This window comes from Dermacentor variabilis, chromosome 1 (genome assembly GCF_050947875.1).
Source record: "Dermacentor variabilis isolate Ectoservices chromosome 1, ASM5094787v1, whole genome shotgun sequence".
Taxonomy (NCBI): Eukaryota; Metazoa; Arthropoda; class Arachnida; order Ixodida; family Ixodidae; genus Dermacentor; species Dermacentor variabilis.
In genome coordinates, this window is record NC_134568.1 from 112318707 (window position 1) to 112821413 (window position 502707).

The 502707-nt window shown below is 46.4% G+C and overlaps 2 protein-coding genes and 1 pseudogene across 24 annotated transcripts; 2 read left to right on the forward strand and 1 right to left on the reverse strand.

Moving 5' to 3' along the window:
* Positions 1–978: 978 nt before the first annotated feature.
* Positions 979–15741, forward strand: LOC142580253 (uncharacterized; annotated as a pseudogene).
* CaMKII (Calcium/calmodulin-dependent protein kinase II) lies at positions 15689–299878 on the forward strand. Of its 20 annotated transcripts, none has more exons than XM_075693250.1 (22): positions 15689–15874; positions 53305–53399; positions 147615–147674; positions 197044–197098; positions 199772–199837; positions 205572–205644; positions 207097–207199; positions 216126–216209; positions 220529–220623; positions 225229–225351; positions 225439–225522; positions 232817–232859; positions 233804–233827; positions 252329–252418; positions 256460–256513; positions 268741–268872; positions 269042–269110; positions 269727–269759; positions 270057–270132; positions 286267–286313; positions 293096–293210; positions 295481–299878. In XM_075693250.1, the coding sequence occupies exons 1-22, from the start codon at positions 15762–15764 to the stop codon at positions 295611–295613; spliced, it is 1767 nt and encodes a 588-aa protein (XP_075549365.1). In that variant the 5' UTR covers positions 15689–15761; the 3' UTR covers positions 295614–299878. The 20 variants fall into 20 exon arrangements, with proteins under 20 accessions (XP_075549365.1, XP_075549381.1, XP_075549340.1 ...); XM_075693266.1 differs by having other exon boundaries at positions 293102–293210; XM_075693225.1 differs by having other exon boundaries at positions 15690–15874; positions 286267–286361.
* A 29545-nt stretch (positions 299879–329423) lies between these two features.
* On the reverse strand, positions 329424–473595 carry LOC142583094 (stomatin-like). Of its 4 annotated transcripts, XR_012828543.1 has the most exons (10): positions 473286–473595; positions 381457–381563; positions 378215–378287; positions 377743–377825; positions 375487–375690; positions 357996–358051; positions 350361–350439; positions 343344–343524; positions 336512–336617; positions 329424–332683 (listed from the first exon to the last, which is right to left on the reverse strand). XR_012828543.1 is itself a non-coding variant. In XM_075693395.1 (9 exons), exons 1-9 carry the CDS (start codon positions 473578–473580, stop codon positions 336592–336594), a joined length of 1104 nt encoding a protein of 367 aa, XP_075549510.1. In that variant the 5' UTR covers positions 473581–473595; the 3' UTR covers positions 329424–336591. The 4 variants fall into 4 exon arrangements, 3 of the variants coding, with proteins under 3 accessions (XP_075549510.1, XP_075549533.1, XP_075549523.1); XM_075693395.1 differs by having other exon boundaries at positions 329424–336617; XM_075693418.1 differs by lacking the exon at positions 473286–473595 and adding an exon at positions 422795–423143 and having other exon boundaries at positions 329424–336617.
* Positions 473596–502707: the final 29112 nt, after the last annotated feature.

Consider the following 502707-nt stretch of genomic DNA (forward strand, 5'->3'; position numbering starts at 1 on the left):
CAGAAAGCGAATGCATGAACGGCACGATACTATTACTAAAAAACCCTCTTTGCAAAAGCAATCTTGAAACGCTATTTACATACGGCACGACTTTTTTCATGGGCCCATCTCTGTAAGATATTTATATCATGAGCTCCTCGAGTTTACTGTGGGAACACGATAATTAGTAACAATCGATGAGAATTTTTTTTACACTGCATGATCACTTTTTGCAGCGAAGTTGTATAGCTCTACCACCAATGCATTTGTTGTGTTCGTGGCCAGAAAAGTTGACACTCACTTTAGCATACGCTAAAGATGAAGGCGAAAGCCTGCGCACTCACTAGAAATTCATTAGATTACTTTGACTCATTCGGATGCGTTGTTACTTCCTATTGCTTGTTTTCTCGTTACTTGTTCTCTTTTCGCCACTGGTTCTGCGTGGTTAATGGCTCGTTAGAACGGTCGTGGCTAGCCTATGAAGACCATTAAGACACATACGCAGGTTCACTGAAAGAATTTTTTTTTAAATTTTAATACGAAAATTGACGAGGATTATGGTCTTGTATATATGGTGCCTTCCACTTTCTTCTAGCGCAGACAGAATGAGAGGGACACGGAAAGGCAAATTAGACAAACACACAGCGCTAACTTTCAACAACAGATTTATTTCCAGTTTTCTCAGGCGTACTTATACTCCTCAAAACGTCACTAGACGTGTGTACATTGCTCGGCGAAAAACAAAACCGAGAAAACCTCACGCAGACACTTTTGTGGCCACACCGAAGGGTGTCCGTTCAACGCGAGCGGAGATAATCGAACTCGTTTTTTTTTATTGATATAGAAATAATGGAGCATGCGTTTGAATTTTGGTGCCATAACGCCGGACAGTCCATTTTTGGGACCATGAGCCCTGTAAGGTTTTCGCATTAAAGCTCAACCAATCACAGCGGGAGGCGCGCGTCGCGTGCGCCGCTGGGTTCCTTGCAGCACTACCAGATGGCGCTCACCTCCGCGCATCCGCACAGGAGGCATAGCATGCAGGAGCTTACACTGGAGGTAGGGGATAAGTACAAATATCTTGGCGTGTGGATAGACAATGGGGCTGAGTACCTAACGCAACATGAAAAATATGTAACGACTAAAGGTAGCAGGAATGCAGCTGTGATGAAAAATAGGGCACTGTGTAATTACAATAGGTACGAATTGGTAAAAGGCATTTGGAAAGGGGTGATGATTCCTCGTCTGACTTTCGGCAGTGCGGTCCTGTGCATGAGATCAGAGGTTCGAGCAAGGTTGGCAATTAAGAAACGTGGGGTAGGTAGGCTTGCTTTGTGAGAACACGGAAATACACCGAATCAGTGGGTATAGGGTGACGTGGGTATAGGGTGACGTGGGTATAGGGTGACGTGGAATGGACATCATTCGACGGCAGGGAAGCTAGCAGCAAGATAGAATTTGAGGAGCAATTGAGAGAACTGGCGGGAAAGTGGTGGGCTAGGGAATGTTTGGATCGCACCGCTGGTACGATCTGTTGGGAACTCGGCGCTGACGCCCGTGGTTGTACCTGGGTCGCAAGCCCCAAGGGTAGCGTTGGCCTGGCGGCCTGGGGTACAACTGGAAGCATCCGAAGGTCCCGGCAAAGCATGAGTCGACTGGTAACAACGAAACAACTTGTTTATTTTAACATCGCAAAGAGTTGGCGGTCAGGTTTGACCGAAGTAGAGAGACGGGAGAGCACTTTACTCAACAGAAGAAATCGGAGCCCTCCTTTTGGCGTCCGGGGGCAGCTGTTTTTATACTCTCGCAGTTGAGGGCAAGAAGGAACCCCTCAAAAGACGAGCACGTGAATGTACAATGGGCTAATGGTGACGCACACTGTCGTAGCGCTGCCGTAGCACCATGTCGAGCACAATGTCGTAGCACCCTGTCGTAGCGCTGCCGGTCGGGCACAATGACTGTAATGAGAGGATGATCCCTGCTTTCGCATCGCCTGGTTCGGGCACAATGACTGGAAGGAGAGGGTGCCCCTGCTGTCGCATCGCCTGGTTCAGGCACAATGACTGGAAGGAGAGGGTGATCCTTTGCGGTCGCATCGCCGCAGTCGCGCCTGGAAACACCTGCCGATGAGCGTTGCGGCGACGACGATCGGGCCAAAATGTCTGCCGCCCCGCCGCAGTCGCGCCGGCAAAACCACGTGTCGCAGGCGAAACGCAACAGACCGCCCCGCCGGGGGAAGGAGATCCCGATGGACAGGGGACTGCATCCGCTGTCCGGAGGGATGTCGCTCGATGATGCTCATAACCGAAGTCGGGCGTCCCTCGACGTTTCTTGAGCGCAGCGCACAGAGAAGGCCTCGTTCTCTCGTTCAGGTTCGCACGGGACACTGCAAAGTGACTTCGGGAGAGTTCACATTTTTGTTCTCGTTCCCGGCAAGCGTTAGAACTACGCTGAAACTCAACCGCTCAGTCAGCAAGCACGGCACAACCCTCACTAAGCCCTGCCAGGCTCTTTCCCCTTTTTATACCACTGCCTAGTTCCTTACAGTAGTCTAGCATCACTCAGAACGCGTCCACAAATTGGAAAATTGCACTAGAAAGCATATCATCACTTTGAAACACTAAACAAAAGCAATATGTTAGAAAAAATCCTGCCTCAGGAAGAAAAACATCAGTAACCAACAATTTTGAGGCTGATTCCTACGTTAGGGGCTTCGACTTAAGCCATCGGCGTTACCGTTGAGACTCCCCTTTTTGTAACGCACCTCAAAGGAATATTGTTGTAAAGCGAGGCTCCAGCGCAGGAGGCGGCCATTTTTGGGAGAGATGGTCTGCAGCCATTGGAGAGGGCAGTGATCCGTCTCAATGATAAACCTCGAGCCGGCTAGATAGCATGACAATTTCTGAACGGCCCACACGAGACATGCACACTCTTTCTCGGTGGCGCTATACGCCTGCTCACGACTGGTCAGCTTACGACTAGCATACAGGACGGGGTGTTCTACTTCTCCCTTTTCCCGTTGGCACAGTACAACGCCCATGCCTCGCTCACTAGCATCGCACTGAACAATGAACCCTTTTGTATAGTCTGGCGATCGTAGCACAGGCTGGTTTGTTAGGGCACTCTTTAGGGCGCTAAAAGCTCTTTCCTTTGTCTCGTCCCAGACGACTGTTTGAGGCTCTGACTTTCTTAGAGCATCCGTCAGGGGAGCCGCGATATCAGAGTACCTGGGGATGTACCTCTGATAGTAGCCGGCGACACCTAAGAACGACCGAATATCGGTCTTTGTGCGCGGTTGCGGAAAGTCTCGCACAGCGGCCACTTTTATTTCAGAGGGGCGGCGACGACCCTGACCAATCACGTGACCGAGGTAGACAACCTCGGCCTGTGCTAACTGGCACTTAGGAGCCTTTACTGTCAAGCCCGCTTCGCGCAGGCGGGTTAGCACTGCCCGCAAGTGTGCCATATGCTCAGACCAGGATGCGGAGAATATCGCTACGTCGTCTAGATACGGTAAAGCGAATTCTTGCTGTCCCCGCAACACTTTATCCATGAGGCTTGAAAAACAGTATGGCGCGTTCTTCAAACCAAAACTCAACACTTTAGGACGGAATGTTCCCATTGGTGAAATGAACGCCGCATACCTACTAGCCTCTTCTGTAAGTGGAACCTGCCAATAACCCCTGACAAGATCTAGGGTGGAAATAAACTGAGCGCTACTAACTTTCTCAAGGCGCTCCTCGATGTTAGGGATCGGATAAATTTGATCCTTAGTGATGGAATTAAGCCTGCGGTAGTCGACGCAAGGACGAGGTTCCTTGCCCGGTACCTCAACTAAAATCAAAGGGGAGGTATAATCACTCTCACCTGCCTCAATAACACCGAGCTGTAGCATTTTCTTTACCTCAGCCTCCATAATATCGCTCTGGCGGGGTGACACCCGATACGCCTTGGATCGTACTGGCTCTGGGGAGGTAAGTTCTATATCATGAGTAAGTACAGAAGTCCTACCAGGCCTCTCAGAGAACAGACCTTGAAACTCTTGTAAGAGCTGGTGTAGTTCGGTTTTCTGCTCAGGCGACAGCGGTGCTTTACTGATAAGGTCACTAATGACTTGACCGGTGTCTTCCCTGTTCGTCACTGAGCCTAGTCCCGGAAGCTCGACCGGAAGCTCTTCAGGAACGTTTACCATCATGCACACCACTGCTTCCCTTTGTCTATAAGGTTTGAGCAGATTACAGTGGTAAACTTGCTGTGCTTTCCGCTTTCCTGGCAGACTTACCACGTAGTTAACGTCCGACAGTTTCTGAACAATTCGCGCTGGGCCCTCCCACTGCACGTCTAGTTTGTTGTTTAGCGATGTGCGCAATATCATGACCTCATCGCCAACCTCAAAACGACGGGCCCTGGCTGTCCGATCATAATAAACCTTGGCCCTCTGCTGGGCCTTTGTCATTGCTTCACCTGACAACTCCTGTGCCCTTCTTAAGCGTTCGAGGAGCTTAAGCACGTACTCCACCACGACTGGGTCGTCGCCCCTACCTTCCCACGATTCTCGAAGCATGCGAAGCGGAGATCGAAGCGAGCGACCGTACACCAGTTCAGCTGGCGAAAACCCCGTAGCCGCATGCGGCGCGGTCCTTAAAGCAAACATCACCCCAGGCAGACACAGCTCCCAGTCAGTTCGATGTTCAAAACACAACGCTCTCAACACGCGCTTCATGACGGAGTGGAGCTTCTCAACGGAATTCGACTGTGGGTGGTACACTGAGCTGTGTAACAGCTTTACCCCACACCTTTCGAGAAAAGTTGTCGTCAAAGCGCTAGTAAACACTGTGCCCTGATCTGATTGGATTTCCGCAGGGAAACCAACTCGCGCAAATATGGACAGTAGTGCATTAACTATCTCAACTGAGCTGAGTTCTTTAAGCGGCACTGCTTCAGGGAACTTTGTCGCTGGGCAGATCACAGTCAAAATGTGTCTGTACCCCGTGGCTGTTACCGGCAGAGGTCCCACAGTATCAATAACGAGCCGTCTAAAAGGCTCCGTAATGATAGGTACCAATTTCAACGGCGCCCTCGATTTGTCCCCTGGTTTGCCCACCCGCTGACAAGTGTCACATGTCCTCACGAAATGGTCTGCGTCCCGAAAACACCCTGGCCAATAGTACTCTTGCAAGAGACGGTCCTTAGTTTTCTTAACTCCTAGGTGTCCGGACCACGAACCCCCGTGTGACAAGCGCAACAGATCCTGACGATAGCATTGAGGCACGATCAGCTGATCGAACTCCACTCCTCTGCGGTCTAGATACTTCCGGTACAGGACTCCACCTCTTTCCACAAAACGCGCAGTTTTCCTGGCGATACCTTCTTTGACATTGCAGCGCACGTTTTCCAGGCTGCCATCCTTTTTTTGCTCGGCTATCAAAGCCGTCCGGCTGACTTTTAGCAACCTATCAAGTCCGTCTGACGTAGGCGCGATGAGCAAATCAGTAGATAGCTCTTCTAACTTTCCCGCGTCGGGCGTTTCCTCTCCAGTATCTGGCGCCTTTAACGTTACAGACTCAAGTTTATTCAGTTCGGGCGTGCTCGGAATATCAGCTTGCTGCGCCTCTGACCCTTTTTCGTTGTTTGATAACGTCGGCCCCGCAACTACCGCCTTTGCAGCGAGCTCCCGAACCTTCGATCTGGTTAAGGCCTGAACACTAGCTTCACCAAACAAAAGCCCCTTCTCGCGCAGGAGGTGATCGGACCTGTTTGAAAATAGGTACGGGTACTGGGGGGGCAGCATAGATGACACTGCCGCCTCCGTCTCAAGCGCTCCGAAAGGTCCTTCAATAAGCACTTTTGCTACCGGCAGACACACGCTATGAGCTTCCACGGCTTGCTTGATCCATGCGCACTCGCCCGTGAACATATGGGGTTCTACGTAAGACGGGTGAACTACATCCATCGTAGCTGCGGAATCGCGAAGCACTCGGCACTCTTTCCCGTTCACGAGGAGGTCTCGCATGTAAGGCTCGAGAAGCTTCATGTTCTCGTCAGTGCTGCCTATTGAAAAAAACACAACTTTTGGTGTTGTTTCCGGACACTGTGCCGAAAAGTGACCCGGCTTCTGGCACGTATAACACAAGCGCGCTCGCCTCATCTCGAACCGCTTTCTGCGTTTGGCTGCCGCCGTCTCTTTACGTTTGGTCGGACTGCTTTCGCTCGCATCCGCACTACGCGTGTCCCCCTTTAATCTCATGGGCGTGAACTTCGGCCTCTCAAACTTCGAGCCAAATTCACCCTTTTGACCGTCCTTAGCTCCGCGAGCCCGACGCGTCACAAACTCCTCGGCTAGCTCAGCGGCTTTAGCCACCGTACAAACGTCTGGCCTATCCAAGACCCAGTATCGCACGTTCTCCGGTAACCGACTATAAAACTGTTCTAGCCCGAAACACTGCAGAACTTTATCGTGGTCACCAAACGCTTTCTCTTCTTTGAGCCACTCCTGCATGTTCGACATAAGCCTATACGCAAACTCTGTATATGACTCACTTCTGCCTTTCTCATTTTCCCGAAACTTCCGACGGAACGCCTCCGCAGACAGCCGGTACTTTTTTAGCAGACTCGATTTTACTTTGTCGAAATCCTCTGCTTCCTCTCTATCCAAGCGAGCGACTACGTCGGCCGCCTCGCCGGGTAACAAAGTGAGCAAGCGCTGTGGCCACGTTTCCCGAGAGAACCCCTGCTTCCCGCACGTTCGCTCAAAGTTAACCAGGAACAAACCAATGTCCTCTCCAAGCTTAAACGGCCGCATCAGGTCAGTCATTTTGAACAATACTCGTTCTCCTGCACCGTGTGCCTGACTTCCATTACGAGCGCGTTCCATCTCTACCTCGAGACGCTTCATTTCCAAAGCGTGTTCGCGCTCTTCTTTTTTCTCTTGTTGCTCTCGCTCTTTCTGTTCTTTACGTTCACGCTCTTCTTTTTCTTTCTGTTCTTTAAGTTCGCGCTCCTGTCTCTCTTTTTGCTCTTTAAGTTCGCGCTCCTGTTTCTCTTTTTGCTCTTTAAGTTCGCGCTCCTGTCTTTTTGACCTCTCCTCAATAGTCTCAAGGCATTCCGACAGCTCGTCATCCTCAGCCTCTAACTCAAGAATAGCCTTTAGCAGTTCAGGTTTTCTTAGTTTGTCTGAGACATCCAGACCCAACTCTCTTGCAAGCTCCAACAATTTCGGTTTGCGCAACGACTTCAAATCCATGGCTGCTCTGAATGCTGCTTTCTCTACTGCTTACTATTGTCTTGCCGCAAACTAACCCGGCAGCAACGACAACCACAATTACCAGCTCTGTTTCTGACACTAACAAAAAGCCTGGCAAAGCTCAGAAGAAGAAAGTCCCGCACTCACCAAACCTCGCAGCCAAGAGTCCAGCGCAGTCGTTCCGCTGCAGGCAACCAGTCATCACACAGGGCTCGTTGCACTGCTCCCGGATCGTCGATGAGCTGCTCAGCATACAGTCAACTGCATCTCTTCGCTGCTGGCCTCCGTTGTCGCGATCTCACCGCTGGCAGACAGTTGTTTGGATCGGAGGCGATCTCACCGCTGCCAACCAGATGTTTGGATCGCACCGCTGGTACGATCTGTTGGGAACTCGGCGCTGACGCCCGTGGTTGTACCTGGGTCGCAAGCCCCAAGGGTAGCGTTGGCCTGGCGGCCTGGGGTACAACTGGAAGCATCCGAAGGTCCCGGCAAAGCATGAGTCGACTGGTAACAACGAAACAACTTGTTTATTTTAACATCGCAAAGAGTTGGCGGTCAGGTTTGACCGAAGTAGAGAGACGGGAGAGCACTTTACTCAACAGAAGTAATCGGAGCCCTCCTTTTGGCGTCCGGGGGCAGCTGTTTTTATACTCTCGCAGTTGAGGGCAAGAAGGAACCCCTCAAAAGACGAGCACGTGAATGTACAATGGGCTAATGGTGACGCACACTGTCGTAGCGCTGCCGTAGCACCATGTCGAGCACAATGTCGTAGCACCCTGTCGTAGCGCTGCCGGTCGGGCACAATGACTGTAATGAGAGGATGATCCCTGCTTTCGCATCGCCTGGTTCGGGCACAATGACTGGAAGGAGAGGGTGCCCCTGCTGTCGCATCGCCTGGTTCAGGCACAATGACTGGAAGGAGAGGGTGATCCTTTGCGGTCGCATCGCCGCAGTCGCGCCTGGAAACACCTGCCGATGAGCGTTGCGGCGACGACGATCGGGCCAAAATGTCTGCCGCCCCGCCGCAGTCGCGCCGGCAAAACCACGTGTCGCAGGCGAAACGCAACAGGAAGTTTCCAGTTACGTGTAAGTGAGAAATGTTGACACAAAATGGAGGAAGCGAACCAGAAAATTGTCAAGCAAATATTTGGACAGCAGCGGGGGCAAACCAAAAAATATCGGTTAAGGAAAAGGTTAAAGAAACAGAGAGGGAGCTGTGGAAAATAAGGGTGTAGACGAAATCAGCACTGGTAACATACGGAACTTTCAAGCGGGAAATTGCCAAAGAAGATATCTACAATAATTCTAGGGGAAGCTCTTTGTTGTTCGAAGCCAGGACGGGAGCATTGAGGACTAAGGCATACCGAGTCAAGTACCAAGGAATAGACACGTTACGCAGTGCGTGTGGACAGGAGGAGGAAACAGATGAACACCTGATACTTTTCTATAAAGGGTTTCGCCCTACAGTTCAAAGCAACGGGGTGACTTTTTCAGGGCGTTGGGGTTTAGGGACAGTGGAGGCAAAATCGACATTAAGCGGGAAGAAATAACCAAACCAAGCTTATCTGATTTGTGGCTAAAATGAAGGCAAGAGTCAAATTTCACCCTTCACTAAGTCCAAAATATACTAATAGCCAAGGCTAGGTGGCATGTACCCCCACCCGATTTAAAGGGATCAGCCTTATCCATCCATCCATCCGTCCATCCAACCGCAGCAGCGGCGGCGCTGGCCGTGCGGGGAATGAAAAAAAGAAGCAGAAAGCTCGCCTTCGTGCATAGAGTTCGCGTAAGGGTTTCCCGGTAAAGATGACGGCTGCATAAGCTGCAGCTGCCGCTTCGCGGCAACTGTAGCATACAAAGCCGGGAGTGACGTAACTACAATTGCATACGTAAAGGAAGAACCCGCCTAGCACCTGATTTCATTCGTGTTCTTTCTGATAGCGCTATGGAAAGGTCACGCATAGTTAGCACTCCTGAAGAGCAGCGCGAATACGATAAGCGACGGGAAGAACTGCAACGTCAGTATACACAATGGCGTCGTGCTCAGTCTCGACAGGGCCCACTTCAAGGCTACGTCACATTGGTCTATCAGATCAGGTGATACCACAGCTTCGCTGGACAACCACCTTAATAGCGTAGATTGGAGCCCATTTTTTTTCTTATTCGTAAATACATTTATACAACACGCGCTACCTAAAATACATAAAGTACGTAGTCATGAAAATGCCTACGTCGGAGGTTTAGTGCTATAGCGGTAACGTATGGTCCACATATTAAATTCATGATATTTGACAGATGGGGCCAGATTTTGCAACGATTCTTTAATTCGCTGGCTGGCACGTTATTGATGCGTAATCGTCAAATGGCCCATTGAGCGAAAAAGTAGGCGTCTGACGTTTGGACAAGCGACAAACGACACCTAAATTCCCATCGGCTGCGACGCCACGTCACGATCCAGCGCGCCTCGACGGAACAGAGCAGGCTAAAGGAAACACCTGCTGGCCTCGATAGCGCGTCAGATGTTGTGAGAGGGGAGAGGGCTCGCCGCGACGCCAGTCACCCTCGCTCTCGGAAGCCTGTGTTAACCGCGCTTTCCTTGTCCGCGCAAGCTCTCACCTTCGTTCTAACTGGGTCTCGGTAAGGCTAAATCAAAGCGCGCCAAGTCAACGCCTCCGATAGATAGCAGGCCTGTGAACTCTGCTTTACGGCGTCATGCTACTTGGACCGAAATTTCCATTACCAAGCCCGGCGTGACGAAAGCGGTGGCGATAAAAATCACCGCGGCTTACTGGGGAACGTCCCCATTAGATTCTATGGCAGGCGGGCAAGGTAGCATGACGTCATGGATCGAAGTGCACCGGCCTTGCGCTACCTAGGAGGCATTGGCCAAGCCTGTCAACGCGCTCGCTTGCCGATGAGAAGTTCATAACTCGAAATACCGCTCAGCGGCCTTCAATTGGACATTAATGTGTTCTCATTCACAACTCATGAGAAGTGCTTAGGTGTCCTCGGATATCGGTTTACGGCGAAACTGTCTATGGTTAGGGTGTGACAATAAATGTGTCCGAGATGGTGACAGAAACAAATCATCATGTGGGCCGATCGTGGTGACAGTGCAGAAAGGGACAAAGCTCAATGGCACATACCCTTGTAAGGTCGGGGACCTGTAACGAGCCCTTAAACTACCCTTGTCGCATGTGGGACCCAACGAAGTCCCAGGCACAAGGGCAGCAAAGGATGTTTTTGAAAAAAAAAAAATGTTTTATACGACTTTCTCAAAAAGGTCTGTAAAAAAATTCTCGGTGCCAACCGCGAAAACGCGCTAGTGCCATTGCTCGCGTGTTCGTAGTCGTCGTCTTCTATACGTATGGATCCGTTGTGCAAAAAAACTATCATTAGAAATGGCTCGAGCGTCGTTGTCTTCCACAGCGGGCTCCTTTGCCGCTCATCATTACAGCGTAGAATTTCACATGGAGCTTCAGCCCCCCCCCCCCCCCCACCCCACGACATTTTTTCGTGCTGTCCATGCACCGCCGACCAAAACAACCCCCGGCGCCAAAAATCATTCTGGATTTTGTCTAGAATGTCTTGTTCACGCACGAAAAGACATCTCAGCAAGTACATTGCGAACTCGGGCTGGATATCGCGGTACCAGCCATGCACCGGGAACAATGTCTTACTCCGTGACCGGGAGTCACATAAAGCAAGGAGCCCCATCCGAGCACAAAGTTTCAAGGGCGTTTTGATGGCGAGCGGGCGCGCCACGGCATCTCGCGAAGGCCGCGGAATCTACGGAGCGCATGGATTTCAATTCCGAAACTTTATGAGTATAAAGTTCTCATAAACTTCTGCTGCGAAAGGTGCATTGACATTTCTAAAGTCGTGCTTTAGATTTTCAATTTCGGAACATTGTGGGTTAAATGTTGTTATAAACATTTGACGCCAAAGGTGCATTGATTTTTCTAAATTCGTGCATCACAACATACAACGATACAAGCCAAATCAACATACTATCAGACAAGTTGACAAAGCACGTAGCGAGGTCCGATGAGACGAAGCATTGCGGTGGTTCATTTGTGCCGTCATGTCACAGAAAAAATGTCAAATTTTTTTTCACCTGTGCCAAATCATCCATGTCAAGACACTAAAGCCAGCAAAAGTAACTACGTTCTTGTTTACTGTTTTACTTTGACTTTTATTCGCGAGGACACATTGAGCCTCTTCAATTTTCTTGTTCTGGCTACCCGCGGCCTGCAGAGCCAGCCAGACCGCATGCGTTTTTCTCGTGTTGCCCCGAACACCGCCCAGCGCACTTCGGTGCGCGTTTGTTTTTCTCTGGCCGAGGGGATTTCCACCTGGCAGAGTTTTGGAAATCTTCTGGCTAGCAGACGAGAAAAAGAAACAATGGTCACTCGCCGCCATCACTGTGGGGACTCGACGTATTGCAACGCATTCGCTTGAGCGCAACCTCTCCGGAAAGTCTCGCCTCGCCGGTGTAGGATACCGAGCAGTATGCGTATCGTTCTCTGTGGACCAAACGTCTCACGTTTCCTTCCGTATTCCTTCGGTAGCCACATTAGGTGCCCAAAGTAGGCATTCGATTGTGGCCAACATGCTTTCCCTCGCGTTTTTTTTTTCATTTCAGTGCACTCGCCTCACAAAAGAAAAAGAAGTGACATTGTTGCGGTGCACCGAATTGTCGCATGGTGAAAGTTCGACTTTGTTACTTCTTCTTTTGCGGAAAGTAATTGACCACGGGACGCTTCAGTTGCCGGATATTCTTATTGTATTAGTGCGATAGCAATTATATGGACACTCCAGGCACATTCCTGCCGTCGCCGTCGCCCTCATATTCCAAATAAAGTCCTATGCGATAACACCCTGACCGTGCGCCGCATGCTGTAATGTGTGAGTGAAAGAGTAGGGAGGGGGGGTGGCATAGGTGAGCCGACGATGGTGCATTAGTCTAGTATGCGCAAGGGAGAAAAGCGAGGAGGAAGCGCGCCGCCTTCCGTCGCGCGCGATACATCGGAGGAGTAGAGGGAGGAGGGGCGGGCCTTACGATTCTGTGATCTGTGAATCCGTGGATGCGCAACATGTTTATTCCCCTTGTTTGACTCATTATATACCGTGAATTTTTCTTAGATACGTAGATTTCTTAAATATCTTATTGTGAGGTTTTGTGTTTACGAGCAGTGAACTTTGTTTCCAGCGACACTTTTCTGCCCTTTATCAAGCTGTAGCTTCGCATTTGTATGTTCCATTGTATCTTCGCATTTCTAATGTACGAGGGCGAGTCAAATGAAAGTGAGCCAACCAACACCTGCGGAATAATAGTTATGTTCATGATCTGCGAAGCATGCGCGTAGCACACAGGCATCTCTCATTTACAAAAGTGGCGCGCAGGTGTGGGTATAAAGGTTTTTTAATGCTCTCATACATTGGGTTGAACATGGTTGCGTCACATAATGGACGCTCCAAAAGTTGAACAGCGTGGTGTAGTGAGGTTTTTTTACAGTTGGAGGTGTTTCCTAAAAAGAAATTAGTCGCCGTATGGCTGCCGTGTACGTTGGACATTGCATTTCATTGGCCACTGCGAAGCGTTGGAGCAAACGGTTCAAAGAAGGACGTGAAAGTTGCAAAGACGATCCAAAACCGGGCCAAAGCCACCGTGCAATCACCCCCAACACAATTGCAAAGGTTCATGAGCTGATTAGACAATAACGGAGGATAAGCATTGAGGAACTGGCAGAGCGCGTGAACATCTGTCACGTTCAGTTCGCACCATAATTCATTTATGTCTCGGTTATGGGCTCTTCTGTGCGCAATGGGTGCCCAAGATTTTGAACCAACGCCAGAAGACGAGGAAGTTCAGCGCTGCCTTGACTCATCTGATCCGGTATCACAATGAGGGTGACGACTTCTTGTCTGCAACTGTGACCGGGAACGAATCATGGTGCCACTACTACGAGCCTGAAACACGACGGCAAAGCTTATAGTGGAAACATTCAAATTCACCACTCCCAAAGAAAGCAAAGGCCGTCATTTCCGCCGGAAAGGTGTTGTTGACTTCTTTTTTTTTTGGATCGTCAGGGGCAATTACTGATCGAATTTGCTAAACCTCGAGACACTATCAATCGTTTCCGGTATTGTGAAACGCCGGATCGGTTGCGTGTGGCAATCAAGAACGAACGACGTGGAAAATTGACGAATGGGGTCATCTTGCTCCACGACAATGCCCGTCCCCACGTCGCTGATGTAGTTAACACAAAACTGGGAAAGTTCAAGTGGCAAACGCTGAAACATCCGCCATACAGTCCAGACCTGTAGCCTTGAGACTTCCACGTTTTGGAGCAATGAAAAAAAAACAGCTTAAGGGAACCAGATTCGTGTTGGACGATGACGTGAAAGAGTGAGTTACAGACTTTTTGAAGTAGCAACCCAGGGAGTTTTATGAGACGTGAATCACGCGACTCTTTAGTCAGTAGGACAAATGTCTTAATGCTCATGGAGGCTACATTTAAATAAAGTACCCCGCTTGTCATGTATTCTCATTGGCTTACTTTCATTTGACTCGTCCACGTATATTCTGCAGAACTCCTGCTTTTTATATGTGATCTCTGTTGCGGCTATAATTTCGATGCAATTGCTCACAGTACACGACCGGTGATAGCTGCTTCTGAGCAATACACTGGAACAAAGGACAGCGTTATTGACAATTTTCCCTGGCCGTCGTGGACGTACAAAAATGTAAACATGATTCTTGATTGACAAAGTTTAATTAAAATATTTGTCCTCAACTTGTTCATTTCACGGCCTTTACATTTTTCATATCAGCGGCATGCACTGCTTCGCTGGTTTCGTGGTAAGGTTTGTAACAGCGCACCCAAGACAAGGACAACAGAAGGAATAAAACGAAGACACGGCGCTGTGTCGTCGTTTTATTCCGTCTGTTGTCCTCAGCGCCGTGTCGTCGTTTTATTCTTTCTGCTGTCCTTGTCATGGGTGCGCTGTTACAAACCTTACCATGAAGCCCAACCGACTGGCCCAACTTGCCGTTCTGTTGCTGGTTTCGAACTGATATATTTCTAAAGTTCGTGTGATATTTTCTTTACTTATTAAATAGACAAAATATATATATATATAATCGAAGCATTGATATCAGTTATTTCGGGCACAATTTTGGGACACACGAGTGTCTTCTTTTATGAAAAAATACATATTTCACTTGTCTTGACAGTGCTTAGCGTTCAAGAATTCGTTTGCGGCATCTTTCGCAATGACAATGCAGTTATTATTCATGTATTTGATCCCTCGAAAAATTCTATAAGGAGGAGGCCGAGCTGCAACGTGAGCCCCCCGAACGAAATTTCCGGCTACGCCACTGAACTACAACTATGGGAAGACCACGAGTGATGCGCACTCCCGAGGAAGAAGCTTGCTGCCACGAAACTTGCTCTCATTGCTGGCGCGCAAAAAAGGGGGAGGAACAACTTGCACGTGAAAAAAAAAAAAAAAAAGAAGAGAAGAGTACGGCAAAACACAAACAGAAACCTCACGCGCAAAAAAAAAAAAAAAAAGACATTGGCAGAACCGCAAAAAAAAAAAAAAAAGAGCACTCCTAAGGCTTGCTCACCACGCCAAGCACGCGAAAGCGAAAATGAGGTGAAAGAATGGTGAAACAAAATATTTACAATATAGACTGCTTGCGATGTTTGACTTGCATGATGTGACACTTGGTGTAACCAACACAGCTTCGCTGTTCGACCATCTTGATGGACTGTATAAGGGGCGGCGATTTTTTTTCTTTTATTTTTTAGCCGTCGCTGTCGCCAGGACCGGCCACTCGGTGGGTCGGGTGATAAAATTATAGAATCTAAGGAAAATCGTTACAAAATTGCCCCCAGAAGTGCTTCTCTTCTCCTCTTGTTTGAATAATTCGCCATTCTTTCCCTCATGTATGCACCTCCGCTATGAATAACTAACCTATTCGTCATTTACCCGCCCCTCCTCATGTAAGTAGGTTATCTCGCAAGGCACGGGCGTTGTACGGTAGATTGATAACTATGGCGTATTGATTGATAGTCGTGCCCACAAAGACGCGCTTTGGGAAAATAGCAAGAGGAAATTGCATCTATGGCATTTAAGCGGTATTCACTCGGTTACCTAAGCGGATTCTGCAGGCGTCGCCGCCACCGCGACAATTCTATGAGCGGCTCGATTACTTGTTGGCACAGCGCTGACGCTATGACGCCATGCTTTAACTCCGGGCGATGCCCGCCAAGTCATTCGACCAACTGTTCGTGGACGCGCGACCCTATGATTTCCTCCCCCAACACGATAGAGAAAGGGCGGGCGCGTTTCTCGGTGCGGCGTCCAGGTGCCACTAGTTTCCTCTCGGGCCGGTGCTATTCATGCCGCGCCGCAGCGGCGGCGTGGCGGCGTCCGCGTCGGCCAGCGGAGGGGGCGCCACCAGGGCTGCGCACGAGCAAGACGCAGCGCGCGTCGAGAAGCGGTAATCAGGGCGCTCTCGCCTAGGATGAGATTCCGCGAGACCTTTCATCTCCCTTCATCCAGTTTAATCAATATGGCTGCCCCGACACCAACAACACGATTCAGTGACAACTACGAGCTGAAAGAAGAACTAGGAAAGTGAGTACAAACTGGCTGACTGCTTCCCAATAGCTTAGTGAATACTTCGGCCCGCCTTTGGCCAGGGTAACTGCTGCCGCAGCGAGCATGGGAGCGCGGCGCTCCCGATGCGCTCTCCTCCTGGGGGGCTCCGATGCTCGGTCGGCGCCCTTGCCAGTCGCCCGGCCGTTGCACAGGCCGGGCCACGGTCAAGGCTGCAGTGTTTCGTGCCGTTTCGTTACTGCTGCCGATGCCCGTGCACTTTGACGAATAGAGCACACTGGCGACGCCGTCCCACTGCCGCTGCGAGCCCGCTACGGCGGCTTTCCTCTGGGTCGTGTCTGGTCCGGAGAAGCGTCAGAAAATAGCTGCCTTACGAGCCCGTGTGCTAGGTCGCACGCACGCGCCCAATATCGCGCCTGCGCTGCTGAACGGCTCTTAAGAGGCTTCATGATTTTTGCCGATCTGGTGGGACTGAAATCCTGGTAGCCACCGTTGCAGTACCGCTGCTCTCACTGCACAGCGGGGCAGCCCACAGTCAGGAGCCCGGCCCACCACCGGCCTTGCCGCAATCGGGCGATGCCTGCTCCCACCGGTCGCCCCCACAGTGACATTATTGCCGCATCGCTGGTGCGTTCAGACGGCCGCATTATCTCATTTCCTGCGGATAAACGCTTCATTCCGCAATCGATAGTTTGTCCCAGCCGTTAGCTCCCTTTGCCCATGGAAAAGACCAGCTGTGCGTTTTCACATTTGGATGTAGGGGATACGCGATTTGGCTCGCGGGTTTGACTGAAATGTACACGCGTGACGCGTGTCACGCATGTAGAAAGGCCACGTTTTTGGACGCTATCTCTTGTAAAAGCACGTTTTCTCGTGATTTTGTTGCAGAACTGCGTTTGAACTGTCATAACCGTGAGGAGTCGAAGTCGAACGCGTCGATGAAATAACTCTGGAAGGTGGTCGAAGTCTTGCAATACGTCCCTGTTATTGTGAGGCACTGTGATTTCGTGAACAAACCTATCGCGTATGTGTTGCAGGCAATGATGATGATCGCATTCTATGAATTCTCCAAATTCTGCTTTCTGTCGTAGCTCTGTCCATGTTAAGTTGGATATAGCTATGACACACGTTCTGGGAGCCACCATTTGCAAGGGATGGCTAGGAGATATTGGTTTGACTGCTGCATTTTTATATGTCCCTAATCCATGTGTGAAGAAAACTACTCGCATTGGTGATTCAGCCGAACATTTTCTTGCAGCATGATTATTTCCATTCACACGCTGAAAAATGCCATATGTTAATGTGCTCACCATGTCAAACTGCATGGCACATTATTACACTTTAAAGGTCATGTTGGTTATGCAGAAGAAATTACAATACTACTAGTTCTCTTAAAGAGTACCCAGAGTATATTTACTAATGCGTAGTCTACTTTGTCATAAATTGCAGTTCTTGATGCATGAGACCTAGGGTTTATTGGCAGCCTTTGTATTGTTGTACGACACTTGTGGTATCTGTACGGTAATCAGGGGACCCCCTGTTGAGGAATGTGGCTGTAAAGGACGAAACGGCTCAGGAAAACTAGTATTGCTGAGAAAATCTAGTTTCACAAACAATGCTGTACATGTCTGCAAAGTGTGTTAGAAGCACATATCATTAGGTACTGCACTGGGGCCTCAGCAATTGGCATAAACAAAAAAGGAAACAAAACAAAAAAAGAAAGAAATTCTATGTATGTACACAGATCTGATACTTTGTAAAAATGATTTCACAGTTCAGATTCTCAAGCAATTATGTTTTTTTCATAGTTTATTAGACTTAGTGCTATTTTTAGTGCATTCCAGTGCAAAGATGGAACAGATGAGAAAAGCTTGTGGTGGGAATGTCTGCATGAAAGTCCTGATTGAGAACGCTGTATTGCTCACTGCTTTCTATTTGTCGTATGTTTGCACTGGGGATAGCATTATGGAGCATCTAGCTTGCATTAGTGCATTAGGCTCTGAATTGGTTTTATATACATATGCCCGGGCCACCCTTTGTGCACTCTTATGTCACATAAGTAAAATGCATAATGTTTTTATTAGAACTGAAAGCTGGGCGAGTTGACGTGTGTTTATCATTAACTACACCACGACAGAAAGACAGAAGGGGCCATGGTGGCCGCATTTCCTTGGGGGCGAAATGCGAAAACACCTGTGGTACTTAGATTTAGGTAAGAACCCCAGGTGGGCAATATTTCCGGAGTCCCCCTCTACGGTGCACCTCATAATCGGATCATGGTTTTGGCACGTAAAACCCCATAATTTAATAAAGACAAAAGGACAGTCTATGCACTTCGTTCTTGTCATTTGTCTTTCGGTCGTGCTGTAGTCAACAAGGAATGTTTTTTTAAATATAAGTCGCAGTATTTAGTTTATTTCTATCAATGGCTGCAGAGCATACAGTGGGCGCGTGCTTCCTACTATTAATTTTTCTCTTAACGTTTAAGTAACCCACTAGAGGCGCAGGGCGGCTGATGTGCACTGTGTTCATGATGCACAGGTTGAAATTTCACTGGCGCTTACAGTCACCTGTTCTGTGTGGAGATATTTATTGGCAAGTACAGAACCAGTAGGTTGAGCTTTAAAGGCAGCAGGAGGCACGTCAGACACCCTAGCTGATTGTTAGTACTCTGCTCGAATGCACTGGTGCGAAGGGAGCAAACTAACCAATGCTGTTGCCATTTCAGGAGGAAAAGGAGCAGGCGCCTTCGCGTGCATTTGTGCCGTGCTGTGCGCAGCTCTAGGCGGAAGCACTCGCCTGTTCATGGCATGTGAAACAAGATGCGCGAGGATGAACATACCACACTGGCACGTTTCTCTTCCCTCAGCTTTCACTCCCGACGTCAGCCCTATCGCGAAAGCTTCAGCCGCGGGGTCTTTCCTAGCGAATGGCAGAGCAGCCCTTGATAAATTGAGCTTGTTCGTGACGAGGTTCCAGATTTGGACCACGTTCGGGCTGACCAGCCGGCGCGCAGGGATGAATGTCGGCTACTGTCGCCTGTCCCTCTTGTTGCCTCGTCGCCGCCATTCTCTTCTTGGGTGACCGTTTGTTTCTTGGCCGTCGTTCCCGTGGTCTCTCTCCTGTCAGCGACACTCGCGGCATAAGGAAAAGAGTCAAGACTCGTAGGAGAAGCGCATTCTTTGTCTCGACCAGTTTTTCTTTTCCCCCGCGGTCTTGGTGTCGAGCCACTTTCGCCGCAACGCCGTCGTTGGTGACCTTCCGTACGGAGTGCGTTCGGGCGGGGAAAAAGAAGGAAAAGGACGAGGCTGAGGGGGCGGAAACGCCTTGTGGCGGATGCGGCCACTAATTGCCAGTGGCTTTTACGCCAGCAAACTCGTCTGTGACACCCGTCTAGCCGTCGGTAGTGTCCGCGTTCCGAGCATAGGCAGATCCTTTAATGAATGTCGTTTCTGGCCGCCGTATTTTCGGATAGGCGTTGACGTGTACAGAGTGCTTAATTTAAGAGTGATTTATTCAATCTGGTAAAAACCTTAGTATTTGGGAATATTTAACGAAATAGAAAGAAAAGAAAGGACAGAGCGAAAAAAAAAGTTGCATTGAATTTTGTTATGGTAACAACTTTAATAGCAGTTAGCGCCACGGCCAAATGAATATGCTAATGGGTCAGTGAAATGGAATAGTGAAATGGATGTAGTAAAGTGGCTTAATGGGTCAACCTAAAGTGCTCTGTTTGTGCAGATGACGAAGACGTTGACCTTGATGAAAAAGTGGAGGGTTTAGCCTAGTTAGGTGAGCTCATCTTATCCCAGATGTAGGGTGACATATGATAGTGCACAATCAATACATTAATCTGGGGTAGTTGGTTAATTGCCGTAATGAATGCGCGAACGACGCAAAAAATAAAAATAAAGTAAAAACGAGGACAGGGGTATAAGGCACGGGTGTTTTATGCATGTTATACCCCTATTCGCGTTTTTTTTTCTTTTTTGTGCTGTTTACGCACTTATTAGAGATTACACACGCTGTAAAGCTTTTCCCAAAGTCTAGTGTGATTTTGCCATCAGGGAGGCGGGTAGTGCTTTTGTTGCGCACAACGGGCATCGGTGGTCCAAGGGCTGCGAGCAGCTCGAGGCACGAGTCACGGCTCGAATGTAGCCGAGACTCCAGTCATGAAAGGATGTAGTAGTGGCTTGCGTACCGGCGGCGTGCAGTCGTCCCACGCCATGAATCCAGGCGCGCGAGACAGGCTTCGACTGACCTTGTGCTGCAGATACGAGCTGTTTGAAGCAAACGCCGTTGCAACTCCACGTGCTATAATATAGCTTGACCGGACTTCTCAGCTGAACGAACAGTTCGAAACGTTACCGCTCCTAGAACAAGAACTCGTACTTCGAATTGCATAAACTTGAAATGATCCTTGAAAGTTGGTTTGCAGTTTTACTTTCCAAGGTTGAAGAACGACATACTTAATCATTTAGACGCTGAACGTGGAAGCAAGCACCTTAGCACTCATGAACTCGGCAACCACTTTTATCACTGCATCGTTGATAAATATCAGCCATTTCAACGCGTTCTTTTGCATTAGCTTTGTTCAGAAGTCTACGTTAAATAGCGACGTTTGTCAGTGGTGCGCAGGATATACATCGATGGAATCGTAGTTTCCGGAACAGGTGCCTGCTGATGATGTTGTTTGTTATGGAGGATCAGTAAAATCGGCGAAAATCAGTTATGGCGATGTAATCCTTCAGGTTCCTAATTATCGTTAGAGGTAGTATGCAGCTTCGAGAGCTCACTTTCCGGTGGCTGTGCAGGTTGCTCGAACTGAATTTCCACATTGACTGTAAGGGAAGCTACTATGGACCTGCCGTGATGGGTCAGTGCTGCAGGCTTTGTGCTGGTGAACACGAAGTCGCAAGTTCGATTCTCGGTTGGTCGCGGCGACCGCATTCCGGTGGGGGCGTCATGCAAAAAACGCTTGTGTACCGTGCTTTGGATGCACGTTAAATAACCACGGATGGTTAACAGACAGTCAGTATTCGACCTAATCATTAAAAACTAACTGATCAAGTTTTTAACCTACCACTTCATCGAGTGAGCATCAGTTAAAATAAAAAAAAACAGCTACAACAACTTAAATGTGCAAGTTCTACGACATCCCGCTTGAGCAGCAAGATCCAGTATGCATTCACTTCACTCAAATGAATTTTCGCTTGAACAAACACGTTCTTGCGGTCCTTGAGGGGAAGATATTGTATGTTTATGTATAGGATTGTGGTGGGGGAGGGGGGGCGCTCCATAGATATCACAATGTAGCATTTCCGACGAGCCAACAACGTTAGACTTGAACTTATATGATTATGCAATGTTTGGATACAACGCGCGGAAGCATTGTTAGGTGGTGATTTTTTTAATTTCAGGAACTTTCGGACGCACGTTCGCTTGTCAGAGTCATTCAGTTAGTGTGTTTTCGCCATGTCCCAAAGATTTCCTGTCGACACCGTGATTATTAGGCGAATAATTATGCAGTCTCATAACGACGTTTAATTACCGGCCATGATAGCTCAGTGCCCATGGCGTCCCACCGCTGAGAACGCAGTCGCTCGTATGATTCCCGGCCGTGACAGCCGTATTCCGATGGAGACGGGTTTAAATTCACCCGGAGCCTTCCCCTGTGGCGTTTTTATAGCGGAATTTCGGCAAGTTTGGCGGTCCTCTGACTCTTAACAGGGCATACCTTCATGTTCACAACCGCGCCCGCCAACGCGCGCTGGCATACACTCACCGCACGACCATTAAATGAGTCTGAGGCATAGGTGCGAGGTCACTCACGAGTGAGTGGAGCGCGGCCTATAGAAATTCTTGTTCACCCTCAGAGCTACTCACGCACACGCCGGAATTCTTAACTCGCGGCTCCGGGACGAGTGTGAGTTCATGTGGGCCAGTGGAGCCTCGAAGGCGCCGGCGTATGTTCAGTTCGCAAGCGCAGCTTCGACGCATTAAAACCCCTTGAATAGTTTTTAATTTCTTTCACTTCTGTAGTAAAAAATAAGTAACGAAGATAGGCGCTTCGCCCCCCCCCCCCCCCACACACACACCTTTTCCCCCAGCCTCATTTTTTCGTTCAACTCATACGTAGTTTGGACACGTGCTTCTTTTTCCGCAGCATGCGACCCTCGCGCGTGCTCTCTGGCCTCCATCACCGGAGTCGCTTGCAGCCGTTGGAGCGCAGCTGTATGGCACGCAGCTTTTCTGTATATTGCAGCGGAACGAAACGGAGCCCGCGCTATCCGGGTCGCCAGCGTAGGCGATGTTGCCGTTTGTCCTGTCCAAATATCAATTACGCGGATCGCTTTGCACCGGCGTTTGCTCAGTGTCGCGGCGCTCGTGCTGGGCTGCGAGCCCGGATCGAGAGGAGGGTAAAAGAGAGGAAGCATTCGACGAGAGACAGTGTGTGCGTGTGCGCACAGACTCTTGAGTGAGGTCGCGCGTGTGTGCCCCTCTTTCCTCGACACTGATGTTCTGCTGAATCGACAGCGCGCATCTATTCGGTCTCGCGACAGCAACACGGTCGTGTGCCCACGTGCAAACAGCGACAGCTTTTGGTCGCAGTAGACGGCACATAAAGCGAATGGCGTTCGTTTGTTTACGCAGGCCATGGCGGTTGGCAAAGACGAGTTGTGGGGAACGTATAGTGCTGTAGAACAGTGTCAGACTGACCTATATTTCGTCATAACTCGGCGGAATAAAGTTCCCGGCATCAGCAACGACATGGCCGAGTTCTCGCGTTTACTTTCTTCGCGAACCCTTCCGGACGTTGCTGACCGTGGCTGCTGCTGCTGCTGTCTTGCCGTATAGCTCACACACAGGACAGCGCTCATATAACGAATGGGCTTGTACAGTATGGCCATATGTGCTGCCTCTACGTATGCTACATATGTGACGGGGACCAGCTCTGTTACGTGGTGAAGCAACAGACGGTGCCTAAATATCCTCATCCCAACAAATACACGCCGTCAAGCGCACCATTCCTTCATTAAAGGGAAGCTTTCTGTGCCTACTTTGTCGGGTTGTGGCGCGTCTGCTCGGTCGGTTTCTTGTCAAATAGAATGGGCCGGTTCTGGAAACGGTGTAATGCAAAGTGGGCCGATCCCGGAGATTATATAATCCTCGGTGGCGTGAGAGGGGGTCTCTGTTTCTTGCCCGGCAAGCACGTAATCGTTATGCTGCAAAATGCGGTTCAGAAGATGCGCGTGCAGTGTTATAACAATTAATGAAGACTGCTTCACGAAATCTTCGCCTCACATAGTTTCGAACATGTGCGTTGGATCTGCACAATTTTTTTTTTGGGGGGGGGGGAGGGAACCGGTGACTCGGTAACTTCTCCTTCCGGGTTATACTTGCCAGTGCTACGGGCAAGCCGCGGGCAGGCGGGCGACGGGCATCTGTCCAGCCAGATGAGTGAACTCGCTGGTTGTCTCCGCTGCTTATTAGCAACATCCTTGTGAAAGTGGCTATATGGGCTTGTTGATGGAGCGTCTTCTAATTTGTTGTATCGTAGGCACAACGACACGGACATAGAATGCACATGAGACAATGCACAGTGCTGTGTGTGCCTTCTGCGTCGGTGTCATTCTTGCTTGCGCTACAACAGATTAGATGCTGGAGAAGGCTACTTGGTTCTTATTGAAAGCACGTGCTTCTTCTCTCAGACATGAACTTAAATATGGACGGGCGTGCAACACGCAAACACATACTACACTTGTTGCGAACGCGCCTGCTTATCATTTGCGGCTTGGCGAGCGACATACGATCTGTTCCCATAGGTATATTTTATTTAGATCTGGTCGGAGGTACACTGCCGACCACTGTTATTCGCACGCTTTGGTTTACAGCTAATTCAGAGCAGCAGTTGTCACATGGTTGAAGGTTTTGTGTGAGCAACTTAATGAACTTAAGCATTCTTTTCCCGCCACTGTGCGACTTTTTAGTTGATAGTTGGCGTTTGTGTTGCCCTTTTCGTTCTACTTGTGTCAGTGTTTGCACGCCTGTCTTTCCGTGCCTTGCATCTTTGCCAACTTGCTCAACCTTCAGTCGTTTCAATAAACGACCCCCTGCCGTAACGCATACCGGTTTCACGGAAGCCGTTTCGTCGGTCACGTTTTCTAGCAACACCTCTAATCGTAGAAAACGGGAGAAGCAGTTGAGTTCCTGTCAATCATATACCCAGAACGGCGTGTGCAAAGGCAACTGTTACCTCTTGCGCCAAAACGTCTATGCCTCCATTCCTTGTCTCCTGGCTTGTGTGATGGTAGGCAGTAGTGCGCTCAAGGCAGTGTCAGGACACCGCTTTTATATCCGGAATCGTGGTGCAGTGCGAATCGTTAAGTATAGAAAATAGAAGTCGAATTGCACCTACGAAGCGACGTTCTTTGAACTGTCCGAAACCAGGGTCTGGCGCCTTGCGTCCTGAACCAACTTGTTTGATACGGAGTCGGGTCATCGTAAAGAGAGAGAGAGAGAGAGACTCCACTATTGAGAGGCAGACCAGATAGCAGTTCGTGGCCGTCGCTTCGCCTTCGGCGAAAATGGGTTTGGTACTTCCTTGTGGTCCTTTACGAGAAGCGCGGTTTTGCCGACTCAAGCTGCGCTCCGGCCATCTTTCAGTGTGAAAATTCTTTTTCAGGCGGACCCTGGCGAGTACACGACGTCAGGAGTGGTCTTAGTGCAGACTGTCTTACGTCGCCATCTCCTCGATGGAGATGCTTTGAGCGCAAAATCATTGCAAGCTTAACTGAACGATCTCTTTGTCTCTCTCTGTCGCTGTTTTGCGGCTGTCCGAGCGATTACGCAAGAATCCGTCAGCGCCTGTCGATCTACCGCTATCGTCTGCGGACGAAAGGAAGTGCCGTTCGAACCATTGGGCGGTTCGCCTCCATCGAGGTACCGTCCTCCGAAAGACAAGTATAAACGGCAAGCGGAAGAAATAGAACGGGCGAGGGTCGACGTAGTTCGGTGCCGGCGCGCGCTGTGCTTTCGTTTGTTCCCGGAGAGGCGAACAATGCCGGTTCGCTTTCTTTTGCCGGAGCGGTGGGGGGCAGGCTCGCTTCCACCGCCCGTGCCGGCTGTCGACTCAGCCGAGTGGACGGCAGCGCGCGCGGCTGCTGTGCACATTGTTTCGCCCTCGTGAGCGAGTAAGCCCGTCGGTCCCGTCCGCCTGGCTGGAAAAAAAAAAAAAAAGTTTCTCCGCGCCTTCGTGTCTCTTTATGCAATTTCACGTCGATTCGCCGCCGCTGCAGCAGCCTTTTGAACAACTAACCGCGTTTACGTGAATGCGACCGTGGCGTATCACATGTTTTAGCGCATCACGGTAATACTATGCGACGGCAGCCGCGTTTACATGAATGAGCCAACCGGAACGTACCGGTTGGCTCCCGCGTACGGGTAAATCACGGTGGTAAGGGAAGCGTCACCCGTAACACATAGTGCAACGTAGTGCTACAAATAACCCCCTCCCAAAGCATGCTCAACGCATTCTTGGTTAACAACCGGGGTTGGTTGTTCATTTCGTTTTCTTGTTGTCTTTTCTTTACATGGAGCAACGAGTTCTAACACGAAAAAATGTTAGCGAAAACAGTTTGCACTTCGTTTCACTTCTTTCGCTGAAGCGGATTGGATAAGCCTACGTGAACAATAATTCATTCTTCCTCTAGGTGCTCGCAAATCCAAAAATCGTAGTCGCCACGATCGGTGCATGTGAAACGGGAATGCGAAGTCCGCATGTGCAGATATCACAGCTCCGAAAAACGCAGTGCAATTTCTCTCCGTGTAAAACTGTAAAACGACGGGCTTTACTCGTCTCGATTTATTCTCTCCTGGCCCATGAAGGCAATTCGCCTTCCTTGCGTATCACCGCCGTTTACACGAATGCGGTGCGCTAGAAATGCGAACTCTCGCATTGATTGAGCCGCGGCTTGCTGGTGTCCGTCCGCAAGAGCACCGAATGAAGGGTTGGCTTGTGTGTACTGCGGTGCCACAGCACGTTCAACAGAGCTTTGCGAGATACGCACTGCCGACCACAGGCTCGTCATCAATTCAGCAGCGAGGACTGCCCCTAAATGTGGTAGTCACTGTAAAAAGTATTGTAAACTTCCATTCAGGGTACCTGTTCACTGTTCCTCGTTCAATTCAATGGACGCGTCTTTCATTTGCTGTGACAGATAAGGCAAGGTGCGGCGATGGTGAGCGCGATCATGTTTGACGGCGTGAACCGACGGAGTGCCAAGGTTAGTCACGGATGGGAAAAAGAAATGCCCCGAAAGCACCCACAGTTTCGCGATATGTGGCCACCTGTTGAAACGTCCCAAGTAGCCAGTGTCCCTGTCCTTTCCTCTGATTTCCCCCCTTTCGGACGTTCTGTTGGCTGCTTGTAAACTTCGCGCATACCATTCAAAGACGCTCATTATTACGAGCCCTGGTGGTAGTAAACCGATTGGACCTCCTAGCATCAGCGGCGTTAACTGTCCCAGTAGTCTAAGTTCTCATGAAAAACTTTTGTAGCTGCATTTCCTTGGGGGGAAACTTCAAGAGCGGCGTTGTGACACATTCTGATTTCATGTATACCTCCGTCCTGATTGGCAGTGAAGTCCCTGTTCAAGCTGAAGCATTGAAGTCGCGCTCGTATCACTTCGCTGCATAGTTCCTCCGACTATACTTTTTAATTGCGCAGGGCTTCTTTATCTACTCCTGTGCCGTTTGTGTGATTGGACGAAAACAGTCGAACGTTTTCTTTTTCATGACTGCCAACGCCTTCGGGACATGCGCCGTTGGTGCCTGGAGATTGTCGCGCGTCAACGCGGCTTGCCTTTCACAGTCTCAACAATATTCTCATTCGGGACGTCAGTAATTGGGGTTATCCTTGAAAAAGACGCATGCTAGTCTATATTATGCTTTGTTATTGACTCAGTCGCTTTGCATAATGTATTTCTCTGGCGTTTTATTTCTCCTGCGGGCATTGCATAAGTACTTTATTTTAAAAAAAAGTATTTTTGTATTAACATCATTGCTTGGGCAGTCCCCTGCTGTGGGGATGTGCCATGCAGAGACAGCAAACGAGTGGCCACACTGGCGACTAGGTTTTGATGTATCGTGCTTGATATTCCAGCGAATGAAGGGCGAGATCAGAAAGATCGTCAACTGGGCCAGTTTGTAAGGTGCCATAATGAAAAAAAAAAAAACAAAAAAAAACGAGTGGGACAGGTACATCAGAAAGGGGGTGACAACGCGAGCGTTTACTGGTTAGTTTTTATATTTGTTTATTAATATTCAAAGGGGAGATCGGTAGCATCGTTCTCGTGGGCGTCCGTCCGCTCGCATTCTCATTGTGGTGCGATGTGCTGCGCCGACCGGCGTCCACCACACGCCCGCCCGTGCGCACCTACTGCAGCGTGCATATAATTTTGGCGAACTTCGGCGCACCGCCACCATAACGTTTGGACACCAGCCCTCTCCCCATTGTTGTAATTCGCTTGCGTTTTGTGCGGAAAGGAGGGGCGCAGTTATTAATAAGCTCGTGCGTTAATTCATCGCGACCCGGCCGGCGGCGGCGGCGAACTGCGTGTCGTGCTGGGCGGCACGTTGTAAGTGTGCGCCTGCAGTGCAAGGCCGGGTCTGAGCACGCTTCCGCGCTATAGAGTTCGGACCGTCGCCCTCATCTCCCTTTCCCCTTAATTTTTTTCTGGTGCCCCCCCAGCCGGCCTGCTCCGAGGCACCCGTCCTTTGGTGGTCTTGTCGCGGGGTCATTGCTCCTGTCGCCGCTGCCTTCTCTGGAACCGGCGTTGCTCTCTTTGTCGCTGGCAGCCTTTGAAAGAGGCGGTGTTTGAGCTCCCTGTGCGCTCTCTCTTTGCATCGCTCGCGGGCGAAGGAGAAAGCAGTCGCTGCCAACTCGTCTTTCGGCTCGTCCACTCTCCCATGCTTTACTTCATTTCGCCTTAGAGTTCACGTGACCCGCCGTGGTTGCTTAGTGGCTATGATGTTGGGCTGCTAAGCACGAGGTCCGGCCACGGCGGCCGCATTTCGACGAGGGCGAAATGTGAAAACATGCGCGTAGATTTGGGTGCACGTTAAAGAACCCCAGGAGGTCTAAGTTATTCCGGAGTCCCCCCACTACGGCGGGACTCATAATCAGATCGTGGTTTTGGGACGTAAAACCCCGTAATTTAATTTTAAGTTAGAGTTCACGTGCTTCGAGCTATTCCCCACCCTATAGAAGAGTGACCGAGAAATTAGCCTAAAAAAAAGTATGGGGTTTTACGTGCCAGAACCACGATCAAATTATGAGGCACACCTTAGTGGGGGACTCCGGATTAAGTTTGACCGCACGGGGTTTTTTTAACGTGCGCCTACATCTAAGTACACGAGAGTGTTTCCATTTCGCCCCCGTCGAAATGCAACAGCCGCGGCCGGGATCGAACCCGCGATCTCGAGCTCAGCATCACAACGTCACTAAGCTACCACAGCGGGTGCGAAGTTATCCTGATGGCGGCAACACACACTTACTCCTCTCTCTTTAGGATGGCGTAAATTAAGCGCCTGTACATTCCACCCGCCACTAAAGCTGCGTTTATGTGAATCCGATAACGTCGGGCACAGTTGGCTTGTCGGGACGAAATCGGGTCGTGAGGTTCACGTAAACGCTAGCGGGTCGGGCCGAGCGAGCGTCGTGGTGAGCTCGGTCAACCCGCCTACACTTGAGGTGGGTTGGCTCGCCCAACGCGCTTGGCAAAATGCACGTAAACTGGGTTGGGTTGGTTAAAGTCCGCTTCTGACTCGACCCGCTCGCGTCGAGCTCATGTAAACGCACCTCAAGACCATTTCGTTTCTGAGCCGGCGTATATACCGAAAGGGGGCATAGTTACTACGCAGGAATGGTGTATTGGCTAAATAGACACAGTTTTATGCCGCACGTCTCCACCCGTCGCCAAGCGGTAGTCCTGGCACACCGATGAGCCCGCGGCTCTGCGAAGGAAGATTACTTACCCTGCTTCTAATTACCCTGTTTTCCTAAAACACCGTGTCTGATTCAGAGCGCTTGGATGCGGCTGGAGATCGCAGAAGCCGCGAAAACATTTAACCGGTTTTTTGTGCTGCTCTCCCGCGGCAACACTCCATAAAGGAAATCAAATGAGGAGGTAGCTCCGCCCCTCCCTCCCCCGCACTCCCCACCTGCTCTCTTGTGAGCCGGTCCGTTTCTCAATACACATTGTGCGCGTCGTTTGGAGTACTTTATTCTAATGTTGCCGTTGATACCCTCTGTCTGTTACACTGCCTTTGAAGGCGGCAGGACAAAGGTATGACAGGGGCGCGCCTCTGCTGTGTACGACTCGCTTCTGCGTGTGCTTTGTTTCTGCTCCTCACTCTGCCTTGGGCTTCTTCGCTTGTCACCCTTCCTGGATCTGTGCATGTGTCACTTGTTCATCCTGTGAGACGATACCTTGTAGTCGATAACAGGCTTAGATTAAATTTCTGAAAGACGTGTGTGCTTGTGGCGTTAATGGAAAGAAAAAACAAAACAAAAAATGATTGGGTACATTACCCCACGTTTTAATCTCTCTCTCTCTCTCTCTCTCTCTCTCATCTTCTCACAGCGCAACACACGCTTGAGTGTGCGCTTTTCCAATTAGAACTTGTCATTGTCGGTTTTTGACTGATGGGCGCTTGACGTCCAGGAAGTCGCGCCTGTGCCTTTGAGCTACGCGGTGTATAGTGGCTGGCTCTGGATTAAAATTTATTTGATGCATGCTGGAAGACCACTGCTAGAGGCATCAAATCTCCGCCTGTACTGTCGTAGAGACAGAGAGGAGGATAAAGGGAAAAGCTGGGGTGTTAACTAGGCCGAACCCAGTCAGCCAACCTGAGGACGTGCATACCGGGATCAGTAAGGGTCAAGGGAGAGCTGTTACCGCCTGTGAGGGGAACTGCACGTTGTAAAGACGCCAAGGGAAGAAATGAGATTGCAGATTGTTGACAATAGTGGTGTCGCCACGGTTTCTTTGCTTCCCCCCATCGTCCTCCCGAATTCATTGCGAGTGGGGCATATTCGTGATGCAGCCGTTTCACAGTGTACGCCAGGCGCCAGATATCAGGCCCCATCCATTCTACTTGTTATGGCTTGGACGCTTAGTCCCAGAAGGCAGTTCATTGGTTCGGCGAAAGCAGGACAAAAAACAAACTCGTCGAGGGAAAAAACAAGAAACAAAGCACTAATTGCACCGGGGCTAGAATTGCAGTTCTGGTCCATAGTTCTTATTTTGCTTTTCCTATGTTTTTTTTTTTTTTCTCTGGAACGAGCGTGTGCGCGCTCGCCACAGGTTTGGTGGCGCGATGAGATTAAGCCTAGTTCGGACGCTGCCTTTATGCTCGGGTAAACGAAAAAAAAAAAAAAAATCGCCGCCTCTTCCAGTTCGTGAAGATGGCCGAACAACGAAGATGTGTTCGTTACACCGAGTGTTTCACCATGCAAGTCAAACGTTGCAAGCAGTCTATATTGTGCATATTTTGTTTCATCATTCTTTCACCTCATTTTCGCATTTGCATGCATCGCGTGGCGAACATGCTTTAGGTGTGTGTGTGTGTGTGTGTGTGTGTGTGTGTGTGTGTGTGTGTGTGTGTGTGTGTGTGTGTGTGTGTGTGTGTGTGTGTGTGTGTGTGTGTGTGTGTGTGTGTGTGTTTCGCGCGTGAGGTTTGTCTGGCCGTACACTTACATGGCGCAGCGCGGGGTCGTCCTCACGGCGCTGTCGATGTGTTTCCGCGTCTCGGGCGCGCATTTCAGGATCGGCCTCGCGGCGCTGCCGTTTACACTCAGCAACTCTGGCTCGCTGCTCGGGGTCGGCTCTCGACGACGAGCCCGTTCACGAGCCAACTCTCGCTGACGCTCGCGGTAGGCAGCTTCTTCCTCAGGAGTACGCACTACACGTGGTTTTCCATAGTTGTAGCCGGGATGGGATGTGCGGAACCACTAATCCAAACCTCCGTATTTTGGGCGCAAGGCCCACCCCTGGAGACGCGGGCGCTGCAATCGTTTTGACGATTGGTTGGATTGGTTTGACGGGGCTACCGGCATTTCTTGCGCCAGCAAGAAGTGCCGGCAGCCGCGCGCTCCTGGTATCGCGTTTCAATCGCTGGGCACTGTTCGTTGGCCGCAAACCGCCAGCACATTTGTTTCTTTCGCGGCAGGGTGGAATCAATCGTCGATAAATGCGATGTCGATCTCGCTCTATCGCCGAATATGCACCGTGTGACAACCTAATAAAATTTGCGTATAACATCTCAGGGGGAAAGGGGTCCAACAGCTTTCCCCCCAGTTGAGCCCTTCCTCTCCCACAAGGTCACGTGACCCCTTTTGTTAGGGAAGACCGACAATGACGACACAGGGTCCGCGTAAACAGCTACGCTGTAAACAAAAAGAAAGGGGGGGGGGGGTCGGGCAGGGTTCGCACAGATGATTTATATGTGACGGTGGAAACATTTCCCTCCGAATGCCTGGACCGCGGTTCGAGGCAGCCGTCGCCTCTGCGTGCCCAATGCTTGCCGTTCCGCTGCGGTGAAGCCCCACAATTGAGAGAACTGAAGCCTTGATATCTGCACAGCGTGAGGACTGGTCCGGCCTGACACCGGCTCCTTCTGCCCATACTCCCATTTGATCGGAGCGAGAGTATAGTGCAGAGTCCTCGACAGACGACTGCAGCAAAGCCGCGCGGTTAGCGGAATGAAGATGGGACTAAATGGTAAGCCGGGGAAGGGTTTTTCAAAGGAACTCGTCTATAATTCATTTGACCAAGCCGAAAGACTTGCAGCCGAGTCTTCACATAGCACGTACTCAGTATTAGGAAGCCCCACTTGGCGAGTTTGACGTCGTCAAATGAACGACGTAGGAGTGCTTTAAATCCTCTGCGAAGAACACTTTCAGGATGATGACGACGGCTCGCTGAGCGAGCTTATACGGTCACGTAGGGTTTTCTTACTGTCGCGCAGACCTGTTCTTGCGACGACTCAATTATACCTGGCGAGAAAAAAGAAAAGAAAAGAAAATCGTCTCATATGAGCTCCTGGACAGCTGCGGCCGGTTTTACCTTGCGCGCCAACCCGAACTTTTCCGCGTTATTTCTTCAGCACCCGGATGCTCTAGAGTTTATTCTGCTGAAAAGGGAAAAAAAGAAGCGTGCCGTTACGTCATGGCGGTGAGAAACCAATTTTCCGTGGTTCAGAGGGCACGACGCGACATAGCTGGAAGGGCACTCGAAAATAGCGGAACTCATATTTTCCGAATACTGCGGGAGAAAAAAAAAAGTTCTGTGCAGGTTTAAAATCCCTCGTGAATGGCGGGATCTTTCTAGCCTTCAATAATTTTATTACCACTGCCGTTTGAGTTAGCGTTTCCTTCATTTTTTGGTTGCACATGAGTTACAGTCGGTGGCGTTTTAAGTGTAGCTGTCTTTACGAATATTTTTACGCCCTTCGTAATAAATTATCACCGCTTCGTCCACTAGCGTTCTCGAAGCTTCTGATTTGTTCTTCTTCTGAGAACCTGTTGCCAGTAGTTCCTAGTAACGCAAACTTCGAATTATGGTAGGACAAACGACAAAAACCGTCTGTCCCACCGTATATATATATATATATGCTTGTCATCTTTATTTCACTTGACTCAACATGTGTACACTATACCATGGACCATGGTGGTGGCTCAGGGTCTATGGCATTCTGTTGCTGAACACGAGTGCGTGGTTTGGATTCCCACCTATGCATGGTGATACCGATTCCGACGGGGGCGGAATGCAAATGCGCTCGTGTACCGCGGAGTGGGTGCACGGTGAAGAACCTCACGTGGTCAAAATTAATCCCAAGTCCTCTACTACGTCGTCTCTTATAGCGACTGTGTGTGTGTGACGTTGTGATCAATCAATCAATCAATCAATCAATCAATCAATCAATCAATCAATCAATCAATCAATCAATCAATCAATCAATCAATCAATCAATCAATCAATCGTCCTTTTTATATTGGTCTGTCACTAAAAACACACGGGAGCGGCGGATAAAAGATACCACGACTCGTTAGCCCGCAGCCCCCATTCCGCAATTCCACAAACCATCTAAACAAGAGCCAGGAGTCGGAAGAACATTCTTCACAGCTTCCAGCGCAGGCAGTGTAGGACGCTAGGCCGAGTTTCCCGCTGATCAAGCGGAGCCTTTAATGGCGAGCCACCAGTAGTCGCGCTGCTCTCTGTGCAGCGAAGACAGCCGCCGCAGTGAAGGGACGCCTTTGTATTTTGCTGACTGCAGAGGCTCGCTTAGCGTATAGGCCGCTGACGTTGATAAAATGGAACAGTGAAAGCGAGTGGTCTATAGCGCTTGATTATAGCACGAATAGTGCAGATCAGCCCACGTGACAACCCATGTTCTCAAAACCAGCTAGTTGTCTATAGAACGAGCGGCCTGTGGTATAGACAGCGCAAACTCACTTCGGAGTGCACCGCTCCGGCGATCTGTAGATAGGTGGGTTGGGGGCTCCACTCATCTGTGACTTTTCTCTAATTCGTTACCATCACATCGCCGGTGGTTCTGACTAATACTTTCACGCGCAATTTCTACAATTCCTTCATTTCTCTTCCGGAACGGAGGTTTGAATGTTTTTCCTGAGTCGGGACCGATTACCGCCGCTGCTGTGTATGCAATATAGATGCGCTGACGTACCCGTTTGGTCGGCATACCATCATTGCTGGTAATGGAGCACACATTGATACTTATATTTTTAATCTTGTGAAGGTTGCGAGACTGCCGAAACTTTTTAGTGCTTATTTTATTCGTTTGTTTCGCGCTTCCTACAGTGCACTATATTGATGGCTCTCCTTGACACGCAGCAGCTGGAGGCAATCGTAAGTGGTAGCAAGAAATTAAGCGCCGACGTTTGACTCGCCTGTCTGGAGCGGTGTCGTTCTGCCACTGAAGCGGCTTCCAGCACCGCGCAATGCGTTTTGCTGTCGAGGCGGCAAGGATGACGTCGTTTTCAGTGCGCATATGAGCGTGCACTGAGTAGAGAGACTCCGTGCGCGGATTGCGAGACGATCGCGGCTTTCGAATGAAAGCGCGCACAAAACCGCGTCGTCAGTGCTTCGAAAACTGTGCGGTGCGATTTTCTCCGTACATGTTTTCTGTTCCCTCTATACGTTCGGACGTGCTCCGCATCGCGATGTGAAAGCCACGCGCGCGTATGTGCGCGTAAACATCGTTTGTATGACGGCCTCGTGCCACTCGCCCTTTCTTCGACTGAGGACGCAGTCCGAGGTCGTAGTATATATAGCAGCGTATAGCGTCTTCGTCTGGCTGGGTGAATAGTCTGTCGATTGACGCCGACCCGCTTTCTGCGCACGCACGCGTGGAATATCGACATTTAGCATTCTCACTCCTGCCAGTTCTGCATGAAACGCCTTTCTTTAACCACGGCCAGGCTAGACCTGGCTGTGCCCTAACCCCTGCTCAAGGTATAAGTGCGTCTTTAGTAGTGGCGCTTGCACGGCTGGCACTCGTCCTGTGGGCCGTTTGGCAGCTTTTGTGCGCCAGCCTGCAGTGGCTGGGGGGCAGTGGCCTTCTGCAGCCGAGCACAACGCCTCAGATTCCATCTCCCGCTGTCCTGGAGGCGCCGCGTGTCGATGGAGGCGGAACACACACACACGCACACAGCTTGTGCACCGAGTTCCGGGTTGACCGACACGCAGACCGGCGGGCCTGTGTCCGCGCAAATCAGTCGCGGTAGCTCGTGTGCGTAGTTCTGCTGAGCACGAGATCACGGGCTCGATACCGGGCCGCGTTTTCATGCGGGCGAAACGCAAAGGCGCTCGTGCACTAAGATTTAGGTGCGCTTCAAGGAGCCCCCCAGCTATAGCCTAAATTCGCAGTCCCCAAATACAGCGTGCCTCATCGATCGTGGTTTTGGCACTTAAAATTCCAGGGTATAATTAATTTTTGTGATGTCGCAATGCATACTTGTTCAAAAAAAGCTCGGATGTCCAAAAGAAGCGCGGCGGGTTGCAATTGAACTGCACGAAACCTACGTTGTGCATGAGACATATATAGCGCTGTTCTGTGGGGATATATACATATAGACCGAAGTATGGAGTATCTTATTTGCCGGGCACGGCCGGAAGTGTGGAAATTTAGTAAAGAGCGGCTAAAATGTTCAAAGATCAAGCTGTGCGACGCATCAGAGAGGTACTGCTCTATACAGCCTTCCGCATATGGCGATTTTGACATGCGATGTCGCGAAAGTTGCCGTACACACTTCCTTCCGCTGAGGTTCCGCGCGTTACAGCGTCCAAGCTTTACTACTACGTGGCACTAACCTCATCGCTGTCTGTTTTTGATAGACCCTCTTGAAACAACTTTTTTTTTTTTTAAACGCGCTAGAGACGAGCCAATAGCGGGGACATTTCGGCAGCGCATAAATAAAAACCGCGGTGAGGTACACGTGTTGCGTGCTGTTTGCAAACTGATAAACAGAAATTTGTTAAGTCCCACGTGTGAGGCACATTTACGATCGCGCAAATCAAGTCCCGGGATGTTGGGGCTCGAGCACTTTCAGTAGGTTTTAGGAATCCTGAGACTATAGCAACACTTCCGAGACGTTCGTCCCTTGTGTGTGCCGCAGTGGTACACTGGCTTCTACTCAATTTCGTCCTGGAGAGCGTAAAGACTGTTTCAGAAATTAATGCATCAAACGCCAATGTATACTATATTGCTGCAAAATTTTGGGGCAGGCATCTCATAATTGGTGCTTGTCTGCGGATTTCTGGTAAGTGGACAAGGATCCAGTCAGTTTCCACGATATCAGCATTGCTGTAAGGTGATCGCGGCTTGTCTTAATCATCAGCTGAAGCCCGCGGTGCACATTTATTAGATAACGGCAAGGCAGCATGCTCAGATGCGGGCGGAATGCAGACACGTTCGTGTATGCCGTGCTTTGGGTGCACGTTAAAGAACCCCGCATAGTCTAAATTAATCCGGAATCTAGAGGCGTTGTGCAGGCCGCTGGAACGCTGCTGCCGTGAGGCCGCTACATCGTGCGGCTTTGTGCAGCACGTCGAGACGACGTTGTCGCTCTCCGCGCTCTGGGCCGCAACTGTCCGATCGGCAGCTCTACCATGTCACCCGGCTAACGTACGTCAGCCAACCTGTTGAACGAAAACAAATATTTAAAGAAACACGGTTCAAGATGCAATTTTTGATAGACCCTCTTGAAATAACTTTTTTTTAAACGCACTAGAGACGAGCCAATAGCGGGGACGTTCAGTCGCCAGAGGTATGACGACCGTACACACTGAAGTCTTTAAATCATATCTTGCACCGTGTTTTTCTATATTTTTTTTTTTTGTGAACAGCTTTGCTAACGGTAGCTGGGACACCCGATATATGCTTAAGTTCCGAAAAACCGGTGACGCGTCCGACGGCCGATTCCGCGCTCCTGAGCGACCGAACGGATTGGATCAAACCGTCGTTCGATCCGGTCGATTTACCATCTGTCGAGTCGTACGGTTTTTGACGCTTATCCGACACATTGCATTGCACGCATACGTGTGTGAACTGGTTTGACTTCTCTCGACATCCTTGCTCACTCACCGTTTTCCATTTGGTTGTGAAGGAGTGCCATCTCGCCAAAATTCGTCTTGCCTTAAGGCATGTAGGAGCAGCGATAAATATTACACGGAAGCTATACAGGTGGTATGCACTGATGTTATCGCTTCCGATATGCTGTACAGATAGCAAAGTTAAAAGATATATGCTATTCTAATATCTATGTGTTGTGAAAGCTGTGACTTGACTGGCGTGTCTGAGCTGGTTCTGCTTTGCGGTCTGATAGCTAGCTCCTGCCGCTGTCGACGCTTACAGAATGCTCTTCGTATGCGTCGTAATTCTCATCTGCCTAACGGAAATGCCTAGCACACTACCCTTACAACAGTTTAATGACTGCGGGATTATTAGTTGTTCATGACGCGTAATGCGTACATAAATACGCTGCTTAAAAAGATCAGTGATTGTTTGGTAGGCGCTTTATAGTACTTTTTCTTTTGTTTGTTTGTTTTAGCTGTACCAAGTTTTTTAGAAATCACCTGTGGCAGAAAGCGCAATTATAACCCTTGAACTAAATTACTAGATGAGGCCGCTATTACTTCCACGTGCAATCAAACGCGTAATTGACTAATGAAAGAAATTTCACCAATTAAGTTATCTATAATTAATTTGCAGCACATGTTGCAATTTACTAGTTGTAGCTAGTCAACTTGCAAGGCACATCGACATGGTACGAATTCTGAGGATGGCATCGGTTTCGAGATATGCGCCGTCAAGAGAGAGAGAGCCAGAGGAAAGGCAGGGTGGTCAACCGGACGATCGTCCAGTTTACTACCCTACACTGGGGGAAGGGAAAGGGGAACAGAAAGGAGAAAACGGGATAGAAGGAACACTGTGTGTGCACGCAGCAAAGCGCCTGGAAATCAGTCAAGTCCAAGCATGTGCTCCGCCCATACGTTAGGCTACCGTCATTCTGCTGTCTGGAGCTAATTTTGGTGCTTCACCATAGCTGGTGATGCACGTTTAAGTCGCCACTGAAGACCAAAGAGCCAGTGGGCGTCAGCAGTACGTTTCAGTGCATGGCAGTGTATTCTTAAGCTAAACCCCAGCCTTTCTGACTTCAGTGCGAATAGAATGATGCGGGTGAGCCAGGATGGTTACTCAAGAGTTGCAAGTACTGAATTTAGTGCATCCAGCACTTGCATTGCACTTCGCGCTGACGGAGTGTGCAGGTTATTCAAGAACATTCGAAAAGTCTTCATCAGAGGCCGGAGCATCATAACCACTTGCCGGTCTTTTTCGGGCATTTTGTCAGGAACCCGCGCTGTGCACTCTATAGCCGTGCGCAGCTGTATCACTTGACGTGGCACCGGCTCCGACTGTGGCATCGGCTGTGCCACCGACTGTGGCATCGGCTTCGGTTGTGACTTTCGCTGTTGTTCTTGCTTTGGCTGTTGCTTTAGTAGCGTAGACCAAGTTGTATTTTTCTCCGTCAAACTTGCGGTAAAAATGCACCGTTGTTCCACTTGTTAAAAAAAAAACGAAAAAAAATACACGCTGTTGAAGTACAAAAGTAACTTGAACGCCACTGTGTTCCGTCGCACACTTCGAAAATTAATGTATCGAAACTGGTGTCATTCTCAGAATTCGTTCCAAATGGACACGCCTTGCGAACTCGCCGGCTGAAATTCGTAAATTTAAATATGTAGCGTAATTAAATGGTTAATTTCTGTAATTATGTGAATAATCAAATTTAGCATTTTGACTTCTCGTAGAACTGATGCCCGTCTCATCGAGTGATTAAGTTCAAGGGTTACAATTGTGCTAACTGTCATAGGCGATTTCTTTATCATTCGGTGCAGGTTTAAAACACACAGACACGCACTCACTGGTATATGCCGCACCAATGCATAGAAGGCGATATACGGGCGTCGCGTGCCATGCGAAGGCGCGTGTGGGGCAGGAGAAAAGTCTGTGGTGCCGGGAGGCTGTGGAGGGGCTTCCTACCTGTCGAACCTTGTGCGTTGCTGTAATGTGACGCCTCCAGTGCGATGACAACCCACTTCGGGGAATCGGCCGAGAATCGAGTGGTAGGATGGGGGTCGGTTGGTTTGTTTGGGTCAAGAGGGGCGCCTTCCCAGTAATCTGCGAATTCATCTTCCTTATTTACTCCTTCGCTTGACTTTCCGCCGTTTCCATCTGCGTTTTCTACTCCCAGGCACGGAATGTCTTGAGAATATGCGTTGAGCGAGCAATGCATTCTACAGTGCTTGTTCGGAGTGTATGCTGACTGTCCCCTGCGCTGTTGTGGACAGCTTGATTGCAAAGTCTCCTTATGACCAGGGACCCAGATAGGTATTTACGCCTGCCTCGAGTTTCGAGGAAGGCCGCGGCTCATCATGCAGACAGTGCGGCTCTGGTTGCGGAGCTAGCCGCATGCTCTGAGGGCGTCCTGAGAGTCCATGTAGATGTGGGTTACCAGTGCCACCTACATCTACATAGACTTTCAGGCAAGGTTCCGATTGGTTGTCTGCACTTTTTGACGTTGTGGCTGGCAGTTACGAGAATGCGCCAAAGACTTCGACGCCGTGTTTTCTTTTTTTTTTTCTGTGGCGGCCATCGAGAGTAAGTAATTAGCCCTCAGCTGCGCTTCGCGCGGTGTTAGGCGACCTACGATCACACGAGTTCCAATCAAACCGTTATTTGTCCTGTGTCGTATGAGGGCTGCTATTACTTTCTTGGCGACGGCTGCATGTGTGTATGGTAGCTATGATAACTGCCTGTTTTCAGCTCTGCAGTCGCGACGCGTGTCTTCGGGGCGCAGAAGCTTTGCACTGATATAGCGTCCCGCCTACGTTCCTGGTCGACGTTCGCGAGAAGGTGCATGATTTGAGACAGATGTAGTGGTATCGACTCGACAACACAGCGTCGTGAGGGTTGCTCTACCTACCGTTGTGATGCGGATGCGCGCTCCTCTCGCGGCTCGGCCTTTGCCGGATATGGTGTTCACTTGGGGTTGCTTTAGGGTATCTTGGAACTGTATGCACAGCATTCTTTGATAAGCCACTCCTGAGTCCGATACAGGCGCCGGCGAAGTTCGAGTACATATAATTAGCCATACGCAGGCGTATTTTCGCTTAAGGCCCACCGCGATTCGGACTACGCAGCTCCCGGCACGTTACAGGAATAGGACACAGACCGTTGGAACTCTCCGGTCATTGCGTATCCGTCTCGCGTGTAGTCAGATACGTGGCGACGAGAGCGATCATACGCACCTCGTCTCCCTGCTGCAGGGTAAGTAATCTGTACGCGCGCAGACGCGCACGGCCTTCGTGAGTGCCAAAACGGCGCTAGGGGACTTTCGCGCCGTGCCCTCGCGTATGAGGCTGCCGTCTCGCGATTGCTCCCACTTTCTGCGCGACCTTTGCGGAAAACCTTTGTGCGGGTCACGGCCCGTGTCTGGCGCGTCAGCGCTCCCAGAGACGGCGTTTCACACACACACACGCGCGTGCGCACACACGCGCCCACACACATACATTCACATACATACACACACATGGGGTAAGGTGAGTTGCCGCGGTTTGTTGGCTTCTCGAGAAGCCACGTGCGCCGATGAGGCCGCGTGGAATGGGAGGGAGGGGGGAAGAGTAGGAAAGCAGCGAGTTCCTTTGCGCGTAGTCTGTCGCGCGATAGCGGGCAGTCATCCGGTGTGAGGCGACCGCATCGGGACGCTTGCGGCGCGTCTGCGCATATTCATGTATCTGCACTCGCTGCTCACAGTGTGAAAGAAGCCGCGAACGCACGTTTTATCTAGGGTTGGCCAGCTCTCCAGCGGACGAAGACGCGATGGGGGAAGGGGCGGCTGGCGATGACTGAGCCTGCCAGGAGTCGCCAGTCTGTACACTCGCCCACAATATATTGCGGGGTGCGCGAGCGCGTGGCGAAACGATCCTCCTCCCCTGCTAGCGGGGCACCCCTGGTGTCGAGACCGATGCCTGCACGCATGCGCGGCCTTCCGAGACTGCAAGCGTGCACGTTTCCGCGATTCCTCCTTGCGAGCCGGCGATATCCGAATGCAGCCGCGAGGTGCCCCTCTTGCGTTTGGCGCTGTGGCGGCTTCGACGGGCAAAACTTCGTTTATACAACGGAAATCAAGAGTTCATTTTCGTCTTGCCTGTCTCCTTCTATGGAGCGCCTTTTCTGCCACGCTCTTCTGCGGGAGAACGCCCCGTTCGTAAAAAGAAACAACGAAGATTGGGCGCGAAAAGGTGCAGTTCAGAAAATGCGTCAGCGATCGTGACTCGACAAAAAGCGGCCGCAGCGGCGCGCGCTTCTAAACACGCTTCACATAGTTGTGCCCGTCGAAGCCGCCACAGCGCCAATCGCAAGAGGGGCACCTCGCGGCTACATTCGGATATCGCCGGGCGCGCAAGGAGGAAGCGCGGAAACATGCACACTTGTTGTCTCGGAGGGACACGCATGCGTGCAGGCGTCGGTCTCGACACCAGGGGTTCCTCGCTTGCAGGGGAGGAGGGTCGTTCCGCCACGCGCTCGCGCACTCCGCAATATTTTGTGGGCGAGTGTACATGCAACAAAGTTGGAAAAAAATTGTCAGTCTTACCGTGTCGCGGGTTACAACAAAAAATTTGCAGTATAGATAGAGTACTGCGAACGATTACTGGTGTGAGTACTGCAACAGAACTGAAAACGAAATCGCCTATGTGTGTGTATGACAGTGGAATAGAACACAGAAAAGAAGAAAGTGCAAACAAGCGGTCAAGCATTATAAAAGGAAAATCTGGCCTATATAGTGCTACCCCCCCCCCCCCCAAAAAAAAAAAAGAAAGAAGAAAAAGTTGGGACATGGGACATTTACTCAAAAGTCGGGACTGTCCCACTAACATTTCGGGGTATCACGCTCTCTACTATATATGCGTTGTACAACTAGGGTATTACGCCAGAGCCGCATCCTCTTTGCCTCGCGTCTTTATGGCCCTTCCCGTATTCTTCGTCTACGCTGTTATCGTAAACCTTAGGCAAACGAGCAGGCCCGTGGACAGATGCCTGGTGCGTTGTCGGCGTGTATAGTCGTGTGCCATATGAGCTGCAACAGGTTGCCCGTGGTTGAAGGGGCCCCAGGACTCCACGCCGGCGCAGAAATACGGAAAGTCAAACGTCATTCCGATGACTGGTATTTATGAAACAATTTTTTTATGTAGGCGCTGACTTGTAGACTTGGGGCGCCTTCGACCTTGGGCACCGTGTTGCAGCTGATATTGCGCGCGACTGTGCACGTGGTCGCCGTGTTATGCAGTGGCAGCAGTCTTCACGGGCCCGGCTTGCGCACGCGGCGCTGCAGTGTCAACCACACGCGCACGCACACATAACAGAGAGAGAGAGAGAGACACTCTCCCGAAAGAGAACGCCTGGGTGTGACCCAACACGAGCGTGCATGTATTTATTTCAAGCGGTTCAATGGCTTTATTGGAGGTGCCTTGCATAAGGACTTAGGGTGTTAAGAACGGCCAGCTGAAGTGCAAGTTTTGCCAGCCAGTTGTGACAGCGGCGGCAACTTTTCTTGGAACGCCACCGTTACGCTCTAGCCTCGTCGCCGTTGTGACTGAATGCGATCGGCGGACCAACTATGGTTACTGAGCCCGCCACCGCCGCCCTGGTCTGCCGCGAGCGGGGGAGTGCTCGCGGGAACGTAGTTCGGGGCTCCTTCCCACGCGCCGTCCAAGACGCAAGACAATCGGCACACGGCCGCGCTGCGGGAGTCAGCTAGGGGAATAAAAGGCGCCTTTCCTGAAGTAAGCCCCGAGTTCAACGAAGTCCGTCTGACGTCGGCTCCGGACCGTGAACCTCGCGCAAGGAAGTGTGTGTGTGTGTGTGTGTGTGTGTGTGTGTGTGTAAGCCGTCCCGCAGAGAGGCGACTTGTTTACGATGACTGGACGGCCGTTTCCCTCACCTTGGGATCGAGGGAGGACCGAGTGTTTATAAACCGCTGTTGTGCGGCTGCTCAGTACTTTCTCAAGCAGTCATGTTAGACTGATGAACTTTCTCTCGCAGTCATGCTAGACTGATGAACTGCAACATCCTTATGTAGATACTGTAAATAAACCCATATTCCTCGTTCTCGATGAGAAACAGTCCTTCCCTTCAACGTCCTCAGCGTGGATAAGTTGGACGATGGCATGGGCCAGCTACCTTCTAATTCATGCCCGACTCTAATCTTGACAACTGATTACGAGCGATGGGATTGAGCCCCCAATCCTAACAAGGGGCAGTAGGCATCTCGATTTTAGACCACACTGAAGCACCTCGCGTGACTGCTACACGGATTGAAAGGGAACCGAGGGCCTGATTTTACGCCCAAGAAACGTAGCAGAGTGAAGAGGGTTACGTATAGGAGGTAAACATGAAACAATGTACACATCGCTGCTGCATACAAAGTTCTTGTTTTTACTATGTTGGCTACTGTTCCGCGAACTGACTCCATGCGCTTATCGTAAACAGCTATACGACTTTGGTAGAACCAACGTTCCTGCGCAGACGCAGCTGCGCGCAATCAGTCATCCGTTATTTTGACAGGTTCGTCGACAAACACGGCTACGGAAACCCACTCGCAGGGATTCTGCGGCATTCGGCTGCGACTTTGCAATGAAGTGCGAACTGGGTTAAGGCTTATATAGCATTTGCGGTTCGAAATCGCTGAAAATGTATTTTTGAATTTTGCCAGTTCCATAATTTCTTCTCTTTCGGCACTGATGCGACAGTCCAGGTACAGCCCCTCACCGACAGTATCGCGTTATGCGATAGGCATGCGCGATCCTTTGAAGCACTACTGTTTATTGTAAGCGAACAGAGCTTTCTGGAAGTGCAGGGATGCGCTGAAAAAAAAAAAAAAAAGCGGGCGGGGGGGGTGCGAACCTGTATGCGACTCACTATTGTTTTCTGCATGAGTACATCAGTGAATTGGTGCATGAAGGCAATTACTGTTTTTGTAAACTTCTTTCATTAGTATATATATATATATATATATATATATATATATATATATATAGAGAGAGAGAGAGAGAGAGAGCGAGTGATAAAGGAAAGGTAGGGAGGTTAACCAGGACTGAGCCCGGTTGGCTACCCTACACTGGGGAAAGGGAAAGGATACGTTCTTAATGCTAGGCGCTGATTATGGCATAGGTTTAATCCGGCTGTCAACGTATAGCTCCTTCGCCTTGTAAAACTGACTCCCACCTCCCTTCTTTTTTGGGGGGAGGGAGGGCGGGGAGGGGGTGAAAATTGCAGCATATGTACGATGTATTTGTTCTGATCAGAAAAAAATTAAAAAAAAATGTTCAAGCGTGTATTTTAATAATTTCGTTTACTTATAAGTATGCCAAACTTAGGTGAAGTACTTTCATAGGTTAACTATTGCTTTAAAAAAATCCTGATTTGAGATTACGTCTCTGTGCCGTTGTTTGATATACCTGATTGTGTTAAGCAAAGTATATATCGCAAAACGTGTACTTGCGACAAACGGCATTAGCATAAATCAGTCACCTGACATGTGACAGAAAGAAAATTCACGTCGTGCACTGCGCGGATCGGCTGTCGGCAAAGATGCTAGCCTCGTCCATCCCGTGGAAAAACGAATTTTTTAAGAGCTAAAATTAAAGCGAGAAATGTGTTCTGGCGCAGCCGCACCTACACGTACAAATATATTTGCTCAAATATGCGTCGGGAAAAAAAGAATGAAGAAAAAATATTTCGCCAGCAGGGCAACTGCTGAGGAACGAGTCTCGCGGCATAGTCTACCTCGTTTCTGCAACGTCAAGGTGACTCCAGTATGTCTAACTTCCTGTGGTCGTGTAAGTCTCCTGGCTCGCTGCTTTTCGTGTCATGCAGGGTCATGCATGACATGCAGTGGGTCAGGCGACTTAGGCAGGGACAATGTTACAGCAACACCTCGACACGTACTGTGCACGCGTGGAAGTCAGCAGGTTAGCAGATGTCGAATAAAATACACACTGGCAATGCTCGAATAAACAAGCATTTTTTGCTGATGCACACTTCTGTGTGTGTGATAGCTTTTTTTTTCTTTGATTGCTTAAAAAAACAGGTTCGTTAACTAGTTATAGAGAAACTAAAGAAAAATATTAAACCAAGTTAAATCTAGATTATTCATGTAAATTCTATATTTTTTTTAGCGTGCCAATATATAACGTTGTTGCGTAGAAAATTTTCATCGAAGGTCCTGCTGCTGCATCTCAATTTAAATGACTTGAGTCAAAACGGACGAGTTGACATAATCTCCACGTGACCTCCCTCTGTGCCACTCCGCCATATGTGAATCAACCACTGCTGACGTCACATGAGGTACCATAGTCCAAAATAGGTGGTGCCACTCCAGCTTTCCGGTTTCGTCATTTTTTTCGCTCACGAAAGCTCTGTTCTCATTACTAATGACGAATTCGTTATTACAGAAGCCTAATCTTTCAACCTAGCGTGACTTAAAGGGAAGCTCTAATTCGGTCACAACTCCAAGTTTGCTATTCAAAAAACATGTCGCTTAAAAGTATTTCTTCGTTTTACAGCTGCTGGACCGATATGAATGAAATTTGTTGCATTTGGAAGAGTCAGCTAAATTCTAGCGACTCTAGGAAGCGACTTCCGTTTTAGGGCTTACAATTTCTCACAAAATATTTGCGAAAATTGGCAAGAAAAAATATATTGAGGCACAAAGTGTACAAATTCATAACTCTTCACCAAAAACAGGCATCGCAGCTCTGTAAACAGCATCTGTTATAGCATCTCAAGTGGACAGATGTAATATATAAATATAAAACTTACGCGGAATTGTTACAATGCTCTCCTGAACAGAAGTTTGCTAAGCCGCACAGACGTCATACAGACCCATTTTAAACACTGAGGCAACGGATGCAGTTGAGGCAAGCAATGGACGCGTCACCACGTGACAAAACATGGCAGCGCCCACTGAATCGCAGCGAAAAGGGTCAGTGAGACGCCGCTATCACTTGCAATGCAATGCAGCTGTTGTATGCAGAAAGTCGCGCTCGTAAAGTTCAGCTGTTTCAATATGCCCCCCCTCACACGTTGTGTTGTTTCGTTTGTCGACGTTCGTCTGAATTTGGTGGCGCGGGTAGTTTCATCGTTTCTTAACCTGTTCAGTCAAAAGTGGCGATTTACGACCTCCAGATAATTGTTTAGCTGTTTTTGTGCGGCTGCGCTGGCCAGTGGGCTTGGCGTCCGACGATGGGACCACCATTCTACACCCAAAGCTTTTGTCTGCCTCCAAAGAAAGTATACTCTGTGCAGGGGTGCGATTCGACGCCAATATGCCTGTCCTTTTGCTACATCGTGTTCCGTGTTGAAAGCTCGAAACGCTCAAGTCGAATGGCGGGGCATATGAAAATACAACTCTAATGGGAGGCTACCAAAACAAATTTCGCGCCTTTGAGAACAAAATGACTGTTTTTAACGGATTTGGCATCTCACTTTTTTCTTCCGTTTTCTTAGCGCACATCTGTGTTCCATCGTCACAAGATGTGCGCTAAGCCCCATGAACCGCTAGAGTTATTGTATAGGCTCCCTTTAAAAAAGAACCTGTACAGTAACGCCATGAACCGCCATGTTTCGAACGTATGCGTTTCTGTGGAAGCTTCACTACCAGGTATGTTCACCTTGCCGTGACAAGCGAGAAATGGCGGTCTCTTTCCGCTTTATCACAGAATCGCGCCTAACCAGGGCCAGTGCATTGCAATAATTCTTTTCCGATTCTGTTTTCTAATCGCCCATCCCGCTGAGTGGGCGATCCAAGCGAAAGCGGAGGCGCGCCTTCATGCGAGCGAATAATGAAGCGCAAGAAAAATAATGTGAAATGAAAATATATCCTGTAAAACCCATCTTACGATGACTGTCGACGTTAATGCGATTATCATTGAAGCAAAATCGCGACACACCATGTTGCTACCACCATAACGCGTCATGTATGAGGTGTGTATTGCCGCTGGGATACTCGCTCGCTCTTCGACGATGATATTTATGTCATGGCATGTCATGCATGCCATGCCATGCACATCCTGATATATATCTAGTTAAAGAAACGACCTCGATGGCATAATAGGGAGGACGGACGGACGGACGGACTCAAAGTGTCTTCAGTAGGCAAAGGCTGCTAATCGTATTAATACGGCCCCTGTTCGGCATTTAACCGTCATTCTTGAGCGAAGCATAAGAAATGGAAGTGAGAACATTTAATTTTAGTGAGATGATTACGTGGCAGTGTTGTTCATAGTCACAGTGCGCAGATCACTGTGTTTCGGTCAACTGGCTAATTAAGCTAATTAAGCGCAGTGTTAGGAGACAGTGGATAGTAATAACGAGTTGATGAATTTGATGAAAAGTTGATGAAAGGAATGGTTATCAGTAGCTTATTCAAATCACTAAACCGATCAGAGAATGAATGAATCTATCATTGTGATTGTTCGATTGCGAGTGTAGCATCTGCATATACGTACAAGTTGGAGTTCCGTCACTTCGTAGGGGTGCAGTGGCACGTGAGGGAGGAGTATCGGTTAGCTCGATAAGTGGGTGATGGCGGGTAGAAAGTGCAGGACGTCGTGTGTTCGATTTCCGGTCTCTGCAGCGGCGTTCCGATGGGGCGGAGTGCAAAAACGCTCGTGTGCCATGCCGTGGGCGCGCGTTGAGGAAAGCTATGTGCTCAAAATGTCCTCTACGGCGCCTTCGTAGCCCCCTGTGCAACTTTGGAACGTTGAACCCCATAATTTAACTAAATTACACAGGAATGCGGCCGGAACATGTGTGTATGCGCGGATAAGAAAGTATTCTCGGACGATTGCGATACTCCCTAATGCGAAATTTGAGCGCAGCTGTATACGTGTTTTCATTTCGCGATATATTGGCTGGTGCGGACAGTCTGTTTCATGTGGCACGTTGCGAACGGAGCGATGTGTGGTGCGACTGTCTCGCTAATCGGCAGGTCGCGACAGACTACGCGTGGGTGACGCGTGAGCGCGATTCACAACAGCTGCCGCACACAGCCCTCTCTCTGCTCATGCAGCGCTTTGTTTCCATACAAATGACGCGCGCTACTCTGGCGCCGTCTCGTATAGCCACCGTCGCCGCAAAGCGCGTCTTGCGCGGCACTACGCTTTTAGTCTCACGCTTTCGTTTACCCTCCTCCTCCGCTTTTCTACTCGTGCTCTCTTCGCTATATCAGTTTTTAATCTCCCGCTACGCACCGCTTTCGCTTTCATCCGTCACTGTGGTTGTTCGTTTGGTTACGAGGGACAACGCCGACGCTCGCCGCAGGAACGGGCGCCTAAGAGCTGCGCTCTAAAGAACACAATCTTGAGAAAAAAGATAGCATGGCCTAGACAGGTAAATTGAACATTCTTTACGACATATATATATTTATATATAATATACATACAGGGTGTCTGCAGCTAACTTGGACCAAGATTTTAAATATACTCAAGAGCTCTAGAGAAATCGTACCGACTACATAGTAGCCGTAGTCGTATGTACTTGCGGCCAGTATTTTTTTCATGACGAAGTAATACCTAACAATTACTTTTAATTGGTGCACGTTTTAATTATTCCTTGAATCGCAAACATATAAATTACAAAGTTATTGGGCACCTCAAATAACCTCCGAATCAAGCATTTGTTTAGTGGTCAGCTTTGCCTCGTTGGTTTTTCCGAGAAAAAACAAAAGCGCGCGAAACATCCAAAATGCAAAATAGGCGCTCGCGCGGCGCTACTCAAGCGCTCAAAAGCGAATAGCCACGGATACACGGCTTTTCTAGCGGCGGCAGCTCGATACAGGGCTCTATGTGATGTTCGCGGCATCCGGCGAACACGCCGCTGACGCATTGATAAGCGTTGCGGAGCCTTGTACGATACGGCGATAAGAATGCAGCCGTATATCTTTAAATGGTTGCTTGTAGGCGCTTGAGTAGCGGCGTGCGAGTGCGCATCTATTTCGCATTTCGCGTATTTCGCGGGCTTTTTTTTTTCTTGGGAAAAGCAACCAGGACCACTTCAGCACGAAATAAATGCTTGATTCGGAGGTTATTTAAGGTGCCCTACAACTTTGCAAGTGATATGTTTGCGATTCAAGATATAATTAAGAAGTTCCCTAATTAACAGTAATTAATTAATACTTCGTGATGAAAAATATGCTTGTCGTAAGTACATACGACTACGGCTACTATGCAGTCGGTACGATTTCTCTAGAGCTCTTGGGTATCTTTAAAATGTTAGTCTAAGTTAGGTGGGACACCCTATATATATATATGTCTTTAGCACTTTAACTGTTCATCAGAACACGAGTGCCCCTTTGTCTGCGGTGGCTGCGAACAACACAGCGCAATTTTTTTCATGGAACTCTGGCCAGTTTTGTTTAGGACAGACCAACTTCCAGATAAAGAGAGCCGTCGTTTTCTACGAGGATGGGATGTCTGAGCTCTAACAAGCGCTTTCGCCCTTTTCCGGACGTAGTCGTTGCCTTCATTTTACCGAAGAAAGGAGCAGAGAGGGATAACTTTTCATTGAAGAAGTATGTGCGCGGTGCCTTGCGATGCTGAGAATTACCTGCCGCCTGAGTCACGTCGGAGCTCCATTAATCACTCAATGGGGCATCGCCCCTGCAGGCCCCCGTGCGATGATATCTCTTTAGTTCTTGTTCACAAGGCACACGTGGACCACGCCTTTCCGGCGGTCTTATATTTGGAACGTTTATTGACCTTCTTAGCCGCACTCCTGCTGTCTACATCAGTGCAAACGTTGACTTCGCCATTGTCACGGCATGGTCTCGAGCAGTGAATAAACTTGTCCTTCTCCCGTGTGCACGACGTCAGTCGGTATTTTGACGCGTGCTTTGTTATATTCATTGGCATTAATGTACCGGCTTTTTTTGTTAATAACCAGCGTATGTATATATAAAAAGAAATTGGCATGGCTGAAGGCATCTATGAATTTGGTTGCAGTGGGCTCTCGGTTAGCCGTTCTTTTTTCTTTTACTTTTTCGGCGAATGACAGTAAAACACGATCAGGGCAGCCACTTGCCTTTCACAACCCTGGCGTTTCGGTCGAGCTGTTTGCGCGTTTTTTCTTTTTTAGGTAGTTACTTATATTTTTGTTTTGTGTTACGTGGAATACATCATATATTACGAGTTACGGCCTTCAGATAACTTGGCTTTCCGGGCTTTGAACGATGCAAAGCCCGCCGTGCAGCGCTAGAACATCATTTCTGACGTGGTCCATAGTTGAACAGCTCTTTATAAGCTTCTTCCACTGGCGCTGCTGTTCCCAGCGATGTATTTGCTTCGAAAGTAAGGCGATAAAGCGGATGTCATACGAAAGGTCGACCGAATTTGTATGCCAGCCTGGACGGTAGGCAAACAGTGTTGGAGCGAGCTTTCGCAATTGACCTCAGTGTCTCCTAACCATGTTTGTCGCACTGGAAAGGCAGCCCACGAAGCGGACTGCCGACTGGGCACTTTACCGCTTCCATGAGGTGTTCATTTTTTGCTGCAGAAAGCCGTCCCGTGAGATCGAGAGCCTCCTAGAGCTCCATGTCTTGCTGGCTTTTCTAGTTGTGTTATGAGGACGCTAAAGAAAAAAAAAAAAAGGGGGAGGGGGGCTAGGCTGTATCAGGGACGCAGCCGCAGCTGGTATACGTGAAACGTCCTGTGCGTGTTGTAAAAGGTGTATCGGCACTAGAATATGAGTTATGTAACCAAATAGACAAGTTGCATTTATTGCAGCTTTAGCTTACATGCCTAACTTATGTTACTCTTCACAATATTTACACCCTTTCGGGCCTATCTTGTCCCACAGCAATGATCGTCGTCATTATTGCCCGCATTCGCTTTTTTATCGCTGCGAGTCCGGTATACTTCCAAGTCACCAACGGCTTGCGCTTTATCAGCGTGACACAGCATTCTCGACAGGAAAGTAGCGAACGCCGAGTTTTCAAGTAAGGCAAGGCAGATGACGATCGGGCTCTGCTCGAACCCTATTCGTAGGGGGTCAGTTTCGCAGAGGGTGTTTGTGCATTAGGGTGAACAAATTACCCCCCTACTGGTGGCACCCGGGACTTCTCTGCGCCGCTCGACCCCAGCGCCCTCGTGGATGGTTGGGGCTCCAGCCTCAACGTCCCGTTCTTGCGCTCCCGATGGAGACGGACTCGTTCCGTTGAGGTCAAAGGGGTTGGATAGCCCTTTGTCTTGCTGCCCGAGTCTATTTACGCCATTTCTGCACGCTACGTGTAGAACTCGGAGGGGCCATGGATAGCCGAGGAAGCTTGAAATGTCTGCTACAAATTGCGCACTTGTAGCCCTTATAACTCGTGATGAGCACCAGTTTGAGTTTGATGAGTTATGTCTTAGGCACAATGAGTTCTCTCAAACGCAACCACTTCGGCTCGTATGGACTAAGACTGCCGAGCAATGCCTCTCTGAATGCCGAGCGAGAGGCTGAATTGAGATCCGATCGCGTTGTGCATGACGCGGTAACAGGGCCATCTATGCACGCGGCACATGCATGATCGAGTAATGGCTTCTTTCCTGTACTCAACGATACCAAAGTAAGGTGCGTGGAGGGTACGGTTGCAAAGGTATAAGCGATAATAGCATAACATGTTTTCGTTACATGCAGCTTTAGCAATCGACCCTTTCTGCCCGATTTTAAGGACGAAAAAAGTACGGTATATTCACGGCGCCCGCCGATGGTCGGCGGAGCGGGCGTCGCCAGCTAGGAAGCCTGTCACATTGCGAAGGCTCCTGGTAGTCAGTCGTGTTCATGCCGGCGTTGGCTCAGTGAGACAAACCTGTCCGCCGCCAACATTGCCTGCACGTCGTTCTGCCAACCGTCAACGTCGGTGTCATGTTGGCATAGTGCACTATAGTACATAAGCCTAGCGAGCACTGCGGGGAGACAGTGCATCATCGCTTCGTGCCGCGGCTGGGGTTGTCTTATTTTATTTCGCGGCCATGTATATTTTGCGCCGCTAAACTGTGGGTATTCTTAACCATGGGAGCTTCCGCCAGTAACGTAATGAGGCTCGCTGATCTCACCGCCGTTTCGCTATGTGGTCTAGCTCGTGCGGACTGGTTGACGCTGCTGTTGGATGCAATTGACGACAAGCTCTCCAACGCCATTGGTTAGGTGAAATTTGTGGGCTTAGTCGTGACCGTGGTGTAGTCTGTTTCTCCCGAATGTAGGACCTCTTCCTTATTTAACGGAGTTTCGTCTATGGTTATCGCGCTGTAAGGCAATTTACTGTGTCATTTTAGTATATATATATATATATATATATATACTAAAATGACACAGTAAATTGCCTTACAGCGCGATAACCATAGACGAATATATATATACTAAAATGACACAGTAAATTGCCTTACAGCGCGATAACCATAGACGAAACTCCGTTAAATAAGGAAGAGGTCCTACATTCGGGAGAAACAGAATATATATATATATATATATATATATATATATATATATATATATATATATATATATATATATATATCGATACAGTCGTGAGCGGTTGTGGTTTTGCCATAGGGACCAGCTACCGATAGCGTTTACAGGCGATGACCTGTCTATAGCACTTGCGACGGATCACAAAAGCTGTTCTTGTGTGCATGCGCAGCTTGCTAAAAACATTTTATAAACTGTCTTCTCCACAGTAAGAGGTTCGTCGGGGAGTATCCCGCTTTACTCGTCTTGTTTAGTGTATTGCAGGTAGTAGCCTCCACGTTAAAGCATTTACCGTGTATGTACAGCCGATAGCGTTACCGCGACAGTGGTATGCTTCTTTGCAAATGAAGGCTAGATTAGTAAGCCGTTATCAGATCTGGGCTCTTTCTCGATTGCGCAGTCAAAGCATATGATACATGTATGCAGCATACAGTGCGCGCGCCGCATGCAGAACGCTGATAATGATTACATCGTCCAAGAACGGGGGGTCTACGTGGCAAATTGGACACCACTGCATGCGGCGGTGAAAGTCGGAGCCATGGAGAGAGCAAGCATGAATATAGGCTGCCACATTGTTTCCTACAATATACTAGAGGGTGACTCCGGCGCTGCAATCGTTGAGCCACCAGGGGGATGACGGGAAGTACATGGATTTGTCTGATCTTCGTGCTTATGGATTCAGACCTTCCTGTGGATTCGTTTATTACGCTTTGTATGCCTTCATACGGTGGTACGGCGCACATTTCAGTCGGGAGCTTTGTAACTCGGAATAAACCTAATGTTGCTTGTTAACTACGCGATACTGTAGTGCTCCGGGGATTGTGTAGTTAGCTGCCAAAACTGCAATGAAATCGATTTTCGAAATTGGTGTCTGCCTTCAAAAGAGTTGTGCAAGCATTTTTCGTCTGCCCCGCTAGAGGACGGCGGGTCGCAATGTTTGTGTGTAACGTGCGATGGAGCTGCTGCGGCACGTTGGCAATAACAAATGGCCCATACGCGCGTCAGTCACGGCACGCTTTCTTCCACGTGTTATTTCATACACGTGACTTCCGTTGCAGCGTCTCCCATAGCCCAGATGTATCTTTGCACACAAGACGTCGTTATTAGAAACAAACATATGGTAGTCCTCACCCACCGTATGACGGCGACGGCTACGGCTTTTAGCCTGATAAACATTAATAAAAAAAAAAAGACGGAAACATGCACGTTTAATCACGAATTATTTCGATGCGCATAGTCTTGGTCACTGTTACCATCGATTAATTGGCATTTTTTCTTGTTTATCTCTTCTGCAGAGGTGCATTTTCAATTGTGCGACGATGTGTCCAGAAGTCAACAGGGCTCGAGTTCGCCGCCAAGATCATCAACACCAAGAAGCTGTCGTCAAGAGGTGAGCCTCCTTAAGCGCGCGGCTCTGTGCACGGGAGGCGGTACCGGCAACAGCCGCCTATGTTCTCCCGCCGCAATAAGGGAGTGTCGCGTGTTCTTTTCATTTTTCCTTCCATCAGTTCGGCTCGGTGACGTATACTTGCTTTTTTTACTGCCGCGCTGAAATACGTCCAACATATGAAAACGACCTTACTATAGTAGGATACCTATGTGGAAAAGCACTCGCGGCTGCTGCCTGAGCGCTGACAAGTGCCTTTTTTTTCTTCGTTCCTTTTATAATTATTACTATTATTATTTCGTTTTTTCTTTCCAAGTAGGCTGATGTTTCTGTGCCAGTAAATGTAGCTGCGTCCATTGTGTACCTGCCGCTGGCAAGACAAATGGCCCGAAAGATTTCTCGCGTTGTGCGTTATGTGGACAACCGAGGCTCTTCCGGCAGCGGATAGCTTGTGAAAAATGCCTGTGTACGACCCTTCGGTGCCACGTTTACCTTGGGCAAGGCCGGGAACGTATTTTGTTTCCGTTGTCGCTTGCCTTCACCGCGTTGGAATGCTGTCGCTGGCTTCTTTTATTTATTTAAGTATATTTCTTGGTATTCGCCACTGCGGTACGAGCGCTAACATATAAATGAACACAATTTGTTTTCCGTTGTTTTGACTACATTGACCGCAAATTCGTCCGCTTTCCGCAAGCGTGAACTACAAGTCCCCTTTTACTTTTTCTTTCGTGATTTTAGTTTAACGCTACTGGTACTAATATTTTTATTTTTATAAAGGGCCGTCTCGGAACGTTGCTTCGCGTTGCGGCGTGGCAGTGGCATAGAAGCCGTTCGCGAGAGCGCCTTTGTGGTGCAAATGAGTAGCGTCCGCAGGCGCCATTGTTTCCCTAAGCCCGCCGCTATTGTGAACCCGCTTGTCATCGCGCGCGCTCATCTTTATCACGAAGCCGCTGAGGCCCGTAAATCCACACAGAGAAACGTGCACAATACGTTTAACGCGGGCTTTTCGACCCCGATCTTCTGCGGCGCTCCCAACCTTCCGCGGCATGCAATGAATGGCCGGATTAATTTTATTGGCCCCGCTGCTGATAGAACTACATAGCGGCGAACGCGAATTATCTTCTTTACTTCATTTCCTTTATTTTTCTCTTTAAGTTTGCCTGCGACTCTTCTCCGTCAAGCAGTCACCGTAGCAGGCTGGTGTTATAAAACTTCGCGTCATGGAAAATAATTGGATGCTGCGACTTTCAGCTGCTTTTTCTGCGACCGTCGTCACATTAACCAGTGCCGTTGGGACGGGTGCGAGTATGAAACGAGGGGGGGGGGGGGGGCACAGCAGGGCCTGAGCGAGCGTATTGTGCGCCATAGGGGCGCGCAGCGGGCGTGCTGGAGCTCGTAGTCATCCGGCCGTCGCGGTAGCGTCGAACTATCTGACGCGCAGCGCGATGCTGTGGGCGTGTGTGCCGCATACTTCGCACTGAAGCTTCGCCATGATGAAACTCTCACTGTGGATGTAGTTTATTTACGACTGCAGTTTTGTGGCAGACGTATATAGGTTTACAACCGCAGGGCGATCTAACCGACATGGCCTATGTAATGCTCCAGTCATTACGTACCCCCTTTTGTTGTGCAGAAGTATATTGTGAACGCCTGACAATGAACTCGCAAGAGTGGTCCTTTGAAAACGGCTCGCAGGATCCTGTTGCGAGTAGATGAAGCGCCACCGCGTGTACGTTCTCTCTCGCGGCGTCGGAAGCGGGGGCAGGCGAATAGGTACGTACTCGGTCAGTGGCTGCGCTTCCATTAGGAGTCTTGTGCGAGAACGTTAGCGAGCCATTTGATCGGAATTGTCGAACTTATCGATGTACTCGATTCGGGATTGTTTCAAGAACGTGTGGCAGGGAAGGGAAGGAACAGTCACAGGCCATGAGTTAGTAGGCTACCAATCTAGAGCTTTGTATTTTGGAAAGTCAGTCCGGGGTCCTTTCAGCATTTAGTAGCCGCGCGGCGCCGTTTGATCGGCGCAGCTGGGAAGGACCACTGCTTCCTGCGGTACGTCACTGCGTGCGGAGATTGGCTATCCATACAGCCGATCACAACCGAACAGCGGCGGTGTTACTTCATTAGCTCACACAGGTTTGGCTGAATGTTTTACGCGCTTTTCACAAGGTGCCACCGGATCTATGTCCATCGTTCACCATTTCATCAGTCTGATCTGACCACACGCTCATAATGGTCTGATCACACGCTCAGGAACTCACACTGGATGTGGCAACCCGGAAGGGTCATCTCAACGTAGTCGTCGATAAGAAATACGTAAACAGCACCTATTGAACGTTGGCATTGCGCCACAAGCGCCTGCAGGGGCAAAAATCTCGCGTTTTAAGATTTACCGTACGGCTGCTGCTGCTGCTGCTGCTGCAACAACAACAACAACAACAACAACAACAACAACAACAACAACAACAACAACAACAACAACAACAACAACAACAACAACAACAACAACAACAACCGCACGTAGTTCAGTGTGCAAAATTCAGTGGACATATTAGAATTTTGTAAAGGGTGTGACTGTAGTATTATGGAAGTGCGACTGATGGTGAGCTGGTTTTGCTGACGAAGATGCTCAAGTAAAACTCTTGCTTGGGCTAGTTGGTTCATGTTTGAAGTTCAGGCGCCGGTCCTGTCGTTTGTGTTCTTCTTCTTGAGTCCTGGTCTTCTGCGCCTTGCCTTTACTACTTTGCTGACGAAGAGTGAAACAAGGCAGAAGATCGCCGCCAACCGGACTGCCAGCGTCATGGACATGTTAAACATGAACGTTTGAGTGCAGTGGAGTCGTGCGGGGACCCAGGGGGCCTGGGAGGTCCCAAATTCCTTTGCAATATAAAGTTTTTTCCTCCTCCTCCTCCTCCAACTCTTCCATCGCTACTGTTGCGGTATCGGTTAAAAAAAGTGCTACGGACAGACCTGCCATGAAGTGTTCCAAAAAGCGAGAAATGATGTGGGCTACAACCCGCCTTTTCAAATGTGCGGTCATATTTTCAATCTCCCCCGCTCCTGGAAGCTGCAAAAGTGAGGTCACGCCAACCGTCATCTTCCCACTCTTGTTTCCACTGTTTTGTTTATAATCATCTTCCGTACTTGGTCGCCACTGGCATGACAGGTACGTAACACTTCCAGCACATCATGTTTTCATTTAAGCATAGCTGTCACATTTTTGTGTTCGTGTAGAAGACGGGGCCTGTGATCCGCTATCAGGGGTCGGACTCCTGCACCCATTGCGCCATTTTGATACAAACTGAAATTCCTGCGCCAAACTGCGCCCAACGCCGAAAATTGACGGAAATTGCGCCACTATGCCCCAGAACGGCTTTGACATGTGTGCTCCAATGCTGGCCGCGAACACCGACTGGTTTCTTTCTTCGAAAAAGAGTGCAGTTCACTTTCCGCACGACGGCGCCTCCCGCACAGTTTCTCGTAAGTTTCGCGCTTACAACAATGGACTTATCGGCGCTTCCGGCAAGTGGCCGGAGCGCGCGCGAGGCCACTCCCAGCTATCGTCGCTGCTGTGGGAACGGCCAGGATTTACTTTATTAGAATACGATTGAGCGAGCCGAGCAGCGCGGTGCTCCCTAGTCAAGTCCCTATAGCTGAGGCGCAACACAACAAAAAGTAGGCTGAGGGCGCTGCGAACGAACTCGACTCGGCAGGCGCGCGCGGCAGTGGGTTCACCGGGCTGGCGTCTCTGTACTCAAGGCTATTCCAATCTATCTTTATGCCTATATGGATGAGGCCTGAGCCATTTTAGCCTGTCACGAAGGGCTATAATGGCTGATTTGGAATAAAAACAGATTGGAAGAGTTTTACGTTATACGGTATAACGTAAAACTATTCCAATCTGTTCTATAATTTTCTGGTATAACTAGTATACCCTGGTCTGTTATGTAAAAATGGCTTTAAAGAACAGTCGTAGTTTCGCCCGAAAGGCGAAGTATTAATTGCGATAGCAAATTAGTAGACAGTTATACGAAATAAGGATAGTAGTTTTAGCGGTCGTATAAGCCTGTAATCATTCGCTTAATAACTAAATTAACAAGCATGGTGTCTCGTGCACACAAGCAAACCTGAACACATCTCACTCGATCACCACTCGGACTCGCTGTCAAAACGCTGGAGTGAGGAAGCGCGGCAGCGGAAGCAGTGGGAGAATACACTTTCGTGCTGCCTCATGCTTCAACGCGAACCAAGCGGCGAAAACACAGCACACACGAAGGTATCAGTACTCGGCGCACTCTGTCGCCATCGCAGGTCGCGTGGCCGCGCCATACGCAGTAGCCGCCAGATTAGAACGTCCCCCTCACCCCCCTCCCCTCCGATGCCTTGCGCGCAACGGCAGACGGCGCGCTTTCTCCTCCCTTTCGTCCCTTGCGCGCCCGAGATTGAGCCGCCATCGTCTGCTCATCCTCGCAAGCTTTTATCGCACATGCAGCCTATGTAGCGAGGGAATGAAGGTATCACCGTATCACCCTTGGACTTTATGCGGAACCCGACGGCGACGCCGACAATGCCGGCATACATGTGCCTGCAGTGTCCATATAATTGCTATCGCAATAATAAAGCACAGTAGTTCATAACTCTGGCTTCTTCTTACGGTCTGTTGGTGAAGCGCATTTCCAGGCACTTTGCCCACACTGTTGAGACATTAAAGGGCTCCTCATCAGGCCCATAGCAAATTTTAGTTGTAACAAATTTCAGCGTATGTGTCCTCTAGGGAGCGTTCTGCCGCAAAATATCGTCATACAAACAAAAAATAGTATGGATTGCGGTTTGAGGGCACTGGCTCTATAGGCAAACCACGTAACCTTATCTCAGTTCGCTTCCACCCGTGCAGTGGGTATACGCCGCGTACGGTGAGGACTCCGGAAGAACACCGTCGTGAACATAAGCGGGAATGTGCTCGGCGACGGCGGGCGGCACGTAATACGGACGAAGATCGTACCGCAAACGCCAAGCGTGTGCACCTTTGGTTGAATTCCCCTTACCAACTTCACTGCCATCCGTAGTGGTGGGTGATTTCAACATAGGCGTGTCTCGACCCGACGGAAAGTGGTTCGTGGCGTTTCTCTTGGAACGGTTCGGTATTCAATGTTACGCAAACATCAGTGTGCCCACGACGCGTCATCGGCCATGTATAGACCTCACATTGGCCCAGAACCTTTCTACTGTCGCCACAGAGCGGCTGGCCTATATCATAGCGAAGAGACAGCGATAGTCACCTTGGTGAGCAAATAATAAATCTAAAACAGCAAATAAAAGAAGGTTAAAAATAAAAGAAAGCATCGAACATGCAATTAATAAAACAGCAAAGAAATTGTGAAGAAACAACCAAATTCATTATGGTATGTGTCTTTTATTTTCAATCAAAATATATATTATGAACATATTTATCACCATATATACAACTCTGCTGGCCGTCCACCTTCACAGAGTGGAATGGCTCTGAATTTTTTGTGATTACTATCACTAATTAAAAATCTACAGGCACTATTACCAAAATTTGCAAGCACTAGACGGTTTCAGTACCAGAGTAGTCTGCTTCAAAATTCAGCTTAAGACGTTGCTTATAAGACAGTTCAGTACAGCGCTCATGTTGGTTTATTCTGTTTTCGTGGTTTCGAAGTTCGCTGCCATATTCCGCTACTCCACCGAAATTCAGATTGGCCTGTTCCATGCTGCTTAAAAATTAAATTTTATCTGCTCCAGATTGCTTCAAAATGAAATTTAACGTGCTCCAACGTGCTCCAAAATGCTCCAAAACGCAATTTTACTTGCTCCGAAAATTGCCACAAAATTACTTTGTGCAGTCCCACCACTGCAATCCTGTCATGTGGGCACCCGAAAAAAAAAAAAAAAAAGGCGGGAGGAGGTCGTTCGGCTGGATTCCGCTGCGGTTAGTCGCGCTGCTTCCACTGCAGGATGCGGTGCGCATAGCTTCCCGGTCTGGCTTACCGAAGCCAAGAGCCAGCACTGGCTCTGCAGGCTGCTGCTGCAAAGACGGCCCACACCGGGGCCGGATCGATAGCGTCCGGGCCCCGCAGCGTGCGCCCTAGCGGCTCCGGCACGGCGTTCGCTCGCGTCAGTGCACATGGTCGCGCGTCGCGTGTGTTCTTCGCTGGACCCGTGAGCAGTCAAATAGCGCCGAGTAGGGGAGGCTGCGGTTCCCTCTCGAGACAAGGCCGTTGCGAGTTTGAAGCTTGACGGAAGGGTGCAACCGCTTCGCAGTTGGGGGGAAGTGCGCAGCTTTGTAATGTCGGTAAAGCGCCCGAGTAGCTGCGAGGCGTGATCTCTCGGTGAGGCACCAATACACCGCGAAAGAAGCGGGAATAAGCGCTTAAGCTTCTAGCTTTCCCGTGCTCGCGACGTCGGAGTGTTGTGGGAATGTGGCCGCAACGAAACCTTCTGCCTGTTCTTTGTTCCTCGCCTCCTCCGTCCCGTCGCCGACCAGCTACCGCGATGTGCTGCTGCACGGTCAGTGGTTCGCCCCTGGCATTAATTCTTGCTGGCGTTCCCAATAAACGTTGGCTCTCTTGCGGCGGCATTGCTTCTTCTCATGGCCTCTACCTAGCGCGCAAATACGCTTATCCGTCGCTCTCGTCTAGCTGTCCCTGATCAGCGCCGTTTTAAATGGACGCTAGAGCAAGACGCGCATGAACATTTGTTCCTCTTGGAGGTGTTTGCGCAATACCATATAATAGCCAGGTTGATTAGGTTCTTCGAAGTTGTTTGCAAGTACGTGCGCCATGTTGCTACGCTCGGCGCCTTTATGGCGGGGCGAACGCTGCAACAAACGCGTGAACTGTCGGCCATTGTTCGGCTGCGAGAATCGGCGTTATTAAGGCCAAGCATACTCAGTCGAAGAGACGGCGAAACCGGTGCCATAGTGCCCGGGGTCATAACCTGGCGGGTCACTCGCTTCTGAGATAAGGCATGCATGCCTTTGACGGTAGGCCGCTGCCTGATCGGTTGGCCGCTGTCTCTGATCAGTTTCGAACTGCTGTCCAAGGTTATTCCGAAGATTCTAGCGCACGTGTTCGCTCCGTTTTTCATCTTCTTTTCTTTCCCTTCAGCAGCTCCCGACATTGTCAGGTATTGTAGAAAGCCGCGAGGAATGAATCGTGCCACGAACTCATTCGACCGCGGAATGGCGTCCTCGCTGGCCCTGTTCTCTTACTGAACTCTCGCCGCGGCGCGGTGTGAGAAAAGGCCGAGGTTGTTGTGGAGCCCTCGGAGTGGTAGGACTACAGTGTACTAGGACTTCATCCTTGTCGGAAAAATAACGTGCATCTGCGAGTGCCCCCGCCCGTTCCTCTCTCTTTCTTCCCCCTTCTGGAGTGCGTTGTTGCGCGCTGCCGGCCGGACGCTTTCTGATGGCGTGCTTCCTCTACTGGCCGAGCGACGATCGAGGAAAACGCGCGCGGTTCCTTCGCAAACGGAGGGGGTTGTTGTACTGCGGTGGCAGTGGCAGACATCATTTTCTGCACGCGCGGCTGGGACGCGGAGAAACAAGGCGCGCACATTCGCCGGAGACGAACGGCGCTCAAGAAGGATGGTTTTTGTCTGCGTCGACGCAGGCGCACTGTCGTCTGTTCCTCCCAGCCACGTGGTTCGCGGCCGCCTCCACGGGGTGGCGGCGAAGGCGCGTGTCGTCGATGTTAGTTTACGGCGGAGCGGCACAGCGCGTTGCCCGAATAATTGGGCAATCCATCAAACGAGTGGGGAAGAGGGGTACGGCGTTACGGAGACAAATGGATCGGCGGACGGCCCGAGGTGGCGGTCCCATCGGTGGCGGAGCGTCCACTGCGCCCGTGCGCGGACTGCGCACCGCTGGTCCCTTCCCCAACCTTTTCTGTTCAGCCATTCCGGGCACGTGTTCGTGCTCGCCCTAGGCGATGCGCGGCACCGTGGACCGGCGCTCTCTGAGCGGACTCTGCGCTGAGGGTGGCTGGTCGGCCCCATGGCCTCCACTTTCTCCAAGCTTGCGTCTTCTATGCGGACGCCAAACGGGTGGGGGCGCGAAAGACGTGCGAGAGTTGGGAATAGAAGAATCCGCGCCCTGCACTCGCGATAAATGTGCGAGATGCCGGAGGAGGCGTCTTCTCTCGCACGTACTACGCGCCCTACGATTTTTCTGCCCGGTGCTGAAGGGATTTTCGCCCCGTCCCTCCTCCCCTGTCTTCGTAGGCCATTTTCTTCCCCATTCTCATTCTGGGATGCAGTGCTTGTCTGATATGAATGCGCGAATTACTTTCGACGGTTCTGTTTTGCTGAAAGCGAGCCGTTTCCGAGTTCCGTTTTTGTTTCTTTGCCATGTCCCGTCTTTCGCTTCTTGCAACTGGCTCTTGGCGTTTTCGATACGGTGATTGTATATTAGATGTTTGAGCACTGTGTATCGCACCGCAACTTCTGCCTGTGTGTGCGCCTCCGTGTGTGCGTGTTTTTTAGAGCGCAGCTCTTTGGCGTCCGTTCCTGGGTTTCGCGTCGTCGTCGGCGTCGTCGTCGTCGTCGGCGTCGTCGTCGGCCTCGTAACCAGCTCCGCCCCCCTTTCATCCCCCCAGCGCTAGCAGCGACCGACTGATACCGCTGGATGCCGCTGACGCCGCTAGAGAGTCAAGATAACGTGACTGCATAGAACACCGTCGCCGCCATGCAGAAAGAGGAGGAAAGGGTCCCCCCCCCCCCCTGTTCTTGTGTGGCGGATAGCTGGGGTTGACTCACTATCGCCGTCAGCGGCATCAGTCAGTCGCTGCTATCTCTTCCCTCCTCCCTTTATCGTGTTGTCCGCTTGCTGCGCGCGCTTCTGCCCCCATCGTTTGCCGCTGGGTGTACACGCCGCCCCCCTCCGCTTCCGCTTACTGCTGGTTGCTCTCGACGGCGGCGATGAGCCTCCGCTTCGGCGGCGCGAACTGCAGGGTCTTCTCGGCGGCGGCGATGAGCTTCTGCTTCAGCCTCGCTTACTGCTGGTTGCTCTCGACGGCGGCGATGAGCCTCCGCTTCGGCGGCGCGAACGGCAGGGTCTTCTCGGCGGCGGCGCTTAGCCTCTGCTTCCCCCACGGCTGTGACAACCTCGCGAGGCACTTGTATAGATCTCGTCTTTGAGAATCAAGCATTGGTGTACCAAGTCGAACATATATCAGTCTATTTCTCCGACCACAAAGCTTCCTTCATGACTGTCAAGAACTGTTAGTGGAGTCTTTGTTAAAGGAATACGTGTGAAAAATAAAAAAAAATTATGTGATAGCGCATACATGTGTTGCTCGATTTCTTTGCCTCAATCTATCCAAAAGGTGAAACAGCTTATTTGCTGCGCTCAAATTTCGCATTAGGAAGTAACGTAATCGTCGGTAATTTTTTATGTTTTCCTCTCTGTCCTCTTTCTAACCCCTATCTCCCATGCCCAGTGTAGGGCAGCAAACCGGAGACTGATATCTGGTTAACCTCCCTGCCTTTCCTCATTTTTTTTCTCTCTCTCTGCCTCGTGAGGACTCGTGCTCCTGCTTTTTTTTAAAGGAAAGAAGACGTCTTCAAGATAGCACGGCGGAACGGCTACCACTTATACAAACGGGTTGCCCAACGCGTAAAACGGCAGCTGCGCCAACCTTCAGGCTTTGTGGGAGAGCCTAATGTACGCAGCCCTCCGACGGAAGCACCGGGGACAAGTGACCAGCTTCAGAAGAGTGTTTTAGTTGAGCGTCTTTACAGTCCGCTCCGTTCCGAGTTGTCCCGCTAAGCCATGGCACAGCGGAGCGGCTGGCGATTTTCACGTTTTAGTTATACGTTCAACGTAGCGGAGCGGACCTTTCGTAGTTGCAACGCCCGCTGGCCAAATTCAGGGTAGTGAAAGAAAATAAAAATGCCCATTGATCACTTTTATAAAGTAAAACGAATATTTTGTCCATGAAGTATCTAGACGTGCACTTGTAATGTGTTACCGGTCAATTTTATCTAGTGGAAAATAAAGCGCCGTCTAGGGGAACGCTACGTGATAGCCAGCGAGCTTGCTTTTGCATCCAATCCAATCCTTTCTGACGCCAACGCTAGCCAACGCGCTGCGCAGCTCGCTCCGCTCAGGCAGCTTGTAAGCGGACCGTGTTCGTCGCTCCGCTAGCCCGCTTGCGGCTAAGCGGCTTGGCTGAGCAGAGCGCAAAAACGCCAAACTAAAACACTCCAAACAGTGAATCCATCCTTCAGCGGCGGCAGACAGTGCCCTGCGAGCGCTGTACGCCTTTGCTGCGGCCCATATATTTGGTTCAGGAGTCCAGTGTTGGCCGAGATGCTTCTTAAAGCGAGCTTTCTTTGCCTCTTCCTTCGACTTTCCCACTGCTGCTACTGCTGCTGCCGTCTGGCACACCGCGTCGGGAGGTGGTTCAGAGCGTGTGTATACATGGAAGGAATGTGTTAGACAAGAAAAGAGATGCAAGAAACTCGTTTTGACCGCACCGCGTCGAATGTGCACAATTCCCTTTGGTGTTCCGAGGGCGTCGTCACATTAGCCTCTTGACAGCTGTAATTATCCGTGACCCCTCCGCAAGCGCTTACCTTTCTAGTAACGTGCATGTCCAGAGGGAAGCTAGATAGAATGGAAGAGAGGAGGGGGGAGAGGAGGCAGCGGATGGGTAGAGCCAACGCAGTCGCGAAACGAGCGAATAACACCTTGCCACTCTTTGCTTTCAGTTCCCATACAAATAAAAGGGTGGGGGAGGGGGAAGGGAAAAGGTGACGTGAGAAGACAAGAAAACGCTGGATAAACTTAAGTTCAAGGTACGTTACGGTGCGTTGTTGCTATTTCTAAAAATAAAACCATGCAAATATGTCTAGCGGACAACTTACGCAGGGCGTGTAGAAGCACAGCCGCATTAAAGCGCACCGCAGGCTCTAGGCGACACAAAGGATGCGGTCGCGAGTCAGATCAACATTTCTGCGCCCACCGCGGCAGCTTTGCGGTTATGGCATTGCGCGAGGTTGCGGATTTGATACCGACCGAGGCAGCCGCATTTCGACGGGGGCGAAATAAAAAGCGCTCGTGCACTTTGATTTAAGGACACGTTAAAGAACACCACAGTGTCAGAACTAATCCGGAGTCCGCCACTACGGCCTGCCTCATAATCCGATTGTAGTTTTGGCACGTACAACCCCATAATCGAATTCAAGTTTAGTACTTCTGCCACAATGCGATGTGCCATGTGAGGCAATGCCAATGCTCAACCCTCGCATAGGTTATGAAATATGGCGCACAACAACGCCTCAAGCTAACACCTCTCCCTGTGTGTTCTGCGTACTACGCAGACAAACAGCAGTGGTGCGCGCAAGGTAACGTTTAACATCAACTCACTACTCTAGTGTTGGGCAAAACGTTGGAAGAAATTGAACGTGCGCCGTCAGCATCACCGCTAATTATCGTCAGTCTAAGCAAACAGCACAGAAAGCTTCGCTTACATCGATTTCCACAGTGCGTGTGATCTGCATAATTTTTTTTTGCATTAATTTTGTCGTTCGCACGGCGACACGGTGACGTACATTGTAAGGGAGCAGCATCAGCGGCCTACGGCTACTACAGTTTTTTTTTTAACTGCACGAAATGTTAAAAAAATTGCCTGTGGCCGATAGGACATTTCTAACCCTTGATCTAAAATACTCGATAATATGGTCATTACTTCTGCATGTCGAAATAATTAATTGAGTAAATAAAACAATTACGCTAATTAACGTTCTAAGTAATTACATTACGGCGCATATTTCTAAGAATTGCAGCTAGTGAGTATGCAAGACGTATCGACTCAGAACGAATTCTGAGGATGGCACCGGTATCGCTATATGCGCCGCCAAACTTGTGGTAAAAATGCACTGTTTCACTTTTTACGAAGACGTTGTCTTATGCATTGAAGAACAAAAGTAACTAACTCCAATGCACCTTGTCTAACACTTTGAAGATATCTCGAATCTGGCGTAGCCTTGAGAATTCGCTCTAAGTAGATATGTCCTGCATACTCACTACCCACAATTCGTAGATTGAAATATGCGCCGTAAAGTAAATAGTTAATAAAGTTAGCGCAATTATGTGAATTATTCAATTAAACATTTTATTTCGCGTAGAAGTAATGGCCGCCTCATCGAGTAATTGAGATCGAGGGCTAGAATTCGTGCTATCTGCCAGGGGCAGATAAAAAGAAAGAATTGCTGTGGTTAAAAAGAAAAGGAAAAACACCCTGTACATGGGAACTGCGCTATTTGGACGTCCTTGTAACAGCCGAAAATAATTTTTCGCCCTGTAATTGCACTTGTGTAGCACTCATCAGCTAGTATGCGCGTCACGCATTGTGTTATCTCTTGCTTGGTATCGAGGTGTGTTTGGAGGTGAAAGTTGCGGTTCATTAGCTTACTGGAATTTCACGAAAATATCGTGAGCTGTTCATTGTTGAAGTGCGAAGTAGTAACAGCGATAGTTCGCGAAGCTCTGGAGAATCGTCTTAGTTTTCATTGTTTGAGCGTTTTGGAAACGGTACATCCCACCGCAATTATTTCTTACTCCTCGGGTTTTTCACTGGTACGTTCTTTATCAGCTTTTGTCATTTAGAAGTAATGGTGGCGCATACCGCGTATGGCTCGGTCAAAGTGCAACACTTCATTTTCTCTTTGCAAACAGTTGCCTGTTGTAACCGTGCTAGATTTGAGGAGACAGTTTTGCCAGTTTGGATACGTAGCATACAGACAGACAGTATTCGTTGCGCGTGCTTTCCCGTTCTGCAACAGCGTCTGAATCTGAGCCACTTGGTACATATCCATGAAGATGAGGGAGTATAGTCTGCAAAATCGACCAGCACGGGACAAAACAGAAGGACACAGCGCTGACTCTCCGGTTCCTTTTCAAGTTATTGAAGTGTGATGTATTGGCTGTGCACGCAGTGGATGTTTCTCTCGCTACAATTACAACCTGACGAAGACAAGTTCCCTGGTCGAAATGTTGGCTCCAGCGGCATTCCTTGTTCGACCACTGCTCATCATTACAATTATGTAGTGTTCGTTCCGGAGAACTAGGTTTCGAATCGCGTAGCCACTAAGTCATTTTTTCTTTCCCTTTTTGTACTTTCAAACAGAGCGATCGCCGTAAACCTTGCAGTGATCCTCATACAGCCTTCACATAAACAAAAAAGTACGCATATTCGTTCAGCTGTAGCAGTCGGTCGCGGTGCTCCTTCCGAAGCGACCTTCGCTCATCGGCTCGTTCCGCGTGGGAAGGAATCGTCTCCACCGGCGCTGGCGTGGCGTTTGTTTGTGTGCGCGTTACTCAAAAGACCGTCGCGTAAAATGCGTCTGCGCTACCGGCCGCAGGTGTGTTTATCTGGCTGCCCCGCCAAGGGGCGGAGCAGGGTGCTGGGCGTTGGTATGTCGACGCGTAGAAGCTCCCTCACCCGCGGCAGCCGAGCCAGCTGTGGCCATCATCGAGCGGGCGTCGCGACGACGCATCGTACGGCGTCGGTTGCTCTTGGATCGTCTCCCAGTGGGCTTCCGGCATAGCGCGCCCATTTGCCGTCGGCCGACTTGTTTGCGTCGTTGTGTCGGCATCGTCGTGCGCCTGGCGTGGGAGCTCGCGGTGGGACGCTGTTTCCTGCAGCGCTGGAGTTTGGCAAGGCACGTAGGCCAGTCTCTCTCGCTGTTTGCGCACCAGATCCAGACAAGTGGCATCGCCGCGTGTTTGTCGTTCGCGAATTATATCGGCATTCTATTCGTTCGCTATTAGCCCCGAGAACGAACTACACAGCGCTGCGAGCGCCGCTCGCATGACGTCAGGGCACGGACTCGCGCCTGTCGTCTGCTGCAGTTCGGGCATTCTCCCGGCGCCTTCTGCAGTGTTTTCGTTTGTTCGCTTTCGTTCCCTCTGCTTGTATACTTGTGGCGGTCATCTAAAATATATTTTGCCGCGTCTTCGTTCACGAAAATTAATTCAAAGAGCTTATTTCTTGGACGACAATACAGTTCTCAAAGGCAACGCTACAGTGCCAGTCGAAGGAGCGCAGACCAACCCATTGCGGCTTTTTCATGCCGCGGATCGACAGCCGCAAAAATATAGCATATAAGAATCCAGTTATGATACCATACCTGCCGCGGTGCATCAAGTATGTCACAAACGCTGGCTATATATGACTTCTACAACAGTTACCCTGATTTTAATCCGCTAAAACAGGTTTGCTTACGACGAGTAGTTCATGGTATAATATCGAACTTTGCATTTTTTCACAGAAACGCTCGGCAGTAAAACGAGGACTTAACACTGCAGTTTAGATTCTACCAACACCACTTGATTCTTTAACTGCTTCTCAAAATTAGGCGGTTCTTCACTTGTTTATATTAAGTGGCGGTAATATGAAGTAGGGCTAATTGAGGCTTACAGCTGCTTGCAGAATACGAAAAGGAATGTACCAATATATCTTCCCTTTTCCGTGCTACACGTTCAACCCACTCGAGCAATTTACTGGTGTTTGTTGCTTGAGGAATATACATGACGAATCTGTTTGGCGAACCGACACAGGCTGCCCGGCCCAAATTGCTTCGTGAAATATGCCTTTTGGACCGTATGACTGCAGCCAGAAAGAAGCCGAAGCGTCATTCATGAGTAGTATGGGACATATTGAAGATATCATAATTATCCGGTGGAGGGCCAAAAATCAAGTGAAATATGTAAGGCTTGTGGTGTCTTCCTTATGAAGGTTTGCGAGGTTCTCTTTTATGAACTGACAAAACGAATAGTTCTCCGTTTGTATAATTAAACAACGCAGGATCGAGACATGGTGAGGCAGAAGGTGCTTGAATTTTCCTTTTCTAGGCACCCTAAGCTGCGCTATAGTACCTCGAGTATGCTTTAGGCATTGCAATTGTCGCTGTAAAAAACTCCTTCATGATTTCAATTCGAAGTTGTGAACTGATGAGTTTCGTGAACAATGCGTGCCTTGCCATAACGACAATCGGTTGTTACCGTTGCGTGAGAGGTGTGCCATGTTGCCGATAAGGGCTACTGAGGGCCAGCCAGGAATCATTTCATCGCTTCCAATGGATTGGCACTCGATCTTAACCACGAAACTTTTATTTCGTGTGATTGATATTACGGTATTCGTGAACTAAATTGTAAATACTCTACATGACGCGCTGTCGTGTTAGCAGCCATGAGCAATTCGTGTTATGGGGGCCTGTTTCAGAGAGAGATGAAAGTAGCAGCAAACGTTTAACAGCGGAGCTGTTGAAGCTTTTAGTTCCGCCGTGGAGCGTTACCAGAAAACTTAGCCCAGCTGTGCGCCGTCTAGCGTTGCCTAGCAGCCACCTGCGAGAGCACAGAGCCACGTAACCTCATCGCACTCCACGCGCGTGTGGCGGTGTCATGACGTCACGGGCGAGTGAAAGCTCGGAACAGCCGGCGCGGCGGCACACCTCTCGCCTCCTGTACTCCGTGCGTACGTGCTGCTGCCATTGGAAGACCGAGACAGTCCGGACGCCCGAAGAAGCGGCATACCAGGAAGAGCGCCGTACTGCCAAACGAGAAGCGATGCGTCGCCGCCGAGCTGATCCGGAACATCGCGCCGAAGCTGCGCCTCATGAGAGGCGACGCCGAATCGAGTATCCCGAGTTCAGTCCAGGGAACGCGAGAGTCGGCACCTGAACGCTCGACGTCACCAAGAAAGCGATCCCGGCCTGCGACTGTTCGGAAACTTCAGCGTCAAGCCCGCCGAAACAGCAACTTAGCAAAACGTATAACATAACCTCGCAAAACCTAGAAACAACTTAGCCAAGCCTACCATAACCTCGCAATACCTAGAAACTACTTAGCCAAGCCTACCAAAAACTTAGCAAAGCCTAGCATAACCTCGCAAAACCTACAAACAACTTAGGCAAGCCACGTAAAATCTAGGTGATCACAAGCTCCGCTGTTCGACTCCAGCCTTGCACCACTGGTGCAAGCTGCGCACGTTTTTCATACGAAATGTGCGCCTAACTCATTTTTTCAAGCATTAATAAAGTGGCCATATTTGAATAGAACAACTCACCAGAGTAATAAGAATCATGATGACAGCTTCGCTGGGCAGTGTCTTTCTAACACGGATAATATGTTGACACCAAATAGGAAGATTTTTTTCTATGTAAAATGCGATGTCTCTCATAGCTAAGTACTAAGAGAATGGTGTTAGCAAAGCATCCTACACAACTTCGCGTGCTGAATTTAGCACTCGAATAGCAGACTCGGCGACCATCGAAAATCTGCGAGTCAAGCGCGTCGGCTTTTATGCACGACTCGTCGAAAGTTCGTGTTATCGCTGGTGCCGCGTGGCTTCCAGAAAGTATACTACACAATTCGCGTCGCGCATACAATCAGATCGCAAAACAATCGCAAACCTTGACAATCGAAACAAGCGCGAACGAGACCAAACCAAGCAAACCAAACAAGCGCTAGCGGGAGTTGATACGAGCAGCCAATAGTACGAAACGAGCAGTCCGGCTGCGACCAGTTACGAGTACGCGTCGAGCAGTAGGGCGCATCCGCATGAACCGTTTTCCCGCGCGCACGTCACTGAAGGGGCCGCTCTCATTGGTCTCCGCCGTTGGCGGCTCGCGTCTTTCATATCCCGCTCCGCGTTCGCTCTTTCATCTTTCCCTGTGCTCGGTTACGCCGGCGATGCGGCTGCCGACGCTCGCCGCATGAACGGTTGCCGAAGAGCTGTGCTCTAAAGACATTTTTGTATTTTGAGTCTCACCATTGCAATATTTTGGTTCTTCGACTTCACCTCATAGGGTTGGCGGGAAATGCAAACCAGGGTGGTGCAGATGGTGGTGTGTGCGGAGAGGAATAAAAGCCGTGATCACCAGAAGTTCGTAAGAATGTAAATCCTGAAGGTATGCTTTAAGGTAGATCGACATAGCGCATATCCATGTTACTGAAAAAAATTTTTCCGCGCAATATATTTCGGGAAAATACTGCGCAAGTAGCTTATATACCTGTAAACTTTTTTTGTATTTTTTTAGAGAAATGGATATTGCTCGAGCGCCACGGTTGGAACTGTTGGCGTGGAATGACCGTAAGAACCTTTTCACAGGCTAGTGCTAAATGGGGGACATGTGCTACAATACGATATTTATTTATTTTTCATTTAAATTTGACCTGTTTGTCTGCACGGGTTGTTCTGTCGAACGTGTTTTTGTTTGACTTCACCGGGGAGCCCTGCCGACTGCGACATTCCTTTTTTTTTGTTCCGTCCTCCCCCCTCCCCCACTCCACTTCTTGCCCCGTTGATTGTCTGTAAGGAAAGGAAACACATTCCCGCGATCGTTCGAGCCGAGATCAACGAAGCGCGAAACTTTCGCTACTCCGGAATAGATATTGCGGAATCAGCGCGGCGTGCACCCGGCTCGGAGATGGAGGGAGCCGACTACAGGTTCTCAGGACAGGCGGCGCGGCACTGTGTAGCCGGCTTTTTCGGAACTTCTTATCCAGCAAGGCGCTTTTTGCGTCAGTTGCTGGCGTGTGTGCATAATCTGTGCCTGTCCGCCTAGCGAGGCGTGCGCGCAATGCCTTCTCTCGTATCGCGCTTCGTTTCGAGCTGTTTTGCAATTTCTGCCGTCTGCGTGTACCTGCAGCGGTGCGCGCGTGTGCGCTTTCAGCCATGCGCGGCCAAGGAGGACGCGCGACGACCGCCGTATACGCGCCCATGCATGGCTGGGAGGAGGCCACATGGACTCCACAGGCGGTACTGTGTGGTTTCACTTATAGGTCGCGTTACACGCGTGGGTGCACTGTAAGCGCTTGCGAGGTTCGCCACGGCGCCGGACTATTTGCCGTTCTTGAGCAGCGCGTCTTCGGAGGCAGTGTATGTGCCCGAGTAATCCGAGGAAACCTAATCGGGTCTAGAGTCGGCGTAGCGCGTTGCCGCCGTCACCACACCGGTCGGTCCTGTTTTCCCGTTCTTGCCCAGTGACCGGAAGGGGAGCAGATTGTAGCGGAACTGCTCGTCAGCCCCCTTCCTCGGAGGTTGGGCGAAGAGTGCAGGGCACTATAGGGACTGTACCGGGGCTCGCTGCGCTGCTGCTGGCGCGGCGCCGCTGTGTAAGCACTCGATGCGCTCGGTGCGAGTTACGTATAAGCACAGAGTTTCAACCCTCCCCTCCTCGCTCCCCCCCCCTCGCGATCAGGGGGCCTACGCAATTCGGCTGGCGCCCCGTTTTACTATTTTTCTTTTATCTTCGAAACTTCAGTATTTGTTTCAAATTTATAATCTTCGTTCAGAGCGGATGGTTGCAGCGTGTAGGGAGAGCGGTACGCGAGCGCGCGCACGCCACTTGTGCGATGATGAAGCTGCAGTGGATCGACGGGCTATAGATCGGGCTCGCTTTTCTCCGCTGCTTGCGTGTGTGGCCGATGCGCAATTTGCTGCTGTCTGCGCGGGCCTCCTCCCCATTTCTTAATTATTTTCGGCTCCTTGCTTCGCAACTTTCCGAGTGCTCAGCTTTCCAGCGCAGATTTTTCGAATGCGCATATAACAGGCTTCACTCGCCGCGACCCCGTGGTGTTTTTAGTGTCAGGATTTCAACGCGCGCTCACGGCATACGCTTGCGGTTGTGTGAATCCCCGCGGGAGTATCTCGTTCCGCAGAGTGCCTTTCCCGTTGTTTATACGCACGCTCGACCCGCCCCTTCCCCCGAGCAGTGGGCAACACTCCCTACCTCAAGATCGACCACTGCTGGTCGAGAGGGCCGTTCGAGCCAACACGGCACATAGCTACCTGGAATAAGGATCCACCCCATATACTGAACGGCTCAATAAATACGTTTTGTCTCGCTCTTCTCTCTTCGCCGCTCGCCATCGGTATATTGTTGTTTTTCCTCTGCCCAAAAAGCGTGTTTGTGTGTGTGTGTGTGGGGGGGGGGGCACGTACCAATCGTCGTTCGTACGTGGCACCGCCTTTTTCCTCGTTGTTCAATTTGCGTGGCGGCGCGCTCATAGCGGGATGCACATTGATAGCGCGATTTCTTCCTTTTATCTTATTTTTCGAATGTCGCACTCCGATAGAAACTCGCTCCAGTGAGAAGGGTTGGACACGCACGCAGCCGATCGACTGCATCACGTCTGTATTGTACTACTTTCGGCTTTATAGACCCGCCACTACATCCCAACCACCATTAAATAAACATTTCCCCCTCCCCGTTTTGTTGCCACTGGGGCCACCTATATAAACGCTCGTAATCTTCGTGCTCGCTCAGCGAAAACGCCGGCTTTCGGCGCGCGCGCGACCCCGCTTATATTTAATAACGAGGCGTAACGAGATTAGTCGGCGGCGCCCCCTTCGCTCCGCGCCGTTGTTCTCGGTGGACTTTGTTTTTATTGTGCTTCACGTACACCTGTGAGCAAAAGTATACGGACCAGGGATTGCGCGATAAAACTAAATTTCTCCTCTGTCTGCGAATGCAAGTTGAAATTAGGGACTGCAGTCCAAACTCGGCATTGCGAATGTTCAAGTGCACTCGTCAGTTTCCGTTTATTGCCGGCATTTTCAGCTTTTGGTGTTTCACAAGCCGATGAAAATCCGCAGTGTAAATATACGTATATACTATACACAGGATAAGCGTGTTACTCTTTCAATCCCTCGGGTGTTGCGGGGCGGCTTATAATATGGCAGCGTTGCGTTTCGAGGAAGGCGAGCTGGTGGCGGCGTGCGACTCGAATTAGGAACTCATGTGCATGCATCGTCACTCTGCAAGAAAATGCGCTCGCGTTGCCTTTCGCAAAACTGTGTATTTCTTTTGTTAGTTTCATCTCGCGCCTTCAAAAATTGTCTTTGGCAGATATTGTAATTACGCCTTTGAAGTTTGGTTTACTTGCGGAGGATGTCGTACACTTTACTGAAAAAATTAGAATGTTATAAGCAGTGATTGCTGAAAGTTCATTAAGTTTCTCAATTCCGTTAGCACATTAGTGCGCGTGCTGTGCAGTAGCAAAAGTTAAGCCGTCCACTGCACGAAATGTGCCCACTTAGCTCTGTGTAATGCCGAGAGACAGTTCCACGTCAAGGAGAAGTTTAAGTTGTTCACCTTTACTTCTGGCCGTAGAGAGTATGGTTATTAAAAAAAAAAAGAAAACAGTTACGTGTTATTTGAGTAAAAACTAATTTGTGAAGTAATAAGTCAACGTTTTTTAAGCACAACTTAAACTTCGCTGTGCATGCAGTATATATGAAACGTTACCCGTGCTTCAGTCAGTGTTGACGTATAAAACACAGCTTAGCATACGTGATACGCTGGACATTATACAGGGTTTGTAAAATAAAATGCTTTAGCGTCACGTTCGCTACAGCTGTACCCGAGTCGTGCCACAATATGCATCGGTGTTTCACACCCGCAGTGCGCAAGCAAAGTTCGTGCTTCTGACTGTGCACGGGCGCGCGCAGTTGACTCCTAGGAAATGTGCGCGCGGACGGCGTGACTCGCACGGCAACGGCGGCGACGACAACGACGGCGACCCTCGGGTTTTTTAATGGGACGTCTAACGCGAGCGGCGCTTGGCGCGCGTCGGGAAGTGGCGCCGGAGTCAACAAGTGGTGGCACTCGGAATGTGGCCCTCGGTGGGCCGGCGCGGTGGCGCCCGATGTTGCGAAGACGCCGGCGTCGCTCGAGGCGTGTTCGTCTTGCAGTGTGTCGGCAGAAACGTTTGCTTCTCTCTTTTTTTATCGCCACTGCGCCGTTTGTCTGATTTGGTTCTCACACTTCTGTGGGTACGCGGGATTTTGATGCTCCCCTTCCGCCAGCGGACAGACCGAGGTCACGAGTGAGAGGAATCAGGAGAACCGAGAACCATATGGAGCCAGCAGACAATGAACCCAAGGAAAGCGTAAGGCCAAGTTAACTTTTTTAAATATAATTTGAAACGTTCAATAAGCGTTAAACTTGCGATAAGCGTCATTATTCTTAATAAAAGTAAATGAAAGTGATAGCACTTCGAAGAAACGACAACTGCCGCCGGTGGGAGCCGAAGCCACAATCTTCGCACGACACATCGTCGCAGACATCATTCGGACATATTGGGTGCGGCATTCCGCCCCCCACTGGATGCGGCCACGAATATCTGGAATCGAACCCGCGACCTCGTGCTGCGCAGCAGAACGCCATAGCCGCAGAGCCATTTAACGCGATGTCAAGGGATTGGCGCTCCGTACAGGCTATATACGCGAAGAGGCCTTTCTTTGTTTTCTATGCACGTATACAGACTCAACGGGGGCCCCGAAACACCTTTTGAGCATAAGAAAACTTTGCCGATTTGTACACGAGGCTCTATGTGAACATGTGAGCCAAATACTGCACCGTGTGCAGCAGACAATAAAGAGTCGCAAGTACATTTACCAACCCGCCGCGATAGCTCGGTGTGGCTAAGGCGTTGTGCTGCAAAGCTCGATATCTCGGGTTCGGTCCCGCTGCGGCGGCCGTATTTCGATGGGGGCGAGATGGCGAAACCGCTCGTCTACTTAGATTTAGGTATGCCTTAAAGAACCCTAGGTGTTCAGTATTGAACTGGAGCCCCCCAACTACGGCGTGCCTCATGATCAGATCGTGTTTTTGGCGCGTAAAACCCCATAATTTCCTTAAAATCTTTTTTTGAAGACTATACATCACATATAAAATGTTGAATGCGTTCTGACCGTGTCGGCAACCTATTCGTATATGTGCATATTATTGAAGTTGAAGTTTACACCTGCCGTAGGGGCATGGTGTCCTTGGCGTTGCGCTGCAGAGCCCGCGGGGGCGTGGGATCAAATTCCAGCCGCGGCGGCCGCATTTCGATGCATGGAGGGGAGATGCAGAAACGCCCGTGTACCGTGTATTAGGTGCACGTTAAAGAACGCCAGGTGGTCGAAATTACTGCTGAGTCACTGGCCACTACAGCGTAGCGTGCCTCATAATCATGTCGTGGTTCCAGCACGTAAATCCTCAGAATTAATTCTTTTTTTAGTTTAAGTTGTGGGGGACAACATATGGAAGACCGTGAAACTTTTTGATGTCGCTCTTAGAAAGCATAGAAGCCCAAAAAATTCGCTTCAATAGCGATAATTTATTATCAATCGTATAGCGCGCTCCTAGCAGTAATTTTGCCCGATATTATGCAAAAATAATTAGGACGAATGCATGCGGATCGAGTGAGAGAGCTCTGCTGTCGCCACACTCACTGGACACGTTGCGAGGACACGCAGCAAGATTCTTATGTTGGGACACAAATTCCCAGTTCCCACTGTGACAGTGTTGTCATAGACGCGTAGGTAGAAAAATGTGTTTTTTTTTTCGCCTCCATTATGTGACGCCCGCAGGAAAAGAACTTCACGCGCGCACACTCAACTACTCAACATGTGCACCGCGCTGTGTATTCAACGAAGATTCGGCGTTTTCGCGCTCTTACTTCTGCCAGCGAAAAGCCATTCCCATTTTCAAAGGGCCCTTCGGCACAGGTTATCGCACAGCTTAATGACAATTTCGCCTTTTTCCCCCTCTCTTTCACTTCGGTTATACAGAGAAAGAGTGGGAGCACATCTTGGGCATTGCGGAAAGGTCCGATTGCTCCTACTTGGAACCCCCCCCCCCCCCCCCCCCCTTTTTTTTTTCTTTTTTTAAGTCCACGCCTCGAGGCTGTCCGCGCCGGAAGCGTCGATGCCTCGTGAAAATCACTTTTTTGTCTGTGCTATGTTTATTTCTTGTTTCCTTGTTCCTTTTCTTTTACCGACGGAAGCTTACTGTACATGGAGCAGTATGATGATTGAGTGATCGATTGGTAACCGGCGCTTGAGTGCGCCTCTCCGTTGCCGTGGGCGCTGTTTCGTCTTGCCATTCGCGCGAATATCATTTTCTCTATAGGCAGCCTTTACGCACGGAGGCATGGTGTGTTTGTACTGTGGACGTTCCTCCCATCGCCCCCCCCCCTTTTTTTTGTTCCTGCTCATTTTGTGACTATAGGCGTATTTCTAGCTTTCTGTACGTTTTTAGCTTTGTTCGGGCCGTTTTCTTTCCTTGCATCTAAGCGTTCTCGGGGGCAGATCCCGAAGGCAGTGCACTCCAGCACGGCGTCTCGTAGCGCGAGCTGTCCCGAGAGAAGAATGCTTTAAACCGGCACGTGATGCACGCACCACACGTTTCAAAGCGCTACTTTGGCACAAGAGAAACGTGCCAGTGATCGCGGCCTAATGGATTTAGAACATCTGGCTGCTGTATGCTGACGCATTTCATTGTAGCATTATACAGTGTGTCCCAGCTAACTTTAGCCAGAGTTTAAAAATATGCCAATGCCACGTAGCTGGACATAACCGAGGTAATGTTGTTTTCCGTCGCTTGGAGATGCTTAACTTATATATATATATTTCATTCCGCCTAAATATATAACTAGTCTAATTAATCAACTTCTCAAATATTATAGATATATACGAAAAGTGTCAATGAGGAAATTGTAGAGAGACATGAAAAATTCCCGATACAGCTTTCTGTTGCTCAGTACGTGCTACATAAGTGTTTATCCGAGCGTGAAAGAAGCCAGCGAATGCACGCAAAGTGCCTCGAGCGGCCAGTCGCACGGCAATTTTGCGTGCATTTGCGGGCTTCTTTCACGCTCCGATAATCACTTTGATGTAGCACGTACTGAGCAACAGAAAGCTGTATCGGGAGTTTTTCATGTCGCTCTACAGTTTCTTCATTGACACTTTTCATATTTTTCAGCAATATATTTATAATATTAGAGAAGTTGATTAATTAAGACTAACTATCTAATTAGGCTGAATGAAAAAAAAAACATAATTTAAGCATCTCCAAGCGACGGAAAACATTACCTCGGTTCTGTCTAGCTACGTGGCATTGGCATATTTTAAACCTCTGGCTAAAGTTAGCTGGGACACCCTGTGTAGGCGTCACAGTGTGCACGGAATGGTAAGTTTTTAAGAGAAACAATGTATAGAAAAGCCACTCTAATGAAGCGGATAGCCTTCTGGAAGTGTTCGGCTATCTTCGCTTACTTTGACAGTCGTCGTCGATGGTTTCTGCACAATCTTCCTCCCTTCCCGTCATGCACTCGTCTTCTCGGTGCAGCGCTCGAGAATTGCCTCACGTGCGCGCGGAGATTAAGCGGCTATTCCGCACGAGCCTGTTTCTCCAGGCTTGCTCTCTCGGCGCTTATTGGCTCGCTCGTGTGCCGCAGCTGTTTGCCCGAGTTCCCCCTCTTTTGCTGTTACAGCGCATTAGTGCCTTGTATAGCCACCCCCGGGCTTGACGTGCGCGCCCATCCGCGCACCTCCTTGCACCCGGAGCGAGGTGCGGTCTTGCCGTTCGCCGGCAGAGCTGGTGTTGCTGCACGTTTACAGACACGCGCGTTCGAGCTTGCAAATCGCGTAGGGAACCGTCCACGAGGAGTGTTCGTGACGTTCGCGCAAACTTTGTCCGCCACCATTAATTGAAAGCGAGCCCGTGGTACTGCATATGCACGTAAGCTCGATCGCGCTTGCCACGTGGCAGCTCTCCCACACGTAGCGCGCAGCGGAGCTTTAATTTCGCGTGCTCGCGTTTCGCGCTTGCATGCTTCCGCGGGCCTGGTCCCGCGAAGCGCGCAAGTCGCTGGCCACGCAGCGACCGCCTCTGCGCCAGAGGGAGGTGTGCGGCGTGTGCTCTATATACTCGGTCATGTCGCTATGTCTGCGGTTTCCGGATATTTCGTCCAGCGCCTCTTCATCGAGTCACTGCGCGTTTCATCAAAAACGGCTTGCTTTCCACGAAAAGCGAAGCAGCTGACTCGAGTTTTCGGATTAAGTTTCGCGCGGAATGTTCTGCAACCTAAAGCGCAGCAACCGCGAAAAGCTAGTTGAACGAGTGGCAAAATACTTCTGAAAAGGGTGTTTCCGTGCCGCTAATACCGCAAGCTCTGCGCGTTCGCGTGTTTCGTGACGCCGTTGTGGCTGCTTGTCAGCCCATATGGATTACTGCAATAGTTCCTCGCTGAAAGTAAAGCACGTATTTTTATTGCACTAGCAATTATATGAACACTCCACGCGCATTTCTGCCGTTGCCGTGAAGATCCGTGTAAAGTCTAAGGGCCAAAAAGAAATTTGGCTGAGGTTAACTCTTGTAAACCTAGTTATCACGAGCGAAAGGACTCATTGGCTTGGTTTTGCAATGACTGCGCACACAGTGTTTCATTAAAGTTAGGCCAAATCTTTCACACACGTTACACACGCTGCCGAACGGGTTGTACGTGAAGTCGCGGTGAAACCTGGCCGTCGCAGTCGAACTTGCCGCCAGCCGAAGGGTATGGTTCGTGAAACGTTCGTTGTGGGCACCGTTGCCTGTATCCACGGCATCTCCTTCTCCTTGTTCGTGTTGCTGAACGACAGCGGCGGTTGCAGTAGCTTCGATCTTGGCATGCTTCCGCCCTTGGTATGCTTCTCTATAACGTGCTGATCTGGGCTCCCTTTGCTCCGGTGTTTCAGCAGGCAACTTGGCCTTTGCCGGAGATTTCGCCGCCTGCCGTCTAGCTATATCTACTGGATGATTGGATTCAGCCTGTAGCTTGCGCTGAAGCGCACGCACAGACTGCCCAGCCGGCGCGCCATCTTCCATAACGAGACTAAGCCAACTAAGCGACCAAGCGCCGGCGAAGCAGCCGTTAAGCCCAGACCACACGTCATCTTCTGACTTTGCTGATGCACGCATTATTTTTTCGCGTTGCGTGTCGCTGTTGTCTCTCTGGGGCCAAGAGTACACATTCGGTTCGAAATCGAATGCGAATGAGTTCCCCTAACTCGTTGGATGGCAAATATCATTCGATTCGAATGACATTAAGTTTTCCCGTGTAAATCCCGATTAGTGGGATTATATGCGAATGCCATTCGATTCGAATGACATTAAATCTTCCCGTGTGACAGGAGTATAAGTTTTACGCGCAAAGGAAAGCAAGCATGCGATGATGGTATCTGTATTCCAGCGGTTACCCCGGTTGCTGCATTTCGCTAGCGGCCAAATGGTTAAACCGCAATCCCTCCACTATGTGGTCTCCTATAATGTATAATGTATAACGGACCCTAGGAATAAATCAAACGGCTGCTTTGTTTATACCGAGGTCTTTATACAGCGATGTAAGTTTGCTGACAATATACTAGCTAGCCCTGCCTTTACTACACTTTATAATACATTGGGCCCTCGCCTCCCGTTGTTCAGCGCTGCAAATATATCGGAATACTCGAGCCAACTATACTAGCTTTCTGCACGCTTTGTCTTTCACGTCTCACGCACTGAATTCAAAGAGCCTCTGCTCTCAAACCTGTTTGCTTATGTATAGGTAGGACCCGTTCGGCGATACCAAACAATTTCGAAATGGAGATTCCCATTCAGCTTCCAAACTTGTTGCTTGTGTACAGCTAGCAGAACGTTACAAGCGAACTTAAAGTTATAGCTATAGCATTCTCAGTTTCTGAGCTATTGCTATATTAACAAACATTTAAACTGCGCGAACTAACAACCACAGAGAGAGCCATGACACAAGGACAGGAGCAGTCCCTAGTTTTTTTTTTTTCTTTAAACAAAATTGTAAGTGGAGATGGAATAAAAGCGTTCATAAAATTCGTCGAAGCAGTGCTCGATGAGCTGTCCGGTACGTCTTGCCTGTGAATAATTACAGAGAGAACATCCGTACGGCGTCGCCGCATTGCAAGTTCAGCACTTAACCACACCACTCTGATACAGAGGTATTTTTGTTTGTTTGTTTTGGCGCATTTTCGTCAGTTCCAAAGGAGAAAAAAAAACAAGAACAAAAGAGCGCGCGTTCGGAATTATTCACAGCTAATTTGCACAGCCGCAAAGACTAGATAGTTAATTTATTTGGCCGTGTCACACGTTAACCGTCTTGTCTATGACAAAACCGTACAACGCATTCTCTTGAGGCCCAGCAGAATTGCGTCTTGCAATTTCATGCTCAATGTTGGCGTCATCTCGCTTCGCTGTGTGTGAAACCGTTCGTCCACCTCCGCGACGTCGCTGAACGTGGCGCTCACAGCGGAAACGTGAGCAGAAACGCGGCTCCGATGTTTGTGTCCGCGCCGTTTGTATAGTCCGAAGGAAAACAAACGAACGGGCGTCCCGTCATACAAACGCAGTCGTATAAGTCAGGAGGTCGTGCAAAAAAAAAAGTGCGTTTCCCCTGCCCGTGCAGGTCACCCAAGGCCGCATCGATTCGATCCCGTCAGTCGTCCATTCGGACGGGCGCGTGCGCGCGTCTGACCTGCAACACACACACACACACACACACACACACACACACACACACACACACACACACACACACACACACACACACACACACACACACACACACACACACACACACACACACACACACACACACACACACACACACACACACACGCGCGCGCGTGCGTGCGTGCGTGCGTGTGTGCGTGTGTGTGTGTGTGCGTGTGTGTGTGTGTGTGTGTGTGTGTGTGTGTGTGTGTGTTGGCCGTTTCTTATGGCGGTGGTGTACCTCGTAGTTCCGCGGGGGCACGGATCGCTCGGCGAGATGAAAGCCTTCAGGTGCCGCCAGACGCGTCCCCCGCCAACGCCGCCCTTTTTGTCGTGCACGGATCGTAGCTTTTGCCCATTTGTGCGGGCTTTGCGTCGTGGCCTCGCAAACAACGAGCTATGTTTTCGCCGGGATGGCGAGCCCCTTTCGGGACGCGCGGCTCGGGCTCCGGCGAGCTGTGACGGTCGCGGCCACTGTGACGTCAATGCGGACACCTTCTCCCACTTGCCTGATCGGCAGCGAAAGGCGACTGCGTCGTCGCGGACATTCCCGATGCGGGTTTTTCGCGGGGACAGGAGGACGAGGCTAGGCGGTGGCGCATATGCGGCGGGCCCGACCGAGGAACGCGTGCGTCGTGCCCCGTTACGTCACGAACAGCGGGCCCCCGTTGAAGGGCCACGCGTTGCGCGGGCCTCGCCGTGGCTATTTTCGCCTACATCGCGGTATTGTGCTCACGCGGTTGTTCGCCGATTCGCTCGGCGGGAGCCCGGGAGGAAGGCGATCAATCTTTTACAAGGCTGGTCCCCATCCAGTCGTTTTTGACCGGCGCCTGCGCTCTCGGTGTTAGGATATGAACGCCACTGGCCAGTGCAAGGAAACAAAGAAAAGCGTTGGCGTGTCTGCTGCCAAAGCGAAATTTATGAACCTGCACTTTTATTTTTCCTTGCTTGCCTTTTGTTCTGCGGAGGCAAGCATTGCTAAAGTTCGAGGGTCATTAACTGGTTATCATCTCTAGGCAAGTGTATGCTCGGTGTGTGAATGTGTTGAAGTGTCGGAGTATAGGTAGGCGTACTGTTACATTATTATTACTTACAGCGCGCGCTAAAAACATGGACGAAGAAGAGAGACGAAACACGGGCGCACGGACAGCTGATCGAGCACTGCTTCGACGAATTTTATGAGCGCTTTCATTCCGTTTCCACTTCCAATTTTAGAACAAAAATATAAGGACTGCGCATGTCCTTGTCTGTCTGTCTGTGCATCTGTCTCTCTATGTCTAAATCTAAAAGAAAGAAAAATCACATTCTTGGGCTCTGCGTGCCAGAACCACGATCTGATTGTAAGGCACCCTTGGTAAGGGGAGACTCCGGATTAAGTTGAACCACCAGGGGTTCTTTAACGTGTACCGAAACCTCAGTACACAGGTGTCCTTGCATTCAGTGCCCATCGAAATGGGGCCGGGACTGAACCCGCGACTTCGAGTTCAACAGCGCAATACCATAGTCACGGGGCACCGCAGCGGGTGGGGGTCCCCCAAGCCAAATTATTCGATTCCTCTGTCTCTCTTTTTCATGTTTTTCTATCCCTTTCTCTGCAACTCAGCCTGGAATCGTGCCATTTGGGAATCATTTGCGAGCCGATCTCGGAGCTTTGCGTGGTTTTTTACTTCATTAGTAGATAAAAATAGTACCATATCAATGAGCATGGTGGCGCGCGACGCCCTTAATACTCTTTGCGCCCAAAACAAGCGAGTTGTGTGATGTGCTCTCGTCTTGCTCACGATGGTTCTATAGCCGAGAAATTTCTGTTTCTGAAATGCACGGCTATATAAACGTGGTGTGGGGGCTCTTTGATGATGACGTTAAACTGTAATTCTCCAGTTTGTTAGGAAGGGATGTCATGCGAGCACGTCGGTGTGCGCAGACGGCGAGTATAACTTCTAACGTGTTCGTAGCGGCAGATGTATATACCGTTACCGTCATATATAGACGCATTTCCGGGCTAAGTGCCGTAAACTATAACGTGCTGTAATGAAGCCTTGCTTCTCCAAGTCGCAAAAAGGGGTTGCTCTGAGCATTTCTGGCGACTACTTACATTGGTAGGTAGTTGCAAGAGACGTTTATGATAATGAAAACGGGAATGTTCTTCACAAATAAAAATGCAGCACTGCAAGTCGAACGTGGCGAGACTGCTTGGGCGATCTCGATGCTCCCTCTTCACCAAGTTTCGGTTACTCTAAAGCAAACTGGCCAGAAAAGTATACCCTTATTCATTCAGATGGCCAGCACAAGGCTCGCTTAGTAAAACGCTGAGTAGGTGTGCGCCTTCACATCACCGGATTGCGCGGGTCCGTCGTTGGTCTCCAAGGCCGTATAGCTGTATAGCTGCCGTCAATGGGCGCTCCATCGTCCGAACGGGAGTGGGCAGCCACCTTCCAAATATCTCTTTCCTGTCGGTCAGACTCGTGTCGAGCAGCGCTCTCAGACCCCCAACGCGCCACTGTACGGATAAATGGACGACGCTCATTTCGGCACTGCAAGGGAGAACAAATGGGTGCTCCGAGGTGGCTATTTGCAGCCGTCGGAAGATCGAAGCGTTTCCAGCTATCGATCTTCTTGTAACCCTCGCCGCCCTTTCCATTCTTGTATCCCCTCCTATCTCACTGTCGACAAGGAGTAGGAAAAAAAACAAAGAACCCGGCAGCACGTAGCGGCCCATTGGTGAGCACGCAAAACGCTCACTGTGCACGGCCGAGATTCTCCCATTTGCGAGGCTTCTTCTACCCTGTTCTTTCCTTCCTTTCTTTTTTTCCCTCTCAAAGCGACGCGTGTTTTCACTTTGGTGCGGCGGCGCCGTTGGCGTTCCTACCATGGCGCGGCGGTGAAAGCCGGCAGCGTTGAAGCCAGCTGGCCGTCGATGGGGGCGGGGAGTGTCTACTTTCGATGTAATACGAGGAAGTGAGACGAGAGCGGGCCTTCATTGTATAAAGCGCCATTGTGACAGTGACTTCGAACACGCAGAGGAAGATCGGAAGATGAAAGGGGGAGGGGGGGGGAATGCATATTCGAAATTCATTCGCCTGTGTGCAGGGCGCCATCGTAACCGCTCCATAGGGCATGTCTGTCTTCGCGTCGTCTCGTGCACATGCAACCCTTGACGACTAAAATAAGCACGCCGCACGTGCAGTGAGGCCTGCGCACCTAAATTAAGTTTGACGAGCAACTGCCGAGGGAGGACCGCATGCGAGACACGCGTTGAGCAAAAAAGCACGCGTCCGACACGAGGCGTTCGAAGATATAGACTGAACTGCGCCGTTACTGCAGCACGTGTAGCTGCATGGGCTGTAGCTATACGAAGCATGACTGTTTATCTGTCGGTTTTGAGGCGCGGTCGAAGAACTAGCCAATCGGCTACGTGTGTTGCCATGGGAACGGCGCGGTGCTAGGCTGTTGTTTTTGTGCCGGGAGGTCATTTTATGGCCTATGCCGTTTTTGGTTCCTCACGCTTGTCTCCGTCAAGGAGCGCCTGCCACGTCCTTCTGAAGATATAGGCAACGCATGATTCAGTGGCGGCGTTGGGTACTCTATCTAATCAAGAAACGAAAAGTCTAAGTGCATGCGCCAAGAGCACTTGAGTCGAAACATGCATATAAACTTATCTGCTAATCCTTATGCGCTTTCGGCGTATTCTGTAACTAAAATAAAATCACAGTTGAAAATGTTAGGAGGTATGCAAACTCTCATTCTAAGTTTACTGTCGGAACAAGATCTGCACATGCGCACATTTATCTTTCCTTCTTTCTTTCTTTCTTTCTTTCTTTCTTTCTTTCTTTCTTTCTTTCTTTCTTTCTTTCTTTTTCCGAGACGCATCGACGTTTTGCACCGATTGGAACTTGCCTAATAAATGCCGTTTCTAACGCAAGTTGACGCCTTGCTTTCGAGACTATCATAAAACAGGGTACCGGTATGGAAATGTTTCCAGACCGACTATTCTTTAATCCACCTGTAGAATCCGCATTATCGTTAAACCTTATTGTCTACATTTTTCGCGCCGACTGTATACCGCGTACGTTAACGGCAGACTTCAGTTTCTATTTCCCTGTGTGTTTTGTTGAAGAAGCTGTATTTACGCTCTTCTGAGGCTATATGGCGCCTATAACTTCCGCATAGGACATTGTCCGTCGTTCACAAACTGATGGGTTCCAACGCTTTATTCTAACGCAGTTTGTGTTGCGATAGTGCGGAGTCGCTTTCTTTTTTCTTCGGCCGTTTCCATGTGCACTGCATTCGATCCGTTGTTTATCTCATAATAGTCTGGCGTTTCTTCCGTTTTTTCTTTCGTTGCAAGGGCCCCTTTTCTCTCGATACCGCGTTGTACCGACAAAAACGACGAGTTTTGTAATGAGTTCGAAAGGGCTGCCAGACAGTTGCCCCCATGGCCACAATGTGCTGTAGTCCTCGAATGGTACACAGTATATATATCTTCGCGTGGAATGTGCGACAGTAATACTGCGTATGAATATACGTGACTTCAAACTATGGCTTAAAAATGTTGTTCTGAAGTGGACTTCATTCGGACGATGATAGCTCTTTGCGATTTGTCGTCCCGAACTGCCCGTGCACGTCTATACCTGAGGTATTGCTTTCAGTCATGGAGCGTTGGCGTACGCAGCGCCTCGACCGGTCGTAGAACGGAGAGACCCGATATTAATCATGTCGACGACGATCTGCGACGGGCTGGGGCGCTGTCGTCGGCCGCGCAATAAGCGGAATCTTTCGGCTGACCAGAACCTTTTCTCTGCTGCGTGTTGTTGCCGAAGCGTGCGCGTTGGTCAGGGGCTATATTGTGTGCTACTTCGCTCTTCAGCACTTGCTCACCTCATCGGCGACAGCACCGTTTGGCACATACGTGGGTTTCGGCGGTGGTTGTATGCGTGCCGCCGTGGCCACAGCCCGAGTAATCGAAAGTCCCCCGTCCTTGCTTCTTAACAGGTTTTTCCACACGGCCTCCGTTCCCCTCTATCCACCGCGTTTCCAGCTAGCGCGCACATTGTAATCAAATCAGGTCGGCTTCGTGCTGTCTAGGGGTCGAATCGGTGTGCCGCCATCGCTTCCCTTGTGGTTTGCCGGTCCGATCGTCGGCTGTGATGTCGGGCAAACAGCGTCCGGGGCGATCGGCGTGTGTGTCCGATCTCCGGAAATGAGCCGGCTGCGATAGGCGGCGAGCGTTTGCGCTGCATGTTTCTCGGGCGCTGCGCAAATGGCTTTCCGGTCGCCGGGAGGAAAACCTGTGATCCCTGCTGCTCAGCGCCTGCCTTTCTGCTGGCCGGCCTTCATCGGCGTCTCGTCTTGTCTTGGCGCTTCTGCCGCTCTCATTTCTTGGGCGGCGCATATTGGCCTCCAGCGAGCGGGCTGCGGCGCGACTGCGTGCTACACATTTGGTGCAGCGATGGGCAGGGGAAGAGGCGGAGATGGCGCTAATTCCTTGTGCCTGGGAGAAGAGGCCGCCGCTCGCGATTACGCGCTTGGGCGTCGCGGGAGCTCCTTTCGACCGTGCAGAGGGTCCAGCGGGTATAGTGCATCCAGTGGCTTGCGCGTTGTACGTTGTGCGATTCCGAACGCTTGTCATCGTGAGGTGCGTTTGTCGGCGTTGGATCTGAAATGTTCGTTAGCGATTTGGAGAGGGGGGCGGGCGGTGCGCGTGCTTGTAGCAAATGTGTCGCGCTTATCATTGCCGCTCACCGGACTGCTGGTACGCGGTAATTCGGCATAGTTCCGAAAACATATGACTCAAAGAAATAAACGCGAAAGGACGTTAGTTTGGTCTAACCGAGGTCTGGTAATATACAAGGTGATGATTTTTAAGTTTTCCCGAATTTTTAAAAGTCGCCTGTGGCAGATAGCATAATTATTATCCTTGAGCTGGATCATTTGAAGAGGCCGACATTACTAGCACGAGAAATTAAAACACATATTAGAGCGCAGCTCTTAGGCGCCCGTTCCTGCGGCGACTGTCGGTGTCCTCGTAACCGAGCGAACGAGCACAGCGAAGGATGGAAGAGTGAACGCGAAGCTCGGCGAGGGATGAAAGACGGCGATAGCGAAGAGAGCGCAAAGAGGAAAGCGGAGGAGGGAGCAGCGGAACCGTGAGGCTGAAAGCGGAGGAGGAGGGTATAGCGAAAGGCTTAAGGAGAAAAGTGTAGTGCCGCTCAAGACGGGCTTTGCGGCGACGATGGCTACAAGATGGTGCCAGAGTAGCGCGCGTCGTCTGTATGGAAACAAAGCGCCGCGTGAGCGGAGCTCTGTCTGCGGCGGTTGTTGTGGATTGCGCCCACGCGTCACCAACGCGCTGCCTCTCGCGATCTTTCGATTAACGAGCTAGTCGCTTCGCTCCGTTTGCAACGTGCCGCGCGAGGCAGATTGTCCGCGCCAGCCAATATATCGCGAAATGAAAAGCTGCGCTCAAATTTCGCATTAGGGATTGTCGTAATCGTCCGTGAATATTGTCATCTCACTAACAAGAATGTACCAATTAACTTCCTAATTAAATACTTTACGGCACACGATGCAATTCACGAATTGTGAGTTTGCAAGACATTATCCACTTGAAATTAATTTCAAAGTTGACACCAGTTTCGAGATATTTTCCAAAGTGCGGGTTGAAATACATACGCGTTCCAGCTACTTTTGAAATCCAGTATGTGACGGAATCCCGTCTGGTCGGGAAAAGGCATGACGGAAAAAAGAAACAGCGTTCACGGCAAAAATTTTTAGTGAAAAATTAAAAGACGTTCCGGCTCCCACACAGGAGCCTTGTTCATTGTCAACAAGGATACCGTATCGGTGCCGAAACGTGTTTTAATTTCTCACTTAGTTTTTTTTTTGTATCCGGTGTTCATTTTTGTTTTGTTTTACCATCCAATTACTTCTATGCTTCAATGCATAAAAGAGCGTTCTGTTAAAAGAAGTAAATGGAACAACAGTGTACTTTTACGGCGAAGTTGATGGCGCATATTTCCAAACTGCTGTTATTATGTAAATTCATTCCGAGTGAATATGCCTTGCGAACTCACCTGCTTGGATTCGTAAATTTCAGTCTGTGCCGTAAAGTAATTAAGAAGTTAATTAGTGAATTTTCTTATTAGTTGAATATGTGTTTCGATTTCTCGTGCAAGTAATGTCCGCCTCTCAATATCCAGCCCGGGGACTAGAATTATGTTATCTGCAATGGGCGATATTGAAAAATTCCGGTAGACTTAAAAATGATAACCTTGTCTAGTAGCGAATGAACAGTGCTCGCAAGTATATAGACCGGCAACCCGCTGGCTGCGGTACGGCGTTCGGCACGAGCTCGAAGCTATTACGGATGCGGAAGCCCCACCCCAAGTTCATGTGCGTGCTAAGCAACCTTTCCCGCGCGTATTCTCTGACCGCAGATTGCTTGTCGTCCGCAACTGGCTAATAAATGAAAATTGTTCTCGCTTCCCTGACCTCGTTACGAATGGCCAGATGTTTCCGTTCATCTGATGTCGCAGGGGATAACAAAAAGCATCGATGTGTGGAGGGGCGGTGGCACTAAGACAAGGCTGCTTTTGGTGGGAGCCCAAGTTCCTGCGAAAGGGCGCTCCCTAACTCGCGGAAAGTGCTGTTGGAGAGGTTGTACCTCTTCGGTAACACCCCTTCCGGCGTACACAGTCACGGCTGGTGTACCTTTCGCGCGCGGTATTCCGTAGTAGCCTACAGCTTTATTCATAGCACTGTGAGGTGCAGCGCATCGTGAGTGATCAGCGCTTTGTGTCCAATATCGATGTTTGTGCTACACCCCCCCCCCCCCCCTCGAGACCAAAAACGTCACAGCGGCTCATCGGCGCGACGTGGGACCTTTACATGGTTCGCAATGATATCAGCACTTTCCAAGGACTCCCTGCGCGTCTCGATTGCGGCGACAAGGCGAGTGGGATGTCAAGCTGTACGCAGATGGCAGCGATGCGCTGCTTGCAGTTGTAGGCGACTGCACTGCGGCGTGTATCGATAGGCTCCTCCTCCCGGTTTTACTGGCGTGTCGCCCTCGCTCGATCCGCTTCGAATGCGCAGCTGCTCGTGGCGCACACCAGTGCTTGCGGAGGCGGCTGCTCAGCCGCGGTGCTTTGCGAGTCCCTCGCAGAGTTTTCCCGCTCAGCGGCAGCGTTCGCGCGGGCACAAAGTGCGTTAACGTCCATCGAATTTGCAGCCGCTTGCCGGCGAACGGAAACCTTCGGCGCGCCCGGTCTTTTCTCTCTCTCTCTCTCTGCGCGAACGCTGCCGAGTGGCTCAAGCAGCGCGCTCGGCGAAGCGCACTTAGCGGCGCTCGATCTGCCGGTTGCTGCTGCTGCTGGCGTGCCCGCCTCTTGAGCGCCATCTTCAACGCCCCGTCCTCCGCTATCCCACCTCTTCTCACTTTCCCTGGCGCGCGGGCGTGCCTCTCCGCGTCGCACTCGTGCGCGAGGAGAAGTGCGCTTCACGGGGGTGCTGCGTTGTGTGCGCGCGATCGCTTTATGGACGTGCGCAGCAGCTGAAATTACATTTTCACCGGCCTTTCTCGCGAAGGCGGGCTCTCTTGTTTTGCTTTGTTTTGCTTGACGCGAACGCTTTCGCTAGCCACGTAATCTTCTTCGTTTTCTTCTTCTCTTGATGTGCGCATTGTCGGCCTGGGTAATATAATAATGACTTCTCGCTGTCTGGAATATCGCTGCGTTTAGCGGCCACAGTACGTTAGCTTCCGATGTGCCCGTCTCAATACGTTCCCTCCATGCTGGAGCATTTTATTTATTTCCCTTCGTGTCTCGCGCTTCTTTCCGACGCGGCTTGGACATCTGTGCGCGTGCCGAGCGTGAATTCGGCTCGAGCGCTTTCTTTGAATGCGATTGACATTCTTTGCTTACCTCAGGCATATTTATCTTGGCGGCTTCGAGTAATGCATTCCAGTGTCGTGAATAAGGGCTGTGATATCGAGAACAAAAGCCGAAACGCTTCGTACTCCCGGAAAAAGGCGGGTTGTGGTAATCTAATTTCAGTACACCGCAGCTGCTCACAGCAGTTGACTGACTTACACTTTATCCATGTGAGTAAACCTGCATATACAGTCGCCTTGTTGAGCGATTTACCTGGTTGTGACTGGTATTGTGCTTGATACACTGCGCAACGTTTATTGTTCCCACCCCCTGCCATCTAGTAGGTAGGCGCCTGGTCGCTTTTGTTTGCACGTACCCAGCTTGCAACTGCACCGCAAGAATGACGTTAACTTTATTTGGTCCGTTCCTTCAGTATTTATGTGACGTACTATGATTTACATATGACACGATATTCAGCGTCATAGCTGACGCGACTTCGCTGCGGGGAGCGCAATTCTATGCTCCCCAAAAAAGGAAAGAAAAGCCACTGTCCTTGGTCTTGTTTATTGCTCAGCTGCTCTGATTGGACCCAGGATCCGTGCTTTCGTTTCTATTGTCCGTAGGGATTTCTTCCGCGCATTGACTCCTTATCTCTTGGGCGGCTTTCAGTTCGGCTATCTTCTGGAGACCTGTTGCTCGATCCGTGCCTGACCAACGTATTATGTCGGCGTTTCCCATTTCCCGGCGATTGCGACCCTTGTGTCCAAGGCTTTGAACATTCCGAAGCGGCTTCGTCTAACTTGACTTGCAACTTGATACGTGTGCGTAATTTCGGAGGGGGGGGGGATTTTTTCTATCTGAATCACTCCATTCAACCCCCCCCCCCCTTCCTTTGCTGTTTGCCTTAATTAATGACGTTCTCCACGCTGTCTCCATGCGACATCTAGCTACCTAGTGGTCACGCTGATGCAATCATTGGCGCACTCATTTTATTCATGTTGGTGTTGAATCCTTGAACTAGTTACATTCCTCGTGTAGCTGTTGTCCTCCTTGGCTGCTTGTCGCCCTCCTGAACTGCGTATTTTGTTCGGTTGACTCCTGAAGACAACGCGAAGCCATACAGATACTGGCGGCAAAATTGTCTTTTTCCGTTTATTGTTTGTATTTGCGGGTTGTTCCCTCTACTTCGGTGCTCCCAGAACGCTCTAGCGACGCATATACCTAGTGCCACTGTATCTGTGCCCATATATATACACCCGTAAGATACGTCGCAATAGCATTAGCCGTTCGCTGCAGAACATACATGATTCATAACAACTCTGCTTTGCATTACGTATAGATCTCAACTGGTGTTCAGTCAGCTTTACTTTTTGTGCACGTTTTTGCGCGCACTACCTGCACCTGACTGCATTTTCCGCTACCGTCGTTGGTGCATGCGCGATGCCCCGCTTGCTCCTTGGAGCGCGATTACTTTTTTACGGCAGCAGCCCCGGATATATGTTGGCGAGGCACAGCGCCGGAGGTCGCGCGCGCAAACACACACACACACACACACACACACACACACACACACACACACACACACACACACACACACACACACACACACACACACACACACACACACACACACACACACACACACACACACACACACACACACACACACACGCGCGCGCATATATATATATATATATATATATATATATATATGAATTTGCTCCCTCTGCTCTGCGACTGATTTGCCGTTCGCTCGGCCATGAGTGCTCACACGGTGGCGATCGCTCGATCGGTATCCCGGATGTGGAGACCTTTCCGGTGTGCGTGCGCATGACCACGCGCTTTTGATCCGTCTCCGATTAATAAATGTCAGCCGTGCCCTTGCTGCCTGTCCCGGAAGGAACCTGCGATTGGCCCTGGCGGTGGGGCTCTCCGAGTGCGGTCCGCGACGCTGGTGCTGTGGGCGTCGCAGCTCTCGCGCGTGTTCTCCGACACCGGCTTCGGGGAAGTTAGCGGGGCTCGTTGTGCTGCCTTGCACGTCGCGGTGTCATGGCCGCCGCACTGGGTGCACGTCCACACAGCTGCGCTCTCGTTGAGAGGATCGGACAGGCGCGCAGTGTTTCGTCTCGCTTCTTTCGGGGCCAGCGCGGCTCGCTGCGCTGCCTGCGTCACTGACCGATGAGTGCCACCGGCACGCGCCCCATCCTCCCCGTGGCGCGGGGTCGGCTCCTCTTTTTGCGGCGCCCATATATACTGGTTCGCGCTCCCGCGAGAGGCATGTTCGGGAGCCTGTCGTCTATAATAAGCCCGCGGGCCGCGAGGAACAGCGTGCCGGTGTGCGTCGGGTCAAGTGTGCGGCCCTGACGCTGCCGTGCGTCGATGTGCCGCCCGGGAGGCGCTGCTGCTGCTCTGGATGACACGCGCGGCGGAGCGCTTTTCGGGCCGGATTGAAAAGCCGGCCGCTGTCTGTCGCGAGAGCGCACTCATCTGTCAGCGAGCGCCCTGCCCTGCCAGAGAGAAAGCCGCGGCGCATCGCCGGCCGCTCTGGCTGCGCCTATTCGGGCGCGGCTTTCTGGCGCGCTCTGCAGGCGAGACGCGCGACCCTGTTTCTTGGCGCGGGTGGAGGTGTGCGTGGCAGACTGCGTTCCGGCGGCCGCCGGGACTTTATACCTGCTGCGACCGCGAGGCTCAGCTCGTGTGAAAAAGCCGAGAAAGGAAGAAAAGGCCGTGGAATAGAAGTGATTTCCAATCGCCTTCTACTTTCCCCATTTGTTATATATTCTGCTGCACGAGGAAAGTTCGGGAGAATTGTCACGTCTCGTATGGGAGAGCAGCAGTATATACGTGCGTATCTGTCCCGGAGAAAGCGAGTTACGTCGGAGTTATCGCTTCGTGCGAAATTTTGTCTTGAGAGAAATCGAAGTGTCAGACGACGGATGCGAGCGCCTAGCAATACTTCTGTAGAAAAAAGTGCTGCTGAGGCACATATGGTTGAGTGCTGCTGTACAGGAGGGACTGGTCTTGCCCTTTTGTGGACGCATTTACACTACCCGACTGACTTATATGGCATATTGCACTATTGAAGTTCCACAAGGTTAGCGTCATCTAAAGATAAAGGAAGCTTTCTGGATACTTTTTTTTTCCTTCGACGGCGTTTTCGCGTGCGGAAGAGCAGGAAGTTGCTAAAGGTCATATGGCTAGCAAGGAAACTGCTGCAGGCCGTAGAATGTATACCGAGCAGTTTCACACGTATACGCACCGTCAGCGACAACTTGAGAATACTGGCAGTCTGACGCGTATGCAGAGACCGCTCCTGTAAAAGCCACTCGCGTGTAAATTGCGGACCCTACGCAAAGGCGCAAGACTTCGAGCAGGCTTAAGCGGAAAGCGATGCCATTCAGAGATTTCTGACTGTTTCTCACGCTTCCCGGTAACTGCAGCTTATGTAACCGTAATGTTTATACCGTGAAGCGATGGCGGCAAATGCTATGCACGAAGGCGGGCTTTCTGGTAGAAACGCGCCCTCTTGCGTGGGCCGCTCCCGGGGGTTGTGCGCAGCCGCGCCAACAAGCATTCTTTTCAGGTTTCTGTTATTGTTTCGCACTTTTAATGTTTCAGTCTGAGAAGATGTAACACAAAAACCATGCGCTGTCGGGGTTTTGTTTCGTGACATTTGTTTGTGGGCTGTCATTCTCAAAATTCTGAGGAATAACTTCGTCAAGAACGTAAGACAAGGTATGAGCAACTTTAATGATATAATGGTGTGGCAGTATAACCCGCATATACCGCATGCCATATCGCAAGGCGTGGCATATGCATATACCTAAATATATACGGAAACTTGCGCTCACTGTCAACGCCTCCGACAGCGACACTGGATTTTCTGCGACACGGGGCCCTTAACGCTACCGCGTTAAAAATGTCGCCACAGTCCTCCAGTCAGTCGGTTGATGCACGAGATCTGAGTCGGGGGAAGTGCTCGAAAAGTTTCGGGTGCTGTGGGGTGCTCAACTCTCTGGACGCTGGGTCGTTTGCACTAGGTACGCCGTGCTGTGTTGTTGGCGGCCCTATTTCCACTGAACCTTAACGCAGGATTCCTGTTCATTGAGAGACCGCTAAATTTTTGTGCCATTCGAGGCACACTGCGATATTCGGTGTTTCTTGCCCTGTTCTTTCCGAGTATAGAGTCCTGATCACTGGAGCTTGTTCTGGTGGGGCTGGCTTTGAATTCGTGAGCACGACACGCCAGCGTTTTGCGAGAACGAGTGTAATCTTTAGTGGTGCGGTGCCGACGACGCCGATCGTCATGACGGCTCGCACGAGCTTGGTCCTAGCAGAGGCGCGCGCATGTAGTATTTATTTTTGTCACCATTAGCGCCCAACGGTAGGTATTAGACAAGTGGGACAGTACTACAATATAAGAAATACAATGCTTGATAATTATTAGGCGTCCGTTCATGATACACAATAAACAGAACAGTGGAATTGAGATTACTACAACAACATGCAACACTGCTGGCAAAAAAGTAACATCACAAACCACGAAACAAGAAAGATAATTCACAATGATCCATCTAAAACACAGTGTTAGTCCTCACTGAGCAAATATTGCGACGATAAATTTTCAAATACAAATCACATTGCTGTAACAACTTCATATGACAATTTAGTACAATAATGAACTGTCTTTGGAAAGAAAGTGTGTTTATAGATACTAATACGGCACTTGTATTCTTGTACCTTTAGTGCACGATCTGTCCTGCTGGTGTTGTGTAACTTGGATTCTTTATGTGCATGTCCCTGGCACAAGCCTTTGAGCTGTCTGGGAAGTTAATTCGTATCCTTTTCACTGACGTATCTTTGTCCCACCGCCAGTACAAACGCAACCTACGGTATCTTAAAGCAAATGTCTAGACGCCGTGCGGGATGCAACACACGCACGCATGCATATATAATTTTTTATGCTCTCTATAGACCTACCGACTGGAGTCTAATGGCACCGTGCGCACTTAGGCCATGCACCTTCCAACTTTCGACTACGCGCGTAAGCCGCGAAAGAACTTTTCTTTCGTGTCTCCTGCGGTACTCAGATCCACGTTGCTTACAGTTTGCGTACAGTCGAGGCAGAAGTTTCTGGGCCCATGAACACACACACACACACAAGAAAAAAAAAAAGAAAAACTGAATTTCTTCGTGCTCTCAGCATAGGGCCTGCGGTTGGGGACTGTAACCTGAGCCGCAATTTGGTAGCGATGCCTTTTCCGATGCTATTCCATTTAACATTTTTCGCGCTTCGTCAGTGGTCAAGAGCGATGCTTTGCCGCCGTCATCAGCGGGGTCAGCCAAAGCCTCCTAGATAGCAGACCTATGCACTCTCCTTTGTAAAGTCATGCTACTTGGACCGAAATTTCCATTGCCATGCCCGACGTGACGAAAGCGGTGACGTCAAGATTACAGCTGCTTAATCGTAAGCATGACCATTAGATTATATGGCAGTCGGGCCAGGCAGTATGACGTTGTGGATCGGAGTGCACCGGCCTTGTGCTGTCTAGGAGGCGTTAGATCAGCCGTCCGTGAACGGTGGATGATATGAGTGGCATAGAATCGAGCGGAAGGCATCACTACAAAACAGCGACCATAAAACGGTGAGCACCACAGCGGAACAGTTGTTTACTGGCTGTGGTGCCTTCACTCTAACAAAACTTTGCGCCTTATGGGCCTTGTCGTGTCACCAACTGTAATAGTAATCTATCTTGCGTGCGCCTGCTTTGCGGTACACTTTCAGGTCACGAACGGTATGCGTGTATCAGCGTGAAATAACGTCCCTAACAAGAAAATAGCGAGCATGGTGTGTTAAATACGAGGGCGAATCAGAAAGTCTTCGCCCTTATTTTTTATTAGCCAAAATAAGGCACATACGGGTAATTACAAATATAACGCACTATTTACATACCTTACACTATTTTCCCACATAGTCCCCCTCGCTGGTTCGGACCATATGTCACATCGCAGCACTAAACTGTTGCCCCCTGTGCCGTGTCGTCGTCAGTCAGCGAAGCACGTGGCCTCCCCGAACGTTCATTGTCACGAAAGTCTTCCCGGCCTTTTGCGAACTCACAACACCACCACCTCACACTTCTCAAAGCGAGACACCTTCGTCCATATACGTGGGCTGCATTTCCCTGTGGATTTCGATGGGCGTTCGTCCCTTGCTCCATAGAAAATAAATCGCATTTCGTTGCTCAACCGCCATCTTCAACAACTGACAGCAGCGCCGTGCCGCGGAGCTACCGGCTGTAGGATCTGGAGGTCGTGGCCTCGGAGTCTGGCGTCACACAGAGGGTCGCTCTCTAGCTTGCGCCGCCGGTGCGCCTCGTACCGGGTAGCTGGCCTACGCTACCGGGGCGTCACACGGAGGCCAAGCGGGCCCATGCCGTCGTCCGAGCTTACTTGACGAGGGTTGCTTCTTTACTGAAGAGTGCGAGGTCGAGAGGATGAAGAAATGGAACAGGGGAGTTTATTTACATTGGAAAGGCAAACTTGTTTACATAAAATAAAAGGCACTCGTACTTGCCGGAGCATGGAGCGCAGTACATCGTTCTCGTAGCATGAGCTACAGGTCGGACCAGACTACATTTTTCTGGCAGAGCACCTGTGTTCACTGAACGCCATCGGAGAAAATACTCCCGGGCGCACACAGCTCATTGTCTCAGAGAAAGGAGGAGATGCTCGAAGACGGAGTGTCACGCTCGACTCCATTTGCGTGTCTTGGCTCCTGGTATGGCCCAGTAGCGACCGCAACGAAGCGGCTTATATAACGCACATTCACAGGAGTTCCTTGGTCTCAGCGTCGTAGTCGACGACCAAGTGTCATCCGTCAACCCCGTAACCGTCAAACGCGTTTCGCCTTCGTGTCGCCGCTGGTTTATCCGAGGCGACGTATTGTGAGCCTCACGAAGCGTGTCGTCGCTGGAAAGTCGCTTCCCTCTCTGGCCGACCGTAATACGTCAGATAAGGCCGGGCAGGTCCAAGAAAGGTCCACCGCTGGGAATGGATGGGAATGGGAATGGAAAGGTCAGCCGCAAATGGTGTGTGTGTGTGTGTGTGTGTGTGTGTGTGTGTGTGTGTGTGTGTGTGTGTGTGTGTGTGTGTGTGTGTGTGTGTGTGTGTGTGTGTGTGTGTGACCACGACGAAATTCAGTAACATCGTAGGGCCCGTATGAAACTTTTGTCCCCAACTGTGCGTGCTGTCCACGAAGTGCGCGTGTGCCCGCAGCTGTGTACAGTGCTCAGACGTCCGTGCTGCGCGACTGGGTCTCGTTACCGGGCGGCTATTGATCGGAGCACGTGCGGCCGATCAGTCGATGCGCACACTAGAGTGGCGAGCGCCACCATCATCGATTGGAGCGCTCTGCTCACGCTAACCGTCGGCGCGTGCATGTGGATGGCGCACATGGTGGCGAGCGCCCGAGTTTGCGCACAGTGCTCACGCAGGCAGCTTACAGGCTGCAGTCTTGGGCAGGGCTCGTGAATTGCTGACACCACAACTGCGCTGACGACGGCAAACCGACATAGTAGATGAATGCGTGCTCCTGGAGTTTTGCGCCGCTCGCACTCGCGCCACACGAGCGTGCGTGATTGTCGCAGCCTGCTGACTTTTGAGTGTTGTATAGTGGCGAAATCGGAGTTGCCAGCAGGGTGGCCTTGCTCCGTGTATATAGACGGTGTCAAGTGATGCGGCCGTGATATGAATGGCACTCGCTTGAGGACGGCCGCCTGCCGTGGGGCATGCGTCTTGAGGGCGTACTTTGTAATGATCCATTTCGTTTGCTATTCTTCTTATCGTGTATCGCGCCAAGTGACCGATTACAGCGATAACTGCGGCAACACAAATTACGAAAATTCAATGTCGAATTACGAGAGGCGTCGAAAAAGGATCACTGTACAAAGTACTGCGCCTGAGATGTTCCTTTAGGTACGTGTGCAATAATTGGCCAAGCCATTGACAGCTCGTACGTCAATCCTATGCATACGTCGCGCTGAATATGATGCTTAAAAGTGAGTGTCCCCGAAATTGATAGACTGACAGTATAACCGGGCTTGCTGCGATCGAGGCGGTTCTTTCCCCCGCGTAGGGCAGACAGTGTAGCCATTTCTTCGTCCCTGCCGCACTTTGCGGGTGTATCCCCCCCACCCCCCCTCCCGCCCTAACCTTCTTATCGCTCCGTTAGCAGTGCATGACCGTTGATGAGATTCAAACTCATGTTCGTCTATTTCAAGCTGCACAAACGCCGGTGTATACCCTGCATTGGGTGCACGTTAAAGAACCCCAGGCGATGTCAAAATTAATGCGGAGACCGCACTACGACGTGCCTAATCGGTTTTAGCAAGTAAAACCTCACAATTACGATTTACTTCAAGCTGCTGAAGCTTGTACTCGCGCAGCGCATAGTCAAGGTTTCGGAACCAATTTCTAAGCGCGCATTTGTGCTCCCCGTGGGTGCAAAGGCGTACGCAGTGGTCCGCACACTATAGCGGCCGGCAGCTCCGTCAATGTCCTCGATGCCGTGGTGCTTGGGATCCATTTATATACGAGTCAGACTGATGTGTCTGATAACGTTGCCAAGAGGCGCTGTCGTTGTGGTGGTTGGCGGTGCACACATTAATTTCGCCTCGCACGCACGGGCTTTCTCCCTAGTATAGATCTCCCGAAGAACTGTGTGGATATATACATACAGAACGTAGAAAAAAAAAAAATCACCACTGAATGACACGTGGCTCTATATAGTGTGCGCCAAGTCGCGACGCTAAAGCCGCCCCTACAAGAGCCTGTGCACCGCTGCACAGCTCGCCGCAGCGCGCGCACCATCGGTGTGCTCAGCTTAGGCGGGGCTCCTGTCGCCTCGCTTTGTTGTTGTTGGCCGCGTTTGGCGCGCCTCTCTACATTTCAGTGTCCTCGCGAAGCGCAGCGGGACGTTAATGAATGCGCGCGCGACCCCGTTCTCCGGCGAGAAAAGATAAACAGGGTAGGATGGAATAAATTTTCGCTCCTAATGGCTGCCAACTGCATTATGTATATGTGCGCGTCCCCTATAGGTGCGCTAGTTCGGCTCGGGCCGATTGGGGAAGCTTTTGTTTTTGCCTCGGGCATTGCTTATTCATCGGTCGCCTGCGTGCGCGCGTCCCCTCTCGCCTTTTGGCACGCGCGGCGATTCCCTCTGCCCCATCGCCCAGTGACTCTTGGACGGGCAGCAGCAGCACGACTTCGTGCCGCCTCTTTTATTCTGCTGCTTCCCGGCTTTACTCTCTCTTCTCCTATGCCCTCCACAAACGCGGATCAAAAGGGGGTTCAGAGAAAAGACCCCGTTATTGTTGCGTGACCGAGTTTCGTCGCCGCCGCCGAAAAAAAAAAAAAAAAAGACTTTCGCTCGCTTATATAGGTGCACGTCGCTGTTGGGGCGGCTTTGAGGGGGTATATAGGAACGGCGTAGGCGTGCCGAAATCCGGGGACTAGAAACAGGCGAGGAGAAAAAAGAAAACATTGGCTGAGCACTGCAGTAGAAACGGTGGGGGCAGCTCATTTTTGGCGCAGCGCATTAAAAAGTGAGAAAATGGCGCTCAAATGCTAGTGTTTCGTAAGTGAACTTCCCTTCCTTTTTTTCGCTCTCTCCCTCTCGCTCTTTTAGCCGGATAGCGCCGGAAGAACCGGCGCAAACTTTGACCTTTTTCGCCGGGAAGCGCGGTTGAATTCCCGCACTTCGCAAACTCGCGCCTCGTCGCCGTTTTTTTTTTTTTTTTCTCCGCGCGCGGTATGTGCCCCTCCGAGTCGTGCGCAAAGCTTGGAGCGCTTTTGCGTGGCACCGAGTTCTGCAGGTAAACTACGTACGCTGCTCGCTCGCGCCGAGCAGCGTATGCGCACCGCACGTGCGGCGCAGGAGAAGAGAAAATGTGTGCACGTTTAAAAAGAAACAACGTACTTGAGACCGCGAAAAGTTCGGCGCCCATTGATCAGGTATTACTGCACTACTGAGAAGCATCAGGTTCTTTTTTTGTTCCTTTTTTCGATTATTTGCTTAAAAACGGGCGCATCCATGGCCGTTATCGCCTGTGTGGTTGCGTGCGCGCACTGCTTAATGTGTACTGAATGCGGTCGCTTATTGGCTTAGCTCATTTGGCGTTGTACATTTTTTTTAATGCAAGGGAACAACCGTCTGTGTTCGTACCTATTTTATAAAATCTTTATTTTCTATGTTTATTTTTTAATTGCAAAGCTACCTTAAATCTAAAGAATATATGCATGTTGATGTGAACGTAACGAAAACAGTTTATAGGTAGCTTCGGCGCCACGCATCAGGTTACATTTAAAACGTTTCTAATCGTACACTAACCCCTATGTTACGTATACGTCGTAAAGAGCACAGAGCAGTGTAAGTTAGAGCTCGTGGGTGAAGAGAGCTACGCATCAAGGAAGGCGCTCAGGGCTATAAGTATATGCGGCAGCGATACGAAACTAGCATTGTCCATGTTTTCTATATACTGGGTGTTTCTATGAAGACTGTTAATCTTTAAGTATCGGCTGTAGCAGATAGCACAATTTTTCTCCTTGAGCTGCATTGCTCAAACAGGTGGACATTATTTGCATGGGAAATCGAAATGCATAACCGACTAATTAACAAAACATCGCTAATTGAGTTTTAGCTAATTACCTTACGGTACATATTACAGTTTACAAATAGTAGCCGGGGAGTTCGCTAGGCGAATCCAATTGGAACGAGTTCTCAGGATGATATCAGTTTAGAGATATTAATTCCAGAACTTTGCGAAGAAATAATACATTGGCGGTCCAGTTACTTTTGTGCTTTAGTGTATAAAACGGCGTTTTATTTTACGCCGAAGCTGTTAGCCTCTAGTTGGTCGCAATTTTTCATGTCATGCGCTGCTCATACAAAAAATGTGGGCCGATCCCGGAGACTGTGCAAAACGGAAAGCGCACGTGGGTTGCTTCTCCAGGAGGCATCACATGACGTCATCAGGTGAAATCATCACTTGGCAATGACGTCATCGCGTGTCGTCAAGTTTGACGTGAGTACGTCATCAGGCAATATCGTGACGCTGCCGTTGTCACGCAGCCTTTGACGTGATCATGTCATCACGCGACCTTTGGTGTGATGACGGCATCACGCTAAATTTGAGGCGATGGCGTAATCACGTTTCGTCATCAGGTCAAGCGTGGCGTCACCGCTTGGTCACATGGGTTTTGGTGCCCGCGGATGTTAACGCCGGATTTTTCGCTTAATGGGCCATATAATGATTTCGTTTGTATAAAGAATACCCTCGTCAGCAGCAGTAGAGGCGGTCTTCCATAGCTTCGTTGCACATCCGCTTTCGCTGGGTCAGAATGGCGAGTCACTTTTTATAAAGTAATTGGAACGGCAGTGTGTTTTTACCGCAAGCTTGATGGCGCGTATCTCGAAAATGATGTCACCCGCGGAATTATTTTCAAGTGGATATTCCTTGTAGTTTCACCGGCCACAGTTTGTAAATTGCAATATGTGCCGTAAGTTAATTAGAAGCTTAAGTAGTATTTTTTTAATTCGTCGATTCTTTCGATTTTTGTGCAGTTACTGTCCGCGTCTTCGAGTAGACCAGCTCAAGGACTAGAATTGTGCTATCTGCCACAGGCTGTCTTTAAAAACTACTTAGACTTTGCAGAAACACCTGGTGCGCGAAATTTACAGCATAAAATGGGCTGTTGGCTTCATTCTTAAGCACGAAATACTTAATGTAACTCAAGCATATACTTTCAAACTAATACAGCATATTAAAAATAAGCTATATCAAGTCGCAACACCTAAATCCTCAGCACAATATTGCCTGCTCAGGGACAGCGTAAGGACACTACAAATTAGCACTAATTATTGTAAACAGTATATAAGCTACCAAATTTCAGTTTGGTTTTAATGAATTGATTTTAATGAAAGTTTAAATAAAGAGCATCTTACAAAATTGATGTTAGAATATGATATATCACACAATTAAGGGTTCCTTTGTTTCTTTCGTAACTTCTTTTTCTTCTTTCTTTTTGTTCCTAATACTAGGTATGTGTTAGATTGCATTTACACTGTGCGCGTTTGTTCTATATTTGTAAAATATGTATATCTAATTACTCTTTGAATAATATGTATGTGTTAGAATTACTGTTCTGAATACTATGTGTTAGATTACATTTACATCACCCGCCGTGGTTGCTCAGTGGCTATGGTGTTGGGCTGCTGAGCACGAGGTCGCGGGATCGAATCCCGGCCACGGCGGCCGCATTTCGATGGGGGCGAAATGCGAAAACATCCGTGTGCTTAGATTTAGGTGCACGTTAAAGAACCCCAGGTGGTCAAAATTTCCGGAGTCCTCCACTACGGCGTGCCTCATAATCAGAAAGTGGTTTTGGCACGTAAAACCCCAAATATTATTATTATTATTACATTTACATCGTATGCGTGAATGCACTAGCTGTTTGGTGTATGCTTATAATTTATGTTGTAACTAACTTCTGTTTGACCTACATTGCTCTTCTGTATATATTGTATAATTTATGACTATATTGACAATTTGAGTGTACAAAATTGCATAGCACGTAGGTGCATTTTCTTTGCTCGAAATACTGACTGGAGCAAGAGCCCTTGTGATGCTTTGTGCCTTTAGCTCGTGCTCCACTTTCTTTTCTGTTGAAAAGAAAGTATAAAAGTCAGTCAGTCAGATTGGGGTCATCGTTTCAACATGAAAAAGAAGTGCAGATATTCAGAACCGCGGAAGCGGTGGCCCTAAATTATCTTCCTTAATATCGCTTGATTGTTTGTGCTGACAAATATATCTGTATCCCCCCCCCCCCCTCTGCTTTTCAAAAGGAGCACATTGAAATCAATCATACCCAAAATTTTTGCATATGTTGTAATAGTAATCAAGTGTTTTCCAAATTAGTCAATGGGCTGCTTCATAAGGGCAAATAGCAGAAGCAGGCGTAAAATTGGGGCTCACTAGTAGTTCTCGTAGCAGACGACAATTTTCCCACAAACCCCGCCATCGGATACACCTCGTCTACTGCTCGTGGCCGCTAAAGAAATTGGACTCTTTTGGCCAGCGCATCCGTTATTTCCTTCGGCGGTGACATGGGAGCAGGGGATTCGGAGATCTGTACGGCGTGAATATCAAAAGGTTTGCGTAATTCATCTTAGTTAATTAACTTATTTAGTGGAATATAAACATACTCTAAGGAGCGGCACATGACTGCAAACCATAAGCCGTTGATTTCATTAAGTTGCGGCTAACCACTTTTTTTTAAAATCCTTAGTTCAAGTTACGCGAAACACCCTGTATATTGCATGTTTACGTATATACATATTTATTGGTTTCCGCAATAAATTTCCTTAATTGTTCATCTATCTTTTTTTTCTTTCTTCCGTCTGATTTTTTTGTTATACCTCTTCAATCGGACCCTATTGATATTGCATGCAGACCCAGCGCACATGTGGGAATCAGTGTGAAGTGAATCTTTAATTGTTTATCGGTGATGCCTATTTGAGGCTACACAAAGTCTGATTTGGTCTGGTTTATTGCGTTTTATGTAAGGATGGTATACTTGGACGTGCCCATTTTGTAGGATATTGGCCAAGAACGGGGAAACACCCAATGGAACAACAGACTCACTGGCTCAGTCAAAGAAGATAAAGTAAACCAAAGAGTTCGTTAAGTATAATTCATCGTTGGATCTGCATATAATTTTCTTCTCGCCGACGTAATACGGTAGACCGAGCCACGGCTCGTGTTCTGCGGCACGCGCCGGAAAAAACCGGCGCGCCGCCCGTCGGCGCCGCTAGGGCATCGACCGTGTTCGATGTTTCGCTGGCATCGTTACCGCGGCGCGCTAAGAGAGGCCTCCGGAAGCGTTGCAGCTACGGCGAGACGCGAAACTGCATTGTGGACGCTGTCTGACGCGACGTCGCAGGGGCCCGCGCGCGCGTCAGCGGTAAGGCTATAAACGCGCTGTAATGTCACCTGGGTAATCGAAGTAATCGGACGGTTGACGGCGCCGGCTCTTTTTTTTTTTTTTTTTCGCTCATCGGAACACCGTAGTGATGATGATGGTCATTGTAATCATCCTCGTAGTCGTAATGTTTCGTGCCCTGTATCTGGTTTGCGGTGATCACGATGGGATCGCGAGAGTGTTGATCAGACGTCCAAAACACGCGCCCTCTGAGTAAAGCAAGAGGAGCCGAACACGAAGCGAATTGCTTCGGCACAGAGGCCTGGCCCAGGACTCGATCGTGCAGGAGACTTGCGCAATGATTTACCCGGCTGGCGCACAACAGCAAGAAAGGCGGATATGGTCGAGATGGTGGAAACTAAAGTCCCTCCGTCCATCGCGCCAGCGCTGCGAAAACGGGTATTGAAGGGCTTTAGGGGAAACACAAGCACTGTCAGCGGGTTGAGCAGCGAAAAATTGACGAAATTCTTGTGCTTACTGAGGCACTGACAATTAAAAATTATGGGGTTTTACGTGCCAAAACCATGGTACGATTATGAGGGTCGCCTTATAGTGGTGGACTCCGGATTAATTTTGACTGCCCGAGGCTCGTTAACGTGCACTAAATGTAAGTACGCGAGCATTTTAATGGTATTAGCATTATTTGGGATCACATAACGGTTTCCAGCAAGTACGGACGCGAGCACAAGTAAGTAGAAACGGACAGGACAACGCTGGACTTACAACTTCGGGAACTTCACCCAGTTTGCGCTATGTTTCTGTGTAGCTATGTATGCATGTCCGCGACTAACCTCGTTCCTGCCAACCTGAGTCACTGGGTAGTCCATGGTCAATTGGGTGGAGCATCGGGCTGCTGTGTTGAGCGAACCGGTTTCAAAACCAACCGTCGGACCAATTTGAATCACTGGATATGTTACTGTAGGTATGTGGTGCTCTTCAATGAATTTCTTTGACGCCATGTGCCGGGTCTTGAATAAACCGCTTTGGTCACTGGGTATATCACCAAACATATAATCAGCAATTATCCACCAACCGTAAGATAAATTGCTGATAGCATTAATGTCGCCAGTCATTTCTAAAGGATAGATGCACCGCCATTTTTTTTTTGCATTTCGCCCCCATCAAAATGTGGCGTCCGCGGCCGGGATCGAGCTTAGTAGCGTACACCATAGCCGCTATACTACCCCGACGAGTGGCAGTCAATATTGATGAAGGCTGCTTCAGTGAGTGTGTGTGTGGGGGGGGGGGGGGGGGGAGGGCATTTAGAGAAACGCGACGCGGCCACTACGTCAGTCTCGTGCATTGTGCTCCTCGAAGTCTTGGTTCCTCGCTACTTCCGCGGAGAAACGCTAATGCTTTTCGGTTAATGTACTGTCTCACCAACACGGTGCAGTGGAATAGTTCGTCTTAAGTCAGTCTTAAACGTTAATCGCACGCGCGCCCTTATCCTCCTATACAATCCTACCAATTGCCATATGGGCCAGATAAAAGTGTCGCGGAAGAACAGATGGCGCGAAATGCGCGAGCCTTTATATCTCCGAGACAAGCAGTCGGTTATCGTTCTTCGTAGTTCAGGCCCCGCTGCACGGACGTCAGCGAGAATGTCATGTCATGTGGAGTCAGGTTGCTCCAAGACGCTGCTCATATTAGAGAGCTTTAGATTAGAGGACGCGAGCCGCTTGCGTCCCCTAATCTAAAGCTCTCTATTGCTGCAACTTCTTCACATCTGCAGGTGGTGCTTTGCCTTTGACATGGACCGAGGGTGTGCTGCATTTCCAAGCTCGAGTCCCGTTATATGTGTAGTCCCGCCTTCAAAAACTCTCTCTCTCTCTCTGACAAGTAGCGGCAGCAGTCGCACAGAACATGTTACATTACTTCAGGAGTGTTACACGCAAAGCACATTGGCGAGTCCGTCAGATGAACCTTGCACTTGAAGTAGTTTGTGTAGCCCACGTTGTGTCTGATGCGGTGAATACATGTTTGGTCTTGCCTATCGAGGCCTCGCGGCGTTTAAAATTCACAGAATGGTTGATTTTATACAAGGGTTCATACTGATCGCTTGCTTTTCTTCAAAGGTCACTGACCGGCTCGTGAGGCCACTGAAGGAGAGAAGTGGCAAGAACATGCGCGTGAAAACCATCCGATCTGTTGGACGATTCGTCGCGTAAACATGTATGTTTGGCTCTTGGAACATATTTGGAGTGTGTTAGAAACTTTACGGACGCGGTCGTTGGTATATCTATAGTCATATACGGCGCATCGGATGGCTTTTACGTACATGTGTGTCACACTTGAATCGTTGGTTCCATATCGAGCGACATTATGGCGTGCCTAGGAGAACTGTTTGTTTGCCAGAGACTCTCTTTGCATCGCGTTCCTTCCGACGGAGCAGGAGGCGAAATCCCGCGGTTGAGGAAAACGCAGAAAGGTTCGGAGCAAGTCAATTACAGCGTTTGCTGCTCCTCAAGAGAAATGGTAGTAGGAAGAGGCAGGCTGACCGGACGGGTCTTGTTAGATCCCTTTTAGCAGGCGCGCCCTCATATAGCCCATTTTGTGAGCGAAATAATTAATCTTGGCCCGCCACGCACTCTCCCGAGGCGCGTGGTTTGCTGCAGGGCTTCGTTAATTACGCCGCCCCGGCAGATCTGAGGAGGAGGAAGAGGAGGAACTTTCGCTGCTGCCACCGCGGGGCCCGACGAGGAGCAACAGAGAGCGCGGGCGCCCGAGTGTCACACTCCGATAATTCGCCTGCCCGCGCGCTTCGGGCCTCTGTGTATCGATCTGCGCGCTCACCGCGTCTCGGGCTGCGGGCCTCTCTTCGTGCACCGGCCAGATGGTCTCCTTGGAGACTCTGGCTCGTGTCTACGGACCCCCCACACCCACTTTCCTTACGGCGCACATACGGCTATTTCTCGGAACTCTCGCCGAGCTCTGCGATTGTGCAGCCGGCCCTATATACGGTGGTCTGTAATGTGCTATACGCGGCTTTGTAGTGCTTGCTCTGGCGGAGAGCTGCTCCCGCGGGCGCTATAGTGGGCTCACTGGGAGGCCAGTCGCGGAGAGTATGCTCCCTGGGGCACCGACACGATGCAGCGTGGTGGAAGGGACGTTGTAGCTTCGCGAGTCCATATACGCCGCGCGTTGCGGGGCGATTGCACACTAGGTCTCTTTCGTTGTGCACGTTGCCGTTTTCTCAAAGGGGTATTCACTTTTTATCAGAAGAGTGCGTGCGTTTCCCGCAGTCTTTTCGGCCGCACAACGTGCGTGCCTTTACTGATCGGAAGCCGAACCACTGGTCAACTCACTCGGCTAAATGTCTGGCTAAATGTCTACACTCGTTTGCTGTGGAATAGCGATTCGGCGAGTGATCTGCGGAAACGTTTAATCGAGCGCGTGACACTGAGTGCAAAAATGCAGCGTAAGCACGGAAACAGTATTCAAATAAGACTAACTGAAATTACTAGCATTGGCGCTTCAGTGGCCCATTACCTCCACAAATGCACAAGATGGCTGACAGGACCTATCTGACAGATTCTTAAAGTATAGCGGGAATTACATTGGCACACTTGGATCTACGAAATTCACTGTTCTAAAGAACGAACAGTCCGAATAGTGTCCTGATGTAAGGGAAAAGCGACACTAAGCATTGTAATTGAAATAGAGCTAATTATTGCACTGCACTTGTAGCCACTATTCTCATTCACAGTACCCCGATCACCACCTAACCTGTCCCATTCACGCTATAGTTCGTTATCAATCCACCGCCGCGTGAGCGTGCGTATACTCACGAAGGACGAAGTACTGCAGATCAAATAGCGGAGTGAATTGCAGTGCGTAGGTGTAGAAACAGACGCAGTTGGGTAAAAGAAGGGCGTCTCGCCATTCGGAGCATCGGACGGCAGCCGGTGGCCTTCAGGGAGACAGTGCTGCGACGACCACGACGAAAAGCTAATACCGGCGGCCGCCCTTGTTCTCGATCACTTCCTTTATATTCTTCTGAACGAAGGAAGGAAGGAAGGAAGGGGGGTGGGATGGGACGGGGGCAGTGATATTGGACTAAAGCGGTTTCGTGGCGTGGGCTAACTTGGGGGGGGGGGGGGGGCGATCGAACTGGGATCCCACGGGCTGGGGCGGCGCTCGTGTGTACGACCGCACTGCACGAATGGGTTCTACGCCAGACGATCTGTCCAGACGCATTCCGGCAGAGGAAGAGCGGGGCATTTGTTTCCGTGCCGGCAAGTCGTTCCTGTGTCGTCCTGGCGCGCTCATCAAGGATTCTCTGCAAGGCTGGCGGTATACACACGCCACCTTGGCAGCGCTTCATAACGTTCGCGGTGGGAAAGCGCGAGCGACAAACATCGCCCTGGGGCGCCTTCAAGGGCGCGCCCCTGGCGGATCAGCGCGACCTGCGGAGCGCGCGAGCACGGCCCAATAAAACGCTATTCGCTAGCAGCTCCCCCTTCCCCCCTCCCCTCTTTCCTCCCAATTCTAATGCCGACGGAAACGGGCGTCCCCGTCGTTAAGATCCGTGCAGCAGCGCCATAAAAGTGCCTCCGCAGCGGACCCACTTTTGTGAGTCTGCGGCCGTACGTGGTGTGCGGTAGGGATGTATCTCGTGGGAAGGGGAGGTCACCAACGCGTTGGTTTCGCGTACATCACGAGAGAGAGAGAGAGAGAGAGAGAGAGAGAGAGAGAGAGAGAGAGAGAGAGAGAGAGAGAGAGGCGGTGGTCGAAATAGATTATCCATTTTGTTTTCGCCGCAATATCCTGAGCACGCGGTGTCGCTTGGGCTTTCATTTTTGGCATTCCGCAAACGCGGCATTGCTGCCGAGTGCCCCTGGGGCTCATTTACAGCGTACGATCGATAGTCGAGGAGTTGGATGGAAAAGACTGAAACGGGGAAGCCGACGCTGTCTAAACTTGTTGAGTACGCATGCGACGACGAGTTTCCGAACGGAAATGGCATGCTGCTCTCGTTCTACCCTTCCCGACATCGGCACCACCGCCATCTAAAGCTGAAAGAGGAGCGGTGGAGTATGCCACGAACCGCGCTCTCTCAGAGCGGCGGTGGCACCTCTCAGGCACCCTCGGGAACAAAAAGCCGCATGCGTTTCCTACGGGTGCCGTTGCTTGTAGTCGTTTCATCCATGAGAAACAGCCTATATTGGTCGTGGCGAGCGGGTGATGTGAACAGCGCACACAGTAAAAAAGTCGAACGGGCATTTTTCTTTGGCGCTTGAATATAATAGGCAGCGCTGGTCGGTTTGCAGATTCAGACATTTATGTTCACTTTCTATATGCAGTGCGTCACGCTCGTTATGAGTGAATAGCCATGAGGACGTGCTTCACCACAAGGCATTTCGCGCGCTTTCCAGCTGCAATGACACTATACCTGGGACAATCAGACGTTGCGCCTTATCGTAATTTCCCCTTTCGTTCTTTCCTTGCTCTTTTAAGCTTGGTATAGGGAGTTGAGCCGCAGCTATCCTGTGTCGTTGCCTCAGGCAACGACACACGTGGCCCTTTGCGTGGCCTTCTGCGAATAAGTTTAGTAGCAACCAGGGATGATTCAAGCGGTGCACGTACCCCATGGGTTGCTGGAAACCCAGTGCACGCCTTGATAACTCGGCGCCTACAGGATTCACACTGTATGTCCTTGTATGTCATTTGAGGGAGACTGGCGGCAGTGCCTCCGCCTCCATGAATTACACCTGCACTGTTCGACCTCCGCTCAAGGTGTTTCGACGTCGCAGTCGCTGCGTCCGGAACGGATGCGAATGCGCTTGTTCTCTCGGGGCTGCCGCAAGTGCACAGAGTGTGCCCTGCATGCCCATATCGATCGGGGGACTATACTGAGTCTCTGCACTGTTTCCTCTGTCGTGACGGCGTCATTTCCCGTGCTTTTCGGCGGGCGCCCTTGTTTCCTCCACTGGCGGCGCGGCACGCACCCATCTCTTCTCCCTGTTGATTTATGACCCCCCCCCCCCTCCCTCTTGTGCGCCGAGCGTACACCTAATGATGAGCGCCCCGCATGCACGCGCCATGATGGCATGGAGGAGGAGGGGGGACGGCGACTGGGGGGGGGGGGGGAGGGGCAGCTTGTCCTGGACCCGTAGCCCCCTTTCAGGTTTCTCGCCATTCAGAGCGCGTGTGGCGTGCCGAGGCTCGCTTTTCAGCAGCGGGTTTGCATGCTGCGCGCGATATCGACGAAGCGCGGCGCTGCAGCTCTTAGGAGCTCGCTTTTTTCGTTCGGTTAACGAGCGGCCCTGTCCTTAGTCGGAAGTTTGCCCTAATGAGGCGCCGACCAAGGGCACGCGTGCGCGCTGGGGCTTCTGCTGCTGCCAGCGGCGGCGGATGCTGGCGGCCTTCTGCTCCTCCCTCGTCTGCTTCTCCGAGAGGATTGAGGGGGGTGCGGATCCGTGCTTGCACGCTTCTCCCGTCGAGCACTTTCGGGAGTCGCCCGGAGGAGGAGTGCCTCGCGTGGCCGAGGCGGAGGAGATGCGAGCGCAATCTGCCTGCAGTTGCCCGAGTGCACTTAATTGGCAGTCTCCGTAAACCGCACGTTTCCGCAGTCAGGGCGTCGGGACGCGCGGTGCGCGCGCGCGCGTTCATTTTGTAAGCTGCGCCGAGCGGCCAGGAGGACAGCGGCAGACTGCGGCCGGCGACGCGTCTCGGGATGATGGAGCGCTTCGTTGAAGAATGGCTCTGCCGACGCGTGTATTTGGGACGAGCTCCCCGCGGCGGCAAGAAGTGCGCCTTGCTGAACGCCGGCTTACGCGCGTGTGCGTGTGTGTATGTATGTGCTAGCGCACGCGCTGGATGACTGGAGGCGGCCTTCGGCGTCGCTTGACAACTGTGGGAGTTGCGTTGACAAGCGGAAGCTTTTGCTGCTCATGCATGTATCGATCGCACGAGGGCTTTCGCTTACACCGACTGTTAAAAAAAGTGAGCTCTGGGCTCTTTTCGCAGGGCGCCCCCGATCAGGATTCTATAAAAGCACCGTGTGCACACCTTGATTGATTCAACTGTGCACAGTTTTCTCTTTCCTTTGAAGGAAACATGGACGCAGTCGATCTGTCTGAATCGAAAACTGATTTCTTGTGACCCACCGCAAAAGCAATTCTTATGCGACTTTTAAAAAATTTTATTCTAGCTTCCTTATACAGGAAAGCAAAGGGTCCCGGACGGAAGGTGCTTCCTTGCACGTCGCAGGGTACGGGGCCCCATAAAAACTTTTAACCCTTTGACCGGCAAGATTAGATTGAGCGCGCGAATAGCCTTTCTTTATTGTACTTTTTTATTTGTCCCAAATGAACGTGAAATGTAGTTTTCAAGTATATGAAAGCAATATGACGAAAATTACCGAAACTCACAAATTAAGCTTTTTCTAAATTTAAGACAGGGGAAGTTGAAAGGTCCGCGTGTTCTCTGGAATGTATAGAAAAGGGAAGGTCGTGCTACACTGCCAATCTTTGTCTTCATGAAGGTCCACTGCAAGACGAAGGCTTTCTCCAGCAATATTCAGTTACTCCTCCCTGTCCGGCATGAGTCAGCTCTCGCCTATGCGTGCAAATATCTTGATGTCTTCCCACGCAGGGGTGTCTGCGTCAGCAGGCGTTTGCTGTTTAGCGACACCACGTACCCGAGGACACAAGGATTGGACTCTCCCGCGTCCAACCATGCGCGGCTTAGCCGTGTCCGGGAAAACGGGGATCCTGGGGGTTGAGCCGATGCTGAGTGTTTGGATGTTTAAGGCCCCTCAGCGGAGGCAACACACCCCTTTGGCCTCGGCTTCACGTAGATGGCGCCTCCAGACTGACCAATCCGGGGGAAATAGGTAGTTGCCTTTTCCTCTGCTCTCCTCCAATCTTCGTATTTCTCTCTCTCTCTCGTAATATTTCCTGTCTTCTTCCTTCTGCATAACTTCCGATTTTCTAGGCAGCGAGTGTGAGTAGCCTACCTAGGTTATGTCATATTCGGTTATAGTGATAACGTACAGCTGGCTTTTGCAAGACCTGTTTCACAGCTCTTGCGGCGTCCGCTTATAGGACTCCGTGGCGGGTGGCTGGCGTTGCTGCGAAATCTCCACATATCCTTATGGCTGGTTCCTTCCCTCCACTCCCTGACCGCCCTCAAAAAAGAACGCGCTCCGAGGATGTGTCCCAGTTCTGTGGAATTCAAAGACGAAACTTCCCACGATTCCACGTCATTCACTCAGAAAAATCTGATAAGGAACTACGAACAGTATCCCCTTTTCTTGTTTCCAACTCACTAACTGAGGCTCTTGGACCAGGCTACAAGGCATCAAGGATGGCAAGTGTCGATCTCGTCTTGGAGCTCCATGATCAGAAACTACGAAAAGCTGCCCAGTCTAGTGTCAATTGGCGACGTTCAAGTGACAGTAACCCCGCACCGCACCATGAACACCACCCGCGGCGTTGTCTCGGACGATGATTTGCTCGAGCTGACGAAGGCTGATCTTTTGGAGGGCTTCAATGAGCAGAATGTTCTCAATGTCAAAATAATTGAGATGAGGTGGGATGGCAAAGAAATTTAGACCAAGCACCTGATACTCAGCTCCGGTTCAAGTGTCCTACCCGAGTCCATCGAGGCCGGGTACGTCAAGCTTCGTGTTAGGCCATACGTACCAAATCCCCTCTGATGTTTCAAATGCCAGCGCTTCGGCCACAGTTCAGAGCTGCCGAGGCCGCCAAACTTGTGCGAAATTCTGTGCGAAATGCAGTGCTCATGAGCACACCTCTGAATCTTGTGAAAACTCTCTCCACTGTGTAAACTGTGATGGGGAGCACGCTGCATACTCGCGGTCGTGCCCATCCTGTAAAAAAGAAAAGGAAATTGTAACAATTAAAGGAAAGAAAAACAGAAGTTTCAAGGAGGCACGCAGGCGGCCATCTTACCTGCCCAAGAGCACTTTTGCCGATGTGACGCATCAGCGGGCAGCGACACAACGGCTTCAGGCGGCTTCCCGGCCTACACGCAGTAAGTCGGCGGTAACGCCACTGCCCCCCGGCGGATGCAGCAGGCACTGCTCCGCCACCTCAGCAGAAGGGGCCATTGACCTCCAAGCCGGTGGCCTCAAAGGTCTCGCCCGTCTTGTCAAGGCCTTCACATCAAACACAGCGCTTCGCAAGGGCGATGGACACAACGACTAGACAGACGGAGCCTCCAGCGCCCAAAGAGCTGCGATATTCTCGCGATCGCTTCAAAAAAGGCAAACTTCGCGCGACGGTGCCTGGAAAGTATCAGTTCGTGCAATCCTTTTTAATAAAATGTGTTTTCTATATACATAACCCTAACTGTCATCTTAGAAAAAGCGATTTCTATAACCTCATTGATCAGCTTCCGGACCCCTGCATACTCATGGGTGACTTTAACGCCCACAACACGATTGGGCGAGACTCGCGAGGCGACGCGAGAGGTCGATTCATTGAAAATTTTCTGACTTCCAGTGCCTGCCTGTTTAATAAGAAGGAAACAACGTATTACAGCCTTCATCATAACTCATATTCCTCAATAGACCCGTCGATTGTTTCTGCTTCTCTATTCCTTGATTTAAAATGGCATGTAATCAAAAATCCATTTGGAAGGGACCACTTCCCAGTAACACTAAACCTATTAACACATGATTCCCCTCCGCATGCCCCTCGCTGGAAGCTAGCCGAAGCTCATTGGAAATCTTTTAACGAATCTACGGACATATCACCAGATTTTATAACTAATTTTAGCATAGATCATGCCGTATCATATTTTACTGCTTTTATCATTGACGCAGCAGAAAATTTCATCCCTCAAGCAAAAGGTCTTTCATCTAAAAGACGGGTTTCCTGGTGGAATGAGTCGTGCAGACTGGCACGAAATAAGCAAAATAAAGCGTGGGGCTTACTGCGTCGCTGGCCGACTGCAGAAAACCTCATAGAATGTAGACCGGTAAAATCACAAGGAAGGCGGACGCGGAGACAGGCAAAGAGGGCTAGCTCAGGAGATGTTTCTCTCGGGCATAACATCCTTCACTCAAGAGTCTGAAGTATGGAATGGCCTAAGAAAACTAAAGGGCAGCAAATCCACCCATTGCCCTTAGTTGACGCCTAAGGGAATACCTTGGAAGACTAGGCCAACGCTCTGGGCGAACACTTCGAGAATGTATCAAGCTCCACGCATTACACAAAATCATTCCTTAAACATAAACAAGTAGAACTTAAGTCACTGTATCGTAAATGCCGACCGAATGAACCATACAACCGTCTTTCTATATTGCCGAGCTGAGAGCTGCCTTGAGCACATGTAGAAGCTCTGCTCCAGGAGCTGACAGAATCATCTATGACATGATTAAAAACCGACACACCGACACACAGATTACACTTCGGGGACTTTTAAACTCTGTCTTTGCCGCCGAATACCTCCCATCCTCGTGGAAGGAGGCTATTGTTATTGCCGTCTTAAAGCTGGGTAAAGAACCTTTCTTGGCGGCAATTTATCGCCCGAGAGCTCTCACAAGCTGCCTGTGTAAGCTTTTTGAAAAAAAAAAATGATTAATCGTCGACTGAAGCATTTCCTTGAACTGAACAATACGCTTGACCCCTTTCAGTGTGGCTTCAGAGGAGGGTGGTCCACAACTGATCATCTTGTGTGCATTGAAGGGAATATCTGTGATGCATTTGTACATAAACTGTTTTTCTTATCGATATTCCTCGAGATGGAGAAGGCGTATGGCACAACGTGGCGTTACGAGATCTTGCGAGAATTGTCGGAAATAGGCATCCGTGGACATATGCTAAACATAATAAAGATGTTTGGCCAATCGGACCTTCCCGCGTGAAAATCAGCAACGTATTTTCACGACCATTTATACAAGAAACTGTTGTGCCCCAAGGAGGTGTGCTTAGCTGCACGCTCTTTATCGTAAAGATGAACACTCTTCGTGCTTCATTACTGCCAGCAATTTTTTTATTTCGTCTACGTAGACGACATACAAATAGGTTTCAAATCCTGCAACCTTGCAGTGTGTGAGAGACAAGCACAACATGGCTTGAACAAAGTGTCCAAATGGGCAGACCAAAAGGGATTTAAGGTGAACCCCAACAAAAATTATTGTGTACTTTTCACAAGGAAGAAAGGGCTCATTGCAGATCCGAATATAGAAATGTATGGGCAAGAAATACCTATGAATAAAGAGCACAAGTTTTTAAGCATTATACTTGACTTTAAACTAACTTTTATTCGACACATAAAATACCTCAAGGGGAAAATCTTAAAAACAATGAAATTACTGAGAATTTTATCCCACACAACATGGGGCAGCGACAGGAGGTGTTTAATGAATGTTTTACAAGAGCCTCATTCGATCACGATTGGACTATGGTGCCGTCGTATATAACTCTGCTGCCTCGAGCGCGCAAAAGATGCCAGACTCTGTCCACCATCTAGGTATCCGCCCGGCCACTGGCGCTTTCAGAACAAGTCCCGTTGAAAGTTTATACGTAGAATCAAATGAGTGGTCACTCCATCTGCAGAAAACACTCATCAGTCTAACATATTTTCTGAAAGATCACTCTAATCATCAGCATCCGTGTTCTAATACCGTTAACGATATTAAACGTGCTGCACTCTCATAATCGTCCCTCTGTATGACAGCCTTTTTCACTGCGTGTGAGGGAGCTTAGCGTTGAAGAGGATGTCCCACTCCTCGAATGCCTCCAGCTAAGCTGCTACCGCCTCGGGAGTGGCAGCTGATAAAATCCGATATATATTTTTTAGAAGTTACAAAGCACGCTGCAGAGCTTGAAATTCGAATGCATTTTCTAGAACTCCATAACAAGCACTCCTGCACAGAGTTCTACACAGATGCATCGAAGTCGCATGCCAGGGTGTCATATGCAGCCGTCGGTCCATCCTTCTCGGAATCCGACGTACTGCATCCAGAAACAAGTATCTTTACGGCTGAGGCCTATGTACTGTTATCGGCTGTGAAGCATATAAGGAAATCAAAACTCCAGAAAGCACTTATATATACAACCTCCCTAAGCCTCGTGAAGCCTTCATGTCACTCTGTAAGCACAAAAATTTCGTACTTATTGAGCTAGATTTCGTCCTGTGTAAAGCGTATATATCTAACCAGCATGTCATATGCTGGGCGCCTGGCCATAGGAGCATCGAGGGTAATGTTCTGGCGCACCAGATGGCCACGTCAGTGGCATCGCAAGCTGTTAATCTTACCGCTGCTGTCCCTGTCACAGATTTGAGGTCTGAGGCCTTTCTTACGAAAGAAACTGCGAAAACACTTGCAACGTATGTGGGACGCGGAAACAAAAAAAAGCTGCACATGACAAAGTCGCAATTACGTTTCTGGCCCTCCGCAACAAAGTCACGCCGAACAGATGCCCTATTCTGTCATCTCAGAATATGACACACATTTGGTACCCATAATTTTCTTCTTACTGGAAATGAACCTCCAACCTGTGGTAGATTCGGGTAGAGGCTCACTACCCTCCACGACCTCCTGGAGTGTCGGTAAGCCGAATCTGAGAGAAAGACATTTTACCCTAGCATACCGGCAGCGCATCCCTCTTCATCCTGTAATGTTTCTTGGACCAGAACCGTCTTTTGATGCTAATGCAGTTATAGGTTTCCTCAAAGACGTCTTATATGTTATTACCCCCATAAATTCATAGCGCATCCTCTCTTCAGAGGATGCCGCTGTGATATTCATTTTCTATTCGCAACTTTCACCGGCTGTAGGAGGCGCCACAACTTATTCAATATGGCTGTCAATACGATGATCACATGCACGGACACATCACCGGCTGTGTTGTTTTGGTCGCTGTTTGCAGCCACTTGCACACTATAGAATCATTTTGCATGGCATCGCACTTTCCGTTCAGGAAGCAGCTCACGCTTGAGTGCATAATGTCACACTTATAAGCCGCGAGAGGGTGACGAATGCGCTGCCTCATATTCAATATATCAGTGAACATCAATGACACATTGAGCCACGCACGTGATCGCTTTCGATCGCCATCGAGCCCGACGGGGATCTAATATATATCCCAAATGGCTCCCTTCTGCATCTTTCGCAAACGAGCCAGTCGCGATCGACGAATTTGATCTCAATCAGGCTTGATCGCGATCGTAAGTGCCCGTACGACACCGATCAGACGGGGCACTTACGATTGAGACCGATCGGTATAGAATTCCTCGATCGCGAGTGGTTCTCCTCAGCAGCGACCTAAAGAGCCTGAATTATACAAACGAAGAATATGAGCATTCTTCTTTCGCAGGTACCCTGTTTACTCGTATGTGAATGTGAGACTGCCTAATGGGTGATCTAGTGAGGTTAATGGGGGGGGGGGGGGGTTACGTCCCAAAACACACTTTCCAATGCGCCGTTTCACAGCCCATAGCTCTTTTTTTTTTTTTTTTGATCGCTTGTCCGAAGGAAAAGACGGTTTACTTCGCCTTTTACGGTGCGGTTTGAGCGTTTCAGCACATAGCACATGCGATTGCTCTTGCACTTCGTTCCCATTTTTAAAACGCCAAAGTTCCACGGTGATGTTTCAACAAAATCCTTCGTATTTCGCTTTCCGCACTCGCAAGAAGTCACCGATGACAACGACGACGAAGCACAGCTCGCACCTTTTCGTCAGGCACGTATTCGTTCTATCACCGGATAACTGCTTTCGGCGGTTACCGTGAGGCGGCTCCACCGTACCTGAAAGTTGCGGTTAGCACGTGCCTCCAGGCCCTTCTATTTCAAGGGTTTTGGTGGGACAGTAGTGCTTTCGTCAATTTTTACATCTGACATATTTTGCTGTATCATCATTATTTCACAATGCATCTTTCGTCTCCATAGTACAGCTCATTAATCATCGGTATGGTTTATTACATATAGATTTTACGCACTTTATAACGACTGTTCTTTTTAGGCCCTTTTTACAGCCACGTAACATCTACCTCTCGTAAATCATACCTCCATTGCGAACTCATTAACACCGGCCTAGCGCTCTTTAGCCATATTTGGCCCTTGCGCCACAAAACACATTCATCATAATCCTGATGTCTTCTTCGACTAATCCTTTGCCGTCATCGTCTTTATTTCCATAATTACCTTGGCACCGATAACGTACCGTAGTAGACAGACCACCGGTTTATCTGGTATACCCATTACATTGCCCTGCTCTGCTCCGCTTCTAATCTAACTGCTCCTAATCTCAACTACATCCTTCATGAATCTCGCAATTAACCCTGGTAGTCTTCAAACACATTTTCGCGTCCTCAAGGACGCGCGCGTGCGTTCAGCTTTCCGTCATTCGGGTATCGCTGACTGCGCAAATGCCCATAAACTTGGAAACTATGGCTGAGAGCTTTACACCAATTTAGATCGGTGATCGCCTTACGGGATTAGCGAGTACGTGCTCTCGATTCAGACATAGACTGCCCAGTCTGTCTGCGTTCTCTGCCTCTCGGCTGTTTGGTTTTGTGTTAATCATTGCTTGTCTGAATAACTGGGTCTGCTGGTTGCGCACTGATGCTCACAGTAATCTTGCCGTATAACGCACTGGCTTTCTCGTGAAACAAGCCTTAAAGCGATTTCGCGCTTTGCTCGCGCAAGTAAGATATATCTAATATTACTGCGTAAAGCGAGCGCACTTGTCAGTAGGCTTACCTGTTATTTGGATCGGACTGTAACGAGAAGATGGTCCCTGCTTTGGCATCGCCTGTTTCGGGCACAATGACTGGAACGAGATCCCTGCTTTGGCCTCGCCTGTTTCGGGCACAATGACTGGAACGAAATCCCTAGGCGGTCGCATCGCCGCAGACGCGCCTGGAAACACCTGGCGATGAGTGTTGCGGTGACGACGATCGGGCCAAAATGTCCGCCGCCCCGCCGCCGTCGCGCCGGCAAAACCACGTGTCGCAGGCGAAACGCAACAGACCGCCCCGCCGGGGAAAGGAGATCCCGATGGACAGGGGACTGCATCCGCTGTCCGGAGGGATGTCGCTCGATGATGCTCATAACCGAAGTCGGGCGTCCCTTGACGTTTCTTGAGCGCAGCGCACAGAGAAGGCCTCGTTCTCTCGTTCAGGTTCGCACGGGACACTGCAAAGTGACTTCGGGAGAGTTCACATTTTTGTTCTCGTTCCCGGCAAGCGTTAGAACTACGCTGAAAACTCAACCGCTCAGTCAGCAAGCACGGCACAACCCTCACTAAGCCCTGCCAGGCTCTTTCCCCTTTTTATACCACTGCCTAGTTCCTTACAGTAGTCTAGCATCACTCAGAACGCGTCCACAAATTGAAAAATTGCACTAGAAAGCATATCATCACTTTGAAACACTAAACAAAAGCAATATGTTAAAAAAAATCCTGCCTCAGGAAGAAAAACATCAGTAACAAACAATTTTGAGGCTGATTCCTACGTTAGGGGCTTCGACTTAAGCCATCGGCGTTACCGTTGAGACTCCCCTTTTTGTAACGCACCTCAAAGGAATATTGTTGTAAAGCGAGGCTCCAGCGCAGGAGGCGGCCATTTTTGGGAGAGATGGTCTGCAGCCATTGGAGAGGGCAGTGATCTGTCTCAATGATAAACCTCGAGCCGGCTAGATAGCATGACAATTTCTGAACGGCCCACACGAGACATGCACACTCTTTCTCGGTGGCGCTATACGCCTGCTCACGACTGGTCAGCTTACGACTAGCATACAGGACGGGGTGTTCTACTTCTCCATTTTCCCGTTGGCACAGTACAACGCCCATGCCTCGCTCACTAGCATCGCACTGAACAATGAACCCTTTTGTATAGTCTGGCGATCGTAGCACAGGCTGGCTTGTTAGGGCACTCTTTAGGGCGCTAAAAGCTCTTTCCTTTGTCTCGTCCCAGACGACTGTTTGAGGCTCTGTCTTTCTTAGAGCATCCGTCAGGGGAGCCGCGATATCAGAGTACCTAGGGATGTACCTCGGATAGTAGCCGGCGACACCTAAGAACGACCGAATATCGGTCTTTGTGCGCGGTTGCGGAAAGTCTCGCACAGCGGCCACTTTTATTTCAGAGGGGCGGCGACGACCCTGACCAATCACGTGACCGAGGTAGACAACCTCGGCCTGTGCTAACTGGCACTTAGGAGCCTTTACTGTCAAGCCTGCTTCGCGCAGGCGGGTTAGCACTGCCCGCAAGTGTGTCATATGCTCAGACCAGGATGCGGAGAATATCGCTACGTCGTCTAGATACGGTAAAGCGAATTCTTGCTGTCCCCGCAACACTTTATCCATGAGACTTGAAAAACAGTATGGCGCGTTCTTCAAACCAAAACTCAACACTTTAGGACGGAATGTTCCCATTGGTGAAATGAACGCCGCATACCTACTAGCCTCTTCTGTAAGTGGAACCTGCCAATAACCCCTGACAAGATCTAGGGTGGAAATAAACTGAGCGCTACTAACTTTCTCAAGGCGCTCCTCGATGTTAGGGATCGGATAAATTTGATCCTTAGTGATGGAATTAAGCCTGCGGTAGTCGACGCAAGGACGAGGTTCCTTGCCCGGTACCTCAACTAAAATCAAAGGGGAGGTATAATCACTCTCACCTGCCTCAATAACACCGAGCTGTAGCATTTTCTTTACCTCAGCCTCCATAATATCGCTCTGGCGGGGTGACACCCGATACGCCTTGGATCGTACTGGCTCTGTGGAGGTAAGTTCTATATCATGAGTAAGTACAGAAGTCCTACCAGGCCTCTCAGAGAACAGACCTTGAAACTCTTGTAATAGCTGGTGTAGTTCGGTTTTCTGCTCAGGCGACAGCGGTGCTTTACTGATAAGGTCACTAATGACTTGACCGGTGTCTTCCCTGTTCGTCACTGAGCCTAGTCCCGGAAGCTCGACCGGAAGCTCTTCAGGAACGTTTACCATCATGCACACCACTGCTTCCCTTTGTCTATAAGGTTTGAGCAGATTACAGTGGTAAACTTGCTGTGCTTTCCGCTTTCCTGGCAGACTTACCACGTAGTTAACGTCCGACAGTTTCTGAACAATTCGCGCTGGGCCCTCCCACTGCACGTCTAGTTTGTTGTTTAGCGATGTGCGCAATATCATGACCTCATCGCCAACCTCAAAACGACGGGCCCTGGCTGTCCGATCATAATAAACCTTGGCCCTCTGCTGGGCCTTTGTCATTGCTTCACCTGACAACTCCTGTGCCCTTCTTAAGCGTTCGAGGAGCTTAAGCACGTACTCCACCACGACTGGGTCGTCGCCCCTACCTTCCCATGATTCTCGAAGCATGCGAAGCGGAGATCGAAGCGAGCGACCGTACACCAGTTCAGCTGGCGAAAACCCCGTAGCCGCATGCGGCGCGGTCCTTAAAGCAAACATCACCCCAGGCAGACACAGCTCCCAGTCAGTTTGATGTTCAAAACACAAGGCTCTCAACACGCGCTTCATGACGGAGTGGAGCTTCTCAACGGAATTCGACTGTGGGTGGTACACTGAGCTGTGTAGCAGCTTTACCCCACACCTTTCGAGAAAAGTTGTCGTCAAAGCGCTAGTAAACACTGTGCCCTGATCTGATTGAATTTCTGCAGGAAAACCAACTCGCGCAAATATGGACAGTAGTGCATTAACTATCTCAACTGAGCTGAGTTCTTTAAGCGGCACTGCTTCAGGGAACTTTGTCGCTGGGCAGATCACAGTCAAAATGTGTCTGTACCCCGTGGCTGTTACCGGCAGAGGTCCCACTGTATCAATAACGAGCCGTCTAAAAGGCTCCGTAATGATAGGTACCAATTTCAACGGCGCCCTCGATTTGTCCCCTGGTTTGCCCACCCGCTGACAAGTGTCACATGTCCTCACGAAATGGTCTGCGTCCCGAAAACACCCTGGCCAATAGTACTCTTGCAAGAGACGGTCCTTAGTTTTCTTAACTCCTAGGTGTCCGGACCACGAACCCCCATGTGACAAGCGCAACAGATCCTGACGATAGCATTGAGGCACGACCAGCTGATCGAACTCCACTCCTCGGCGGTCTAGATACTTCCGGTACAGGACTCCACCTCTTTCCACAAAACGCGCAGTTTTCCTGGCGATACCTTCTTTGACATTGCAGCGCACGTTTTCCAGGCTGCCATCCTTTTTTTGCTCGGCTATCAAAGCCGTCCGGCTGACTTTTAGCAACCTATCAAGTCCGTCTGACGTAGGCGCGATGAGCAAATCAGTAGATAGCTCTTCTAACTTTCCCGCGTCGGGATTTTCCTCTCCAGTATCTGGCGCCTTCAACGCTACAGACTCAATTCTATTCTGTTCGGGCGTGCTCTGAATATCAGCTTGCTGCGCCTCTGACCCTTTTTCGTTGTTTGATAACGTCGGCCCCGCAACTACCGCCTTTGCAGCGAGCTCCCGAACCTTCGATCTGGTTAAGGCCTGAACACTAGCTTCACCAAACAAAAGCCCCTTCTCGCGCAGGAGGTGATCGGACCTGTTTGAAAATAGGTACGGGTACTGGGGTGGCAGCATAGATGACACTGCCGCCTCCGTCTCAAGCGCTCCGAAAGGTCCTTCAATAAGCACTTTTGCTACCGGCAGACACACGCTATGAGCTTCCACGGCTTGCTTGATCCACGCGCACTCGCCCGTGAACATATGGGGTTCTACGTAAGACGGGTGAACTACATCCATCGTAGCTGCGGAATCGCGAAGCACTCGGCACTCTTTCCCGTTTACGAGGAGGTCTCGCATGTAAGGCTCGAGAAGCTTCATGTTCTCGTCCGTGCTGCCTATTGAAAAAAACACAACTTTTGGTGTTGTTTCCGGACACTGCGCCGAAAAGTGACCCGGCTTCTGGCACGTATAACACAAGCGCGCTCGCCTCATCTCGAACCGCTTTCTGCGTTTGGCTGCCGTCTCTTTACGTTTGGTCGGATTGCTTTCACTCGCATCCTCACTACGCGTGTCCCCCTTAAATCTCATGGGCGTGAACCTTGGCCTCTCAGACTTGGAGCCAAATTCACCCTTTTGACCGTCCTTAGCTCCGCGAGCTCGACGCGTCACAAACTCCTCGGCTAGCTCAGCGGCTCTAGCCACCGTACTCACGTCTGGCCTATCCAAGACCCAGTATCGCACGTTCTCCGGTAACCGACTATAAAACTGCTCTAGCCCGAAACACTGCAGAACTTTATCGTGGTCACCAAACGCTTTCTCTTCTTTGAGCCACTCCTGCATGTTCGACATAAGCCTATACGCAAACTCTGTATATGACTCACTTTTGCCTTTCTCATTTTCCCGAAACTTCCGACGGAACGCTTCCGCAGACAGCCGGTACTTTTTTAGCAGACTCGATTTTACTTTGTCGAAATCCTCTGCTTCCTCTCTATCCAAGCGAGCGACTACGTCGGCCGCCTCGCCGGGTAACAAAGTGAGCAAGCGCTGTGGCCACGTTTCCCGAGAGAACCCCTGCTTCTCGCACGTTCGCTCAAAGTTAACCAGGAACAAACCAATGTCCTCTCCAAGCTTAAACGGCCGCATCAGGTCAGTCATTTTGAACAATACGCGTTCTCCTGCACCGTGTGCCTGACTTCCATTACGAGCGCGTTCCATCTCTACCTCGAGACGCTTCATTTCCAAAGCGTGTTCGCGCTCTTCTTTTTCTTTCTGCTCTTTAAGTTCGCGCTCCTGTCTTTTTGACCTCTCCTCAATAGTCTCAAGGCATTCCGACAGCTCGTCATCCTCAGCCTCTAACTCAAGAATAGCCTTTAGCAGTTCAGGTTTTCTGAGTTTGTCCGAGACATCCAGACCCAACTCTCTTGCAAGCTCCAACAATTTCGGTTTGCGCAACGACTTCAAATCCATGGCTGCTCTGAATGCTGCTTTTTCTACTGCTTACTATTGTCTTGCCGCAAACTAACCCGGCAGCAACGACAACCACAATTACCAGCTCTGTTTCTAACACTAACAAAAGCCTGGCAAAGCTCAGAAGAAGAAAGTCCCGCACTCACCAAACCTCGCAGGCAGGAATTCCGCGCAGTCGTTCCGCTGCAGGCAACCAGTCGTCACACAGGGCTCGTTGCACTGCTCCCGGATCGTCGTTGAGCTGCTCAGCATACAGTCAACTGCATCTCTTTGCTGCTGGCCTCCGTTGTCGCGATCTCGCCGCTGGCAGACCGTTGTTTGAAGTCGTAGGCGATCTCACCGCTGCCAACCAGATATTTGGATCGGACTGTAACGAGAAGATGGTCCCTGCTTTGGCATCGCCTGTTTCGGGCACAATGACTGGAACGAGATCCCTGCTTTGGCCTCGCCTGTTTCGGGCACAATGACTGGAACGAAATCCCTAGGCGGTCGCATCGCCGCAGACGCGCCTGGAAACACCTGGCGATGAGTGTTGCGGTGACGACGATCGGGCCAAAATGTCCGCCGCCCCGCCGCCGTCGCGCCGGCAAAACCACGTGTCGCAGGCGAAACGCAACACTGTGCACCCAGAAGTAAGCAAGGGAGGCTTGAGTAAAGAACAACAACAACAACAAAACACACACCAAGGACTCCTAAACACTTCTTATGAGTTGTGAATGCGAAAGCACCTTTGTCCAGTTAACACTGCTGAGTGGTCCTTCGAGTTATGAACTCCTCGTGGGCAAGCGAGCGCGTTGAGACGCTTGGCCAACGCTTTGGCTTTACCGAGGCGCAGTTAGAACGCAGGCGAGAGCTTCCGCGGACAAGGAACACGCGGATAATGCAAGCTTTCGAGAGCGAGTATGACGTGGCGTCGCGGCGATGCCCTCTCCCTTCATACGACACCTGGCGCACTATTGCGTTAGCAGGCGTTCCCTTTCGCCCGCTCTGCTCCGTCGAGGCGCGCTCGTGAGGTGGCGTCGCAGCCAATGAGAATTTAAGTGCCGTTTTTCGCATGTCCAGACGACAGGCGCCGGCTTTTTCGCTCAAGGTGTCATTTGACGCTTTCGCATCAAAAGAAGGGCTTTGTAAATTCCTCCATTGGTTTTATTTGCTTGGGTAGGACAAATGCGCTTTGCTGCAGGTGATGCGCTGCAGCTAGAAATAAATTTTCGTTGCGACGACGATCACCTTGGACGTCCAAGATGAGGTGTAGTGGTGACCGACCGAGTATATCCCCAGTGCTGGCATGACCGCATGGCGTTTGGGCGTTGTAGTGAAGTTGCGCTCGCAAACGTCTCACATAAAGAACTTTGTGTGGGTCAGTTGTCCATCTTTCTGCATTGCACTCTCAGTTGGCTCGACAAGGACGACTTTGCACGCTTTCTTTACACGTATACCCTGCAAGTCCCGCAATATTGAACCGTTAGGCGAGGGCGCCTGTGGCGTCATTAAGGAAATACCGAATCATCGCACAAACGCGCTTTCACGTATACCCTCATTCAGGCGCTTTCGTTTTTATCTCAACCTTTACACTCGTAATTTTGCCACGACTAATTTCGAAACAAGTAACCTGATTTGAATGCTGGTTTGACTCGTTATGACGGTTAATAGGAAGCTTTAGCTGCAGTGCTTCTATCTAAATACATGTAAAAGGAGAATTCGTTTTCTTCGGCAACCACTGCACCAAACTTGACGAGGTTTGTTGCATTTAAAAGAGAAACAAAATCTAGTGACTGTAGGATTCGAATTTTTTATTTAGGCAGTCAAATTTTTGCTAAAAATTGGAAAAAATCGCAAGTTTTCAAAAAGCGAAACTATCAAGTTTACAACTCTGTAACTCAGCAATAAAAAACGATATCACAATTCTGTGAACTGCATCTCATAGTACATCTAAATGGGACAAAAGGGATATGTTACACATGAATATGAAAAAAAATTGGCAACGCGTAAATACAGCTTTTGTAGAACCCTTGTACACAACGTAAAGAATTCACGTAATATGTAAATTAACGTATCGAATTTGTCCACTGATTGATCTAATGGATGCCGTTTACAGAACTGCATTAGCTGTTCGTGATGGAGAGCTATTAATTTGTAAACTTCGTGCTTCTTCGTGCTTCAATTTTTTTTCGAGCTTCAGAATTTTTGAAAATCTTTATAACAAAATTCAGGTCCTAAATCGAAATTCCACTTCCAAATGTCACTAGAATTTAACTTTCCCTCTCAAAGGCAATAAATCTCATTAAAGTCGGTCCAGGGGTTATCTCAGAAAAGCGTTTTTGCCTTTTACATGTATTTGAATAGGCCGCGTCGGAGTTGGGCCCGAGCTAAAGCTTCCTCTTAAGCGGCTCGTGTTCCGCTCGAAGCTTGCAACTAAAGCGTCTGTCTGCTCACCACCGCTGCCGCTTCTGGTGTGGGAAAGCACCTATGGAAGCAGACACGTTGCCAGGATGTATTTTCGTGGGTAAGACTAAGCGCTTACTACAGTAGCCCGAAAGAAGCACGCACGCACGCACGCACGCACGCACGCACGAATGCACGCACTAAAACGTCTGAGAACACCCCAAACACAGAACAAGAACCAGCTGATCAATTGGAATTCAAGTTCATCCGCATGCATCTAACTCCCCAGTAATTCTAGTCCATGTGTTCGGGGTGGTGTTATGTTATTTTTATGTTTCACTGTGGAACGCTAAATTAAACATAGCTCTTAACATGGTGTTTTACATGTTAAAAATGATACATGGTATTATAGTCAATGAAACCGTTTGTAGCGAACCGGTAAGGTTGACTGAAGCCTTTAGCAGTTACTTTGTCATGGTGTTTTTCTCTAAGAAAGAATATGCGGTAGAAGCAGCTGAGGTAAACGAGGAACGTGAAAGTGACGTCATTATTTGTAAAGAAGTCGTAGCACTACTTCTAAATCTAGATGTGAGGAAAAGTTCTGGTCCTGATAAAATACCGAATGCATTTCTAAAACGTTACTATGAATGGGTTTCTAATTTAGACTTATACCGTACGTTTCTTAATAAGTACCATGGTAGTCAAATGGATTGAGGCGTATACTGGTGTAACAGGCCGCAGTTTGTGGAAATAGCCGATGAGTACCCAGCTTCTTTGTCTTTCACCTCTGGAGTGCCCCAAGGACCTGTGATAGGACCTCTACTATTTTTGCTTTATATCAACGATATTGCTTAAGATGTGGACCCGCAGATTGGGGTTTGCTTTTTCGCGGTTGACTGCCTGTTATTTCTGTCGAGTTTGGACCGCCCATGACCAATTATTCCTAAATGAATCCGTAAACATAATTGCTAATTGGTGTGCAGCGTACGACATGGAAATTAACTTCGATAAATCGGTCTGCACGAGTGCTACTGCAAAAAATCACCATTGCCATTTACTTACAAAATTGGACGTAAGAAAATTCGACGAACAAGGAAGATGGAACATCTGGGTGTTATCATCACACATAACTTAAGCTGGAACGAACATGTTGCCAATATTTGCGGATCGGCACAGCGAAAGCTGGGAATGATTCGGCGGAAATTAAAACAAGTTTCTCCTGACGTAAAGCTGAAGGCTTACACTACTATTGTTCGACTTATCCTGGAGTTCGCGAGTATAGTAGGGTACCTGCACCGACTAACTCTAATAAATCAGCTCGAGCGAGTATAGCGTCTTGCTGTGCGCTTTATTTTTTTTCTAAATACGAGAGTACTGAACCTGTCACTGCATTGATCGATAAAGCAAACATTCACAATCCAGCGCTTCACACAGGGAAATAGCCAGGCTAAACATTTTTTTTATCAGCTGTACCATGGCAGGTTAAATATAAATCCCGTACTAGCAGCATCCAGGGAGTTTCACCTCTGTCTTGTCATCCACACGTTGTTAGAACTTATGTGCCTAAAGTTGATGTTTACATACATTCGTTTCTTGTCAAAACTATGGAAGAGTGGAACAAACTAAACTCAGAAATATTTGACGGTATGAATTTAATTGCATGCGAGCTTCAAAAAAAGAAATGCTAGAATCAGTAAATGTTTAATTTGTATGTTCCTTATTTTCATATAGAATTGTACTACCCTGTTTCTATGCTGCCGTTTTTTATGCTGTTGTATGCTGTTTATACATTTTGCTCTCAGTTTGCATTGTACTGCTTGTATTACGCTGTCTCTGTATCTACTCTTAGTGTTGTGAATTTGCCCATCCTGTAGCAGCCCGTAAAGGCTCACAGTATTGAAAATAAATAAATAAATAAATAAATAAATAAATAAATAAATAAATAAATAAATAAATAAATAATGCTTGTGTCTTGTGTTTTTAATGTGTTTTGATATATTATGACATAAATGGCGTCTAACTGTTTAGAGAGGAAAGTAAATTTGTGAAGGGAGCGTATATGCAACATGGTTATGTGCAGCCATTGTCCGTCTGTTAATAGCTTCGTTTGATTGAGATAACAATTATATGGACACTCAAAGCGAGTTTCTCGCCGTCGGCGTCGCCGTGGGGTGCGCATATATTTAGGTATATGTATGCTTCATGCTTATCCATGCCGTATATGCAGGTTATATTGCTAGGCTATTCAATCACTAAAGTTGCTCGTACCACGTCTTACGTTCTTGACGAAATTATTCCTCAGTATTTTGAAAATGGCGCTCACCAGCAAGTGTCATGAGATATAATATTCACAGCGCATGCATATTATCATAAACCTCCTCGGACTATTAAATATTAAAAGTGCAAAACAATATCGGTGCTGAAACCTGAGTGATGTAATTTTACTGACACGGCTCTTTACGGCCAGCGTAGTGGCGCCTGCGCGATCTACAACCATTACAGGCCCTGCACGACGTTTTAACGCTTTTAAGGGCGCCAGAAATGTTTGGCACACCCGCGTATGTCGTGTCCACGTGAGTCTGGCCTGGATATATTATAACACCGTCCTAGAAGTTAAAGCGCAAAGCTAAACCTTGGTATCGCAGTAATTAGATCGCCCTTCGGGCAAAACTACCATTTTTTTAAGCGCCAGGCACACACGAGAGGTCCAACAGGTTGGTGAATCGCGCAATTAACATAGATAGAGAGGTATATATATATATATATATATATATATATATATATATATATATATATATATATATATATATATATATATATATATATATATATATATATATATATTTTCTTTAATCAGTGCTGGAGGTGTTTGCCTGACCATACGCCTGGCATTTCGTTTCATTTCACTTTATTTCATTTTTCTGTTACAGACTACGTCTGAGTACAGAAAAAGCGAAAGAAACGTGCTGCATCCTTCCATGTACATGGAGTGGTTTTGGACTTATAGTACCCCAGAATTAATTTTTTTTCCGTCTGTTTCAAGCCTGTGTCCCGGCGGTAGACTTAGAGAGAGCCTTCGTTGCGCGAAGAGTGGTGGCTGCAGTGCCCAGTAATTTGATGCAGCTCCAAAGAGCAGTCCACGTGACTCTAAAGCGCGCAGACGAAGTGAACTTGGTGCTATTTTTCGCGCGCATTGCACAGACTACACGTGGGCGTTTGTATTAATTACAGTTTGTGTAAAATGTAGTTGTGTAGGGCGACCTTTATACGAATGCGGAGGAGACATCTGCTATCACGCCTGTCCACTCGGCATGTTAAAATCACATTATGGCTCTGTATTTTTAACGGGCCCGTACTACGTGGCTGCGCATCACACCCGAGCTCACGTTGAGAGCGCCATGCGACGACGAAGGCTGATCCGTCCGTTTTAGAAAATGACAGGGGTGCTAGTTGCGATGATTTGCCATGCTACAGTGTACCAGAAGGGGCTAGTGTGTTCGGGCACGCCACGGACCTTGTATTGCCGTGAGGCCCAAAGTGCGAGAAAGTCCGCCACTTGGATGCCAGCCCATGCGACAGCAGCGTAACCGCCAACATCCGTCGCATATAGGGTTTCCCGTCGCTCATTCCTGCTGTTTTGTCAGTTGTGCTGGCTGTGCGCCGCTATAGCGTGTGCGTCCAACATTGTGTTGTTAGTGATTTTTTTTGTAGCTTATGTAGTTCAAATGTGCATTCGTTTAAAATGAAGGGTTGCTTTTCCCTGAGCTGTTCCAGTTTGAATTGTACACAACGGTTGTCGCTGCAATTAAACATATGAATGCAGTATCAAGTATTGAATTACATTTAATTATCGAACCTTGAAAAACCCACGTAAGTGCAACTTATAAATATACATTAATTAATCTCAGATGAGTTAAGTAATCAACTATTTAACGAATGAATTGATCAATCACTACATTAAGTAATTAAAACTAAGCTTGCTCTTGGTTTGCATTACTCATATTACCTAAATAATTCAGTAGTTAGGTAAATAATAATTTTGCTATTAATTGCTTTTGATATCTCCAATGGAGTGTTGACCCTTGGAGTTTTAGAAATTAAGTAGTCATTTTCTGTTTAAATAATACCCATGTATTGTTTGAGTGGTGCCTGCATACGAAGGAGTAGGTTTTCATTCTTTTCTTTTTTTTTCATGTGGAGACACGTAATTGTAAGAATCGCATGTGCATTTCGACACTTGATTTTCTGCAGCTTAATGATGTATAAGCAGTAATTGTGACTTTTACGGCTAACTATTGTATAACACTTCATTTCATAGTGGCTAATTTTATGTAATGAATTGGCTCGCTCTCCTTAATTTCAATATGTTTAGCCTTTCTTAGAGCCCCTCACGCAATACTCCACCTGGAAGCGTATGAGGACCTTGAATAATAATAATAATAATAATAATAATAATAATAATAATAATAATAATAATAATAATAATAATAATAATAATAATAATAATAATAAAAAGCTACAAAGCATTTAGAAGCGCAACCGGCGCAACGAGCCGTCGTGGCAGAACGTGTCAGGGGAAACACGGCGGCTTCCATCCAGCCTATGCGGAAGTGGCGCCACCTGGTGACGTCTACAAAAGGAGCCACAGCCACGGGCCCTCCCTGAACACACTACCCCTTTCTAGTACACTGTATAGCCATGCGGCCACTCCAGCAGCCCGGTCAGCTTCAATGTTGCCCGGTATGCCACTGTGTTGCCTACAAACCTCTGTTTCTATTTCTCGGTTTTTTAAGATATAGTCTACCTGTACTGAACAACACCTGCAAGACAAATATTCGTGTTCTGCACGCAGCACAAGCTCAAGCACTCTTGAGTTTGCCTTGGTTTGCCCAGATGCACGTCAACTGAGGCAACTATTGCGATTGCTCGGGACCATCCAATGCAAACTCACATCACGGTGGAAGCCCTGAGAACGCACATCAGACATTTTGCACGTGCCCCCTATCACCACCTTGCAACACTACCTTCAGACAGGCACCAAGCATCATTCTCTAAAACTATCGTCAAGTACAACGACAAACTTCCCTCGGGCTTCACCGCTGCATCTAAACCATCGATAACCCCCTTGGTGTCTTGTCGGCCCCACAGTCCATCTCAGCGTACCAGGAATCGGGAAAAAGTCTGAGCTGTCGTCGCCTGTGTTAAAACAACTGTCTCTGCTTCTTCTGCACGAGAGGTACGCGGACAGTGCACATATTTATACTGATGGTTCCACAAACATCCAGTGTTCGTCCGGTGCTGTGGTCGTCCCAGCAAGAGCTATTACCATCAGCTTTAGGACTGACCACCCAACGACATCGACATTTGCGGAACTAGCTGTTCTTCGCACTGCACTTTGTTCCGTCAATCGGGAACCACCTCGACAATTGTCAATCTTCACTGGCTCAAAGGCAGCCCTGCAATCTGTGCTATCAGCTCTGCGTCGCGGGCCATTCGAACAGCTCGTGCTCGACATTAGATGCCTACTCCATACATCACATGAGAAAGGACATCACGTGACGTTGAAGTGGCTGCCAAGTCACTGCGGCGTCATAGGAAATGAAGACGCCGATAAAGCCGCTCGAACAGCTCTTGAAGACACACAGGAAGAGGCCATACCACTTTCACGGTCCGACGCAGCCAGCAGACTTCGAGTGCTTGCACGCGAGATCACGCTCTCTCTATGGTGCACACCAAGCAGCCAGACCAACCGGAGCAATCGTCAACACGACCTGCCCTCCTTGATGCATCTGTATGCCAACTGGACTCCGCCGAAGTGAGGCCACCCTGCTTTATCACTTATGGCTAGGGGTGATCTTCACGAAATCTTACTCGTTTCGCATTGGAATGGCCGACAACGCTCTCTGCAATGCCTGTCTTTGCGAGGAGACGCTGGAACACATTCTGTGCGACTGTCCTGAATATAATGTTCAGAGACAGTTCCTGGCGTCCATTCTAGCGCACCTTGACAATAGACGTTGTCAGTTGCAACTATTTTCACATATCGCCGACAGAAGACATCGCAGCTGAAGGCGACGAAGGGTCTACTTCGGTTTATGAAGGAGACGGGCTTGGACAAGCGGCTGTGACAGTGATGTCACGTACCGCGCAAGAGTGACAGACTGTAACTAACGATGTTTGTGCCGTGTTATGTGCTCTCTATCTCTTCTCCCCATCTTTCATCCCTCCCCCCCATCCCGCTCTCATGTGTGGGGTAGCAAATCGGTTAAGCTAAACTGGTTAACCTCCCTGCCTTCCTTCTCCACTTTTTCCTTCCTTACAAGCCTCTGTTTGGAGGCGGTCTCGAGCAAGCTTACATTTTGCTTGTCGCGTCCTCTGGGAGTGGAGGGCTGCCCGAGAATATGAGAAGATCACTCGTTGATTTTCCCACTGGTTCGAAACGTGAGCGAAAGCAGCACGCATTGCAGCGAACGCCGTGGCAGTGGTTTACACGTCCTATGGCCGAGGCACGCCGAAATTGTTTTTGTGGATGGAATCCAGACGCCTATTGCAGAAGATTCGAATGTCACTGAGCCATCGGTACAAATTTGGCGCCGGCCTTCTATAGCACCTTGAGATGCGCTCAAGTGCGCCTCAAGTGCAAGGTATCGTAAGTGTCAAGAGGGTATGAATACAACAACCAAACCCCGGCCCTCAGTCCCCAGCAGCTGCGAAGCAACTGACCACGGCGGCGGTTAGACCTGTGACGCAGCAGAGGGTGCTAAGAATCCCTGGATCCGGACAGGCCGCCATTGGAATCTGAACCTGGCAACGTTTAACGCTAGAACGTTATCTAGTGAGGCGAGTCTAGCATTTATTGGAGGAATTAGAGGGCAGTAAATGGGATACAATAGGGCTCAGTGAAGTTAGGAGGCCAAAAGAAGCATATGCAGTGCTAAAAAGCGGGCACGTCCTGTGCTACCGAGGCTTAGCGGAGAGACGAGAACTAGGAGTCAGATTCCTGATTAATAAGAATATAGCTGGTAACATACAGGAATTCTATAGCATTAACGAGAGGGTCGCAGGTCTTGTTGTGAAAATAAGAGGTACAAAATGAAGGTCGTACAGGTCTACGCCCCCACATCCAGTCATGATGACCAGGAAGTCGAAAACTTCTATGAAGACGTGGAATCGGCGATGGGTAGAGTGAAAACAAAATACACTATACTGATGGGCGACTTCAATGCCAAGGTAGGCAAGAAGCAGGCTGGGACAAGTCAGTGGGGGAATAGGGCATAGGCACTAGGAATAGTAGGGGAGAGTTATTAGTGGAGTTTGCGGTACAGAATTATATGCGGATTATGAATGCCTTCTTCCGCAAGCGGGATAGCCGAAAGTGGGCGTGGAGGAGCCCGAACGGCGAGACGAGAAATGAGATAGATTTCATACTCTGCGCTAACCCTGGCATCATACAAGATGTGGACGTGCTCGGCAAGGTGCGCTGCAGTGACCACAGGATGATAAGAACTCGAATTAGCCTAGACCTGAGTAGGGAACGGAAGAAACTGGTACATAAGAAGCCGATCAATGAGTTAGCGGTATCAGGGAAAATAGAGGAATTCCAGATCAAGCTATAGAACAGGTATTCGGCTTTAACTCTGGAAGAGGATCTTAGTGTTGAAGCAATGAACGACACTCTTGTGGGCATCATTAAGGAGTGTACAATGGAAGTCGGTGGTAACTCCGTTAGGCTGGATACCTGTAAACTATCGCAGGAGACGAGAGATCTGATCAAGAAACGCCAATGTATGAAAGCCTCTAACCCTACAGCTAGAATAGAACTGGCAGAACTTTCGAAGTTCATCAACATGCGTAAGACAGCTGACATAAGGAAGTATAATATGGATAGAATTCAACATGCTCTCAGGAATGGAGGACGCCTAAAAGCAGTGAAGAAGAAACTAGGAATAGGCAAGAATCAGATGTATGCGTTAAGAGACAAAGCCGGCAATATCATTACTAATATGGACGAGATCGTTCAAGTGACTGAGGAGTTCTATAGAGATTTATACAGCGCCAGTGGTACCCGCGACGATAGTGGAAGAGAGAATAGCTTAGAGGAATTTGAAATCCCACAAGTAACGCCGGAAGAAGTAAAGAAAGCCTTGGGAGTTATGCAAAGGGGAAAGGCAACTGGGGAGGATCAGGTAACAGCGGATTTGTTGAAGGATGGTGGGCAAATTGTTCTAGAAAACTGGCCACCCTGTATACGCAATGCCTCATGACCTCGAGCGTACCGGAATCTTGTAAGAACGCTAACATAATCGTAATCCATAAGAAAGGGGACGCCAAAGATTTGAAAAATTATAGACCGATCAGCTGTCAGTTGCCTACAAACTATTTACTAAGGTAATCGCAAATAGAATCAGGAACACCTTAGACTTCTGTCAGCCAAAGGACCAAGCAGGATTCCGTAAAGGCTACTCAACAATAGACCATATTCACACTATCAATCAGGTGATAGAGAAATGTGCGGAATATAACCAACCCTTATATTTAACTTTCATTGATTACGAGAAAGCGTTTGATTCTGTCGAAACCTCAGCAGTCATGGAGACATTACGGAATGAGGGTGTAGACGAGCCGTATGTAAAAAATACTGAAAGATATCTAAAGCGGCTCCACAGCCACCGTAGTCCTCCATAAAGAAAGCAACAAAATCCCAATAAAGAAAGGCGTCAGGCAGGGAGATACGATCTCTCCAATGCTATTCACGGCATGTTTACAGGAGGTATTCAGAGAGCTGGATTGGGAAGCATTGGGGATAAGAGTTAATGGAGAATACCTTAGTAACTTGCGATTCGCTGAAGATATTACTTTGCTTAGTAACTCAGGGGACCAATTGCAATGCATGCTCACTGACCTGGAGAGGCAAAGCAGAAGGGTGGGTCTGAAAATTAATCTGCAGAAAACTAAAGTATTGTTTAACAGTCTCGGAAGAGAACAGCAGTTTACGATAGGTAGCGAAGCACTGGAAGTGGTAAGGGACTACATCTACTTAGGGCAGGTAGTGACCACGGATCCGGATCATGAGACTGAAATAATTAGAAGAATAAGAATGGGCTGGGGTGCGTTTGGCAGATATTCTCAGATCACGAACAGCAGGCTGCCATTATCCCTCAAGAGAAAAGTATATAATAGCTGTGTCTTACCAGTACTCACCTACGGGGCAGAAACCTGGAGACTTACGAAAAGGGTTCTGCTGAAATTGAGGACGACGCAACGAGCTATGGAAAGAAGAATGATAAGTGTAACGTTAAGGGATAAGAAAAGAGCAGATTGGGTGAGGGAACAAACGCGAGTTAATGACATCTTAGTTGAAATCAAGAAAAAGAAATGGGCATGGGCAGGACATGTGATGAGGAGGGAAGATAACCGATGGTCATTAAGGGTTACGGACTGGATCCCAAGGGAAGGGAAGCGTAGCAGGGGGCGGCAGAAAGTTAGGTGGGCGGATGAGGTTAAGAAGTTTGCAAGGACGACATGGCCACAATTAGTACATGACCGGGGTAGTTGGAGAGGTGTGGGAGAGGCCTTTGCCCTGCAGTGGGCGTAACAAGGATGATGATGATGATGATGATGTCAAGAGGGCTCTGGCTTTTCCATGTATACCTGGCAGTGTCACAGTGATCATCCAGGGTGAGATAAGCAACAGGACGCAACGACAGTCACGGACGGAAGTTCAAGCTCAGCTAATAGTATTTTATATTTGCTTCACACCATAATTTTCGTACGCCGTAGCTCAAACGCATAAATAACTTCGTCGACGCTGACTGGCAGCCGCTGTGAATGGGCGGGAGAGCCATCTGATTAAGCCGCTTTTCAGTCGTCTGGTTCCGGAAATATGTCTTTACTCACTTCAGTGTGGAGAAATTGCGTTATGCCGTCGCTGTCGTCACTGGGAGCGTTGCCAATACTCTGAGGAGTGTGCACACTTCCTTTGAATACGTAGCTGTATGAAATGACTTTAGCTGTCAGTCATCGTGTAGGGAAGTGCTCACATACCTGGCATGGCTTGGCGTTCTTCTTTGTCAGTGTTACCCGTTGTGGTCCTTTTCACGTTCGCAAAAATCTGGAAATTCAATCCACGTTACAAGGTGCAGGTTTGTGTGACTGGAAACCCGACGCATTAAATGCTGTGCCACCGCTCAAGTATACGCGCGGAGCAAGTTCGGAAGCGCCCGAAAACACCGATTCTGGGCCCTCTGCACGTGCGTCTAAGAGGCAACAAGAAATATTGCTTCCCTGTTAAGACCGGTGATGAGATGCCGCCGCCGTGTAAGCGCATTAATCTGACATGGGAAAATCCACCCCTTTCATCCTCTTTTTCGCTCTAAAAGTAAAAAGTGAGAAATCACAAAGGCAAACTTAGAAGAAAGCGCATGATGACCTGTGTATACGTAACTCAACGAACACGCCGAAGAGAGACGACATGCGTTCCTGGACAGCTAACGCTGTTTTGGGGCGGCGCAATAAGGCTATTTGTGTGGTCCTTTGTATATTTCGTGCGGCGCCTCCGATTTTGTTGCGTGCGCATGCGCCCAATGGGTCGATACAGCGTGGCTCGCCGTTCGCCTTGCAATCGCGAAAGCAACCATCTCTTTCGGCGTCGTCCCAAGACAGAGAGGATAAAAGAGTCTTTCTCTCTCTCTTTCTCTCTGCTTCCATTCACGGCTCAAGTCTTATACACGATTGCACAGACATGTGATTTTCGGCGTTCGGCGATAGCGATAAAAGCTATGGGGGTCTTTGTCGAGTTGTCATGAATGGTGTTCGGGAGGAGCAACGCGTAAGATAGAAAATATATTTCGATTTGCATGTGTCTCCTCCACCGATAGCTGTCTGCTGTGACTGAGAAAAAAAAATCGCAACGTCTGTTTGGGCTCTGGAGTATATACTTTTTGCAACCCGCCTTCAGCGCGGCTTTCGTGTATACAGGGTATACAACAGCAACAAAAGCGAGAATGCAGCACAACTGAGATTACAGGGCGGTGTGCTGCAGATATGCTTCGCTGCAGTAGCGGGTAGGTGAACGGCACTCTGTCTCTGCTCTTGTCACTGATAGATCGCTACCCGCGGGGGTGGCGTAGTGGCTGTGGCGTTGCGCTACTAAACGCCGAGGACGCAGGATCGAACCCCGGCCGCGGCGGCCGCATTTTGATGGGGGTGAAATGCAAAAACGCCCGTGTACCGTGCATTGGTTGCACGTTAAAGAATCTATAAATGGTCAAAATTAGTCCGGATCGAACCCCTCAACGGCGTGCCTCATAATTAACTTGTGGTTTTTGCACGTAAAACACCAGAATTTTTTTTAATTGACAGATCGCTGGAGAGTATGGAGCGAGGAACTTGCGCTTAGGTTTAAGTTTTATTGCGATAGTAATTGGACACTCTAGGCATATTACCGGCCTCGTTGTCGGCCTCGGCGTCGCCGTGATACTGCGTATAATGTAGAACTGGGATAACATCATGGCCGCGCGCCGTATATCCTGTAGGTGAGAGCTAAAGCTTACGAACGTAAGCCGAGGATGGTGGCTTGATGCGGCGGTGTCCTCTCGCGCTCGCAAAGGGGGAAGACGGGTAGGGTGCGCGCCGTCTTCTCACGCGCGCAAAGGGGGAAGGGAGTGGGGAGATGTGCATGCTCTAGGAGTAGGGGGGGAGGCGGCAGACTAGTGTGCATCTGCTGTTCTACTCCAGCTTCGGTGGCTGAGCGCGGTGCGTCCCATCTTGGAGGCAATCTGCGCAGGGTTCGAAGGCTAGCCTACCTGAGACAGCTGATGGCTTTGTGTGCGCTCTCTTCTCGCGCGCGATGTTCGCATTGAAGCGAGAGGCAGCACGAAGGGGAATTTGCTCTGCCGCTGCTATCTCCTCTATTCATCACGCCAGCGTTCTCACACCGACTGTCCACGGTCAACGAGTGTCTGTCTGTGTGCGCGTGACAACGTGCTTGTTAATTTGTTAGTAAGCAAATGTTTAGAGCGGTTTATGGAGCTCATAAAACGACTAACCTTACTTCGCAATGAATGCTTCGCCTTTCGGGCGAAACTGACTTTTTGTCAATGCGGGTCTCCTTCAAGACGTGCACACAAATATTTATTGAAGGTATGGCCAAAAGCGGCCGTTCGGAACGGGAACTAGGAGCGGAGCTGGCCGGTTGTCGCTATTTTTATTCTCGTGCTGCAGCATGCAGGCATCGCCTGCGAAATCTCGCACGTGTAGACAGCCAGCTGAAGAACTCTGTGAATTTCACGCTTGAGTCATTTCTATGAGCGCTTGAGAAACTACTTTTTTAACAGCTCCTTGATTTACGTACCAGTTGCCAGATGTATAGCTCACGAGCCTGCGTCATTAAAAAGGCGGCGCGCCTTTTAAGGCTTCCGTGCACACTGCAAAGTGGTGTACGTCTCTTGACTGCCTCGTGGAAGATGTTGCAATTTACCACTCGAACAACAATTACTTGTTTGTCTGTTCTCTAGGTGAAGCTGCTGGGAACTTTCCTGTTTTTCTGCACCCTCTTTCCCCTTCCCCTACGTATAGAGTAGCATTTAAGGACAGTAAGGAAAAGCTTCATCGTAACCGCAAGAGGTACACGCTGCAGTGTCAGCCATTCCGATAAGGAGTCAATAACTGTTCATGAAAGTGACTCCTAGCTACAACCTGCGCATCAAAGTTGCTTTACAACGACACTGTCCACTTCTAAGTTGCATGCAGGATATTTCATGCAACTTGAACCAAGGATTAAAAAAAATTACAACCATTCCACTCTGTGAAGATGGAATGGCAGCGAAAGCGGACGACAGTCAAAACTCTCAAAGGAAAAGCAAAGTGCTTTCGCTGCTATTCCATCTTCACAGAGTGGAATAGTCATTTCTTACGTTGCAAGTCTGGCGTCGTTGCTCGTTTGGAGGTGCCCGGGCTCGCGATTGTCATTTTCGTTCAGCATCGCGGGAAGGTTCTTCGTCGGTGGTCGTTTCGCGCTGGCGCCGTTTACGTTCTCGTTGCTGTTTCCTCCGGCGCTCCTCGTACACATGTTGTTCTTCGGTTTTACGAACGATACGGGTCCGCCCCATCGATAACGCAGCTGTTTTTAGCGCCGATACCTCTCCTGCTTATATACTGCGATAACCTTAATTGACGTCCCACTATTGTTCACGGCGAGCGTTCTAATCTGTTCCGAATTTTGACATCTGCGCCGCCGCACTGCAACCGTATGGGCTTGTTAGAAATTGCTAAGTTCGTTTCTGTTGCCGGACGCCGAAAAAAGTATGGAAGTTTAGTCATATACAATTTTCGCTGTAAAACGTGGTTCACCGCAGCTGGGTGAAACCAACGACATATGGTTTGCCGTCATGTGGCGCTCCTCAAAATATTTTTATATGTATCTTGATTAATGGAGATCGATTATTCAAAACTTTTAATATTCACTTTGGTGCTAAATGCGTTTCCTTACGTTGTAGAGGGGTTTTAGAAACGACCGATCCAATTTTTTGTGGCAACATACATGCGTGGCTCGTACATGCTGCCAGATCATTTTTTTTTTCGGCGTTTAAAGAAACCCCGCGAAATATGAAATAAAACCACGTGACTGCGCTCTTGCACTATTGTATTGCAGTGCTCTGAACGGTTCTTCAAGCCTATCGCTTAATGTGGACGACGGCGCTTCCTTTCCGTGTGCCACCGTCAAAGATGCTGACGTACTGTGAAGCCGCGGCCGCTCATTTCGCCACGGTCCGTGACCGTGGTCATGTGCTCCAATTGGGCAGTCAATTTTGAGGGTTTACCACCCAAATTTTGAGGGTGGGTCTAGCCAATATTGGGATTGGGACAAGTCGGTTTTGAGCGTGGGTCAACTCAATTTTCGAATTCAGCAAAGTCCATTTTACGGGTGGGCCGGGTCAATTTTGGGAGGGGGCCAGGTCGGTTTTGAACGTGGGTCAACGTAATTTTCGCATTTCGCAGAATCAACTTGTTTTGGTGTGCATCACGGCGTCCGTCCGACGGACGTGGCTGGGATTTCCGTGGGATTTCGCAGTGCGAGCCGCAGCAGTTCCAGCGCCGGGAACGTGACGTCATCACTTGGTCGCGTGGGTTTTGATACCACCGGATGTTAACGTCGGACGATCGCCGGATTTTCCGCTTAATGTGACATATTATGTTTTCGCATTAACTCGCGGTTGTGTTGAACTAGAAGGCAATTGCGCATCTATCGACCGTCCCCTTACTGCAGGCGTACTCTGTGGTTTCCGACCAGCATGATACGGCAGCGCCATAGGTAAACGAGCCTGCATGTGTACGCGTGTTTGCATGCAATGTGTATACGATTGGATGGAGCAATCTTAGGCAGCGCTAATTGCATGTGGCCGCTTCGCCGACTGGTAATCGCGTTTGTCCCTTCGTAATCCTGTCGTCGCGCGCTCGTAGTTCGGGAGGGTGCACGCTGCGCAGTTAACGTTCGCCTATGTCGATGATGCGGGAACGCGTTGTGACGGCTATGCGGGCTTGCATGCAGTGGAGCGTGTGCCTGATCGCTCGTGCGTTGTACAGGACGGCGCGGGGCGTGCAGAAAGGACCGCCGAGTGTCACGTGCGCGTCGTGTAACGCGGAATGAACTGTTCGTTGGACCGCGATTGTTGTCGGCGCGTCGTCCAAATGCATGCGCATGGGCCCGGATTATCGAGACAGGCGACTCTCATTAACGGCACACTCTCTTCGGCTGCTATTTGCAGCAGCCATGACGAACGCCTCGAGTGTGCAACGAAAGGACGTCTGACCCTGTCGCCTGTGCGCATGTGCTGGTTCGCCTAAAGTTAGGGAGAGGATGCCGTCTTGGAAAGCAAATCGTCCAATTTAGCGTGCTCTGCGTGCACCGCTCCTTGCACGCTCGCCCAGATATATACCGCACCGCGGGCATGCGCGCGTGGGACCCTGTAGGGGACGCGGTAATCCTGCGCCGAAATATGGTGTGACATATACCGGAGACGCAGGTGGGAACGGCAGCACTGGTGGCGCCATGTTGTGACGCTGTGTTCAGCCATGCAGCATGCTTTCGAAACTTTCTCGTTTCGCGCGATTCATTTTGCCGAGGGAGAAAATAAAGTCAATTTTGCCCGAAAGGCGAAACATCGATTCTGATAGCAAATTATTAGACAGCTATACGAAGAAATACTAGTAGTTTTATCGGCCGTGTAAACTTGTAAGCATTATCTTGCTAAATTAACAAGCATGGTGTTACGCGCGTACAGGCAAACAAACACATATCACTAAATGACTGCGGACACTCGTTATCAAAAACGCTGGAGTGAGGAAGCGCGGCAGCAGGAGCGAGCGAATTGACATTCGCAGTGCATCTCGCTTAATCGTGAACTAAGCCGCGGGAACACAGCGCTCATGAAGGTTTCAGCCCTTGACGCACTTAGACTCCGTACCTATCGCAGATCGTTTTCAAGGTAGGGCCAGCGCTGCCGCGCTCATCCGCGCCATACGCAGCCGCCGCCGCAGTAGAGCAGCGGACGTATTCTGCGACGATCTCTTCGGCGATGCTATCGCCGAAAGTGATCGTCGCAGAAAACGTGGCCAGTATTCGCGCAATGCGGAGCTGTCCCGATTGTGCACTTATTGGCCTTGGTGGTCACATCGGATGATATATGTGACACTAAACAAGATGTTTTCTTGTTTTCCTTTACATATATATATATATATATGTATATATATATATATATATATATATATATATATATATATATATATATATATATATATATATATATATATATATATATATATATATATATATAATATGTAGTCATATCATGAGAAGCCAACAAACACTGACACCAAGGACAACATAGGGGAAGTTACTTGTGCTTAATAAATGAAATGAAGAAACGATAAATTAATGGAAATTAAAGTGGATGAAAAAACAACTTGCCGCAGGTGGGAACCGAACCCACAACCTTCGCATTGGGCCCCTCGGTTAACCCCCTTTCCTCTCGTTATATATATATATATATATATATATATATATATATATATTGCGCTATAGCAAGATTACCAAGAATTACGGGCACTGAACGCAAATCTGGCGTTCCCTTTCTTGAGCACCAGATGTGTCTGCCTGTCTGGCCACGGAAGTGCCGCTCTGTTGTACTCGACTTTGTTTAGGAAGAACCCTGAACTTCTTTGCATGACACATTGTTTGACACATTGTTTGACACATTGCCGATGTGCCTTCGCAGTGAGACTTCACTCGCATCGCGCTGTTTATTTGTTGAATGTCACTCTCTAGCAGTCTCCTAAGACGCAAAGACATAATAATCATGGAAATAATAATCGCTTTTCAAGTAGGTTATTATTACAGACTGTTAGGTTAAGAACGTGAAAAAATCCGCTTTTTTTTTTTTTAAATACTGCGGTTGTACATGCTGAAGGCAGTGCCTCCATGTACACGGAGAACCGTCTCCTCGTGGTTCTTGTTGTTAAAAAAAAAAAAAAACCTATTTTCTTAACTTGAACGCAGATTGGAAAGTGTGACGTCGCGGGCTAGATTGACGTGTTGATGCTGCATCCTGGACTTCCATGTCATACCGCGATATTCGACCCGCACAATTCAGTGCGAATTTCGTGAAGTGTGACGACACAGCGGTCTAGATTCAGTTCAGTTAACTTTATTTTTTCCTTGATTACAAGAAAGGAGCAGCCGCATAAAAAAAAGCTACGGCACTGAGCAGCTTGACGGAGGCAGCTGTTTCCTTCTGTGGCAGCAGTGGACAGCATGACTTCAAAACAAGCTTCAGGCAGACATCTCATATAAGCAGCAAAAAAGGCGAGATGTATTACCTTACATGCAGATGGAATTCGTGTCCAGTTTTTCGAAAGCTGGCAGCAAGAATATGCTTAAACGATCTCCATACAGTTCCGCGTGCATGCGACATAATACCCGGGATGAATTTGTTACGCAATCACTTCGGAGTTAATATTATAATGTTCGAGGGGTCGAACGAGGGCATACTACACTGTGCAGCCCGTATTACCGGAAAGCCGGAATGGAATCATTCGTGCCTCAGGCGGTGGCTGCAGTGATGAAGCTTGGTGCGTCTTGCCAACCCCCTCCCCAATATTCCATATATATCTTTTTCACTGCCATCGTGGGCGAGGAGCCGAAATTTTTCTTGCAGCCGGCAACTGTTTTTATAAAGACTAAAAGATGATGATTGTTCCGTTTTAGTACCATCGACTGCGAAACTCTAGCCAGCACTGGAGTGGCTGGGGGAAAAAGAAAAAAAAGAACGTCACACATATGCCACACGCAATTCTCTCGGAGTGAATAATCCGATTATTCTTAAAGTAAATATGTTTAGTGTGTACATTTTCATTCGCTACCATCACGCTGCACCTCTCGTCTCTCTCCTGCGAACCATGAAATGCGAGGAGAAAATTTAATTTCCTCGTTGCGCCCGTGTTTCGAAAACGCATGCGGTCGATTATATTACGGTTGCGTAACGTGCACGTGTGCCAGCTTTCGATCGGAATTTAATATATTAGATTCACTTTGGATGGTTCCTTCGTTGTGTTTTGAAGTCGAGAGTCGACTGCGTTTGCAGAGAGAAGGCATTTCCACACAGTGTGGTCATCATTCCTCACCCCTCGTGGCCGGTCCGCTGCAGAGTTGCAGACCTCTCCTGACCGTTGCGGGTCGCGTGCATATCGGCTCAACAACTTCGCTCCACTTCGGTTCTGGCGCGCGTTCGATAATTCGAAAGACGACATTTGCTCGACTGGAACCGCGCGTGGTATGGATAAGTGAATTCGCCGGCAGCCGAAATTGGTGTCGCGGGGAGCAGTCACGTTCCGGCCATTTTCCTGGGCGCTCGTTCTGCGCTACTTCTTCGCTTCTTTCTTTCTTTCTTTCTTCCTTCCTTTCTTTCTTTCTTTCTTTCTTTCTTTCTTTCTTTCTTTCTTTCTTTCTTTCTTTCTTTCTTTCTTTCTTTCTTTCTAATTTTTTTTCTTGCGCAGCGAGAGACGCGTCTGTCGTCCCATACTTGTATTTCAATCACCGCAGGCCGGCAGCGCAGCGTGTACTGATACTCTCAATGAAACCGTGCAGGAGAGTGAAGCTCCTGCCTTTACTTCCGCTCGGCTGTACAGCCTATATACTCGAATACCGAGCACGCAAAGCCCGTCAGGGAGGGAGGGGGGAGCGAGGGGGTGTTCTGTAAGTGGACATGTCCATTTCGTCTCCTGCTCAAGTTCTGATTAGCTGGGCTGGGATACGCGTCAGAAGGGGACAGGCGCTTCTAGCCAATCAACACTTCAGCATCAGACGAAATGGACTTGTTCACAAGGTGGAGACTTACAGACTAACCCCCCCGGCATCATGCAAGAGCGGTCCGCGATTAGCCAAGATGTGGCCTGCACCAGTCACAAATGGCTCCTGCGCGAGCAAAGCGACTTTCTGGGGCACTATTCTCGACGGGCATTGCGGCTACACGGCCGTCATGTTGACTCTCTGATTAGCTCTCGACAGGTCCCGTGTTTTCAAATTTGTGTCGGGAAGCGGAAGTTTCACAGAATGCAATTTTTCGTTTTCATCGAGATGACGAAACGTGACGTGTAGCTGCAAATTTTACCGACTAATACTTCTTTCTGGTTCTTCGCAGCTATATTGCGACTTTAGCGCTTTAAGAAATGAAGTCGGCTGTAGTGTGCAGGAGCCCCTGCAATGCATCTGCAATTTCGCGAACATGTGGTGGTCCATGACAGTCGCCATGTCAGCTTGCTGATTGGCTGAAGGAATATCCCGTGAGCAGCGTCACAGGAAGGACTGATTCGTAAACGTCTATTTGACGTTGCGTGACGTTGCGTTGGCTCACCATTGCAGAAATTTTCCGCCATAATTTTTTGCGAATTACGCCAACGAACGGCCATATGCAGTGGAGGCCGAGAGGCATACGTGTCGCCACATCTTCCTTGTCATTTGGGGCCATGAAAATATTTTGTTCATAACGGGTACTCATAGTAATTGCATCGCTCTCGGGTGGTTTTGCCATTTGTGTTTTGGGCCATCATTCCACAAAAGAAAAAAAAAACGCATTTGCAATAATATTGGTTCAACATTACAAACCTTCTGCGACTTTTACGTAGTTTTCACAGCTGTGTTTGCATTGTAATAAAAAATAGTGACTTTTCACATCAGCAGAGGCTATTACAACGGCGCGGCGCCTTGCAGTTTCCTCACGCGGTGCGAGTAAGCGCCGAAGTGAACCAGCGATGGCAGCGCCTGCGCTTGCGTCGCGCAAGCGGATATATAGCTGTGGCGCACGCATCGCTGTGGGTGATATTCTGCCTAGAGTGTACTCTGCCTCTCAACCAGCCGAGTAAGGCTGAGTCGTTTGCGTTTCGCGAGATAGCGATAACGCGGCCTAGAAGGTGCACTGATAACCACTGGTATAGGCCGCGTATGTTGTCTCAGCGTAGAAAACAAGCGCGTTGGCGCCAATATACGATGACTCATTCTGTTTCCCGGGGACACGCATCCTATTAATGAAGCAGCGACGGAAGCGACAAGCGTTTTCGACGAAGTAAGCGCAAGCTTTGAGCTAGCTGCTTTATTTTTACTGAGGAGGGAAACTGGTTTTCGCTGCATCGAGAAAGTTCGGTTCAGGGCCTACATTAAAGTTTCTTAGGCGAAACGTCAAATTTGCGTCACACTACGAAGGCAAATCGGAGCCATCAGCACCATCTTGTACGCGTCGCGCCTACGTGTGACGCCTCGAAGAAAAATGGCGGAATGTCCAGAACAGAGCCCCTGAATTCGGTTTGCCGTATGGCGGCCCGACCTCTGGCTTCCATGTTCACTGCATTTTTTTTTCCTTTCTATCTTTTCTTTCTCATTTTCATCTTTTTTTCCCCTCGAGTCCGGACTCTGGAGTCGCATATACCTGCTCTGGCATATATATACTCGGTGCAATATTGCGAGCCATTTTCTCCGAGGTTCATCGTTGTTTTCGCTGCGCGTGTCGCGAAATGCCCGATTGATGTTCAAATTTCACTAGCGCCATGATAAGCCGTTCCGCTGCTGAACGCTCACAGAATGTGCATGGCCCCAGAGAATGGTTGTTTTCTTTCCTCGTATGGAGCCGCCCTTTTTCTGCGATCACGTCCACGGAATACTTTGCACCCGCCCCCTTCCCTCCTTCCTTTTTTTTATTTTTATTTTGCGGCTCATGGTAACTGTGTAGCGTACGCATGACACGCTGTGTGTAGCACGTTGCCGTAACGAACTGTGCGTATCGCTCCAATTTCGCAGATGCAGATTTGCCGTTGAGAATCTATACTTTGCAAACGTATGGGATACGGGCTTACTTCGTTGCCGTATTGGCACTTCCGTAGTCGTTTCTGCGTGAAACGGTCGTGGAAGTCTGCGTTGCTGTTGACGAATGTGTACCTTTCGTGCATATTAGTATTTTGTGTACCGGTAATGTTCGTCACTTTGCCAGTGTACCAACAGGGCGCACGCACGCGCGTGCGTGCTTGTTTGCTTGCTCGGGCTCAGGACGTGGTGACATTACCGCATACATTGCTGCCAGTGTTGAGGAACTAAACGTTACCCCCCCCCCCCTCTACCTCCATCCCTTCTAGTCTTATTTGTTGCCGCTTCTTGTCTTCGTACTAGAAGTTCAGTCCGAACGGCGTAGCTGTGTCCGAAATTAAATGTCGTGCATTGCTTCCTGGGCATATCCGTCTTTTTTTATTCAAATAAATGATATCATCACTTCCCACGTGTATTGTCGTCAAGCCTGTGTGGACGGTTTGTAGAGAAATTGTTCGGCACAATTTCGTAGAGGTTGCAAACGACTACTTCACTCTCTTAATACAGTGGAAGTTTAGATCTATAGATAGTGTTGGTTCCGTGCACACTCGCTGAAACTTTGTTTAGTTGTGAAATAAAGTTTCATCTCTTTGCTGAGATATGCTTGATAAAACTGCTTCTGGCTTGCATTTTTCCCTCTGTCTCCCAGAAAGTGCTGCATATACTGTGTGTTGGCCACATACATGTACACCGTGCAACTAAGTACTTCCTCTCTGAATATAATCAGATCGAATCAAGTCGTTTCAGATTCCTATTGTTCCTCACAGATACTGTCAGGGGCGCTGTAGAAAAAGCTCTTCTTGACAGCTTGACGAAGCAGCAGCAGCTGCAGTAAAAAGTGCTGTCTGGTCATACGAACAATTTGCAAGCATCAAAAATACAAACGCATGTGACAGGCATAGGTATAAACAAAGATACACTGCATCCCATTGGTGCATCAATATTAATGACAGTTATTCCTGAGATAAATAATGCAGAGATGTTGAAAAAAAATAATCGAACAAGTAAATAAATACTAGGCATGTAAAACACGTTGTAAGCGCTTTTTTTTAAAATATAGCTGTTATACCTTGCTTCATGAGACTGGTTAAGTGGAATCTGTTGCTACATTCGTTTAAGAGGGTGCCGGACGTTAAAAAAATAATCAAGCGCACGCTGCCTGTTCTTATTGAAAGCAAACACGAAATAAGAAGAAAAAAAGGACGATGAGGGTTTGTGGTTTCCTTGCAGAAGTGTTGGCAGAGCAAGAGATAAAGTTGTGGCGCCTATGTACGCGGTGTCTCTGACTGCATTGCTGTTTTTTTTTTCTTCTTTTCCACAGACTTTCAGAAGCTGGAGCGCGAAGCGAGGATCTGCCGAAAGCTGAACCACCCCAATATCGGTGAGTGACAGGCCCGCTGGGCGGCGCGGCTTCCGAGCCGCATTATAATTACGCCAGCGTGCGAGGAAGCGGCCCTACCCGATGGCGTCGTGGTCGCAGTTAATGGTCGGTCGGGCCCCGGTTCATACATTCAATACCCACGGCGCGCGCGCACTGCGGTTTCTCCACCTCGCCGAGCGCAGTTTGCGCTGCGAAAATTCTTTCGGGCTGTCGTGGCCTGATGAGCATCCCCCGCCGCTCTGAGGATTGCGCCTTGTGTCAGCTGTGTAGCACTATACCTCTTTTATTGCGATAGCAATTATATAGACACTCCAGGCGCATTTCTGCCATCGCCGTATGCTGTATGTGCGAGTGAAATCGTGCGAGGGTGAGCCGACTATGGTGGCTGAATCTCGCGCGCGCAAGGGCAACTGCTTATGGCGCGGTCGCGAGGGCCCTATCTTGAAAGCGATCTGCGATGGGGACACAGTGCGCCGAGTGCTGATAGCTTCGTGTGCATTGTGTTCTCGCCGCTTAGTTCGCGTTGAAGCGAGAGGCAGCACGAAGGTCAATTCGCTCGCTGCTACTGCCGCGCTCGCACTCCAGCGTTTTGACAGCGTGTGATGCGTTCATGTTTGCTTGTGCGCGCGTGACATCATGCTTGTTAATTTAGTTAGTAAGCGAATGTTTACAAGTTTATACGGCCGATAAAACTGCCATCCTTACTTCGTATAGCTGTGCACTAATTTACTATTGCAATTCATGCTTAGCCTTTCTGGCGAAACTGCGATATTTTTTGAAAAATGCTCTTATATCAAGGAAGAAAAGGAAGAAGAAAAAAAATAAAGGGGGGGGGGGGGTATGAGTTGCGCCGTCTCCTTAGCGTTAGGTAATGTGCCCGAGAGACTACATAAGAAATCTCGACATGGCACCAGCGGATGGTGAAAAGTAGAATAGCATGCATTTATTTCCCACCTATTCAGAGAGTAACGCGTATGTGTTCATCTAAGAGAGTAACGCGTGTGTGTTGAAACGTTTCAGCATATGCTCCCATGGGCGAGGCGGCGCGCGGACGCTATGGTGCCTCGGTACACGCGTCTCCATACAGAGCGATTACACGTCCTGTTGCATCGCCATATTCCGTCGGAACACGTAAAGGCGCGCAATGCCTTTACTTTAGGTAGGGGAATTATAGGTTCTGCACTCGCGGGCATTGTACAAATTTGTACTTTTCGCAGTTTGTACGCTTAAGTGCATTGCAGCACTCGCATCCCACCTTAAAAGCGGAGGTGGAACGCTTACAGTATTGCAATACTAGAAACAGTTTCGAGCCCGGTAGCAGATCACTAGTCGTTGTCGCCGCGCATTCGCTTACGCTTGCAATTTTTTCCCAAAACAAAGTTGACGCATATGGTGTTTTCTTAATGTTTCAGAGGCTGCAGTGTTCTTCAAAAAAGCTGACACAACTTTTGACCGTAAAACTATAGCCGCGTATATAATGTCATGAAAAGACATAGGACAAAACAAGGTGAATAAATACGTCAGCGTTACTTACCTATAAGCGAAAGTATTGTAGTTATCGAGATAGAGATAGAGCGGGTGAAATATAAGAATGATAAATGGCACGTTGCCGAAAACAGTCTTGCATTAGTCGAGATCCACTCTATGAGTGTGAGAAAGTAAGCTCGAGATCAGTTTAGATCACAGCCGCAGCTGCCGAATGTCAATGTGGGCAAAATGAAAAAAAAAAAAAAAAAACTCTCGCGTACCTAGATTTCGGTGCACGTTAAAGAACCTCAGCTGATCAAAACTATTTCGAAGTCCCTTAGGACGCCTAATAGTGAGATTGTGGTTTAAAGGCCAACTGCAACGAAATTTAACTTTGGCTAAATTGACTATAAACGACTAGCGTATACTCTCAAGGTAATCTTAGCAAAGCCGCAGGGCTTGTAGTCGCCTCATTTTGTTATTGGCAGCTATTAAATAGCGCCTATGCAGACGACGCGTGCACCTGGCGGCAAAGCGGTAGCGATGCGGATATGGCGCATATTGAAGAACCGTAGGCAACTTGATCTCTCAGTTGCGCCAGGTTGCGCCTAGGCAGCCAGGCACAATGGGCGCTCGTCATTTGCGAGTTGACGGGCGTCTCCTACGGCGTTCGTTGTCACTGTTGCGCTCGTGATTTGAGCTGTCGCAAGAATGCCGATGCGTTGCGTGGCCGTCGAGTGCTCGAACACGTACTCGAGCACGAGCAATGGCTGTGCAGTAAACAACACTGAGCAGAGGAAGGCCGAACGTATCTTTCCTGTCCCAGCTTTCCGAGCGCAAGCGTGCACCGCGGCAGGCAAGTGCGACGCGGACCAGCCAAAGCGCACAAAGCGTGTAAACTGCAGTAGACGAAGCTGCACTTCAACAGCAGAGTCACTCATCCATCAATATCTGCTTGGCAAAAGCTTTCTCGAGATGACTATATGCCGCGAAGGCGCACGGAAACCAAATGTAACGTTAAAAGGTAAGTTGTATTCAAGGGCGGTATTCTTGAGCGATCAATTACGGTAGTGCATCATCTTTAAGATGTTTCGCCCGTCTCTACATCGGACGGGTCGAAGTAGACAAAGGAAATCCTTTCTGACACAGCGCCAGGAACGAGCAGGAACCGCATGCTGCATTTGCCACGAAGGGGAACGCGACGCGGCGGCCATGGTGTAGATGCAGTGGAAAGCCACGCAGGAATGCAATGCCGCCACAGCGAAACGGGCGAATATTTATCACGGCCGCAGTCCTGCCTGTCTGGCCGCGAGGTTATGTACACTTAGCACCGAGCCCTTCTAGCGTGCCAAGTCTCAGCTACTTGTCCTTTACTACAGCTGGTAATAGTTGTCCGATCAGTCTAGGGAGCCTACATGGAAACAGTGCTTTTGCTTGCAAAAGTAGGCTTTTGTAGGTTCCCTAGATCGGTCGACAAGTCCTGCGCTTCCAGCGTGCCAGGCAGCGGCCAGTGAAGTCGGATACGCCATGCCGAAGACGGTTAGATCGCTAATATTTTATCCTGCGCTTTAAACGTGACCCGCAGCAGCTGGGCGATCAGGTGTTGCCGCAGCGCTAGCGGACAAGCGCACGGCGAGCAAGCGCTTATTTGTTTGTCGAAGGCGCAAACGCAACACGATAGCTTCTATGAAACCCGAACAGCATGCGGCTGGTCAGCAAAGCAAGCGCGCGATGCACCCTGTTCCATTTTCTGCGTCGTGCGATAGGACATGTTCTATTTACGCGCCAGTCACACAAGACTGTCGAGCTTCCGATTTTCGCCCATTTAGCGTAACTGCACCACGCGCAGATCGCGTTCCCGTTAAGCCAGACTATACGGCACTTTTAGCTTGGCCATCCCAATACGCTCTTCGAGCGGAGGCAGAACGCATCGAGGCCCTGCTGTTGAACGTAGGCAGCCAGATAGAGAAAAACCGGCTGGACTCGGAGAACACTTCGCATTAAGAGAACATCGCGAGCGCGCAACAGCCTTGTCACAGCGCAAGAAGCAGCTAAGAAAGTGCACTAACTCTTTGACCAGCAGACGTGCAAGACCTGTTCACTGATACGCCAGAACGCAATACAAGCAAGGAAAGCAGACAGCACGGATACTGGTTCTCCACATTCTTCACCGTACGTCATTTCCGCCGGGCGATAATGGCGTCTTATTTTTGAGTTGCGGTATGAAAAACGTCGATTTTTGCGAGCTCTTTGTGCAAAATCTTACGCTTGAAATACAGCTCAATCCGTCACAGAGGCTACTGCATGTCTAAACTATATAAAACTAGGTTTTTTACGCAGTCAAAAATTTCATTGCAGTTGGCCTTTAAGCACGTAAATACACATTATTACTTGTATTAAGTGAAAAGCAAAAGCTGGGCACAGTGTACGACCTTTAAACACTGGTAAATTAATTAACACCGTTATTGCAGACGTCTAGCCTAAAGTATAAGCCCATGCGTTCAGCTTGTGAATATTTCCCACTTGTAGTATAGTGTTTCCTGCATGTATGAGAACAGTGCCTAAATCTTTTGCAGAAAAACACATTTACCTTTACGTTTTGTGAATCAGCGACCCATAAATAAGCACAGCAATGTGAGAAAAAGCGGCATAGTGACACATCTCACCAAAATAAAAGGAAAGCTTATTGCCAAAATATATATCTACTACTTGACCAAAACCACAGGAACACAGCATTGAAATAACTGATATGTGGTTTAAGGCAGCTTACCAACTTGTTCACCTGCCTGAAGCCATAGGACGCCATGCACATAAAATTTAGAGCATTGAAAAAACAAAGCTCAAGCTCCTTGCGAACACAACAGATCAATCCAAGTTTATACCTGCGATGGTTTTACTTTCATATTATCCTCCTCGTTACATTTGACTGCTACAATCAGTGCAAGTATAAATGCTGAGCCGCAACAAAATAGAACTCCCAAGGAAGAGTTTCCTAACATCTGGATCATCTGTGCATGCGATTGTTGGAAATGACACATTGGGTTTGAGCAGGCTTCTCATCACCGTGATTAAATTACTTAAACGGCAAACGCCTAGCGCTTGAGACAGTTTTACGAACACGTTTCACACGAATACAGAAATTTAAGCATCATATGGCTTAAATGAACAAGGTTATTTCCGCCTTTTTCCGGCGTTTATGCGTCGCTGGGAAAGCTAAGACACGGGTGTCATTTTTCCATTGAGCTGGTGCACAAATGTGCGCAGCGAATGGGCTTGACGGAATGTATTTAGCTATATATATATATATATATATATATATATATATATATATATATATATATATATATATATATATATAAAGCTGTCACGCACCTTTCATATGTAACTTCGCGAGTCCGAAATGTCAACTTATCGGACACGTCCGCAGCACCGTGGAAATTACGAACACAAGGCAAAAGAACAGCGCCGCACTAACTAATGCGAGGACATGTAGTCCCGACACAATATGGCGGAAGTGCGGCACGGGCCTAGTCAAAGCTAAAGCCCCTCCATACACGTTTCCGCCGACCAGGTTTCCGCCGACCAGAAAGCGGCGGTGGCGCGTGGATGCAGGGGCTTTATTCAAAGGGTGTCACCACCCTGCGCGGCTGGAGGCGGCGCTGACATCTATAGGCACCGTATAGATGGATGTGTGGAAGCTATGAGCGTCCCCTTTGGAATGGGGGCTGTGGGATGCGCCCCCAAGCCCTTGTACCAAACTTTCCGAACCCCCTAACGGGAACTTTGTTTTTGTGCGCCTCCGTTGATTTTGTTTGCCTAATTCCACCAATCTTCGGATTGCCTCTTATAATCTCTATTGCGGACATGTTTACTTTACCCTGCTCTCGCTGAACCCAAGGGCTCCTAGGAGGCCAGAGGTGCCTAAAACGACCGCAGGGCAGATATCTTCACATTCCAATAAAACATGCTCCATCGTTTCCCTCGCTTTACTGCAGCAAGCACATGCTTCTTCCTTGTTGTATCTCGCTTTATAGGTACGTGTTCTAAGGCATTCTGATCTCGCTTCGAAAAGTAATGAGCTTCCCTGCGAGTTATCATAAATTGTTTCTTTCCTGCTTTCATTTTTACCTCGTAAGTAGTTACTCAAAGCTGGTTTCTTATCCATTGCCGCCACCCATGAGATTATCTCAGCCTCACTCACTTTCCGCTTGACGTTTTTTTGTTGCCATGTTGCTCACCATACCGGTCGTATACTTGCTGGTAAGCTTCCTAGTTATTTTCCTCCAATGTGAATCAATGTTTTTCTTGTACAAATATCTGAACACTCTCTCAGCCGATTTACTTTTCTCCATGTTCCTCAGTCATTTTTCATAATCAATTTTACTGTGAGCTTCCCTCACTTCAAAACGTGTCCAGACCACATCACCTTGCACAGCTTCATTTGTAGTCTTCCCGTGAGCTCCCAATGCGAGGCGACCCACTGACCTTTGGTTCCCATCGGGTCCTGATTGTACCCCTGATTTAAAGCAAACAACCACAGTTCCAAAAGTAAGTCCTGGAACCATTGCACCTTTCCACATACCCCGGAGTACCTCGTACCTATTGTATCCCCATAGCGCTTTGTGCTTCATTATGGCTGCATTTCTCTTCCCCTTCACTGTTATTGTTCTTTCCTGTGTTTCCATATATCTATTGCCTTCGTTTATCCATATACCAAGGTATTTATATTGACACGTGTACTTATATTTAACGGGCGACCACGTTTCGCCGCCTAACAAATGTTATCGCACAGCGCGGGACGCGTCTGCATGTATCAGAAGTTTCTGGAAAGTTATCGATGCTTCTATTCGCTGTCTGTTGTCGCCGAACCTTGTGTTATCTGATTTCATCGCGTGACTCAAATGTTGTAGAACTTTGTGGAATACATGCTGGTCCTAACGATTAGTCTGGAACGTTCGATGACTGCTGTATAAAAGCCGACGCACTTGACCCGCTGATCAGATTTTCGACGACCGCCGACGGTGTTCGCCGCTATCGTTGTGCTATAAGTGTAGCCTGTTTTTGTGGGCACAGGTTCGCCCAATAAAAGTTAGTTTTGTCTTTCACAGTATTTGCTACTGTGTTCTTCAACGTCACCACCACGTGACAATATTCTATTACCCGAGGTATTTCCTGGCCCTGTATCGCCACTGTCTGTTCACTGTTTTCATTGAATACCATAACACCTGATTTTCTAATACTAAATTTCAAACCTAAATTGTTGCCTTCCTGTCCACAGATATTAGCCAGACGTTGCAAATCACTTTGTTTGTTAGCTAGCAACACAAGGTCGTCCGCATAAAATAACCCTGGAAGCTGCTGCTCTACTACTGTACCCGCCTGTTTGTATGAGATATTAAAGCCGATATTACTTCCTTCTAGCGCCCACTCCATCCTCACAATGTACATCCTAAACAGCAGCGGGGTTCAGGGGCACCCCTGCCTCAGTACCTTGTTGATATGAACTTTCTCTTCGCTCCTCATTGCTTCCCATTAAACGCAAACGGTATTTTCTAGGTAAACCTCTCTCAAAAGCTGTAGACAATCGTCACCTAAGCCTTCCCCTTCCAGAATATCCCACAAAATGTTGCGGTCTACGTTGTCGTAGGCTCCTGTAATGTCTAAAAAGGCCGCATACAACGGTCTCCTTTCTACTCTGGATATTTCAATACACTGAGTAAGGGCAAATAAGTTATCATCCAGACGCCTAGCGATTCTGAAGCCACTCTGAAGTTCTCCCAATATGCCATTATTCTCTGCCCATGCTTGCAGCTTTAATTTGATCGCCTGCATTGCTAACCCGTATATTACCGATGTAATGGTTAACGGTCTATATGAGTAAATTCTATCCTTTCCCCCTTACCTTTATATATTAAATTAATTATACTTTGTCACCAACTGTCTGGTATTCGTCTGTCTTTTAAGGTTTTTCTACTCCTTTCAACAGAGCTTCCTTACTTTTTGGTCCTATTTCATTAATCACCTTAACGGGAACCTCATCTAGCCCTGTGGCTGTGCGCTTCGGAATTTTCTCTTCGGCTTTCTTCCAGTTGAAATTTGTCAGCACCAGCTCCTTTTCTATCTGGTTCTCTTTCGTGCTCTTTCTTTCCCTCAAACACAACCTCGTCATTGCCTTGGAAAGATTCGGCTGTTACTTTTCGAATGTAATTTCATACCGCGTTCTCTTCCAGTTTGTTTCCATCGTCGTCTAGGCTATGTTGTTGTATCGTTCCAGACTTCCTTGCTAATAACTTTGTGTGGTTTTAGAATATTGTAGGTGCGGCCTTCTTTTTCTCACGTATTTCTGACAACCAGCGTTCACTGTCACATTTTGTCTTTGTTTGAACCAGCATCTGAACCATTGATTTTTATCCCGGTATGCTTCCCATTTTCTGGCTACTTTATCCTGCGGCACCTGCGTCTTCTTAGCCTGCCTGTGCTCACGGGGTGCTTTCTGTCGTTCGGCGATCGCTTATCGTATCTCCCACCAGCTTTTCGGTTTTTTTTTCCCTTTCCAACGAACCTGTTGTTTCTCTCTCCGTATTTCTGCCGTTATTACACTTAGAAGCTCACTATATTCCCACTTTTTACTTGGCCATTTGCCAAGTTCTTCCTCGCCTCTAGTGATTATATATATATTTTTTTGTTCAGCGTTCAAGTTTGGACTGGCGATTTTGCGCTCCTTGCTCTTTTTCCCAACTACATGGGCCATCTTCAATATGATGCGTTTATGCTCACTCTCTATGCTGCTATACCCTTCCTCATCAATGACCATTTCTTTCAACTTATCAGAAATTCCTTCTGTCATCAGACAGTAATCAGTGGTCGATTGCCCGTTTCCCACTTCCCACGTCGTCTGCCCATCACACTTACGCCCTGTATTCAAAATCAGAATCAGTTTTATTCAAGACAAAAATGGGGATAATTACATAAGTATATATAGAAGGAGGTCCCGTAGTTAGAAACTGAAATGGGACCTCCTGTGCATGATGACTAGAATTAATAAAACAACAATGTCAACATGTGAAATCACAATAAGGAGGTTATGTTGCTCACAAAGTTCTAGCATTGACTTCCCGTTGTGATCGGTATAACCATCTAGATCGTGTATGTGGGGATTCATGTCACGTAATAGGATAATTTCGGCACCATTACCGAAACCCTTAATATCGACACTTAGGCATTCCATCAACTCTTGATTCTTCTCTCTGCAATTATTTCCGGTCCACAAATACGTTACGCCTACCCAAGTTTTCTTTCCACTCATTGCGCATGATAACGAAATATGCTCTTGACATTTTAATTTGCTCTTTTCCGTTTGGTTCCCTGATAGATGAGCTTTCCGACTCCCCCTCCCTTTCGTTCCGACTTAGTTCTTTTGCATCCTTCCCAAACATTATTATCAATCACTGACGGCTCTTTCGATTATTTAAGGTGCGTTTCTGTAACCGCATATACCCAGGTTGCGTCGCCGTGTTGCGTTCGGGAGTACGGGCTGCAAGATTCTGTCTCCCGTGCATTTGTTCGCACATGCCTGTTGTTCAGTCCAATAACAGCCGCGACACCAGGTCGTGAAATTCTACGTATTTACGGGCAGGTAACGCAAGAAAGAGAGGAGACAAGCGTGCACTGCTGTTGTCGGCAGCGTCAAGTTAGTCGAGCTCGTTCTCGCATGACACATTTTTGTCCGTGTTGCGCAGTCACTCGAAGGGGCTGTCGCGTGTAACTGGGGCCCATCATTAAAGGGACGCTGGGGCCCGTAGCTTCCGCTGGATGCCACCGCTGAGCGCCGGCAGCAGCGGCAGCTTCGTGCCGGTGCAGCGAGTGGCGTGATGTGATGCGATATCACTGCACGTTAAAAACAAAAATGAAGAAAGAAGATTTTGCCAATGACTAAAAAAACCGTGATGAAACTCGCGTGGCAAGCATCCTCACAAGTACCAAGAGACGCTTTTACCAACACATGCTGGTATATTCCCCTTAGGTCCCGAAATCCATGGCAAATTTATACCCCCTTCACATAGGCACTTAGAATTGCGATCGAGTCCTATCCGGATCTGGTGCTTCTACAAGGGCACTTTCGACCACGATTGGGCGCGAGATCGCGATCTTAGGCTGCCGTCTCCACCATGCTGAGTGAGCTCAATCAACTCGATCCAGATTGTTGGACCGTGCAGCAGCGATCATTATTGATCGCGATCGAAAAAAGTTGATCAGAACCGGGCTTGATAGCGATCGAAAGTGCCCATTTGGCACCCGTATTAAAAAGCGACTGAGAGCCAAAGCAATTCAAACCGTCGCTGCCCTCCTCTGGCAACACAAATGGCGGAGTCAAGATGCCACGCAGTACGGTGTACATTCCTTAAACAAATGGACTACTTGATCATACGCCTCTGCTAAAGCACTCAACTTCTTGAAGCTTGCTACTATACTTAAATATTACCGATCAAGACACGTGTCTACCAAAGAGTCCGTGCGCGCTGTTAAAAAAAACAAAAAACAAGAAAAAAACAAAACAAAAATAAACGAGAACGCACTATGTGCGTCGCACGCGCAAATCAGCCGGCGCTCAATGCGTCACTACAAGCGCCGTCGAAGTAGAGCTGCAGTGCTATTTCTTGTCGTCACGAGCAAACTGTCATGAGCTACAAGGCGAAGCAACAACACTTCGGCGAATAATAACCAGCATTCTGGAAAAACGGCTACCTATACGATATTCCGACTTACTTGATTCTGCGGACGGTGATTATCCATGCCTGCTTGCGTTCCTTTTGATTACCATTTACCCGGGAAGCTGTATAACTTTATAGGCAGCTGCAAGCCCCGGGTCTTTTTGTCAGTGTTGTGTAAATTCACCACACAGCACACTGTAAACGGCTTGTGTCCTGTTCGGGAATGTGCTTCATTCCCAAAGCACCATCGACGGATGATTCGTACTACTTGTAGCGGTACGTGCGCGTACTGATAGCTGTCGCTGACCACACTTTCCAAGTGGCTGCTTTGTAGTGGATTCAATCAAATGTGGTTGGCCACGTCTATTTCGGCGGCGACTACCGCCTGCAGGAAATAGTCGCCGCTGGAGGACGAAAACGAGGACGTCGACGATGGCGTAGACATCGCAAAGCACGTGCAAGCGTAGCAGACGAACTAGCAACACGAAGCTCGCGCGTCGGCGAGCGTGCTGGCGTGCGTACGTCACAGCTTTGTGCGATCACGTGCCCAGCTGTGTTTACATTCCTTCTTTGGCCCATCGCGTAGCTTCCTGAAACCTAAACTCGGACTAGTCGCTACAAACAAGACTAAATAATTACCTGTTGCGCTTTGAAGCAAATAATGTTTCTTGCAGTGATTACTGGGTCATTAGCTACTTATTGCAGCAGAAAAAAAAAAGAAAATTTTGTGTCAGTACGCTTTTAATAGAATCTTTCCCGATCCGCTCAGAGTAGCCTACAGACGCAACACTAATTCTAAATATATTCTTGTATGCGTATAACTAAGGACAAAGACGAATCCAGCATGCGGCCCCTTTGGCCGCCCCATGTGCTCCACATGCAAACGTATTCAATCTACTACTACAGTAAAAAGTACAGCGTCGAAATACTCACATAAGGTAACTTCGAGTTTCACGTGCACATCAAGTAACGTAGTCTACTGTCTAGAATGTGCCTCTTGTAACCGACAATACATAGGTGAAACTGGACAACACATTCATACAAGACTCAACGGTCATCGCGCAGATACAAAACACAATTTACCTAAGAAGTAGTCACACTTCAGTGAACAAGGTCATATATTTGACAAAGCAAGGCTCTATATTCTACAAACAAATATCCCTTCACCTCGCGAGAGGAAGTATACGGAATCATACCTCATACACAAGTGTAAATGCCTACACCCGACAGGAATTAACTTGGCACGTGGCAGCTTATAATCGCTAAAAGCTGTAACTTAAACCTGAAATTGTCATATCACCCAACGCACAAGAAACGTTGTGCCACCAGTTTACCTTAATTCTTAACCTGATCTATTTTCCATTTCCAATTTTTCCCTGCCTCTTCCCTACCACTCAATTTAATATACTCCTCCACGTTTTCACGCATATATCAACTGTACGACCCCTTTTCCCATATCCACCTGCTCCCTCCCGCTTTTACTCATGTCACCCACCTATTTGTTATTCCGATTTTGGTCCCCCCCCCCCTTTTTTTTTGTCTTAAAAAATTTTTTTTTCAAACACCCTCACCAACACATTCCAAAGTCCCAGACGCCAGGATACCTTTTTCGGCGCCTCAACCACACAGGGTGTCGCCGCTTCTGTATACCGCTTTGACGGCGCCTATGCTGAGCTACTGATGCTAACGTCCCTGGAAAGACCAAGTCGCTGCCTTCCAGCTACCCCATCCATTTCTCCCAGACTCCTTGTCGCCATCTGAACACTTCAATATTAACCGATTAATTGCTGCTATACGCTACTCAAGTCATTCTTTCGACTCATGTCTTTATTGTTACTCGCGCACTGACCGGGTCTTCTAAAGTCACAAAAGCATGCCGCCAACGACACCCATGAAGGCTCCCTAACCTCTCGCTCCCCTGACACCTTCTTGTGCCCTTCTTGTGCCCTTCTTGTTCTTTTTTTCTCTTGCTCTCTTCTTGTGTTTTTTTTTCTTCATCCTTGCCTTCCCGCTCTTGTTCCCTGATCTTAGAAACCACGCCCAGAGACATCAAGCGACAGCGCTCATTTTCTTTGCAGTCTCTCTCGTTACAGCCAGCCGCCACCGACAACGACCGCACGTGACGTCACTACTAAACCGTTAAAACGAACCTGCTGAGGATGACGAGGCCGTCTTTGACGAAGATAGGTCCTCCTATCGAAACGTTCGCCAGCCTTTCGAGGCACCTTATCCCTGTTTATAACCTTCATACCACAGTCTAAGCAGGTATAGAAAACAAGGATATATAAATTTTCATTAAGCCCCTTAGCGTGCCCTTCGCCTTTCCTTTAAATATAAATTTCCTTTAAATATAAGCTTGCTGAATGGCGCAGTTCCCTCAGGACACGGGGAAACACGCATACAACGTTTCTGACTGCTTCTATGCAGGTTGTCCCAGGTAACTTAGCCAAACTTCAAAAGTATGCAAGTACCACGTAGCTGGAGATAACAAATGTAATGTTGTTTGCGGTCGCTTGTAGGTACTCAGATTATTCTTTTTATTCCGCCTAATCGCATAATTAGTCTTAATTAATCAACTTCTCCAATATTATAATTAGATGAAAAGCGTCAATGAGAAAATTGTAGAGCGACATGAAAAACTCACGATACAGCTTTCTGTTGCTCAATGCGTGCTACATTAGTGTTTTCGAGCGTGAAAAAAGCCCGCAAATACATGCAAAGTGCCTCGAGCGGTCAGTCGCGCGGCAATCTTCCGTGTATTCGCGGGCTTCTTTCATGCTCGGATAAGCACTTTTATGTAGCACGTATTGAGCAACAGAAAGTTGCATCGGGAGTTTTTCATGTCGCTGTACAGTTTTCGCATTGACACTTTCCATCTAATTATAATATTTGAGAAGTTCATTAATTAAGACTAATTAGGTAATTAAGCCGAAGGAAAGAATACCAAGCGACGGAAAACATTACCCTGTTTCTGTCCAGCTACGTGGCATAAGCATGCATATTTAAATGTTTGGCTAAAGTTACGTAGGAGACCCTGTATAGTCGCACTAACAGCTAGCTTCTCCGTATAAAAGGCACATAAGTATGTATGAGTCGGACAGTGAGTAGGACTTGGTGAACATCGTGTGACATTTCTATGATAAAGCCAGTTCTATGCTAAAGGTTGAGTATCCGCTGACAGCCAAACCAAACCTGCTGTTAGCGAATTGTGAATGTACGCTGTTAAAATTACTCTAAAAGGAAGACAATGACGTTCTAAAATGGATTTTCTTCTTTTATTTGCATATTCTTGCTGTAGAACCGACAGAAATTGACTGGCCGAGGTACCGTCTACCTTAGCCTTTCCACAGCAACCGATTTAAAACGGAACCATCTGCTTTGGAAATGGCACTCTCCCTTTCCTCGTATCCCCCCCCCCCCCTCTTTTTTCGCCAGCCTGATCGGGCTAATTTATTGATTCGTTTTTTGATCGATCGACACGGCGCATATGTCAGCGCTGTCGTCGATCTATATAGCCCGTGACGCGGTAGCGGGTAGTGTGGCCTGGTTCCCGGAAAGCAGCGACCACATCACAAACGCACTCTGAGCGATTCTACAGGCAGGATCAGCGGTAACTTCGGTACGCTGCAGTTTTAGGTTGGGGCGAGGTAAAAGTGAAATCGTAAAAGGCTCAGGTATGGTTGTGCAGCAAAACTACAACAGAAGGCAAATGGGAGAAATTCGAGGATAATTTTGCCCTATGGCATAGGTAGAGGCATGACGTCGGCCGGCAATCAGTATAGCTATGCTATGATTTTCTACTGTTTCGCTTTTAGAACTACCAGCCGAATTTCTTTATTGCACAATTATAGTTGTTGATCTAAATTACTCGATGAGGTGGTTATTACTTTACGAAAAATCAGAATCCCTAATTAATTAATTTATTTATTTATTTATTATACAGTCTCACATTCGCTCAGAGAGCATTACAGTGGGGGGAAGTAATACATATGTTAAACAGTTGTAATTATGGTTACATAACAAAAAAGAAAAAAAAACATGGTGACGAATAATGCAGTGCAGGCAGCATAAGTATCCCAAAACAAAAAGGAAAAAAAAGAGGAAATGGACTATATGCACATATATACACACATACATGGGCATACATGAACATATGAACACATATACACTCAGAAATACATGTAGTAGGCAAGCAAACGCGAAAAAAAATAAAAAGAGAAAAAAAAAGAGAAAAAACATAGAAACACGCGAAATGATCACATGTCTAGCAGTTCATTGAAAAAGGCTGAATTTGATGTTTTAGAAACGGTATCTTGAGGCAGAGCATTCCATTCATTGATGGTTTTGGGAAAAAAAGAATACTTTAACAAGTTCGTTCTTGACGTCATTGGCCTTACTTTTAATGGGTGTTCACGGCGATGGGATATGTAATGCGAGTTAAGCATGTATTTTGATTTATTAATGCCAGTATTGTTGTAAAAGATCTTATGAAAAAATTTGAGACGCAAGCAGCGCCGGCGTTCGGCTAACGTCGTAAGCGCTAGGCGTATTTTCATTTGTGTGACGCTACTAGATCTGCGATAGCTCCCAGTGATAAAGCGTGCCGCTCGGTTTTGCACGCGCTCTAAAGATGTACTTAAGGTTGTCCTGATAAGGGTCCCATATCGTGCACGCGTATTCAAGGATAGGCCTTACGTATGTCGTGTATAATAACTTTTTTGGTTGCCAGAGGACAGGGATGAAAATTTCGAGCCAAGAACATTAGTGTGTTATTCCCTTTCGCGGCAATCTCTGCAATGTGATCCTGCCAAGTAAGATCGCTTGAGAAGTGAACGCCGAGGTACTTGGCCCCTGTTACGTTCGAAATGGTCGAATTATTTAGCCTGTAAGAATGGGAAACGTCAGTTTTTTTTCTAGAAAAGCACACGTAATTGCATTTTGATTCATTTAGCGTCATGCACCAAGTGGTACACCAGTTCGAAATTTTATTAAGGTCCTCTTGAAGGATTTTGCTGTCGTTTGGATTCTTTATCGAGCGGTAAACAACGCAGTCATCTGCGTACAATCGTAGGTTCGACTGGATGTTCTTAGCTATATCGTTAATAAAAATAAGAAATAATAACGGCCCCAGAACAGACCCCTGCGGTACTCCGGACGTGACTGGAACAGCTGATGAGCAACATCCATTTACCACTGTTATCTGTCTGCGATTTACGAAGTAGTTAATTAACCAGTTCATTAGGTCAGCGGGAATTTTTAAATGCTGAAGCTTGTGAATTATACAATCATGCCGTACCGATCGAATGCTTTTTTGAAATCTAAAAACAAACAGTCAACGCTAGTACCTTGATCTAATGCAGTTATGTCAAAAGAAAATTCCGTTAACTGTGTGTCACAAGAAAATCCGGCGCGAAAGCCATGTTCTGTGTAAAAAAAGTTTTGCGAATTCAAGTGCCTTATTAGGTTGCTGTAATTGAATGATTAGTATAATTACGGTACTTATTTTTAAATAATTTTACATCACATATTCTACGAATTGTAACTAGTCAGTTCGCAAGGCTTATCCACTTGGAACGAATTCTCTGGGTTGCAGCAGTTTCGAGATATTAATTTTCTAGGTGTCCGATGGCATTGGTGTTCCAGTTAGTTTTGTGCTTCAATGCATAAATCAGCGTTTTCTTGAAAAAATTTACTGTAACGCCAATGAATTTTGCCGGACACTTTGAAAATTAATATTTCGAAACTGGTGCAGGGCTGAGAATTCGTTCCAAGTGATACGCCTTGCGAACTCACCGACTATAATTCGTATATTGATAAGTGAGTAGAACTCGGTGAACCAGCCGTGAAATTAGTTGGCGATCCTTATGGCGACCCTAATTCGTATCGTGCCCTTAAAGTAAATAATTTAAATTTAGCGTAATTATGTAAATTATTTAATTAAACGTTTTCATTTCTTGTAGAAGTATTCATTTCTCGTAGAAGTATTGGCCGCCTTATCGTGTAAGTTAGATAAAGGGGTGAAGTGTGCTATCTGCCACAGGCAATTCTTAAAAAATTGGTGCAGCTAAAGAAATCAGGACACCATATACGAGGGCGAATCAGAAAGCCTTTTCCCCTATTTTTTTTTCTTTTTTTTTCTTTTTTTAGCCAAATTACGGCTGTAAATGCGAAGTCAACATATGCATTCACAACGGTGGACATTTCTTGGACCGGCGCGGCCTTATCTGCCGGTAACTCCGCGCACGGCGCTGCTGTCAGTTGTTGAAGATGGCGGTTGTGCTTCACACGTCCACGGCGTACGAGCAACGAAGTGTGATTCGTATTCTATGGAGCAAGAGACGAACGCCCATCGAAATCCACAGGGACATGCAGCCCACGTATGGGGAAATGTCTCGCTTTGAGAAGTGTGAGGTGGTGTCAGCCGGATCAGCCGGACGAATTCTACCACAGGGGCATCTCAAATAAAGTGCTGCGATGGGACAGATGTCTGAACCAGGATGGGTACTATGTGGAAAAATAGTGTAAGATACGTAGAATAGTATGCGTATATTTGTAATTACCTGTTTATACCTTAATTTGGCTAATAAAAGATAGGGGCAAATACTTTGATTCGCCCTTGTATGTTTGCAACGTGGCCAATATTTAACGACTAAATCATAGTGCAAAAAAGAGACAGAAGAGATAAAGAAAAAAATGGCGTGGATTCTTGAATTAGGGTCGCCATAAGGCTCGCCAACTAATTTCACTGCTGGTTTTCCCTTTACAACAAGGAGAGGGAAAAAAAAATCGGTGCTTTGTTTTCGAAACAAGACGCAGTTGTTTTCGAAACCAGCTTTCAGTTCTCTTTGCGAGCCTCCGAGAGTCTGACATGTGGAGAAAGATAGGCCGTTCTCGCCGAATTTTAGCGCCCTATTGTACACAGCAGCTTTCCATTAAACTGCTTGGCGTAGGTAAAAATTGCATGTGTTAGAGCTTGAGGTTTCGCCTTCATGTGGGCCGTGTTTACCTGTCAGGTGTGAGGTGGCTATCACTGCTCACCGTCTAAGGAAGTGCTTCAATGCTGCAGAATCAGCCGCTATAGAGCATTTGGGTATGCGCAGGTTACGTGCTATAACATGAACTGAAACACGAGATAGATAGACAGAGAGAGAGAGAGAGAGAGAGAGAGATTTTGCTCCAACTACGAAAAAATGAACGAGCACTCTTTTTCAAAGTGCGTGATTGTTCAAGAGTGCGGCATGGCTGTCGGCCAACTTGCCGAAGGCTCGAGCTCTGCGTGCCATTCTTAAAACGATGTCACTCACACTGCTGAACCTGGTAAGTCCATACGCTCATTATAGTTCTTACTGATTACGCACATGAATTTGGGCGGATAGAGTGATGTCCTATACGTGATCCCGTCATGGCACTAGCTTACGATGCTGCGGCAGTGCGTGGTTATCTTGCAAGCGGGCGTCACTGCTCGCATGAAATGGTAGCTGAGCAGTAATCAATCCTCGCTTTTCATGAGAGCAGGGACCGACGAGTGATTCGGCATTTGGACCGCGCTCTTTACTCCTGCAGTCTTGTTTGTTCCGAACTTTGTTTTCAGTTTTTGTCCCACAGCAGCAGGAACTTGTGTCAACCTAACTTTGTAGACACTGCGTGCCACTGAAATGTATCGAGCATTCAAGAGCATTTATTTCTTCAATTTGTTATAGCAATCGTTCATTGATGGCGGTTTATTATAGCAGTTGTAATATTTGTGCGTGAATAAGCGTACGAACCCTTGGTGTACCGCGCGCTCTGATAGAGCGTGCTGCGTCTGGCAGCACGCTTTTCGTCAAGGGCAGTGATGGGCCGTGATGGTGGGTGTGGATAGCGTGACGCGGGCTGCGCGCATTCACAATCGCAATCGCGCAACGTGCCCCGCTACGCCAACTGAGCGTTCAATATGCGTCGCGTCTGCCCAAATCGCGAAACGAGGCATATTCTGCGCTAATTCCAGAGGAACTCGGCGCGAGTGCGCCGCAGCTAATGCAGCGGCGTCCTCACGGCCGTCGCTTTATTCTGCGCAGAGCAGGCGTTCCGTTCTATGGCTCGGCGCTGGCACGTCGCGCCCTAAAGCCGTGCAGCTGTATACAGCGCATACAGCGCCGAGGCGTTACCGCGCATAAGCTGCTCGGTGTTTCGATGGTCGCCGGCGGCCGTATCGCATCGATTCGTCTCTGCCCAGCAGCTCTTTGCTGCTCGGTCACCGAAATGGACCAGCAGGAATGTTCTGCGCGGCCGGCCGCACCGAGGGGCGCCGCTGCCATGATGCGAAGGTGACTGCGCAGAGTGCACCTGCAAAAGCTTGGGGGGGGGGGGATCTTTTGTGCCAGGCAAGCTGCCGGCCCCGGCTTGGCCATGACGACCGAAAAATTTAATCCTGGACAGGTCAGACGAATTCGACTGCGGAATTTTCTTCGCAATAATATCATACGTTGGCATTATGGCAAAGTCATGTGAATGGCTTTTTTTCTTACTTTGCTTTTTTTAAGCAAAGCTTTTTTTTTTTTTTTTTTTGAGAAACCTTCCGGAATTTCCTGGCTGGGGCTGCTGGGTGGTGCTGCTGCCTTGCTGAAAAGCTCACACTTAACGGGGAAATAAATAACTGAATTGCGTGCCCATATTGCTGGCATACAACTTCGATCCGCAAGTATACATATACTAGAGGGAACTATGGCGCTGATGTCTACGGGAGCTACAAGCAGGACAGTTCAGCCTGCATGGGAATGATCGGTAGTACATGAATTTGCCTAAACTTCGTCCTTCTGGCTTTAAATGGCTTCGTGACTTTGCAAAGTGATCATTTTTAGGAAAGGACTGCGTTATGAATAATTTAGTATGCATTATTAAAATTGTCAGACGGCAAGATTTGAACTCCGGACCTCTAGAGCCCGTTGTTGAATCGATTACGCCATGGACGTATGGACAAGCGGCGCCACTGCATTTAGCAGCAGTTATGCATGCTTTCAGAGCCTTATCACCTTTTGCATTAGAAAAAGTATAAATTGCTTTTAAATTTAGGCCATTTTACGCCCTGATAAAGCGTAATAAACTAAACCACAGTAATGTCTGAAGCCCCAAGCACGAAGCTCAGACTAATCCATGTACTACCCATAATTCCCACGATGGTTGAACGATCGCAGCTCATGAGTTCCCTCTAGTAATTATAGGAAACTCTGTCGCCCAGCGCAGCTGCCTGGTGCTCCAACCAAACGGCCGCAAGATCGAGCAGAGTCGCCGCCTGGTGGGCATTGACTGAACCACGGATAGTGTGGATTACCCCGCGTAAAGCTCCTAGATCGACTTTTGCCTAGTAGCGACTAAAGGCCCTTAAACTTCGTAAAGTAGCGACACTCTCCTCCGCCTTCATTCCTCGTTTCTCCTCTATTTCACGCTCCTTCCTCGACCGTGGCGCCGCCTACACTGCTCGAGCCTAGCAACGGCGCCAATATGCGCTCTTCGCCACTCCGTAAACGCTTCTAGAGCAAAAATGGCGCTGATGCTCGGCGCGAGGGCCCACGTGGTGCTATTAGGCCAATAGCGACGCGGCGTCCGCCTCGGCCAGAGCGCGCTAGGAGGATGCGACATTCTTCAAAGCGTGGCACTACTTTACGAAGTTTAAGGGGCTTTAGTAGCGACAATTTCCTCCTATCCTACCACCCTTTCCCTTGCGGCTCGCGTCGGCCGCCATGTTCTCCCTAAAACGCGCTTTCAAAGCGAAGCTTTTTTTGCCTCTTCCTTCGACTTTCCCACTGCTGCTGCTGCTGTGGGCTGTTGTCGCGCACACCGCGTCGGGGTTGGTTCAGAGCGTGTATATAGATGACAGCGCGAGTAAGAGAGAAAAGGCGACGGCAGAAACTCGTTTTCACCCCACCACGTCGAATGGGCACAATGCCCTATGGAGTTCCCTGGGCGTCGCCAGATTAGGCGCTGGACAGCTGTAATTATCCGTGACGCCCCTCAGAAGCATTGCAGAAACTGCAGCGCTTCCCTTTCTACTAATGTGCGATGCTAGAGGGGACATAGATAGAACTGTAGAGAGAGAAGGAGGAGAAAAGGCAGTTCCCAAGCAAGAGAGGGGGGGGGGAGGTGACGTTAGAAGGCAAGGAAACCCCACTGCTATACGACAGTGGTCGCGGAGAAACAGGATAAGCTTAAGCTGAAGATACGGTACAGTACGTTGCTGCTTTTTCTGAAAAAATAAACGGCATGCAAATATGTCAAGCGGGCACCTTACGTAGGGCGTGCAGAAGCAGAGCAGCATTAATTAAAGCGCACCGAAGGGTCCAGGAGACACTACGAAAGCGGTCGATCGTCAAACCAACACTTCTGGGGCCGCCGCATTAGCTTCGCGGCCATTGCATTGCTAGAAATCGTGAATTTGATCGCAATCGTGGCAGCCGCATTTCGGCGGGGGCGAAATAGAAAACGCACGTGCACTAATATTTTGGGACACGTTAAAGAACATCATGGTGTCAAAATTAATCCGGAGTCCGCCACTACGGTGTGCGCATAATCCGAGTGTAGTTTTGGAACGTACAGCCACATAATCCAATTCAATTTTAATACTTCCGCCACAATGTGATGTGCCATGTGAGGAAATGACGACGCTCACCCCTTTCCGAAGTTACAAAATATGGCGCACAACAACGCCTCAAGCAAACACCTCTCCCTGTGTGTTCTGTGTATTACGGAGACAAACAGCAGTGGTGCTCGTAAGGTAACGTTTAACGTCAACTCACCACTCTCGTGTTAGCCTAAACGCTGAAGAAATTAAGCTTTAGCCATCAACATCGCCGCTAATTATCATCAACGAAAGCATCCAGCACGGAAAGCTTCGCTTACATCGATTCCCACAGTGCGTGGGATCTGCATAGATTTTCTTCCTATCGCATTTTTTCCCCGAGCTTTTTCTTCCTAGCGCGCATTTCGGCGGCTGCTGCAGCAGCTGGCAGCACGAAGCGTCCGGAAGGGTGCGCTGACTTCCAGCAAACAGCGACAGATATACAGGTTACCTTCGCTGAAAATCTGTAGCCGACACAACTGCACAAGCAAGAAAACAAGCGTGCTAGCGTCGTCGAACTCAGCAGCTGGACTGGACCAGGAAGAGCATGGCGGACGGAAGCAGCTCCAGCCGGAAGTGGGCGCTGTCTAATAAAGTGCGTCGGCTGGGTCGCAAACGTTCTCGGTACTTAACTTTTTTTTAGAAAAGCACATTAAGGGACTTTAGCCCCGCGCATCGTCTTCAAGACACTGCGTGCTTACATGTGCGCGCCCCACGTCACACCAACTTCATAGAACTCATAACTACTCATCGAACTCATTACCAACGGCATGGCGCTCTTTGGCCGTACATGGCCCTTGCGCCATTAAACACCAAACATTCATTCATTCATTCATTCATTCATTCATTCATTCATTCATTCATTCATTCATTCATACATTCATTCATGTGCGCGCAGCGTGAATATATTTAAAGACCGTTTCTTCTGTGGTTCTAGCACAGTCGTAAACGCTGGTCTCCATTTTTTGTCAGTGACTGCCCGTGTCGAGTGCGCGATGTGTGGTTGTTGCACCCTCCCCTCGCCACAGTCATATTTCGTTATCACTGCGTGTTTCGAGTACATCGCAATATATATATATATATATATATATATATATATATATATATATATATTGTTCACGTGTCTGTATTTATCTTTCTTTCGGGGACTGCATTTCACCCTCTAACAACTTACAGTTACCGCTCAGCGCAAGACGCGCGCATATCACTACAACGGGACACTTGTTTAATAATAGCGATAAAGATATTCTCGTCTGAAGCAACCTGATGATCCTGCTTTCGTACTGTCACTCACAGTGGCCTATCTTGCTTAACTGAACTCGTTAACTGCTTGCATTTCACAGCGAATAAAAACAACGGAGAGGTATGCGTACAATCAGTGATGTAGTGCGCATTAACTTGCTTTGTGTACAGGAACGCACTTCTTTAAACCAATGCAAGATTCGCAGAGAATGCGCCAATAATTAACTTGTGCACCAATATTAACAAGTAGGCTAAACGCAATTGAAACTTACACAACAAGCTGAGTGCCAGTCCCCCATTGAATGACAGTTTGCGCTTCTTTCAAGTAAATAGAGAAGGTCTGCGCATTTCGTGCAAAAAATATGTCATCGGAGGGCAACATAACCTCAGTTCACTGTAGGAAGTGCGTTTCATTACCAGAAAAATGTGCCAAATAGCGTACGTGGAACGCCGCCGTGTACCTTTCAATGCGCGCTGCCGACCGCCTATCCACACTAACGCGGCGACGGTGCTGCCTCCTGTAGTTCCATCTCGCGGCGAATACTCCTGTCGTGCCAACGCCGACTGTCTGTTTCGAGATGATCGCCGCGTGTGTGGCACACTGGGTATCTTATTTATTTATTTTATTTATTTATTGAATACTGCGGACACGTGGTCCAAGCAGGGAGGGCGACATATGGTACATACAAAGAAAATCAGATTGACAAAACAAACAGAACAATGAAAAACAAGATTAGGAAGTAGATTCAATTTATACAATTCCATTCGCTTACAGTTCGAGGAAAAAAAGAAAACTTATATGTGTTTGTTCTTGCAAAGTAAGGGGTTAATGCATCATGTCTGCGGTGGCGTGTAGTTCTGGTCGATAACTGCGATATATGTTCAGATGGGTCAAGGGATAAATTGTTAGTGTGAAGTAGTTTAAGGAATTCAAGTCTGTTTTTTTCTTCTAAGTTCGAGTGGTTCAAGGTTGTTAATTTTCATAAGTTCGGTTGGAGAATCACATCTGGAAAATTTGTTAAATATAAATCTGACCGCTTTTCTCTGAATTCTCTCAAGACTATTGATATTAATTTTTGTGTATGGATCCCAAACTATGCAAGCATATTCGAGCTTAGGTCTAATTAGGGATATGTAGCATAGCATTTTAACGTTAGGTGGGGCTTTCTTAAGTTTGTGTCTCAGCAGGCATAGTTTTCTGAAGGCTGAAGCGCAAGTGTTAGTTATGTGATCATTCCATGATAGTGAATTGTTAAGGGTCACTCCTAGGTATTTATAGCTAGTGACTTCACGAAGAGGTGATGGACCTAACTTATATGTATAAAGCAGGGGTGATTTCTTATGTGTCATTCGCAGTAGTACGCTTTTATCTGTGTTTAGTGTCATTCCCCAGCACCCGCACCATGCAAGAATATTATTTAAACTACAACATAAACTGGTTTGATCATGGAGAGAAACAATATATTTAAAGAGCACACAGTCATCGGCAAATAATCGAATTTTTACACCACCTTCAACCGTGTTAACAATATCATTAATATATATAACAAAAAGAAGAGGACCGAGCACACTGCCCTGGGGAACACCCCATGTGACCGGAAGGCAGCCCGATTTTTCGCCATTTATCTCAACGAATTGTTTCCGGTTAGACAAATAAGCAGAAATCCAAGAGATAAACATCTGAGGGATTCCTGCATTTTCAAGTTTTAGGATTAATTTATCATGAGGGACCGTATCGAATGCCTTACGGAAGTCAAGGAAAATTATGTCTGTTTGTCCGTTCTTGTCAAGGGTTGATGCAAACGAATGAACTACAGTGACAAGCTGTGTGACAGTCGAATACCCTCTTCTGAACCCGTGCTGGAAATTAGTTAAAATTGAATGCTTTTCTAGGTATGTGGTTATGCTTTTTGCTATGATATGGTCGATGAGTTTGCAGCATGATGACGTTAAATAAATAGGACGGTAATTATCTACAAGTAGACGATCTCCCTTTTTGTGAATTGGTGCTATTCGGGCTGTTCTCCAGTCATTCGGTAACTCAGACGACAGTAATGAAGCACGGAATATTATAACAAAAAACTTTGATAAGGTTACAGCATATCTACGGAGAAACAAATTAGGGATATTATCAGGCCCACTTGAACATTTCGGTTTTAGATTCAGCACCATAGACAGTACACCAGCATACGATATAAAATTCACATCAAAAGGTTGGTACGCTGGGCAGTTACGTGAACAATTACTGGGAGTTGAGAAGACACTGTGAAAAAACATATTAAAGTAATGAGCAAGTTCAACGTTCCCGTAACCATCTGTCCATTTATTGTCATTTGGGATATTGGTTTCTTCTTCTCGGCAATGTAATTCCAAAATTTACTTGGATCGTTTGTAATAAAATTAGGCAGAGATGAGTTAAAATAATAATCCTTTGATTTACGCACGGCAAGTGCAAGCTTGTCTTGTAGTTCAGATATTAAGTTTAACTGCGTACGGGCCTTCTTTAATCTCTTAATTTTACGTTTCATATGAATGATGTTGCGATTGATCCATGGTGTTTGCTTGTGAACTTGTTTTTTTTTTATTTGGTATGAATTTATCAAGGCAAAAATGACACATGTCCTTAAAGCGGGTCCAAAGTAAGTTAACATTATTTTCGTCAAAATCAGTTAGACAATTTTCCAAGTAATCAATCGCGCATGCGTCGTTCGCGCGAGAATAATCTTTGACAAAATGGACAGATGATTTTTTAGTTTTAGCACAGAAAACAAGCTGTAAGCCAACACAAACAAGACAGTGGTCGGATAGCCCCTGCTCGATCACCACCGTGAATTCATCGAATTTCCGAGCTAAGAAAACAAGGTCCAAAACTGAAGATGAAGAACCTTGCACACGTGTTGGTTCAAGAACAACTTGTCTGAGATCATGTGTTAACATGATATCAAAGAGTATATTAATATTCTGACTGTGATGTGGCCCAGGCTGAAGGCGTATCCAGTCTACACCGGGCAAATTAAAATCGCCTAATAGGATAATCTTACTGTGTAAATAGTTATTCATACGAGACCGTAATTCATGCAAAAATTCAGGAGGGGAGTCAGGAGGTCTGTAGATTGCGAATATAACGAGGGTGTAACCCCCAAGAGATACCTTTATGCATATACATTCCAACGTAGGTATTATGTCCAGAACGACAGCCTCTATCGGATATTTAATTAGGACCGCCACACCTCCTCCCCTAGAAGACCTATCCACGCGATAAACACTATAGCAGGGAGGAAAGATGTCTTGGTCGTTAATATCTTCGCGAAGCCATGTTTCGGTAATAACAGTAATGTGAGGGTCGTGTTGAAGTAACAGTATTTCTAAGGAATCTGCTTTATTTACAATACTTCTAGCATTAATATATAATAATCGCACTTGCTTATTCCTTGAGGGTTCATTGTTTCACGACTGCGTTTGCCGAGAGCGACTATCTGCAATCTGTACCCGTTTGTTCTGCGATTCGTCCCAAAGATCTTGAGAGCACGTGCGGGCCACTTTCCTTAACACCAAAGGCGCAGGAAAATGAAAATGGACAAATTTGTATGACATTTGATTACCCGCTTCACATCGATTCCAACATGTGCGTTGGGTCTGCATAATTTAAAAAAAAAGAAAAAAAAACACTTCTGGATGCTATCTCGGAAAAGGAATAAAATAAAAAATAAAAGCATTACGCGTTACGAAAAACGGTGGGGTACGTTTTTGGCTGAAAAAAAAAAGGAACAAAAAAAAACAAAAAAAAAACCGTCCCCGACAGCACCGTGTTGGCCAAGGCGCTAGAGAGCAGCACTAATTTTCTTATTACATTTATTACATGGTTCTGCAAACGGTTTGCCTAGGGACCAAAAGGTTCGTTAATGCTTTCTTCCCGCACCACAGCGCTCATTCAGCTTCTTCCCATTAAGTTCCGCACGAAATCAGAGCGAGGTCTGCCCTCTGGCGCAATTTTTCGTTCCCTCGTTTCGCGAAACCTTTACGCTTACCTGGTCCCATTATCACGGCTCCGGGAGAGGAGACTCTTACAGAAGGGATGTGCACGCGCGCCAGCGTACTTCCTTTTCTTTCTTTCTTGCAGCGATTCGAGTGCTTGTATAGTCCTCGCCACGGTTGAGAACGCATTCCGGCTGTTTAACGCGGTGAAACAGAAGAGGGGGAGGGGGGAAGTGTCGCGTGCCCGGCGGGCTCCTTCGAGATCGCAGGACGTGATAGCATTCTCTGCGCCCTTCCTCTTAGCATCATTCCGTTTGTATTCCTTCTTTGTGCGCAAAGGCAGCAGCATGTGCAGCACTGCATTGTGCCCCGTATGAGCCCCGGCTGCCTGCAGAAATGGCCCAGTAATGCCTCTTCTGCGCGTGTGGCCTTGCTTCCCGCGGGGCGACAAGCCGCGGCCGGAACGCGTTGTCGCGATGGGCGGCCCTGCGCGTGTCTGGCGTGCTGAGCGCGGCGACCCGGGTCGCCGTCGCCACTCGGGTGCTGCTGCTGGGGCGGAAAAGGGGCTCCGAACAGTGCGCGGGGTGGGCTGACGCCCCTGGGAGCTGCGTGCCTCTGCATGCGTCGCGTCGCGGGTGCGCGCTGCCTATTTTCCTCCATGGCGTGCCAGCGCTTGAACTCGGCGGGCGTCTGTTCCAGACAGGGTTTTACCAGAGGCGAATAAACGCCGGCCATTGTTTGCCTGTTAATATGGCAGTGCTGTGACCACGCTGCCAACTCGCGGAGTGCTGTCAGGAATGTGCAAGTAGGCTGTATGCAAACGTTGCCCTCTGCAGTGCGTAAACTGAGCGTTAGGAGATGCTCGGGCTATAGCAGGTGGCGGCGCCCCATCTACACGCATAGCATGTTTGCGTCGTACGAGTTGGAAAAGAGAGTAGGTTGGTGAGACAGGCAGTGTGTACGAGTTCGGTTTGATGGGATGTTGGGAGTCAGTCGACAATGCTTTTTTTTGGGGGGGGGGGGAGAAGTGGGGGGTAACTGCTGGGCGGTATTTTCGGTATCCGGCAGATCCTAAAGAACTCCGCGCTTTGTAATGGCTTGTTGCTAGCTGAACGCGGATGAGCTGCGGCATCTGGCGAAGCTGTAGCTGCGCTAAGTCTGCGTCTGTCACAACCGCAATTAGGGAGACACAGAGGGAACGGGGGAGGGAGGGAGGGAGGAGAGACGTTGCTGCCAACTGGGACGGGCTGTGCCGCACTGTTCGTGCAGTTTTTCTTTTTTCAGCCTACTTGCACGCTCTGGAACCTCAGTCACCAACGATAAAGCTGTTTCACCTCATGATATATTTTAAAAGAACTTGCGCGTGACAGTAATGTCGCGTACTCGTAGTCCAACACCGTGGCTGTTCTAGGGAGCAGCCCCGGAGCGGTTCAGCGCGTACACCAGGGCTGACGTTATGCAGATCAGCTCGAGCTTCGATGCAACTCTCCCATTACGACACCACCTTTTTTTTTCTCTCTATTTCTCCCTTTTGTCACTGCATGGCTCTCGTGGTGTTACCGCTGCGCGGTTATATCGCTGGAATCAACCTGTCGGCGGACAAGAGGCGGACGGAGAGACGAATGGAATTGGAATCGGAGGGACAAAAGATGGTTGCATTATGCCGGCCCAGCTTGCCTTTCATACCGACGACGCGTGCGCTCTTCGTTATTTGAGTCCTGTGTGCGATTTCGACTTCCGTTGGATTTTTTTCCCCCCGAAAAATATTTCTCCTGCTCGCTCGTATTGTTCGGCGCGAGACCTCCTCACTTTTTGTAGAATGCGCGAATTCTGTGGCTGATCGCTGGTGCGGGAAAAAAAGAAAAGAGGGGAGGGGGAATACAGCGTCGCAAACATGCGCTTTGCGTCACCGTTTTTCTCGCACTCGTGCATTTAAAAGTTTTCCTGCGTGCCCGTTCAGGCTTTGCGCGCACATGTGCGGCCGCGAGGACTCGAAGCGAATTCGATATACCCGGTGCTAGCGGGAAGGGGGGGGGGGGGGCGAGCGGCCCCCTCTGATGGCGGCGGCGTTTATTTCTCTTTGTATGGACGAGTTGTGTCCGACTGCGCATCGTAAGTGCGGCCATCGAGCGGCCTGTCCAGCCATTGCGACCAGAATAGCGAACGAGGGGCGTCGGCTTTTTCTCGCCCCGTTTCTGTTCTTTCTTTCCTGCGTTCGTCCTTTCAACGGAGAACAACTCGCCTGTTCAGTTTCTTTTCTTCTACTTTCTTGTGTGCGCGCATCTGTCGATTTAACAAAAGGGCAGCTGGGCGCATCCCCTTATCCCGTTTCAAAAGGAAAATAATAAATGGGTACGACGCAGATGGAACATTTGGTGGGGGTTTCGGTTGCCGCTCTCTCTTCGCATAGCCTCTTCTCTGCCCGTTAGTACCAGTCTAAGCGCGCTTTAATCAGTCTAAGTGATTTCCGCCCAAGGCTGGGCGCAATACGTCCGGGCGGCAGTATTTTGAGGAGCGCGCGTTCCCAAAGTCGTCGACCCGCGCGCCGCTCGTTTGAGCGCCATGCTGGCGGAGCGAGACGCACACTCATACCCGTGTGGGAACTGCTAAGGCACTCGACTTGGGCCGCCATCTGCAGCGCTCGTGAGCGAGTCTCGTGCTGCAGGACGCGTCAGGAAAAAGTTGGTGGAATGCAAGCGCAGCCGCGGCGTACCACTTACCGCTCGCAGACAGGACCTGCGGGAGAATTCCGGCTACAGGTTCCGGTTGATCTCATCGGGCTTTTTCGCTTCTAAGAGAACCGTGCTGTCATCCATTGATCTGCCATCTGGGCTGCCTCAGAAGAAAAGCGCCAGTAACCTAGAGGGGCATGACTTGATTGTTGCAAATATGTCGCGACGCAAGAGCTTCAGCGGGAGTGATGTCGCAAAGGGGAAATCGCGCTGTATCATAAACGAAGGGATGCAATCAATTAAATCATAGCGCGTTCGGAAGCTTGGGCATACCTTCCGATGGCTGACGTGATCCAGTCTTGTTGGGCTTCTACTCGCGCTCAGTAATCTGCGCACTTTCCCTTTACCACGTTTTCTCCCTTCCCAGTATACGAGAGCGACCTGGCCGTTCCTTCACTAGGCTTTCACCCCATGCTCTGGTCGTGCTTCGCGGAACACACGTCGCGTTGCCCGTCTGTAGGACCCGTTAGCCTTTAATACTTAGGGATGCACAGAGGCGAGCGCCATGTGGGCGTGTTGCAAGAAACAAAGCGGCATGCGTGGCAAGACCATAACAGCAGCGCCCGAAAAGTCGGGAGAAGAAGCAAAGAAAGCTTCACATTAATATATGCAACTTTTTAGTCTGTATCGGTGCTGATTTGACATCCATCTTGGAGAATGCGGCGTCTCACCGCTCTCTCGCTGCAGCGTGCTGTGAAAATGAAAGAAAGAAAAAAGTACTAGCGTACCCCCTATTCTTTTTGACTTATTAGACCGTTTATCAACAACCGGGGCAGTCAGAGTAATGCTGCTTCTCCGGACGACGATTTGCAGTCCGTCCTGTTGTGTTGTTTGCGGCCGTTGCCTCCGAGCCGAGATCCCGGCACAGAGGTTCTCCGCCCCAGAGGGGAAGCGCGAGTTCTTTGCGCACGCAGCGCGTTCCTAGGAGCGCGGGCTTGCCGCCTCCGTGCGAGTCGCCATTCTTGCGCCTCACTGGAAAGGCTCGCGCGCGGTCACGCGAGCGCGCGCCTTGCCAGCAGTGTCGCGCGTTGTGCAGGAAGCGCAGTGCCAGTGCCAGCCAGGCGCCGGGGTTTCCCTTCTCCTCATCTGCGGGCCAGTGTCGGCTTCGCAAACGACGGCGGGGGTGACGGGAGACAGAGGTACGCGTCGGCAGCCACTGCTGCGCTGTTTGGCCCGCAGTGCGACAGCAGAGTTTTCCGAGCCAGCTGCAGGTGGCGCCGAAAGAGACCGCCCGTCGGCGGATGGGGCGCGGTGATCGCGTGCCCAAGAAAGTTTTGGGCCGCAGCCGCGGTGCACTTCCTCGAGGTGCACTTCCTCTTTCGCCAAGTACTGGCGCGCAGTCAGTGCTTCCCCGCCGTCGCGTTCCTTACATGTCATTACCCTGCTGTAATTAATCACCAAGCTTCCACTCACTATAGCTTGAGTTTGAACATGCGCAGTTGTAACCGAGTTCCATTCGTGTTCTCCCAGCACTTTTCAGCCTGGCACCGTTGTTGCAATAAGAAACCTACCTTTCGTCGCTGCGAAGTGACCGAATTCATTTAGTGGAGTTTAGCGGCCAGTTCAAGTTTATCTTACATTGAAAAAAGAAAAAGAAATAAAAGACTGCCGAATGTGCAGTATGAAGCATGAATTATGAAGTATGAACATGAAGCTTACAGGACCAGGTTTAAACGAAACGATTATATATAAATACGTGCCATTGAAGTCTTCAGCAAGAAACGTTACACAATGCAGAGATAACCGTATGGATTTTTTTTTTTTTTGTCTTCCATGCGCTTGTGGCGGTCTGCGCACCAAACCAAGAGCAGCGTTCCATAAAGCGCGTCAACTGGGACGAAATCTCTGAGTGCATGTTTGCTGATAGGCGCGGCGTCTTCCAGGTTACCAGTATGACACCTCTCTTCGGCTCAAAAGCTCAAGGGCACGCATTTTTTGTGAGTGAAATTTAAGGCAGCTCAACAAACACGTGTGCTCTGAATACTTTCACATAGCAAGGCATGCTCGCAAGCTTCACGAAAACAAAAACGCTGTATTTTGCCTGGAGTGCCACACAGAGGCACAGTTTGCAAAGGAGTGTTCGAAGCAGCGTGACGGGCATCTCTGGCTAGGGGACAGGCGTCACATCATCGACCTGCCGTCCTTATGTTTCGGTAGTCTGCATATTGTCTTAAATGGGATGAAGGATAATAACGCCTTCCCCAGATTGTGTCCTGCTGGGCGGGTGCAGGTTACACAAATATTTGTGTGCTCTCTCATGGCGGCCGAAGAAAGTGCTGAGAGGGAGCGAGCCGGCGCTTCTCGTGGAGGAAGAAGCTAAGCGCGCTCGACTGCTTCCTCATCGCGTGCCCCGTGTCTGCACGAATCGGCGACGAGTGGTAATTCAATCTCGGACCCCGTTTAAATGCGCGTCGCCACGTTTGCGTGCGCGGGGTCCTTTGTCCGGCGCCGGTTTCGTTCGTTTCCGAGCGGCAGTGTCTGCTAGGATGGAACGGGGCGCCGGGTCGCGAGACGAAGCTGGTGCTGCGTTCCTTCAGCCGCTGCAGTCGCCGCGCAGGGAGGCTGGCCTCCTTCATCGGCGACCGAACCTTGTTCCGTTGGATGCGGACAGGGAGCGAGGACCTCCTAATTTTAACGCACATTCTCGGTCGCCGTACGTGTCTCACTGTCTCCGCAAGCCTGCGCGGGGCATTTAATGCGACTTTTTCCAACCGCGCTTCCTCCAAAATAGGTGCCGACCGTCCTTGTCTCTCTTTCGGAGAGACGCCACTATTTTTAGCCGATCTCCCTCGCCTACAACGTGTGGTATTCAATGCCCCCCTTCCACTCCCGGTCTCCTTCGCTCGTCCGTCGGACGCCAGCCCGCCGACGAATGCGCCTTATTCTGGACGACGATTCTTCCGGGGCGTAGATCGGGTCGGGTGCGGCCATAAACGCCGATGCTCCGTGTCCGCTCTTTATGGAAAAGGGCAAGGGCTCGTAGTGATTGCATCGGCGGGTCTGGTTTTGGGCACTGAGGGCTGTTATCGATGGTGGTAATCGATTCCATTCGCTCGCTGCTCCTGAGCCCGCGGATGGCCTTTTGGTCTGCCCCACCCAACACGCCAGCACCACGAAACCGTCGCCGGGTGACTGCCACATTCCTCCTGCTTCATCTCGTGTGGAGCAGATTTCGCAACTGTTGGCTTTTGAGGGAGGGCGCCGTGTTGTGCGGCGCAGAAATTGTTTCGCTCGGAATGGCGCAGCTTTCTCACCCGTGCTCCTTTCCCTTGTCTCTGAGCGGGGGGGCGCGCCTCCTGACTGGCTGCGGCAAGCGGCCGCAGCTGCAGCCGACAGGTGCTTCGAGGACCTGCACTTGCTATCGGACGAAGGTGGAGAAGGAGCGTCTGGCGCTTCGACAAGCCGCTCTATTTGGAACTCCACTTGGGCTCTGAAAGAGGCAGCTTGAAGAGTTAGAAGGAGAAGGCGCCTTGTAAGGAACTACGACATGTTGTGTACCCCCCTCAATCCCTCCTTCCCCCTCTCCCTCTGCGCTTAAGTTTCACTTCTTATTGCGGAAGCTGTTTCATCAGATTGTACTAGATTTACTTCGTCAGTGCCCGCTTTCTTTTGCTACTTGCCAAAGGCGTCGAAGCTTCTGTTTATTCCTGTATAAATTAAAGAGTACTGGTTAAAATATTTGTCCTGTTTATTTCCCAGTTATTAGCCGACTCCGCAATCATAGTGTAGGATCTCAATTTTTCGAACGTTTAGAAAAAGTTTAGTGGTGATATAGTGGTAAATGCGAGAGCAATGCTTTACCATTACGTCGCACCTCTTTGAGGTCCCGTATTCTTAATTCAAACCAAGTTCAACACGTTACAAAGTGTTCAAAGAGCTCACTCGGCACAATTCCTGCCTCTTCGAGGAGCGAAGTGCAGCTGAGGGTAGTCCGGAGCAGACCACCGCAAAATGCACGCAAAATTGCCGCGCGACTGGCCGCTCGAGGCACTTTGCGTGTATTCGCGGGCTTCTTTCACGCTCGGAAAAACACTTTTATGTAGCACGTTTTGAGCAACGGAAAAGCTGAATCGGGAGTTTTTCATGTTACTTTACAATTTTCTCATCGACACTTTACGTGTAATTATTATATTTGAGAAGTTGATTAATTAATTAAGACTAATTATATAATTAGGCGGAATGAAAAAAAATATAGTTTGAGTATCTCCAATTGACGGCAAACAACATTACCTTTGTTCTGTCCAGCTACGTGGCATTTGCATATTTTTAAACTCTGGCTAAGGTTAGTGAGTGTGTGTGTGTGTGCGCGCGCGCACAAGCACACGCGCGCACACACGCACACTCACGCACACACGCACGCCCGGGTCGGTCAGCCCATTGCAGTGGCACCAGGCCATACCGTGACCATGTCACTGAAATCTCACCGTGTTAGGGATTCGACACGATAAATGGGGGAGGTAAGAGGACGTTCTGAGTTCCGAGAGAAGCGGTAGCAGGGAAGCAATAGCGATATTCTACATTAATAATTTCTGGGAATACGATCGTTTTCAGGAGATTTCGCGTGCCTCGGGAGCGGCCGCGTCAACACCTACGGTCAACAGCGTTCCTGGCACTGTGCGAGAGACGTTGTTACCCGTAGACGCCGACGTGTTTGGCGCTGAGCCACGCGAAAGTGATCGCATCGCCGAAAGCTTTCGATCGAGTATACAGCCCCCGACTTATCACGTGTTGAATGCGAAGTGAAATAAGGCAAACATTGCCACTTTAACGGCACTCCCAGCTTTCGGCGACATGGTCATCATGTGGCTTGCGACCACTGCGACCACGACCCCCTAGTTTCCGTGCCCTAATGACCGGTTCTGCTCAGCACACCCTATGGCACCAAGCCCCGCTCGACTTGGCACGTGTGTTACAGGTGTTACGGTTGCATTAAAAGATAATGATTTATTGCGCGTTTGAGGAGATGAGGAAATTGGCAGCTATATAATAAAGAGAAGAAATACAGACCGAAACGAGCAATTTTTATCTGCACTCCTTTAAATGCAGTATTTGTTACTTGTTACTTTTGTAGTGTTCTTACTTTGAAACTCAAGCACTTAATCACGGGCCACCAGGCACGCTTCATTACGGCGCGCGTTTCACGTGAGTGCGCTGGTTCATTGGGCCGTGACTGAACCATACATGGGGTCACAGTAATGGTTTACCATCACGTCGGACATTACGATGAGCAGCTGCACGAGGGCTGAATGCGACATTCATTGACTGGCGCATCCGGCGAATTTCTGCTTACGGCCTTGCGCTCCGATTTCGAGTCCTGTAAAGCGTACTTTGCCTGCACGGCACTTGTGCTATGCGAAAAAGATGATGCCCAAGGAAAATTTCTCTGTCTAAAGCAATATTGATTTTTTTTTCCTTAATGGAAAAAGATTACTTCATAAAGGTTGATATCCTCTCTTTGAGTTCGACAGCTATGTTAAACAGGGCTGTAGAAATTTTTTCCATTCTGCAGCACATAATGCCAAGCAGTTGGCGTCGGGAATCGGAATGTAATTGACACTAAGCTCTGCAATTAACAACAACAACAAATGCTGATTCTCTTTTTATACACATACTGCACATATTGCATTTCTGGAAATAAAGCCGATGAGTACTCAAAGCATGCCCATTTACTAGGAATCCTGAGACCTGTGATTGTATTGAGATACATGCTCCCTATATGCTTTTTTATGCACTTCAGGACAAAACTACATAGAACATTGAATGTACTAAGCGGAAGGTATCGTGGACGAATGTTTCGAGTGTTATGTTCACCTCTGGATTCCTACGAAATGAACGTGTCCTGATGTGCGCTTCTTTTATGCATTTGCAACAGGTAAACTAAGGTTATTAAAGTTATCCAGTGAACTCTAATTTGGTGAAAAAGGTGCAGGAAGGTGAAATTTTGAAGCTCAGGATAAATTTTTGTGAAAATTTTCGTGTGCATTGACAGGCATGTTAACCCCCTCCCTGACCATGTTTTGTGGGTAAAACGAAGTTTGTTGCCACAGAGCTTAACACACTGCTATTTTGTGCATGAGTCACCTTGTTTGTTGATAATTATCTGCAAACTGGATGATTCACAAATGAAGTGCGGTGTGCATTATCTACAGTCAGGGAGGGTGACTTATGCTTAAGTAAACTGCCACTAGTGCTTTATAGAAGATAATTACTTAACCCGAGTTGTCGTTTTTTTATTGTACTTTGACGTTTCCTTTTGCTTCTTGCCGCTGTACGCATGCACTTTGTGTATATATTGTCTACTTTCTTCTTGAATGAACTAGTTAAAAGTGAGCACCTGTTCGTGTGGTTGTCATTGTTGTCGTTCTTCTTGCTTGCATTGAATTTCTAGCCCATCTGAAGGAAAGTGCAATACAAGTGCACATAGAACTTAGAGACACTAAAGGTGAACATCAAGTCATGCTAAAGTGATTGATTAATGCTCAAGGATATCTAAGGCATCAACATTATCACAAACAAAGCTTCAGTTATCAAGAAATTGTGGCAAATGCAGGAAACAATTTGCGACTCTCCCTGGACATTCAAGTACTAGCCCAATGATGTATGCACTCCTCTATAATTCTGTCACTAGTACTCAACCACTCATAATAAAAAGATTATTGCATTGCATTATAAGACTGAAGAAACTACTGTCCAGTTCTACTCGGATGCTTAAAAAGAAGGGAAAAGAAAAAAAAAGGGCTTACGCTTCACAGCTACGTGGATGGTCAGAAGATTTTGTTTTCGCTCGACTCAGTGCCGCCTGCGCTTTCGCGTTTCAGTAGCTTCATTATCGCATAGTGCTGCACTGGTTTTGCTGGCTCGCAACACTTGCACAAACTGCAAGTAGCGGAGAATTCCATGTCCCTGTAGTGTCCTGGGATGCTCAAACGGTCAATGCCATTTGACCAACAGCTTCAGTGTTAAATCCAACGTGCTGTCTTGGCTCGGTTTCTCCATCGCCATGCTTTTGTGTTCTGTGCAAGAAAATGTAGTGCTGACTGTTGGATGGCATCATACTTTCCTACGGCAGTAAAGGGAGGTGATGGCGTATGCAACGTCACCACTCCCTGCTTGGGGGCAGGCGATTTGAATTGCACTAGAGGTATGCAGAACCTTCAGATGTGATTTCCTCTTCAATTATTAAGTGTTTTCTTGGCATGAAACAAATGCAGTGAGGGTTTTGGAATGCTATTTTAACAGTCCATGTTGACTTAATATGCACCTTTAGTGCCCATTTAAAGAGGGGTACTTGGCTCATATAACTCACTAGCGTTTCCAGCTGGTTAATTGATTAAAAAAGGTTATGCATGATTCGAGCATCTTTCAGGTCATCAGAAAGTTAATAACTTGTGCAGCTCTTTATGTAAGTTGCACTTGCTATGCATGAGATAGTATTTTGAAACTTGTCTATGTTAAAGGGAAGCTGAAAGGTTTTCCAGAAAAAATGAGTGACCATCTGTACATAATGGTTTTCAACCCTCCGATTTCGAATATCGTATCGAAATTGAGCGAAAGAAAGCGCAAATATATTTTATTTCGACGAAAAGTGCAGCAGCGGACACGCCCAGCTCGCGCGTCTCGTTTCCGCCTGTGATTGGTCAGTGCGCCTCATGACGTCAACTCTGCCGCTGCCGACCGCTGCCGCTACACATGAAGCGCGGTGCCAGGTAGTTTGGTGCTGTTTTTCTGAGATGGTAATGGAAAATTTAGAGAGACTGCGTTTTTCTGAGGAGTTCGGCGTTACTCCCTACATGTACGAGCCGATTGCGAAGAGCCGGCCTCTCGAAGAAGCAAACGATGCTGGTGCGAGCAGTGCTTTCGACGCGAACGAAAGCAAAGTCTTGGGATCTCCTCGTGTTGGAAATGCTCTTTGGTGAGTATGTTTTTTGCAAAGCGATCTAGTGATCTCGCCGATCTTTCGCCGATCTTTCGCCGATCTAGTGAGCTAGTTTCCGGTCAAACAACTGTAGTGTTGTGTTCCTGGATGCCTCCTCGTGGAACGTAAGCGGGGATGCGATCATCGGCATTTGTGCGCTGTCCAAAGCTGTCGGCAATCTACAAAGACGGTTTAAACGCGTGAAAAGCTTCCCGGTTCATGCAGTACGTGTAGTGACCTTCATCTGTTGACTACCACTCATGTTGATTACCACTCACGTTGATTACCACTCACGTTGACTACCACGCACGTTGACTACCACTCTACATACACGCAGACGCACCAACAAAGGAATGCAGGGTCGATCGAAGCAGATTACGATGGCACGCACGCAGAAACAAGCGCGGTCAGGCACGGTCGCGGACGCTGCGAAGGAACGAAGCAGAGTTGACGTCACAACACCGCGGTTTCCAGTCTCCGCTCCGCTCGCTCACTCAAAGGGAGGCGGAGCTACAGCGCAATTTCAACCGACGATTACGTCGCTCCTAATTGAAAAAAAAAAAACCCAAATTTTACCTACATGGTTTATAAGGTTCCCGCATCCGTATATGAGCGTCTTATTGAATTCGACAGACTCTTCAGCTTCCCTTTAAGAACTGCTGATTAAAATTTTTTTCGTACAAACCTTATAGTTGGTCATACGAAAATATCTAGTTGGATTTTGGGAAGTGTGTGACTCCCAATGGCAGTTTACTTGGTCTAAAATTTTGACATTACTTACAGTGGCATACGACAAAGGTGGTGTACAACACTTCATAGTGAAACAAACTTGAATTTTCTTCTACAGCTTTAAGCAGTAGTTTTGCAGACTTTGTTCAAGCTTGAGCTTTGTTATCACTTGAAATTCACACTGTAAGTACTGCGAAAACACAGAAGACTGAAAAGCCTTGTTTTGGTTCTGGCTGTTCTGTGATGTCTAGAAAATGAGCTTCACTGCATAGAACATGGCTAATGGTATCTAAAGATCCGCATTTGCACTAAAGAGGACATCTTCAGATGATAATCTGACATTTATTTTTGTTTGCTTGGCACATATACAGTAGTGAACAAAATATATATTTTGCATTTTGGCTGCACTGAGCTAAAGTGCTTACAAAGTTGGAGCTGCATTATGCGAGACTGCTATCTTCAAGTAATAACTTCTTAGCACTCACTGCCATGTTATGTTATTTACCCTGTACTTCCCATCCATCATACACAGAACTTGTCTATTCCAAGAATGTGTTGCAAGGAAACTGTTTACATTAACTAGTATGTTAAAATACATGCACGTTGGTGAGAGAAAGTTTAATGATAACGGGAGAGTGTAGCTGAGTGAAAGGCTTGGTATACTAGGACATGTTTAATACATCACATGCAATTGAGGAAGGAGAGAAAACGATATAGAAATCCACGCGCATACAAACTCGGAAAGCTAGGCAACAGTGGACATAATGAAACAAACAAAATGGCAAGTGGAGCGTTATGGCACCATAAATAAACGAAATATTATCCATCCCTGTCCCTTTGGCTGCTGTAACGTACACCCTGTTTGACATTATTGAAATAACTACAGCAACTAATAGCTTAGAAATGTAGATAATGATTTTTTCACTGGAGTGCAGTTAAACCTCCCCTACCTCCTCTCAGCTGAGAGGACATGGGAGTGTCAAAGGCATAGTCAAAGGAAATTGGTCGTAATGGCCCAGAGAGAAGTTTTTTTTTTCCGTTGGCCCCCCATTGTTCAGTCGGGATTTTGTCCAGTGACATTCCGCTAAGCTGGAAAGGGTAGGGTGAATGCGCCACAATCTATCTGCAGTGAAAGGTGGGAGCTAGCACGGAAGAACAGGCTATAAAAAGAGTGCACACATCTCCCCTCTAGCCTGACCGTGATTTGATTTTGGATGTCCACGTAGACACCACTATTTCTGTCCATGTCGCCCATGTCGCCCACTTCTAGAAGACACCACTATTATGGATAGGGATAGGTGCTTGTGTGTAAGATTAATAATAGAAACCGAGCAAATCCTCTTGGTTATTGACCAATGCATCAGCAAACCATCACTCTCATTGTCCATGAGAGAGTTAGATTATTTGCACATGCCATGAAAGCTGACCGCATTTGCAATATCTCATTAAGGTTTATTTTGTTTCCTTGATGTACCAGTTTTAGATTGTTTTCATGCGTCATGTACGTGTATCTTCATGGTTGATATCAATGTGCAAGTGGTTGTTTGGGTGACTGATCCCAGAAATAAATTTTCGTTGTTGATAGTGCTTCTCTTCGTCTTCTTCCAGAAGTATGTAATTCTGACCAAAATTCAAAATGAAGATTTTCACTGTAGCAGCCGTCTATGGGAATCTTGCATATGGCGACATATGGCATGCATCGGCAGCTTCGAAACGAGTGAGGAGAAAGTCTCGTTTGAAAAAAAAGTGTTTGAGAAAAAGGTGACTTCGCGCTCTGCTTGTAAGCTCTACGTGCCATGCACAACTGCAAAAGTTGACTGAGATGTTCTCAGCAGCGTATGCTGTCCACAGATTGTGTTCTTTGACCAAGTCCAAGGGCTGCTTCAGGACCTCTTTAAGATCCTTACACCGCTGCGTTGCAAATATGGTATTCCACTGGAAGATGCCCATTGTGATGACCCCTCAGGGGTGTCTGCGTCAGCAAGCATTTGGTGTGTTGCAACACCGCATACCTGAGCACATGAGGATTGTACCCTCCAGCGTGTAGCCGTGTGTGACTTAGCTGTGTCTGTGGAAGGGAGGGATCCTGGGGATTCACCCCAGGATCCCTGGGGTAAATGTCAAAGGTTTGGGCATGCTTCACATGCATGCCGAGGACAAACGACTTATGCTAAATGCAGCTCCAATGATCACTAATCTCACAATTGCACTTCTTCCCCACATTGCGTTAACTGCAATGGAGACCACCCAGCTTACTCGCAGTCTTACCCTTGCTGGAAAAAAGAAAAGGAAGTAATTGCACTAACTATTATAGAAAAAAATATCATTCTTTGAAGCAAGAAAGCGATTGTCATACCTTTCGAGAAGAAGTTATGCCGATGTGACGCAGACGGGGGCAGTGTCACAATGGCCTCAGGAGTCCTCAAAGCCTACGCATAGTGTTCCTGCAGTGACCCCTCCTGCTACTGTTGTGGAAGCAGCCAGTGCTGCTTCATCCTCTTCAAAGGTCCTGCAGACACCAGACCCGCAGGTCCCTAAATTCAATCGAACCCAAAGGCCCAGTACACATGTCTCGGCGCCCAACTCTCGGTCCCCCAATGCCTCAGTGAGAGCAATGGAGGTAGACACAAAAACCCCGTGTCATCCACACCGAAGGACAAGTGCTTTCTCGAGCACGGAAAGAAGGACAAAGTCCCAATAACCATGTTAAATAAGAAAGCGATAACCTAAAGGTTATCGCTTTTAACATGGCTTTCATTATGCACTGGAATTGCAGAGGACTCTTACGCACCTTAGGTGACATCAAAGGCATGTTAGGGAACTTCTCTCTTGTGGCCTTGTGCTTACAGGAAACAAACCTAGGTGAAAAATATAAATATTTTTAAAGGGCTTTACTGTCGTATGGCGCGACTGTACTCAAGCGAGCCGGCTTTCAGGTGGTGTAGCCATTGTTCTGCAGGGCGGTATCACAGTTTCAGAAGTTGCCATTAACAGTCACATAAAAGCAGTTCCTGTCACCATTTTAGCCCACAAAACCATCACCATTTGTTCATTATACATTCCACTATATTCACATTTTGAGAAGAGATCTAGAGTTAATTTTAAACCAGCTACCTGAACCTTTTTTAATAGCGGGGGATTTTAACGCACATAACACATTATGGGCTAGCAAAACAACCGACACCAGGGGACAAACAAGCACTTGAAGATTTTATCCTAACAAATGACATATGCCTTTTAAACACTAGTGCTGCAACTTAATGCTCCCCAAGTGCAGGAGCTATGAGTTGCCTCGGTTTTGCATTGTGTTCACCATCTCTATTCACTGATCTCCTATGGAATGTAATAGCTAATCCCTACGGTAGGGACCATATGCCCGCATATATAAAACTAACATCCACGCTACCTATCCTACCTTCTAGAGCACTCCATTGGAAACTTCATCTAGCAACTTGGCTTCTCTTCACCGAAAAAGCTAGCCTGGATAAAGTGATTTTAGATTACCTAAGCATAGATGAAATGAATGAGAGGATTACTGCTTGCATAGTTGCTGTGACGGAAGAAGCTATTCCCCATTCTATTGGATTCTTAAGAAAAAAAAACTAAAACTCTGGTGGACGAACGAGTGTACAGAAGCTAAAAAAAACTTAAAAACAAAGCATGGGGTATCTTTGGAAGGTACCCAACACAAGATAATCTTCTGTCGTTCAACAAAGTGAAGTGAAAGCAAGGTATATCTGCAGGCAAGCAGAAAGAAACTCATGGAAAAGTTATATTTTATTGATTAAGAGCTCAACCACATCCAAGAGAGTGTGGGACCAGGTTCGCAAGTTTAGGGGTGATTATGCTCCCTACACAATGCCCATACTCTCAGCTTCAGGCACGCAAACAAGTCTACAGGAACAAGCAGACATATTAGGCTAGCATTTCTACACCATATCTAGCTCAGCAAACTAGTCTGGAACCTTCCTAAAACACAGTCTGCAGAAAAAAAAAAAAAAGCTTCAGAAAACAGGAAGTTCAGATAGACCATTTAATGCCCCTTTAGTGCTCCATGAAATAAACAGAGTAATCTCTTTGGGTAAGAAGACAACTCATGGTCCTGACAAAATACATTAAACTATGCTGCCCCCCTTTCCCAGAACGCAGTGAAGGCCTTGTTGCATTTCTTTAATGCCATCTGGGAAACGGCTAAAATGTCTGCAGAGTGGAAAAAAGCAGTTATTGTTCACTTCCTGAAAGCGGGAAAGTCACCAAGTACTCCCAGCAGCTATAGACCTATAGCACTAACAAGTTGCCTGGTAAAATCATATGAAAGCATAATAAATATAAGATTAACATACATTCTCGAAACAGATAACTTACTAGATACTCACCAGTGTGGTTACAAGAAAGGCTGCTCAACAACTGACCATTTTGTTTGGGTTGAACATACCATAGATGAAACATTCCTTTACAAACAACACTGCCTAGTGCTCTTTTTCGAAGTCGAAAAAGCATACGGCACATGAAGGTATGGTATTTTGCAAGATTTAGCAACACTAGGAATACGCGCAGCAGAATGCTTAACTTTCTGGCCGATTTTCTATTAAATATTTCAAGTCCATCTGGGTGCAACATTGTCCCGAGTCTTTGTCCAAGGAAATGGCGTCCCACAGGGTTGCATATTAAGCAGTACGCTTTTCGTGGTGAAGATGAACTGCATAGACTCAGTTATACCATCCAACATTATGTACTCTTGATATGTCGGCAACTTTCAAATTGCAAGCCGTGCCTTGTGTATGTCTACATGCGAAAGGCAAATCCGGATAACAATAGACAGGTTGACATAATGGGCCAATAAAAATGGATTCTGTTTTTCTGCACAAAAAAACTGTGGTAGGTGCGTCTTCATAAAAAAGGAGGTTACACCCGGACTCAGCTCTCAAATTATATAAAATTCCACTACCATTTAAGCACGAACAAAAGTTTTTAGGAATAATTTTCAATAATAAACTAAATTTCATTGCCCACATTAGCAGCATAAGAACTAAGGCAAACAAAGCCTTTGAAATCCTGAATGTCCTGTCACATAAGCATTGGGGTGCCCACGAAACATGCCTGTTGCGAATTTACTGCTCTGTCATGCGCAGCATTCTTGACTACGGCTGTATAGTTTATGGGTCAGCAAGGCAGTCGTACCTCAAACGTCTTGATCCCACGCACAATCATAGACTACGCTAAGCAGCTGATGCGTACAGTACCTCACCAATAGAAAGCCTATATGCCGATAGTAATGAATCCTGTTTGGAGCAGCGAAGAGCCTTGCTCACAATTTCATATGTACTCAGAAACGCAGCTTTGCCTACACTCTTTTCACTTACACCATGAACAGAATGCACTATACCAACAAACCACATAGCGTGAAGCCACTTTTCCTTCGTTTTGAAGAAATGTGTCGAAACTGCAGTGTTGCGAGCAAGGTTCCTAGGGCTGCCGAAAGGCTGAACAGACTGCCCCCATGGTATGATTTTGCACATTTTTGTGATTTCACACTAACACACCACATGAATAAAGAAACACTGCGTGAACACATAATGCAAGATTTCTCAGAATTGCAAGAAAAATACAATGACTACACCAACTTTTACATACGGGTCCTAGAGAAACGAACTTGTCAGAAGTGCAGTCATCGGAACACTTGGAAAATTGTCTTAGGCTGCCACAGTTTGCTTTGGTTTTTACAGCCAAAGTATATGCCCTGCTTATGGCTTTGGAAAAAATAGTAACAGGAAATTATTTTAAAAAAAGTTGTCTTCACAGATTTTGTTTGTTTGTTTGTTTGTTAGTTAGTTTGTTTGTTTACTGATACTGTTAACCCCCAAAGGGTCATTACAGGAATGGAGATACAGTCAATATTTACAATACAATGAAGAATCGCACATGCAACAATGAAGATAATGATAATAATACAAATAAAGGCACTGCTTTTTCACATATATTCACAGAAGTAATATTCTGAGCACAATTGTGCTCGTCAGGACCACAGTGCGGTGTTATTAATCTAGCAGATCAGAACACTTCTTGACCTGAACAATCTGCAGCTCCTCTAGAAATGTACTTAAAAAAGAAGAGAAAACCAGTAAATAGGGCAGCATGTTCCATTCCTTAATTACTCTAGGAAAATAGCTATATTTAAAAGTGTAATTTCATGTTAATGGTGACTTGATATACATGCTTTGTCCATGTCGGAAGCGTGCGTTGGGCGATAATTTGAAGAAGTCAAACCCATTAATTTTAAGTTTATTATGAATGATGAGGAAGAGAAATTTTAACCTGTCCACTGCTGTCCTAACTTCTAAAGCAGAGAGATTTGCGTTCCGGGACAATTCGCTAGGGGAGTGACAATAGCGATATTTGTTAAATATAAATCTAGCAGCTAAACGCTGGACTCCATCTAATTTGTGATGATTTATTGCCATTTGTGGCAATATTTTTGCATATTTTATAATGGATCTTATTAAGGTCTTATATGCCAGGTTTTTTATTTCAGGTGTACCACTGCGTAAGTTGCGTCTGAGACTTCATAGCACTCTACTGGCTTTATTGCATACCACATCTATGTGTGCGTTCCATCTGAGGTCTTCGGTAAATAGTACACCTAACTATTTATGTTGAGTTACCTTTTTCAGTTCAGTGTTGCGAATTTTGTAGCTGTTAGCATGAATAACCTTTTTTTCTCGTTATGGACATAGACACAGATTTATCTGGGTTTAGCATCATTTGCCATTGGCCACACCATTCATTAACCTTTCGTAAACTAGCCTGTAATTCCAGTTGATCGTCTAGTCATGTTACCTTATTGTATAACAGACAGTTGTCCATAAATAATTGTAGTGGAACAGTTGTACAAGTTGCAGCATCATTAATAAATATTAGGAATAGGAGGGGCCCTAGTAAACTGCCTTGAGATAACCCTGACAGTACTGGTAGGAGACATGATTTACAGCCACCTATTTTGACGTATTGTTCTCGTGACTGAAGATAAGATTTGAACCAGTTAGTGATATTAGAATGTTTAAAGAAAGCATCATTCTTCAACAACAATTTTGGTGGGATACTTTATCAAATGCTTTGGAGAAATCTAAAAAAATGAGATATATCTGTTGACGGTCATTGATTGTTTCAGAGAGGTTATGAACTAATTCAACGAGTTGCGTTATGGTAGACAGACCCTTGCAGAATCCGTGTTGAGTTGGTGACAATAAATTATGTTTTGAGATAATTTGAAGGGTGTTCACTAATAATATGCTCCAGTAACTTGGAGCAGGTGCTCGTAAGGGAAATGGGCCTGTAGTTGCCTTCGTCTGTTGTGATGCCACCCTTATGATTGGGTACAATTTTGGTCCGTTTCCAAGCTCTAGGAACGGTACTTTGGCTAATGGATGATTGAAATATAATCGTTAAGTATTTAGCTATCCACTCAGCGTACCGATATAAAACTCATTGGGAATGCCGTCTGTACCGACACTTTCTTTAACATTGTTATGCAAAAGAAAGTGTAGGGCGCCTGCTTCATTAATCACCACATTGTAGCTGAAGGACGGTCAGGAGAAAGACGCAAGATCGGTACCGTTGTGTCGTCACGGGTGAATACAGAAAAGGAAAAAATAATTAAAAGCTTCTATGCGCTTCTCTGTGACTTTTTGACTATGTGAAGAATAAGATTTCGTTGATGGGTTAACATATCGCCATAACTTAGCAGGTTCATCCGAGAAGAACGTTTTCAGTGATATGTTATAGAACTTACGCCTCAAATCCCGAACAAGACAGTACAGTTCTTTCCTCATTTGTCATAGGGTATTCAACATTTCCGGGCTCGAGTTTTTAGAACATGCTTTCCTTTTCTTTTGGATTCTTCGTTTTGAAGGAACTATTTCTCTGGTTATCCATGGATTTTTCTGCTTTCTTTTTTTGTTTGATTTAGGAATAAGATGTTCAATGCAATGAGCCACCACTGATGAAAAATGTTCCCACAAGCGATCCGTACTAGCCTTGCATTCGTATATTGTAGTAAACTCGTCAAAGGAATGTTCAAGATAGTCTAGTTTGCTAACATAATCCGCAGCATGGAAATTCAATATCTGCTTCAATAATTACTTATCCAAAGAGAGTGGAGACAAGTTAAAAGAAAGCATAATCATTTTATGATCAGCTATACCTTCAAGAACTTCGCGTTCATTTATATAGCTAGTTAGAGAATTAGACACAAGAAAAAAGATCTAGAATGGAAGATCTTGATGCACAAATCCGCGTGTAATCATTTACGACTTGTACAAGGTTGTAACAGAATATTAATTCTAATAATTGTTCACTGAGTGACACATTTGTTTCTCCAGGTAAATATGAGCTCCAATTAATATCCGGAAGATTGAAATCACCCAAAAGAACAATGACTGAGTCAGACAAGGTTTCCCACATCCTCAATGGCAATGCCGATGACGCCTTCAACTTGCTCGTTTTCAACAACGTGGCGACGATGGACACAGTTATAAAAGAGTGGCGCCACCTGGAACTCCCTAAAAGCCGACGTATCGACCAGCAGTTTGCCTGTCTGCCCAACACCCCAGCGACATCTTCCTGTGCCGACGCTTCTCATCCCAACAACACTGACAACGTTACCAGGATCATCCAGCGTGAGATCGAGGCCGCCTGTCTGGCTGCCTTCGACTCCAGCTCCTCCAAAGCACCTGCAGTCACGGTTTCCCTGATCCAGGCAGTTCGCAAACATGTTGCCCTGTTTAAAATCGGAATCCATGAATTTACAAAGTTGAAGAATTTGCTCTGTCGTCGTATTTGGTGCTCTGTATACGCCTCCGATAAAAACACTGCAATTAATTAACATTGTCTTGATCCAAATGCTTTCGATATCACCTGGGACTGCTATAATAGTAAAGAGTATGTTTTGCTTAATCAGGATTGTGACACCTCCACCGCTTCCGGATCGGTCTTTTCTAACTATGCTATACCCCGGGGGCGTAACTTCTACATCAAATATGCTGTTGTTCAGCCATGTCTCCGTAATCACGATCAGGTCGGGTTCGTGCTCCAAAATTATCAACTCTAGTGCCTCTCCCTTATTTAACTTGCTTCTTGCATTTACATTGATTATTTTGAGAGATCGACATTTTTTATGCTCATGTCAGTCACTGACTATTCTTGATTCACTACCACACTTGTATCTTTCGTTCTTTTCCTCGTTCCAGGCATAGAGGACATTTTTTATATTTAGTTTATCAAAAATAAACTTAACTTTACTGCCTTCTTTTTTTCTTCTGCAGCTGAGTTCCACAAGTTTTTTCTTATTTCCGCAACTCTCTTCTAAAATCCCTCGCAAACACTTATTCGTTCCGTTAAGTCTTGAACAGTTACTCAGAATTCTCGCTTTGTCCTTTTAGTCTGCCACCCTGAAAATTATCGGGCGGGTCTTACCAGCCAGCCTCCTGCCAAGCCTTTGTGTTCTTTCGATTGAACTAACTTGTACTCCCAAAATGGCACTAACCACCTCATCGTTAACTTTCTTCAGCAGTATATCTTCAGTCTCATGGTCATCCTCTACCACACCTCTAATTATCAGGTTATTGTGCTGCGATCGGTTATCCAGATCATCTACTCGATTAATCAGACTTCTTGTTTCGTCATAGGATTTGAGACAATTTCGAGGTTCCCAAGCCTGCCCCGAGTTTCATCGATGCTTTGTACTGTGCTTTCAATGGAGCAAAGTCGCTTGTGCATATCCAGCATCTGTGCTTCAAACGAGTCATGTTTAAGTTGAATCGCCGATAGTTTAGAAAGTATCTCTTTCTGATTCTACAGCATTTCTTTGTACATTTGTTCTGCCATAGGCCTTGGATTCTCTCCAATGTCGCCCGATAGGCTCAGTAACAGGCTCCCCACCGGAAAACGATCAGACATACAGCGAAGCAACGTTTCTGGACATGGCAGCACTACGAGACAAGGATCATTGCTGTGGAATCTGTATTTCTTGTCACTAACCTGCACGAAGAGTGGGATGTTAGGTGACATCGTTGTAGCGATGCTGCCATGTCCACTGAAGCCGATAAGCCATGAGTCCGTATTTATAACGAGCAGCCAGTCTGTCTTAGGCATGTATCCTGATGTCATCGTGTCCGAGGAAGGTGCGCAGAAGACGGTATCCACGTGCGGCCCCTCCGGAGTGCGGCCAGTACAGCCGCCCCCGGATGATCCGCTAGAACCATTGTGCACGAGAGAAGCTGAATATGAAACGGCGTTGCTGCGATGCAGGAAAAGCGGGTTGACCAAGGATGCCACCACTCTGTCTGAGGCGAAGCTCAGGAGAGCGCAGAAAACATGCACGAAGAGCAGTATGTTACATGACATCGTTGTAGCGGTGCTGCCGTGTCCACTCTCAATTCACTTAATCCCCTCCATAGAAAAGCAGAGTGCGAACCTCTTCTCGGTGGCATCCTGAGAATGCTTAGCAAAAGTAAAAATAATGGTAAATTAATTCGTCTCTTTTGGGTTCCAAGCCACATGCAATCCTGGGAAATCAAAAGGTGGACCAATATGCAGCAGTGACAGCCCATGAAAGGCTAACAGAAATAAATCTTCCATTCAAGGACTGTGTCTGGGTGGTCCGTGCTGCAATCGCCTCAAAGTGGCAAAAGGATTGGGACTGTCAAGTTGACAATAACCTACAAATAGTAAAGCCCATACTGTATTGGTGCAAGACATCATACCACCAGGAATGTTTGATGGAAGTTATTCTATGTCATGTTCATGTTGGACACCCACCCCATCTCGCGCATAACTTTTTCTTGAAAAAGGAACAACAAGCGGTTTGTAATCAGTGCCAAGAACCTCTTAACTAGGAATCACATTTTAATAACATATCCGGCATTAGAGGAAAAAAGACAAATATTTTTATGAACTTTACAAAACACTAACACCACTTCATACCTTCCTAATCCTAGCTGAAAATGCACTCCTATCTCTATACGATATTTTAAGTTTCTAGCAGAAACAGGTTTCTTAAACAAACTCTGAAGTAATAAATTTTGTTGCTTGAAGCACTTTCATCAACTTGTATATTCTCATCCTGTGCATGGCACATCATAGCAGTAGTTGCTTTTATGTCATAACTAACTAACTAACTAACTAACTAATTAACTAACTATTGTGATGAGCTTCCGATCCCTGCCATTGTACAAAGTTCGGTGATACCTTAGTAATGCTGTAGTGGTATTGTGTTTTCAGTGTTGAATTCGTGATCTATAATCTGTTTATTTAGGTTATGAGGCTTGCATAGAGAGGCTGAAACTGGCCTTAATGAGCTGCCATAATTTGCAAAGTAAATTTTGGGTTGAATATGACTTCCATTAGCAGGTATTGTTAGCTGTCATGGAGAAGCTGAGTGCATGCCCCTCGCATATATTACGTTAGGCCGAAAGAACGCAAATCAATACAATATTCTGACAAACATTGAGAATGCTTCTTGGTTGTGATTGCATTCTTAAAGGCAAATGCTTTCAAGATCTAGTCGCAGGTGGATGGAATTGAAAAGATGTTCTTCTTACCTCTGCTGAAAGGCTTAGAGGGTATAAAATGCATTAGCATTGGAAGATGAAGCACTCTTGCATATGTAATCAAGCAAGAGTCAAGTGTCGTTTAATAGCTTTCAATGCTGTGACTTGCCAAGGCACAAGGGGAAAAAAAGAAATAAAGAAAAAGCATGAGCTTTTTTCTTGCACCATTTAAACTTTCTGTATGTCATGTAATTCCAAGTTTCTTTGCAGAATCTTGTGCTCTTTTTCTTTCACTTTAGATTCCTTTATAACGCCTAGCAAACATAGTGATATTTTTGTGAAATTGCAGCATTACAGTTAAATAATTTGTGTGCAGATTTTAGAAAGTGTTTACTTGTAATTTTTCATCTGTTTTTGTGAAGTGCGATAATGTATGTTTTTGCATTTGTATTTTGCAGTGCGGCTTCATGACAGTATACAAGAGGAAGGATACCATTATTTAATTTTTGATCTGTAAGTTTCATTCTCGTTTCAAAGCATATGTGTTGCCTGCTGTGGTGGCCCAGCGGCCATGGCACTCAGCTTCTGAGCACGAGGTCGCAAGTTTTATTCATAGTGGTGGTGGCCGTGCTCTGGTAGGGACGGAATGCAAAAGTGCTTGTTCACTGTGCCTTGAGTGTTTATTAAAGAACACTAGCTGGGCAAAAGTAATCCAGCACCTTCCACCACAACATCTGTCATAGCCACTATGTTGCTTGCTCTGGGTTGTTAAACTTTATTAATAATTGCTAGCGGGCGCATAATTTCAATAATTGTGACTGCTTTGAAAAATCTAACATTATTTCCATTGATAAATACTGCAACATACGGAATAGCGACATGTTATTTCAAAGCCTGCACTTTGGATGATTAAAGCATAAAACAGGAAAGAGTTGTCAAGATGTTTAACCTTTGAAAACATTGATAGTATGTGGCCTTTCGCTTGTTATGGTCTGCTTTAACTGCTCAGTTTTATTTCCCTACGTGTAAGATTATTCAGAGTAGCCTGACATCCAGAAGAAATATTTAGGTTGTCTGGGCATGCATTGGCTTGGAAGCTTATGGCATGATTTTCATTTGCATCCACTTTAGTCGCTCTGGATATGATGATCTGCTGCTTAGCATAAGGGGACAAATTTGATCCCTGGACAGGGTGCTGCATTCTGATGGGGGCAGAATTCAAAAATGCTCATTCACTTAAATTTTGGCACTCATTAAAAAACACCAAGCACTCAAAAAGTAATCTGGATCCATCCACTGAAGCTTGTCATAGCTGTAGTGAGGCTTTGAAGTATTAAATTGCACCAATTACAATTACTTTTGGAAAGCATACACCTTTTTCTTCTCTAATTTGAGCCCTCCACTAGGCATCGGCACTCATGCAACGGGGGCTTACTTTTTACATCTAGTGTTGAAACCCATTCTGAGGTGAATTCAGTTCCATGTTTACATGAGTTAGCATAGTATTCTTGTTATTGACTGGATCACATATAGCTGTTCCAGATGCTCGCAAGTCAAAGTTATTGTCATCGCATATGCAATTCAGAATGGGACTATTTTCTTGTGATTTTAGCCAGAAACTGTCAACATCATGTTTTAAAGCGTTAGCATTAGGAGTGTCAAAGTGGAAAGATGTGTGTGTTTGAAGTGTGTGAAGCTGATCAAGTGGAAGAGAGCGGATGGGAGAGCTTAGAAGTGTGTGTGTACATGTGTGTGTGTGGGTAAATATACTCGCATATAGTGAAGCTGACAGTGGTCTGCTCCGGTCAGACAATACAAAGGACGTGTCGAGTGAGCTCCTGAACAACACTTTGCAATATGGTGAATACAATATAAATCATGGATCCGGGACCTTAGAGAGGTGCAACTTAATGCTAATGCATGTCTCTCTCATTTACCGCCAAATTGCCACTGAAATTGTTTGCTTGCATGGCACTGCTCTGCCAATGTTTTAACTAACTCGTATTTACTTAAATTTGAGGAACTCGAGTGTTAGGAAAAGGCAGACTTCACTCAAGGTACTGATCACTTTATCAGTGCCCAGATAACGAGAAAATATGAGATTTCACACACAAAAGAGCCCAGTCATATTACATCTTTGCCTGCGGCCACTGACAAAGTGTTGGTTCCTTTAATTTGTATGTGTGTTTAATTCATCAACAGGTGTTGTTCCGTGTAAGACTGCATATCTTCTAAATTTTACATTATCAAAAAATGTATGATTTTTTTTGTCGTAATAACAATAGAATTTTTTAGCTTGTTATTTGTGTCTAGTTTATGGCAAACCTGATTTCAAAAGAATACAGATACAATCACTAACCGATTTTTCAGAGCCTGATTTTTCGGACCCATATGATTATTCGGACCTATATCTGCAACACTGCCACCCACTTCATAGAAGCAATACATAATGGCAACTGAAGTTTCAGCCACCATTGCATGAATATATAGTGAATAAAAGGGACACTAACGCAAAATATTAAGTCAAGCTGGGTTGATAGAGTATTTGTATAGTAGTACTTCATCATTTTCTGCGTGCCAATATATCACATTGTTGTATAGGACACTGCTGCTGATGGTCCTGCTGCTGCTTCTCAACTTGAACCGCGTGCGCCAAAACGAAACGAGTTGACATAATCTCCATGTCACCTCCCCATATGCCACTGTTGTGTCATTTATAAACTGATGTTTTGCGAGTCGCTGAAGCTGTTCACGCTGTGCAGCTCTGCTTGGGTGTAGGTTACTGGATACCGATATGGTATATTTTCCTTTAGTCTCCCTTTAACTTCATGAGCATTCACATTGATGGCGCAGATTCTAGTGGCGACTGTATTGCAGAGTGCATGTTCAGTGTTCTGGCACGACAAATTCTGCCAAATTTTAATAAATTGTCAGGAGTACTAAAACAATTTTTAGTATTTTTTACCAAATTTTAGTGTTTCTTGGCTTTGAATGGTAGCATTTTTCAGATTTTAAGGTTGGCAGATTTCTAATTGCTTCTTCTGTTTTTGTTACATTTTTAATTGTAACTTACTGTATAGTGTTTTTCATGCACTTATGACTTATCTGCACAGCACCCATAATGCGCATTGTGTAAAAACAATGAAGGTCACAGCTAACCCTCGGGTTTATCTTTGGTGTGTGCAGTGTCACCGGCGGTGAACTTTTCGAGGACATTGTTGCCAGGGAATACTACAGTGAAGCAGATGCAAGGTAATGCAGATATATTGTAATCTACAGGGGCGTGATAATGTTGTCTTTGCTCATCTGGCTGGTTGGTGCATCGTATTCATAGGGAAAGCATCGGTAAGAACAGGGCAAGAAGCAGACAAGGCATTGTAACAGTGTAATCACTGCTTTCTGTTTCATAAGGAAGTGCATATTGCACACAATAAAATACTAGTGCTTAAGAACTTCAGTGCATAAAACCACTTGCACCTTCTTTAGTGTACGTGAGACATGTAGGTGTTAGCTTATATTTTAATGTTGTTTCAAATGCACAAGCACTACTTGATGCCTTCTGCACAGACCACAATTTAGCTGTAAAATTGTTATTGTGATGCATTCTTTTGCCCTGAGGTCGTTTCATCATTTTTAAGAACCAACTTCATAAGCCATTTTATTTATTTATTTTATTTATAAATACTGCGATCTTAAGCAAGATCTTAGCAGCGTGGTACACGAGTAAGTTCGCAAAACAAAATAAATACAAAAATAGGAAATTGCACTAAAAAAATTCTTCACACAAGCGCTTCACACAAGCGCTTCACACAAGCGCTTCACACAAGCGCTTCACACAAGCGCTTCACACAAGCGCAAAAAACAGGCGCAAGAAACAGGCGCAAAAAACACAGGCGCAAGAACAAGTGCTTCAACGTTACTTCAGTGATCTTTCCCAATCATACAGTCAAACAGTGCTATCACTGACAATCTCAGCAAGTGCAAAAAAAAAGTTAAAGATATGTTTCGAAAAGTGATAATGAGTCCTGTGTTAGTTTTATCGACCAGCTTATTCCAATCTACTATAGTTCTCGGAAAAAAGGAATACTTGAAGCAGTTGACACGTGTTGTAAATGGAGTTACAGCTAGTGAGTGTCGCTGTCTGGTAGCGTAACCTGTTGCATAGGTAATAATGTGAGACATGTCGATGTTGTAGTGACCATTTATTAGTTGGAAAAAGAATCTTAGACGACATGCACGATTTCTGTCACTTATAGAAGGCAAGCCGCTCCGAGATAAAAGGTTAGTAATAGAACTATGCCCATATGTATTGTAGATGAATCGAACTGCTTTTTTCTGTAAGCTTTCTAGCTTTCCAATATCGCTTTTAGTGAACGGGTCCCATATAACTAAAGCATATTCTAAAACGGGGTGGACTAGTGTTTTGTATGCCAATAGACGTACTGTTGGTGTGGAGGATTTTAATACGCGTCTTAGAAAAAACAACTTGCGGCGACAATTTGCTATTACTGTGTCAAGGTGCTTTGACCAGGAAAGATCCTTTGTTCTGTACAAGCCAAGGTACTTATATTGCGCTACCTCTGACAAAAAAGCGTTTTCTGTGCCATAGCGATGTACCAGTGGCTTCTTTTTTAAAGTTATCCGCATATATACTGTCTTTTCGAAATTAATGCAAATTTGCCATTGTCTACAGCACTCAACTACCTTATTAAAGTCCCTGTTTAACCTAAGTTGGTCTTCTTCCATTGTTATTTCATTGTACAGAACGCAGTCGTCAGCGTAAAGCCTGATTTTAACAGAGGGGTTAATGACAATATCGTTTATATATAACAAAAAGAAAGGGGGCCAAGAACGGATTCCTGTGGGACACCAGAATTGACAGCAGCTATATCAGAGGTTGTCTTATTTACAGTAACAAACTGATGGTGGTTTGTAAGGTAGGCTTTAATCCATGCTAATATTTTATCATTTTTAAGCACAGCTCCTAGCTTATGAAGCAATTTAACATGAGACACCCTATCAAATGCCTTGATGAAATCCATGAATATTGCGTCTGTTTGTTGCCCTTTGTTTAGAGTGTTAGCAAAGTCATGTATGATTTCAACTAGTTGAGTAGTCGTCGAAAGGCCACTTCTAAAACCATGCTGCATGTTTGTGAAAACGTTATGTTCGTCTAGAAAACCAGTTATATGTTTATGAATTATATGTTCTAAGAGCTTACAAGATGTTGATGTTAATGAAATCTGTCTGTAATTATTGATGTGAGATTTATCTCCCGATTCATGTAAAGGTTTTATTCTAGCAATTTTCCAGTCTTCCGGTAATGATCCTTCGTTGATTGACTTCACAAATAGAATGTACAGATATATTGCACACCATTCAGCATAACGCTTTAGAAAACAGTTCGGAATATCATCTGGTCCTGGAGATTTTTTAATGTCAAGCTTTAACAATAAATTTAGAATACCCTGTTCCGAAATAACAATGTCGGGAAGGGAAGGCAGTTCAGCAGAAAAGCATGGTAAACAGCCATCATCACTTGTGAATGCACTCTTAAAATGGTTATTAAAAGCAGAACACACAGTTTTTTCATCCTGTACACTTTCCCCGTTTATAAAAAAGGTGTCGGAAGACGAAGAGGCGGGCGTCACAACCCTCCAGAATTTCTCGGGAGATGATCTGATAAAGTCTGATAGTAATGTGCTGTGGTAATACTCTTTATCTTTGACAATCTTTTCGTGAAGTTTTTCGGACAAGTTATAAATATCAGCTTTCAGTTCTTCGCCGTCCTTTATTAGGGCTGTTTCTTTTTTAATTGCTTAAGTTTCCGCCTCATCTGTAACGTTTCCCGCGTAATCCATGGATTGCGGCGCTCTGACTTCTTCAATATTTTAGGAACGAAGCGTTCCACACAATCAAAGATGAGGTCTTTAAAAAAAAAAGCCAGAGGTCATTTACACTACAATCAAGGCCTTGAAAGTGATCGTAGTTAAAAGCTAGCGCATCTATTATAGAGTCATCCTGTGCTCTTGAAAAATTTGGAAAATATTGAACCTTATTGGTTCGATTGATTAAAGCACTTTTCAATGCCAGGACAACTGCTTTATGATCAGAAATACCAGATGTTACTGTATATGAGATGCAGTCTTTAATGGTGCCACTTACAAAAAACAAATCAAGAATGGACCTTGAATCATTTTGAATTCTTGTGAAATCCTTCCCAATTTGGAGTAGATCAAAAGTAAAAGCTATATCAGTCATAACACTTTGCGCACTTTGAATTGAATACGAAGAAAAAGTTTCCCACTTGATATTTGGCAGGTTGAAATCATCGGTTAGTATTAATTTATCTTCTCGCGTTACATATGAATGCATATTAGTTGACAAGCGCTCCAAGTTATCAGCAGTGGAGTTAGGAGGTCTGTACAAACCTGCAGGGATATATCTAAAATTATTGACGTATAATTTACAAAATATGCTTTCTACATCCGGAACATCAGGCATTGTCTGCAGCATAATGGAAGACTTATACAGTATAGCAATACCTCCCCCAACTTCACCAACCAACTTCATAAGCCATTTGTGATGAGATAATAGATGTTTTGTAATAATATATATATTGGATAACTATATTCTCATCTTATTACTATTGTGGCCAGCAACTCTCCTCTCCTGCATTTAATTTAAGCTGCCTTTCAGCTGCTAGGAACAATTGATTGCCGTGGCTTCTTTCATATGTGGTGATAAAGGTGCTGCCTAGGACTGGCGCAGCATATGTAGGACAGCATATTGATTGTTCATTTAACACAAGTTTATATACTAAACAAACTGTTGTAAGCTTATTTAACTGTGGCTTGTTCATGTTTGGTGTAGCAGTGCTATTAATTGAGATATTTTTAAAAATTGTGCACACCTCGAAGGCCAATGATAAAAAAAATTTTACCCTGTAAAAAGGCTAATTTCTCATAGCGTAAGTACAAAGCAGCTGTGCAAAATTTTAATTTGAACTACAAGCTAATATGTCACGAAACGCTTGCAAGATTCAACTTTTTTACTGCTTACTGGAAGTGATGAAGTACTGAGAACATTGAAAACCAGTGCCTACCTAGGTGCTCAGGCATTTAAGCAGGACAGCAGGATTAGTATGCGTGTGCAATTCTAGCATCTGCGTCACATCAGCTTCCCACCAGATGTGTGTGTTTGCTAAGGTGCTGTTTAGCAGCTCTTAAGTTAAAAACTAGGCAATTACCAGCCATATGGCTTTGTCAAGGTTACTTCAGTCATATATACTACTTATGTATGACCAATTAGCCAAAATGAAATTTCATTACTGTTGGCCTTTAAAGGACGTCTCACCATGTTTGGGCCTTGCAATCAAGCACAAGTGCGCTGTGTTGATCACATGGTGATGATCATGTCTGCGAAGCATTACACTCATGTACACTATGAAACTAGTAGAAAGTGAACTGCCGCATGCCCTCCTCCTTAGAAGAGCCCATCTCCATGTCCATAGAGACGTCGCAGCTCGCACCTCCATGTCGTGCATCATTCTTCCAGTACACAAATGTCCACCAGCAGTGCTAACAACTGCACAAATGTCCATCAGCAGTGCTAACAACTTCGGGATCCCCATTTAATGTACAGACCACAAAATTGCCAACGGAAGTACGCTGCACAGGAAGAAGCAAAGAGAAAGAAAGGAGGCAGGAGTTATGATGTGAATGTCATGTTGGCCCTTACGCGAGGGCAGGAGAGGAATGTCGCTTGTGGATGCTAGTTGAGCCAATGGGAGGGAAGCGTGGCTACTGGCAGGGTAGCCCACTTCTGCGCACCGTTGCCTCTTGACATTTGCTTCTACCTACGCTATTGCTAATCTCTTTTTAGAAGAGGTAGATTGTGGAAAATACTTCACACTTCAAGTGTGTAACCTTGAAGCATTTCATGCACTAAATGTTTTTAAGAAAGTCTTTTTATTTTGTGCACATATCACAATCTCCTTCTCGTAAGCGTAATTAAAGAAAGGAAAGTGAGGTGATCACTAATTTCAGATTTCCTTCATGTCACAGTGTCCTTTTCTTAAGCAGTAAAAAAATAATCTATTGTATTTATCTTTCTTTGGATGTATATATGTGGCCCATTACCTATATTAAGTGCAGCTGATGATGCAAGCTTATAAGACTCCATTTTGAGGACAACAGTGGGAAAGGTGAGACAAAGTGAAAGAAGGGGGCACTGCACATGCTGAAACTTGCGTTCTCCACTTGTTTTGCTGGACCACACTTCCATGCTATTGTCTCAGAACATTGTTTTAAGCGGCATATATTTCTTCCTCTGATGCTGATGCTAATGTGACCATCCATATACAAAACTAGCACCACTATAGAGTGTCTGTTACTACCACCCAATAATTTTTAACACTGGCATTGTACAGTGTTGAGGTGAAGGTGTAAGAAGATTTTGGAAGCTATTAGTGCCATTGGCACAATGTGAAAATGCTAACAGCCCACGTATGCTAATGTGTAGCCTCTGTCGAACCCTTAGGAAGCACTTCACACCTTACTGGAGGCACCATCAGTCTACTGGGACACCATCAGGTTACTAGGGCGCCACTATGGCACCTTCTCATGCTCCAGTGCTGAGGATGTTGGATAAATAGTGCTGTTCGCTCATATAAGAGGGCCAGATTTGCTATAGTAGCCCCACAATGAAACGTGATGGTTGCAGTTCTTGTTATCGGCTCAGGGTCTTCCAAACTTTTTGCATTGAATAGCTTGTTGATTTCTACGAACGTCTGTCTATCACCACATCGTAATCTGTAAGGAAGCTGTAAATTACGCAACACTTCACATCTGACATTCTCAAATGGTATTGCCTCACTGGTGTGACCCTGGCCTGCTAGGTGGAACAAAAAGCAGACACTGAGCATTCTACAACCTGCTCGCTCTTCCTGCTTAGTATTGGTTTTGACGTTCTCATTTTCTTCTAGCCACTGCATTCAACAAATTCTGGAGAGTGTGAACCATTGTCATCAGAACAATGTGGTTCATAGAGATCTTAAGGTATGTATGTACTTTTGTGTGGTGTAGATACAAGGAAAATACTGAAGTGCAGTTTTCGTGCAGTGGCAAGGCCTCAACTCTTTTCAGTTATACTAGTGCATATTCCTTACAGCCCAGTCTTGAACATGGCATCAGCCACAGAGCTTTTATGAAAAGGTGGACATGCTGTGCTAGAATATGACTGGCCATATTGAGCATGAGTTTCCTTATGGTGGTGATGTTTTACAGCTTCGAAGTACAGCAACATCATGTGGCTAGAGCTTTCAAAGCTAATGCCAGTCTTCAGTGCTAACTTTCATGCACCAAAAAAAAAAAGAGAGAGAGAGAGAAGATTGAGTCACGAAGTGTTCAATCCTCAGCTGCAATTGTTTACATATGGATATTTTAGTTTAGCTTCAGCCACTATGCAGAAACATAAACAGCAGGCGGTGTGTCTGTTTTCTGGGCTTTTAGCAAATTAAAGGTATAATTAGGGAATAGGGTGAGAAAGAGGCAAGAAATCTTTTACAAAAAAATTTTTATGATGTTGATAACATGCTTTGAATTTCAGTTATGTGTGCCTAGCTTTTTTTGGTGATGCGGAAGGAGGCTTGTGACAAGCATCTTATGCTGAGGCTACCATGATTTTTGTCTTGGGTTGTTTTGTTCTGTTTGCTTCAATTATGTAATGTAACTAAGAAGCATAGGTATGAATTCACATGTAATGGCAATGTAAGCAGAGAGCACCAGGAGTGCTTCACATTCCTTCACACTGCCATTCCTCCAGTAATTTAAGCTTGTACAAATTAACTGCACTTGTTGCACTGGTACATTGAACTCGACATGTACACAGAAACCTTAACTTGTGTACCATTGTGAGGAATAAGCAGGCATGATGTTCTGGTGCAAAGTAATAAATGTAGCTAAGCACTGTTATAGGTTCGAATTTCGTCTAAAGTGAGCTTGTTCAAAGATTTTCCCATACTCCAAGTAGTCAAAATTTATCCAGAACCCTTCACACTGGCATTCCTCATAGCCAGAATAGGGCACCGACCAAAGAGCCAAGCTTGTTGTTTCAAATGCTTAAAATTTATTACCGCACCCTTAAGAAATACTGTGAAAATGCGATAAAATACTGTGATGGGTGCATTTAATATCAAAGCACAATAAAGTGCGGTTTTGGAGTCTTCTCAAGCAAGGTATGTTGTTTTGTGATATGACTTTTGTTATTACCTGTTCACCTTCATCTTATACCCTGCTTAATGTAGCTTGCATGCAAAATCAATTTTAAGCCATTGTCAAACTGAAAACAGTACAATCTTGGTTGACTATTTGGTCATTAATATTGTAGGAAACGAGCAGCACAGAATGATTGGGACAAGTTTGTGTTCTTACGATCATTTTGCACTGCTAGTTTTTTGTCTATGCAAAAACCACTCGTGAGATATAGAATGAATATTACAATTTTTACAGCCTGAAAACCTGTTGTTGGCCAGTAAAGCCAAAGGCGCTGCTGTCAAATTGGCAGATTTCGGATTGGCTATTGAAGTTCAAGGAGAACAGCAAGCCTGGTATGGTAAGTACAGAGCAGTTCTTCTTTACAATATGTACAAAATGCAAAAAAAAGAACAATTCACAATATGTCCTCATTTCAACACAGTTTTCGCAAGGGATTGTCTAGAACTACGCAGCTTCTCTCTACCATTCGTGCTTGGGCCTCAGTTTGTGATAAAGCTGGCCAGATCGATGTTATCTTAATTTTGGCAAAGGTTTTGATATAGACCGTTTGATAGAGGGCACTGCCATTTTGCAATAACAGCACCGTCTATCGTCCGGTGCCATGCTGGTATGTAGGATCGTGCTGGAGGGGGCACAGCGAATGGGCTGTTTGTTGTTGATGAGTGGGAAGTTTTCGCATTTTTTTTAGAGGTCTCAAAAAATTTTTGCGACTGAGAAACTGTTTAGTGTCTCATTACTAAGTTTTGAGCTTTAATATAGCCCCAATATCTAATGGCAATGGGCCTAGAGGCTGTGTCACAGCTCTGCTGGATCAAAATAGGAGGCGAGTCAAGTCTGCCTATTGTCTATGCATAACATACGTGCAATGTGTTATTAATGTATGTACAGCTTTGAACTCTGTTAAAGTATCACTCAGGTGACAACAATCAGAGGTGTCTCCGTGTGCCATGTGGGGTGCCGCACCAGCATAAACCCCAATCCTGGTAACTAGCGAAGCTTCGAGGAAACACTTTTTGCTTGCTTTTGCACTCCTAAAATTTTCGCAGCACGATTTTCTGAGCATTCTTTAACTGGCACCTGGGCATCAAGGTTCGCAAAATTAAAAGCTGTAAAAAAAGTTGAGTCACTTTAGCATTAACTAAAAAAGATGGAAGGCGAAAGCCTGCATGCTCATGAGACATTCATTAAATTTCTTGACATTCTCATTCAAATGCATTGTTACTTCCTATTACTTGTCTTCTCCCACCAAAGGTTGTGGGTTTGAGTACCTTGACTTGACTTGTCCTTAAGGACCGCGCAAAGAGGGTTGGAATGAAAAATGTTAGCCATAACGTTAAGAGACAGGAAGAGGGCGGTGTAAATCAGAGTGCAAATGAGGATAGCCAATATCCTAATTGACATTAAGAGAAAAAAAATGGAGCTGGACAAGCCATTAATGCGTAGGATGGGTAACCGGTAGACCATTAGAGTTAGAGAATTGGTGCCAAGAGAAGAGAAGCGGAGCTGAAGACAACAGAAAACTTGGTGGAGCGATGAAATTAGGAAATTTGCAGGCACAAGGTTGGAATCGGTTGGCGCAGGACAGGTATAATTGAAGATCGCAGGGAGAGACCTTTGTCCTACAGTTGACATAAATAGGCTCATGATGATGATGATGATATGAATTAACTTCACCCTACTTAACACCAAAGTCGTGGGTTCGACTCTGACCGTAAGTCGAGGGTTTGACTCGCACCAAAGGTTGTGTCTTTGAGTGCCTGAATTAACTCCATCTTGATTAACTTTGCCTTAATTAACACTAAAAGTCGTGAGTTTGATTCCCACCTGGGGTTGTGGGTTCGAATCGCACCAAAGGTCGAGGCTTCGACCCTCAATTTTAGTGCCATTGAATTTTGGTGCCACTGAATTTCCCGGACGGCCAAATTTTTTCCCCATGAGCAACCTAAGGCTTTCGCCTTAATAACTCGATTGCAGGGGTCGTGAACTTGGAGTACTCAATAAAACAACCTGGTGACAGTGGCCGCAAATATGTTGCGATCAACGAGACGCACATGATGTATTGAAAAAAGTGTGCGCTTTCCTAGGTCTCCAGTGTGCAAGGGCACCTTGCCGATTCGAGAGAGGTGAAAAGCAAACAACTGCTCCTTGCAACAGCAACTTTATTTTCTGATGCAAAATAGTGCAGCGCGCAATACGCAGCATCAGCCAGACAGCTTGATGGTGAGATTCTGAAGCATAGGAGAGCCCACATGAAGAAGGTGGCCAGCACGTGGTAGGCATGGCTTTGGTTGCAGAATGAAAAAGAACACGCCTTAATTTTCTTTGTCAGCGCATATTGTTTTCGTAATACGTCCCCAGTTAACTTCCACCAGACCATTGGTTGCCAAGCATGATGATCTTAAAACGCATTCCACAAACATTGAATACGCACCTTTTATTCATATACCAATTTGATAATGGTGGCCGAGTTTGTCACCGTACGTTCACCGGAAACAAAATCTTCTGAACATACACACGACGAAGCTGGTGGTGTCGGGTCCTTTCTGTTTATGCTTGCAATCCAAAGTGGATGCTTGTCTGAAACCACGTGGTGGAGTCCACAGAGTCGCTGTGGCTGAAGGTGCACTTCAGATTCGCTTTCAGAAGTTAATTTTGCAGCTGAATACAGCACAGTGGTAGCCTGTTGAGCTTGCGTCATCTGACATCGCAGCAATCACACACAGAACACTTCAGAAACGTGCTAATTCGCAATGACACCGCTAGTGTTCCAAGCTGCCACTCAGAGAAACAGCGATCTGCATGTACCATTGCGAGGAGGAGAGCAATGCGACATGCTGGTTGAAGGGTACGTTCTTTCTCACTGATGAAACAATTTATAAGGTCTCTCATATTGGTTTGATAACGAAACTTAGCAACTATGGCTTTCTACCCAACCTGATGAATTGGATATCTGCATACTTGAGCATGCGCAGGCAATTCGTCGATGCCAAATACCATTACTCTGGGTGCCTATCCGTAAATTCAGAAGTGCAGCATGGGAGTGTGCTCAGGCTGTTACTTTTTCTTGTGTTTATTAATGACTTAACAGCATGCATCAATGACATTGTTACTATCAGGTTAATGCTGATGACGAAGTAACAATCAATAGAAATCTCAGTGTAATTTATAACTGGTATACTTGGGAAATGAAACTTAATAAGGAAAAGACTGTACGAAAAAAACCTATAGAATATCAATACACTATTAAAGAATGCACAATTACCAAAACAGGCTCTTTACCAAAACAGCCAAAACACGTCTATAATGTCTGCGTCTGCTCAGCATAAACTAGGTCTTTAAGATACAAGCTTGAACACTTGCCTTCATCTGTCAAGCTGTTAGTGTTCAACACGCTGGTAAAGTCGAGATTGGAATATCCCTGTGTCATCTGGGACCACCCGTTCACAAAAAAAAAGGCATTAACAAACTGGAGCGCATCAATAGATTAGCTCGTCTGCTTCATGTTTACTTGTTTTGGTAACCATGATTCTCCATCTCATTTGAATAAAAATAATGTTGCCGCCCTTGAAGTTTGAAGAAAAGTAGCACACCTAAAATTCTTTTCTGCCTCTGAAAACATAGCTCGCAGTTTGATCCTTTGCCCTATCTCTAGCCACTATGAGTTAGACCAACTAGACATCATCACCCCTACAAGACAACTCCAATTTTCGTGCGCACAAATTGCTTTAAGTTGTAGTTCTTCCCCCAGAGCAATTACTGAATGGAATGCTCTGCCTGTCGATGTGTTCATGTCTGATAATGTACTGCTTGCAATGAAAAAAAATTGTGCTTGTAGCAGACACTTCTTTTTGTCTGGGTGTGTGCCTGTTTGTAAAACAGTGACTCATATCCATGCTGTTGCTGTGTTAAGCTCATGTTTTCTTCTGTCCATGAAAAAGTTCTCCTTAGTTTTAATGCAATGTACACAGTCTTTTGCATTGTACACCATACACTGTATTTTTTCTTTTTCTTTTCCTTCGAATGTCATGTACTAGGTATCACAACTGTATATACAATAATCCACTCCTGCCTGGGCCACGCCACACAAGATAGATGATATTAGGAAAGAAATTGCAGAAGTGAATGCTAAAACTGATAAGATGCAAAGTGTACTAGCCATGTTCGACGAAATGAAAAATAGAATCGATAAATTGGAGACCACAGTCTCCAAAAAATTAATAGATTATGAAAATAGAAGCAGACGAAATAATCTTATGGTGTTTGGTCTTACTGAAAGCACCAACGAGTCTGCACAAGTGTTAAAAGAACGCGTTGTAAATGATATTTTTTCTAAAGTTCTTGGCATAGAAGTCTCTACAGTGGAAAGAATTCACCGGATTGGCAAAGTAAATCCTGATAGACCAAGGCCTGTGATCTTGAAATTTTATGACTACAAGGAAAAGGATACCGTCCTCAAAAGTGGCGCAAAGCTAAAGGGAACTTCAATAAGGATAAGCTATGACTATGCGAAGGAAACAGTGCAGATACGAAAGAAATTATGGGAAAGTGTTGCCTTGGACAGGGACGCAGGTGCAAAAGTAGTTCTTGTGCACGATAAACTTCAGATAAACGATCAGTTATACGCATGGGTTGACGTCGGAGACAAGCGTTACTTGCACTCGAGCAAACGTGATACTGATCAAATGAAGCGAAGTGAGCGCGTTGTATCAACTAAGTCAAATGGATCTGATAGCTCACGCAGCTCATTTGAGACACCAAAAAAAAATTGCTAAGATTGCTCTCGTTTAATGTGCGCAGTATAGTAAATAAGACTACGCATCTTGAGTATTTATTGCTTTTTCATGATCCTCACATAACCACTATAACTGAAACATGGTTGCATGAAAATGTACCGAATGATTGCACTGTTCCTCCCGGTTACAACATATTCAGAAAAGACAGAGACTCACGTGGAGGTGGGGTGTGTATATCAGTTAAAAATTCTCTGAATGCTTCATTGATTGATTGTGAAGTACCAGAAACTCTCTGGTGTAAAATAACTTGTAAAAGTACTGTTTTCCTTATCGGAGTGGTATGTCGGCCACCCTCAAGCTTCCCTGAGTTTCTCGAAAACCTGAACAAGTTTTTATATTCTCATGTAAATGGGAACACTAGGTTGGTAATGACTGGAGATTTTAACTTGCCACATATAAATTGGAAAAATTTTTCGTATAGTGGTGTGGAATCGGTAAGCGCTGAAAAAAAATACTAGACATTATGTTTGTGTACAATTTGAAACAAATCGTGCTTGAAGATACCAGAATTACGCCGACGTCAAGGTCAATACTAGACTTGGTCTTCCTATCAAATAAACTGAATGATTACAATGTGACGGGAGAAGATGGTATATCGGATCACAGGATGATCTGTCTTGATGTGCCTATCCGAGCAACTGGGCAAATGAAGAGCTATGTGCCAGTGAAAATTAAGGACTATGCTAGGGCTGATGACACTTCAATTCTTGATTTTTTGGAGATTCAATTTGATACTTTCAAGAGTACCGCTGGTCTAAAAACAGTAGAATAATTATGGCAGGAATTCAAATGTATTATAAGTCATTGCATGGATAAATATGTTCCATCACTGGTTAAAAAAACAAAGCAGACAAGTCCTTGGATCACCTGAGATATAATACATATGAAAAGGAAAATTAAGAGATGGCGTATAGGGAGCAAGTCGCCAGTGGTCTTGGCCAATTTAAAAACTGAACTGAAACGTACTTTGGCTAAATCTAAATAAACATTCTTTGAAAAAAACCTCAGTGATTTCCTTAGGTCCTACCTCAAAAATTTTGGCGATATTTTAGCGACAGGAAAGAAATGATTGACGAAATTCATGATGGAAGCCACATTATAAGAGAAAAGGGTGAAATAGCAAACAATCTTAACCATTTTTTTCCAATCTGTATTTAACGTCCCAGAAACTAATGTGAATTTGGAAGAAGCCTTACATGTTCCCCCTACTGTTCCAATGGAAACCCTTGAAATCACCCAGCAAGGAATATTTCAGCAACTACTCAAATTAGATACGAAAAAATCGAGCGGACCCGATAATATACCTGCAGTTTTCCTCAAACGATACGCAGAATGGATGTCACATTATCTGACTGTCATATTTCGAAAATCTTGTACAACTCACTCATTGCCGCAAGACTGGCGCACCGCATTCGTGATACCTGTATATAAAGGAGGTAATCGAAGACAGGCAACAAATTACCGTCCAGTGTCACTTACTTCAGTTACCTGCAAAGTCTTCGAACATATAATAGCAAAACACATACTTAGGTTTCTAGATCAGAATAATTTACTATATCCTTATCAGCATGGCTTTAGGACCGGGTTATCAACTGTTACACAGTTAATAGAAACAATTCATGACTTTGCGGGTGCAGTAGATATAAGACAACAGGTTGATGGGGTTTGCGTGGATTTTGCGAAAGCTTTTGATAAAGTACCTCATGTCCAATTAATCTTCAAATTACGTAATGCAGGAATAAATGAATTGATAATAAAATGGATTGAAGCATATTTAACCAACCGTACGCAGGTAGTTAAACTGGATGGTTATGTATCAGATTCATTAGCTGTACTCTCAGGAGTGCCCTAAGGCTCAGTACTGAAACCACTATTGTTTCTCCTTTATATCAATGTCATTAGTAGCATGGCAGAAGAGGGTGTTCAGGTTAAGCTTTTTGCAGACGACTACTTAATTCACACCACAATTACTAAACTTGATGACCAGCTTAAAATTCAGAAATGTTTGCAAAATTTAGACGATTGGTGTAGGAAATGGAAAATGGAAATAAATTATCCCAAATCTACATATACACACATCACCAAAAAGAAAACTGTCTATTCCTTTATTTATAGCATTGGAGGACATTTATTGGAGAATGCGCACCAGTTCAAGTATCTATTGGTAACAGTAACTAGAAATTTGACATGGAACCAACATATAGATAACGTCTGCATGACTGCCTATCAAAAGTTATACTTTCTGAGAAAAAAACTGGAACATGCATCGCGTAATGTAAAACTTATTGCATACACCACCTTCATTAGGACGATATTAGAATATTCAGCCGTTGTTTGGAGTCCCCATTAAGTGACGCTTAAGAGAAAGTTGGAAAGGATACAGAGACTGGCGGCGCGTTTCATTTGTTCGACGTACCAAAGGAAGGAATCGGTCACGCTTATGTTACAATGTTGCAACTTGGATCTTCTTGAAGTACGTAGAAAGAAATATTGGCTGAAGACGCTTTATCAAATAATGCAGGGCCAACTTAAGATTGATAAGCTCAAATATCTACATGCTCCAGGCAAAAGAAACCCGCGAACTAACCACGACTACGTCATAAAGCCGTACCGTACTAACACTGATACATTTCAATACTCTTTTTTTTCCCGGATGCAATAGAAATGTGGAACCAATTTCCAAACGCTATTGTTAGCCTAAAAGATGTCACCAACTTTGAAAATGCTGCTGAGGCGTATTTACGGGAGTTTCCAATTTAGCTTTGAAGTGCCAAGTGATATGTGCGACTTGATGTTCATTGTAAGTACTTTGATAAATGTCAGAAGTGTGCTGAACATCATTCAAGTGAACATCTTATTCACTGTGAATTGACTTGTGTTGAGCTACTTTACGTACATTGGCATTGTACATATTTGATGTATGTAATTGTATTGTCCTCTCTGTTATGACCCTCTCTGAGGGTTGACAGTATTAATAAATAAATAAAATAAATAAATAAATAAATAAATAAATAAATAAATAAATAAATAAATAAATTGGCCTGCAGTATTCTGTAAATAATTACATAAATAAATAAAAACACAATAGAACCCTTTTTTGCTTTTTACTATTAAATCAGCATTGTAGCATCTTGTAAGCAATAGTGGTAACTATTTAAGTTTTTTTTTTTCTCGTCTTAAACATCTTGTTTTATGAGTTGTAGAATAAGACATTTTTATTGAATTTTTGTGCCGACATTCATTTTGAGTCATCTTTGTTGTTGACAGGGATACAATGAGACATACTACCTGCCACACCTTATATCTCTGCCAAGCATAGGGGATAGTACTCTTGTGCATGCTGTTCAGCATTCATACACAGAAGGCAATCCAGCATAGCAAAAGTGAGCAATTGATTCAGGTGATGGCTGCAGTGGACTGGACTTGGACATATATTTTTGTAAAGCATGGTCAAGGTTGTCAGTTTCCCACCCCCTTTGATGTTGCAAGATTATTTCTGTCGAATTTTGTGTCACAAATTCGCTATTAAAATTTCAACTCAAGGCCTTCATTTTGTGACATTCGATAATGGTGGCACCGCATTGTCCTAACCACGTCTGAGCCAATGACAAAGGGTAAAAAGAATTGGAAATGAAGTGTATCATTAGAAAACATGGCTCCAAGTTGTCCATAGGAGCATTGTGAAAGAACAAACTGTGGCCTGATGCTGGTTTCTTGGCATGCACTCAGCTGCCTATATTGACAGGCCAACATACTCATTTTTTTTTTTAGAAGTGAAGTCGATGATGGGGGGGTAATTCTCGGTAATAGATATCTCGTAGCACAGTTGCATTAAAAAGGTATTACAATATGGGTATGAATTTGAAAAATAACATCCTTCAAATCTGTGATTCAAATATTGGCCCTAAACTTAGTAATAAAACTCAATCATTGAATTTTTTGTGCTTTGGCGAATTGACCATTTTAATTTCTAGTGCAGGTTATGTGTGCTGCACGATATAACCCAACTGAAAATGCAGAATTGCATGTTCTGTTGCAGGAGGCTTCAAAAAGTTGGGTTACAAAAAAGGCTGCACATCAGAGTTCTTCCTTTGCTGCTGCTGCTTTACTTCTTTTTTTAAAATTTTTGCTGGGCTTTACAATAATAATGTCTTTAATGGAGCTTTTCACGTTTGATGTGGCTCTCTACCTTGCTTAATCCCACTATGGTAGCTCAGTGGCTATAGCATTGCACTGCTGAGCACGAGGTCACGGGTTCGATCCCAGCTGCAGTGGCTATATACCGATGGGAGTGGTGTGCAAAAACGCTTGTGTGTCATGCATTGGAGCTGCATACTAAAGAACCCCTGATGGTCAAAATAATCTCGAGTCCCCCACTATGGTGTGCCTCGTAATCATATTGTGGTTTTGGCATGTAACACCCCAAGGAATTAATTTTAATTTCTACTTACTCCTGCTTTCACATTCTAGGTTTTGCCGGCACACCAGGTTATCTATCACCAGAAGTGTTGAAGAAAGATCCCTATGGCAAACCCGTGGACATATGGGCGTGTGGTACGTGATTATGTTACATCCTTTCTCTTCCTGACTGCTGGGTTTACATTTCCAGATCTAGCAAATATTCTTACAAATCAAAATTATGTGCAAAAAATGTCTCTTACTTTTACAAAGACCCTACAAGTTTCTCATTCATGGTGAATAAACCTGCTTCGTCTTTAAACAATACTGTCATGGGCATCTGAATCTAATATTATTGCTGTACTAGCGGGAGACTAAATTTTTGTTTAGAAGACTGCCTGAGCTTTCCTTCTACTTCCTGAACTTTTCAGCCTCTTTTCATGTTAACTGCTGTACAGTTAGAAACACAGTGGCCATTGTCCAGATTTCTTTGAAGGGGCCATGACATGGTTGTCTGGCTATGCTCAGTTTGTCATTGTAACTATAAATAAAAGGTCTAATATTGTTATACACACAAAAAAACTGGGGTCTCAGTGCTCATTTTAATTTTAAATTTCATTTAAAATCACTGTCTCTAAGCCCCTCCCACTGACAGCCACTGCTATTTTGGCATGGACTGTGCGACGTCAGGAAATGAGGGACCACTGCTCTGTTGTTGGCTTTGAAACAGTTGGAAACCCCACCAGATGTTTTACTCTGCATGTAGTATGTAATATGCTTCGCATGTAATTATATTTAATTGATTACTTTTTTACTTGGTAACACTCACTGTAATTTAAAGGGACCCTGAAACGATTTTGATGATTTTGTACGAATGCACTGAGTCGTTAGGATAGGTCCTTCTGATCATCAAGGGACACATTTAAGCACTCTTTGTAAAGTGTGTTATAAGGTTTTAAAAATATGCATCGCTACCGATCACAGTGATGCCACTTCCCTGAGCTTTCAGCCGCCCCAATCCAATTGACACGTTTAGTCCAACTGACGTGAGTTGGGTGAGCTGCTGTATTGGCTATCCAGGTTGCATCACCAATATTTTTTCCAATTTTATGATGAACAAATGTTGTTCGTAATAGTTGGAATGTTGGTTAATTTGTTTCTATAAAAAATAAGTAACAGAAAGAGAATACACAATGACAGTTTATCACTACACTCAAGCACTTCGGCACACAGCAAGTGTCGTCTGCTTGTGTTACAACGTTCTCCGTGCTGACACGAGCTGCGTGGTCAGTGCTGGTCTTGAGCTTTCTTTTTGTGAGCACCATGGATCACCCTTGTTACGTTGCAGGCTGCAAATCTAGCGATCAGCAACATGTAAAGTTGCGACATTGTGTCCCTCTGCAAGGCACCATGTGAGTGGAGTGGCTGCAGCGCATCAGGCTGTCACTATCCGATCAGCACCAGCATCTATGTGTTTGCGGCCGTCACTTCATGCCAGAGGATTACTACAACAATATAGTTAGGCATGTCTGGTATTCTGGTAAACGCAAACGCAAGTGGACTGAGCATTTTACAGGATGAGGGGAGGCACAAACGCAAACCTGCGTGGTGCAGCCACCTGGTGTCGTAGAGCTCAACCAAACACAGAGCTATTATAGCAGTAACCAAGTGGATTCTACTTTGCTGCTGGTGTAAATTTTCGGAAGGAGTGCACTCGTGAGCAGGTTGTCTTTTTAAATGTCTAAAATGTTTTACACTTGATTGCTGCAATAGGTGGTGTCCAAATCTATGTCCCATAGGGGGGTGCCCTCTGGATTTAAATAACAGATGTTAAAGACTATGCTTTTACTGGTTAAACATGCCGGACGCAATTTTGGGAGCTGGAAACATGTCATAGATGGTGAAGTTTTGAACATCACCTATGTTAGGTCTGTGTTTGGCTGGTAAAGCTCTCTACCACCAGGTGCTGGGCCGTGTAGGTCTATGAGGCCACTCGCATATGTCTGCGCTAAAGCTCCTTCATCACAGCGGTAGTAGTATGGAGGAGCTCTAGTTTACACCTCCGCCAATTTGTCACAACCCAGCTTGCCTGCAGTTACCGGAATACCGGACACACGTGGCACTGCCACAGAACGCTCGCAGTGCATGCTGCTTGGACAGCTCTGGTTAGGGATCGATGGCCAGGCAGTAGCGGAAAGGTTGGAGAGGCTTCTTGCGCTGGCTTCAAGACAATCGGAAGTGGACAGCACGTCACATCATGACACATCATGATGTCACATCGCATCATGCAGTGGCCCAGTTACCCAAGTTGCTGCCAAAGAGGTTAATTGAAAAGTGACATAGACCAAGTGGCACATGCCCGGTGCTCCAAGTTTGCATCACAGAGGTTCATTAAAGAGCAACACGTACCCTGTGCCACATACCGAGTGACCCAAGTGTGTGTCAAAGAGGTTCATTGAAGAGCAGCTCATACTGTTGTGCCACACATCTTTGAGCGAGTATTCTTCACGCTTGCTTGAGCTTCCCCACATGCTGTTGATGCCCAGCCCTATATGCAAGATGGTTGAAGGACCCAGTACTAATGACTTGAAGGTGCCTTGCTCAACGGGAAATGGGGAAGGGTCACCAACCTTCAACATGTTATGGTTTGCTAACGAGAAGGAATGCGACGCGGCTGACGTGACCACATGCCCCGCCTTGTTCTGCGTGACGATGGATCGGCATGCCTGCGTCAGCAAGAGCATTTAAGGCTGAACCAAGTTGGTCCGATGTTCGGTTTCGAACCCTGTTCCCTTAGCACAGCAGGCAGATGTGCTACCTGTCAGGCCATGGACCACCCAGTGACCTAAGTTGGTTGGAAAACGATTAGAGACAGGTATACATTGATAGACAGCCAGTCAGACCCCAGCAAATGTTGACTACCCTAAGAATGCTAATCGCTTTAAAACTGTCTGTAGATGAATTCCTGGCATCAATGTCCAAAATGGCCATCTCTATCAAGCACCGGTTCAATTCAAATAAGGAAACAAATACTGAACGCCCAAGTTTGCTTGCCTGAAGATGCACATTTACAAGGCTATTTTGTGGCACGATCGCAGTTCCCAGCAAACTCAACTGCTCGAAGCTGTGTCACCTGTTAAAGGTTCTCGTCAATAAAGTAGCTGGTCATATGTGATTGATCACTGAAAAAAGTAATTGAATTCTACTGAGCGTTACTGAGTAAAAAAGTAATCAAATAATTATAAAACTGCCAAAAATGTAATTGATTACAAGTGATTAATTGCGTCTCTTTTGTTATGCACAAGTCTGCTCGAACCTCGTTATAACACTTTCGCTTCCAATATAAAATTATCTCCATTATGTCTGGTATTCGTTATAAACACATATTCATTACACAGTGATATTGGCAAGAAGTAGTCTAGATTTACTTCATTCCATTTGAATTCATTATAACCGAACTTGTTATATCTATGTTCGACCGTAGTTGGCATGCTCCTCTTTGTATGGGCATTATGGGATTGGACACACACACACACATAGCAGCTCTTCTGTGTGTGTTTCTCATCTATGTGTCCCGTCTAAACGTTGTGCAATCCAACTTCTAGGATGATATACTATTATGCCCAGCCTTCAACCTTAGAAGGATTGGACAAGGCACTAGTAGCATTGTTCATGTTATGGCCAAGCTGTGAGAACATGCGAGATTGATGATATTTCATTAATGGCATAAAAAATGGGGTGCAGCAGTCGTAACAGTGCATAGACTGTGCGCAATGACAGTGCTCCTTCACAAAATGTTTTGTCTATAAAGCAGCTTTTGGCGGACAAGAGAAATCCCAGTGCAAGAGAACCCACAGCATTTGCCATATTTAATATCATGCAGTGCTTCATTTCTTTCTGTCCCAAGATGAAATAAGGGGAATTATTTTCACACTGCAGAAGCACTAAAACAGAAAGCGGCAACAGTGTATGTAAGCAGTTCTATCGCAGCTTGCGAAATGGGTAAGCTGTTATCGAAGATGTATTGATAATTCAATGAAGTACATTAAAGAGGATCACAGTTCATTTTTAATCATGCGGGAATAAGCCACACTTTTGCCAATACTTTTACTTCTTTAGTCAGACCTGTATGTCACTTTTCATTAGACTGTCTACAGCATGACTTATTTTCTGGGAAACTTGCATTGCATTATTTTCCTGGCTTTGCCTCGTCTCTTTGAATGTGGTTGGGTCTATAGAAAATATTGCTAAAAAAGGAAATTTTTACATTTATCTAATTTGCAAGGACTTCTCAGCTTCAATATAACTGCGAAAGGGTGCTGATTTGCATTTGTGTGTACTTGTTATAGCTAAATAGAGTAGCCCTGTATGGGACACGACAAAGAGTATAACAGTTACATAATTTTCCTGATCATGATACCATATATTGGATTAAAGCTTTGTGTTGTGTATACACCAACTTTTGTGTTTTACAGGTGTCATCCTGTACATCTTGCTTGTTGGTTACCCTCCATTTTGGGATGAAGATCAACATAGGTTATATGCACAAATCAAGGCTGGGGCCTATGACGTGAGTTCCTATGAGCTGATTCTTTTTGCTTGTTGTAATAATCTTCAAGAGCTTATGTTGAAATGAAATCCCTGTAGTCTTTTTAGCCGATCCCTTGTAAAGCCTTTGAAGTACACTGCAGAATGACATTTACCGATTGCACTATGTCGAGGATGTACAGTATGGTCGACTCATAAAGGCTGAACTGACTGGTATATTCTGCCATCTATTACAGCAGAGAAATAATGCCATGACCTGCAGATTTTTTTTTTTTTAATGCCTGCATGTCTAACACGTCATGTCAGGTTCTCTTCCCTTTCGTAGTTGAAGTGTAGCAGTTATATGACTATTATTACCGGTTAGGTGTTTCATTTAAAGGGATATGCTAAAGAGAAATACTGAATCAATTTAAACCAATAAAATAGCTTTCCATGGCTTTGCTAATTTAGCTGTGAGAGGTTCATTAATAGAAGAGAAATGTAGGCTAAATCATCTGTACATCAGCACAATGTCATGAATTTCAAAGTATTTTCTCGTGTTTGGACTGGTATGGTGCAGTAAATGTTCTTGAAACTCTGGTTGAGTTCTTGGCACCTTTAGAATACAAAGTAGTTCACCTTTACCATTAAACAACTAATTAGCCTGAGCAGATGGTGTCAAAATTCACGACATCTTGGCAAGCAGATGTGGAAACTTAGTGCAGGGACACCACACGCCATTCCTTTTTGTCCTGTGTGGCTTACCAAGCCTCACTCCACATCAATGACTTCTTTGGTATCGTAGAAATGTAAGTTACTAATACACTGCAACCTATCTTTATCTTTTTTGTCCCTTTAATAGTGGACTGTGCTGTACATGTAAAGTGGTCTATCACTATGGAGCAAACCAGTGTATGTGGCCAATAGCTAATGCAACACCATTGCAAGCATCTTTGTAACATACAATGTGTGAATCATGTGTCCTCTTCTGCATCCTGTACAGGATCTTGCTTTTTTTTTCTGCTTGTTGAGCACTGTTTGGTTTAATGTTCCTGTCAAGACAAACTGCATGGAATTCAAAGTTATGCCATTCATTCTATGCAACGCCCCAGCATCGTTTGAATGTAGGATGGACTCTTTGCTTCAAGGGTTCAAATGGTCAACATGCCTCTGCTACCTAGACGACATTCTCATATTTTCGCCTACATTTGAGACACACCTTGAGCGCTTATCAGCTATTCTTCAAATCTTCCTCAAGGCTGGGCTCCTGCTAAATTCCTCAAAGTGTCACTTCAGTCGTCGGCAGATTACAGTGCTGGGCCGCCTCGTCGACGCTTCCGGTATTCAACCAGACCCCGAGAAAATTCGTGCTGTCACGTCTTTTCCTGTACCTCAGTCTGTCAAAGACGTGCGAAGTTTTGTAGCATTCTGCTCTTCTTCTGACGCTTTGTTAAGGACTTCACCGCGATTGCCCTACCTCTTACTGATCTTCTCAAGAAGGATGTGCCTTTTATATTGGGCCCCGCTCAAACTGCCGCATTTACCCGCCTCACCAGCATTCTCACCATGCCACCTATACTGGCCCACTTTGACCCGTCCTCTTCTACAGAGGTGCGTACCGATGCCAGTGGTCACGGTATTGGAGCAGTCTTACCCCAGCGCCAACAGGGTCAAGATCACGTTATCGCATATGCTAGCCGCCTCCTCGCAGCAGCAGATTGCAACTGTTCGATTACAGATCGTGAATGCCTGGCTCTTGTCTGGGCAGTTTCCAAATTACGCCCGTACTTGTATGGCACGCACTTCTCAGTAATCACGGACGACCACGTGCTCTGCTGGCTTTCCTCACTCAAGGATCCTACCGGCCGGCTTGGTCGCTGGGTTCTGCAGCTGCAAAAATATTCCTATGCAGTAGTGTACAAGTCAGTCCGATTACATCAAGACGCAGACTGTTTATCACGCTATCCAGTGGACGAACCATCCAGAGACCCTGGCCCCGATACCGACACTTGCGTTTTCTCCGTTTCTCAGCTGCTACACGTTGCCAACGAGCAACGCCGTGATGCCACTTTGCGCGCCATCATTGATGGTTTGGAATCTTCGCCTTCTGATTCGTCCCTTCACCTGTTTGTTCTCTGGGATGGTGTATTATACCGCCACAATGTACGCCTCGACAGTCCTGCCCTACTCCTCGTCATTCCTGATTACCTCCGGTCAGCTGTTCTCTAAGAACTTCACGATTTACCAACGGCAGGTCACCTTGGCATCTACCGCACTTACGACTGGATCCGTCGATGCTTCTTTTGGCCAGGCCTTGCCCGCTCCGTCCGGAAATATCTTGCATCGTGTGAAAAATTACAGCGCTGAAAAACACCATAGACACTCCCTGCCGGGTGCCTTCATCCACTTGACATTCCTTCAGAGCCGTTCTCTCGCATTGGCTTGGACTTACTTGGCCCTTTCCCACTATCCACGTCTGGCAACAAGTGGGTCGCTGTGGCGACAGATTACGCCACGCGCTACGCCATCACCAGAGCGCTTCCAACAAGCTGCGTCACAGATGTCGCCGATTTTCTTTTACGCGACGTGATTCTGCAGCATGGTGCTCCACACCAACTGCTCACAGACCGTGGTCAGACATTCCTTTCTCAAGTCATAGCTGACATCCTGCAGTCCTGCTCCACCAAGCACAAGCTGACTACGTCTTGCCTTCCACAGACTAATGGTCTCACTGAGCGTCTGAATCGCACCCTAACCGACATGCTTGCGAAGTATGTCTCGTCCGACCATACTGATTGGGACCGTGCCCTACCTTATGTAACTTTTGCATATAATTCTTCGCGTAACGATACTGTCGGTTATTCCCCGTTCTTTCTGTTGTTCAGCCGAGAACCCACATTGCCACTGGACGCACCCCTTCCATCCGCTGCAGCAGAGACCAGCGAGTATGCACTTGACGCCATCACCAGGGTAGCCCAAGCAAGTGAAATTGCCCGCACTCTCCTCCTGACCTCTCAAGACAAGCAGCGGCACTTGTATGATCGCTAACACAGAGACGTCCACTTTTCGCCTGGATCTCTGGTACTCCTATGGTCCCTGACTCATCACGTTGGCCTCTCAGAAAAACTTCTATCTTGGTACACAGGCCCATATCGTGTGCTGTGGGCCGTGACTCCAGCTGCCTACAAAATCGCCCCAGTCAGTACCAGTGCCTCATCTGCCCCAAATTCCACTGACGTTGTGCATGTCGCACGCCTCAAGCCATATTACTCTCCTGTTATCTCCGATAGTTAGATGCCCCGGGACGGGGCTTCTGCCGCCGGGGGTAATGATACATGCATATTGCTTGTTTCTTGTGGTTGATCCACATGGGCGTCCAGACGAAGATGACGAACGCTCTCTGGCTCTCGAGCTGTCGGCTGAACTGGCCAGCGCTGCAGTTACCTTTTGTAAATATACTTTGTAAATAGTCTCCAGTCTTAATCCTTTGTTCGCATAACAATATGATGACATATATGTAACTTGGACTGAGCAATTTATCACTAATTTCAGGGGCGATAATTTCAGGGGTAGTCATGCCCCGCTAACCCTAACGCTGGTTACGAGCCTGGCGCGAAAGTTCGGTCTGCCTTCCAAGTTGAAGGACTTAGTGTCGGACTTGGACTTGAAGAAATGTGTCGACCTGAAAAAATTATTTTGCTCTGGACACCCATTTTAGTTTTCTGTAACAAGCCTTGAATTTCACCATGGGGAGTAGGTAGCATAAAAACTAATTTAGGATGTTCTGGCTCCACTTCCAATTATACATTGAAGTCCACTTCAAATGTTGTTGTTTAGGCAAAAATAAATTCAGGCATTAAGAGGTAAAGTGGATTAGGGTATTTGCTAATAGGGTTGCCATCTTCTGTAAAAGAGGCCTGGCACTGTTTTCTTTTTTCTTTAAATTTTATCTAAAATGCTGATCATAGTATCACATTCTGTGTTTGAAATGTTACAATTATTTTGCTCAAAGTCTCATAGTTAACGTTAAGTTAATTAAAAAATTTTTTAGAGTGCTGCTGTCACTATAATATTTTTGTTACGGCTTCCCAAGCACTGAACTTGCTCCAAACTGTCACAGTCTATGTGAACAGGCTTGGCATTATTAAATAATTTTCGTAATAGAACATGTGTTTTTGACATGACGGCTTATAGCGTTTGTAGCAGAGTGGGAGAACTTTTGGACATTTTTACCAGAACTAGTAAACAGCAAGACACATTATCAAGCCAACCTTAAATCTCTGTCTTCAGCTTGCTTTAGGTGCTGCCTGCAGTCTGTAAAAGATAAAAAAAGACTAAAATAAATAAATAAGAAAATACTTCCTCTTTCCAGCTAGTACGGCCATTTTTCTTCATAGTTTTATCGTCACCAAGTATAAGTGCAGCTGATAACAAAAGCTTTAATGCTATTGACAACACTGCTTATGGCAATTTGTTAGTGGCAACTTGCTATGGGAATAGATTGCTCCACACCATTACTGCTGAACATGTCTAAAAGACACTTTTTGTTGTGCATTCATTCAAGCTTTGCTATTTTCAGGATTGAGTAGTGTCCTTGGTCATTTTATATTTAGAGAAATAATGTAACTTCTTATTTATGTTATTGCAGTATCCATCTCCAGAATGGGACACAGTCACCCCTGAGGCCAAGAATCTCATCAACAGTATGCTGACGGTCAACCCAGCTAAGCGAATCACTGCCGCTGAGGCCCTGAAGCACCCGTGGATCTGCGTCAGTATCTTACTTTTTGCAGTTTCTCAATGAACTTGCATCATGTAACTGCTCAACATGATTCTAACTACTGCAATTCATTTTCAGCAACGGGAACGTGTCGCCTCTACACTACATCGCCAAGAAACCGTGGACTGCTTGAAGAAGTTCAATGCTCGTCGCAAGCTAAAGGTAAGCATTGATTGGTGTCATTTGCTTACTTAAGAGCAGCACCATGCAGAAGGGACAGTGCAGTTGATGAGAGCAGTTTGTGCTGCTGTGAATTCTTGCTTTGACTAACATTATAGGTGAAGATAACTAGCATGCAATTGAACCAGATTATTAGCCCATTGTGGTCTCGCCATTCTTTTTTGTTTTTGTTTTCTAGAAAGTTTTAACTGACTGCAGATGGAAGTGGGCTAATAATGCAATCAAATGAGCAGGTTTCATTTAGGTAATTTTATCTTGGATTTTTGTAACAGTGTGTATGTTTCGTTTTATTCTTCTTAAAGGTTGTATAGTAACACATACTTACTTATGGCTGTGCAGATATTAAGTTTGATTTGTGCTGAAGGTCAACAAACATGTGAGGAAAGGCTGAAACTTATGTTGCTGTAATTGTACAAGGTCTGTCTTAAAAGATTGTGTAGTAGGTTTAAAAAAAATCAATTCACAAACTTTCAGGTTCATCATTGTGGTCACCTTCAAAGCATTCTCGATTAGACACAATATACTGGTTTCACCTCTTCTTCTATTGCTAGAAGCACCCTTGGAAGTCCTGCTCTGTTAAGTGCTTCGGCAGAGATGTTCTTTCCTTTTGAACTCTCGTCACATCCTCGAAATGCCTTGGAGCACCAGTTTGCATTTGGTGAAAAAAAAAAGTCAAAGGCGGCTAAGTTTGGCGAGTAGGGAGTGTGTTCCAGGACAGTGAAGGAATTGCATGTCAAAATTTCTTGCGCAGTCAATATATAGTGTGCTGAGGTATTGTCATGGTACAGAATCTAGCACCCACCTTTTGACAAATTTGGTTGCATGTGGCATACACAATCTCTCGGATGCTTCAGGACGTCAGTGTAGAAAGCCGCATTGGCAGTTTGACCTTCAGGTGCGAATTCATTGTACATAATACTCTGGCAATCAAAAAACACGATCATGTAACTTTGGCTCTTGCTTTCTCACACGTTTTTTTTTTCTTTTTTTACATTGGCTCATCTTTCTTTCTCCACTCTTTTCTCTGCGACTTCAGCTCGATGTTGTATTCGTAAATCCAAAGTTTCGGCACTGGTGACAACCATTTGCAAGAATTCGTCACGGTTGTCAGATATTTTCCAATCATTGCAACATTATTTTTATTGTCACCTTTGCACAGGAGTCGGCAGTTTCGGCACCATTTTGTCGTAAACCTGTTTAATTTGTAAACTTTCAGTAAAAGTTTGGTTAACGAGCAATTTTCCCAAACTAAGTGCTTCTGATATAATTAGAATAGCAATTCTGCTGTCACTGAGCACCACAGACCGCAGACGATCGATGTTTTCATCTTTGCACAAAGTGGAGAGGTTTCCTGATCTTGCATCACCCTTGAGGTTTTCATAGCCTTCCTGAAAGCACTGGACCCACTTGAACACAGTTCTTCCTTTAAGGCAACCTTTCTGTAGGTACTTCTACACCATTCTTGCCCACTTTCACAAGAAGTTTGATATTGATGCTTTGTTTTGTCTGTTTGTCGATTTCCATTTTGGCAAACTAAAAATGGTTTGCACAAAGAGCAGACGCATAAAATTTGGCCTTGTCATACAGCATTCCAGCTCATAATAGAAGTCAACCGGGTCCTTTCGAGTGAGAGAGTGCAGTGCCACTACACTTTCTCCCATTTTTTGCTTACTCACTGCATGAACTTTTGGTACATACCTTCTATTTGTAAGTGCAGACACTTTCTGAGCAATATTTAAACCCCATTGAAGAGTAAGAAACTAGTATTTATAATTTCTCTGTGTGCAGCCTGTAGCTGACATGAAAAAATTTCGGCAACATTTTATATTCCTGTAACAAGTGAAGGCGAAAGCCTGCTGTACACTTCGTAATGCGCCATCTCGCATCTTCGCATTGCTACTTTCGCAGTTCGGTTTCTTTGGCTCGTTTTCAATGCTTAGCTGCGGCTTCGTGTGCTTATATAGCGGGGTGATACTCGAGTCAATGACGTTTCTCTTTGACTTGACATTGCATCCTCTCAGCAAGGGATTGCAGCGTATGCTGTTCTGTGTTGTACGGGTGATTTCTATTAATGTATGCACTGTTCGCTTCACTTTACTGAGCGCTTGTAGCCTCAGCCTTACAGGGGTATAAACCATTCAGAAGGTCACATGGTTTTTCTTGTACCACTCGACTAGACGCCACATTTCTGTGCGTTGTATGCATGATTCCAGTGAATGTATTCACTGTACGCTTCACTCTGATGAGTGCTTGTAGCCTCTGCATTACAAGAGGGATGAGCCATTGCATTTTTTGCATGCTTCAGGGATATGAGCCATTGTTGATGATGATAGTTTTTGTACCATTGAACTGGACAATGTTTTTTTTTCAAGGCCATTGGGGGTATGAGCCACTTAAGGCTTTCACCTTATAAATTACAGCAGAACTCATCTTATGATGACTGTCGAAGGTAATGTGATTAGCATTCGAGCAATGTGGTGGGGCAACCTAATTCTGGTAATGTTTATCTAATATGCAACGCCGAAGAAAAAATTATGTTGTTGGATTGACAAAGGCAGTATGATGACGATGGCATGATGACAATCAGAAGACAATTCTTAATTGATGGTAGTATAACATTGTAACAGTATAACATTGTATAACAGGTAGTATAACATTGATGGTAGTATAACAATGTAAGCAGGACGAAGACGACATGACGACAAATTAAAATGACAATGTGTACGACGCTGGCATGACGACGACCATATGACGATAACCATTTACAAAGCTGGAAGACAATGGCACGACCACGATGGCAGCACGGTGACACTATGACAATGGGTGCATGATAGTAACTGTCTGACAATGGTGCAAATGACATTGGTGGCATAATCGTGATTGAAGGATGACAGCATGATTACGATAGAATTGCGAAAAAGGATATGGGGCACATGGATTGAGAAAAGCAGTATGACGGCGATGGCATGACAAAAATGGAATGACAACAATGGTAAAACAACAGCGGGAAGATGACAGCGTGATGGCAATGGTATGACAACAACTGTGGGACAACAATGGCAGGACGAAGTTAGAATGATGACAATGGAACAACTGTGATGGCATCACGTTGACGGTATGACAACGAATGCATAGCGATGACTGTATGACAATGACGCAGTGAAGAATATGGCATGATATTGGTATGAGGACAGTGAGATGATGACGGGTATATGAAAACAATGGCCTGATGACAACTACATTCGATCCCGGATATATCGAATTATTGCCTATATAGAACAGTTGAAAAATCCCCTTGGTAATCCCATGCAAAAGTATAGTGCTATTGTTTGCGTATATAGAACTCCCGTGCACCGGCATTTGATGTATCGAACTCAGTGCTGAGCTTCGCCATGGCAAGTGCACTTCTCCCACCATACACCACCCCTGCAAGTGCACTTCTCCCATTGCATCCCACCCCCACAAATGCGCTTCTCCTCACGAAAGTCTCGTGATGTTCCCGCCGTCTCACGTGCGCCACCCCGCACTCTGAGAAAGGGGCATGTGGGTAAAAGGCACGTGACGAGGAGCACTTGGAGTGCAATTGGGTGTGAAAGGGAAGCGGGAGGGAGAAACCACGCTGACCGCAGGCGCCCATTTCCTGTGTTTTGGTTGGCTGACACCGCTGGCGCAGCGAGATGAATGAGGTCAGTGCAGCTTGGGCTTGTGGTAGTGCAGAGACGCGGAGCGGTGCATCTTTCGATTCGCTTTGTTCCTTTTATTCACGAGGCTAACGCGAAGGCTTGAGACTTGTGTGGTGCAGTGTGTTTTTCTTTCCGCTTTTGGCACGTTCTGGAGCCATGACCTCGAAAAAACGCACGAATTTGGATTTTTCAACAAAGGCGGACATCATTCGACAGGTGGAGGCTGGTGAGAAAAAGTCGTCGGTCGCCGTGGCGTTCGGAATTCTTTGCAACACCCTGAGTACGATCCTCAAGAACAAAGCCGATGTTAAGCTGAAGGCAGTGCAAAACTTCAGCCTCTCGACCAAGGCATTGTGAAAACGTTTAAGGTTGGGTACAGACGACGACTGGTGCAGAGGCACTTAATCAACCTTCGATTAGGAATCGAACTCAAGGTGGACCTCCTCGGAGCCATTCAAATGCTGGCTGGTGCTTGGAACAATGTGAAGAAAAGCACAATTGGGAACTGCTTCCGCAAAGCAGGCTTTGTGGTAGCTGCAGACGACGGATGTTTTGACAGTGAAGGCGATGACGCTGGATGCCTGGACAGCGAATTTCATGAGCTCTCGGCATTCCCAGGCGGCGTTACAGTGCGTGATTTTGTCAGCGCTGACGTCGGCGTGCAAGCTGTAGCGGATCGCGCTGATGCGGAGATTGTGGCTGACATCATGGGTGACGAGGACGCAGACACGAGCAGCGGCGAAGGTTCCGACGAAGAGGACCAACCACCATGCACTGCAGCTGAACTTGCATCAGCTTTCAGCATCATTCGCCGCTGTTGTGGCACAATGGATGGTGCAGAAGAAAAAGCAAGCAAAGGTCACAGATTTTGTTCTTCCGAAATAAAGTGCTCTGGTCATCGTGCTGTGTTTTTGTTTTTTTACGTGCCTTGGAGGCACAGATCGGTAAGTTCCTGTTAGTCACGACGTCAGGAAATTGCCTTGAGTGTGTGGAGTTGTTAGACAAGCTTTTGACATGCATATTTTATATTTCGAATTATCGATATATCGAACTATTTCGCGATCCCCTTCAAGTTCGATATATATGGGATCGACTGTATATCATGAATCCTCTAGACATTGATGGCTGGATGACACAGCATGATGAGAGGTGGGTGATGAGGCTTGAGTGATGGCATGGCCATGATGGCATGACGATGACGGTATGATAATGGGTGCATGGTAGCAGCTGCCTGGCAACAATGCAATCATGACGATGGCATGATAACGATGGCATAATCATGATTGAAAGACGGTAGCCTGATTATGATAGAATGATGAAGGATGGTTGACGTCGATGGAAGGTCGAAGGCGGTACGACGTTACTAAATTGATGACAGTAAAACAACAGCATGACGATGATAGCAAAATAACAATGGCATGACAACAACTCTGTGTTGATAAGGGCATGACGACCACTGCGATGGCATCACGACGATGGTATGACAACGAATGCATGACGATGACTGTATGTCGACGATGCAATGACAATGATGGCATGACAATGGTATGAGGATGTTGCGATGATGGAGTGTATCACGACTATGGCGGGACGACGACTGTGTTGTGGAGCCTTATGGCGACGATGGTGTGACGACAACAGTGTGACGAAGCTGAAGTGACAACAATGGAATTACCACAGCGGCACCATGACAGCGGTATGACAATGAATGCATAATGACTGTATGGCAGTCATGGCGGGATGATGATGACATGACGAGAGTTGGATCGCAAAGTTGGAATGACAATGATGCAGCGACCACGATGGCATCACAACTGTGAGCCCACGCCTAGTGACCCGAGCTATTAGATAATTTGGCCCACTGGATCAGCATAGAGAGCTTGACGATGACAGCAGGACGAGAGCCAGATGGAGCTGGAATGACGACGATGCAACGACCACGATGGCATCACAACCATGAGTACAATACCTTGTGGCTCAAGCTATTAGACAACTTGGTCCACTGGGTTGGCATAAGAGGTTAGATACTAAATACGAGGGTAAATCAGAAAAATTTGCCCCTATTTTGTTTTTAGCCAAATTACGGCTGTAAATGCGAAGTCAACATATTTATTCCCAGCTGTAGACCTTGGACCAGCCCGGCCTTATCTGCCGGTAGCCACATGGCACGCATGGCGCTGCTATCAGTTGTTGAAGATGGCGGTTGTGCTTAACATGTCCATGGCGTATGAGCAACGAAGTGTGATTCGTTTTTTATGGAGCAAGGGACAAACGCCCATCGAAATCCACAGGGAAATGCAGCCCACATATGGGGAAAGGTGTCTCGCTTTGAGAAGTGTGAGGTGGTGGGGTTGTGAGCTTGCAAAAGGCTGTGAAGACTTGCACGACAGTCACAGTCAACCAGACTAATTCTACTGCAGGGTCATCTCAAATTTAGTGCTGCGATGGGACAAATGTCTGAACCGGTATGGGGACTTAGTGGAAGAGTAGTGTAAGGTACATAGAATGGCACGCATATTTGTAATTACATGTGTGTACGTTATTTTGGCTAATAAAATATTGGTGCAAAGACTTGCTGATAGATAGACAGGCTCAAGACGCCTGAAGTAGGCAAAGAATGCTAATTGCATTAAGAAAACCAGAGTGCCTTGCTCTTCAACAGGGAGCACAGTCACCTTCGCTCGTCAGTGTGAGCTCAAGCGTTCATTTAATATATAGTGGGCACATCTATGGTCACAGAGAGAGATAGGAAAGGCAGGGAGGTTAACCACATGAGTTTCTGGTTACATGCATTTATGGCTGTGGCCACCAAGTAATAAATATGAGGCAACTGTGGACAGCTACATAACTTTGATGAAAAGATACTAGGTAGTTAATGTTTTTTATGCGGTACAATCTAAACAGCGTATTAGTCAATATTACCTTGTAAAAATGCAACTGTACTGAAGGTCGTACTACCCAATCAACCTAGAATGACCTGGGGAGCAGGGCGTTGTAAAAATGTTTTTAATGCGTAATGAAGGGAAATGCTTTCTGTGTTTTCGAAAAGTCTGTGCATACAGAGCAGTTGTCATTTCATAAGCACCCCTCACTGTTACAATGTCTTGTATTTTCTGTCATATTTTGTATTATATTTATTTGAACACATGCAGAGGAATGGTTTAGAAGGCAGAGCAATACTCACACTTTCTAGCCCCTCATATCCTGCTGAACACTGCACGCATTCTGCTTTTGGTGTCACATTGACAGCGTAGGTGCACACATCAATGGTGTGTGGCACCATGTGACCACTACTTCCAATTTCTGTCATCTAACCTACTTCCTGTTTCATGTTTGAAGCTGTGCTGTGTTTAGTTAATCATTTATTGCACTCTCAAAGAATTGAGGCTCCCCATATAAAACTTATTGTATTGACAGCTACCCATTAAAAGCAACAAGAGAGAAAAATTTTGTCAGTACTCCCTTAACATAAGTGTAGTACTCCGTATTTTACGTCGTGAAATATTCCTTTTCAGTGTTTGTAGTTGTCATTGGTAAAATGTGTGTAGCTATGTTTTCTCACCACAACTTCATTTATGATATCCTTTTTTTAGGGAGCAATCTTAACAACCATGCTGGCTACTCGCAACTTCTCAAGTAAGTGCCTCTAACAGGAGACAAGGACAGAAACTGCTTGTGCAAGTGAGGTGGGGAGCATTGAACAAGTGGAGTCAAAATTTTCTAATTATTTAGTCGTGCCTGAAACTGGGTTTTCAGAGAAACTGTGTGCTGTTTCACGCCCAGATTTTGTTTTTGTTTGTTTGTTTTTTGCCATGTCCTGTCCTTTCAAAGTACTCCGGCCTTAATTTGGTGTGTGCGTGTATGTATGTGTGTAGATGTATGTGTGTGCTTTTGAAGCCAGCAGCTAATGTATTGGCTTACTGAGCTTGCATTTTGTGTTGCTTCATAGTATATCTGCTTACAGTTGTATTGAAGGGCACAGGAAAATTGCAGGCAACCAAGCAGGAAAATTAGGAGGAGGAGCTTATTAAACCAAGGTTGAGACGCACTAGTTTTGTCTATGAGGAATGAAATATTGCTGTGCTTGAGAAATTTCTGCTAGCATCTGTTTGTGTGCAAACACTGCATGGTTATCAGTGTATGTGTGTTACACTTACTATGTAAGCTGTTGCATTTGATCTTTTGTTTTTGTTCCTTTCTAGTAACATGGGGTCACAGACAGTGTCAGAGGTCAAAGACAGACATGTTTTTTCATTTTTCACTTTTTCATAGATCTAAATAGGCTTTTTCTTGTTTGCCTCTTTTCCCAATTTACTGTCTGTTCTATACTGTGCTTTTTCTTTAGGGCTTTGACGCTTCTGTGTTTATACCTTCTTAAAGCACTTTTTCCTACCTTCAAGATTGAATTTTTTTTTTATTTAGGATCAATCTTACGCATGTGCCTGCCCCCTCCCCCCATTTTTTGCAACAAGTGCTTTTTGCGTATAGTAAAAAGAAGACCAAGAAAGAATCGTCTCAATTCATGGTTTTAAGCATACTTTTTATTATCCTTGTTTACGCTTTTCATGCTTTACCTGCAGGTCATGTTACTACTCCCAACACAGGTAAAAACTCTCATTTCATCTTGTAGCTTCTTCGTACTTGTAAAAAGGAAAAATTGCTAAAAAAATAGAAATGCAAATTGTTTTGGGAACAGATGTGTTGACTCAGTACATATTACTCACCCTAAGAAGAAGCATTGTTTGAAACTGAGTTTGTTATGCTGACGTGTGCTAAATTTACATTGTATAAGCCCTGCTTTGGTAACTACCATTCTTTACATTGAAGGTAGCATTCTATACCTGTCAAACCTCGTTTTATTGGAAAACTTTTGTTGGACAAAGAGAGGCTATTTGACAGTTTAGCAGCAGTTTTAATCTTGGTTGTGTGTTGAGCATCCATTTTAATTTTTTGCCTCATGAACCAAGCTTTACTAGCCACATTTTTGTCAGTGCCAGGGACAGTTTTTTGAAAAGCAGGACAGCTACAGGCCTCATGCTCCCCTTGCGGCTACAGCTCTCTCCTGTGGCACTGCGGTCCCTTTCATGCTGCAGCACGTGTCTGCTACAAGCCTGCTTGCTTGCTGTCATTGCCTGGAGCATGCATTTGCCTTCTGGGGACATTATCTGGAAAAGTTTCATCACCTTTCCTGTTTCATTTTAAAGGGCTCTGAACCACTAGAAATAAGGCATAGTCAACACCTGCACCATAGTGTACACAGTGCTTATGAACAAGCAGCTTTTATTGTTTGCTGTGTGATTCTAAACATCTCCAAAGTTTTGTTCACTTTCTTTTTCTTCAAGACAGGAGCCACTGAATTGTGAATGTCATTAGAGCTGCTATATTTTTTTGCGTGTGTGTGTTTGCATAGACTTTACAAAATGTGTACCATCCAATGCTCATATGTCGCATAACAATGTGCAGGGGTACACATATGAGATAAGGAGCCTGTTTTGCAGAGATAAACCATTAACTTGCACATTCTGTTACAGTCGACTCCCGATAATTTGAAGCCGCTTAATTGGAATTTTCGGTTAGTTAGAAGTGAAGTGCTGGTCCCGTCAGTTTTGCATGTAATCCTATAGAAGAAATCGCTCGATAATTCGAAGTGCTCATCCAGTAATATTGTTTAATTGGAAGTTAATTTTCAGCCGGGATCCTCGAGGTGACCGTCATTCTTTGGTAGAATGTGCAATTTTTCAAGTGTTGCAACAGTTCCGTGCTCCGCGTTGGTGTCATCGCCACCGCAGCCGCCCGCAACGCCATCCTTCTTGGAGCGGCGCGATTATTCATTGCTACGGCTGCCGTGGCCTCTGCGATCAACTCCGGCGGGAGGCGAAGCGGCTCTCGCCGGAGGCCACGCGCGGCTGCCGCGCGTGGCCGGAGCCGATCGTGGAGGCCACGCGGGTGCCATAGGTGCACGCAGCGCTGCATACTGGCAGTGGCGAGATTGTGCGAGATTAGTCTTGCAGCGTGCGCAGCGTATGTCGAGGCGTGTGTTGGTCGAGCGCCTTTGTGCGGGTAGCTCGTAGGCTAGGTTGTTCCACGGGTGATTCGGAATTGACTGTACCTAGTCGCACAGTTTATAGCCATGGCAAACCGTGGCTCTTATCGCACGCTCGACCTGGCAACGAAAGTCGAGGTTTTGAAGGAAGTTGAGAAGGGAGGGGCCGCCAAACAAGACATAGCGTGGAAGTACTGGATCAAGCCGAACACGCTCTCAAACTACATCAAGAACAAGCGCACAATAATGGATGCATTTGAGAACGACAAGTTCAAGACTTCTCGGAAGCGAATGTGCACCGGCGCTTACCTAGAGTTGGAGAAGGCTCTGCTGGTTTGGATTAGGGAGGCCAGGAGCAACAAACTTCCTCTCAGCGGAGACATCGTTGCGATGAAAGCCCGAACGCTTGCAGCTATGTTGGGGATCGATGACTTCGTTTCGTCAGATGGATGGCTGACGCGCTTTAAAGATCGCCATGACCTGGTTTTCAAGAGCGTGTGTGGTGAAAAGGCGTCCGTTAACGAGGAAACATGCGCCACGTGGAAGGACGGAAAGCTGCGCGAATATCTCGCCGAATACAGACCGGAAGACATCTTCAATGCAGATGAGACTGCACTCTTCTATCGGCTTCTACCAGAGAAGACCCTGACATTCAAGGACGACGACTGTGCTGGGGGCAAACGCAGTAAGGAGAGAGTGTCGGTGCTGATCGCGGCAAACATGACTGGCACGGAACGATGTCGCTTACTTGTGATCGGGAAAGCCGCGAAGCCGAGATGTTTTAAAGGCATGAAGACGCTGCCTGTGGACTATGAGGCGAACAAAAAAGCGTGGATGAAGGCCGAAATCTTTAAGAGCTGGATAAGCAAATTGGACCGCAAGTTTGCTGCTTCGAACCGCAAGGTGTTGTTCCTTGTCGATCACTGCAGTGCTCACGTGAATGTGCCAGCCTTGAGTGCAATATGCCTCGCATTTTTGCCTGCAAACACAACGGCTATTTTGCAGCCAATGGACCAAGGCATCATCAAGAATGTTAAAGTCCTGTACAGGCGGCACCTCCTCGAGCGCATGATTTTGTGTATGGATAGCTCCACAAAGTACGAGGTGAGCCTGCTTAGTGCTATCCACATGTTAGCGCGAGCATGGGATCGTGTGAAGCAAGAAACAATCGCAAACTGCTTCAGGGCTTGCGGTTTTGTGGCAGCTTCTTCGGAGGATGCCTCTGAAATTTCAGCGGAGAAAGCGTCAACAAGCGAGCTTGACGGCACTGATTTTGGTGATGCATTCGGGGACGTCAATTTTGAAGATTACGTCGCCGTAGACAAGGCGGTCGAAACGTGCGGTGCGCTGACGGATAGCGAAATTGTAGAGATTACTCGGCCCCAGGAAGCGACCCAGGAAAGTGACGATGACGTTGAAGGCGAGCCGCAACCTAAGGCTGCCGATGTAGTTGCGGGTCTTGCTCTCGCGGAGCGCTTCTTTGCCGCTGAAGGTAACGCGGAAGAAGCGTTCCGCCACATCTACAGCCTGCAGAACTTGCTTTCAGCAGCGCGATTTGGCAAGAAGAAGCAAAGCAAGATGACCGAATATTTTTCTTAGAGAAAATACTCGATTTCGCCACAAATAAAGTGCTGTTTTTTGTGTTTTGTGCTTAATTGGAAGTTCGTTTAATTAGAAGTTTTTTGCGGTCCCCGTGAACTTCGTATTAACGGGAGTCGACTGTAATTATTTTTTTTAATTAAAAGTTTTGAGGCCTTCAAATATCTGGCAACATGGCTGTAGTCACCTCAGAGAAATCATGCTATAATGACATACCATTCAAAATTTCTAACATGCTTGTCAAAAAGTTCTGAAAGGGGTACTGAAACACTTTTCTAACTGATCATAGAATGGCCTCACTATTAGAAGACATATTCTCACGAACCTCACGCTGTAAATATTTTTCTAATCCTTCAACACCATGTGGTGTTGTGGTGTTCAACACCATGTGGTGTACCGATACTTGGTTATCTCTCTTTTCGTCTCCACTAGTGCACTGGAAGCTATAAAGTGGAGATCGAGAAGCCAAGAGGGCAAAGCCCCGGCCAAAAGTTGAGTGTCGTGGCAGTGAAAGGATTCGTCACGGCACCCTGTGACTGCCTCGGCAGACGTACATATATTAAATTTATTTAGCTCAAAGTTAGCAATTATGTATAACTGAGAATGCTCTTGTGATCATAAACTCGGCCACTAGTGTTGGTGGGTCCAACTGCTTGCGATGACGCAGCATGATGACATTGCAAAAGAGAGAGCAAATGATGTATTGCTGTTTTTGACACGAGGTTCTGAATTCCTTGCTGCATGCAGTTCAGTAATATAGTTAAACCTCAATATATTGAAGTAGGTAAAATCAGCAATTTGCTTTGTTATATCAAAATTTCTTTCTATTGAAATTCGACCTTTTATGCAAACAAGTACAGTTGCCGATTGATTTGTCTTACATGAAAAGGGGCCGCAGAATTTTACGTATTATTGGGCAATAGAAAAAAGCAAATTTTAATGAGAAACCAAATCATTTTGATGAATTTGGGAGTCGGCGACGAATTGATCCGATTTCATGCCACGTCGACGATATCTACACATAGGCGATATGAATTAAGTGAAGCCAGCCATGTTTCCGCTTGCACTCCGTCCCCCCGTGGCTGATAGCGTTGTCCCAGTACGGGCGATGCTATAATGAAAAGAGCTGGCAGCGGGGAGTGAATGCCTTGTCTGCCCCTCGCTCCAACGGGTCACCAAAACTCTAGATGACGCAACCTTTAATACTAAGTGCGCGGGAAGACAGCTTACATGATGCCACACCACCCCTGCACGCCCACTCTGCATATGCGGAAGATTACCTCTAAGGTAGGGTGCGTGGCTGCGCATGCGCTCAGCTGCGCTCACAGCCATGCGCAACCACAGCCAAGAAGCGCACCACAAATCGCGCCAACTTACCCCCCCCCCCCCCCCCCCTCGTACCTTTGCGCGCACTTGATTGTGTTACCACTAGCGAGCTCCCCTGCCCCTCTTTCCTTTTGCTTGCGTGGGGAGGCGGCACTCGTGCGTAAAGCAACCATCTTTCTTTCTCACTCTCGCGCACTTGCACCTAAAGCACAAAGTGCGGGGGGGGGGGGATAATATCTTATCGGACTTGGACTTCACATGGAACATGATGCGGCTTCACTTCCGCGGTCCACTCTTGTCCCGCCGTGTGTGATTTGAGAGGTGCATTTGCAAACAGCCTCTTGTAATTCAATCATTTGACCGTCTGCGTCCGCGGAAGTTTACATTTATTGTCGGCATTCTTTTGCTGCGGAAGTGGAGTTTCGTTATATTGAAATTGCATACAAATACACTTTGTTATATTGAGGTTCTAATTACATAGTGTTCTATGGACAAGAGCTTAGGAAAAGTTAAATACTTCGTTATATCATGAGTTTCATTATATTGAAGTTCGCTATATTGAGGTTTAACTATATTTGGTTCACATCTTCACAGGAACCTCTACGACAGATCGGCAACGTTTTCTTACTATGTCCAAAAGTGTTTCAGGGCCCCTTTAAACCTATGCTGCCATGAATGATTGGAGTAGCAGCTTCATGCTATCATGTTGCTACCATTGCCGATACTTGTGGATTTTGATCTAGAGAGGGCGAGCTGGAAGCTTGCCCTTGCTCTTTTGACACTTGTTGGTAACCAAGCTGGTACAGCAACCATGGCTGTCTTCCTGCTTTTATAATGCTCTGTAGTGTCAGCATTCCTGGGACAGTTAGTATATTTTGCAATGTTTAATTGTGCCACAAGGTGCAGCCAACTACCTGCTGTGGTTGCTTAGTGGCTTTGGCGCTGTGCTGCTAAGCACAAGCTCATGGGATCAAATCCCGGCCAATGCAGCCACATTTCAATAGGGTGGGGGGAAGTGGGGGGGAATTAAAGGCTTATGTACCATGCATTGGGTGCATGTTATGGAACCTCGGGTGGCTGAAATTATCCCGTGCCCCCCACTACAGCATGCCTCATAATCATATTGTGGTTTTGGTATGTAAAACCCCAGAATTTAAGCTGCAATCAAGAAATGACGTGTTGCACATGTAGTATTTTCCTACGAATTTGCAAGTTAACTGTGACTTTACTACAACTGGCATCCACTTTTGATGGCTTATGTCCTATCTGGATGCAAATAACTTCAGACCAGTTAATGCACACTGGTGCAGCTTTGCCCAGTGGTGTCATACATGGGGGACACAGATGTGTCCCTCCAGCAGTTGCACTGTCTCACCCACAAATGACTGACCCCTAAATTAGTTTAATAAAATAGAACATCATTGGTTGCCATCCTGCTAGCCTCTTTTTTCACTGAATGAGTGATATACACGTAATGTGGAGGAAGCTGTGCTTGACATTCACTGATTTGCACTGTTCATGCCTCTTTTTATCACTCCATGTTTGATGACTACTTACGTCTAATACATAGAGTCTTCCTTCCCTCCGAATAGTAGTATCTGCGCAGCTATTTGATTGACATTTCAGAAAGAAAAAAACATTGAAGGCTATGTACCATTATTATGCTGCATAACTGCCTTCTCTTTTTAGGAGCAGGAGCTGAAATATGTGCTCAAAAAACATTGAAGACTACGTACCATCATTATGCTGCATAACCGCCTTCTCTTTTTAGGAGCAGGAGCTGAAATATGTGCTCATCTCGTGGGTACATTGGAAAACTGTGTTACATTTAGAAGGCCAACATTATATATCAGCACAGAAAACAGAAGGGAGAGTAAGGCAGACAACATGGATGTTGAACTGTTAACTGGCATTATTTTAACTCGTGCTGCTGAGCATCATAGTGTTGGTTTGATTTCTGGCTGCTGCGGCTGCACTCCAATCGTCCATCAGAATGCGAAAATGCTTTTGTACTGTACTTTAAGTGCACGCTAAAGCTCCTCAGCTCGCTAGGTCAGTACGTGAATATCTACAGGATACAGTGACACCGGTGCTTAAAAAATGAGCTTCAGGCTCTCGTACTTAATACATATTGTTCTGGCTCCTTTCCGATAAGCTGGCACCAAGATGACGGAAGCCGATAAGGTCATGCACATACTCATAGGGATCACAGACAATGCGTTTAACCTGCTAGTGTTCAAAGACTTCCACAGTCAGAGAGATTATTACTGAGTGCTGATGTTTTGAAGTAAAAGCCTAAGTATTGCTTGCCTATTGATCACAGCTGCGACATCAACGTGTAAGAACCTTCACATGGCGACTCAGCCTTCAATGTCTGAGGCTGTTACTAGAATTGTGTGGCGCGAAATCAAAGCCGCGTCATGTACACATTTGATGCCAGTAGCATCCAGTGATTTGTGTCTTCAAATTAAGTGCCAGTTGATAGCTTAGAGCCTTAGAGTATTGTTTATTCAGAGCGTGTGTTTTCATGCCTCAGTGAAAGTGAAATCAAAATGCAATAGTGCAGTGATGCCGTTTTCAAGTGATAATGCAAGTGGGCCTCATGCTCATGGAACATTGTAAATCAAACTACAAGCATTGCCATGTCTTCCTATTTTAAGAAATGGCTTCGAATGAACTTTAGCTCCTTTACACAGGTGACATACCAGTGTGGGCCCAAAGGCTGTCAAACATTGCATAACACACTCAAGACATCTTTTATGAAGCATTCCTTAAAGTGAATAAGCATTTCGCTTCATCTCTTTTTTCATACTTAGCATTGAGGGCATAGCAGTAGCAGTCTTCTTCATGTGAGAAGTAATATTCTTGTGAAGCTTTCCTACAATCTTATATTTTGTGCCTTGTTACAAAACAATGAGGAGCAGCAGCAGCAGCAGAACAAGAGACAATGCTATGGTGGCCACTTGGGTGACTGCTGAAGAAAACTGCCCCAATGCACACGTCTGCAGTCATTCTTGTCAGCACCGTAAAGAAGAGATTGAAAGTAGAGAAAGGTTGCAATGAAGTTCAGTAAGCAGGGAACATATCTGAGGGTGTGGAACATCCCAAGGGGGCCAAGTATCCTCGCCCTCCTAACCTTGGAGCCAGGAAGCATTGGTGATGGCAGCACTGCAATAACATAGAGTAACGTGGAGTATGGTCACAGTAACGTTCGAACTTCTCAAAGGGTGCATTAAATGCCTTAGTTGAGCATTTAGAGCTGCTGGATTATGGGAACTGACAATAAAATCGAATAGCTACTCAATAAACATATAGGTACTTTAGAATGCTGCCTTTCTTGCAACATATTTCAATTAATTACAGCGAAGCTGTATATGGCTAGCCGATTCGTCCATCCATCCAACCGTCTATCGGTCAAATGTATGCCAAAAACTCCTCCAGCGCAGCCCCATGCGCATGCAGGGGAAAAAAAAATAAAAGAGAGTGAAAGAGAGGCACGTGATTAGCTAACACCACCTAGATAGCACAAGGCTTGTTTACTGCGATCCATGACGTCGCGCTACCTGGCCCGAAATTTCCATTGACAAGGCTGGCATGACGAAAGCGGTGACATCAAAATCACTGTTGCCTAATCGGGAGCATCCCCATTAGATTATATGGCAGTCGGGCCAGGTAACTTGATATCATGGATCAGAGTGAAAAGGCCTTGTGCTATCTAGGTAGTGTTGGATTAGCTGCGCTAGTAGTGATGTCGTTGCTCTCCATCACAGCAGAGCGCGCGCAGCAGTTTCTCTCCAGCTCTGAAATGGGTAGGCCACGCGTCATATGTACTCCTTAGGAGCAGGCAGCTTTCGATCAGCAAAGCCGCGAGTAGAACCGGGAATGAGCTTGTCTACACCGTGCCAATGCTGCAACCTGGCTACAAGAACAGGCTTGTGCAGCTGAGCGCAAGCAGCAACACCATACCAAGGATCCGGCAGCCTACCAAGCCGTCGTGTAATGAACTGTAGGGATTAACCCACTGATAAACACCAGGGCCGCATGTTTCAGCTTTGCTGGTTAACCATCTGAACGTAGTGCTTGGGCGGTAATTTTTTTAACCCATTTCATGCTAATAACATTAGCTAGCAGATGTAAATGAGACTTCTGTGGCTGTTTAAATAATGCTGCATCTTAGCCTTCGAGGAATTCAGGTGGACTTAATGTTAGACTGTGAATGCAGGCAGGAAAAAGCAGTCTTTTTTTTTCCTCACTTCAGAGTTGTATTCAAAGAACTATGGTAGTGATGATACTGTTTCCGAATTATGTTCATGTTGCTGACCTTTCATAATACAAACAAGCTTATGATGAAGTTGCAATGGGTGTAGTTTAGCAATTATTCCTGTCTACAATGTACGTACACTAAAGCAGAATATTTTTGAATAATTTGTTTGTCTCAAGACTGCACAACGGGTTATAACTGCATAGTGGGTCATATAGAATGCCAAAGTGGAAGGGCTCCAGAATAATTTTGACCACCTCCTAAATTAATGTACACGAGTGTTTTTGCATTTTGCTCCCATTGACAAATGGTTGCACCATCTGGGATTGAACCCATGACGTAGTGCTCAGCAGCGTAGTGCCATAGCCACTGTGGCAGGTAATGCAAAAGATTAAAACACTACAATGAATGAGGACTGTCGGCCAGAACCGTCAGTGACTTGCATGTATAATGCCAAGCACTAGAGAGCAGATAGGTTATAGCAGTATGACGATCAAATGATTTAGGTGCCACAGTTTCCTTTGTTTGGCTATTCAGTGATGAGGAATACACTGAGCTTAAGTATACGTATATGAACATGTGTTTTCTGCAGGCCTCTTGCCTAATTAACTTTTGGTGTCTTATCACATTCAGGCGCTGTGTGTAGAATTATGAAAGGAAAAATTGACATCCGCCCATGGGTAGCACGAAGCTACTACCTGCAAAGGGCCTGAACCAGGTCCAATGTTTCTTTTTTTTTCAACTACAAATTTTTGTTTCTGAGAAACCCGTGTGGGTTTCATTTGTAACTTTGTGCTACCTTTGGGTGGATGTCAATTTTTCTTTTCGTGAACCTTCGTCCACCTTCTGAAATTCTGTAAAACTGATTTGCCACATGTGTATACAATTGTGCACATGAAGGTATTGCATCAAAAGCAAAAGTACTGATGGAAATATTTAAATCATGTTGCATATAATCTTGAGGCACTTCTATTGGACTGGTGGTGCCAGTTTGAAAACTTGTCTAAAGCCTTTTAGTAAGATGAGTTGGAAGGCTGACGGCTGGGTGTCTGCTCTCGATGACAGTATGTCGTCGTGTAGCAGATTCTTCTTTTCATTATATTTCACAATGTTTTGTATCGGGCATATTTTTCATGTGGCTTGATAGGGTTCTTCAAGTATGCTAGACATGAAATAGTATATGTTCTTATCTGAAATTCCTGTGGGAGTTCTCACATGAAGTCCTGCTTCTGTGAACTTAGTGAAACTTGTTGAGGAATTAAAGAATACTTGATTCATTATATAGCTGTATGCTTTTCGTAGCTTTAAAGGTGCAAGAAATGTGGTCAAATTTTTAATGGAAAGGATTAATTGGTTCCTGAAAGATACAACTTAAGCCTTGTGTTTTGTGGAAGGCTCAGGCTGTTTGAGATGGTTTGAGGTAACAAATTTTATTGTAGACACTGATGGAAAAGGCCATTTATTGTCATGGAAAAGCATTCATACTTTTTAATAACCTGAAATGAGCATATCTTACTTGGCTTAACCCTTTTCGAGCCAGCATTTTTTCTCAAAAGGCCAACAAAATTTCCCAAATTTTTTAATGAATTTTCATTATTGTTATATCAGCAGTTCATTTGTTATTCTCTGTTGTCTTTTAATGCCAGTTATTTTTTTTAATGCATTTGAGTTGCACATAGGCAAGACCTATATGAAGCGTTGAAGTTTATATGAAGTATGATATTTCTTGGAACAGAAGTCAAGCATGCTTTTGTTATCCTCTATGCAACATGTTACTACTGGCACATCGTGGAAAGCAAATCACAGGCGCACAGGTGGCAAAGCATTTTTGTCAAGCCGCACCCCAACGAGAGAGGGCACCAGAGGCTCTGAATCTTCCTTGCACTCATTAGTACTAAGTTGAAGCTCTGAACATAATTTTCTTCAGCTTTACAGGTCTAATTGTTTATTTGATGTGAATAAAACATCCAAAAACAACACAGTTCTGTCACTAAAAAAAAGGAGGAGGGGGGGGGCAGTTGTCATCGCTGGAGTTGCCTCGCTCCGTGCCGTCACTCTTAAAACCCAGGGAAGCCAGACTTCTGCTTTCTTTCCATCAACTGCCCCCACAAAAAGTCAGTTTTCTGGGAAGTTGGTGCCATTTAATAGTGCAGCATTCGCACCAAAATTATGAAACGACTGCCAGTCATCTGCGACACTCAGTAGACAAAAGGAAATACCTGGAGGATTGATACTTGCCACTGGCATATTTTGGAGGAAACACTTGGATAAGTGAGACTCATCCTTGGCACGTAAAGGGTTAAACAAGTTGTTCTTATCTTTATGGCCTTCCCTAGTTCAATAACATCTGGCCGCTTCTTGTAGTGAGAATCATTGCATCTAATACACAGAGTGCCAGCTATTTAATCTTGTTACAGATTGTGTTTACGTCCTTAGACATAATGACTCTTAGACCAGTGGCTAGATATAGCAACAAGCAGGTTGGTAACAATTGAAGGATCATTTTGTATTTTGTCTTTAGTTGCTGGCTGCCTAGTCTTGGCAAATGCTTTCTAAAAAAAGCATATTTCAGTTGTAATGCACTTCAGGGCTGGGCAGTATTGTGATAGTATCTTTGAGATACTTCTGAGTATCTTTATTTCTGTATCGAGATACGTTTGAAAAATGTATTTGTATCTCAGTAGTGAAATACACTTACAATGTATCGATTATATCGCGATACTGTGCAGGACACGGGTATCTTGTTACTTTTTGTCGGAAATGGGCTGACGTCTTCCTAGCACGTGTCATTGCTTGTCCCCTTGACGGTTACAACAGCCCAATGCACAGCAACATGGCATATAGAGACCACGAGCGAGATGCAGATCGACGCTTCTTGTGCACATGGTGAATGCAGAGGAACTTTCAACATGCTGCCGAGAGGCGCAAAACCAAAATATCAAGAAAAAGAAAGCGCACGCTATCACTGGACGGCAATTGCCCAATCGGAGGTGCGGGAGAGAAGGAAGCGGCTTTGTTCATCTGTTATCCATCTGTAATTGTTCAACCGTGATTCATCATTAGCGGTGATGAATCACGACTTTTATGAGTTTGAAGATGGAGACACTTTCGCTTCTGAACGGTCAGAACAGACCCACGTGAGAGCACAAGTGTTTCGGTACCTAGATGACCAAAGAAGAGATATCACCATGCTGCAGGACTTTCTTGCCATGAAGGCAGTATTTATTCATTATACTAACACGAACTTGTGCTCGTCTGCAGCGGTAGAGAGACTTTTCCCTTTCGTGAGTCTTGTCTTGAGGCCGAAGCAATGGTGTCTAGAAGGCAGCCTATTTGAGAAACTGCTGTTGCTCATGTGCAATTAATGCTGCAAGATTCAATGCACTGCAACATTATTCACAGCATTATGCTGCACTTAATAAATGTCCTCATGGAGCATCAACATTTCCGAAATAAAAATGATTCCATTACCTGTATTCTTATATCTGTATTGCTGTATCTGTATTTCGGGATACTTTATTCATCTTTTTGTAAAAGTATCTCTGAAGTATCCCGTTACGTCAGAGACAAATGTATCTCAGTATCTGTATTTTAGGCTTCCAGCACATGTATTTCGATGTCTGTATTCTGGAATACTTCGAGTATCTCTGCCCAGCCCTGGTGCACTTAATATTAAAAGTGTGGCACTAGTCTGGCTTGCTGTTTGTCGGTACCTGTTTCTGAAAGATTTGTTCCAGAAAATTTCTTGTTTCGCTGAAGGAACGAAATCTGTTGCTGGTGTTTTTGGCTATAGAATTGAACATGTTGTATGCAGAAGAGGCACTGCAAATAAGACAATAGACCCCAACAAAGTATTCTGTGTTTGTACGTCTTCTTTGAGGTACCTGTTTTGCACCCAACATGTTCAATTCTGAAAATGACCAACTAACCCAACACCGTTTCTTTTTGGAATTTGTCTGTAGTTGTTGTTAACACATATAAAATGTGTGCTTTGAAGGTTTTGATGGGGGGCCTGCATAATTTGCATGATTTTAGTCATATTGCCTGCAGATGTTTGCACTTTTTTTCACTGCTCTTTATTTTTATATAGCATATGACAGTGTGTGGTTGGTATTGTTTCTTGAGCACATGTTTATCTATTTGTGTTTTACATACTTGCACTTTCCGTTTATTTGATGCCTTACTGTGATGGGTGCATGCTTCTAGTGCAAGTATTCAGGAATCTTTAGTGTGTACTGCACACTGATGCCAATAATATAATACAGGGCCATGATCTTGTCTGTAGATCATGTCCATGTGCTTCTTCCCTTTCCTGTGATTAGTGCAGCTGTGCTTGAGAATAAATAATAAGTAAATGAACAGGTTTCATTATGGAATCAATGAGTAACCACTTAAGCAGTGAGCCAGTAGGTCAGTACCCTTGGCCCCACACTTTCCACATTTCCACTGTGCGCATTGCTTTTTGGTGGTGAAAGCTGGTGTGGTGCTGTTGATGGTGTTTGTCTGCATTGAAGTGAAGTGCTGTGGTGGTGATGATGATGATCGTTTGCACTGTATGCATCCCCATATGAGAATGCATTGGGAACAGGGCAGTGTTTGTCGTAGTGGCACCTGATAGAAGACATTGCGGCTCGTGCTGTTAAAACGTTTTCACCATAGAAAGCTTAATCCCCTGGCTGTGCACATGAATCCCTTGGCGGCTTTATTTGCCATATATTAGTGCAAATTCCTTGGCCTTCAGCATTGAAGTCATCCATTTAAGTGCTCATGAATTAACTATTATTTTTTCTATATGGTGGGAGAGCTTTGGCAGCGTGGTGTGCAAGTAGTGTTTTCAGGTCAGCAAATAACACTGATAGGAAATGTTGATGGGAGGTAACACAGCTATGTGCTGAGTAGACTCATTGAGCTTAGTCTGTTTAGCACTCTTGTAATGTCAAGACAGCAAACTTAAGTGCAGATTGTTTTTTTTAAAGATATGCTTTAGCACTTGTAATATATTAGAGCATGTTCCATCTGGTGAAAATATGATTCTGCACTGTCTTTAAGCTGCAGTAAAGTGGACATGTAATGTGTGAGTGCACGTGCCAAGTTTTTGAAAATGTAGACACACATATTGATTTATTTCTTTTAAGAGAAAGCTTTAGCTCAGGCACTCTTATCTAACCACATGGAAAAGGAGAAATCATATTTCTCAGCAACCATTGTACCAAATTTAATGAGGTTTGTTGCATTCAAATGAGAAAGTTAAAATCTAGGGACTTTTGGAAGTGGCTTTCTTGTTTAAGTCATCAATATTTTTATAAAAATTGTTGAATGTCACAAATTTTGAAAAAGTGAAACTATCAATTTACAACTTTGTAATGCAGCAATGAAATATGATATTGCAATTCTGTCAAATGTGTCTAATAGTAAATCTAAGCGGACAAATTTGATGTATTATACATGGCTGTCAGTTACACCACGAATATGTTGGTAGGACTTTTGCAAAACCTTCGCAAACATTGTAACAAATTCATGCACAGTATAAATTAATACATCAAACTTATCTGCTTTGGATGTTCAGAGCAATGAAATTTACAATGCAATATGTATTTTTGATGTAAAGTTACGGATTCATAAACTTCATTCTTCTTTTTCAATGCTATCAATTTTCCGCATTTTTTTTTAAAATCAAGGCCATAAATAAAATTTTTGCTTCCAACAGTCATTAGAATTAAACTTTTTCTCTTGAATGCACCAAATTTCATTGAAATTGGCTCATGGGTTATCTCAGAAAAGCATTTCAGCATTTTACTTGTATTTGAATAGGCAACGTTGGAGTTCGGGCTGAGCTAAAGCGTCCTCCTAAAAGCGGCCAAGTCTAGGCTGACGCCATTCCGCCAGTGTGCTTTGGCTGGTAGTTGCTTTCAAACTAGGGATGCAAAGAGCACTTGCAGGATATTTTGAAATAAAGGGATGTTGGTTACATTCACAAACTTTACACAAGCATTTTCATATGCTGCATGCATCATATTAAGACACTGAATTATTGTTGGGTGCTAAAATGTGCTTCTGAAAATGTATGCACAATGTGTGCGCCTCTTCAAGTACATTTAGCACCTAGCTCTAATGGAAAAGCTTGATTTTCAGTATCAAGCACACAAGGCACATTGAAATTTTGCACGTCAATGGGTAGTTGAGCCCTAGACAGAATTTAACAATTATTAGAGTGGAGGGACCACTGCCGTTAAACTTGGTCTAAGACAAAACAGACCATAAAATCTTTTTATGTTATGCATGAATGTGTACAAACTGTTTGTTTAGTGACAAGTGGTCTAATATGTACACTCAAAAGTTTCAAATTTGAGAGACCTTTCAAAGTCAAGCTTACAATTTTTTAAAAATTTGTGACCTGTAACATGAATAACTTATTTTGAAAATAAACTGCCTGCATGGGGTACACCATACTTTTCTAGTACTTGAAATGCATCTTCTACGAAGACCTCCATTATTTAGTTTATTTATACTAGTCTGGTTTCCTACCATGTGGCAAACTGATTGTACTTTCATGATTTTGAGGCTGTAAGAGCATTTCCAAGAATTAAATTATCGAAGAGAATACCTAAATAGCTACACATTATTGTTGCCATGTGTTGTATATGTGGAAGCTATGTGAGAAAGCCACTGAACTATCTGCAGATACCAGACAAGCTTAAATGCTTGTTAAAACAGTAGGAATTTTAGGCTGACAGAAAAGAACCAGAGCGAGAGCCAGCTACACCTCGTTCCAGCTTCTTTTCTCTCGCATTGCCTGCCTGCATGTGTTCCTTCTTCTTTATATACATACTTGTGCCCCCATTAGTGTCCAACTTGGCAATACAGCAGGCTGTTACTTTCTATCTTTACCGGGAAGACTCCTTTGATTCGTCCGAATGGCCATATACCTCTAGAGATCTTGGGCTCTTTCATAACATCTTTTGTAGGCTGCTACAAGAACACCATAGGTAGAGGTGAAGTGTACGCAGCTTGAGGAAGTACTCTTTTTTCAACGATCTTCTGGCAGTATCGCAACTTCTTGCTAAGTCATGTTGAGTAGCCTCAGGGCTGAGTGATTATCCAGAAGGGAATACATTTGGGCATGTTGGTTATTCATCCTAATACAGTAAACATAGCGCATTAAGGACAAAGGACAAGTCGAGACAGGACAAGCACTGATTCTTATTTACTGCTTCCTGGACCGGGTGGGTCTGGATCAAGGAAAAGATTGATGTAACGAAGACCTGAATGCTTCATGACAGTCTTTGAGCAATAGGTGTTCAATGTGTTCAGAAAGTTATTTGCGTTGAACATAATGGAGCCAAAACAGGTGACTACTTCAATCTATGAATAGAAAGGGTTGTAACAGTGCACCCAAGACAAGGACAACAGAAGGAATAAAACGACAACACAGCGCTGTGTCGTCGTTTTATTCCTTCTGTTGTCCTTGTCTTGGATGCGTTGTTACAACCCTTACCATGAATCCCAACCAACTGGCCCAACTTGCCATTCTGATGCACTATGAATAGAAACACTCAGGCGGTGACATGTAGGAGCTTTTGCAGGTCGAACTTTATGAAATCGATAAGCATGCAACTGAATTTGTTTGATGCTTGTAGGATGACATGCCACACTCTGGCTCGTCATTGATATGAGGGCACACAGGTCGTTCTATAGGCTATGCTGATCTTGGCTGAGCTAACACTAACCATTCGGCCGGGCTCCACTAGCTGCAATTTTCATCGTGAGCTTTCACAGATACGCCCCTTATCAGTACAATAGATTGGGTACCCTTGTGTGGTAACACAATTCGACGTCATTCTTCTTTTGGCTCATGGGAATGGTGTCAACACAGAGAAACCGGAAGACATGTTGGTCGGGCTCCTGCTCTGTATGGAAGTATCTCTTCTCGGTGACCATGCTTATGGTGTCTTGTACGCAGCAGTTATGTATTCTGCTTCCAGCTTGTCATCATCAGTGTGATCTTCGAGAGCTGCATTAATTGAGAAGTCGGTGTTGCTATTAGACAAATGGTCAAAAACAGCTTAAAGCTTGGATTTGCCTACAATAGGCTCTGCAAGCAGTGATCGGGCTTCCTGCAGAATCTTTGTATTCTGTGCTCATCGAGCTTATTGCTTGGTTTGAGGCATTCCATAAGACTAGGTCTTAAGATCTAGGTAGACAGAGGTCTGGCATTTGTGCCTATCATGAATGATGCATTGTTCAGTTCTCCCTGCCTGTAATACAAAGTGGTCAAGTAGAAGGTCCCTTGAGGTGTGTAGAAGAAAATGTGTCTCTGCGGAGGTTTTCGACACCATATTCCAGAAACCTTAGGCTGACATAAAAGAACCAGACTGAGAGCCCAGCTACACCTCATTCCAGCTTCTTTTTTCTCGCAGTGCCTGCCTGCACACTTTTCTTTTTTTTCTGTGGCAGTGGGCGATACTTTTTGTATATTATAAAAGGAACTGATGCATCTTCTGCCTAAGTGGTTGCCAAAATTGAAAGCATACAATACATCATAAATTAAGCTAACAATTTAGTTTGCGCAAGTAATTTGAAAAGCAGTTTGTGCAAAAGTACAAGAGAAACAAGATATTAAAAATATCTTGTTTTTCTCATAAGCATAACCATGGCACGTCAGTAACGTGAATGTCTACTGTCATATAAGAAAAGGAAACCATGACACAATTTCTTAATGCTGTGGAATTACCCTAATATATCTTGGCATAATTTGCATAATGTTATAAATATTATGAAAGTTGCCTCATGCGTCTCCAACTTTTATTGCAATTTTGAACAGCAGCTCTTGTTTTTCATTCAGTTTTCTGTATGGTAGCAGAAACTTTGTATATGATGTTCTGCTCATAATATTGCTGCACATAAGTTTGCTGTCTAATATACTGTGCTAGAATAATAGTATTTGCTTGCATGAATATGTAGCTTAGCTTTAGGAATATTGTTTTTCTGGCATATTTTGCCAAATTGTAGATGCCAAAAATGACAACTTGCTTGTGCTAAGCATGGACTGATAATGTAAATTAACCTTCTCATTTGTGGCGACATGCTTATTTTTTTTAAGCATGTAACAATGTACTTCTTTCAATTTAGCTTACATTTTATAAGTTCTGAAAACCTGCTATTTAACCTGCTGTTGCCAAGTCTAAATTTGATAGTGGACACATGTAGCAGCTACACAATATAACAGCTTATATGAGGTGGGGGGTCTGCTGCCTTGAGCTAAGCATAGTTGCTATAGCATTACGATATGTTTTCTGATGCATAGACTGGCTACCTTCCACATTACTGTGCTGAGGTGTAACATTTTTTTTTACATTCCTTGGATGCCCTTTTTTTCTCCCTTTGAAAATGTACCATGGAAGCAACACCTAGGGTGTTTCACTACTTACAGATGTTTACTATTAACAGTTAATTATTTTTACATCTATCAAAGGCTGACTGCATCTATTATTTCACATGACATGTTGGTGATAAGCCAATCCGAATTTAGCTTCTTTACTACTTGCATCATTTAGTTAAACCATTTCATTAATAGCTGTCTATTAAGCTTATGATAAAATGTGGACATGTCTGGTGTCCTGTAACTAGAAGCTTATGAGCTTTATTGTTTAACCTTTTGGAACAACATAGCACCTTTAACATTTATTCTGTCAACCAATTGTGAAACCTGTTAAACTTGTGCATGCTGTTATCAGAGGTGCTTCTGGCCTTTGCTACCAGCTTGCAAAGGTGCTACCTGACCACTCTGGAACCAGTGACTAGGAATTACTGCCATAGCACACCGACACTGTCAATATGCATGGCTGAACTCTTAGTGAACTTGATGTGCTGTTTTAGGTCGAAGCATCATGACCAAAAAGGGTGAAGGCTCCCAGGTGAAGGAATCAACTGACAGCAGCACCACTATTGAGGATGATGATGTGAAAGGTTTGCTCGCTTTGGCTTACTTTTTATCACTCTTAACACTGAAAAATGATGATCCTGGCTAGACTGCTTTGCAAAATTAAAGACATAGTCTTTGTTCGTAAACTATGGCACTTCGAGGGCACAGAAATACTTATGTCTTTTATTTCAACTAGTTCAATAGTGTACAAATGATACAGGTACGTTTATGTTCTCTGTGAATTGTGGAGTACATGTTCCATAGAAGAGACCTCTGAGAATGAGAGTTCATTTAGCTAGACTCAAAAAAACTTGCACATCCCTCCAGAATCCGTGCAGGGTCATGAGCACTAGTTTTCATGCACTGGGTAGATGTTACAATAGTTTGTGTTACACTAATTGCTTTTTTTCTGATCCCTAGCCTTCCAGATAGTCATGGGTTTTCTCATTTGTCTGTCTTTTTTTTTTTTGGTCATGAAGTCTCCTCCCACTTGTAGGCTGAACATGACCGTGATAGCTTTAACTAGATTTAGGCTGCATCCAAATGTTTATTCAAGTTGCCTTCAGGCAACTTGACAAAACAGTAAACACGGTGATGAAGGGGGAGCTGAAAGGTTTTTTCTTGGTAGGCAGTGTGATTTCCTTTCTACTGTGTGTGTGCCCTTAACATTTGTCATGTATTGTAAATAGCTCCATTTAGATAAGTTTAATCTACAGTGTGTAAAGGACCTTCCTCTTTTTTCTACAATAAATTCTGACAGCAGCTTATAAAACACTTCAGTTTTCAATAAAAATATTTGTTGTATAATCTACTTTTCATACAATATACCTCATCCTTCAGTGGAATAATCCTTTTTCCCCCTATCTGCTAATTTTGTCCTTGCCATAAAATTAACAATTTATAGCTAGTCCTGATAAGTGTCCCTTGCAATTTATTATCACTGATGTGCTGCATATTTCATGAAAGTTGAGGCTGTACTAACAACATGAAGCTGCATTAAATTTCTTGCTTTGCTTTGGCCCATTGCAACCATACTTACATACTTATTAAAATGTTCAAAACTGTACAAGTGCAAAATATATGTGCTAATACTACCAGTTAGGGGTTTTGTTTCCGTAGTTCATGAAACAGCTAGCCTTTTAGAACTGCCGCCTTCCATTGATGCGCTAGCAGTGTCAGGGTGTGAGTGGAGAAGCTGATGGGCAAGTAAGCCTGTGGCTGACAGCCGGCAGGGAGTCCTTTGCCTGTATGTGAACCATTCATGTGATAGGCAGTGCTACCAGCCTTATGGCCAATGTAGAGTACAGTTCTGGTGTATTGGGAGCATTACTTTGTGGAATTGGCTTTGGCAGATCTAATTTGATTTGGGTTGTGGTTTCTTGTTTACTGCAATGTTAACCTTTTTTTCCCTGTCTTATGTCATTTTGTAAGTCAAAAAATTATGTAAACTTTACACTTAAATTTTGGCTTAAGAGAGGAGTACATTTTATGAAACAGCAATAGGCTGCTGAAGTTTTATTTTAATTAAAACTTCTATGAATGTGTTGAGTTGACCTTTATAAAATGTTGCATTACAACAATCTGCTTGCTACTCTTAGTGCCTCTGAAGGAGCTTTAGATTTTTAACAAAATAGTTTATGTTAACATAGTATAATAAAGCTGTTTTACTTGCAGAAAAATTAGTAGCTGTAGAAAATTGTGAAATTGGGCTGATATTGAATTGCTTTTAGCACCAGCAGCGCATGGTGACATTTAAAAAAACTTTATAGTGGTGACAGAAGTCTGTGGTAGTAATTACTTTTTGCAGTAAAGCATTCTTATATCATAAGTGGAAGGACACTGGCTTTCATTTTTACACTGAGGTATATGTTTTTTCTGGATAATGATTCACAGTGTAAGCTTTTGGTAGGACATTTTAGTGATCTTGTGGTATCAGTTATTACAACATTTAATTACTGCATGCACTGTCGATCTACTGTATAATTTCTTGGCAAACGTAAAGTCTTTCAATGATGTACCATACTTAATGCAAGCAGGTTCAGCATGAGCTAGCCATCCCATGTGACGAGTGTTACTGTCATCACTCTTTAGTTATCATGCACAGATGTCCATTGACATTTGAATAATTGTCATCGTATCAGTCATCTTGCAAATACAATTTTGCTTTGTTACATGCAGAATTTTTCCTATCACTTTTATGGTACTACACCATACCATATTTGATAGAGTATAGGACAAGAAGTTCTGGACTAAATGTGGGATGACCCGTAGTCATGGACTGAAACGAGTGAATAATTACAACCTACAGTAGTACTGTAGCATGAAGTAAAAACAAGAATATAAAGTCTACATTACTGAGCAAGCTAGCCCTGCTAATCGCAGACAATATCAGATCTCAATGAAGGGCAATGTGGGAAAGTATACAGAATGTGTGGTAAAAATCTCGTGTTTTAATTTTCCACTTTTTTTACCACAGGAGTGCAGCTTGACATAATTTACGGTTGCTTTTTTTTCTCCGAAGTGGGTTTTGAACATTGGACATTGAGCTTTTGTATTCATGCTTGATTCTTATTGCCACAGTTTTGCAAAACTTTTTGCTTGTCATTTTGTTGCAACAGTGCTTTTGATCATTTTGGTGCAGAATCCATATTTGAAGTTCTATCCATCATGTAATTTTTCATGTGGTCTTTTTTTGTGAAACGATTCATTACTATCATGCTGACAGCATTGCAGCTGCTATCTTGAGTATACTTTTTCTTAATAGTTTGCACAGACAGGCTTGCTCCAGCTGACAATCTCAAGTGGTTTGCTAAAATGCACAGGGTGGCACACACACCATCAGAGGTACCTCTGGTCACACTAGCTGTTCGTTTCTGGACTGTTGTCTGGTGCTATGGATCTGTTTTACCACTCCAATAGTTTTGTATTGGTGTTGGTGATGTTTGTGGCAATTTTTTTGTCATACTTGCAGTGGTGCACTTTGTGTAATTTTTTCACATTATTGCATGATTTGTGGCTGTTGCTGTGCAGGGCTGTCAAACGGTTTATTTTATTCTTTTGATATTGTCTTGTTTGTCTTCTGTGGTCCTGGAGACATTTGGAAGGGGTTCTCAGTCAGTGTCTAGAAGCGGTGAGAGCACATTGCTTGGTGCACATAAGGCATTTTGGAGCATGCCACAAATGGGGCATTTGTTTTCCAGCAAATGCTGTGGCAAAGCTCAGTGTTCTTTTTTCCTTTGCTTTAGGGCAAGAATGCTAATGTTTAACTACTTTAGCCACTGTCACTGCTGAGAAAATAAGGTATAGGTCAATAGCTGTGCTGTGTGCTGAAATTGCACATTTCAAGGGTCAACAAACATGCAGTATTCCAGCCAGCGTATTCATCTTAGTTCACATTGATATCTTTTTAACTGTGATAACACCAGAAAACTGTTCAGGGCAGGCTAAATGTATTCATGACAATTCACAGCTTTGTTGCCTAAGTAGCACAAAATCCTTCGCAAAGTTTTGCAAGCTTGAAAACTTGCATAATGTGGAGGTTGCTTTTGGCAAGTTCACATTTAGCTGTTGAAATGTACTGATAAGTTGCCTTCCATATTGCAGTTGCTGTGTAAACTAGATTCTGTAAAAGCAACTAATGCATGTTTGTTTTCATTACTAAGCATAGGGTTACCTTTTGAGAATAGAGCATTAAAGTACAGGATATGGTCTGCATGCAGTCTAACAATTGGCTTCCTCTACTACATGGTCTCACATGTTCAGGTACTGCTGCAGGGTTTAAAACCTTTATTCTGATGCATATGGCAAGTATGTAAGGTGTTTCAGGTGCATTAACATATTTACCAGTGTCATAGTGCCATCAGGAAATGCTCATACAGGTACTCATTGCATGTTAGTCTTCTTTGTTACTGTAAATAACAGACAGGACTGAGGATTATCTTGCTATTTCAAATTAATGCCCACTAAACTGCATGGTTGGTGAGCACTTGCGCTGTCTGTTTTTGCCTCTGCTCACACATCCCTGTCTTTTGTTTCTTTCTTTTGTTCTCCTTCTTCTCCCGCTGTCTCTCTCCCATTCTTTTTAGACAACGTCCACGCTGCACCTGAACGAAGTAAAACGGTTATTCAGGTGGACCAAGGTAGGCAGGGAGTACCTTCTTGACTGGCCTCACCAAGCTGTCTTTTTTTTTTTCTTCCTTTTTTTCTCTTTCTTGCTTACCTTCTTGCTTGGGTTTTTCTGGTGTGCGCTGCAAACACCTTGCTAAACCAGCACTGAAGGTCATGGTTGTGTTTGTGTATTGTGGTGATGTGGTGATGTGCTTTGCTTAGTGGTGTGTACACTGTTGCTAGTTTGGTGCATTGGAGCTCGAAATACTGCTGGGTTCTGCATGTTGTACAGGGAATAAAAGGTGTGCATCCCTACGGTTGTAAATACTGAAGCTTGCTTAGTGTCCAAGATATCCTTGATTGTATCACTCTACATAATTGCTGCTTCTTGACAACTGGACTTAGCTGAATACCTAAAAAAAAGAAGGCCGTAGGTTCAAAATGGCATTATTGTTTAGCACATAAAATGAAGATATAGTGCGTTTTTACCATACCATTTCATCCAGTTTATTGTATTCAGTAATATGAGGTACAAAAGAAAAGCGTGGCATTATTGCAAGTTATAAAGGGGCCCTGCAACACCTTTTCAAACCTGAAAAACAACAGAATAAGTGTGATGCCTTTCAATTAATATATTCCCAAAGAAATTTTTTTGAGAAGGACCTACTAATAAAGTGGATTTATAAAAGACCACAGTGTTTACTCTCATTCCCCCTCAACACTACATTTCCTCTCAACTGGGCCAATGCCAATAGCAATGCCTTACCTATTGCACCTTTGTTTCTTTATACGGTGCACGCATGGTAAACCTTCAAGATTGGCTTCTGACAAACGTGCCTGAGAGCAACAACAAAGTGGTGCAACCAACTGCTGTTTCCTAGAAGATTGGAGGGGAATGCATGTGTGTGCGAAGTTGGCTTTTGTGTCTCTCACAGCAGCAAGAGAAGAGAAGGAGGGCGGGGGGGAAGAGAGCAATCTTTTATGCGGGATTGTGTGGCTCCCTGCTGCATGTGGTGGAACGATATTTGGCTCACATGTTCATGGTAGCAATGTCAACAGATCATGAATGTTTTTTTACCATGTTAAAAAGTGTTGCAGTGCCCCTTCAATGGGAAAATAATAGCTTGAATACAGGTTGGATGAAGGTCTGGTGGTAATATCTAGAGTGCACACGTTCTTGGTCAAGTGCAAGTATTTGACGTATGTTTCCTGCTTACCTGTACTCTGTCACCGTATGCAGTTAACTAGTTCTTGTTTCAGCGTGCAGTGTAGTTGTAAATCCAGTGTAGCAGCAGTACTGGTAATATAGCAGCCAACTATGCTCTGGTGTAAGTGCTTTAAAATGTTTACAAAGCCACTTTTAAATTTCGTTCTTCGCTAGCAGTGAATTGTATTCTGCTTGACATCCTGAAGTATCCCTGAAGTTATGTATCTGTTGACACTGCAAAATTCTGTGAAGTAAGCTGACCTGCAGGATGGAAATCTTAACAAGTTCCTTTACAGATGCCTCATTAGTATTTATACTCTAAAAGATTAGAGGGAAGTGCATTCTGACCCTCATGCCTTTAGTGGTGCGTTCCAACCCTTTTGAAGTGCTGCTGATTATTCTTGAGATTTGTTTTTAACTTTACATGAAGACAAATGCAAAAGGAATGACAGAAATAGCATAAAGTTCACATAAAATGAGGTTGTGGTGCTTCCAGTTTGTCAATGTTGTGGAACTAATTTTATTAAACATTTCCAGCTTCAATGTAATCTATCCTTCAAATATCAGCTTCTGTATTTCTGGTTAGCTCACAAGATAGTGACTGACATCTAGGATAATTGTCACGAGTTTGATTCCTGAACTGTGATACATTTTTTCCAGCTTATTAAATTTCTTCCTAAGGACCCTTGTGGGTTTCCTAAGAAGCATAATGCTACAGTTGGGTGAATGGAAACTTCGTAACACTGAGCTTAGTGTCACACATTACTCCCCCCCCCCCTCCTTTGGCTTCTGGATTGGATTGGTGCGGCTTGCTACATGCTTGCGCGTGCTTTTCCGAGCGCAGATTGATGTGTGCCTGGTTTCTGCACTAGGCTGTTATACAATCACTTTTTCGAGCGCAGATTAGTGTGCACCTGGTTTTTGCACTAGGCTTTTATACGATCGCTTGTCGCTGCTTTCCTTTCCTCTGGATTGATTCGGCGCAGCTTGGTGCAGGCACACAGACTTGGTGTGCGCCTGCTTTTTGCACTGGGCTTTCGACACATCGCTCGCTGCTCACGCTTATATATAAAGATGAAGTGAACGTCGCTTAGCGCGGAAGTGCTGCGCCGCGGGCGTACAGTCTATATAAGCACGCAGCAATGCCGGGAAATATTCATACAAAAGCAAAGGGTCAGAAAACTGGGCTTTATTTTCCATTACTTTGTCATGTACCCTTACACTGGGTAGCGCTGAGCGATCGCTTCTAACGAACGCAAAAATGAGTCTTTGCAGCGCGTGTGGCCATTATAATTGACTCCCACCACAGCCATGAGAGGTGCGACTCCAGTAGCGGTGCAGTTACCCTGCAGCCAGTGGTGGAGGTGGCGCTTCACTTTCTGCCAATAACTTTCTATTTTTAAAGCAAAAGCTTTACTGGCCGCGAACTTGCGATTTTGCAGTGGCTGTGCTCCAAGGAAGCACATGATGTCACACCGCATTCCTCGTCATTGTGCTCGCCTCCGCTCGCTTCACCAGCTGTGTCGCATGCCTGATTACATGTTGGAGGATTGAAAAGGAAAGCTCGCGTGTGCCGCAACCACATTTGAGGCGGCAGTATGGATGGCAACAATTATGATAAACAAGAGGCCTTGAATCAACATCGGAATGAGATGAAGAGGAAACGAATCGCCCAGGAAACAGACGAACAGCGCGCCGAACGACTGGCTAAATGCCGCAACATTGCTAGACAACCAGACTAACCTGGACTTGCAATCAAGATTAACCATGGATTAACCATGGCCTTAGCTTTCGCTACGTATATCCTGGCATAGCCGAGCTAAGCCACTGCCAATTTTTTTTGCGTGTGAACGCCCGTGAGGTCGTGCGAGACGAGCTGCTGGCGCGACCCCCACTCGGTGGCTCCGGGAGGATTGTGCAATTGATGAATGCCTCCTTCACGCCAAGCGAAAATACAATCCGAGCCGCCAAAATTACAACGGCATTGCAGATCATGGACCATGGGTGGACCATGAAATCGGGACCATAGGACCATCACGCAGGTATGATCTGCATGACCACCGGGGAGCTCCGACTATTCAAGGTCGACCGACGAGACGCGGCGATGCTAGGCCCCATTATTGCAGCACACGTTGAACCGGGGCCATCCACAGTGCCATCCACAGTGATGATGGGCCGCATACAGCTGCATCCCGAACTTAGTGGATGCTAATGGAGCGAGCCTCCCTCTGCAATGGAAAACAGTAAACCACAACATGAACTTTGTGGACCCGATCACGAGCGTTAAGTGGCAGAAAGTGAAGCGCCACCTCCTCTGCCGGCTGCAGGGTAACTGCACCGCTGCTGGAGTCGCACCTCACATGGCTGTGGTGGGAGTCAATTATAATGGCCACACGCGCTGCAAAGACTCATTTCTGAGTTTGTTAGAAGCGATCGCTCGGCGCTACCCAGTGTGAGGGTACATGACAAAGTAATGGAAAATAAAGCCCAGTTTTCTGACCCTTTGCTTTTGTATGAATATTTCCCGGCATTGCTGCGTGCTTACATAGACGGTACGCCCGCGGCACAGCACTTCCGCGCTAAGCGACGTTCACTTCGTCTTTATATATAAGCGCAAGCAGCGAGCGATGTGTTGAAAGCCCAGTGCAAAAAGCAGGCGCACACTAAGTCTGTGCGCCTTCACCAAGCCGCGCCAAATCAATCCAGAGGAAAGGAAAGCAGCGACAAGCGATTGTATAAAAGCCTAGTGCAAAAACCAGGCGCACAACAATCTGCGCTCGGAAAAGCGCACGCAAGCACGTAGCGAGCCACGTCAATCCAATCCAGAAGCCAGAGGAGCGGGGGCTAGTAATGTGTGGCACTAAGCTCAGTGTTACCTGGAAACTTTTCCTTCTCAAACTGCAGAAATCGCTCACATGGTTGGCAGTTATTCAACTGAGGAATTTCAATTGAAATACTACTATAAACACATGAACTCTTACTCTAAGCTAAAGATCTGCAGACATTCAGTCATCCTTTCACTCTCCCAGTAATTGGATCCATTGCGACAAAGTGATGTGCATTAAAGTATTTATCTCGGGGACTTGTTCAATATACCTTAGCTTGCACCTACCTCTCGGCTCCTTCATGGCCATTGCATCTATTTGTTAATTTGTTGCATATCATGGTCTGATTAACTTGCATTGTGTAGTTTTTGCACCTGAATGAAGGTATGAACAAGCATAAAAGGTTCAGCTGTCATGTTTCACATAAACAGTGAGACCAATAGCCCACCTCACATATGCAGTTAGTAATTTATGTGCTTCTCAACTTCCTTCTTGCTGGGTTGCTGTGCCACGGCACAAATTATGTATCCGGTTTCCGGTTACATATCCGGTATCCGGTTTTTGGTTCTTGTTTAAAACTGTTTCAACCCTTTGCAGTCACGTGTCATGCACAAGAAAGTTTCTTCCAATCGAACATCATTGTCCAGGTTAATTTTTTAAAACAAAGCTTTCTTTGCCTCTTCCTTCGACTTTTCTGCTCCTTTTGCTGCGGCTGCTCTCTGGCACACTGCATCGGGGGTTGGTTGGGAACATGTACTATAATGTACATGGCAGAGTCACAGGCGAGGAGTCCATGAGACCTGTCCAACGAGAACTCCCTGGGCATCACCACATTGTCCTTTCGAGCTACCTGGCTGTTGCCACAATGCCCTTTAGAACTCCCTGGCCATTAACACAATGCCATCTGGATGGCTGTAATTACGTGTGACTCCTCCGTAAAAGTATTGAAGAAGCAGCACTGCTTACCCGTGTACTCACACGCAACAGCCAAGAGAAAAGATAGGTAGAATGGTAGAGAGGAAGTAGAGAGAGGAGACAGATAAGGGGTGAAGCCAACGCCGTCACGGAACGGCTGAATAACAATGTTGGTACTCTTGGCTCATGGCAGCTTGTATACACAAGAGATCATCACATGAGAGGGCAAAGGCGCTGCCTGTAAGCATGGCTTATTTGGAGTCTCATAATAGAGGAACCACTACTACTAGACATGGCTAAAGTTCTAGACAGACTGGAAAAACTGAAATTCAACGTATTGTGTGGCGCATTCAGGTTATTTCTGAAAAACACCATGGAAGTTCATCAGGCCGACGACTGATGTAGGGCTTGCAGACCCAAAGCTGCATTAAAACACCGCAGTGTCAAGACGACATTATGCAAGCAACCATCCAGAAAACCAATGCTTCAGCCCCGATGCATCGCATCATGTGAGGCAGTGGTAGTGCTTACCTTCTCGCAAACTACGTGCAAGAATACCTAGAGTGAACACACCTCATTGTGTGTTCTGTGTGCTACGTAGACAAACACAAATGATGTGTGCAAGGTAACATTTAACATCACCTCACGACTGTTGTATGCCATAACCATTACTGCCCAATATCATCAATAAACGCAAACAGCACAGGAAGCTTCACTTACATCGATTCCCTCAGTGTGTGGGATCTGCATAATTTTTTTTGTCTTTCTGTTTTGTTAACCTCTAATGCCAACTCCCAGTGACCCTGTGAGCATGGTTAATAATTTTGGCTTTATATAAGACGTCAAACAAGTCTCCAATAAGTTGCAAGATTCAACATATAAGATTTTGAATAAATTGTAAGTTGGCAGCACGTTCAAGCAGAACAGTTGGCAGCAAGTGGGCTTTAGGTGGTTGCGGCAGATCAAAACGTGACATTCTTGCTGTACTTATTTTATGGAAATAAGTCAACCCAATTCTATGTCTCTGAAGGTGATTCTAGTGTTGAATCGTAGCAGTTCAGCGCAGAGAATGACAGCATTCCTTCATTGAGTAGTGTGCAAATTTCCATTGGCAGAGCTGACTAGTCTGACATTGCCAGGGACTTAATTAAAATTGTGAACTTTGCTTCTTTATTGTGTTTGTGATACGGGTATTCGTAAGGGCATTAATATTCAGTTCGTATTACAAATTTGTGATATTCGCGCTACCCTGGTTTCTGAGCTTCCTTTTTTTTTTTTCAGCTTCTTCTCGATAAAAGTGTGGCTAGCTGTTCAATAGGTGCAGGATAGAAGCACCTTCAGTCCCATCAGAAGCATGATGAGTAGTTTGTTCAAAGCAAGCAACTGAAAAATGCAGCTTCCATCATACATTTCTAGTGCAAAGAGCAGTTGGACAGCAGGCCAGATTTCATTTACAATTATGCAAGTAAAAACAAAGGCTTCAAATTGCAGCGATTATGAAACAAAAAGTACCAAGGAGAGAGTCGTCTGCTGCGAGACCTGGAGTAAAAAGTCTAGATTCCACCTTGAAGAATATTTGCAGGCAATGTCAAACTGACTCATTTGTTGTCTAGTTCAGTGAAAGTGGTTCATTTCCACTTCAGCTTCAGAACGAAAAATAATGGTTTAAATAGGTTTGTATCAGTTTATGTTTGTTTTTATTAATGTTGCTGGAAAACAGTATAAATTAACTTTGTGGAAAAACTCAATGGTGCTTTGGAGCTACATGAAAATACTGAATAAAGTACGCATTCTGTTTTTGAGGCTGTATAGTAGTTAAAAAAAGAAGCAATATGTCAGAAGCAGTACATCATTTCTACACCTACTTCAGTTTCATGCCAGTGTCATCAAAAGCAATTGCCCTACTAGGAAGTGCTTTTTAATTTCAGTGATTATACAAAGGTCTACCGGCACCGGTGAACTATTTGACGGTCACCACTTTCAAACTCTTATGGGTGTATTACCAAAACACCTGCTTCTCAATTCGACACATTGAAAACCGCACTAACAGTGCTGCCACTTAAAAATATGACAGCAAGCTCGTGTTTGTTTACAAATGAGGCAACATGGTTGGCCCACAAGTGTGGGCACTGCGTGGATGAGGAGCTCAAGAGTATGTGGCTAGCCTGAACTGAAAACTTTTTCTTTTCAATTTTGTACCAAGGGGAAAAAATAAAAAAATTTCAACTTTCTGGTTGAGCTCAAGAGTATGTGGCTAGCCTGAACTGAAAACTTTTTCTTTTCAGTTTCGTACCAAGGGGAAAAAATAAAAAAAAATTGCAACTTTCTGGTTCTGTTCCCTTTTGGGCAAAAATAACCTTTATCGGTTTTGTTTTTGGTTCAGTTCCAGTTTGACACTCTGCTTGCAGCTGTACCATTCATTTGCAAAGTATTGATGATGGACACTAAAATGCAAGGGACCACATAAACAAAGTTAATCACAGCCGTATGCACTGAATTTGCATGTCTTCATAATGTCTCATACGAAAAACTGTTTGGATAAACATTGATGACAGCAATTGTTAAAATCGCTCATAAAGCAGGTAGGTTCGCTAGCTTGAGCACCTTAGCTCTCCATTTCTTCATGCAGCATTGTGTTATTTAACATGGCAGCCGTTTAAGGATTTTGTTATTTATTTTGACCATTTGATGGAAGCACAATAAGACTTTGCAGAGCAACATAGCTGGAGTTTATCACAAAATTAATGTTTGTAGATTAACCTGGGATTTTTTTTCTTCTTTCACGCTGCTTGAAGGGGGGGCTGTGCAACATATCAGTTCCCCCCCCTTTCTTTTCCATTCCGGGCCTTCATGATCTTCTGTACGTTGAATTAAGGTGCATGCTATCCCATCATTGTGAAGCACAACGAAAAAAAAAAAAAAAGCAAAAGAGACGCAGCACATTGCACATGCTGAATCGACAAGAAATGTTGCAAAGCTTGCTTAATTTATAAAGTTTCCATATGCACCTATAGCATTTTGTGCAATGCATATGCATTGACATGAGGACTTAAAGCAGAAATATGCAAGTTGTTACATATTCTCACGATGCTACTTGAAGATAGATTGTGCAGTGAAATAAATCATTCACGACTCTCATGGTGAGGCATATGCACTAGTGTAGTCATTGAGACAATTCACCTCATTACAAGGGACGGTAGTGTTTGCTGAAGAGTAAGCAATGAAGCAGTAATGAATGCTGTAGTGTGACTTTTTCTTGCAGTATTGGGTGCTAGGTAATAGGAAAAGCAAGCAAAATAATTTGTGCTGAAGAGTTTCAGTGTACCAAGAATGACAAACATTGGGAAGCACAGCATTATTTAGCTATTTTCCAAAAAGATTGAAAGCACCACCAACCTGCTTCTTTGTGGTGCTTCAGTTAATCATTAGATTGCTTACCAATAGCGCTAGTGGCTGACAGTCAAATTCCATGATGTAATTCACATTATTCTGCTTTGCAGCATGATATTGTGTGCATGCAGGAAGAAGGTGATGAAAATTATCCATATGACTGGAAGCGTACCGAGGTCTAGTAGCCTGCCCAATTCTGCATAAAAAGTGACACAGTGAGCATTTCGAGTCTGCACCTTCACTGAGGCCCAAAAACTTTATAACTTGTGCTTACCAAGGCACAGTACGCAAACAATGAATGCAGCAAGCGTAGCAACCATGATGCAACATGGCAGCAACTGCAAGGCATCTTTAAGCAGAAATGAAAACTGACAATTTTACTACTAGCCCTTGCAGTAATCCTTTCAGCACCTAATGAATACATGTAGCAGACGTTAACATACCGAGTTAAAAAATAAGAAGAAAAATAACATTGGAATTTTCAATTAGACTATTTCATTTTTTAACACCATCGGGACCAATTAGTCCCTCTTATAGGAACCAACCAGCTGAAAAAAAAAAAAAAAAATCATTTGATCCTTGCCATATGTAATCACTGCGTCACAAAATACAAACATTTGGCACTCATAGGCTAGATATGCCAGCATAATTTGGCTCACCAAAGTAGTGCCAGTGTTTTAAAACAGATAGGTCAAGTTTTATGATAGGTTTTCTAACAATTATGAACTTAATTGACAAGCAAAAGTGACAACAATTTTAGTGGATAATAATTTGCAAAAGTTGAAACCTTGCACATATTATGATCTCTCGGCAAATTTCAGATCTCTAAGGGATTATTGTATCTTTGTATTTTAGTACTTTATCCTAAATTTCACAAATAATGTTAAATGATTTTTAAATTGATCATTTCTGCATTGCGTTCAACCAAAACAAAAGACCAATTAAGCTACAATTGGACTTACTGGTACTGCCAATCAGCTAACCATCCTTAAAGTAATAAAATCTGCAGCCTCTAGAAAGATAATACATTTGTTTTGGGTGGGGAAAGAATTAAAATGCTCCCCTTTTCGTACCAACTCTGAATGGTCACCAGGTGTCTTGGAGGCCACAGGCAGGAATGGCACTCTTGAGCGAGAAAAGTGCTTTTTGTACCCTTCGGAAGCTGCTGTTAGTACTGCTTCCTGGTTTGGGTAAAATAACGATAATGTTTGCTCTTTGCTTTCTCCTTTCTACTTTGGGAATAATTTAAGTAAATGAAGCACTTCCTTACCATATGACACTCAAAACCATCAGTAATTAGTCTGGTTGGTGCACTTCTGCCAACCTCTTTATTTTCCCCCTTCCTTCTAATGTTCAGTCTTATGGGTGGTAATGAGACTTTTGGGTTGGAGTTAATTAAATCTTTCAGAGAAGCAAACTTACAAAATTTTGCAAACTGTCAATTGTTTGTAGAGCATGAGCTATGCCCTCACAAGTGATTAAATAAGAAATAACACAGCTGCCCATCAAGAGATTAACTGTAGCCTATGCCTGATTCTTGAGACAGTATTATAGAGATGATTATTTACTGCTGGCTGCGCATTGTTTTCTTGTATTAGATTTTCTGCATTTTGCATGCGGTTCTTAGGTGCATAACTGTAGGGTTCGAAAGCATGTGTGTAGAAAAATTTTTGCTTGCTATGCCCACTTTTCTTGTTAGACCTTGAAACTAGTGGCAAAACTTGCTTTGTTGATCACCTGTGATGTAACATGATGGCAGCCTGTTTTGCCCGGACTGATGAAGGTGGCCTGCTTTGTCACACAGCAAAGTTATCAATGGGCTTCAGACTTTCCAGTCGTAACCAAAAACCAGCAAAAAGCTTCTATTAGTAAAAAATTTCATTGAGTGGTTAAAAATTACTTCTTCCCGCTCTCCACATTTTTCTATCAATTACCCAAAGGCATAACACAAGGCTGTCGTGCATGGGGGAGGCACACAAAATAATGACAACTGTGAAACGTGTTGGGTGTTTTAGTATATGAGTGGTATAGAAGCAGTGCACTTATAGCCACCGCTTGATGATGTGTGCCCCACTGGGAACCTGTGCATTCTGTGTCAAATGTTTTGAAGCCACTGCACAAGTGACAGTATCTGTTGCTGGCGAGGGCTCTTATGGCCCCCTGTGCATTCTAACGTTTGGGAGGGTTAATAGTGCTGCCTCAGAGAATTTAGGCAGGAGAGTGGTTTAACACAGTTATGGCAGCAATCCTTGAATCCCAATTCCTATGTGCCACATGTCACACCACTGGGTCACATGCAAAGGTGGTTCAGATGACCCACCAATGGATAACTTTTCACAATTCTCAAGTATGTCATAGCCTACTTGGTTAGTTATGCTCCTTTTAACATTTTTTTTAGCTCCAGAGAGATGCTGCCCTGACTCACACAATCAGAAGCAGCAAGACTTTTTTCCCCATCCATTGATCTTTCACAAAGATGTTGCTTGCACACCACAGGAAAGACCAGCACAATTGCATAATGGGAATAGCCACTGTGACCCACCTATGTGACCCACATTGTAATCGCACATATGTGGTAAAATAATGGAAGATATGCTAAGATTCCAGTATGTGGTTCAGTGACAGGTCTGGTAGCATTTTCAGTGGCTTCAAAGCTTTCAACAAAGACTGTGTGTCATTCTCTTCTACATCCTTTTGTAAAGGTGCACATGCAGGGATAGACTGAAAAGCATGTCATTGTGCCTTAACAAAAGCTGCCTGTTTCAAGGCATCCTCTTGTGGGGCCTCGTATCCAGTTCATAGCTCTGTTATCCCTTATCATGGAAATCACCATTAAACATAGTATGCTCAAGAGATAATGTTAGTCATACGAATAAACTGAGGTTGAGAATGTATGTTAGCCTTCTGTCATTTAACAAAAATGCTTCACTTCTTGCCAATGCCGGTTGGTCTTTCAAACCACTACTTGATGGCTCACTAGTAACAATGTTTTTTTTTTCGCATTTTCACATAGAAGCTCACCAAAGCACATCTACTTTTGAAAATTAAATAAGCATAAAAAAAGGTCTGCCTATAATATTTTTTATATAAAAAGAATGCTGGAAAATCTGAAGCCAAGTTACGAATGTCACTTTTGGTCATCATCTGCTATTGGAACAATGTCACGCACTGCACTGTTACTCTTAATTTCTCTGCCTGCTTTAGCTTTTATGTTTTGTCATCTGCTGGCATTTGCTTATTGTTTGTTTTATCACTGACTTCAAATGCCTGGAAAATGTTCCTGACTTGGAAAGCATGACAGCTTCTATAAATATGACAATTGCAGTGCAAATACTCATGAGCAAATCTGTCTAGAACAAACTTCACTTGTATGATAATTAGCTGAATTTTTTAGTCACATTTATTATAGATGAAGTTGGATTTACTGGTGCTTAACAAAACTTATTGTATAGGTTTGTTTTGCATGATGAACATAATTGAAATGAGTATTCAAAACATTTAAACACTCAAGTGGAACTAATTATTTAGTTCATTACCACTTACAGTTGGTGTAGTCAATATTTTAGCAACTTAGGGAGATAAAATTTGCGCATGCATGGACAGAGCTTAGAGAAAGGTGTGAGCTAGTGTTTTCTTTGTGGCTGTTTACACCAAAAATAATTTTTTTAGACAAACCTGTACTTGTGATGTGTTAAGCACCTTAATGCATGATCCAATGCAGTGAACTTCTCCATTTATAGCTCTTAACTCATTCAAGTGAAGTTTAAGATTATTTTAAGATTGCGCTTTTTTTTTTTGCTTTATTGAATGTAGTGTCATGCACCTTCCATGCCAGGTACAGTGAAAGGCATATCAGTGCACTCTTGCTATGGCTTACTCTTTTGCCTGTGTCCTTTTGTTCTCTTTTTTTCCAAAAAAAAAGTTAAATCGCCATGCTTCGATAGCAAGGGGAACCCCAAAAGCACGCAAGATATTGCACAAGTAGCAAACTTAGCTAGTGCAGTAGCCTCCCCCACATGCAGTGTGCCCACTATCACCTTTCTAAGTGCTTCAGGTGAGACCTTGGTCTTTATCATAAATCTCTTCATGCAAATGACAAGTGCTAGAATGTTGTTTACTTGTCTTCCATGCTTAAATAGTACTGGCACCCTTTGTGACTAATCTGAACTGGTAGCACACCTTCTCCTTGCATGGTTCTTTATTTTGCATGTGTGCACGGGCAGATGGAGACATGGGATCAGGAAGCGCACAAACATTACTCTGCAGTGGAAATTTCCAAGGTGTCAAATGTGGTGGGTCTCAAACCGTATTCCTTTGAAACTGTGGCAGCTGTAAGAGTAAGGGGCATCTAATGCTTCGTGAAAACAGCAGCTGATATGGAGCTCATGCTTAGTGTTGAACACAAGTATTTAACGTGGCAGAGCGTTTTTCCCCCACTTCTGTTCATATAAGCTTAAAAAAAATTGAGGTTTGTTATAAACCATAAAGCCTTCCACAGTACACCTGTGTGTTTCTGAGGAAGTTTCACTGTTTGCTTGAGTGAATGTTGGCCATATCTGTCTATGCCCTTGCGCTGAACTTGTATTGTGAGTATGTGTAGTGTCACTGTGCATAGACAGCTTTGTGGTGTGACTAGTATAGACTTTGCATGGAGTGTGTGCCATAGGGACTTAGTATTAGTGCTTTGACCATGTTGCCTTAGAGAAAAATTTCATGAGCTAACCATCTTTAGTCTCATTGGTTTGAAGTGCTTCTTGGCTGCATCTGGTCACAAATTTTCTTCTTGCCTTTAATCTTTCTAACCTTTCCTCAGGAGAAGCCGTTGCCTGTTTGCTGTCCTTGGTTTGACAGTAATTCCCTAATGACCCTCTAAACTGTCTTTGTTCTTTTTTTTTTCTATGGTGTCAGCCATAAGGAACAATAATGGTTCTGCCCTTGATCGTGAGTATTCTTCACATGCAATTTTGCTCTGCAGAACCATACCACTTAGTATCTTAATTACCTTTTATGTGCACAAATATGCTTGTAATGCTAAAGTTATTCCATAAGAAGCATTAGTGAAGTTTGTCTTGAGTAACTTAGTCACTTTGTCTTCAACAAGCTTGAGCATTTTTACATCTGCTGCAATGCTGAGTAGCAATTGTCAAAACTGATATGAATTCTGCATTGGGTTTCGAGTGTGAGATGTTCTCCATTTCTCGCGTTTGAAGAAGCAAGTTTTTGACCAACACTTTGCAGCTCGCAAGCAAGAGATTGTGAAGCTCACTGAACAACTCATTGAATCCATCAATAGCGGAGACTACGAAACTTACACGTGAGTATGGCTTCCTCTTGCTCTATTTATGCTACCTTTCTTAGAATTCAGTACCCACAAGTTTGAAGCATGCATTAGTCAAATTTAAATTAGGAGATACTTTTAAAAATGAATTTGCTATAATTAAACAGTACTGCAGTGAATATTGTATCCAGTTCTTGTATGTGTTTATGCACTATCATTGGAAGATTTGTATGATAGCACTAGTTTATGCTAGCTACACAATGTATTCTGTAAAAGGCTTCTAATCAAAATAGGCTGGATGGTTCTAACTACAGTTTGTGCCTTTAAATACCTCAGCCACACATGTTTGGGCACTTATCAAAAACATAAGCAGGTTTTTTTATTAAACGTCAAATAAGGACTACATATATACATGTTATAACAATAAAAAAAAGTTTAGTGAATGAAAAGGAGTACTAGTAAACACTTATGGGCAAATTACAGCCTTGCATTGCCATTTGCCCTTTTGTTATGCAAAGCATTATTTGGCTCAATGCCTGAGTTTTTTCATATGATGAGCTGGGTAGTGTCTAATTTGACTATGTAGTGTGAGTCAGCTCAACTCTGTTCTGGGTAATCAAACAATGTATTGTGACATAAAGCCTTTACAGATAATGTCTGCTCATAGGTATGTCCAAGGCACACAGACCTTTTCATGGAGTAGCATGCGATGTTCAACCCCTTCTTTGATTTCTGATATGAATGCAAATAGCATTCTTTGCTTACTTCAGTTGTTTTGAGCCTTGAAACATATGGGTAACAGCACAGAAAACCACAAGAAGGGAGACACATACACACAAACATTGACTAATAACTGGTTTTATTGGCAAGGATAGCACACATTATATATGCCAGAGTAAAGCAAGGGAAATGAAGGGGGAAAACATGCCAAGAGTGATAGCGTGCCAACCATGCAAGTGCAATACAGCCAACCAAGCACCGCAAAGCGCAAAGAATTATTTTTCTTTGCAATCTCCACCCCCAATAGCCGCATCCCGAAGATCCTGCTAGGGCCAAAGAATTGGCCTGCAGTATGGTTAAATAAATAAATAAAAATAAATAAATCAAATTCAGCATCAAAGAGAGCAAGGGAAGGGGTGCTGAAGCACTGTACCAAATTTTCTAATGTGGTAGGCTTCTAAACTGATGCGCACGGTCTTGACACTGCTCTTTCCTAGAATTGTCGTCTCTTTCAACCGGGCCACACAATCCGTACACTTGCTAACATGTGCAACTAAATATGTGCATTTATCATCTAGTTTTTTCAGTTTTTGAGCATGTTCCCCTAAACAGTCATTGACACAGCGCCCAGTTTCGCCGATGTAAAACATCCCACATGACATGGGAATGCAATACACCACTCCAGTGGAACATTTAACTAACGGCGGTTGGTGGTTCTTCTGGCACCCATGTTTTCTGGCGTTACAGATACATGTACACAACTTTCCCAGCTTATTTGGGGCAGAGAAACAAGTTGGCATGCCATGCCTACTTGCCACCTTCTTAAGGTTGTGGAAAAGTTTATGGATGTAGGGGACCACCTCAGGCTTAGGTGCCTTCCGTTGATCCTCAGCCGTAGTGCTTCCCAATCCATGCTTGAATTTTTGAAGGAGGGTTTCTGAAATGGCAGTCAAGACTGAGACGGGGAACCCGGCAGCCAAAAGACGGCTTTCCTGATTATTAAAATTGTGCGTAATCTGATGTGGACACTATTTTTGGAGAGCCGATTCCATACACAACACTGCTATTCCTCTCTTAATTGTCTTGGAGTGTGCAGAGTCAAAGGGTAGCAACTCCTTCTTAGCCCTTGGGTAGTAGCCCCAGCAAATGTGTCCATCACAGAACGTGATTTTTAGGTCTAAAAACTAGAATTGAAAGGTCCGGGAGTTCATAGGTGAAACACAACCCACATTTATGTTTGCTAAATATAGATAAAACTTCGCTTACAGTAGAGGGGTAGGTGAAGGTGGGCTGCTTCTTAAAAAGCACTAAAAAATCATCAACGTACCTAAAATGTTTTAAAACTGGCCCCCCAATAAACAACTTTTCCAGTGTGTCATCCACCTTGGCCAGAAAAATTTCACAAAGAATAGGGGCTATGCAAGACCCTGTGTAGATGCCATTGCGCTGCAAAAATGGCTGCTCGTCAAATACAATAAAAGTAGAGTTCAAATGAAACTGCAATATAGATAGATAATTATCAGTGGACAAACCAACGGTGTTCTGGAAGGACACGTCACCATTATCTTCAATGCCCTCGTTGACACATGCTAGCAGTTGATTCTGTGGAACAGACTAAAACAAGTCCTGCACATCTACCGAAAAACTGAAACCAATGTGATCATTTCCCTCTAAAAACTGTGCTACTTTGGCTGATTTTTTTTTAGAAGAAATGGGCCATTCACAACAAGCACCTTGAGCTTCTTTATCAAAAACTGGCTAACACATTTCTGCCACAATCCCTCTTCACTAAAAACAGTCCTAAACGGAACTTCAGGCTTATGTGTCTTGGCTGTAAAAAACACCCTCAAGCTGTTTCCCCCCGCAGGGGCGTCTGCGTCAGCAGGCGTTTGGTGTGTTGCGACACCACGTACCCGAGCACACGAGGGTTGGACCCTCCCGCATGTAGCCGTGCGCGGCTTAGCCGTGTCTGGGGAAAGGGGTATCCTGGGGGTTGTGCTGATGCTGGGTGTTTGGACCTTTAAGGCCCCCCGGCGGAGGCAACACACCCCTTCGGCCTCTGCTTCACATAGACGGCACCCCCGGACTGACCCACCCGGGGGAAATCGGTAGTTGCCTTTTCCTGTCTCTCTCTCCCTACAACCTTCGTCTTTTCCTTACTTTCCACCTTTCCTGTCTCCTTCTCATTTCTTTATTACTTCCGACCTTCCTGGCAGCAAGGGTTAACGTTGTGTGAGTAGCCAACCTTGGTTATATCATATTGGGTTATAGCGGCAACGTACAGCTGGCGTTTGCAGACCCTGTTTTTCAGGCCCTGCAGCGTCCCCTTGTTGGACTCCATCGTGGGTGGCTAGCGTTGCTGCCGAAAACTACACATTCACACATGGCTGCTTCCTTCCCTCCACTGCCTGATCGCCCTCAGAAAAGAGGGTGCACCGATGAAGTATTCCAGTTTTTTGGCCGCCTAAAAGAATCCTTCCCGCGTTTCCATGTCATTCATTCTGCAAAACCAGATAAACCAGTACGAACAATCTCACCCTTCCTTGTTTCCAATTCATTGACTGAAGTCTTTGGTCCTGGTTATAAGGCTTCGAGGATGGCAAGTGGTGATCTCCTCTTGGAGCTCCGCGATCAAAAACAATACGAAAAATTGTCAAAACTAGTGTCATTTGGGGAAACCCAAATAATTATAACCCCGCACCGCACGATGAACACCACCCGTGGTGTTGTCTCTGACGATGACTTGATGGAGCTCACTGAGGCTGAACTCTTGGAGGGCTTCAGTGACCAGAATGTTATCAATGTAAAACGAATTAAGATGAGGCGAGATGGAAAAGAGATCAAGACGAAACACCTGATACTCACCTTCGGCTCAAGTGTCCTTCCTGAGTCCATCGAGGCCGGTTATATCAAACTTCGTGTTCGACCATACATTCCCAATCCTCTCAGATGCTTTAAGTGCCAACGTTTCGGCCACAGTTCACAGAACTGTCGAGACCTGCTGACTTGTGCCAAGTGCAGTGACAAAGAACATTCCTCCGAAACGTGCCAGAACACTCCACATTGTGTTAACTGTGATGGCGAGCACGCCGCGTACTCGCGGTCGTGCCCATCCTGGAAAAAAGAAAAGGAAATCGTTACAATCAAAGTCAAGGAAAACATAACTTTCAAGGAGGCACGGAGGCGGGTATCATACCTGCCCAAGAAAACTTTTGCCGATGTGGCGCGTCAGGGGGCAGCGTCACAACGGCCTCCGGCGGCTGTCTGACTCACAAGCAGTGAGTCGGTAGTTACGCCTTCTGCCCCCGCGGCGGTTGCAGCTAGCGCTCCTCCGTCAGCCGAGGAGAAGGGACCATCGACCCCGAAGGTGGGCGTAGCCGAGGCTGCCTCAACTTCCCAGGTCCCTTCCAGCGCTGGCAACGGCCGGCGCAGCCAAATCCCCCAGGAAGCCCCATCGACCTCCGGGCTGGTGGGCACAGGGGTCTTGCCCTCCAAGGCGGGACCCTCGCTGGTAACTTCCCGCTCACAAGAGCACGTGTCCGGCGCCTCACAAGAGGCAATGGACGCTACACCTATCCCCACGGCGCGCCAAGCGCCTAAGGAGCGGCGAGGCTCCCTCGAACGCTCCAGAAAGGGCAGAACTCCCGTTACAGGGCCTCGAAAGAGCTCTCTAACCTAAGGCATCGCCTCCGTTTCCGTACACACAGCACTTATTTACTTTGAATATGGATACACAAATAATCCAATGGAACGTCAGAGGTCTTCTTAGGAACCTTGATGACGTACAAGAACTTATCCAAAAACACAATCCAAAAGTGCTGTGCCTATAGGAAACACACTTAAAACCACAACACACAAACTTTCTCCGACCATATGTCAAGTTTCGCAAAGATCGCGATGATGCTGTCGTATCATCAGGCGGTGTTGCCATTTTTATTCATAAAAGCATTTCCTGTCAGCATTTACAGCTACAAACGCCCCTTGAAGCAGTGGCGGTTCGAGCTGTTCTTCTAAATAAACTCATCACCATTTGCTCGCGTTACGTACCCCCGCACTACAAGTTAAACAAACATGAATTTCAGTCATTTATAGACGAATTGCCAGAACCTTATGTTGTTTTTGGCGATTTCAATGCGCACAGCTCCCTGTGGGGCGACTCTCGTATAGACGCGCGAAGGCGTCTTGTTGAACAGTTCCTTTTTTCTTCAGGTGCATGCTTGCTGAATAAGAAGAAACCCACTTATTACTGTCTTGCAAACAATACCTTTTCTTCAATTGATCTGAGCATAGTTTCCCCGTCTATACTGCCCAAACTCGAATGGGAAGTTACGAATAATCCCTACGGAAGCGACCACTTCCCCATACTATTAAGAACACTTAAAGAAAATGAATATCCACCACAGACTCCTAGGTAGAAGATTGACACAGCAGACTGGGAGGAATTCCGAAACTTAACTAGTATATCATGGGATGACATGTCTTCTTTAGAAATCGATGCTGCTGTGGAGTACTTCACAGCCTTCATAATAGATGCCGCATGTAAATGCATACGTGAAGTAAGTGGCTCGGCATGCAAACGGCATGTCCCGTGGTGGAACGATGAATGCAGAATCGCACGTAGGAATCAGAACAAAGCGTGGGGGTTGCTACGCGCTTCGCCCACTGCAGAAAATCTTGTCAACTTTAAGAAAGTAAAGTCCCAAGGCAGGAGAACCCGCCGACAGGCTAGAAGAGAAAGTTGGGAGAAGTTTTTATCGAGTATAAACTCTTATACGGATGAGGCCAAAGTATGGAACAAGGTAAATAGAATTATAGGGCGACAAACATATTGACTTCCTCTGGTAAATACACAGGGCAATACACTGCAAGATCAGGCAGACTCACTTGGGGAGCACTTTGAGAGCGTATCAAGTTCAAATCATTATTCGCAATCCTTCCTGAAATATAAACAAATAGAAGAATGTAAGCCATTAACAAGAAAATGTCGAGAGAATGAGCCTTACAACCGTCCATTTAGTATTGCCGAATTGAGAGCTGCCCTGAGCGCATGCAAGAGCTCCGCACCAGGATCTGATAGAGTCATGTATGAAATGCTCAAAAACTTACACAATGATACGCAAGTTACACTACTCACACTTTTCAACACCATCTGGGATGCAGGGTACCTTCCAACCGCGTGGAAGGAAGCCGTTGTGGTCCCTGTTTTGAAACAAGGCAAAGACCCTTCCTCAGTGGCAAGTTACCGCCCGATAGCCCTCACAAGTTGCATTTGTAAGGTGTTTGAAAAAATGATAAATCGGCGACTCATTCATTTCCTTGAACAGAGCAAAATGCTTGATCCTTATCAGTGCGGCTTGCGAGAAGGGCGCTCCACAACCGATCATCCCGTACGTGTTGAAGCAAATATCCGGGACGCATTTACACATAAACAGTTCTTCCTATCAATATTTCTCGATATGGAAAAGGCGTATGATACAGTGTGGCGTTATGGAATCCTAAGAGACTTGTTAGAAATGGGCATCCATGGTAATATGCTTAACCTAATAGAAAGCTATCTGTCCAGTCGTACCTTCCGGGTTAAAGTCGGCAATGTACTTTCACAACCTTTTATGCAAGAAACGGGTGTACCCCAAGGAGGAGTGCTCAGCTGCACACTCTTCATCGTGAAGATGAACACGCTTCGCGCTTCATTACCACCGGCAATCTTTTATTCTGTCTACGTGGACGACATACAAATAGCTTTCAAATCTTGTAGCCTCGCAGTCTGCGAGAGACAGGTACAGCATGGACTGAACAAAGTCTCAATGTGGGCAGACAAGAATGGATTTAAGATCAATCCTACCAAAAGCTCTTGCGTTCTTTTTACAAGAAAAAGAGGAATGATCCCAGATCCTTGCTTAGAACTATGTGGACAACAAATACCCGTAAACAAAGAGCACAAATTTCTAGGTGTTATACTAGACTACGGACTCACTTTCGTCCCCCACATTAAACATCTTAAAGAAAAATGTCTGAAAACAATGAACCTAATGAAACTTCTATCCCATACTTTGTGGGGTAGTGACAGGAAGTGCTTAATTAATCTCTATAAGAGCCTGATTCGTTCACGATTAGATTATGGTGCCGTGATCTATCATACTGCCGCCCCAAGTGCGCTAAAGATGCTAGACCCTGTTCACCATCTAGGTATCCGTTTAGCCACAGGAGCTTTCAGAACAAGTCCCTTACAAAGTTTATATGCAGAATCGAATGAGTGGTCACTTCATATCCAGAGAACATACATCAGCCAAACATATTTTTTGAAAGTCCACTCTAATCCTCAACATCCGTGTTATAATACCGTTAACGAGATGACATATGCTACACTCTTCCACAATCGTCCCTCCGTAAGACAGCCTTTCTCACTGCGTGTGAGGGAGCTTAGTCATGAAATGCATGTTCCACTCCTCGAGCTTCGCCTAATGCATCCAGCCAAGCTGCTACCTCCTTGGGAGTGGCAGCTGATACAATGCGACACATCTTTCGTGCAAGTTACAAAACACGCTCCAGAGATTGAAATCCAAATGCATTTCCGGGAACTCCAGCACAAATACTCCTGCACGGAGTTCTACACAGACGCATCGAAGTCACACGACGGGGTGTCTTATGCAGCCGTCGGTCCATCGTTCTCGGAAACCGATGTACTGCATCCGGAAACTAGTATCTTTACGGCTGAGGCTTACGCACTGCTTTCGGTCGGAAAGCATATAAATAAATCAAAACTCCAGAAATCAGTTATATATACGGACTCCCTTAGTGTTGTGAAGGCCTTGATGTCATTCTGTAACCACAAAAATCCGGTAATTAATGAACTCTATTCTTATCTGTGTAAAGCGTATATAGGAAACGTGCATGTCATCATATGCTGGGTGCCAGGTCATAGGGGCATTGAAGGCAATGTTCTGGCGGACCAGATGGCCACGTCAGTTGCATCGCATTCTAATAATCCCACCGCCGCAGTCCCTGTCACAGATCTGAAGCCCTTCTTACGGAGGAAACTACGGAACCACTGGCAACGCCTATGGGACGCGGAAACAAATAATAAGCTCCACGTGATAAAGCCACAGTTAGTATTCTGGCCTTCCATAACAAAATCACGCCGGACAGATGTCCTATTCTGTCGTCTAAGAATAGGACACACATTTGTTACACATAACTTTTCACTCACTGGAAACGAGCCTCCAACCTGTGGTAGATGCGGGGAGAGGCTCACCGTCCTCCACGTCCTTCTGGAGTGTCGGAAAGCCGAATCTGAAAGAAAGAAACATTTTCCCATAGCATACCGGCAGCAAATCCCCCTTCATCCAGTAATGTTACTTGGCCCAGAACCGCTTTTTGACACCAACGCAGTCCTGGGCTTCCTGAAAGATGTTGTATTACATGTTATTAGCCCCACACACTCGTAGCGTCTCCTCTCTTTAGAGGATGCCGCTGTGATAGCTGTTTCATATAGCACATGCCTCTAGGCCCTTGTGTTTCAAGGGCTCTGGTGAAGCAGTGGTGCTCCAGTTAATTTAACCATCTAATATATTTTCTGTATTGCATCACTCTTTCACGATAGATTTTATTGCACATAGAACACGTCATTTGTCATCGACATAATCTTATTACAGATAGATTTTACGCACTCTAGAGCGACTATTTTTAAGGCCACTATACAGCCACTTTACATTAACCCCATAGAACTCATAACTACATTGCGAACTCATCACCACTGCCTTGGCGCTCTTTGGCCACACTTGGCCCTTGCGCCAATAAACACTACATATCATCATCATCAAGCTGTTCCCGTCTGCTGTTAGATATGTCCCTGGCAAGTGTGCCAAGGTCTAATTGTTTACAAAACTTGACGAACTTGGTTTTAACACACGCTTCACTTTTCTTCATGGGGACAAAGTTCTTATTAACTGCTACCAAAGCTTTTTCATTGTAAATTTTCTTGGGTAAAACGATGAACCTCCACCCTCTTTATCAGTTTGTGTAAGCATCAGGTTTTTGCTCTTGAAAAAAAGATACTATATCATTCAACAATCTAGTGCGGTGCGAGTCCGGGGTTTTTTGGAACAAACTTCCGCAGCCAGTCAACACCTTCAAGAAGGCAGCGGTCCTGATTATCATCTTTTACTTATCGGCCACTTTTCGGTTCATTGCAGTGAGATCGTGTGTACAAACATCAGCTTGGACCCCAACGTTAGGTCCTTTCTGTAGAAGATTAATAATTTTCTATGGTATAGGGACGTCCCCCATGACGCTGACATTGCTTTCATCTTGCATCATATTCTTGCCTCCTGTACACCGGAGCAATTCATTCAAGATGCACCTCCACCTGCACTCCATGAGCTATGTCACTAGGCACTTCAAAGATACAAGCTTCTTAATCATAAGCCAATCAGGCTCAAAATTACTCCTTAAAACAGAGGATATTCAACCAGTCCTGAAATAGTCAGACTTGTCGCCACAGTTCTGAGTGATCTATTCTGCAAAGTCTTTTCACATGCCCCCACGCTGTGAAACCAGCGGGAACGTGCTCAAAAACTCAAAAGACTAATGATAAGTATGCACATTTAGTTGCGCACGTTAGCAAGTGTACGGATTGTGTGGCCCGGTTGAAAGAGACGATTCTAGGAAAGAGCAGTGACAAGACCGCACAAATCAGTTTATAAGTCTACCACATTAGAAAATTTGGTAGCAAGGGCTTTAGCACGCCCTTCCCTTGCTCTCTTTGATGCTGAATTTGATCTTCGGGATGCAGCTATCGGGGGTAGAGATTGCAAGAAAAAAAGAAAAATAATTGTTTACGCTTTGTGGTGCTTGGTTAGCTGTATTGCGCTTGCATTGTTGGCACGCTATCACCCTTGACATGTTTTCCCCCTTCATTTTTCTTGCTTCACTCTGGCATATGTAAGGTATGCTATCCTTGCCAATAAAACCAGCTGTTAGTCAGCGCTTGTGTGTACGTGTTTCCCTTCTTGTGGTCATCTGTTTGTGCTGTTACCCATATGTTTCGAGATGAACCAACTCGCCCAAAAAGTATTGATGTTTTGAGCCTGCCTGCCTGCCTGCCTTTCTATCTATCTATCTATCTATCTATCTATCTATCTATCTATCTATCTATCTATCTATCTATCTATCTATCTATCTATCTCTATCTATCTATCTATCTATCTATCTATCTATCTATCTATCTATCTATCTATCTATCTATCTATCGATCGATCGATCGATCGATCGATCGATCGATCGATCGATCCATCTATCTATCTATCTATCTATCTATTGATCCATCTATCCATCCATCCATTCATTCTTACACTCAACAATTGACCCAATTTGTCTACCTGCTACCTGCTTGGGCCACTAGGCATGTACTGCTGGTCGAGATGCCGTCGTGGCCGTTCCATTGTCATCATACTGCCGTCGTAACGCCTTCTACCCCAACCTAGTGGTCCGAGTTGTCTAATAGCGTGGACCACTAGTTAGTTATGCGTTTGGGGTTGTAATGCCATCATGGTGGTTGCACCGTCGTCTTTCCACCTTTGTCATCCTACTCTCGTCATGCAGTCATCTTCACGCCATTGCTGTCATACAGTCGTCATGCCGTCATTGTTACACTGTCATTTTATTATTGTCATCACTTCAAGTAGCATCATTTCATTGGCATTGTGCCATCGTTGTCATACCATCGTTGTCATTTCATCGACATCAGCATTTCTTCATCATTGTATTGCAATCATAATGTCATCATTCCATCGTGAATATGCCACCCTTGTCATGCTGTCTTCAATAGACAGCCTCTGTCATGCCTTCATAGTCAGACCGTCCTCATAATGCCATTGTGATCATGCTATAATTATCACTCCAACTTCGTCATCCAACTCTCTTCATGCCGTCATCATGGCATCGTTGTCATACAGGTTTTATGACACAGCGTCACACCATTGTCATCATACATTCATTGTTATCCCATTGTCCCTATGCTGTTGTCATGCCATCATTGTCATACATTCATTGTCATACCATCATTTGGATGCGTTGTGATTATTCCTTCGTTGTCATTGTAACTGCGACATCCGACTCCCATCATGCCCTCGTCATCATACCATTGTCGTCATGCCATTGTTGTCATGCCATTGTTGTCACGCTGTCGTTTCACCATTGTCATCACTTCAGTATCGTCATTGCATTGCCGTCATGCCATTTTCATACCTTATTCATCAACAGTATTCCTTGTTTCTCATTTTATTGTAATCATGCTGTCATCATTCAACTGTGATTATGCTGCCGTTGTCATGCCATCGTCATCATGCCGTCTTGGTTGTGCCATTGTCGTCATTTCCGCTTGTGGTTGTCATACCGTCATCGTCACACCACTGTCATCTTACAGTCGACATCTCATTGTCCTCATGTCGTCATCATCACGTTGTCATCATCATACCATAGTCATAATTTAAGAATCTACATCTAATTCTCATCATGCCATCATTGCTATACGCCTTTGTTGTTTTATTGCTATCATTCTTTCTTTGTTATTCCATTGGCGCTGCGTTGGTGTCATACAGTCGTCGTCATGCCTCCACGCCTATGAGAAACCATGGCAAACGAGTGCCATAGTAATGTGGGACGATACAGTATGTGGCATACAGCTGAAGCTGCGAAAGTCTCAGAATTGCTGCTACACGTTAGATAAACATGACTTCAGGGATATGGTCTGTTGCTACATTGCTTGATTGCTATTTGCATTACGGTTGACAGTCATCATGGGCAGAGTTCTGCCATAATTTTTTTGGGCTACACCATTCCGGTATGTGCCAAAAAAAGCTTCATTTTATAGTGCGAAATTTTGAATGATGAAGTAGTGCTAGTAAGTGCCTCTCTATTCTGCGTAATCAAACATTAACTCACGGCGTAAAATTTGTGCATATAATGTCAGCTCATAGGCATCTCTAAGGCTCACAGACTTCTTAATAATTTAGTGCATGATGTTAACTGGTTTCATTGATTTTCTTGAATATCTCATATTTGGTCTATTCCATTCTTGGGCCACTGGGTATCTGTCCATTCTTAGCCAATCCTTCGAAATGGGTACAAATTGGCATGTGCCACTGTGACACAAGCAGTATTGAATGCTTAAATACAAGGAGTGTTTGAATAGTGAAATTTCTTATTCAAATCGAATGTACAATATCTTGTCATATCTAAAGCGACATAAAGTATGAAGTTTCCATGGAGCTTAATTGGTAAATATATGAATCAAGCTTATATGCATTGGCACATGCACGTAATACAATTCACAATTAGGCACCCAGACAACTGAGGAGCTTGCGGAAGATAAACCGCTGCTTTCAGTTGCCTGAGGGACACCATGTCAATAGCAATGATGAAACAAGGAAACGGCATGTCACCTAAATGCATGTACAGTGTAGTATGGAAAGAAGTGTGATAGTAATATAGCCCCGTACATAGTTTTAAAAGTATGAAAACATTATGAAACAGGTCAAATAATAAATCAGAATACATTTGCATGTAGATGGCAAGGCATTCTTATTAAATGAATGAAAATTATTGAACAGAAGTTATCTGACCTGTGCATTTGCTCAGAAACTGGTGCCTCAGCGCACCAACCCCAGCAATCCTGCAGCAGGACCATTTGGAGCAATTCTCACATCAATCATTCTGCCTCCCTTGAGACTTCCATAAGTGTTTTTATGCCTTACATATTCGAAAGAAATTAATATTCAGCAAATTCAAAGAGTGAATTCTCAAATCAAATATGAATTGAATAGCAGGGACTATTTTATTCATATTAGAAATCCCGAGTACTGTTCACACACCCATATGAAATATATTTAGATATATGTGGCATACATCTCTCATCATCACTCTTCTCTTTGGTGGCAGTTTACAACCTGTTCAGATGTTATCTTATGATAGCAGGTTATTATTTCTTAGCTTTTTTTTGGTTAAGTATTGAAAGTGAATTACACTGTATTTTTGTTGCTCGATGCTCATACTATGAACATTTGCATGCTGGTTCTCTTGCATGCCAGTTACAGTTGATTTATGTGCTGATACACGCTTCAGAAAGCAGTTTCTCACTGCAAAGTGCCTACATTGTATTCTTTGTTTTAACCATATTACGAAGAAGGTGAAAGTGGGCTCAGATGTGCTGATTCCTTCCTGCAAAACATTCTTGCATCACATGTTGAAGTGTGCTCACATGTGTTATGAAGGAATGTTGGCGATTTTCTTGTGTGAATTATTTCTGTTCTAAATCTGTGTGTGTGTTGGGGGGAAGCACTGCACTTTTACAGCTGGCAGGCCCTTTGGAAATGCACGTGTAGATGGTGGTACACTTGCATTGAGGAAAGAGACCAGATGTGGCTGGTTGTTTCACAATGTAGTGTTGAAAACTGATCTCACTCAGCCTACCAGAGAGCTTGAACCAGTAACACTTTGCTGATGGCTATTTGGTTAGGTCATCAGAAAAAGTAGTCTCACGTTTAGTGCCTGGTGTTTGCTACAGGAAAAATAATTGTTACCGTTACACAGATTTGGATTCGTTTCGACCCTGTAGTTTTAAAGCTCTTCGCTAGTGTACTTCATCCTCTCAGTGGCTCAATGGCTATGGCATTCTTCTCTTGATTGCAAGGTCCTGGTTTCAATTCCCTGCTGTTGTGGCTACATTATTATTATTATTACTATTGTTATTATTATTAATGAAAACATACATAAACACTACAGAAAGAAAATAGAGGAGGGGGCGCACAATTGTCTCATAAGATGGACACCACATCCATCTGCTTGAAGAGGAGAGAGAAAAAACAGGAAAGAGAAAAGTAAGTTGAAACAATAAGAAGAGGAAGGAACACCATAACCCATAAAATCACACGCAGAGTATGAACCTGGTGGGGACAGAGTGCAAAACCCTCATGTATTTAGATCTAAGTGCATGCTAAAGAACATCCCAGTAGTTGAAACTAGTCCATAGCCCCAGAACTACAGCGTCTATTAAAACAAAACTTTCTTTGCCTCTTCTTTGCAGTTTGTTGTTTGTCATTCTTTCTTTGATGCATATATTTGAGGATATACCAGGTATTTCTTTTATGTGCAACACTTTCTTTCAAAAGCGACTGTCATATCTCTGCGCCTGCCGTTCTTGCAGATAGGCTACATGGCTAAGTGCACATTAGCAAGAAGAAAAATTTCGGCAATAATATTGCTCAATATCTAAAATGTGCTTATTCCCTTTTTAGTTATTCACTTGCAGCAGAAATCTGAAGACTATCACCACTTTCGTGATATCCGTCCCCAAAATCTGCTAAGAAAATTGCCTTGATGTTCCAGTTAAGACTGTACCAAACTGTGTGAGGCATGCTTTTGGAAACTGGTGACTAGACTGCCACTGTATTTCATAGCACATTTTAACCCTTTCAGGGGTCTATGTTCTTTTTTTTTTTTTTTTCGACATATGCGACCGCTCAGGGTGTATTTTTTTTCTTTTTATTGCAGATTCCAATTCTTTTGAGGTACCTATTTCGAAAAAAAATGTATAATTTTTCTTGGGTGACCGTAAAGTGCAGAAAAAATATTTTGCGTTGGTATATATGTGCTCTTTATTCATGAATAACAACAATAGAAAAAGGAAATAAACTTAAAAGAATTAAAAATTTGATGCATTGTTATTCACATAGTTCAAGGCTTGGAAAATGCGCACACAGGCATATTTCGCAAGCCTCAAATGTTCCTGTTCTTACACTAATATTTACGTCTATAGCGTAATCGAACTGGTAGGTGAGCGCACTCAAGAAAACTATGGGGTTGTTTGCCCATCAAAAAAGCAAAATGTGTGAGAAACTTCCACTAGCCTTCATCTTATTGCCAGCCCGAGGCAATTAGTTCTCGCGAGTCTCAAAAAAAAAAAAAAAAAAAAAAGAAAACGCATGCACGGCAGCATTCTTCCCATGTGCACCCCTGTGAGCACTAAACGAACGAGAAACAGGCGGTCGCCCTTTGAGCGATAAGTAACGAGATAGCCATCAGTCTTGCGAGCACAAGATGCCAAAACCGCCCGCGGAACAAAACCCAAACCGCTGCCCGGCCACGCGCGCGCCAATGCACGAGCGGTAGTATATAGACGTGCCGGAGCAAACTAGCTCTGAAAGAAACCATGCAATGAAAACAGAGAGGGAGGCGCGAGAAAAAAATTTTGCGTATTCCCACATAGTGGCAGCACATGCCAGGAAAGAAAAAGTTAGGAAATTGGCGCACTTTTTAAACGTACAGATGGCGGCGTAAATATATGGCATCGACCATTTTGCACTTGTTCGTGGCGCCGTATATTTAAGTCATTGACCCTGAAAGGGTTAAGGCTACATACCTTGAAAGGGACGCTATTTCTGCTAAGCCAACATGACTTCACTACTTGTTGGCTTCAATTTCATAATTTTACCATGAGCCTAAAAAGTTAATTAACACATTTTAGGTAATTAGCCAAAGTATCGCTGGAATTTCTCTTCCTGCTTATGTCCACCTAGCCATGTAGCCTATCTGTAAAAATGGCACAGGCCAAGGTATGGAAGTTTCTTTTAAAAGGAAGTGTTCCGCATAAAAAGAAACACCTGGTATATAAGCAGCATGTACCACTGGATGTATACCCGAATGGATAACTGTAGCCATTCTTGGCAAATTCCCCAGAATGGATGTGCCACAGTTACACAAGGGGCGTGAAGCGTTACATGTATTTAAATATGTGTTCTACCCTTCTGTGCATACACCTTGCATCACAATTTTTCCCTCAACTAGCATCATACATCACCTTTGTCCTCACGAAGCATACAGCTAACAGCTAGAGCTGACGAGGCTGTGCTCATGTCGTCTGCTGCTGCTGCTGCCTTGCTGGCTCAGACAAGCTTTGCATAATTTAGATTCCAGCATTGCATTGGATCTGCGTGATTTATAACCCGTGAGTTGCTTTGGGAAATTAAACCTCATACTTTGATTTAGTTCCGACTTGGGCGACATTGAAGCAGACACCTGATAACTGTGATGGTGGATGCCTCCTCATGAGGACCATTATCTTTTTCTTATCTTAGAGAAAGTGTACAAGTAAAGGCTGTTATACAAATGATTTACATCAAGCAGTTGTAAATTAGCAATTGGTTTTACATTGAGTCCTACTTTGATATGTGCAAGCTGCCTAAATGTTAGTGAGCACATCTTGGGCATATACATATGTATACTGTGTGCGCAGGCACGTGTGTGTACATGTGTATGTGTGTGTACATGTGTACGTGTGCGTTTACTTACAGTATATTATCTGGTTGCGTATATACATAGGATGAGATCAGTTTCATATTAAGCTTTTCAGTTTGTTTCACTCTTTTAACATAGTGTTTCGTATTCATTTTTCAGAAAGCTGTGCGACCCCCACTTGACTGCATTTGAACCAGAAGCTCTAGGTAACTTAGTGGAAGGGATGGAGTTCCACAAGTTTTATTTCGACAATGGTACTGCATGGTTCTGTTGATCTCGCTTTTGCAAGCGGCACTCTCTGAAATTTAAGTAGAGATTTTGTAGCTGGAGGCACTCTAATGTGTGGCACTGCATGCTTGACTCAAGTTACATTGTAATATAAGCACAATCTGCTTTGATGACCTCTGCTGTGTCTAACCTGCTTTAAAGTACTCCAACCAGTAGTAAGTGGGCTTTGTCATTCATCTGTGACACGCTATTTTTGTGTGTTTGTGCGTACATGTCTCCTCTCAGTGTCGAAATGTGGCACTTGAGTGGAGAGCGACAGTACGAGTGTTGCTTGTGTCACCCTTTTGCCATTGTTGTGGCTGATACTAATAGCAAGTTGCTACGGTATAGTTGCTACAGTGGTAGGTCACTTTACATATGTTACAAAACATCTTGTAGCACTTGCAGCACCCACCTGCGACCAGTTTTTTTTTTCATCCACTTTCATTTTCGTTAATTTATCATTTCTTTAATTCAGTTAATAAGTACATGTAATTTCCCCTAAACTGTCCCTGGTGTCTTTGTTTGTTGGCTTCTTATGATATGACTAATAAAAATCGGGCCCTCAGTTTGCTTTCTTTTCATGCAGTCACTAATGTAATTCGTAAACAAAAGACTGTCATGTTTCTTTATAATTTTGATCACTTTGTTAGGGTGTAAAATAGTTCACCATAATTTCTGTTCTTTCATTAATTTGGCACTGTGTTTTCTTTTTTTTTTAACTGCACAACTTTCAAACTCTTCAGGCAGCTGCTTGTGTACTTCACTTGGCACATAGGTAAAATAACCGTTTGTAAAAAAAATTTAGCATATATATTTGCTTGCGCTAGATAACTCTCATCATTGTGTAGTTTCATCTTCGCAGACGAAAAAGTAACTGTGATGTTGATCAAGTTACATAGGACACCTTGTATGTATGTTTAATAAATCTGATGGCTTGATTTTATATAGATAAACGTGTTTGTATGCTCGTAGCAATTCTCTGTCCTTGTAGTTTTCAACAAATGTGTTCATGTCCTTATGTGTTCAGTTTTAATCTCTAAAATATTTTCCACAGTATACCATAATTTCTTTAGGGTAAGCATCAGAGTTTGTTGTTGGTTGCCACAACCTACATCGTCTTCAGTATGTCAGATGATGTGTTGCCTGGCTAGTCTACATGTTGTGGTACACCTAAGGTTGGAGCTTAGACTACTTAGCAGGGCTGTGCAAGCTACAAGCTTGTTGCACTTTCAATCTGTTGTAGTTTTGGCTTTCATGTATGCAGTTTATTGTAGTTAGCTTGAGCTGCTTTCTGACACAGGATTGTGCACAGGTCATCACACTAAGCCTTGTGCAGAACATGTATTTCTACCTGTATGCTTTTTACACCTTGTGGTGTGGTGGTATTGGTCACTCCATGTTCAGCATAGCAATCTTCCTATGGAACATTTTTGCTACATAAGACGGGTGGTCAGCTCCTAAAGTAATTTTCTGCTGCATACATGCATGTGGAGCACATTATGAAGCATAACCAGAAAGAAACAACATTTGTAGCTTTTGTAACCAGCAAATGGAAAAGAAAAATTACTCATAAATATTATAAATTGACCAACAAGTTATAAGGACAGAAGGTATATAAATGATAAAGAAAGTCAATAAATGCCGAAAAGAAGTTTAATGCAATCTCATTAACACACAATGTAGACTTGGCAGCACGTCAGCACTGCACATTTAGCATTACTTTGGTGGATTTATTCCTGTGACATTGCAAGATACATAGAACTTGGAAACACGGTTTCACTTGATACCACATAATTGTGGTGCATTGCAGAAACAAAATGAGGGCGAAACCTGTTTTCACTACGTTTATAAATCATTTATAGCCTTTATAAATGAAATTTATGAAGTTCATGAACGATTTGCTGTCAGCTTGCATCAGTGTGAAAACTGGAAATAATTTCATGAAGTCAATATAAGACGTTGAGACATCTGTGAAATGGTAAATGTAAAAATGAAACAAGCAAAACAAGCCATATACAACATGAGAAAACACAACTTTGTATCCCTGTCTGTTCACAAGGGCCTATTATTAAATACAGCACAACAATTGTGTACATATTCACATGCAAGATCAGAAGCAATAAAATTCTACTTAGAGATAGAGTGCTTGGCGCACTGATGTGGAAGGTCTTCACCTTGTGATAGTTGCTGTTGTGTTCAATAGCCACTAAAGGGGCCCTGAACCATTTTTTATTTAAGTCGAAAAATTTATTTGAACTTAAATTAGACTATTTCAGAAATGCTTTTCTGCAAAACGATCTTCAATGCAGTCAGCAGAAGCTAAGTTATTGGCAATGAAACATAGCATCTGCGGTGCTTCCGCTCCTTCTTCAATGATTTGCATTGTGAAGGCTGTGACCGTGCGGGGTGTGCCCACAACGCTCCACCTACTGACCATCACCATGGCACACATTTCAAATTTAATTTTGAATGTTCACGTAGATGCCACTATTTCCGATTTCGGCACCTACGACGTGCCAAACATGGTTGCCCTCAGCGAGCCACAGTGTGCACAGCCAGTGGACTCATCGCGGCGCACTGTGGCGGCCGCAATATCTACGCTACGTAGCAGACTGCAGCTACATGCAACTGCAGCATTTGCTTTGTGCACGATAGGGCTAGAGTGCGTGCTCGTGCTCATATGCTCCTGTCTGGCTGTGCTATGTGGTGCGGACCGGCTTTGGTCCTGCACCACCTTGACCTACGGATAGCAGCCACGTGCAACTTGTGCATTTTGAAGCGCTATCAAAAGCTTGATCATTACTAAGCGAAGTCTGCCAAGACGTCTAACCAGGAGTGGCCAGGAGTGAGCATGCGCTGGCAAGCGTGCGTGTGGTCTCACCTTAAGTTTTGCATGTTTCTAGGCTAGGTGTGTTTTCAAAACTAGTCGAAATTAGCGAGACCCGACAGCTACGAGACCTGCGTAGGCAGCCATGGCCAAGTGTGAGCAGATTTTCGCTTACTTCTGCCTGTTTATTAAACTGTGTCAATGAAAATACACAGTAACAGTAGGAAGAAACGCACTGATCCAAAAACCCTTCTTGATTAATATCAACTATTGGCCAATAGCAGCCGCATATAGGAATCTGCTATATTATGAAATAAAGCTTCCAGAAAAGAGTGAGAAGCAGGCTTCTGTTGAAAAGAGAGCGTTTGAGAGAAAGGTCACTTCGTTCACCGCTTGTGAGATCCACAGGCTGTGGATGACTGCAAAATTAGGCTGAGATGTTCACAGCAGCATATACTATCCGCGGACTGTTTTTTCACCAAGCCCAAGGGGTGGTTCAGGGCTCCTTTAAAAACATCTTTGCAAGAGAAAAACATCCCAGTCATTCTTGAGCACCCCCTCATATATTGTGAGATTCTGTCTGATTGAGACGTTGAATTGGCATAACACACAAGATGGATCGCTCTGTGAAGACCTTCCGCATTGACAGTAACATATTGGTGCTGAAAGACAATGCATAGAACAGCACAGGACTTGCACCCATTCTGTCTTCCTCTATGTTTAATGTGTTGTATTAGTGCTAACATTGACCATAACCAATTCGCCCAGGAGTAAGCCTTATTGAACCTGCAAGCAAAACAGCAATGGATAATTGATCTAAGAACTGAATGACCTGTGCTTTCTCAAGATTTTAGCAAAGATAACCCTTATGAATGAGTTTCAATTTGTTAATCCTCTTGAATTGAAGTATGCCAACCCCTTCTTCCAGATAATGATTCTAGATAGTACAGCTGTGGGTCAATCAGCCTAAAGTGGTCCTTGGCCAAATGAATTTTAATATGCATGACGAATTTGCTGGAGAAGTATGGTATCACAAAAGCTAACAAACTGGCAAGGAGTTCAGTTAAATAATAAAGAAAGCCTTGTCTGGTTAGAAGCCCTTCGGAAAATTTATCTCAGGCAGACACAGCTAACTAGTTTGGTTACCGTATTTACTTGCATATAATGATTGCACTCGCGTAATGATTGCACCCCTGAATTTTATCATCAAAATTCGATTTTTCTTCTTTCCCATGTAATGATTGCAGCCCGAACTTGCCGCAGCGCTATGTCATGTGCCAAGTCTAGCTAATGAAGATCGCGCTTATCATCTGTCGAAAGTTGTCGAATGCTTTGTGAACGACTCTTTCAAGACATACCAAGCAGTCTGCATGCACCAAACATTCTTAAGCAGATACCCCATTTCATTCCTTTCAGCACTTTCCGCATTTCCATGAAAAAAAAAAAAAGCTACAACCAAACTTGCCTTGGCTTTATTGTTTGTAGGCTTTGTAATGGTTGTGGCCAACAAGAACAAAAAAGGGCGCCTTTCGCTTCCTCTCGTTTGCATTCATGGGCCCGCGACAAATCGCGAGCGGCAACGATAGTAGCCACATTTACACTGATACGCTAGAAGTGTACCCTATTCATACGCCGACGCTTGTAACACAGCTAAGATATTCGCCCACCCTTAGCAGAAACATGCTGTATTAGGATAGTAGTGAAGACAAATGCCGCGATTTTTGCAGCATGCCTGCCATGTGTTTCTATGTCACTGTCAGCTAAGTGCGCCCATCTCTTTTTCTGTCCCCTCAAAGTGGACATGGCTACGTTATTGCCGCAAACTTGCCGATATTAACAATATTATTCATTACTGATATGGAAGAAACTGTTGCAATACACGTAATGTACTCACGAGAAGAAAAAATATAGCGTTTGGCATGGCGTTCGGCTTGTTCCGCCAGCCGTCATTTTAATTTTGGTGTCCCACACTGTTACAGCGGCAGCCGCCTGTTTGTTGACCTGCTGTCATCCTGCAGCAAATACGGGATGAAAAAAAAAAATAGTTTTTCTATCGCGAAAAAAACCCACGTGATCACATCCTTGAATTTGCATCAATTTTTTGGACAAAAAAGTATGATCATTCTGCTAGTAAATACGGTATATATACGTGGCGAGCATTTTGTTTGATATGCAAGTGGTAAGACACGTGATAAGATATTCATTCACTCTCAGAATGAAAAAGCTTATCCAATCAAGTTTTATATGTACTCTTTTAACTTTTGGGCACCCACCAAATTTGCTGATGCCATGCCCTTGATGTTTTGCAGATTTTTGTACGCAGCATCTGCATTATGCATAGTTGGTGGTTAATCTTAGCAGTAATGTTAAATTTAACGAGTCTGCTGTCTCTGCACTTATTTTGTATTGTTCAGATGACTATTTCATGATCCTTATTGTTCAAAAAGAAATGGCAAATTGGCCACCACATTTACTGTTGCTTACAAGCCCCAAACAGGTTTTAGCTCATGATTGAGCACTAGTTTGCTACCAGAGCCAGCAAATCATTAGGTACTGCAACAGTACCAAAACTAAAGCTAGTAAATCATCAGCTTGAACATATTGTTTCGAAGAGGAAGCCTGATGCACAAATGTATGTGCAGCTATTTACAAGGGGGAAGTTATTGGTAATTGTGCAGGCTGGTGCAAATGTCACAGCTCCAGGAGACAGTCTACCACCTCCTCTTCGGCTCCCTCTTGTGGGCATGATCCTGTCCAAATGCACTGTAACAGTATTCTTTGTTCAGGGCTTATGTTGTCAAAATGTATCTATATGTTTGGCTGCACAGCGTTTCTTTTAGGTGAAATTTGGAAGTTGAATTGGGTCCTACATAAAGGTGGGCCTTATGGAGGGCATAGGAGCGGGTGCCGTACACTGCAGTGATTGGGTTAATGCACTTATGAGCAGGAATGGCAACAGTATGTGATGAGGTGTGGTGGTGGCACTTGCTACCTTGCACAGGGACTGTTCTGGGAAAAATTACTTCAACAAGAATACATGTTCTGCAAAAAAAAAAAAAAAATACCTGAATAATACTAACACATAGTATCTTGTTTTGTATAACTCGCTTTGCATGCTTGTGCAGTACCAAACATTCAGCTTAATATTATTTTTTTTTCTTTTTGTCGCAAGCATAGCAGTGAATAACTGTGTGTGTAGTCTGTAACTAAAGCAGGAATGGCTTATTTTATTATTTTACACAACATACACTGACTGTGCCTTTTCTGTTCCTTTGTTTTGAAGCTTTCTGTCAACTCTAATAATCCAATTAGACAGAAAATTACAGGAATTGTCTAGAGAGTTACCGAAAATTTTGATATGCCTCATCCATGTGAAGCTTGGTGCTGAGTAGAAAATGATCTTGCTGATTGACTCTCTCCTGTGCTTTGCATATTGCTTCACCAATTCCTGGAATTCAACAATCTGGGTGAGACTTACATCTATGAAGGCATACTTGTTTTTTCTTTGTGCTGTTGTATGCTCTCTTAATCTTTTTCAGCTTGCATAGTGTTTGGCCATCATGCTAAATGTCTCAAATGGGATTTTTTTCTTGCTATTAATTTTTGTCAACACATTTCTCACTTCCTTTGGTATCAGAGACAATTGGTAGCTTTATTTACAATATTTGTTAAGATTGAATTTGGAGGTGTTTGTTTAAAGCACAGTTTCTTAGACTTGTAGAGAGCATGGTACTGTGAATGGAAGCCCAGATACATACTCTGCACAAAATATGCACTTTAGCTGAAATAACTATCAACCAAAGAATATTGTGGTGGGGAAGTAAATTTCTGCATATAGGTTCAAAATGATTTGCTAGCATTGAGCAACTAATTTTGCATTTTGTCTTACAGGTGCAGGAAAGAGCTACAAGTCGCAGAACACAACGATAATAAACCCTACTGTGCATCTACTAGGAGATGATGCCGCCTGCATTGCTTACATTCGTCTGATGCAGTACATCGACAGGTGGGCCCTTGCAGTCATTCTCAATACAAAATTAGAGTTCAGGCGGTCCCAATACAGTCTGATGACCTCCTTCTGTATACTAAATGCCTGTAATATGACCGAACTTGTAATAATAAATTCTGATTCCAAAAAAAAAGAAGTGCTGAGCATTAACATTGAAGAGACTCTAATGTAACTTTATGCACTGAAATAGCTTGCCCTCTCTAAGCTCTGTTTACAATGCAAAAGTAGGTCAATAGCTGCCAAGAACAATGCAACTAAACAGATAAATCCTTGAATTTGTGCCACCAAAGTCATATGCATGGTGTCATATGTGGTGTAGCAGCAGAGCAGTCCATGATTGGGCCCCGATACATATGACTGTTGCTGGTGACAGACAAAAGAAAGTGTCTCTTGGTGGCATGTTACTTGTTAATAGCACCACGCTATCACCATTGCAAATTTTTATTTGAGTGGAACTATAGATAGGCCAACCCATCTGTAAGGGAACTTACTATATATCCTAGCTGCCAGGGCACTGCAGGGCACTGTCTCACTGTGCCGCAGGGCAATGAAATCGAGCTTGTGGGCTTAAAATATGTACAATTAGTCACGTCATTTGGTATGAAAAAAAAAAAAAACTCTTTTAACCAACCTCGGATAATATCAGCCAATGATGTGACTTCATAAGCTGTGTAGTGACTGGTACAACTCTATAAATACCAAATGCCTTTGCTGAATTCTCAGTTTCACATGACTCCTTAACTGACAGCGGAAGAGGAACAGTATCTCGAACACTCAGTAAGTGCACCATTTGTTGTGAAGAAATTGGGCATGCATCATCAGCCCATACACCTCAATCTATGGCATCGTAGTTCAACGAGGCTACAAGCACCATAAGGCCGAGTTCATATTAGTTTAAATGAAGTCACTTATCAACGTCACCACTCGTGAAAAGCAGTTCACAATGTCTTTTAGGTTGTGCATGCTCCTAGACATTCAATCTCAAACTGCTTTTAACTTTTGTACTGCCATGTTGCTGCTGATTCCTGTGCTAAGTGCAGAGGCATCAAACCTACCATGGTGGCTAGGTGTACTTTCTTAGGTCTATTTAATGTAACTACCCCCCCCCCCCATCTTTTCTCTTAGCCTGTATCATTCCCACAGCCACAGGACAGCTCAGGTGTCCACATTGCCCTTCATTGCCTTCATCCTTTTGTTCTTAATACAATAGACTACTACTACTACTACTACTGTGGTGCTTTGCACTGAGCACAAGGTCGCAGATTCGATTTCAATTTGCCATGACCATTTCAATAGGGGTCTAATTGAAAAAATTATGCGTGGCTCTGCTATCGCAAACACCAGAGACCAGTGGAGCGGGGGGGAAGGCCAGTAAAGTAGTGTCAAATCGCACACAAGAGACACGAGCGCTGGCAACGTGTTCCTACGGCGTCCGCCAAAGGTGTCAACTACAGCATCCGCGATTCGCATGGCCAGTATCGTAGTAGATGCCACGGTTGTCTCTACTCTGTACAGAGCAGCGGGTGAGGGGGACATTGAGGCACCCTAGCAGCCGCCGGAGAAGAACGCTCCTTGTCCCTCGCCTGACTCCCCTGCATCCCGCACTGCAGGAGAGGGCATGCATCCGGGCCGCGTTCCTCGTTCGTGTGCACGCCACGCCTTCTCTCCCGCTATGCTCCACCCAACCTCGCCACATCGCTATGCTGCGCAATGCTACTTCTATACTCTGCTTTCACTCTCTCCCTCGGCTCGGCGAAGCTGCCGCCGCAATGAGAAACCCAGCGAGGTTCTAACAGCTTCACTGTAAGATCACTTCGTGTACCATGTTTTGGATGCACATTAAAGAGCTTCAGGTGGCCAGAATTAGTTCGGAGCTCCCTATGTACTATGCATCTCTCATAACTCATGTTTTGCTTTGGGACACTAAACTTCATTACTTGGTAAATGGTGTTACATAGGTGTGTACAACTTCTGCACAGTGCCGAGATATATATCCAACAGAATTCAAGAGTCATGTGCATTTTGAACTAGCTGCTCTAATTAGTAAATGCATTACTTCACTAAGCTTGCACAAGTTTTCTCAGCTGTGCTTATACACTGCTTTTTGGCATGGATATAAGATGCATTTTGCTGAACTGGTATGCTCGTATGTTTGTGTTTATTGTGCAGGACATGTGGACTATAAAATGCAGTGTCACTCATTTTCATAGCTTCCTAACCAAATGTGTCACCTGAAATGCGAGTTAAAGGGTGCGTCCCTGTTGCAGGGCGGGCATTCCACGTACACGACAGACAGAGGAGACTCGTGTTTGGCACCGAAAGGACACCAAGTGGCAGAACATCCACTTCCACCGCTCGGGAAACTCTGCTGGCATGCACCCTGACCCTGCGGCCAAGTAGCCAGGACCCTGCTAGAACTTTGGCTTCTTCTGGTTCCACTCACGTCCTTCCCCCACCTCCGTTTTTTTTTTTTTTTCTCCCCTTTTTTTGTACCTCTGCAAGTTGTCATACTCGCCCGCGCGACAGTTCTGACAGCCCACACCAAGAAAGAGACACCCGCCTCCAGTTCATGTCTGTGGTCTGGTCCTATCAGCAGCAGTGCTGGGTGCTGAAGCTTAAACAAAGCCAGTGGTGCAGTCTGTGTACTATGGAGTGAGTCAGGTTGTTGAGGTAGACTCTGCATTGGGCATCACAGGCAGTTGTTTTCCCTGGGTCCATCTACTGGTGAATGTAGCAGCTGCAGGCTGGCAGCCTGCCTGCACTACAGCCAGATGTGGGAGGTTCTTGCACACTTTAGAGCCTTTGCACTATCACCTTAGCTAGGGCCATGTATAAATGGGCTAAAATGTTGCCCTCTTGAAAGTTGCTGGGCTGGCCTCAGCTCTCCACTGCAGCTGAACCTTTTGTTTTCTTCTCCTAGTGTGAGTGTAAACTGCTTCCTCTCAGGCCCATTGTTACATTCTTTTTTTTTTCTGTCATGCCAGATTTCTGTTCTTATTCAAAGCACTGTGCGTGAACTATTACTTCTACAGGTTTGACCCTTTAATAGAGGTGTCCAAGAGCTGTCATGGACATGGATGCGCCCAATCTTAAGGCTTGACCTCAATTACCCTTTTGGCAACTGAAGGTCAATGTACCACATTACCATTTCAGCTGGAGTGTTTTATCCATTGCACTTGTTGCTCCCGTATGCCTAAAGACATGTACTCAGTCATGAATTGCCTTTCCTATACTACACTCACTATGTAGTTAGCTGATCTGTAAACTTCTCTTTTTTTTTTATTGGTTACATACTCAATGAAGTGAAAGCAGAGAATGTTCTTTCCTGAGAGAGAGGCTTTCCTTTTGAGCTGTGTATCCTGTTGTGTTAATGGAAAGAAACTTCAGTACGTGAAGACACCTTGCATCGCAGGCACCTAAACCTGTCGCATGAAAGCTGTGCTTGCATAGTGCAGTGTTTTAGGTGCATATCTTAATAGCTGTGGTTGCACTGGCATTATAGAAAATGTAAGGCTTACATTGAGGGTAGTTGCACCTCACAGCTTTTCTTCTGCACACAGCAAAACACTTTTTCTGCAAGCATCATAAACATGTCTCTGAAGCAGAGAAAAATGCAGCATGTGCTGTGATGAACATGGCAGAATCATTCTTTTGTTGTTGTTGTTGTTGTTCCTTTCTCACTCTTGTGGCACAAGGGATCTTGCATCCACAGTTGCAGGCACGTTTGTGATGACTGCACATGCCAGACTTTTTTGTTGCAAGGTTCTGGTGACTGTGGCCAGAATACCAAGCCTTTTGTTGTCATTGCCTTTGCCACAGGAGTGTAGTATCAGTGGTGAGGCTGAGACAGAGAAGGGGACTGAGCTACCTCTTGTCATGTCTGTAGCCAGAGGCCACATCTCTGTGTGTGGCCAAGGGCTGTAGCTGCAGCACTTAGAGTGAGCTTTAGGTGCCGCATGCTGCAAGGTGCACTAGTGCAGCCCTTCTTCAAGAAAAAAAAAGTTTCAATCTCGTGCGTCTTTGTGCATGTATTGTGCACTGTGATACCTGTTTGGCTTCTTTCGCTCTTGTCAAAGAGGACAAAAAGAGCATCCAACCCCCCTCCCCCGTCTCTGGTGCTGTTCGCTTGGATACGCTTTCTCCATGGGCTCTCCCAACCTCGTTTTGCATTTGTGATGTGATGTCGGGCTCTGAGACATGCACAGTTGTGTGCTTTCCTGCACCTCCCACATTCTTCTGTATCACAGTGCAGTCGGCTTTCCTCCTTGTATCGAAAATGTGCATTCTTTTCTTGAAACTGGTATTTGCATGTTTTTATTTTGTTTGTGCTTGTTTTTGTTGACAAAGTTTTATAACAAGTTTTTGTTATGGTGCACATACCTCATGGAAACAAGAGAAATGTGCAGCCATGAAGAGTTCTTTATATTGAGCCTGATATTTATAAATTAAAGATTATACACTATCCTAACAAATTTGTTTTCATTCCTTGGTGCACTCTTTTTTTTTTTCTTCATTATGTTTAAAATGCAAACTTTGTTAGTAAATGTTTTGCATTAATCAGGAACAAGAGCTTCATGCTTGTGAACAGTTTTCCAAAAACTCCATTTGAGCAGACTGATAACGATATGTTAAAGGAACATTGGCCATGCAGCACTTTTTTTCTTGGGTGCCTTTACACATCCAAATTAGTTGTTTGACAAGCTAAAATTCATCATTTAGATGTACCTATAGTTCCCTCTATTGCTTATGAATAATAAAAGCATATTATTTTATTTTTACTTTTTAAAGGATTATTTTAAGCTTTCTTTGTGTGTTTAGTACAAGCTCATGCTAAGCTTATATTTTAAAGCTGGATATGTTCAGCATCCCTTTAATTCAAAGAACACTGACTGTGTCACATGCACATGCCTTTTGTTCCTCTGCCTGCAGTCGTGTTTTACAAAGCTATGTCAACCCGTGCATGTAGTTCACATACTCTATGGAGACATTGAGGAGGATGGTTGCTTGCAATGTTCTGGTAAACCAAAACCCATTCAACCACAGCGCAAGACCTTTTGTCCCACTTAAACTTGTTCTGGATATCACAGTTTGCTAAATCAAGATTCACGACATCTATTTCCATACTCATGTTTGTTGTATGTGCTTGTTAATGTTGAAAAGGTATAGTATATAATTTGGAACTGTAAATCACATCTGCTAGCATTCAACTTAGATGGGGGAAAAATGTTCGGTTCTTATGGCACAACAAAAATTTACTTGGACAGTTGGATAATAGTTAACTGACAGCTGCAGCTCCAGTTCTGCCTTGATAGCAAAGAGCCAAGAGTGCAATCTTTGTCCCAGGCACTGTTCAATACCTCTGCTAGATTTAACTCATCTTTTTAGCTTGAGGGCACAAGCAGCTTTGCGAGACTGTCTGAAGAAATAATGTGAATTAGTTTGCATGGAAAAGTAGAGTGCATTTCTATAAATATGCCCTCTCTTCTGTAGTATGGCGGGTGTACAGTGCTAAACATTTTCTAGAAGAATGGAGTGACTTGTAGCTGCGTTGAGGAGGTGGACAAGAGCTTTCAATTAAAAATATACTGCTAACTTTACACAGGCAGCATCTCCATCTAGGCCACTTTATGCACAGCCTTGTGCAACTGCCTTTAAATTAATGTAACAGTGCAAACATGCATAATATGCATTACATCTTGCATATTCGTTAAATAGAAGGTTGTGGTACACATTTATTCCTTTTCATGTCTTTGAAGACAAGCACACTTGGCCTTTAGGTGATTTGCATTAACACATTACTCGGTGAATGGTTTTTTTCAATATTTTATAAGCAGCAGCAACAGCTTCTTACCGCTTGCCTCAAGACACTTTCGACATCTGGCATGTGGTCAACAATTACAACTTTGTAGGTAGACAGGTACGAGCTTCAATGTGACTATAGATTGAAGTTTGAGCATCTTGTGCTACCTAGTTCCTCAAGTGTGAATAACAAACCTGAGAACTGGCACAAAGGGAGGTGCACAAGTGAAGAATGCAAAACCTGCTATGCTCTGTGCATTAGTGCACCTCTCTGTATGTGGCCTGTTGATGCTGTTTTCAAGCCTCTGCTGTTCCAGTTGTTGAAAGGTAACTCTGTAACAGCTGAATGATGCTCCATCACTTGGTTGTAATTTGAGCATGTTTCACAAATGAATGTCTGAGTATAGACTTCAGTGGACTGTTCAGGCTTATAGTGAGTGTAAGCTTTTGTAAATCTCTATAGACAACAGCGCAAAAGAGAGCTAGATTCCTATTCAAGTAACTTCATTCTCTAAAGTGCATCTCCCGCATTATAAACTAAACCGTAAATTTATGAGGAGTGCTCGTTGGGCATTCTTTAATGTGTCAAAGAGTGCGTCTATATTCTACGTAAAGTTGTGCAAATGAAACATGCTTGCAGTCTGGTTGTTTGAACGAGGTTCCACTCGCGTTCCATGTACATGTATCATTTTGTATTTTAATATATTCAGCCTAGAATTAACTGCAGTGTGAACTCTCCTTTACGGAGCTTATTTTTGCTCCTCCCCTATGTCCCTTTTCTTCCTAGATATATATATATTGCAGTGTGTCACCACCTCCCCTACAATCTCCATCTTTTAACAATAAAAATTGGTTCTTCAATCTTGGCCGTAGCAGTTTGTAATTGGACATTGATGCGTTCGGAAACACACACACTGCGCACATCGATATTGTCTAAGAGTAGCACACTCAGCCATATTTGCAAGACAGTGCTGCTGTCACATGACCTGAATGGCAAGTACAGTTAAACCTCGATATAACGAAGTAGGTAAAATCGACAATTTTCTTCGTTATATCGAAATTTCGTTGTATCTAAATTTCACCTTTTATGCAAAGTACAGTCACTGATCGATTTTTCTTCCAAGGAAAGGGGCCGCAGAACTTTCTGAGTTATCCAGCGATCGAAAAAAGCGAATTTAAAGGAGAAAACTTATTTCGATAAATTTGGGAGTCTGCGATGAATGATACGGTTTCATGCCGCGTCGACAATATCTTCACATCAGAAGCAAATTAAGTGGAGCCAGCCATGCTTTCACGTGCAATCCGTCCCCGGAGCTGATGTCGTTGCCCGGGCTGGGACGACGCTATGCAGAAAAGCGCCGGCAGCGGGGAGCGAATGCTTGTCTGCCTCTCGCTTCAACAATTCACGGAAACTAGAGATAACGCAACCTGCAGTATACTAAATGCGGGGGAAGACAGCTAAAATATGGTGTCGCGTTGTCTCGGCACGCCCACTCTTTGCACGCGCGGCAGATTACTTATAAAGCAGGGCGCGTGGCTGCGTATGCGCTCAGCCGCGCTTACAGCCATGCTCAGCCACGGCTGAGACGCGCGCCGGAAATCGCGAAGCGCCAACCTACCCCCCCCCCCCCCCAGCGCGCTTGATCCCGTTCCTCCCCCTCTTTCCCTTTTCTCGCGTGGGAAGGCGGACTCGTAAAGCCACCATCTTGTCTCATCCTCGCACATTATCACTCGCACCTAAAGCACAAAGTGCGCGGGCCAGAATTGGATCTTATCGCACTTGGACTTTGAAACCACTGCTAAGGTCGCTCCTGTCGCGCCGCGCGCGATTTGAGAGGTGCGTTTGCAAGCAGACGCTTGTTGTTTAATCATTTGACCATCGGCGTCCGCGGAAGTTTCCATTTATTAGAGAGTTTTAGTTTAGGGGACGCAAGCGGCTTGCGTACGCAAGAACTAGGGGCGACGGTACTGCGCATGCGCAGACCGCTACGTCTACTTGCGTCCTTGGGTTGTTTGGCTGGCCGAAAACATCGCTGCCCCTATGTGGTCACGTTACCCACTTGACTCTCGCGGTGAAGGAGAACTTACGAGTAGCTAGCGGGTAGATAATCTAATAAATCTTTCGCCAAATGTCCACAGACGTCGTTTTTATATATATTAGAGAGGTTTAGCGTGTCCGGTATTCGGATAAGCGCAGTTGGGGCGTTGGGGCGGAGCCATAAGCGGGAGCGGCCTGCATGGTGCATCCACCTAGTGGCGCAAAGCTCAAACGGACAAAAACAGCTAATATTGCTGTAACAAAGTATATTCTACTTCGCTGCTGGCGTAAATTTGCGGCACTGGCGTAATTGTGTTGCTGCCAAAAATTTATACCCGCAGCAAAGTAAAATACACGTGGTTACTGCAATATTAGCTGTTTTTGTCTGTTTGAGCTTTTTGCCACCAGGTGGCTGCACCATGCAGGATTCTCCCGTTCATGGCTCCGCCCCAACGCCCCAGCCTGCATTTAACCGAATACCGGACACTCTAAACCTCTCTATTAACTGCTTTTAATAAGTATAGTTTTATGTGCTTTACTTCATATGCTTGATTTCATGTTTTAAAAAATGATAACGCAGCAAAGATCAGACGTTGATGGCGCTGCGAGCGCATGCGACCTCACTGCGGCTTGCGTTTGGGGCCGCTAACCTATAACGTGTTTCTGCTTGGGTACGCAAACGCACCCAAGCGCTAGGGGCCCCAACGCCTTGCGTCCCCCAAACTAAAACTCTCTATTGTCTCGGCATTCTTTTGCGGCGGAAGCAAAATTTCGTTATATTGAAATCGCATACAAACTCACTATCTTATGTTGAGGTTCTAAATGCATTATGTTCTATGGACAAAAGGTTATGAAAAGATAAATACTTCGTTATGTCGAGAATTTCGTTATATTAAAGTTATATCAAGGCTTAAATGTATTAATGTGTGGAACACGTTTATAAAGCTGATTGCTCCCTGGAATTGATGGTATGGTTACAAAGAGTGGGTGTACATGTATTGGCATAGAGGTTGCCTTTGTTGCTAGATGTTACTGAGCAACAAAGTTCACAGCTATAAGTAATCTAACAAAAATAGCCAAATTTGTAAGATTATAACAACGACTCCTATATTTAAAGTTTCTACTTTAGCTAAAAGTGACATTAAACCTTGCTGATAACTCGTAATTTTATGCTCAGTCTTGAACTTCATCACCAAATGTGAGGTAAGCTGAACTTTTCGGCTGCATCAATTACAGGGTGTTTAACTTGAGCCAAACTTTTAAAATATTCATATACTACGTATAGCTGGACAGAACCAAGGTAATGTTGCTTGCATACCGTCGCTTGAAGATACTGATCAGATTATTTTTTTTTGCATTCCACCTAATTAGATTCTTAGACTTCATTAAATAATCAACTTCTCAGTTATTACAATTAGATGAAAAGTGTCAATGAGAAAATTGTTTAGCAACATGAGGAACTCCGGATAGCGTTTTCTGTTGCTCCTTACGTGCTACATAAAAGTTTCTCCGAGCGCGAAAGTAGCCCGCGAGTACACAAAGTGCCTGGAGCTGCCAGTAGCGCGGCAATTTTTCGCATATTCGTCACGTCGTCTGTGTGTATCGGTAGGGAACGCACGTTGAGGCATGCTGCCCGATGCGCCATGCGCTTGCACTGCACACATATTTCTCTATGCTGCACAGCCCACCATCTAGTGAATCGGCCGCCAGGAAGCGCTCAACCATGCGCACAGGCAAAAGCAGAGTCATTTAGGAAAGACGATAGGGTAATCGCCCCAAGTGAGGGAGCAACACAGAATAGCATAATAGAAAACAGCTTAGAATTGACCAATCTTAACTGGAAAAAGGCGGAAGCAAATGTTCCAAAATGCACGTCCGCGGGGTAGACGAAATTCCAATCAAGTTAATTAATGAACTTGGCCCAAGAAGCAAGGAAACGCTGATAAAAGCATTGGAGGCAGTCATAACAAATAAGCAAATTCCGCACAGCTGGAAACAGAGTAAAATGAATTTGATTTATAAAGGGAAAGGTGAGAAGAAGAACATAAAATCTTTCCGACCAATTACGATAACATCAGTTATATATAGGCTGGCGATGCAGGCGGTGAAATTAAAAATGCAGTCATGGGTAGAAAGTAATATAATACTTGGAGAACTTCAGAACGGGTTCAGAAGTGGTAGGCGCTTAGATGATAGCCTGTTCGTGCTTACCCAGTGAATAGAAATAGCTAAGGCGGAAAATAGACCTCTGTATTTAGCCTTCCTGGACATAAGTGGTGCATACGACAATGTGAACAGGGAACTCCTGTGGAACATATTAAAAGCTGAAGGTATCGGTAATGAGGTAATTGATTTTCTACAGGAACTATATCGAGAAAATAATGTTGAAATAACATGGGAAGGAATCAAGAGTACGACAACTGTCGAGGTTCACAAAGGATTAAGGCAAGGTTGTCCTCTATCACCGCCGATGTTCATGCTTTATATGATAAGCATGGAAAGAAGGTTACAACGAAGCAATCTAGGGTATAATCTGTCGTACAGATTAGGCGAAAAGGTTGTTGAGCAACGACTACCGGGTTTAATGTATGCGAACGATATTGTACTGTTAGCAGATAGCCAGGAAGATTTGCAAACTCTGGTTAATTACTGTGGGGACGAAGGAGACAGTTTAGGTTTCAGTTTTAGTGCAGCTAAGTCCGGTGGGATGTTTTTCAACGATACAACTGATCAGGAGCTTACAATACAAGGCCACGAAATACCCCGAGTGGCCGAATACAAGTATCTCGGGGTATGGATAAACAAAGGGTAGATGTACACGGAAAATCACGAACAGTCTCTAATAGCAAAAGGGCGAAGAGATGCCGGGATAATGAAACATAAGGCATTGTGGGGTTACAACAGGTATGAGGTACTGAGAGGCATTTGGAAGGGAGTAATGGTGCCGGGGCTTACTTTCGGGAATGCGGTCCTGTGTTTAAGGGCAGAAGTTCAGTCGAGACTAGAAGTAAATCAGAGAGCTGTGGGAAGGTTAGCACTAGGTGCCCACGGGAAAACCACAAACGAAGCAGTACAGGGAGATATGGGCTGGGCATCATTCGAAGCACGGGAAGCTCAGAGTAAAATCCTATACGAAAAACGTCTGAGGAAATTGGATGATAACAGGTGGGCAGCTAAGGTGTTTAAATACCTATACAGAAAGAGCGTTGACTCACAATGGCGGAAAAGAACTAGGAAGCTAACCAGTAAGTATGCCAGACACGAGGACGAAAAAGGACAGAGCATTAAACGACAGGTTAAAGATACGGAAGGTAAAAATTGGATAAATTCAATGAAAAAGAAGCATAGTGTAGAACTATATCGATACTGGAAACAGCAGATCAGGAAGGAAGCGTTTTATGATAACTCAAGAGGCAGTGCCCTACTCTTTGAAGCTAGATCAGGATGTCTTAGAACGCGGAGCTATAAAAAGAAATTTAACGAAGAAGACACATGTACTGTGTGTGGTAAATATGTAGAAACGATGGAACACCTCATACTAGAATGTGATTGTATCAATCCCGATGTCGATGCGGCCACAGTCACCCTTCCTGAGGCCCTAGGGTTCAGAGATGATAGTCATGTAAATAAATATGCGGTGGAAATTAGCAAAAGGCGATTGGAGGATTGGTGGCTCAAAGACAGAGAGGTGACATTAGGGTCAAAGGGTAGGAAGACGTATTTAAAGAAAATCGAGAAATTCAATAACACACAACACAGATAAAAATAAAAGGCAAAATAAAAATCTGAGCATGGTGGCAACTGCCATCGCCCCGTTTCAAAGGGGACGCTCCTACCTTCCATCCATCCATCCATCCAGGAAGGCGACAATTTAGGTTTGAAATTTAGTGTTAGAAAATCAGATGTTAAGGTATTCAATGAAAACAATGAACAGGCAGTGGAGATACAGGGTCAGGAAATACCTCGGGTAACAGAATATAAATGCCTTAGTATATGGATAAAAAAATTTAAAAAATAAATTATGGGGTTTTACGCGCCAAAACCACTTTCTGATTATGAGGCACGCCGTAGTCGGGGACTCCGGAAATTTCGACCACCTGGGGTCCGCCTAAATCTAAGTACACGGGTGTTTTCGCATTTCGCTCCGATCGAAATGCGGCCGCCGTGCCACGGCGGCCCGGATCGAAAATAAACTGACCTGACCTGACCTCGTGCTCAGCAGCCCAACACCATAGCCTCTAAGCAACCACGGCGGGTTGGTATATGGATAAACGAAGGCAATATATATATATATATATATATATATATATATATATATATATATATATATATATATATATATATATACGGAAACACAGGAAGAAAACAATAACAGTGAAGGGGAAGAGAAATTCAGCCATAATGAAGCACAGAGCGCTATGGGGATACAATAGGTACGAGGTCCTCCGAGGTATGTGGAAAGGTGTAATGGTTCCAGGACTTACTTTTGGACATGCGGTTGTTTGCTTTAAATCAGGGGTCCCCAGCAAAAATTCTAATACAAAAACTAATAGCCTATGAGGTTATTGACACTTAATACAGTCTATTATGTCTAGTAGTGTATTAGTCTAATAGATCTATTGGTGTATTGGCCTATTAGTCTGATAGGTCTATAGGTGTATTAGTCTAATAGGTACAGCGGCGTATTAGTCTAATAGGTATATTGGTGTGAAAGAAAAGGTTGCAATGCACCAGTTAAAGAATTCAAAACAGGCATAATTGCTAGAAGCATTTATTAGCACATAAAATATTTTTCTCTTTCGAGATCTTCGTCAGGTCAGCAGTCTTGATTGCCAGAGCTTTTACTCCACCACTTCGACCAGAGAACGTCCTTTTGAGGAGGTTAAAAAAACCTGGGCAGAAACATACACACATATAGAAACATTTAAAAGCAAGCAGGGGTGCTAGTTCTACCACTAAATGTTTAAGCTGGAAATATTTGCTTCTAAATTGGAATAATATGGCCCCGTAATTTCCAAACTAATTTTAGGACAAAGTGTGATATGCTTAGTTCGACATGTTCATCATAAAGAAAAATGACGTCGCCTGATACGACAGAACAATTAGACAGCACACAAAATGAACCTAAGATGTTCTGTGTGTTACATCGAAACTGTAGGCAGATAAGGAACAACTCTAGACAGAAATCTTGCACGGCATTTTCGGAAACAGGCATGTCATTGCTGCTATGCGCACAGCAATCGGCCCAATGACTGTACTGAAGTGCATCCACCGCTGGGATAAAAAGAAAGAAACAACTTTATACTATATTATAGAAGCATAAATAAGCACAATAATTACCTTCAAACGGTAGCGAATCGGTACCAGCGAAAACACATCACATCGATGCACGCTTATAGATCCACAAAGCCACGTAGCACAGGGGTAAAAACAGTTGCCTTCCGTTGTTTTGAAGTCACACAACACCCATATCGAGATAAACTACTGCAGAAATAAGATTGCGCAGACGCCAAAACCTCGAGTTCCCTAAAAACACATCGTTACTTAACTAAAAATCACGCACACCTCGCCTTGACATGGCTATTAGCGGCGAGAATTAGGAGTGGCGCAATCTCGCGAGTGACGTCACGGCCAGGACTCCGCTCGCCCGGCTCGCTCAGCTGCCGCGCGCGCTCGTTCCCTTCGTGTATGCTTGGGGTGTGGGTGGCTCGAGCCGTGCTTATGGAACGATATGTCGGCTTCTTTCTGCTGCCATGACTGAACCGCAGTTCCTTCTCCTAAAGCGCATGAGGCAATAAAATTTGCGGCCTGGATATCGCAAGCTACGTAGCGTTGAAGGAGTCTACTGGCATTGTAATGAATATATGAGCCGTGTCTGTCCATAAACTTTGCGTAAAAGGAATGTCTGCAAATTCAACACGCGAAGTTGTGTATGATGCCTTGCTAAACACTTAACACTTCCTTAGTATTTAGCTATGAGAGACATTGCATTTTACATGGAAGAAAAATCTTGGTAATAGGCGTCAGCATGTTATCCGTGTTAGAAAGACACTGCCCAGCGAAGCTGTCATCATGAATCTTATTACTTTGGTGTGTTGTTCCATTCAAATATGGCCATTCAATAATGCGTAAAAAAATAGTTAGGCGCGCATTTCTTATGAAAAAGTTTGCTGCTACATTCATCCCCCTCTGAAACAGGCCTCCAAAAAACGAATTCCTCATGGCTGCTAACACGACGGAGCGTCATGTAGAGTATTTACATAGTTAATTCACGAACACCGTGGTAGCAATCACCTGAGAGAAAAGTTTCGTTTTTAAGGTCGAGAGCCAATCAATTGCAAGTGATGAAATGTTTCATAGTGGCCCTCAGTAGCCTTTATCGACAATATGGCACACCCCTGTTCACGTAACGGTAGCAACCGACTGTCGGTATGGCGAGGCACGCTATGTTCGCGAAACCCATCAGTTCACTACAACTTCGACTTGAAAGCATAAAGCTTTATTTTACAGCGCCAACTGGAATGGCTAAAGTATTCTCGACCTACTACAGCGCAGCTTAGCTTGCCTAGAAAACGAAAATTCAAGCACCTTCTGTCTCACCATGTCTCGATCCAGCGTTTAATTGTACAAACGGATAACTATTCGCTTCGTCGGTACATAAAAGAGAACCTTGCCCAACTGCAGGCTAAATAAAGGTTGCTCCAATCCAATCGCAAACATTCATAGAGAAAGCACCACAAGCCTTGCATATACTTTCACTTGATTTCTGACCTTCCACCAGGGGGCATTTTGATATCTTCAATATGTCCCATACTACTAATGATTGACGCTTCGACTTCTTGCTAGCTGCAGCCATGCGGTCCAACAGGCATATTTCACTAAAAAATTTGGGCCGAGCAGACCGTGTCAGTTCGCCAAAAAGATTCCTCATGTATATTCCTCAAGCAACAAGCACCAGTAAATTTCTCAAGTGAGTTGAGCGTGTAGCACGAAAAAGGGAATATATATATTGGTACATTCCTATTTGCAGTCTGTAAATAGCTGTAAGCGTTCATTAATTTTACTTCAAATTTCCGCCGCTTAAAATAAACACGTGAAGAACCGCCTAATGTTGACAAGCAGTTAAAGAAGCAAGTGGCGCTTGTAGAATCTAAACTGCAGTATTAGTTAAGTCCCCGTGTTACTGCTGAGCGTTTCTGTGAAGCAATGCGAAAATTCGATATTATATCATGAACTACTCGTCGTGAGCAAACCTGTTTTAGCGGATTAGAATCAACGTAACTGTTGTAGAAATCATATATAGCCAGCGTTTGTGACATACTTGTTGAACCGCGGCAGGTATGGTATCATAACTGGATCCTAATATGCTATGTTTTTGCGATTGTCCATCTGGGCATCAAAAACCCGCAATGGGCTGGTCTGCGCTCCTTCGGCTGGCACTATAGCGTTGCCTTTGAGAGCTGCATTGTTGTCTAAGAAATTAGCTCTTTGAATAAATGTTCGCAAAGGAAGACGCCGTAAAAATATATTTGAGACAACCACCATAAGTATACAAGCAGAGAGAAAGAGGGCGAACAAACGAAAACACCGCAGAAAGCGTCCGGAAACGCCCGAACTGTAGCAGACGACAGGCGCAAGTCCGTGCCCTGACGTCACGCGAGCGGCGCTCGCAGCGCCCCTGTAGTTCGTTCTCGGGGCTAATACAGTACACTGCAACATGGCAGCCGCCAATTCACACGTGCTGCGCGCGACTACGGCTGACTACAGCCGCACTTTTGCGATCTTCCCGCCTACCGTGTGCCCTTCTCTGCGATTTGATGTCAATAAATATTACGGCCTTTTATATGCGGTATTAAATTATCAATTTAGGTTACAAGTTTAACACTGCTTTGTGCGCACTTCAACAGAAGATACGGGACTAACGAAACTTCAGTGGCAAACAACTATGGTTGCTGCAATTGCACCATCGTACAGTGGCTAACCATCGTTCGTAAACCCATTGGGCATCGCGACTCTGCCTTGGAGGTTACGGCTGGTTGTTCGTTGTGCTTTTTTTTTTTTCGTGGCGAAGTATTTGCTGGGGGGGGGGGGGGAGGTGTTGTAAACACTAACTGTTTCCTCACGACTCATCGCGACGAGACTCAACAGGGGTCTAGTTATGAGACGTCGCCAGTGAAACAAAATTGGCAAGACCATGTAGGCGCGCGTCGATCGCTTTCGTGTATATCGCTGAGAGATAGGGGCCAGTTCCACTAGCTTAGTGCGATGAAACTAATACAAACGTGCGAATGCTGTGTGCTGCACATTTTGTACAGCAAAATTCTTAATTATTCAGTGAAAAATCAGATACCTCTCTGCAAATGGTCCCCAATACCGACTTATTTTTTCATAAACTTTCACCCTCGCATTAAACAAGCAGCAAACAAACTGGCGCAATGGAATTCAACAGTGCTTGTTGCATAACAGACCAGCAACAATCTGTATAAAGTCAATAGGACCTATCAGTCTAATAAAGAAACTAGCAGACATGCAACACTGTTTGTATAAGACTAATACGTCCAATACATAGGGTACATTGGTCTTATAGGTCAATCAGTACAACTAACAAAAATTTCTATTGGTCTAATACAAAACTTATACAACTAATATAAAACTGTATTAGACTAATACAAACTTCTATTACCCCGCCGTGGTTGCTCAGTGGCTATGGTGTTGGGCTGCTGAGCACGAGGTCGCGGGATCGAATCCCGGCCACGGCGGCCGCATTTCTATGGGGGCGAAATGCGAAAACACCCGTGTGTTTAGATTTAGGTGCACGTTTAAGAACCCCAGGTGGTCGAAATTTCCGGAGTCCTCCACTACGGCGTGCCTCGTAATCAGAAAGTGGTTTTGGCACGTAAAGCCCCATAATTTAATTTAAACTTCTATTAGAATTTTTGCTAGGGGTATAATCAGGACTCGACGGGAACCAAAGGTCAGTGGGTCGCCTCGCATTGGGCGCTCACGAGAGACTACAAATTAAGCTGTGCAGGGTGATATGGGCTGGACTAGTTTTGAAGTGAGGGAAGCTCGCAGTAAAATTTAGTATGAAGAACGGCTGAGGAATATGGAAGAAAGTAAATGGGCTGGGAGAGTATTCAGGTATCTGTAAAACATTGATTCACAGTGGAGGAAAAGAACTAGGAAGCTTACCAGCAAGTATGCGGCCGGTAGGGTGGGCAACACAGCAACAAAGAAAGTCAAGCGGAAAGTCAGAGAGGCTCAAATAATCTCATGGGTAGCGGCAATGGAAAAGAAACATACCATGAGTAACTACTTGAGAGGAAAAAACGAAATCAGGAAAGAAGCCATTTATGATAACTCAAAGGGAAGCTCATTACTTTTCGAAGCGAGATCGGGATGCCTTAGGACACGTACCTATAAAGCAAGATATAAGAAGGAAGAAGAGGCATGTGCTTGCTGCGGTAAAGCTAAAGAAACTATGGAGCACGTTTTATTACAATGTGAAGACGTCTACCCAGCGGTCGATAGGCACCACTGGCCTCCTTGAAGCCCTTGGGTTCAGCGGGAGCAGTGGTAAAGTAAACATGCCCGCAATAGGCATTAGTAAGAGGCGATTGGAGGATTGGTGGAAGAAAAGTAGAGAAACGACAAAAGACGGAGACGTACAAAAGCACAGTTCGCAATAGGGGATCAGAAAATTTGGGTGTGGTAGTTCATAGCGTTTTTTTTTATTGTTGCTTAACCTAGGTAGGACACTAGGCAGTATAATAGCAAGAGCTTGGTGGCGCAACCCACCGCCCCGTTCCAAAGGGGACGCTCATAACATCCATCCATCCATCCATCCATCCATCCATCCATCCATCCATCCATCCATCCTTCCATCCATCCATCCATTCATCCATCCATCCATCCATCCATTCATTCATCCATTCATCCATCCATCCATTCATCCATCCATCCATCCATCCGTCCGTCCGTCCGTCCGTCCGTCCGTCCGTCCGTCCGTCCGTCCGTCCGTCCGTCCGTCCGTCCGTCCATCCATCCATCCATCCATCCATCCATCCATCCATCCATCCATCCAACCGGCTAGTTATCCTGTATCATATACAGGGACACTACGCACAGCATCGAAGGTATTCATTACTATCGCCTGTTGCAACGGCGGTACAATGCAACGGCGGCGCAGTGGTTAGCGCGCCTACAGAGCGGTAGCAGTGGTGGCGGTGGGACAGAGGATCGAACACTCACCGTGGCCACCTTTAGAGCGCGGCTTTATTTCTCCAAATCCTGACGATAGGCGGAAAAGCACATTAGAAGCACCAGCGGCGGCTGCCTCATCCGTATTATTTCACTTCAAGAATTTTTTTTCAATTTCGACTGTGAACACCATGCACAGACACAATATATTTAAATACATACACAAGACAGTTTATTATGTTTCCATGGTATGGATATGTCCTATGCTTAGAGAATGAATAGGTTGCTGTATGTTCACCTCACTTCAAATTGCTTTGCGTGCATTTTTAACCTTGAAAAAAGCCTGCAGACTTCAGTGACTCCTTCGGCAGTCTTATCAACCGTGTGCGAAATGCACGTGAATTGCATGTGTCTCATTATTGCTTCTTTCCATTAGGCAATGCTAACGACTCATGACAAAAACTTCCTATACTTGACAACATATATTAGGGATGGAAACATCACCACTTGTGTGCGGAGGTCATAATTATATATATTTTCACTCGGTAACCGAAATGAGGTCAAGCCACATTCAGTCGAAATTAGAATCAGTAGCAGTCATGCGCTGCAGCGCTTATACTCGGACTCACAGTAAACGAAAAAAAAAAAGAGGGAAAAAAAAGGTTGCAGTTTGGCCGGAAAGGCGAAGCAGTATTAATGATGACGAACTGTAGGACAATTACAGGAAGGAAGATTCTGACCGCATAAATCCATGTAGGGGCCGCGCCCACAACTTGAGAGCCTATATTTGTCTTACCTTCTCGACTGACCTTTAGTCACGAAAAGAATTCTTGATTGTATTTTTGTGTATTAAATCTTTCACAAGGCGTACATGGCTTTTCTCATTGATCTGTATTTGTGCGACTTCATACGCACAAAACACACATATTTCCCTAACGTGTTTATCTGAATCCGTCCGCTTGTTGCATGGCTCATCTGAGAGACGCCAGTCTCTTGGTGGTGCGAGGGGACTCAGACTGTGAAATTGAACTGTCTCCATATAAGGCCGTCACTTCAGTGAACAATTCTTCGAGGTCACAGGAAGTTCCTTCAAGCGCAACCGGTTATATATATATATATATATATATATATATATATATATATATATATATATATATATATATATATATATATATATATATATATATATATATATATATATAATATGTGGATGCGGTTAGGAAAGCTGGTCGGGCCCCAGCCCGACTTCCCCGGAAAAATGAAAACTTTCCGCCTGGCTCGATGTGACGCTCCCTTGGGTGTTGGTGCAGCTGACACTCTTGGCACAACTTCTCCTGGACGAAGCGCCGCTCTCGTCGTTGGTGGAACGAAAGGGTGAGAAGCTTAGTGCCCCGCAAGGCGGACTGTGCGGCGACGATAACTACGATATGGCGCCAGAGTAGCGCGCGTCGTCTCTATGGAAACAAAGTGCTGCATAAGCGGAGGTCTGTCTGCGGAGACTGCTGTGAATCGCAACCACAGCGCGAGACACACGGTGCGATTTTCCGTGCGATCTCGTACGGCGCGTCGTGTGCGACTTGCTGCATGCGGCGATTCGGGACACAGGGTACGAATGAGCGAGCGGCGGCTAGCTCCGCCCAGAACCGGCGACCCTGCGTGGAAGTTTGGAATGCTGCGTAACTTCGAACAGAAAGTGAAAGCAAACGTATTTGCACAGCTCTCTCGTTTGAAACAAAGGATGACAATATAAAGAAGTCTATGCGAACACTGCAGACGTGTTTCCGCAAGGCCACGTTCGCAGTTTCGGCTCCGTTGGCAGTCGCCGATCGCTATTAGCCGGCAGGCATAGTTCGCTCGGTCACAGAATCCGACACCGCTGGCGCTTGTGACACGATCGCTTGCAGCTCGTATGGACCTACGACGCCAAGTTTCACCTAAACCCATTGATAATTTGAAAGTAGCGACACTCTCCTCCTCACGGCTCTTTCCTCCTCGATTCTCCTCGCCCGCCGGCTGCGCACGGCGCGCTTTTCCTCCTGGGCTCCCGCGGACGGGCTGCAGGATTATATGGAGGCGTATTATTTTGGGCCAGTTGCGCGCCCCAGTGAGGTTGAAAATTTTGAGAAATACTAATAACAACATCGATAATGCTGGAGGCAACGTTTATGACGAGGTTGGTTTTTTCTTAAAGCCGTATGAATGGGGTATACCGATGTAAAGGGATCTTTGAGGCGAGTTCTATACTCCAGACAATTTTTCTGCCACATGATCAGATGCTTTACTTCGTGCGTCTGATCTAGTATTGCTTGTGACACATCCCTTTGTGTGTGGCTTATTAAGCGAAAGTCTTACACCTCTGTATCAAGGTGCCGTTGTGAGCTACAGAAAATATCACGTGACCGAAGGAAGGCGGGAAGCGAACCAAAGCATGTGCAGCCACGTATAAGAGATGATTAATGATACGGTCTTAATCCTCGTTTATCAACCCTATCCCATCATAATCCGTCTTAATTCTCCTCCATCCACCTTAATCCTTATTCATGCACCTTAATCCAACTTAATCCTGCCTAATAGTCCCAATATACCTTAATACATCCTAATCCACCTCTATCAAACCTAATTCAGCTCCATGGTCCCTAATCCACCTTAATCTACCATAATACACCCTAATCAGTCTTAATCCTCCTTTATCAACCCTAATTCACCTTAATCCACATTAATCGACCTTAATCTTCCTTTATCCACATTAACCCCTAATCCTTGTTCATGCACCCAATCCACCCTAATCGGTCTTAATACCCTTTCATCAACCCTCCACCTTATTCCACCATAATCCGCCTTAATCCTCCTCCACCCACCTTAATCTTTACTCATTCATCTTAATCCTTCTTAATACACTCTAATCCACCTTAATCTTCTTTAATACACTCTAATCAACCTTAATCCTCCCTAATCCACCTTATGTAAATCTCTAATGATTATTTCACTTGGGTAATCATTCTCTTTACAGGGGTGGACATGCTTTGGGTCACCTCTAGCTTTCCTTGGGTCACGTGATACTTCCAGTTTAGAACGCGACCTTGAAACATAGATATCTAAAGGCTTTCGCCTTAAAACTTAAAAAAAGAACTCAATGTTGACTAGCTAACGCTCATCACCTGCAATACCACGGGTATACTTGCCACTAACTTTTTCAGGGCGCAAAGCAGAATCTATAATTCTGCACTTCCGACTGAATAACAGTTAGCGACGTGCGAGGTGATGGAGCCGCCCAGAATATTAAGCATACTGAGGGCAACCGCAACGAGAACGCTGGTGAGCAGGCCGGAAGAATGAAAAAAAAATGGAGCATGACGCCTCAGCTCGCAAACAACGCTGTTCTTTGTGGGAACAAAGTTCTTTCTGCCAATGTCATGCAGCCACTGCTGCCTGCGCAAGCCGTCACGCTTTCCTTGTGGTATCATAAAAACGGCATAATCATCTTCAGGCTTCTTGCTGCAGTTATATGCGCAACAGCCCGGCATAGCGCTATAACAGGAAACACAGCGTATAACGTTCGCTACGCCGAGCTGAAGCGCCGAGCCAGCCGTCCTCAGGAGGAAAATGGCGCGAACAAAGAAGAAAAACACAAGCAAAGCTCAAGATCCGCGCGTTTCCAAGGGCAACGGCAGGGAGACCAATCGTCGTGCAGAAAAACGGGGGGAAAACTGGTTGCCGCGGGGCAACGCGCAAGGGGCGAGGAGGTCGCGCGGCGGTGGCAGAATTCAAAGAGTGTCGCTACTTTCAAATAATCAAGGGATTTTATTTCATCCTATACGCCAGCGCTCGTTTCTCCCCTGGCGGAACGATTTCACCTCCAACGTGTGTAGGTTTCCGCCGCCGCTTCCCTTCACGATCGCGCCCGCGTTCAGGTCGTCTCTAATGTCCCTCTATAAGCGTCTCTTGTTTGCGACGGCGCCTCTTCGGATGACCGGAAATTATTATTGTATTGTTAACTGTCATGACAGCAATGTAAACACGAAAGGGTTGATGCCACAAGTGAAATTCTGCCGATTCACAAGAAAATGGTACGAAAAAAGCAGACGATAGACATGGATTACTGCGGTGCGACGAACGAAGTAAACAACTGGCAAACGAAGCGAGCTCGTTCATTGATCACTCCTGAGTGTATGACGGTTTCTATGTGTAACCCACATGAATTTAATATTTACTCGGTATACAATCCTTTTATTCATATAAAACTTTCAGCTGTTCGACCAGCGCTTGTCCTGTCTTCTTTCTCGTGTTTCGTTTGTGTGTGCGCTGCCTGAGAATGGAAACCACTTCTGTTGCATGCGCTAGCAGTGACCGAAGTTCACGCGTGCCGAGAAATTTAATATGTGCACGATGCATTGAACATGACCGGAGTTCATTCCTGCATCACCACTGCGCCGATCGATCGAGTTACTGGACGATACACGCCCTCGTCTTGGTCGCGCTGGCATTGCTGAAGCAGAAATGACTACTAATACTTTCAACTTCTGTCTCTTGAGCACTGTTAAAAAATGGCCAAGCTATTTAGATTGCTGCCTCTATTCTATATTGTAGGGGACCTACTAAAGTTGTGCGCGCATGCCGTTTTTGTGCTATGCGGCGATATATTTTGTTTATTTCCGCACAGTGTCGATGGAAGTCCGTTGTCGCCATTAGAGACAACACGGATTTGTACCAAACATTTTGTGGGAAACTGCAAAAATGACTTGAGCTAACACGCATCGTATATGCCGACGATTTTTCCGGCGGTACATACGATGTCGTTTCCAATTACCTATTCATCGACACTTACATGTCTAAGCAGACGCTGCCCTTTCGCCGCATTGCAGCCATAAAAATAATCGTCAAGCGTACCGATCTTCTTAAAAGCAAATAGAAGTGTGTACAGTCTGTTTCACACTTAGGGGAAAACTCGGAACGTATTGCATCGCGATGCGGCAAAATGGAGTCGTGCGGCCGCAGCAGCTTGAGGGGCGGAGTCGTGATCTGCGTCGTCTGCTACGGCGGCACGCGCTGGCCGCATTGTCGGGAAGCGTGCTACTGTCAGGGGCAGTGCACCGATTTCATCAGTACTGCGTGAACTGAGCTGATATTCTTTACTAAACGTTGTGCGACGCGAAACTCTGAGCCTCCATTGGCGATAAAGGAAGGAAGGAAGGAAGGAAGGAAGGAAGGAAGGAAGGAAGGAAACTTTATTTCAAAAAGAAAAGTAGGCGAGCGTGGTTGGGCCCTTAGTCCAGGGCTCCACTGGCGCGAGCGGCTCGCTGGGCTTGGTCTAGGAGAGCCACTTGGCTCTCCTTTCCCTCGTCCGCAAGCCATGCCTCCCACTGCCTATTCAACATAAGTGGATGTGCAGTTATGTACGGGCTATTAATATGTGAAGGCCTTTCCAGGCACTCCCATGTGATATGTTGTCGTGTCGGTTTATTAGAACACCATGGACAGACGTCCAGAAATCTAGTTGGGTTTATTTTACTGAGTTGATGCAGGTTGGGGAAGCTGTTTGCTTGAATGCGTCGCCAGTCCCTACTCTGATGTCTGTTAAGGGCCTTGTGTGGATGACCGTACTCTCTGCGTTCCTCCCGCTGTTGTAGAAGAATGTCACGAGTGCTTGGAAGGAGTTCCGCGCTCGGCTCGGCCGCAGCTCGGTTGTTGAATCCTCGAGCTATACGGTCTGCCGCAACGTTGCCCTCCAAGCCCTCGTGAGCCGGACACCAAATAATGTCGTGGTGTTCTGTCAGGGTTTGTCCCAGAATTCTACGTACCATTTTGGGTAGCGTCCCTTTGAGAAACAGGCGACACGCTGTCTGCGAGTCGGAGAGTATGACTGCCGATTCGTTTCTGTATTCCGCGTCTGCAATGCCCACGACTATTGCAGCCGCTTCGGCCGCACACGTGGACCGAGTTACGACTGTGGCCGTTATGACACGTTGTTTTTGAGTGACTGCTAGCGTGTGAGTCTCTCTACTGGCTCTGCTAGCGTCTGTGTAGTACGCGGTAGAACCTTTCCCAAAACGATTCCGCAAGGTTGAAGCTCGTGCTCGTCTTCTACCTGCATGGTACGTTGGGTGCATATTCTTTGGTATCGGTGCCACCGTGATAGGAGATCTCGTGTCCATGCCCAGTAACACTGTATCCTCGTCGCAGTACAGCGGTCGTGGCGTGAAGCCCAGCTTTTCTAGAACTGCACGTCCCTGGTTCGTTGAGCAGAGCCGCTCTCTTTGAGCTATGAGGAGCGCGCTAGCGTATTCCTCAAAGGTGTTGTAGATGCCCAGTTTCTCAACTTTATCGTTGTAAGCATTTTCGGGGAGGCTAAGTGCTGCCTTGAAGGCTTTCCTTATAATTGTATTAGCTTGTTTCATCTCCTGGTTTGTTAGTGCTTGGTACGGGAGTGCGTACGTGACCCTGCTAATTATAAAGGCGTGGACCAGACTGATCGTCTCTACTTCACTTAGCCCATCTGTACTGCTGGATATTCTTAGTATCATACGGGCTACCCCCGTCCCCCCATTCCCTGCTGTTGCTCTCAACTTTTGGATGGTGTGTATGGTGCCTCCGTTCTGTTGTACCCACATTCCCAGAATGCGCAGTATTTTCACCTCCCTAATGGGACGTTCATCCAGATGTATCGTTATTGGTACAATATCGTTTTCCCTCGCATATTCAGGCCTGATTCTGATCAGCTCGGTCTTCTCAGGGGAGCATTTCATCCCTGCTCCGTCCGTGAAAGCCATTATCTTGTCCACTGCTCTCTGGAGTGTGTCCTGTTTTTCCGCATACGACCTTCTTCGTGTCCAAAGTGTTATGTCGTCCGCGTAAATAGCGACGCCTAAATCTGGGTCCTGCTGTAGTTCAATGGCGAGTTTACGCATGCCCACATTGAAGAGGATAGGAGAAAATATAGCTCCTTGCGGGGTGCCTCTGTTCGGGAGGTCAAAAGTGTCGGACCTAGTCGATCCCAAACCTATTGTCCCGGTTCGGTGCGTCAGGAAGGACCTAACGTACGCGTATATGCGGCGGCCACAGTTTATGGACTCCAGGCCTTCCATGATCGAGTCATGGGAGATTGTATCAAAAGCTTTCTTGATATCGAGCGCCAGTATAAAATTGTCACTCGAGCCTCTGATCGGGTGCAGGACATCGTACTTCAGAAGGAGGAACACGTCCTGAGCTGATACGTGTGGCCTGAATTAAGCCGAACATGTTGCTGGGTAGTAGGTTTTCTGTCTCTACATAGTTGGGCAGTCTGGTTAAAGTCACTTTTTCAAACAACTTTCCCACGCATGATGTCAGCGAAATCGGTCCTAGGTTCTGGATATCCCTGGATTTACCGGGCTTGGGTATTAGGGTGATATTGGACTCTTTCCGTTCTATTGGGAGATCTCCGCCCTCACTCCAGACTTTCTCATTAAAGAAGTCCATGATTTGTGTTAGGGCTGCGTCACTGAGGTTTCAGATCATGGCATTGGTAATCTGATCATTTCCTGGAGCCGTGTTTTTCCGAAAGGATTGGGCTGCCGCGTATATTTCTGCCAAAGTTATAGGTGCGTCTAAATCAGGTTGTTCTATTCCTTTGTATTCCATGTGTAGCAGCTCTGTAGTAAGGTTGTGCCTGGCATATATCTCCTTGATCGTGTTTATTAACTTGACGTCGTCCCCTTTAAACTCGTTCTCTAGAGTTTTGAGTGTCCTGTTCGCCACTGTTTTTGTACCTCCGGGGTCCATCATGCTTCGCAAGACGTGCCATGTCCGCTTAGTACTCAGTGTGCCTTTGAGCGAGTCAGTAAACTGTCTCCAATTGGTGTCACTCAAACGTTACGCATACTCATTATCTTGCTGTGCTAGCTGGGCTATACGTATTTTCAGCTTTCGGTTAAGCTTCTGTCTCCTCCAACGTTTGGTGAGGCTCCTTCTGGCATCCCACAAATGAAGCAGGTGTTTATCGACCGCCGGAGTTTCAGTGTTTGTTTCAATCTCCTTCGTTACCCTCGCGTGTGTCCTTTCGATTTGTGCTGTTCATGTGCTGACGCCGGTCAGGTCTCCGTGAATGTCTAGCCCTTCGCGGAATTTCACCCAGTCTGAGATCTTGGCTTTCCCGATCACCCTTCTTATCGTGGCCGCACTGAGCGATATACTCAAAATGAAATGGTCGCTGCCAAGATTTTCTCCTAGATTCGTCCACGTCGTGTTCCTTGCGGTGTTCGTGAATGTCAGATCTGGTGACGTGTCGTTTGAGACACTATTACCAATGCGCGTGGGGTGATCTGGCTGTGCAAGCTGGTATAGGTCGTACCTTTCCACTAGGTCCGCTAGCATTATTCCTTTGGGGTTCTCTTTGCAATAGCCCCAGTTAGAGTGCTGTGCATTAAAGTCTCCAAGAAATATTAGTCTGTCCTTTCGTTTTAGGACACATAAAGACAACACAGGCGGCTCTAGGTAGGACTCCGGCTCTAGGTAGGACCTCGTCTCTAAACTCGCCGTTGTATTTATCGCGTCTCGTCATGTTGCTCGTGAAGTGCTTCTCACAGACGTAATCTTTACTCCGTTTGGAACACTTTGCGCCGTTTGGAACGTGTCGCACGAGATAGATTGTTCGCGCCAGCCAATATATCGCGAAATGAAAACACATAATGACAGTTTTCATAAAACAGCGCTAAAGACGAAGACGAAGTGACGAGTTGTGATGCGTATTGTGATGCATATTGACGCTGGCGCGATGCTTGTGCTCACTGCAAGCTTTAGCATACCAGCTGCGCGCCGCCTCACCTCGTACTCCTCCCCCCCCCCCCCCAACACTTTTGCAATACTGCGCCCCCCCCCCCTTCCCCCGTCTAGACACACGGGCGCCTTGGCCCGAAACTCTGTCGACGAAGGTCTGCAGGTCAGCGCGGCACACAGTCGTACACGATGAACTTTGCGACCTCTCTCTCAGAGAGAGGGAGAATAAAGTTTTGAAACATTGGTTCTGGAAGCCAGCCGAAGTAGGAGAGTCCACGTAACTGCGGCCACGGCGGCGCCTCCCCAAGCCTCAACGTGACGATTCACGCCGAAGAAAACCCATGTTTGCTCTGTTCTAGGGAGCTCCGTGCTAGGGTGGGGGGAGGTCCGGGTGGCACCGCGGCCGCGCTGGCGCTTGTTGGCAGCTAGAGAAGCCCAGCGGTTCATTTAGTAGCTCGCTCATACAGTAAATGCTACACAATACTTCGAAGCATCCCCCTCGGCTTTCTGTGCTACCATCCCCACCCTCCTTTCCAGCCTTCTATTGTAAATAAAAAGCGCTTCCATAGCGCACAGTCACTGTGGATCCCGCGCCCAGCGGCTCACGCACGCAGTAAGTCCGACAACATGGTACATTGTAAAAATTTTTTTAAGAATTATCCGCGAAGAAAACTGACAAGCTGCACGCTGCAAGCTGCAAGCTTTGCTCCGAAACTATACATGCTGTAGTCGGAGTTTCATCTAATTTGATTCGGCACCTAAAAACACGAATGTGAGTACACGCAACAAGAAAAAGGGCTGGCAAGCCAGCCGGAGGTAACGTCGGCCTTCACCGCTGGGTGCAGCTCTGTGCCCGTTCATCGAAAGGCTGCTCTTGACGACGCCGTAATCAACATGATTTGCACTGACACGGAGCCTTTGCGTGTTTTCGAGAGGGAGGTATTCAAACAATTCGTAACGGTAAGCTTTACAATATTATAAGCCACATTTCATCAAAGTAACTGCTTTGTATTCTTTCAGATTCAGGTCGCCGTTCTGGGCTACTAGTTGCCATCGTGGAATGACCTCAGAGAGAAGTTCCTGCCCGGGAAAGTATCAGCGCTGCAGACCAAAATATCGTCTTTGGCGGGAGCGGAGTACGTGTGTATCGCACGTGGACGTCGCGGTCTACGAAGGGCTTCCTGACTATTGGGGCAACATTCGTGGACAGCGACTTCACTGCTCACATACCTCCTCAGTTTCACACGCCTGACAGGGAGCTACACAGCAGCTCGGATCCGCTCCGAGTATGACGCAGCGTTGCTGCAGTGGAACATCGCTGTCAAGGTGAAATTCGTACAGTTTCGCCTCCGTTAGCTGTTTTTATTTCATTTTCCAGGTCCTTCGCGTGGTGACAGATAACGCTTCATCAATGATATAAACATTTGCATTTACCGGGTGGGTGACTGAAGAGGACGATGATGATGCCAATTTCGACGACTGCCCGGAACGCTTAACCAAGGAGCCTTTAAGCGAGTTCCATCAGTTGGAGCAATTTCGATTTGGCTGCGCCGCCCGCAGCCTTCAGCTTGCCGTAAAAGACGCCATTCGGCAGGTATGTGCTATTAAACAACATATTGGTTTCATCTTATGTGCATTGATACGTCGTTCATTTATTACCATTTTCATGAACAATTGTTCGGGCGAAGATTTGTTAAATAATTTGCCATGAATGCGTGGACAAAGAATCTATGAATATAATAATTGCAGATTGAAAAGTAAGGGCAGACAACTGTGCTTACTACAGTTTCAGTACTATAAAGCTTTATTATGCAACTACCGTTTAGCTGAATTTTCAAGTGTGCTTCGCTTTTTCATATTGGAGATTCGTGATGCATTTTTTGCCATGGCCGAGGTTATGAACTCTGCTTCCCATAAAATAGTGGCTGCGGATCATTTTCTGCCGCAGGCCAGGCACCAAGCTTACGCGACTTCGAGGTCTGCTCTCACCACGTTAATCAAGCGTTCTGAAATACCTCTAAATACAGACAAAAACAAAACTGGCACATCATGTAAAGAATGCTCACGGTGTCCCGAAGTAAAATGTTAAAAGATTTGGATTGGGCTGGTTCTTTGTTGAAGTTATTTTTGTCTTATTGTATTTTGCGCTCCTTGTTATTTTTTTCCTTTCGTGATCTCCCTCTCCTTCTCTTTTTTGGACTACCCCCCGGTTTGGTAAAATGAAATCCTGCGTACGTCACTCCTTCTAGTACAAATCGCTCTGCCCGTAAACACAGTTGCTTGGCATACCAGACCAGTCAGCGAGGCGTCAGTCTGCTGCTAGTATGTTTATTTGAATTACGAAGCCCATTTCATTAAAGTAACACCAGCCGTAATGCCGTAGCCATGACACTACGTGCACGACATTTATTCCTAAAGAACAAGAAGGTGCAGCCTATGCATTAATGTGCACCCAACTTAGCCTAGGGCTGGAGAAAACGACTGTGTCTGTCCCTACTTTGTTTTGTCTTGAAGAGTGTCAGTGTGTCGTCGAATTCAATACCGTACGATTACATATGTCATCATTTTTTTTCTGAAACTCTATTGCATTGCATGTTCGCCGTTTGCGCTACCTGTACTTTCAGTGGCAATATTCACTAATTGTCGTCCTCGCTTTATTTGTGGCCGGTGTGCATTTGGAATTTCACAACACGACGAGGTGGAACTCGCAGCTGCAGATGATGAGAAAGCTCATTACCCACTTTTTCGAGTCATCCAGGCCTGACAGAAACTCTGCACGCGTGCAAGAAGGCTAAACTGTCTATATATGAACTGAGGCTGGCGACATACTTGATTGAGCTTCCCTCCCCTGTAGAGGAAGCCACGGAGTCGCTGCATAAAAAACACGAGACAGCCGGACTTTTGCTTCCCGCGTTGCGGAATATCGAAGTTTCCCTTGCGGAATATTAAGCAAAGGCACACTTCTTTGCAAAGAGGCAGCTCAAGGCCTACAGCGTAGCCTGGAGAAACTGTTCGCAAGCACGTCGACTGTGTTCTTTTGATGGGTGCCCTCCTAGACCCACGGTTTAAGTCTTCTTGTTGTTCAGCTGCAACAGCCGAGTTGATACGTTCTGCTGCGCTTGGGAGGGGGCCTCTTTTGTTAGGGCCGGACAGCGCTAGCACAACGTCGCGAATGCAGACTCTGAAGCAGGGCCAAGCAGACTGATGTTTAAAAACATCAGGCAAAATGAAAATGTCCACCAAGACAATATGCCTGGATCCTTTGCAGGGGAAATATCTCTTTACCTTACAGAGGGAACTTGCGCATACACGGTTAAGACTCTGATCTATTTATTGGAAAATGAACGCTAGCCGCTTTCCCTTGCTTTCCCGCCTCGCAAGGGCAGTATTCACTGTGAACGCGACGTCAGCTGAGGGGGAACGCGTGTTTTCTACGGCATCCCTGATAATGACAGTGAAGCGAAATCGGCTGTCAAGCACCTCTTTCGAGCAGCTCATGTTTGTGAAGCGCAACACATATTTAGGTAGAAGGCAAATGTTTTATCTCACTTTTTTGAAATAATTTTTTTTTTCTATACAGAGCAGTTAGCGTACAGCTATAGCTGTACCCCAACTGCTCTGTACCCTAACATGAAAAGGCCGACAGAAGCAAAGGCGGGGTTAAAAATTTTGGGTGCGGCATTTTATTTAAATCTCTTGTGTACTCTGTATGTTGTAAGCACGAAGGATTATACAGTCAAATACCTTCATAAGGATGTACTTGGCACCCCCAAAATCCTTCGTTAGGCAAGTCACTCCGTTGTAAAGGTCTCGTACCGTATACCGCTCACAATAGAGCAGCCTATATAAGAACATTCAACAAAGAAACCGTTTATTTACGTAAATACAAGAGGGGCGTAGTGAAATATGCCGCTAATTTTTCTGTACACAGGTTATATGACAGAACGTGCGACTGCGGCCAACCTTCGCATCCAGCTAGGTTTACAGCATGTTCAGCGGCGAAGCGCAGGAGCTACGCATAATAAAGCTGCGGATTGTCGAATGCCGCTATCGCGTTCCTTGCCGTCAAAATTCATTTGTTTACAGAATCTTCATCGCTGTTTCCTTTGTTGATATCCGCGTCCTTTCCGCCTTAGATGACTTTGGAGATGTCGATTGTCAGTTAGGGTTAGGTCATCACTTCGTCGTTAACTGCGACGTATTCGTCTCATGAGTTTGTGTATGGGATTAGTATAACAAAGACCTACACTAATTGACAAATACGCTAGAATATTTCCTAGGTAACCCAGTTTGATATTTTTTCGCTCCTTCACTTTACTAAATACTTTAGTACTCCTTGCCTAAACTTACTAGTGACGCTTTCTATCATGGAACTGTTCATACCGCACCTTACTATATTGACTTCCCTGAGATATATCAACCTGTTTCATCTATCTATCCACATTCTAGAGTGACGCACGCGATTGCATACTTTTCCTAGATCAAATTTCTTTTTAGCCTCTCCCAGTTGCAGCAACTGCTGCTTCTACGTCGCCTTCATGATCTCCGCGAGCTTCTATTTCTCCTCTTCGTTCCTCTCCTCCCCGCATCTATACATTTCCTGTAAAGCTTTGGATGCCTCGTGTCCACTAACCTTGATTTACTTTTCAGTACTGAAAAGAGCTTCCAAATCTCACGTTCCTAAGGCGCCATCTCGCTCTTTGTATCCTCTTCCTATTCCTTCTCATCTTTCGGGATGCATGCCATCTTGAGTGATTAGTGTCGCTGCTGACCTTCGTGTGAGGTGTGACTTGAGGAAGTGGCTCTCGCACAATGTCTTCTGGATCTGTGTGCTGGCTTTCTATCTGCAGCGTGGCATCCTCGGCTTCTACGTTAGGCATTTGGAGCAGTCTTCATATTCACTGGTTTCACCACTGTCCGTCTTATTATATTTTTTTTTTATGTTCTCCACTGAAGGTTGTTCCGCGCAACACAGCTGTTCTTTCGCGGCTTCTTGAAAGGTAGTCTGCCAGTATTATTCTTCGGCAGTCGCTCCTTCGGCACCTGCATCTTGCTCCTCTTATTTCTTTTGCTTTTGTTGGCGTCCTTTGTGAGCCTCAGCTTTCTGTCTGCCGACATTTCTTGTTCGTGGTACGCGTCCCTAGCGCCACTCTTCTGACTTCTGCATCCGTCAACATCTGGAAGTAAAAAAAAAATCTTGCTTATTTTTTAGCTTCTTGCTGTTCGGAATGCCGTCAACGCTTGTCATCTATTTGAAGTTGTCGCATCTATGGTGGTTGAATACTGTCCAATTATGCGTTAGACCTTGCTTCACTATTTTCTTAGTAGGCGTACTGTGGATCGATGGGCTCTTCCTCTCATCGATAAGCCCTCTGTAGTGAATTCCCTCTTGGCTTCTCATTTCTGGAGCTTCAAAATCTTGTTCACTCAGACAGTCTCCCATTAAAGAAACCACGTCGTTCCGAAGTCAAGCGTCCATTGTCTCTTCCATTGCCTGCTTGTGGGTTATGTGAAACTCGATCGTGCAATCCTTCATTGTCGTATCGGGACTATTCCCCATAAAGAGTTCACAAGTCACTAGCTTGTTATAACGTATGGCATAAGTGCTGTCTCTCCTGTTACCTCCTCCTGCCATGTTGCTCTGCTACGCTAACACTCCTATCATGAAGAATATATTTTTCGTGATCAGCCTTACTCAACTTCATCTTCAAACTGAGTAAGCTGGTAGTGCAGTGGACGGTTGACTTATGCAGTCTACTGGAAGGCGAGATATATAAAACGCTTCAATAATCTCACAGTTAAGTTGATTATGATGCTATGGCGCATTCCATTGGCAGAACAAGAGTGAAGACAAAGAGCACAGAGGAGCAGAGCTGCAGCGCAGCGAAAGTGCAACTGCTCGTTCCCCCATTGAAACGTTCCATGAACTCCACGAGCAGGTGCGAGGGCGAAGGTGTATCACGTGACCAAATTGTTTACCTTCCCGCGGTGATTATCACGCGAACTTCACTTCTCAGCCGTCATTGCTACCGCACATTGAACCAAAACGATGGAAACACAACCAAAATAAAAGGATACGAGGCGTTTGGGTCATGTGACTTCCTTCGAACTCCGCCTTTCGCGCGGGAGCAGTTCTAACTGCTCTCGACTTCTCTCCGCGTCGCCATATTGCTCCTGTCCTGACATTGGATCACAGTGCCCCTGTTCGCCCATTGGAAGGCAGCTACTCTTGGGAGAGAACTTTGGGGACGCTATTGAGTGTACCTATTCGCCCGATGGAATGTGTCATTAGTGTAACCGAAAAGAGTACAACCACAATTTATGCAGTGTTCCACTAAGTGGGAGAACGGTGAGCTGTACAGGGCATACTTATTAGCACAATTCTTAAGGGAGAAAATCGATACTAGTGAGGGTTGTTCTGAATGAATCCGCTGAAGGAGAACCGCGGTTTCTGCGCATAGGCATCGCATATTGTCATGGTGCACCAGATAATTGAAAGCAGTCATTTCTAATTTACAAGCTTCCCCAGCTAAGCAGGAGACCTGCTTAGCTGGCGGCCTCAGGAGACCTGCTTCAGGAGACCTGGTTAGTGGGCGGCCTCAGGAGACCTGCTTCTAAATAGCCGTCTTTTTTTAGCCAACGGACCTCACGCACCGTTTTCTTTAATGAGAAAGCATTATATGCCCCATTACACGAAAATCTGGCGTCGTCAACGTCGCCACCGAGTGATGGTAGAAAAAATGGCCGACGGAACAAAGATTAAAAACATGTCAAAAATGCTCGGATTGACGTCAAATTTATCAGTGTGGTTCCTGTAAACAAAGTAAATCAACGTCTTTGTATAGAAATTTTGGTACATATTGATTTAGGTAGAAATTGAACCTGGGCCTCCGAGGTGCGAGACGAGCACGCTTTCCCGACGCCACGGTGGCTCCACAGTTCTGGTTGAATAAAGGTGGGCCTAGTGCGTGCGTCATTACACACGTCACGTCGAAAGGTGTGGCCTAGTGCGGGCATCATGGGAACTTGACGGCGCAGCCAATGGAGAGCAGGTGGCGCCACGTCATGAGTGTGTAAAATGAATGTATAAAATAAAAAGCATTAATGTTCGATTGAACGCCGCTGAGCGGTTCTTCGAGATATGAACTCCTCGCGGGCAAGCGAGCTCGCTGACACGCCTGGCGCGTTTTCATTTGGCCTAACCGAGGCGCTTTTAGAACGCAGGCGAGAGCTTGCGCGGACAAGGAACGCGTAAAAAAACATTTTCCCGAAGCGACCATAATCCTTTAGCATTCCCATACGTAAGCGGTCTTAAGTGCATCTGCTGATTTTTTTTTTTTTTGAAGAAAAGCTCTTGGCTGAATTCAAGCGGTTTTGGCGTATCTTGGATTTAGGTATCTTGTGCCCAATTGCAGAAATAAGCGGCTCTTTCTCGACTCCAGAGCGTCGTTGTGAGTACCAAGATGCATGAAAATGCAGGCCTCAACGAGAGGCAGTATGCCAGAATTCATTTCAGAGTAGGTGAAATTAACGGTACGGGCATAATTAGCGCCAATATAGTCGAAAAATAACCACATTGCACTATACCCTTTTCGCGTTTCAGTGTTTTCGTTATCGCGTAGTGCTGCGCTGGTTTTGCTGCCTCGCGGAACTAGCACACACTGGAAGTAGCATAGAATTCAATGTCCAGGTGACGTCGCGAGATGCCCGAACGGTCTACGCCACTTGACCAAAAAGCAGATGCAGCGGCGAATCCACCGATCAGTCTTGGCTCGGTACCGCAGTCTGTCAGACGCCGTTTTACTCACCGACGGCAGCAAAGGGCGGTGATGGCGTATGCAACGTCACCACTCCCCCGTTGGATGGCGCGCGATTTGAATTTGGAAAAGATATTCGGACACTTCACATGCAATTTTCTCGTAAACTAAGTATTTTCTTGGCACGAAACAAGCGTTGCGAGTTCTCTGGAATGGTATTTAAACAGTCCACACCGACTTAGTATTTACATTTACTGTCCCTTTAAAAAATCCCAGGTGGTTAAAATTAATTCGGAGTCCCCCACTACGGCGTGCCTCATTATCAGATGGTGGTTTTGGCACGTAGAACCCCAGAATTTAATTTTAAATTTTGCTATTAGAACACTACAAGGTTTTACGGATACTGAATACATACCAAATAGCGTGTGGGCGGCCTCCGGGATGCTGGTTGAAGATGTCTGGCGTAATTTTCCTACATCCTCGCTTTCTTCGGCAGAACGAAGTGCCTTTCCTGGTTTCTTGACACCACACCCTCCTTACAAAGTCTGGCCATTTCTAAGACATGGTATAGAGAGCGCGACTTCTTTTTCCTCTTTCCTTCTTTCTCTCGATCGTAGTTTGACCATGTGTAAAGAGCTGGGATGGTCACCTGTAGTTACTATCATACCAGGTGTTCTTTTATTAGGTGCACCCAATTTTCAAACATTCCCTGTGGCAGATAGCACAATTTTAACCTTTAGCTATATTACTTGGATAATTTACGAATTGTAACGGGTCAGTTCCCAAGGTATATCCACTTGGAATGAATTCTCAGGACTTCATCATTTCCGAGAGATTAATTTTCAATTTGTGCTTCAATGCATAAAACATGGCAAATCAGTCCTGCGGAAGCCCGCAATATGGAGGCAAGTACATGAAAGGAACAAATTGTCATTCACCTGAATTGTAGCACAAAGCTTCAAAGGAAACCCATGCGGGTTTCTCAGAAAGAAAACTTTGAAGCTGAAGAAAATTCGTCCTTCCCGGACCAGGACGAATTTTTCTTCAGCTTCGAGGTTTTCTTTCTGAGAAACCCGCATGGGGTTTCCTTTGAAGCTTTGTGCTACAATTCAGGTGGATGACAATTTTTCCCGTTTAAATGCATAAAAAAGCGCTTTCTTAAAGGAGTGAGCATAGCAACAGCACATTTTTACCGCAATTTTGACGGCTCATATCTCGAAACCAGTGCCATCCTCAGAATTCGTTCCAAGTGGATATGCCTTGCCCGTTCACTAGATAAAATAGGTTGTTGAAATATGTGCCGTAGATTAATTGATTAAATATTAGTTAATCTACTTATAATAATTACCCAATTAAGCATTTCGATTTCTCGTAGAAGTAATGGCCGCCTCATCGAGTAAACTAGCTCAAGGGTTAAAATTGTCTTAATCTACCACAGGCAATTTTATTTAAAAATTGGTGCAGCTAAAAAAATAAACACCTTCTATACTGCCGTCAAGCACCCTGAGGCACTCTAATGTGCTCAGTGCTCCGTGTTGTATAAAATATCTTCTTTCTACGTAGGCGATCTTGCACCAAAGCAATATTTATCTGGCTCAACGGCACCTTCTCGTTTTTTCTTCTTTCTTTTATTTTTTTAACGCCATGAACGAAAAGCCATTCAAATATTTAGTTCATAAGTATCTTTATTCGACTGGTCAGTCGGTACAAAATCCTGGAGTAGTGGGACAGTGAAAGCGTTCACTAGGAAAGCAAATATAATGATATTACGATGAACAGAGATCAAATTTTTATGCATACATGTGCTTCTGTTATACAAGCGAAGAGATGACAAAGTTGTAATGCATGGCCCTGTTAGCGCTCTCGACGTTGTATTCGCTTAATACAACTACTGATATCAAGAATTGTCCATGTGACAGAGCAACAATTAGTCGTTTTCCTGCCAAGAAGTGTTGAGACACAGCATCTTGTTACCCTTGTCTTAGTGCAAAAAGTTGCATCGCCTCGATCAATCTGTTATTATGTGCATGATGTCTGCGACAAAAAAAAAAGTTATTGCTCCGCGCGAAAGCACCTGCACGTGCGCTCCGTGGTGCCGGCCTCTAAGCGTAGTGAGATATCGCCTGTAGTATTTGGAGGTGGTGCCCTCGCGAAACCCGGTCGTTTAATCACAGGGCGCTGCTGTATACGGACGTGATACTTCGCAGTTTACAATAAATGCGTGCAGTGAAGTTTCGGTACAAGTTTTCCCGTAGCGCTCTTCCCCAGAGAAGTATTAAACAGAGGGCTTTCAGGGGCTGTTGTAGAATGCAATTGCGCTTGGTACTGCATGCAATAAGGAGGCATAATGAATGACCGTGGGTGGGCGATGCCGCCACACAAACAAAATCACAATAATGCTACTGGGTTTTCACTCCAGAGGACCCGGCATGCAGCGCAGCGTTATGTTGACATTTGTACCGGACGATCATCTTAAGAAAAAAATTTAACATTATCATTTTTTTACGTAAGAACAACAAAGAAAATCATATTAAGAGTACATAATGTGTGATTCCGTGCCTGTAATGCAGTGGTCGCAGTACGGAAGGGAAGGCTAACAAGCTTCGAACGCAGAACACATGGACTTGGCAGTAAACTTCAGTAACCCGTTGGTCTACATTCCCGGAACAACGTGCTTAGCTCTGACGCTATTGTCGACACTTAAGCTGTACCACCAAGCTGCTGCACTTTCACTACACTTGCACATGAAACGACAGGATGAGATGGGGAGGAGTGGAACACAGATCCCGCTAATAGGGAGCGGACGCTATAGTAGCACGGCAACGATCTGCGACTTCCTATAATATGCATGGCGGTGGGCGAATACTCTCGCACAACTTCAAAAGGCGTCCGGCAGATGCATTGCGAGATGCTTTTGGGGGCCTCGTGGATGCCGGATGGCCAGCGAATGCCTTCCCGTCCCCGCGTGTAAGCCTTCTCGGGGTAAAAAAAAAAAAAAAAAGACGGAGAGTGGCGTCTCTGAAAATCTTATTTTTTTGGCAGGCGAATGTTTAGAGCTTGGGAAAACCATTCACTTGGACCTTTGTGTAGTTATTATACTTGGTATTTTACTTGGCATAAAAGGAAAACGCTCTTTTGTGCGCATTGTTTCTCACATATAATTTTTTTGCCTGGATTATCCTGTGATAGCTTGTTTCGCTGCCTAAGTACTGTAGCACAGTAAGGGCGCTAGAACTTTAAAAATAAATCTGACAGTTCTAGAAAAAAAGATTATAAGGCTGAATGCGTCAAAACTAGAAGAAAGGTGATACCTCTGGGGCACTTCTTTTATTTTCTTCCTTTTCTTCTATTTTTTCTCATTTACTTCGAGGAAGTAATGTTAGTTAATATCGGTCTCACAGGCGCATAAAAATTCAACCTCTGCTCGGTGAACATTTACACGTAACGAACGCTCCAACTTTCAAGCAACGTGATCACAAATCAAACAAAATTAGTATTTGTACAGATGGGTGAAATTGCTGAGACATTTGTCAATGTTGATGTCACATTAAGCACAAGCGTCACTGTAGCCTTTGAACGCAGTAAAGTGTAGTGGTACTCACGATGGGATGTGGTCATTTACATTTAGACCCATTCCAAACATACTGTCGTCGGAACAAGTGCCGATTAGCAAGCCAGGCTAACCAGGCCTGCTGCCACACCACCACCAACACCGTAGTGAGTCCAACTCTTCATGTTTATTTCACATTGATGAGAACATCATAACAGTTGAAATTAAATGAAAATCTTCAAGGCAGGAACAGCGCTTGATACACGGACACAGATGAAGTCACAATGGTGCAAGCACATTCGCCATGCCTACGCACCAATGTGTAAAGACGACCATCCCATACTTTTCCTTCATTTATGTTTTCCACCTTTTTTGTTTTTTTGACTCAGGTGCATTGAAATGTTCGTCCATTGTGTAAATAAATTAGTTAGTCGGCACAACGTGTCGTTTGCCATGAGCCTTCACTTTGTCCGTGTATCCAGCGCTGATCCTTCATTGAAGATGAACAAAGAAGAACGTACGTGTTTCAATGTAAGAAAGATATAACGGCCATGCCGTAAAAACAACATTTAGGACAAGGTATGTGAAATATTGCACTTAACCGTATGCGCAACGAGACGACAAACATTTTTTTTTATTTGTTGAAAGCGTACTTGAAAAAAGCAAGACACCAGAAAATCGGCATTTAGGCGAAAGCTTGCTCGTTTGGTATGTCTGCTGGCCTAACACACATTTATGGTTGACGCAGATTCGAAAAAGCTTTTTCTGCATCGGAAACAAGTTTAATATGTTGACTCATTTGTGACAGAAAACCTTGCATCGCACAGATACTACATAATATCAGCCATTTAGGCGACCTTAGAAAGTCCGATACCTTCTCGCCCGCAAAGATCGACCTTTCTTTGAAAGCACAACATTCATTGGAGGTTTTGAGGCTACTTACTGCGACTAAATTTCCAATCAAGCCATTTATTAGCTTAGAAAAATTTGTTTCTCTCTCTCACACACATGAACACACATGCACAGACGGATGGACGCACGCACACACGCTTTGTCTAGTCAGTCAAGTGCTTCTGCGAACATGAACCGGTTCATGCATACATTACGTATAGCGAAACCCATCAAGTGCTCGTTGTAAAGAAAATAACTGCATTCAAACAAGTAGTTCGATATACATTTCAGCACTGTCAGAGAAGACGCCCTCCAGCGAGTGCTGTATTAGGCTCCTTTCCAGAAGCGATTTCTTACAATATAGATAGAAGGCCACTGTGGTACTGAATCATTTACCGTCGGAGAGCAGTCGGGTGAAAGAGGCGTTTCTTTACTTCCCTTTTCTTTCTTCCTTTTGCATTGACGTGGTGCTAGAGCCCGCAGGCTGGCAGTGATAAAAAAGGGTAAAAGTATTATTATTAAGTGGAACCGACAACAAACCTAGTGTCAATGAAATAATCTGAAACGCAATTTCGCTAATAAATAAAGAAAAGTCGAGCGGCAAATACAACGGTGAGATCATGTTTCGACATTATGGGACAGTGAAAACGTGCGAAATGCATAGCGTAGCCTTTCGATTAGAAAGTCTTAAATTAGCAATTATCTCGATTTTTCGGTCGAGTGGTTTTGGTTTTTGGTTGAAACGTGCTAGTTCAAGAATTTAACGACCTGAAATTTTCTGCCTAATTTCTTCAATACACTGAGGACTCCCACAGCGATGCTCCGTGGCTGCTGCTGCTTTAAAAAGTAGTTCCAATCTGCAAACATACATTTTTTTTCACTACCAAGATCAAAAGCAATCAAATGTTACGCAAGATGATGCATTCATTTCAAACGCATGCGAGTATACTAAAAATTTACTCCCGAGTAATTTTCACTCATTACCATATGTAAACCCCAGGTATCCTAGTGCGTGGTGCATTTGAAACAGTGTAGGCGTAGGCACACGGGGCGTCATATTTTTTAAGTTCTGTTAAGCTCTGTCTGATTGATAAAAAAAATTGATGCCCATTGCAGCGTGCTAAGAATGACACTGAGGTTAATGATGTGAATTGAAACGCAAAGCTGTCGCCCACAAATTTAAGTGTTGCATAGTGCTTGTCAGATGATGTTATTTTTAACATTTAAGGAGTGATTAAGGCTAATATTAGCAATCAAGGCCAATAACCTGGTTTTAACGTGTCATTTAGTGCCTCCGGTAGAGATAAGTAATGTTTTTACTTTTCAGTGATTTCAAGTGAATTGAATGTTCGAGAGGTACGTTCTTGAAGGATGCATTAGCAGATATGGGGCAAAACAGTCTTTCGCGTGATAACCACGAAAGCTGTGGCTAACAGTGAACATATGGTCAGCTATTGCCATGACTTGCAGAAAACAGCTGCTTGTGCCTTTGAAACTTTTGCAGTCACAAACGCACAGGCAGAGCTTAGGTGCTTCTTGTAACCAACACTCTGTGCGTAAGGATATGCATCTTGCATTCTCCAGTTAAGCACGACGAGAACTTCATGTGCACCGTAGGTATCCATGCAATAGCACCCAATTACAACATTCGAGTTGTTATAACTAAACAATAAGCTTCCAATAAACCTGATCGCGTACCGGAACTGTTCAAACACATCTTTTGCGTAACTTAGTCCTGCCAGCAAATGGTACTTCAAGCAATAACTTGAACTTAGTTATGTTCAGAGCGTTAGCCTAATGGGAGAGCTATCCATTCATAAGACTCAATTCTCTATACACTTGCTAGTTCCGTTTCAGCTCCTGCCCTGATGACCAGTTAAGAAACTAGATTCGCGCTCCAGGAGGGCTTGCGTCACCAGACATGGATGTATGCGCACAAGCGTTATTTTTTTTCTTCAACAATAGCTCGTTCACCTTTCATAACCTAGTTATTTTGACTGCTCAGTAAATCGGGAAGGTGAAAATGGCTAGGGGCAGGTCTAATGTCAAATAAACCCTGCACAAATACTGTAAGAAGTAACATGAATGCGTAGTAAGCACAATTTCGTTCCTGGAAGTGCCACGTCGATTTGTACTCGGCACACGTACGCATGGCGCATACGGACTTCTTCTCCCTGATGACACTAGCGATCTTGCGCCGTGCAATGTTCACGCGATGTTTTCACCAAATTCGCGCGCCCGGAGCGTGAATTTGGTAAAAACCTCGAACGCATTATTTCAGAATTGTGATATTTCAACCCACGGTGACGAAGCACTTACGTCAGTTAAATAAACACGCTATAATTGTATGTCGTACACCCGTGACCAAAATATTGAGGAGCCAGACATCGACGGAAGAGTTAAATTTTCCATCGCCTTTGCCGGGCATCCTGAAATTGAAAAGTGTAGCCTGTACTTGAGTGGTGCAAAACTTTCAGCTACTCACTGTGATTCTAAGCTAGCCGTATAACTTGTGAATATAATTTTTTCGCCGCTTTCACACTCCATAACATCTTGACCAAGAATACACATTCTCCATCGTATATCGAAGAAAGGGCCCTCGACTCAGACTGTATTGTGCGCTTCCTGGTTATATCGAATCACAAATTTATTCGACACGGTTCTGACGCAAGTCTCTGACGTGAATACAGCACAGGAAAAACGATCTTACAATGTCGATTTACTTTTGACGGTTCATTCCGCAGCATGGCGTTTTTTTTAAATATATGCTGTGCCACAGGCTTAATTTGGCAATAAAATCATTTTCGCGATTTTCGAGAAATTCCTCCGGTCGGCGCATAATCGGTCCCGCGATCAACTTTCATTCCATCGTAAAGTGTGTTCAGCCCTTTCGCGAAATTGACCGCGCGAGGATGATGCCCAAACCCCTGATTGGGCTAAAAATGCGAAGAGAATGTCGCTTGTCCTCATCCTTCTTATTTATCTTGCTCGACCTTGCTCGCTATACCGCAGGTATTTACGAATTCCCCCAACAAGGTTCTATGCTAGCACGTCGCCACGCACGTCGCCACGCGTGAATTACGTTACGCGATGCGGTGCGCAGACAACGCTTGTTTTGTCAAAAGCCGGAGCGGTGTAGTGCAGTCACCGGTAGTCAGCTCTCTCGCTCACAATTGCCCCGTCATCGCATATATCTTCGGTTGGGGTCACATGCTATCCGCATACCTGACAAGCGAACCTCAAAACAATGGCAGCAGCTACACGTCTCCCCGACGCAATTGTTTCCTGCCGTTTCTCCGAGCCTTGGCTGCCAGTCAAGCGCGAAAACTGTATTCTTTCTTTCTGAGCGCGCTAGCGCGTAGGGAGTACTGTGCGCTTGATATCGCGTCGCGCCCGGTAGTGTTGTGTGTTGTTGGAGCATGCGAAGTCTGCTACATGGCGAATCGCGAGCACGGCCGTCAAGCTTTCGAAAATTGGTTGCGCACAATGGCGACTCTCATGGCCTTATCTGACCCGCAGGACTGCAATTTGACCATGTGACCACATTTAATGTCGTTTTACATAACTATCACTGCACGTAACACCTTCCGTTCTTCAAGACAGCGAGTCGGCTTTGGAAAACAACCTAGGGGGATATTTTCATGACACGTATAATTCAAGAAAGGTGGTCATCTGAGTTTAGCACGTATACGTGCGACTGTGGCGATTTTCGCGCGCAGATCACTTAGTCATAGCCACTTGAAAACAAAGACAGGCTTCTTCCATCGGTATACAGCCAGAACTGTACGTAGAAATAGCTATCGAAAAACGAAAGTCTACGAAATGCGCACATTGGACGCACTTTGAGGAAAAAAAAGAAAGAAAAGGAAAGGAAGAAAACAATCTACGCTTGATCAACATTTCGCTACAATATGTAAATAAACATACGTCAATAATTCGAACCTGAACTAGTTTTGGTCTCATAGTTCAACCAACATTTTCAAGGCATGTTGTCACACGCCTTTTTTTCGCAGTTCAGCAGCGCTAGTTGTTTGCTACTAGGTTTCATCTTCAAGTTATGTTCACGCGCTACCGGCAACAAAATGTCAGCACTTTCTATAACAGGGGCGAGGGCTTCCCAGCTCTCTGCCGCTCATACTCTCGTCATTCAGCACCCATTGACTCAAGGATATCAGCTGGTGGTTCGAGTCCATACGCTCGAGTTCGAGTGAAAATGGGTCAGATGGGATATGGGAAACGCGAACACAATTGAATACGCGCAACAACTTCTTATGGGCGTGTGTTGTGTAACGAAGGTCATGTGCCTTGGTACCATGGTGCTTGTGGCTTCTCCTCCACCGACGTCCCTTCGATGTCCCAAGATGCAGCTTCACTTACTGCCAGGCTTTCATCTCAGAGATCTTGACTAGGTGCTCGGTCTACAAATGAAATCCAAGCAAGAACATGCACATCTCATGCATATTTCAAATCGAGGCACAAAGAAGGGAAGCGAGTCTTTGAACTCAAGAGGAAAGAAAATTGATTGAGCGTTGTGGCAGCACTAGCGGGAGGTGGTAACACGATGTGCGTACAAGGACTATCGATTCCGCACCCTAAATCGCCTTCTGATACCTTCCCAATTTCTTCATTCTTTCTACTACCCGTCTGTATAAGTAATATCGTAGTCCACGCTAACAAAGAAGATCAAGAAAAAAAAAAGAACGACGCCGTAGTGGCGGGCGTCGAGGAAATTTTGACTACCTTTGTTCGTTGGCGTGCAAACGCGTACAACAAACACGAGCGTTTTTGAATCCCGCCCTCATCGGAATGCGGAGGCTGGGGCTAGGAATCGAACCTGAGACATTGAAGAACGCAGTAGTCGCCGATCCACCGCTGCAGGCTCGATAGTACTGAGGTGCTCACGAAAATGTTTGGGTAGCTTCCTTCCACGCACTCGTGCTTTCTAACTGACATCCCGCAATAGGGGACACGCTCAGCACCGTGTTGCAAGTTGGCGGAGCTGGAGTTAAAGGGCATCTCCACGTCTCCGCTCTGTTTGTGTGCTTGCCATATGTACTTGCTGTCGTCATAAATTCAAGCGCGTAGGATTAGAAAACAACCGGAATGTTTTGTTACGTTTTGAGGTTCGACAGTGTTTTCTATCGTGGCTTAATTTAGGCCCCAAAGCGTACGTCTGCGACTACACCATGTTTAAAAACCGTCTACAGAGTTATTCCTCATCGCACTACCATGCACTTACGCATGAAATGCGTTCTGATTACCTTTTATTTTTGTTCGCGTTTTCAATTTATGCCGATGACTTTAAGCTCTGCTAACACTGTGTACTTCCAAATGAGGCACATAAAGCGGGAAAAGACAGTATAAAAAGCAGAGGGATGGAAAATGGTGTTGTATAAAAGACAGCATAGAAAGTGCAGGGAAGTGTACAAAGCACATATAACGAGCGGGATGCTGTGAAATAAAGTAACAAGCGAGGTCGACTTTGCTTCCGACGATGACAATCTTATTTTAGGTGCGCTTACGAACACATTGCTTGCGCCAGCGAAGCGCGTGTTTGTGACACTCGGAACATGCTGTATACCGCTAATGAGACTCGTCATTACAAAAATAACTTTTATTGCACACTGACACACCAAAGGCGATCGTTATCCACTTATGCCAAATGCATTTATGGATGGTTAGTACATATTGTCGAGTTACATGCTATGCGGCGACAACATTCCTTGTGGCATTGGCCCATTGTCGAAAAAAAATCACGTGTCAAAGAGTAATAAGGCACGCTCTGAAGATGGGCATGGGTCGACCAGCACTCTAACTTACCCTATACGCCATGTCTAGATTTCTAGAAATTCCCGCCTTACAGGGTCAGAACGTAATAGTTGGACCGGGGTCGCAAATGATAGCTTGCTAATGTCGAACATTATGTAGTGTTAAGAGTTATGACCTTTATTTCTGTTCACCTCAATAAAAAATGACTAAGATGTGGCGCTGGGCTATTTGTGAGATCGCTGATTAAAGACCTAGGAAGGGTTTGTGTCATGTCGTATTTCTTACAATGTACCGCAACACCATACGCTGTTACGTCCAATGACATCACAATATTTTTTCTCGCTCTCTTCATTTGCTAATGTATTTGTCCCGGCTTGATGCGTGTGATGTCGCAGTATCTCTATTGCCCCTGCAGTTTCGTCTCAAGCTTTATTTTTATAACGTTTCAATTATCGGTCTACGCGACGCTGTCCATGCAGACATGTGCAAGATTGTGCATCTCTTTCCATCGCTGTTTCTGGAAATCAGGCGAACTGTGCATAGTCACAATGAAAATGAACTGATAGGTTAAAAAAGCACCGTATGTTAACAAAAACAGGGTTGTTCAACTGCTGCAAGGTGTAAAAGTGAAATATACAACGTCTGTACAAAAGTGCAAGATAAAGCAGCTTTGGGCTTGTTCACCGAAGATTAAAAAAATGAAGAAGAAGAAAGAAGGAGGACGGGGGGTCCGGGGTTATCTAGGCATAATCGCCTACCCAGTCGATCCATGAGTATGCATCCAAAGCGGAGCGCCCCATCCGAAGAAGCACAAGAATTAGCATGAGCGATCGTTTCTGTACGCCCGGGGGTCGATATAAGTATACAAACTAGCAAAGGCGTATTATATATACTATATAACATAGCATTATATGTTATAGGAAAAATGCCACAACAAAATGTCATCGGCCAACTGTCATCAAATAAATTTTCATTCATCCTGCTACATGACAATTCAACCGCTATACTATGCTAAACTATTAAAGTTGCCGGATTTTAGGCGTTTATGTATAGTAGAAAGGAACGCACAAGACAGGCCATTTTCCGATGCAACGAAATAAACTCAACATGACTGCAACAAATTTGAAAAATATACATAGGACACTTATATGCGAACGCGCATTATATGGCACGGCTCAAATATAAAAAACAGGTCACGTTTGTAAAGTCTTACACACAGAAGGGGTAAAGCTGTCGTCTTGGTAGGCACCGCTTTGTCTTGAACAGCTCTCTCGCTGACGGCACGGACAGCAGCAATATAAAGCTATTTTTGTCTCTTTGCATCGCTCCTCATTATGATCGTCAGAAGGACACGCGTTTGTAACGCATACCTGCAAACGAACTGAACGATCATAATTTCGGCTACTTTTTCATAATATCCTCGTAAATAGTTAATTCGCGAATATAGCAACTGCCTTCTTAGCTGTCAGCTTATTTACTTCCACTTCTCTTCCGCCGTTCGTTTATAAGCCTTCGTCTTCTTCATCTCTTTTTTATTGCACTTCACAAATATCCATTTTGATTTAATAGTCAGATACGTTTTTAAAGTTCAATGTTCTCCGAATGACACCGTTACCTCTGCATGGGCGTAAGACTATAAACAGCAAGGAACAAAGGCCATCTACTGAGTGGCAACAAGCAACAAGAAAAGCCGCAGTGATTCGAGCGCAGGCTACGTATGTGCTCACAACAGTGTGTATGCGGTGACCATAAACGATGTCGCTACGTCAAACCCTCCACATCACGGAACGCAGAGTACAACTTCAGAGCGCAATCGTGTATTACCATTACATTTGACAACGATGAGCAGACAATGAAATGTGCTGCGTCAGCGAAGACGGCTGCTTCCGAAAGAACGACTCATCGAGAAACATATGCGATAATCCAGCATAGTTCGAGAAAACACATGACCTTGGCGATACTGCTCCACGAAAAAAAAAAACGTGAGCGACCAAATTCACATAGAAAATTAGTAAGGTGAACATTAAAGGAATTGTCCTTACAGACTGGGCAGTGAATGGAGAAAGGTAATTAGGCTGCACGTCTAGTAAAACAAATTCCAGGTCCTCATTTATAATATTTAAAAGATTCATAGCTGTGCAGTAAAGCTTCCGAAGAACGATAGTTTCTTCAGAGCAGGCAGCTGTTCAGACGACTCTGTTTCACATAACAGGTCATCTATGTGAAAGCCAATCACACGCACACACAAAAAAACAGGCACATAGAGACACACACAAACGTGCTAGCATGTGCGTACACAGAAACTAAACTAATTAACACTAATCGACACTCAGGAAAGCGCGTCCATGGCTCACGCTTTTACTCTCGAGTCTTTCGCGCAGTTTTACTGACCACGCGATTCTTGTATGCAGGCAGTGTTTATCATTTCAGTTTCGCGGGTAAATTTTATTCGGAAGGATTTTCATAGAGGTGTTTCGCTTACACGACCTGCCAGCAGCAAAACGGTTAATCCTGCTAAATACGACAGACGAGCTCATTAAATTCGGCTAATTAAAGAGGACTCGAAAGTATCATGACTGCCAATGTGCTGGCATTATTCTAAACTATTTTGCCATAAATATTGTAGAACAAAAAAAAACGGACTTCTCAGTCCCGTTCAAACGTTCCCACTGGAGCACTTGTATCACTCAAGGTCAAGCAACGGTCATCATTGACAGTGTTTAAAAAGGCTCCTCTGCCCAAAGTGAAGAAATCGTGGACGCTGAAAAGGCTTTATCTAAACATTGTACTGATTGGTTTGGGATCTTCCACATTAATCTCGAGGTAATGTAACGGAACGAAATAAATCAAAGCCGGATTCTTATGTTCTTTTCAGAACTGCGATGCTTATTTCTTCACCAGGGCTTGGACAAAGACCTGTCCGCGCGTGGAGACATACTCCTCGTCGACCTCGTGTTCTGTTCTATACTTATACACCTCGTATGGAATGATTATCTCTAGCCGTTTCCTACTGTGTCCCTCACAGAGCAGTAAAGAGCGTTAGCTATGGACGACTTAACACCTCTAGTTGGTGTTAACTCTCTCACAAACACAGCAGCAATGCTGCCAAGGAATATCCAGGCCGCGCGAGAGGCGGCGGCCAAGGCACGTGCAGGCAGACAGGTAGGCAGGCGGGTAGTGAGACATCAAAGCTGTGCTCCCAGGTTCTCAGGATGGGCGGTTGGCTGTGCAGGTAGGGCGAGATAGAAGAGCGGATTAAAGAAAAACAAAAGCGAGTTTGCCTTTTTATCTATTGCTGGGTTAAGAGTCCCTTTCTCGCATGCTCTTGATACAATAAAACCCCATGTCAGGAATATTCACATCACAATAAATAGGAGTAGCGGCTCGTAATGAGGAAATCTTTGTAGCGGTAAATTTCGTAGCATTTATAAACCCAGCCGGACCTCACTATTCCTGCAGTACGCTTGGCGAAGCAATTCATCGTCATCCGTCACTCTATAGCGACTATAGTGATGCGAAGAGAATAGAATTTTGCGCTGTAGGACTCCCGTTCGTGCTGCCTGACGGACCCCATTCGAAAGACACTTCAGGCTAGCTTGTGCTTAAGGTACGATTGCACAATGACATTGCAGATATATTTAAACCGGCAGCTCTACGGCACACTGTCCAAACAACGAGCTTACAGAAAATTGCGACAGAAACTTGTTTACAGAAAGAGCCCTCAGTTCCTGAGTACAGTTCTTGATTGCAATTCACTGGAGTAGAGTACGCATTATGCACCTATACTTTTTTTTCCGCTATGATACCAGTTGCTGTAGTACAGTCCACGTTACATGAAACAGCTCACCAATTGTGAGAGGTCCGGTCCGGCTGTTTCCAACATGAAGGTCAATGAGTTCTTTACTCGCACTTTTATGTGAACGATGGGCACATAAATATCTACCTATATCGCTTTCTGATACGTGGCATTTACTTTTGTGAAGTTTTACTGTATATATATATATATATATATATATATATATATATATATATATATATATATATATATATATATGACGTCGAAGTATAGGTATCTATGGTTGCTGCAAGGTTCTAGCTGAAAAGTTGATGCAATTCTTAAACAATTGTTTATTGTGTTGACGTTTCGGCCGGAGACTGACCTGTTTGAGATTGGTATGTTGCAGTTCGTTATAAACGGATTTGACCTTACGTTACACGCAGTTATCAACATTTTGCGTACCCGCCGTGGTTGCTCAGTGGCTATGGTGTTGGGCTGCTGAGCACGAGGTCGCGGGATCGAATCCCGGCCATGGCGGCTGCATTTCGATGGGGGCGAAATGCGAAAACACCCGTGTGCTTAGATTTAGGTGCACGTTAAAGAACCCCAGGTGGTCAAAATTTCCGGAGTCCTCCACTACGGCGTGCCTCATAATCAGAAAGTGGTTTTGGCACGTAAAACCCCAAATATTATTATTATTATCAACATTTTGCAGACTTCAGAGCAGCATGATCGCTTTTTACGTGGTGTTAGCAAAACTGGGCCAGTGATCTTGAAGTGCCGGCCATGCATGGGTAAAGCTTCCGACGTTTTTGGACGTCGTTTACTTACGTCAATAAACATGACAAAAATTGCGATAACCATCGTATGTGGCACTCGAAGGTTGCCAGGAATACTTCGCAACGATTTTCAAATGCTCAGCTGGAGTTTTTATCGAAACACTGCATATGCCACGGGCACCTTGTCCTATTTTTTCACAGCCAGGCTTTTCAGAAAAAGCTGTGAATTGTCTTTTAGTGCCGCAGCAACGCTCTGGGAAAGCCTACAATGTATAATGGCAGCCATTTTATACAGTTATTACTTTCTGCTCTAGTCGCAGCTACCGCTCACATGCGATTTCTGTGGTTTCATTGTAGCAAAAAAGTGTACAATTAGGAATGCATTAACATGTTTTTACATCAAAGCTATGGCTGCGAGTTGTATTATCCTTCGCGTCAGCGGTAGATAATGCCAGATGTTTACGTTAGTGCTTCAAGAGAAGCCACTTCTGAGGAGGAGGCTCGCGCAAGTCAGCCATCTTCTTCTACTCCTCGACTCCCGAGTTCCTCGTCAGACGGTATACATTTGACCTGCAACATGTCCTCTGCGTTATGTACATCGGATGAACCCGCGCTACACTGGCTTCCCAAAGCAATATAGCTATCGTCACATTGATAACAGAAATGCAACTGTAGTGGCAGTATAGTGACACAGCAATGCAAGGACAGCAATGCAACGATAGCGGCAACTATGCAACCACTATGTAGCCACCGTTACAGTGATTTCGGAAACGTCACTACGCCACACTCGCTGTTTGAATATAATGGTACGCGCTTACAGATTAGTCCCCTCAGGAGTTCCATGGGCAGCGGGAAGACGATGGTGGAGTTCTTCTCGGCCGCGATAGAGGTGAGCGTCTGCAGGTAACGCAGCTGCAGCGCCGGTCCAGACTCTGAGATGATGTCGGCCGCCTCCTTGAGAGAGCGCGCCGCGCGCTGCTCGCCCTCGGCCGCGATCACCTGTGGAGGCACGTTGACGAGAATCGGTTTGGCTTCAACCCCACAAGAGCCGGGTGAAAGCTTGTGAGCATGAGCAAACTACGATGGACAGCCAGTCGACTGTTCTGCATTTCACAACTGACGGAGTTCAGAGCGCTTGTTACGCCGCATTCTTGATGATTTCTTTGGGGTCCTTTCGCCCACTTTTCCTCTGAATCTGCTTCAGCTGACATTAGGGGCGAATTTAGGAAGGGTTGTGTTATTCCCTGGAGAAGCATGTTGAGAAAGCGTGCGCGCCGCGCGGCATTTCGGCAAATTCTGATCGCGCAGGGTGAACAGCGTTACAAGCAGCTGCTCTCTGCTTCTACAGAGATTAAGTCAGCAATCACTGATTTCTAGCAGTTTTATGAGCAGTCATTAAACCAAGAGTGCTGCGACGGACAGAATCGCGGACGAGCGTCAGGTTGCTCAGTGGCATCGAACCATGCCGCGCGTAAACGCGTAGTAGCTTATACTGCTCGCGGCGCAATTCTGTGCAGCTTACGTCACGCTTGTTCGCAGCCAATGAACGAATTTTTCCGTCGTGCGCATCCATATTGGCGGCGAGGAGTTACGGAGTCGCCATCTATAGGAAGCGCCTCGCTGGCATAGTATGAGGGATCACGCGGCGCGTTCCTCGTAGGTTTTGCTGCTAGCGCTCACTGAAAACACCACGCACGAGCTCTCCCGGGCATTTCTGTAAGTACTTTCGAAAAGAGAGAAGTTTTTTATTGTCTAAATAATAATCTTGGGCAAACTGAAAGCACAGAATCGTTTACAGACGCTCTTTACCGAATACGTACAGTGAACGCCATTGCGCGCGGTCGCCGCGATGTAGTTTCCCGAACCGGCTTCTTACGTGAAAGGTAGTTAAACGCTGAGAGCAAACTGTGAAATACGTTCTTATAGTGCTTGTATAACTAAATGGAGCGTAATAGAATGAAGCCTCAATGCAGCGATTGCAGATTGGCAGCGACCGACTACGCGTCTGCATGCTTGTCCGCGCACTGTTTCGCTTTCGCCGAGTGCGCGTTTTCGCACCATGTCATGAGCTTTAGGCCCCAGAATATGAGCATTTAACAGTATACAAGCGACCATTGTTGCGCGGGTGCTATCAGAGCTGTTCAAACATAATTTCATTGTAGAGACTTCGACGCCTACGGGGACTGTGATGTGCCGTCGCGACGATTCAATCTTTTTTTTTTCTTCTAAATTCTTGGACGTTTCAATATTATTTCTCGAGTTGCGTCGCACTGTATGTTTATCGGTGTTCTCAGCGTGCGATGTCGCGCTGCTTCTTTTTTGTAATCTAGTGCATATGCAATGCTTTTTTTTAATGTGCTTCTTACCGCTCCCTTTCCACTCCAGTGAACTTGCCAGTATCTATAGCATCGACAAGTTCACAGAACAAGCCGTCATGACATTAGTCGGGCAGCAGACTCGGGCTAGCGTATCAGAACGCGTTTTCCGAACATCGCAGACACGGCGCCGTAGCAGAAATCTTCCTCGCGTCTGTGTTTGCTGCATACCCGAGTTGTGGGCGATGACTGTTTGTCGGTTTTATGTTTCGCGAGCCAAGCTTCACGCTGCTTCTTGTCTTGCGGCTACGTGTGAATAAGGCTGACACCGGGCTCCGTTGCGTACGTCCGGCATTGCGGCACCGAGCACTAGTCTACCATGTTGCGCGCCTTCAAAGGCAGCCACTACCTATTGTAGTGCTTTCAAGCGTTGTTTCAAACGGGAAAATCTCGCCACTAAATGAGGACCGCAGCGTACGAGGGAATTTAAACTCTCGTTTTCAGCTCGCCTCGGCGCTCCCGAAGCAGCCGACGCGGCCGCTATGTCCACGTGATCCCTAATAGGACGTCACGCCGACAGTGGCGCCAGCTTTTCCAGTGGTGGAGCTCGAGGCCAATCAAGAAACAGCTCGCCTTAAACGTCGGGAAAAAGACTATAAATAGACTGAGGGGAATTTGGGAACGGAAATATGGCGCTTGTCCTCAATTGCACTCCTCGATTGCATAGTTGGGAACACCGCACGTGACGACGCGCGAAGGGCGTGGGTATGTATCTGAAACATTCTCACTCTCTGACTCGCCTTTACTTTTCTCAATCTCGCTCCAAGGACTCGCATTTATAACGTATTAGACGGCGTGACTTGCAGCAAACCAAAGCTGTATATCACCGGATTAAATGTGCTGTTCGAGCTACGTACAATTTCGGTTGAGCGAGAAGCTTCAATCCGGGCCGCGGATAGCTGACTGATACGCTGGTACAGGAATGAAAGGTAAATGTACATCTAATATGCTTGTATGATACCGTGCCGTACCATCCCAACAAATTAAGTAAAGACCTCAGCCTTCTTCTTAGTCATGAGAAGTTGGCTGAGGTGTTCCACTATGTAGTAAGGCACAGCGTAAGAATTTAAAGTTTTTCTAAGATACCTGCTTCCCTTAAAAAGCTAAAAACACATGACTTATTTACAAATGCATCTTCACCTAAAAGCAATGTCGGATGCAAGGGACTGTATTTATTGTAAAAAGGGGTCAAATATTTTTTTCGTAGTTCAAGTTTAGTGCGCGAGAATTAAATGTGATTTACTGTGAGCTCACTTCCACATGTTTCACACAAAGATTTATCGTGTTTTGTCAACAAGAAGATATGTGTAAGATGTGTGTGTCCAATGCGTAGACGACGTAAAACTACTTCAATGAAACGTTGCTGGTGTCTGCATGACTCCCATTCTCCTAAGATGGGCTTTACCAAGTGTAGTTCGCTGTTCAGTTCACTTTCCCCTGTCTTCTGCCGTTTGTCCTTCAATTTACTGTATATTAACTTCATGCAGTCTTTATGAGGAATGTTCACTTTCTTTATTTGACTACTCTGAGCTTGTGCGGCACATGTGTCCGCTCTCTCATTGCCAATTATCCCTGTGTGACTCAGTACCAAGCAGAATATTAGTGTGTGTCCTTGCGTAGTGACTTTTTTTATGTTGTGTATGATACTGCCAACTAAGGGCGCAGTGGCATTTTTGCAATGCAGTGCCGTGAGTAGACTCAGAGAATTAGTATTGACTATCTTGTTCTTGATATTCTCAATCATTATTTTCCATACAGCTACACATACAGCATAACATTCTGCAGTAAAAATAGACGCGCTAGTCGGCAGCCTTACTATTTTTTCCCAATTACCCTGTACTGCACCACTTCCTACGTGGCTTTCTGTTTTTGAGCAGTCTGTGTAGAATTCCGCGTAGTTCGCGTATTTTTCTTTTAGTGAAAGGTATTATTGTAATATGTGTTCGTGTGGTGTTTGCGTTTTCCTAAAGTGTGTTAATGTCAAGTTACAAACAGGAAGACTGTACCACGGTGGCAATGGATCGTGTTGTGGAGCAATTTCAGGTAGGGCGTCCAGTATTCCTAATTCTTGACATATGTCCTCAAAGTGTAGTAGCAACGGTCTGATTGATTGAGGTTTATTGCTAAACAGTGTTCTGGATGTGCACTTGGTAACTATGGAATAACATAAATGTTTTGGTAGATAGAGAGAGAGAGAGAGAGAAGGGGAGAAGGAAAGGCAGGGAGGTTAACCAGACTGAGTCCAATTTACGTGCTCTTCAGCACGTAAGAACACATAAGCATTGTTCGTTTGTCTGCGAGGGACTGTTCATTTGCTTCTGCATAAATACTGCTTACAGGGGATGTTCTGTACGCGCCAATTGAGAGACGCAGGCCTATGTGTTGAATTGGATCCAGTTTTTTTTACCTACGATGGTCTCACGAATCTATACACTGTGCAACCATAATCTAAGCAAGAGCGTACAACGGAGCGGTAAATATGTAATCTAAGCAGGAGCGTACAACGGAGCGGTAAATATGTAACAGACATGTCCTATCAGACCCCCAATGTTTTTGTGAGAGCACTTTGAGTATATTTAACGATTGAGAAGCTTTTTTCTTGAGTGCGTTTATGTGAGGTTGGAACGTGAGCTTTCGATCAAAACGTTATGCCTGAAAATTTATGTTCCTGTTTTACTTGAAGTGCTGTTTCCTTTAAGTGCAGGGTGTGATCAACCTGTAAACCTCTTTTTTGAGAGAAAAGGAGAGCAACTGTTTTCTGCGGTGAAAACTTGAACCCATTTCTGTCCGCCCAAATCGCTAGTTTGTTCGATGTTAGTTGTGTCTGATGTTAGTTGGGAGAAATGAGTTTAAAATATCCTTTATGTCCCTGTAGTTTTTTGTTAGTCCTCGGCAGTTCCAATGTATTAGAAACGCCATGTTTCATTATTCTGGGGGATGTGTTTAAAAGTTAGCCTGCTCGACTTTGAGGAACCGTGATTGGGGTATGTTATCTTTTTTTTCAAAGGAGTTGTGCCTCCGCGGCAGCGGGGACGAACTTCGAGTTGTGTCCATCGCATCCCTCGAGGCGCTAGAACTCCGCGAAGCCACGGATGTGCGTGTTTCGGGCCTTTCGTGTTGGAGAGATGTATTGTGAGCTGCGGACTGCTGCGTCGGCGGGCCCTGTTTCTGGCATGACAGGGCAGCTTTCGCTGCGTCTGCCGGGAAGGCGCATGGCCTTGCTTCAGGCGTTGCCTAGGCAGTGGCGAGATTCCGGTGTGGTGGGCCGCCCCCGCGCACCACATCGGCAAAGTTTGTTATAGCAGAGAAAGAGAAAGTGTGCCCATCCGCGTGAAATCACTTCCGTGCTTCTTTGAAGCTGATGTTTCCTTAGTTTGTGTGCTTATGATTTCTTTTTCGTTTTTCCAGGCCTGACACGACCTGGAATATGCCGCATGGCCCCCTTCGCAGTTCGCGCAATGGGGTGCAGCTTCACAGCCATCGGATGGGTGGTCAGCCGAGGCACACCTTGCACATGTTTGACGGCCACGGCAACTCTGCGAGTCATGAGCGTATCGTTGGCATTTAAAGCATTTAAAACAGTTACCTTAATATAGCCTACTTCGATGCTGTCGGGGAGCTTGTGGGAAGTGAATGTCAGAACCAGGTGTACTGTGGGCACTTCTTTGTCTTTCTGATTTTTATCCTGTGGAAATTTCTCAGATTTTGTTCTTTTAATCCTTCAAGCAGTTCTTCTGTCAAGTTCAGGAAGTCGTTTTTGGATATTACTCCGCGTACAGTGTTGAGGGAGCGATGTGCTGAGACTGTAATGGGGATGTCCCCAAATGACACAAGCTTTGGAATTCTGAGGTGTTGTGGCTTGTCTCGGACTTCTAGAAAGAGGTCTCCGCTAGCCAGCTTTCATACCTTGTACTCTGGCCCTAGGGATTCTGTGAGGGATCTAGACATAACAAAGGGGTTTATTGTGCGTGCAGGGTTTTCCGTTTGTTCTCTATGAACAACGTGAAATTTTTGGAACACAGCTTGGATTTTTGCAAAAAATTCAATTGCTACATCGGTCTGCCCTCGTTTCCGAGAGTGATCAAGTTTTGAAAGAGGGGGAGCCATAAAAAAAATTGCATTTCTGCCACGGTGGCAGCAGCCCACCACGCAGCCCAACAAGGGGACGGGGCAGAAGATTGCAAACAATTCCTGCTCACGCCAGCTGCACACCATAACTATAACCGAATATGACAGAACTCAGGGCGGTTCGCCAAACGAGGTTAACCCTAGCCGCCAGGAAGGGGGGAAAACCAAGAAGATAGGAGGAGATAGGAGAGTTGTGGGAAAGAGGATAGGAAAGTAAAAGATGGAGGGGAGGACAGGAAAAGGCGACTGCCGATTCCTCCCGGTCGGGTCAGTTCGGGGGTGCCGTCTACGTGAAGCGGAGGCCAAAGAGGTGTATTGCCTCTGCCCAGGGGCCGTAAAGGTCCAAACACTCGACATTGGCTCAAACCCAGGATCCATTTTTTCCCTTACACAGCTAAGCCGCACACGCTTAAACGCGGGAGAGTCTAACCCTCGTGCGCACGGGTACGTGGTATCGCAACACACCAAACGCCTGTAGAGACAGACGCCCCTGCGGGGGAATGTCGTACTGGAAGACACTGGATTAAGTTTAGTATTTTTTGGGGCGTCAGGATGTTAGCACGTAGATTTTTGTGCGTTCCGCCCTCATCGGAATGCGGCAGCCGCGGCTGGTAATCGAAACCGCTATATACCCCTTGTTCAGCGGCACAACAACGTCTTCAGGTCACTGGAAAATGTCCGCACTCATACTCGTGCGTGCTCCACACGACTGGCGGTTTCATGAACTCTGAAAATTGTACCTTTTTATCCTGAGTGCTAATAATTTCTTTTTGCACTTTTCACATTGGTGATGTCTTTCATGTACACAAGAGCATAAAAGCCTGTTTTTGGAGCTGTACCTTTGTACACCTCTGGTTACAAAGTCCATGGCAATAATATCCGGTTAAGCGTGCTATTTTACTTTATATGGGCACGGCGTGCACTATTTCGAGTTGTATGACTGAACTCGCCTCCTCTGGGTGGTACGTACACCGCGGGAGTAGCTGTGTGTGTAGACTGCTTGTGTCGTCCCTCGTATTTCGGCGCTGCTACATGTTGACCGTGAACCGGAAACTCATCTTTGGCAGAAAACGAACCGATGTTTATAACAAAGAGCGCGCCGGCCACCGCGTCCTCTTCGTCTTAAAGTCTATTTGGATTCTGTGTCTTCACGGTCGCACAAACCTGTCGTTTTTTTTTTCTTTTCTCTTTTTCTCTTTTGCCCGCTTAAACAGGAACGCTATGCCACCTAGTGCGGGGAAACGCGTCACGTTCGCGCGTGTATGTGTGCATGCGTGAATTCAGTCCGACTTGCTTGATATGACTTTTACAGTTGCGAATCACTGCACTTACCTTGGCGCGAGCCTCTCGGGATGCTTCAGCTTCCGCTGCCATGGCCCTCTGCATCTGTACTGGAAGCCGTACGTCTTTTCTGTGGAGTAGTAGAAGAAATAAAAAAAAGTTGAGAGGGCGGGTTAGGAGATGACGCCGAGACATCTTTCGCTCCTGCTTTCACTTGTATAAGCCTCCTTCGTACCCTTTTATGTGTATATATTGATACATCTTTTATGTCTCTATGTTATTTTTCGTGAAAAGTGCGAAGGCAATCGATTTTCTTCAGTTCGTTTGCTGCGAACCATCAAAGTTTGCACATTGTACCGTTGATAGTCTGTACATGGTGCTATGCGTATCGCATGATAAAACTGTCCACGTGTATGCATGCACTATCTGTCGCAAAAGTTCCAAGGCCGCAGCGGCCGCTGCCTCACCAGACATAAAGTCGCGTGGCGGCGCTGCGATCGCTGGCTCTGAGGTTATCTTACCGTAAATACAGGATTCTTACAGCAACGCGCAGGAAAAGGAGATTAGTGACGGCGAGCATAGCGCGTCACACCACTTCATGTAGAAGTTCGGCTGCGAGTGCTTTGTCCTGAAATGTTTTGCGACATACAGTACGTGTGCGCCTGCGGGAACAGCTCCCTCCAGTTAGAACCGTAGTTGTGAAAACTCGTTAGAACTGGCTTTCTTTTTATTTATTGATATGTAACTGAATGAGAAGTTGGCGCATTTAATGGCTCCGGCTACTGCTCCTTCGCAGGGCAAGGAAAACTATAAGCACGAAAACACTGAGACAGCCAAACATCACAAAAACACACAAGAGTAGAGGACTAGTCACAGAAAAAAAGTAAAAGGACACAAAGAGACACACAGTTCCGTAAGTACAAGAGAGTTGGAAAACACGCACAAATGTTGACATTTTTCTTGCTGATGAGGCAGCTGACGAACCTACACATATCTACATGAAGGACACAAGCAGCAGATGACAAAATCAGACGCGTCTTAAAACTGTACAGACGTGAGATACCCATATGCGATCTATGGTATTAAAAAATAAGAGTGGCTTCATGCACGAATATTTAGCGTGAACCTAATATTTTTGTATTTTCTACGACGATTTTAAAAGCCATAAGTGCACATGCACATGCGCTTGTCCTGTGTCGTTCTCCCCACTTGTGTTCGTCTTCGTTGGCGCTGTTCCTTCGTAATTCAAGTATGCACCATCTAGCCCAAATGAATGTTGTACTGAGCCATAAGTGCTCTTTTCTGTAGCTCCATTCCTCGCCATTGACCAAGTACATTCTTCAAAGTGAATAGTCGACGGCCTAGTAACATTAAATCAGCTTTTTAATCTTCACCTTGCAAAATTGTGTCGTGGGCACTCAAGAAGGAGGTGCTGCATGTACGTCATCGTCATCGTGACCACGATGACAGTGCGGACTAGCAACGCAATGAATTCTGTGCAAAAAGTGACGTGTGTAGCTGTGCCAAGCCGCAGGCGGTGTAATAAAGTTAAAGAACTTCTATTCTCGCTCAACTTTCATGGAATGGATAATTTAATGTTGGCGTCTAGAAGAATAACTCTGAGCACTTCGATGTCTGATCAAACCAGGTGTTTGTGCTAAGTCGCCAGGACATCTGTCTCACTAACAGGCGGACATCATTACTGGTAAGAGCGAGATCTGATGCATTGTCATTTTCGCGCGCGCGTGTTTCAGAGGAGTCCGCTGCAGTGTTTCCAGGAATACTGCAGTGTCCCGGTATCCACTGAAGCGCTGGAATGTGATTTCTAGAGCTGGATCTTGGATGTTCATTGAGGCTTTCCTATACTAAATGTGTATTCAACATCGGTGCTCTTTATTTACGTGAGGGCGGCTTGTGAATCCCTAAAAATAACCAATTTTTGTGAGATCTATACTGATGCTGTGGAGCGCAAAGCTGGCTTCTTTGCATCAAAATTACGTGTAGGGAGAATCCCTCCTCCGTGATTCTCCTTCGTTTTGCAGGTCTGTTTATTTGAAGTGTTGTGCGACAGACAACGTTAGCTCGGTAAAGAAAAGTGCTTGTGAAATCAGGAGTTCGACGAAAACTAGCTTGTCTGGTCGGGATTGCTCACAGTCAAGGGTATTCATTTTGATTGTGAACAAGGCCCCCGTATGGGAGCCGAAACGTCTTGGTTTCTTTTCTTTTAATGTTCTTGGTCGGAGCCCGTTTTACCCTAGACTAAAAGTGCCTTCATAAATAAATTAACGCTCATTGTCTAGATTCTTTAAGTATAGTGCTCAACCGACTGCACTATTATATTAGACACTTGCATGCGCTGAGAGTATATAACGCCTCGTGACATAGCATGCACTGCACGCGCCCAATGGTGAGCGCTGATGTTTATCGCAGCGTTCACTAGCATCTCAGCTAGTGGCCTACCGAGTAGTGAACACTGGAGTTGGTGAACGAGTCGACACGCGAAAGCACCCGCAGCTCTCGTCCGTAACACTTCAGTTGGAGGACTATCAAAATAATCCCGTAATATTGGTGTCGAAAGACTTCAAGTGTCACTTGCACTCATGACAGTTGTGGCAACATGTTATTCTGTTAACTCGCAACTTGGATTTCGCGCGTATATTAAAGCTGAATTTTTTACCTGAAAAGGCGCTTTTTCGTCAGAAATTGAGTTCCTCGGTCGAAGCACGAGTGATTTTCCAGTTGCTGTTTACAGAGCCATTATGCTGGAAATTAAAGTTCATAGCAAAAGAAAAAATAAACTACGAGGAACTAAGAAAACCGAGGCCTAATTAATGCGCTCGCAATTGGCGCAAATGTCGCGGTGTAGTCATAATCGAAACGTTTTATCTCTCTATCTCTCGAACGACGGCGGATCCATGGTGCTGCCAGCAAGACGAACACCGCCACGTTCCGGCACAACCCACTTTAAGGCGCCTACGCTATTTATTGACTTGGGCTTGGGTTTGAGCCAGAATAGAAGCACTACGGTTTGTGTACTGGAAATGGTGACCCGCTATTCCTACCCGCTATTTCTGTACATCTCCTGGGCGATTATCTTCTAAATCTCTTCATTCCTGTGGGTTCCTTGAGCGATTGTTCTAAAGCTGGCTAATTCGTGATTTTACTCCTATTTAGTGTCGAAGGCGAAAATAGCGATCTTGATAAGATGGGTAAAGTGTGGGGGATGGTATATGTGATGATGGCAATAAGGGTATGGAACAGTTCATCGAAGACAGTTCTATTATAGTCGCCATTTAATCGCAGACCGCTTCTTTGAAGGTTATTGGACAGTGATCGAACATTGCTCGTCGGACAGCTTTAGGGCAATTAAATTACAAGCCTTTACAGAAAAGATCCTGAAATTGTGTATACTTTGTGTACTCCATGTCTCTGATAGTTGATTGAAATAATTAATTTCTTTCACTTTCTAATTTTGTTTGTTCTCTACACGAACCTGTTTCTACAGTCCAAATATATTAATTAAGGAAAAATGAGACATTCACCCAATCGTAACAAATTGCTACAAAGGAAACCCATACGGGTTCCTCGAAAGAAAAGCCTCGCAGTTAAAGAAAAATTCGTCCTGGTCCGGTACTCGAACCTGGGACCACCGCCTTTCCGGGGCACCCGCTCTACCATCTGAGCTAACCAGGTGGCTAGCAGTTAGCAGGGCGAAGTCGAATTTGTCAACAACTCGAAGCAAAGGCAAGGTTTTGACGTAATAGTGGTGGAGTGGTAGTGGAGTAGAGTGGAGTAATAGTGGTGATAGCAAGGTGGAGAGAAGTAATTCATTAAGGAAAAAGGAGACAAACCTTAATTAATTACTTCTCTCCACCTTGCTGGTTTCCGCAGAACTATTACGTCAGTTGAAATACATATATATGAGGCTGTTCACGTTTGCAATCAGCCATTGAAATATTAAGAAAAAAAGGGGGAGCAGTTTCTATCGGCTCGTTCGGCTGAAAAATAGGTGCTATACATCATCATGATCATCATCGTTGTCGTCATCATCATCATCATCATATTGTCACGTGGTGGTGACGTTAAGAACACAGTAGCAATACTGTGAAAGGCAAAACTAGATTTTATTGGGCGAACCTGTGCCCACAAAACAGGCTACACTTATAGCACAACGAGAGCGGCGAACACAGTCGGCGATCGTCGAAAAAATCTGATCAGCGGGTCAAACGCGTCGGCTTTTATAGATCAGTCGTCGAATGTTCCAGATTAACCGATGGGACCCGCGTGTCTTTCACAAAGTTCTACACTATTCGCGTCGCGCATACATGCAATCAGATTACGCAAGTTGCGGTGAAAGACAGTGGACGGAACCATCGATAACATTCCAGAAACTTCTTTTACATGCAGGCGCGTCCTGCGCTGCGCGATAACATTTGTTAGGCGGCCAAACGTGGTCGACCGATAAAGATAAGTACACGTGTCAATATTCATGTCCACTGCAGGACGAAGGCCTCTCCCTGCGATCTCCAATCACCCCTGTCCTGCGCCAACCGATTCCAAATAGCACCCGCAAATTTCCTAATTTCGTCACTCCATCTGGTCTTCTGCCGTCCTCTACTGCGCTTCCCCTCCCTTGGCATCCATTCTGTTAACCTAATGGTCCAACGGTTATCTAGTGTGCGCATTACATGGCCTGCCCAGTGCCATTTTTTTCTCTTAAGGTCTACTAGAATATCGTCTATGCCAGTTTGCTCTCTGATCCTAACTGCTCTCTTTTTGTCTCTTAAAGTTATGCCTAGCATTCTTCGTTCCATCGCTCTTAGCGCGGTCCTTAACTTGTTCTCAAGCTTCTTTGTCAGCCGCCAACTCTCTGCGCCGTATGTGAGCACCGGTAAAATGCACTGATTGTATACTTTCCTTTTCAATGATAACGGTAAGCTCCCATTCAGGAGCTCACGATGTCTGCCGTACGCGATCCAACCCATTTTTATTCTTCTGTGAATTTCCTTCTCATGGTCCGGGTTCCCTGTGATTAGTTGACCTAGGTAAACGTGCTCCTCCACAGACTCTAGAGGCCGACTTGCGATCTTGAAATCTTGTTCCCTTGCCCAGGTTATTTATCATTATCTTTGTCTTCTGCATGTTAATCTTCAGTCCCACTCTTACACTCTCCCTGTTAAGGTCCTAAATCATTTGTTGTAACTCGTCTGCATTGTTGCTGAATAGAACAATGTCATCGGCAAACCGAAGGTTGTTGAGGTATTCGCCGTCGATCTTTACTCCTAAGTCTTCCCAGTTTAACAGCTTGAATACTTCTTCTAAGCACGCAGTGAATAGCATAGGAGAAATTGTGTCTCCTTGCCTAACCCCTTTCTTTGTAGGTTTCTACTTGTGTAGAATTAAGGTGGCTGTGGAGGTCCATTTCCTGTTGCTACGTTTCCTGAAAAAAGTGTTCATTACTCTCAGCTTATTCCTTTCTGCGAATTCTAACTGCATCTCACCTCTAGCGTTTCTAGAATCGACACCGTAGTTGCCAATTGCCTGTTCACCCGCCTGCTTTTCCCCACTTTTGCATTGAAGTCCCCCATTACTACTGTATACCGCGTTTGCACTTTTCTCATCGCTAATTCAACATCTTCATGAAGCTGATCTACTTCCTCATCGTCGTGACTGGACGTCGGAGCGTAGGTTTGTACTATCTTTAATCTATACCATTTATTGAGTTTGATTACGACTACTGCTACCCTCTCGTTGATGCTGTAGAATTCGTTAATGTTGCCCGCTATATCTTTATGGATTAGGAATCCTACCCCGTATTGCTTCTTATCCGGGAGACCGCTATAGCAGAGGACATGGCCGTTATTCAGCAATGTGTAAGCCTCACCAGGTCTTCTAATCTCACTAAGGCCGATAATATCCCAACCAACGTCTGATAGTTCTTCGAAGAGACCTGCTAAGCTTGCCTCACTCGAGAGGGTTCGGGTGTTAAACGTTGCAAGGGTCAGTTTCCAATGGCGGCCTGTCCGGTACTATACAAATATTGCCTAATTTTCACGTTCCATTGTGGCTTTTCGCGTTATAAAGCCAACGTGACACATTTAGTACATATTAGGACGCATAGAATACGCCTTATTATGGTCAAAATGTTTCCTGCTCAAGTTCAACGCGAAAATTAGTCGGTGGGCCGTGACGTGCATACGTCATATAACGTGAAGCGCTGGCATGGCACTTGTTATGTATACAAGGTGTTGCCCCGTCATGCTGGGCGATGAACAAATTCTGGGGTACGGTACGTGCTCCCAGAGAGCACCGAGGGAATCCTGTCACACCGAGAAACATGTTGGACAACGTTATCGGGTGCCCTTTCATGTCCCGCATGAAGTGGCGTTCTTTTATCGTTGCTGTCATATATTTTAATACATTTCCAGATGAAAACGTAGGCGTCCTCAGAGCAATCACAAATGCAGCGGCACAGCTCACCACCTTAGCATAAGTACAAGTATCGATTGCGACGCGATTCAGCAGGCGCCCGCGTACTCAATGGCATTTGTGACTTCACATCACGCAGAACAAGTAGCAGAGTCGAAGAAATTAAAACAAATAATGCTACGTACACATTACACATTTTACAGCGAGCATTTTTAGCCCACTGTACAGCCAAGTTACATCTATACCATTTGTCATTGACCGCACAGACTACCTCATACCATTTCTTGGCAATCCTTGGCAGTTATTGCCCCTTGCGCCATAAAACGCCATACATCATCAAAGCAAATAATGCAATTACGTCTTTATGGTTTGCGGCACGAAGGACCCACACAAACTAAGGCAATATATTTTTACCAAGGCATCATCACGCCGCAAGGTGTGCGATGAAAAATATACGTATACAAAAAATGAGGCCACACGCTTTGGCCAAAGCTGTGCCTGTTTTTGTCGCCGACACTGTCACACTGGGCAACGCAATTCTCGTTGCCAACGCTGTTAAGTAGCGTGACAGGACGTTTAGCGAAACATCATATAACCAACACGTTGTCCACCTGTTCGGAATATGTTGGCTGGCCTTTATATTTTACTTTAGCCATACGGCATCTAACTATGGTAAAGTTTTATCAGTGTTCGTGGGAATGATCTGTACAAGCCGCACTTTCTCTGTGTACGTGTGCGCACGTGTTTCAATCAAACAAATACATTTTCTCTAGGCTACTAAATAGAAGCGGAAGCACTCTTTTCATGTATTTTTATTTATTCAGCAATACTCCTGAGGGCCCACAGATGAGGGCATTACATAGAGAGAGAGAGAGAGATAATAGGGGGGGGGGAGAACTGATACAACTTATCTCTTAAAGACACTTACACAATTAGTTGCATTATATTGTCTACAAAAGCTTGAACAGGACACATGAGCATAAAACTAAAACAAAAACAAATTAGAAAAAATATAACGTTAACAAAAAATTTACAAAGTGTCAGGAGCACTTTGGAATCATATAGCAATATAGTTACACTGCAACATACATTTACGCACTGGTTCTGATACGAATGAAACCCTGGTTGCGAAAACACTAGTGCATAAAAAGGCGCTGATTGTCATGTAATGAGACATAGAAAACTATGATAACAAAGCATGTCAGCAATACGTCATGCCATATCAAGAGCATTTCCGTCGTTTGTACGAATACTCACATTTCGACTCGCTCGACTTTTACTCCCCAGGCATCGGTGGCTTCGTCCAGGTTAGCCTGCACATGTCATCATCGTGCCAGTAAGGGTAGGCAGATATTACAACTGCAAACATATTCAATACTTTGCGCTTTTGAATTTTGTAAAGCTGATCAGCTTGCAACCGTTCACTCGCTCTTGACCTGTTATAGCGAGCGCACGCACGCACGCACGCACGCAAGCACGCACAAACACACGCACACACGCACACACGCACGCACACGCACGCACACACGCGCACACACACACACGCACGCACACACACACACACACACACGCACGCACGCACGCGCACGCACACACACACAGCAGTAGTGTTAGGCGGTTTAGCTGCTGAGCAGTATAAAAAGCCGTTTCCCGGGGTTCTATTCTTGACACTGTCAAATTTTGCCAAATTGTTGAATTCGACGTATTGTCATCCCTGATTGGCCCAGACGGCTGCTACGACCCCACTGAGTGGGTCAGAACGTCAACATGGCGGAATTTAAAGGTGTCCAGAATAGCACTCCTGTTTATCCAGCTAAACAAAGATGTCCTCCTAGATTGCGGTGCACAAGTTTTCCGCCACGAGCGACCTTAAACGACAGGAAGAGTCCGCATCAGTTGACTGGAGCGGCGAATTTAGCGGAAACGCCGCCAATGGTCCTGCCGCGGCTTTCTGTCGAATTCGAACCCGTTGGGCCTGAATGGCTCAACGTTTGTTTTGAAGGATCCCACTCCCCCAACTCTTAAACGCCGGCCGTCTCTGCTCGAGAAACAGACAAGCAAAAGGCAAAAAAAAGTAAGAGAGAAAACAAATCGATAGAGAGAGGGAGAGAGAAACACGCTGTAGGAGGACGAATAAAAAGAAGTCACGTGAAAGAAAATATCGCCGACCAAAACAAACAGCGAGAACGGTGTGAGCGCTCGCACACTGGTCAATAAACAAACAGCGCAAGACGCGAGCAAGAATAACAAAGCCTCGCCGGCGCCTCGTATTTTCGAGCTCTCCCTGCAGTTGTGCGCAGCGCCAGCTGAATGTGTTCCAGTCCGTTTCAACCTAAGGACTTGAGGTATAGGAGTGTGTGTATACAAGCGCTCGTGGCTTAACGCACCAACACTTTTCGCGAGCCGTGGAAGGCCGCACTCGAAGCGCCGTGGCCCGCACGCTGGTTGTACATTCAAGATCTGCGTTAGGCGCCATGTGTGGTGCGAGGCGATACATTTAGCAGTGCAAAAGGTGAAATGCTAAAACCTCCCTTCAAGTTTAAGAGATGACCCCGCGTGACGTCTGGAACGTCCCATGCATTGCTCGATCTAAATTAGGCCTGAAAAGCGCTGCTAGCAAAACGAAACAATGGAAAGCAACGAGAGCGAAATAAAAGAAAGGAAGGGGAGGGGGTGATGGTGTTGTAATAATATATTTAATATGATCGTATGCCTCTAAACAAGTATGCAGATCCCCTGCGCTGAGGAAATCGGTTTAGGCGAAGCTGTCATTGATGTCTGCGAGGAATGCTGCTCTTTTTTAGCGACCATCTGCAAATACAAAGTGCTCGACCAAATTGAGCGCATTTTCACCGGGAAACGCCTAACTGAATGTATACTTCTGGCGCTCCAACATACCGATCCCATGCATGACCACGAAATGATGAAGGATGGCATGAAGATGACGGTATGACGAGGACGGCGTGACGACGACGGCACGACACCTGTAGGACGACGATGCAATCGCGATGACAGCATGACGACGTCCTCACTAACGACGACGAAATAATGTCGACTGCATGACCACGACGTCATGTCTACGATGACGGGTTTCCTTTGTAGATGTCTGATTTTTCCTTTATTCATGTCTACGACATGATGACGACAGGATTAAGTCGATTGCACAGTGATGACGGCGGGACTACGGCGGCATGGAGGCGACGGAATGACGATCGCTGCTTGGCAAAGAAAGACAAAGAAAGCTTCGCTTTAAAACGTACAGTACCTGTATGCATATCGCATGCTGACGTGTAGTTCTGGTCGCACCGCAGACAACCGATCGTAACTGCACCCGGTCGCACAAGCTTTCACACGCCGTCGAACGAGTATGTATAAGTTGAACCTTTAGTCAATCGCTGCCGCCGTACCATATGCAATCGCAAACGAAATTCTGCTTGTTCTCCGCCTCGGTAGCTTCGATGGACTCCGCAGTGCCCTTCCCAGTGCCGAGGAGCTGGCCAGAAGTTCAATTCAGGCCGACCGCTCAGCTTTTCCCTCGCCACATAGATCTCCCTCTCTCCTGCACTAAGGTGACTCACAACATCCAGACCATTTATTGATAGCCCATAGCGAGCAAGTGACCAAACCTGTGCGCTCGGACACGCTGCAGCACGCACCAGCCACTCTGCCATCTTTTTCTTTCTTTCGAGCAAGATATTTGAAAAATCATACGGAACATTATAGCGCAATTCATCCTGTTCAGGTAGAGGGGCATACATTAATCGCACTACAAATCGCTACAATGTCGAGATTACTATTTAAGATTCTGACTAATTAACTTATCTTAATTATTGAAGACACATGTCGAAATTGTGAAACTGAAGCCGAACAGTATAGGGAAGTCATGCCTGCTACTAAAGGTTGTGGCACGTTGCATCGCGTTGATCACCTGTCATTCCTTTTCCTTAAACGGAAGGTTTGTGGCGCAATGTAAATGGCGGGAAACACAGGAGGGGCAGCATCGATAAGACGCCAGACATTTAACTACTTTATTTTCAGCAGACCACCCACATACATACATCTATTTTTCATAGGTGCGCACACGCAGAGAGCGCAGCACGTGCAAACGAGCTATGTTGCAGCACTATCTAAGCATAGTTGAAAGCCTGGCGTCCTATCCTTTCCCGCTTTTGTTTCACGTCGCGTACTTTGCGCCACAAATCTTTCGTTAAATCTATGCACCAACTTGGCCAACATTATACTCTACCCGCCGTGGTTGCTCAGTGGCTAAAGTGTTGGGCTGCTGAGCACGAGGTCGCGGGATCGAATCCCGGCCACGGCGGCCGCATTTCGATGGAGGCGAAATGCGAAAACACCCGTGTACTTAGATTTAGGTGCACGTTAAAGAACCCCAGGTGGTCGAAATTTCCGGAGTCCTCCACTACGGCGTGCCTCATAATCAGAAAGTGGTTTTGGCACGTAAAACCCCAAATATTATTATTATTAACATTATACTCTGCTATTCCCTTGCCCCCTTTCACCAAGGCAGGGTAGCCAGCCGGCATATACACTGGCTAACCTCCCTGTCTTTCCCTCTATTCTTGCTCCCCCTTCTGCTTGGTAGAAATTCCAAGACTAGCACCATTTTAATGATAACCGGCTTTATTAAACTGACCGATTATCCAAAGCCTCCCTATGGTAGTTCGGGACGACATCAATTGCAACGCCACTGTATTTTTGTAGCGGAATTTGGAGACAGATGCATCTCGAAAGTAGTACTATATAGTCTTAGGGTGCTTGCTAAGCAGACAATCACTTCACTACTGCTCGGCTTCAGTCTCGCAATTTTGATGCATGTCCTCAAGTAAATAAGTTAGGAGCTGATTAGCGAACTTTTTAAATATCTACCAGAACATAGCGATTTGTCATGTCTCTTCCAGAAATCCACCTGAAAAGACGCAACAGTGCTACCTTTGACACGGGATTTTTTAAATGTATTCTAATGTAAAGAAAGAAAGAAAGAAAGAAAGAAAGAAAGGAAGAAAGAAAGAAAGAAAGAAAGCACATATCGGAGGCCGTGATCGGACACTACGCAGCGCCAAAAGCCTACGGCTTGCTTGGGCGCGACAACACAGTGCGGACCCCACTCGTGTATAGTGTTACGGCGCAACCATGAGTGGCGCTAGTCAGAAGAAGACGATTTGCCGTGTAGAGGTGGAATCGGTCTCGATAGCCATCTTGTTTATGCATCCTTGTCTCTCTTGTAAATATTGTAAATACATCTTTATATGTGATTTCTGCAACGTAACGAATTGGTGAGAGGTGCGGGGTACTAACGAGAAACAACAACAGAGCTCTCGGCAACATCGATACCTTCGACTGGACAACATGACGGACGAAACAGGGCCCGACATGGCGCGGCCCACATCGACGCCTACAATCCTGACGGTTGTGCACCGGCTCAGCCGCGGGATCCAGGAACGTTCTGCGGCACCGACCGCCTCGACATGGAATACTGGATCGCCACGTGTGAGCGTGTAAGTGCCCACAACAAATGGGATCCGGAGATTATATTGGCAACTTGGTCTTCTACCTACAAGGCACGGCGAAGGTGTGGTATGACAATCACGAGGAAGAGCTTAACGACTGGGATACGTGCAAACAGAAACTGAGGCACTTGTTCGGCCGTCCCGCCAGGCGGAAAAGCACCACTAAGAAAGAACTAGCGGGTCGTGCCCAAACATCCACAGCATCATACAGATCTTACTTCCAGGACGTGCTGGCTCTGTGCTGTGTGGCCGACAGCGATATGGCTGAGTCATACAAGGTTGGGCGTATACTGAAGGTGATCGCTGACGATGGTTTCAACCTGCTCATGTGCAAAAATTGTGAAACAGTACAATACATCAAAAGAGCGCGTCAACGTTTTGAGCAAGCCAAGAGCCGCCACATTGCAACGCCGCTCGCACGTCTGCCGAACACAGCTGCTACCGAAATCCAACTGAGTGGCGAACCGCAGACGATCGACCAATCTTTTTGCCTGCCGGCGTATCGGTCACGTTGCTCGCCATTGTAACAACCCTACTGTCTCCTCCCCTCTGGGACCGCCATTCATCAATTATTGCCCCGGACAGAGCGAGCGTCGTTACCAGCCTTCATTGGCACCGCAACAGCCAAACAATGACGCTCGAGCTCCTTGGAACAGCCCCTCGTCGTCATTCCGGCGTCATCAGTCCGGTTCACCACCTGCTCGTCGACCATCGCCCCCGACGCAGCCCCGACGCCCGTCTCCGGAAAACTAAGCGATGCAGCTCACCGAGGTGACGCTGCATTGACGACTCGATCGCAAAACCCTCTGATCACTTTGCCGACCAAACAGAACTTGATGGACATTTTAGTCGATCGCGTCAGTGTCCCAGCACTCATTGACACTGGCGCGCACATATCCGTGATCAGTGCCCAATTGCGCCGACGCCTGAACAAAGTTCTCACACCTGTTTCATCGCGCACCCTCCGGATGGCCGACGGAGGAACGCCTACCGTGCTTGGTATGTGCACCGCTTGCATTGCCATCGCGTGACACCTAACGACTGTTCTGTTTACCGTTACAGTCCTATCGTATGTGTTCATTTCATTTCATTTCATTTATTCAACCTTAAGGGCCCGAAGGCATTACATTACATAAGTCCTTCGACTTCGTCTTCGTCTTTAGCGCTTTTTTATGAAAACTGCCAGGAACAATGCCCTTACGACGTTATACTCGGCTTAGGCTTTTTATCGTCCCATTTAGCCCTCTTTGATTGCGCGTCTAGTGTCATTCAGCTTGAACTGCCCCACGGCTGGCTATAGTTCACCAGTAACACAACCACGGTTATGCTCTCCCGAGGACACCCGCCTGTCGCCTCAAGCCACTAGGTACGTCGCTCTACGGTCGTTCCCATCTGTTCCTGACGGCGTCTATGTACAATGACCCACCACTGACATATTGCTTGAAAGAAATTTGGCCGTTCCCCACATCGGTGCTCACTGTTACAGGCAATCAGACTTCGCTCTCTCTCCTTAATTTTAACTGCTCAACTCAAATTGTTCCCATAGGCACGTCATTGATCGACATTTCGTCTGTGAAAGATTGCGAGATATCGGCTCTTGACGCTGAAATTCCGTCGCCCTCTGCAGGAACCTCCTATTCACCGACTCTCACAGACGAACTTAGCAAGATGATTGCACCTGATCTTCTCCAGGCACAAGCTGCTGACCTCCGCCGTCTCTTGGAAACTTACCGCGACATTTTTTTGACATTGACGGCCGCCCTTTAGCCTATACATCGGTGGTCACCCATCGTATTTACACCTAAGACGCTAATCCGATACGCCGCGGCCGTACCATGTTTCACGTGCTGAAGGACGAGTGATACAACGAGAAGTCGATAAGGTGTTGACTGAAGGCGTTATCGAGCCATCTTGCAGTCCGTCGTCGTCCCCTGTTGTCCGTCTCAAGAAGAAGGACGGCAGTTTGCGCTTTTGCTTGGATTATAAACCTCAACAAAATCACACGCAAGGATGTCTACCCCTTCCCGCGCACACTGTAAAAATGTTTGCACCCTTAAGAGAGTTTTCTTGTCGCACTGGTAACACCCTTACCATTAGGGGCTTACAAAAATTATAGAGGCCGACAACGGAGCTCTAACTGGACGTGCGATGACAAAATACTTAGTTGAAAACTATGTAACCATTCTGACAGCCTTGGGCGCGCAGAAATGTCCGACAAGAGAGTTTCACAGAGAGAGATACGAAACTGTCCTAACGTGACATAAACCTCGCCTGTAATGGCGCCGAGACGGCGCCTTTACAGGCGAGGGTTATGTTACGCCACAACCAAGAGTGGCGCCAGTGAGAAGACGATTTGACGTGTAGAGGTGGAATCGGTCTCTACAGCCATCTTGTTTATGCATCCTTGTCTCTCTTGTAAATATTGTAAATACAGCTTTATATGTGATTTCTGCAACGTAACAATATCTTCACGCGTCTACAGGACGCGTGAGAAATAGGGTACATTCGATTGACCCTGCACTTCGTGCACTAGTTCCCACCAGTTCAGTGCGAGTTCTTACTCCTGCGGAACCGGCACAGCACCTGCTCCACGATTGCTGCGCTAGTAGATCTCTGACGAGTGCAGAGAATGCTGTGAACTAGTCCTGCACGAAGCCTGCACTGAGTGAAACGAATAGCGAAGTGCAGTCGCCGCCATGCTGAACTGCTAAAACGAATAATGAAGTGCAGCTCCTCGAGAACTAGTTCAGAAAGTGCAGGAGATTCGAATGGACATATGGACGAGTGTCACGAGTGGAACATAAAAACGAGTGAACCTACGCCTGCCCCTTTTATAAGCCGTCTGAAAATTTACCTTTCTCAATGACGCATTTTAGATTATTTTAAATATATGAACAAGAGCAGAGAGAGCTAACAAAAATACTAATTATTGTTTCATTAACAAGGATTGATGGAACTCGTGTATTTTAATGAGAAAGGTGTATTTGCTTTCTATAGAGACAACCATATCTGCTGAACCCAGTTTTGGTGAGAAAAACTGGCTGCGGTTGAGAGGCCGTGTTTGGTAAAGTTTTCTCTATGGCGACCGAAGGTTTAGATCGCCGTTTGTCTTGCCGTTTCACCGCACATCTTGTTGGCAAAACTAATATTACACTATGCATAATAAACATTTCAAGGATGATTCGATTATCGGCTTGTGTGCGCGGCGTTTATTCGCCCCTTCGATGGTGCCGTCAAGGAGTCGGTCGAAATGGGCAACATTTTGCGAATTGTTAAGTAATTCATTTGCGGTGTTCCTCTTCGCCAAAAAGGATGCGAGCTGGAGGCGAGCTTCACGCGACTGTTAGTCTGTCAGAAGTGTGAGGTCCGGTTTGCGGCGGGTATCGTTTTGAGAGGCCGTCAACGTAACCTTGAGTAAACCTGAAAGATACCCAGGTAATTCGTCACGCGAATTCTTCAGTCTTCCGTCTTCCATGCTGCCTTCGCTAGTACATGTGAAAGTAACTACGAGGCGATTGTGCAGCCTTTCTCGTTGCTTTGTCTTCTTTTCTTTCTTCGTTTCTTCAGCCTTTTCCTCACGCTCAACGCGTCCGACATACCTTTGTTAGCTGCTTAGTGGAAATCCAGCCAGTGTTTCTATAGCAAGACAAGCCGCGGGTGAGGTTCTAACAGAGATCGGGAAGCTTAAAGGCTGTGTGAAATCGCTTAACGGTTGTTGTAGAAGTTTTTACCGAGCGCAAGTAATAATATGCCGGCAATCGTTAATGGTACCAGAGAAAATGAAATGAGACAAAACAAATCACGATCCAGCATTATGTAGGGTATCACATGCCAGCGCAAGGTCGTAACAACGGCGTAGCGACCGATTCTGGGGCTGTAACCTCGCTTTCTTAAAGGAAGAAGGAAGCACGCCTGCTTAGAAGCGGTGCTATCAAATAAATAAATAAATAAATAAATAAATAAATAAATAAATAAATAAATAAATAAATAGATAACGCGGGAACATATTTAGCTTCATAAACTCATTCGTTCAATGTACAGCGTTGTTCCTCTTGTATACGCTTAGTTCAAATTTCCCGCGTTACCGCGATGCTACATACGTTGCTGCCTTTCGTCACAGTCAACCGCTTATTGTTACCCTCTTGCTCTTAATGGGTGCATTTTGCCTTATTTTCACCAAAACTGAGCAGTATACGTATTGCGAATACCATCAGCCTTATTATATATTCTCTATCAAAATGTAACGTATAATAAGGTGACTTCGGCTCGTGTCGCAGGTCATCGCAGCTCGACTAGTAGTGCACGCAATTTGGGCGCGCATTCAGACGTTCAAGAAGACGTGACGCGCGGTGTTTACCAAACGACAGGAGCAAGAGTTAGGAACCAGAACGAAAGGCGAAGGAGGCCGCGCAGAGTACAGGCGGCGGATATCCCCGTGGAGCGTCTGTGGGCTCGCGTCGCGTGGAGCCGTATTACGGTGTTAAGAGGGCGCCGAGTGATTTACACAAGGGCCGAGCGAGACGCCTGCGGGCTCTCCGCCGACGCCGGAATCACGGAGGTGTGGAAAGCACGCCCGCTGTATGCTGTCAGCGAGCTCGTTTATTCTTCGCGTGGGGAATGCTTGCCGCATCGGCGAGCACCTCTGTCAATATACCATGCGCTACACACGCCGGCGAGTTTGACGGATTGCGCTCGCATTTGCTTCGTTGGGCGGCCTGTCTATTCATCGACGCTTGAATGCAAACGAACGGAAACGCTCTCTCTCAATCTCTCTGTTTCACCACACACACACACACACACACACACACACACACACACACACACACACACACACACACACACACACACACACACACACACACACACACACACACACACACACACACACACACACACACACACACACACACACACACACACACACACACACACACGCACACACGCACACACACACACACACGCGCGCGCGCTTTCGCGAACTTAGTACACGGACTACGTGCACTAAGGATGCCATAACTACACGCGTCTTTAACAGCACCATGGCTTGCGAGACTAACCAACCTACTGTTGTCATTTTTTCAACGAAAATAACGCCTACTATACTTTAAACCCCACCAGACGCATCGCCTTCTGCAGTATAATTTTATACTCTGCAACTATGCAACACTTGCAGCCTACGATATTATTGTAGTCTGCAAGTGCCCTAGGGCTGCAACAACTGTGCTGCCCTGCAATATGACTATTTCCATTATTTATTCTTGGCTGTAGTAGCTGTGCACTTTAGTGGATAGGGGAGAGGAGACATCATAGGGGGACTCTGTAGAGGTCTGTCTGGCGCCATGCCAGGTGGGTATGATGAAATACAATATTATATGCACAGTGCACGTCACAGATGCACAACATAGACAAAGCACAGCACAACACTCAACCAACTATTTCATCGACACCAGTGTGTCTAAGGTTAAAAGTGTTAAGCGAGATGCACAGGCAACGTTAGTCCGTGAGTGACGTTAGAAAAAGGCGGGAAGATGAAGGAGGGGCGGAGGGTTACAGGTTTGTCGCAGAATCTCTGCTCATGATACGGGGCCCCATCTGAAACATTTATCACAGCCTATAAACCCCTTCAGAACTGATCTTTAAGGTTAAAGGCATTCATACGAATTGAATAAAAAAATAGAAAAGAAAAAAAAGGAGAAAAGAACAAAAAAAAAAAAGAAAACTGTGCCTCATCGGAATAGTGATCGAGCTATAAAAATGCGTAATTCACCAGTGGCACCGAAACAGAATGACGGAGCAAGATTCGTGGTCTGTGTTGTCTGCGTTCCCAAGATGCACGGAGTCGCAAAACAACAAGCGACGTTCGCACTAGAACAATCAAGGAATGTTTTCCTCGTTGTTGAACGATAAGCGACTGTGCCCCTTATCATGGAGGCCAGAAGGACACTCTCGCTTATCAGTACGCACGCTTAGGAGCACAGTCTACACTCCCCCCCCTCCTTTCGGTCCGTGAACCTGACCGTGTCAACAACTGAATTAGCCGCGCCAACTCTCCACAATTAGATACTAGATTCCTGCTAGAGTGCAGCTGATGCAGCAGCACGACATAATAAGAAAACCGCATTCCTTATAACTAGATCTGAAATGCGTTGCATCTTTAAGAGGCACATATGCCCGTAACAGTTGAAGAAAATGGTTTGATCGAATTTTAATTACTTCTAATCTTTATTCGATATACTGATAGAGCTCAGCGGGAGCCTAGAAACGCGTATCCACACCGCCTGCGATTGAGTGAAAACCTAGAATGTCTCCCTCTGTTTTAATACCGCGAATACCATGAAAGTGAGTGGTGTACATGAAAGTGAGTGTACAAAACCATGAAGGTGAGTGGTGTACAATTTGACATTGCGTGATTGGAGAAAAATGAGTCTAAACAAGCTGTTGTGATCGCGGCCAACAGCTACTCTCCAAAAACGTGCACTTGTCGCTCTTCGAGTTTTTTGAAGTCAGTGGTATATTGGTCGTAAGAAGTGCGTGCACATTTTCACCAGGTGAAAGTTACATTGTACGAAGGTTCAATAAAGACTGGGACTGATCCTCTGAAATCTTTACTTTAGAAAATTATTCATCGGCACTTTCATTCCTTCTTATAGGGTGCCTCAGCTAACTTTAGCTAGAGTTTAAAAATATGCGAATGCCCCGTAGCTGGACAGAACCAAGTAAATGTTTAGCGTCACTTGGAGATCCTTAAATTATTTTTTTCATTTGCCTAATTATACAATGTCTTAATAAATAATCAAATTCTCAAATGTTATAATTGGCTGAAAAGTATCAATAAGAAAATTGCAGAGCGACATGAATAACACCCAATGCAGCTTTCTGTTACTCAACACGCACTACATAAAAGTGTTTTTCCGAGCGTGAAAGGAGCCCGCAAATGCACGCAAAATTGCCGCGCGCCTGGCCGCTCGAGGCACTTCGCACGTATTTTCGGGCTTCTTTCACGCTCGGAAAAACACTTTTATGTAGTGCGTGTTGAGTAACAGAAAGCTGCATTGGGAGTTATTCATGTCGCTCTGCAATTTTATCATTAGCACTTTTCATCTAATTATAATAATTAAGAAGTTGATGCTAAGAAGTTAAGAAGTCGCCGATGCTGAGCTGAACGGAACCCGCGTGGCAAGAGTTCCTTAAGGACTGGTATGAGGACAGATATGATACACATTTGAGGCTGCGCCACGAATGCACTGGGTAAGAAGGGCCGCTTTTCAATGAACGTCTTTCAGGTCAATGCTTTAGCGAGCTGCTCCATGAATGCAATGGGTATGTGCCACCCTTCAATGAATTTCTCGCACACTTGGGTCACTGAGTATTGGCGGCGAGGAGTTACGGAGTCGCCATCTATCGGAAGCGCCTCGCTGGCGTAGTATGAGGGATCACGTGGCGCGCTCCTCATAGGTTTTGCTGTCAGCGCTCACTGAAAACACCACGCGTGAGCTCTCCCGGACATTTCTGTAAGTACTTTCGAAACGAGAGAAGTTTCTTACTGTCTAAATAATAATGTTGGGCAAACTGAAAGCACACAATCGTTTACAGACGCTATCTCTTTACCGAATACGTACAGTGAACGCCACTGCGCGCAGTCGCCGCGATGGAGTCTCCCGAACCGGCTTCTTACGTGAAAGGTAGGTAAATGCTGAGAGCAAACTATCTGAAATATGTTCTTATAGTGTTTGTATAACTAAATGGAGCGTAATAGAATGAAGCCTCAATGCAGCGATCGCGCAGATTCGCAGCGACCGACTGCGCGTCTGCATGCTTGTCCGCGCACTGTTTCGCTTTCTCCGCGCGCGCGTTTTCGCACCGTGCCATGAGCTTTAGGCCGCAGAATATGAGCATTTGACAGTATACAAGCAACCATTGTTGCGTGGGCGCTATCAGAGCTGTTAAAAAATAATTTCATTGTAGAGACTTTGACGCCTACGGGGACTGTAATGTGCCGTCGCGACGATTCAATCTTTTTTTTCTACTAAATTCTTTGACCTTTCAATACTATTTCTCGAGTTGCGTCGCACTGTATGTTTATCGGTGTTCTCAGCGTGCAATTCCCCGCTCCTCCTTTTTTGTAATCCAGTGCATTAATGCATAACACAAACATGATCATATGCCATGCTTTTTTTAAATGTGCTTCTTACCGCTGCCTTTCCACTCCACTGAACTTGCCAGTATCTATAGCATCGACAAGTTCATAGACCAAACCGTCATGACATTAGTCGGGCAGCGGACTCGGGCGAGCGTCTCAGTGCGCGTTTTCAGAACATCGCAGACCGGGCGCCGTAGCAGAAATCTTCCTCGCGTCTGTGCTTGCTGCATACCCGAGTTGTAGCCGATGACTGTTTGCCGGTTTTATGTTTCGCGAGCCAAGCTTCACGCTGCTTCTTGTCTTGCGGCTACGTGTGAATAAAGCTGACACCGTGCTGCGTCGCGTGCGTCCGGCATTGCGGCACCGAGCAATAGCCTACCATGTTGTGCGCCTTCAAAGGCAGCCACTACCTATTGTAGTGCTTTCAAGCGTTGTAAAGGAGACACTCGAAGCGGGAAAATCTCGCCACTAAATGAGGACCGCAGCGTACCAGGGAATTTAAACTCTCGTTTTCAGCTCGCTTCGGCGCGCCCGAAGCAGCCGACGCGGCCGCTATGCCCACGTGATCCCTCCTAGCACGTCACGCCGACGGTGGCGCCAGCTTTTCCAGTGGTGGAGCTCGAGGCCAATATGCCACTGGGCGTGCGGCAAGCGGGGGAACAATTCTCAGCGTTCGCAGGCACCGGCGCGCTACACTTCTCGTCTCGGAGGCTACGCGCACACTTCTCGCCAGCGCCACTAGATGGCGCAGCATGTCCGGAAGAAGCGCGAGAGAGGAGCCTGGTTGCCACATGGCGCGTCTCTCAACCTTCGCACGCACCGGCACGCCATGCATTTCAGCAGCCACGCGCAGGCTTCGCGGTGGCGGCGCTAGATGGCGCCGAGTGTTCTTGGGTAAGCGCGAAAGAGGAGTCTCGCCGCAGTACACGCCTCATACACGACTCGTTTCGACGGTGGGACTACGTTGTGTCGCTATATTGATTCAATGCTAACACATTACCGTCGACAGTCGACAGTAGAGGGGTTCTGCCAGAATATTTTTTTCTCTCTTGTTATATTTCGGACATATTTAATGTATCTATAGCGTTCGCGGCATTTTAACCTGTATTTCTCTGCTGTGATATTTTGTGATCTGAGTATGTGTCATGTTTATGTAGTTTTATAAAGTGTTTCTCTTACTTTCTTAATACTGTGCAATATCTGATATATTTCTATGCTTCACATGTGAAAAGAATCTCCATCTCATTCTTCACGTTAAAAAACTACAGTAGCCACCTGCAGCACAAGACTATAACTTAGCCAGGTTTTAGTGATATGCACATTTTAGTTTTGTTGCTCATCACGGAAAAAAAAGGAAATGGGGCGCTAAACAAAATCAGCACCATTACGTCTTCATCGTTTACGTACGGCAGTCAGACTTTGGTGCGGACGAAGCGATTAACGTATAAACGCGTTTTTTTTCTTTATAATTAAACTCAAAATAACGAAAACCTTGCAGCTCTTATTACACCAGTTTGAATCCTGTGACAGACCATATGCTGTAGCTACAGTAGGGCGGCTAGAACTGGGAGGTGTGAAAACCGGCCGCACCAAGCTTGCCGGGATGTGCGATCCCGGCGCAGTGACGCTGTCGTCCGGGGGTGCGGGGCGCGGCAGCTGCTGGCGGCGTCTGAGGCATCGGATTCGCGCCGCGTGTTGCTTGCTTTTCGCAGGCGCAAGTTATGCTGCCATTCAACAACAATATTGCCCTTTCACGATATATGCTTATAGCACTGGACAACCTTCAACCGCACCCGCCGTGGTTGCTCAGTGGCTATGGTGTTGGGCTGCTGAGCACGAGGTCGTGGGATCGAATCCCGGCCACGGCGGCCGCATTTCGATGGGGGCGAAACGCGAAAACGCCCGTGTGCTTAGATTTAGGTGCACGTTAAAGAACCCCAGGTGGTCGAAATTTCCGGAGTCCTCCACTACGGCGTGCCTCATAATCATAAAGTGGTTTTGGCACGTAAAACCCGAAATATTATTATTATTAACCTTCAACCGCGGAGAGCGGACGCAGCCGCTCCATCTTCACAGAACAGTGGCGATTGCGTCGCTATCCCAATGCCAAGAACAGACGCAGCGGGAAAGCTCCGTTCGCTCGCTCGCGAGCTCACGTTGGCCCACCGAAATTCGGCAGACTCTAAAGACCAGCGTCCTTGTTCCCTGGACCCTTATATGAAGCTCCGTCTTCCACATGGTTTACCAAGGCGGGAGGTAAATCTCATTTGCTGTCTGTGGCTTAGAGTAGCCTTTACTAACGGGTGCTCCTACCTTATCGGAATGGCCACAAGTCCAGAATGTGAAGCTTGCGGGTGCAAAGAGACGATAGCACACCTTCTGTGTGAATGTCGTCATTTCAATGCAGAAAGAAAAGTCCTCAGCACCACGCTCGACTAGACTGTCAACCGTCCCCTTACGGAAGCCAGAATTATTGGACTCTGGTACCAGCCGACGTCGGCCCGAACTACTTTAAAAGCGCTAATGCGCTGTTTAAAAGAAACTGGACTCATTGAAAAGCTATAGAAAGTGCGAACTGTGGCGTTCTTTTTTTAATCTTGTCTTTTTTCTTTATATTTTCTGCGCCTTACCCCATCCCCATGGGCAGAGTAGCGAACCAGAGACTTAATCTGGTTAACCTCTCTGTCTTTCACCTCTTGTTTTCCCTGTTCCAACCGCGGCATCAGTACCAACCTTACGCAAGCAAAATAATCCAGCCATAATGCGACCATTCTTCGATAAAGCAAGTTCTGAAGGTACTGCATTTTTATTACAATTGTTGCGAATGCAAAATGATCTCTACAAACTTTTATATGAATTATCGACATAAGTGGGAGGCTGGTATCTTTAGCCAATATTTCATTGTTTCATTGCTCTGAAGTTAGCGCACGCTAACGTGCGAGACATTATAATGACTCTTACTGCGGAAGTCACTGATATTTATTGCGAATGATCGTGTCCATTTATGTATTCTCTCTTTCTCAATGCGCCCTTTGAGTGGCGCCTAAGGTCGTGCAATCACTGAGTCAATATATTATATACTTAATGTTGTAAAGAAATTGACATTGAACCTTGTTTATGTACTTATAACAAATATCTTTATCAGTAACAGTATCCGTGGCTCTGTGGTGGGTGGTGCTTTAAGCTACGAAAGACTTCAGCATCTTTATTTTATATTTCTTTCACTTGCTGCTTGGTTGAGGCCTTTTAAAAGGAAATTAATCTTTGTGATAAAAATATTCTAACAACTAATCAGGTTAGTTCTGTGCAATGCTTGGTAGCCAGTTTGTGGAGCGCTGGTACCTGGCGTAGTACGTAAGCTGCTTACAATCTCTGAACACATGTACACTGTGCTAAACATACGTTAGCCTGCTTAATTCGACAGCATGAAATAAGTTGTACGGTGACCCTCACGGCTACAGAAAATAGAAACCCTCCAAAATACCATTCCTTAATTGGATACATCAGTAGGCGTTTCCGCTAGAGTACTGTCTGTCCCTTGGTACATCGCAGGCATCTCTGCATATGGGAGAACCCGCTTTCTTGTCACGTTGCCTGCAATATAGTACACAAAGCGAGCATCGCTGCGCTACCCTGTGTAGTCAACACACGTACCACGGCCACTTGAGCTGCCTCCTTGAACACTGCAGCATTATATACCTCTTTGTTGAGCCTCATTTTGCTATAGAAACTTCTCTATAGTGCACACATAGCGGAATTCTTCTGTAGAGCTCTGTAAGCCTAGGATAGCCCGCTCCCAACTCCCAAAGTGTCCTTTGCATGCCGCCGCACGGAAAAAGGAGGCGCAAGAGCAAAGGCCACACGAGCACCTGCTGTAGCAACAACTGGAAGTTTAGTATAAATAAGGCAAACACGCAAAAATACTTCTTAATGATCCGCACGCGTGAGCAAGATATACGAAAGGCACGTGACAAGTCACACGCCAGTTGCTGTTATGCCCCGTCCAGGCTCACGGAAATCTCTGATCACACTCTCTTCAGCTCTCTATTCCTGTAGCGGCGTCTGTGGCCTGAAATCTTGGTAATGAGGCCCCTGCAGCGCTGGAAAGTAGTTTCTTCGCCTCAGCTATACACACAGAGGTAAGAAAAAAAAAGTAGCTATGCAAAACGCAAAGTGGGTACCACATGAAATCCATTTCATGCTTACTTTTGGCGTCTGGCGCCGCCTGGTGCCGGCGCGTCCGTTGTAAGCTTCGCGACGACCGTGGTTATACCCTAGCCGAAATGCGTTCTATGTGGTTACCAGTAAGAACGGCTGCTTCATGATAGCATTTTGACCGTGAAAATTATTGATTATAATTATTTCACCGACCGACCGAACGACCGACCGAGTCATTCACTTCTACGGTCCAGCGCAACACATGGGTTACGAGAGGCGTCGTTGTGGATGTTATTTTCCTGGGTTAATTTCAACGACAAGGGGTGCTTTAACGACCGCTTTTACATTCCGCCCGCATCAGCATACGGCCGACGATCGAAACCGTTATCTTGTACTCAGCAGCAGCAGCAGCAGGGCGGCCATAGCCACTGAGAACCACCGCATTCTGTGTTGAACTTGTTGCCGTTTAGCGGAATGCCGCTGTGTTAATCTACACCACAAGTGTGGGCTTCGTTATACACTTGGCACACCGGCATTTGTGTAATGTCTCCAAATGCACACAGAGTGCAGAGATGGTTCTCTCTAGACTGATATCAGTGACAGTGTGCGTTGCTTTCTAGAGATTACAGCAGGCCGAGTTTCCCAAAAGAGAAGCACACGCCACAATGACTCAGTGACTTACGACGTTTTCCTGCTCAGCGGGTTCAATACCCGGCCGGGGTGGACGCATTGCGATTGGGGGGAGGCGGCATGCAGTAATGCTCGTGTGCTGAGATTTTTGTGTACGTTAAAGAACCGCAGGTGGACGAAATTGATCCGGAGCTCCCCCTCCAACTACACCTCGCTCCTTACAGCCAAACTCTGGCTTTGGCACGTAACACCCGCAAATTATTATCAGAAATTCGCACGAGTCGGGATTTACCTGCATGGTGTGGCTGATGGTCTCGCGCTCGGACAGGATCTCCGAGAGGCTCTTCGTACCGAGCACGTTGCGCAGAGTAGTGGCCGCCAAGAGGCGCGTCGAGCGCCCGTAGTCCTCCACGTTGGTCACGGCCACCGTGGCATTTTGAATGCGGTAATACACCACAGCATCCACCGCGACGGTCACCGAGTCCTTGGTCAGGATCTGTGCGAGCCAGCGTGAAATGCCCTTGTGTACGTGGACTTGGGCGAGACGACACCATGGGTATACTAAATGGCCGTCGAGGTCATTTTGCCGGTTAGACAGGACGAAGAAACGTTTCATCTATGGACCCATGACTTGATGACAAAAAAAAAAGGTGAAACTGCTAGAATGCAAATGCACGTTATACAAGCTTGGCCAAGCTAACAGTGTGTCCGTGCAGTTAACATGCACGATGTTTTTTTTTTTTTAACGAATCCTTCTAGGCGGATGAAACCAATGGTATCTTGTTAGGAACTTCCTAGAGAAACCTCTGGTATTTTTATGCCTTTATTAATAGAGTAATTAGTGCTGATTGATTAGCAAACTATTTAATCACTATGCTAACGGCCGCAATGCTTGTAGAGCACAGTTGAATATATCCCTTTGATTTGTTTGCGACGTGTTAGCGTTTGCACAGTTCTTCTTCCCGTGCGTAAAAGAATTAGGTCGCTGTGGCACGCAAGCAGCGGCACGCGACGGTGAAGGTTTCGTGGGCTTTCTTGTAAACGGCAACGCGTCGCAAAGAAATGAAAAAGGTGCTTTCACAACACTTACAGGGAACAGACGTGATTATTTTAGGCATGTAGTGAGAGCCCGTTAAAAAGCTTGCTGTAGTGTCCAGCCTAAATTTACTAACAGGACAACGACGAGGCACCACGACAAACAGGTGTCGTGTTGCATCCTTTATGCGATGTCTATAAGTTTAGGCCGAACTCTACAGTAATCATGAACCAAATATAGCTCAGACAAAGCCTTTTTTGCCCTTAAAGCTTCTCTAACGCGAATGCCGTCCGTGACACACCATCCCCGTTGTGGTCGTGCCATTATCTCGCCATTGTCACCGTCATGATCGACGGGCACCCAAGCGGCCTTTGAAGAAACGCTCTTACGTATAAGTTGCGTGAGTACGAGGCGAGGTATACGCATAGCTTGATAGATTTAGCTAGGGGATCAGATGGAGATGCTGGAAGCACGTGCCTCCTGCTACTCCATTTCGCTCATATATGGGGTATGAGTGATCAAAATGACTCGAAAATATCCTGAATAACGCAGAAAAATGATAAAGAAACAATTGGAAGGTGGTGTGAGTTCACACTTGAGCTCGAAATTTAAAAAGAACGAACAATGTAATCAAAGTTTAACGCATGCACACTCAATACAAAGTAAAAATAACTAAATACTTCATGTTCAAGCGCGTATACACTATTGGTACTTACAACCAATATTGCACTTAACAAAAGAAATCCGCACAGCGCATAATGACCTCTTTTCAACAATGTTGCTAGAGTTCCAGCAGCGTTGCTTTGCAATGCCAGGAGAAGGCCACGGTACTTGAAAAGTGTCTAAAGAGAGCGCAGGGCTCCCCGTTGTTCTGAAGGGTATGGGAAGCGCCGTCTCGAGGTTACAATGTAATTAACGGACTTAAAGCGTAGCCTCGTATGCTGCAAGAACGACACATCTACCCTTGGCGGAAATACCTATAAAATTTGGGGTCACCCTTACGATGAATGACACACGATCCTAAAGATGAAAAAATTTTTTGCTGAGAGGCTGCAGAATTGAGCAGAAAGTCAACAAACACTGCTGAGCGCCAATGGGCTCTGCTTTTCGCTCTTTACCTTCGCAGGACTCGGCTTATGGGCTTCACAAGCGGATGCTGAGTCCGAGGGATTCACAACTCAACGTCTTTGCCAGCAATGCGTGCCTTAAAGAATTAGGGTCGGTTGAGTTACGTTATGTATTTCTAAACGAGCCACTGAACATACAAGAAGTAACGCGTCGCCCTCGAAGTTAGAAATTGCAAGCTGCGCTCTCATCACCAGTGCCATTTTTCGTAAAAAGGATTACGAGACGAAAATTGCCAATTTTAGAGAGAAAAAATGGTGTCCTTCCCGATTATCGCTTAAGAGGTCTCAAATGCTATAACGTGAAGCTGGCACAGCGACAATGTAAAGTGTTGTAAAATGTCCCGCATCATACGTTGTTAGAGAACAGTCTATACAGTGTGCTTACCTCTTGGGGTGGAACGTCGAAGGACACCGTTCTCAAGTCGACTTTGGTATAGTTGTCAATGCAGGGAATGATGAAGAAAAGACCTGCGGGAAACCACGTTCATACAGAATAGGTGGTCTCAATTCATCCGCTTATTCAATGGGAACATCGTGTATATTTGCGAAATTGAGCAGTCAGTTCTTTTAAATCACGCACCTTCAAACTAAAAAAGGTGCCAGGATCTAAGCGTGCCTGTGTTCGTGCTTTTATTTTTTACTCAAAGGGAGAAAAAAAGGAGCGAGGGGGAAATCGCACTTTCAGAACACAAGGGCGGAAGTTTCTGGATGCTCATAAGCATGGGGATCTTCCTAATTAATGCAGTATAAGCTCTCTATTAGTTTTAGCAAAACGACTCGTGGTTTTGTGAACGCTGCAAAAAAAAAAAAGAAAAAATAAAGGAATTCCGCAACTGTTCGTCGCAGGAAACACTCACCTGGTCCCCTTGCTCCTCCTTTGACAAGGCGACCAAGTCTGAAGATGACGGCTCTCTCATATTCCTGCACGATCTGGAAACGCAGCGGAAATTTAAGCAAGCATGACTTGACGAGTCCTATCACTTTCAGCAGCTCAGCGTCACTCCTACGACGCCGTTACATTAAACAAGAAAGCTGGGCAAGTTGGTTACAACTATTATAAGCATGACTTACCGGCCCCATATTCTTACGGGACAGACGAAGACACACGCATTCAGTACGAACGTCGAGGCAGTGTTCGTGCATCGCTTATCTATATAGTTCTTCGTCATTTGAATTTGGCACTGGTAAGTCATGTTTCACAATGTTGTTACCTTAGCACGGCTGAAGCAAATTATATTCAGGGGATTTCCTTTCAACACGCCGACGTAAACATCGCCTCGTAACCTTGACAATTCATTCCGCAACCATGCATTGCTAAAGGAACAGCTGCACGTGGCGCTCACTTAAAATTTGCAGCAGGTGCACTAAACAAACAAGGTGCACAGTTCAAACAGGTCGCGCCTTTAATTAGCAGCGTCTGTTCGTCTTAGTGAAGCAACTACGTGCACACTTATCTCGACGACAGACGCCAAATTGATCTCAAGTTTGGCCTGCGTTTCGCGCAATCTGCGAACATGTTGCATGCGGTGACGAGGAAACGATACATCATGTTCTGTGCCAGTATACCCGCGGTATACAGTGTACATATACAATCGCTCTGCGTCGTTCTCCACCACGTGGACGACCGGCCTGTGTCGGAATATCAGCGGGACTTATCATCGCATCAGAAGGCCGTGCAAGCGCTATACTGCGCTTACGATCCACGGGCCTATGTGAATGCCATTAATGGAAACGCCCTTCTTGTTCTTTTCTCTCTGCCCTCTTTCCAACCCCTGTTTCTCCCACATTAATGCAGCCTAGCAAACCTGAAACTCGCATCGGGTTAACCTCCCGGCCTTTCCTATCTTTTTATATCTGGCATTGGCATGTAGCGTAATTTTATTGTATTTCCTCTTTAGTCTGATTATCTGGTAAGCGGCCATTTTTGCGACAGGTCATTTAGGGTGGGGCATTGTTGACCGTAATTTATTACATTTAACATCAAAGCTTTCTTTTACAGCGGAGCCGTCTTGGGCTAGTTTCCAGCGTTTCGTGATGTGCGCAGGCAAAAACGATGGCGACGTCTATAGAGCTTAAATAGCTTAAGCATAAGGCAAAATCGTATCAGCGGATGTGTCCCAGCTGCGTTTGAGGACACGTGTCTCAAAACAGGTGATGGATGGTGGCTTGATGCGTTGCGATCTACGCAAAGAACGGCCGTTGCGTCCTATGCCTTACCGACGGCGGGCGAGAGCCTCGCCGTGAAACGTGACGACGCGTGCACCGTACAGACTGGGGACGGAGTCATCCCCACCGTATACGTCCATCCCGGAACGTCAAAGAGGGACCTTGAATACTTTATGCTCGACACATATAGGTGGGTCCGCCCGGTGGACCCACTCTCATCGTCATTGTGGGTGACTGTAACGTCGATGTGTCTCGTCCCGATGGAAAGTGGTTCTTGTCGTTTGTCTTGGAAAAGTTCGGCCTTCAATGTTACACCAGGACCAATGTCTCCACGACGCGCCATCGAATGTGCATAGACCTAACGTTTACTAAGGACACCCCCAGTGTCGCCAAACAGCCCATGGCCATCTATCATAGCGACCATAAAGCCATAATTACTGTGGCCACGAGATAAACGCAAATACAAATAAACATAACAACGTGCATATTTTTCTTATATTGTTTACTTGTTTACTTGTTTTATTTTGTTTTCTTTGTAGTTATACACAGCTCCGCTGGCCATCCACCTCCGCAGAGTGGAATGACTGAATTTTTTTCAAATATTACCTGAATTTTATTTGCACGAGCCAGTTTTCTTGGAGTGTCACGGTGGAGTCAACACGTAATGTTTGCGGTTTGGTGAATGAAATGAAAATAAATTAAATTCTTCGGTTTTGAGCGCCAAAACCACGATACGATTATGAGACACGCCGTAGTGGGGGGCTCCGGATTAATTTCGACCACCTTGGTTTCTTTCAACCTTCGATCAATGCGCGGTGCACGGACGTTTTCGCATGTCGCCCCCGTCGAAACGCGGGCCGCTGCTACCGCGGGATTCGCTCCCGCACCCTCGGGCTTAGCAGCGCTACGCCAAAGCCACTACGCCACCACGGCGGGTACCTTGGTGAATTAAATTTATGCAGACGTTATGAAACACGAACGTTATGCTACACGAACTCTCGTGCGGCGGATATTATTAGCAGCCGGCTACAGCTCAGTAAAAAGGCACCAATCAATGAGTTCTATAAAGTCGCCGCGCGTGTTGTTGCGCAGTACAAGAGCCTCTGTTGATCATTTATGTTGCGAACACACATAATAAATAACGTCACACATCTGTTGCTTGCACGTTTCGATTGAAGATTAAGCGACACTCATCAGTGTATATGCATTAGCGCTTGCCCCGCAGGTGCAAGGAATGCGTTGAGGGCAATTTATTACCGTCGCGTGATATATTTCTCAATCACTAGAATATGTGGAGTTAAATTTGGCAGGCGAGAAATAGCCCCTTATTTTGGTCCTACTCAATCGAGGAAAGAAAACAATCTCCCTTTAGCCGATGTAGCTGAGGCGCGTCGTATACCGCTATAATTTGCACGCGTTATAGGAGGCTTACTTAAACGAAAAAAAAAAAAAAAACTCTAGGGTGGAAGCCACCGCTCTTAGAACTGCGGCCGCATTAGCGAAAAAGTTTACTACGTCACCGGTTAATGCGCACTGCACTGCATCAGCGAGCAAGGCAGCCTCTTCAGCAACCTATCTTTCCGTTACTTGAACCCCTCAAGATTTTAAAGGCTTGTACAGCGTGCTTCCAGCGGAAATCTAGTCAGCGAAACTTTTCCTGGCCTCTATATCTCAAAGCAGCTTCGTAAGCGATTGCCTCCGCAGGAAGTTATCGCAAGCAGAGTAAACGCTAAAATCACGCGGAAGCAGTTCCTATCGACTTCGTTCGTCGTTCTGTAAGGCGTGTTCCTCGCATGCGCTTGGAAACCGCCAGTCCTGCTTGTAACAAGCAGAACGCTCGCATATGCAGTAGCTGAGTGCGAAATGCCGCATTGAGAGTCGAAATCGTCTCTGCCCACTTCTAAGCATGAGGAAACGATAGGACGGCACGTACCTTGATGCACATGAACAGCGACAGGGGAAACGTCAAGATGATAAAAAATATGGATATGGCTGTGAGGAGGAATGTGCAGACGCCATTGCTGCCTGTTTCCGTGTAGGCTGCGTGACAAGAGATAACAAGAACGCTTTGAGCGATATCATTTTTATTGGCGTCATAAAACACACTCGCATATAAGCGACTGACGTTGACATATCAGGCAGTTCGCAACACATACATAAGGTTTCACTTATGTAGGGGCAAACATTAAATAAATACGTGCTTTCAGAAAGCACGAAAGGAACATAGCACTTATAAATGATGCCTTATGAGCAAAAAATCATTTTTTAAAATAATAGTCGTATAACTGATACCTTAGCCAAGGTGACAAGAAAGTTAAATTATGAAGTTGTACCGCGCAAAAGAATATGTGACTGAGTTCTGATTTGCAATGTGAATTGTAGCTGTTTGTAATTTCTGTGAATTATGCGTGATCGGGTTGCCAGTTTACTTTCTTTTATTTTTTGAATGAATTTTGCAATTCTTTACAGCAGACCCAGGTTACTATATTATTGTATTGGCTAAGCGAAAGGAACATCGGGCATCATCCCCGAAAGCAACGTCGTCTACACATAGGTTTAATAATAATAATAATAATAATAATAATAATAATAATAATAATAATAATAATAATAATAATAATAATAATAATAATAATAATAATAATAATAATAACAACAACAAAGCTCCCGGTGGCAGGCCTTTAAAAGGACCGCTTTCTTGTGGCCGTTTATTTCGAAGCTCTTCAAAAAAGGAAAGGTAATTGAAGTACTCTAGTTTCATTGAATAATTTTATGCAAATTCGAAGGCAGGCTACACCTGAGCCGGCCATTGCAAAATACAGTTAAGCGTCCAGACGCTATTCATTTGCCTATATAACACACACGTACGCACACAAGCCAACAAAAATACAAAACAGGAAATAAAATATAAAACGCACCGGAGAGGCGCCCTAGATGCACAAGCGTCAATTAATAAAGTTCATAACACTGTGCAATAAAAATACTGGTACACACACAAATAGCGAATATTATATTGTTGAAGTAATTCTGTGGCTTAAGCTATCGTTACGTCATAAAGAAGCCGCAATCCTCCTTTAGTCGAACGTTCTACTCGTTTTGTTCTATACCTGAAAAAAAAAAAAACAGTTCAGAAAAACACTTTTAACAACACTACTTTTGCTTAACAGCTTGATATCACCAACTAAAGAGATACTGAAAAATGCATGCAAGTTGAAGTAAAGAAGCATGGAAATATCATGCGTCCTGTTAGATTAGCTCGTGTGTCTCAGCCTCTGCTTCGTCCTCGTCTTGTGCCCAAAAAGCTGCATTCATGTCCTACCAACATGCCCAAACAGTCACCTTAGTAGATTAGCTTGCTGTTTCTTTTTCTTCACATTCTTTACCTACTACCACATTCGGTGCATGTGTAGCTATAGCTTTGAAAATACAGTTAAACCTCGATATAACGAAGTAAGTGAAATGGACAATTTGCTTCGTTATATCAAAATTTTGTTGTATTGAAATTCACCTTTTATGCAAAGAAGTACAGTCACCGATTGATTTTTCTTACAGGGAATAGGGCCGCTGGATTTTCCGAATTATCGGGCAATCGACAAAAGCAAATTTGAATTGGAAAACAATTCGTTTTGATGAATTTGGAAGTCGGCGACGAATGATACGGTTTCACGCAGCGTCGAAGATACCTTCACATCGGCGGTGCAAATTAAGCGAAGCCAGCCACGCTTTCGCGTGCAGTCCGCCCCCGCGGCTGATAGCGTTACCCGCACTGGGACGACGCTATCGTGAAAAGTGCCTGAAGCGGGGAGCGAATTCTTCGTCTTCCTCTCGCACCAATGAGTCACCGAAACTCAAGATTACGCAACCTCCAATACTAAATGCGCGGTAAAGCAGCTTACGTGGTGCCACGCCGTCTCGGCACGCCCACTCTTTGCACACGCGGCAGGTTAGCTCTAAAGCCGGGTGCGCGGCTGCGTATGTGCTCAACCGCGCCTACAGCCATGCGCAGCCACGGCGGAGATGCGTGCCAGAAATCGCGTCGGGAGGCGGTGGCATATAGACTTCGATGTAGTGCCATATCACTACGGAGACTGAGTGCATGCATGTGTAGCGAAGGAAAGAGGAGCTATTTGCGTTACTTTTAATCGACTTCACTACGAAAACGCGTGTAGCGCACCAACAAAGCTTGATTTCGCATGGTTTGCAAAGGCTTACCAGTTTCATCTAGGGTAGTACCGACTTAAATGGTAATTATTTACTTCAAGGCTAAAATGCCCCTATCCCATTCCGAAGTCATTTAGTCATAAAAAAGACTAGTTGGACTAGCGCTTGTTAGTTGTAGTGATACCACTGTTAGTGGTAGCTAGTTGTTATCGCTAGAGGACCGAATTCCTTGCCTTCGTATGGCGCGGCTGAATTTAACCAGCTTTAGCGAGCGGTCCACAAATACGCCTAGGTCGTCGCGATGTTTTACAGCTTTGCTGCCTTAGTACGTCGGTTCATCTGCAGTGGCAGGCCAATGCTCTGAAACTTGAAAGTAGCTTCTGTGTGGAACAACGGAGCACACAGAATATCTCAATGCTACGAAAATACCCATATCAAGGTGGTGCACATTAACACTGAAGATAATATAATAACATACATATGTCACTATTTGAGCTTTAAAAATAAATTATTGGTTACAAACTGTAAAAGTACACGTGTTGCGATGTCTCTGATACATATAGCAGAGCTGATAGTTGTGGGAATTCTCGAATATTCATCATGTAAATCAGAGCTATATTAAGGCTGCCCCTCCGTCTCTGCTTTTGAGTATCTTTGCCTAAGCGTTGTGCTAGCCGCGATGGACGCCTGACGAGCATCAAGAGGTGCGATCTGACGCGCAGTTCGTCGAAACGTACTCAAATTCCGCCTATTCTGTCGTGGGAGGTCGTGAGCGGCGTAGAATACGTTTTGACATTGATACTTCAAAACTGTCAGAATTCGAACAACTGTAAACCGCAGCAAATGATTAGAGAAAAGCTTCTATCTCATTAGAGCCGACCATTTTGAAAAATTGCATTGAATCTCTTATTGCAATTTCGAGTTTCAACTCGAGCTTTTAAACTGCAGCTAAACAACCGTCTGCTTTGCAGTGTCTCCGACAACCACAAGTGCGTCTTTCCATCCCAGATGTTGTAAAGAAGACTGTTTTGCCTGGGGTGCCATTAAACAAGCCGTACTGCATCTATTGTACGACGCGTACCCAGACCGCATGCAGATTTACACAGACGACTCTTCTAATCTGACCAGTTCTACTGGGGCGGCGGTCATTCCGTTGAGATCGATCTGCATGAAGTACATCATATCTCACGTCACTACACCGACAAGGTCTGGACTTGTCGTCCTCCATAGCACAGTTGAATAAGTTAATCAAGTCAGCCGATCTGCGGGCTATATCTTGCGATACAAAGGCGCCTCTACAATTTTTCTCGTCAGTTCTTTGTCACGCCCCCTAGTTCATATGGGATATTATAGATTGTACATACCATCATGCATGCGGTGGGCAGAGCAGCCACAACATATTTCAGTGGTTACCGGGACAATTCGTTATCATAGGAAATGAAAGCGTGACCGCCGTTCCCCGGACAGTGCGAACAATGCCGGTACAGATAGAAAAAACCTTTGAGCACCTGTTTTGTGAATGCCCTTCACACAATGATAACAAGCTTGCCCTTTGCACGCTTTGAGGCAATGAGACGACATTCCTTTCACATGAAGCAAAGATTAATTCTGAGACTAGCCTATATGTGACTTCTTGTGACTTACTCATGACGAACGCTTGAGCCTTAAATTCGCTTTCAACCCTTCCTCATTGCGGGGTAGCCAACCTGTCTGCCTTTCCCTTATCACTTCCTTAGTTTTTCTGTGTGTTTGTGCGTTTTCCTTGTATACCTCTCTTTTGACCATAGACACCGCTTTGCAATAACGATTCCAAGTCAAGATGGGGGCTGAGAGGTGGAAGCACCACTGTGGAATAGAAGTAAAAACAGGGATAAAGTGCCTCAGACAGTCTGGCCTACGTTTCGATAGATAGATGTATCTCTGTGAAAGTCCCTGCTTATGCAACTTATATCTGGCTTTGCGGTAAAGGTCAGCTGAAAATAAGCACTGTGCGTCCTCCATCCTAGCCTTGTATTCGCGCTATCTGCTGTTACGACAAACGCTTGTCATAAAAGCCAAGTCAGCGCAGTTTTTGTGAAGCACCGCAGCGCGTGACCTTATGGAGGAGCTAACCCGACGGACGATGAGACAAAACACTGTATTTAGCCTTTCCTCTATCCTGCGTTCCAAATGACTCTCCTGCCTGAGACATTCCCGCTGCACAGGGGTACCGGTTGCTGGGCAAAGCGTGTGTGGCAGCGAATATTTCCCATGATTGCTCGCGGAGAAGATTTATCTTAATTTATGGTTCAAACACTGGAAGACCAGCACTCAGACGAACTACACAGAGAACGACTCACACATTGCACTGTCGTTCTTTGTTTATTTCGTCTGAGCGATGGTCTTCCAGAATTTGAAGCATGCTGAACCAACCGGCCCAAGTTACTACCCCACTCAATATATGTTTCGCTTCTTTGGGTGAGCTTGCATTATAAAAGTGATGAATTGTGTTGCATGTAGTAATACTGATCCCTTTTCTCATCGATATCGACAGTCACTTTTAGTAACGCATAAAAACAGCACGACGAGTCGAACTATCTTCTCACATCCGCAGTCTTATGTTCCGTTGTTTGATTACTCTCGTCATGATCGCACAACATGTGATCAAATGTAGCCAAGAGTTCGACGAACGTTCGTCTGGTTAGGCAACATGTTGATGAAGAAATTGCGGTCACTGATCAAGTCAAGGTGAAAATAACACAGAGACGTTTCGGAACCCGTACGGGTTCCTTGATCGCACTCAAGGATCACACTCACACTCACACTCAAGTGTGATCAAAGAACCCGTACGGGTCCCGAAACGTCTCTGTGTTATTTTCACCTTGACTTGGTCAGTGACCGCAATTTCTTCATCAACCTGTGATCAACTTCATATCTTTCTCATTTAAACGCTACCCAGTTGGCGGTCGCATTGCGTGTATCAAAGGGTATCAAAGCACTCGAGCCAGGAGCTTATTTTCGAGATACGCTATCCCACAGCAATTGAATCGGTGGAGTGCTGACATAGGAGACGGCACGCTTTTGGATTGCCAACGCCTCAATGTATTTCGCACATTCGCTCACGATCACCATGGTTCTTAATGACTCCGGTATGATTTAGTGACTGCACCAGCAGCCACGACATTAGTTAGTTCACAGCCTTCATGCAGCCTCCTTATGATAATTTTATTAGAAGCAAGGGTAATCAAGCAAGGATAATCTTATTAGAAGCAGCAGCCTTCGAGCTCTTCGGAGCTCGAAGGCTGCTGTTCCCCCTCCCCCCTTCACACACACAAACACCGAAATTCTCGGCCCTTCCTTGCTTACCAAAATTAGCTGTTTCTAGAGAGCGAAATGAACATACGTCAAAAAAGAAAAGGAAAGAAACGATAGACTAAGAATGATGGCCTGTACTGTTAACGCTCACTAATTGGCAAATTCTTCAATTAGCCGAGTTGTTATTCCCTTTGCAATCCACTTATGCGCGAGCAGGCCATGTATGCGTGCGACTCTACTCACCCCCCCCCCCTCCTCCCTCGTGCACAGAGAAAGATTTGAAGCACTCTTAGGAATGAGCTCAGTGGTCAGTGTTCAGAGTTCAGTGTTCCATTTCACTTTCTGATTAAGCCACATGTTCCGAGTGAGTTGATTTTTATGTGTTCGATTCGAAAAACTTATATCTATAAATTTCGTTCGAGAGGGGTAATGAAAGGGCGCCCGAGGACGAAGTCTGGACACGGCTCAATTAACAAGAACGATTCCCATGCTATTTTAGTAGAAACTAGCGCCACATTTTTCTATATTTTGTTTGAAGTGCTACGCCACTGTTTTATTTCGCCTCCGAAGACGGACGCAAAGTAATGGGAGGGCAGCACCATGGGTCTGAACGCCCGCAGAAGATGAGAATTGGAACTGGAGTTGGAGGCTCCTATGCGCTACGCAGTTCTGTACTTCTGCAGTCAACCACAACGCCGTATAAGCTGCATATGCACGGCGCAGTCATATTTCCACGCTGCAAAACCCTCGAGGTCTTTGCGCTGCGTCCTCGCAACGATAATATATCTCGAGGGCAGGACGAGCAAGAAATAGTCTGGCGGAGCGAGCCCATATCATCACGGACCGATAAGAGACGTGTCAGTGTTACTCAGGCTGCCCGCTTTCGTGCGTCAAAACACTCTGAATAATGGGATCTTCATCTATGCAGTGCCTGGCGGGGTGTCGCGGCTTTCAAAAAATGTGGTCAGCGCATTTTCTGGCCTATTCACGGACACCATCGAACTAGGCTATGACGAAGGGCGTATTTCCATGCGACTTCAATGCCGTCGCCTCTAGTCGCCGTCCGCGGCGTACTGCTGCCCTCTTGCATAGCATGCGCGCTTCCCTTGCAGAAACAACCCCTATGGATTCTGCAATTCTCGGAACTGTGTAACTGCGGACTTTATCGCTTTGGAGCCCCGCTATGTGTACACTGCTCGAAGCGCCGTGTTACTGTGTGATTGGGTGTACAGTGGGGAGGGAGTTGTGCCTGGGATTAGGCACGTGGCAGACCTTTAGAGGCGAGATTCGGGTTATGTCTGTAATTGGGTCACGGTTAGAACATCTGCTCCCATTATTCGGAGATTATTCGAAGACGAATCCCTCCTTGACGTAATAAAATACCACAAAAAACATTAATTTTATAAAATGCAATATGTTGCCTCTTCGGCAGAAGAGGTAATATTGCGCGCCATAACACTCGGTAATTCAGGCTGGATGTTGTACTAGCTTTTTTTTTTTTACATTTGCGAGCGCTCTAAAGGATGGGCAGCACTTAGAAGAAGCCGACGGGAAAGACGCTAGAATAATGACTCGTGAATTTTACTCGTGAATAACTTCGCAAAAGAGGAGAGAGGCAGCGATTAGTTACACCTTCCTAAATGCCACATTTAGCGCCGGTAAATATATCTTCCAACAGCCCGATCTTCGTTCAATCTTAATATTATTATTATTATATGGTGCTTAGGAGATGTCGCCTTCGATTGGCACTGGCTACTCTTTTTCACATAGAGATATACAGGGTGTCCCAGCTAACTTTAGCCAGAGTTTAAAGATATGCAAATGCCACGTACCTGGACGGAACGAAGGTAATGTTATTTGCCGTCGCTTGGAGATACTCAAACTATGTTTTCTACATTCCGCCTGATTAAATTATTAGTCTTAATTAATCAATTAATTAAGTTATCAAATATTATAGTTAGATGAAAAGCGTCAATGAGAAAATTGTGAAGTGACATGAAAAACTCCCAATACCCCTTTCTGTTGCTCAGCACATGGTAAATAAAAGTTCCGAGCTTGAAAAAAATTTCGCAAATGCACGCAAAATTGCCGCGCGACTGGCCGCTTGAGGCACTTTGCACGTATTCGCGGACTTCTTTCACACTCGGAAAAACACTTTTATGTAGCATGTATTGAACAACGGAAAGCTTTATTGGGAGTTTTTCATGTCGCTCTACAATTTGCTCATTGACACTTTTCGTCTAATGATAATATTATATAAGTTGATTAATTAATTAATTTAGATAATTATCGTGTCAGGTGGAATGAAAAAATAGTTTGAGTTTCTCCAAGCGACGGCAAACAACATTACCTTGGTTCTGTCCAGCTACGCGGCGTTCACATATTTTTAAACTCTGGCTAAACTTACCTGGGACAGCCTGTATACAAAAAAAAAAAAAAAAAAAGAATTAAACGCATTAACACTCAAAGCCAATTCCAAACAACAATAACACAAATTACAGTCACATAAACACACTAATGCCACACTAAAACTGAAAGTCAACTCGGAAACACAGCAACACAAAGTCCAGTCACATAAGTGCGCTAAACTAAACGGTAAGTCCGGTTACATAACCCCACTAAAATCAGGGCACATTAGAAAAGACGGATTAGATTCAAACGAATTTTACATGAATCCAGGCATTAAATGGGCCAAAGTCGGGTCAAACTAATCAGATAGAATGAGTTTATTATAGATGAACACTCTACTCAATAGTTTCCGAGAATATTTCTCTCTTCTAGAAATCTTTGGAGGACCAGCAATGCTCGTCTTCGCAAGAAATGTGTCGGCCAAGGACTTAAGATGTTCCTGAGGCTGAAGGACCTGCGGTCCAATGCCATTAAATTACGTGCTAAACATTGTTTCTCTGTGTTATGTCGCGGACATCCTAGCAGAAGATGCTGTATATATATCCTCATCCGCGTGGCTACAAGAGCATTCAGGACTATAAGCTCATAAATTTTTTTGGGGAAAGTATTTTATAATATACACGGTACGGAACCGCAGATGGTGAACGAGCTTTTCAAGGGCTCTGGTTGTATCCAATGTGGACGGGATTTTAAAATGAACGCAGGGTCAAAGTGAAATAAAATCTGAAGATTTCGAATTCTGATCGAACCATGTCGTTCTACAACCACGGGCTGAGATATGTCTTATTATGTGCAGCAATTCGCTTTGTCTTCGAAGGAGAGCAGATGTGACGTGTTAACATGCGATTGTCCAGCTGTCTCGCCTACGGCGACACTCCCAGGGTTATTGCAGTGGCCAGGCCGGTATCCAATGGAACATTATTGTGCGATTCTCTTCACTTGCTTTTGTGAGTTCCTTTAGTGACTCGTAAACTAATGCCATGTTTTGCGAATTGCTAACGTCACCGTGACGTGACGACAAAGATGTGTGCGAGTCACAAAGGATGACCCATTGTTTCTCTTTTGCATTGAGTTTATGCATCGTAACAAAGACAGTATTGCGAAAATATCTGATGTAGTTGATGTAGTGTGAGACAGTTGAAAGATGGGTATTCGGTTACATTCGGACATGTAAAAGGCAGCTGTATATTACAGAATAATTTGTTTGACAAGAACCATCTGTGTAACACTTAAATGTAACCAGAGTATCGAAAGTATATGTGGTATAGCGCTAGTTGTTGTGCTGCTAGCACAAACATGTTTCGAAAAGTTCAATTTTCGTGTCCCCATGGAAGGTACGAGATATCCGAGACCCAAAATTCATGATGTGGTAGTAGATTTTTGTAGATTTTTTTTTCTATTGATGGAAGCCCTGTTCCTCTCAATAAGTGAAAATTATAGTGGGTGCCTTTCTGGTTTTTTTGGGGTGTCAATGAGCTACAGTGTGTTGGCACTTCACGCCTGGCTCACACATATAACAAATGTAAGTCACATACAACTGTCGTACATAGGATACCATACATCATTTCAGAAGTCGAGGCATTTACATCAGCATTTCATGCGAAGGTTGCTTGCAGGCTCTTCAGTGTCGCATGTAAAGCCCATCTCCACAATCCACGGAACTAGAGCGCGCAGGTGTATTTATTGCCAGGCATATATGCATTGGCGCTCCTCGATGCGACGGTAGTGCCTGGGGCATCATTGCAACATATTTTGTACAGCATCACTAGTACCAGAAAAGAAGCGGTTGCTTACAGCATCCAAAGGTGCCCCGGACAGTTTTGCTGCTAAGTGCGGATACCATGAAAAGATGTCCTATACTCAGGAAGCGCCTTAAGAGCGATACCAAATAAGTTTAGCTTGGTGAAGTATTTCTTCAAAACTCGATCCCCATGCTGTTGCCTCAAGAACCTTGGTTATCAGTAAAGAAAATGAAGAGTAAGGTTTAGATTCCCGAATTTTGCTTGCCCCGTTAGTACGTTAGTATGACTGTGAACGTTGGTATGACTGTGTACGTTGGCATGACTGTGAACGTTCGTATGACTGTTATTAACAACTAACACGTGTCACTGCTTTTGGAACTTGTCCAATAGTTACAGCTTCTCGGAAGACAACCACTGTTTTCGTCAGGGGACATTCCCTTCGGACCCGTGCGTATCTTACGTGACTGCAACATGTATTTACAAGCGGCTCAGGGTTTCTTTTTATGATGAGTAGTTTCGGTTTCACTTTCCTAAACGCAGAAGTTCGGTATACGCCACACATACACCATTATAGCTGGTGTACGTCACATAATACCAGTATAGCTGCCAGTTCTGGGTTGATTATTGCGCCTTAAGTTTTGCACTATGCCCTCTTCGGCGTTCAATGGTTGTCAAGGTGGAAATTTTTAGATCCCCATAAGATCTATCCAACTTTCTTCTGATGTCACACTTCCATCGATTGCACTCATTTCGATAGCTTGTCGAATCTTGTGCGTTGAGAAATTCAGTGTTGTAATTCATCATGCGGAATGCGTGCGAAGCATTCCACGAAAAAAGTGTACCATGAAAACTTTTTTGTGTTGGTACTTACTCCCCTTTAACAGATGATCTCTAGGCACTGCGCACAGGTCACGAACGGAATTCTCAGTGTTGAGCGGCTTGACTACAACACTGCTACTACACAGGGCACCTTTTACTGGTGACAAACGAGGAACTGTCTCCTCTGTTTGTCAATCCATCATCCGCCGTTCAACCGGTGTTGCTGCATGCCAGACGACCAAAGAAGCAGCGCTAAAATAAGCCCGCAAAAGATGCAGACTGCAAAAGTGGCCGAATGAGGACCTTGAGTAGTTCACGATGTCTTCGTTCACTAAAGGGACCTTTAATGAACGAAGAAGCCTTCGATATCACAGTTCAAGTAAGCTTATTCCGCAAATGAAGGTATCTGCGTTTGACTTTTGTTATAGGGACATGTTACGAAGGCGTATATTAGGTTGATTTATACGCCGTTTGCGTTCAAAGACCTTCAACCTTGCCTCATAGCAAGCAGGCGGTTCTTACATCAATGTGGGCACAATTAGAAAAGTTCTCCAGACACGCCATTAATAATTGGTCAGTTTGTCTATTCCCAAAATTCGGATATTCTCCTCTTTATAAACATCCTTTCTTGTTCACCGTGACTAGTAACATCCAATCAATCGACAGTTGTCCTTTCCAAGGAATTGTTGATTGTTTCCGGGATTCGTCGTCGTAGTTCTTTTCCCAGAATTCTTCATTGCTCCCAAATCTGCCAGTAGGCTGTTGCACGGCACGCTCACAGTAATTATTGTTTCCTGCGGGCCACCGTTCGTTGCCGCATTCTTCCGACCTAGCGGACACAGCTCGACGAGAGAACCCCCCATTGCGCCACCGGTGTTGTCCTCAGAGTTTAAAACATGTGGCTGTCCACAATGTCTTTGACAGTAGGCACGTGCACCTGATATATTCACTGGTATAAACAGTTGAGGCGAAAAGCGGGATAATTTCTTCGGGCTCGGCCCTTCGGCATCTTAACGTAAACGGTTCCTCGTGGAGGCGGCGAGGACCGCACCGCCCCCTCGCAAACACCATCGTTTCTCATCGGCCAGGGCTGCTCTAGCCTTGCCACGCAGAAGGAATGCACACGGACTTACGGTGCGTTCCGAGTTGTTTGGCTATTTATGAGCTGGCATGTCGAACGACAGACTCTTGTTGCAGCAAATGCTGCAGAACTAAATGCTGAAAGAATAATGCGCGGCAAATGCAGAGCCGCCGACTCTCCCGTCGCGCCGGCGCTACGGCATGAGCGCACTTCACCTGAGCCCTCATCGTCGTGTAAGCTTTGTCCAGTCTGCCGATCCTATTCGCTCCAGCTCTGTCGACATTCCAAACTGCGCGAACATAAACATCCGAAGGCCTGTTTTCCAGACCATGAGTTGGGCTTTGACAGACACTGCACTGGAATATTACGTTAAACTTTATTTAACGCTTCTACAATGGCAAAACGGCCACCGTTACCATGACAGGATACTCGGTAAGCCAGAAGTAATAGTAATTTGTTGCTTATTAAAATAACGAAAGTAAAGGGAAAGGAAGAGAATGGAAGGAAATTACTGCTGACTGCACTGTAACGGCCTCGCGCAGTGTGCTGACAGAAAATGTCGCGAGCGCCTTTCCTGTTCATGTTCTCTGCTTCTTTCTGTAGAGCTTTAGCGCTCCCCTTTGCACAAAACCTGAACGGCATTCAGTAAGCATGGTGTTGAGGGTAAGGGCTGGGGAGGGAGAACAGAGTAAAGAAAGAACGACAGACAGGTGGTGACGCCGCCATCAAGTTCCCACACCAGTTCGACGTAGCGCCATTGATTTTGCCAGACATGTCTAGTTAACTGTCCATGGGTAAAAAGGAAGGACAGCATATAAAGGAGCCAAAGACTCTACTTAGCGGGTGTCCAGAATCTTGCCTGCACTCCAGCAACCCTAGAAGATTTTTCGAAATTCGTAAGTGCAAACTGACGCATCGACGCCGCTGTATTGGCGTGAAATTTGAAAAGGGGAGGCTTAGCCTACTTTTCGTCCAGTAATAATAAAGCTGCTCCAGCGCGCGCGCACGCACGCACGCACGCACGCACGCACGCACGCACGCACGCACGCACGCACGCACGCACGCACGCACGCACGCACGCACAGGTTATGATCGAATACTTTGCCAGTATTCAATGCCAGTATGCAAGTGATTTAGTGTTGCTCTCCAGCTTGGATAACCTGGTCGTGCGGAATGCGAAGGGGGGGGGGGGCATTCTTCGTTCGAAAAGTTTTATGAAGAATTTTTTTATAGTTTCCTATTAGGGGACCTCAACTCATTCAAATCACTCATTCAATCACACAATCACGACCAACACGGCACGATCATAACCTTCAGATAGCACTGTATTTTACTCGGCCTGCGCTTATTAAACACTTCTTCGACCCTCGCACTATCACACAATGGAACGTCTTACCAGAAAATGTTCCGATTGTTTATATGAAGGTGTTTGAAAGTGTTCTATTGAACTATCTTCCTATATGTTGATGTTGTATATAAGTTCATCCCAATGTTTCCTTGTTTTGGTTGGGTCATTGCACTGTTTTGGATGTTGTTTTGCTTAATGTCCTTTTATTATTTTCTTTTCTTTTAGATATCTTTAGTTTGCGTGTCACACTATGTTCCTTTGAACTTTGTTGTACGCCCACCTGCTGGGTCCTCGGACCGCTGTATATCTTAAATAAGTAAATAAATAACTTGCGCTGCTGTGCTGCTGTATGTATGCCGGGATGCCGGGATGCGGGAGCTTCAGACTGGCATCTTTGTCTGACAGCCGAGCCACCCTGAATACGCGTCTGGCTAACGGCCAGCGTCTCCTCTATCACAATGGTTCATTCATTAATAAACCGCGAGTAAAACGCTGATTTGTCTTTATTTTCATTAAAACCATTAGCTGTTAAACTGTGAGAATGAGCGCTGGGTTTCGCAGTTATGTCAAATGGAAGAATACTGGCGGCCAATGAAGTTGGTATAAAAAGCGAGGCATGCATGCGCTCAATGTGCATCAATTTCAATCGTCTGTTTCTGTTTCGTTCACGTACTCGTTATATTAAATTTAAGTAAACAACAACGAAGATATATATTAAGGGCAAACAAAGACTTCATATGATTATTTCATTCTTTGCTTATGTATTGTTTTGTTGGTTCTAAATCAGTGCCTATGGCTTCTGCTGCTGCCCTCAGACCGGGTTTAAGGCCCGTCAAGTTGCTGCGAGCAACTTTTTCCTTAAATCCCCCATAAATTGTACGTTTATGGAAATAAAGGCATATTTATTATTTATATTTATAAGAAAACAGTTGGTGTGTGCGTGCGGACATGACTACGTTTAAAGCCGAGCCACGTCTCGGATTCCTGGCCTTCCCATGGTGGCAGAGCTCGTTAAGGAACACGCATAGACGGTGATACCAGACTTCCCCTTAGTGCTATAGTGAAAAAAAGAAGAAAAAAAAGAAGGAACTTGGTTATATGAATACGGATTATGGTCATGAATTGCACAAGAGGATGATCGATTCCGCTGTCCACCAAGCGGACGGATAGATGCTGCGTGCGGGACATACAGCAATGTAAGTGTGCTGGCAGTTGAGTCCCGACTGATCGACCTAGGCAACATTATCGAGCCCCTAAACACGTTTCGCAACGGTTAGAAGTATAGAGGCAAGCATAAGGCAATACGCAACCAGAGGGGTTACGTGCTAGCGCGTTCCAACCGAGAGGTCGAGTCGCGCGGGGGGTCGCTTTCGCTTCGGCCGCCAGTACGCAGAGATCGCGCGGACAGCAACGGCAATGAGATTGGGGAGGGGGGGACACGGTCGCTCGCAGCGAGACAAAACGGGCTGGCGTCACGGGGGCTGGGCGGAATCCTCGGCTCGGCAGTCAGGCGCAGCGCGTACGCACGGAAGACCGCGCGGCAGAGCAGCACACGAGGCCGCTCGACGGAGAACACGGTCGAGATAAAGGCAAGCGGCATGCTCTATGTTTAGGCCCTCGGCACCCGAGCTAGAAGGGAAGTCTCGAGCCGCGATCCGAGTCGAGAGACAAATGAGTCCCTTCTTTCTCCTTTTGCTGCTCGAGCGTTGGGACCAGGAGTCAGGGACCTCGTGGCGTCCTTTGGCGTTCTCGAGAATGGTGTTTCGCCACTCGCGTGTACCTCGGCCGCGCGCCGACGCTGCAGAAGTGAGGCAGAGAGTCCGCACGTGAGGCAGAAGATTGTAGCAAAACGTTTCTCTGATAATGAAGCGGTTGCTTGGCGCCTTTCGTGCCACAGAATCGGCGATTTGCACCAAGCCCCATGGTGCATGCAGCAGAACCAGGCAGCGAGGCAAAGACGACAATTGTAACTGTTAGCGCCTTGTGCTTTTCTGGAGTTCCTGGTTTCGTGCTGGGATTACCAAAAAGGCAGATTTGTCACAACTAGCGTTGAGGTGGCTGGCTTTTGTTCTCATAAATGAGACCTATTTTGACCGCTACACGGACGGTTCTAGCAGTTCCAACGGCTCCAGCGGAGCTCTGATTGTCCCATAGGAATCTCTGACAACAGACAGTTCTCGGAAGCAGCAAATAGCCTGGGACCTTGATCGTAAATCTTCAGTATGCACAGCGACACCAAAGCGCTAATGCGCTACTTTAGGACAACCGGACTAGTTAGACAATGATGAAAGAAAGGAAATGGAAGGAGGATATATATATATATATATATATATATATATATATATATATATATATATATATATATATATATATATATATATATATATATATTGCATTCCGCCTAATCACAAATTATCATTAATAGTTAAACAACTTGTCAAGCGTTATAGTTAGATGAAAGTGTCAATGAGAAAACTGTACAGCAACGTCGAAAACTCCCGATACACCTTTCTGTTCCTCAATACGCGTTTTTCCGAGCATGAAAGAAACCCGCGAACACATGCAATGTGCCTCGAGCGGTCAGTCATGCGGCAATTTTGCGTGTATTCGCGTGCTTGTATGATGCTTGGAAAACAATTTTATGTAGCACGTATTGAGCAACAGAAAGCTGTATAGGAAGTTTTCCATGTTGCTCTAGAGTTTTCTCATTGACGCTTTTTATCTAATTATAATACTTGAGATGTTGCTTAATTAATTAAGGCTAATTATGTAATTAGACGGAATGCAAAAAATAATCTTAGCATCTCCAAGCGATGGCAAACAACATTACCTTGGTTCTCTCCAGCTGCGTAGCATTTGCATATATTTTAAAGTTTGGCTCAAGTTACGTGGGACACCCGGTATATGGCTTTGCGCTTTGTGTTCAATGTTTACCCTTGGTAACTACTGCTGAGCTATAAGAACGCGCGTGTACTGGCTCCCAGTGACGACACCGTTGGTACTGTTTTGCTGGCCCTAGCTTTTTGTTTCAGTTAGTATAGGAGAGCTTAGAGCCTGTATGTGGCACCGACTGCTCCTCTTCGCGTGGAAAACAACATGAAATCCCCAAAAGCACGAAAGAACGCTGAATACAGTTAAACAGCACGAACAAGCACCAAGTTGTGCTTACTAGTACGGCTTCGTGGTTCCTGAGGACAGCTGGTGCACTGGGCAAGTTCGTTCCACTTGGGTCCGCTTCAATTTGAAATGTGGTGCCTCATGAAGAAACCCCAAAAACAACTTTTTTTAAAAATTGTTATTGTTGTTTTTTAACCGTGGCTGTTACCACGACCATAGGTGTGGTGGAGAACGCCCGCACAACATGTCGGTGGGTATTTATTCTGAGCGAACCTTTGCAACTAGCGCAAGTAAACATGGTGGGGTCGTTGCTAACGTCGAGGGTGATGTGTAGGCGAAGTTAGGCGCGTGTGGGGTCATTAGGGGCGTTGCGGAAAACTACCGAACTTCTGTAAATTGTACTTTGTAGGCTGAGGTTTTCAACAGCATGTTGTTTCAGAAGTATAATGCGTATCATGATAGAACTCTGTAGGAATGAATTGCGCATTATAGAAAGGGAGAAGGGGGAGGGGGGGATTTTTGCTTGGTCTAGAAGTCTCAAAGTTGTAGGTATACTTTAGGCGCACCGTAGGGAAGTGATCACGTTTGTGCCACTTGGATTCCTTCTCGTTGCTTGCCGGATGATTAATGTGTTCAACGTCGCTCAGTGGGCAGTTCATTGTTGCTGCGCCGGAAGTCAGAACACAGCATAGGCGCCGCAGTTCACTCGCCCACTGTCCACCGCAAGTGTAGTTGATTACATTCGTTCGACAATGTTTCCCTCAGAAGTACCTCATATGCAGCAGTGTCGCTTAAGTGTGGCAAGAATGCTCGATAGGCGTAAGTGGACCACCATGTACGTCCCAAGGGATGAGACGGTTGATGGTGTGAGCGCGCATAGAAACTAGTGCACAAAGGCATCTGCGCTATTCTTAGGACCAGCGCGGAAGGAGACACGAGAAAAAAAATGCGTGAGCGATTTTCATCCTCCTTCCTTGTTTCTTCGCGCTGTCCATGCTCTATTGGGTGCACGTTAAATAACCCCAGGTGGTCAAAATTATTACGGAGCCCCCCACTACGGCGTGCCTCATAATCAGATCTTGATTCTTGGACTTAAAATTCCAGAATTTATTTTCGAATTAAACCCATGCACCAGCCCAGTTGTCTATGTTAGCAGGCATGTTGAGAACAATGAAAATGGCAGGCAATGAGCATGACCAGAAGTTGTATTAAATTCTTCGATTAGAAGTTTACGCCGAGCAGACCAGAGTATTTCCTATTTGCTGTCTCGGCTCGTAGTCATGAGCGATAATTATTCGCCAGAAAGAAAAAAGGAACCGTACGTGAACGGCACAATGTCAACTACTGCTATAGCTGCAGTATTCGCTGAGAACTGTCCTTCAGTGAGTGCGATATTATATACGATACGTATAAGTTAGACATGGCCCAAGACGATGCACACGTTACAGGCCAGTTTTGAACGCTGAATGCGTTGACGCATATATGGAGGTTGTCCCACATAACTTGAGTCAAAGTTTTAAAAATGAAAGGCACTCCGCACGCGAGTTGAACCAAATGCATTGTGTTGGCACTGGCCTACAGTTACTCAGGCTATTTTTCATTTTCCCCTTAACTAACGGATTAGTTATTTAAATTTTTAACCTTTCTAAATTTTGGCCGCAGACCCCAAGTGTGAGACGCAAAGTTGTAGAGCACCTTGACAAACCTCTCAATAAATTGGTTCCAGCACGCTATATGTGACGTGGTCTTTTTTCCCGCGCTCCAAAGAAAGCCCGCGAAATATGAAAAAAAAAAACACTACGTTATATATATATATATATATATATATATATATATATATATATATATATATATATATATATATATATATATATATATATATATATATAGTAAAATTTTCCATAAGCAACTGTAATCTACAGCAATAATCGGAGACATTAAATTCGTCTCTTCTTGATAGGAAGCGTCGAATTTTCTTCAGCCCTTATGTTTCGCCTCCAAAGAACCTGATTTAGGCACGTCGAAGAATACAAATATGATACGAGGACACCCATAAGCGACGGTTGTAAAACTGTACGCACAGCTAGGCTGGTATAATGTAAGGATTCCTTTCGCTTGATTCTATTCCCTTCTTTGCATCCAATGTTCACGGCTCGCCGTTTCCGGTGATAACGCGGGTGGAGCGCTGCCCGCGTACCGCTGACAAAACACGAAACATAGGCTAATAGCATTGTTACCCGCCGTGGTTGCTCAGTGGCTATGGTGTTGGGCTGCTGAGCACGAGGTCGCGGGATCAAATCCCGGCCACGGCGGCCGCATTTCGATGGGGGCGAAATGCGAAAACACCCGTGTGCTCAGATTTAGGTGCACGTTAAAGAACCCCAGGTGGTCAAAATTTCCGGAGTCCTCCACTACGGCGTGCCTCATAATCAGAAAGTGGTTTTGGCACGTAAAACCCCAAATATTAAATTAATAGCATTGTTATCGAATCGTTACACTATACGGGCCTTGGCTACGAAAGTTCTCAGAATGCGGAATCTGCGAAAAATCTGAATTTAGCTCCACACCGAGCGCGTGTAGCCAGAAATCAACGGTGCGAGAACTGCGGAGAACACATCTCAGTACTATAGCTTCAAGTAGCAAGAATCATGCAACTCTAGCCGCTGTGTCAATCATCTATGCTCTGTTGCTTCGCGGACCGCCAGGCAAGACTCCTTGTATACTTTTCGGCGTGCCGAGCTAGGCGGCGAGACAAGCGCGTAACGTGCACGCGCAATTTTTTTTTACGTGTAATAGATTATTTTGGCCACTAATATGTTTAATTTATTCACCACGGAAGTAACTCGCGAAGCAACATCGACTCATCCTGATGTGCTAAGTAAGGCTTCCTTCATTTCCATACACCATCACGCGCTTGCGATCACATGACACGTTTGAAGCGGCTCACTGGCAAGCTATAGTGATTTTGCGACCTTTCCTCTCATTGCTTTCTCTCTCGCGAATAGATGGGTCGTTAATATAAGGCTCGTATCGCGTAAACAACAAAGGGCTCTGCCCTTTCTCGCTTTCCGTTTGGCTTTCCGGCGCGTGCAGGCGTTGCAGATGGCGGATTCTGCTGATGTTGCAGCAGGTGGCAGAGAAACTTTCAGCGCAACGATGAAATGTCACCTTTTTGTTGGCAATGAACTTGCCTCAATCAATGGTTTATTTTGTTTTCTTTAATGTCAAAGAATGTATAATAGCCACTAAGAGGCTTCTGCAGTAATAACGGGATATATATATATATATATATATATATATATATATATATATATATATATATATATATATATATATATATATATATATATATATATATATATATATGGCTTGTCCCCACCCGTTATTACTGCAGGAGCCTCGGTCTATAGCCTCTGCAGAAGCCTCTTTCTCTCTCTCTCTCTCTCTCTCTCTCTCTATATATATATATATATATATATATATATATATATATATATATATAAAGGGGCTCCACCGGCATATACTTAAACAAAGGTCGAGCAGACCTAAACAATGTTGCAATGTTGGCGGCGTCAGCATTAAACAACGAAGATACCTATATTTGGAACGAATCATCGCCTGCACAAGCACTTGGGATGCCGCTGGAAACGAATTTAGTCAAGCAGGCAACTGAGCATGTTCGGATTTTCGTTGAAGCTGAACATTCTGTCACATATTTCCTGCTGTTCGCGGCCGGAAAGGCCACACGCACGGTTGAAGTACAGCCGGCACGTGGCCGGCACGTGTATTCACAAACAAGACTATACTATACTAAAAGCCCCGCGAGTTCGTGCCAACTGTCCTTGCCTTAGGCACGCTGCCTTACGTTGTACAGACGGAAAAAAATCTTGGTGGAACTGAAACTTACCACTTCACATGAGGCTATATAGTTGTGACGTTAAAGAAACGAAACCGTGTGCTGAACCCTTCTGCGGAGGAATATTTCAAGGAAGCTACGACTATAATGTATTCAGCAATTGCCGAAATCACGTACGTAAATTGTAACGTATGTGCGCGCCTTTTTTCGAAGGTCCCCCGGATATTATAGAGCGCGACCAAAAGCTGAGTCGAGACAGCGCCGGTGGTGTTTAAACTGTGCCCTCATCGTTCCAAGAGAAAGAGAGAGAGAGAGAGAGAGAGAGAAGGGAGGTTAACCAGAGGCGAGTTTCCGGTTTGCTACCCTGCACTGGGGTGGGGTAGGATACAGGAGTTTCTCTCTCTCTCTCTTTGCCCTCTTTGGTCGTTACAAGAGAGAGCGAGAAAATGAAAGGTAGGGAGGTTAACCAGGGCAAAGCCCAGTCGGCTACCCTAGACTGGGGGAAAGGAGAAGGGGAGGGAAAAATTAAGAGAAGAAGAGAAAGTCCAAAGTAGGTTCGCCGACGTGGTAACAGTCTTCTGCTCTATATCACTGACGGTTCCAAAGTGTTTACTATAGTAAGAGGGTCTTGCACTCCATGCTTGCAAGAACCACATGACCCGAGCTCCACAGAATGTGTTATTAGTAGCGCGAGCTGTGACCCCAGGACTTCCTGAGCGTATGCACATAGGAGTAGTATAGACCGTTTTTTTTTTCATGGGCGCCGCCCATGAAAAAAAGCGAGCGCTCCCTGTTGTATGCCAGGTATACGCTTGGCGGCAGTTTCTGGTAGTTGGTGACGCTCTATTCAGTATGATGTGGCTTGAAATGCTATCTAGAGCTAGAGCTCTTAAGAGGATATATGACTTTAGCTCTTGCTTTACTTTCATTTGCATCTTGAAAGAAAGCATAAACTTCTTTCTCGTCTTCTTCTTCTTTGTGGGAAACAGTTCTGGGATTAAAATACGTTGGCGGGCTAGTTGGTTAGAATCTATGATAGAGTGTATAAGCGCGACTGAACGAGGACATAGAAAGAAACAGATACACAAAAGTGCTGTCTCTGTGTATCTGTTTCTTTCTACGTCCTCGTTCAGTCGTGCTTATACACTGTATCACGGTTCTGTGAGGCGTACTGAAGCGATGTGTGAGCATGGCCGGAGTTCCTGCGGTGTTGAGGCAGACGGAGCACCCTGCGCGATGTGTGCGTGCACGTTTCAGCCTACAATCAGCCTGAGATATCAGTTTTGTATTTCTGAAAATTATCTTTATTAATGTGACCTTACTGCAGCATTTTCACTTTACTTTTAATCTGCGGTTCAGCATCAATTAGTAGTGCCAAAAGTTATGACGACTCCAACTGCGTGGATACGGTTCTGCCACAGATTATGTAGTGCTGTTTGACAGGCGTTCAAATTATTATTTGTAGATACATTGCGCGACTATTCGTTTGTTGTACGAGGTTTCCGCCCGCGAATTAAACAGTTTTGGTAAGTAATAAGAGCATACCGTACAGTGTGAATTACACTTGTCGAGTGGTCTAGTGACCATCTGCGGACTGCGCGGGCTCGGAAGCAGTGGTAGATGCTTATTGATCTGTTTGTTTTATATAGTGCATTGTCTAAGCATGCGGCATGCCTATGCGAGGTCTTATTACGTTGGTAGCACATGCTCATGTTTTTTTTAGTCTCACGAAGAAAAAGGATGTGAACCCATATTTTTTTTCTGTCTTGTTCGTCCCGTCCTCCACGACGCACTCGGAAATTACGGAAATTGCATCTTCACAAATAGCTGCCGGATTTTTTTTTATGCGATCCCCTGCGGATGGTACTGCTTTACAGGGAAAAAAGGTAATGCCGAAACACAAAGCTTATATGTATCATGGTGGTCCGTAGCACGTGGATAATCATATCTTGACAGTGCACTATGATAGACATACTCTTAAACATACGTTTTGTCACGTACCCTGTGTGTGAAAAGCTTCGAGACGCCACCTGTCATGAACGCAACCCTTAAAAGGGTCGGGCAGTCGTTTTCAATTAGCAATGTAACGCCGGTACTTTGAAGTTTACTCCCTGTCGGTCCCTGCGTGGGAGACGCCCGCTGCGCGCTGACACCCATGCTTCAGGACCTTTAATGAAGTTTATCCAATCCAATCTGAAGTTTAACATACAAGTAAGGACAGCTCTTGGCACCTTTAGCTTTGCAACTCCATCGCTGCTTACTGATGGTTCAAGGGCATTTCCGGTCAAATGCTGAGTAGTCAAAGTAAACAACGCAACTGGAAATAGCTATTTGGCTGTACTTTAACATTGAGGCACGGCGCCGTGAAAGGGAGAAAGAAAACGGAAGTTGATAGTTCCCGCTCATTGCGTCCTGCATCTTGTTTTTATCCCGTGGCTACGCTCAAGTTTTTCTCTAAAGGTAGTTCCTCAAAATAACATGCTGAATGACCTTTGAACTTTCAACCAGAGACTACTTAAATAATACATGCCTCATATGCGCACTTTCAAGCAAGCTCCCGCTAGCTCCGGCGAGACAAATCGTTGACGGAATCAACGCAGTTCTCGGGTTTCAACTGTCGTTCGCTCAAATGATCGTTGAAGGCGTACGTGTACCATACGTTGGGCACGAATGCTTCCATGGCTGATATTCGTCCACACAGCTCATTATGATACCAAGGACATATCATCACGAGGTAGTGACGGGCAAGACTCGCACAGTTGAAAAACTGTGAATAGCAAAACTAACTCTTTATTGGGTGAACCTGTGCCCAGAAAAACAGGCTACAGTCAAACAGCAACGATAGCGGCGAACACAGTCAGCGATCGTCGAAAATCTGATCAGCGGGTCAAGCGCGTCGGCTTTTATACACGAGTGATCGAACGTTCTAGAGCAATCGCTGGCGCCCGCGTGTCTTCCAGAAAGTACTGCACAATTCGCGTCGCGCATACAGTAAGATTACACAAGGTTCGGTGACAACATACAGCGGATAGAACCATGGATAACATTCGTGAAACTTCCGATACATGCGGGCGCGTCCTGCGCTGAGGGATAACGTTTGTTAGACGGTGAAAAGCGCTCAGCCGTGAAAGGTAAACAAGTACACGTGCCATTATTGTGCGCGTAACAGCTGTTGACAAGTTGAGGCCCGATGGGCCCACGCAGACGACTGCAACGACTCCTATTGTGTTGCTGCTGTTTTGCTTTCGCTTCTAACGCACAATCTGACCCAGCACCATTAAACCGGTCGCGCGCTCTAGCGTGCACGGAATTATACGCTCGGTTAGACAGTCCGGATTGCCGGCGTCGGGCGCAACACAGGAAGAGGCGCAGCGTGCTTTGATGGCAGCGAGGGCTGTTACAGGAAGACGTACGGCTGTATCACGCTTGACTCCGCCTCTGAGTGTGCAGTGCTCGAAACAAAGTTAACATGCGATCGAAAAGTAGAAATCAGATGCTTCACGACGCATGTGCCCTATATATTCTGCAACTGTCACGCAATCTTTCGAACACCCGTCGTGGTTGCTCAGTGGCTATGGTGTTGGGCTGCTGAGCACGAGGTCGCGGGATCGAATCCCGGCCACGGCGGCCGCATTTTGATGGGGGCGAAATGCGAAAACACCCGTGTACTTAGATTTAGGGGCACGTTCAAGAACCCCAGGTGATCAAATTCTCCGGATTCCCCCACTACGGCGTGCCTCATAATCAGGAAGTGGTTTTGGCACGTAAAACCCCATAATTAAATTAGTTATTATTATCAATCTTTCCAACGACGTCTCGTCGGCGCATACCAGGCATGTGTCGGAAACAATTTCTTGTTACATCTGCCCCCGAACCTGACGCAGGGCGTCCGCATGTTAGGTAGCTCCACGATGCTGTAGAATGAATAATAGTTTTGAGGCGTTGTTTTCATGTCATCCGTTTAAGAATATAAACTTACTCTAGTAAGCTTGCAGATGTTTCACGAGAGTCATAAGATTTCCTGCTGCTGCTAGCAGTCTCGCAGAATTACAGGCAGTATAATACGCCAAAAAAGTCAATCCGGACGCCACTCATATTCCTAGTTCGAAAAGACATCACATAAATAATATATTTAACGTTCGAGTAAAACGTTCTTTCTAACTTAAAAAAAAAGGTTTCTGTTATCGTTGACTCTCTGCAGCGCCGCTTTTTTTTATTATTCTTCAGCAGCATAATACGCCGCAGAAAGCTCATAAGGGCCAAATAAAATGTTTCTCTGGCTTAAATGCAATTCTACCAACACATTACATTGGAGTGCCATCAAGAAAGTAAACCAGGAAAGAAAGAAGTGACTAGTTGATAAGATCGTCTACAGACAGTGCAATTTCATCCATATTTGGCGGTTGTTTTCAGTCCGGGTGCTGATCCTACCATCATTTTAATAGTGCTCCTATACTGTACTGTGGTGTGACAAGGAGCTAAACAATGTCACGGTGAATGCACTCGTACTATAAACCACGCGAATTACTACTGCCTTCGGCGCACGCATCTGAGTAGTGACACACGAAATATATTGGTCTAAAAAAAAGTATTAAAATGTTTGAAGAAGCCAGCATGCATTGGTGGCATGGAAGAAAGCAGGTAACTTTTGGCTTTTATGACCAATTCCTGATCATCGAGGTAACACTGTTTAGTGGCGGCTAAGCTCAATATTATCGTGTACGCGTTTTGCTGGAAGGAAAAACAAACAGAAAGAGAGAGAACTAAGTCTTGAGCGGGCAATCGACCAACATTTACACCTGTAAGAGGAAAGCCCGGCGATGAATGCATCTCCGAGCCCATGTCCCATTAAAACAACGACACGTAGGAGAATCCCGGAATCAAGGGGAATCATATCTTCTTCCAGCAGCGCGCAAAGGACGTTTAAGCATAATGCGGGTCGTGATAGTGTTTTTTAAATATCCAGCATTTCAGTCGATGTTGTTGTTCTCGCTGGCCTATACTTATACGAAACGGGAGTGCCGAGCAACTGTCGCAACTTTAACTTATTCGAGGGGATTCACATTGCGAGGCCTTTCATATAAATTTCTCTGTTTCATGAACGACAATGGCTGATGGTGTTTAGCTCCTGACTGCAGCGTCAGTGCGATCGAATCTGCGACTCACGCAATTTAAATCCTCATTATGATCCTTATAGTGCTGAAAGCGCTTTCTGAGCCACGATTGCAGTTCAACGATCATCAACTCTCGGCACTACTTCATGTCCAATCAGTGTTGCTTCGTTGCTCTGCACCCCATGGATGGAATGAACGTAGTAGTACTCGGGAGATACATTCTATCTTCTAAGCTATGGCTGTATACAGTCAGCCTATACTTGAACCCGTTGACCACGCCTATAGTGCGCTAGTAGCGTTTGTGCACCAAATTAACAGAGTTTATCGTATTTCTCTCGAACCCATAGCTTCATGCGGTTCTATGCCCATAGCAAACACAAAAAAATAGGAAAATTCAGGAACTGCGCCCTTCAGCACACTCACAAGCTCTCTCAACGGTCTCACCACTGAGTCTGTGCGGCTTCGCCGGGACACGTGAATGTGTAGCGGTGCAAAGGAAATTCCAGAAGACCGCCACGAAGCACACCAGGAGCAGCAACGCCAGCATGCAGCACTGCGCTCTGTATTTTCGAATGGCCGTCGTGCACTGTTAGCCTGCCAAGACGCTCGCCTTAGCTGAACATCGATGAAATATGCGTGCTCGCGGTGTTTACACTATGTTTAGCAACGCTGCAGCACGCTGTCCCACCCCAGAACGCTTTCGGGTTTTTTCTCGTGTTGTTCCAGAGAACGCAGTCGTATGCGCCAGCCCAAGGCCGACCTTATACGCCCAGATTGGCCCAGGCACACGCCGCCGCAGGGCAACACGCGATCATGTTTGCTCAGCAGCAACCATCGGAGAGCGCCTTGGCGGATCGATCACCACGACTCTTTACAACGCAGATATGGCCTAGCGCCGCCTCTAAGAGAGGGCAACACGCCCGACTGACCTATGTAAATGCTGATCATTTCATTCTTCTTTCTCCCCGCTGAGCACACCAATTCGCGTGGTACAGACAATACCAAAGTCGACCAAAACCGTGAAGCGGAAATGCAGTGTACTTTTCCTACCGCGTGATTTATTTATTTATTTGTAGGATTTGACGTCCCAAAACAATATTGAGGCTATGATAGACCCGTATAGTGGCGGGCTATGAATTAATTTAGACCGCCTGAGGTCCTTTAACGTACACACAAATCTTGGAATTTAGCGCCCCTCAAAATGTGGCCGCCGCAGCCGAGAATCGAGCCCGCGTTCTCTTGCTCAGCAGAACACCCGAGCCACTAAACCACCATGGCTGGCTCTGTCGCGTGAGTGCTGCAAAACTAGAGAGGCAGCGAGAGAAGCAAGGAAGGGAACGCAGGTTCGTCCGGTTTGCTACTATAACTGCACTGGGGGAAGAGAGAATAGTAAATTCTTCAGTGATGCTGCAAATTAGGAGCTATAAGTCTAAACGATGCTGTAAGCAAGCTACACTGCATTGACCACGTGCAGTGTCCAACGATAGAGCACAATTAAAGTTGCGGGCTACCCCTTTGGTGGCAAAATAAGTGTAACGGATGTTGTCGCTCAGCAGGGGGGTGGGGCATGAGAGCAGCTTCACCCCAAAAGCGCGGAATGCTGCCGTTTCGCACCCCCCCCCCCCCCCCCCCCCCCCCCCCCCCCCCTGCCGAAGACGGACCACTTACAAGCCATCATTAGTGTGTCGATGGGCGCGCTTCGGTGGGGATTCCATTCACTGCAGAAACGCCGGTAGAGTTTAACGGGTCGCGGAAACGGAACGGTTTGTGCGTTTACTTGTTTGTTTTTTTCACTCTATCGGTACTGTAAGAAATGTAGATAGAAAGTGAGAGATGGTCTGTATGTGACAACCCAATTGACCCAATCAGGTCGCTGGGGTGTTGTTATATGCCGTGAGGAGGTTTGGGGTAAGAGAGAGATAGAGATTCTTATTTGAAGAAGGAAGAATTGGGGTGAAGTGCAGCGCAGTAACTGTCTCTTAGATGAGGAGCCAAGGCGCTAAAACCGGTCTCCCGGCCCCTCAAAAGCGTTCCGGACGCACGAGCAGTGCATTGCACTATCTGTTCTGCCGAGTTATTACGTCAGACCCAATGTAAGTAGCTGCCTTTGTATATACTACGTACATAAGTCTAATCGACAAATACATATGTCTGTCGTATCCCATCTCTGATGGAAGAGGAAAAACGAAGACGTCGGCTGCTGCTGAAGATAAATTTCCATACCAAGTGAGCTGGTCACGCAAGCTTGAGCATTCTGTGCTACAAGGGGGAAGGAAACTTTTGCATAAGGATTTAGTCAGTGGTTATAAGGTCATTGTGAATGTTCGTCTTGGTTGACTCATGTATGCATGCATATATATATATATATATATATATATATATATATATATATATATATTCTTTTTATTGGCTGGAGGGCTTGCTTGCTCGTCTTCTCTTGGGTTTTTTCTGTGTTTGTGTATCTGTTGTCTTGAAATGTTGTGCTGTTGGCTCGCACCCGAGCCACTTCCTGAGAACGCCTGCTTTGGGAAGGCGGTGGCCGGACACTGTTCGGCGAAAAAGGGAGCGGCAGGGGTTCTCGCGCACTGATTCTGGCGAGCGCCATAAATCGCGCAATGCGCCTCTACAGCGGCATTTGGAGAAGGGAGTCTTTGGGGAGTGTTTTGGTACGGCCGAGGCGGCACGGGCGGCTCAGGTGGTTCGAGCGGCGGCCGCCGCCGGTGTGAGTTACGCAGCCTGGACACGTGGTCCCGCGACTTGGGGGTGAGAATGTGCGCGGCTGAGCTAGCAGTGTGGTCTGAGACTTGACAGACAACGGACCGATCTCGTTCCCGATTGGCGCGACGGACTGCCCCGAGGCCTTTGCTCAGCCGCATTCATTAATGTGAACTCGGTTTCCTTGTTTACTATATACTCAGTGTAATCCTTGCTAATGTCTGTCTGTAAATAAATTCAGTTCAAATTATTGACATCCAGCATCTTTAGTCCCGGAATACCGAAGCAGGGACCAGTGCAGCGGCTTAGGAAAAGCCGAGAACGAACGAAAACACCAAGAAAGAAGAACCCGGCGGAGGAAGAGAGAAGAAAAACTTACTGTGGTCCTATAGTGGGAGCTGCGCCTGCGTTATCGCCAGGATCTGCCAGTCGAGAGCAGTGGGCGATAAGAAAGGAACACAACTGATCGAAAGGAAACATTATAACGGCCTAGTAGCGCAATTATATTTTTAATTGGTTTCTATCTGCTTTGTTTGCCTCAAGTAAACATAAAATTAATATGTATAAAGTCTGACAGCAATCTGGAAATAAAAACGCGATTTATTGTACAGACAACGCAACTCAACTAGCGTTAGTTAAGGAGTGAGAGCACTGGGCGGTCAATGTGACAACATTTGACAGGAACTGCGAGTCCTGGACTCGTGTAATGAAGCGATTCCTTTAGCTCGATTCTATTCCTGTCTTATCACCCATCGCCAATTCCTGTCTTATCACAACCGGCCGACTCTGGTGGTACCCTATATGAGCGAAGCGTCGGTCAGATCACTGACGAAGCGCGAGAAGGAAGAAGAATTGGTGTAGAACCGTTACATTATACAAGTGCAGGGGCACTATAACGTAAAACTATTCCAATATGTTTTTATTTCCATATCCTGACGTCAGATTCGCGTAACCGCCGACGCAAGGATCAGGCGGTGAACCGCAGGGTTGTATGAACAGACCAACCAAATGCTCTCCTCGATTACAGGCGGTCACTTTTGTTTGCTTTAAAAACGAATAACACTGCCTACAGTGAGCGGCTTGTCTTATCTAATTGGTTGACAAGAGGTGAGGAGCACACTCAAGTGGAGAGGGATTCGATAGGGCCGAGCGAGTGCGCTGAAGATCGATAACCGGATGAAGAGGGTGTGTCGGCGTCTGCTATTGGTCCGCTTTCCCTTAGCTTGAGGTAGCTGGTCAGGAATCGCGGCGGCATGCAACGGAAGGTTAAGAATGCCGCTAAAACGGATCCTCAGAAAAAAAGTGTTGGCAGAGCGTGGTCGTAAACGTGCCGAAAGTGCTCGAAAACGTTACACGGCCACGCAAAAAGTTTTATTATGCGCAAATAAACCCATGCCCTCCGGCATGTGCGAGCAGCCAGTGCCTGAGCCATCGGTGGCAGTCATCTTTTATTCCTTTCAGAACGGGGCAGCCAGCAGCTATTCCGAGAAAAATTCAGTTTTGTTCGGCATATTAATGCATCTTTAATGCGCACACGTCACTTTGACGCGGTGAGCTTTCGCGATTTTGTAGCGTCGCTTGACAAGCAGGTGAATCGGGTGCAGCCCAAAACTCTTGAACAATAGCCGAGTACTAATGGGGAAAAGGCGTCGATCCAGAAATAACTACTTTTCTGTTGTTCGGTCAAATAATGCATAAGCAGTGTGTACACGTCATAACTGATGGCGAGCTATCGCGGTCTTCGTGACGTCGCGTGACAGACATGCGAAGTGGGGGTGACCCAAAAAAGTTTTTCACCAATCGCAGAGGGCTGATTGCAGAATTGGAATAGAAAAGTTTGAAATAGCTTTACGTTATAGCGCCCCTGCATAATTTAGTAGATACAGGGCCGGTATAATGTAGCGATTCATTTCGCTCGATTCTATTACTTTGTTATCATTCACCATTCACGGCCGGCCGAACCCGGCTATAACGTGGGCAGAGTGCCGCTCGTACAACCCATTAAGCGCGGAAAGCAGTAGCGTGGGAACATATTTGCCACATTATCCCAGTCCAAGTCTTGTCTATTGCGAGTGAGCCATGATACACGCGCCATGTATGAGACGATTCAACTGCGTGCATTGAATCCGTGCGTGCATTGCTGGCGATTGAGAGGCTAATGTGTTTCAGATATTTTTTCTATTAGATTATGTATAACTTCGTGCGTTTGCTTTAGATGTAAAATATTCAATGACAGCAAAAAATTCGCCCGAATAATTTTACTACATTTATCACCGTGTAGAAATGTGTCTTTTATTGGGTGTGCTCATCCAGCAACGCGTAGCAAATAATCCTTAATGAGGCACTACCGCAGGCGGTACAATGGGTCAATTCCGAAAGGTGGCGTAATCGTTTCATGATAATTTGTTTCATTTTATTGTTCGATCACATAGAGAGACATCGAATCAGCGACAAGGCCGAGAGCTCCCACCAAGTGGTTAACGCTACTACTAGGGAAATCGCTGAATGGCAAAATTTCGCTGATCTGATAGTTTAAAGAGGCGAACGTTATAAAGTCCACATAACTGCTACCTTCGCTAACTTAGTCTTATACATTGCGAAAGAACTCAAGAAACACACATGTCACTCGAAAAGAAATTCCCGAACATTTATGTCCATGATTTTTGACACTCCCACGAGAAAAAAAAAGAACGAGCATATTTCTGTTTCACCGAAATGATGCTGCGCCGCCTGAAGTGTCCAGACCTCGGACGGCACTGACGAAGAGCCGTTTCAAATAAAGTTTTATTCATTCATTAATTCCCATGCTATGTTACTAATGCGCCTGGGAGAAGTTAGAGGAAGATGCACAGGGTTTAACAATGAGGCGTTGCTTTTTTAAATATAGCGTTCACAATTCTCTTGAGATGCACACTGAACTGCAGCTCATGTATTCAGAACGGATTAACCTTCCGTATAAGCGGGCTAGTGACACACTGCGGTGCTAAGAACGCAAAAAATCCCACCAACGTTACTCGGTCCAAGGCACCGCGCGCGCTCGTCTATGTGGCTTCCGTGCATAAGCATGCGGCTGCGTTCCCGCAAGACTATCCACCGCCTCTCGTGACATGTGACTACGCCATTATACAGCTTTACATACCTTGCAACTGACAATTACAGCACTCCAAGCAGGACTGACGCACAATTTACGTTCCCGCACTTCTTCCAAGCCACGCTTTCGACGTGGGCAGACGCTCGTTAACAGATATATGTCTTGTAACGGGTACATATAACGGATGCTGATCTCTAATGCCGGACCTCGCTCGCTCAAGGAAAATGTTTGGGCTGCCGCAGGCGAATGCTTCATCCTCGATACACGTTAAAGGAAAGCTAAAAGGAAGCAGAAGAGAAGCAAGGCGTTACGAAGGGTATTGGATTTGGAGGCGATCTCGCCGCTGCCACCATTTGTAAGATTTGGAGTCTGGCTTGTAGGACGATCGGATGAACTTGGGGCGACAGGGTTTATTTACATTATTTACAGTTTAAACAAGACATACATCGACAGTCTAGCGTGACTCCCAAATGGAGCCCGCAAGACGAAGCATACAGCAAACGACCACACAGCTCGAGTACATTGACGAGCACAGAGCACGACGAGCACACCCTAGCAGCCGACAACAGCCGTTTATAACCACTCCGTTCGACGTCATCGTTAGACGTCATCGTTCGACGTCATCATAGAAAGTCCTTGTGGTCGCCTTTGTGAGAAGAGGGTAGGGGTTTTACACACACACATGCCGCACAGGTTTCGGTGCTCTCTCCGAGGGCCGACGATCTTTGCAGTGCAGTCGTCGTCGTATCCATTGTGTGGCGTCCCCGTAGTCAGGTGGTCACGCCCGACCCCAGCCGACGCCTCTAAATTCCAGAGCTGCCTTTTTCCTCTAGTCGCCACGTGTGTCGGCAGACTGTGACGAATCCTGGGGCCCCCGTACCGCAAAGCACCCTTTTTACAGGGAGGCTGCCCCTGCCGCAGAGAGACCATGACGACCCGGCAAATTAACCAACAACGCACTGGGCGCCAAACGTGGCCAGCCCTGCTGTCGTCACCGATCCTCCAAAAGCGGCGCATGGTCGGTTAGCGTTGTCTTCCTCGCTCGTTCTCTGAAGGGCGCCGCCACCGCGGGTCGGTCAAAGCACGTGCAGTGGGCTGAAATAGCTGTCACGTTGCCACCCCGGCCGGCCATTCCTAACAAGGGAGACAGAGCGTTGCGAGAAAAAGACGCATTGATCACTGCAGCGTCACCCTCGGCAGCGGAACGTCGTCTGCAAGGCGACATGCACACAAGTACGGACAAGCGGCGAGAAGAAAGGGCAACCGCAAGACCAAGAAGCGAGCGGTATGTATGTACGTACAAGTGCGCTGCGCACATGGGAGAACCCGTGAAAGACGAGCAAGGATAGAAAGTATGATTCAGAGAGAGAGTGGGGGGAAGGATGATGTTTGGCGAGCCGAGCGCGCCTTCGTCGCAAGTTTCAGTGGGGCGGATGGCCGTGTAAACAAGTTCTAGCAGACGACAATCGCGCGACGCCGCGTCTCGCCCGCACGTTAGGTCCCACGCATAGGCCACCCGCCCGACAGCACGCACGTAGCCTGCGGAGGTGGGTCCTCAGTGCGATATATATATATATATATATATATATATATATCATAAGAAGAGAGAGAGAGAGGAATATAGGAAGGCAGGGATGTTAACCAGACAAGAGACTGGTTTGCTACCCTACGCTGGGGGAAGGGAGAAGGGAAGAGAGATAAGGGAGAGAGAAGGTGTAGATACGTGTACGGACAGTACTTGAGTTAAAGCCGCTCGCACAAACCGGAAGTTCTGAGAAAGCACAAAAGTGCCTTCACTGCATTCTGAGCCGATGATCGGTGGGGAAGGTGCTCCAGGGCTGTGTTTGGATCTGACTTGCTGGTACGATCTGTTGGGAACTCGGCGCTGACGCCCGTGGTTGTACCTGGGTCGCAAGCCCCAAGGGTAGCGTTGGCCTGGCGGCCTGGGGTACAACTGGAAGCATCCGAAGGTCCCGGCAAAGCATGAGTCGACTGGTAACAACGAAACAACTTGTTTATTTTAACATCGCAAAGAGTTGGTGGTCAGGTTTGACCGAAGTAGAGAGACGGGAGAGCACTTCACTCAACTGAAGAAATCGGAGCCCTCCCTGGCGTCCGGGGGCAGCTGTTTTTATACTCTCGCAGTTGAGGGCAAGAAGGAACCCCTCAAAAGACGAGCACGTGAATGTACAATGGGCTAATGGTGACGCACACTGTCGTAGCGATGCCGTAGCACCATGTCGTGGCGCTGCGCACGATCTCGTAGCACCTGGTCGTGGCGCTGCGCAGCACACTGTCGTGGCGCTGCGCAGCACACTGTCGTGGCGCTGCCGGTCGGACACAATGACTGTAACGAGAAGATGGTCCCTGCTTTGGCATCGCCTGTTTCGGGCACAATGACTGGAACGAGATCCCTGCTTTGGCATCGCCTGTTTCGGGCCCAATAACTGGAATGAGATCCCTGCTTTGGCATCGCCTGTTTCGGGCACAATGACTGGAACGAAATCCCTAGGCGGTCGCATCGCCGCAGACGCGCCTGGAAACACCTGGCGATGAGTGTTGCGGTGACGACGATCGGGCCAAAATGTCCGCCGCCCCGCCGCCGTTGCGCCGGCAAAACCACGTGTCGCAGGCGAAACGCAACAGACCGCCCCGCCGGGGAAAGGAGATCCCGATGGACAGGGGACTGCATCCGCTGTCCGGAGGGATGTCGCTCGATGATGCTCATAACCGAAGTCGGGCGTCCCTTGACGTTTCTTGAGCGCAGCGCACAGAGAAGGCCTCGTTCTCTCGTTCAGGTTCGCACGGGACACTGCAAAGTGACTTCGGGAGAGTTCACATTTTTGTTCTCGTTCCCGGCAAGCGTTAGAACTACGCTGAAAACTCAACCGCTCAGTCAGCAAGCACGGCACAACCCTCACTAAGCCCTGCCAGGCTCTTTCCCCTTTTTATACCACTGCCTAGTTCCTTACAGTAGTCTAGCATCACTCAGAACGCGTCCACAAATTGAAAAATTGCACTAGAAAGCATATCATCACTTTGAAACACTAAACAAAAGCAATATGTTAAAAAAAATCCTGCCTCAGGAAGAAAAACATCAGTAACAAACAATTTTGAGGCTGATTCCTACGTTAGGGGCTTCGACTTAAGCCATCGGCGTTACCGTTGAGACTCCCCTTTTTGTAACGCACCTCAAAGGAATATTGTTGTAAAGCGAGGCTCCAGCGCAGGAGGCGGCCATTTTTGGGAGAGATGGTCTGCAGCCATTGGAGAGGGCAGTGATCTGTCTCAATGATAAACCTCGAGCCGGCTAGATAGCATGACAATTTCTGAACGGCCCACACGAGACATGCACACTCTTTCTCGGTGGCGCTATACGCCTGCTCACGACTGGTCAGCTTACGACTAGCATACAGGACGGGGTGTTCTACTTCTCCATTTTCCCGTTGGCACAGTACAACGCCCATGCCTCGCTCACTAGCATCGCACTGAACAATGAACCCTTTTGTATAGTCTGGCGATCGTAGCACAGGCTGGCCTGTTAGGGCACTCTTTAGGGCGCTAAAAGCTCTTTCCTTTGTCTCGTCCCAGACGACTGTTTGAGGCTCTGTCTTTCTTAGAGCATCCGTCAGGGGAGCCGCGATATCAGAGTACCTAGGGATGTACCTCTGATAGTAGCCGGCGACACCTAAGAACGACCGAATATCGGTCTTTGTGCGCGGTTGCGGAAAGTCTCGCACAGCGGCCACTTTTATTTCAGAGGGGCGGCGACGACCCTGACCAATCACGTGACCGAGGTAGACAACCTCGGCCTGTGCTAACTGGCACTTAGGAGCCTTTACTGTCAAGCCTGCTTCGCGCAGGCGGGTTAGCACTGCCCGCAAGTGTGTCATATGCTCAGACCAGGATGCGGAGAATATCGCTACGTCGTCTAGATACGGTAAAGCGAATTCTTGCTGTCCCCGCAACACTTTATCCATGAGACTTGAAAAACAGTATGGCGCGTTCTTCAAACCAAAACTCAACACTTTAGGACGGAATGTTCCCATTGGTGAAATGAACGCCGCATACCTACTAGCCTCTTCTGTAAGTGGAACCTGCCAATAACCCCTGACAAGATCTAGGGTCGAAATAAACTGAGCGCTACTAACTTTCTCAAGGCGCTCCTCGATGTTAGGGATCGGATAAATTTGATCCTTAGTGATGGAATTAAGCCTGCGGTAGTCGACGCAAGGACGAGGTTCCTTGCCCGGTACCTCAACTAAAATCAAAGGGGAGGTATAATCACTCTCACCTGCCTCAATAACACCGAGCTGTAGCATTTTCTTTACCTCAGCCTCCATAATATCGCTCTGGCGGGGTGACACCCGATACGCCTTGGATCGTACTGGCTCTGGGGAGGTAAGTTCAATATCATGAGTAAGTACAGAAGTCCTACCAGGCCTCTCAGAGAACAGACCTTGAAACTCTTGTAATAGCTGGTGTAGTTCGGTTTTCTGCTCAGGCGACAGCGGTGCTTTACTGATAAGGTCACTAATGACTTGACCGGTGTCTTCCCTGTTCGTCACTGAGCCTAGTCCTGGAAGCTCGACCGGAAGCTCTTCAGGAACGTTTACCATCATGCACACCACTGCTTCCCTTTGTCTATAAGGTTTGAGCAGATTACAGTGGTAAACTTGCTGTGCTTTCCGCTTTCCTGGCAGACTTACCACGTAGTTAACGTCCGACAGTTTCTGAACAATTCGTGCTGGGCCCTCCCACTGCACGTCTAGTTTGTTGTTTAGCGATGTGCGCAATATCATGACCTCATCGCCAACCTCAAAACGACGGGCCCTGGCTGTCCGATCATAATAAACCTTGGCCCTCTGCTGGGCCTTTGCCATTGCTTCACCTGACAACTCCTGTGCCCTTCTTAAGCGTTCGAGGAGCTTAAGCACGTACTCCACCACGACTGGGTCGTCGCCCCTACCTTCCCATGATTCTCGAAGCATGCGAAGCGGAGATCGAAGCGAGCGACCGTACACCAGTTCAGCTGGCGAAAACCCCGTAGCCGCATGCGGCGCGGTCCTTAAAGCAAACATCACCCCAGGCAGACACAGCTCCCAGTCAGTTCGATGTTCAAAACACAACGCTCTCAACACGCGCTTCATGACGGAGTGGAGCTTCTCAACGGAATTCGACTGTGGGTGGTACACTGAGCTGTGTAACAGCTTTACCCCACACCTTTCGAGAAAAGTTGTCGTCAAAGCGCTAGTAAACACTGTGCCCTGATCTGATTGGATTTCCGCAGGGAAACCAACTCGCGCAAATATGGACAGTAGTGCATTAACTATCTCAACTGAGCTGAGTTCTTTAAGCGGCACTGCTTCAGGGAACTTTGTCGCTGGGCAGATCACAGTCAAAATGTGTCTGTACCCCGTGGCTGTTACCGGCAGAGGTCCCACTGTATCAATAACGAGCCGTCTAAAAGGCTCCGTTATGATAGGTACCAATTTCAACGGCGCCCTTGATTTGTCCCCTGGTTTGCCCACCCGCTGACAAGTGTCACACGTCCTCACGAAATGGTCTGCGTCCCGAAAACACCCTGGCCAATAGTACTCTTGCAAGAGACGGTCCTTAGTTTTCTTAACTCCTAGGTGTCCGGACCACGAACCCCCATGTGACAAGCGCAACAGATCCTGACGATAGCATTGAGGCACGACCAGCTGATCGAACTCCACTCCTCTGCGGTCTAGATACTTCCGGTACAGGACTCCACCCCTTTCCACAAAACGCGCAGTTTTCCTGGCGATACCTTCTTTGACATTGCAGCGCACGTTTTCCAGGCTGCCATCCTTTTTTTGCTCGGCTATCAAAGCCGACCGGCTGACTTTTAGCAACCTATCAAGTCCGTCTGACGTAGGCGCGATGAGCAAATCAGTCGATAGCTCTTCTAACTTTCCCGAATCGGGCATTTCCTCTTCAGTATCTGGCGCCTTTAACGTTACAGACTCAAGTTTATTCAGTTCGGGCGTGCTCGGAATATCAGCTTGCTGCGCCTCTGACCCTTTTTCGTTGTTTGATAACGTCGGCCCCGCAACTACCGCCTTTGCAGCGAGCTCCCGAACCTTCGATCTGGTTAAGGCCTGAACACTAGCTTCACCAAACAAAAGCCCCTTCTCGCGCAGGAGGTGATCGGACCTGTTTGAAAATAGGTACGGGTACTGGGGTGGCAGCATAGATGACACTGCCGCCTCTGTCTCAAGCGCTCCGAAAGGTCCTTCAATAAGCACCTTTGCTACTGGCAGACACACGCTATGAGCTTCCACGGCTTGCTTGATCCACGCGCACTCGCCCGTGAACATATGGGGTTCTACGTAAGACGGGTGAACTACATCCATCGTAGCTGCGGAATCGCGAAGCACTCGGCACTCTTTCCCGTTCACGAGGAGGTCTCGCATGTAAGGCTCGAGAAGCTTCATGTTCTCGTCAGTGCTGCCTATTGAAAAAAACACAACTTTTGGTGTTGTTTCCGGACACTGCGCCGAAAAGTGACCCGGCTTCTGGCACGTATAACAAACGCCCGCTCGCCTCATCTCGAACCGCTTTCTGCGTTCGGCTTCGGCTGCCGTCTCTTTACGTTTGGTCGGATTGCTTTCACTCGCATCCTCACTACGCGTGTCCCCCTTAAATCTCATGGGCGTGAACCTTGGCCTCTCAGACTTGGAGCCAAATTCACCCTTTTGACCGTCCTTAGCTCCGCGAGCTCGACGCGTCACAAACTCCTCGGCTAGCTCAGCGGCTCTAGCCACCGTACTCACGTCTGGCCTATCCAAGACCCAGTATCGCACGTTCTCAGGTAACCGACTATAAAACTGTTCTAGCCCGAAACACTGCAGAACTTTATCGTGGTCACCAAACGCTTTCTCTTCTTTGAGCCACTCCTGCATGTCCGACATAAGCCTATACGCAAACTCTGTATATGACTCACTTTTGCCTTTCTCATTTTCCCGAAACTTCCGACGGAACGCTTCCGCAGACAGCCGGTACTTTTTTAGCAGACTCGATTTTACTTTGTCGAAATCCTCTGCTTCCTCTCTATCCAAGCGAGCGACTACGTCGGCCGCCTCGCCGGGTAACAAAGTGAGCAAGCGCTGTGGCCACGTTTCCCGAGAGAACCCCTGCTTCTCGCACGTTCGCTCAAAGTTAACCAGGAACAAACCAATGTCCTCTCCAAGCTTAAACGGCCGCATCAGGTCAGTCATTTTGAACAATACGCGTTCTCCTGCACCGTGTGCCTGACTTCCATTACGAGCGCGTTCCATCTCTACCTCGAGACGCTTCATTTCCAAAGCGTGTTCGCGCTCTTCTTTTTTCTCTTGTTGCTCTCGCTTTTTCTGTTCTTTACGTTCACGCTCTTCTTTTTCTGTCTCCCTCTCTTCAATAGTCTCAAGGCATTCCGACAGCTCGTCATCCTCAGCCTCTAACTCAAGAATAGCCTTTAGCAGTTCAGGTTTTCTTAGTTTGTCTGAGACATCCAGACCCAACTCTCTTGCAAGCTCCAACAATTTCGGTTTGCGCAACGACTTCAAATCCATGGCTGCTCTGAATGCTGCTTTCTCTACTGCTTACTATTGTCTTGCCGCAAACTAACCCGGCAGCAACGACAACCACAATTACCAGCTCTGTTTCTGACACTAACAAAAAGCCTGGCAAAGCTCAGAAGAAGAAAGTCCCGCACTCACCAAACCTCGCAGTCAAGAGTTCCGCGCAGTCGTTCCGCTGCAGGCAACCAGTCGTCACACAGGGCTCGTTGCACTGCTCCCGGATCGTCGTTGAGCTGCTCAGCATACAGTCAACTGCATCTCTTTGCTGCTGGCCTCCGTTGTCGCGATCTCGCCGCTGGCAGACCGTTGTTTGAAGTCGTAGGCGATCCCACCGCTGCCACCAGATGTTTGGATCTGACTTGCTGGTACGATCTGTTGGGAACTCGGCGCTGACGCCCGTGGTTGTACCTGGGTCGCAAGCCCCAAGGGTAGCGTTGGCCTGGCGGCCTGGGGTACAACTGGAAGCATCCGAAGGTCCCGGCAAAGCATGAGTCGACTGGTAACAACGAAACAACTTGTTTATTTTAACATCGCAAAGAGTTGGTGGTCAGGTTTGACCGAAGTAGAGAGACGGGAGAGCACTTCACTCAACTGAAGAAATCGGAGCCCTCCCTGGCGTCCGGGGGCAGCTGTTTTTATACTCTCGCAGTTGAGGGCAAGAAGGAACCCCTCAAAAGACGAGCACGTGAATGTACAATGGGCTAATGGTGACGCACACTGTCGTAGCGATGCCGTAGCACCATGTCGTGGCGCTGCGCACGATCTCGTAGCACCTGGTCGTGGCGCTGCGCAGCACACGGTCGTGGCGCTGCGCAGCACACTGTCGTGGCGCTGCCGGTCGGACACAATGACTGTAACGAGAAGATGGTCCCTGCTTTGGCATCGCCTGTTTCGGGCACAATGACTGGAACGAGATCCCTGCTTTGGCATCGCCTGTTTCGGGCCCAATAACTGGAATGAGATCCCTGCTTTGGCATCGCCTGTTTCGGGCACAATGACTGGAACGAAATCCCTAGGCGGTCGCATCGCCGCAGACGCGCCTGGAAACACCTGGCGATGAGTGTTGCGGTGACGACGATCGGGCCAAAATGTCCGCCGCCCCGCCGCCGTTGCGCCGGCAAAACCACGTGTCGCAGGCGAAACGCAACAGCTGGTATTTTGTAGCGATGCCTTTTCCGATTCTATGCTTTTTCAGGCTTTTCGCGCTTGGCCAGTGGCCAGAGCGACGGTCTACCCACATTATCAACGGGATCAGGCGGCCGTGTGTGGTGGATGATAAGAATAGCATAGAATAAGGCATAAGGCATCCCTACAAAATAGTACTGTCTGTTCACTCAGAGGACGATCATTAATTTCCTCAATGTGTTGGACAAAGATTGTCTTTGTGCTTGAAATTGAGGACATGGCACAATAAGTGGTCAATGTTCTCCTCGCATCCGCAAACATTGCATGCAGGACTATCAGCCATTCCAATTAGTGCTGAGTAAGCATTTGTGAAGGCAACTCCAAGCCACAACCGACACAGGAGAGACGCGTCACGTCGGTGCAGACCGGCTGGAGGTCTGAGTTGAAGTGACGGGTTTAGTCTGTGCAGTCTTGTGCAGTCTTGTATGTGCGGTATTCCACTCTGCTAAGAGATCGTGCGTGCTAGAATGCGAAGTTGTCTCGCGGCGTCGGTCCTTGAGAGAGGAATGGGCACGCAGTGGTCTTCTTGGTTTGACGTCCGACCTGTCTTATCGGCGTCATTTCCTATGATACCGCAATGACCTGGTATCCACTGAAAAGAGATATCATGGCCTTTTTCTCTTAAGTGATGGACAATTCCACGATTTCGCACGTGAGCTGATCGTGAGTTCCATGTCGGAGAAAAGACTGCATACATTGCAAGGCCGGCCTTGAATCGCAGAAGACTGCCCATTTGCTTATATCATAAGAAGCCAATAAACACTGACACCAAGGACAACATAGGGGGAATTATATATATATATATATATATATATATATATATATATATATATATATAATATATATATATATATATATATATATATATATATATATATATATAACGTTCGTGTGTTTCTCTCCTCTTTCAGTTTACCCTGCACCAACACAGTCGGCCCTGGCTAGTTCGACGGGTTCCTTCGTCGCCGGCACGCTAGATTTCGGCGCTAGGAGGCTTCCTTAAAAACGGCGAAATCGCGCGTGCCGTCGTGTGCCGTTCTTATCCACCGTGTCGACACAACAGCGTGTTCGTGCTCTGTGGCGAAAGAGCAGCATGTGCGATAGAGGAAATCGGTAGCCACACATTTTCCGCTTTCGCATCTGTCGCGCGATAATTGGCCGTTATCGTCGCTAACATGTTCCACCAGCACGATGCTTGTTGCAGTATGCCTCTGTGTGAAATAAATTACAAGTGGCAACGTACGTTTTTCCATTGCACGACGGTGCAGTGGTCACATGAAAGGGCACAAGCGCGCTGGTGGTCGCCCCAATATGACGCAGCGCGATGCGATTCAGACTGCACAGACGCTCAATAACGGTGCAACAAGTGCAAGGAGCAGACGGCAGCACAAGTGCATGCACCCGAACGCCTCACCCCTGACAAGTGCAAAAGGTACGCTTTTATTGCTTTTCTTCTCATCTTTCTGCGGGAAGCAGGAGCACACTGGGCCAACCGAGGGCGTATAGCTGTTATATAAATATATAAAAAAAAATGTCATGGGACAGCTTCCAAGCTCTACGTCGGCAGAGCGTCGTCATAGCTGTCGTCGACGGCGTCGTCTATGAATAGTCACCGCAGATGAGGTCGCGAGGGGTTTCCTTGCCAGACGCGTGGGCCCTGACAAGCTGGGCACTGGCGGTAATAGAAACAGAGAGTCGGCAAATAGCTTGAGAAAGAATATTCGGCAGTCCGGCGACGCCGCCGACCGCTCACCTTCGGTGCGGTATCCCGTGTGATCCTCCTTATCCATGTCGCCGGCCTCCAGCATGCCCTCGCTCGACGACGCACGATGGCCTGATGGCAGAAGCGAAGCGCCTTCGCGGGAACTTGGTTTGCCCCCTCTGACGCCGACTCCGGTGCCCTCTTGTGACATGAAGACCGCTGATTCGCTACCTATTTTCTCTTTGTACCTTTTCCACTCTCCAGTAGTGGTGCGACGAGGGAGGCGGGGTTAACGAGGCTTTTGTTTTACTGCACGCACGCCAGCGCTCCTCTATCTTGGCGTCATGCGGTGCAAGCTCGCGTCTGTTTTTGCACAAGTGCCAACAACTCCGCAGCCGCCGCCCGCCGCTTGCCGGAGAGTCCTCAGTGGAGAGGGCGAGAGAGCGAGCATGTGGGGATAGGCCGAGCGACGCAGGATTCATTGGACGCGATGTTGGGGGAGAAGCGGGGGAGAGAAATCTACTACGCGCCGGCAGCGGCCACGACCGAGGCTTCAGAAGACCTACAGAGCCGCTCTTTCTTACCCTCTCATGCGGCCTACGTCACTTCCTTCGATGTACCAAGACACGACTGTTTTAGCTGTTTTGCGCTCGCCGACCTACTCCAGCTTTTTTTCTCCGACAAGCCCGCTCTTGCTTCTCCTCGCTGTGGAGTCGCCTATTGAAGGTCCGGCCCCGAGTGGCTTCGTTGCCGCCTCCATCCTCTTCCTCGTCCTTTATATAACGATTATGACCTGCCACCAGCGGGACTGCTCTGGAGCACTTTTAGCGTTTCTCTTCTGAGCTGTATTTTTGTTGAGTCCTTTGGTTGGTTGACCTCGCGTTGTTTTCATTCTCTCCCTGCCTCAATAAGCGCGCGCGGAGGCGCCGGTGGTGGTTGGACGGCCGCTGCCGGCTCCGAAAGGAGGAAAGCACGTGCGCTCCGGGGCGAGGCACTTGTTGCTCGCGCGCTGGCCTCCTCCCTGGGGGAGAGAGAGGAGGAGGAAACGGATGGAGGAAGGATGCAGCGAGAAAAAAGGCATCGACGGGCAAGGCCTATCGGTTGGTCGCGCAAACGTCCGCTTGCGGCGATGCGGCACGTTGAGTGGGTGAGCGCTCCCGAAGATTGTGATGTTGAGACGATGAGCGATCCCTAGCTCGAGGGCTCTGTTGCTTGATTGATAGGCAGGGGCAACGGGTGGCGGTGCACAGTCGCGCTGTGAGTTTGGAAGTTATATCACAGATGCTAAGTGAGATAAAATGATAAATGAAAGGCAGGGAGGTTAACCAGGACAGATGCTAATAAAGCGGAAAACTAAAGGTGGCAGTTGATCCCCACGACGTTGGCGAGGGAGGATCGAAGGTTTAGTGGATATGGCGAGAGACGAGACAGTGATATCGATTACAAGGAGTTAAGTATTCATAAAATATATTGAATATGCAAGCGATAGAGTAAAACATTTTGCAAGGAATCTGATCTGAAGACTAAGAGTGAAAGTTCCAAACATGTCACAATTCCGCATATCTTCCGAATCTTATATGAACTTCCCCTAGAAGGGCCCGCCAAGTGCTTATTTTATTTATTTATGACACGTGGTCCAAGCAGGGAGCGCGACATATGGTACGTACAATAAAAATATGATTGACAAAACAAACAAAACCATAAAAATACAAGATCGGGATGTGGATGCATTCAATTATACATTTGCATTCGCTTATATGCCGAGGAAAAAAAGAAAACATATATTTCGTTCTTAGAAAGGAAGGGGTCACTGCATCATGCCTGCGGTGGCGTGTAGTTCTGGTTAATAATTGCTGTAAATATTCAGATGGGTCAAGGGATAAATTGTTAGTGTGAAGTAGTTTAAGGAATTCAAGTCTCTCTTTCTTTATTCTAAGCTCGAGTGGTTCCATGTTGTTTAATTTCCATAAGTTCGGTGGGGGAATCAGGTCTTCAAAATTTTGTTGAATATAAATCTGACCGCTTTTCTCTGAATTTTCTCAAGACCATTGATATTAGTTTTTGTGTACGGATCCCAAACTATGCATGCATATTCATGCTTAGGTCTAATTAGGGAGAGGTAGCATAATATTTAAATTAGAAAGGGCTTTCCTAAGTTTGTGTCTCAAACGTCATAGTTTTATGAAGGCTGAAGCGCAAGTGTTAGGTATGTGATCGTTCCATGATAGTGTATCGTTAAGGGTCACTCCTAGGTATTTATAACTAGGGACTTGATGAAGAGGTGATGAATGTAACTTATAGGTAAAAAGCAGAGGTGATTTCTCATGTGTCATTCGCAGTAGTACGCTTTTATATTTATTTAGTGTCACTCCCCAGCATCTGCACCATGCAAAAATATTATTTAAACTACAATATTAACTAGTTTGGTCACGGATAGAAACAATATATTTAAAGAGTACACAATCATCGGCAAATAATCGAATTTGTACACTACCTTCAACCGTGTTAACAATATCATTAATGTATAGAACAACAATGAGAGGATCGCGGACACTGCCCTAGGGAACACCAGCTGTGACCGGAAGGCTGCCCGATTTTTCGCCATTTATCTCAAGGAATTGTTTCCGGTTAGATAAATATACATCTAAGAGATAAACATCTCAGATGTTACGTCTCAGCTATTTATACATCTCAAATATACATCTGAAGAGATAAACATCTGAGGAATTCCTAAGTTTTCAAGTTTTAGAATTAATTTATCTTGCGGGACCGTATCTAATGCATTACGGAAGTGAAGGAAAATTACCTCTATTTCTCCGTTCTTGTCGTGGGTTGATGCAAAGTAATGAACTACAGTGACCAGCTGTTTGACAGTCGAAAACCCTCTTCTGAACCTATGCTGAAAGTTAGTTAAGATGGAATGTTTTTCTAGATATCTGGCTATGCTTTTGCTATGATATGTTCGATGAATTTGCACCATGATAGCTGCAAACTCATCTTGCAGACGTTACCCTCGCCCCATTGTATACGTACAGAACTGGAGCGCGATCTGTGTACACTCAACGGGGATCCAAAGTGGCACTGTTCGGAGCTACACAGGGCCGTGGTCATTATAGATAATTGCGCTGCACGGACAGCAACTCGCTGGACGCCGTCCTCGAAGACAAACACTCCCACGCTTGTTGGGGCGTCTGAACCGTCCGCGGAATGCTTTTGGTAGAGCTGCGGTTAGTGGCGATCGCTTGAGCCCAAAGCAGCTGCATTGCTCCCGCAAATGATACCTCGGAAATTACGCATTAGCTTGCCCGCTTGCGCGCTTTACAATAACCCTCCACTGCCTGTCTAGGCGTTGGGTAGCGCCTCCTTTGGCTGGCGTTGATCCCCCGCACAAGCAACGTGCAGAATTCACTAAGAGCGTGCTAGGGTGCTGGAAGTGTTAGCCTGAGAGTTCCGGCACTTTCACCCGGCTGAGCACCGCTGCCCAGAAAAAAAAAAAAATGAGTGCGCGAGCATGCCCTCTGCAATTAATCAAATAATATATATCTGCACTGAAGCACCGGTGAAGTTCTCCGCGCCGTCAACCTTGTTGCATACTGTGCAAATGGCAAACTGAGAGAGCGCAGTCTTGAACGCCCAAGCTGGGGTAAATACCGATGCTTGCACTCAATGATGCTTGCAGAATTCGAGTCGTAACAGGTGCATATGGTAGCTTTAACGTTTCAATGATGATTCGCTCGCGCCTGTCTTTGTACAAAGGATATGTCGTTCTGGTAGACTATGTCCAAGTGGCCTACACCAGAGAACAGGGGCCGAATTCACAAAGATTTTCTTTAGTGAGGGATCTTTCCTGTTGGCCAGCGGCCTTCCCTAATGATATATCCTGCATCACGATTGGATAAAATTATTCCTTACGAACAATTCTAGCGTAAGAACTCTTTGTAAAATCAAGAACGCTCCCACCGCGGCTCGAGGCAGCCGCGAAGAGCTACGACCGAGACGAACAGCTCTGGGCCGTCCAGCAGGTCTTCGAGGCACTCGAAAGGCGGGGACCCAGCGAGCCGGCAACGGCAACCGGAGACCCGAGTAACTTCGTAGATGACCTAGGCCCTCGTCGGGGCGCGCGAGCGCCCAACTGCAGGCATAAAGTTCACTCCAATCCAATCCATTTGTGAATTCGAGCCCAGCTCCGTATGAAGCAACCAATCTGCCTTTTCTCTATTTTTTTTCTTTGTTTGCCTACCATTTACAGAACACTCTAACTTCGGTTTCTCAAAACGAAAGGTAGTCAACTCATTATTCTTAACTCGTGCAAGCTGTTGGCAAATGATGCTGGTATGAGATGGAGAATTGGGCGGGAATATTGAGCTAAAACGTTGCAAAGCGAACGTGAAACATTTGTAGCGCTTATGCTGTAACGCTATACCGTTACCACCCCAACGAGGTAGGGGTGTGGGAATATTTCAAACTTTTTGAATATTGAATCGAATAGTGTCCGATGCGATTCGGTCTTCTAATTGAATAGTCACTATTTGTAAATGCGAATATTTTTTTCGAATACTTTTCGAATATTTCGAAACGTCAACTGCGCCCAACTAAACATGAGGTTGGAGCAAAAGTACCGTGAATTCTCACCCACGCGGGCGTAGAATAGACATACAACATGAGAACTTGCGTTGTGGCGCAGGCTACGCTATTTAGGTAGCCATTCTTTACAGGTTGTACAGCAGTAATTCGCACACTCTGAAGAGCCTTGTGCATGCGAAGAAATTACTTGTTCTCTCCTAATGCTCCATTTGTGCTTTTAATAAACAGCGCTTCTATGCAATGACAGAAACGTCCAAACTTGAAGAGTACTGGGGTGTGAACATCGTTTTGCATTAATTGCGTTAACGGCTATTCATTATTCGATAACTATTCGTTATTCGATTCCATACGATTCTCTGCGTGCATTATTCGACTCGTATTCGATTCGGTCTCACAAATCACTATTCGCACACCCCTACAATGTGGTACACGCGGTAAGCGCGTGCACCACATTGTATGGTTCTCGATCTTTGCCCTTTTTTCGTGCTCGGCTGGTGTTTTCTTCTGGTGCTGCAGTTTTTCTCTGTTTATGTGCTTTTCGTGGATCAGTAACAGGCAACGACGGTTGTGGTGAACCCCGAGGACTCGTACTCTGCTGGGAGATCCTCCCCGCGGAGCTTTCCATGGAAGAGATGGTCTTGGACTTGTCTGGCGGCTAGCACAAACCGCACGCGGCTCGAAAGCGGCTCAGTTCTTCGGTAGGATCAGACACTGCTGATTCTGGGCTTTCTGACTCAAGATCAGAAGATTCGGATGCTTTCATACTTGCCAAGCACCACCGTCCAATGCGGACGTCTCCAGCATCGTCCTCAAGCGAAGAGACTATCATATACAGCAGCATCGTGACTACGACAATATCTTTCATGCCCGTCGACGCGATGCTGAGCCTGAATGCTATATCCCGACAGAAACAATGATTTCTTCTTCGAACTTGCCTCTGGACTAATCCAAGAGGTTCGTGTGAACCACTGGAAAAATGTCGTTGCCGTTGACACAACAGATGATAAGATGGTGCAAACTTTGCTTGGTTTGTCTGAAATCTGTGGTGTCCACACAGGGCTGTTGTGATCGGCCGTTCACCCCGCGGCAACCTCCGGTCACGGATAACGCGATTCTGGAAAACTGGCCGACGGCTGCGTCAAGGTCGTTCTCAAATGGGATGTTGTATGGCCGCCACTGTGGCACCTAGGTCAGCAGAGGTTTGGACAATTAGCAAGAATACGGTCCTTCACCTGTCAGCCTCCCAAATTGGCACGTCCACGCCGGAGACGGAGTCAGTGTACGATTACCCCATCCCCTGTTTCTGCCCAGTGATGTGCGTGTGTTTCCAGCAAAGCTCGCTTCGGAGGGAAAAGGCAACAAACCTCCGGATTGGTGGGACCTGATGTCATTGGTCTCCTGACGCCTGATTGAGAGAGGAGACTGAACAATGACCCCGCAGGGGATAAAAGAGTGACAGACGGCGGGAGTGATCGGCTGCTACAACTTCTTCATGAAATCTTGCTGTGCTACTTTGAATTTTCTTGTAAATAAGTAATATAAACTTGTTTGTAAAATGTCCTGGATGTTGGGCCCAGCCCCTCGTTCCCTTACACCTCCACGAGTAAAATACATTCCACGTCTTCGAAACCCCAATCGCAACATGGCCTTAGATACCACAGGGTGCGTATATAGCAGCTGCGGTCTTATCTGATGTCGACTTGTATATCAAAAACGACTTTTTAAGAGCATGATTGTTTGCACACCTCCATGCAGAATAATTAACGTTCGAAGGCAAGGATCGTCAAAGTGCATAAAGATACTGTTTGCCTGTGGAGAGCTGCCTAGTACCACGGCCCTTACAATACCATAAGTGTTTTAAGATTGGTCTGTGAAGGTTAGGTATATCGGTGCCCTAACTGTAATGGTGAACATTTGGCGACGGATAAAGGATGTCCTTCATTGAAGAATGAACTAAAGGCACTGCAAGAGAAAGCCAAAAAGAAGGCGGCAGGAGATGAAAGCTGGCGTCGCCGTAGTGCTAGTCCAGCAAGTGGAAAAGCAGCGCGTTCAAAGGATGACAAAGACAACGCATCGAAAAGTCAAACTCATCACTCAAACTCATCGTGCCCAGCGCAGCCATTGAAATCGTCGGAAAAAGTCTCTACAAACACTGTGACCACAGTGGAAAGCACTGCAAACGCAGTACCTAAACCGGCCTCAGCCAACTATGATGTGCAACTTGTCAATCTTATGAAGATGCTTGTCAACATCATGAGATCTGTAATCGCCGGTCGTTAGACACTAACAGCGTCAGCAACAGAGCAAGTTTTGGAGGCCCTCTTTCCATTCCTCGGCGACCCTCACTAGACGTTTTACCGAAACAATTTTAACAGTTGTCAGCACCGTCGCCCCTTTGTGCTACAACGGACTGTCAGGTCGATGCGACCGCGGTACGCTGATCTAATTCTTCGACTCATCGCTATGAAGCCTCCACCAGATGTAATAGCATTTCAGGAAACTAACGTGAGGAAAGATGAATATCAACTGCCAGGTTTAGTGCGTGTCCACAGTAACACTCGATGCGTGGAACCAGCCTGTGGCTCTTTCCAGTGTGTGGACGCGGCGCATACACGCAATACTCCAAAAGCATCAGTGTACGTGCTGACTTGGATTTGACGGTTCTTAGCACAGACGACATGTGTGACGATGAGTTTGAGTGCGCAGCTGTTGCTGTGAGCCTCAGGGGTGTGACTACGACTGCAGCAAGCATGTACAACAGGCCTACACGTTCTTCAGATATCTCATTTCTTGAGGGCTTACTGTCTCGGCGTTGTTCATCGTTTGTGTTATGCGCATATTTTAATGCCCGCCATCCGCGATGGTGTAGCCATCCCCAAGATAATCATGGGGCAGAGATTAACGAGGTCATTATCAAGAATGATCTGCAAATACTGAATGACAGTTCACCTACATTTATAGGTAGAGGAAAGGAGCATTTCACTATAGACCTTGCGATATCAACGAGAGATGTGTGCTTAGCCTGGTCATGCGAAGTTGACCCGTGGGGCTCAGATCACCTACCCATTTGGTTAACACCCGACACATACTGCGGGCCGCCAGACTGCCGTGCATACAGTGACAAACCGAGACAAGTTCCGTCAGCTGATCTCAGAGGCACAATCTCAAGCCAGCCTGTTCAAAGTGATGAGTGAGTGTTTACGAGAAGCTACAGTACAACGACGACGGAGTATCGGCAAATTAAACCCCAATCGAAAGCTTTTGCGGCTCTGCGCATGTCGACGCCGCGCTTTTAGGCGGGCACAGCGCTCTAAACGATGCGCCCACTGGGCTATGTATAATCGCATTGATGCAGCCATACGGCGGCATACAAAAAAGCTTCCTCGCAAGAGCTGGGCAGCCTTGTGTAGTTCGCTGCATAGTGGAAGTGGTTTTGGTAGTGTATGGCGCATACTGAAGTCTCTCTGCACTACCGAAGTCTGCAAGAATCCTACGGCTGCATTGTGCATAGCTACTTGCCAGTCACCAAAAGTCCTAGCGGAGGCATTTGCAGACCTTTTAGTCTCTCCTATATCCTGTGACACCCCAAATGACGACTTCCTCCTTTGACAAGTTAGAGTACCGTGACCTCTTCCTATAGTCCAGCCTGCCAGATGAACAGAGGTAGACATCGCTCTTGAGGAGTTGCGACACGCACTCAGCCTCTCCAAACGCCGCACTGCTTCAGGTAAAGACGGTGTGACGTATCAAGCACTGCAAAACATTGATAAGAGTTTTCGTGACCGTATATTGGACGAATATAATGAAGTATGGAGAACCGGTGTAATTCCTGCTGAATAGAAATCGTCCGTGGTGATGCCTGTTTTAAAGCCCGGGTGCCCTGCAAGACACCTCAAGTCCCACCGGCCAATACCCCTAACCTCAAATGTCATCAAGTTAATGGAGCGAATCCCGACTGTTCTCGTTCGATACTCTCTTTGGTGCAGCAGACATCTAACAATTATCTTTAGAAGATCTCTCTCAACCGCCACCCTTCCTCCCTCGTGGAAACTTGCTTCAATTCTCCCCTTATTTAAGTCAGATAACGTTTAATTATTATCTAACTATAGGCCCATCTCCTTAAAATCCATTCGTGTAAATTACTCGAACATATCTTTAAACATATTATGGAATTTCCTGAAACAATCATAATCTTATGCACTTTCCAGCGTGGTTTTAGACGTGGCCTCATCACTATAACGCAACTGACAGAATTAGTTCACGACATCAGTAGCTCCTTAGACATAGGCGACCAGATTGGTGCTATATTTATAAACTTTGAAAACGCCTTCGACACTGTCTCACACCTAAACTTATGCACAAGCTATTAGCTATACTAAAAAATGCATCCTTGGTTGGCTGGATATCGGACTTTTTTTCCCAGCGCTTACAATATGTACGTTTCAACTCTACTAACCCTTGATGCATGTTTTCACCAGGGGTTCCTCAAGGCTCAGTACTGGGTCCTCTTTTATTCCTGCTTTATATTTATGACCTCCCCCTACACACCTCAGTTAAAATCCGCCTTTTTGGAGACGATTGCGTTTTATATCATATAATTAAATCGCCAACTGATCACGTTGTCATTAAGAATTATTTCGCTGAGTTCTATAACCGGTCGAAAGCATGGGAAATGAATATAAACTTTTCCAAAACTGTTCCCATGTCTTTTACATGATGCTCATGCCTTTCCTTCTTTGCCTATGCCTTCAATAATATTACTTTAAATATAATGTTTGAATTCAAATATTTAGGTATCCTATTAACACACGAGTTATCATTGTCGAAACACATTGATGTCACCTGTAACAAGGGCCTTAAAAGAGTAGGTTACTTGCATCGTACGCTGTGTCTTGCTCCTCAAGAAACTAAACTAACATATAAAACCCTCATTCGCCCATCCTCGAATATAGCTGCGTTGTATGGAATGCATATAGACACTGTGACGTCAAAAAACTAGAATCAGTGAAAAAAAAGCAGTTCGTTCTGTTTGTAGGAGATATGACAAGGACTTTTCGCCGTCTAACTCTCTTGCCCTATTCGGTCTCACTCCTCTTGCAGAGCGTCGCAAACTTGAATGCCTAAAATTCCTTCACACGTTAATCAATTCTCCTCGTCTCTGCTCTCTAGATAACTATTTAACTTCTTCCAAACCCTCATCTACAAGGAGTCACCATGCTCTAAATATTTCAACGTTTTGTGCCCGCACTGATTCCTTTAAATACAGCTTTTTTCCATCAACAACTGAAATCTGGAATTCATTACCGGGTATTATCTGTTCACTACCACTGAAAGAATTCACGCAAGCTTGTTTATAAATGTTTGTATGTTTATTGTTCATCCCTCTCCAACAATAGCCTCATTGAGGCTACAGTATGTATAAATAAATAAAATAAAAGTAAAAGATAAACAGTGTCTCGGTAGGGAGTCGCGCCAAGAACTTTGTACTCAAACGCAAAATGTCACTGCCCCTAAACCACAACGGCGGGTAACGCTTACGAATGCAAACTAGGCTGAGCACGGTGCTGTGTTTGTGCGTTTCATACTGATTGCGGCGAATAAAAAAAATTGGAGGACGTTAAAGCTTCGCCTTTAAGAATGGAACGCGATAGCATTCAAAGATCCCCGACCGATTCTCACGCTTCACGGCAACTGCAGCGTATGTAACCCTGATGTTTACCGGGAAACTAGAGTGACTAGTACACCCTACTGGAAACGCTCGCGGCGAGCGCTATGCACGAAGGCGGGCTTTCTGGTCGAAACGCGGCCTCTTGCATGGGCAGAGGCGAACACCATATTGAAACGCTGCAAAAGGGGTTTGTTTCAGTTTTCGCGCAACATAACTATGTTTTCTCGTATATTCAAATTACAATCCGAGAGCTGTCATGTCTGTAGGTTGTGTGTAAGTCGTAGTTTACGATTTTTCCACGTATTTTAGCTTGGGAAATTCAATTAGGTCAGTTAATTTCTTGCGTCACATAAACGGCCTGGGTATATGTGGTTCGAAAATCTTCTGCCGATGCGACGTCCGACGTCGGCCGGTAGACGCCGACGCGGGATGCGGACTCCTTAACGCTGTGGCGTTGATATGGGGCGTAGCTGAGACATACAACTATACGAAGTAATCGACCGATAGACTCCGACGCGGCACGCGGACTCCTTAACGCTGTGGCTTTGATGTGGGGCGTAGCTCAGACATACAACTATACGAAGTAGTCGGCCGATAGACGCCGACGCGGGACGCGGACTCCTTAACGCTGTGGCGTTGATATGGGGCGTAGCTCAGACATGCAACTATACGAAGTAATTGGCCGATAGACGCCGACGCGGGACTCGGACTCCTTAACGCTGTGGCTTTGATGCGGGGTGTAGCTCAGACATGCAACTATACGAAGTAGTCGGCCGATAGACGCCGACGCGGGACGCGGACTCCTTAACGCTGTGGCTTTGATGCGGGGCGTAGCTCAGACATACAACTATACGAAGTAGTCGGCCGATAGACGCCGACGCGGGACGCGGACTCCTTAACGCTGTGGCGTTGATATGGGGCGTAGCTCAGACATGCAACTATACGAAGTAATTGGCCGATAGACGCCGACGCGGGACTCGGACTCCTTAACGCTGTGGCTTTGATGCGGGGTGTAGCTCAGACATGCAACTATACGAAGTAGTCGGCCGATAGACGCCGACGCGGGACGCGGACTCCTTAACGCTGTGGCTTTGATGCGGGGCGTAGCTCAGACATACAACTATACGAAGTAGTCGGCCGATAGACGCCGACGCGGGACGCGGACTCCTTAACGCTGTGGCGTTGATATGGGGCGTAGCTCAGACATGCAACTATACGAAGTAATTGGCCGATAGACGCCGACGCGGGACTCGGACTCCTTAACGCTGTGGCTTTGATGCGGGGTGTAGCTCAGACATGCAACTATACGAAGTAGTCGGCCGATAGACGCCGACGCGGGACGCGGACTCCTTAACGCTGCGGCTTTGATGCGGGGCGTAGCTCAGACATACAACTATACGAAGTAGTCGGCCGATAGACGCCGACGCGGGACGCGGACTCCTTAACGCTGTGGCGTTGATATGGGGCGTAGCTCAGACATACAACTATACGAAGTAGTCGGCCGATAGACGCCGACGCGGGACGCGGACTCCTTAACGCTGTGGCGTTGATATGGGGCGTAGCTCAGACATGCAACTATACGAAGTAATTGGCCGATAGACGCCAACGCGGCACGCGGACTCCTTAACGCTGTGGCTTTGATGTGGGGCGTCGCTCAGACATACAACTACGCGAAGTAGTTGGCCGATAGACGCCAACGCGGCACGCGGACTCCTTAACGCTGTGGCGTTGATATGGGGCGTAGCTCAGACATGCAACTATACGAAGTAATTGGCCGATAGACGCCGACGCGGGACGCGGACTCCTTAACGCTGTGGCTTTGATGTGGGGCGTAGCTCAGACATACAACTATACGAAGTAGTCGGCCGATAGACGCCGACGCGGGACGCGGACTCCTTAACGCTGTGGCGTTGATATGGGGCGTAGCTCAGACATGCAACTATACGAAGTAATTGGCCGATAGACGCCGACGCGGGACTCGGACTCCTTAACGCTGTGGCTTTGATGCGGGGTGTAGCTCAGACATGCAACTATACGAAGTAGTCGGCCGATAGACGCCGACGCGGGACGCGGACTCCTTAACGCTGTGGCTTTGATGCGGGGCGTAGCTCAGACATACAACTATACGAAGTAGTCGGCCGATAGACGCCGACGCGGGACGCGGACTCCTTAACGCTGTGGCGTTGATATGGGGCGTAGCTCAGACATACAACTATACGAAGTAGTCGGCCGATAGACGCCGACGCGGGACGCGGACTCCTTAACGCTGTGGCGTTGATATGGGGCGTAGCTCAGACATGCAACTATACGAAGTAATTGGCCGATAGACGCCGACGCGGCACGCGGACTCCTTAACGCTGTGGCTTTGATGTGGGGCGTAGTTTAGACATACAAGTATGCGAAGTAGTCGGCCGATAGACGCCAACGCGGGGGGCGGACTCCTTAACGCTGTGGCTTTGATGCGGGGTGTAGCTCAGACATGCAACTATACGAAGTAATTGGCCAATAGACGCCGACGCGGGACTCGGACTCCTTAACGCTGTGGCTTTGATGTGGGGCGTCGCTCAGACATACAACTACGCGAAGTAGTTGGCCGATAGACGCCAACGCGGCACGCGGACTCCTTAACGCTGTGGCGTTGATATGGGGCGTAGCTCAGACATGCAACTATACGAAGTAATTGGCCGATAGACGCCGACGCGGGACGCGGACTCCTTAACGCTGTGGCTTTGATGTGGGGCGTCGCTCAGACATACAACTACGCGAAGTAGTTGGCCGATAGACGCCAACGCGGCACGCGGACTCCTTAACGCTGTGGCTTTGATGTGGGGCGTAGTTTAGACATACAAGTATGCGAAGTAGTCGGCCGATAGACGCCAACGCGGGGGGCGGACTCCTTAACGCTGTGGCTTTGATGCGGGGTGTAGCTCAGACATGCAACTATACGAAGTAATTGGCCAATAGACGCCGACGCGGGACTCGGACTCCTTAACGCTGTGGCTTTGATGTGGGGCGTCGCTCAGACATACAACTACGCGAAGTAGTTGGCCGATAGACGCCAACGCGGCACGCGGACTCCTTAACGCTGTGGCGTTGATATGGGGCGTAGCTCAGACATGCAACTATACGAAGTAATCGACCGATAGACTCCGACGCGGCACGCGGACTCCTTAACGCTGTGGCTTTGATGTGGGGCGTAGTTTAGACATACAAGTATGCGAAGTAGTCGGCCGATAGACGCCAACGCGGAGGGCGGACTCCTTAACGCTGTGGCTTTGATGCGGGGTGTAGCTCAGACATGCAACTATACGAAGTAATTGGCCAATAGACGCCGACGCGGGACTCGGACTCCTTAACGCTGTGGCTTTGATGTGGGGCGTCGCTGAGACATACAACTACGCGAAGTAGTCGGCCGATAGACGCCGACGCGGCACGCGGACTCCTTAACGCTGTGGCTTTGATGTGGGGCGTAGTTTAGACATACAAGTATGCGAAGTAGTCGGCCGATAGACGCCAACGCGGGGGGCGGACTCCTTAACGCTGTGGCTTTGATGCGGGGTGTAGCTCAGACATGCAACTATACGAAGTAATTGGCCAATAGACGCCGACGCGGGACTCGGACTCCTTAACGCTGTGGCTTTGATGTGGGGCGTCGCTCAGACATACAACTACGCGAAGTAGTTGGCCGATAGACGCCAACGCGGCACGCGGACTCCTTAACGCTGTGGCGTTGATATGGGGCGTAGCTCAGACATGCAACTATACGAAGTAATTGGCCGATAGACGCCGACGCGGGACGCGGACTCCTTAACGCTGTGGCTTTGATGTGGGGCGTAGTTTAGACATACAAGTATGCGAAGTAGTCGGCCGATAGACGCCAACGCGGGGGGCGGACTCCTTAACGCTGTGGCTTTGATATGGGGCGTAGCTCAGACATGCAACTATACGAAGTAGTTGGCCGATAGACGCTGACGCGGCACGCGGACTCCTTAACGCTGTGGCTTTGATGTGGGGCGTAGTTTAGACATACAAGTATGCGAAGTAGTCGGCCGATAGACGCCAACGCGGGGGGCGGACTCCTTAACGCTGTGGCTTTGATGCGGGGTGTAGCTCAGACATGCAACTATACGAAGTAATTGGCCGATAGACGCCGACGCGGGACGCGGACTCCTTAACGCTGTGGCTTTGATGTGGGGCGTCGCTCAGACATACAACTATGCGAAGTAGTCGGCCGATAGACGCCAACGCGGCACGCGGACTCCTTAACGCTGTGGCGTTGATATGGGGCGTAGCTCAGACATGCAACTATACGAAGTAATTGGCCGATAGACGCCGACGCGGGACGCGGACTCCTTAACGCTGTGGCTTTGATGTGGGGCGTAGTTTAGACATACAAGTATGCGAAGTAGTCGGCCGATAGACGCCAACGCGGCACGCGGACTCCTTAACGCTGTGGCGTTGATATGGGGCGTAGCTCAGACATGCAACTATACGAAGTAATTGGCCGATAGACGCCGACGCGGGACGCGGACTCCTTAACGCTGTGGCTTTGATGTGGGGCGTAGTTTAGACATACAAGTATGCGAAGTAGTCGGCCGATAGACGCCAACGCGGGGGGCGGACTCCTTAACGCTGTGGCTTTGATGCGGGGTGTAGCTCAGACATGCAACTATACGAAGTAATTGGCCAATAGACGCCGACGCGGGACTCGGACTCCTTAACGCTGTGGCTTTGATGTGGGGCGTCGCTCAGACATACAACTACGCGAAGTAGTTGGCCGATAGACGCCAACGCGGCACGCGGACTCCTTAACGCTGTGGCGTTGATATGGGGCGTAGCTCAGACATGCAACTATACGAAGTAATTGGCCGATAGACGCCGACGCGGGACGCGGACTCCTTAACGCTGTGGCTTTGATGTGGGGCGTCGCTCAGACATACAACTATGCGAAGTAGTCGGCCGATAGACGCCAACGCGGCACGCGGACTCCTTAACGCTGTGGCGTTGATATGGGGCGTAGCTCAGACATGCAACTATACGAAGTAATTGGCCGATAGACGCCGACGCGGGACGCGGACTCCTTAACGCTGTGGCTTTGATGTGGGGCGTAGCTCAGACATACAACTATACGAAGTAGTCGGCCAATAGACGCCAACGCGGGACGCGGACTCCTTAACGCTGTGGCGTTGATATGGGGCGTAGCTCAGACATGCAACTATACGAAGTAATTGGCCGATAGACGCCGACGCGGGACGCGGACTCCTTAACGCTGTGGCTTTGATGTGGGGCGTAGCTCAGACATACAACTATACGAAGTAGTCGGCCAATAGACGCCAACGCGGCACGCGGACTCCTTAACGCTGTGGCTTTGATGTGGGGCGTAGTTTAGACATACAAGTATGCGAAGTAGTCGGCCGATAGACGCCAACGCGGAGGGCGGACTCCTTAACGCTGTGGCTTTGATGCGGGGTGTAGCTCAGACATGCAACTATACGAAGTAATTGGCCAATAGACGCCGACGCGGGACTCGGACTCCTTAACGCTGTGGCTTTGATGTGGGGCGTCGCTGAGACATACAACTACGCGAAGTAGTTGGCCGATAGACGCCAACGCGGCACGCGGACTCCTTAACGCTGTGGCGTTGATATGGGGCGTAGCTCAGACATGCAACTATACGAAGTAATTGGCCGATAGACGCCGACGCGCGACGCGGACTCCTTAACGCTGTGGCTTTGATGTGGGGCGTGGTTTAGACATACAAGTATGCGAAGTAGTCGGCCGATAGACGCCAACGCGGGGGGCGGACTCCTTAACGCTGTGGCTTTGATATGGGGCGTAGCTCAGACATGCAACTATACGAAGTAATTGGCCAATAGACGCCGACGCGGGACTCGGACTCCTTAACGCTGTGGCTTTGATGTGGGGCGTCGCTGAGACATACAACTACGCGAAGTAGTTGGCCGATAGACGCCAACGCGGCACGCGGACTCCTTAACGCTGTGGCGTTGATATGGGGCGTAGCTCAGACATGCAACTATACGAAGTAATTGGCCGATAGACGCCGACGCGCGAAGCGGACTCCTTAACGCTGTGGCTTTGATGTGGGGCGTGGTTTAGACATACAAGTATGCGAAGTAGTCGGCCGATAGACGCCAACGCGGGGGGCGGACTCCTTAACGCTGTGGCTTTGATGCGGGGTGTAGCTCAGACATACAACTACGCGAAGTAGTTGGCCGATAGACGCCAACGCGGCACGCGGACTCCTTAACGCTGTGGCGTTGATATGGGGCGTAGCTCAGACATGCAACTATACGAAGTAATTGGCCGATAGACGCCGACGCGGGACGCGGACTCCTTAACGCTGTGGCTTTGATGTGGGGCGTCGCTCAGACATACAACTATGCGAAGTAGTCGGCCGATAGACGCCAACGCGGCACGCGGACTCCTTAACGCTGTGGCGTTGATATGGGGCGTAGCTCAGACATGCAACTATACGAAGTAATTGGCCGATAGACGCCGACGCGGGACGCGGACTCCTTAACGCTGTGGCTTTGATGTGGGGCGTAGTTTAGACATACAAGTATGCGAAGTAGTCGGCCGATAGACGCCAACGCGGCACGCGGACTCCTTAACGCTGTGGCATTGATATGGGGCGTAGCTCAGACATGCAACTATACGAAGTAATTGACCGATAGACGCCGACGCGGGACGCGGACTCCTTAACGCTGTGGCTTTGATGTGGGGCGTAGTTTAGACATACAAGTATGCGAAGTAGTCGGCCGATAGACGCCAACGCGGAGGGCGGACTCCTTAACGCTGTGGCTTTGATGCGGGGTGTAGCTCAGACATGCAACTATACGAAGTAATTGGCCAATAGACGCCGACGCGGGACTCGGACTCCTTAACGCTGTGGCTTTGATGTGGGGCGTCGCTGAGACATACAACTACGCGAAGTAGTTGGCCGATAGACGCCAACGCGGCACGCGGACTCCTTAACGCTGTGGCGTTGATATGGGGCGTAGCTCAGACATGCAACTATACGAAGTAATTGGCCGATAGACGCCGACGCGCGACGCGGACTCCTTAACGCTGTGGCTTTGATGTGGGGCGTGGTTTAGACATACAAGTATGCGAAGTAGTCGGCCGATAGACGCCAACGCGGGGGGCGGACTCCTTAACGCTGTGGCTTTGATATGGGGCGTAGCTCAGACATGCAACTATACGAAGTAATTGGCCAATAGACGCCGACGCGGGACTCGGACTCCTTAACGCTGTGGCTTTGATGTGGGGCGTCGCTGAGACATACAACTACGCTAAGTAGTTGGCCGATAGACGCCAACGCGGCACGCGGACTCCTTAACGCTGTGGCGTTGATATGGGGCGTAGCTCAGACATGCAACTATACGAAGTAATTGGCCGATAGACGCCGACGCGCGACGCGGACTCCTTAACGCTGTGGCTTTGATGTGGGGCGTGGTTTAGACATACAAGTATGCGAAGTAGTCGGCCGATAGACGCCAACGCGGGGGGCGGACTCCTTAACGCTGTGGCTTTGATGCGGGGTGTAGCTCAGACATACAACTACGCGAAGTAGTTGGCCGATAGACGCCAACGCGGCACGCGGACTCCTTAACGCTGTGGCGTTGATATGGGGCGTAGCTCAGACATGCAACTATACGAAGTAATTGGCCGATAGACGCCGACGCGGGACGCGGACTCCTTAACGCTGTGGCTTTGATGTGGGGCGTCGCTCAGACATACAACTATGCGAAGTAGTCGGCCGATAGACGCCAACGCGGCACGCGGACTCCTTAACGCTGTGGCGTTGATATGGGGCGTAGCTCAGACATGCAACTATACGAAGTAATTGGCCGATAGAAGCCGACGCGGGACGCGGACTCCTTAACGCTGTGGCTTTGATGTGGGGCGTAGTTTAGACATACAAGTATGCGAAGTAGTCGGCCGATAGACGCCAACGCGGCACGCGGACTCCTTAACGCTGTGGCGTTGATATGGGGCGTAGCTCAGACATGCAACTATACGAAGTAATTGACCGATAGACGCCGACGCGGGACGCGGACTCCTTAACGCTGTGGCTTTGATGTGGGGCGTAGTTTAGACATACAAGTATGCGAAGTAGTCGGCCGATAGACGCCAACGCGGGGGGCGGACTCCTTAACGCTGTGGCTTTGATGCGGGGTGTAGCTCAGACATGCAACTATACGAAGTAATTGGCCAATAGACGCCGACGCGGGACTCGGACTCCTTAACGCTGTGGCTTTGATGTGGGGCGTCGCTCAGACATACAACTACGCGAAGTAGTTGGCCGATAGACGCCAACGCGGCACGCGGACTCCTTAACGCTGTGGCGTTGATATGGGGCGTAGCTCAGACATGCAACTATACGAAGTAATTGGCCGATAGACGCCGACGCGGGACGCGGACTCCTTAACGCTGTGGCTTTGATGTGGGGCGTCGCTCAGACATACAACTATGCGAAGTAGTCGGCCGATAGACGCCAACGCGGTACGCGGACTCCTTAACGCTGTGGCGTTGATATGGGGCGTAGCTCAGACATGCAACTATACGAAGTAATTGGCCGATAGACGCCGACGCGGGACGCGGACTCCTTAACGCTGTGGCTTTGATGTGGGGCGTAGCTCAGACATACAACTATACGAAGTAGTCGGCCAATAGACGCCAACGCGGAACGCGGACTCCTTAACGCTGTGGCATTGATATGGGGCGTAGCTCAGACATGCAACTATACGAAGTAATTGGCCGATAGACGCCGACGCGGGACGCGGACTCCTTAACGCTATGGCTTTGATGTGGGGCGTAGCTCAGACATACAACTATACGAAGTAGTCGGCCGATAGACGCCAACGCGGGACGCGGACTCCTTAACGCTGTGGCGTTGATATGGGGCGTTGTTTAGACATACAACTATGCGAAGTAGTCGGCCGATAGACGCCAACGCGGGACGCGGACTCCTTAACGCTGTGGCGTTGATATGGGGCGTAGCTCAGACATGCAACTATACGAAGTAATTGGCCGATAGACGCCGACGCGGGACGCGGACTCCTTAACGCTATGGCTTTGATGTGGGGCGTAGCTCAGACATACAACTATACGAAGTAGTCGGCCGATAGACGCCAACGCGGGACGCGGACTCCTTAACGCTGTGGCGTTGATATGGGGCGTAGTTTAGACATACAACTATGCGAAGTAGTCGGCCGATAGACGCGAACGCGGCACGCGGACTCCTTAACGCTGTGGCGTTGATATGGGGCGTAGCTCAGACATGCAACTATACGAAGTAATTGGCCGATAGACGCTGACGCGGGACGCGGACTCCTTAACGCTGTGGCTTTGATATGGGGCGTAGCTCAGACATGCAACTATACGAAGTAATTGGCCGATAGACGCCGACGCGGGACGCGGACTCCTTAACGCTGTGGCTTTGATGTGGGGCGTAGCTCAGACATACAACTATGCGAAGTAATTAAAGTTGCCTTCCCCTTCTTGTAGCAACACAATTTTAGGTCTAGCGCAGCAGAATAGGTATTTCTGCTGTTCTAGCGCAATCATAGCACGAGACGTGGAAAGGCTCTGCCGACCATAAGAACAACGCAGTAAACAACAATTTTCCGCTTGAATTCACTCCCGAGTCATGGTCGGAAATAGCGATGAGGCCACTGCTTGTGCCTACGCAATACTTCAGCTCCCATCTCGCCACGCCTGATGGCAGCAGCGAACCGTGGCACGTTTATTTAAGCTTACTTGCTGCACTTATTGTATATTTTTATGGGTCAGAATGTGTAGCGAATGGCTCATCGTAAGTGCGCTGATAAATTGACGCCTTTGTTTCGACTCACACAATAGCCTTACTAGGGTACAGATGTCACTATATGGTCTTGGCCCCGTTCGGCCGATGAAAGGGCATAAATATGCCATGTACATGTTGTAAAACTTCTTGGTTATCGTGATAAAGCCTGCATCTTGCAAAACAAATCTAAGTTAACCGAGTATGATTTGCGGATAAGTGAAGACTCTCGGCTCATGTTCGTTCTGACCGGAAAAAGATTTGGGGACGCTACAGCCTCTTTCCGCTCAAACGGTCACGCTGTACGTTTAAGATTTGATCATGCTTTTATCGATGATGTCCGGTACAACTGGGATAATGATACTAATTCGCTTGTCGAAGTGTCTCGCAGATGGAATGGTTTGTCGCGTAGCATCACTACGAGTGCTCGATGACGGCCACATTGCCCATGCTTTTTAAATGTTAATGCAAGAAGCCTAGTAAATAAGTATCCCGAATTTATTTCTTTAATTTCATCATACTCTCCCGAAATTGTTGGTGTAAGTGAAACTTGGCTAAGTGATGATATACGCGATGTCGAAATAACACGACCAGGTTTTACCGTTCTTAGATCTGACCGCAGCAAGGGTTGAGGAAGAGGTGTAGCTGTACTTATTCGCTCTGACTTTCACTTTTCTGTTATTAGAAGCCCCGCTGACATAAAATCGGTATGGTGTAAAGTGTACTTGGGAAATGACTCGGTATACATTGGCGCTGTTTACAGTCCTCGTGGTTCGCTACTTAATCAATTGCAAGTTTCAAGCACTGTCATTCGCGAACAGGGTCCCCGTTCCTCCAATTTAATAATACTTGGTGATTTCAACTTCCCAGGAATTAGGTGGTCATCCCTCACAGTTTCTGTGAGGGCGATAACTTTCCATATGTAGGGAACTCGTAAACTTATCGTTATCCTGCAATCTAAAGCAAATTGTCGATAGCAATACTAGAGGCACGTCATTGTTAGATTTGGTTTTCCTCAGTGAGCATTTATCTGAAACTGGCTACGCGTCTGAAATTATCGAGGGTATATCGGATCATAAAGCAGTATATGTTTCTGTTCATATAAACGTCCCTAAAAGAAGCTTTATTTACTCCACATTTAATGATTTTGCCCAGGCTGATGATGCCTCCATCGATGACTGCTTAGCTCATTCGTTTTCTACTTTTGAAGAACTTAACGTTGCGTCTGGTGTTAATGGCTTACTTACTTTTTTTGATAATACTGTTGAGACCTACCTGTATTGAGCGCTTCGTACCTCGTAAAACAAGAAAGAAAAAACTAAATTGCCCTGGATAACTCGCGAAATTCTGCATCTATCTCACCGTGTTGCCCGATTTCGACGTGCGAAGAGAAGTAATGATCGTAATACTATGCCAAAATTTCACTCAAAGCGGGACTTCGAGTTAAAACGGTGGCTGCCCGGGATTTTTACTATATACATACCTTACCGAATTTACTTAAAACTAAGCCGCGTAAGTGTTGGCCTTCCATTTTACCTCCAGGTTTTTAGTCCAATTCATTTACATTTAATGGTCAAAATATTAGTGATCCACTTGAAATTTCAAAAACGCTTAATAGTTATTTCAAATCAACTTTTACTGCAGATAATTTTGAGGTTCCCCATTTTGATCGCGTTGCAGATACTTCTATAGATGACATCGAAATGAGCAAGGAAGGTGTTTTGAATCTTATTCTAAATCTTGATTCAAAAAAGAACACAGGCCCTGATGACCTTACAAACTCATTTCTTTTGCGTTACTCCTTATGGACTTGCAAGTTCCTTAGCATATTCTTTTAAAAAATTCTTGCCCACTTGTGTAGTCCAAAATTCATGGAAGGTTGCTAAGATTCTCCCATTATACAAATTTGGTGATACGCACACTTTAACAAATTATAGACCAATTTCATTAACGTCGCAATGTGGCAAGTTACTGGAGCATATCGTCTCTAAACATATAACCGGGTTTCTTGAGTCCAGCAACATCCTGTCTGCTTCTCAACGTGGTTTTATAGAAGGCCTCAGCACAGTCTTTCAGACCAAACTCTTGCGTAAACTTCAAAGTATTTTAAATAACTCTAATGTTGTGAACTGGTTATCTAGCTTTCTCCCCCAACGTTCACAATATGTACTTTTTAACTCTAGTAAATGCCCGACAGCAGATGTACCCTCAGGTGTACCACAAGGCTCCGTGCTCGGCCCTCTCCTGTTCTTACTTTATGTAAATGATCTCCCTTCTATTATTTACCCAAAAATCCGCTTATATGCCGATGATTGTCTCATATACCATGTCATCAAATGTCCATCTGATCACGTCGCTCTTAACACTTGTTACGAAAGGTTTTGTAGCTGGTGAAAATAGTGGCAGATGAACATCAACTTCAGCAAAACTGTCCTTTTATCATTTTCAAGGCGTCTTTCTATATGCCGTTTTCTATACTCCTTTAACAACCAAACCTTAAACAGAGTTTAAAAAATATAAAAATTTTGGAGTTCTTTTTTCGCACGATATGTCTTGGTCTTCGCACATAGAACAAATATGCTAAAAAGCTGTTCGACGCCTCGGTTATTTGCAGCGCACGCTTTTATCCGCACAAAAACACACTAGACTGCTAACCTATATAGCTCTAATACGTCCGATATTGGAGTACGCCTGTATCACATGGAATGACCATCGTAAAGAAGAAGTCAAATTGTTGGAATCAGTACAGAAAAAAGCTTTTAAGTTTACCTGTCGTCGTTATGGTAGATATTTTTCACCCTCTTCTAACCTTTCCAACCTGAATTTAATCACACTCAAGAAACGTCGCCACTTTGATTGTTTCAAGTTCTGCACAATTATAGAAATTCACCACGTTTTTCTTCTAAGGGTTATATTTCATTTGCAGCACCCTCACATATTCGTCAATATCATGCTATAAATATTCTTCCGTACAGTTCTCGTTCAGACTTGTTTTTGTACAGTTTTTTCCCTCGTACCGTTCAATGCTGGAATGCGCTGCCCGGGATTGTACGCAAATGCCATTTAAATGAATGTCTTAGAGCTATTTAATAGTTGTAATGTATCTGTGAAATTCAGTGTTATTTTCCTACTGCTGTTATAGCCAAATGTTTGACTGCAGTATGTACCAATAAATAAATAAATAAATAAATAAATAAATAAAATTGGCGTTGAGTTCGAGACCAGACATACTTAGTACACCAAGAGCAGCGAACACAGACATATAAAAGAAAAAGAAAGAAAAGAAAGGGTAGGGACATTAATATCCAGTTTGGGCACACCACCAATACGCAGATTGCCGAGCTACTTTGTATTTGACACGACCACGATGGCGCAAGCTGTAACGTTGGTACCCTGCATACGTGGTCAATCGTGGTGGAAAGAACAATGCGCCACGTGCCGGTAGCAAACTATCGCACTCGCGTTCACCTTATTAGTGTTGGACCTAAACATATTAACTAAATTTTGAAGTATTGCATGCCAAAACCACGATCGGATTATGAGGGACGCCGTATAGGAGGGGGCTCCGGATTAATTTTGACCATCTGGGGTCCTTTAATGTGTAGCCAGTCCACGGAGTTCGACGTCCGATCATCGAAACCGCTCAATCACGGCTAGAACGGACGCCTAGGTTTCCGAGCGGGCTTACATGCATAGTTTTCCGTTTGATCTTGTGACTATATATGTAATGAAGACGGCGAATTTCGATCAGCTTTTTATCATTTAAGAACGCGCTGCTGCAACCCGCTGCAAGCGCAGTCCTTGAACTTTATACGGGCTGTCCCAGCTAACGTTAGCCAAGCTCTAAAACATAAGCTACAGAATCCACGAGGACACAACCAATGGTACTCTGGAAGCAGTGGCGTACCGCACCAGGAAGACCTTTTTTCATAATTGGACTCGACAATTAGATGAGAAGAATTAGCGAACTTTTTAATTACTGAATTGAGGACCTAAACTGCGATTAGAAAGTAAACACTGTGTTTTGAAACACCTGATTCAGTTGTTTTCAGTTGGCTATGTCTCACGTAATTATATTTAATGCGCTATAAGGAAAACGCCCGAAATATGAAAATAGCCGCATGATCACGAGTCCGCGTGCCGCGACACCAGCGATCCCAGGCATTACTCGGAAGAAATAACTCAGCCCAATGCCATAGTCCTCCTCCCCCTCGATGCCGCTGCGAACTGCATTGGCTTCGCGCGGAAAAGGCAGTCCGCGGCGACCACCGATGCCTCGCCACCTTCACGTGGCCACAGGCATCGAGCAGAGTTCATTCTTCGGAGCAACGCCTGGGACCGCTGGTGTCGCGGCACGCGCACTCGTGATCCTGCGGCTAGTTTCATATTGCGCGCGTTTTCCTGATAGCGCGTGAAAATTAATTACGCGAGACATAGCCAGCTGAATACAACTGCATAAGGTGGTTCAAAACACAGTTATTACTTTTTTGTCAAAGTTCGCGCTCCCGATTCAGTAATTAAAAAGTTCGTTAGTTATACCCATCTAATTATTGATGGTTCCATTATAAAAAAAAAATCCTCCTGGTGCGGTACGTCCCTGCTGGTAGAATACCATTGGTTGCATCCTCGTATATTCTATATCTTATCTTTAAGAGCTTGGCTATACGTTAGCTGGGCACCCTGTATAACATCTGGAACAGTCGCGTGGACATTGTAGATTCTTAGCAAATCAATTTTCTCTAACGAATGGTGCCTCAAAATTTTGTCAGTTTACATAGTCTTTTGTACTTGAAGAATTGCGTGCAATTTAGTTTAAGAAAAAAAAAGCTTGCTCTTTTTATTTTCGTGCACAAAGTTGGCACAAATCGGCATCTTGCAAGTAAGGTTCAGCTTCTCCTTAAACTTACGAAGGATGACTTTAATAGGTGTTTAGAAGCAACACAACCAAATATTTTCTTTCAATTGCATTTTTTTCCATCGATGGATTCCTTAGTATAAATTGCTATCTCTTAAAAAGATGAAAATATAGTCAAAGCACAACTCGATGTAAGACGAATATCTTCATCTGACACCGCGGTGGACACCGGCGGGCATCAAAACGAGCAGCAGAGTGAGCCCATAGCAGCTATCGCTGTAAAAGTAGAACGTAAATAATTAAACCTATTAAACTCTTAATAGCATATCCCAAACGCCCACTGTGGCAGCTGTGGCACTGCAAGAGAGCTTCGCAATCTCGCGAGTACCATCACGTTGAGTTATTGGCATACACCGCATTACTCTAACTGTAGATTATACGGCCTCGACCCATCACTGAAACTGAAATTACCAGCAAACCTTCCACGACGTGACGCAACACTGTCGACTGTGGGTAAGGGTAGCCTTCACTAATTCCTACAACTATCGCATTGGAATGGCGCACTTGCCGATGTGCGCTAAGTGCAAGCATTAAGAGACCATCAGTCATCTTCTGTGCTGCTGTTCTCGCTTCGCTATTCAATGTCAGACTTCAGTGTGCCGTGAATAGACTCGACGATAGGCCATTTGCAGAAGCTAAGGTCTTGTGAGCCTGGCCTCACAGTTCATCAGCCCAGAAAGCCATTGAAGCGCTTCTTCAGTACCTGAAGGCGACAGCCTTCAGTGCCCGACTGCAGATATGCTGCACCTAGCTTAGTGCATGTGAGAGTGCGATATAGACTCATATCGTCTTCGTCTTCTCTCTCTTTCTTTCTTTCTTTCCCTCCCCATCTTTAGGGTAGCAAACTGAACTCCATCTGGTTAACCTCCCTGCCTTTCCTTCCTCCATTTTCTCTATCTCTTCTACGAAGACTTTAATTAATATTCAAAAATGGTTGTTTTTAAATAAAAGGACGGTTCCTTCGGAGACATGCCGTCAGTGGTGGCGACCATGGGAGGACGGGTGATACGGGGTAATTAGTCACGAATTATCAAAAAAGAACAAATAACTTTTAAACATATAGTTTCAGCGGGCTTATCTTTATTGCGAAATTGAAGCAAGATTCCGTACAAGCTATACCAAATTTCCAGCCTGGAAAATGCGATTACCCGTGGAAATTTGGCACGACATATTCCGGCTATCAGAGCGTGAGGAAACAAAACTGGGAGGCTGCAGTGAGCGCAAAGCCGCGCCCCTCGAGGCGACGTTCTGTTTACGTCGCTGAGCAGCGGGCAGCCAGCCCGCTGCGCCTCCGGGCTACTCACTGTCGCAATGCGCTGGAACACACGGTATACTTGCGTCAGGAGTCATGTCAATGGGCACTTGCATGTAGCGAACAAGACGGCATGTCTATTTTCTCACAGTTAAGTATGTGAGGGGCACTAACCAACACTTCCAGGGCTAATCTTGAGCACAGACTCACAAACACCGAAGAAAGAGGTTGGGGCGAGGGCCTCTGGGGTAGCTTACGTAAAGTAAAGCACTGCATGCCTAATGTGGAATATGTGAGTTCGGTACTCACCTGAGGCAACTAATTTTTTCGTCCGCTTTCATTTCACTTTACCTTATTGTTTGTAGGAAGGATCCTATGAAGCGCGATGGTTTGTGCACTTCAAATAAACATAACTCTCCCTATGCTTTCTCTGGCTTAAATGTGTTTTCTTCACATCCGTAGTTGTGACTAACAAAATATCAAGCGTTCCTCGGATTCCCTTATTCTTCTCGCTCATTGTGTACATTTCGGTATCGTGAAGAAGAGGTGGGGGGGGGGGTGGCGTAATCAACAATTGCAAAACACGTGAAATCTTTGTGGGGTTTCGAGTGTTTCCCCAGAGTGAAAGGAATATTTCACTTGAGACTAACAAGAAAAGAAAAGAAGAGAAAACGTAATAAATTGTCAACTCAATTTTATAGGTAGGACAGATCAATTGCACGATGTAATATCGACAATTCTGGAAGGGGTACCACAGCTACAGTTTGCTAGTGTAGCTCTCCCGAGATATTGCTTAGCTACAAATGTTACACCGAGGAATGTAAAACTGGAGTGAATGGCGTTTCGCAATGAGCGCGGAACGCGATTCAGGACGAAAGCACGGCTCGCCGCTTGTACCGCAATATCCTCTCGGCAGTGAGTCGCACGAGCGCGCCGTGGGTGCAAACAACAGCTGCTGTGGCGGTGCTTACGTGCAATCAGCGGCGCGTGCGCCCGACTCGTAGCGGCGCGGCCGCGGGGAAAACCTGTCGCCGTTCCGCCGTCCCGATCCCGCGGTGGGCGTCCCCGCGGTGTCCTATCGTTATCGGTCGCGCGGGCGACGCACGTCCCTGCAAGGTTGTGTGCCATCTGTGCCAGTAGCGGGACTCGCCAAATTAGGCGATCTTTACTCGACGAACGAGTCCATTCCGATTTGACATTTCTAAATCGGCACATCAAGCAACGAGACATCAATTATGAAGGCCGAGAGTATTCCATTTTTCTCCGCGTTCCCAAGACCTTTTCATGCTTGCGTTGTTTTTGCACAGTCCCAACTTTTCTTTCTTTCTTATATTTTATCCGTGATCTATGAACTTGCTCCATTAATGTTTTGTTAGTTTGTTATGGGCTTTCTACAGCCTACTGTAATTTCAAATATTTTTTTCGTTGCATAGCTTTTCTTAGCTAAGATTTCGGCATAGCTGACCCTTTCTGTGGTCAAACTTCTGATGTTTCACATCTCATAAAAAAGAAACGAAAGCCCACGCATTTCTTCTTTCTTTTTCGCGGCGCGGGTGGCAATAGGCGCGTCGGCCTTCGCAGAGAAGGCGCCGTGATGTCACGTGGCGAGAAGGAAGGCAGCATTATCTACAGTCGGTGACAACCTCATAATAAAGTGGTAAATCATCCGTTTCTCGAACTCAGATAACTTGTATAGATCCGCCAATCAATCCTCATTTTTTTATGCGCTTGTGTTGCCCAGCGGCATAACTTCAGAAGCAAATCATATAAGCATGCAAGTCTGTTTCATGCTGATACTGCAAAGTCGACCTGTAGAATGTATTGTCTGTGATCCATCGTCCATCTTCAGGTTGGTCCCTTCACAACTTCACACCCCTAAGTACACTTTCGCACACTGTCTTTGACCCAGGCCACGTCGAAAATATAGATGGCAGACATCCGCTGCAGACTGTTGCGACGCAGGGTAGCGTATCCCATCGCTGTCATACAGTTGTGATTCTGCGCCCGGTCGGCCATTATGGTTCCGTGGCTGATGATGTGCCAGGTGCCGGGTGACCGAGAGGTCCGGGTGACGTCAAAGAGATGAGAAAAGTTTTTTTTTTTTTTTTTTACAAATATACGTGGTGAGATGGAGAGAGAGAAAAGACACAAGGGAAAGGCAGGGAGGTTAACCAGGCTCAGCCCGGTAGGCTACCCTGCGCTGGGGAAGGGGAAAGGGATTGAAAGAGTAGAAGGAAGAAAGACGTTCACAGTTTGCACTGCTACACACACGAGCGTTCATCGCTGTGTAACTCACAGGTGGTCATACAAGCTGGTTCATTTCAAGAAACGCACTGGTGCCTTTGTGGCCTTGCACATAGCAGACGCACGAAGCCACTGGCCCAAGACCTTCTCCTCTGTGACGGGCCTGTCGTCTAAGTGCTCCAAAGCTGTCCGAAGGGCACTCCTCTCATCTTCGTATATGGGGCAGTGACACAGCAGATGTTTGATTGTTTCTTCGACACCACATGTGCTGCAATTGGGACTGTCTGCCATTCCAATCAAGAATGAGTAGGCGTTTGTGAAAGGAACTTATGCTCTCAGCCGGCACAGTAAGGTTTCTTCCCCGTCGGTTACATGATGAGAGTTTACATCTACCAGCGCGAGTACTAGTACGAGCATGGGCACGAGTAGGAGCACACGTACAAGTCGGACCACTCCCCACCACACTCAAGATCCTCTTTTTATGCACTTCTTTTTCCCCTTTCTCTCGTCGGGGAAATTCACTGTTCTTCGCGGTCAACCACGATAGTTGAACCGTTCGCAAAATACCACCCATGACGCCCTATCGTTCCGCCGGGCTCCGCCTCCAATGTTGCACGAGCGCATACGAGGCAACGACGTGGCAAGCTGGGAACTTGATGTCGAAGTCATTCCTACGAAAGTCCTCGACGTTGGTCTACTCTATCAAATTGTGGGCCATTCGTGACGCTCCGCTTGTCAGGGTTAGATTCCGGTAGAGTAGTATTTACGGTAGCTGTTGCTTCCACGAAGGGCGGCGGCCGTGGTCGCCTCTGGTGAGTTCTTTTGTTTGCGTGTCGCGGTCTATGTCAGGTCCCGTCTAGTCCAGGCGGGTGCTTGTCTCGCCTGTCAGCTTTGGTTACGCTGAATTAGTTTCCAGCTTCCTGGTCCTGAGAAAGCGACAATGCAGGATGAAGGGCATTTAATAGTTGCAGGATTGCCGGTGAAGCATTCCTCGTCGAGAAGTGATGCCGGGTGCAACAATGCCAAACGCCAATCGTAACAAGGTGCCGAAGTGGAGCACCTGAGGCACTGAACTTCGTCATCACATGGCTGACCCCAAGAGCAAGTGAAGGCGAATGTAAGGGCCTCCCCGCCGGAAGGCTCCGGCGAGAGGCTTCCCCTACCCGAGAAAGATTGTGGGAGAGGGAGCAGATACGCGTTGGATATAGGGCACGTGTGTCTCGCCAGAGGATAGATTTTCGGGCAGTGGGAACAGAGCGGGGATCGGAGGGAAGGAAAAGAGACAGATTTAACAGGTGTTAAGAAAGAGTGAGCATTGCGGTCGGAAAGGTCATTGTTGTGGTCGTGATCATGTTTTCTGAATTTTGTAAACCTGCTCACAAATACTCAACGTTCTTTTTACGTGTTTGAATCGCTTAACCCGCGCTGAGGCTGCCCGTATGTAGATGTGGGTTTCGTACACGTTAGGCAAGTTGTCAAGGCTTTCCATCGCATCGAGTATAACCTGCAGTTCAAATAATACAGGTTCTGAGAAGTCTGTCGCGCAGCTGCGGGTAGCTTGGATCTCTGGATATGTCGCACTTAAGAAATCTCTTTGTCCTCCTCTTGGGCTTACCGCCGCGTCCGTGTAGATCACGCAGCATCCCAAAGGTACGGTTGTTTCAATTGTTGGAATCGGCTGAACCAGTCGGCGGAGCGCTGTCATCTTTTTGGTGGTTACTATAGTGTGTAATGTCATGGTGGAAGATTGCCCAAGGTCGTAGTCATAGGAAAATGTTCATAGAAATGGAATGGAGTACAAAAACTGTCGGTACGCGGTATTCTTTAAGCTTTCCTTCTTGCTGCCGCTGATCAACACGCTCAGAAATAGTCTTAAATTGCACGTGCTCTTGTATCGTTGGTATAGGTTGGCACCTATAAATTACGTTCACTCATTTCCGTGATGTCACAGCGTCCTAACATCTTTCGTCTAGGGATATATTGGAGCACGATTGCACAGACAGGTGCAGTGACGTATTGTGGGTGGAGGTTGTACTGAACTCTCAGGTTGTCAGCGATTATGGGAGCTGTTGCCCAAATACGGATGTGTGAACGCCATAGTTCATCAGTGTTTACCGGTTAAAATTAGGGGCTGAATTAATAGAGCTTTCTGTAAGTTCTCTTTGTCATTGACCGGCTACCTTTGCTAACGATGTGCTGCATCCGGAAACAAGTATATTTACGGCCGAGGCCTACGCACTATTAGCGTCTGTGAAGCATATAAGGAAATAACTCCAAAATGCAGTTACATATACAGACTCCCTAAGTGTCGTGAAGGCCTTGTAGTCATTCTGTAAGCACAAAAATCCAGTACTCAATAAACTCCATTCCATCCTGTGTAAAGCTTATATATCTAACCAGCATGTCATTATATGCTGGGTCCCTGGCCATGGGGGGTAATGTTCTGGCGGATGAGATGGCCACGTCAATTAATTGCATCGGAAGCTATTAAACCTACCGTTGCTGTCCCTGCCACAGATATGAGGCCTTTCTTACGAAGGAAATTGCGAAACCACTGGCAGCGCTTGTGGGACACGGAAACGAATAATAAGCTGCACGGGATAAATTAAGCCACAGTTAGGTATTTGGCCCTCCGTAACAAAATCACGGCGAACAGATGTCCTATTCTGTCGTCTCAGAATAGGACACACATTTGGGAGCCATAATTTTCTACTTTCTGGAAATGAACCTCCAACCTGTGGTAGATGCAGGGAGAGACTGACCGTCCTCCACATCCTATTGGAGTGTCGGGAAGCCGAAGCTGAGAGAAAGAAACGTTTTCCTCTGGCATACCGCTATTGTACCCCACTTCACCCGGCTATGTTTCTTGGAAAAGAACCGCTTTTTGACGCCAAAGCAGTCCTCGGTTTCTTGAATGATGTTGTCCTACATGTTATTAGTCCCATACATTCGTAGCGCTTCCTCTTTTCAGAGGATGCCGCTGCGATAGCAGTATTGCATAGCACATGCCTCCAGGCCCTTGTGTCTCAAGGGCGCTGGTGAGGCCGTAGTGCTGTGGCCAATATTTGCATCTGACATGTTTTGTATATCATATCATTTTTGTCAATGTACTTTAAGGCTCATAGTACACATGATTAGGCATCGGCATAATCTTGTTACACGTAGATTTTACGCACTTTACAGCGACTATTTTTTTGACCCCTTTACAGCCACGTCACATTAACTTCATAAAATCCATCACTCCATTGCGAAGTCACTAACACTGGCATGGCGCTCTTTGGCTCATACCTGGCCCTTACTCCAATAAAAACCACATATTCATTAATTCACTAACGATATGTCTAGCACCCCGATAGCCAGACATCTGCCGTATAACTTAAGAACTTTTCACAGCGATAGCTGTTATAGGCGTAATCGCAGTCTCCTGTCGTTGTCGGCCCCGTGGGCGATGTGCGTCCGGGCAAGGAACGCCCCTCCCCCGACCCCTCCCTGGCCGTTCTGATTGCTGCCGGGGTCATCGCTAGAATCCCAAAATCCTTTGCGAGCAATCCGTATCCCATGTGTACGCTATCCGCAAGCGCAATGTTATACACTTTGTCCTCATCTGTTGGCTATATATAGGTACTAGGCACAGCTAGTTTCGTTCAGGCAAAACTAATTTTATCTCAGCTCGCATGGGGCGCTAACGAACATGACAATGAAGAGCCTTTTTTCATTGTGCTGCGCTGCAATCTTGAATTCATCCTGTTCCTATTCGGGAAAACTTGCGCAGCTTTCTTACATCTTTCCAGCTCTCTGTCTCACTTGCTATAAACAGGTCCTTTGGAATTTCGGGGCATATATACTCCGACTTCCCTATTCAAGTACAAGTCGAATACAGAAATGCTCACATGAGATAACTGATTGACCTGTTTGAATGAAATTTGTTGCATTTGAGAGAGAAAAAAGCGTAATTTTGATTTAGGACCTCATATGTTTTACAAATATTGCCAAAAATCGGTAGGTTTTGAAATGAACTGAAGCATGAAGTTTACAATTTCGTAACTCTCCACCATAGAAAGATATAGCAGTTTGGTGAACTGCATCTATAGGTGCATCTAAAGGGCAAGTTTAATGCCAGGCGTTTTAGGAAATACGTCCGAAATTTCTTAAAAAGGGGTGAAGTGCGATAATTAAGCGATTTCCTCGGGGTTACCTTTATCATACAGGCGTATATTATCATATGATTCCAGGTGTAGATTAGGCAAATAATAATGCAAATTAGACTAATTAGCATTTTAACCAGCAATTCCATGCGATTCACCCCAATTAAGACGTGAAGTCCAACATTCGGGGTGCTCATAACCGCTTCCAGGCATGCATAAATTAGACGTTGCTAATTTTTATAGCGTTATCAATTCCAACTAATTTCACACAGACAAGGGACACTGAACTGCCGAAAAGCGCAACTGTCACGCTTTTGGTAGACACTCATTAGTACTACTAACGCGTCACCGTCGAGCGAGCCTGACGCGAGCAAGATCACGGCTTGCTAAGGACGCTCGCTTAAATGCACGCCCGATGGTGAGGCCGTGAACTCCTCCTCCCCCCTTTTCTCTTCTTATTTTTTGCACAAAGTTGCACAGTGCTGCATGGTCAGATTTTAATTTGAGAGAATCGGTGAGCTGGAACATTACAGTTGCTTTATGAACTGGGATTACTGGTATTTGTCAATCGCAAGTCCGCGAACACACATCACTATACATCGCACAGAACAAAGAGAGTGCTGCGAGAAGGAAGAACAAGGCGAACACGAGGTGAATGAGGGGGCCGTTTGTAAGGTATCGAGAACGGAGGAGGAAGAGGAGGAAAGAAAGAGAGAAGGCAGGGTTGTTAACCAGAAATTCGTCTGGTTGGCTACCCTACTCTGGGGGGACGGGAAAGATGGAATATAAATATGAGGTAGGGAGAGGAAGGGGAGGGGGGAAGACGCGGTGAGCTCGCGTACGCACGCGGAGGGCCTGAGCAAGTGAAAGGCGTTCACATAGGCCAGTCGCCCTCAAGAAAGGCAAAAGTGCCTTCACATGGGCCGACGAGCGATAGGGACAGTCTTCAAGTAGCACCTGTACAGACAACCGCCGATCGTCCAGTCATCGCAATGCGATAGATAATGCTTGTCTTTCCGTCTGAAATATGTGACAATGACACAATAAATGTTCGATGTTCTCTTCTGCGCCGCAGACGTCGCATGCAGCACTGTCGGTCATTCCAATAAAAGTAGTGTAGGCCTTCGTGAAAGCCCCTCCCAACCCCAGCCGGTATAGAAGTGATGCCTCACGTCGGTGAAGCCCGGGTGGAGGTCGGAGTTGGAGCGAAGGGTTCACTTCGTGCAAGTTACCAGTCTTATATTTGGGGTGTTCCGCTCTAAAAGAGAGCTTGCGTGCCAGGTGACGAAGCTGACTTGCAGCATCTGTCATGGAAAGAGGAATGGAAACGCTGTGTTGTTCTTGATTTGACTCTCGGGCAGCTTTGTCTGCTTGATCATTACCATTGATTCCGCAATGGCCAGGTAGTCATTGGAAAATAATTTCGCGGCCTTTCTGTTTGACGGCGTGGTGAAAGTTCACAATTTCGTACGTTAGCTGTTCGTGAGCTCCATGTCGGAGAACTGACTGCATGATGCGTAAAGCCTGTCTCGAGTCGGGAAACATGGCCCATCTATCCGGACTCTCTGTGTCAATAAATTGAAGCGCATTGCGCAGAGCCGTCAGTTCTGCCGTCGTGAACGTCGGGACACGTGACGTTTTGAATCGAAGTGCACGTCTTCTCGTCGATACAAGCACAGCACCGCCAAAACTGGTCTATGTAGTCGATCCATCAGTATCGATGCGTACGTGGCTACTGTAGCTCTTGTACAACAGGAGTAAGCTCAGTTGTTTTAGTGCAGGCGGTGGTAGATCTGACTTTTTCTGAAGTCCTGGAATTCTGAGGTACACTTAAGTATGGCGCAAACACATGAAGGAGACGCCGGCCTGGCCGCAGGTGTGCATCCCGATGTAAGCGAGGCACGATATGTCGTGACACTTGTGGTAAATGACGTGCGGAGTCTTTTCAAGATGAGTGCGGCGAGGTGGTGGGCAGTGTGCTTCCGGGCAGTGTGCTTGACCTGTGCAGGTTGTCTCGACGGCGATGTGCGTTGTGATTGAATAATCTTGAGCAATGGGAATAGCTTCAGCCGTTGATGCACTGAGTGGTAATCCAAGGCATATCCTCAGAGCTTGGGCCTGAGTGCTCTGAATTGTGCGCAGACTAGTTTTGTAGGTGTTCTATATAACAGGTAGGCTGTGCCAGAGGAACCCAACAACAACACTTTGTACAGCTGTAACATGGATTGCGTGTACACCCCCAGTTCTTTTCTGCAAGAAACCTGAGCAGATCACAGATAGTAATAAGTGGCTTTTTCACGTGTTTCACGGAAGGTGTCCAGGACAGGTCTCTGTCAATCACAACCCCCAGAACCTGTGACTTCTGCTGGATCGTATCACTTGTCCGTTGATTGATATGCCGTATGCAAACATTGGCTTCCGGGTAAATGCCACTACTGCGCATTTTTCCCACGTCACCTCCAGTCCTTTTTTCCGAAGGTAACATGATGTCGATGAGGCCGCCTTCTGAAGCCGAGCGCGAAGCTGAAACCGTGTCCATATACAGATGTCGCCGGAGTAGACAGAGAGTGGAACGGTGCTCGATAGGCTCTCAAGTAGTCCAATACGGGCTAGATTAAAAAGCGTTGGGCTTAATACTCCGCCCTGAGGGACTCCGCGGCTACTGTAATACTGGGGCATCAGGTTATACCCGGTGAGCACGTAGAATGATCACACCTGTAGGTAGCTATTGTTTCTAACGCTTTAAGGATGGCTTCATGAGTAACGTTATCATAAGCCCCTTTAACGTCCAGAAACAAGGCAGCAGACAAGTGTTTACAGGCCTTCTGGTATTCGAAGTTACCAAGTTGACAACGTTGTCTATAGATGAACGGCCCCAACTGAATACTGTCAGCGTGTCTGAGTAAATTTCATAGAGGTCTAGGTACCACTCCGGACGCTTTAAAACCATCCGTTCCATTACTTTGCCTATCCAACTAGCAAGCGCGATCGGACGGTATGACACAATTTCCAAAGGCGACTTGCCAGCTTTGAGGAGCGGAACCAGGCGACTTGACTCCGATTCCTGGGGAACCGTGGCACCCTGCCACGAGTAAATCTACAGGAGCAGGAGTGCCTTCCGTGCTCGTTCACCAAGGTTGCACAGAGCCCGGTATGTGATGCCATCTGGCCCTGGCGCTGAGGAACGCCTGCATAGAGCCAGCGCCGCCTCTAGTTCGTCCATAGAAAAATGGCACTCCATACGGGAATCCCGTGAGCATGGTGATTGGTCGCGAGTCTGCTTTCCAGTGTAACTTGCTTCACCGGTAATTCTCCTACAGAAGGATTCTGCGACTTCAATCTCTCTGCATTGTAGATAAAGAACCAGGGAATTAAATGGGTGGAGTTGTCGAGGGGTTGCACGGAGGCCACGAACAGTTCTCCACATAAAAGACAAAGGCTTTCGGAGATCCAGAGAATCACAGAAAGACATATATCGTTGTGGAGCCAGCTTATTCTTCTGTGTGCGTCAGGCCAATCCCAAGTCATGAATTGACTTTGTGCGTCTATATCTTCGTTCCGTACGGCGGCGAATTGCTCGAAGTTTCTCCAGCTCGATGTCGGATTCGGTGCGTGCTAGCTTTTTCAAAATCGAATCTGTGACAACCTGTAAGGCACCTTTTATTGCGTCCCTAGGCTGGATGGTATGTCGTCTCGACAGCAGTCTTCCAGGATCGATATAAATTTCGGCCAGTCGATGCATTGCACGGCTCCGGAGAACTTGGAGCTAGTCAGCACCCTCGATCTCGAGATAAGTTCGGATGTGGTAACTTCTCCGCGTTTCGAAGTCCGAAAACCATTGAACCCTTCTGTTAAAGGAGTGCGAAACAAAGCTAAGGACGAGACAGCTACTGTACGCTGTTCTTCGCTAATAGGTGGGGCTTCCATCGTTTATCAAACAAAGTTCTCGTTCAGAGGCAATGTACATTAATCTTCTGCCCCTCGAGTAAATCTTGGAGCTTCCCCAGATATAGTGATGGGCAATGAAATCTCCAGTGATCACCCGCGGTTGTGGAGTCGTCCAAATTTCCCGTAAGCGCTCGCAGTTTAGAGGAATTGATGGTGATAAGTAGGCTCCTAAAATTATGAAAGTGACTTTGCTTTTCTTCGCAGTCAAACACACGCACTGGTTTTAATTGTCAGGTGACACTGGGAGAAGAACATATCTCAAGTTACGGCGTATGAAAACAATAATCTTGCTGCATTGCTCGTGGGTGGATGACAAAATACACTCATACCCGGACAGTCTGATGGGAGATGGCAGGTTTGGCTCACAAATGACAATAATGGGAAACTGATTCACAAATACAAACTGTAGCAAGTCGGACTTAGGCGTCTTAAATTTTTTGGCTTTCCATTGAGAGACAGATGCATTTTTGACCTCCTCTCGAAACAATATTATCTGGCGGGCCATTGCTTTACCCTAGAGCCGCAAATGCTGGACCCAGGGTGTACAGCACCTGCAGCGTGCTCTGCGCCGACGGGGTTTTCATGTGGCTGAGTAGAACACGTCTAGCATCCCATTAGCGATCACAACATTACTATAACCTGACGATCATCAGGCGTTGTTGAGGGTGTCGATGGCGGTGGTGTTCGAGGTGTCTCCGTGGCAGGTTCTGCGCTTGGAAGTGCGGGCCACTCTGTACGATCATATAGTTTTGCCACTTTCTTCGTTTTCGCGGTATCTTTCATAGTGGCGCTACGTGTTGATGCAGCATCCACTTTGGCGGGAGACAGCGTGCTGCTTGGTGCGGCTTTTCGTTGCGCCCTTGGGTGGCGACACCGTTGTCGCCTAAGAGGCAGCGTCGCTGTGTGTTGAATTATCCCGAGCCATGCGCTTGAGAACCGCGAATTCCTTCCGGACCCGCGGGCAGTCCTTCGATGCGGCTTCCTGGAAACCACGGCAATTGGGGCACTTCAGGACGGTCGCGCAGCAGGCGTCTTCTGAATGGGGTTCAGCGCACCGAGGGCACACTGCATTGTTCACACAGACGCTTTTGCATGGCCAAACTTGAAGCACTTGTGGCATTGCAGGGGCTTTGGTATGTAAGGTCGAACTTGGAGGCGGACATGGCCAACTTTGACGTGAGAGGGAAGGCAGACTCCCGCAAACGCAAGCTTCACGCAGCGTATGGTCCCGAGTCTGGTGAGGTGCGTGATGAGAGTACCTTCTCTTGTTGTCTTTATTACTACCGGCAAGTGGTCGGTCTAAATGGAAACATCCACGTCTTAATTGACGCAAACAGTGCCGTTACCGCCTGTAGGGATCATTGATCGCGCTTTTACTTTGTCGATTTCTGTGACATTCCGGAGGCTTTGTAGCGCGCTACGATGTACAACGTCTACAGCCAGAGCATTCTTCCATGAGTTCATTTTCACGTCTTTAATTTCACTCGGTGGGATACCCTCGAGTAAGAAAGAAATAACCTGCGTGTTCAGGAGCTGCAAATTGGTCATGCGTTCCACGGGTAAGAACAGAACAGTGCGTGGCTAGCGCTCTGGTATATCCTTCACGTCTGAGTCACTTGCGATGACGCCCGCAGCAGTCTTATTTTTGCCGTTCGCCTCATGACAGCGTCGATCGTCCGAAGAGTAGTAGCTGTCCGAGTACAACTCGGTGACCGCGCTGTTTGTGTCGCTTGACTCGCTCCCGCGTTTCCTGTATGTAAGCCGACCGGACGGCTGCGCGCCAGGAAGGTCCTCGCAAGTATCTTCGTCATTGCCGCAACGAGGGAGCGGCAGCTCCCAGGGTTTGCAAAGCAACAAAGCGAAAACGCAGAGACAACAGTGCCGTCGTTCAATAGCTTCACGGTAACGGCCGCGCGAAAGTTTCTTTGAGACAAAACAGAACATTTTGCGCTCCGTGAAAGAGTGCTATATTTGGCCGGATCCACCAAGCTTTTTTTTGTTTTTGTTTGTTGTTTCCTTGTTGGCCATTAGAATCGGCCAATATTCAGCCCGCTACTCCATTCTCCTCTTGGGCCAGTAGAGTAATAGGAACGGGTAAATTCACTTTAGGTCGCTTAATGTGGGTATTTCTGCCTTTTTTGAAGGTAGCCAGGCAGTAGTTCCTCATCGTATTCAGTAATACTCGTGCGAAAGAGTTATTGCTTGTTTTCCCTTTCATATTTCATCCCGGAGTGACAGCGCAATAGAGATAACGCAAGAGGAAAGGTATCGGGAGGTCAACCAGACTATGAATAAATAATAATAATAATATTTGGGGTTTTACGTGCCAAAACCACTTTCTGATTATGAGGCACGCCGTAGTGGAGGACTCCGGAAATTTTGACCACCTGGGGTTCTTTAACGTGCACCTAAATCTAAGCACACGGGTGTTTTCGCATTTCGCCCCCATCGAAATGCGGCCGCCGTGGCCGGGATTCGATCCCGCGACCTCGTGCTCAGCAGCCCAAACTATGAATAAAAGGAAAATAAGACATCCACCCGTTCGTAGCAATTGCTACAAAGGAAACCCAACGGGTTCCTCGAAAGAAAAGCCTCATAGTTGAAGAGAAATTCGTCCTGGTCGGGGACTCGAACCCGGGACAACCGCCTTTCCGGGGCAGCCGCTCTACCATCTGAGCTAACCAGGCGGCTAGTAGATGGCAGGGCTAAGTCGAATTTGCCGACAACACGAAGCAAAGGCAAGTGTTTGATATTTACCTTTGCAAAGTCTGATATGATGTGCACTGATATGATGATATGGTGTGTACACATTGGTTATGCATGATTACACCGAAGAAAAGGTAAATAATTGTTCCCGATTCTACGCCTTTTTCGCCATTAGTCCTCTGGTACTGGTCAAAAGCTTTAGGGCTGCGCCTCCTCGCCTGTCTGTCATGCAACGTGACAAAGCTGCGAAAACCCAGCACGTCAAAGTGATGTGTACGCTTAAATATGCATCAATATGCTGAACAAAACAATTTTTACAATATAGCCGGGAACTGCCCCTTTCCGAAAGGAATAGAAGATTGCTGCCTGCCGATCGCTCTTGCACTGGCTTCTTGGATCTGCCGGGAGAACGGATTTATTTACTTATGATAAAAAAAAATTCAGTGGCATTATAACGTTGTAGAGCCCTTTCGGCACGTATACGACATCTCTCTGCCAACTATTTTTCGCTGAGGATCCCTTTTAGCGGCATTTTAAACCTCCGGTTACAAGTCGCCGCGACTTTCGACCAGCTACCGCAAACTAAGCAAGGGGAAGCGGGCCAATTGCAGACGCCGGCACCATCCTCCTCATATGGTTATCAAATTTCACTCCGTTAGCTTGGCCCTTCGGGACTCTCTCCATTTATGCGTGGTCTTCGCCTGTTGTCGGTCAATTGGATAAGAAAAACCTGTCAAGATAAGCAACACTATTCGCTTTGAAAACAAACCAAGTAACTTACTATAAACGAGAAGAGCGTTTCATTGGGCTGCTCAAACAACGCTGTGGGTCACCGCCCACTGCTTGCGTCGGCGGTTACGTAAATTTTACGTTAGGAGATTGAATAAATCACTGTCGAGTGACTGCCGGCAGTAGTTATTACCCTGGCCGCAAAGGTTGCTGCGCAGGTGACAATGGCTGATATTGATGTCGTACACCGCGTTCCAACAAAAAACTAAAATCAATCGAACATTATTATCAAATTCAACTCCTGCGCACCCCGTGACAACTTGCTTCAATCTGCAAACAAATCCCGTCTTACTGCAGCCGATTTTGGCCTGACAGAACGTACGCCAGTGCTCATAACTGAGCACTTGTAAACTGAGTACAAACTTTTGCTTGCAAAGGGGATTGCCGCAAAGAAGCAACACAACTAGAAATATGCTTGGGTATCGAGAGTACGAATATTAATGAGGAAAGCGGAGAATTCCGATGTCTTTCGCATCTTCACGGAGGCTGACCTAGACCGTGTGGCATAATATCCCCGATATGCTCACGATTTCTTCTGTTGATAATTTTCATAGATTACATATACCACACTCACTGCTTCAGTGCAATGTAAGAAACTTAGAGAAAAATATTTATTCTCTTCTTACGCTGTTGGCACAGCGCAATAACATGTAAGACGTTACAGCCGTCACGGAAACTTGGCTAAAGCCTGGTAAAAGTTATAACATTCCAAACTACGTTTTCTCTCGTGTCCTAGCGTTGCTGAAAACAGAGAAGGAGGGGTAGGATACTATATTATGAACTTACTTGGTTATAGGCTTTATTCGTTTTTGAATAGACCTACTAGTGGACACTCGGAAATTATTTTTGTAGAGGTGCAAAATGTCATAATTGGTGTCGTATACCGTACCCCGCATACTGATTGTAGCTTGTTTTTAAATTACCTAAAATATGTTCTCATTCACCTGACCGAAAATAACAAGAAAGCTGTTATTGTCGGCGACATGAATATTGACACTCTTACCCCCGTATTCAGAAACGCATCTTAACTTGAAGCTCATGCTTGACTTGATATAAATGACGCTTGGTGCGAACGCGCCCAAGACTCTCATTGCGTTTCGTTTAGTGCTTTCACGACAGGTGTCATTTAAATAAATTCAAGCGTGGGCTTCAAGTTAAAGTGTTCTGAATACGGGGCTTAGTAACAGACACGCTGAATATTCAAACTTACTCTCCTCGTATGAGTCCAGTAACCTTGTCATTGGTCCCACGCGAATTACAACTCATACCTCAACTTGCCTTGATCACATCTTATGCACCTTTGATGCCACTGAAAGCCTTTATGAAGCCTACGATACAGATGCTGCTGACCACTTACCGATTGCGTATATTGTCTTGAAGATACATATTTTAACCGGGCAAAATTTTCAGGAACTACAAAGTGAATTGATTATGAAAAACTCTCTCTGTCACTTTCCAGCCTGTCGTTCGCGTACTTAGACGACTTCATAAAAATCTAACGTGCAGTGTTCTATGCTAATAGAAAGACTTAAAGGTGCAATTATAGAGTGCACTCAAATAAAAGTAAAAACACGATACACGCAACCAATATCTCCATGGATGACACAGAACGTACTGACCCTAATTAAAGCGCGAGATTATTGGTATACTAAACTGAAACGATATCGAGGCAACACGTACTACTTTATTCAATACAAGGAGCACAGGAACAAAGCATTGGCAGCAATGCGAATACAGAAGAAGCTTTATTACAATAACCAAATCAACGCGTAATCTCACAATCCGAAAAGATTATGGGCTACGACAATAGTTTATTATTATACCTACAGTTTCAAAGTGAATTCTCGCATCGATAGCTACAGGATGTGGTGCTTCATCAGCAAGTCAAAAATTTAACCATCACTTTTGTGCCGTTGGAACTGAGCTTCTTTTGGGCATTCAAAGTAGGGTCAAGCCATCTTTGCCTGCTTGGAATTAATGTTCCTTTGACTATACAGATATTTCACTCTAGGAAGTCATTGCAACTACAAATCTATTAGACAGAGGAAAGCACCTGGTTTCGATGGTATTGCAAAGTCCGTACTGAAAAATATAAAAATTTTGGCACATACTCTCGATACATTGTTTAACAAAGCATTTCACACGGGCACATACTCGGAAGTATTAAAGGTAGCAAGAGTGATGCCTATTTATAAAAGGGGCGACCCAAATGATTTAGGTAATTACCGACCTATATCGGTATTGAACTGCATAAACATAATTTTTGAGAAACCACTGGCTAGTAGAATAACAAAATTTCTATATAAAAAGAACATCCTGTCCCCGCATCAACACGGCTTTCAAGTCTCAATCGACAACTACGATTATTTTGTCCTTAACAGGTGTAATTAATGAAGCCTTGAAAAAGAACTAAATATCAATAGGAGTATTTTTACATATAAGAACAGCATTTGACACTGTCGACTAACACTCACGAAATTTGAAAGACTCGGATTTCGAGACATTTGCTTAGACTTTTTAAAGAGCTATCTCGATAGCTGTAAACAAGCAGCGGTCATCGATGAGCACATCTCAAGTTTCTTTGACATTACCATGGGCGTACCACAAGGATCGGTACTTGGGCCAATATTATTTACAATATACATCATCGACCTTCCGGACTGCGTAAATCAAGCACATCTCTTCATGTATGCTGATGACACAGCTCTTGTGGTCAGTAGCAAATCTTTAAATACCGCAGTTAAAGTAATCAACAACGAGCTTCGATATATTAGTGAATGGTTTGAAAGTAATCGGCTATCCTTAAACTAAATAACAACAAATAAAAATAAAAAAACAAATAAAACTGAATTTGTTATTTTTAGGCCCCCGCTTAAGAAAAAGTCTTTTGAGGAGCCGTGCCGCATTATGATTGGCCGTGATGAAATAGAAGTTGACTCAGTGCTCTACTTGGGGGTAAACCTTGATTCCGCTCTCAACTGGAAGCCTCATAACGACAAGCTGTGTGGTAAGCCCTCTTCCCCATGCTTCGCAATGACGAAGGCGCGGAGTAATTTCATAATGCAAAAAAGAGGTGAGGCGTGCAGACAGGACACAAGAGTAGAGAAGTGGACAACACGAACGCCGACTATCAACTGAAGGAAGCACTGAGGCGAAAAAACAAAGAAGACACAAAACTCATCTGCGCAAGCTCAGGAATATTATCACCACGTGTCAGTCGGGTACATGTGCCGGTCTACGTGAGAGATAACTGTTAAGGCACTTAATCTCTTCCTTATGTAAAGTAATCGAAGGCTGACTCACGCATGCACTTCCACCATTATAGATATGCCATGCCTCTACCATATGGCGCGTATCTTCATTCTTATGTCTGTACAATATCGCGCATTCATCTAACTCTGGCGTGCAGTTACAATCTTGGCAATGTAGGGAAAGATTAGAAGGCGATCCACCGGTTAACGACCTTTTATGTTCCATTAGCCTCTGACTGATACACCGTCCCGTTTGCCCTACGTAGAACTGGCCACAGCTACGGGGGATTTTATAAACCACACCCATACGACAGTCAGTAAAACTGTTGTTCTTATTGTGCTTCACTGGACAAATATCTGTTCTTTTCTTGCCTTTTACCTGCTCCTTTTTCCTCTCTACGGCAGCGCATGTCTTACCTAACTTATTGGGAGCAGTGAAAGCAACATTAACATCATATCTACTTGCAACCTTTTTAAGCCTGTGCGACAATGAATGAATGTACGGAATAGCCACTACTCTTTTTTGCTATTACTGGTTTCTGTAATCACGTCCGTCCCCCTCGAAACCGACTTCTTTAGGCGCTCAGCCACAGTGGCCACTGCTACTCTAGGATAACCTGCTTCTAATAGGCGCCGGACCTGCGCATTAAGACTTGCGCTCATTTTGTGCATGCAGGATCTGGGGAGGGAAGACTTAAGGCACGACATGGCAATTCCGTTTTTTACTACTTTGGAATGCTTGGATTGAAAGTTTAGCAACGGCTTCGAAGATCTTGGGGAGTACTGCATTCTGTCGTTCTAAGCTTCATTTCTAGTACTCTGAGCCCTTTTTCATGTTCCCCTACTTATCTGCACAATCCTGCTTCGTTAGCTTCCTTAATTGCGATATGTATGTTGCGCGCTAGAACCATGTCGCGGTTTTGTCGTAATCGTGTCGTCCCATTGGAAGTTCAAATGATGTGCGGCTTCCTTCAACCATCATCTGGGCTTGCCAGGAGGATCGGAGCTATTCTTTCCGTTGAATCATGGCGCCAAGTAAGGTTCTATCAGGAGTGTCTAAAGGACCGTGGCGCGGCCCTGGAAGATGGTCGCCATTGGAACCGCCCCTACGCAGATTGGAATAAGGTAGCCGTGCAACACGCCGACTTCCTATGGAGGATGAAACTACCGGAACTTCAACAAAGTAAGAGAAAACACCTTTCTAATAATTCACCGTCAAATAACGTACTGGTTCTTGGAGGCGCCATCGTAGGTGATACCCATAGAAAAACCCTTGCTTTAGGTCCTAAGCATTGTTTTAAGCCTAACGTAAAGCCCGTTGACATTTTAAGCATACCGCGCTGCATAACCAGGTTCGTCCCGGAAGAAGAACGCTTGCGCTGTATTTCAGATTGCATTGCTAGCATTGAACAATCAAGTTCTTATTTTAAGACGTCTGACCCTGTCCGACCGTTAGTTAATTACCTTATGGAGCATAAACTTAGACCAGTAATATCTGACAAGGAAGGTTATTTCGTATTTATGCCAGATGACATGTTTTCAGAAAAAGCGATCTCAGCCATATAAAAGAATTTACAGCCAGTAAAACTCAAGCCGTCGGCAGTTAAGCAACGCGCGGTTGACCTCCTGTCAAAATATAATCTTGATAAGGTTGTCTCTAATGTCAAGAAAGCAAAATTCCTCACCTTAGAACTGTTTTTCTCGGCGAAGACCCATAAGCAAGCAATTCCTTTTCGTGCTATAGTGCCAGAGAAAGGGACGTGGCAGGTCTGTGTCGCTTGTTACCTACAGAACTGCTTAGCTTCACTAGATTTTCAGACCCCTTTTGCTTGCGTAATTCTCAGGCACTAGTTCAGTATTTGAGAGAGGAAAATCCTGGTGATTGTACAGCTTTTAGTATGGATATCGAAGACCTGTATTATTCCTTGCCGCATGACGGGTTGCTAAATTCCATAAGTGAGTGCATTAAAGAACAAGTGCAAGAGTCGGCTTTTATTGACAGGTGCGGTGTTTCCACGGGAGCTTTTCTAGAAATTCTTTCAATGTACCTGAAGTCGACACTGATTGGGTGGAGAGATGTCGTTTTTCTGCAGAAATCAGGCATTTGTATTGGCTCAAAGGTTTCCCCTATTCTTAGCAATATTTACCTGAGTAAGGTTGACAGCTGCTTAGAGAAAGCCTTAGGTGATAGCGTTATCAAGATATTTCGTTACGTTGACGATTACCTGATTTTCTGCAATAGGGAAGAATTCGATTCCGCTGCTGCCTCAGTAAGTGAGCAATTTAAACTTTATGGAGGAGGATTAAAGTTTACCAAGGAATTTCCTCAGCGACGCGTAATTCAGTTTCTTGACATTTCCTTGGTCTTCGAACAAAATGACATTTGTTGGCAGAACTCCCCAAGATCTTCGAAGCCGTTGCTAAACCTTCAATCCAAGCATTCCAAAGTAGTAAAAAACGGAATTGCCATGTCGTGCCTTAAGTCTTCCCTCCCCAGATCCTGCATGCACAAAATGAGCGCAAGTCTTAATGCGCAGGTCCGGCGCCTATTAGAAGCAGGTTATCCTAGTGTAGCAGTGGCCACTGTGGCTGAGCGCCTAAAGAAGTCGGTTTCGAGGGGGACGGACGTGATTACAGAAACCAGTAATAGCAAAAAAGAGTAGTGGCTATTCCGTACATTCATTCATTGTCGCACAGGCTTAAAAAGGTTGCAAGTAGATATGATGTTAATGTTGCTTTCACTGCTCCCAATAAGTTAGGTAAGACATGCGCTGCCGTAGAGAGGAAAAAGGAGCAGGTAAAAGGCAAGAAAAGAACAGATATTTGTCCAGTGAAGCACAATAAGAACAACAGTTTTACTGACTGTCGTATGGGTGTGGTTTATAAAATCCCCCGTAGCTGTGGCCAGTTCTACGTAGGGCAAACGGGACGGTGTATCAGTCAGAGGCTAATGGAACATAAAAGGTCGTTAACCGGTGGATCGCCTTCTAATCTTTCGCTTCATTGCCGAGATTGTAACTGCACGCCAGAGTTAGATGAATGCGCGATATTGTACAGACATAAGAATGAAGATACGCGCCATATGGTAGAGGCATGGCATATCTATAATGGTGGAAGTGCATGCGTGAGTCAGCCTTCGATTACTTTACATAAGGAAGAGATTAAGGGCCTTAACAGTTATCTCTCACGTAGACCGGCACATGTACCCGACTGACACGCGGTAATACCATTCCTGAGCTTGCGCAGATGAGTTTCGTGTCTTCTTTCTTTTTTCGCCTCAGTGCTCCCTTCAGTTGATAGTCGGTGTTCGTGTTGCCCACTTCTCTACTCTTATGTCCTGTCTGCACGCCTCACCTCTTTTTTGCATTATGAATCCTTACCAACTAGCTCAGCTTTCTGTCGTTCTGAGTAATTTCAGTTTCGAAACCTTGAGAACCTTAGATTTTTGTCTCGTTCATTCTCACTTAGGCTATTGTATTGAAGCCTGGGTATTTACCTACAAAACATACTTAGAGCCTGTAGTACGGCTTCAGAAGAGAGCTCTGCAGATAATCAACTACGCTAGCTTTACTGCACCGTCAAGAAGTCTTTTTCTTATGAACAAAGTCATGTCATTATCGCACCTGGGAGATTACCGCGTGGCCTTATTAGTGTGCTCGATAACCAGATGCAACACGCCTTTTCCTACCAGTATATTCAATGGATCCACATTTAACAGTCGCTCAGCCTTTCTCGAGAAATTTCTGGTCCCGTATGTCACAACCAGTATGGCCTGCGACGCATACATTATCTAGGTGTAAAAATATGGAACTCGCTTCCTACTAACATTAAGCAGTCGGTTGATTTTAATACTGTGGTAAAAGAATTCTTTCTTTCTGATCTAAACTGATTAGGATATAACGGAAATTATAGCGATGTCAACAACTGGATACAGTGTTGCTGTTATGCTTTCTTGTTGTTTCTGTGTATGTGCGTATGGATGTAAGTAATGTGAGTGTAAATTCCGGTGTACCCTTGTTATTACTCGATATACTGTGCATCAAATATATCTATAGCGTATTAGTGTACATTCTTGCTACGTTGATTGAATAATAATTACGTGTTAGCCTTCTGCAAACTGTTAAAGCTGTATAATGTTTAAATAGTTCTTTTACGTGTAACAGTTTCATGTATTCTTATCGCCAGCATGCGTGGATGGGCTGCCATGGGATGGAGGCCAAGGGTCTTGTCTCGGATGCGTGCTGCTTCACTGGCGGTAGGGGGCTCCCGTCGTGGGCGACACTTAGCAGTTTGGACAGCAACTAACTTTTTCGCTCCTGCGGCAGTCTGCACCATTGTCAATTGTTCTTTTTTTGGTTGTATTTCTTTCTTTTTTTGTTTGTTTGTTCAATCCAAAAAAAATTATTGTGCCCATGTCTGAATCGCTTATTTTTCTTGATATAACCCCATGGATCTGTAACTAGCTTATGGCTAAGGATTCAGACGTTGTCGCATACCAGTCTTGTATATTTTATTTATTTATTTATTTATTTATTTATTTATTTATTTATTTATTTATTTATTTATTTGATACTGTCAACCCCGATCTTGGGGTCATTACAGGGAGGGTGATGTGTCAAGAATACATGATACATAATTTTCTTTCTATACAACATACAAATTCACTGGCGCTCTTGGTGGTTAACAGCAACAACGAGAAAAAACAAAGGAACAACGAACAGTAGTTATACAAAGAAAACTCAACAAAAATGCTCGTAGTAAAATTCTCCCCCCCCCCCCCCATTATACATCCTCGCAAAAGAAAGTATCTAACGCATTTTCAAATTCGGCATATTGATCGGATATTCGGATATTGATCGGAACAAAGTTATTATTGTTATTAGATTGGGATAGAATTAAATTACAGGGCCCGAGGTCTCTAACACCTTGGCATAAAATTATGTAAATGTCACACATTTATCTGTAGGTCATGATACTTCGTGGCTGGAAGGACTACGGTACTCGGCGAAAATGTGGCTTCTGAGGACACCGCTCCCGCATTCTATAGACCGTTTCATCGGCAAGGAGGAACGTAGCCTCGAACCAGCGTGCCGCGCTGCTCCCCTCCTCGCACTGGTATATGCGGATTCCGTTTTATACCAGCGACAGCTTGGAAAGGTAGCGGTTTAATTGCGAATTAGTGCGATTCTGACGTGTTCTGTCTGGGATTTCTGCGATGTCAGATGACTCAAGGTCGACGGGCTACCACTCTGCCGTATTCGGCTGCAAAAATAACTTCAGGAAGCAAGGGTGAAGTTCATCTTCAGCCGCGGCGACTTCGTGGACACCGCCGCTACGGTAGCAGAGAAGCGTCCGCTTTGTATTGCCAGCATTAACAGAAAGGACTTGATGGCATCGCCTGTACGTTAGGAAGGTGTTGTTGCCAGTGAGCGCTCGGCGACGAATTCGGAACTGGGCGCCCATGATCAAACTGGGATATGAAAGAAAGGTGCGTATTCGAGTCGGTCAACTATTGCGAATGGATGAATCTATTTTTTCGTGCACGCACACTAAGCTTATTCTGCTTAAACGTGTTCTAAAATTATCGTGCTTGGCAACAAACGTTCTGGCGGAAGTTGACCGAGGAGGTATTATGAAAACAGTACGTGCCGACTAAGAAATTAAGGTGTGTTCCTTTCCATTCTGTAGCCAAAGCCATGCCTACAAGTTGCCAGCCGGCACTAGTTCACACGGGCTCTCCCGTGCTTCCGAATCTCGCCGGCAAGCTGTCGACGCTGCTCGTCGTGCGCTGTATTACTGCAGAAAATAAAGTTGCTATTACGAATAGTACTTGTTGGTTTTTCAGCTCTTTCGAGTAGGCGAGGTGCCCTTGCACGCACAGGCACCATTCGAGACCTAAGATTGTGCATATTCTTTCAACACGTCGCGTGCGTCTGGTTAATCATGGCATATTTCCGGCCACTATCATAAGCTCATTTTATCCATGTTCACAGCCCTTTCGATCGAATTATTTTACAGTTTCTTTATTTTGTAAAGCTTGATGGCCGGTTGCCAGATAAACAATGTTTAGAAAATCGCACCGCAAAAATTTTAGGACTACGAAAGCTAGCAAAACGTGCTTCCTCGGAGCTTCGCAGTTACCTCGATTCAGATGTACGCTGGTGCGGCACACAGCATCACACATGACGACACCTCTGATTGTTGTGGCCTGAGTGATACCTTAATAGAGTTCCAGGCTAGACATACAATAATAACACGTTACATGTATACGTTACGTATCGACAATGTTCAGACTTGACTCGCCTCCTATTTCGATCGTGGAGAGGGCTGCGGGAGCGCCTCTAGGCCCGTCGCCGTTCGATATTGCGGCTATATCGAAGATAAACGCTTACTGAAGACACCTTAAGAAGCTTTCCAATCCAAACAACTTGTTGTCACCTCTAGGAAAAGTGCGAAAACTTGCCACTCGTCGTCAACAGCACGTTCGCCGTGCACCCTCCTGCGCGATCATACATACCAGCATGGCGCCGCACGATAGACGGCGCTGCGATCGCAAAATGGCGGCGCGCCCTCAATAAAACGGTCTATAGAAAGCAGTTATGAAGGCTGTACAAAGTCATAGAGCTGTTTTGCCGCTAGTTGTTTTATTACTTCTGGCATGTCACGCCTGCTCGCTTTTATAGCACAGAAAGCTGACTTGTCTGCAATGGGCGGTAGCCATTTCGAATTAGCAACCCATGGTGGCATATACCCGCAAATTTGTAAAAATGTCCTTCTCCTTCAATGACTATTCCAAATTCAGAAAACGCTAGTTTACGCTTCTCAAGGAAGTATACTGGTTCAAGTAAAAATTTGTAGGGGATATCTTCCTTCGAAGCGTATTAATGCAAGAACTTGAGGACGATTATTCTGGCACCACATTATACCACTCTCTGGTGCTGCTCGAATCCTTCGCAACTGCTTCAGAAATGAAGGAGGTTAGGTCACATTGACTTAGTTTTCAACAGAAATACAATACAATAGTACAACGCTCAACACGCCAGTATGGTCAGAAAACGTCTGAAACCATCAGCACCACCTTGCCAGCCACCTTTTTTTTCATGTTTATTGTGGCTGGAACATTAACCGACAGCCCATTAAGGACAGGGAGTTATAGCTCTTTTACATCTAGCAGCCTGTTCTTATAGCTCAAAGATAATCAATTGGATGCTTACCATCATACCTGTAACCGTAGGCACCAGTCTCTCCCTGAGGAATGTTATGCGGTATGATGGGGTACGAGGACTCAGTGAGCGCGCCAACCTGGCGCAGTCGCTCCTGCAGCTCGAGTGAGTGACGCTCCTTCTCCATCTTCTCCCTGGCCTGCGAATCCATTTGCGCGGTCCGGTACCTATCGGCGGCCGTCCTCTGCTCGCGGTCCGCCCTGCGCTCCTCGTCGATCCAGCGTCTGAGGTCGTCCCCGGTCAGGCCCAGGCTGGCACCAGTCTCCATCAGAGCCTCGAGTTCCATGCTGGGGTGTCACGTCAGTGTCAGTTTACTGCGACCAGGTCGAGCCTTCTCTATCTGCAGCTGCTTTGTCACTTCTTGTTTTTCAGAATCTTAGCTGACGCTGCCCGTCTGGCTGGATGTTATCTTCGGGATTTATTCGATATTCTCTGTCTGATATCGACGGGAGCGTTGGCCTCGCCTGTCCCCACAATTGAACGGGATTGCTGAGACTTCGCTCAACGAGTGTCAGCTGTTTCTTCCCGTCTCCCGTTTTTGCTTTCGTGTTTGATGTTTATTACCTAGGTACCATATTGGTTGCGAACTCCTTGGCATTAATTTTGCACTTATTCGTGTCTTTTATCACCTGTTTTCCAGCGGTGTGTCAGACTCTCTTATTTCTTCGTGAAATATTTGCTCGTTTGCAAGATTCGCCGCCAGAGAGACGGGAGGCGAGATAACACCTCCTTGCCTTATCAAGTCTAGGAGCTACGGCGTGTGATTATTCTGATTGAATGCAAAAATCGGACTGTTCGTCTGGTAGTCGCTGAAGAAAGTCGAGTGGTGTCGATGGCTGCAAAAGAAAGCCGCAGAAAAGTTAACGAGGAGTAAAAATTTAATAATCTTACCTACGGCTGAGTCCCCGTGGAGGCAAGCAAACAATAATGTTAGCCCCCACACCCTACCCCTCTTTCTCCGCAACAACGAAAGCCTGCAATGAATCCGCACATTATTTCAAGTTTCGATAAAAGGTACACTCCTGTTAAGTTGTGTTTTCTTTAGTTAGATTTCTTGTTTTCTACGATTTTTTTTCAGTGCCCGAAGGAAACTTTTCAAGTCCGAAGGAATCGCTTTTAAATATGCTATGCGTAGAATGCAAAAAAAAAAGAAGAAGAAAAAATGAGAACTACACTGAATATTAATTCTCTATGCAACACATTAATAATCCCTCGTCTTCGAGTATAGATCCTCCTGTTTCCTTTGTGATTTGTGCTATGTCTGATCTCCAGGAATTCTTCTCTTACGAGTGTTTTGCTATTGTTTCAGTTTTTACAGAAGGCGAGTAAAAGTTGGTATGCTCGTGTCGGCATTCAACTTCAAAAGTATTTTTTTTTTGTTTCTGGAGCGTGCCATTCTAACAACAAATTGCATCGCGAGTTGGAACAAAAGAAATAACTCCACCTGCTATGGACATGGTTTGAACCTTCCACCTGTCCCTTTACATCTCTCTCAACTGCTTCACCAATCAGTTATCAAAATTCAGCGCAACATTATCGAGTTTGTGCGTACCGTTGCAGTTACTCGCTCGAATTTTCTGCTTAAGACTCTCCTTATGTCTCCTCTCCTTATGACTCTCCTCTCCTCATGGGGGCACGTGAAGCATACGTTACATAATAAACGAGAAGGGAGGTTAACCGAGGGGCCCGATTTTTTTTTAGTCATATCATAAGAAGCCAACGAACACTGACACCAAGGACCACATAGGGAAAATTACTTGTACTTAATAAATGAAATAAAGAAGCGATAAATTAATGGGAAAATGAAAGTGGATGAAAAAAACAACTTGCCGCAGGTGGGGAACGATCCCACAACCTTCGCATCTCGCGTGCGATGCTCAGCTAATTGATCTACCGTGGCGCCGTTTCCACATCCACTTTTCTTGGGTATTTATGTTTCCTAGTAGAACCCTGGCAGTGTTAGCCAGCGTCACCACTCACAGACCTTGGCGGCGGATGTGGAACATCCTTTCTGCCGCAGGCGTCACGAGAAGGTGATATTTTTGGGTGAAGGCAACCGGTCATTAAACCCATACATGCTGCCTGAAGGTATCAATGTGGCCGGATTCGGCAACGTTCAGCATCGCACGCGAAATGCGAAGGTTGTGGGATCGTTACCTACCTGCGGCAAGTTGTATTTTCATCCACTTTCATTTTTCCATTAATTTATCGTTTCTTTATATCATTTATTAAGCACAAGTAATTTCTCCAATGTTGTCCTTGGTGTCAGTGTTTGTTGGCTTCTTATGATACGTTAGATAATGTCGCTCAAGTACGCACCGCTATGGAAACGCATTCATGCTTTGTTTTACGTTACGTTGAGTGAAGTCTTACCTAGTTAAGTCGTATTAAGAAAAGTAAGTTTCTCGCTGTGAACTCTCTGTCTGTCAAAGTTTCCGTCTCTCTGTCATATGTCTGTCAAATAAGTCAAGTCCTTCGAAGCACGTATTTGATTCCTTGCTTGCCCCTGTTGAAGTTATCTGTGCCTCTCTAATTGCCAGGTCTTGAACGAAATTCTCTCCAGACATTGTTACTATACGACGGTTGAGAACTTCGTTAGAAAGTTAAGTCTGATTATGCAATACTTTCTTTTTTCCTTAATTTTTTAAATGAGCTTGAAATTGCAGTAACAACTTTTGTATTACTATTACATTTGTAGTTCGCGCATGCATAATAGCGTACGCAAAGCAACCAACAGTTAACACCTTTGGGTGAAATTCCAAAAGTGTAAGTATGGTTTGCAGTTACTGGAGCAGGTGCTCGTATAGGCGCCCAGGGGTGCCCCAGACCAATGGCTCATTTTTTACAGCGAAGCTATATATGGTTAGCGGATTCGTCCGTCCATCGCTTGTACGCCGAAAACTCCTCCGACGCAACCCCATGCGCATGACAGAGAAGCTCGTGATTGGCTGCGCCAGTAGTGACGTCGCTGCTCTTCGTCGCAGCCGAGCGCGCGCGCAGCAGTTTTTTTCCTGCTGCGAAATGGGTAGGCCCCACGTCATACGTACTCCTTGGGAGAAGGCAGCTTTCCATCAGCAACGCCGCGAGCAGAACTGTGAACGAGCTCGTCTACGCCGTACCGATGCTGCAGCCCGGGCAAAAGAACAGGCTCGTGCAGCCGAGCGCAAGCAGCAACTGCGTACCGAGGACCCGCAGCCTGCCAAGCCGTCGTTTTATGAACTGTCGGGATTAACTCATTGATAAACGCGGAGGCCGCACGTCTCAGCTTCGCTGGTTAACTATCTGTACGGAGTGCTTGGGCGATGATTTTCTTTTAACTTGACCGGCAGCAACAAAGTGAATTACCAAGTTCTATTTAAGGTCGTTAAATCTGTGTTTAGTATTGCGTCATTGCTTTCTACACAGGTTTCTCCGCTGTTGCTTATGCGCGGCTATTTAGTGAACAGTTCTGGGGTTTTACGTGCCAAAACTACGATATGATTATTAGGCACGCCGTGGGGGGGGGGGGGGTCTACGGATTAATTTCTACCACCTGGTGTTCTTTAACGTGCACCCAATTGCACGTGGTTCTTTACCGTGCACATGGCATTTCCCCCCTATCAAAGAGTGGCTGCCGCGGCAGGGATTCGATCCCGCGCCCTCGGGCTGGCATTTTAGCGAGGCCGATGCGACTTCGGACATGTCTTGGCATCCAGAGATGTTCTTGGACAGTTGCAACGATTGTCATTGGACACCAGCGCTTGATCACCACTCATGTCGTCGTTGAGATGGTAAGGAGCGCACATTCGACACCTTTCACGGGTACCATACCACTATTTAGCCGGTTTACCAGCGTGAAAACCACAGGCTGCATTCTGTAGTATTGTGACAAGACACCATGACTCGATATCGTCTGGCTTCCAGCCGGCGAAATCGGCATTATGGTGTCTCTGGAGCCTCACGTGTGCCCCTCAGCTCCTGGGATTGTTAAGAAGGCAGACTTACCAGCACTAGCCCTGAAGTAGTTGCCTCTGCTTCTTCTAAACGAGTCCTCTTTGACCGCATACATATTCACACGGACGGTTCCACCAATTCCAACAGCTCTACCGGAGCAGTGGTTCTTCTATCGTCCGCCGTCTCTTTGCACTTTAAATATACTCTCATAATACCACGTCGACAGCAGCAGAACTTGCGGCTCTTCAAGATGCAATCAATTACATGCTTCAGCAACCACCAAGTCGTTCGGCCATTTTCTGCAGTTCGAAAGCAGCCCTCGAAACTCTGCAGTTTGCCCAACGTCATGGGTTACACGAGCAGCTAGGGTGCGAAATAAGGCACGCTCATCGTCAGAAAGGGCAGGACATTGTATTTCTGTGGTTGACGAGTCACTGCGGCATTGTCGGCAACGACAGTACAGATGAAGCTGTGCGCTTGTATAATCGAAAACATCTGCGGGTGCCTATAACATTCTCGAGAAGGGATGCTACGCGGCAACTCAAATCACTTGCTCGCCACATCCCACTTCTACAATGTAATTCATCGGGTTTCACCAACACACGTTTGTATCTTCTCGACTCTAACGTAGGACTTTGCGAACCATTCAGACTCTCCCGTCGCGAAACAACTTTATCGAGTCGCATGTGGTTGGGCATCGCATTTACAAATCCCTATTCATTCTGTGGTCTCACACTTACAGCGCTTTCGGCGAGCACGCTCCAGGATCACGTGCCGCCGAACGACTACCGCAGGTTCGAGCCCCACGAGCCCTCATGCATCCAGGGCGCCGCGTCCGCGTCTGTTCTGGCCGCTTCGCGTCCGCTCCGTGTGCCAACTCGCCGAACAAGGCAGAACCTCGGCGAAGCTCTCCGGAAAGGAAAACATGACATCTATTAGGCTCAGTTTCCATAAGTTCAACAACACAACCAAATCTGAACCCAATTGCTACATAAAACATGGCTAAATGGTCGTTAGTGGCCACTAACGGCGCACCGGGACCGAGAAAAACGAAACAAAGAACCCAGTTTAGAGCAGTCGTCTATCCTTCGGCCAGCGCCTGCCATCGCGCACCCCGCAGCAGATAAAATAGACAGAGAAACAGACGAACGGACTGGGCAACGATCAGAAGGCGCTGCCTCAGGACATCGAGAGGACGGAAAAGTGCGCTTGCCCGCAGTGGCCGGGACCCCAACGAGCCGATGAAACCGTCGGCCGGCGGTGGCCCCTTGGCCGCCACCGGCAAAGAGGAACACATAAGCACCTCCTGACACCTGGATGTGGTCTCCACAGGCCCTGCCTTGCGTGCGCGCTCCAAAAGCGCACGCAAGCAACCCCCGAATCCTTCCAGAAAGTTGGCCAATGGTAGAAGCCCGTTGACCATCCCGTGGGTGGGACGACAGTCAAGTGACAGTGTTCTATGATCCGCTGCCATCCCTTACAAGCAGGGAGGCGAGGGACATGGAGTTTTCCGCAACGCAACGGCATCGCATATCTATGCAAGCGCTATAAACCCCACATTTCCTAATAGGCATCGCCAACAGTGCGGCGCGCCATTTCTGTGGGTGCGACGGGTGAGCTCGTATTCGCAAACCATCTTCGACTCGAAGTGCTTCCTCTACTCGACCGAGTTGAGCACAGCGACATCCCTCGACGGAAGGGAATGCTACGCTTCTCAGGAATTGACGCCGACTGTCAAAGTATCGTAGTGACAGCTTCTGTTGAGGGGTGGCGCTCCCATCAACTTTCTCGAGTTTGGCTTGGATTTTGTGGCGAATGGACGTGCTTTTCGGGGCTCCGTGGCGGCGACGAAATCATAAGTTGTGCATGCTTTGAGCTTGCGTCTGTTTTTGATTTGCTGATTTTTGCCTTTAAATAGTAATTGGGTGGTCTTTCTTTTTCTTTCTTGTTTTTGTCTCTCGTGTCTCGGGTGCGCGGGTGTGTTTCGTGCACATTTGGTTTTGAAGGATTGTTAGAGCGTCCTTTCGCGCCACGTGCTTCAACACGTGCAGCTGGTTGTGACGTTGAGTGTTTGTAGTCTTTAAATGGTAGCATGGAAGTGGCAAGATTAATAGCTATTAGGTGGTTTTACTGTGCGTGTTTTTGGTAGAAAAGTGAGAGCGTGGCCGCGTGGTTGAGCGCGTGCGAGAGCGGGTCATACCTTCGGTCTCCGCGGCATTGATTGCTTTTGAAACTGTGCTGAGGGTTGCTTTGTGACATTTTGAGGATTTGGATCCTGTGCGTATCGGTTCTTGCTAAAAGGCACGTGCTCTGCATTGATATAGTGGTATAGTATTGTAGTATTTACATCAGTAGCAGCATTATTATAGTATTATAGTATTTGCAAAAAGCCGTGCAATACATGGCGAGAAAGCCGGGAAAGCAGGCAGTGCGCGGGGGGTCCCTCAAGGCAGATGAGGATACGGATGAGAATGGAGAGGGCATCGAACCAACCGGCACACAATGTGATGTCGATACTAGACTGCAGAAAATGGAAGCTTTCCAGGAAGAGCTTGTCAAACAGGTGCAAGGGCTCAAAAATGAGCTAAACAGGGAGCGTGATGCACGGAAGGTAGTTGAAAAGAGACTTGAAGCAGCCGAGGAAAAGCTGAACAGGGCCGCCATTGTGAACGAGAATGTGCGTGACAATGGAACGCAGACCTCCGACGCGACAGGCGAGGGAGTGTCACCAGGGTACGTGGAATTCGTGCAGCGTGATGAAGGGCTAGCTGGAAAGAGCGGCAGCTACCTCGAGGCCGCCGCGCGGAAAAAGCAGGAGCCCGGGGGACAGTGCCCCTTGTCGACTTCGAATCACGCGGAAAAGGACAAAGGGAAGCAGGGAGAGGTAGGAGAGAGTGAAAGGGTGATTATCGCCGGCGACTCAAACTTGGCTAGTTGCTCAAAAGCAATTGTGGAGAGGGTGAAAGGCGATAAAAGAGTGGCAGTAGGGACATTTCCAGGGCGCACACTGGGTTCCGTCATGGAGCGAGCAAAAGAAATACTCGCGGAAAACGCCCACGTGCGCAACCTTGTCATAGTAGCAGGTGGGCTTAATGACGTCCTGAACGGGAAAGGGACAGGACTAGCCCAGCGCTTGGCGAAGGGGATGGACGACTTGCGCGAGCTATCCCCTCAGGTGCAGATCGTGGTGTGCACGGTGCCGGAGGTGCCTGTATGTGACAGTCACGTACAAAGAGCCGTAATGGCTGCTAATCAGGCAATATGGAAAATGAGCCAAGAGAAAGGCTTCGAGGTGGTCGAAGTAAACAGGGAAGGGAGAGGTGTGGTGGTTTTAAACGAGACGGGATCCATTTCAATTACTGGCTGGCACAAGAAGTGGGCTGGCGAATTGGTGGTCGCGCTGTTGCTTTTTTAGGGGCCCTGCGGGAGCTCAGGAGGCCAGAGTAGATAGTAATGAAGAAGGTCCCCTAGGGGAACCTCAGCAGAGCATCGCCGTTGATAGCAAGAAAAGGAGGAAAGCAAGAAAGAGAGCGCGCCATGCAATAGGCTACATAAACATGCAGGGCGGCAGAAGAAAGGAAAGGTGGGCAGAGATTGAGGAGCAGGTAAATAGAGAACAAATAGATGTGTATGCGGTTACAGAAACGCACCTTAGAGACTCAGAAGAGCCGCCAGTTATTGAGAATATATTTGGGAAGGGTGCAACAGAACTAAGTCGGAAAGAAAGGGAGGGGGAGTGGGAATGCTCATCCGTCAGGGAGCCAAATGGAAAAGAGTAACTTAAAAATGCCAAGAGCATCTTTGGTTATCAGGTACAATGAGTGGGGAAAAAACTTGGCTGGGCTTTACGTATTTGTGGACCGGGAATAATTGCACAGGGAAGAATAAAGAGTTAGTGGAATGCATAAGCGCTGATATTAAGGGTTTCGGGAATGGTGCTGAAATTGTCCTATTAGGTGACATGAATGCCCACATACAGGGTTTAGATGGCTATACCGACAACAATGGGAAGTCAGTGCAAGACCTTTGTGAGCAATATAACCTTGTTATAGTGAATACGGAGCCTAAGTGTGAAGGGCAGATCACGTGTGAAGTGGGAAACGGGCAATCGACCATTGATTACTGTCTGATGACAGAAGGAATTCATGATAAGGTGAGAGAAATGGTCATTGATGAGGAAGGGTATAGCAGCATAGGGAGTGACCATAAACGCATCACTTTAAAAATGGGATATGTAGTTGGGAAAGAGAGCAAGGAGCGCAAAATGGCCTGTCCAAATTTGAAGGCTGAGCAAATAGCAAATATAGTCACTACAGTCGAGGAAGAAATTGGCAAATGACCAAGTAAAGAGTGGGAATATTGACACGTGTACTTATCTTTATCGGGCAACCACGTTTCGCCGCCTAACAAATGCAATCGCACAGCATGGGACGCGCCTGCATCCGAAGGTTCTGGAAAGTTATCGATGCTTCTATCCGCTGTCTGTTGTCGCCGAGACTTATGTTATCTGATTTCATCACCTGACGCGAATGGTGTAGAACTTTGTGGAAGGCACGCGGGTCCGAACGATTAGTCTGGAACATTCGACGACTGCTCTATAAAAGCCGACGCGCTTGACCCGCAGATCAGATTTTCGACGATCGCCGACTGTGTTCGCCGCTTTCATTGTGCTATAAGTGTAGCTTGTTTTGTGGGCACAGGTTCGCCCAATAAAAATCTAGTTTTGCCTTTCACAGTATTGTTACTGTGTTCTTAACGTCACCACCACGTGACATCTGGTGGAGGTGCTTTACGTCCATGTACCGGACGCCCCCGACAAGCCGTAATCCAAGCCCGGACCGCAAAGACAACAGACAGCGGATAGAAGCATCGATAACTTTCCAGAACCGGTCGTTGTCAAAAGCGGAAGGCAATTATTCTACAACCGAAAAGGAATGCCTCGCCATCGTTTGGGCTACAGCGAAATTTCGCCCTTACCTATATGGCAGGCCATTCAAAGTCGTCAGCGACCATCACGCCTTGTGTTGGCTAGCGAATTTAAAGGATCCCTCAGGACGGCTGGCACGGTGGAGCCTCAGACTACAAGAATACGACATCACAGTAACATACAAGTCCGGACGAAAACACTCAGACGCCGATTGCCTATCACGCGCCCCCATTGACCCGCCGCCGCAAGATGACGAGGATGACGACGCCTTCCTTGGAATAATAAGCGCGGAAGACTTCGCCGAACAACAACGAGCGGACCCGGAGCTTAAAGGCCTCGTCGATTATTTGGAAGGGCACACCGACGTTGTCCCCAGGGCATTTAAGCGCGGATTATCTTCCTTCACGCTTCAAGACAGTCTACTCGTGAAGAAGAACTTCTCACCATTCCGCGCCAATTACCTTCTTGTTGTCCCGTCAGGACTTCGTCCAGAAGTATTGCACGCCCTACATGACGATCCCACCGCGGGACACCTCGGATTTTCCCAGACACTATCGAGGATACAAGAAAAGTATTATTGGCCGCGCCTGACCGCCGACGTCGCCCGTTATGTCAGAACATGTCGAGACTGTCAGCGACGCAAGACACCGCCGACAAGGCCAGCCGGATTACTACAGCCAATCGAGCCTCCTTGCCGACCATTCCAGCAGATCGGGATGGACTTGCTGGGACCCTTTCCGACGTCAATAACCGGAAATAAGTGGATCGTCGTGGCGACGGACTACCTCACCCGCTTCGCTGAAACAAAAGTACTGCCGAAAGGTAGCGCAGCCGAAGTGGCGAAATTCTTTGTCGAAAACATCCTGCTGCGACATGGCGCCCCAGAAGTCCTCATCACCGACCGAGGAACGGCCTTTACAGCGGAGCTCACTCAAGCCATTCTGAAATACAGTCAGACAAGGCACAGGAGGACAACGGCCTACCACCCGCAGACGAATGGTCTTACGGAGCGGCTGAATAAGACTCTCGCCGACATGCTAGCGATGTACGTCGACGTCGAACACAATACCTGGGATGCCATCCTGCCGTATGTAACATTCGCTTATAACACGGCGGTACAAGAAACAACACAGATCACGCCGTTCAAGCTGGTCTACGGCAGGAACCCGACGACGACGCTCGACGCCATGCTGCCGCACGTCACTGACGAGAAGAACCTTGACGTCCGTACCTACCTCCAGCGCGCCGAAGAAGCCCGACAGCTCGCCCGCCTGCGGATCAAGAACCAGCAGAGGACCGACAGCCGACACTACAACCTCCGACGACGCTTCGTGCAGTACCAGCCCGGTGACCGTATTTGGGTTTGGACCCCTATACGCCGACGAGGACTGAGCGAGAAGCTTTTGCGTCGCTATTTCTGACCGTACAAGATCATCCGACGTATTGGCGCACTGGACTATGAGGTCGTGCCTGACGGTATTTCGCTATCACAGCGGCGCCGCTCACGACCTGAAATAGTCCACGTTGTGCGACTAAAGCCCTAATACAAGCGTTAATGAACTTTCGGGCTTCGCGTAACTGACCTTTGGACTTTGTTTCTTTTTGTTGTTACTTATGTTTAATAAGTGTCCTTTTGTGTTTCGCTCTCTTAAATTTGTAGCATCGCGACGATGCTTTTTAAGAGGGGGGTATTGACACGTGTACTTATCTTTATCGGGCAACCACGTTTCGCCGCCTAACAAATGCAATCGCACAGCATGGGACGCGCCTGCATCCGAAGGTTCTGGAAAGTTATCGATGCTTCTATCCGCTGTCTGTTGTCGCCGAGACTTATGTTATCTGATTTCATCACCTGACGCGAATGGTGTAGAACTTTGTGGAAGGCACGCGGATCCGAACGATTAGTCTGGAACATTCGACGACTGCTCTATAAAAGCCGACGCGCTTGACCCGCAGATCAGATTTTCGACGATCGCCGACTGTGTTCGCCGCTTTCGTTGTGCTATAAGTGTAGCTTGTTTTGTGGGCACAGATTCACCCAATAAAAATCTAGTTTTGCCTTTCACAGTATTGTTACTGTGTTCTTAACGTCACCACCACGTGACAATATGGTGAGCTTCTAAGTGTAATAACGACATAAATAACGGAAAGAGAAACAACAGGTTCGTTGGAAAGGAACAAAGAAACTGAAAAGCTGGTGGAACAGGGAGATACGAGAAGCGATCGCAGAACGACAGAAAGCATCTCGAGAGCATAGGCAGGCAAAGAAGGCGCAGTTGCCGCAGGATGAAGTAACCAGTAAATGGGAAATATACCGGGAGAAAAAGTCTATTGTTCAAATACTGGAGCAAGCAAAATTAAAAGGTGAAAGTGAACGTTGGTTGTCAGAAATACGTGAGAAAAAGAAGGGCGCACCTAGAACATTTTGGAACCACATAAAATTATTAGGCAGGATGTCAACAACAATACAACAACATAACCTAGACGAAGATGAAAACAGACTGGAAGGAGAAGCGGCAATAAATTACATCAGAAAAATAACAGCCGAATCTTTCCAAGGCAATGACGAGGTTGTATTCGAAGAAAAAAAGAGCGTGAAAGAGACCCAAGTGGAAAAGGAGCTAGTGCTGACAAATTTCAACTGGAAGAAAGCGGAAGAGAGAATTCCTAAACGCACAGCCACAGGGCTAGACGCTGTTCCCGTTAGGCTGATTAATGAACTAGGACCAAAAAGTAAGGAAGCTCTGTTGAAAGCAGTGGAACAAACTTTAAAAGATAGACGAATACCAGACAGTTGGCGACAAAGTAGAATGAATTTAATTTATGAAGTCAAGGGGGAGAAAGATAGAATTCACTCGTATAGACCGTTGACCATTACATCGGTAATATACAGGCTAGTACTGCAGGCAATCAAATTAAGGCTTCAAGCTTGGGTAGAGAATGATGGCATTTTGGGAGAACTTCAGAATGGCTTCAGAATAGGTAGGCGTTCAGATGATAACTTATTTGTTCTTACTCAGTGTATTGAAATATCAAAAGTAGAAAGCAGACCATTATATGTGGCCTTTTTAGACATTACAGGAGCCTATAACAACGTAGACAGCGACATTTTGTGGGATATTCTGAAAGGGGAAAGTTTAGGTAACGATTACCTGCAGCTTTTGAGGGAGATTTACCTAGAAAATACCGTTTGCGTTGAATGGGAAGGGATGAGAAGCGAGGAGAAAGTTCATATCAAAAAGGGACTGAGGCAGGGGTACCCTTTTTCCCCGCTGCTGTTTATGATGTACATGGTGAGGATGGAGAGGGCGCTAGAAGGAAGTAATATCGGGTTTAATCTCTAATACAAACAGGTGGGTACAGTAGTAGAGCAGCAGCTCCCAGGTTTTTTTTATGCGGATGACATTGTGTTGCTAGCTAACAAGCAAAGTGATTTGCAACGTCTGGCTAATATCTGTGGACAGGAAGGCAACAATTTAAGTTTGAAATTTAGTGTTAGAAAATCAGGTGTTATGGTATTCAATGAAAACAGTAAACAGACAGTGAAGATACAGAGCCAGGAAATACTTCGGGTAACAAAATATAAATGCCTTGGTATATGGATAAACGAGGGCAATAGGTATACGGAAACACAGGAAAAAACGATAACAGTGAAGGGGAAGAGAAATGCAGCCATAATGAAGCACAGAGCGCTATGGGGATACAATAGGTACAAGGTCCTCCAAGGTATGTGGAAAGGTGTAATGGTTCCAGGACCTACCTTTGGAAATGCGGTTGTTTGCTTTAAATGAGGGGTACAATCAGGACTCGATCGGAACCAAAGGTCAGTGGGTCGCCTCGCATTGGGCGCTCACGGGAAGACTACAAATGAAGCTGTGCAGGGTGATATGGGCTGGACTAGTTTTGAAGTGAGGGAAGCTCGCAGTAAAATTGAGTATGAAGAACGCCTGAGGAATATGGAAGAAAGTAAATGGGCTGGGAGAGTGTTCAGGTATCTGTACAGGAAAAACATTGATTCACAGTGGAGGAAAAGAACTAGTAAGCTTACCCGCAAGTATGTGGCCTGTAGGGTGGACAACACAGCAACAAAGACGGTCAAGCAGAAAGTCAGAGAGGCTGAAATAATCTCATGGGTGGCGGCAATGGAAAAGAAACCTGTCGTAAGTAACTACTTAAGAGGAAAAAACGAAATCAGGAAAGAAACAATTTATGATAACTCAAAGGGAAGCTCATTACTTTTCGAAGCGAGATGGGGATGCCTTAGAAAACGCACCTATAAAGCAAGATATAAGCAACAAGAATCATGTGCTTGCTGCGGTAAAACGAGGGAAACTATGGAGCATGTTTTATTAGAATGTGAAGACGTCTACCCAGCGGTCGATTTTGACACCACTGGCGTCCTTGAAGCCCTTGGGTTCAGCGGGAGCAGTGGAAAAGTAAACATGTCCGCAATAGGCGTTAGTAAGAGGCGATAGGAGGATTGGTGGACGAAAGTAGGGAAACGACAAAAAACAGAGACGCACAAAAGCAGAGTTAGCAAAAGGGGATCAGAAAAATTGGGCGTGGGAGTTCATAGTGTTTATTTTTTATTTTTTTTATTATTTAACTTAGGCAGGACATTAGGCAGTATAATAGCAAGAGCTTGGTGGCGCAACGCACCGCACCGTTCCAAAGGGGACGCTCATAACATCCATCCATCCATCCATCCATCCATCCATCCATCCATCCATCCATCCATCCATCCATCCATCCATCCATCCATCCATTGAGTCAAGGTGCAGTGTTGAGTGGAGAACGTTCTAGAACACTGGGATAAAGCACCTTCTGTGCCACTCCCAACTTTCGACGCTAAACGATGTGCCCTCCAAGCTAGACTAAACTGATGGCATAATAGAGCACTATCGGAGGAAAAGATCTTGTGACCATGGCCTATACATTCTTGTGTGCACAACGCCACAAAAACTCTTCTTAAACGCGACTGGACTGTTTGAACGCTAGTGAGAACGAACATTCATCTGCCAAATCTTCGCAATGACTGACTCTTTATTACTTTTCTTCTCTGTTCTTCATATCCATTCTTACCCCTTTCTCCTCCCCAAGTGTTGGGTAGCCAACCGGGCGCGTCCTTAGTTGACCTGCCTACCTTTCCCTGTTTGTTTTTCTCTCTCTCCGATGTCGTTACGAGCAAATTTTTTCTTGCATTTAATGTTTTCTAGATAGGCACTTTCAATTTCCCTCAGTTAACGCCATTTTACATCCTATTGCGATGAGGTCCAGTGTACCGCAAGGATAAGTTACTGACCCTCTTCTTCATTTAACTTATATTAATTTGCTTTGTTATTTTGTTTACAGCGAAGCTGTCTATGGCTAGGATATGGCGGATCGCGTCCGCGCGTAGACCAACAATTTTTCATACGTGGGCCGATTCCGAAGATAGTGCAATACCGTGCCGACCCGCGGCGGAGGTGAAGCAGGCGTTAAATACTCCCCATAAGTGAGCCGATCCCGAAAATGGTGCAATACCACGCCGACCCGCGGCGGAGGTGAAGCAGGCGTTAAGCACTCGCAATACATGGGCCGATCCCGAAGATAGTTCAATGCCAGGCAGACCGGCGACGGAGCTGCAGTTCGCCATTATTGGGCCCACACACGCAGCTTCGCTGGCCATCCGTCTTCACAAAGTGGAAGGACACAGATTTTTCCAAGCGCAGCTTGTATTGGCTCACAAGTTTCGGTGGCGTTGTGACCACGCAAAAAAAGTTGCTCCCAGAGCAGAGCAGTTGCTGGAAAGGGCGGTTTGATGAGTTGACAGCTGCGCTGGCGGCGGAGCGTGAGTGAAAGATTCCAGCTGCATAGGCGCGCGCTCACGCCATGCGGGCTACCAGTCAGAGCCGTTTCGCTTCCGCCGGGGAAGGAAAGGGCAGTTAAGGGTTTCACGTGCGCTGTGCCGGCTTCGTTTCCGTTCAGTTCATTCTCGGAAAACGGACGCGATGGCCCCGCGCTGTGCGTTCCCCCGAGGAACTGGCAGCCTTCGATAAGCGGCGGCGAGAACTCGCCCGCGAAAGGGCTCGCCGTCGGCGCGCCGATCCAGCCGTTAGAGCCGCCCGAGCCCAGGCAACACGACAGCAACGAGAACAAGATCCCGAACTGAGGGAGCGAGAGGCCGAAGCAATCCCGCACCGTTACCTGTGGGTTACTTAACCGTGACGAAGGTCAGGTTCACTCAGGACAATCTTCGCTTACCCCCATTTTCCGGTAGGGGAAGGGTTAAGATTTTTTCTATTGCGTATTTATTTGCCGATTATTGTTTAATAGTCAATGCAATAACGTATGGGAACGACGGGTTCATTCTGCATCCTGGGTCTGTGTAACGTAAAGCTATTCGATTGTAATTTTAACGCGATAACGCGAAGGGCCCCGTGTCACAGGAAGTCCGGCGTTGGCGTTGAAGAGAAGTTTATTTCAACAAACTTAATCAGAAAATTACATGTGCACTTGATTTGATGTACAGAACAAAAACATCAGCAACAATGTCACATTACATGAAGAACTAGGGCACATTATGATGAAACAACAAACATTGAGGTTACATACATGTCTGACAAATGTTGTTACCTGCTCGGAATTTAAGGTGTCAGTGAGGTAACAGCTGCGCAGTAATACGCCCATTGCAGAGTTTTATGAAGCGTGTCGACCATTTCTTCAGGAAGTGGTCTTCATTTAGGTTGATCAGGTCCACGCAAGCCTGTTCATACATATGTTTGCGTAAGCGGCGTAGTAACGTGTACATCGCTCTCTTTAGCTGCCCCTGTAGTGCCGCAGCGCCTCTTTGTCGGCACAACACGAATGCTCCCACGCACCAGAAGGCAACTTCAAAAAATCTTCGCGGTTGCGTTCTCGGATCCATGCGTACATCGAACATGCGCCACAGTAAGAACAAAAATGCTTTTGCGGCAGTACAGTCAAAGAGGGCATGTCATTACGTTTCTTTGTCTTCACTGAGGGCAGCGGTTATTGGAAGATATTCGCCACGCTGCAGTGCGGTTCCCTGTAAGCAAAACGCGCCAACCTCGTCTTCACCAAAAGTCGCGCACCTTCGCAGGCACGGCCGATGTGGTTAGCCTGCGTCAGCTCACGCTCCTGCAACGCTGCAGCTCTTCCTAAGTCAAGTGTTCTTTTGCTAGTAATTCGCACACCTTCATTGCCGGTGTGTCAACTATATCTACATCTGGTAAGGTTGATCTAATTCATTGGCGCCTGCTGCATACATATTTATAAAATGGAGGTGCCTGTTCCGCCATAGGTCCTGTTCTTACCCTGATAAAAAGAGCTTCCTGGACGTTCCCAGAAAATAGTCGACAAGATTCCTGCCTGAATATTCAGAATTGTTCACGAGGTCGTAAAAACCTCGCAATGCGAGGACGGAGCTCATTGTTCTGATACACGGCATGTAAAGTCTACCCATGCTCGTTGGAAGCCCGAGGAGCGGACGTGCCACTAATTCCGTTTTGTCTTCCCCGAGGAAAGAACTACAGAGTGAAGCTAGCCTCTGTGAATCCTCGCATGGTGGGCGCCTTATATATATGCGTGCAACGTTGTAAAAAGCCGCGCAAATGCTCGATTTTATTATGTAGCTGCGGTCAGCTAGCGTCAACGAGAACTTTGATGCGACTGACAGCTTCTTTCCTGCCTTCTTACGCAAGTCTGACCACGTCTCCTGCGCCACTTCACCAGACGTGAGGAAAACTACTCCCAGGACTTTGATCCCTGCTACCCACTCAACTTCTCCGTCAAGGGTGGATATATGGCCTTACTTTTGTTTTTATTCACAAGGGCTCCGGATATTCAGAGTAATAGTTAAATAAACGCAAGAAAGCATAGTAGCTGTCGTCGTTTCTTAAAAAGAGGGACACGTCGTCTCCATCTGCAGACATGTTTATCTCTCCTTGGCCTGCCAAGGAGAAGCCACGTATCGCTGGGCAAAGTGAATTGCGGCGCTGCACTGGGTCAAGACAAACATTGAACAGGTGAGGGCTCAGTGAACACCCTTGCGTGAGGCTGCGCGTGACCGGGAAAGAATCGCATAGGCAACCGTTGACGAGCAACCTGGCCGATAAACCCGAGCACAAGAGGCCGATCTTATCCAAGAATTCGGCAGGAAAACCGAATGCTTCCAGCACGCCGAATAGGTACTGATACTCAACACAATCCAAAGCTTTCGCTTGGTCCAGCGAAATGAAGCAGCCTGAAATTTCTGTCCTAGAAGCGAAGGTAAAAAGATCCCTTGTCAATGCTAGAGATGAAAAAATTGATCAGCCGAGTACGCTACACATCTGCGTCTGGCTGATTATATCTGGAAGAACACCACTTATTCTCTTCGCTAGCATTGACGAGACTATCTTGTACTCCGCGTTTAACAGTGTAATCGGCAGCCAAGACCGTGGGTCGGAGGCCTGGCCGCATGACTTGGGGAGGAGGATGATCCGGCTATCGCGGAAAGAATCCGGCCGAATGCCATCTGATATGAATTTATTAACCATGGACAAAAGCACTTTTTTGACGCCATCAAAAAATTGCACGTAAAACTGGATTGGGATGACGTTAGGGCTGGGCGCAGAGGACACATTCATGTCTTTTACTACTGCTCGAAGCTCCTCGAGTGTCGCTCGCTCGAACAGGTGCTGTACAACGTTATCAGTTACTTGGGGCAGGGTTCGACAGAGTTCCCTCAGTCTTTCGTCGTAATCATTCCTGCACCAACTGCCTTCTTCGGCAGTAAACACCTCCCTTACATGCTGTTTAAAGACTGTGCAAATGTCTGACGAGCGGTCACTGCGACTGCCATCCAGAAGCGTGACATGAGGGATTCGGGTAGAGATTTTTTCCTCTGTCGAGCCCGCTCGTATGTAACCGGAGTACGGCTGCATCTGACAGAGTATTACCCTGGGTGGCAGCCTGACTGACACTTCAAGTACCGTCTCTCGCGTGGTTCCAGGTGTCGGCGTCTGCCGGGACTGGGTGCGATGGTCACAGCTTACTGGATGACGCGGCCTGTCGGTGAACTCGGCGGCTGGCAATCGTCTTCGTGCGCTGTGAAGTTTGCTGACTCGTCGATTATGAATGCTGGAGGAGAGGCGGTGTCGCTTGAGCTAGCCTCGGTTGAGCTGATTTCAGTAGTGCTCTTAGAAGAGCGGAGTGGTGGGAACTGCTGATCTTCCGAGCTGTCTGAACCCTCCGAGGAAGACAGGGATTCGGAAACTTCGTTGCGGCGGGGTTCTTCACACGGATCTTTGTCTTGTCTCCCAAACACTCGCGCATAACCACTATGGGGGATTGGCCGAGAAGCAGGCGGCTTCCAGTATGTTTAGAATCAAAACAAAACCAGATTTGAATAGTAGAGCGTGGGACTAAAGAAATGTGATTTAGAAGTTTAATAAAAATATTGTTAAGAATTTTGAGATAAAGTAAGTTAACATAAAAAAATGAAATAATAGAAATAATTGATAATTTTAGACATTCAGCAAGGTACTCTTTTTGTCTCTTTAATAAAAGTGTAAACTGCAAGAAAAGCGTTACTGTGACTGGATCCCAGTGAAGTCGTCCCAAAAGAAAGAATGGTTGGCGAGGCTATAGCGATAGCCCAAGTTTGCTAAAGGAGTTTTGTAAGAGCTTTCTTTGTCTAGAAAATCGGCGGCACAAGAGAAAGTAATGTTCAATATATTCAGGTGCATTGCAAAAAGAACATAGGTGGGACATAGCGAAACCAGACCTGTGTAAGTAAAAATTTAGAGGCGATATACGACATCTCAATTTTGTAAAGGAAACTTCCAATTGCCTTAAAGAACACCAATTATTATTCCATGGGAAGCCAAGATTGGGGAATTTAGAAGACGGTGTTGGCATGGATATTACTGAATTTTGTGATGTAGATAAATCTATGTACCTAGCCGCGGTGACATAAGCTGATGTCGGAAAAAAAAGGATATGATAGGGCCATTGAGGGATGCTGGTGCCAGTGAATCAGAAATTTCGTTCAAGTGCAACCCATGATGTCCCGGTACCCAAAGCAAACATACTTTCCGTAAGTACGGAAGTACCATCAAACAAAATGTTCGTTGAATTCTTGAATTTGAAGATGTGGTAAGTGCTGCAGATACCGACAGCGAGTCGGTCACAATAGCAGCTAATGGGTCACTTTGAGGAAGCTTTTGTAACGCTAATATAATGACTAATAATTCTGCCTGAAATGTGGCTGTGAAGTCGGGAAGGCGAAGAGAGTAGGACCATTGAAGAGATTCAGAGAAGATCCCCACTCCTACCTTCTCATTGCACACAGAAGCATCAGTAGCTATTACATTGCCAGTGGCTAGCTGGTGTAGGCGGTTGTGTAAGATATTAATTAAATGTTTGCTTGGTAATAGTTTAGCATGATTTGCAAATATGTCCTCGAACTCAATTTGAGGTCTGGTAAGGCATCATTTGAATGGCAAACTTAACGTATGGACACATCCAATTGTTGTAACTGTGCTTGCTTGCAAAAATATCTGAGGGCTGTGTAATCTCTACCACGTTATTTCAAGAAACTCAGACGGCACCGGTTCAGTGATAATTACATGTTGCGTACGTCTTTTTAAAAAGTCATAAAATTTTAAACATGTCTGAATTGTAAGCGCGCGTAATCTGCTATATAGGGTGGGTATATGAGCTTCCTGATATAAAACATTGTTGGCAACGAATCTAAGTAGCCCGAGGCATAATCGCCGAGCTTTCCTTTCTAAAAGCATGAAATGTTTAATTTGGTAGGCGGGAGCGCCGGACAATATTACGCAGCCGAATTCTAATATGGGCCGAATATACATCTTATATATCATCAGTAAGGTATCCCAGCGTAGTCCAGAGCGACGGTGGCTGAGCCGGCGGAGCATAGGTATAAGGCACGTTCTGCCTTTGTTTTAATATGTTCAATGTGGCTGCGCCAGGTAAGCTTGCCATCGTAAATAACACCAAGGTACTTGACTGCGTCAAATTGAGGAATTATTTCCTGGCGGTATTGTAAAGACATATGCACCTGTGCAGTTGATGGAAAGACTACTACCCTACTTTTGCTAATACTTAACTACATGCAAAACCTCTCTAGCCATGTATCCAGTATTCCTAAGTAATTCTGCAATGACTGGTGCAGTGAATGTATATTATTCGCGGATGTAAAGAATGCGATATCGTCCCCATAAACATAAACATGTACTTCCGGAGACAAAGGAATTGTACTTAGCAAAATGTTAACTGAGATAGGGGAAGAAACGGTACCCTGTGGTACACCTCTTATCGGGTTGCGTTTAGACGTCGAAATACCGTGTTGATAACAATAAAACTCTCGATACCTCATAACTTCATAGATCCAAGCGGTTATATACTTCGGGAAATTCCTGGACTGAAGCTTATCGAATAGAATACAATATTCTACAGGGTCGTATGCTTTTGCTACATCTTGCGTCACCAAAGCTGCACACTCGCGTTTGCGGCGAGCAAGTTTAATGCGGCTCTTTAATTCTACATGGACGCACCTTATGGAGTGGCCGGCACGAAACCTATTCTGGCAAGGACTGAGAAGTGTATCATCCTGCATAAAGTTTGTTATACGGCCGTGAACAACCGTTTCTATAATTTTTGACCACATTGGAAGTAAGAGAAATCGGTCTTGTGTGGTCTAAGTCCAGCTGCTTTTTTCTTCAACAGTGGAAGAATTTTAGCTACTCTGCACTCTCTTGGAACCCATGAAATTTTGAGAGAGAAATTTACTATATGTAGCAGGTCCTGAGGCGCATAATCAAGCAAAACTTTTAACATTCACGTTGTAATGTCATCCGGACCTGGGGCTGACGCCGGTAATGATCTAATAATGCCCTCAAGCTCTGTCGCTGTTACGTTTACAAAGTCATCACTCAAGGGAGGTTTCTTTAGTCCAGTCGGCAATTTATGCTTGAAACGACACGCAAGTCTTTGAGCAATTTTATCAAGTGACTTGATAATTCTTTTATTGATAGAACGATAGAGTCGATATTCATGGGCTGAACTTTACGGGATGGAAGAAATTTAAACAGGGAATTTTTATTGCTATACTTCGAAAGATATGAGTACTGCTTGGGATCATAATCCTCCTTAGCTTGTAAGACTGTTCGCTTACATGTGGGTATAATGTATAGTCAGCCCAATTAACAGGGCACTGGCTATATAAGAGGTTTTTCCACCCAGCTTTTCGACATCAAAACTCTCGCTCGCAATCAGAATTCCACCAGGACAATATTATCCGCCCTTAGTAGATTTTAGAACAAAATGAGCTTTTTTTCTGATTGTTTTAGAATAGAACACATGCTCATTGCTTTAGTATCCATCTCCATGCCCTTCTGAGCGTTAACCAATTTTAACGCATTTTTCAATGTTGTGTAATTAACAAAAGTGCGCACATGACTATCTAAACTAGTTATAAGGGTAAGCAGTTAAAAAATTATAGGGAGGTGATCACTCTTAGTTCCAGAATCAACGTTCTTCCAGGAGGTCACAGAAATGTTCGAGGTAGCAAACGTAAGAACTAGGGCAGATCGCGATCGACCCCGAGCAGAAGTGTGTGCTCTCGAATTTAAGCAAGAGAAATGATTTCGTAGAACCCAAATCCAGAGCGTTTGCCACAAGTGTCCGTTCGGAAACCCCACGATACATGATGAGAAATAAAATCGTCCACTATAGTATGATCTTCTTCTGACTGCAAGCAATACACTGCTTGTATCGAGATAATGGGTATCTTGCACTCCAGCGGTGAAGTAAGTGGTAATTATAGAAAACGGTGTGCAACCAGGAAGTATTATATCCAATGCTAATATTCCACAGTCTGGTGACATTTTCTGGTATGCTATAGTAACTTTATGGCAGATGTTTGATGATAAAAAAAAAACTAAACCACCGCCTCGGGAAAGGCGATCCAATCGAAAACATCGGAATTTTTTTAGATGAAAAGTCTGACTAGCAGCAAGGCCAAGTTTCCTGTAAAATAATAATCTCTGGACAATATTTATAATTAAGATATAATAAATCTGTTGCATAGGAAAGTGTGGAATTTTCGATTGTCCTCGGCAGCTCCTAGTAGCGGGTGCCAGAGCGATTGGCGAGCAGCCATCTTTTATTCCTTTTGGAAGGGGGCAGGGGCGCATTAAAGTAAAGCTATGTCAAACTGTTTCCATACCAATTATGCAGTCAGCCCTCCACGACTGGCCCAAAATTTTTCGCCTTCCTCTCCCCCCATTTCACCTGTCTATGGCGCGACGCCGCGGAAACCGCAAGAACTCCTCATCTAATATCACATCTGTAAAACTGGTTATGCATAATTAAACCAAACAAAAGGAAAATCATTGTTCCAAATTCTACGCCTTTTTCGCCTAGCTCTCTGTGGCTGCTCAAGCGTTTTTGGGCTACGCGCTCTTCTCCTGTCTGTTAAGCGACAACACAAAACCGCGAAAACTCACCACGTCAAAGTGACGTGTACGCGTTAAAGTTGCACTAATATGTCGAACAAAACAGTTTTTTTAATAGCCGGAGATTGCCCCGTTCCAAACGTAATAGAAGATAGCTGCCCAACGATCGCTCTGGCGCTGGCACTCGGAGCTGCCGGGTAGCATGGATTTATTTGCGAATAATAAGCATTTTTGCGAGGCAGTATAACGTCATCGAGACCTTTCGGCACGTATACGACATCACTCTTCCAACCCTTCTTCGTGAAGTATCTGTTTTAACGCCATTCTTAACCTTCCGCTGCACGAAGTCGTGAGTTTTGACCAGCAACCGCAAGCTAAGGGGAAGTGGACCAATCGCAGATGCCGGCACCACCCTCCTCATCAGATTGTCTACTTTCACTGCGCCAGCTCGGCCCAACCGAAACCCAATCCACTTCAGCGTGCCTTCCGCCTCTTGCCAGTCACCTAAATAAGATAAATCGCTCAATGTAGGCAATTCTATTTACTTCAAAACAAACAAAAGTTACCTCCTATAAACGAGGAAAGCGTTTGATGGAGCTCATCAATCAACGTTGTGGGTTACCACCCGATGCTTGCGTCGGTGGTTACGTAGAAGGAGGAGGAAGAGGAGAAGGAAATAAAGAGAGAAGGCAGGGATTTTAACCAGAAATGCGACTGGTTGGCTGCCCTACTCTGGGGTATAAGAAAGAGGAAATATAAAGATGAGATAGAGAGAGGGAGGGGGAGGAAAGCCGGGCGGGGAGCTCGCGCACGCACGCGGAGGCCTGAGCGTAAATTTGACATCAGGAGATTGGAATAAAATAGATTGGAATTGTTTACGTTATATGGCACCAATTTGTAGCTATTAAAAATTGTTCGAAATAATAATGCATCTTTAGTGCTCATACGTCATTTTGAAGGGGTTAGTTCCTGCGGTTTTGTGAAGTCGCATGAAAAACAGGTGAAGTGGATGCAGCCCGAAATTTTTTGACCAATAGCGGAGGGCTAATAGTGATACAGGAGTAGAATGGGAGACATTTCTTTTGTTTGGCCTAATTATGCATCGGTGCGTACACGTCATATCAGGCGTGGAACTTGCGCGGTTTTCCTGACGTCGCGTGACAGACAGGCGAAGTGGGGGTGGCCCGAAAGAATGTTGAACAATCGTGGAAGGCGAGTGGTGTTTGGTCCTTGGCACGAAAAATCGAAAGCTCTGTATTGTGTTATTGTCCGGTGTCTGATTGTTTGTACAGCGGCGCTACAGAGAGGTTCACAGATCGCCGATATAGGAAATGTATGAAGGCACAGGTATTTCGCACATCCCAACTATGCACTCAATAACTAAACTAGGAAAAGAAATATAAATCGAGACGGGAGCATCTGTGTGATAGCTACAAATAAAAAAGTTAAGCCGCCACAAATATATGTGCGCATTCCCAACCATATTCCAAACAGTTACATCCACCTGCGTTTCATGCTATAACATCCCACCACTTTCACGATAAAATCGATTAAAACGCGTCGGTCATTGTCAGTGGCATCTCGGGCTTCTGGCAGTTCTTAGCCTTCAATGATGATGCTGAGGAGCTCATTCGCGGGGTTGGGGAGAAGGCGGTTTCCCTTTGACGACAAAACCCGGTTGAGAGCCGAAAAGGAGCCCTCGACGGTGGCTGTGGGGAACGGTAGCAACAAAAGATGACCGACATTTTGCAAACTTCTGAAAAACAGCGACGAAGTGGGAAACAAAGGGAAACGAAGGTAGAAATGCTGAGGACGTGAAATGCTCATTCAGTCGTCGAAGATGTTCTACTCCACATCCAATTTCCTCCCGTGTTATTCGTTGGGCGGCAAGCCGACTGCTGGAAGGATTTCCTTCCAGTTTACTCTTTCTTGCGTTTGCGACAGGCACACCTTAAAAGATCGCAGTGTTCTGGTGAGGTCGACAAGACGCTGCCAAAGGTTGTCTTTGTGCTTGCTTAACTGACGCGTCAGGTTACTCTTGTTCTCGTCTGTTAATACATCGATGAAAGTACCTTCGTGATCGCCTGATCATCATAATTGCCTCCGTGCACATGGTCGTCTCAATCACAGGACACAGATCCACCGCTGTCGTTGTAGTTGCCTGAATGGCATTTAGCCCGGATGGTCGTCGTATTCGCCGTACGTCCTTTCGTGTGGAAGTCGTGGCTTCTTCCCCCACAAGTCAGCTATGGACGATATGTCCCTCCGCGAACACGCCCTTCTTCCGGCGTCATTAAATGAGTCCCCGTCGTGTCCAAAAAAAAAAAAAGCGTTACGAATTAAGGGGGTGCCGTAAGAAAAACGAGGGGCTGCGTAGGCAAATCATTGCCGTAAAGGAAGGCCTCGGATTTAGTTTTTTTCGACGACCGGGTGCTCTTTATCCTGCACCCAAAACACGCTCCTCGAGCGTTTTTAAATTCCACACTCATCGAAATGCGGTCGCCGCGGCTTGAAATCGAGCCTAGGAACCTAGGAGTACGAAGTGTATCATATACTCTGTGAAAGCTATAAATAGCACATAGATGGAACTTCCACGACTATGAGTGCGCTAAGAGGCAGAAGACGGCTGAGGAATACGGGGCGAGCGCTAGGGTTCTTCGGCAGTCTTGTGTCTTTTCGCGCATTCATAGTCATGAGTCTACACCAACTCATGCAGATCGCCCATTCTGACTCACACGCACTGTTGCTAGTGGCCACTGATCTCAAGTTTATCATATCTTGTATATAATTCAGGCCCGTGCGCACTAAGAAGTTTGTCCGCTGGAGGAGTCCGTGAGAACAGTTTTCAGTCAATCGCAATAGTGAACGTATACTATTACTAGGATTGTGCGAATAGCAATTTTTGACTATGGCATTTGTTCGCAAACTCAGGGCTCTGCGGAGCACACGCGGTCATACATTATCACTTAAAGTTTAGAAAGTCAGCCTTATGGGCCAATTAACATATTTGTATACATTCGTAACAAACCAGAAATGCGCTTCGTCTGCGGCGGATAGCAGAGCGAAAAAAAAAAGAGAGAACAAATTCTGTCTAGTTCGAATGGTTGCGCCTTATGGTGCCACTTTTATATCAAGCGTGTTTCAGTGAAACGTATTCAGATTTGATCGGATGAGAGGACACAGGCGCTGCATCTTTAAGTATACAAAACACGGTGGCATGATGACTTGTTAGAGAAAGAAAAGTAAAGGAAACAAGGAAACGCCAGCGCCGGTCCGGTGGCCTCATTTCGACGAGGGGCTCCGTCGAAGGCCGTGTTCCTGTGTCGCGCCGGGCCGCTCGGGGCTCTAGCTCTCCTCCGTCTTCAATCTTTCGTGCTTGTAGGCGGCGGTATGGTAAGGCATACGACACGCAGGTGCCGTGTATGTACGCAGCTGCGCGTGCGGCATTCGATATCGGCTCGCTGTTCAAAACAACTCCTGCGCGCATACATACCATACCGCGGACCTGCCAGCTGTGTCGTCCACAGCGAGGCAGTCACGAGGGAGGAAATGCACGAGTCGGGAGCTATGCAGCGAGCGTCGTGCGGTATCGCGTATACCCGTGAACGCCAGCTGTGGCGCCAAACGGCGGCGACGCTACACCGCTTCGCTGCTCTTCCTCCCAGTCCTCGCTGTCGCGCTCCTCCTCTCGCCGTATAGCGGAGCATGGTGCCAACGTGAAGCGCGCTGTACCTGCGAAGCGCCGTTTGTCATGGCTGCTTGGGCGGGCAGAAGAGCATGCGTACACGTTGCTGCTTGCGAAATCTCCAACGTTTTGTTTTTCCTGGTCTACCATAACTGACAGCGCCCGTGTCTACATCGGCAGGTTGCCGCGTGCTAAAAATCATAGCTAATAACCCAGCGCACTTACTACGGGACAGAGGTTAATAGCAAGTACATCTTAAGAACGAATAGCTCAGTCAATGTGGGTCCCGGGACCGAATACACAAAGCTTTTCGTTCGTATACAACCTCTACCTGCCACTATATATAGCCGGCAGCCTTGGCTAATAATATATGCGCATTATCACGGTTGGCAGGCATCTCTACTTCAGAGATGCTTTAGCGTAAGAATTTTATTGTCAATACGGCTCTAGCACACTGGGCCCGTATTAAAGAAACTTATATTGATACCACGCACTGTAGAAATCAATGTTGTGCGATGCAATTTGCCGGTAGCTTGCTATCCAACATTGTTTGGGGTTCTGCAAAGCGCTAACCAGATGGACGAACGCGTTTATGGCGGCGAGCAATGTGTGTGGGAAGACAGGAGAAAGTCGACGACAACAGCGACGTTGCGACGGCCATGGCATGACGACTGTATTTCTTTTTAAATTCCGGCGAAGAAATGTTACAACCATTTTTGTTACCGGAAACGATCCTGAAGGTGGCACAATGTCGCCCAGAGCATACGTAGCGCTGCGTACTACAAGGAAAGAACTGGGGGATGCGGGCCAATGCCACAGGCAGGGTCGCTGTCTAACACAGCGTCTCAAAGCACTAGCTGCTCCAGCGGAAGATTGAGAGAAACTGGCATGCTCTCTCTTTCGTAAGCAACTTGTTGCTATGCGACGCGACCTTCATGAAACGCAATGGTAAGGTTGGCCGTTATTCACACGTTCCATTCATGCGCTTGTGACTTAAAGAAAGCTGGCGTGCACTCGTGCTTACGCGTGCGCGTGCACAAAGTAACCGGCTCGTGCTGTTTACTATGTTAAACACCATTTTTCTTGGCCATAACACACAGATTAAGATACACGTTCGTGTGTTGAATTACCATATTTAATGCTCAATCCTGGATTTTCGTGTCATCTCGAGGCATTCAAAATGCATTTAACGGTTGCTTTTCGTCAACTGTAATGACACAAGGGTCTACTTAATGTCAATTTTATCTAAAACTGATGGAAAGATATGATTAAACACATCCATACAGTTCTGCATGTATCTGGCTTCAAAACCATGTTGAATAGTTTGCGCAGTGGCAAGGATTGAAGGCAACGTGCGATATAATCTACAAAGAGTTTACATTCATTCGTTACGGCCATCAACCCGCCACGCTGTAGATGTAGTGAACCGTTGCGGCGCCGTAATCTACAGGGCGTTTCTTCTAGACGATGTATAACTTTAACAAAAGGGTTATGAGAGGCTATTGCAGAGGAGTTGCTGGGCGAGGAGGACATACTTTGCCGTGAATAACGTAATTCCTAGAAACATAATTAACAAAAAACGTGTCAATTAACTTTTTCATCAGAACCTTGAGGTCAGTTGCTTAGGTAGCGAACTCGGAGCCAATCACATTTTAACGCAGTCCCATTTTTTGCAGCTTCGAAATCGCGCCTGATTCGAGATATCCATTTCAACTTTCAACGCCCATCGAGACAATATCGAAACTGAGTGCGCCGAGAGTTTAGAAAAGGCAGCCCCGCTGTCCCGTCAGACGGAACCGTCCTGCGATGAAAAGCGCATGGCGCTCTCTTTCTCTCTTTTTTTTTAATTACGGGCTTTTACGTGCCAAAACATTCTTCTGATTATGAGGCACGCCTTAGTGGGAGACTCCAGAAATTTGGACCGAATGGGGTTCTTTAATATGCAGTTAAATGTAAGTACACGGGTGTTTTCGCATTTCGCCCGCATCAAAAAGCGGCTGCCATGCGTATGGCGTTTGCTCGCGCATCATCATGATGCGATGAGCCAGCGTTTATATGCAGCTCATCAGCCCTCGTCGGACAATAGCGGCATGTGATGCGACAAGGGGCGCATGCAATGCATCGCATCGCATTTCTAGCCATCACATTCATGTAAACGGCAGTAATGCGCTCGGAGGGCGAATCACATTGATGCGACATGAGAGGGTAGTTCGAGACGGGGTAAGTCGTCTCGCGCGGTGCATGTAAACGCTGGTGTGTCTTAGTGAGGGAGAGTGGCGGCTGCCGCGTCATGTGATCTGCTACATTCACCGGCATTATGCAAATCACCGGAAACAGGTTCCAGCAGGTTTTGGACGAGGGCCGATGCGCCACATGTACACGCTGTCGCACAGTAATTAACGTGATGCACTAAAGAATGCGACACGGTAATGTCGCATTCATGTAAACGTGGCACGTACAAAACGAGCTTGCGGTTGTTTTTAGCTCTTCTCCGCCTGTGAGCGGAGAAGCGCAAACATAAACTGTATCGCATTCGCTTTCTTCCTCTTCACTATATGAACTAGATAGCTACATGAATTCCTTGGAGCTGACTTCGCCCACTTAATGTATACATCCGGATGGCGCATTAAGCCGATTCGTGCTCTTAGCGCATTCTCTTGGTTTGAACGCGAGGCGAAACAAAAAGAAAAGGAAGAAACAACAGCACGATGTGCTACTATCTCATTTATGCAAGAATGACCAGGGACGCAATAAAAAAGCGGTGCAAAGCGTTCAAAGAACTCTCAGGAGCAAAAAAGGAAAGAAAGAGAGCACAGTGCGCAATGGAAAATGGACAAAGAACGGGAGACATAACGGCGCAAGAAATTGGAAGATATCACATTAAAGTGAAAAGCGCTAGTAAGCTTCCAGAACGAACGACAAAAGGACACACAGGACATCTGGACAAGCGCAAAGTGACAACCTTAGCTCTTCTGGAAGTTCATATACTGGTTCACGGGGAAAAATATAAGAAGCTCAAATAAGAAATACGCCATAAAAAACAATGCAACGCCAAGACAATTCTGAAACCACGTCAAATCATTCGGCAGAAAGGATGAAGCACACCGCCTAGTATTGGTGTCAAAAAACGCGCGCTCGCCAAGAATAAAAGAAAAATAAAGAACAGACGTTTCGGGCCCCGTACGGGTCCCTTGATGACAATGAATATGAAAACATGGGCGAGCGGCTATTTGTGGGTGTGGTGGCGCAGCGTTCGGGTGTATATCTCGGGAAGATTACCCTGCGTCCTGTTTATTGTGTGTCTAGTTGATTGATAAAGAACGTCTGTTCTTTATTTTTCTTTTATTCTTGGGGAGCGCGCGTTTTTTGGCGCCAATATGCTTCCTCGCCAGACGAGTTTTC

Coding starts and splice junctions, on each gene's coding strand:
- CaMKII (XM_075693225.1), top strand. CDS start 15,762: ATGAGATTCCGCGAGACCTTTCATCTCCCTTCATCCAGTTTAATCAAT. Junction 199,838..205,571: donor TACAGTGAAGCAGATGCAAG/GTAATGCAGATA, acceptor ATTTTCTTCTAG/CCACTGCATTCAACAAATTC. Junction 269,111..269,726: donor TTTCCAAGGTGTCAAATGTG/GTGGGTCTCAAA, acceptor CTATGGTGTCAG/CCATAAGGAACAATAATGGT.
- LOC142583094 (XM_075693395.1), bottom strand. CDS start 473,580: ATGGAACTCGAGGCTCTGATGGAGACTGGTGCCAGCCTGGGCCTGACC. Junction 358,052..375,486: donor CCATCAGCCACACCATGCAG/GTAAATCCCGAC, acceptor TGACATGTGCAG/GCTAACCTGGACGAAGCCAC. Junction 350,440..357,995: donor AAAGTCGAGCGAGTCGAAAT/GTGAGTATTCGT, acceptor ACTACTCCACAG/AAAAGACGTACGGCTTCCAG.